Genomic DNA, 576,716 nt, shown 5'->3' with positions numbered 1-576,716 from the left:
ACTCGCCGACTGACACCATAGATTCATAGATTCATAGATTGGTCCAGGCCGGAAGGGACCTCCAAAGGTCATCTAGTCCGACCTCCCCGTCTGCACCTCTCCGCTCCCCTCTTCTTCACAGCCAGCCCCGTGACATCTACCAGCTCCTTCCAAAAGGCCTCAAGATGCTGGGACCAGAGGTGGGGAATATATTGCCTTTTGAAAGCTGCAAGAAATAAGTAAAATATATTTGCCACTAATGGTCAAGCTGCGGGGCTGGGGTTTTCCCCACACTTTTCTTTTCGTTGATGCGATTGCCAGGCAGACCTAGGGAAGCCAGCCGAGAAGAGATCCTCACCCAGATCTCGCATTTTGCACTACCACTGATGCTCTCGTGCCTTTCACCCCTCCTTCTCCAAACTGAACAGCTGAAAACCTTGGAGATGCTTTTGATTTTGGATATATCAAAAAGAGAAAGATCCAAAACAAATAAGAATTGTCCCATTTCACAGATAAGGGGGCTGAAAAAACAGCCAACAGACTGGAGCCCGATAGAACTGAAGAAGTTGCAGAAAAGCAAGGAAGTCATCCAGATTTGAGACTGACGAAGCCTGTGTCTTGCTGTCTTTCCCTGGGGAGGTCTCACAAATGTGAGAGAACAGCTTTGAAAAGCAACAATATTGTTGGCTAGTGTCAGTAGCAGAATATAAAGCAGAAACAAAAGCTGTATTTTTCTTCCCCTCTCTGTCCTCTCATTTTTATATTTTCCTTCGCTTCACAGGCAGAGAAACACTTCCCTATGCAGGCACAGAAAAAGTGAAGATAATCAGGCAATTTTCCATCTCCAATCAAAATGGCAACTTTCCCTTTGATTATAAATTCCAAATAAAATGAATATTGTTCCGTTTCCTTTGAATGTTTTACAAAAAGCAATTGCCATTTTTCAGTCGTCTCTGCTGGCTTCCTCCCTACACATTATTTTCACTCCAGGCCTTTCCAGGCATGTTTCATAAAAGCATTAACTGATATTCATCTGACACGGAGCTGCTCTTTCCATTTCTCTTTCGGTTTAACAGAACCCTACGGATGGCGGTGAGGACGATTCTGAGCCATGGAGCTGTTTCGTACACCCTCGGTCTCTTTTTTTTCCCTGTGCGAGGGAACCCCGTTACGGGAAGACGAGGCATAAAACCCTTCAGTTCCCCCTTCACGCAGGGCACATCCTTTCAGCCCGCAGCCGGTATCTGAGGCTCCGTTGTGCCCTTACCAAGATTAAAGAGGAGAGAAGAGGCGAGTTCAGAGCTCGCACGGCTCATTGCACTACTGCAGAAAGTCCCCCTGCAGCTTTTTTACGCTAATGAAAGCGGAATAGGAAAATTTTGCTAAGTAGCTAATACGAGAACAGAGACAAATTGTAGTAAAACACGATACGAGTGCTTTGTGTCCCTACATGCACCTCAGAAACAGCCACAAAGTTTGCATTAGATCAAGGATTTTGCTTACATCCAGGTAAATGAACAACACAACAGAGCCACCACACTTCATCACTAGGTTTGCAAGTGTTTCCACCAAGGGGGGACAGAGCTGCTGAAGAAATCTGTTATATCAGGCATGCAAGGGGATGTAATTCCAGCATGTATGTGCCACTCAAGGCCTTATTGAAGGGGTAGGACCACTTGTTAGATTTGCATCCAGGTGGCAGTGTTGAGTATTTCCAAAGTTCACTGTATTCGAGTGTCAGGAGATCAGAGAGAGCTGGATGAGACCAGCTTACCCCCCTCCTCCCTATATTAGCCAAGTCACAAGAAAATAGCAAGGAACACACCGCAAATGCTCTCTTCCCTGCTCTGCACCCAGGGCTGATGCACGGCACAGTAGGAGGGTGGCAGAAACAGTCCAGGGCCAGGTGAGGAGAGATGTGATGCCCGGGTGAGACCTGAGAAGAATCACAGAATGATATGGGGTTGGAACGGACCTCTGGAGATCATCTAGTCCAACCCCTCGGCCAAAGCAGGTCCACCTAGAGCAGGTTGCACAGGAACGCATCCAGGCACGTTTTGAATGTCTCCAGAGACAGAGACTCCACCACCTCTCTGGGCAGCCTGTTCCAGTGCTCTGCCACCCTCAAAGTGAAGAAGTTCCTCCTCATGTTTAGGTGGAACTTCTTATGTTCAAGTTTGTGCCCATTTCCTCTTGTCCTGTCACTGGGCACCACTGAGAAAAGACTGGCCCCATCCTCCTGACACCCACCCTTTCAGTATTTATAGGCATTGATCACATCCCCCCTCAGCCTTCTCTTCTCCAGACTAAAAAGACCCAAGTCCCTCAGACTTTCCTTGTAAGAGAGATGCTCCAGGCCCCTCATCATCTTTGTAGCCCTCTGCTGTACCCTCTCCAGCAGTTCCCTGTCCTTCTTGAACTGGGGAGCCCAGAACCGGACACAGTGCTCCAGGTGGGGCCTCACCAGGGCAGAGCAGAGGGGGACAATCACCTCCCTCGACCTGCTGGTCACACTCTTCTTGATGCCCCCCAGGATGCCATTGGCTGCCTTGGCCACAAGGGCACATTGGTGGCTCACAGTCATCCCGTTGTCCACCAGGACTCCCAGGTCTTTTTGCTCAGAGCTGCTCTACAACAGGTCAGCCCCCAACCTGTACTGGTGTTAGTCCTCCCCAGGTGCAGCACTCTACACTTGCCCTTGTTGAATTTCATCAGGTTGCTCCCTGCCCAACTCTCCAAGAGGGTCCAAGTAGCCCACTCGCCTCTCTCTCTCATGAGCATCTCTCCCTGCTGCAGGTCACCCTGTGTCCTGAGAGGTCACCGCTCTGGCACCCTCACCCGCTGGGCAAGTTGTGTGAAGACACCTGGGTTTTTTACTTTACCTTTGCATGAGGATATCAGTGTAATGCACAAGGCTGCATGCACGTCGTCCCTTGGGTGGGGAGAGGGAAAGGCCATGTGGTAAAATAAAGGCAGACCTGGCACAGCAGTGTGTTTATGTGCTCCATTGCCTGCCAAACCAAAAAGAAGTAATACTCCCAGGGTAGCAAAACCCAGCTCTCAAAGCTCTCTTCCAACTTAAAATCTTTGAGGAAGCAAATTCTGTAATTTCAAGGACATCTGTGATGATAAACCCACACCAGAATGTAAATAAAAAGTAGCAAAAGCCAGATTTGCCTTGTTATCAGCTCTGCCTAAAGCACTATTTATTAGTGCCATAACTAGCTGGCTGAAGCATCCTTAGAATTGAGTAAAAACCTGGAGGAAAAGGAGGAGGAGGAATGGCATTACACCACGCAAGGAATGTTTATTCTTTCCAGATAAGACAACACAAACATGGAGGCTAAGGTAGCCAGCAAACACTGCCCATTGCACACACTCTTATTTCTTTGTAGTCTGTTCATCCTGTCAGCTTAATTAAAGGGTTAATTAAAACTCTCCACAACCCAGAAAGAAAAATTCTTTAAAAAGAAACTCCCGAAACTAGATGAAAATTGTTCCTTCGTTGCAGTCAGTGGACTTTTTATTTATTTACTCTTATTTTTGGAATATTTCAGAAAGAAGATTAAAGCACGCTCAGTCCTACCACCTGCACTTTGCAAAGGCGAGGACAGACGAAGGCGAGACGGCCACCAGCCTCCCGCGCCTTGCTTCAAAAGGGCTCTCAGGGATTTCATTTTCCCAAGCACCACTGAATGTCTCTTGCAAACTGTAGGGGGATAAAGAGGAGGAAAACCTTCTGATTTTGGACGTAATTGAAAATATGTTTTTCAGTCACTTACACACCCTCTCCAAATAGCTTTTCTTTTTTTTTTTTTTTTTTCTTCTTCCCCTCTCCAATTTAATCATCCCTTCCACTGGCTTCTGAAATTCTCTGTATAGACAGTGACATCTAGTGAAGGAAAACTGAACTTGTGCAGACACAGGGCTGCACCTGCGAGAGCTGAGATGGGGATTCGGAAATGCCGGAACGGAGATCGCCAAGGTTCACTTGCAAACAAGGCTGAATTACAACCCGGCAGAAACTCATTTATTCACCTAGCAACAAAAATCGAGTGCTTGCAAGGCGCTGCATTTCACTTGCCTGGGAAAAAAAAAATAATAATAATAAAAATTGAAAGCAAGGCTGAGTTCACAGGACATTTCTGATTGCCGGAGGGGCTGCCAAGTGCCAGCTAAAGCCCACCAACACGTGGAAGGAGGCGATGGTAGACCCCGTCCTTATCATTATACCTACAACAGGTACATCTGCAGCTGCTGTGGTGCCAAAACCCTTGGTGGCAACCCTGGCCTTCGCTCCCAGACAGCGTCATGAAACCTTTGTCCCCACGATTGCAATAATTGAAGCTAATTTTGTGGGGGGAGAAGCCTGGGGTGACTTGGTTGGCTGTTGCAGGGCGACAAGAACCTGAACGTTTCTCATTGCTGCTATTAAAAAGCCACGTCCCTCTCCGCCCTGCAGCCACTCGAGTCTTTCCGAGCATCCACCTTGAAGCCTGGCGTGCAAACAGCTCTTAACGAGCCCCACGGCCTTTCTTGCATTGGAAGAAGTATTCCTCTGACAGACCCTCTGACAGGGGTGTATATATTTGGGACCGAGCAGAGCAGTTCAGCTGTGAGCTGGGTAACAGGCAACGGTGCTCAGCGGGACTCGGAGGGGGACTTCAAGCGCTCAGCATCGCAATTAGCTTGAACATTGAGACCGGCTGTGCCCTACCTCCTGTGCAAGGATTTCGCCCCTGAGCCTGACGAGCTAGTGATGGAAATGGGAAACAGATCCCATGTCTGCCGTAGGTCCCCTTCACACAGCAGTGAAGGTCCAGGAGAGGAGAGAGCAGGCTCCCGATGCTGGAGGGAGGGCTGGGACGTGGACAGTGTGTCCACTGCCCAGCTGGAAGCCCACTGCCTTCAAACCATGCACCAGAAGAAAAAGTACAGTTGGTCAATTGAGCTGCAGCAGATGCCTGGTTTGTCACCAACACGAGGAGGTGCTCGTACACATCCTGTAATCTCTTTGCATTTGGGGGGATGAAAGGGGATAAGTTTGCAACCATGGAAGAAAGACGCCAGGAACTGGGGAGGTCACAGCAAGAAGAAAAACTCTAAAAAGAAGAGACAGACAAGTCAAAAGAGAAAGAAACAACCTAAGGGACAGGAACAGCAGCACTTCTGGGCACAGGCATGGCTGCTCTTGTGGAAGGGCAAAATTAAGCAGAAGATACTACAGAAGATCATGAAGGAAATCAATAAAATGTAGCTCACTATCTCTGATGTCTGTGCAAACAGCCCGGTGAGCACCACTGGGGTGGGGACACAGGTGCCATGAGGTGCCACTGGCACATCTCTCTCCGGTTCAAGGAGAAGCCCATCCACTTTCCAGGGCGACCCCAGGATCCTCACACTAGAAGGCGGCAGCCCCACACACGCTCAGGAGGAGCTGACCTGTGTGGGCAGCACAGCACTTGTCTCAAAGCGACCTGACAGCTGGCCAGCGGTCAGAAAAATGCATAAAATCAAAATTGCAGCAAACGCTATTTGAAAAACAAATAGCCCTGGGGTCCCAGCACCCCCACACCCACAGCTAAGGCAACGTCACCTCTCCCCGCAAGCGGCCCCAGGAGGACATTGCCACATCGCCAGAGCAAAGACATGCAGCACGTGGCACTGGCACTGCAGACACTGAAAAAGTGATATTGCAAGTGAAAGTGCCATCACCCAAAACCGTCACCTCATATTTGATTATTATTAGTGTATAGCATCTATTTTATTTATAAAAGAAAAATAAAAATAAGCTGCCGGGGAGTTCACCATCTATCTCAGTGGGAAGCGCTAAAGGACTTGGACACAATTTGCTGGAAAAGGCACAGTGCTTATTAACCAAGGTGTTTCGGCAAAGCCCCTGCTCTGCTCCTACACATGCAGCTGTGCAATGGGCCCAGCTGTGCCAAGCTCCCCAAGCCAGCTTGGGCCCTCACACTACTCAATTAAAACAACGCAGGGCTTGTGCTGAAAGCAACAAAAACCTCATACAAAACTCATCCCATGACCTGAAGCCGTCAGACACAGGAGCTTGTGGTTTTTCCCTTTAAAACAGCCTCAGGCTATGTTTATTTTTCAGTCAAACCCCACTGTTTTCCAGGCGAGGAAAGATGTGCAGAGCCTGCCCAAGTTTTCGCAAGCGGGGCCAGCTCTGCCCTTTGCCTAACACCCCTGCTGGAGGTGCGGTGGCATTTCATTTATCCTGCTTTTCTCAGAAACTGCAAACGGAGCTGGCCTTCATGTTCACTCTCAGCCACTTAAATTAAGATGATAGCATAGGTGGTCAGGTTTCCTTCAAGAGGAGGGAGGTCATTGCAACTTCGAGTGGTATGACCGTGCTGTTTCATGAGTACAAGCAAACGGTAATTTCCCACGTTTACCAGAAAAGTCAGGATTGCAATTGCAGAAGGTTTGAGGACAACGTGAAGTTGGCTGTGGCTAACACCAGCAGCTGGACAGGGTTTCCATCGGTGGTGGCAAGTGGGTTTTTCTTCCTGCATGTGTTTGCCCCATACTGTATGAAGAAGAAGTGCTGCCAGGAGTGCCAAATCCTGGCCTCAGGCCAGGCTGCTGCCCTTTGACAGTGCCCTAAAACCCTCGAGCTGGAATGAAAAGCAGACCTTTACTTCGCTAGACTTTGGATCTTCAACAGCACCGCAGGAGGGATGCTCAGTTTGGTCACGGATGGCAAAACAGGTGGCCTTTCCCCTCCAGGATATGCGTTCAAGCCTCACTGGAGCCACTAATGATCAACCATCCCTGCTTCGCTGTACTCACAAGTGTGTTTTTCAGTCTGCAGGTTTGCTCTGTGCCATCCTGCTGCAGGAGCGGATCACCAGCCTGCCCCCAAGTAGCCCTCTGGTCCTGCCCCTTCACAAGCTTTAGTGCCCAGGGCTTGTTGTCCACCTCAGGGGGAACTTGCTGCTGTCCCGGACCCGGCTCAGTGGAGGGGAAACTGATTTAGCCTCGAACAAGGTCCTATTTTCTTGAGGTGAAGGGGTTTTCACTGGGCAGTCTCTGCTCCCATGCAAAGGACAAGCTGTTCAAAACTGGCCCTTGTCTGTCCAACATACAGAAATCCTGAAAAAGGATTTCTTTTCTCCCAAAGTCTCATTTTTTATTTTTATTTTTTGAAAGACTACATTCTTGGATCTATTGCATGACTATTTCCCTGCCCTTGCCTTGTCAGCCACCGAGTCCATCTCTACTCCATATTAAGAAGCCAAGGCTGAAACATCACATAAACACATACCATCAGCGGGAGCCCAGGAGGGTCCTGGGCAACTCACCACCATGTCCACCAAGTAGTCAAGAGATAATAAAATCATTATCATTCCAAACTATCTGCCACCTCAGAGCACCTCTCTGCCTTCAGCCAGCTCTCCGAGTCCCACGCTGCCCGCTCTGTGCTTTACCCCCAGGAGCAGGAGATGGAGGTGGCATCAGCTCTGAAAGCCAGCTCTGAGCTGTGGTGACACACCAAACCCCGGGGTGGCAGAGCACCGAAACAAGCAGGCTGAAGAGAAGTTGGGGGACACTGATGTACAGCAATGGAGGGATTCAGTATTTCCCCCGAAGCCGGCCGTGCCAGGCAGAGCGATGCTTTCACGCTGCAGGGATCAGTGGCCGACCGTGCCTTTCTCTGTAAATTGCCTTCTGGACTTAGAGCTACTGAAAGTCTATTACTGAGAGCCCACATCAATCCCCCAATATCCCTGGGATACAGAGGGAACATTAGAATTTCTTTCAAAGAAAGAAACTAGAATATAACAAATTCAGAAAGCCCAGCTCCTCTCTGAGGAAAACAACAACGGTTTCACCCAAACTCCAGCATACACCTGCCAAGGGAAGAGCACCTTTCTATGTCTGATAAAACTGCCCTGGAAGGACAAAATCTATTCATAATTAAATCTACGTTTGATGCATTACAAGTAGGCAATTCACAGAGGAATTTGCTATCAAATACGTAGAACTTTTTTGCAGGGTGCAAAATTTATCCTAGGCACAGCCCAGGTGGCATTTGCCGTGAATTTTTTGCGTTACCTTGGCAGAGCCACCCCCCTGGCACACAGCTGGGGAGAGGAGACAGCCCAGTTGGCCACTTGGGAAGCTGCTGGCTACCACCCGGGTAGCCTTTAGGGCTGGGGATTAGCAAAACCTCGGGCTTTGCCAGCTCACCTGCCGAGGCCAGGGGCTGCTCAGCTCCGTGTGGTGCCCAGGGCAGCTGCAGAAAGAGCACGAAGCCCAAAACCCCACCAGATGCCCAAAAGAGAGCCTTCAATTTGCTGTGTCCAGCAGCATCAAAAGCTTCCCAGCCCAAATTTTGGGCTCCCCAACTCCTGCCAAGGCCGGTCAGAGCTGAGCAGAGCCTCTGTGACAGGGAGACACAGCGGGGAGGGGGGGGGGGGGGTGGAGCTGGCGAGACAGAGGGCAAAGCACCCTCAGACCCCCGCCAGCTGGGTTACGAAAGCCATCGGGGAGTGGGGGGGTGGTGTCACAGCAGTAAGGGGACGCTTACACAACCGGCGGGGCCGGTGACACTCAGATGCCAGCCAGGGCTGGATGCTGGCCAGGCGATGGGAGCTGCCTGCAGCCCTGCCTCCGGGGCAGCCCAACCACTGCACCGCCGCCAGGCACACCCCCAGGGGGAAAGTCCAGCCCCGGGCTTGGCTGCCGGCTCCGCTGCTCCAGCCCTTCTTCAAGTACAAATTTACTGGCTGGAAACTGATGACTGGCAAGTTTATTTACCGAGATGCCAAGGTACCGTGAAACTAGGGTAATAGAGCACGAAAAACAGACGTTGCACTTGTTTCCTAAGATGAACATTAACATCGTTTTATCTGAGGAGTGTGGTGCCCAGCCAAGGATCCTCAGCATCTCCACGTCAAAGACAACAGTTCTCCATCAGTAGATGGAGAACTTTGCTTTTCAAGAGCAGCCCAGACAACAGCAGCAATGTAGCTTAGTACGTAAATATCCCATACGCGATTCGCAGAGCAGCTCCCAAAATACAGCTATTCAGACAGGAAAATTCTGGGATTCTGATTTATAGCTGTTTAGATCAGGCAGGGTGTAAGTACCGTGCCCCTACCACTGGAAAAACAGCTGAGCCTGCTCAAATGGGGCTGGGAACAGGACACTGGACGATCTCAAGGGCTTTGACAGCCAGGTGGTGAGAAGGCTGGATCCCCAGGTGGTCCCAATTATATTTCACCTCTCAAGTCTGCTAACGACCAACACAAGGAGAGGAGAGTACTCTCCTCTCCTCTCCTCTCCTCAGCCTGTCCCCAAAAACCATGCTTCCCCCAACACAATGGAAAACACTAAACCAATCTGAGGTCACACTGCTCCCAAGAGAGATCTATTTGCACCTTGAAAGGGAAGGAAAGAAGGAAGGAAAAATTATGCTTACGCCAAGAAGACTCTCCTTATCTTGGTCTAGGATATCCTCACCCCTGAAGCAGTCACTGGGAAGGAGGCTGAATCTTCTGCCCCTTGGAGCACATGGCAAAGAGCAGCGTTTGCAGACCACATCTCAATGGGCAGCAGGGATGGCCCCAGCACCAGCTGCAATGAATGGTGCTAATGAGCAGCCCCAGCCCCACTCCTCCTGCCCCTAAACACCTGTGTGCTGGGAAGGACATCACCTCCACTGATTCAGGCTCTGGGGAAGCATCAGTCAATGCTGTGCAAATCCCAGGCTCCTCATGGTGCTCTCGGCAGAGGCGGGTGAACCACTCCTGCATCACTAAGGGCTGCAGTACCTGCCAGTGGGTCAGGGGGACGTGGCAGCCCCACCAGGCCTTACAGAGCCTGACCTTTCTGGAGTCCCATGAAAACCATGTCACCACCTGGTAGCTGTTCAGAAGCTACAGCCAAAATGCTGATGGTCACACTGATGTCCTAAATGTTCCCATTTCTGTCTCTCAGACGACAGACTAAGGGTTGAATGGAAATATTTTCCCCCGTGTGCTAAATGGGAATGAATTGTCCTCCCCATACTCCATGGCAGCACAAGTGGCTGCAGTGGTGGCTGTAAGGAGAGCCATTCACACCCCAATTCCCTTCAATGTTGCCAGCATTACAAAAGGAAATTAAAATGGCTTTGCTCCAAAGGAAGCTAGGTAACAGGCCTTCGGAGCATAAATAATTATTCCAAAAAATTATTAAGTGTCAGCAAGTAGATTCAGAGAGTTACTGAGCAAGTCGAGCCAAAGACTGGCTGCCACGTGTAGAAGTCTTGGAAATTTTGATTCAACAGGCAGACACCTACTTCTAAATATGAAGTGCTCTATTTAATCATCCTCACTGAGGCTTATATTCGTATCTGAGATGAAGTGGCATGCATGTTTATTTAACGAGATGTCAGAAGTGTCACTATCGTTCCCTCTCTCCTCTTTAGCTATGCGGAAGACTTTACCATCTGCTGCCCAGACTTATTGCTACTCATTTCTCAGTGAGACAGATACGGGGTTAAAAACTGGCAAAGCTCCACTTTTGGAGACGCTTTAGTCACTGAAACGCTTGAGAAATCAGAGCTGAGTGCTTTGGAAAGCTCTCTTAGCTATCTATGGCAACGCTGCCTCTTTTAAACATCTATCCTCTGCCCTGCTGCTGCCTCAGGTGAACCTGTTTCGGGCCAGCCTCCCTCAAACCCACCCAGACCCCCACATCGGTCACTGAGTCCTGGCTCTCAGCTTCTTCCCAGGTGCCCAAAACCGAGGTGAGGCGTGGAGGGAAGGGGGAATGTCCCACAGCAGGGCGATGGTGGGGAGGCGAAGGGCTCCTGGGGATCTGGTAGGGCAAAGGGGCATCCTGGGGGGTGCCAAGGCATCCCACGGGAAAGCCACCAGCAGCCACCACCCCAGGCGATGGCTTCACTCGCAGGAGAAATGAGAAGGTGCTGGGATGTGTGTGCACTATGAGAAACCACCAGACTCGCAGCCATCCGCGCTGTGCAGAGGCAAGCTGCCACAGGTTTTTTCGTGATTAATCCACCGGGATATTTCAGTGATTACTGTCCATCCCCCCTGCCTAGGGTCAGAGTTTCCTTTCAGACCACGCTTTTTCAAGCTGAAAATGCTGGCACTGTTAGGGCAGCAACACCAAACACAGCACGAGCACTTTCCTGGCAGAGGGGTGACCGGTTGGGAGGAGCTGCCCGACCAAGGCGGTGGGAAGATCATTATCCTCGGCTCATTATTAATCCCAAGGAAGTGGCATTTGTGGAAATCACTGGTTTTACGACATGCCGGAAAAATGTTAGTCATATGCATATTTTTAATAAGTGCCGTAGTTCCGCTGGGCCTGGGATTTACACGGCGTTGGAAAAGGATTAAGAGCCTGTTCACTAACCAGGATGTTTGAAGCATCAGCATCTCCAGGGTAAGAACAGGTCAGAAAGTTAAGAAAAAAGCATTTCTCGCCCTCTATGCAGACTCTGGCCTGGACCCCTTCTCTCCCCCTGCTCGCTGTTCCCGGCTAGCGGAAACATCAGCCAGATGGGCAAGGGACAGCTGAGATCACTTTCCGGATAAACTTCTCTCTCTTTTTTTAAGTCACACGTACCTAAAATTAACTGCGTCTTTTGTGTATTTTCAGAAGAATTTTATTTTCCATGGCAGACTATTAGGACTTTTGAGTCGCAGCGAGAGGCGCCAAGCAAACACTGATTCATGGTTTGGAGCTAAATCGCCATTCTTCCCAAGTGCCGGGGACAAAGGGGTAGGTGTGGAAAACAGCTTCACGCACCACCAGTAACTTCCGTTTCTTTCAAAAACACCTTTGTTGACTGTCACACCGGCTTGGTCACACACGCCTTAGGAAAACCAACACCCAAAACAGCAGAGAAATGTACATTCAGTACAGCGGGGAGCAGGAAACCTTCTCTCCTTCCTCCTCCTCGCAGATCACAAGGAGGTAGTTAGGCCTAAACTTGAGTCATAGCAGTAATAAACTGTATTATAAACATACCATACCTCCCAGTCATTAATTACTTAACAACCGCTGAGCGCTCTGGGCAGCGAGCAGCTCCCTATCCCTAAGTCTTATATTTCTTTGCCAAATCCCACCAGAAAGGGCAGGGCCATCAGGCCAGCTCATGCACTACTTGGACCCCCAACCACTCTTTCCTTCCAGAAAGGGAAGGAAAAAAAAAAAAAAAAAAAAAAGCTGGTTACAGATCATCACACACAACAGGCGTGGAAATAAACTCTTAGTCGTGAGTTCGCCCTTCTGATAAGGGTGCCCAGACTTGAGCGTGGACCAGCCCAGCCAGGCGCCCGGTCTGGCTAGCAGGGAACCAGGGCCTGCAGTTTTGCACAGCAATCAAGCCTCTGTCTCTACCGTGCAGATTTGAGGGGCAGAGGATATGAATCAGAGCTGGCAGACCCACAAGGAGTGGCCGGTGTGCCTGAAAGCAGAGAAAGCCGAGCTCCGGCTCTTCCTCCACGGCTCTCCGGCTGCCTCTTCCCCTCCGCCTCCAGCGCCAGCAGATCTGGGCAGGCAGCACGACTGCTTCATTTTACTGAAAACAAAACTGAAGAAGTTAGCAGGGTACCGACTACCTACCTGAAAACCTTGTTTAATCATCTTTCTCACTCTTTAGTTATCGTCATTTAAAATCACTTAGAGTAGCGAACATTTTGCTTAGGGAGGGGTAGATGAGCCTACCCACGGCCAGGTGTCAGTTTAAGCACCCAGCTCCAGCACCCACCTTTGAAACTGCAGCAGCTCTATACATGTTCCAGCTTACTCTCTTTTTTTAATAGAAAAGCAGGGTAGAGAGAAAAAAAAAACGTCAGTAGAGGCCTTGTGAGACTACCACCATCTATGCTTTGACAATCAAAAAGGAAATGAGGAACAAAGACGGAGAGATAGATAAAATCACAGATGAGAATAACAGATCAGCCCAAGCCTTCGGGAATGGAATCAAGACGGCTCATAACTGAAATCAGAGCTGAGTGGGTTCAAAGCATCAAAACGGTACAAGGCACCAAAAACAGCTCTAGAAATGAGAGACAGACAGAGACATGTCTGAAGTGGGGAAGCAAAGCAAAGGATGGACAGAAAGAAAACTCTAGAAACTCTCCCAAGCCATGCCTGAACCCCTAGTAAGTACCTTCCAAAATCCAGGCAAGAAGAGTGACGTCCCAGGTGACAGAAGACAGACAAATGACGCGCCTGCCTCCAAAAGGGGAGGAAAGAGTTACACTGGGGACCCTTGTGCTATGAAAATCCAAGCTGACCCAGCAGTGATGCTGTAGGAAAGGACCCGGCAAACAGAAAGGCCTGCGACTGGAACAGAGTAACATGGCACAGCCACAGAAGAGACCAAGGGCAAATTTGTGGTGGGCTGAGCGCCGGGAGGGGGCAGGCAAGGAGAGACTCCAGAAGAAAGCAGTAAGAAAAAGAGATTTAGAAGATGACGTGATCTGAAGGAAGTTTCTTTTTTCTAGGGAAAAAAAAATAAAAAAGATGGCAAACAGTCTTCAAGTAGATTAAAAGGCTGCTAGAACAAGGGCAGCGATCAACCGCTCTTCACATCTCCCAGAGCCAAGAGAAGATTAAATCCCCTTCCTGCGCTGGGGAAAGCAGGGTAGGCTGTTCCACTTAGGAAAGATAACCACTTCCGTTGTCCTAGAAAGTCAGAGCTCTCATCACATCAGAGCACCAGCCCACTGGAAAAGAGAAGTCCCACCTTTCTGATGACAGCCGGCACTTGCTTCCAGCCCCAGGTGGCCAGTTTAGTCCCCAGAGACGTGAAAACTCACTTGAGGGTACATGCCTGCACATGTGCCCAACAACAAAAGCAGCTGCAGCTTCCCGGGAGCGCTGAGGGGTTGTGAAATCTCCTTCACCGGCAGCTTAGGAAGAAGCTGTACATCACCCGTACAGGCGGCCTGCGAGTAATTCATCCTGATGGGGCAAAGAAAAATAGCAAAGGTAAGATCATCTCCAAAACTTGACCTCTGCTCAGTGGTGGAGCCCGGTCTGTGTTTCTCCTGAGCACAGAGAGTGTGCTCTCTCAGCTACCTAATCTAGATTTAGATTAGATATTAGGAGGAAATTATTTCCTGTGAGGGTGGTGAGGCACTGGAACAGGCTGCCCAGGGAAGCTGTGGATGCCCCATCCCTGGAGGTGTTCAAGGCCAGGCTGGATGGGGCTTTGAGCAACCTGGTCTAGTGGGAGATGTCCCTGCCCATGGCAGGGGGGTTGGAACTCGGTGATCTTTAAGGTCCCTCCCAACTCTAACCGTTTGATGATTCTATGACTGTCTCGCCTCTCGCCTCCGGAGGCCGTCTGTAACCGCTCTGAGCCAAGCAGGCAGCAAGCTGGGAGAAACCACCCTGACGGTGGTACTGAAACACCAAAACGCAGGGAGCGGCTGTTGTACCCCACTCCCAGTCCTCCCGGGGAGGGGGGAAAACAGGGAAGGTTTTAAGCAGACCCGGGTCTAACACCGCGCTGCCTGCCCGGCCCAGCATCTCTCACAGAAGGCATCCACCTCCCACGAGCGACCTCTGTATTCGGTCAAACAAATAAAATAATAGAATCATAGAACACCAGGTTGGAAGGGACCTCAAGGATCATCTGGTCCAACCTTTCTTGGCAAAAGCACAGTGTAGACAAGATGGCCCAGCACCCTCTCCAGCCGAATCGGAGAAGTGTCCAGTGACGGGGAACCCACCACTCCGCCAGGGAGATTATTCCAGTGGCTGACTGTTCTCACTGTGAAAAATTTTCCTCTTGGGTCCAGTCGGAATGTCCCCAGCAGTAACTTGTACTCATCACCCTTTGCCTTTTCCATCCGACTCCTTGTAAAAAGGGAGTCTCCATCTTCTTTGTAGCCACCCTTTACAGAATCACAGAATCACGTGGGGTTGGAAGGGACCTCTGGAGATCATCTAGTCCAACCCCTCGGCCAAAGCAGGTCCACCTAGAGCAGGTTGCACAGGAACGCATCCAGGCACGTTTTGAATGTCTCCAGAGACAGAGACTCCACCACCTCTCTGGGCAGCCTGTTCCAGTGCTCTGCCACCCTCAAAGTAAAGAAGTTCCTCCTCACGTTTAGGTGGAACTTCTTATGTTCAAGTTTGTGTCCACTTCCTCTTGTCCTGTCACTGGGCACCACTGAAAAAAGACTGGCCCCATCCTCCTGACACCCACCCTTTCAGTATTTATAGGCATTGATCACATCCCCCCTCAGCCTTCTCTTCTCCAGACTAAAAAGACCCAAGTCCCTCAGACTTTCCTCGTAAGACAGATGCTCCAGGCCCCTCATCATCTTTGTACCCCTCTGCTGTACCCTCTCCAGCAGTTCCCTGTCCTTCTTGAACCAGGGAGCCCAGAACCGGACACAGTGCTCCAGATGGGGCCTCACCAGGGCAGAGCAGAGGGGGACAATCACCTCCCTCGACCTGCTGGTCACACTCTTCTTGATGCCCCCCAGGATGCCATTGGCTGCCTTGGCCACAAGGGCACGTTGCTGGTCACGGTCATCCCGTTGTCCACCAGGACTCCCAGATCTTTCTCCTCAGAGCTGCTCTCCAGGCACTGCTGGCACCCCCAGCCCCCCCGCTCCGGGGGCGAGACACCCCCCCCCTTAGAAGGGGCCACCCCATCACAGCCCCCCGCCCCGAGCGCCTCGCAGGCTCCCACGCGGGATGCCACGCGTGGGGACACCCCCGCCGCGGGAACGGCCTTCCCCCTCCCGCGTTGGCCGCCCTGGGCGGAGGGGTGCGGGGGGCTCCGCGGGATGCGACACCCTCCCGACGCGGCGGCCACCAGCCCCGCGTGCGTGGTTGCCCCGCTCTCCTTCCACCCACCCCCCCCGCCCCGGCTGACGTCACGGGGCCACCCAGCCCCCGCGCCGTGACGTCCGTGGGAACAGAACGCTCCCCTCTCCGACGTCACCAGCGGAAAACCTCCGCCGGGCGAGACCATTCCACGGCGGAGGGGGGTGGGGGGGGTGGCTGTGTGTGTGCGCGGTCCCTCCTCCAGGCGCAACCTCCGCGCCCGCGGCGGTGTGAGGCGCGGAGCGGTGGCGGGAGACGGTGCGGGAGGGCTCGGTGCGGGCGCGTCCGTGTGCCCGTCCTGTTCCCCCTCCCCCCCCCCCCCCCCCCCGCTCCGGACGCCAGTGGTAGGTGCCGGATGTACCGGCCGCGCCGGGCGCCGCCGCCTCTATAAGCGCCGCCGCGGGGGGGGGGTGCGGGAACCGCTTCTCGCCCCGTCCCGCACCGCTCCGCCCGCCCGCCCCGCCGGGAGCATGTACCAGAGCCCCGTACGCTGCTTGTGCTCGGCGCTGCCCGCCCTCCGCTCCGCTCCCCCCGCCGCCGCCCGCCCGCCGCGGCACCACCGCGTCCCGCACCCGCCGCCCCTCGGCCCCGCCGCACCGCGGGCAGCGGCGGGCGGCCCGCCCGCACCGGGGGCGCCGCCCCGCACAGGTGGGTACCGGGGGAAGGGGGAGGACAGGGGAGGGTAGTCCCGCGGTTTCCTGCTGGAACCGGGCGGGCTCGGAGGCCGGGGGGCTCCGGGAGCGCCGGCTCCGGTTGACCGGAACGGAATCATAGAATGGTTAGAGTTGGGAGGGACCTTAAAGATCGAGTTCCAACCCCCCTGCCATGGGCAGGGACACCTCCCACTAGACCAGGTTGCTCAAAGCCCCATCCAGCCTGGCCTCGAACACTTCCAGGGATGGGGCATCCACAGCTTCCCTGGGCAACCTGTTCCAGTGTCTCACCACCCTCACAGCAAAGAATTTCTTCCTGATATCTAAATTTCCCCTCTTCCAATTTAAAACCATTACCCCTTGTCCTGTCACTACACTCCCTGACGGAGAGTCCCTCTCCGAGAACGGTTTGGGGTGGAAGGTGCTGACCACCCCGGCATCGGAGTTCTCATTCCCACATCACCCCCTGGCAGCTTCTGCCGCCTTTCTGTATCCCAAAAATGCACCGGACCCGTTAATTTTAAACCTTAAAAGCGTGAGCAAGTGACATCTGGCGGCAAAGCGCCTGGCGCTACCAGGCCACCCGCAGAGGGGGTGGTGACAGGGCTGGGTGACAGTGCTGGCTCGGTGCCCAAAAGCGGGCTGGCTGCTCGGAACCAACCCAAATTCTCCTGGGGAAACTCTCCTGGTGCCCGAGTGGGTCAGCATCTTCATCCTGCCGCCAGCAGCGTGCTGTTGGCAAGCGGAACCGTTCCCTTCTCTTCCAGCGTTGCACTTTGTGTGGGATGTATTTGACTCACAGTGGAGTGTGGGTTTGTTTTTTTTTTTCCAGTACAGCCAGTGTGTGGGAAAAGCCCGGCTTGCCCTCGGGAGGGTGATGCTGAGGCATCAGGTCCCTGCTTGCCTGTACCATTAGGTATCAATGATTACTCCCCATTCTTCGTTCCCAAAATGACTTGGAAAGCATTCAGGGTCCTGCATGTCCTTGGATGCACGCTCTGCCCAGGGTCCGTGTGAGGACAGCACTTTGGCACGCACCACGCTCCCTCCCTGCTGCCCTGTGATGCACCCTCGGCAGTCCAGATTCAGCCTGAAGCCCCGGCGAGCGGCTTGCCGCCGACTGGGGCTAAAAATGCTCACCAGGAGGAGAGGTTCCTGGTGAAAGCTGGGGGCAGCAGCCACAGAATCACAGAGTGATGTGGGGTTGGAAGGGACTTCTGGAGATCATCTAGTCCAACCCCCCTGCCAAAGCACGTCTGCCTAGAGCAGGTTTGCAGGTTTCCACCTAGAGCCACTTTTGCTCCAGGCTGCTGCTGGTGGGAGAGGTGGTCAGTCCAGCAGCCTCCGTGCAATGTCTGAGGATGTGTTACTCACCTGGCGTGCAGGAGATCCACCTTTCCCTACTGCCCTCAGCTGGGGTTGGAGTAAAGCGTTTATTATTATTTATGGCCCCAAGTTGTGCCAGGGGAGGTTCAGATTGGATATTAGGAAAAATTTTTACACTGAAAGGGTTATTAAGCATTGGAATGGGCTGCCCAGGGAAGTGGTTGAGGCACCATCCCTGGAGGGATTTAAAAGATGGGTTGACATAGTGCTCAGTGACATGGTTTAGTGATACTTTTTTTATCAGAGTTAGGTTGATGGTTGGACTAGATGATTTTAAAGGTCCCCTCCAACCTAGACAATTCTATGATTCCTTGCTGGTGCTGTTACAGGAGGGGTCTACAAGACAGGCTGGGGCTGGGTGCCTCCACTTCTGCTGTAGAAGTCAGGCCGGGATGAACAGCAGGATTAAAGCTTCATGGAGCTACAGGGAAGAGGAGCGTGTGTGCCTGGGAGCTGGCAGAGTCGAGCCCACGATTAGAGCAATCATGAGGAAAAGGGATTCCAGAGCTGGTGCCAAGTACTGATTCCGTGCATTGCTCAGGGCAGAATTTGAGGCTTCTTCCTCTTTCTGGGGTTGCCTGCTGACCTAGACAACACCCCCCTCGCTGTGACGAGCTCTCCAAACCCCCCTATGAGGGTCCTGGCTGGCCTAGGTCTTAAATCTGGCCGAAATCGGGACTCTTTAACTCCAAGCAGCAGCAACTGCCGCTTTGAATGCGGGTGGCCCGGGGCTGCAATCCCATCGCTGGCCCAAACAAGGCTAGACATGTAGTACGATACCCTGTAGCATAGGATTTGTCACATGGGGATGGCGTCTGCCAAGTTTCTCCTAGAATTGGGGTTGCAGGGAGGGCACCTCCAGCTGCTGCCGGCCTCCTCGGCTGTGGAGGCTGATGCAACTACTGCTGCAGGTGTGGTGGAGCCAAAACCCTGCGGTGAACAAGGTAAGGGCTCCCAGGCAAAAGCAGCACCGAGAAGTAGGAGAGGAAAGGAAGGGAAACCAGAATGCTGCTCACCTTACCCAAAAGGTAAGGGCCCTGGCTCTGACCCCCTCCTCGCACGTTACAGCCCTCATCTTTGAAGCAAAGTCTTTAAAATCAAGTCCGTGACTGCTTGTCTCCCGAGATCCTAGAAGTTCATCTCTTCTGTGCTGTTGCTGGATGACACAAGAAACCTTGAACTTTGCACCCTCTTCTTCTGAAGGTTAATGAACAGTTTAAATCCTTGCTCTGCCCTTCCAGTGCTGAGGCACCAGCCTTGCTGAGAGGAAGGCTTTTTTTATTATGATCTTAAGCGCCTTGAATAGTAATTGCTGAGCTGGTGTTCCCTGTTGCAACACCGCCCCAAGAGAATTGGGTCCATGTTCACCACCCACTGCTAAAGTGCAAGCTCAGGAGTCCACTTGTTCCTCTGCGTACACCAGCACCGCGGTGTCACAGCACCGGCAGCAGACGTTATCCCAGCAAGTTACAGGTCATTTAACTTGGACTGTAAGGATCTTGGAATGGTGACCTTGTACTTGCCTCGCTGCCACGGACACGTTAAGCATTGCAAAAATAACGAACGGGTTTTGTGTTTGCAGTTCCAGTGTTCAGGTTGCTGGTCTGGCCCCTGTTCTGCAGAATGATTCAGTCTCTGCTGCGACGGTTTCAGCACTTTGGGGACAAAGAAGTCGTGCAGGTCCTCAGTCATCTTAAGCTGCAGGCTTCCCACAAGAGTCCACCTTTAGCCGAGGGCTCCCAAGCTGCCTACGACAGGCCTGAAAGCGTTTGATTTACAGCCCAGCCCCTCTTTTCGCCCAACCTTCCCTGGGCTCTCAAAAGAAGACAGAAGCTCTTCTACCTTCCTGAGACCTCACTGACTTTGAAAGCTGTCAGAACTGGGCTGTAGCACGTCCCGTGCCGGTTGGGCTCTGCCTGACTCCCTGTGACCCCAGGGATGGGGAGATTTAGGCGATGCTCTGGCTTTGTTTGCAGCTCGGCAGGTGCGTGGCTGAACTTAGACTTTGTCCTGCGGCAGCAGACGTAAGCTGCTCGGAGCTTTAGGGCAGACTTTTGGCTCCAGATGCATTGCACCTAGCTCGGCCCTGCTGCTACCGTGTCCCTTTCAACATCTGATTCGGGTCAAGCAATGAGCAGCCTAGGCTCTTGCTAAGGCCTTCTTGGAGCAGAATAAACTCCCTGCTATTCCTTTGGAGAGCCCTGCATGAGCCATGTTCATCCATGGCATGGCAGGGGCTGTGCAGAAGGTACTGCCTCCACGTGGGCTTCCCTGTGCCTGGAGGGAAGGGCAGGCATGTGGATTTAGGGCTCGTGGCTGCTGTCGGCATCCCCGAGGTAGCAGAAAGCACCGTGTTACTTCTCTCCAGTTGCAGCACTTACCTACGGGTTGTACCTACCCCAAAAAATAGGCTTCCTGTGGAGCTTTCATTAAAAAGCTCTATTGATTTCTTTGGGTTTCTGCGTGGCTGCCTGGCAGCTCTGGTGGTGTGTGAGCTGTAACCAGTACAGAGCATGCTCTCGTTCCTGCTCCCCATCCCCTCGCAGCTCTGTCAGGGCCCTGCTTGGGGATTTCATGTTTGGGCCCGTTTCCCTCACCATTAAATGGCATTTCTCCCACTTACAGCTGTACCTGGCTTCTTGACAAAAATTGTAAACTACTGAAAGACTGCAGAAACTGGAATGTTTTAAACACAGTTCCCATTGAAATGGGGTTCATGCTTGTGAGCCCAACCTCGCATTTCAGTTTGAGGAACTCCTGGTACTTGAACTAAAAAGATGGAGATGGGGAGAGATGTCCTACATCTAATTTAAATTCCCAATTTCCAACTTTCTTTGAACTGTTCAGACACACTGTTCTGCTGGCTTACACAAACACAACAACATATGTTAAAAGTACCCATTTTCTTAAAGACAAGGACATGAGGCTCCTGCTGCAGGGTCTTTCTTTTCTCCTTTACTCCTCATAAGTATGTTTATTGAGCTGTTAAGGCTTCCATCTTCCTGCTGTCCCCTCTAGCCAGGTCTGTCACCAGCTCTTACTGTTTATAACGCTGTTCAGGCCAGCAAAGGCTGAACCCGTGAGTGTGTTGGGTAGTGCCCCAAATCTGCTGCAAGATGACGAGTCTTTTCCCTTTTTAAGTAACTCAAAGGTACAAATAAGCTTTGTTAAAATCTGCCGTGGGCCAACAGCAATGCAACACCGAAGTTCTTTTGCTAAAGATCCCCTTTGCAAAATACACTCAGGGTAAATAAGTTGAGGCAACAAGAGAACTCCCGTCAGCGTTGCCTCTTGTGCAAGTCGCTGTGGTGCAAGCGCTGCTCATCCTGCCCGCAGTCGAAGGGAAAACAAGCGCCCAGGCACGCTACTCGGGCAGGGTGCCGAGCGTGGGACAGGGCACACACGGCAAAGGGTGGCACTTCAGAGCAACCCGAGGAAGGGTTGGAAGAGTTGTAAGGTCACGCGTGGCTGCGCCAGGGACTTGCTGCCGAGATGGGTGGGAATATGGTGAGCTCTGTGCAAACTCCTCTGCGGCTTACCATGAAGCGGGGCGCTGTCTCCGTTACAGACAGGTGCTGCACGTGAAATAAGGAGCTGGCATAATTTGTCTGCCTGCTGGGCTCTCTCCTCTGTCAGGTGGGAAAAAGTACACTCTATTCTGTTTCCTACAACACCTGCAGAAGTTAATCTTAGCCCTGCTATTCTGGATGAAAGGGGCCTTTCTTCCCTTAGAAGACACCTGCACCGTGTCTTAAACCAGGCGGTTCCCATGCTGCAGCCCCTGATAATGAGCAAAACACGATGAGACAGAACTAACCCTACCTCTGCATCCTTCTTCTTTTATCTCAGGTTCAGGAGCAGGCTCCTGCACAAACCACAAGTTGCTGGCACTGTTAACAAGGTTATCTAAGGCACTTAAGTGCTGGGAAGAGTCATGGTGGACATCTCTAACACCATTTTTTTTTTTTCTTTTCCAGTGTGTTCCATGGGAAACAGCACCAGCCGGCTCTACAGCGCGCTCGCCAAGACGCTGAGCAGCAGTGCCGTGTCCCAGCACCAGGACTGCCTGGAGCAGGCGGACTCGGCACGACTGGACCCTATAGACCCCAAGGATTTGCTGGAGGAATGTCAGATCGTTTTGCAGAAACGGCCACCTCGGTTTCAGAGGGACTTTGTGGACCTGAAGAAAAACGCTGTCAGTAACCACCGCCCCATTCGGGTCATGCAGTGGAACATTCTCGCCCAAGGTAGGGGCCGCCTTTAAGATCAAGGTGTGACCTTGAGATAAAACGCAGCAATGAAAACCCTTTAAATGCCTACCTAATGAAGCGTGCCTGGGATGGGCAGAGCAATGGGGGAGAGGTGGATTATCTGAGGCACAGCTGACTGAGGGCCGGGGAGGGGGGGGAATTTTCAGTTTCTTGAAATAGCGGCTCGCCTTCTGTTCTGCAGGAAAGGAAAAAAGATCTCTCCTTGCAGCTGTGATGCCAAAGGTAGCTCTGAATGCCTGTCTTAACTGGACACGGTATATTCAAAGAGCTGTGGCCCATCGCTTTTAGATGAAACCCCTAGAAAAGACTCACCCTTCCATAAGTTTTATTCTTTGTAAAGCTTCTCTACAGTTTTCTAATTAGTTTATCCATGAACTATTCAGGGAATTCAGATCTGTTACAGGAATTCTTAATTCTTAAAAATAATTTTAACTGGTTTTATTATTTTTTTTTCTCAGACCCCTGAAATCAAGGCTGCAAGTTGACTTATGCAACAGCCTCATCTTAAAATCTTTTGGGGTGGGAAATGCCCCACACAGGGACTGCCTTAACATTCTGCAGTTAAATCACTCCTATCCCACTGCTTTTTCTGTGGCAGCCGCATGTGGAAGCACTTGCCACAGTGTAGTGACTTTTGGGAAGGTGGGGGGGTGGGGAAGTCTTTCATCTAATTTGTATCTGTAAAGGGAACTTAATTTTTTGGAGAGACTTCAGTTTGAGACGGGGTTCTCACACCCATTGGCAAGCCTGGCACCCTTAAAGTCAGCAGCTACTCCTGAAAGGCCCGTCACCTGCACGTGAACTGATGTGGACCCATTTTACAGAAAAAGCAAAATGTGGCGAAAGCCTCACGCCGCTTCCCATTATAACCTCTTTGCAGTGCGACAGCCAGCCTGCTCTCCTGGGGGGCTACAGGCCACCACTGGCTGCTGCAAGGTGGCAGCTGGCTCCTAAGAGCAGAGCCTTTGGCCTCCGCGAAACCTGGAGGAAGACTATCCTTTTTTTTATCCATTTTAGCTATCAGTAACTTTTTTTTTCTTTTTTTTTCTTTTTTTTTTTTCTCTTCCCCTCTGCTAATTTCAGCTCTCGGAGAAGGCAAAGACAACTTTGTTCAGTGCCCCATGGAAGCTCTGAAATGGGAAGAGAGGAAGTGCCTCATCCTGGAGGAAATCCTTGCGTACAAGCCTGACATCTTGTGCCTGCAAGAAGTCGACCATTACTTTGACACCTTCGAGCCACTCCTCAGCCGACTGGGCTACCAGTGTACTTTCCTCCCGAAGCCATGGTCCCCGTGCCTAGATGTGGAGCAGAACAACGGGCCAGATGGCTGCGCCTTGTTTTTCCTCAAAGACCGCTTTGAGCTCATCAACAGCTCCAACATCCGTCTGACCGCCATGAAGCTGAAGACCAACCAAGTGGCCATAGCTCAGACGCTGAAGTGCAATGAAACTGGAAGACTGTTCTGCATTGCCGTCACCCACCTGAAAGCCCGTACCGGCTGGGAGAGGTTTCGGTCCGCCCAAGGCTGCGATCTGCTCCAGAACCTGAAGAACATCACCGAAGGTGCGAAGATCCCTCTGATCATCTGCGGAGACTTCAACGCGGAGCCAACTGAGGAGGTCTACAGAGAATTTTCCAACTCCAGCCTCAATTTAAACAGCGCCTACAAGCTGCTGAGCCCCGATGGGCAGTCAGAGCCTCCGTACACCACCTGGAAGATCCGACCCTCGGGAGAGTGCCGGCACACACTGGATTATATCTGGTATTCCCAGCATGCCTTGAATGTGAACTCAGCCCTGGGCTTGCTGACTGAAGAGCAAATTGGGCCCAACAGGTTGCCATCATTCAATTACCCTTCCGATCACCTGTCCCTGGTGTGTGACTTTAGTTTTAATCAAGACCCTGACAGACTGCTGTAATGGGTTGGAACACCACCTGGTAGTGCAGTGTCTTGACTCACCACTGTTTTATTTTCGAGAAAACTTTTGGAGCTGGGAGCTATTGAAAGATGAGGAGATACTGTTGACTAAACATTATTTCGGGCACTTGTTTGGGGTTACCCTTGCCATTCAGCCCTTGTTAATCTGGAGCCTCCAAGGGAGGAAGAAAGGAGTCAGTGTTCTTGTCATGGTGTTCTTGCCACGCCGGGGTTTAAGAACCGGAAGGCAAATGAGCTTTATCCTTTCACTAACCCCTGTGTTTAAGGATTTAATCCTCTAATGAATGTGGAGGCCTTAGTATTTAAATCAAAACACATGTGTTTGTAAAACAACTTGCCCTGACAGCATGCTTATTTTATTTATTTCATATTAAGGTTGTGCAAGTACCAAAGGGAACGAGGCTCAACTACACGGTGAGATTCTCTTAAATCTTTTTCTGTTGCAATACAAAGGAAGTTTAATGCGGTTTAAACTTGAACAAGTCTAAGCTCACGCTATGTGTTTTACATGACTGGAGATGACGATTTCATTAAAGGTGCATGGATAATAGCATAGTGTGAGAAAGGGCCCCTCCAGTAAGAGCAGGTGAGGAAACAGAGGCTAACTATTCTACGTCATGTATTGATATCCTCACTTTTACCAGATGGATGTGCATGTGTCCGTTACACACGCAGGGCCTGTAGGTATGTATACACGGTGACTCTTACCTTTGTCTCTTCTGTGCTTCCCTCCAGAGGACACACCAACCAGGAGTATTTCCTCCTCTGCTTTGAGTATTACTTTTCTAAATGGTTTAAATTTGTAGTCTCGTCCATCTTGCTGTTTCAGTAAAGGGCCAATCTTCATGTTGAAAGATTTTCTTTTATTTATCTTCAGAATCTAAAGCTACACTGGAACCTGTTAGAAGATAAATTTTATTTATTGGTGATCCTGCACCCGACTTAAAATCATGCAGCAACAGTGTTCAGGAGCCTTTCTCTGTGGCCCAGGGGAACTCTGGCTAAGCACCTAGGCTACAAGAGAGCCGTGTTAGTCTAGTAACCCATGGGTATGAAATAGGTACTGCCTATATGGATTGTAAATGTGCCACTGTGCTGGGAAAAGGAGGTAGGGAGAGAGGAGGGAAGAGGGACAACAGTTGGAGTTGGGCTGACATTTCGATAGTTGGGAAAGATGAGGCAGAGCAAATAAAGCAGTACTTCCATGTAAAGTAAGGCCTGTAATAACTCTTAAATGTTCCAGGTGTTTATTAATAAAAGTCTTTGGGGGGGAAAAAAAAAAGTAATGTCTCTACTGCCATCTTTTTCACTTCCCTATCATAATTAGGTGATCTGCCTCAACTAGTGAGTGTTCAAGCTTCAAGTTAGTGGTGATGCTGCCCATTCCAGAGCTCTCTCCCCAGACCCCACAGTCCTCATCTCACAAGTGGACACGGCTGCTTTGCTTTCATGGCAAGCGCTCTTTCTTAGACCTGAAATGCCCAAATTCCACAGCAAGTCTGTAGGGAGGGGAGTTACCTTTAGCTGTGTTAGGCTGCTCTCTCCCCTGGCTACAGATGAAGCCTAGACCTTGTATTACTGTAAATATTGCTCTGACAGTTGTGTGGAACTACAAACCTGGCCAGTACTGCAAAGCAGGGGGCAAGTATTCCTCCCTGAGGGCTGCTAAGCACGCCAAACAGGCAAGTGTTACTTGTCACTTTCTTTTAAAACCTCATTTGAAGAGCAAAAAATGCCACAGGTATGTGCTTTACACAGCCCATAAATTATTGCACTTGTGTTGCTGGTAAGTAAAATACAGTCTGGCAACTGGAAGTCCCAAATTGCCACACAAACACCTTCCCTTTTAAAGGAATGAAGTGCTGTGTTGCACAGCTGTGTCACACAGCTGTGTCACGCTCTGCAGGTGTTCCTGACCCTTGCAGGATGAGGGTGATGATCTGCTTCCAAGCAGAGGAGCTGGGGCCCCTCTAACCAGCCTGGGATGCAGGACTCCTCTAGCAAGCATGGATTTGCAATTTCCCAGACAGAAAGGACCGACATCCTCAGTGAATACTCCCACCAGGCAGATGTGACATACTGACTACTGCCAGCCAGAGCTCCCTCCAGCTGAAGTCTCAGAAAGAGCAAACTATGTCCCTGGAAGCCAGAAGGGGTGGTTCCTTTGGGGGAGATACTGGGCCAGAGATGAGACGCTCCTAACGCCCCACAGAAAATCAGACCTTTGAGCATCCCTGCCATAAGCTTTTCATACCGACTAGACTGAGACCACTTCCTTTTTATGGTGCTGGCTGCCCTCGGTTTTCTCTGAGGGGGTGAGCTGCAGTGCTGCTCCTTCAGGGTTCTCTTCTCTTAGGATCTTACCTCAAACAGTCTTTGCAAGGAGGAGAAAAAAATACAATTGCCCGTTAATGGAGGTATCTAGTCAGCTGTAAGTTAGCACTTCTGAAAGCAACACCACAATGTAGACCTATAAGATGGTACCTTTAATAAGTCAAATCCTTGCTCGTCTACCACAAAAAGTCCCACTAGAAGATGAAGTTTCCATTCAGGCCCTTTTGGCAGTTCCTGGAAGAAGTTACACTTGTGGTAGAAAGCTGTGACTTGAGAGCAAGGATAACACTGTACTCACATCTGTATTTAGAAAACTAAAACAAAAACATCCCTAACAAACCAAAAAAACCACCCAACAACAACAAAAAGCCCTTAATTTCCATTTTACTCCGTTTCCCTAAGGCCAGCCGAGGGTGTCCATCAATGTGGTACTGTGTCACCACACTGCCAGGGCACAGAGCCACAGCACCGATTATGGCAGGATTTGTTTACCAGCAGGAGCTACACTATCACAGCTACAGAGGTCCCACCACCACTCTCACAAAGTGATGATATTTGGCATCTGGACGATTCTTATGCCATTTTACTCGGACCCTTGCTTTCAACACTAACTCTCCTACAAAAGAAACCAGACGGTGGGGAAATGGCATGATTTGTGTGATTCTGCCATCACTGCAGAGCTCTTCCGAAGTGGAAAGGGCTGGGATTCTTATTTCACCCTGGACACGTGACAGTAGATGTTCACTGCTTCATGTCCTTAAAGGGTAATTTCGAAGGCTAGGGGAGGGTGGAATAACTGAGAAAAGGCTGGGAACTCTCCCCATCACAAGGCAATTCTTAATATTATCATAGCCAGAAAATCACACATCCCTGCTATAAGCACAACAGTGAACCCTTCCTGCTGGATTGTAGTAAAAGGTAGATAAGATGCAGAAATTAGCAGGTAACTTGTTCCCAGTCAGCCTCACCCTTTTATTCCAGTACTTCTGTTTTACAGACAGACTCTTTTGGAAAGCTTAAGTGAAATATTGCTCTTGCTTTGTTTTATTCAGCAAGAGGCAGGCCTGCAGCACTGAAATGCTTTTGCCTGCTATAAATATCAGTACACTAAATATTTTTCATAGGAAGAAGCAGGAGGGTTTTTAATTTTTTTTCCTACGTAGCAGTATGACTCTTACAGTAAAAATGTCTTCAAAGCTCTTCTTGTGGCTGTCTCCCTTATAAGCACACCAAAGCTAAAAAAAGTCTCAACAGATCCCTTGCTCTAATCTTGAATAAAAGCTGCATTAGCTTTAGCAGCGACAGTTTTCCCTCACCCTCAAGCTATCTGAAGGAAGAAATGACCCACTTATTTAATTTGCTGAAAGGCTGAAGCTGTTGCAAGCTTATTAAAACACTATCTCTCTTGGAGAACAATTAGATCAGAAGTAGATAGTGTCACTTGGATCTTCTTCACTTAATAAGCTTAATACCTGCTCTTTGAACTGTCTCTCTGAGGCAGAAATTGAATTTAGCTTGTTCTGGCTGTGACAATCTTCAAACATACCTGCGATCCCTGCTGCACGTGTCACGGTGCGTAAGGACTGAGGCTTCAGGCACCTCTCCACTTTCTCACCGACTCTTGACTGCCCCTGGCTCACTGATCCTTGATCAGCTCAGACGTAATTTTCCAAAGCCCTAAAGTTAATGAAACCAATTAGCAGAGGATCCCAAGAGCTCAGCCTTCCCTGCAGCATGCTTTACCCCGATCACTTGAGTTGTGTCAAGGCACAGAACCCTTTGCTAAGCAAGACGAACTCTGTCCAAGAGAGAGTAACAAAAACAGTGGGCTCTGGGATGGGGTTCCCCTTTCAACTTTTCTTGCCACAACCCAGAAATTTTGATATTCGGATCTTTATTCCGAATTGCAACTCAAAGTTACATGTTTTTCCTGTGGATTACACAGCATTACCCTGTCTATCCTATAGCTTACAGTAGTAGATATTTGAAAAATAAAAATGTTTGTGTTTTTATCTGTAAAATCAGTGATAACATGACTATGTCTCAATGTCTTCTGTAAAAAGCCTCTTCACACCAGAGTGCCACTCCATTCACACATCTAGAAAAGCTACTGCTTGCCAAGAACGAGTTAAGCCTGGACCCTTCTCCGTGAGCCACCAGCTTCAGCTGTAAAAGGTGGTCCAGCTTTCACACACGGACCAAATAATAGATTTTAAAATGGGATTGCAAAAGTCTAGCAGTACAGCTAGATACTAACTTCTTCAACGTTTTAGCATTCCTTTGTCTGTTTCAGATGTTTCAAACCTGACCAAAGCTCCCTCATCCTGAGGTCACATCCTCCAACACCACCAGTAAAAACATTTCTTTCCTGCAGGGTAATTATTTATGCCAGCATAAAGCAGCACGTTGAAGAGCAAGCTTGCACAGACCTAGAGAATGACCTGAGATTTTCAGTTTCGGGTGGGAACCTGGCCCCCCTGCCACTTTAGCTGCAGAAATCCCCAGGGAGAGGCTGCCTCTTGTAAGAAGTGTGGCTTGTTGCCTAGATTCCATACCACCTTTGAAGAACAAACAGGTCTCAGAACAACTCAGAGGAACCACATGCACACAATGCAATGCCGAAGGGCTGTCCTTAAGCAGTTATGCTGAAATCACTGCCCGACTGTGACAAAAAGCCTGTCTGTGACTCTCACTAGCAGCTAAATTAAAAAAACAGTGAGGAGTACAAAAGCACAACAAAAAGGGTCTTCACCGTTTGAAGCTGGGTTAAGTACCTTTTCCGTTTCAGTTACAGCGCATCCTCACACAGACCGAGATTCTCACAGCACTTGAGGAACTTCTGCTAAATATCCTCCGGCAGCCAGCAGCGTGTGTGCCACTCACCGGGTGGCCAGGGGAGAGAGCCAAAGGACCATCCCCAGTTCCGTGGCAAGACGCAGCACCGACAGTAACCGGAGCACCTCAGAGCACGGCTGCGAGCTGCCCATCTCACCAGCAGCAGAGTTGTGCACCTTCATTCCTTTCGTTTTTGCCATTACGTGATGAAGTCTTGGCTCTAACTTAAGAGGAGGAGATCATCAGCTGGAGATCTTTGTCTATTTCCAGGAAGAGTTTGTCCCCATTTGACTTCCAGTGTATCTAAATTAGGTGTCGGAAAGGTCTCAACTACAAATACTCCAGAGACAGACATTTCATGCTCTGAGATAACACATCTCTTTCATATACGATCACGTAACAGCCACTTAGAAAAGGATTTCTTAAAGAAAAGACTTAAAATGTGGGTTTAAAAATGCTATTACTTTTTCTCTCATCTTCTAGCTCTGATTCGTTCTACATGCCTTCCTTCACACCGCTCCATTCCCCTTTACCCAGAACATTAGAGCCTCTCAGACTATCAAATCCGTCAACCTCATTGCCCAGTTTCCCCCTGCTTCCCTTTCTGTCCTACCTCTTCTCGGCAACATAATCTTCCTTCTTTCACATTTCCTCCTGTGAAGGAGTCTTTACTCTCTACCCCAGGCCAGAAACACAGCTTATCTGTGTAATGACCTTTGCTTCTTTGGGTTAACTGCTAGCGGAAGGGATTGCTGCCTTCTACATCCCACTTTTTTACCTGCTTCAGCTTGTTCATTCATTTGTTCTTAAACTCTGCTTCCCTGCTTAGAGAATGAAAAATAATCCCCTTTTCAGAAAGAGTTTCAGAGTTACACACACACTGGCCTGGCTGTACTGAGCTATCCCTGCGTTTCTTACCAAAGGGAAGAATGGGGCTTACTGCTAAGAGTCTAGAGGTAATAATTTTTCAGTATTAAAAGTAAAAAAATAAACTCCAAAGTAAGTATTGAATTCTGGTCTCCTCTGTCACTGCTGAAGACCTCCATTCCAGATTTCTGTTAAAATTGCTCCTCCAGGCATGCAGTACTTAGATGGTCATTCAGACTTAAATTACTTCAAGATTACCCAAGCTCCTGCTCTGAAGACTTTCCAGGGCATCCCACTAGGAACTGGGGGTGCCACTGGGCAACCACGAGCTGATGTGCTGCTTCTCCAGTAACTGTTTTAGTGCCAGTGTGGTGTCCATGAAAGCACGGTAAGGTACCCTGCATCTACTTTAAGCCAAACTCTTGCACATGGACCGCAACTATGGAGTAATCCGTGTACTGTGTGTTCTCACCCGAGCTTTTACCCTGTAATAACATATCATGATACCCTTAACCTGTAGTAACGTATCATGATACCCTTAGCTTCAGTGCAATTGCAAGATCTATTTAGATACTTCAATTCTGAAAAAAAAAAAAACCAAACCACCTACCCAAACTCATGTATTTGTGCTGAAGCCAAAATTTAACGTTAACAGTTGGAAATGTCAATGGCAACAACATCTGAAGGACCAGCAGTATAAGTCAGTATTTCTCTTTTTGCACAGTTTCTAGCTACTGGTACTTCCAGGTTGCCTCTATGAGATCATCAGAGATCAGTGCACTGGAGTAGCCAGGTCTGCTCATTTCTACCTTTCCTTTGCAGTGCAGCCTTAGGAAATTAAGGTTTATCTGGAGGAGTAATCGGGTAGTTCACAGAGCTCTAGAAGTTATTGATTCTCAGAGTCGTTTATAAGTCAACCCTGTCTTTTTTGCATTGAAAAAATCAGGAGAGCCCGCAAAGTTATTGCCTGTCAGCTCGAGGGCAGTAACTTCTACTCATTATTCCCAAGCACTCACGTGATTAGCCACAACAGAAGAACACTGCGTATGCTCACCATCCTGAAAAAGCGTAAGAGAACTAGACCCCTGTCAGAAGTTGCCTCACCATCTACCACAAGCTTCTCAGATATGTCAATGAAAAATATTTCAGTGTACTGTGCGAGAGTTGGTCAGCCGTTTGGAGTCCTGGTGTAGTGAGGAGTTCCAAACTTCCACACTGTATCAGCTATCTTAGGCTGAATGCCTGGAAGATTTCAAATAAGCGGAAAAGAAGGTTAATAGGTTGAAAGAAAAAAAAAATATAATAAAAAGCAGACCAAACACCATTAAATTTCATTTCTATATTTCAGTAAAACCTACTTGAATACACTTTGAAACAAGAGTACAACAAAATAGAATATACTTCAAATGTTGAATATACAAACTATTATAGTTCATTCTGAACACTGGTACTTCCCTCTTAACTTCAACTAAAAAAAATTTACAGGTTTAGAACTACCTGACAAAAGCTCATGCTGGGCGTGACCTTTCAAGTGACAGAGTAGAGCTGAAACTGAAATGTATGCATGGATGTCAAGGCTAAGTGAGAGACACAGGCATGTTACAGCAGAAGGCAGAAAGCCTGCTGCTATTTTGTCCACAATTAAGAAATTTAGACAGACTTTTAACTACCATACAAAATATGTTACATGTAATTCTATAACAATACTGTGCTAGGTACAAGATTTTTAAAAAATTTGTTTTAATAAAAAAGCTTTACACAAACAAGCCATTAGCTTATTTCAAGAAAGATAACTGAAAATCAGTCTAAGGCTTTCATTTTGAATCTGCTTAAGCTGTATGATACAAAAATTCCCTCTAGGTCTCTGTCTTCTTTTAGAAGCTCTTTAATCTTCTCCTTTATTTCACATTCTACAACACCTAGTAGCAGAGTTTTTCACATAGCACCAGTTGAGTACTGTGGGCACACAGTAGTAATTGCTGGTATGCATATAAAATGCATCGAATTTGCCATTTGTAACAATGGGACTTTCCTCTTCCCCTGAAAACTAAAAACCAAGGCAAACCTCTCACACAACTCTCTTTTAGTGTTCCAGGTCTTAGTGTAACTTGCTAACGGGTAACGTAGTGAACTGTTTGGTCCCTGTTCAGTCCCTCTATCTTTCCTTTTCCATAGGTTCAGCTGTTTCCCAACTGGAAGAGGCAGTTTATGTCAGTATAACAATGTGGTTCTATTCCCACTGAAACACGGGAAAATAAATTTTTTTCCAGTATGTCTTCAACATATGCATGTTTATTAACATTTCAAAACTCTCCTTTTCGACTTCGTGATCACATCCACTTCCCTCCCCCAATTATGTCAATATATTCAAAACCGTAACAGTCTAGAAGTCCATGCTGAAAGCAACCTATTCTTCATTTCTCGCACGTTATGATTCCTTCTGTTTTCATTGTTACAGGAAGGGCAATAGCTGAGGGCGTGCTAACTACTACTACGTGGGTCACAGTCTTGCTTCCATCCACCGGCTTCTCTTCTTTTACCAGCTGCAGCGTCTTCACTTCACATTCCTGTTTTAAAGCCGCTGTGTCTGGTTTAACTTCTGGACTTTTTATAACTGCACTAATCACCCTGGGAGGAGTCTGGCCAGACGCCTGCTGAGCAGGCACCGATAGTCTCATTACTGGTGTCCCATGAGCTATGGACACCGGGGTTAGTGCTCTAACAGCCAACGGGGTTCCCACAATGTTAATACTTCCTGACCCAGACAGGCCCGTTTTTGTTTGTAACTGACACTGTGTAAGTTGCGTGGCAGGGATTGTAATGATTTTGGCAGGCTGCATTGTGATTTTCTCTCCGTTTTCAGCAGAGGTTGGCATCACAGTAGGGATTGTCTGGATTACTACCTTTGGAGCTGTGGCTGTTGTTGGACTTGTGTTGGTTATTAACGGTGACCCTGCGTTTACTGACTGCACTGCCACGGTTGAGATTTTCTGTCCCAGAGAGGTCATCACAACAGGCACTTGCATTGCCACACGTACAGTCCTGCAAAATAAAGATGTGTGTGTTTAAGCCAAAACACAAGGCACCATTAGAGATGACAACAGGGATTGACAAATCTAGGATTTACAGATTTTAAACTGCTTCTTTACGAGAAAGAAAAAAAAAAAAATCAAAACCACAATCTTTCACGCTTCTAGCAATAGGACTTTGGAAATCTAGCAGCATTCATATTTCTTTTTCCCCCTTCCTCTCTCTACATAATTTTAAAATACACTCAAGGGCAAGCATATTGACAGTTGGCTCTGATCTCATAAACTAGACCTTCACAGTACTCTATCGTGTTACACTGCTAATTGCAAATCAGAAACTATTTCCAACATTTAAAACCTAAACCGAAAAACTAACTAAAAGACAGCTTCCTAACCACAAAATTGCTTGTCATTAGCAAATGATAAGCCCGAGCCACGTTAATACAAACCTGGGAGCTGTTGTTGCTGGGACAGTAGTAGTGGTAGTTGAGGGACGAGATGACGACGTATCATGTGCTGGTGTGGCAATATTCACAACTCTGGTGACTGCTTTTTCTGTTCTGGTACAGCTTAACTGAGAGGAATTTTTTCCTCCGCGTGCAGAGGTTGCTGCTTTTAAAAGGTTTTCTGCAGATAAAGACACTCTTTCCAATGACTTCTCATCTGTAGGCATTGACAAATCTTCATTGCAGGACTCACTTTTGTCATCATCTATGACAACTATATTTTTTGGCATCTCCTTAAACTGATATACGAGCCTCTGTCCCTCAACTTTTGCAAGAATTCCTCTTTGATAGTAGTATCTGCAAGAAAAGTACAAATAAGTAGTAACCAACACAGTGACAGACTTTAAACAAAACCTCCTTCTATGCTAACAAGAAAATCTGAAGTAGCCACAGTGAAACCTACAGTGTGAGAAGGTAAGGAAAAGAAGCTGGCAGAGCACACTGGCAGAGTATTTGAAGGATCTAGCTGAAAAAAACCATGACCTTTTAAATATATACTTTGGGAATTAAATTGCAAATTAACTGGTAACATAAAAAGCAACAGGAACTGCAAGACATGCTTTTGAAACAGCTAAGACAGCAAAAAGGGCAAAGCTTTGAAGATTTCAGAACTGCTGTATTTCTACAGGCAAAATGAAGAATCAGATTTAAAATTATAGTAGATAACTTAAGGATACAAGAGTTTTTACCTCAGAGCTCTTCCCATAGTCTCATAGTTCATGTCAGGTTTGTTTTTGTGTTTTCCCCATAGTTTGGAGACAGCTTTTGAGTCCACAAGTTTAAAGATTCCCTTCTCTCGCTGAGTCCATTTAATATATCGAGGACAAGTATTTTTGTCCTGGAGAAGGTCCAGAAGAAACTCCCATAAGTACGTTGTATTTCCTATAATCAGAAAGAATTTAAATATTAGAAACCCACTTTTAAAGACAACAGAAAGCTTTCCATATATAGGTAACTCTGAATGATATGCATTACAAGCAAATGTTACAGAGGATGGTATGTAATGTAATCTGCACATATTCATTCATTCTGTTACGTTTAGCAAAGCTTCCATAAACATTTACTTTCTAAAAGGAGCTAATCCAAGTGTTCTGCTGTATAGCACAGAAGCCTGCTCAACCCAGCACCCCATTCTCAGCTCTGGAAAAGAAGTGTGGGAGGGCGTTCCAAGTCACTACAACCTACATCTGTTCAGCAGAGGTGGGAGGAGAGCTCAGAATTTTCTTCTTGTATTTGCTTAAAGAGGGAATGGAACTGCAAGTGCATTTTATGACACTGAAGGACGGGAGGATATAAATAAGCAATTTTTAAAAGGCATACAACCTTCAGGAACAAACCATCTCAACTGTGATTAGTTGGCATAACCTTCTGTCCAGGATCTGGGGCTCTGACACTGACAGCCCCTTGTTCTGACCCTTCCCAAATATATGTCACAGAGTGACAAATGTCCTGCCAGTCCAAAAGCTAGTCCAAATTCTTGCTAGAAGTATTGATATGGCAGAAATCCCATGTACCTTTCTGTAATTAGGGGGATATGGAACGAAGTCACAGAAGAAAAATTTAATGTACTTCTCAGGTACTCAAGAGGTGAACCATTTCCACTGGAGGAACGGCAAGATGGGGTTTATGACAGTGACTATTAGGATGGCATAAAATATAACACAGGGGTTGTCTGCACTCTGACTACACCATTTGCATCTAGGAAAAGGGAAGAGAAGTAGAAGAAAAAAAAACAGACCACACTCCAGTTTGTACAGCTGGAGAAGACTCCTCAAGTTATCTGAGAAGGTAGAACTAAGACAGAGCTCCAAGAATAACCTCAGAACTTTAAACCCAATTATCCACTTGATCACGCTTCCAGAGGATGATATGGGCCAAATAAAAACAGTAATTTTTTGTGTATGAAAAAAGGTCATTAATTCTTGAGATTTACTGGCCCAGCACAGCACTTGTTATGCCATGCTGAAGACAATTAAAATACATTAATGCAGCTTACAGACCACTGTTGCAGACTCCAAGAAGTTAGCGATCTTTGAAAAACCTCAAAGGGTAAAAAAAAAAAATTATAGTTTCCATCTTCCAGAAGACCACCTCATAGACAGAGAGAATACATATATTTTACCATATACTCCAGTAACAACAAGTACCGATTCAAAAGCTACCAAAATCCAGCTTCCAGTTGATTTCAGAGACATTTCAATAGGACCTATACAGGTGAAGAGTCAACAAGAGAACTCAGGAATCCTGAAATCATCCTAGATTTTAGGAAATACACCTTTTCTTTTTTTTCCCCCCTTTGCTCCTCAGAAATAGAATCTCTGGGTCCACTGCCAAATGCTGTAGGTCTGCAATAGATTCTTTACAAAAATAAAAGTGGACTTCAGTTATAGGAAGTAAATAGAACTTTCAAGAGAAATCATTCCTTAAAGTGCCTAATTTTTCTGCAGGAATGGTGCTGCTGACTGGGCAGGTTTTTTTCATTTGCCTCGTACTCTATGTTGACCTAAGTAACTTTTTTCCACAGAACGACTATGCAATACCTATACTACTCAGAAGCCAACTACTACTGCCTGTAAGACCCAGTGACGCTTCAGGTAGGCTGCTATGTCAGCTATGGCTGCTATGCATTTAACACAAAAGGCTTATTTTAGTAATGTTTAATACAATTTTGAACCATTTTTAAGCCATTTCTCATTAGAACCAGACTTTCCTAATACTATGAATCCAAGGTTACAGACTCCTAAGGAAGAGAAAGACATGGCTGTAAAATGTATTATCTGAACAGGTTTATTTTTTTGCCACTCTTAAGCATCCATTAAGTCCAGCCTGGGAGAGAAACACGTACTGCACCTTGCTAAGAAGACAGAAGCCTTATTAAATAACATACAGCTCTCACCTCCACTCCTGCAAGGTCTCATGCTAACTAGTACTGTAAGCAGCTACTGAGCTAGACACAATTATTACCTATATTAACTTCAGTACAGAGTAGATTTTGCACAATGAAAGACATTTTTGTGGCTAGCCAATTATTACAGCTGCCAGTTACTTAAGAATGTTAGCGGTCATCTCAAAATAGAAGGATTAATGGCCAGAAAATATGTGAATAATACAAGGCATTGTGCGTATCAATGAATTGTCGCATTGGTACCAGCACCTATAAGGAGAAGCTCAAAGCCAGTTTTGCTCCCTCCAGCTCCCTACACTTTAAAAAGAGTATTTATGCAAATGAAAAACAAAATATGGAAAGAGAAACCATGCCTGCCTAAACTGCCAATCCACTCTGTGAGGACAGAAAAAATACTACTATCTCACTTTAAGAAAAAATATTAAGAAGTCTCCAGTTCCTTCTGTATAAGAAACTGAAAGGCACAATTAAATCAGATTTACAGCTGCTTCACTTTGCACCAGAAAGTATCAGGAATGCACAAAGGAAGGAGCACCTACATGGACAACAAGCAATCCCCTTTCCAAACGTGTGCAACCAGCTGGCCTCCTCCTCCATGACTTAACTCTGCTGACAGTACTGAGCTCTAGGAATAATTCCATTTTTGAAAAACACGCTGCATGTAAAACAGCCTATATTTGCAACTAATTTTTTAAAATAAATAACAAAAAATAAATCCAGTAACAAAGTATTTTGCAGGACATCAACTTAGCATACATTAAGAAAAGGAAAATGTGTTTTATGCCAGTTGTAGTGTAAAATAGGGAAGGTGATACCTCATGAGAACAAAAGACATAACTAGATCATTATGAGTATCCACAGAAATAAATTAAAAGCAAAACAAAAAACAAAGCAGTACCATCTCCCACTTCAGCTATAGAGTGAAATCACCAGTACAGACAAAAACTAGAAGAGACAGAAACACAGGCCTCCCTTCTCGAAGTTATTTGTGCAGCAAACTAGGAACTGGGACACAAGTAATATTCAGGTAATAGAAAGCTGTAATAGTGGAAACAGAATTAGAAAGCAAGCTAAGGAGGCTTTAGGAATACTCAAAAAAAAAAAAAAGAAAATTAAACAAGATGTGCTTTTAAGTACAGCAGGTGCAACGATCTGTGATGTTCATTGAGGTCCACTGCTACGCTCAAATCCAAAGACAGCAACAGCAGCCACTGTAGGGAAGTTTAAATTACTCTTTGTGCTGGTTTTTGTGAGCTAACATCTGCACGACGTCAGTCCCATTCTTCCTTGCCCTACTGAGAAACATGACTGCTCAGGAGCTGTACCCAGATAAGGAATTATGTAAACAGCAGAGATCTTGCTTTCAAACAAATCCCCCAAAAATAGTGGAGCTGACTGCTGCACACTCTTTCAGCTAGCATGCTGCCACTGAAAGTCACTAAACTTTGTTTCTCCTAGCCATAGCAACATCTCCAAACAACTTCCAGTGTGGTAAGTGGGGAAGAGGTCCTCATTTTTCACCTATAGCCAGGGGATGAGCTGATACACTGCACACCAACTCAAAGGTAACCTGTGAGCAAATGCCCTACCTCTGTCTCCTGCTGGGTGAATAGCAGGGCCTTGGAGTCCAAGAAAGCACCCACTATTTATCAGGAGAAACATTAGGAAAGCACCACTCTCCTGCACAAAATCCCTCACTCAACCATGAAAGAAACGTATCATCATTTGGTTTCCCCTGAAGCCAAAATGAATCTATTAGTCAAGCAACATATTCCCACTGAAATTTGTGAATCCACTAAGAAAACCATCGTCACTACAAACACCCATAAGCTGCTCCTACTTGAGAACAAGCCTATCAGCAGTAACTTAACAAATTATGCGTCTAACAGTAAGTTACCACACAACACAAAAGACAGCACAAGTCAATAAACACAAAAATCAAAAAGCCTATTAACTGCAGAGTGTATTACAGGGCACTTCTAGAGCAGTTCCACACATCCTTGTGCTAGATTTTGTACAGAAACATTTGAAGACATCAAATAAAATTAAAGCTCTAATGAAGACAGTAGAAACTCGTCCACCAAACTTTCCAAGATGTGCGTATTTCCTGTGACAGATATAATAAATACATACTGCATAATTTCAAAGACTTGATAAATGGAAAAATATACCTTTGCCTTCTCTAGGTTTCTTCTTTATACCTAGATCTGGAGACCCATCAGATATAGTCGATTGTTGGGTCTTCGGTTTACGGCCTGCTGCACATAAAACATGCAGGGGAAAAAAAAGTATTAATCATATGCAGAATAAAAGTATTTTATAGTTCGGCTTTGCTGAAAGAAGTAATTCATGTATTTTTTCCCCTGCAATTTCCTTGCTACAGGTATGGATAAATTTAAATTCTTAGATTACTACTACTATATTTGGTTACTTATTTCATAGGCAGATTTAACTCAATTTCAGACAAGTTAACGGCAGGTGAGGTGAGGTGTACAAAGTAAAACTTCAATTTCTCTTAGTCCAGTGTCTGTTTTACTGTGAAATATATTATTTCTCCTGCTTTGTTTTTGGCATTCTAGCATGGGTGTGGATCAAAGCATCAGAAATTTTACTCTTGAAATCATAAACATTCATTTTCACCTTGCACCTGTCCATTAAAAGCTATAGATAAAAGCTTCCACTGAGCGTGAGTGGTGCCACACAAGATTCATGTATGGCAGAGCATTAATCTGGCTACAAAACAGCACCCGCAGCCTCAGTGATGCAGGAGAGTGGTGCTGGAAGCCTTCCTGCATCACAGCCCCCTCCTGCCTGCTGCCCAGGCATGGGGCTGCCCTGCCCCAGCTCCCTGTGGGCTGGCAGGGCTCCCACACGCCTCCTCCGACCCTCCGCCTGCCCTGGCCAGGAGGCTTAGGAGGGGACTCCTCCTCAGGTGGCAGGCTCAGAGCCGCCTACCTTCCCATGCCAGGGAAATCCTCTCCCAGTAAGACCTGCGGCTTCTTCATCCTTTCACACTTCAGTGACACTTTTACTCAAGGTAAACAGGTCAAAGCAGGGAAGAGGATCATACCCCACGGCAGCAGGCTATCAACAGCACATGCTTCTGCCATCGGTTAAAATCAAGCAGCAACAATTAACTCTCCTACCTCAGGCACAAGAGCATTAATTTTTGCTGATGAACAATGTTCTTCATTGAACACGGAATTTCAAAAGGTATTAATTACGAAGACCAAAGTTATGGTTCTGTAACTACGGCTGAATGACCTTACATGCTTAAAAGAGGGGATTTGGGCTCTGTAACAGGAAAAAAATATTTACAAAATAACCTTTATAAAATTTCAGAGCTTCCTGAGCATAGCCCTGTAATGCAATCTGCCCAGTAATGACCATTCAGACAGACAGTGGAATAGATAGAAATAGTTTAAATCCAGTGTACGACTACAGCTATGGAAAAACTTTAATCGTAATTTTCTTGCTTACATAATTTGCAGTAGTTACAGTTATCTGTTATGTGTGTATGTTCTTATTAAATCTAAAATTCATAGATCTTAGATTTCTATCACCTTATCACTACATTGCAATTTTTTTCCTCTACATTACAAGTAAATATTGCATCTTAGCATGTCTGGCAGCTCTAATAAAACAATATTGCTATAGTTATGTGAATTGTATTGACGCCTGTAAGAAAGCTGCTAGACCAGAGAGAAACCTCACCAGGTGCCAACCTCTCATTTGGTAGCTGAATGCTTCAAACTCAAACACTGCTCTGAGTAGTTTCTTCTCCAAGACATGCCAATCAGACAAATAAGATACTTTTCTCACAAGGAAGATCTTGTACTGATTTTGTAAACTCATTTATGTTTTTGTAAGTTAGTATTCACCCTGTCATTTCATTGGAAGATCCCCAAGTCTACCTGCTCTCCAAATGTATCTGCATTTCAAACACCAACAGTTACCTACACAAGTCCTCTTTGAATCCTTCTCTACCCTTCCTCCCCTTTGTAAACCATGCTTAAAAAACCACAACAACAAAGACACCACTTTCCTTTACGGCTTGGCAAAGCCCACTCTCTTGCTACTTTTTTTCTTGTTGCAGACTCATTTTCTAAAAACTCACATTTCAGACTCCAGTCAGTCTAATCATATGAGCAGCAAAATCAGTTCATCTAACCTGCCTTCCAATATCTGAAGGGAGCCTACAGGAGAGCCAGAGAGGGACTCTTTGTCAGGAAATGTAGTGACAGGACAAGGGGTAATGGTTTTAAATTGGAAGAGGGGAGATTTAGATTAGATACCAGAAAGAAATTCTTTCCTGTGAGGGGGGTGAGGCACTGGAACAGGTTGCCCAGGGAAGCCGTGGATGCCCCATCCCTGGAGGTGTCCAAGGCCAGGCTGGATGGGGCTTTGAGCAACCTGCTCTAGTGGAGGTGTCCCTGCCCATGGCAGGGGGGTGGGACTTGATGATCTTTAAGGTCCCTTCCAACTCTAACCATTCTATGATTCTAACCTATCTCCACCAGTACCAACTGCATCATCTGCAGCAGTGCACATCAGAAATAAATTTTGAGACTGCAGCCATGAAGAGCCATACAAACCTTTTTTCTTTTTCATTGGTTCGTGGATATCAGGGGAAGTTGCAACAGGAGATGCATCCATTGGTTCAGATTCCTCTGTTGATACCTCCACCACGGTTTCTGTGATCACGTCAGGTCTCATGGCCGCATGGATAAATTCTGGGGTTGACACACAAGGAGGGACAAAAACTTCCACTATGAGGGAAGAAAAAAAATTTAAAAAAAAAAAAAATAAAAAAAAATCTGATGAGGTTTCTACCTGATTATTTTAAGTATGTTACACTAAGTTATTTTAAACAAAGCATATGCAATAGTATAGCAAAATTCTGCTCCAACAACCTGTGACCTAGAAAATCAATTCCCAAAAACATGCATAGTTGCAGTATTGTTTGGCATAAGACAAGTATCACACCGATATTCCTTAGAACCAAACTCAACTTCAAATGAAACAAATTAGAGCTTAATCTTTCATCCTTATTCCAATCTCCATTTCTTATTTCGTAGCTTTTGGGTTTCAGTTTCACTATTACTTCCTCCAACATATACTAAGTAACTTCAGAAAGAACACCAAATTAAAAGTAATCATCAAGTTGTTTTTTTTTTTTTAACTGATGACACTTTGCAACACAGTGTATTCAGATATTTTTTCTAAAATAGAAAAACAGGTAAAAATACTTTTCCCTTAAAATAACTCTTTATTTTAGCAATTAAAAATGGCAAACCCACAGAACCACAGAATGGTTGAGGTTAAAAGTGACCTCTGGAGATCATCTGGTCCAACCCCCTGCTTGAGCAGGGCCACCTGGAACTGGATGCCCAGGACCGTTTTCAGATGGCTTTTGAATATCTCCAAGGATGGAGACTCCACGGCCTCTCTGTGCAACCTGTGCCAGTGCTCAGCCACCTGCACAGTTAAAAAGTGTTTCCCGATGCTCAGACAGAAAAGTTCATTTTAAATGTGTCGCTACTCAAGGATCTCTACCCCACAACATCTGTCAGACAAATGATTTAATCTGTAAGTATGCTCATCACAGGGCGGAGAAATAACATTAAAAAATCAAACAAATCAGTAATTTTGAAATAAGCAAGTGAATGTTTTAAACGACATACAGAAGCAGGTTTCCTAATTTGCTTGTTTTACTAATTAGTGGAAGGAGAAATGGCTCAGAAACTGTAGCTGACATACCAGGACTCCTGGCATCTCTCAGGCAGGTAGGAGACTCCATATGAAGCAAGGCCTCTGCAGCTTCAATTGTCTTATCCGTGCAGTGCACATTACTTCCATGAACTGATGCTTCCACTGTAGAAGGATTAAAAAAAAAATAATAATGAGAACACGAGATTAGATTTCTGGTTCACAACCAAGCTCCTCATTTCTGTGAGGCATTCAAGAGTTTACAGAAGCAGACTTCTGGGATTTGTCTTCTGCCTTCAAGTTAACCAGAACAAACCAGACTGTAATGAGGATGGTTACAAACTAAAACAGCAGAGCAGGGAAGTAGTACCATTTCCAACTACTATCCCATTAAAATCTAAAGGTGACCTCTCTTCCAATTTTCGGTCTATTTGGATATATATGTATGTATGTTCACAAATACAAAATTAGTTCGCAAAACAGATATAACCAGTTTAATTTTCTGATATTAAAAATTACTGTGAGTGGGGTTTAACAGGTTTCGTTGTTAAAAAACAAAACACAAAGCATAACAAACACTATGCAGGGCGTTTTTTTAAGTGATAACTAAGGAAGAAGGTAAAAATATCTCTTTTTATCAAGTTCTGAAAGTTTATGAAAACTAAGTAATAAATCAAAATTAATTTGAAGTTAACTTCAACGGAGCACATTTAAGTTTGATACAGCACAGATCACAGCAACTCGAACGCAGCAGCAACACTAAAAAAAAAAACAACCCAACTTGTCAATTAAAACTACAATCCTATTCACAGCCAACTCTATATTTCTCACCCTTTTAAAGGTTTTTAAAAGCAGAGACTGCAGAAACACCTGTTGCACATCATCCACACTCTGGCTAAGGTACGCCGGCTCTCTCCAGTTGCTCTTTCCATTTATGGCCATCTGCTCAAAGCTGAACCGCTCCAGCCAGGCAGCCAGCAGCCCAGGGAATCTATCTTTAGCGTAAGCAGGGTCACCTATCTCCAGCGTCAGAGAACTAAAGAGGATTCGGTAATAATTCTCTAGGAGAACTTCAAGGCACCTATCCTGTTACTGAAAACAGGATACTAAGAAAGAACTTGACATTTGTTTAGTGAAAAGCGGGGAAAATACTGCTAGCCTTGCTTCTGACTTAAGAAAACATGAGAATACAAACAGAGTCATGTGGGCACACAAGGGGAAAAAAACTTTCCAGCCAATTGCAGTTTATTTAAACGCAAGGATTAAAAACTTAAAAAAACTACTAGCTAGCAGAGTAAACAAATAAACCAGAAGTCTAAAGCCAACGAAATCTGGAAGATGCACAAATGCGAAATTCTGGGCAACTGAAACATCTCGCTGAACCAGCCCAGCTGCCCACCCGCTGGCTGGCGCTGGGATTCCCACCACAGCCCTCTCCTGGGATGCTATTTAGGGGGCTTTATCTTTTGGAATAGTAAATGCCTGATAAAGCTGGCATTCCAGCACCACTGCTCCAGGCTGGGAACAACAAAAGCCTACCTAAGAGCACAGGAAAACCAAGCCTACCTAAGAGCACAGGAAAACCGTACTAAAGGAAAGGATCTCTATTGCACCCTCTGTCCCTTGGATAATTGGTAGCAATCAGCAGGAGTTTTGCACCCTGAGCCCTTTCCCCAGCTACGGGTCCCAGGTGCTTCCCATGTCTGTTTCTTTCCCAAGCATCAGTCTGGGGGTTTCCCGAGTTGGATCTGCACTGAAACTAAGTAGCCCTGCAGGAAACCCTCTTCCTAAACATTTTTCTTTTTAAAGAGAAGGTTCAGTCGCACAGAAATCCATGACTAAGTTTCCCCTTATCTACTGGATAAAACTTTCCACTGATCATCAGAATACAGGAACAATATTCAGCTAGTCGTTATAAATGTATCAATTCTACACCAATACTGAAATTAGAAACTCCAAATCAGCATTTCACATATTATTATTCCAAAGTATGAAAAAGGATTTAAAGGTCAGCAAAGCTTTTCCACCAACCCCTCTGCCTCCCCCGCAGCAGAGAGCTGCACAATTTTCATTTCTGTTTCTGCTAGTTACCATTTTTAGGACAACTAGTTAGCTTGCTTCTGTGTAGATACCAGGTTCAGTACATAAAGGACTTCTATAAAGAAACTCAAAGAACAGTTGTCAAGTTTCAATTGTAAGAGCATACTGAATCAGCTTATTCAAGTAATGTACTCCTAAATCCTTAATAGCATATAAAATATTCCTACTTTTGTATTCAAAGTATTTCCTACAGGGAGCAGTTCTGATGCTACACCACAAGTAAGAGGTACTCAGCAGAGAGCAGGAAAGAGGCAAAAAAGATATCTGAAAGCCATCTTCACACTTTATTATGGCATCCTGCTGAGGGGCTAGAGCGGAGGGAATGGAGATGCAACATCCCCCAGCATTAGGGACTAAGGCTGCAATAGCCTAACAACAGAGGCAAGGAGCAAAGGAACCACCCAACCTAAGCAACCTTTCCACTTCCAATAAAAATAGCACTATCTACTCCTCAAAAGCCTCTGACATTTTAAAATACAAACTTCACAAACGTTTTTCCAACATCAGTTACTTAAGACTCCACTAAAATCGCCACCTAAAAAACATCAAGCAAAAAATAGTAACACTTCTGGCTTTAGCTGGAACACACATGCCGTCTGTCTATCATGACAGTTAACAAACTAACCTAACATTGCCAAAAAGCCATCTATTAAAATACTTACTAAAATGAGTGCTATTACCAAGTTTGAAGTCTTCTCAGCTAGCTACATTCTCTTTTTGCCAGTCCGTGCTTTTAGCCTCAGAAGCGTTTGTCTACCCAGTGAGAGTTAGGAGTTCCCAGCTGTGCTCAGGAAACATTACTGCACCAACACATTTGGAAAAGAAAAGTGCAAATTCATATCCCAATACAAATTTTACATAAAGTGCCTTTTTGCCATGCTAGAAAATGTCTAACTAATAGAAGACAGCAAGTCAGAGTGCTCAGTCTGGAGGTGTGATACTGATGAAAAACACAGCTAGGAAAGATATCCCAAAAGATGGAGTGGGTGAACAGGTCCTCTCAGAGAGGGGATGGGAGAAGGGAAAACCAGGCAGCTGTTCTTGCAGATAACTAGATCAAGTGTCATCAACTAAACTATGCTGGAATCACAACCCTTGCCAGCACTTCTCGCAATAAAGACAGAGGGGAAAAAAGCAAACCAAAGGAGTAGGATTCTGCGATTAAAAAAAGCCAACTTCAGTCAAAAGCCATCACCACAGAAATCACTGGCAGTTATTTACTATGCAGTACCTTTCAGGCTCGGAAAGCTCGTGCCATACAAACATACATCATCACAGCAACCTCAGTCTTCTCTCAGTGCATCCAAGGTTGTGATGCACAAGCGCAGTATCACAGTGAGCAGAAAATTTTCTAGCCAAAGAATGTGTGACCCATTTCTTTAAAAATGCCCAATTCACAAATTTTCTGCTATATTTGTACTATGAACGATGGTACCACTGCGCACAATATACAAGACTCCCAAAGCTAAAATAGATTGTGTTGCTTGAGTAAACAATTTAAGACATAGCTCTGTTACTTTATATACTCATTTCAGGAAGAATATCACTTGCCCAAATGAAGTAAAGTAGTTTATGCAGATAGAAGTAAGTTTTCCAGGCTTTGGTAACCAAGTAACACGAGAACTGCCATTTACCAACCAAGAACACATCAGAGCTGTAACACCACCGCTTATCTTTTATTCTTTTAAACCAAATCTCATCTTACTGTTGTTATGAAGAAATCTGATTACTTGGCACTTTAAAATAGTTCATTAAAAAAGTTTCTGGTCTGTTTTCAGAAAAATAAATCCTCTTAGTAAAAAAAGTAATTTTCATTTTTAAAATGTAAACAGCTAACTACGCTAGTTGATATCTATCTTCACTGTTGACCTAATGTCTTCTAGCTCCACTTTCTAAACAAATAGGGTGCACAGTAGATTATTCAAGGCTCTCAACAGCTGTTACAAAATACCAAACTTGGTAATTAAGTCTGACAGGGCTGTGCTTTAGCTTTACAGAAGAGAATACTGGCAACATATCCATTTTGAAACAATGCCCCCAGTTTTAACATAAAACAAGAGTAACAAAATGAATTAAAGCAAGCGATGAGAGGGAAAAAAATGGACTGACATTTTCAAAATGGTACTTTTCAAAACTGCGATACAGCTCCCCTCTCTTCATCTGAAGAGCTATCAATGCCTGCATCTACAAGGTCAACACTTAACTGTAGCACCTGATTTACAATAGCTTATCCTTTAATACTATCAGGCAACCAAAGCAATACTTTAATGAAGAATTCACAATTCCAAGCATGGAACTCAGTCAAGAGTGACTACACATACGCTAACAGACCTCATTAAAGTTTATTGGCATTCACATGCTTGTTTTATCTCAGCATTCAAAAGACCACAGTAAACAGCAGTGGAAGGTAGTAACAGTGCTTAAGCCATGGTTTAATTAAAAACAGTTGAACTGCCCATACAGGTAATACCCAGAAATCTTTCTGCATGTAACACTTGACTGGAAAAGAGGGCATTTTTCAGTTTACTGCTTGTTTTATGGCAGACATTTGTTCAGAAACAGAAGAACAATTCCTTGGGTTTTTTAGTATTTCCCTAAGCCTGGCTTTTTTCGTTCAGAAGACTTTCAGCTGCATACAATTTAAGGACGATACATAACCCACTGCATATCCCCGATCAGCAACGAAGATGAGAGCAATCGTCTCAAACCACTTGTTTCCCTGTGAGCCATATGTTATCAGCCCAATACTGAGAGAAATATTAGCTACAAAGCCAAACCATATCTTTGTAAAGTCATTTAGGAGTTGCTCTTACAATGAGCAATTAAGATAACCTTAAGCAGTAACAATTTTGGTCCAGCTTTCTTCCCACAGTTACCAAACACTCTGAAGTTTTCTCAACACTGAGGCCAGCAGCCACAGGAAAAGGCAAAGTATAATTAATATAATCCCTCAGGATAAAGGATTCCTCTCTTAAATCCACGTGATACCATCTACATACATAAATAAGTAAACAGATATGGTATCCTGATAGTATGATGATGGGAATACTAGACGTGTGTAGGTATCTGTATCCCTCACTGCAATGCAAATATCAAAAAAAAAAAAAAAAAGAATTAAGTCGGCTGGGCTACGGACATCAGAAGAGCAATACAAAGGTCATTTTTATTTACCTACGGGTTGGCTCACAAGCAATCTAGTTACACTGACTTAAGAAGCTAGTGACACAATAATCATCAACTTAAACGTCCTCTATTCATTGACAATCAAAATTAAAAACCAACCAACTGAAATCTCCTGCAGCAGTGAGCCCTGCAGAAATTGGAGATGTGTTCTACCAGGAAAGTGAAGCTGTCTTCTCCATCCTACACAGGAGATTGTCTAAATGCTTATGAAACGCTCTGCTTTTTCTGTTCTGCAGCAGAAAAGTTCTTTGCTGGGGGGCGGAGGTGGTAGCTCTGTGTGTGTCTGGGGTTTGTTCCCCTCCCTCCAGAAAACCCTGGATGTTTTTCCCCATTAAATAAGATAAACCGTTATGAAGATTAGCTGACTTGTCGTGTGTGTGTGTCCCCTTTTTTAAAAGGGTCTCTTAATACATTGGTAAATGACAGAGCATTTACCTTTAGTGTATGTTGATGCTCATACAAACCTACTGCCGTGTCAATGCAAACCCAGTATGAAGGTATACTCTCCATTAGTTTGTGTCCAGGCACTATCCACACAACTAATTATTAATTATTAATACAGTGCTAGACGCTGTACTGCTGCCTACGATTTCCAAGGACAACTTCAAAAAGTTGAGCTCCACGTTGTAAAGACCAAAATAAAATCACAGCCGGTGCGACTTCAATTAAAGGTTTGACATCGTATTTGTGTTTTCGGGCTCCTGTTTTCTCCAGGGCTGACGTTAAAACACAAATCCCGGGATCACCGGAGCGTCCCGTTGTTACCAGCGGCACATTTAACAAAACCGAAAGAGGCCAAACCGTGCCCGGTTCTGGACACGTCCCCGACAAGGTACCAGAGCTCGGGTAAACGGCCCTTGTCCCAGCAGCGACCGGGGCTCCCGGATTGTGCGGAGGAGCGGCCGAGAGCCCTGTCCGTCCCCCTCCCGCGCCGGGAAGGGCGGCCACGTGCGGCCCGCCACCGGCGGCGGCGCCCCCACTTCCGTGTTTACACTCCGCTTCCCTCCAATTCCGTGCGCGCCCCGTCAGCGCCGCGCGGAGCCGCCGCTCCGCCGCCCGCTCATTGGCGGACGCTGCGCCCCGCCCCACCCCGCCGCCCTCCACCCGCCAACGGCGGCGGCCCCCATTGGCGCGCAGGGGGGGCTGGGACACACACACACACACACACACACACACAGAGGGACGCGCCGCTTCCGCTACGCACCGCGCGTGGGGGAGGGGGCTCCCCCGCCGCCGGCCCCCCCCCCCCCCATCGCCCCGCACACGTGGGCCGCGGGCGCCTCCTCCCGCCGCAGAGTTTAAAAGGACACCGGGGGGGGGGGAAGACCGGGCCGCGGCCTGCCCGCTCAGCCGGCGTGGCGGCGGCGGGAGGGAGGGAGGGAGAGGAGGGCCGGGCCGGGGGAGGCGGGAGGACAACAATCTCGCACACACACTTCCTGGTTCTCGCCGCGGCCGCGCAAACCCCGCAAAAACTCCTCCGCCCGCCCCGCCACAACTTCCGCCGCCGCGGTACCAAGGGTAGCGGGACCGCCCGCCTCGGGGGCAAGTGCCGCCGGTGCCGATGGCCGCACGCCGGGCCGGCGGCTACCAAGGTGATCACTTCCTGATTGCCCTCCATCGCTTCCCCGTCCGCCGCCGGAGCACGGCGTGCGCCACGGCTTCCCCACCGCCCTCCTCCACCCGCCCTCCTTCCCCGCTCCCGCCGCGGTGCCGCTTACCGGCCCGGATGAGGAGGTCGAGCTGGTTGGTGGGCCCCTCATGCAGGGACGTCGCCATGTTTACGCTGCCGGAACGGCTTCACATTGACCGGCGAGCGGGCGGCGGGGGAGGGAAGGAAAAGGGGAGGGGAAGGGAAAAGGGGAGGGGGAGGGAGGCGGCGGCGGGGACGCGCTCCCGGCGGGGCGGCGGGCAGGGCGGCGCGGCGGGCACGGCGGCGGCGGGAGCAGCGGCGGCGGCGGGAGCGCTTCCTGCGGGGCGGCGCGGCGCACGCGATCCTTCCGCCGCCGGCCTCAGACAGGAAGTGCCGCGCCGGCACTTCGCCGCCGCCGCAGCGCGGGGCCGCCCGCGGGCGGGGGGAGACGCCGGGGCCCCGCCGGACGCCCAAGGCAGCGCTTCCCCGCCCCGTCCCGTCCCGCCGCCTCGCACGGCCAGTGGGGAGAGCGGGACCGGAGGCGGCCGCAGCCGACCCGGCGCGGGCAAGGAGAGGCGCAGATCCCAGCTCAGCCGGTCGCCCCGGCGCAGCTCCGCCGCCTTCCCCCCCCCGCCACCGCGCACCGATAAAGCCCCTTCTCGTGGCAGCGCTTCTCTCGGTATCAGCCTGATGGTCCCCACGCTGGTAACCACGAACACACTTGACAAGTTTTCTCCTTGGCAAATTCCCGGGCTACCAACTCTAGTCGGTATTTTTGGCAGAAAACTTCAGCCTTTCTCGAATGCAATGCCTCTCGTCTCCCTGACTCCAAGGGAAGTTTAGGTGCCTTTTCCAGTTAGCCAGAGGCCTCACCCTTCACCAAATCTAGCAGATTTGTGGGGGAAAAAGAGGTTGCACTGCCTTCTTAATTAAAAAGACCCAACAACATCACCACCACATTTTAGGGTTATGTCACTCACTGCTTTCCCTGCCAGGCCTCCGGCACGCAGTCACCAGAACGTGTGCTCCAAGCTTCCCAGCAGAGCCTCTGTGCTGCTCGTTCCCAGGGTCAAACCAGAGCTGCACGTGAAGAGCAGCTGTGCCAATTAAAGCAAAGCGTATCCTACACGGAGCTACACATGGAGATAATGAAGGAGCTCCTATGCATTAACGCCACACACACCTGGACAGGTCTATATTCTTAAGGCTTTACGACAAGGATTGAGCAACCACTTACTGCCCAAATAGACTTCACTGTACGCTACAGCTTCACAGCTCCACCAGAAAAAAAGTGAAGGGCACCAGCCCTGACATCTGACAATCAAGACTGTCTCTCCCCCTCTCAAGTTTTAGGAGTCCTAGGGTCTAGATCACAAGCAAGAATTGAGAAGCATTTTTCCCCAGCACAGAAATCACAGAATTGTATCCAGCATGAATCGCTTCCAACTGGTAACTTCACTACCTCAAACTTTTGACAGCTCATACTCCTACTACAACTCTCAAGCCTTTTTAGGGATACAATTTAATGATCATACTTGTATATACACAACTAAAAATTCAGGCATTTTGTAGACTTCACTCATCTGTTCCTGGCTGCAAGGAATTAAATTTGTTCATCCTCTCATTAGATAATGAACAAGACCTGCAAGCGAGATTGCCCATTCTCACAATTAAGCTGTGATATCTAAAGGTAGCTCTGTGCTAAAGTTTTGCCAGCCGAGCTCTTTCCAGCCAGAGGCATGGACAAAAAAGGCACTCTCCAGCCAGCTGTGATGGTACAAAGCTCTCATGCAGAGACAGCTCTGCCAACAGCAGGGCGCTCCTGTCAGCTTACGTTATTCAGAGAGGTGGAATAACAGTGTTAACAAGAATTCCTTCTGTCAGTGTATTTCCACTAGGGGACTCTGCTGTATTCTCCAGCAGAAATTTTTCTAGCGGAGACAAGCCCAAGGACAAGTAAAGGCATTTTAAGTAGGCATACATTTCACTGTTCAATAAAACTTCATTAAAACATTCTCAAATTGAAGTGAAAACCTCATGCAGCGTATTTGAGCAACACCATAGATTCAGCTTACATACCGAGTACTGAAATAACTGTGTATTCCCATTGCTTTGTCTTGTGTACCTACTGTTGTTAAAAAAAATCATAATTTACCCACGCTTCTCTGCACGCAGTTAGGTCTGCAGCAATAAAATACAGTTAAAAATAGTTTGTCAGTTTAGAGCCAGATCAAAAGGTGCACAGAGACACTGAACACCTCTGAAGATCCAGACCGGTGTCAACAGGAGTTCAGTTAGATCCTTTGGAAAAGATACATTCGTAGTTTGCTGCCTTACTGTTCGCTAAGTAATTCAGTGAGGATTGTTTACTGATTGCAACTTCCAGTCACAAACTGGAGTGTTTGACTCATATCCAAGTTGTTCTCTCTATCCCCTACGGGCAGAATGAAGTGTTGCCTAAGATATGTGGACTCCTTGAATAAGTGCATTCAAGTAATCTGCGTGTGTAACTTTTGACAAACACCATGTGTCCAAAATGAATAAAAAAGAAGTATAAAACGTCAAGCCCTTGGTTTAATACTGGTTTTCTAAGCAGCATGTATTTGCTACTGCAAGCACAGACTTAGCACAGCGTTTGCCAACTCGCATCAAATGGATTCGAACAGCTGCACACGTTATTCTGATTCTTCGCCCTCTCTGATCGTAGACAGAGAGTGTCACTGGATGCCCAAGGGATTCCAGTCAGCTGAAAAAAAAGGCCAAGCCTATGCACTTTCAAGATTATAATGTAAGCAACTACAATAAATCTATGAAGTTATCATTTCAACCTGTGCCCAACTTATTTATACTAGTATTAAAGCATAATATTGTCTTTAAGGATGAATGTAATTTTCCCCAAACTTGCTGTAGTTCCATCTGTTTAATTTATATGATTTCCAGTATTTCATGGTGAACACTAATTGATTTGCCATGCTAATAAAATCTTACTATATCAGGGAAAAAAGACAATCACAAGGGGAAAAAAGTAAACATGCATTTAACTGTTTAATCTCTTTTAAAGCCTCCTTTCTAGGCAGAAGGCTAACAAAGAGGGATACAAAATCTACTCAAGAGAGTGGTGGGTGGCCCAACAAGGCAAGAAGTATTTACTATAATGTAACAGGACCACATGAAATTATGTTACATCTACCAACTGCCAGGGGAGAATAAAAAAAAGTCAACATGTTCTAAATACGCAGGAAAGCTACCACTCAAAGCTATGCTTGTGACACACAGGAATGTAGGAAGTCTAAGTCTTAAGGAATTTAAAGACAGTAACAAGTAATCATGTTTTCATCTGACGGCACCTCCATGCCTGTGCACCTCACAGTCTTTGGTAATAAGGCACTTAGACAACAGGAATTGCATCTCCCTATCTGTATAAACACAGGAATAAAATCTCTATCAGCTCATGCCTTCTTGTTAAGGGATATGGACAACTTTGTTCACATTAAAGGAAATAAGCTTCACCACTTCTTTGCTACTTAGTCACATCCAGAAGCTGGATGTGATTAATTGCATGCAAGACAACGGATGTAGAAATTCAAAATATGAAAAACTAGAAGGTTTCGGCAGATTTGCCAAAGTGCATGCGAGTGGGATCATCAAGTATCTTAAGCATTTTTCTCAAACAGTCCCGAAAACTCATACACAGCATTCAGTGCCTATAGAGGAATTGTCAGTCTCCTCTCTGATAGTCCCCTATGCAAAGTTGCCCTTCCCACAATTCTGACAAATACGTTGAAAACATTCTCCAGTAATAGACTATGGTTTCTCTTGGAAAACTATTTCACAAGCTTTATAACTTGAAATGCTACAAGTACAACCTTCCAATGGTACCTTTTTCCTTCACTGACAGCAAATGATGAAGCAGAAAGAAAAAAAATAAAATGTGTATTTAATTACTTTTAGTCACAGAGGATTCCAGTTGTATTCTAGAATGACAAAGCTTCCCTGGGAAAAGGCACTTACCATAAAGCAGTTACTTATTCTTACAGAGGTGGTTTGCTTGACTTCATTTAAGTAAGTAGTCAAGGGCAGATGGCAATCTATCCAAGGGTAGTATTTGCAGCCTACATTAGAAATCGCAAATGATAACAGAGGAACAATATCGAAATGCCAACCAAGCTAAAAAGCTTCTAGTAACCTCAGAAGTCTCGGCATGTCGTGTCCCGACAGCCAAAACCACCTACGAATTTTAAATAGTTACAGAAAGCTCAGTTTTGCCCAAGATGCTGAAGAAATTCACAACTAATAATTACAGAAGTAGTTGCTGCCCTCAACAGCAGGCTATCAAACTGTTGATAATTATTACTGCATTGCAAGGGTAACAATACAAAGAAACATTTTTAACAGTTTGATTCCAGAAACATGCAAGAAGATCCATCAGTCTCCTTTAGCAGCACATCAGCATAATCATTAGCATCAACTGTGGATTCCACTGTAGAAAACTGCAAAAGTAATAGCAAAATAACCACAAAGCGTCCATGGCAATTAGTGATTCCACACAGAAAAACAAGTGTATTCTCAGGATTTGACACTACCTTTGACAAACAGAAAAGGAGTTACTCAAAATATCAGGTGTCTACATTCCAGCATTATTACTTGTGAATGTGGAATAAGAAAACTTGGCTACCTCAAAAAAAACCCCACGAAACAACAAAAAAATCCCAAACAACTGATATATGCATTTCCCTGCCTTATAATGAAATTCTTTAATTTCAGGGCAGTCCAGCAGACAATTATAAATCAGTTATTTGCACAGCACATTACATTATTTTACAAAACTAACTGTATGTATGAACTATGCCACTGTCGAGCAATTTCTCTGTTCAAGATCTAGCATTTACAATTCTTTTAAGACTTCTCTGGTAACAACAAATGTCTATTCTATAAACCACTGAATCTTTGTAAGGATTAAATGTCCTGCTCAAACACATATGGCTTTACTGTGTAGCAGACAACAAATTCTAGGAGCAATCTCTCTTTTAATATGCAGATCAGTTTCCAAAGTTATTATTTTCAAGTTTGTCACCATACTTTTGATCAATAAAGACCACTAACTCTTGTGCTGTCATACCACCATGCTTTTGGCATGCCGTATTGCATTCTAATCTCAAGATACAAACCACAACATTTTTTCACCTTGCATTAGTAAAATGCTGTGGTTGAGCCTTCATAGTAACATCCTATAATTTCTCACTCCCAGTTGCAACTGGTGTTGCGAGTTTAGAAGAGAGTGCACCTGTACATCTGAAATCCAACCCATAATGCCTCACACTGGCAACCCAAGCCATTCAATTAGCCGTTCAACACCCTCACAAAATCAGAATTGTGCCTGAAATGTGTAGTTAAATTAACCTTTATTACAAAGTCTTGCAGTGTTCTTTCAGTATGAATGGAGCACTGAACCCAGAAAGGCAGAAACCTGTTATGTAGGAAGAACTGGACACCACAACCAGGCTGTTATTGTTATGTAAAAATAATATCATCCATAGAGCAGCTGCACAGCTCTTTTCATTAATTTCTCAGAAAAGGAAACAACAAAGATGACATAAAATTTAAGTTGCAGTTGAATTTTGTTTCTCAATTAAGAATGTTACTGAGAACAGATGTATATGCCCTTGGCATAACTGCTCCAAGTGCTATACAATAGCACATGCAATGGGAGGGGGATTGGTTTGTTTCACTGTCATCAATATTTAACTAGCAAAAAAGCAATGGATTTCTTGACAGAGTGACAACTCACACTGATGTAGCAGCATGGTGTCAAAAATAAAATGAGCTCACATGCAAAGGATAAATTGTTAACCCATTAATGTGTTAGAAACATCTAATTCTTGCAGTAGAGCAAGTACTGCACGCAAAGTTTTATCTTGCTTTTATCTAGCTAAAGGGCTTCATCTTAGCTCTTTGATGAAGGCGGTACCAACTTAAGCTGAGAGTTTAATCAAGTTGTTAGAACGTCCAAACTGTTGTTCACAGTCAGCGCAGTCTTCTAAGGCAAACTGCTCTCCACTTTTAAAATTCTCATCAAGCTGTCAAGTGTAAGGAAACGAGGTGCAACCAATAGGATACGTCAGCACCACCAAAACGTACAGCTGATGTTTGTGTCAACTCATTTTTTGAAAGAGCCATGTTAATCAAAAGATGTTTAGACACAACGAATGATAACATGGTTTTGTTTATCCATTACACACACACCCCATAATCAAAGTTAACATTCAAACTAGAACTGAGTTCTTAGTATACCATATTTAACAATTGATGAAAACTTATCTGAGATAAAAGAATTCACGGGCTCAGATTCACATGAAGAAAGTCAGAAGGCAGCAGTTTTAATCACAACGAGAGTAGACATATAGAGGTAGAAAGAAGCACAGGTAATAACTAAGGACTTTACATAGTAACACAAAGCTGATTCCCTTGGTGATAACAGTGTAAGTAGCGACCTAAAATCTCCTCTGTAAAGGAAGATTTGCCCTAAAATATATATTTCATTCATGCATTTGTTTAAATTAGCGGAGGAGTTAAGCCTAAACTCACTGTTTATCCAACCTCCTCCCTCCTTAAGGGTGGCTATCAATTTACACGATAGTTTCAACTGAACTTCCTGGTGGAGGAAAAAAATAAAAAATTAATATATTATAGACAAACATACCATCATTGTTGTCTTTGTAGCTCAATATTTTTCCATCAGATCGTAATCCTGGAGGGGCTCATTTTCAGATCCCCATTTTTTCATGCAGATCTTCTACCCCCCTGTGGCAATAACATTTTTAGAATTAAAACAAGACTTTCAACTTGCACCACAGGGAGGATTTTTGATGGAACATTGGACTAAAAAAAGTGGTGACAGTTCACAAGTCGGTATCTCAACTTCTCAAAAGCAGTAGTTTTGTTTCCTCTTTAAAGTTTTGAGGAAAAAATCCCAAACCTGTACTTGCCGCTTTGATGATTAATAAAAAAATAAGGGGAAAAATACTACTGATACGAGAAGTTAGATTCACCAATTGAATTAAATCAGCGTCTATATCGGCAATATGATTTTTGTATACCTCTCAAAGGGATCAAGCTTTACTGTACTTACAGCAACACTTGCTTAATAGCTGCCTACTGTTCAACAAAATTTGTAAACAACACACAACACTGGCTTTGCAAATTCATCATAAGTGAGGTAACCCAGAAGAAAAATAGTAGCTGTGCTGGCATAAGATCAGTACAAAGGGAGTTCAGAAGGTACTAACCAATTTTAATGACAACATTCCAGATAACTTAGCGTTTTTAAAACAGCATTATTCTACCTAAATACTCATCTAATGCCTTATTTGACTAAAAGACGAGGCATCATCCACATATAAGATCTGCAGATCTTGACTTCAGCACTGCACATACGGTAAAGCGAAAAATTAGATTACTCCATTAACACACCTACACATCCACATTATGGATTCTGTGTCATGACAGACAAACAGAACCATAGCAACTGTTAATTTCAGACCGATTGCTTCTTTTAAAGACAGCAGCTACTGCTGTTATGTAATTACGGAGGTTTTGCTAACTGAAGGGCTAATTACTTTAAGGACACATAACTACTCAGGAAATGGAAGCCAACAAAATTTGGATATTATTAAAAAAATTGTTAAGAAGGATGTACTGTTGACAACATGAACATTTTCACTGTTGCAGTAAATAAAATTTTAAGACTGTAACTCAGTCCCCAATAGTCTAAAGGTACTGCTCTTAAGAATGATGTCATACACAGAGGAAAAGAAGTTTAACCATGTCAATCTAAAGCTTATACTTTCCCTTTCAAACATTACAAAAGGCACCCACTACTTCCACTGAGCATGTCATAATGTCACCTGAAAAGATCGAAATTCCTACATTTTGTTTTTCCTAGAAAACTCCTTTGTCAAGATTTTTTTTCTATTCCAAGCATACAGGCAGTTTTTCTGGAATAGGACCAAAAAAAAAAAAAAAAAACCACCCACCAAAACCCAAAACAACGTAACTTGAACGTTAACCATGAAGTCTTTCTTGCTTAACTCCTGGATTTAAAGTCTAACCAATGAGTTAATTTTATAGCTAAAGGATTAATTATAATTAATGATCCTTGAGTAATGAATCAAGATAGATTAGTGGGAAATAGGCTGGAAGGAGTCTGACGGGCAAAACTCCCCATACTCCACTAGAATTAACTAAAAATTCATCAGTATTTCTAGATATGGCTCTTTATAATGATTATATAGCAAATTTTATTTGAATTGTGGTTTCATAAATGCAAGAAGTTTTTTTAATACAAAACAACATTACAGGTCCTGATTCAGCACTGACTTGTATCAGCACTGACAGTCCTCACAGTCCACAGAGTCTCAAATCCAATCACAGAATTACAAACCACAAATAGAACCATTCTATGCACAACACAAATCATCTCTTTAGTTTCCTAAGTAAAATCTACCACATCAGCTACCCCACTACATTTATCACAAAGGGTACTGATCCCTATCTCTGAAGGCTAGAATAATGCTACATTTTACTAAATTCCGCAGCTTTAGGTTAACTGCAAAGTAGCTCCAGGCTCTTGGAATATGTATTTTGTAATGTTGTAAAGCATGTAAATCAGTAGTCATTGGAATTGCTGATGGACTGTCACAAGAAGAGGGGGGGGGGAAATCAGGTCCATGGCCAACTGTAGAAATACTGACAACTGGGCTTGCATTATGTTATGTGGATACCAACCATTTCAAATACTGCCAAGACTTCTTTAAGACAGGTTTTTAGTATTTACCATGCTGTCTGTGGAGTCTAGAACCACAAAAGGTATTAAATCTACTCATTCGTGGTTCAACTACTATACATTTATCAAATAATGTGGGGGTTTTTTTGTAGCAATTATTTCTGACATTTATGAAGTAGAATCAGTTGAGACTGATTTAGCCACAATTGATTTTTCTTTTAAGATCGCACAGAAATCAAACTGTTGCCCCTATCTAAATTAGGATCATTAGTATAGTAAAGGTATGTACTTCAGAAAATTAGTATCTTAAACTGTTCTTTAAATAAACATTATTATACCTTGTTTACTTGTTTCTGCCTTAGCCTGCTTTCTCATTAACATTTACTATGGCACCTTTTACCACCTCTCCAACATCAAATTGCTTCCTACCCACAGCCTGGTATCTCCTCCCTTCCCCTACAAAAGTAAAAATTAAAAAATGTGCTCAGGTTCACTCTCCTGTAACTCATTGCATTATCAAAATTAATGGCGTGTTACAAAAACTAACGTTTCTTGGTGCCTTTATACTTTCTCTCCACTCATTTTACTTCTCTGTATGAGCAATGAATTCAGAAAGATTCTTAGCTGTACCAAAACGTGTCTGTCAAAACACATGCCCCACAAGACTGCCTCCCTCAGAACCATCAAAACCAAGCACTTCTTCCATCAACACTAGATACAAGTTCTGTGCAAGAACTTTTACTCGTCGTTACATATAACTACACCATGAAAACTGCACTGGATTAATGGTGCATATACTACACAAATAATAGTGAGAAGTTGGAGTATGGGAATGGGTATGCAAAGGGAGATTACCTCTCTCCCCAAAGACCTTTTGAAATCACAAATGATAATATTAATAGTTTTTAAGATCTCCATTAGATTTTCATTTCTCCTCTAAACTACTGTAAACTGGCTTTTTAGCACACAGTATCTTTAATTTTTATATTAGAACTATTAGAAGAATTAATATTTGAAAAGTATTTTAATATTTTATTATGTTATTATGCTAAAATTTAAAGGACGTATTGATGTCAAAGTTACTGTGAAATTAAGAAAAGAAAAAACAACACAAAAAACCACCACCAAATTATCTGCAGTCAGGACACACCCCTTAGCATCTCCAGTCATAAACTCACCAAATTACCATACCAACTGCCCTATAAATTTTAAGACTTTACTTTCAAATATCAAGACTTGGAAGCAGCCACATGTTTCTTTCTTTGAGCAGTAACTTAAAAAAAAAAAAAGATTCCTATAGAAGAGTTACAAGTTTTAAGCTGTCATTTCGACCAACCTATTGTGGCCAAAAAATTACACTTAAAAACATAAAGAGTACATTTGCTCTTTACCCTAAAAGAACTGTTCTGTTAGCCATTAATCTATCAAAATCTTAGAAGAAACACCATATTTAATGTTTAAAAAACCAACACTTGTGAATCCAAAAGCCTTCAAAGTCTAAGCTCTTGAAAGTTTTCAAATACAAGTTTAATTTAATTTATAAAACTTGGCTTCTTGGGAAGAACACCCTCACTTCTCACTTACCTTAAGTTTAAAAGTTTTAATATAATAGTCAAAAATTAAAAAAAAGAATACATACTTCATATTCTTTCTTTACATTAATTTGTTGAACTTGTAATTAGCATATTTAATTCAAAACACATTTGAGTAAACTGGAATTGCAAGTATTCTCCCAAGACCTGAACCATTAGTTCATGCATGTCTTATGAAGTTGATGCATGTGGTTTTTCATGCAGTGCTACACGAGATTAACATCCAGAGTCAGAAAGATCTACAAGTTATTGCATTCACTGTTTAGGGAGAAATTTGAACTGAAACCTACCTAATTTGATGGGAATGCACACGTATTTACCGGGCTGCGAAGTTAAGCAGCTGAGAGAAGAGTCTCTCAGCTTTGTTTTGCTTGCCTGACATCATGAATTCCGACTCAAACTCTAAATTAGGCAGCCCAAGGACAGGAATGTACCCTATCCATGTTCTAGCCAAGTGGTCTCACCGGTTTAGCGTGGAGCGCCCAAAAGGACCTGTCCTCCCTTGGGTTGCACTTCTACACACTCCCTACCCCAGCACTCATCAGGGCCTTGGTTGAACCGCGTCAGCATGCTAATCCAGCAGAAAGTTAACACAACAAAAATAGAGAACAGTTGAGGGTTTCCCTACTATTTTTTCTTGCAAAATTAGCATACTGAAATGGCTAAAAAAGGTTCAACAAGTACAAGAAGCAGCACAAGAAAGCAAGCGGAAGGGACAACAGGAACTGCAGCACCGCAGCAGCCTGGCAGTCAGATGTAGTAAGGTTCCCATAGAAGCACAACTTTTGTTTCTTCAGACGGTTTAAATAGACTTTAGTCCCCCTCAAAGTTCAAAGCTCCTGATTGCGTTCTTTGGAGAAAGGTGTACAGAAAGATACACTAAACAGGTCAGCTGCCTTAATGCCAAAACTCTACTCCTTTCTTCATTCATAACTCACGATTTTATCATATAGCTGTGTTAATTTCAATCTACTAGGCTTTTTGCCCATATAAGAACAGTCCAACTCCATACCCCCCAGCCACGTGCTCCTGCCACTAAACCAGCAATAAAACCGCTCTTAGACTGAAAAGGCAGGATAGCAAGGGACAGAGGACAGAGCTCATGGAAAGGGAGGAGAGTTGGAGATAGGGTAAATAGAGCTGCGCAGTCCATATTGTCAGCTGCCCTGCAGTTACAGTTATCTGGCTCAAACACACTGTGAAACTAAATTCTAACCAGCCTCCTGGCTCAGCTGATTTTTAGGAACTCCAAGTTTAGTTGTCTAGTTAACCCCCTCATAAATAGATAACAGACATAAATGAAGATCTGCCTACTTATGAGGGTATTCAGTATTAGAATGCAGTGCCCGGAACCTAAGATGACATTTTTACCTGCCAAGCCTCAATCCTGTCACTACTGATGCTAAGTAAAAGTTTAGCGTGAAGAGATGTGAACACAGGTCATGATCTTCACCGTATGGGTTAATACGAAATCACATTCCTCAGCGCATTCTAAAAGTAAGAAAATCTCATTAAAAAAAAAAATATTATAAGTCATCTACCTGTTTCCACAGTTTCAGTCTCAATTTCTTGTTCCTCTGCTACATCTTGCATCAGGTAAGTCTCATCATCATAAACCAGGACCTGAGCAGCATAACCCTGTTCTAGTCTGGCACTAGGAACCGGCTCCACAATCACTGCTGGGAATTCAGAGACTGGCTCATTTTCCTATAGAAAGGAAAAAAAAAACCACACAAAAATTCACACTCTAAATACTGCACTGTTGAACTCTACAGCAATATTTTCCTCTTACACTCATATATTTTATGGATCAATGATAATAATCTTAACGATCTTTAAAGAAAATTTTCTTCTAAAACAATAGATTAAAAAAAGAAGATAGCTTATCATCCACCAAACAGACCTTCCTGAATCTCAAAGATATTTTCCTGGCTTTAAGGACTTTAAATGTAAAGCATCAGACAGCTTTAAGACATTGAAAGAGAAAGCTTTCCAATTAAGACAGTCAGCTGTGGGAAGCATTTCTTTTTCCTCTGCTTCATAAAATATAATCAAGGCTTTGCGTGTGTACTGCAACATACCTACATCTGACCTCTATCTTACGAACACTCATGTTTTGGATTAGATATGTAAGCTATCACAAAAGAACTGGCTACTTCAAAGGCCATATGCCTATCTCTACTTATTTAAGGATCAAAATGTCTGTAACAGCACATTTAATCTGTTTAAGTGTTACAGAAGTGGAACCCTGCCAGATTCAATTTACTATGAGCTACAGGATAGTAGAATATATTTATTATTTGTTGATAAGAATGCAAAATATGAGCAAATAAATCACGCTGGCTAACTTTGAAAAAGGTCCTCATACTGTTCTGCTCATCTCGTTCTACACCTCAAGACACATCTGAGATCTTTAAAAAGATGCCTAGTATAGAATTTAATTTTGTAAACCCAGCCTACAGTTGTACTGCAGACTTCAAATCTTACTGCTTCCACTTCTGTGACAATAAAATCTTCTAATAAAAGATATTGGAAGAATGGGCTGCTCTCTTCCTCCTCACACAACAATCTCTAATCCATTTCACTTGCTTTCACAGCAAGTTTACAGTGAATTTTTCTTTCAAATTGATATAAAAGGTGTAAAGTTTGTCAGTACATAAATGCTATTTATTTTTCTAACCTCTTGATTTTTTATTCCATTGCTGTCAAACTCCAGGCCAGAGCCTCCAGTGTCAATCACTGCTGATGTCATGGTGCATCTCCTGAAGAAGCTTTGAAAACTGTTATCTATACTGAAGACAGTAATGCTGATAGCCGGAGGTTATCCAAGGCTTAAATTCACAATCCACTTCTATTAAACAGCTAGGCAGAGGTGGCTGAAACACAAAATAATTTTAAGTAAGTTATTTGCATAGTTTATATCCAAAAGTGTTCCAACATTTTTAAAAGCTATCACATGCTACATCTCTACATCAAAATAGGGCATCAGTGAACACAACAGATGTGACAGAATGTGCTGACTTTGGTAAAGTTAACACTGAATACTGCCATACAACACAAGCGTCACACTAACTTTTAATACTAAGGTAATAAAATTTCAGTTTGATTCTTTGCAATTTGTTAAATTTTACACAAGACTAAAACCAAATAATATCCTTGGATATTTTCCATTGGCCAAAACCATTAATTTCTCACCGAGATCGAATATCAACTACTTTTTTTGAGGCATACACACGTTTGAGATAGTGCAGTATATCTAAAGCTATTGTTTTCCTATTAAATTGGGAGATTTTTTTTCATTACATTTTCTTTGTTCTACAAGTTTCATAGTCATTTCATAAAGCTATAGTTTCATAAAGTTTCATAACTAGTTTCATAAAGCCTTCAAACATACTGCCTTAATAAAGCACTGCGTATATAATACACATCTCACAAATACATACTTTTTATTTAAAAGAAAACTGTAGATTAGAAATTAGGTATTGTAGCAATTCCTCTTTTTTGACTATAGAAGCAATTCTTATGAGTCAAAAAAAAAAATGCTTTAATTTGCACATACCATGGACTCACTGAACCTACAAAGATATATAACCTCCGTCTTTGTGAATTTCTTTAATAGATGAACAGCAGTGCTCTGTTTCTAAACAACTGCTATTTATTTATTCTGAATAAATATTATTACTCATATCCTGTCTTTGGAAGAGACAAAAAAAAAAAATAATAATCTGTGTTCGTAAACCTTGGGCTGTGAGGAGCAGTTTACTACTTCAAGATGCAAACTAAGTAGTTTGGCTTTTTAGCTGTACAACAGAAAGCACATACTCCATGTGAGACATGAACCCAATCTGATATCAATTACCCTTGCAAGTAACTCCACTGAGATCAATGCTTTATAACAGAAGCCAGGATTTAGCCCAGCATTTTTAATAAAATCCATTCATTTAGAAAGCTAGCACTATCACTGAGGTCTGCAAGAAAACAAGATCTCCCAGCACATACTGAAGAACAAAATTTTAGTTAATACTCCAATGGGTAAACTCACTAAGCCTGCTTTTCAAGAGCAGGCAGTCAGCTTAATCTAAATTAATCTTGCACATATAGGGAAAAGCTAGCTCAGACTCATGCACAGTAACTGGGCTTCCTATGGGTATGGAAATCTTTATAGGCACAATAGCTTAGCTATACTAGTAAAAGTTACGATTGCTGATCTCCCCAACTGGATGTCAACTAAGCAAGAAAGAAAAAAAAAAAAAAAAAAAGTGCTATGCCAAAACTGTTTTAAAACTTTCATTTATCACAGTACCAAGGATTCTTCAGCACACCATAAAAATATGCTCAGAAAGGCACCATTTCTGTTGTCACACCAACTTAGCACATAAAGTCAGTAGCCACACAGTGAACGGCACGTTACTACAAAAACACATCAAGCAAACGGACAACAAAAAAACACCACTAAAAAAAAGAAAAGCCAAACAAACAATAACAAAAAAAAAAAAGAGTATGTTATCCATATTTTTCACTCTTGCATACAAAAAGGAGAATAAGTTCTGATAGCAGCTTTCTAGGCAACTAGTCCTCATGAAACAGAATGAAGAACAGAAGATCACCTTAAATCACTATCATAGTAGCAGCAAAATAAGCACAAGATATATTGCAAAAGGAAGGAAAAAAATATATGTAATTTAGAACAAAACTAACACATTTTTAGCTTACATATGTAGTCAACTTGACATGAGAAACCATGATTCATACCTCAAAATATTTCATTTGTAATAGCACAGAAAAAACAACACAGTGGTACTTTATTTTCCATTGTTTCATTTGTAAAGCTAGCATCACTTTTTGATTATTAGTATTTTCCCCTGATGAAAAAGAAAGCAAAGACCTCCTCTGCTCCCCAAACAAGATTCAAGCTGGGAAGTTTTTAACAAGCGTTCTTGGAGCTATATAACCCTGTCACCCTCCAGGCTTTTCGCACAAAAAGCCTACTCCTTACCTGCCTATCAATTACCATATTATTTCAAAAGTCAGAAATACTTAAAGTAGGAAAACAACTGTTTATGAATACACTAAAATAATCAATCAGGAGGAAAAATTTTAAAAAACACTTTTACTGTAAAAAGACTTTTTCCTCTTCTACAGTTTTCCATCTACATCCACACTAGAAATACTGCCAAGCAACCATAACCTAAAAGAGAAGTCCAAAGAATGGAGCTTACATTTTAATTTCCAAGCACAGCCTCCAACCAATTTCAAACACCAGTATTACTCTGGCAACTCAGACTTCTATGTATGTAAGAACATACAGTGCTTTATGTAGTACCTTTGCATAGCCTAAGCATGTCACAAAGCTAATTTGGTTCTCATGCAGTATATTAACACAAATACACAATCATATACTTGACCATGTGTACTGTATATTCATATTTTATGTACTATAATCCCACACAGGTGGCCAAACAGCTGCCAAACTGTAGCAACTGAAAACACTTAATACTGTGTACTAGATAAGGCTATGTCAAAAAACTGTTATTTCTGTCTCCTTGGTTACAAGAAGTTTAAATTACTTTTGCACTGATTTATCTCTACATGAATTGCCAATTACCCATAGAAGTGAAGATAAGGCAATGCAGGAACCTAAATGATAATCCTCATTTTCCAGTTCCAGTAGAGTCTTACAGAGGAAAATACACAGAAGAATGAGTGAGATGCTGTATGTTAGCGTTCATTAAAAGGATGGTATCTTTAGACTGATGGCACAGAACAGTCCAGGCAAGGAATAAATGAAAGACCCAGAGTCTTTATATAACAGGATTTGAACTTCATACTAAGAGTCTTGCTATTCAGCAACCTTTTCAAAAACCTGACAGGGTGGGGAAAAAGGCAAGCCCACTGGTCAGCAAGTGGGAAGTTGAAGGAGTTTCAGTTCAGACTGGTTTAGAAGTTCTAAGTTAAAATAAATGCACAAACACACCTCACACACCTAAGCGTATGTTAGATTCCTGCAGACACACCCCTTTTTGAATGCACCAGCAAGGTGTCTGCCCTCTTCCCTTTCCCTAAGCAGCATGTCCTTGTGGAAGCCTTTTTGCTTCTCCATCAGATTTCACTAGAATAATGAATCTATTTCCCATTCTCTCCCTAGCAAGTCACAACGAATTTGGCTTCTCTAAAAGGAAAAGACTACTTAGCCACTTTCAGAAATCAGTTTCAAAATTCATATTTCCCAAGGCTGAGACAAAAAGGCCAAAAGACAATTAGACTCAGATTCTTAAAGTAAGAGATGATTCTGGTTTGTAAGAAACTGGGTTATCTCTGGTGATACAACTACCCAGCATGGAAGTCGGTTCAAAATATGATTGGTTTTGAATTAGAGAATGAGGTGCAGAAAGATATTTTTTTTTTAAATATTAAAAACAAAACACCACACACTACAAATTTATTTCCTCTCTGGACAGGTGCTTACAACAAAGCGAAACATAGAAGGACATGTGAGGAAAAAAACATGGAAATATCTAACATTTCCAAAAGACATGACCGGATCATCTTGTCACAAATCTGACATCCACTCCTGTTCTTCCTGGTCATGGAAAGAGAGAAACTAGTTCTGAAACATTTGGAATATCCCTTACAACAAGGAGAACAGCTTTACTGCGTCATCTGTTATTTTTATACACATCTCATGGGAAAACAAAAATAAGTCTAGGTGCTCCCACCCTCAAAAAAACAAACAAAATCCCACAAAAATCCAAATCTTGAAGCCACACTCTTTGCCTCAACAGGAAGAACTTTCTAACTGTTTACCACTACAAAAGAGACAACAAAGACTCAAGTTTTTGATAATTTTCACAAATGAAGAAGATCAATTACAGCACATATGTCTTCAGAGGCTACAGAGCACTTGTCATAGAAGCTGCAAAAAACCATACAGTTTATCCACATATTTAATAGTACATTTATATGGCCTACATTATGTATCAAAGTGTCTGCCTACAAAAAAATCCAAATGGTCCTCTTATGTTTTCAGCAGCTACCAGAGAAGCTTAAAAACACTCCAAATCACAACTGTGATGAACAGGTAGTAGTCCCACAAAAACCAGAATCTTAAGTCTATCCCCCTGTGCTTAACCACCTATCAAGTTAACAGGGAAGCAAACATGCAGCTGAACAGAATTAAAAATAACAATTGAAAAAACAGCGTGGAAAGGATGGCAGTGTGACCTCTACTAGGCCAGACTCAAACTGAAATTATTTAGGACTAGCTTCAAAACAAAATTCTAAATACAAATCTGCAAATAGTTTAAGCATGCTTTTATTTAAACTGAAATAAATGTGAAAAAAAAAAAAAAAGATGCATACGCTCATACCCACACATGAAAACAAGACAAACATGCAGAAGACTGGGCAGCAGTGACCAGACGCAGCTGCTCCCGCAGCACTCAGAAGAAACATAAGAGTACTTGGAACAATGTCGCCCTTTTATTCAGCTGGCATCCCAAATCCCGAGGAGAGATTTATGCGGATACCTCCACAGATGCAACCGCAAGGGCAGGACTGCAGCCAGCAGTAGCATCACACACAACTTTTTTCAAAAAGGCCTTCCTTTGGTTTAATCAAAAAGAAGTTAAGGAAACCAGCTTGAAAATGAAATTAGTTATATGAACAGAAATACACTGGCCAAGATCACTGCAGAATCCCAATAACTGTAACAAGGCTTCCAAGGGTACAAAGGTGGTCTTTCATAGGCAGCACCACAAATATACCAGTAAATGTCACTACCACTCCAATACATATAAACCATAGCACACACTGTAAAAAGTTTTTTATGTTGACTGAAAGTTCTTTTTTAAGACATTTTCCCAGATAATTTTTATAGCTCTGGCTAACTGATTCACACAGACATTTGTACAAGATTTGGCAAATTAACTTTTTTTTTTTGAAACCTAGAATAAGTCTAAAAACTGAAAAACTAAGTTACTGCAAAAGCTGACAGTGAAAAAAAGAATTAAACTTGTAAATAGCTAGAGAACCAGGGGGTGTGCTCGAAAAGAGGATACAAAGTAAATCTTCGCATCCACAATGTCAAGGGAACAAAACAACCCATGCAATTTCTAGTATCTTATAAATTTCACCAATCCCTAACAGGTATAGAAAAAGAAATGAAATTGAGGAATCGTCAAAGCATGTATTCCTGGCCACATCATACTACCGAAGTTTCCATACAACAAAGCAATAATTTTATTGCTGAATGCACAGAAAATATTGCACTGGATCAAACTAATGATATACCAAATCCAGGAAGAAACTGGAGGAACTCCTTCCATACATATTTAATTTTATAATCTGACCATCGGAAGTTTGCTCTGAAACTTCAATAGCTAAAGCTGATGAGCCCCAAAACATATAAGCTTATAATAACTTAAAAACTATTAACGTCCTGCAAAAAGCTTTGTGGCTTCAGCAGGCTGCCTCTGGACCTTCCCGTTTTTCATCCTATTAGCAGGCTCTCTTCCCACTGCTCTCTATTTAAAGATCCCCTGAAACCTTCTCTTCCCTCTGACGGAAGCCTCATACACATACCCTTACTTTGTACCAGCACTTCTCTTTCCACCGTGTCAACTGATGGTCCTTAACATCTATTTCCACTCCCCAACAAGCCAGAGTAGGGAGCAATTATTCATCGTTTTACATAATAAAAGAGACCGAATAAAATTAAACGGTGAGGATGCAGGTTTAAAACAAAGAAAAAAAAAAAAACAACCACCAAACAAACAAAAAACCACCAAAAAAACCCCCAAACAACACACACACAAAAGAAGGCAGTGCACACAAACTATGTAATTCATTTTCATAGGATATTCCAGAAGTCAAAACAGTAAGTTACAAGATTTAAGTTAGACAGCTTTATGGAGGTGAAGCCCCTGAATGGCTTACACTACTATTGAACACAAAGATGCACCTACAGTCTGAAGTTTAGGAACCTTCTGAACCAGATATTATTGAAACCTCAGAGGTGGAAAGAGTATGTCACTCAAAGTACCATACAAAATATCCATCCTGTTCCCAGAATCTTTCCTAAACCATCTGATCCTGTTACATTATCAGAGATGGAGTGAGGGGAGAGAGAGGAAGAGGGTTCTTGGATCAGACACATAACACATAGACTTGTATTTCAAGATCCTTGAAATAAAGTTTAGTTTTGTGGTAACAGTGACTGACACAGATCTTTCCTGCAGTACTCAATATAACAGATGGCTTCAGGACATCCCTTCTCAAACAACGATACGGGGTTTTCAACATACCCTAATAACAGACATTTCTATAAAGTGATTCGAAACTCCTATGTTCTCCAAGCTTTACCCAAATCACCAGTGTTTACACTTTTGCCTCATTTGAAACTTATAGCATGAGCCATGCAAAAATGTTATTTCTACATTTTTAGGGCACAGAAATATCTGAATTGCTCTGAAATTTTATTGTTAGAGCATTGTTTTTATGAGTCTTGAGAATTCCCTAATGATTATGTTCCTATATCCCTGGACTCGACTTCATTTTATGCTATTTGTCTTGACTAACTAGGAAGCTCTCAAAGTTTGATGCACAGATACACGAATCAGAAAGTGCCAAAAAGCTATATGATTAACTTGCAAGGAAGGTAATTATCAGCACAAGGAAGACAGGCAACTACAAAGCATGCCAAGAGATGAACTCAGCGGATGGAGAACCCTCCTCACAAACTTACAGTCGGCAAGCTTTAGCAATCTTTGCTAAAGAATGGTTATAAAAAAAAAAAAGAGCGTGACAGTGACTAGCCATAAGGGAGGGAAGATGCAGAATGAAGAACTGAATTATTTAAGGGGGGGGCGAGGGGGGGAGAAAAGACGTGAGAGAACACATCCTAAAAGGTAACAGCTAAACACGAACACAAGAGATGTTAGCTCTGTACATGGAAGCACAACATCTTACAGGCATGGCGAGGCGTAATTAAAAATACGCCAGACCTCAGCTGTTTAGCCAGGGTGCCCCAGAGCAGGGCGCAGGGCGGCTCCGGGGCCGGGTCGGGCGGCTCCAGGCCCGGCGGGGCTATCCCACCGCCCGCCCGGGAGGAGCCAGCACGCATGACAGCCGCTGGCCAGCCCGCCCGCCCGGGCTGCCATCTTCTTCCCGACGCCCTGTGTAAACAAGGCGCTGCCCCCGCCGCGCTGCCCCGGCCCGGGAGAGGCTGCGGGGCCCGGCGAGGCCGCCGGGGCCGCGTTCACCCTGACAGCCGCCGGCAACCGCCCGCCGGTCCCCAACGCCCCCTCCGCAGGCCGGGCCAGGGAGGGAGAAGAGGGGCGTCCCCGGCCCAACGGCCGCTCCGCCGCACCCAGCCCCACACCAAACCGAAAGTGCGGTGGGAGGGTGAAGCCGGAGCGACCTCCGGCTCCGCCACCCCAGGGCTGCCCCACACCCCTCGGCGGCCGCCCCTCGGGACGGGCCGGTCCCGCAGCCCCCTCCACAGGGCGGCTGCCCCCACTCCCTCCCTCACAGGGCCGCCTGTCAGCGCCCGTCCCGCCCGCCGCGGCAGCAGGAGCCGGCGCCGCGCCCTTACCGTGCCCCGTACAGGCCGCCGATCCGTCGCGTCGCCCGCCGGGGCCGAGAGCGGGAGTCGGTGGGCGCCGCCCGGGCAGAGCCAAAGCCGGAGCCGCGGCCGGGGCCAGGGCCGCCCCAGCGGCGGGAGGGGCGGGCGCAACGGCGCAACCTGCCCGGCCCCGGCCCCCCCCCTTTCCCCCCTCCCGCAGCCTCTGCACATGCTCGCGCCGCCAGGCGCGCGGGGGCGCTGCGGGCATGCGCGGCCGCCCCGCGCCTGCGCTCGAGCCGTTGGGCCCGACCGGGGCGCGAGGCTCCCCTTAGGGAGCGGCCGTTAACGGCCGGGCGGGGAGCGCTCCCCGCGGCTTCCCTCGCTCCCGCGGCGCGGTTCCCGTCGTCGTGCCCAGAGCTTGAAGGGAGTCGACGTCCCGGAGGCGGAGAGCGAAGCCGGGGGGAAAACCCGTGGCAGACGGGGTCTCGGTGACCCTCAGCCGCGGCCCGGCGTCGGAAAGGGGTGAGCAGCAGCCTGCTTTCAGAAAACCCTTCTAACGTTTGCATACCGCCATAGGGGGGTAATTGTTTTCTGCAATTGCTTTCGGTACATAAGAGAATGAGCTGTCCATGCATCTGAGCAGCCGTGGAAGAGGGGTAGAATGAAAACTGGAAGAGGGTAGATTTAGATTAGGTATCAGGGAGAAATTCTTCACTCTGAGGGTGATGAGGCACTGGAAGAGGTTGCCTGCAGAAGTCCACTTCCCTGGAAGTGTTCAAGACCAGGCTGGATGGGGCTTTAAGGAACCCGGTCTAGTGGGCAACGTCCCTGCCCGATGATATTTAGGGCTTCTTCCAACCTAAACCATTCTATGATTCAGTCCTACAGAACTGATTTCAGCCAGTGACTTGTAGGGGCAAGGCTGAAATGTCAGTTTCAAGTTTTCCTCAATCACAACTGTCTCTTTCAGAGTGCATAGTTTTTGAAAGTAGCCAAATTTGTAATGCAGCATTTGTTACTCCCTTGTCAATATGAGATATATCATTGTCAGAATCTGCTCACAAACCAAGTACATATCAAGACTGTCTTGATTTAGATTAGTCTGAGAGGTTTAGGACAGGATTGGTATTCTCTTTTACAAATACTGGGCTTTAACCTGCATACCCTTTGTCTTTCACAGTAACAAACAGAAGAGCTTTAGCTGAATAGAAGGCATTCTATTTTCATTACAGACCAAAAAAAAAAAAAAAAAAAAAAATCACATTGCCAACGAGACTTTAAACATTGCAAAACCACTTGCTCAAAAGGAACTGTAGACTAAAGCTTTTCTGTTCAAACTGATTTGGGCCCCCTTGTGCCTGTACGTTGTAAAAGTCTGGCATACTTCTTTTTAGCAGGCGCCCTCAGCACTGAGCAGTGGTACACTGACAGTACACAATCCCACACACACGTGCTGTCATCAGTCTGCAAAAGCACTTCTTTGCTACATCTCAATTCCATCTGACCATCCATGCCTACGGCTCCCTTGGCATTCCTGTTTACGTCCTTCTCCACCAAGTTTGATTTCCAATCCTCACTTTCTGCCTTAGGTATTATTACCGCCCACTGCTCCACAGGTCTGACTCCTGTTTCTTATGCATCTGAACTGGATACTTCTTTGCTCTGCATCTTAGTGGCATCAGCTTCCTTTCCTAAGTAAATATCTTTCAGGTGTCTTTAAGCCCTAGAATCAGACTGGCTTTTATAGGTTATGTACAAACTGTAGTTTTCCAGATATATAACATGGGTGGGTATTTTCCCCACGTGCAGGACAAACATCTCCCTGACAATGAAGTCAGTAGCCCTAAAAATATCAGGGCTGTGCCCTGAAGCGTGGAAACATTGGAGATTCTTTCCTTCCAAAAACGTGGCAGGAGACGTTAATAATAGATGGTGCTACCAGCAGCGTCTTATGCAAGTGGCCACTACTGAGGTGTAAACTGAAACTTAGCCATCACTGTGTAATAAAGCACATGTCATAGCAAATTTGAGGTCTTGCCACGTGCTAAGCTTGCCAGACATTTAATAAGGCATACACTTGGCTGTCGTTAATGTCAGAATTTGCTACTAATTTACATTAAGCAATATGAAATGTCAGTTGTCTGTGTGCTGTTTAAATAAGAGGTATCACCTTTAGATCTTTTGTTTATCTTTAAAAGGAAGTATTAAACTACATGGGGGGAAAAATTGTTGTTTATTAACAATGTATCTGATATCCATGTTGCTGCTAGAAATTGTAAAAGTGTTCAGTGTTTGCATATTATAAAATGCAACTGTTTTAATGCTCTAACATACAAGCATGCAAATTGTATCAACAAAAGTGTAAAAAAGTCTCACAGACAGTGGATTATGGATGTTCACATTTTATGGGCCTTGGAATTAGGTCAGAGATAGCAGCTGACAATATAAAATAAATGAAGACTACCTATAACGAAGAAAAAAAACAAGTCAAGAAAATGGTAGGATATCACAAGGAAAAGATTAAAGGGTTCATAGCAAAAATTGCCTTGTTTTAGGCCAGAAAAAGTCTAACTGGGTGGGAGTTTTAGCCCTCCATTCTAGCTCTTTTTCAGCTTGGCAGACTTAAGTGCTGTCAGCTTCATCTTTAGTACCTAATTAGTCCTGACTTCACATGCTCACTCAGTTGGGTTTTTTCTTCTTCTTTCCATGGGTCTAAGTTAAAATTCAGAAAAAGAAAGAAATCTCTTGCCATGATCCTTTTCATGGAGAAGAGCAGACTTTTTTTTTTTTTTTTTTTCAAAACGTAGGCCCACTGTCAGCTGAACAAAAGCCATATAAACCAAAGCTGCTTTGTACATCTCTGTAGCTCCTTCCTGGAGTCATTGGGTGACATGGTGACCAGTTAGGGGTGCTCTAAAGATAGACTTGAAGTGGTCCTCCCTTCTGTAATGCTGATGTTCATTTTCCTGCCAGCTGCAGTCCTCTGTTTATTCAGTTTTTCTCCACTCTGTTTGGATGTCACAGGACAGATGTTTCTGCATTACTTAATCCAGTTTATTTATGCAACTCCCACTTCTCACTTTTTCTTCTAATGAGCTCAGCTGTCCAGCCATTTTCAGTGGAAGTTCAACAGCACCTCTCTGGGAGGGAGTTGTGGCAAGGGCTCTCTGAATCTAGAGACCTGTGCTTCTCTGCAGAAACAGCACTGGTTTGAGATAATCACAATGGTATCTTCATTTCGTTCTCTGCTGCTTCTTTTTGGTTTGTTTGTTTTTAAATGAAACTAGATGAACACTTCATATGGAAAACTGTATTTCTCTTAGGAACAGCTCTTTTTGGTTTACCTTAAACTAGTTGGAAAGCTATGCTGAAAAATATTAAACTTCAAAATGAAAAAAAAAAAAGCAGGGCCACCAAGGGATTTGGATCTGTTCTGTTGAGTTGTTTTTTTTAAGTTATATAAGTTATGCAGCTATTACAAAAGAATAGTGGCCCTTTTGACCCACTCATGAGGTAGACCTGCAGTCAATTCAAAACTGCTATTGCTGGGACACTGTTGTGTGATAACATTGGGTCAGTAGTTCAACAGATGCTTCTCTGCTCCTTTTACATATAGAAAGCTGCAGTCCACATTGCTTTTTAAACATTGGTCTTCAAAAGACTGTAGCCTATCTAATTCTATATGCTAAGCTTACTGCCTTTGGTTGTTCAGATGAAAGGGGAAAGTTACACTGATTCAGACCCAGAAGTATGACCCAGAAGAAGTGACCAAGAAATGACCCAGAAGAAATAAAGGAGTGAGGGTCCCACAACCCTTCTGTCAGTCAGTCCATTCTGTAAATCATTATTAATGAAGTAGCAGTAACTCTACAGGTGTAATTAGGGTTTTTTCCTTCCTAGGGTAGGCTTGCAGAACACACAGACTATTTTGTGAAAACTTGAGACAGAGCAACAGTAAAAACTAATGATCATTTATAAAATAAAAACCACAATATTTTTGGGTTCTTTGTTTTTTTGTTTCTTTTTTCACATGGACTTTTAATAGATTCCATATTGTGTTTATGCAGTCATAGAAAAGCATCCCATTTTTGCTTGTGCACTATTCCAACATCACTAAATTAATCTACATTTTAACCTAAGGAAACAAGCTTTGCTGAGACCTAGCTATCTGTGTGTCCATCCACTTCTCTGTCATTCCTTTCCCTTTGACATTGTTCACCAATGTCATCTTGATTTTTTAAAAGGGTAGAGATCTCAAAGATAAGTTCCTATAAGTTTCAAGAATGCAAGTGTCAGAGCAGACAAGACCGACGCCAGTGCGTGTCCCCACCAGAAAGCAGCTATTTTTTATGGTGACGTACAGCAGCCAGTTGATGTATGCATATAGCTGTGTCCCAGCTACGGCAATGCTATTTCTTAGATGACTTGCTTTCTCCCCCGCTAAAAAAAGAAGGCATTTGAGGTATATAGAGATGTAGTGGAAAACTGGTGGCACTATTGGGATTAGAAGACATGAGGAAGGCTGATGGGGCAGCAGCAAAAGATCACATGACCAGAGAGGATACAGCTGGGATTAGAGAGAGAAAGATGACAAGGGAACTTCCAGACCACAAATCCATGGTAAACCAAGTGTTACAGTAGAGGTTGCTTTGAATATAGCTATGGAAAACGTGAAGCTGTGGGACATATGTCAAAAGCACTTAAAAGGCATCCTAATGGAAGCTCTGCTTGGTCTCAGATACACAGCATGTTGCCTTTTAACTGTAAACCTATAAACTCAGCATTTTCAAGGAAGCTCTAAGCATAGAATTATCCAAAATAAAGACAGTCTGTAGAAATCAAACCCAAAATCTGATCCCTATGCTTGCTAAAACTAACATTTGGATTCTAGGATATTCATTGTCAGCCTGCTACAAGGGAGGTTACTGGCTGCTGCTTTACACATTACCGAAGCTGTCTCTGCCAGCAGGAAGGAAATTCCTGATGGGCTGTGTGGGATGGATATTTTGTTGTATGTATTTGTCCCAAAAGCGATCACTTCACTAATACAACTCTGAAACATTTGAATGGTCTTGCTTTTATATAAGGTGACTTCTGAGACCCTAGCATGCCCTCATAGGAAAAAAAAACAAAACCGTATTACATTGTGAGCTGAGAGCTCAAAGATTAATGCTGGTGAAAGAATACCACTCAGAATGGTGAGAAGCTGGAATACTCTGGACAGCATCATATCCTTAAGTTGCTGTACCCCGGTGCAGAGCAGACACAAAAGTCAGGAGACCAGTTCCTCATCTATCCTGCCAATGGGGTTTTTTGGCAGTTGACCAAGCTGGACAGATCCAAAATGGAAAATGCTATTTTGACACAGTACTGATAGCTGGAGCAGATCTTTAGTACCAGTCCCAGGCAACTGCGGGAAGCAATAACTCAAATGCTGAGTTCAGAAAGGGCCACTGGATATCTCTTTCATGTATGACAAAGTGATAAATATTTCCCCCAGTCTTACAATACTTTGTACAAAAGGTACAAATATATGACAGAGAAGCAGCGAAGGATGGTACCAGTGCTTTCAATCCCTGCCACTGCAAGGTGCTGGTCAAACAGGCAGTTAATCCTAGAAAGCAAGTCAGTATTCACACTTTACAGGGGCAGGCAGCCCATCTCCCGCAGCCACTCCAGTCTGCAGGACAGGGGAATATGCCTTCCAGACCCCACTCTGAGGATCAGGTTGACTTGGCAAGCACAAGCAAGGCTCACCAGCTTTTGGAGTTATTTTTGCAAGGATATGGGACCTAATTTGAGGTCTATAGATCTGATGATTCACATATTTCTGTTGCCAAGGATAAATACCAGATAAATAAAGGGTCCGTCTGTGAAGAATTCTGGTTCTGGTATCCTTAAGTCAATGTTTCAGACTTTTTGTTGCCTCCAAATGCAAGGTTTTTTTGCGATGAAGACACATGGCTAGTGTCAGCCTAACTCAAACTTAGTTAAACTTTCTGTCCACCCCTTGATTTTATTCATGCTAAGCTACTAAAGCAGCTTATATTTTACAGTAAAGTCCTTTAAATTGCATGTGTAATCCTAATCTTTCCTGAACTCATTCTATCTCCTTTATAATTTTCTCTTAGTGGCATACAAGTTAGAAGAAAATAAAATAAAACCTCAAACCAGGAAACAAACACACACCCTCCTTTACTTAAAAGTACAATGCTACTTTGCTTGTAAATCAAGTAAGCACAAGAAGCTTCTGATCCTCAGCATTTCAGGGGTTGTGACACCACTAATTACATGGGAGTTATGTGATCAGAGCAGGGGAGCAATGCAATGCTGAAACAAGCCTATCAGGGGCAGGATTTTACCCTTGAATAAATTTGTGTTGCTTTTCAGAAGGAAGAAATAAAGGAGGAGTTTGTAGCAGTTTGTTGCAGTATGTTAGATACATTTTAAAATATAGTTGCAATATTTCAGAAAACAATAACCTAGGAGTAAGTGTGAAAGAGGACTTTACCTCATTTTCAGTCCAAAAGAATACGTGAAATGTACATGGAGTGTTGATTTTCTTAATTCAGACATAGCAGAAAACAGAATGCTTACATGGGACACTTCTGATACAGGAAAATCCTTTGGGAACTGTGGTGTTTTGCGAGAAGGAGTATCTTACAGAGACTATCTAGTCCTGTTTTCAACTGTCTTGCTTTAAAGAAAAATCAAAAAAGAATCATCCTCAAAGACAAATTTATCTTTCATAGCATATTATTTCACCATCGGAAACTACTTTTCATTTAGGAATATCCAAGTTCTGCAATCAGTAAATGTCTTCATGTAGATAGTGCCTGACTGAAGGTATCTCAGAACTGGTATAGAAGACAAGATTCTGAGAAGACACATGCTGAAAGCAAACGAGCAGGGTGTGGAAGTCACCGGGGTTAAGGTTTTTCTCATAAAGTAACAACTTGAAACTCTTCGAAGTCCTTCTCTCTTTGTTTATAACCAGGACTGAATACTTTGTGTAACCTCCTTCTATTGCTGATACTTGTGATAAGTAGAAAGGGGCAAGAGTGCAGAGATCTTGATTTTATAGAACTCCATAAATCATTTAAAAGGAAACAAAGATGTTCACATCCAGCCTCATTGTGTTCCCCTTGGCACGAACTGTCAAGCCTTGAACAGTTACTCCAGGTTTGGCTCCTCTTGTATTATAACAGCCTCGGCACCAAATACTTTGCATTGGAAATTAGTCACTTACTACAACAGTGGAATGAAAAGGATCTGTATGATTTGGATTTTCTCCAAATCACAATTAAACTTAAAAAAAAAAAAAAAAAAAAAAAAAGCCAATTTTCTCCAGTGAAGAAAATCATACATTGAAAAGCATACATTATTCATTTCTTACCATATTGTTCAGCTCCAGGTTTTGGGGATGGGGGATTCTTTCTGTGTTCTGGGTTGTAGTAATCATACTACTTTTGATTTAGTGCCCTCTTCTGCTTGATAATGGGAGTGCGTGTTGCCCAATGGTTAAATATTGTCAATTAGCCCTCAGTGGAGAATAACATTTCCCAGTAACTACTGAGAAATGAAATAGCCTTAAGCAGGAAGAAAGAAGACAGGAAAAAAAAAACTAATCACGTTATGGGAAGGTGATCCACAAGTAGTCACAGACCTCAGTAATTTAATTTAATTACAGAGAGGGAAAGAGAAAGAGAGAATATGATCTTGATACATATTGCTGTCTCTCCTCTTCCACTTATTGTCTATATTTTCCCATTTAATTTAATTGGTCTGCATACTGCAGTCAACACCGAACTGAGAAGACAAACTACAGGCAGCCAAACTTCCTGAGACAAAGCACGGAAACTATAGCAATGTATAACACTTTCCCTAGGGCACAAGCAGAGCTCACACATATATCCTTTGAAAGATCATTGAGTCATGAAGGTTTAAAATAACATAAGCTATTTATCACTAAACAAGCAAGATTTGTAGATATTTAAGAGACACCAAATCTGCACAGGAAGCTGATAGAAATAAGTAACAGACCACATGAAGAGAGTCTTCTATTCTGGAGAAGCTTCCCATTTGTTTGTTATACAGGAGCTGTTGAACATCAATTGCAAGCAGACTTTCCAAACTTACTAAAGCCATCATTTGAGTTTGCTAACATGTCAAGAGCAAGTGGAGAACATTTGCAGACAGTTAAACCACTAAGCAAATCATGCCATTTCAACAACCTGTTTAATTACCTGTAGTTCAAGCAAATGACAGGAACAGCTTCAGGACAGAAACCTCCAGTTTTAGCCCTTCTTCTCATCCCAATAAAGCTGGAGAAAGTAACATCTCCCACAGCATTCAAAAAAAAAAAGCCAAAAACAAACGGGGTAAAGACCAGAATGCAGGAGAATCCAGTTACTCACAATGATGTTTGATGCCTGTCATTCTGGGATAGACCTTATTTCCATCATCTTGCATGCCTTCCATCTTCTGCAGCAGGCAAGCAGGGCAAGAGCAAAGCATACAACCAAGACATATCTTTCCTAAGAGCAGAACTGTCTGTGTGGCAAGAGGGGCAGCACTCTGTGGAAATGAGCTGATCCATGGGTGGCAGACCAAATAACACTAGCTCCTATATCCTTCCACACAAAATACCTTCTGTCCCTAGATATCTCTCCCCACCCCATGCATGCCTGTGCCTTCTGAGCTCTCATCCTGCAGCACGGCTGGCTCAGTCTTTCACCCCCTAATCAGCAGCAGAAAGGAAATAGCATCTGCACTAGCTGATTAGGGCCACCAAAGTGCTACTCAGCTGCATCATATATGCACATTTGCTCATCTGCTGGCAAACACCACAAAATAAGCTACTGGTCTCCTCAGTCATCATTCAACTGGCAGGAACTTTGTGTCCTTCCCACCTCTCTGGAGAAACACAAGTTGGGGTTGGCTAGTTGGTTCAAAATTTATGAGGGAGAGGAAATGAGAGAGACTGACAGGTGGGGAAAAAAAACACAGCCTCAGTTCTTGCCTTGGTTTGGCTTTGTTGGGGTTTTGTGTGTTGTTTTTCTTCCAGAAAAACAGGTAATGAAGAGTATTTTGTTACATCGTTAAAGCTTTCTGTGCAGGTACAAGAAATCTTGGTTAAAGTATTTCACTCTCAGATTTTCCAAATTTTAAGTACCAACTTGCAGTTTGAATGATCTTTTTCAGTAATTTTCTTATGTTTTTAAAAAGCAAATGAAAACAAAATTGAAATTCTATATTGACATTAACACACAAAGAGTAAAACTGGAACTGTTAGACAGAATTCATCTGTGTCTAGCATTTCAGTTAAGTGCTAGCAGCAACAGGCTGTCATTCTTCACATGAACTAGCGCTAGAGGGAGGTGAAACACTTTGCCAGCTGCTTTCACAGATACACGCTGACTGCAGAGGAGCAATTTGCAGTTCGGACAAATTCGGGAATCTCAAGTTTTCCTCTGAGCTTTGAAGCATATTGTCAAGAGCAAACCTTTCCCCCCACCTCCTTTAGCCTTGCATTGTGTCTGCTCTCTGCTGTGATCTTGTTCTCCTTAATGAGCCAAAACTCTTTTACCATTTTCTATGGTTCATCACAGCCTGTGTGTAGCAACTCAAAAATTCACTTTTCTGGAGGTGAAGGACACACAAATATTAATCTGTGTGGTAACTAGACTCCATGCTAACATGACTGATGAAAGAGATAAATGATGGCTAGAGACCACCTAAACCAGTAAGATGAAGAATTTCTGACTAAACGGCAAGGCATTCTGCATGCTGTTACTGGCTGTTTATTTTGAAGAGCAGCCATCTGTGAATTGCAAAATATGTCAGTTGTTAATCTAGGATAATCAAGTGCTGAAGCAGATCGTGTTGTGCTACATGTTGTCACAGTTAGAGTTTGGCTTTCAAGAGGAGTATCTTTTTTTCAATTAAAAAAAAAATTAAAAAAGGGGGATCTCTGACATGAAGTGTATGTAGAGGCTATCCTGGGACTCCTATATTTTTTGAAATCAAAAAGATTAAAAGCTTTGGAAAGTATATCATAGGTTGCGCTTCAATTCTTCAGGCATCTGTTCCCAAGGGCCAATGTATTTTGCCACGTACCAGAGCAGTTCCAGAGATAGAGTGACATTCAGCAAAGCCTGCAATTTCAGAAGCCCTACTGCCAGCTGTAGAAATTAGAAACAGTTTATTTTACTGGGAATTAGTGAAAATGACAAAATGGAACATTTAAGAGTATGCATCTATCATAGGATGTTTAATCTACCAGATAAATAAAGATAGACTCTCATCCAACAAAACAGCAGTCTAAGACTTTTATTCCAGTAGCTCTATCTACAAAAGTTGCTTTTCATCACAGTGACTTTATCCTTTAAGCAGAAGGCTGTGGTATGGCTTCTTGAAGCTCAGGAGCCTGATTTTGTCTCTGCATTGTTCCAGTTATTCCTAAGCAGGTACAGGGGCAAGAGGCTGCATTTTTGTTGGAATGCTATTATAATTTGCTTTTCAATTGGGGAAGGAGCATGTGTTGCTTTGTGCCATGGGTAGGAATGTCATAATGCTGTCATTTCCCTTTCAACATTTTTCCACAGTTCTACTTGAAGAGAAAGTAGTCAGATGCACCTTATAGTTCACGCTTCTTATATAAATTGTGTATAATACACCTTATTTGGCCCCAGTTTAGAATTATCGCCATTCTGTGACGGCTGTAATGGGTCTCAGTGAAAATTTTGCAGTAAATGCACACCCATGCACATAGCACAATAGAGGGTTAGGAGAACAGTGTCATATAAACCCACTATTCATTACAGATTTTTTCATTATTAAGGTAATACTAAAAAGGAAAGATTATTTAGTGATTCTGTTCTTTATTAGTCCCTAAGAATCCTTGTCCATTTGAACACCTGTGGCATAGCCTTCCACGGGCCATCTGCCATTTTGCTGGCCATTGCAAACTTTACCACAGCCTAAATTGTTCATGATTTCTATAAGAGTATTCTGTCAAAGCTCCATGTTGTAATGCCACTAGCTGCGTGTCACTGCTAAGACAGAACAACACAGAAGGACTACAGGAAGCTGAATAAGGTTTGGTAGGAACAGGGCCCAGCACCTGCAAGGTAGGAGCCACGACTTCAATCAATGGTGATAACTTAACCAGTGTTATTTTGATTTTCATGCTGTAAAGTACCTATTGCTACTACTTGCGAATGGGTTTTGTTCTCAGAGCAGGAGCCTTAAAAATGTTTATTCCTGCATATTATTGTGCAATGAAGTGTAGCATCAAAAATGTTTATGCAGGGGGGAAATTAGATTTGTACAGCCAAATGTCCTACAATTACAATTGCAAATCCAAACTTAGGAGCAAGCAAAGTTGTTATTTTCCCTGTGACCCAGCTTAAAAATACTAACAGGTAATTTTTATAAGTTTTTAACTTAGTTAAAACCTTTTACTTACATTTTAGCATGGAATGTTAATATCATATAATTATGCACCACAGTTTGGACTGAAAGTAAGAAAACAATATACATAATGAGACAACAAAGACCTAGGATGAGTTCACTTGACATGGTTTCAGTTAAGTCTACTGCTTCTCTCAGCATGTCTATTTATTACATGCTGAGTCGTGCTTTGACAGTTATTACTGGATGCTACTTTCTAAAGCGGAGATGTTAATCACAGAAGCATCTCTCTAACCAACTTAAATTGTATTAGGTTGTCTGTTGCAGCAATGAATACTGGTCCTAAGGAGCAGCGTGTGGTATGACAAACTGCACAATTCTTTTATGTCTCCAAGGAAGAGTATGAGGTTTCACACAGGAATCAGCTGGTTGATTGCCACAAATATTTCCATTAAGCTTTTCAAAGGCTTCAGCACTGCTTACTGGGAAAAAGAAAAAAAAAATCTTATTTAGAGGAAGCAACAATAAATGATGTTTAGCAACAGACTTGATTCATCAGGTCTTTTTATTTGCAAACATTCAAAGCACACTGTAAATTTGACTGCAGGTTATCAGTTAAGTGAGTTACAGCATATAAATACTACTACTGTGTAAATCACGCTTATCTGATGGCTCGTGAAAATTTGCTCTGCTACCACCACCAAAGCCCAGTTTCAAGGAACCCCATGTTGCTCAGGCATAAATCAATTCCCATGCATGCTGGACACATTCCACTAAGCCTCACTTCTACAAATAGTTACTTGCTTAACTTTAAGCACGAGGTAAACCAATTGTGTTTGCTGAGATTACTGATATAAGTAGATTCGTAGCTGTGTGAGTTTGGGGCCAACAGCCACACAGAGTAGAACGGTTGTACTCTGGAAAGAAAGGGGAACAATAGTATATTCTTACTCAGGCGTACTCTCAGTATCAATTCAAGGCTTCATCTGTGGATTTAATCCATTACTACTACTTCTATCCCTTCACCAAATACTTAGTAATTTTTTAAAAAGCTAACTGCATACTGATTCAATTCTCATATCAACATTCTTTTGATTATTTTTTTTTGCTTTGAATTCCTTAAAAACTGTACTGTGTTTTAATGCAAACTCAAACTTAATGTCAATAGCCTAAAGTGCTTACAATCAAAACATACATGAAAAAAATTTTAAAAATTCTTTCCTGACTGGGTGTGCATTGTGGCTTTTGACTTGTAAATTGGAATAAATCAGCCAGCAATCTTCCAGCACTAAGCAGTAAAATGTTTTATAAATCTTTTTTTCTCCCCCAACAAGATCAAATTGGAACTCAGTAAGAGACTCTTTTTGTAACCTTGTGATGCTATATTCATAAAAAGTAAAATTTATTTGACAAAAGAGCCCAAGTAGTTTAAGTAGAATTCAGTGGACCTGTGTTCTGGTAACAGATTCATCTATTTTTCATCTATTTTCAATTCTTTCCATCAAAGGTGCTTCCTACAGCTTATCTTCCCTCCCACTCCCACTCCTTTCAGTTACCATCTCTGCTTTCATTAATTGAACTGGCTATATTGGATATTTGTTGTCTAAATCAAAATCTGGAATAACAATGCAACAATTTCTAGGACTGCAAGATGTTCACAGAAAAAAAAAAAAAAAAAAAAAAAAAAATTCCTAACTTTATTGCTTTCTCTATATCACTGCATTTATGTGTCCCAGATTCTCTATATCACTGCATTTATGTGTCCCAGAGTGGAGAGAATTACTTGGTAACTTATTTTTCTGATGTGGTAACCTTGGGTGCCCTTAGCTTTCACTTTAAGCAAAAATAAAAGCTTTGAAAAGCACACACTTGCAAATTTCCTGCACAACTCACATTCATTAAATATCTTTTCCCCTTCACACCTTTATTTCCAGTAAAACACAAAAATTCTATTTGGTAGAGGAAATTACCCTACACTGGCATTTTGTAAATTATTTTATAATTCTGGGCCTGGCTTTGCTCTATTTTTTTTTTTCTTAGTTTTGAATGCTAAAACAACATGCAAGAAGACAATGCAGTTTTAAGAACAGTATTTACCTTTTATCACAAGAAGATAAGAGGCATTACCTTATTTTATATTGCAGTGGATGATGGAATAGGCAAATGTGCATTTGCAAAGGACTCAGAACATAACAATAAGGTTGTGTAAGTGTATTTAGAACGTATGTTTTGCGGATGCAATGAAATATAACTTTCTTTGCTCTGTTGCCTTCTCCTCTTGTACTGGTGTTCCAAGAATTAGTGTTTGAATTGTTAACTAGCATCAAATTAATTTGGAGAATTCCTGATCTGGAAAGTTTATTTGCTTAACTTTCAGCTGTTTCTGTTCTAGTAAATATCTTTTCTACCAAGATTCACGTTCATATTTCAGCCAAACTGTTTATTCTCTCAGGTTTCCATCACCATCTTACAGTCCATTTTGGAAAGGGGAGTCCCAGGGAGTAGCAACGTAGTAAGAACATTGTGGACAAAGTTTTTTATTCTATAAAGTAATAAAGCCAACTGAACAAGATACTAGCAAAATAGTAAGAATATTCTATTCAATAGTTTTCATTAGCACAAACTAAAAGTGCACTGAGACTAATTGTGAAAAAATGTCTTTAAAAAAAACAGTCCAGAAGGTTACAACTTCACTGTGTCTACACTGGGAATAACAAGAGAAGACTTCACTTGTATAAGGCAATAATCCACAAGTCCAGTATCTATCAAATTTAAATCAACGTCCAAAGAACACTTCTTGCTTAGAATGAGGTTACAGCTCTTGGGTCTTTATCCAGCTTGCACAAGACTAAGATAAAGCCATAAATAAATACCCAGCATGACAATTGATATAGAAAAGTTTTCCTCCCTAGCCTCTAAAAGATGCCAGCGATGGTTCCCAAATCCTAAGAAATACTTCAGTTAAGTTCTTTTTTGCAGTGTGCTTGTTGGGAGCAGAAATACAAATTCACCATCAGAGTGCATGTGCAGACTGACCACATGCTGCAATTGCCACTAACAGAGAAAAAAAGTAAGGTGAAGAACAGGAAGCCACATGCTGCAATTGTACTGTGTACCTTTAGGGTTCCTTAGCAACTTCTTCAGGTGTCTTCTCCTCCACAGAAACTGAAAATGGAGACAAAAGACCAATGAGAAACATTGGAAACAAGTTATTTGATGACAAATAGTCAAGTAAGTTGTTTCCCTTTAGTCCAAAGGATCCTTTGGACCAAAAGGATACAATTTACAAAGTCATATTAGGTATACAGACAGTTTTCCTTTTCACTTTTTAATTCTAATTGTAAAAGAGTTTAGAGGACAAACTTCTAAACTCCTTTGAAAATCTCCGCAGTGATGATTTTAACACACATTTTTCTTTGCATTCAATTTTATCGTTCAACTTCAATAGCAATATAAGATCATTTATAGCTTCACTGAAATACTGTAACATTTATAAATATCACATGCTCTCTATTTTTCTTCACAGCAATGTAATTTAAGAGAACTCTATCTTTCAAATTAGGTCAGATGTTTAAAAAGTGTGTTACATCTTATGAAGGACAAGGGAGAATTTCTTGCTCTTAATGAACTTTCCATCTAGCCACTTAGCAGGGCACTGAGCTTAAAACACCCCCACGGTCCAACTTAGCAATACCTATTTCTATTGCATGGCATATAATTTCAAAATTAAATTCTCTGCTAACACGATGATGCCAAACACCGTCATCGCTAGCAGCCACATTGCGTCACTTCAGTTCTGCATGCTCTTGCAGTTAGTTCAGCACAAACAGCCATTAGTGCTTTTCAGAGACAAAACATTCCAGACCCAGCTGTACTCTTGCACCTTCTGAAGGTTGTCCCGACTCCTCAGCATCAACGTCCTGGCTCATCGAGGATGTCTCAGAAATCTCTTGAGCTGCTGAGGCTACTCCTTCCTTGACACTGTCTAAGTTTTCCTCATGGGGAGAAGCTGCAACATCCAAGACTTCACTCACAGTTTCTATGAATCAAATCAGAGAGATAATTGTCTTTCCATTCACTGGCACAAAGGCCCACAAAGCATGAGGCACCTGCCTAAAATACATTTTTGAAGTATCTGAAGACAACAGGATCTATCAGATGATTACATTTTACCATGCAAATAAAAGTTTGCAAGTAGAATTCCAGGGAAAGTCTGACTCTTCCCAGCCCTAGGGCAGAAAACTATAACTATTTTCATGTCTTTAGACAAAGGTGAGTGTTCTCTAACATGTATATTCTCTTGCAGATACCGTCATTTAATTTTCTGATTTCTGTCAAACTATTAATGATGTGCAAGGCACTAATGGTAAAGTTTTCATGGAAATAATCCTAGTCTGATCAACACCACAGGACATTACACATACACTCCACGTAACCTTGCAAAGACATCACGGGTAGTTTTAATGCAGAAATATCCTAGCATCAGGCTGAAGGTTCAGTCTGCGATTCCAGGGTAGCGTGATTGCCAACTAGCCATTTTTCAATACTTCTTAAGGATAAAGCAATCTATCTGTGTAAAAAGTCTGTAATAGGCAAAATGTCTATATACAGATACACTCTGCAGAGAGACCGAAGACTTCATCCAGCAGTTACATGTTAAATTTTACTTGAGTAAATTCTCCCTTACCATATTCTTCTAACTTTACTGTTGGAGGTCTCCATCATCACACACCTTAACTGCTCGGCATGGATAAGATTTGCAGGGACTTTGTTGTTACAAATCGTGTCCTATACTAAGATACAAGTATATTAAATACAGCTAACTAAGCGGCTTCATTAGAAGTTCAATAAATGCCATAAACAGGAGTTCTGTAGAGCTAGCATCCCATGCTGTTTCCCAAATACCAGCTATTTAAATACAGCATATTCTGAACATCAACTATTTCATTTTATTTTGCAAAATACTGACTAAATTTTGAAGAAGCAACAGAAAAAAAAAGTCAGGAATCGCTACCTTTGTCTTTATAGGGAACAGCTAAGCAATAAAAATAGTACATTTGAAATTCAGAACGTTCGATGTTTTATAGCTAGCATCACTTGATGTAATGCAATATAATTGCTATGGTAACAAGCTGCCGGTTTTGAGTTTGTAACATCAAACATTTAGTTTATATTACCAAACACTTGCTCTCTGACTTACAGTATTTCATCTTGCTAATTTTTGTTTATTTCTTCTGATGTTTCAGTGGTTTGATTTCTTTTGCACCAAGAAGAGTAGATCAGTAAGCAAGTAGAGGGAACAACATGGACTTTTCCTGCTTCTTAGTAAAACCTCATTTCCTTTGAATAGGAATTGTGTTTTTTTGTCACCTACAGGAATACCTGCCTTGAAAACAAACATTAACACTTATACCACTTGTACTGAGTGATTTCTCTGGTCTGAAGTATTCTTTGTGGCTATCAGAAAGGCAGTCTACTGCAACAAAATACGGATTCCTCCCAATGCATCCATCCAGGTCTCTGCAGAATTGTCAATCCCTAGAATACAAAGGGCCTTGTTGCAACAGGCACTGCATTTTTGAAAATCTGTGTCTGTAGATATGAGTAATTGTCCTTGGTCTGCAGAAAACTCTAGCTGGTACTTGCATTTTTTAGAAATCCAAGTGGCTTTCACATGCGTTCCTTGAGCACACATGGCTGGAGTTTCGTAGGAACCACCTTCCTGGTGCCACAGCCGAAGTGCTCTTTTTGAGAAGAGAAAGCTGGCAGAAGCTGGGGGTCCAAGCACACTTGCTCATGGCAGCACCAGACGTGGAAGCTTCACCGGGTCATTATCCATGCCATAGGGCATTACATCCAGCAAGGATTCAGACTGGCCCGTGAAGATCATTTTGTCATCATTTCTTCGGCCTGTTGCAATGACAGCAAGCTAGCTATGTGTCCTTTGGTGCTTTGAGCACCATGAAAATAAGAACCAGTCTATAACCACGAAGGTTATTTTAAGCATTAATCTGACATACTGAATCAAATCTCGGTGTGTTTTTTGGTGGTTTGTACACAGCTCAGTCTTGGAACAAACGCTCTGTATCCCAGTCACAGCGTCAACACATTTTTCTCTGTCCTAAGGAACTGCTGCAATCCCAGGGCAGCACCAGATGAATGATGACCTGGCAAGCTGAGAATGAGTCCCCCATCTCTTTCAGAATCGGGACTGCCACATGGCCCCTTCTCTGCAGGGAACATCAGGCATAGTGCCCAGGTCCCTCACGGCCTCTCCTACTGATCAGCTGGTGGCACACAGCTTTAGAAGGTTAGGAACTTCTCCTTTTTGTTTCCTTAGATGCTATTTCCACCCTGCCCCCCGCCCCCTTCCCTCCCCCCCTTTTTTTTTTTTAAATCTGCATGCATTTCATGTTTTTTCAGTCCAGCTTAATCTCTCGCAGTTGTTCCATGTCAAATCCTGCAGTAGCACCCGATTTCATAAAAGAGATTTTAATCTATGCCTGGTACAATGATGACTCATTTTCCATAATCCTTGGAAGAAGGATTTCACTTTTCTGTCTGTTCAATTATTGCAAAGTTGTTAATAAGCCTGTCATGAAACTTGACAGCAATTAATAGATGCAACTGAAATAATTTCTAACTTTTCGTAGTTCAAATACCATAAAATTTAAGCTACTTTATTTTTCCAAAACCAAGTTACAGCGTCTTAACTGGTTCTGTGGTGTTTTCTGAGTGATGATCAGTGTGAAATTCTGAAGTCCCTGTATTTCCTTCTGCAGTGATGACTATGACTAATTTTGTCTATTTATGCCAGTTTTCTTACAGTTCCTACAGGCTTTAAGTGAACAAAATAATCTGCATTGTGCAGCTGCTTCTCTGCAATGAACGCACATGGTGTTTAAGTGCTATTCGTCTTATGTTTTCCGCTGAATGCCCAGCTGCTTTACTATCAGTATTGCACAAAACTACCACAGCTCCTTAACATCTTTAACAAAATACCCACTTGTAGCATTCCAGTCAAATTGCCTTTGTCTATAATATTTTTCTGAAAAATTGATATTTATTTTTCTTATGCTTCTTCACCGGGCATTTATCAATGTTAAATCTTCCCCCGGGCCAAGTAGCTACGTCCCAGTAGCAGCAGGTACAGTTTTCTTCAGTTTTGCTAGGCATTTGTGTATACTAATGCACTTACACATCTTAATTTTCTTGGGATTTCAACAAAAGATAATATAAAAGAACTTCAAGCCTCAGAGAAATCAAACTAATCAACTTTACTAACTGTAGGCAAGTGGTTAGGTTTTGCATATTGCATCAACAGCTGTTCTGGAAGCATTCAAAGGGATTTTAACATACGGAGGATTTTGAGGACAAACCTAGTCCTCAGGCTAGTTCGGCCCCTGGCATATTTCCACTGCGCAACCACCAGTACCGAACTCAACATCTTTGTAACACCCGCTGCTTACGTGTAACGCTGAACCCTAACAAAAATACCACCTGCTTCTGCCCGGGATAGCTATATGCACTCTCAAGTACTCTTTAGTTCCTGTGCTTTACAAAATAACCATTTTGAGAAGAAATACATCCTTCCAAATTGCACATGCAGGAACAGAACATGACCGGACAAGTACCAGCAGCACATTACATACGCATCACACACAATACCAAACCATTTCTGTTATGAAAACACATCTGTTTTGAGTAAATACAGAAAAGGAAATTGATTCTACAGACAAAAGGAAATTAAGTTTTTGTTTTGTTTTGTTTTTTAAAATAAGGCAGCAGCATTAGGAAGCTCCAGTAGCTTATTAGCACAAATATCCAACATCTAGTTCCACCTAGAAATGTAATTTTTAGGAAACTATCCCTCTCATTTCACTGAAAAAAGCAAGCTGCTTCCTGTATAAAGTAGTTATTCCTGCAGTCTTTAAAGACAGTTTTTACTCTTACAAGTGCTAATGTTGCGGCACTGAGCACGCAGAACTACGTTTCTGTGCATTCCCAGTGGAACGGAAAACGAATCCAGGGTGCTTCTGCGTCCTCATGATCGTCAGTTGAACTGTCTGAATTTTAGCAAGCTCAGCATCCCCCCAGAGAACAGAGAAGCACGACAAGCCGGGAGTTGCACGCCCTGTGTGACCAACTCGTCTTTGCTCCAACTAATAATAAAAAATAAAAAACCACACACACACAGATTGACTTTCTCCTGCTAATAATAAAACCCAACACAAAACCCCATGCACAAGGATTGATTTTCAGAACCCGGACCCTGCTGCTTGCATGGCCTCTTTCCCCAAAGCTTTCAAGCATTTCAAGCTTTCCCACTTTCCTGAGGGAGTTGTTCTGCAGAATCAGCCTGGATTTTTGTCTGGGATGCAAAGCTCTAGCCTGAAATTAAACGGGCTCACACAGGCAGTCATGTCCTACCGCCTGGGAAACAATACGCTACAGGGTGATCTTGAAGCAGGCAGGTGAAAGGGAGGTATGGTGCGAATTGAGTTGGCACTGACGGCGATAAGAGGGACCTGAAATCTGCCAAGAACTTGGTTCTTGCAAGAATTTTTGTAGAAGATATTGTTTCTGATAGCATTTCTACAGGGCACATGTTGTTAGGCTTTAGCGTTCAGTGTTCATAAAGCTGAATCTTCCAAGCTGTGTTTCATACCACATACCGTGCCTGAAAGCTCACAAAACGAACTACCAGTTGTCTAATACGTATGTATTATTTTATAATTTCATATTTGCACTGGAGTAGCAGCTAATTGTTAAGAAAACAAACAAACCAAACTTACTTTACATATAGAAAGAAATTATTCTAAAAAGGAAAGAACTGCTTTCCTCTTTCCTCGTGCATGCGAAGCACTTTACCTTGTGAAAGAAGTATATTTTTCTCTTAACGTAAAAATAGAGGAAGCTGTCTTTCATTGAGCAGCATTAAAAGAAGGAAAAGTCCAAATTTTAAAAAAAAGCATGGGGGCACTCTTGGAATTCAAAATGTCACTCCTACAACAAAAGTTTTATCAGCTTTGGCCAGTCAACTCGACACTGCTGCAAATGCTCTCCTTATTCAGAGTGCTTTTGTGTTGAAACTTTATTATTTTTAGTATCTATTGATACCAATTTATAGATGACTGATACAAATAGCCTGTAGGCATAATTAAACTAACTTGCATACTATATCTTTAAATCTTACCAGAGTTTAAGCTTTTACCTTGTATTTTTAATTGTATATATTTATACTTGTATATATTTATACTTTTAAAAGTATGTTTTCCTTATTTACAATACATAAGGAGAAGAGAGTTGTTCTATATTTTAGAATGAAAGCTACATTCGATTTTTTTCCTTGCTGGGGAGAGGTGGCCATTTTCCCTCCCCCTAGGATGGAAGTTTCGTAACAAAATCATACAAGACAACCACAGCCTTCTCAGGAGAACAGCCTCTATATTTTTCCCCAGTTTTGTGTGTCCCTACTAATATATTTTAACTATCTTATCTTTATTCTAATCCTCATCCTTTGATTCATTTAAAAAATGATACTTCAAGTTAGAAACAGCAACAAAGAAATCTGAACAGGCACTGGTTTCCTGCAATTCTTAAAAATATTTAAAAATACACTGTTCCGAGTGAAGCATTTCACTTAGAGCAGTATCCTTCATATCACAAAATTATTTTTTTCTAAGCAGTCAAGATGAGGCTGGTATCTGTAATGCAGAACGTCAGGTTCAATTACTTTAAAAAATGTTATTTGCAGAAGAATTTGGCTTTATAAAGCTAAAATAATACAAGTTAGCCAGCATAATACAAATGGAATCTGCCTGGAGCGCACGAACCAAAGCTGGAGTACAAAAAAAGGCTTTGATATTTCAAGCTGCCTATAACATAACCAATGGCACACACTAATTCCAAAGGAAAAAAAAAAAAAAAAAGTCAAATTTCATTGTGAAAACAGAAACAATATTTAATTTAAGAGTCTTTTAAAGAACTACTCACACTGGAATGTAATGCCTTTGTTTACATAAAGCTTCTTCTCAGTAAGATCCACTGAGGGTCTCAGGATGTTCCCTGAAATGTTAGGACAGGCAGAGGAACAAATTCCCTTTCCTTTTCATAGTTTAAAGACCTGCTAATGGAAAGCTGACAGTTCGGTAGAATTGAGTTTTAAAAAGTCAAAATCTGCCATGTTTGAAAAGTAACTCAAAAATGTATTTGAGAGACTGCAAAATAGAGTAGCAAAACTGCAAAACTGCTACTGCTACACACCAGTAGCAGTAAGAAGACCAACTTAACATATTTTGGTTCTATCATCAGCTTTAAGGAAAATGGAAAAGAAGTTTGTTCAACAATGGCTTCTGTTCTACATCCTGAGGTAGTGGTGACAGCTAAGGTCACCTTCCTTCCTTTCATCAGAAGCCACCTGCCACACCAGGTACAGCTGACTTGGGTTTAGCACCTCCCCCCTCTGCTTACAGGTGCTCAACTTCACCATCAGCCACACCAGCAAGAGGGAGAAGGGGAAATAATCATCACCGAGTCAGTTTGGGACAAAACAGGCAAAACTGTGTATACATCTCTGTAAAGTGACCAGGTGCTTCAGGTTTCATTGGCCAGGAAGACACAGGGAGCTCAGCACAAAGGGCCTGCACCACATTCCAAGCACCAGGAACATCCCTCAGGACTACTTGAAATGCTCTCTCTCTGCTCACTGGCATTTTATTCAATGTCCGTTTAAGATTATAACCAGCTACAGTAATTTACCCATTTCTTCGGAAAGGAAAACCACTTAATGCTTAAACATTGGGCTTCAAAAGGATAAAAAAAAGCCTACTGGATGGTTAACCACAGACCAACATCTCTCTCCAACACTGTGTATTCAGCACTTGAGCTTCAAGAAAAAAAATAAGCTTCTCAGCTCTACGCAGTAAACCACATCAGGGAACTGACAATTATTTAGAAAAGCACTGATTATTTCTCAGTCCAATCAGTTCCTTGAATGCACAGGACAGGAACACGTGGCTGGCAACTCTCAAAGCCCACATTGATCTCAAGAAGTTGTTTGCGGAACTGCCCTGGCCTGACCACCCTGTTGTTTGGGCATGGTATGAAGGCAGGTTCAGCCTTCCTACCTAGCAAAACCCCGCTAGAGCCCACGGGCATCAGGAGTTTTGCCCTTTTGACATTTCAGCTATTCCGTAAGTTAAAGCTGAACCAGAGGGTCAGAGCACAAGGTCTTTGAGAAACTGATGAGCAAAGGAAGGCTGAGATTTCTAATAATCCTGCCACTATAAAAATATGACAGCTGCTTCTTTTTGCAAGCCATCCATAATTAATCCAGAAAAAAAAAAAATCCATGAGGTCCAGCCGAGAGCCTAAACCATGGCATTATGAAGCCCATTTTTAAGAAAACAAAATTTTCCTCACTCCATACAGCAAGAAAAGAAACAACTTCATTCAACCAAACATTTCACAGGTTGTTTGTGCCAGATGTAGGTCACTAGTTCCTAAGAAAAGCCTCATTAGTTCATACTAATGACCAAAGACTCATTTCAAGAGAGCTTATTCTACAATGGATGATTAAAAAAAAGATTCAGAGATGCCTGTAATGGTCAGAATAAGAGCATAACAGTGCATACCACATTAATCTAGAATAGTTTATAATACCTCATATAATTTCAAGTATATAATTTTTTTATTCTGTAACAAAATTCGTAGCAATGAGAAGCAATTCACATTGTGTTTGGTTGGTTGTTTTAAACATCTAGCCACTGATAGGAAAAATAGTTAACATAAACAGCATATATGAAAATGCACTAATAATCTGATGCATGAAATCCTTCAGGAGTGCTAAAAAACCTTTTAAAGTTAGGCATTTTCTTCACCATTCTTCATACAAAGTAATGCACCAGGTTCTACCCACTTACAAAGGAGCAACCAAAGTCCAGCATGTTGTTTTTCGAAAATGATGTTTCTCTCTGCAATGAGAAGCACTGCCCAAAAATTAATACAAAAGTTCCCATCATTACCATTCTGGTTTGAACTGCCACTACAGGAGAACAGAAAGGAGTCCCTCTTACCATTTTCTCTAAAATAGGACACTAATAGCATTTCTTCACATGCTGTATTTACAGAAAAATTTCAAATAACACAGGTAATACTACTTGACGTAAAGTAAATGCGAACAGTTATTAACTCACCAAAGTGAGTTCTTGCTTTGCAATTTAAAGAAATAAAGTTATTTGAGGACTATTTTTAAGTCTTGACAATGAGCTATAAATATTTTATTAGTAAATAGCAGTAAGTCCATTTTTTCCTTAATAGTGACAATCATTTAGGCATTATTAACTTTACATCCTCTTCCCAGCTTTAGTCTTTTTTTGAGAAGCTACTTGTCCCCTTGTGCTACAATAGACAAATAGGAAAACAGTTATTTCATGTAGTTCTCCCCCACTTATTTGTTTTCACTCTTAGCTGGGAAGTTCTAGGGGATTTTCCACTTTACTGGAATCTTCCTCCCCAGCCCAGTGCATGCTGTAAAATTCTCTTTTCAGCCAGCGTGTTTGAAACCGAGCAGTCTCTCCATTTACCAACCTGTGTGTTCAGATGCTCACAACTTTTACAGAGGTCTTTTCTAAGTATTGTTCACATTCTTCCTACAGAGATTTTCCGTTTATGCTACGACAACTCATCTACAAGCTCAGTTTTATGAAGGAAAACAGGAGGAAGAGAGAAGAGCATAGTGACCAGTGTATGGCAATCAGAGAGATGAAAGATAAACGCAGCAGCCCACGGGATAGATAAAGAAAATGATAAATGTGAAGCAGAAATGACCAACAAATGTTCCACAGATGGATACTGCCCCAGTAGGATAATATTCACATAATTCAACTTTCTAGAGGCTAATTTAGCTACCTTAGTCTACCACAATCAATGAAGAGAAAAAAAAATCCTCTAAGAGGAGATTCGGAATAGAAAACCTTTATTACAGTTGGTAATTAAGCACAGATTTTGTCAGATGATATGAATACTTTCCCTGATTCTGTCTGTCTGCTGTTACACCAGTCTAGAGACCCATTTCATGCCATGACATTATATGTATGAAAATGGAAGATAATAGGCCTGTTACGAGATACTTCTGATCTATCCAAGCAAGGTTGATAAGAGAAATAAATAAATAAAAAAAGTGTAGTTGTTTTCATGAGGTCCAAGTGAGAACAAGTGGTATAATCATAAGGGACAAGGTCTGTCCAGCGCTATCCACGCTGCATCTCACCCCAGCACCGAAGGCTGTGAAGAGCTGCAGGTCACACAGCTTTTCCTCCTTTCTCCATCCCATGCAAACAAGCGCCCAGAAGGACGTGTTTGTTCTGCTGAGCAATGCCATTCTGAAAGCCTCTGAGTAAGTACGAGCAATCGCAAATGACTTTGAGGACTCTTCAACAGCCTTCAAAATACTCCCAGTGTCAAAGCATTTGAGTACGCACCCAGAGTTTGGCAACGTACCAAGGAAACACCACGTACACTGATCCCGTTGGGTGGTTTTGTCTGCTTGGCATCACTGTGCGATTGGGTCAGCAAAAGTCCTGCCCAGAAAGCAGTAACTCCCGGCCAGCGCAGCCTATATTTGTTTCTCTAGGCTGCAGACAACTGGCATTGTAGTGCCATTCGAAGCTTAACATGGAAAACACTGGCACATTCACACGCTAATCCTCCCCAAATCTAGTTACTCACTCAAACCGTGTTTGAAATAACAGAGAAGTGACCACGTCCTTCAATACTCACAAAATTAGAAGAAAACCTACACTGCGGAAGTCGGGAGTCCAGGAAAGCACGGGTTTGGGCTCATGCCTTTTGTGACTCCCATCGATGATGCCAAAACCTCAAGCCTCAATACAGGAGTTGGAGAAAAGTTTATAGCAGCAATCCAAAAAACTAAAAGTCACAGATGCAACCACACTGCCTAATCCAAACAGCAGCTCGCCAGACTGTGCATTTTATAGCATTTGTTCTATCCGAAGACTAATTGATCTTAATTTACTGTCCCCAGATACAGAGTACAGTAGGAGAACAGCAGGAAACTTAGCAGCAGCAGGCAGTAACCAAGAGTGACAGCACAACAGCTGAAGTAATAAAAAGGTACAGAAAACTAGAATTTAGAGGAAGCTAAAACCTTGGGAACAGAGTTACATGCACAGTATTTTTTTGGCAACAGTATTTCACAGAATTCCGGATACCAGTAATGGGTTGTAAATTGAGGCAAAGAAAAAATTCCAGCCAGGTACAATTGTAATTAACTTTGTAAAATTGAAAATTACCCTGATTAAGTACCTACCTCCAAGATTGTGGGGTTTTTTTGAGTTTGGTTTGGGTTTTTTTGCACATCCGTGTATAATCACCTATTTGTGTTGTCTGTATATATATATGTATGCATACTGGAAGCTGGAGACAAACGTCCATTGGCACCCTTCACTTCCAAACGTATAATAGAAAGCCTTATAGATTAAAAGAAAAAATTGCATTTGAAAAAGCAGAGGTAACAATAAAAATACTTGCACCTTCATCTGCAGAAGTAACATCAAGCTACCAACAAAACTAATAAGAGTTATTTAAATAAGTATTCTTTTTCAAAGTAAGCCTGCCTTTCCCTTGGCAGTTCTCAAAGAAAATTCTCTACCTCAGCAGAAACATAGATACACTTTTTTTCCCCTCTAAACAGAGAGGACACAAATGATAAAGATGGTTAAGTACAAAACTGAAAGGTATTTCCAGAAGGATTTTAATTATAAAATTATTTTTTTAAAAAACACAAGTAGCTGTTGACTGCAGCTAAGCACTGAACAAAGTGGTCCGTAGAGAGCAGAGAACTTTTGAATCCAAATACCATCTGCTTATATTTCAAGTTATTATGCCAGTGGAAATTAGCTCTTACCTAGCTCAAAGGAAAAGGATACTGGTTTAAGCTTGCGCGTGCAAGACCACGTGCTGCTTGTTAAACCCTTCACGTGGTCAGGAGCCAGAGGCCCCCCCGTCAATTCCTCGGAGATGCGAGGGAAGAACCGCTTCAGCGGTCGCGCTGTTCTGCCGCAGACGGGGCCTGGAGGAGAGGAGCAGCCAAACGCTAAGGTGACCTGGCGGCAGGAGCCTCCGCTGCTTCCCAGGGCAGGACTCCGGTTACAGGGCAGTCACAGCAGGACATAGCCCCGGTGGGGGAACCTCACATGAACTGCTGAGGAGATCCACAGGGTTCACCCTTGACTGAGGAACACCTGTTAGGAACAGTTATTTACAACAGCCTTCACTGCTGACCACTGGCATGAGACAACTGCTCTCAGAAGCAAGTCTTGACATCCCAGAAACACCAAAGAGATCAGGCAACGCTACACCGGGGAGAACACTCCCTGGCTTTAGAAACCAGTAATTACTGAAGGGAAGTACAGCTTCTGCTGCTTGATATGAAATGCTTTAGCTAATATGTGACATCCTGATTAGAGGCTGGAAGAAAGAGGGCTGAAACAACACGCAGAAGTTTCTCAACAATTTTCTATCCCCCAGCTTTGTTCCCACCAGCTTTACCACACAGCAAAGAATAACCACTGCAGACAGATTTGACAGGGGACACCTGAAACGACCCTCAGAATCCCTTATAAATATCAACCAGTCAATCAAGAAGTGCTGTTCTACTGCTGTTTTCTTCAGGAAGCATGTTGCCAGAGAAAACAGATCTAAGAAATCAGTAATTTCTAAATAGCACACCCACTTCCAGTCAACGCCAGCAGTAACTAAGTTACAAGATATATTTCATCTTACAAAATAGTGACCACTAACTACAGGAAGTCACTGTGTCTAGAATTAGATTCTAAAATTAATTCACTGATGCACAACACTTCTCATGGAAAATCCTGGCTGCTTCCTCTTCAATAGAGCAGCAGAAATATTTTACATACGGAAGATCCTACCCTATCCAACAATTAATAAATATTCCTAGATAAACATTGTGAAAGCAATATTCAACCACTTCTAGATACAAGCAAGCACCTACTCCTTAAAATGAAATTTTGCAATTGCTCTGTGGAGGTAAACACTGCAGGACATTTTAAAACATCTTGTATCTCTTAACAACCCTAATTCACTAACTTCAACATATACCAGACTACTGCCTTTCCACAGGAAATGGTCTAAATATTCCATAGAAATGAAAATTTTTCAGGTTCTGGGAACTGTAACTGCTACCTTATAAATATTTTTTTTATATCTAAACAGTAATAGTCACTACAAATATACTTGTACTTTTTATTACCTTTAGCACATTGGACCAAGTATTGTTTTAAAATGTTATTTTGTAATGGATCGTTTTGCAGACAAGCACATGGCTACTCACACACTTATTAAAATCCCATTCACACCTAGACCTTTCACGAAAGTCAGCCATTTGAAGTGCTGCCTCATTTCTCAAGTTCATTTGTTAAAAAGGCAATTAAGATGCATCCATTCCTCCCTGGAGTCACCAAGGAAAAAAGCAAAAACAATTCCAGAATCTGCTAATACCTTTCAAGGTAGTATGATAACCTCCCGCGGACTAGCAGTCAAACCACTTTTAATCTCAGTTTGACCTGTGTTTTACAGATATCCTCTCAAGTAGGTGTTTGTTTTCTCAAAGGAAGTCAAACATAGGCGTGCAGTAAAGATTCCATGTTTAAGTCAAGCTGAAAACCGCTTCAGTGGTTTCCATACTTGCGACAGCCATGCTGAAGTCTTCCCTTCCAAAGCAAGGACTAGAGTGAAGTTTCTCTCTCATGATAGGCTGGCAAGATTTTTGTGGTTTTCTTTGTTTGTTTTAACTGGAGAGGGTAGATGCTAATGTTTGTTGCTTTCGTATCAACTGAGAAATTGAAATTGCTTTATGTGTGTCCATTTCAACTTTAGCTGAACAAATCAAGAGGTATGAGGATGAGCCACTGCTCTATCTTTACAGGCTAGTATTAAACAAACAAAAAAATTGCTAAAAAAAAAAAATCAAGTTAAATTATAATCCTATATTTTGTGCAATTTATGGATAGGTTTGCCTTTGTATTATTGCAATTTTTTTAAACATACAGTAAACCAAAATATTTCAAACACCCTGACAGTTCAAAATACTGAATATGTAACCACTGATTGATTTAAGTGTTTAATACCAATTTGATGTTTTATTGAATTTTGAAATTTTGAGCCTACTATATCCTTAACACTGGGATCATGATAATATTTTGGTTGCTATGCAGGATTCTGTCAAAGCTGCGTTGACAGAACAGCTGTAATGATTTAGTGTGAATATCTTAGGAATGGCCACTGAAATAAAGTGTTCAGATTCCTTAACAAACCCTTAAGAACCAGGTCACTGAAACAACTGTTTAACCAGACACACTACATGTTCACCTTAATATAAGAACTTGAAGAAGAGAAATAGAATGGGGTAGTAAAATAAACTTCTCATTCTACTGGTTTTAGACTGTGGTGCCACAGGCAGCATGCTTTAGAGACAGTGATTTAATAAACTTAATTACCTTATGCTCATGATATGTCAAGGTAACACCTGAATTAGTTTTCACTGCAGGACAAACTCCATTAGAACACTGATGCTTGTTCTTAATGTTGTGAAGTAAAAGGCAGAGTTTTAGAACCCACAACACACACACACACGCAAAAACCCCATTCATAAGTTAACCTTGCACTGCAGCAGCTTCTGAATTAGCAGCAGCTTCTGAATTAGCAGCAGCTTCTGAATTAGCAGCAGCTTCCTGCTGTGCTTCCTCCACAGCAGGGGATGCATCTGGAGCCGGTAAGTCAGTCTCCCCTCCAGTTTCTGGGGATACCCCAGCACTCTCATCCTGTGCTGCAGGTCCAGCAGCAGCTGTTGCAGCAGCCTCTTCCGTGGCTGTCTCTGCTTCAGGGACTTCAGCCGTCTCTTCTTCATCACCTTTTAAGGATTTATTTAATACAATAAAGAGAGTAAAGTGCATGCATGCAACACAAATTCACCAACTACTTTTTTGCCATCATCCTCATTTAAATTTAAAATGGCAAACTAAGCTTTGGGATCAGAATTTACAAACAAAGTCAAGAAATCAATAATTAATCCCCTTATATTGTCTAATGCGGCACCAAAAAAGATGTTTACAAGATGAAGAAACCATATTCTTAATTACTGAGTTTCATAACTGCTTCAGTGTAATAAGAAAAGAATCTGTGGCTTAAAGCAAGTGACTGCAAGAGGTGTAAGTGCAGAGAAGGATAAAAAAGGACCCCACCAAGTGTTGCTCCAAACCTGCTGTGCTGAAAGGGCCAGTGATAATGCACTCATGGGTGTCACAGGGAGCTGGATTCTTGTCCAGTTCGCACTCAGCAGTGGAGTTACCAGACCGGGAACAAGGTGTTTGCTACCATACTTAGAAGCTCTCATGGAGTTTATCATCCATCAGGCTCACAGCTTAGAAGCACTGTGAGCCAAGATGTGCATTCAATTTGTGCAGGGCTATTTTCAAGGTGGCTAACTTGGCTGGCGAGCCAACAGCTACAACAATGCCAGGCCCAACAAGGGATTAATTTCCAGATGGGTTTTGTGCCATCTCTTAGCTCTATGCTGCCATAGGTACCCTGCTGTCCCTATTCACCCTGGTTTCTTTAAAGCTATACTGATACTGAACGCACCGTATAGACCACTGCAAGAGACACAGCACTCAAGTAAGAAAGGTAAAATCTGTGAGGCAGAATAAAACAGAGGACCTCTACTGAAACTAGATGTATATAAGTAAGAAAATAACCTGCTAATTTTAAGTGATCAGCATTCACTTTACTGGAGATATCACCATTACGACCAACCATTTTCCTTTTACAAGTCCCAGCTGTCTTTGAAGGACTTGTCAACACTGCTATAGGTCAGACTCTTCAGGCTCTGAAAAACCCTGTGTTTCCCAGTCACGCATTACTCCAAACTCAGCTGAGAAAGTCATAAAAAACTAACAGCACAAAGCAACAAGGATGCACAATCACCATGCAAACATGCAATAAGATCAAGTTAACAAAAGAAAGTTGTATACCGAGTGTTCATTGCAAGTTTACCACTAGAACCAACTCACCATGTGAAAAAATACAGCTGGAAATAAAGTTTTGTATTACAGTGTGAAATAAGTGAGAATAGAAAGGAAAGAGCTTAAAGAGACATAGTCAGAATTTACTCTATTCTTTTGTATCTGTTTAAAAACTAAGCAGATCAACTTTAATTACTGTTTTTTTTATGCTAGTGCAAGCCTATTTTTTTCTTGTGTTCAGGTTTAAACACGAGCCTATTCATTGCTCAGTAAAACTCAAAGCTTTGTATTCTGCAACCTGATCATGTCCCTTTAAGAGAATGCTATATTTCAGAAAAACTAAATCAATTACACAAAGAACAGACTAACAGCCAAGCTCAGCATTCAGAACACTTTATTGGACAGTCAAATATAGAGTGCATTCATTCAGAACAGCCAGCTTCTCAATCTCAGAACTGCCTTCTACAAAGCAGATTCAGTAATAAGCTCAATATGGTTTGGCCTTGCAAACATAGGTAGTTCTTTTAAAGTCTCACAAGTGTGGAGTTTTACAATAGAAGGTATAAAGTCATCCCAAGGTAGGCTGCAAGGTACGCAACGGTGAACGACTGTCCTTTGTTTGTATTTAACTTCCTCGGGTTTGGAAAGAGATTTCCCTTGTATTTTAGTCTGGAAAGTGTAAAAGCAGAGTATAGATTAGAAAGATTGAATCAGCTTGCATCAAGTTAAAAAGAAAAGTCATTGCTAAAAATGAAGGAAATTAGGAACAAATTTAAAGGAGTCACATGCAAATGGAAGACAAAACTCAGTATTTTCTAAATAAGCAAGTAGAATGTTCTGCAAGGCAAACATCATTTTACCATTCAAATGATGTCCCAGATCTCCTACTGCTACTTCGAGTCAGGCTTCTGTCAGGGGCTCTTTTAAATCCCTCCCTAAATTTGAGAGTAGCTTTCATTTCAGAAAAGCTACAGAAAATTTGCTATTAGATCTTTTTTAAAATGTCTGATATCTCTAACTAAAATACCATTAAATAGAATTTCAACCCTCTAATAAACAAATAAGCCTCGCATAGCATTTGATTGTTTCTCTTGTTTTGACAGCCTTGTTTGCTACATCCAGTTCTTTATAACAGACATTTTGGGTTTGGGCACAAAGGGAGAATTTTCCTCGAGATGAGAAGCCACAAAAATCATTTGGATCAGGAGAGTCTCTCTCTGATCAGCTGCTGCCTCAGATTAAGTTCTTCCAGCTAGAAAGTTCTTCTCTTGCCATTGGACATGTAGCAAATACGCCATGAATGTGCTGTTTGGCACGCTGCTTTTCTGTCCGTCCCTTCATATTGTTACCAGCACTGTTTTATAGCTTATTTATAAGTAAGCTAATAGGCTTGGTTTTATGGGACCCTAAAAAATATTAGCTTACTTCAATAACAGAATTTTTAATCAGTCTTATCAACAATGCTTACTGTGAAAAAGTGTGAGGACTAACTGAATCTAAAGAATGCACAGGGAAAGAAGCTGCAGTGGCAATTCTGGGAAAAGCAATACTATGGTAACACTCTGTGACAAGGTACACACGAAAATATGACTATGCAGGGAACAGGAGACAAAGGGGAGCAGGAGAGCTGTTAATTTTTTTGAGAAAGCACACAGAGGATTCCATAGGAAAAGTAGGAACAGAAACCTCTTTTGGGAGGATACAGTTGGGAATGAAGAAGGATTTTTAAAAGAGCTGATTCAACAGTAGCTTTGTATTGTGAATTTGAATTAGCTACTCAGAAGTCCAATATCGAAAACAATATAGGAAACAAGTTTCAACTGTGTTCACTGTAGGGCCTTAGAAATGTCTTGGACTTCTTATTACCAATAATAAGGGAGGCAGTAATCACCTTCCATTGGTTGTGACATTTATGTAAATTACTAAGGAGTGCAAGGCATCAGATTACGGGATGTTTGGAGAGTACCAGAAGTCAGAGTTAAGTTGCAGAGCACTGAGTACTCTTACCCCAGTCTTGGGCAACACAGGTATAGCCTTCAGTGGGGTGAACAGCACCACTGACTCTGCGGGTATCCCACTCAAACATTTTGGTAGAATAGGGTTAAAACTCAGTACCTTGCAGAAATGAACCTTAAGAGAAAAGAGGGAATATACTGGCATCATCTTGAGTGTCCCAGAAGGTTCACTTAATGCTTTCACATCTACCATGTTCTTCTGACTATGTTAGAATGTAACGAGCACAACCCTCATTTCTTCCCTGAACAGCAGAGAAAATACCTACTTTGGCTCTGGTTAGATTTTTTTATTTTAGGGACAGGGAAGGATTGCATTAAAATTGTGGCCGAGTTCTCAGCATTTAAAGAATTAAGTTTAAAAATTGTATTGCTTCCAGCTACTTAAGAGACAGGAAATTAAGGTGTTTTGCCATTTAAAATCTTAAAATCTGTAGTTTTGAAGCTCTAAAACTTAAGGATGTGTTGTGGAACTTCAAGACTAACAACTTCAAAAGAAATAATTTTAAAGGCAGACAATTTAAAGCGTGTTCTTACATTGAAACCAAAATTTAAACTCAGCATACTTATTCAAATCTATTCTTCATGCGCACACAAATATATTAAATTAATTCTCTAGATGTCAACGTCAGAAAAAAATAAGGAAGAGCTTCAAGTGCTATGGCTTCATTAATTAATTATTTTTTAAATAACACTACATAAAAATATAAAGATCTTTAAGAAGTCATTTTTTCTAATTGCTTTTCCTAGCAAGGCCATGCTTGCCAAACTTCTTTTATATTAATGCTGCTGTAACACTAATTGATGTAGACAGAGACAACATTCCATTACAAGTATTTGAACTAACATGGTCTAATTATTTAAGCATGAAGAGCTAAGTAAGGATTTGCCATACATTTGTGTGGTGTCTGCTTTTCATTTGATCCTAAATTCAAAAGGACAAAAATCAAAGATACGGGATGAGAAATGGGTCCAATTTACAATATTTTTAAAAAACATAGGTTTTTTTCCTATTGAACTGTGTTCCCTGATGGCACGTGGCCTGGAGCCAAACCGTTGGCTGAGAAAAGGATATTATCTCCTTTCCCTCCCAATAAACAAAATACGAAACTGATTTTGACAGCATTATCCATTTAGTCAAGTTTCATTAAGCTTCCAGTAAATCAAATGCAAATACCCAATATACAATTAATGGTTCACACATCAACTCTTTCCATCCAAAGAGACTTCTGCAGCTTGATCACAGGCCAGATTCACTGCCTAAACATTAAGTTCATTCCCCAAAGTTGCGCAGAAGTAGCTTCGTAACAGAACCCTGCACGACCACCTTTGTCTTTACTCCCACTCACAGAGCTCAGACAAGGACTTGGACAGGGTTAAGGCCTGATTAGACAATCTAGAAATCCGTTCCAGATCCTTTTGTACCCAGGAAACAAGAGAGAAGAGCTCAACTCACCCCTGCGTGACCTCCGCCCCTCAGCTCTCTCGTGAAGAATATTCATATGTTCAATATAGTTGCTGCGGGACGAACTGACTACTCTGTAGGCCTGAAAGGAAATTATACCTAAACTTATTGCTACGTCCCTACAGAGTTACCAAACAAAAAGATGGGAGAGGGAGAGAAGGGTTTTTAAGCTCACCTCAAATTATGCTAAGCAAGGTTAAAAAAAAAAAAAAAAAAAATCTATTTTGATATACTAACATATTTACACATTTCATATTTCTCCATTGTTAGAAAGCAGTTACAATTTACCATGCAGTTTTCAAAGTGCTTCAGGAATTGAACGCAGTATTTTAAATGACAATTTAAAAAGCAACTATGGTAAAAAGATGACAGCAAGAGAATTTGTTATTCCTCCAGATATGCAACCACACAATCACACGCTATTTTGAACACGCGGAAGCGTGTTCAATCAAGATTATTTTGTGGGAGGGGGAAACTTGTACCTTTCTGGGATATGCTAGTCACTATCTCAAATCTTGGAGGGGGGTGGCAGGAAGCTATGAAATGGAGGCTTTAGGGATATGAAGCACAGAGTCTGATACATTTAGATGCCGGGAAGAGAACGATTACCAAAAAGCATGACAGAAGTAGACATTTACAAAACTTTAACATGCTTTTTCTAAGTCATTAATATTCTTATCTTTCTTTGTAGCCCAGTTAACAAGGTTCATAATCTTCCCTTTGTGGCTTCAGACAGCTTACTTCACACCTGTCTGGCCCACTTTGATATATTCTTAATGTTCATGGTTGACAAGAAAAGCCAAGGGGCTGGAGGCAGGTGCCTTACTTCATCTTTGGACACACACTCATTTCACGTAGATTTAAATACATCTTCCACTAAGAATGACAACAGCACTAGATATCAAAGTTAACAATGAAACAGGCAAGCAACAGACATTCTGTTTCACTAGTTCTCTTAAACTGATTTTTAAGTTAGACTGTATTTAATTATGTGGTATGACATCCACATTCTATTGAGGGTTTGTGTCTTGATCACATTCTTTAACCCAGAACACGCCTTATACTGTGCCAACTCAGAAAGCACAAACAACTGCATTCCCAAACACTTACATAAAATAAACCACCAAAAGCAGCAACACCAGCAAGGAGATAGTACATCATGGTCTCTCCAGAAGATCCAGGAACACTCCCAGATGACATCTGGCGAAGAGGTGCTATAAAAACCATTATTGAAATTGATGTGAAGTGCTGGTAAAATACGATCAACAAAATAGAATGACAGAATCTGAACTTTGTATGGGAAGGGACAATTTAAAAAGCTGTAACAAAAGGGAGAGGGACGGCTTCGCCACGTTTAGTACTCCTGAGTAACACAGCGCACGGTGCTTAACGGAACAAGGTACATGGCTGAGCTCTTCCTAAGAGTCTAAGACCTTCTGTGAACTACGCTGTCTGCCTATCAGCTTCCAAGCACGGGATGCAGTCTATATAGACTAAGGAACTGCCTAAGGAATGTAGAGAAAAAAAAAAGGACTCCAAAAATGTTCCTGCCTAAGGCATTAATTTGTCCTTGCTGCAGTCAGAGGTAACGAATCCTCTTCCGTTTAAGAACACAGCACTTTAGCAAAAAGCCTTTTCTTTTAAATTCACATTCTTTCATTCTCAAATGGACTGCTGAGATTTAGATACATGCCCATAACCCATAACTTAAAGTATTGGCCAACAGGGCAGACAGGTAGGATTACACAATTTTATCCCCGATCGAGCACATATTCACTATAATAGCAGCGTTAGTCATTTATGTTTGTTCACTGCTTCTGTACTTTTGATGCTTGCTCCAGCCCCAGATTCTCCTGTACATCTCAAAAAAACCCCACGCGTAATTCTGTTCGCCACCAAAGCTTTCAGCTGAATTCCATTACTTCATCCCAGCTGAGTAGAACCGATGAGAAATGCCCCATTGAAAGGGGGCTCATTAAATATAAAATGGCTCTGAGCGTTGCAATCAGTAGCTGCAAAAATAGTCTCAATCTCAAAATATTGCCATTGCATGCCAGATTATGTTTAGCATCATCTGTCTCATGACACACTTTTCAGGCTCCTCTTTGATAGCCAGGCTTCCTAATGGATCTTCTTACACAGACATACAGGTTCTGCAGCAGTTTCTCAGCCCTACCCCCTTCTACAAGGCTCAGGGAGCCTGCAACCATCCAACACGGCTGGCGGATTATTATTATTATTTATTTATTTATTTTGCTACTGGTTACACAATTCCTGATGCGCCAAAAGCCATGGCTGCAACACACCGGGCTGATTCACGCTCCCTCCCTGCCAAAGGACCGCTGAGGGAACACTGCTCCGGCCACCCACCTAAGGTGGGTGTGGGGAGGTTAAACCCCTTTAGTTTTTAATTTTCTCGTGGGGGTGGAAGCGAAGACATCGGCGGCCCGCTGGCTGTGGGGCGGGGGGGGGGGGGGGGTTTACACCTGCCCGCCACCGAGCCTGCTTCCAGGGAGCGGGAGGGGAGGGACCCGCCGCTTCTCCCAAGGGCGAGCCGCCCCGCGGGGGCAGGGGGCTACCCGCCGGGGGTGACCGAGCAGCTGCACCCGCCTTCTCTCCCTCCTTCCTTCCCTCCCTCCCTCACACGGCGGGTAGCCGCGGCCGAGCGCTGTAACGGACCGCGCCAACGGCCGCGCCGCGCGCCCGCCGCCCCCGCCCGACCTTCGCGCGTCCCCGTCCCCCTCCGCCTCCCGTCCCGTCCCCCCCGCCGCTGTCCCCTTGACCTCTGCGGCGGCCCCCCCCGCCTACCGCGCTGCTTGAGGCGGCTCGCAGCGGAGGGAGCGCGGCTGAGGCGAGAGGCCAGCGCCTGCGAGGCGGCCCTGCAGAGGTACATGGCGGCGGCGGCGGGAACCGGGTAGCGGAGCGGGCACGGCGGGCTGCCTGACAGGAGACTGCCGGCACGGCAGGGCGGGGCCGACGCGCGGGTGGGCGGGCCCGGCGCTAGCCCCGCCCCGCGCCACGTGCCGCCGCACCTGGTGAGCGGCCGGGGGGTGTCCGGGGAGCGGAGCTTGTCCCTCCTCCGTACGGAGCGCTGGTGATCCCTCGGTGCCATGCTCGCAGGGTCACAGCATGGTTAGAGGTGGAAAGGACCTTAAAGGTAATGGAGTTCCCCCCCCCTGCCATGGGCAGGGACACCTCCCACTAGACCAGGGTGCTCAAAGCCCCATCCAGCCTGGCCTTCAACACCTCCAGGGATGGGGCATCCACAGCTTCCCTGGGCAACCTGTTCCAGTGCCTCACCACCCTCAGGGTAAAGAATTTCTTACTAGTATCTAGTCTAAATCTCCCCTCTTTCTGTTTAAAACCATTACCCTTCATCCTGTCACTACACTCCCTGATAAAGGGTCCCTCCCCATCTCCCTTTTAGACTGGTCTCCCCGGAGCCTTCTCTTCTCCAGGCTGAAGAACCCCAACTCTCTCAGCCTGTCTTCACAGGAGAGGTGCTCCAGCCCTCTGACCATCTCCGCAGCCCTCCTCTGGACCCGCTGTGACAGATCCACATCCTTCTTATGTTGGGGGGCTCCAGAGCCGGCCAGAGTACTCCAGGAGGGGGTCTCACGAGAACACAGACAGGCAGAATCACTCTGCAGCTCCAACGATAGCCATTATCCCATTTTTCCATCCTTTGTCCTTGACTGACTTTGACACACGAAGAGAAGGTGAAGGCGCAAGCGGTCAGAAGGCAGTGCCCACCTTAGAGAGAGCGAGGCTGCGGCCCCCTTCCGGCAGTGAGCACTTCCAGGAAGGCGGACAGGGTGAGGCCAGCCTCCCTCCACAGCACGGGCAGAGCCCCAGGGTCCGGCACCGCACACACTCCCCCTCTACACACCACACGGAACTGGCACTGGGGCACGTCCAAGGAACAGATCCTGGGGGAACAGCAGGGTATGGCTGCATCTCAAGAGAGCTGTGAGATGGAAACGAAGCTGTGCCCAGGAGAACCTACGGAAGAGCCACTGAGGAAGGGACCGACTAACGAGCTGCGGGTCGGTTGATTACAAGCAGTCTCCCAAGATTCAAGACTGAGCTTTCATCCTCCCTTTCTGAAAATAAAGAATATGTTTCAGTTTTGTGTGCGGTAGCAAAAGCAAAGCAAACTTCTCGGCAAGAAAAAAAATAACAAACACACATGCAGAATTTAAAGGTCAGCCACCTCTTGATTTTTGTCATCTCTGACCAAGCTTCATTTCTGCTCTAGGTAAGAAAAAACAACAAAAAAATCCACCCCACCAATCCAGACCACAAAGGACTGAAGAACAGCAGCACTCAAGGGACTAGATCAAGCTTGCAAACAGAATCACAGAATGATATGGGGTTGGAAGGGACCTCTGGAGATCATCTAGTCCAACCCCTCGTCCAAAGCAGGTCCACCTAGAGCAGGTTGCACAGGAACGCGTCCAGGCACGTTTTGAATGTCTCCAGAGAAGGAGACTCCACCACCTCTCTGGGCAGCCTGTTCCAGTGCTCTGCCACCCTCAAAGTAAAGAAGTTCCTCCTCATGTTTAGGTGGAACTTCTTATATTCAAGTTTGTGTCCACTTCCTCTTGTCCTGTCACTGGGCACCACTGAAAAAAGACTGGCCCCATCCTCCTGACACCCACCCTTTCAGTATTTATAGCCATTGATCACATCCCCCTTCAGCCTTCTCTTCTCCAGACTAAAAAGACCCAAGTCCCTCAGCCTTTCCTCGTAAGACAGATGCTCCAAGCCAGGTCCCTAATAATCTCTGTAGCCCTAAGAGATGTGTAACTTCAATTGTGGCACCTCCTTAAGTCACCAGGTCACGCTTTGAAAGTTTGCCCAGTCAAGACTGGGTTGAAAGCATCCTCTTTGATTTGTGAAGTAGCAAATGCACATTTCGGCATTTGTAGGGATTAGTTTTATTCGGTTTCCCACAGATCCCATTCCGGTATTTGCTTATGGCTTATTTTATAAATTTAGCAGTGAAAATGACGGCAAGGCAAGGGCACGCTTCTAGAATATTTGCTGAACTTTCTCTGAACCAATGTCCGATTTTGTAATACACCTTCCAAAATAATAAAGAGAGTTTTGAAAATAACGTTGATAAACTATGAAACAGAAATGCCACGTAAAACAATTTCAAGACCAGCAGAATGAAATATAAACAGCAAGAAAAGTCTTTATAATTTTCTTCCATATTTTATAATTTATTTCATAATTCTGCACCTGAAATGTATGAACATGTAAGTATTTAGATACTCTGTACGTCCGCTGTGCTCGTTTATTTGTCAGTCAACGGGTGATCACGTTACTTCTTACCGCGTACACCGTCAGCCTGAGAAAGAGGGAAAAAAAAGTCTCAGCAACAAGGAAAATAGACACAATGGATACGATTAGAAACATCTTGCAAAATACTGTATTTTTAGCTGGTGAGGGGTATTTTGGGGGAAAACAGCCACTGCACACAAGTTTTTCTATGCCTAGTTTAAGTGATTCTTTCATGCGGCGTATTATTTGCTTTGAGGCCATAATCCCCCATAGGATTTTTGGCTGGCAGAAACACAAGTATGGTTTTTTTTACATTGAAAAGGACAATGACCACATATAATCTGCACTACAATGCACGTCTACAGGCATCGTTCTTATGTGTAATATGCAAGTGAAACTGAGAAAAGTGTTTCCCGCTGTAGACCTGTTAAAACAAAAAAAAAAATAAAAAAAAATTAAAAAAGAGGCAAAGCTAAGCTATTTTTAGTGACCTTGATCTCCTTGCCACTAAAGCACTTGTAAGGCACTCTCTTTACAACCAAAATTTATTATAGACACTATAAGAGATGTGTTTTTTTCCAAAAGTTTGTATGTCCTAGACAGAAAGCTGGCAGTCAATATGCACATAAACGAATACATGAAGATATAGATCAGTTACCTTATCACTTTAAAACTGGGCATGAGTTAGAAGAATAACAAAAGCCAAGATGCAAAGTACTAAGGAAAATAATAAGGGAAGAAGAGAAGACAGCCCGATATCTTGATTGCTAACAGAAGCCAAAGATCTGCAGCAGTTGTGTTCAGCTAAGTCAAGAGCTAAGTCTGTATGTACATACTTACTATGAACAGCTTGTACACTTATGTTGTCTCTCTTGTTTTCTCCTTTCATATTCCATTACATCTTCATTGTGCTGCTTGAAAAGCTATAAAAGAGCAGGATATGATAAAAGGCTATACAAGGCATGGCTGGAACCAGAGAACAAAAGATTTCTACAGAACACAAAATTCCTATTATCAGAATGCAAACCAATACATAACTGGGACAATACAGAGTAAATCATCAGTTGTCCAGTGAGGCATTTTTTCCACACCTCTCAAACACTTTCTACTGGCCGATTGATGGGAGGAGGTTCCTACTGTCAATCAACCATCCCAAAAATGGGGAAAAAACCCCAAAGGGAATCCACCCCGCCCTGGAAAGTGTTGTCATCATGGGAGTGCTGCTTATCCTGCACATTTCTTCGTGAGAACCACTACACCCTGCTTCCTTTATCAAGCCTATGAGTTCTCTGAAACAGAGAACATCTTACATCTGCATTTTGCTCAGGAAAAGGGGGTCTTAACCAACTGACTACAGCTGAAAAAATTGTAAGAGAATGTATTAGTAGTACGATAAACACAATATTACTTCGGCGTATTTCTAGGTCTTTTTTTTTTTTTTTTTAAGATCCATAGGGGAAAATAATGTTAGAGCCTTAAACCAACAGGTTTGAATAATTAATTCTTCTGTTGTGGCTGTTTTAAGTTTGCAACAGAGAGAAACTTAATAAGTTGTTCGTTTCTATAAAGCAAAGCACAACATAGATTTGGGAAAACTAATGAACACATCGTGCTTCAGTCCTGACGCCTGCTATGACCATCCATCACCCCAACCAACTAAGTAGGTGGTAGTCATCGCCTTCAGATCACTATGGTTTGGGAATAGTTAAGTCCAACAAAACCAAGTAAAAACACTTACAAGAGCCCACAAGGCAGCACTGGTGCTGAAAGCCAAGCCAACTCCAAGCCAGTTTGGTTGGTCATAATTAGGTTTTTTTGCAACAAATGCAGAACGAGTAAAAGCTAAAAAGACAGAAGATTAAAGACGCGTTAACGTTTCTCAGGTTTAGACGACAAACTTGATTTCCGACACTAGCACAATCAGGGGAAAAAAACCCCAAACCAACCACCCAAAGAAAGCCCATTATCACGCATGAGCAGTCCCCATAACACTGTTGTAGCTCGTCTATTTGTAGATACACTGCGGCACGCACCCCCTGACCTGAGGGAGAGGGGAGCGCAGATGCGGCCCTGCTTTTTTCACAGAATCATAGAAAGGCTTAGATTGGAGGAGACTTTAAAGGTCATGGAGTTCCAACCCCACCGCTGCGGGCAGGGAACACCTCCCACTAGGCCAAAACCATACCCTAAACCCGTCTTTTGCTTGCACCACCCCCCCCCCCACCTTCCCTGCAGAGGTCTCCCATCCCCAGGCCGTCCCCACCTGCCCATAGCCCGCCCTGAGGAGGGCCGCCGCCCACTAACACCCCCCCGGGGCGCGGGCAGAGGACGCTCAGCTCCCACTCGCCTAAACCAAAACGGGCTCCCCGCCGCCCCGAGTGGCGCCCAGCCGAGCGCCGCTCTGCCCCCACCGCCGCTCACCGAGGCTCGGCCCTCCCGCTACCAAATGCCAACGCTTCGCCCCCCTCAGCGCCGCCGCCATCTTGTCGCCTCAGCCCGCCTCCACCCGCGCGGGGGAGGAGCCTCCCCGCCACCCTCCCCGGGAGGGCGCCTCCCGACCCGGGAGCAGCCGCGCTGCCCCGCAGGAGCCCCGACAGGCCTTGACTCGGCGGGCAGGCCGGAGCGCCGCTCCCAGCCCGGCCCAGTACAACCGGAGGGAGGCGGTGGGGTGGGGGGTGAGGGCGGTGCCAGCGGCGGGTCGCGGCGCATGCGCGCCGCCCGCCGTGACCCGGCGGGGGAAGCCCACGGCGGTGGCCATTTTGGCGGCGCCTCTCTCCGGCCTGCTCGGTTAGCACGTGAGCCGCCGCCCGGGGCTCGGGGCAGCCCGGCGGCCGGGAGGGGCCGGGCCGGCGGCCGGCGGGAGCGCGGCGCTTGGAGTGCAGGCGGCCAGGGGGTGTGTGTGTGTGTGAGGAGGAAGAGGAGGAGGAGGAGGAGGAGGCAGCCAGGCTCCCCCGTGGGGAGGCTCCCGGTAGCGGCGACCGAGCAGCGGGGACGGGACGCAGCCTGACCGCCCACCCCCCTCCCTGGAGCCATCGTCGGGAGGAGCGGCGGGGAGGATGCCGTCGGTGAGCCTGCCGCCCAAGGAGAACGCGCTCTTTAAGCGCATCCTGGTGAGTGGCGGGGCGGGGAGGCCCGGGTTCGGCCGCGGCGGGCCCTGCCCCGGCTCCTTCCCCGGGATGGCGGGGAGCGGAGCCCCGCCGCCGCCCCGTAGGCCCGGGCCGAGGGGCGCCTGTCACCCGCCGGGGCTGGAGGCCGCCGCCTTTTCCTGCTCGCCCACCCGCCCGAGCCGGTGGCCGCCGCCGCGAAGGGCCGTGACCGGGCCCTGGGGGCTGCAGCGTACCCCGGGGGCTCTCTGAAAATACCCCCCCGGCCGCTTCATTCATCGGCCTGCTGCCTGCGGCCGCGCCGCTGAACCCTCCTCCCTCGCTGCTCTTGATTCTTTCTTTTTATAACTCAGGGTTTTTTTGCCGTAGACGGTAACCAAGGTTTGTTGGTCGGTGGGGAAGATGGCTTTCAGAGGAGGAAGTGGAGAAGGATGAAGGTTTTGAAGTCTTTCCGAAGTTTGACTTGCAGCTAACTCGTGTTAAAGTTTGACAATCGATTTTTTTTTTTATTTATTTATTTTCTTTTTTTTTACGGGCGGCAACCGGTATACGGATGAAAGAAACTGCAGTGAAATTTAGGCAATAAGCCTGGTTTTTAGAACAGGATTAGGGTAGCATGCAGTCCAAATACCACCGAAGTGTGCACAATTTAGTTACATCTTAAAGACCTTTTTTCAGCCCTGATGCAGCGTTGCAGGCACCTTACGTTTCTAACGACTTGAGGTGAAATTGAAAATGACAGAATTATGTTAGTGAGCAGCTTTGGTGGATTTATTCAGAAGATTCTGTTGGTCTGGGTTGGGCACTTTATTATTTTCTTTTGAAAACGTCAGTTTTGTCTAAAAAAAAAATAAAATCTTACCTCGTCTTTGAAAGAGGCTTAGACTACTAGTTTGGATCCTTCCAGAGATCAGAAGTAAGACGAGTACTGTAGTCCTTTTAGAGTAACAGCAGTCTTAGGGCTCTGTAAACTTTTGCCACTTAAGTGGGGTGTGTGTGTGTAATCTTCTGTCATTTCTTTTTTTCAAAAGATTTTGTGAAAACGAAATAAATCTGTAAAACAAGAAATTCCTGAATACAGGCATCCTATCGTGAGACATGCAGCTTCAGTTAGGGTTAAAAAGTAGATACAATGAACTCTTGTACTAAGTGTGTAGTTTTTGATGTGTTATGTGATGGGAAAGTAGTAGCCTTGTTGCTCGCTCAGTCATCTTCCTTTGCATTGTGGATGGCTTGTGTGGTTACAAGACATACTGAATCAAGGAGCCTGTCTGTGTTTAAAACTGACTGGTTTGGGGGTTTTTGTTGGGTTTTTTTCCTGGGCTTGGTGCATGGTTGTGTGAGTATTTGTGTGGAGAGCAGGAACAAGGGAAGAATAAGAGTTTCTTCAGGGAAAATGCTGGCTCAGCGCATATGAGTTGGATAAAGCTTCGCAATTTGGTTCAGGTCAGAAAAGAGAAGGGTGTGCCCCAGTCCAAGCAGATTTCTGTAGACTGGAGCAATTTTTGTCTTTTTTTTTTTTTTTTAACTGAAAATCTTTAATAAAAATACAGGAGTTTCACATACTGGGTAGGCTAAAAGTTCTTCTGGTATTTTGATGTTTTCCTGTATCCTGCCAGGTTGAGCCTGTGATGTGTAGTCTGGTATTAAGACTGCCCTATGATTAGGTGTATTTGTAATGCGTGATGCGTAGAAAAGGCTTGAAGCTGGTTTTCATCACGCTGAAAATTTGGCTAATGAGCTGCTTGTCTGCCTTCTTATGGATAATGACCCTTTTTTTGGTGAAGTTTTGATTACGTGTTTAACTTGAATTAGTGAGGTGTCTTTTAGGAAGTCCCATTTATCAGTACAAGTCCAAAGAAACATTACTTCCCTGCTCCTCTGCCTTCACTCCACCTCTCTTCCTGCAGCCTCTCCTCGGTCTACACCTTCTTCCCAGGAGACTGTAACCCTTCATTATGCCGTATCCTCTGCTGACTTTTCCTTTGGTGGCTGAACGGCAGCAAGAGGAGCCTGAGTCTGCCTGGACAGCTGGCTCCCTGATGGGACCTCTGAGCTCTGGGACAGCTAACAAGGTGGTCTGACTCTCTAGCCCTGGGTTGCCACGTGCCGTCTGCTGGCCCGGGCAGACCATGGAGTTGTTCTCTTGAGCATGCCTGGATGAGATCTTTTTTCAGCAGATGCCTTTGTGAACCAGCCCAAGTGGTATTGAAAGAATGCATTACCCTTCAAATAGATAATTACTGGTCCATAGGCTGTTTATAGAAATATAAAATCGTTCATGTTCTGATTTTCATAGAGATAGTAAACACAGGAGTTAAATATACAAGGCTGTTACCTACTTACTAGGGAAGCATAAAATGAAAAAAGCAAACTGATTTTGTGTGTGTTTGAAGTTCCTGAGGCCTCATTTCTTTGCCATTTTTAAGAAGTGTGCCTGTAACACAAATGTTAAATGTTAAGGTCTTGTGAAAGCTACACCAAGCTGCCCAGCTTTCCATAGCTAAAGGCAGTAATTAACTTTCAGAGGGTTTTTTTGTTTGTTTTGTAGTAAACATCCTACCTGATCAGTAAATTTCTTTTGGGTATGGATTTGCTTGCAAACCAGCATTTCCACTTACCTGACAAATTCTGAGTTCAGAAGCACGTGCACTTTGCCTTTGCGTGTTGCAACACACTAACTAGACTAACCTCTTCTAGTTACTTTACAAGTATGTGGAGGTTCTGAAGGAGACATTTTTCCATTTGAAAGGCATGTTAGAGTTCCTGTAGTACAAAGGGAAAGGGATCTGCACGGTTAGTTTGAATTAAAAAAAAACACCCACAGGATTATTGATCACCGTTCTGCTTAAACTCGCACTTCCAATAAAAAGAAATTTTATAGCTTATATTATTCTTACAGTTTTAACTATTTGCTGTTAAGCCTGCAGGCAGATATTGCTGTTCTGCTCAAAGGTTCTGTGAAATTTAGAAAAAAAAGTGGATCTCTACATTTTTTTCCCTTTTTGTTTTTGATCCATTTGAAAATTTATAATTGAGCCTATATCATTCTTTTGGACACATGTAATCTCTAGGCAGTCCAGAGATCACTTGAGAAGAATTCAGGTGGAGGCAGAGGAAAGGGTAGAATAGCAAACACAGGAGTCGAAGGAATGGAGAAGTTGACTTTTTGGTACCCAGAAGGCTGGATGCACTATGAAGTAATGGAAAAGGCAGTTTACTCCATTTTGCCCTCCTGTTATAGTGTAAGTATAAAACTAGTAGTTGTAGGAAGTAGGATTGACTGATTTTTTTTGTTTAAATTTTTTTTTAATATAACTGTTGTACATTCCTGGCATTTTGCCAAATTATTCAGCCGGTGTATCTAGTCAGTTACAATTCATCAAATATGTTCAGTTTTATTTCACAAATCCCAGAGACAATACTCAGTTAACTTTTGTTTGGATGTAGAAGTTAGATATATTGAAAATGTATTGAAGAAATATTAAATGCAAAGCCGTTGAAGGTGCCAGATATTAAGTGGAAGAGTTTCTCAGTTCCTTTAAGCAGCAGAGGATCAAGTTCTTGGAGTCGTGATGTTCTGGCGGAGTACGGTGGCACAAATACTTCTCGCTGTTGCTGGTGGGCTTAGCTTCTAGTTGAATATGGTTTAAGCAGGGAGAAAAAAAAAGTCCCAAGTATTTAAGAAGTGAAACAACATTGTATTTTATGATGCAAACAAACAGTTCAACTAGGGAACTAAGTTCAGGCCTTGTTTAAATAGTTTTACTGATTTACAGCTCTAGTACATACTGTAGAACTAGCATACTGAAGAAGCCAGATGCCATGCTGATCTGGGCTTGTGTATATTACATTGTATGCAGATCAGAGTTTCTCAGTTTGTTCACGACTGGTGATTATCTGTGGTCTTCATGATGTCTGGAGAGCCATACATCTTTCGTCTCTGTATCTGATGTGCTAGACAGGCTTGATGAGACATGGCCAGAACCTGTGTCCTCCAGGGGGATATTACAATAACCAAGGTGCCCGCTGCAAGAGAAAGAGGGTTGAATTTCACCTTTAGTTGGTCATTTCTATGGTAGCGCTGCTGTGCTTGAGGGTGTTTTTGAGCTGGTCTTCTTCCTTCCCATGCTGGCTTTGACAAGTGTTCTACTAAAAGATACAGGAACTTCCGAATGATAAAAAAGCCTGTTGAACAGCATCTCTTCAGTGCCTCTGCTGTAAATATGCCAAGTCCCTCCTGTTGGGGCATCTTACTGTTTCTTCATTCCAGAATCTGCTCCCTGTCCCTCCACTTTCAAACTAGACAGACCTGTGCTTCTCCTTCACTAATACTTTCACCAGCACCAGTCCTTTAAAAGTAATGTTCTGTCTCATAGAAGTTCAGGTGCTGACTTTAAGGTTGCTGAAGTGGCAGACTTGGAAATCTCTTAAGTGATCTTGATTGAAGATTACAGACTGATATCCAGAATTTCACTTTTATCAGTAACCAAGTAAATTAGTACATTTTGTATGCAATCATTTTTGCATTTGTATGACTGTATGGTAATCAAGTAAGTTCACCACTGGAGTTTCACCACATACTATCTCATCTGAAGCACGGAATTGTTATCACAGCTTTTCCAATATCTTGGCTGTTGAGATGTTGATCATTTGTTTTTCCTTAGCCAAAAGGAGTACCCTGTTTGGCTTTGCCAAAAATAGTAGGAAAAATTATGTCTTGGTTGAAAGATTGGAATGGAAGTAAAGAACAGACCTGCTGCTTTATGCAGAGTCACTGTTTTGTTTGTTTGTTTTTTCAGAAATATTTCTCAAACTTGCTAAAGAAATTAATTGCTGTTTGAGACTCTGGGATACCATTAAGGAATCACTTGAGCAATGCTGCTGTTACTAAAGGCTGTTCACCAAATTAGGCCATTTGTTGTCATTGGGGCTGTCAGAAATTGTAGAAACAGCATTCCCTGCTGTAAATTTCTGAGGAGTGGCATAATTTTGTTCTTTACCTGTTTCAGTTATGAAAAGAGAAGACTTGTTAATAGAAACACATGCTAATTTCTTCATGGCTGTAAGATCATAACCAGGCTTAAGTTGTTTTGGCTATAGATACACTTAGCTAAACCTAAAGTGGTTTTTGTAATGATCTGAAACTGATGTTATTTGGGGCAATGAACTTAACCCAGCTTATATGGGACTACCCTTTATTTTGCTTAGAAGTTGATCAAGTTGGGTTTATACCTGTTTTTCAAAGGTTTTCTTAATGAGTTTTTGCTGATGGCACTTTATGGGCATCTCAAGTTTAAATCTCTTGTACACAACAGCACTGTATGAACACAGCAAGAGTGGTGGTGAGGAATTACAGCTTTTCTGATTTTGCTGATTGGGGATTTAGAGAAAAGGAACAATTATTCATAACCACGCTTAAAACTGAGGTCAGCGAGACTTGCTACAAGGATTTCTGTTTGCTTCTATGATACCACACGGTAAAGTTAGCAAACCTTGTAATGTTGAAGAACAACCTTGCTTATCTTGCTATCCATGTTTAACTATTTCGCAATGGCTCAGTGCTACAAGACAACACCTCACATACCTCAGAACTAAGGGTGAAGAGTGCTGTGGGCATAATACATGGGTAGAAGATATCAATAGCCTCACCGTGTGTCTTGGGCTGTGTTGGGAGATACAGCTAAGTTGAAATGTCTGTGTTAAGTCCAGAACAACCTATTGTGTGGGCTCCTTTAGCCCTTTCCATGCCATATCTTGGAATTTACTTTGATTTACTTAATTGTTTCACATGATCAATAAAAACCAAATACATCATATGCATACTGGATCTTTTATTAGATACAGCCAGTTTCATGCTAAATTCAGAGGTGAAGCCTGAATGTTCTAGGGTAATGGACAGAAGTCAGCTGATCTTAGTTGACGTGGCCAAATCCATGGTAATTCTCCCCAAGATGGAGAGATTAAAGTAAGCAAGTAATGGCCAACAGAACTGATGTTGAATAATGGATTTTTCAGCAAGAGTCTTGCTTCAGTGAGTAAGGATTTCTAGTATTGCTCCTAGATGAGCTGTAACTATTTGTCAGCAGCTGTTTCTAGATGGATTTTGTCAAATACAGGAATGAGGCCAATTCAAAGTATATACAGATATTTTTTTTCCTGCCTCAGTATTAAATGGAAAGGTACACTTATTTCTTTTCTTCTTAACTTATTTCAGTTTGAACCTGCTTTTCTTAAGCAGTGCTAATTATGAAGGTATTGATCACATCTAAAAAGTAAGGCAAGCGGTGCAAGAGGAGGATTTCTTAGTCCTTTAAACAAGACAATTGCTGAAGTTGTTTCTTACACAGAACAGTTCTGTTCATTAGCACCACAGAGCAGTGGAAGAGGATGGTTGGTTTTGATTTGACAGTAAAAAAAAATATGCAAGTTTTTCAACAGAGTTTTTCAATATTAACATATCTGTAAGGTTTGTCATCTAGTTTTTTTTTTAAAGTCCTTTGGGTCTTGTATTTGTCATGAAACTGAATCAGTGTGGTGGAAGCTTTTGCCTAGAGCTGTTGAGCTGTTTGATATGGCTAGTGCTCAAAAGACCCACTAATTCACGGTGAGTAGTTGCTCCTAATGCTTCCAGCTTTCAGAATCTTCTTTACTACATTTAGCTTGAATTAATGCACCTTAGTGACTTGACCTGATCTAGTCTAGCTGTAGAGAGAGTAACTGTGCTTGGAAAACAGCCTTGAGTAGCATAGCGCCTGGACTTAATATCTTTTAGGTTGCTGCATCTGAACGGTGCTGGAAGAAATGGATAGCATCTGAATGGCAGACGTGCATATCATGCATTGTAAGTGCACACCTTGGCTAACGCTAAGGCTAAGTACGCTAATGCTTTCTGCTGCCAAAGGTCTTACTGCATTGTAGTTGCCAACATGGCTATGCGATGCTGCAAGTTTACGTGTTCGTGGCTGCTACTGAGTCCCCTAAGGAGCACATTGCTCTAGTTGAAAGGATTTGTCCACCTTGGTTCTGTTCAAGCCTCAAACCCTCAGAGAAGAGGATAGCAGAATGTTGAATCCCTGACGTATTCTGGCCAAGCAGCCCATCCTCTGTCGTACTGTCTCCTGGGGATTTTCAGATACGATTTACCTGTGCCCATGTATAGATCACTGTCTGGTCTGGTAACTCTTGTATATGATGGGGAATAATATGCGAATATCGCCTCTTATGATGATAAGGCGATGTCACCTGCTGAGGAAGAGAGGCTGAGTACAGTCGACCAGCAATGAGAGGTTAAGATTGCATCTCTGCTGTCACTTGGATCTCCGTCCAATTTTGGTACTCATTCGGTGAAGAAAATCATATTCTTTGGCTAGTCTGTCATCCCATCAACAATATTAGGGTGCTTGCTTTAACGGCGTTACCATCAGTGAGAAGTGATTTCTTGTGAGGTTTTTGGTGGTGTTTTTGGTTTTGGGTTGTGTTGTTTGGTTGTTGTTTTTTTTTTAAAGTACCCAAGTTTGCATTCGTTTTAATTCAATTAATTTGTAGATATGGGGGTTTAAAAAATTGACGTTAAGTTGGAGTTAGAAGTGTGACCTGGGTAAATACGTAACCTTAGAAGAGAAAACAGCTGAAAGTTCCTTATATTGTTTTTTTGCAAAATTCTGTCTTTTTAATAGAAATTGCATACTGTAGTTTTATTACTGTTCCAGTTCAAGGGGCATAATGATTGGGAATGTGATCCCATGCATTTGGGTCTCCTATATCCTTTCTGCTTTCACTGCACTCTTCTGTGTAACCAGCTCTGCTGGTCCAAGTAAGAATAAAAAGAAAGCAGTCAGTAACATCCCACCACTCCTATTTGTGAGCCTGGGGAGCAAATGGTACCTTCTTTGCTTTGGTTCTTATTCTTGAGGAAAACCCTCTAGCTTTGCATTCTTCCGTGTAAGATGACAAAAGGCAGCTTGTCCTTTATGCTGCTCTTCTATGATTATATTCATCTTGCTCATGAGACACTTTTGGGTCTGCTTCTCACCTGTTTAATCAGCTGCAAAATCCAGCCTGGATGAACTCTTAAGAGACTTTTTTTTTTTTAACTGCTGTAAAGTGGTTTTAAAACACTCTTGAATCAGCTAGGTGGGACATACACGTCTTCTTGAGTGCCCCTGCTAGAAAAGCAGTTTTCTGCTTTCTGTATTTTGATCTAGGTGACTCTTTGCTTAGGTTAAGTTGAGTCATAGCTGGTGGCATCGTGGATTTCACTGTGCTATGAAGCCTTTATTAAGACCTTTAGTAGCTCCTGGTGTTATATTGAGTTAGAGCTAATTAGAGTTGAGTTAGAGGTTTTGTTTTGTTTGGTTTGTTTTTTTTTTTTATCAGAGTTAGTTTGATGGTTGGACTAGATGATCTTAAAGGTCCCTTCCAACCTAGACGATTCTATGATTCTGTGATTCTATTGTTAGCTATTGATGTTAGTGAACATACAAGACACTTGAATCTGTGGTGTAGTGATTAAAAAATGTCTTATAAATAGAAAATTTAAGCTGGAATGGCTGTTAAATTATTTACTTCAGTTATTAAATGCTTGCAGGACATGAAGACTACTTTGTGGTAAAGAGGATTTGCACTTCTGGAAGTGCATATGTACAAAATATTTCATGTGTAATGGCAGAATGTGGTCTGCCACGTGCTGTGTATTTGATGCTGAGATACATACCTGCATGTCAAAATGCTGCACTTGACTGCTATCCTTGCTTTTGAGTTGGAAATGTGTACTTGACCGTTAAAATGTCTATTTTGAGAGGGAAGGAGCGTGTCAGAGGTAAAATGTGCTGCCTGCTTACAGCTGAGGAGGGCAACTATAATCAGTAGCATGGCCCTTGTATATAGCCTTGTGGGTAACCAGGGTAGCTGCTTAAGAATCAAAGTCAGTCCTACTTGTTAGCTGTAGGTTTGATAACAAGGTTTAGGAAGTAGATGCGCTCCAGAGGGAAGATTCAAAACTGGGGCAAAGGGGGAAACAAACTTCATCAGGCAGTTAACTGTCTAGGTAAGCTGTAAAGAGTGAAGTCTCTTCCTCTTTCTTTATGTCAGCCATCAAGGAAGAAACGCAGAGGAATTCATTCACACTTGGCATGCTGAACGTGCATGTGTGTAAGACATCTGCTGGCCAAAGAATGATTCTGGACAGGTGCCCTAATACAGTTTACGGATCCGAACACCGGAACATGAGCCCTCCTTCCACCTCAGACTTGGCATTCTAGAGACTACGGGTTAGCTCTGTTCCTTATAATTTCACTGTCAGTCTCCCTCTAGTAATTGCTACACATTCACATCCATTGAATAAAGACTTTGTGGTCGGGGAGCGGTGCAAATGCAAATTCTGTCCTACCTGCTATGGTCTTGCATGATTTTGAAGGAGTCATCCTCTGTCTTACTAATTTTTTGTAGAATTGTATTAGAGCAGGTGCTATTTCCTTGCTATAAATATAGAAAATGAGTTCAAGGGTATAAAAAGAGTCTTGGTGTGTTTGGAGTAGGCTGTAATTCTGGCCACAGCATGTATAGAAAAGCTTGTTAGTTATTTTAAAACATCTGGTAACTTATTAAAGGAAAAGCTTTGAAGGGCAGCAAATGTGTAATAGAGATTCAGTGCTGATGGAGAATCAGAATCTTTTCTTTTAAACCATTAGCCTTAACCTTACTTTTTAGAAGTTCAGCTTTTATGTTTTCTCATCGCGTGATGTCACAAGCCATAGCTGGAGCACTTGTCTGTCAAACATCACAGGCAGACTCTGATCGCTGGCTTTGGAACTGTCTGTGTGCAGGAGTTCAGCTTAGAGGAGGCAACTGTGCTCTTGCAGTGGTCTCTGGAACAGAGAAATGTGGTACTTCTGCCAAACAGCTGTCCCAAAGTAAGGGTCAGAGGCCTGGGAATGACTACCAGAAGCTATTCATCTGGGAGGAAACAAACTACCCAGATGAAGACCATTTCTACTTCCAGCAATCCTGTATCTTTTTGTCCCAAGAATACTTGAGATGCCACCATTCCTGCTTCTGTGATTATTTTTTTTATTACTTTATTATTGGTACTTTTTTCTCCTCTTACTCAGAAACTACTGACTCCCTTAAGGATTTTGTCTTGCTCTCTGTGTATTACTCACTGTGATCTTTCCTTGTGTTATTTTTTTTGTTCTTCCTTTCCCCTTTTCAATATTTACTGTCTCCTTTTTCTGAAAAGATTTTCCTTTCATCTTCCTGTTCCTTGAAGCCACAGATTCGCTAAGGTTTGTACCAGCCGTGGTGGCAATATGCTGCATTCCTCTCTTCCTTCTCTCTCATTCACGTCTTTCTTTAAGCTTGTTAGTCCATAACCTCTTCAGAGAAGGAAATAAGTATGTGCATGGCTTCAAGTAGTGGAATCTCAGTGATGCTGTTGAACCCACTTTGATGAAACAATCTTCTTTTTCTGAAGGAGGATGAAACATGACCTCAATTTCAGTTGTTCCCTTCCTTCCACTGTTGAAAACATAAATGTTTACATAGAATAAGGAAACTCATAAAATGACACAATTTGAAATGTTTCCATTAGCAGAATGAAATAGGCTCAAAGTATTAACCTGAAAGGTTGGAGAAATAGTATTTAGGAAATCACTCCAACTTGTCTTGATCTAGAAACACCTGAAAATGAAGACCTGTGATACTTTGTTGAGGGATATTTGCAGCTATGACCAGTTCTTCATTTGATACTTCAGGTGATACAAGTTACATGATCAATTTCCAATAATTTATTGGTCCTACCCAGTGTTCTTTGGGTTGATGGGAACCTTTCCATAGATGTAGGTGGATATAAACTCAAATTTTTCCTCCCTGCAGCTTAAAGGGAGAATGTGTTACAATTCTCAGTGAGTTTACTCTGTTATAAAGTACCTTGCATCCTAAGTTCTGCGTTACTCTGAGAAAAACCTGTGTGCAAATATTTCCAGTCTCCAGCATATGTACCATCTTGGCTGACTTTCCTTAAACTTCAAGGTGAAAGACTGGTTGTTAGAGTATGTAAAATGGAGCTGTTTAGAGATAAGATTTCAAGTTCGTAGCCAGCATCTGAGCAGCTGTACTTAAAGGCAAATTGCGAAACCCCAAAGCACCCCTCCTGCTTGTGACAGTGCCTTACTTACACTGGAGGCACGTTCCTAAGTTCCTGTGGCTGCACCACTTTTGTGACAGGTTTTGCTGCTTTCACACCTACCTAGGTGGGAGCAAATGGTGGTTCTGCTTTCAGGGAGGAGGCCTGGGCGGTAACTTTTATGACTGATGATTTCAATTTAAAAAAAAAAAAAGGCTTTATCCTGTTGTGTTGTCACCTGTAAGCTCTCTGTCAGCTCTGACCAGTGGCTGATTAAAGTGACTCATCTAGCTACTTGAAAGCAGGTTATGACTAAAAGGTGTAAATACAAAGCAGTTAAGTTTAATAAAAAAAAAAAAAAAGATGCCTTTACAGATTTCCTCTTACCTAACCCTTAATCTTCCTTTGCTAGGTGGTTGCCCTGCTAACTTTCCCTGTCCTTGGTGATAGAGGGAGTTGTCTCTTGGAAGTGTTCAAGTCAAGATTGGACAGGACTTTGAGCAACCTGATATAGTAAAAGCTGTCCCTGCCCATGTCAGGGACGTTGTCCTAGATCGTCTTTGAAGGTCCCTTCCAATCCATCATCATTCTTTTGTTGATAGGTTCCTCTTTGAGTCCATCTTGCTTTGGATGCTCTCTCTGAGCATCTTCCTCCTCCTCTTTCCTGTCCTGCAATTCCCTTTCTCCAAAGGGTCGCAGTAGATTAGGGGGAGCAAGATCTTTGTTTTGTGATGCCTCTTGTCTTCAGCCTTGATATTTCAGCTTTAGTACCTAGAAAATAATACATCCACTTAGTGGTATACCAGTTTTCTACACCTTTGAAGTTTATTGTTGGTGTTTCCATCTGTGCTTTGGAAAAGAAAACTGGACCTAAACAGCACCTTTCATGACATAAAAGCAACATAAAGCAGAGAAGCTGAGGTAGATATGTCATTTTCTTTTTTAAGCATTTCCATAACACTCATGTAATTTTAAAAAGTTTTATTTTTAGAACTTTCTGCTTGATGGGAAGACCTGCTGATGTTTTTTTGATTGGAGTGGTTGGGGGACAAATGATGTCCATCCATGCTTATGGATGGTCTTGCATAGTTAATTTGGAGCAGCGTGAGGTCAGCCAGAGTCAGTGAGATCCTGTTATGAATGACTTCCAAGTTACCATAGGGTTTGGGTCTGTGCTCCAGCAGCGTGTGTTTCTTTATTCTTATGCACATGTTAGGGCATTGGTACTACAGCAAAATGAAACCTAACAAATTCCTAGCATTTGTTTATGTGACTTAAAGTGTATGAATTGTTGTTTACAACATTACTTCTTCCTCCTTTGGCTTCTATTTAAAGATTAGCACAAGGAGTGGATTGACAGAAGTAAAATACTAAAACTGTTTTTAAAAGTTCATGCTGTGTGCCACTTTGCATTGCAGACGCCTTGCATAATGAAATGAGATGCACACACAAGCAGACTGTTAAAGCTGGATTTACTAAAACTGCAGAGGAATGTTTTAATTTCCAGTGTGTTCAGATAATGTTAGTGTATACCAGTTTTGAAAGTTTGTTTGTGTACGAGATATATGCGGTATTCAAATTGGTTGTAAGAGGTTGCTTTCAGAGGTAGTTAAAGCCAGGCTCCAATGATTTAATCTTCTTTCCTGCCTGTATGGTTGTTGGAGGTTTTCTTGTGGTGTTTTTGTGAAAGATAATTCAGCCAAAGTGAGTTGAATGCTTACCCAAGATGTATTCTGACATAAGGTTTGCTTTTCTGTTAAAGGAAAGTTGAATCTCTGTAGGCACTTATGCTTCCTGTGGTATCTTATCTGAGAAATTGCTGTATGATAATGTCTTCAGTTAAACATTTAAATTTTTTTCTTACTAACCTATACTTTTTTTTTTTCTGGTGATGGAAAGAATTTTTAATCACAGGAAGCTCATTAAACTGAGTTCATTAAAGTGCTAGTACATTTTCTAAAAGCCCTAGCTGCACTGATGCTTGATTTTGGGGGTGCAGAAATACTTTCGCTCTAAATCTCTAAATATTTTTTTTTTTTTTTTAATAAATGTACTCTGTTCTTTTTCAACAGAGGTGTTATGAACATAAGCAGTATAGAAATGGGCTGAAGTTCTGTAAACAGATCCTTTCTAACCCAAAGTTTGCGGAACATGGAGGTAAGTTTTCAAATGGCATGTGCTCACTTTTTTCTCCCCTATACTTTAGGATAGAGTAATAGTTCGTAAGTTTTGTATTTGTTAACCTTTGGCCCATAAAGCAGTAAGAGCATCCAGAAGCCTGCACCATGTTAAGCACTTACTGTTGGTAAGATTTGTAATATTAAAGACTGGTCTTACCAGTAGTCATAGCTTGCCATTCTTTATAATGCAAGTCTAATATTCATTATAGCATGGTGCAAGTTTCTTAGTATGAGTATGTATTGCTTAAATCACTTTTCAGGGGAAATCATTATTCACTCATGTAGAAGTCAAAGACAAAAGATAGAGATTGAATATTGTTCAGCACCGCATGTCTGTTAGCTCTGTGGTCTGCTACTTTCTCTGAAGGAATAGTCGTCTTATAAAAGAAGAAAAAAGTGTTTGTCCCTTGCTGTATTTTAATCAGTTCGTAATAATGAGTTGAGAGTTTCTTTCCAGTGTCCAGAAATGGGGTTTTTTTGGGTTGTTTTTTTTTTTCTCTTTGCCAACTAGTTTGGTTGGTGTGTGGAAGTCTCAGTATTGTGAATAAATAGTTGAGTAGTTACAGTGCTCCTTTAAAGTAAAAAAAAAAAAAAAAAATCTTTCTCCAAAATGTTTGTAGAGCAGACAGTTTTTAGTGCCTTTAGAATAAACCACTGTTTCACTTTCTCACTTTTTGGTGGAAGTAATGCATTAAGTTTATTGTCGTGTATGATATACTTGAGTGAATAATCTGCCGTATAGTTTTCCATGTGAAAAAAGAATGCAAAATCTTGATGCTGATAACTGAGTCTAAATTTGCATTTATACTATATTTAGAGTTGCTATATTAAGCTTAGAAGACTATGAAAATGAATAATTCAGTTACTTAATGTCATTATTTATTTTTTTTAGAAACCTTGGCAATGAAAGGACTAACATTAAACTGTCTAGGGAAGAAAGAGGAAGCTTATGAACTTGTGCGTAGAGGCCTAAGGAATGACTTGAAGAGTCATGTCTGTATCCTTTTTGAAACAGGGCTCTCGCTTATGAATGGAAAAAGTTTATTTCTACAACTGCTGGATTTATAGAATTGCAACAAAAGCCAGTACCATTAGGCTTCAAACTTGGAAGTTCAGAATTTTACATTTTGTTTCAGATATGAAAGAATATTTTGTCTAAGCCAGCCAAAGGGCAGATGCTTTGCAACTATCCTTTCAGTCACGTTCAGCTCAAATATTATTCTGGCTTGCGTTGTTTATTTTTTTTAATCATTAGGCTGCAACTCCAAACTTGTGGTGGACTTAACTAGACATTTAAGCATGTGATGTGCTTTAGAAGCATTAGTAGTTGCCATTATATTGATGAGGACTTGTCATATACTTAGAATGCAGGGAGTGCAAGCGCTTCAGTTGTCTAATATAAGCCCTTACTCAAAAATGTGTTTGAGTAAGTCTGAAAGTCTTTTCAGAGATCCTATTACTTTATGTCCTCCCCCAGTACTTGAGAAGTTTATAGCGTGTTATATGCACCCTATACATATAACTGGTAAACAGTTCTTGTCTGCAGTTTGCAAGTGGTTTCTTTGTACAACTGAGGAAAGGAATTGTAATGATTGTCATAACGACCCTGTCCATTCATAAAATGGTTTAAGAGCTTTTTACCAACTGTTCTCTCGCTGCCACGTTGGATCTGTTTTTTCCCCGCTCAAATTCAGTTGAATCCTTAACAGAGTTGTCCAGGTTGGCATGTCTACGGCCTTCTTCAGAGGTCAGACAAGAAGTACGACGAAGCTATCAAATGCTATAGAAATGCACTGAAATGGGACAAAGACAATCTTCAAATCTTGAGAGATCTTTCTCTGCTACAGATTCAAATGAGGGATCTTGAAGGTTACAGGGTGAGTATACACACTGCATTTATTATCAGCTTCTAGGGAACTCCAGCAACGGTGGCAAATAGTTTCATAATGCTTTAAAAAAAAATACACAGAGGTGGGTCCAGAGTGTTAAAGCTATGTGCTACTCAATATTTTATGAAAGTAAAACCAGATGTGCTACTGAGCAATTTCTATAACTTACACAGATGTAGTGATTCTTTTTCAGCTCAGTGCAGAATTGAATAAACCAGGAATAAAGTTGCAGGATTTTTTTTTTTCCCTTGCTTTAACTTCCACCCTCTCCTACTTTATAATATTTTGAGTAATCTTCATTCTAATCCAACTGCTGTAACTAGTTTTAGTTCTTCATTAACCCCTACTTCTGACTGGGCTTTTTTAGTAGGTAGTAACTTTTTTCCTTTATTTTAAATTACTTGAAGCTGCCTTACAGGAGTCTGTAACAAAACAAGTAATAACTTTTCCCTCAGATTAAAACAGCACAATACCAAGCAAATCTGTTGCATCTTCCAGCTGTAATTATCCTCTTGCCAAAGAATAGGGATGCACTTGCACGACCTATTTTGCCTGACAGCACTTAATACATGTGTACTTCCAAGGTGAATTTGAAACACCAGTATACAGTAAACGCTCCTGCAGCTCAAACTAAAGTATCCTTAATTGCATTCTGTTCATAAGTGGTAAGACAGGAAAAGCATGTGTGTCATACTAACGAAGTTAGTCTGACTCATCAGTATTCAATGGGACAAGATGTGTTATTTTGTGTGGGCTTTTTTTTTTTTTTACTCAGTGAAGACCATTGCATTTTTTTAAAGTTTGTTCGTTCTTTTGGTTCAAAAAAACCAAAAACATTTGCATATAGGAAACTAATTTTTAGTGACATTCCTTAAATATTAGAGTACTGAAGACAGACTATTGCCTAATGGATTCTACAGAGCATCAGAACAAAGTCAGGAAAATCAGTAGATATTTTTTTGCAGGAAACAAGATACCAGTTGCTTCAGCTCCGACCTGCACAGCGAGCATCATGGATTGGTTATGCTATTGCTTACCATCTGCTGGAAGACTATGAAATGGCAGCAAAAATTTTAGAGGAATTTAGGAAGACACAGCAGGTAAGAGGAAAACATGGAATTCCTGTATGGATTGATGCTTAAGCCAAAAATAAAACACTGCTTCCTTTGATGAAGTGAAAACTTTATGCAGTTTCTTTAGTCAAATGAATAAAATTCCAAATGTGTTCTAGAAAGCTGAACTTTCTCATGTGTCTTGCTTTCCTATGTAGACATCACCTGATAAAGTGGACTATGAGTACAGCGAACTGCTGCTGTATCAAAACCAAGTCCTTCGGGAGGCAGGACTGTATAAGGAAGCCTTGGAGCATCTTTGTACCTACGAAAAGCAGATCTGTGATAAACTGGCGGTTGAAGAAACGAAAGGTAATTACTTTTCGAAGGTACATTTAAACACATAGTATACAATGGAATGCCTGTACTGCCAGCTTTTCGCGTCTTCTGGAACTTCATCTTTGATTTGGTTTTTTTAGATTATTTTATTTAATTCTGCTGTGGTAAAGCACTGCCTGCCTGCAGCTATTTGGTGCCCGTCATATTCTCCTCCCAGGTTGATAAGACACCAGTAGAGTGCAGAAATACTGTTCTCAAATTTTTGAGCTGATGGGTGTTACAGACAGATGATCCTGAGTTGTTGTCCTGAAACTCTCTTTGGGTAGTGTACCCAGACCCATGCTTTTATAGCTTTGATAGTGGTCCTGACAGGGAGACCACTTGCTGAAAGGGCAGAATCATCTTTGGCCAAGTAGAAGGCTTTTAATTATACTCAGTCACTCTTGCAGTGTATGGAAACAGGCTTTTTAGCTGGGTTAAAAAAACCCAACATAGGCTTCTGTTATTATATTACTATAATTCTAGCGTTTAATGCTATAAAAGAGTAATATAGTGTTGCATCTTATATCCCATACCTGGAGTTGCAGAGTGATAGAAGTTCATTCTTACAGCTGTATTAGCAGGTGCTCGTTTTCAGAGCATGCTCTGTTCTTCTTTTGCTTGATGCTTGTACAGTCCTTTGTGAAACTTCCATCTATCAAAGGTACTGTTTGTTCTTGGCCCACACTGGAATCTATTTGGATGATTGCTTGAAGCTAGGAGAAGAAATCTTTTTACTCTATAATATTACTCATGTAGATGTTGCAGCTAGCTCCCGATTCCTGCTAATGGTAATCTCACTGTCTTGCAAACAGGAGCCTAGGAATTGAGTAGTGACAGTATTGTGGAAAGTGTGTGGTACTTCCTCAAGGAAAATGATTGCAGATCACTTGCCGCTGTTGCTGAATATGTTACTTGGTTTGCATTGAAATGGATGTAGGGGTTACACTATCACAGACCATTTTCAGGCACAGTAGCGGGAGTTCTGAGGGTGGTTTTTTTTATGATGTGTATTTAATCTGAAAGATCTTTTGACATACTATGTGTTCTTAAGTTCTTGGTGGAGGTTTGAGGCTGGTACTGCAATAGGATTTTCAAATAGGACTTCACAAAAAAAAAAAGGCACAAAACCTTCTAGGAAGTTACCAGAAAAAAGGACAGAAATACTCTGCGGTCGGTGCACATTCAACAGGGTACAACAGATTAATTTTTTGGGGGCATAGTTCCTGTTGTGTTGTTTAGGTCTATCTTGGCTGCTGTGCATACTACTGAAGAGCCTGCTAATAAATGAGTGTTATCTACAAATTTTAAGTGCATGTGCAAAAGCTATTGTGGATGAAGAACAATTGAGAAACTGAAAATACTATTGGCATTTGTCACCATTGGATAAAAATCCTAACTTTCACCTCAGAGAAGTAATTTAGGTTTATTTTCCAGATTCTGTCATCTCAGTGAGTGACCTGTTGATGTTTTCCCTGGCATTAGATACTCCAGGTAGTCCGCAGGTTATCCTATCTGTGGGAAGCAGCATCTCTTGACAAAATTATGTCAGTTGTGTGACGTAGGGAGGAAGAGACATAATGCTGACTTAGATTTACCTCTTGAAAGCAGATGAGAAAACCTTGCCTTAATCTAGAATGACACTGTATCACTCCTGGTGTGTAAACTTTTAATGCCTAACGTTTGCCAATAGCAAAGCTTTGTAAAATATTGTTTCCTGTTGTGAAACGGGAAATTGACTTTCATTGCAACTCCAGCATCAACAAAGATGCTCTATACAGTTCTTAATCTAGACTTTACTTTTAACAGCTGTATCTTGTAATGAAGTGTCACTGAAAGGAAACTTGCTTGCAGAATCTTGAGAATTCATTAGTCAGATCAGTGGCTTGATTTATAACATTGAAGTAAGTTTTATGAAATACCAGACTGAAGAACCATTCTTTTATTTGCAGCTCTGCATTTTCAATTTGGTTTTCAAGATGCTACATACATGAAATACCATTGTCTGCTTTTAATTTGCCTTCTGTAGTAAAAACTGCACTTAAAGTAACCAGTCACTTCAGTAAGTGAGGAAAAAAAAACACGTGCATCTTGCTTTTAACATTAAATTTTCAAGTAAGTTTCAAGAGTTGCTGGCTGAGTTGTAGAGTCTTGGTTTTAATTGCACCTGTTGTCAAAGGAAAAGCGTATCTGTCAGCTAGTTTGTGATGCCACTGTGAACATGTTTTTCTAAGAAATTAGAATGTATATGGAGTTAAGGGTTATCTAATCTTTTCCTGTAGAGTGATTAACGTTACACTGCTTCATTATCTTGTTACCTTAATTTAAAACTTCTTGGATTTCACGCAGGAGAACTCCTGCTTCAGCTTGGCAGACTTGAGGAAGCAGTTGAGGTCTACAAAGGACTGCAAGAAAGAAATCCTGAAAACTGGGCCTACTACAAAGGCCTAGAAAAGGCACTTAAACCAGGTAACGATTTGATATGTTGTAGTAAATAAGCTGTTTCTGCACATCTGGAATTAATATATGTATCAAAAAAACTTGTATTGCTTTAAATTAAAAAACTATTATTTAAAAACATCCCCATTTTAAGTTTTGCCTGTTAGTGTGTACATACTGTCATAATGTTTTTTTTAAGAAAGGCTAGAAGTATTTTTTTGTATTGTTGTTATCCTGTCTTATTTAAAACCAAAACAACAAAAAAAAGCAGTAATCTCTGCGTGTTTGAAAGAAGAGAATTACTTCATAGAAGACAGTTAGAATTTAGAATTTTACTGCTTCCGTTATCTTAATCTTGTGTTGTAGATAATACAGGTTTTGGAAAAACAAGCATGATTCTCCTGAATGGTTTTCTTTGTTGAAGATTTTAGCAGAGCGATAAGGCAGGAACTCGTTCTAAGATGAGAGATAAGCAGTTAGTCTTCCAGTGCTGGGAGAGGAATATACAGATACTGAATATCTAAAATCATTTAGTACAACAGTTTTAAAAATAATCAAATGGAAATTAATGTTTAGCAAGTATATAGCCATTAGTTGCTATATATTCTGATTCTTTTTTTTTAACTAGATATAAATAATTTTCCCCTGACTCCCTTTCTTTCCTTGCCAAAAAGGAAGGGAAAAAGTAAACTGTAAAATTCTGTTCCAGCTAATATGATGGAGAGACTAAAGATCTATGAAGAGGCCTGGACTAAATACCCCCGGGGACTAGTGCCAAGAAGATTACCATTAAACTTTTTGTCGGGTAAGTGCATTTTTGCTGAGCAGGTAGTGATCAACACTTGTGTTTCTTAGATACTAATGTTTTAACAGCGTAAACAGTCTGCAATTGACCAGTAATGTGTGGTAAAACAAAATCAACAGGTCTTTTTCCTCTCAAGGTGAAAAGTTTAAGGAATGTCTGGACAAGTTTCTAAGGATGAATTTCAGCAAAGGATGCCCACCAGTCTTCAATACTTTGAGGTCATTGTATAAAGACAAGGAAAAGGTAGGTTTTCCACTCACTTTTTGCATGTTCTACCTCTTAGCTGTGATGTGTTAAAGAGCTGAAGGAAACTCTTCAGTGCTCACTCCCTCAGCACTGTTGTATGTTATGGCCTAGTATATCTAGAAAAAAATCAAGTACAAGCATACATAGCCTTGTGCCAAATTGGTAAATGTAGAAAACTAAGATTTACTAACTATAAGCTGCATGAAGGTTAACCATGGGAGGCTTGATCTTAATTTGTTAGAAAGAGAGGTGAGATTGAGTGCATTCCCACATGTATCGTAATTCAGGATATTGCAGAATTCTTATACCAGAAATAACTAGTTTGGGTAACACCAAGTAGTTCAAGTTGAAAAAAAATACCATCTTGGCAAAGATTTTTATTTTTTTTGTCTTGTGTTGCATGTGTAGGTGGCAATCATAGAAGAGCTCGTGATAGGTTATGAAACCTCTCTAAGAAGCTGCAGGTTATTTAACCCAAATGGTGAGTGCTAAGACTGTCACACTTCATGGAAGTAGTCCCTGGTGTAAGCATTACGTGGCCATTCAGAGGCAGGGAATCAGTGGGGAGTGAAGAAATTGAGATCATGGGTTTTTTTCCTCTTTTTCCCTAACATAGAACTGAACCACAGCCATCCTTAGAATGGATTTAAACTATCAAATACAAAGACTGTATTCAAAGTCTAGTCGTTTGTCCTAAAATTTTTTCCTGGATCCACAAATTTGGTCACCTCTTTTGCGTTTTGAGTTCAAGTATTCTGTTTTCAAGACTTGAGTATCATTGCCCAGGAAACTGAAATTTGAAAGCTATGTTAAATCTTTAATTCCAGAAATGTCAAACAAAAAGGAACAGATACTGACAGCACAGCTTCACGGGGAGGGAGTCTTTGAGCTTTTGGAGGGGGCTTGGTTTTGTGTTCTTGGGGCTTTTGTTTGAGAGTTAAAAAAACGTTTTCTCAATTTTGACTGACGGCTGTTTTGTTGTGCGGTTTGATTCTACACATATTGAATCCAAGCCTTATAGTCTCCTCTCTGCTAGCTTTGTGATGCTTTTTAGGCATTTGCCCAAGCGCTTCATAACAGAAAATCTCTGAGAAAAAACTTCTGCATAGAATATCAACAGAGCAATGTCTTGAAATTTTGGTAGATGGATTATAATGATGTAATAATCGAGATAGCATAAATGACAATACACATTAGAACTTTACAGGGTAATCCTAATTATTAATGACATTTTTATTGACGTTATAACTAGTTATTTCCCTGCTTTGCAGAAACATTAATGCAATACTTCATTATAAAATTTTCACCTAAGTTGCCTGTTAAACTTTTTCCTTGAATTTATTGCTATAGACTACAATAGAGCCACTTTGATACTTGTTTAAATTTGTCCAAGGCTGTCAAACACATCTGTGCTTTTCTGGTTTAAGGAAATGGCTTACTGGTATTTGAGTTCAATATTTGCTTTGATATTAAATTTCATTCAAATAAACAATAAAACAGTTTTAAATAAGAACTCTACATCACGCACTGTAGTCTTGCCCATCTGGCTGCCCTTATTAAGGGACTGGTTGGAACAAAATGCAGCTCCCTTCTCATCCACTAACACACTCTTCCTTTCCCGTAAAACCACAGTGTGAGTAGGGAACAGTATATGCTCAGGTCTTGTGAAACCATAGACTTAGAAGTTAATGGACTTACCTGGACCCAGGTGTTTGGAAACGTTCCCAGGTCTGGTGTGACAGCGGGATACAGATGCAGAGTTAACTTCAGTGGCTCTATTTGTAGCGCTCTGCTTCTGACATACTGTTTTAATAAACTGAACCAAAAAACTCCCTCCGGTTTTCTCCCTCCAGATGACGGTAAAGAAGAACCTCCAACCACTTTACTCTGGGTCCAGTATTATTTGGCTCAACATTATGATAAAATTGGACAGCCATCCCTGGCTCTAGAATATATAAATGCTGCTATAGAAAGTACTCCCACTTTGATAGAACTCTTCCTTGTGAAGGCAAAAATCTATAAGGTAAGTTTGACTTATTCTTAGTGATCAGAGGTTATTCGTTTGTTATGATGGAAGACTTTTACGTATGCTTAAACTTTCCTGTAATGTTTTTGATTTGAACATTGAACTGTTAAGCTTTTATTAAGCAAGACACATGGAGAATCCATGGAAACTTACTTAGTGAATTCTAGTGGATTTCTAGAGAAGGGTGTTGCTTGGCTACTTGAGTTTTTTACTGCACATGAATAAGCCCCTATGAAGGTTTTTAAGCCGATAAAGGACAAATATACCCCGCAATGTGAATTCTTAGTTTACAAGTATATTTTTCATATTAAAAATCACACTAATATGTTTAATTGATGTTTTAAATGTCTTCCACCTGTTCTCACCCCACTCCCCACTTTTTGAACTACTTGAAAACAATTTCTTAATTACATTATGGTATTGTATCAGAATGGGATTATCCAAAGTGTCCATTAGGCATTTTCAGGAAAAACGTCTAGTGCTGAATGACCTGTAATTCCATGAGGGAAAGTAATTTTTCTGCTTTTTCCTATAAAGATCTCTCATGAAGCAAGTTATGTATATAAAAATGTCTAAAAAATTAACATATTAAACAGTGAGTAGATGCAACATGCGTGTTTTACAATTCCTGAATCTAACTTGAGTTTCCATCTTTTTAAGCATGCTGGAAATATTAAAGAAGCTGCAAGGTGGATGGATGAGGCTCAAGCTTTGGACACAGCAGACAGATTTATCAACTCCAAATGTGCAAAATACATGTTGAAAGCAAACTCCATTAAAGAAGCAGAAGAAATGTGTTCTAAATTTACGAGGGTATGTTGCATTTAACTATAGCTTTTTTGAATAACATGGGCCTGATCCTTTGTGGAATAACTTTTTGTATTAACTTTCCACTCTCCTTTACTACAATCTTTAGGTCCTCTTTCAGAGCAACTATGATTGCTTGCTTCACTATGGTAGCCAATAGCAGGGTTTGAATTAGTCTTGGAAGAGCATGATTCCATAGTATTAAATGAAAACTCTAAAGCTTGGATTTGATCATTTTTGCCGGGTAGGAAAAAAAAAATGCCTGTTTGTCGTGGTTTCGGCTGAATTTACCAAAACTGGACCGGCAGATGGCCCTTCCCCCCCCTAAAAGAGGAGAGAGGAGGAGAAAGAGATAAGGAGATTCAGAAGTTTAGAATGAACTAAACTGCTTTAATGAAGAATTAATATTAAAATAATGAAATAGATACAAAACCGTATCAAGCTCCCAGGATGACAGTCACGTCACTGGCAGGCACTGGGAAGTCCCAGACTGGACTCAGTGACAAATGGGAACTGGATTCCAGCTCTGAAGTCAGGAACACCCGGATCGGGATCAAAGGCAGATGAACAGACAGAGTCCTCTCTGGACGTCGGCCATCGCAGGAAGGGGGTTGACGCTTTGATCCCTCAGCCTTTATACTGAGCATGGGGCAGATGGGATGGAATACCCCAGTTGGTCAGGTTTGGGTCACCTGTCCTGTCCACTCCTCCCCACTGATGTGACCCCTCTACGTTTTTTCCGTTTCCGACCCTCTAAGGGGGCAAATAACGAAATTGGCTGACCTTGGTTGTTATAGCAATAAGTATAAGCAAGGGCCTCCCTGCACACCGTTCCTTGGCATGGAGCACAAACATTGGTCTTATCATTCTGAGAACGAGCAGTTTTCTCCACGATATGCCGTTAATTTCAGAGAGTTAGAGGAGGCCTAGCTAGGAAGTAAAGTTACAGAACAGAAAATTGGTTCTGTTTTACTTCAAACCGGGACACTGTTTTAAAGATAACTTCTCAGAAAATTATTTTTTGAAAGTAGTCTTTGGGATAATGTTGATTCTATAGGATCCTTGAAAGATCTGATTAAGTTGCCCATGTCTCTTGTTTTCGAATGTTAATAGGTTAGAGAATTCAGACTTCTCTTGGAACAAAATTTCTGTGTGGCTGCTAGGTGAGAGGCTTTCTGAGATGTCTTCATTTTTGTGACCAAGCTTTCATCCCTAAGGCCATGTTTAAAAGTGATGAAGGGAAGCTGCAAATTCTTTTCTTTCCCCCCCCCCCCGGCTGCTTTCCCATGACCCATTAGCTGGCAGAAAGTTTGCATTATGCAGCTTGCTTAATTTCACGCATCAGTTTTTGTCCCTGCAGTAACCCATTCTGATAGGTTTGATGGTCTCCCAAGTTAGTTACTTTTCTTTAATTGACTTCTCTTGCTGTTATTCTTTCATAACTGAAAGTCAAAACAGCTCAGTGTAGTCTTCCCAGAATATTTGGCAAAAGATAGTTTTAGAATACTGGCGATATCTTTTATGCGTTGTCAGTGGGAGGCAGGCAACAAGCTACTGGGACCTACCTGCAGAAGTAAAGGCTTCTTTGCCTGTGGTCCTATTTTTCTCTTCTCTCTTGAAGAACAGGAGAGTAAGGTAGGTTGAACAGTCCGGGGTGGGTATTTATAAGGGGAAAGCTGAAGTATTTTGTGAAATGGAGGCTGTGTGCAGGCAAACATAGAGGGAGGGGATTTTCTATAAACTCAGTAGCCTGATGTGGAGTTTTAATGCAAAACTGCTATGAATCTAGGTTAATTGACCTCCCTCAATGCCTTAAGCAGCTTTAAGATGATGTCAAAAAAGCAAGCATACCAGTTGCCCAAAACTGAACTTTAAAAATATATAATCTTTTTCATCTTCTTTTGATGCTATGTCTAGTGCTCAAATACAAGCTTCTTAATGAAAAAACAATAATTAAGGAAGACCTAAATTAAGCCTACTGATAATGGAACTCACAGTTTTTTCTGATTTTTTTTTTTTTTTTTTTTTTTTTTTTTTAGCTGCCTAAATCAGCCTGGTTTGAAGACTGCCTTTCTCTCTCATTTGGGGCATTCTCCTTACCCTTCAATTTGAATATCATGTGTCCTTTCCCAGCTTTGGCTCTTGGCTGATTCTTGAATAGCCTGTTTTTTACAAGAGGAAAGTCAGAATGGCTGCATCCATGCCAAGTAGCTGACTTTGACATTAAGCTTGACAGGCATAAGTTCTACAGATCTGTGCAAGTATATATAAATACCAGATTTGAAAGACAACTGTAATCTCCTTTTCTGAATCAGAAGGTGTCAAAGCTACCAGTATTCCTTTTGCTTTGCCACTGCTCTCTAGTACTGATCACGTAAGAAAAAACCTATTACTACCGTCAGTTGCTATACTTGGCTCAATCAGCAGGTCTCTGGAAGACATCGATGGCAGTTTTAGTTAAAAAAAATCCTACAGATGTCTGTGTGATCCACATGCTAGAACTTTTTTGCCACTTTCCTTCGTGCTGTAATGTGTTATTCATGCACACAATACTAAAAGCCCTGAATGAGTGTCTCTCCTATCTTAAAGATGAGGAACTGTCACAGTTAAGTGGTCACCACCTGGCTATTCATTGTGTGTTTCTGATTCTTCCAGTAAGTGGAACATGAGCGAATTTTGGGTTTTTTCTAAGTTAATGAACAAAGCAAGTTCATCTTAACCGTGGTGTTTCTGACTTTGAGGACTCCAGTTTTGAAACTTAGCATTGTCTTGATAGCCTCTTGTGCTTTTAATTAGAACAAGATAAAAGAAACGAAAATTAAATTGAATGAGACTTATTTTCTTTTTATAATGCTGTTTTTGCTTTTAGGAAGGAACCTCGGCGGTAGAGAATTTGAATGAAATGCAGTGCATGTGGTTTCAGACAGAATGTGCGCAAGCTTACAAAGCAATGAACAAATTTGGAGAAGCACTTAAGAAATGCCATGAAATTGAGAGAGTATGTATCTAGTTAAACTGCCTAGGTTGGAGAACACTGGCTTAAGTTTACTGTCCTAACATGTTTCCTTTCTGAGCAGTAAGAGTATACTTCATGTAGCTTCAGGAGAGATTTTGTTTCATGTTGGCTACTGGCAAGTTGATTAAATTGCTTTTCCTCCTAAAAATTCTGTTGTAAACTGTGTATTATAAAGACATTCTATAAAGTCATTTGAAGATCCAGGAAAGAACAGAAAACTCTCAGAAATAATCCTATTTTTGGCAGAGTACATAAAAATAGGTATTTGGTTACAAACCAAGAGTGTGTGTACTGTTAAGTTCAAAAAGAACGTGACTGAGCTGACAAGCCCAGCATTAAAGTAAAGGACAGATGTTGCCTTGGTTATTGTTAAGCCACTGTATTTTAGAGGAAGAGAATAAATGTAAAAACTACCAAAAATACTAAAGATCTCCTTTTTAAAAAAAAAACAAAAAACAAAACACCACAAAAAACTAAGCTACAGTCTAAAAGGAGCTATTAGAAATATAAAGACTTTGTAAAGTAGAAATTTTATTCAAAAAGGGGGGGAAACTTGCACATTAAATGCAGATCCATAGTGAGGCAAACAAAAAAATTGGATGCACAACTTCTAAGAAAATAAGTATGAGTTGTTTTGTTGTTTTTTTCTTTATGCACATCAGGTTCTAGGAAAAAGACCAGACAACTGAGGGTGTAAATTAAGTGCTCCAAGAGGAGAACTTAGCGGGAACTTGACTATTTGCAAATAGAGAGGCTTAAGAACACTTCAACACTGATGCTTTTCTGCAGAGGGGACCAGTCTGTGGAATATTTTCAGATTAGAACAAATTAACAAAGTGATCAGTCAGAACAATATTCTGTTCACACAAATTCTTTAAAAGAATTTGCGTAAAATCCTTTTAAAAGAGTTTGTGTAAGAAATGACTAGTCTTGTAAATTGTCTTGGGTACCAGAAGGGGTCAGCAAATGAAGAGCTGACATAGGCCACCCTAAATAACATTTTTAATGAATTAATTCGCTAAGTTTAATTTATATATTGGCCTCATTGATTGAAGGTGTAGTAAAGATCAGAAATAAAGATCAGAAATATTGTATTCAGAAACCACCAACAAAGCTTTTGTAAGAAAACAGCAGTGCCTCTTAAATCTTTTAGAGGTGCCAGTTATGCTTCAGGCAATCTAGTTGGTAAAATGTGTTCTGGATTTCAGAAACACTTTTGATGTCATCCTTCACACCATAAAGGCTCTAAACTGTCTCACGGATTTAATAGCTGGTTCACAGCTGGGAAAACAGAGTAGGAGCAAATAATCAGCTTTGATAAGAAAAGGAGTTTATCGTGGAGATGACTAAGGCATCTCTCCAGGGTCTCCATTGTTTGCTGTATCGATAAATGATCACAGAAAGAGAGTGAATAGTGCAAGGACAGCACTTGCACTGTCTCAATACTAAATGATAAAATGACACATGAAGTGTAATGTTCAACAGTGAAGTTGGTAAAGGAGGGACAAGAAGAATTCTTTGGCTGTACATAAGTAGTAAAAGGTCTTACATGAATTATTGCTGCTCAGGAAGGAAATCCTGGAACCTTTATAAACAATGCTGCAAAAATGTCTGTGTTGGTGTGGAGCAGCAGTCAAAAGGACAGTGTTGGGAATTAAGTGACTAATGCAGTAGTACTTTCCTTCATTTATATAAATCTGTTGTACTGTTTACATCCGAGTATCGCACCTCCTTAAAAATACAATAGTAAAATATATGCCATGGAGAAACTTTGATATGAAGTGGTTGCAATTAGCTTGTCATGCTTGCTATTTTATCCTCAGCTTTGACAAGCAACAGCTGAGTTTAGGATAAAGTTGTGTGAGATCGTAAGTACATGGAGAAGTTGAAGAGGGGAATGACTTTTCACTACTTCTCAAACAAAAGCAAGGGGACATCAGGTGACAATGAAGAAAGCGGATCTTGACCAAACGCAAATGCTTTTTCACACTACATGTGATTTAAGTGTGGAATTCATTGCCACAGTATTTAATGGAAGTCAAAATTATACTTTTAACTGAAAAAAATAGGAAGAGCTCATAAAAGAAAAAAATCTTCAAGTGCTGTTTAAATAAAATGAATGTAGAACCTTTGTCCCTTAAACTGCAAATTGTCAGAGGGTAGGTACTGTTCAGAGATTGTGAAATGGGTAAATTTTGGTTCTCACCAAAGATGCTTTCTGTTCTTTTCACTACAGCTTTATTTTTGGAATTGTTAACTTACATTTCTGAAAGTTAGGGTGTATTTGTTAAACAGAAGGCTTTTACTAAATTGTTCCTTTGGGAGGAGTGTATTAGAAAAGTCAAAGTTAGTATCTGATTGTTAATACTTGCAAAATAATATTATGTTATGTTGTGTTAGCATTTTGTAGAAATCACGGATGACCAGTTTGACTTTCACACATACTGTATGAGGAAGATTACCCTTAGGTCTTATGTGGACTTGTTAAAACTAGAAGATGTACTTCGGCAGCATCCATTCTACTTCAAAGCAGCACGAATTGCCATAGAGATATATTTGAAACTTCATGATAATCCCTTAACAGATGAAAATAAAGAACACGAGGCAGATACAGGTATTCAACCCTCAGGATTTATTAAATACTCAGTTGATATTTTATGAAGATCCAGCATTCTTAGAGTTATCAACTGTAATAGCCAAAAATAAGAGTTTTGTCACAACTCAAAGTAGGCAAATTGTAACTTGGCCTTAAATTAACACATGGTTTTATTATAGTTATTATAAAACAGTGATGGTTTCTGTAGTCACAGTTGTAATTCTTAAGTAAAAACATGTTTGTGTTATGAAAAGCCTGAGAAAACATGGAGTTCTCATAGCTGTTAGTCCATGAAATAACCAGTTGAAGCGGGTGCACTTGGTGGTAGCTCTTTCTAAGCATTTTACCAGTACGCTAAAATTTGACAAGGTAGCAACTTAAATTTTATCGTCTTTGGTTTCTGATGTAAAAATAATGTTTAAATCCAACAATTTCTTTTTTTTTTTTCATCTCTGGTTGGAGAGCAACTTAAGTGATTATGGCTTGGGGCACCTCAAATGGTATGAATAGAGGCTATTGAATCCTTCAAGAGGAATTTGTCAAGCTTTAATATTTAAATTTAAATATTTAATATTTCTCATCTCAGTTAATTTGTGTGGCTTCAGGTTCAAATTAAGACAAGTAGAAGTGTAGTAGAATTTCTTGTAGCCACTTTGTGATGTGTTTTAAATTAATTCACCATGCCTTAATGGGAGGGAGGAGAGGATCTGAATATGAATCAAATGTAAAATGTCTGTAGGGCATTAAAAGCAAAGCTGGAACTGTCTGTGCCAAAGTGTGACTATTTCACCTTATTTTTGTTAGATCATTTGATTACTACATTAAACATAAATTGTGTGGTGTAACACCTAAGGAATAAATCAATGTGTATTGGTGTGCACTTTTACTCCTGGCGCTGGATTTGTGGAGTCGTGCAGTAATTACTTTGTCCCACCTTCAGCACGTTACACTATTGTTCTAGTTCCTGTTGCCCTGATCTCACAAAGGAATTTGAATTATGAAGCAGCAGCGTAGACTGTAAAATAATCTAAAATAAACTTTTACAAATGTAATGGCAGTATTACTAGTTAGTAGATATGGTTTAAAAAAGATGATGGTATCTGACAACTGATTGAGACTGTTAATATTAGACATCAACATTGTCTGGTTTTGCCCTTTGCGTGTGTACAGCAAATATGTCTGACAAGGAGCTAAAGAAGCTACGAAATAAGCAGAGAAGAGCACAGAAGAAAGCACAGCTGGAGGAGGAGAAGAAGAATGCTGAGAAAGAGAAGCAACAAAGGAATCAGAAAAAGAAGAAGGACGACGATGATGAAGAAATTGGAGGACCGAAAGAAGAACTTATCCCTGAGAAATTGGCAAAGGTGCTTACTAATGTAATAATAAAGTCATAGAAATTTCTAGAAAAGTTAAAGTGAGCACACATACAATTTGAAAGCCATTCAGGTAGCTTGCTTAATTTTGTATGGCTTCTCTTCGCAGGCGGCATTTTAAAAAGAATTCTTTTCTAGGGATAGTCTGTTTGATGTGCTGTCAGTAATGTGATGAAATCAAAGGTTTTGTGTCTAGTTCTCAAAGGCAGTGGTTGAAGTCATAGACGTTTGCTACAGGTGGAATTACCTTCATGTGTGTATTGCACTAACTTGTTGATTATACCCTGTTTCTAGTTGATCGGATGGAAGTCTTTTATTCTGTATGTAAGGTGATTATCATTCACTCTTTATGTCCCATAATAATTTTTTACTTATTAAGCGTAGAGAACCTGTGAAAATGGAGACATTGAAACACTGAATGCTTTAACAGCATCTGTTTGCATTTGTTTTGAATGAGGGACGTGGGGGAAAGGATAAAGCAGCTGTTTGGAAACAGCAGTATACTAGACTGATGGATTTTGAGATTTGAGTTGCAAGCGGTAGAGATATATAAAGGGGAGGTGACCCAGAAGACTGTTCTCGTGCTAGAAGTTGTACCTGTAAGGAGCAGGAAAACACTGAAAAAACGTAGGGAAATATAATGAAAAAATATAGACTGAAAAATTAATTTTTAGTAATCGTATTATCATATCCAAGTACTGATCGATACGGTATTTGGTGTTTTTCACATTACACATATAATGAAAGTTATTGGCTCTTGGGGAAATTATATTTGAAAGCTGAGGCAGTGAACTTCACTCTGTAGGCAGGAAGCAAGTGACTTTAAAAACTTGACTGGTCATTTAAGAATATTGTTGGTATTCCCATTGTTTAGCTCACTGGTTGCAAGGAGCAGCACTCTAACTGCAGCGCTAGTTAAGATTGAAATGGTCACCATGGCACGTATTGAAATTGAGCTCGAGTAGAGGGATGTCATGGAATATCCCAGGGAAATCTAGGCAGTCCCCAAGATTATAGGGAGTAGTTGCAGCTGCATAATGCATTCCTTTAGCTAATATTCCCTAATTATATTCCAAATTTAGTATCGGAATCATGATATAGACACTTCCAAATTCAGTTGGTTCCCAGTGCCAGAAGACTATTTCTGACACAGTTGGTCACTTGCAAGCAGTTTTCCTGCAACAGTTGCCCCTATATTGCTTTGGTGGGTGTGTAGCTTTGGCATTAAAGGCATGGCTTTGAAATCTGTTCTATTATAGGTTCCAAATAGTTTAGTTGTGACTGATGTATGCAAAGTCTTAAAAGCACATATAAATGGTGCATTTTTTTTAATGAAAACTGCTGTAGTATATGGTTAGCAGGAACTCCATAAGGTCCATCGTTGTCTTCAACTCTGTTATTTGCAATGAAGAGTATTGCTTCAACATTGCTAAATTGTTACTGACAGACAACAATTAAATTTTGTATTTGATGCTTAGAGAGTAGCTTATACTTGTGAAAAAGTAAATCTGAAGGACAACAGACAGTTCTTGTCTGAATTATCCCTCACCTCTAGATGCAAGAGATCTGTCTGTAAAGAGTCCTGGCACGGAATTAATTTGTGTTAAAGATGTCCATTTACTGGATTACACTAGCTAAGACCATGATCGATATCTAGTTACTTCAAGCTTGCTGTTAATATCTTTGGCTGGGAATGTCACCATGACTTGGCAGCTTTTGGGAACCTGGCTGAAGTTCACATGAACAGACTGTCATGGGCATAAAGTAGTCGTTTACCAACACCTCAGGCACACCCTGCCCATTACAATGCAGGTTCAGCTGCGGCTGTATTTACTACTAATGTATGATAGAAAGCAAAGCTTGTAGCTCTGTAGGAAAATGTGATTTGTAACCATCACAAAGTTATTTTTTAGACATGACAGTCTGTGTTTTAAACACTAATACTAAGTGAAAGATGCAAAATTTGTAACATACGAGGTTCTAAGCATCTTTTGCATTGCATTATAAGAGTAACTCTGATGTGACTCAGAATTAGCTAGTTCTGTTGTTATGGAGTTACGAGGTTTAAACTTTGTGACTTAGTTGTGTGTTACTTCCTTGTACCTGTAGGTTGAAGCACCTTTGGAAGAAGCCATTAAATTTTTAACACCCCTGAAGAATTTAGTGAAGAACAAAATAGAGACACATCTTTTTGCCTTTGAGATTTATTTTCGAAAAGGTAGGTGAGAAAACTAATGAAAGCAATTTGCAGTTCTTAAAGATGTGTATCAGAATCTAAGCAGAAATTATTGATGAGATGTGTTGACAGGGACTGACCCCTCCCACTTTTCATTGGACCAAAACCTCAACCACGAGCAGTGAAAAAACAAAATTTGAATATTTGTTGATTATCCACTTTCTTTGCCGTGTTTAAAAATCTGTAAGCAATAAGACTGACTATAGTTAATTCTTCCAGCTTGCATTTGCTATAGTTATTTGTTTCATCTATAGTTTGCAGAACTACACGCTGTAAAGAAGTGGTTTATACTTGCTAATGACAACTGGTCCTTTGATACACTTTTGAATTCTTCTATCAGTTAAATATCATTCTTTAAGAACTTATTATGTTCAAATTTACTTCTAGTTTAACAGGCTTAATTCACTGGTTAAATAAACACATTGTAGAAAAAATGGCTGTTGCAGTACACTCAGTTTTTATTTATTCTGATCGTTGTAATTTCAGACACTAAATACTCCTGCAACATAATGCAGTGAGTTCCAACCACAGGTTTTTGACCACTTGCCAACACTTTCTTTTCCAGAGAAGTTCCTTCTGATGCTTCAGTCTGTGAAGAGAGCATTTGCTATTGATTCTAGTCATCCCTGGCTTCATGAGTGTATGATTCATCTCTTTAGTAGTGGTAAGTATCTGTTTGATATGACTTCATCTGTACATGCTTCCAGATGATGCCTAGCCCACATTCAGTCATTGATTTTTATTTTATAGACTGTTAGCACAATTAATTCAAAATATTTAATACACATATTAGAAAGCTTTTTAAACAGTTGATTCATGCTAACATCAAGTATGTTTATTAAATCCAGCTGCAGTCATGATAGTTATTCCAACAAGTATTAGTAAGTCTTTTTAAGACTGTGGGTGGTATGGTGAACTCCTGAAAGAGTGAGCGAGTGAAGAAATGGAAACTGCAGAGTGAAGAGTCCAGCTTTCCTGCTGGCAGCCTGTGTCAGCGTGTGAGGAAGAGACTTAAATTATGTCCGTTTTGTTAGAAGGTTGGAAGGATTCTCTCCCTTCCCTTGCCCCAAAGGTCACCCTTCGTGTTGGTGGCTACAGAATAGATAATGTTTAAGAACAGACTTCTATGACATCAATCTTTGAGCCTAATGTATTTTAATCAGTAAGAGGGAGAGGGTATTGGAGTAAGATGGCTTTGGCTTTTTCTAAGCATCAGAAAACTGTCACAGTCAAGCTTTTTGCAACCAGATGCAGTTATTTACCTTTTCAAATGTCATGTATCTTTGAGATTTTTTAAAAAATTATATTAATAATGTAAACATGACAAATATTAAAATAAATGCATAAAGTAGACTTTGTTGTGATTACCTGTGCTCACCTCTATTAACCTCTTTTTTTCCAATTCAATAGTGTCTGAAAGTAAGGATCTGCCTGATGCAGTTAGAACAGTGTTAAACCAAGAAATGAACCGACTTTTTGGAGCAACTAATCCAAAGAACTTCAATGAAGCTTTCCTTAAAAAGAATTATGATTCACTACCACATAGGTTATCAGGTATTTTTGCCTTTATCTTTTTTTTTGCCCTGCTTCTGTATTTTCTGTGCTTATCTAGCAGTGACATCTTAGTATCAGTACCAGTAATGTAAAAACCCCTCTTTCCATCAGAAACGCTCTTCTCTTGGTTTGTGCTTTTGTGATGTGACAACCAGGTTGTCTGTGGTTTTCTTTGATTTTTTTTTTTTTTTTTTTTTTTCTGTATGCTGCTAAAATACCAACTTTTGGACCCCTCTGCCCCGTTTTTCTTTCTGATGCATGCTGAATGTATTGTAAGACTGTAACTTGTATTCAATGCATCTGAAATAGCTTGTGTGAGCTGTGGTATGTGAAGTAGTATTTCCCAGTTGCAAAGTTGGTTTTTATGCTTGAATTTGAAGAGGCTGACCGCCAAGAGAAGCGCGCTGAGTGCTCAGCAAGCCGGGTAACACCCAGAGCTATTGGTGTGCCTAACAAGAGGAGCTTAGATGGTGCTGGTTACCTGTTAGGAAAGGCTGTCTGTCACTAGTGACCACATATAACAGCAGGTACCACATGGGAAGCAAGATGTAAACCACCCGGGGGGGCAGCATTACTGTTGTGGCTCAGTCTGGGCTCAGACCCGGCCACAAAAAGCAGTGAGTTTATTTACTCTCACATCTTCTCTGGCATCAAGTCCCTTCAACATCTGTGCCTTGGGACTCAGAATTGTGTCCTGGTTGTCTCCTGACACCATATTGTAACGAGAGCTCTGTGGGCACATCTCTTCTCTGCCCTGGTTTCTGCGCTAAGGAGATGTGAGGAGTGGTGCTGGAGGGAACTGTGGTGTGTTGCAGCAGGTCTGATTTGTTATCTTCACTGCCTGGGATTCCACGGTACACTGCAAAATGCTCCTGCCCTGCAGTATAGACAAGGCCTATTTGTTTTAATGCTTTATCTAGCATTGAATGCTAGACTTAAAGCTACCCTTCTACTTGCTCCGGTGTCAAGCTTTAATGCTGCAAGTGGTTCCATTGTGAAGTAGTACTGTAGAGTTCAGTATCCCTTCTTAGTCATATTATCTTTATTTTATGTTTGTATACAAGATGTTTTTGGTCATCCACTGAGTGATGAAGCTTATTTTTCTTCCCATAGCTGCCAAAATGATGTACTATTTAGATCCTTCCAGTCAGAAAAGGGCAGTGGAGCTGGCAATGACCCTGGATGAATCCCTCATTAACAGAAATCTTCAGGTAACAGATAAATTATATATAAATTGTAAACAACTTCTGGTATATCTATGGAAGCTTTATGCAAGTTACAGAGGTAAGAGGAAGCTGAAATGATTGCTGTGACTTATGGTAAGAAGGTTGGGTTGTCATGTGAGAGAAAGGGGTATCAGCTTCGTCTGAAGTGTTTAGTGCCTTTTTTGTACATTTAACTTAATCTAGTTTTGTCATAATACGGAAAATAGCTATCTAGCACTAGAAACCATGTTATTGCTGCAGGTGGTGGGAAAGCTTATTAAACACTGCAGAATTCACACAGCAAAAGATGCTAAAGCTCCCCAATAAGAAAAGATTGTAGTCTGTCCGAGCTTTAGCTGCTACACAGGTGAGTGTTCACAAGAAAAAGATTCACTTAGGAGCGGCTCAGACTCTGTGAAAGCTTTCCATATTCATCCCCTTGCAAGCTGTGTGAATTATCTTAGTTTTAATAAAAGGTGCATGTGTACATTTTGGCCTTGGTATGTAGTTAATTAAAAAGCTTGCCAAACTTTGAAATTTTGCTCCATTCTGGTGGTGGTGGAATAATCCCCTGTGCCACTGCCACCGTGCCCCGTTCCCCCACCTTCATCTGGGAAAGCGATCAGTTCTGATTTGTAATTCAAAGTATTTGAGAGAAGATAATTTATTTTTTTTAGTATCTTCAAATGTTTCTTATTAAAAAGCAATAAATAGTAAAAAAACCCCATGTTTAATATGGACCGCAAACTGGCAGAACCTTACTTGACAAGGCAGAGAAGGAATAAAATATCTCTTCTAGTCTTTTCTAAACTATTTCTGTATCCTGGTCAAACCGTTTGCCTTTGGTGTCACTTTAAGTATTTGTTTTGTTTTTTTTCTGTTACTGTTTGAGCAGTCTCAAAAAGCTTAAGATAGATTATCAGTAGATATAGAAAACAAAAATTTAATTGCCTTCAACAGCATTCTTTTTGCCTTGTAGCTGTGTTTTTTACCTGAGTGGGATTCTGACAATTGGACTGGGGAAAGATTAAAATGTAACCAGAAAAGCTTGGTTCCTTTAGAGGCGCTATCTTGGTAGGACTACAAGAAGCATTTACTTAACAGCGTATAAAGATGATATACGCAGCATTGTGATAAAACTGGAGAAGTTCAATTTAAGCATTCTTGGTGCCAACATAAAGTAAGAGTTGGATTTCTACTGAACTTTTAGATGGGAAATTGAAAGTGCCCAAAAATAATGAGAATCCAGAGGAGTCTAGAAATTCATTGAAAGGCATTCTCTTGTGCAAAAAGATCAAATTTATTACATTTCATTTTAGTAAAGACCATCTGTCTCAGGGCACATTGCGTGCATAAATATAGGTATATTTGACCTTCTGTGGATGCCAGTGTCACGAAGAGGTAATGTGAGGAGGAGGAGTTGTTGAAGAGAACTTCAGGAGGACAGAGCAGTTAATCTCAATACGCAGAACAAATAAAAGCTATAGTAAATAGAGAAGTGGAAAAAGACGAGCTTACTATGCTAATGCTCGCATACGCAGCACGGATGGATGCTAAATACTGGCGGGCTTTAGTGAAGCTCAGTAAGCTGGTTTCTCATGTTTAGAATGCAAGTTGAAGAAAACAAAACAGGAAATGTCCTTTTTCCTTTCTAAATCATGAACAAAAATGGATATGAAACTGCAGATATATCAGAAGGATGTGATTATATCTGAGTAATTTGATTCGATTCACTGGTTACAGACATACTTCAGTAAGTCACGTATCCTTAAATGTAAAAACGTTTGGTTTTTTTTCCTTTACCAGAAATGTTTTCCCATGTAATTGTGGTTATTCAGCTGATGCTATTTTTACATTTTAATTATATTGCACAGTTCTTCCAATTCTATCTGAAAGCATGTTCACAAAAGTCATTATTAGGAAATTATATATTCTGGATTCATTGTTTTTATTTATGAATGCTAAAATTCAAACGCATGTTACGTATTGCTGAAATGTTCATTGTATCCCAGGATTGGGGGGCAGAGGGGAGCTGTGCACCACAAACCCAAAAAACACATTTAGTTGCAAGTAAGCCTGGTTCTTGGTCGCCAAGCTGTAAGAATTGGTATTTTTTTAGGAAAATAAGGAACAGGTGACAAATGAGTATTTTAATTTTCAGTTAAGATTTCTAGCTGTTTTTTAAATGCCTTTTTAAACTGCATTATTTCAAATCAGACCACACGGGTATTTCATGTTGTGTCTGGCTCAAAAAAAAAAAGTCATTTGATATTGGTAGAAACCTGAAAACAATACTTGGAGCTTGTTTTCGTTGTAGTATTGTATTTCTGGTTTGTGAGTGTTGAGATGACTGTTTAAGAAACCGTAACACTTCTTTATTTTTCTCTCTAATTAGACTTGTATGGAGGTATTAGAAGCTTTATGTGACGGTAGCCTTGGAGACTGTAAAGAAGCATCTGAAACTTACAGAGCAAATTGTCATAAGCTTTTCCCTTATGCTTTGGCTTTCATGCCCCCTGGATATGAAGAGGATATGAAGATCACAATTAATGGAGATAGTTCTGCAGAACCTGAAGAACTGGCCAATGAAATATGAACAACTTTATTGGAAAAAAATGACATTGGACCATATCTGGTGTATAATATTTTTGTCACGCACCTGCTGAATTGTTCTAACTTACACAGAGAACAGAAGGAAAAAAAAAAAGTGTTGCCTTCAAATAGTTTTACTTTTTTTTTTTTATATCCTGCTGACAAAGTATATATATAAAATATCTAACATATTACTGGATATAGGTTGTTCGGTTTCTTAAAAATTAAAAGCTGCTAAAATTGAAGAAAAAAAAACCCTTCTCCTTACCTACCTACCCATGTTTTTAAACTAATTTATATTAAATCTGGAGGCGTATAGCCCTCAGAGCAGGTGTGTGGCAGAAATATTACTTTAAATTTGTCTTGTGAGATTACTGTTATCTCAGACAGCAAAAACGCTGTTTTAGCACTGGATTCTTTCACTGAGCACAAAGAGTTGTTGGGGCTTTAGCATCTGACTGATTTTGATACGGGGATGATTCTGTCCATAGGAAGTACGCAATGTGAATCAGAATACACAGAGAAACCTGCAACATACGTGTTATGTTGTGGATGCTGGGACGTATGGATATCAGGCTGAATTAAGAAACATAGTGTGTTCAATAAGCTTGTTGTGTCTCTGAAATTCACTGTACACGATCAGTTTGGTGTTCTTGCACCACAGTTTTTAACTGAAGGAACCAGTTAAAACTCTCTCTCTCTCTCTCTTTGAAATAAACTTGGGGGGTGGGGTGGGGAGAATCAACATTGCTGTTCTTGAGATGAACCTATCAGCGTAGGTTGGCCAAACTTTTTAAAACTGTAATGCAAGAACCAAATAAAATTATGCACTGTGATGTGGCACCAACTAATTAGAAAGATAGCATGCATTTTTTCATGTAGAGTGAAAAGAAAATGAGAACATACTATGGCTTGAAGTTGCAAAGAGGAGAACTCCTGACTACCATTTTGACTGATCAAGAGACTAATAGTTTAAAACCTCAGCAGGCCTTGTTCACGTTATGCAGAATAAAAAAAAAAAAAAAAAAAGTGCTGCAGTTTAGATACCTCTGGAACTTTTCCACAGTGTCACAGGTTTGTAATACTTGAAGCCCTACATTTCTAAGAATATATTTCTTGCTCAGTTGTTTCAGGCAAGCCCAAGACTTTGTAACTTTTAAGGGGCCCAAGATTTTTTTTCAATAACAGACCAGCTTCTTATTCCTGCAGTTACAGATGTAATTTCCTTTGTCAAACATAAGGTACCAAATATAATGCAATAAAACGTTTTGAAAAACAATTGTGTGAATATTTAAACCAATCTCTGTTGTACTTTGAAAATGAATGGGTTCACTAGAGTGCAGCTCAGGGTTGGCTTACTGTGCTGTCCAGTTACGCTAATAATGTCACTGCTGATGGGTGGTTGTTGAGTATAAAGTGCAAATGCATTATATGTAAATATTGAATGTCTGGGAAGTTCTATAACACAGAATGCTTTACTACTTGGCTTTTAAGTTCCACCAGTGTTACGTTGAATTTTATTTTCCAAGTCAAGCTTCAGTCTACAAGTCTACTGTGTTAATAATATAGATAAGTGCTCAAATGGTTTGGTTTTTGTTTTTTTTTTTTTTTCAATAGGCTCCTCATATAAAACAGAGCAGAAAATAAACTACAGCTTATAAAGTGAGTGCCTTCTTTGCTGCAGGAGTTCAGTTACAGAGTATCTGTTGTGTAGATACACAGCCTTCCTCTTCCACATCATGGAATTCAGTGATTGACATGTACAGTTAAGAAATCCAGGAAGACTTATTGGCGTTTGTAGTTTTCTAACTGTCAGAAGAGCAGGTTTTTGTTTCTTGTATATTCAGCACCACTTTCTTTTCATGGTTAGACTATTGTTGTGTACGTTTTCAGTGTAGTTCATGTCGGAAATGTAAGTTGTATTGCTATATTTGTATATTTAATCTGCTGGGCTTTTAGGGACTAGAATACCTATGGAGCCTTTAATTGACTCTGGTATTTATGTCTAGTTCTCAGTCTTTTCTGCAGCCTGAGATACTTGGACTGCATGTCTTCTGCAACTACTGAAGGTGGTTCAATCTTGCCTACACAAGCTATGAGCTTTTGGCCTTGCCTCTGAGTATTGCTGCCGTTTCCTTGGCTTCTGATGCTTAGCTGGAGGCAGATGAGTGCTCACTCTTTTTAACAGATTGTGAATTACATCAAGCAATTTTTGTTTTTCCGAATTCTGGTCTTCTTGGGTGCTGCCTATAAATGGGATTATTTCCTTTTTCACCGCCTGTTTTTGTGTTGAAATAGATAAACTAAAAGCAAGAAGTTACTTGTTATCTTTCATTATGCAAGTGGGAAAGGATATTTCTGTGGGCCTTCCAGAAGCCTCCATCTACACATCTGTTGCGGTTTCCCCCAAAGACACTTCTTCATAACCTTGCTGAAAGGCATCCCTAGTGCTTCAGAGATGATGCTTTCGGATTAAAGAGGTTCCTCATCCTCTTCCAGAAGACTGCAGTCCCAAGAAATGAAACTAAGTCAAGAGTTTACCTGATGAAGAAGGTTCTTTAATTGGCGAAGGATTTGTTATTCCTTCATCTTTGCATCGCTCCTGTTAGATGCAACCCCAGCTTCTGCGGAAGAGGTTTTTAAGAGCTGGAAATGAAGTTACAGTCCCATGCAATGAGTCTTGCGAAGTAGTAGCACAGTGTCATGCTACAGTGAAAACTTCCCTTTGCGTGCCGAGATCCAAAATTGTAATCATTGGTGCTCAGCTGCCAAAGCAGGTGAGCAGGGATTGCAGTCATGCTCAGAGTGACCTAGGACATCATTTATGACATTATTTGGTTTGATTCTTCATGATTTTCACGGGAGAAGGATGTCTGCACCATCAGTGGAGCCACTGGTGATGACGTATGCCATGGATATCTTTCCTGGGAGGGGGGAAAAAAAAAGTTCAAACAACAAGTTTTCTCTAGATAGAGACCGTAGGCGGTGCAAATGCACATTGCATGAAGCAATGCCAGAGTCAGAAGTGGACTTAAATTGTAAGTAACGGAAAGTGGTTCTTTGGCCCAAGACGATAGGTGAGGTACTCACTTGATCCATGTGGAGACCAGAGCGTTCAGACTTGTGGTACGTGTGAACAAACAGGTAAAATAGTCTCAATATGATCGATGCAGTAATTCATTTCTTTGCATCTTAAATGCCTTAAAAGCCTCTGTATTCTTCTACAGTCATGTCTTTCTGTCAGTAGAGGTCTTAATGCTTCCATGCTCGTAGGGGAGGAATCACGTCCTGATGCGTGGTGTGTCAGCCAGAATACAGAATGAAATCTTGTCGCTCAGTTTTTCTCCTAGTGTAGGGAGAAAATTCCAAGTTTTCCAGGGAGCTTTCTAGGGCTAGATGAGGTATGTATAATTAGCCGACTAAATCTTCCTTTAGTTTTTGTTTTTCCAGGTCTGGAGGTGCTCCAGCTGTACGGTTGACCCTGGAAGTTGGCGTAGCACCTTACTTTTCAGCCAGATAGAATCGTCATTGGCTTCACAGAAAGGGAACACTGATGAGAGTAGGGTGAGATCAGGCCTGAGAAACCAGAGGAGCAAATGCAATTTCAGTATCACGTGAGCAAGTTCAAGTAAGAAAATGTAAGATCTTTCCCTAGCATGACACTTCTGAGGGTTCGAGCAACGGTTCCATCGTTCCTGCAGCGCTGGCATCCCGCACGGCGCTGGGCTTTGAACGCCTGCCACTAATGCTAACAAAACCACTTGATAGAATAATCCAGCTCAATATACCGCAATTAAAATGATTTTATTTTTTTCCCTTTTCACGATTGCTTTAAATGTGGTTTTTTTAGTAAGTGGTCCGTGCTGGGTAGATAGCTAGCTTTGAAATCTTTCCCCTCTCTTTCCCCCTAAGAAAGTTTGCTCTGAAAATGCAGTTTCGTGCCTAAGTGGTAATGTAAAATAGCTCAAACTACGTGGAAGTAAGAGTTGCGCTTCTCTGGTAATGCACTGCCTTGGAATTCCGTGGAGGAAAAAAAAGATGCAAAAAATGTAGTATAATTAGACAGTCATATCAGTAAGGAATCGAGTAAGCTCATTAGTGAAAGTTAAAGTTCCAGATGGAGGAAAATGGTTGCTGAGCTTGGAGAAAGACTCTTGGTTCCAGTTGTGAACTGTTCTTGGATGTTGTAAAGAGCAAAGGGCATACACGTTTACAAAACTTATGGTTGTGTTGTCATGACTATATTTCCTGGAAATTAAAGCTGCAGTGCACAAACACCAGTTTTAATGCCTGTTTTGGGCAGAGATTCTTCTTCCCAAGAGCATACAGCAAGCGGTGGGAATGGCAAGGAGCAATTTGATAGAGCAGCCTGAAGTGAGTTATAAGGAGGTGGAATAATAGAAATTCCATTTTAGATTAAGTATAAAATAGCTTTCTTCTATTACTAGAAAGATTACTGAAGCTGTAAATACTATAAATGCAGTCTTCTCATGCCAAGGAAGCTGTAAACGTGTATAACTTTTAGAGTGGTACAAGAAAATAGTTGTATGTTCACGAAGATTCTAGCTTTGTATGTTGGTCTTCAAGTAAATTGTGGCAGAAAACTCGGGGGACAAAGATTGTCCAGTTTACAAGGGACCATATCAAAGGGTTTGTAAGAATATTGCAAGAGGAATATTACTAGAAAATCCAAAGCATCTTAGAATAGCTTTCCTAAGATGTTTGTTGTTTTAATTGAAAAATGTTACATCTGCTAACTGTTCATAACAAAAGACTAAAAGTACTTCTACTAAATATTTCTGCCTGGCACTGCCCATTCAATATCTACCTCTACTAGTCCTAGTCTAGTTCAGCTACTGCATAATTTTAGCCATTTAGCATATAACATATGAAAAAAGTGTCATTTACCTGGTTGGTGAACAAATGTATGATGATGGATAACGTTTAGTTTTAAACTGTAATGCAATAAACCACAAACTTAGTGAAAGTCCTGTTGGTTCAGTGCAGCAGCATATTTATTGCTTCATTGCTGATCCATTTAAAAAAAAAAAAAAAAAAACACAACTATGATAAACTCCACCAAGTTACTTGCAATTGTACTGGGATTTGCTTTCCCTTCCAGCCTTCCTAACTGGTTAACAATGTTGTACTGTGTTTTTACGCTCTTCTCTGGTGGTAGCAAATATCAAAAATGGCAGGAAGTCAATCAAATGAATAAAAATGCTGAGTTCTGTTTGTAAATGAGTGCTAGTGTTTCCTTGTAGGGTTCAGCGTCCTCCTTTAGGTGCCTGCCGGCTTTGTAATAAAAAGATCCCTTGACTAGTTCCCTTAGTTCCCCGTCGTCTCCTTCCATGCTGACAGGTCGTAAATTGGGGTGCGGGTCTCACCAAGGGGAGAAAGATCAGGAGGGGAAAGGCTGTGGCTCCCTTCGGAGTCGGGCTGGAAAAGAACCCCTGTGGCAGGGAGCTGCCTCTCCTATCCTGCAAGCTAATTGTAGGGACATAGAAAAAGATCCTTTGCTCTTTCAGCCCATTTCAACCAATGTGGGTATTTGGGAAATGCTCTTACTGAAGGCTTGAAGAAAAGGGCTTTGAGAGGCAAGCAGGATGAAGAAGCATCTGCTGTTTTCCTCGGGTCTGATTCGCGGGGGGAGGGTAACAATAAATCTCAGAAGCTTTCTCTTCCCCAGCCCTAAGCCCACAAAGCTTTCCTGACCCAGCATCCCACCCGTGTCTTGTGGTTGATGAAATAATACAGCAACGCTGAGGAACTGGAGCAAAAGTAACTGGCGAGCAGCTGGCGTGGGGTAATCCTCACCTGTACAGGCTGCTGTGAGCTTGACAGTTAAGATTACCTGGGAAAAATTGTTCGTTAAGTACTGTGTCTAATGAGTAACAGCTCTATTAACACTGGTTGCAGTGAGCACGAAGGGCTCCAGCAACTTACAGGGTCTGTATTTTGCTATAAATGCCTGGGGGGGAGATTGCAGAATATCCTCACCTTCACCCCTTTGGCTGGGAAGGGGGCGCTTGTTGCAGGAAGGGTTGCTCTGCACAGATCGTACCCTACTAAATAGCAACCCCTAAAAAATAGCATCCCTTCCTTATCGATGTCTTCAGTAATTTCATTTTTCTTTTGGGGGGGAGGGGGGGGGCCATTCACGCTGGCTAACTGCCTGCCTTGAACTTTCCATACTTTCAGACTTCACCCTTCCATTTCTGGGAACAGCACCTCATGATTGTCTACAAGAGGACGTAAAGCGCAGACGATTTACGAGGAGCCAAAGTAGTCTGGCAGTTCATACGTTATTTTATTTCCATAAATCTGTCGGGACTGACTTTTCATCAGTACCTCTCCATTTCATCAGGTAGGAAGAATCCTTCTACCTTGTCGTTATGCTTCTGGAAAGTGTTCTGAAGGTCCCACGTGCAGCAGCAGAAAGACAACACCTCTCTGCGGTCGCTCTGTCCCTCAAAACACCGCAGGGATGCAGGCTAATCGCCTGGCGAGTCCCCTTCCTGCAGCTATCAAACCTCATCAGATGCTACGTGAGGTGAATTACTACTGGAGGTGAATTAATGCTGTTCTCAAACCCAAGAAAAACCAACTGGTTGACTCATGGTACAGTTGGCAAAGCAATGTCAGGGTTCTGCACTCTTTATTTAATTTCTTTTTTTAAAAAATAGTATGTACGAAAGTAATGTTCGCATTCGGTTTGCACGACTTCTGCATTGCCTCAAGTGTTGCAGAGCAGAGGAAGAAGGAATCTTGCTTGGTCTACAATTTGGCTGTGCTGTAGATGAAGCAGTCAGTGGGACTCCAACACTGGACCCTTATTCCAGTGGGAGTAAGGTGGGATTTATTCCCACCTTGCCTTTATGTGACTAAAGGGATGTGTAAATGCCCTTTATTTAGGGGAAAGTAAAGGGTGAGTAAAGATGGGGCTGTTGTTGACTGGTCCGTGCAGCAAGACTGGCACTTCCATGGCAAGTCGTGGGTTTGTGAGGGCTTTTCCAGGACCTTGCAGAGTTGGGCATTTTCTCCTGAACTTCTCAAACCCAAGAACCATCGCTCCGTTCATTGACCCACAGAGATCAGCCCCTGAGAGCAGGAACTGCTCTGTTTCACTGGAGAGACTTTGTATGATTTTCTCACAAAAACTTAAAACCAAAATGCTTTTATTAATTATCCACTAATTTTTTTTGCAGTTGTCCTTTTCATCTAGAAGCATTTTTATAAAGTTTTTGGAAAACATTGGCTTCTGGCTGTTTACGTGATGCGTTTCAAGCTTTCTTTTTTTTTTCTTCATAGGAATCACCAAATGTTCGTAATTCTGCATCTTGCTTCACCTGCAATATCAATAAATGCCTTAATGAAATGTAAATGGAAAATATTTTTATATGTGTTTGAGCTGGGAAAACAACCATTGCTTTATCACAGAGTAAACTTGTTTGCGCGTTTGGATTCCTATTTTGTCCCCCGATGAGCATCTTCCCGTCACGTGTCCTTTGCCTTCTGTTTATTTTTGCAGGACCCTGGTGCTGAAGGATGATTACTCCCTTCAATTACGTTTCTAAATTGTTTGGCAAAACTGAGCTGGGGCTTTATACTGCCGTACGTTACGAGGAGTGGCATCAGGGGCTGTCCTGTGAGCCACCTCTCCTGTCTGACATCCTACCCGGGCAACAGCTCAAATGCGGTGGGCCTGACCCCTGTCCTATCACCTCTTTCCCGAATTCCCTGACTCTCCCAACTAAAATACAGAAAGCAGATAAAGAATCATTGAATCATAGAATGGTTAGAATTGGAAGGGACCCTAAAGATGACTGAGTTCCAACCCCCCTGCCACGGGCAGGGACACCTCCCACTAGACCAGGTTGCTCAAAGCCCCATCCAGCCTGGCCTTGAACACCTCCAGGGATGGGGCATCCACAACTTCTCTGGGCAACCTGTTCCAGTGTCTCATCACCCTCACAGTAAAGAATTTCTTCCTGATATCTAGTCTAAATCTCCCCTCTTTCGGTTTAAAGCCAAACACGACTTTTAGCTCCTGTCGCTCTCAGGCAAACAAATTTCCCTGTTACCTGACGAGGTGGCCCCGAAGCACTTTCAAACTGGGTAAACCCACTGTGTATCCTTCCGTCTTTTTTGCCAGCCCCAAAGTGTGACCGCGTCTCAAAAGCCCACGCCACCTGGTTAGGGCCAGCGTGAACCGCGGGGAGGCGGGGGACAGCAAGTCTTGGTCAGCGCTCTGATTATCACTCTCTTTTCTCACGGTTTTATTCTTTTTTTTTTTTTTTTTTCCACTGCAATCGAAGCCACTGAGGGAGAGGGAGACGGGGACCACTGGGCAGCTGATCTCTTACGTCTGCGGCTCCCTCACCCCCTGAGGCTGCTGGAGATCTGCCCTCCAGGGGGAGATGCCCTTGAGAGAGGTGAGCTGGAACCGCCGCACAAGGCAGGTAGGTGTGGGTAAGGGAACACCTCCACCAGCGGAGAGCACAAAAGGATGGGAGGTGCTGGTTTTCAGACAAAAATATGAACAACTTGAGAGCGTAGAAAATGGTCTGGCCTTGGGTACGCCGGAAAGGACGACTGAGAGTGAAGCCATTCTGCCTTTTATTATTGACAGGTAAGCAAAACGCCTGCATACTTCATGAATAATGTATGGTGACCTAAATTTACTCTTATGTAAAGCCCTGAAAGAGAAGGGAATGGAGGAAAAGCTTTGTGCCACAGATGGGTTAAAACTGAGGGAGCAGAGTGACCCAAGCGCAGGGCTGTGAGTCCCACCTCCGGAGGCACAGGCTGTGGCTGAATGTCAAGAAGGGGCAAAAGACAGACCGATGCCACTGCAGTAAATACCAGTAGGAACTCTGAACAGAAAACAAAATTTAAAAATCTGATCACAGAAAGGGCATCTTAGCAAACCTTTGGGAAAACACAGCTTTTTCCTCATTCCTGTGCTAACAATGTTATCACATGTGTGGGCTCCATCTGTTTGGGTTGGGGAAGAATGGCTGGAAAGATGCCCAGCAGAAAAGGACCTGGGGGTGTTGGTGGACAGCCGGCTTAACATGAGCCAGCAGTGTGCCCAGGTGGCCAAGAAAGCCAATGGCATCCTGGCCTGTATCAGGAATAGCGTGGCCAGCAGGACCAGGGAAGTGATGGTGCCTCTGTCCTGGGCACTGGTGAGGCCTCACCTCGAGTGCTGTGTTCAGTTCTGGGCCCCTCACTACAGGAAGGACATTGAGCTGCTGGAGCGTGTCCAGAGGAGAGCCACCAAGCTGGTGAGGGGTCTAGAGAACAAGTCATAGGAGGAGAGGCTGAGGGAACTGGGCATGTTTAGTTTGGAGAAGAGGAGGCTGAGGGGGGACCTCATTGCCCTCTACAGCTCCCTGAAAGGAGGCTGTAGAGAGGTGGGTGTTGGCCTCTTCTCCCAAGGGAATAATGACAGGAGCAGAGGAAATGATCTGAAGTTGGGGCAGGGGAGGTTTAGATTAGATATTAGGAAGAATCACTTTACTGAGAGAGTGGTCAGGCACTGGAACAGCCTGCCCAGGGAGGTGGTGGAGTCGCCATCCCTGGAGGTATTTAAGAAACGTGTAGACATGGCACTTCAGGGCATGCTCTAGTGCCCGAGATTGTTGGTTTGTGTCTGTTTGAGGGTGGGTGTGGGCTGTGGTTGTGGGTGTTTGGTTTGTGTGGGTTTTGTTTTTTTGTTTTGTTTTTGGGTTTTTTGGTTGTGGTTTGTTTTTTTGTTGTTGTTGGTTGGACTCGATGATCTCAAAGGTCCCTTCCAACCAAGAAGATTCTGTGATTTTTTTGCTTTTTCTCCATCCATTATAAACTACTCTTCCTGGTGAGCTCATAGTATTTTCAATAGCACAAATACATGATAGTATTCACTTTCTAATGTCTTTTCATAGGAAGAAAGCAGATTCCTGTGGCTGCCACCCTGAAGACCGCTGCTCCTTCAGAGGAGATGTCCTCGGAGCAGCATGCCAGCGCGGCGGTGGAACCACGGTACCAGTAAAGAACTGTGTTAGTCATCACAGCCCGTCAGGTCTTCCCAGCCCTTGCACAGAAACCAACAACCCACGCAAGTCGCAACATTTTGGGGGTTTTTGTGGGGAGGAGGGGAGCAGAGAAAGGGTTTGCTATTTATAGAGGTAATGTTGATTTTGTTAGAGCCCCTAAACCTCTTCTTGCTGCAAACAAAACCGATGTTGCTGATGTAAGTGGGATTTTACCAAGAGGGACATAAATGGGGACAGTTCTTAGTTTTATTCATAGGAGGGAGTTTTTATTCAATGTTTGAATTAAAACGGGTGAAGGACTATGCCCTTGATAACAAATGAGAGCCTGGGAAAAGAAGTAGGCAAGCTTATTCTTGCTGAAATAAGTTACAAAGCCACACTCTTATATCATACTGTTTGAAGAAAAACCTGTTGGCAGAAAATAAATGTACAATATATCCTCATATCAAAGTCCTGGGGCTCAAGGGCTTCAACCTGGGGCTCTCGCACACGGGCAAAGGGTTGGCAGAGCATGGTAAAACCGTATTTGTTTGCTGCCTGGGAATGATTTATCGGAGGCCACGGTGCAGACAGGTAAATATAGAAGCTTGGTGACATTTGATGAACCTTTCTGCAGCGCTGCTTTGGAACACACAGAAAGCCCTTGAGCACAGCGTGTACAAGTGCAGGCAGAGAGAAAGCGGGGACACGGCTTTTGGTTTAACACACCTTTCGCGAATCAAAACGCTTCGGAATAGCTTTGCTGCCTACACCCCTGCTGGCAAGATGCTCCCCGTTATGTTTTGGGATCGCCCTCGGGTGAGTCAGCCCAACGAGGCAGCGGGGACGCTCGGCACCGGAGCAGGGAGGCGTAGGCAGCGTTGGAACAGGTTTGGGACATGCAGAGAGCCCGTGTTTCAGCAATAACCTTTTGATGTGGAAGGGATTCAGTTATCACCTTGGCTACCTAGATGGGTCAAATGGCTCGTTATTTCAGGCGCTGTCATCCAGGAGCAGCGCGACGTTACATTTCCGTTACAGACCCAAATGGCCAGGCAGCATTTCAAGCAGGGAAGACGTGATCCCGCAGCCATTCCAGACCCTATGAGCAGGGATGTCGAGTGGGTGCTCCGGTTAAACTGTCACTCGTAAAGCTGCAGGGGCTGCTTTCAGCACTGAAGGTCCAGTTTTTTCCTCTGCTGGTGTCTGGCAGGGGATGTAAGGCTTCTGTCAGACAAAGACTAGGATGTTATGTTATTATCATCCAGACACCCTGAACCATACACCCATCTGAACATTAAAGCCCCAATCTCTCACCAGACACGCAACGCGAATGAAATCCAAGCACAAGCCAGAAATGGAAAAACTCCTCTTTCTTTTAATTTCCTTAAAGCTTTTAGTTTTATAGTTTTGAGAAGAACAAGGGGCACGGAAGTGAACGAGAAGGTCGCATTCCAGTAACTGGCAGCAAAAGCAGCTGTGTCAAAACTTGATTTCAGTGCAAAGACAGATGAGACATTTGGCTTTGTGATTTCAACACAGTATGTTAATACTTGTTTTTTCAGCCTGCCTGAAGGACCTCGCATAGAGGGGCCTCAAATCCTATCTCCTAAAAAGCCGTCCTTTTTTGCTGCAAGATTCCTGCCATCTGTATTTTATCATACAGGAACGTGTTAATGGGAGGCCAAACTCTACTTAAGACTTGCAGAGTCAGGTCTTGCAACGGCAGAACTTTTTCTTGTGAAACCACAGGACTTTTCCCTGCAAAAATGGAGGGCACGAGGCCCCGCGGGAAAGGACAAAGCCCCCAGAGGAATTCAGCAGTCAGAGGTACGGTATCTCTGCAGACACATTAAAAGCACTTTTAAACTGCCAGCATCAAAAGGACACACTTGGAAACTTTTTGATCCCTCCAGAAAACAACAAGCAACGTGAGGCAGTCTTAAACTTGCACTTTTCTGCTCATTTGCTTTTTTAACTTAAAACCCGGTAGACGTAATTTTTAGACATCGAACAGTTTGCGTTTTCGTGGGACTGACAAGTTAAAATGTGTCTTCAAGGGAAGACAGAAATAGCTATTCTTGAAACGCTGAGCAAGTCCAGAGACTTGCAACTATTTTCAGAATACCCCTCCTTAGAAACTTCTACATCTGCTAAATAAAAATAACTGTGGACTTAGGCTCTTGTACGTTCATTCACTGAACACATCCGAATAGCATATTAAAAGTACTCGCCCTTGTAAAAGAAGATAAACGACAGCTTTTCCAAATGCTTACATAGCCAGAAGTATTTTCATTTATTCTGTTACTATAAATAAATTCAACTAGATTTTCTAGTCTCCAAATATATTGGAAAGGAACAGCCAGAAATAGCCTGCGCTGGATGAAATGTAATGATCTAATCGACACCTTTATCCCTACATATATCTATCAGAAGTGATGAAATTTCCAGTACTGCACTCAGGTAGCTCATATAGAAGTGACTTAAGTCCACAAGATTCTCCTGAGATCACCCCGCATGGGAGTTACTGCATCAGCCGTCATTTTTTAACCTGTCCTTAATTAGGAAGATCTGGCCTTCTCGCCTACTGTTTCACGGCTGAGGACCTCCAAGGAATTGCATCATCCTCCATCTCTTTATAGAGAATTTGCAAAGAAATACCGTACCTCCCAACTTTCTCGGGCCACATCCCTGTGTTTGCTGGGGGCTGCATCCCCCTGGCCATGGACCCAGCGAGGGGGAAAGGGGAGCCCTTGGGAAGACGTGAACTGACCTGTTTTTTTCCTGTCGCATTGAAAACACCTCTCAACGTTTTGGAAAGTGCTGATCTGGCTTGTATTTGGAAAACATTGAAACTAGCACGTTTTACTCAGGACCGGCTTTCTCTGCTGAAAAAGGGCAACCTCAAGGCAACCAACCAATTGGCGTAAAACATCTGGAGGTAGAAAAACACAGTGAAAACAGAATATCTCAGTTTACTACGGATCAGAGCTGCTGAGGCATCAGTTGTGGGACAGCAGTTTGGATGCCTCACCTTGCTGTAGAATTAAACAGGGCTTTCCTTCTTTGGAGAAGAGAAGGCTGAGGGGAGACCTTATTAATGCCCATAAGTATCTCAAGGGTGGGTTGAAGGAGGAGGGAGCCAGACTCTTTTCAGTGGTTCCCAGTGACAGGACGAGGGGCAACGGGCACAAGTTGGAACATAAGAGGTTCCACTCGAATATGAGAAAGAATTTCTTCACGGTGAGGGTGACAGAGCCCTGGAACAGGCTGCCCAGGGAGGTTGTGGAGTCCCCTTCTTTGGAGATTTTCAAGACCCGCCTGGATGCAGTCCTGAGTAGCATTCTCTAAGCAATCCTGCTTCAGCAGGGGAGTTGGACTAGATGATCTATACGGTCCCTTCCAACTCTAAAAAAATTCAGTGAAATTCAGTGAAATTCCTCATGGTTGTGCTTTTTTTTTCCTTCAGAATGACTCCTGTGCGCTTGTCGCTCTAAGAAAAGGACTTTCACAGGGAGAAGAAGCCACAACAGAAGATGCATGAATCCCATGCAAACACTAGTGTGTGTTCCCTACAAAGAAAGCTGGAAAGAAATTTCACCAAGTACCAATAACTTTCACTGTTTATTGACTTTTCACTCCTCTTTGGAGTCCAATGTCATAAAAGTTAATTTTTTATTATTTTTTTTAATGTCTAAAAAGAAAGAGTGACCTAGTTCAGCGTACTTCTGATTTAACCACAGTGAGAATTTCTGTGTGAGTGCTGCGTGGATTGATCTAAAACTCCTTCAAGCTATTAGGTGTATTTGTAAGCTGCTCTTACGCAGGCACTGCAAAATAATAATCGTTCAAAAAGAGAACTCAATAATGTTGTGATATACTTTAAGTTCAAAAGGTGCTTGAAAAAGAAATAGATTTTTCTACTTTACAGCTGCTGGTAGAGCACTTTAAATCAGTTAGAGGATCAAATTTAAAATAAGCTTTAAGGTAATCTTTATTTTACAGGTGAAGTGTACCAGGAATATTTGTTCTTATACAGAGGCAGATGTTCAACGGAGCAGATTTGATGCAACTTCTGCTTGTGAAATCCCTCATCATGGACCAGCAGAAGTTGTGAGGGCATAAAAACAGGCTCTCTCCTCCCCTTGTTCTCATAGCCTTCCCTTAAGCTTCCTCTTCCCACAGCTTCCCACAGGAGAGCAGACTAGCTGCATTTTTGCTCCAGCCAAGCAGTTATAATTGTCACACCAGTTATAATAACCAGTTCACACCAGTGAACAGTTATAGTTGTCACACCAAAACAGCACTGCATCAGGTTTGCATGGGTTTACATGCCCAAAATTCATCAGGCCACAAACTTACAACAGTTCTTTACACGAATCTCCTCATACGTCGTCTAGTTTCGCGCTGCTCAGGCTACACCTGATAGAAACACGGCGTGTCCTCCTGGTGTGCTGCTGCCAGGTGGACTAAGTGCCACGCACTGTTCTCCGCTGGGCTGGAAAGCAGGGACAGCTTTACTGGAGAAAGGCGGAGTGGGCAGGATGGCTGAAGTCACCTCGTGTCAAATCACTGATTTCTTACCGACGCGCTAAGGCTGATCAGGAAGTCTCATGACTGGAGTAACAGGGAAGTTCAAAAAGGGCAGTTAAAACTCTCACATAGAATCATGGAATTGTCACATGTGCTTTTACTAGCTCAGGCTGAGGCAAGCTGCTGTGAGATCAGGTAAATAAATAAGAAGTTCCATCTAAACATGAGGAGGAACTTCTTCACTTTGAGGGTGACAGAGCACTGGAAGAGGCTGCCCAGAGAGGTGGTGGCATCTCCATCTCTGGAGACGTTCAAAACCCGCCTGGACACGTTCCTGTGTAACCTGCTCTAGAAGGACCTGCTTTGGCAGGGGGGTTGGACTAGATGATCTCCAGAGGTCCCTTCCAACCCAATATCATTCTGTGAAATACCAGGTACCATCAAGAAACCTTAAGCTAATGAGGAACTTCATTAACTGCACTCAGGATTTTATTTTTACCCCTGGAAGATCTGTGCATTCTTTTAACTAAAGTGTACTTTTGAAGAGTACTTCACTTTCTGTACCCAGAAACCCTGAGCAAAATCTAATCTTCACGTATTGTCCACACCTGGGATGCTATTTAATCTCTTAGAAGGTATTTACTTCAATTCCATTCGTTCAGGGGCCAGCTGTGTTCCAGAGCACCCCCATGGAGGTGGTTCCGCCTCTCCGGTGGCTCCGGCTAACGAAACAGAAACTGGGGTGGCTGGCAACAGTACTGAGAGGCCAGATGGAGGGCAAGGTGTTGGGGGTGTCAGTGTAAAATCAGCGGAGTGCAAAAATGTAATGACTTAAGAATGCCTTCGGCCACTAGATGGTGTATAGATTCTGCCATTTAAAGAGTTTTAGTTGTTGAAATAAAAGATGTTTTGGGCCCCTTACCACAAAAAAGACATTGAGGTGCTGGAGCAGGTCCAGAGAAGGGCAACGAAGCTGGTGAGGGGTCTAGAGCACAAGTCTTAGAGGAGAGGCTGAGGGAGCTGGGGTTGTTCAGCCTAGAGAAAAGGAGGCTGAGGGGAGCGGGGAGACCTTATCGCTCTCTACAACTACCTGAGAGGAGGGTGTAGAGAGGTGGGGGTCACTCTCTTCTCCCAAGTCACAGGCGACAGCACAAGAGGAAACAGCCTCAAGTTGCTCCAGGGGAGGTTCAGGTTGGATATTAGGAAGAACTTTTACACTGAAAGGGTTATCAAGCATTGGAATGGGCTGCCCAGGGAGGTGATTGAGGCACCATCCCTGGAGGTGTTCAAAAGACGGGTTGACATGGTGCTGGGGGACATGGATTAGTGATGGTTTTGTGGGGTTTTTTTTTTGTCAGAGTTAGGTTGATGGTTGGACTAGATGCTCTTGAAGGTCCCTCCCAACCTAGATGATTCTATGATTCTATGTGGAGAGCTGCTGAAGAGCTCAGATCTAACTATAACTGGCTCTGGCCCTCTTGGCATTACTGAGACAAAGTGCAGTTCAATGAGCTGTTGGCAGACCCTGCCGAGCAGCTGTTTAAACCCTTCTTCTGGCTGCCACCCAGAGCCCAAACCAGAGCAGCCCCCGCTAGGAGCAGGATTTCTCTGCTCCTTCAACGATTAGGCTACAGAGACACGCTTGCCTGTCCTCCCTCTCCTCAGTCAAACCCATCTTACATTCTGGCTGCTAAAAGGAACAATTCTATTAGAAGAATAGAATATTAGAACTAAAAAATAGAAGAATAGAAGATAGAGTGCAGCCTCCGCAAGTTTGCCAACAACACCAAGCTCGGTGGCGCGGTCGACACGCTGGAGGAAGGGATGCCATTCAGAGGGACCTGGACAGGCTTGAGAGGTGGGCTTGTGCAAACCGCATGAAGTTCAACCAGGCCAAGTGCAGGGTCCTGCACCTGGGACGTGGCAATCCCAGGCACAAATACAGGTTGGACGGAGAATGGCTAGAGAGCAGCCCTGAGGAGAAGGACTTGGAGATGTTGGTGGATGAGAAGCTCAACATGACCCAGCAATGTGCACTGGCAGCCCAGAAAGCCAACTGCATCCTGGGCTGCATCAAGAGAAGCGTGGCCAGCAGGTCGCAGGACGTGATTCTACCCCTCTACCTGCGCTCGTGAGACCCCACCTGGAATACTGTGTCCAGCTTTGGAGTCCTCAACACAGGAAGGACATGGACCTGTTGGAACAGGTCCAGCGGAGGGCCACGAAGATGATGAGAGGGATGAAGCACCTCCCCTATGAAGACAGACTGAGAGAGCTGGGGTTGTTCAGCCTGGAGAAGAGAAGGCTCCAGGGAGACCTCATAGCAGCCTTCCAATATCTGAAGGGAGCCTACGGGAGAGCCGGAGAGGGACTCTTTGTCAGGAAGTGTAGTGACAGGACAAGGGGTAATAGTTTTAAATTGGAAGAGGGGAGATTTAGATTAGATATTAGGAAGAAATTCTTTGTTGTGAGGGTGGTGAGGCACTGGAACAGGTTGCCCAGGGAAGCTGCGGATGCCCCATCCCTGGAGGTGTTTAAGGCCAGGCTGGATGGGGCTTTGCGCAACCTGGTCTGGTGGGAGGTGTCCCTGACCATGACAGGGGGTTGGAACTTGATGATCTTTAAGGTCCCTTCCAATTCTAACCATTCTATGATTCTATGATTAAGGGACAGTATGAACTCAAGGGTGGCACAACCTCCCCACCTTCCTTTCATCTTACTTCGACACGGTGACAAAATTACTCCTTTTCTTTGACAGAATAAATCACTTGACAGCATAAACGAAGGCCTCTTGTCTCAGAAGAGGACCACAGGATGGAGGTACTTCTCTACAGCTGGTCCGAGAGGAGGGGGGGAAAGGGGAATAACAAGAACTAAGATATAAACACTCTCTGAAGTGCTGAAGCTGACTGCATTAAGCAGCTCTTAGTGCGTAACGTTTCCATACGGTCTCTTTTTTTTTTTTTATTTTTTTTTCACATGACACTGAGATGAGCACTGTAACTGAAGCTGCTCTGAACCCAAGGCTTTTTCTTTTTTTTTTTTTTTTCTTTTAGCTCTAGCCTATTGTTTTTACATCTGAGCAACGGCAGGCTGCTCAAAGCACTGTCCTTCAACCGCGTGACAGCTGCTTTATGGGGAGCAAGGATCCAAGGATTGTTTATTTGTGCAGGCAGAAGCCCCGAGTTGTGGGAAGCACGTGTAACAGGACGAAGAGGAGGTCTCCCAATGGCTATTATTAGGTATCCAATCTCAACCTTAGGAATCCTGGCTCAGCTATCAGTTTGCAGGCCAGTGAGACATCGCTAGGGTAACAGTCCTCTCAGTTACTGCCATCTACCTTTGCTTGTTAGTGTAGGTGTTACGGTTTGAAGAACCCACAACAACTTATTGTCGTTCAGACAATTATTCTCCCACCTGATGACCCCCCCCCACCCAGGAAGGGGAATCGGAAAAAACAAGGAAACCCGAGAGTTGAAACAGAAACAGATTTAATAGAACAAGACTAAGTGACTAACGTCAATAACACTAAAGAACCAGTATTTTCCCGATACCAGTATAAAATACACAAGGATTATACTCGGTCCATTCTATCACAGAAAGCTGTGCCCTCCCAGCCGGGGACAGCAAATGGGGGACACTGTGAGCGCTGGGGCTTTGGGAGGAAGGGAAGGGCTCAGGGGTCCGGCACCGGGGCAAGAGGTTCTCAGGATCGCACCCATCACAGAATAGAGAAAACTCCTCAGCAAACTTCCTAATTTATATTGAGTGTGACGTTCATGGTATGAAATAATCCTGTTGGGCAGCTTGGGTCAAGTGCCCGGGTCTCGCTCCTCTTCATCCCTGCACCCGGTGAGCTCGGAAACACGGAGACCTTGAAACCCACATGTCATAGCTGGCTATGAAGTAAATATTTTCACAAATTCAGACAGCTGAGCCTTCTAAAGGTGCAGTTTTCCCAAGCATTAGAAGAGACTTTACTGAAAGGTAAAAATACTGAAAGAGAAATTAATCCTCTGTTGCTCAATCCAGGACAGCAGGGGTTAAACTCTTGAAAAAATGTTGCTGGTGGGCATTGCTTCAACTTGATGTCTACATCCTACCTCCCTCCTAGGCTGATGCCCTTGGGGAGTTTATTACCAGATTCTTAAGGCAACGCCATACTTCCCTTCTTATTGTGAGATACATCCATCACTTTTGGTCCCAGTGTCTGTCAGGGATGAATGTGCAGCCATCTCATTACAGTAAACGACAGCAGGAATCATAGAATCATCTAGGTTGGAAAGGACCTCCAAGATCATCAAGTCCAACCATTAACCTAACGCTGCCAAAACCATCACTAATCCATGTCCCTCAGCACCAAGTCTACCTGTCTTTTAAATACTTCCAGGGATGGTGACTCAACCACTTCCCTGGGCAGCCTGTTCCAATGATTGATAACCCTTTTTGGTGAAGAAATTTTTCCCAATATCCATCCTAAACCTCCCCTGGTGCAACTTGGAGACAGACTGAGAAAGTTGGGGTTGTTCAGCCTGGAGAAGAGAAGGCTCCAGGGAGACCTCATAGCAGCCTTCCAATATCTGAAGGGAGCCTATGGGAGAGCCGGAGAGGGACTCTTTGTCAGGAAGTGTAGTGACAGGACAAGGGGTAATGGTTTTAAATTGGAAGAGGGGAGATTTAGATTAGATGATAGGAGGAAATTCTTTCCTGCGAGGGTGGTGAGGCACTGGAACAGGTTGCCCAGGGAAGTTGTGGATGCCCCATCCCTGGAGGTGTTTAAGGCCAGGCTGGATGGGGCTTTGAGCAACCTGCTCTAGTGGGAGGTGTCCCTGGCCATAGCAGAGGGTTGGAACTCGATCTTTAAGGTCCCTTCCAACTCTAACCATTCTATGATTCTATGATTTCTTCTTGTCCTGTCGCCTGTGACTTGGGAGAAGAGACTGACCCCCACCTCTCTACACCCTCCTCTCAGGTAGCTGTAGAGAGCGATAAGGTCCCCCCTCAGCCTCCCTTTCTCCAAGCTGAACAACGCCAGCTCCCTCAGCCGCTCCTCATGACACTTCTTGTGCTCCAGACCCCTCGCCATCTTCGTTGCCCTTCTCTGGACCCGCTCCCGCACCTCAATGTCTTTCTCGTGGTGAGGGGCCCAAAACTGAACACGGCACTCCAGCTGCGGGAGGGCTGGCCGAGACCCGCTTCCCCTTTGCTGCCCCCACCGCACCCCCGCCTCCTCAGCACACCGCCTGCCCCCCTCAGGCCACACCGCCTGCCCCACAGCAGCTGCGAGGGCCCGAGTTGCCGCCGTACGAGCACCATCTCGGCGACGCCACCTCTCCCTTCCCGCCCCCGGACCCGGGGCCGTCCCGGCACCTCCCTCCCTCCCGCCCCGCGCGCTCTCGCGAGATCTCCCCGCCCTGCCCCTTCCCAGCGGCAGCCGGGCCGGGGGCGCCCGTGACGTGTCGCGGCAGCGCGCGCGGCGGGCGGCCGTTTGTCCTCGCGGCGGCCGTTAACGGGCAGGGCGGGAGGAGGAGAGCGGGGCGGTCGCCTCCCCGTCTCCTTGAGGCGGTCCGCCCGGGAGCGATGATGGCGGCGGCGGCCGACCTGGAGTCCTCGCTGGAGCTGAGCCTGACGGGCAGCGGGGCGCTCCCCTCCGGCGGGCTGCCCCCCGCCCGCTCCCGCATCTTCAAGATCATCGTCATCGGGGACTCCAACGTGGGGAAGACGTGCCTCACCTACCGCTTCTGCGCCGGCCGCTTCCCCCAGCGCACCGAGGCCACCATCGGCGTGGACTTTCGCGAGCGCGCCGTCACCATCGACGGCGAGCGCATCAAGGTACCGATGGGGCCTTCCCTGGGCGAGGCCGCCGGCATCGGGAGCGCTGCCCGCCGCGGCCGTGGGTGCTGGCCCCGCTTTGGGCCTTGCCTGGCCGCCGGGCCCCGACCCAGCTGCTGACAGGAGGGAGCAGCCCGCGGTGGTACGGGGCGCCAGCATGGCTGTAGGCAGCAGCGACACCAGGAGAAGCGGGGTGGTGACAGGTTGGGGAACCTCTGCGGTGCCTGGATCATAGAATGGTTTGGGTTGGAAGGGACCTTAAAAGATCATCGAGCTCCAATCCCCCTGCCATGGGCAGGGACACCTCACTCTAGACCAGGTTGCTCAAAGCCCCATCCAACCTGGCCTTGAACACCTCCAGGGATGGGGTCTCCACAACTTCCCTGGGCAACCTGTGCCAGTTACCTCCAAAGCCCCAAGGAGCTGGTGGGGCTGTGTGGGGTTGGCGTGAGGACTGGACATCCCAGCCTTCCCTGCCATCGTGCCGCTGGCAGGTGTGGTGCTGTGTGGTGGGGTTCGTAGGCTCTGGTGTCACGTCTCTGTACCCCAAAAGTTCAGTGTGGTTGTGTCGCATAACCAGTGCCCTCGGCTGTATCTGCTGTACATCTTTTGTTTAAAACTATTTTGCCTTGCTCCTATTGGAAATGTAATTACTATGTAGGTTTCTATGATGATGAAAAATTTCTGCCATAGGCCATACCTTTGCACGGCTTTTGGCAGGTGTTAATCAATTATTTCTCCTTAAAAATGGCCTTCTATGTAGATCTCTTACCAGTATTTTAGTGTTGGCTGTGCCTGGTTTCAGCAGCTTGTTGAAATTCTGCTTCTGTGTTTATCAAGAATCACACTTAATTGGCTTAAAGTTCAAGTCCATAAAGCTATGCAGATACCACTGTTAAGAGCATTTTGCTTTAAAAATGTCCCTTTAAGAAACTGAATATTGTTCAGGAGTGAACTGCTACATCAGTGATAGCAGTGTGTTACAACTTCTGATGATTATTTTTCCAGGATTCTGTTAAGATTGCTGCATCTTTAGGCAAGTGTGGTACAGAACTGGACAGTGACAGGTTGGATACTGAGCTCACATTTGACCATTGGTTTTCACTCTGATTATATGTTTAGCTAAAACTTAGTCTTACAAAACTAAATTTAGTGAAAAATTGGATGGGAGGAAAAATGTTTCTTTGCGTTCTTTGCACTGTAATGCAAATTTTAAAAGTATATGTAATATACCTAGTCTGCCCAGTAGATGCATAAATGCTAGTGGTGATCTTAACAGTCAATTGCAGATTAGACTGCTAGGTGCTCACAAATGCAGTTTGTTTACTAGGAGTAACATGGTTTTAAACAGAATCCCCTTCTGTTTTACAGTTTGTTTCAATCAGCAAAGTTTAATAATGTGTAGAAAAAGGGAGTAACAGTAGTCTTGGAATTGTGCTTTCACATTTATTATCACCAAGCTTTGTAATTACAGCTTACAATCAGGTAGCTGAAGGCTCTAGTTTTTCCTTGCTTACTTACTGATTAAAGAAATTGTGGAGGACATGTAAGTACATTTGCTTTCCTTCTTTTGTGGTGTTTTTTTTTCCCACCTCATATCTTTCTTTTAACTAAAAAAGAAAAATGAGTAGGAGTCTTTGTTGCTGTTTTTCTTTATAAAACCACTGAGTAGCACTTATTTGGCTGATGACTGAGATTCTGTACTCCCTGGTCTATAGCTGTCCGTCACAGAGGAGAGAATCTCCTGAGGGATATCTTCTTCTCATATCTTATTGACTGGCATTTTCACCACCTCTGGATTATGCCCAGCCTTCGTTGGAGGGAAGTGAAGAAGAATATAGCCTAATCCACAGTTCTGAGATGCTTCACATAGGTTATTGTGCCATTTGGTTATATGTTTTGTGGTAGGTTGTTTTGCTATGTTCATGAGAATATTACCTGTTGAATATACCAGTCCAGGTTGAGGGAAGTGGAGAACTGAAGGAGACTCTTTTGAGACACGTTGTTTTCCGGGAAGTTCTGTTTCAGCTTTAAAAGGAGTAAACTTTAACACTGTGACCAGGACTATAGCTCTTGGGGGGATGCTGTGTGTTGTTAAGTATGCACTAGTTTTTGGTTTTTCCTGCCTCCTCTCATTCGTCTTTACTGTTCTTGCTTGTAGCAGTGACCTCCAGCAGTGCCTGTTGAGCCAGGAAAGAGGAGCTCAGATGAACTGAATTAGTGCTGTTCTTGCTGTGCCCTCAAAGGTTTGCTGAGCAGAGGAATTTTTCCTCTTGCATTGAAGGAGATGATAAAATAGTGTTTTCTCTTTCTCTCTTCTCCCTTCCCCCAGCCAGCTGGATGGTCATTCTTGTGCTGCTACAGTACTGAGCATTTCCCTTGCAGCTGGAAAAATGCTGTGTCATTGGCAGGAACACAAGCACAGTTCTTCTCACCGGGGGTCTTCCACACAGGAATTGTGTAGAATTCCAAGACATGGGGACAAGTGTATTCCTTTGTAGCTTGTACAGTAGGCTAACAACCTCATATGAAACACTGATGCCTAGATGTGATGAATAAATTAAAGTTTTCAACAAATGAGTTTTTTGCATTCTGAATTTTCCTCTTCCTAAATTGATCTAAGCATTGAAAATCGAAGAAAACAATGATGTCACTCTTTACTGACCTACATTAAAAGAGCAAGGGATACAAATTAAATTCAAAGAGGAAAGTCCAAACATCGTGTTCTACACTTTTGTGCTTTTCAGGTTGTTTTTTTTCCCACATCTTATAAAAGGACACATAGTTTACCATTTTATCTCTATTAAAGGCTAGCTATGTTTTTACCAGCTTGTTATAAACCATGCATGCTGAGGGTGTCCTTGTTTAGAAAACAGCCTTCTGGATCCACAAAAAGGAGTCAGAGGGTGGGAGGTGATAGCGGAGTGGATATATTTTTAAGAACAATTTGTCTTTCCTAGGGAGCGTGACAAAGTGATTCTGTCCACAGTTTTATTAGTTGAATGATGATGTTAAACCAAAGTTTCAAATCACACATTTTAGAGGGCTGTTATAAAAAACGTGCTCCCTTGAAGATGGATGGTATTGATCTAACAATGAAACAGTAACCTTAATGTTAATTCACCAATGCACATCTATTAGTGTGAACATTTTCACTGTTGTTTTTCAGTAGAGCAAATATTTTTCGGGGGCCAGAAATGGAATTGTCTCCTCAAGTTCACCTGGAAAAAGGGGGAAAAAAACCTTCTCAAGTGCAAAATTTACAATCTTGAGGAAGGATTTGCCTCTCAGTGCAAATGATTCCATGCCAAGAATATTAACATTTTTAATTTGAGATAATACACTTCAAGCTTGAAAGCTGCATGTAAATAAAATGTAGGAGGAACTGTAGTTTAAGCTTAACCTGGAAGATATGTAATTGTTTCATTTAATTTCCCCTTCTCTACCCAAGGCTGGCAATACACTTGCGGATCTGTGCTTGACTGAAGCATGACTGATTTCTGTTCTCCAAATGACGTGGGGAGAGAAGTGTAAGCTCCCAGCTACCTGTCAAAATGAGCTCCCTCTTTAAATTACTTTGATATAGCATTTTCCAAGATGATATGTAGTGATTCCTTAACATATGTTGTCCAAACATAAGGATTACCTCAGTCTGTCCTTCTTTATTCTCTTTAATTTGTCAAATTCCAAATTAATGAAAATTTTCCATGAGTCTCTTCACTCCATGATGTTTTATAAGTGCATAGAACCAGAAGTATCTTTCACCTGAGTAGGTGAATGGATCTTGCCCAAACTTAGGTGCCTGTATTTAATCTGATTGTCTAGACTCCCTTAACAGACGATGGAGATGCAGTCAATCGTGTTTAGAGTGTAATACCATTGTCAAAAAGCTGGTATTTGCTCTAAAACAAGGTGGATTGCAACTGACTACTTTTTTCTGTGATCAGAGGCTAGGGCAACTTGCCATGCTTTTCTTAATAATCTTAATGATCCCTTTAAAAGGAGTACATGGATGTTTTTAAGTCTGTGGATCAGAAGCTGTAGATAACTACAGAAGCCAAGCTGTTCTGATGCTCTCATGTAAATTCTTAGTTCCCATGATCAAACCAGTAACTGTCATTTCCACCTGCTCCAATCTGAGTTTTTCGCAAGGATGGGTGACCAGGGTTGAAAATAATATTGCAGAAAAAGTCACACCACCCTGAAAAATCACTTACTCTATTTTTTTTTTCCTTCACTCTATCACGCTAGTGATTCATAATGTCCTGTGATTGACTCGTGTATCTGGATTGTCATCCCTTTTAATAATTTCCAAACTGACGAATCCTGCACTTATATATTAGTCACTGTTATCAAGACTTTACATCTGCTTCTATTCAGTTTCACGCTATTTCTGCTGTTCTGGCTTTCAAAAAAAAAAAAAATATGGGATACTGGAATCCTCCTCTCTGTCAGTCATGCATTTTAGCTCCTTGGCACTTGGGTTTCCTTTTTTACTATCAAAGTCACTGGTAAAAATGGTAAACAGGGCAACTTTCAAGACACTTGCAATTTCTAAATAAGTTTTACTGAAACATTTGGATCAAAGGAATGCAGAACTAAGGTAATGGGAGAACAATTTCATCAAGGGAGGATACTGGCTGTACCGTTCACGGGAACAGATTGAATTTTAAATTTACCTTCATCATTTACAGAACATTTAATATTCTTTGAATTCTGAGTCTGAAGAGCAGCTCCCTCCTTTCATTCCAAGGGAAGAAGCATTTCTGTCTGACATTTTCTACTCAAAAGCTAAAAGCTGAAGTACTACTCAGAGTGCCTCAGCTGTCAGGGATCAGCTGTACAGGACAGGCAGGAAACCAACACTCAGCTTTGACCCAAGAAATCGAATGTTGTCTTGCAGTGTTAACACCGTGACTAAAGCATGAATTGGCTCTGACTGCTGTGTGTTGCAGTCCCGTGTCTCCCAGAGAGCAAGTTTGTTAAAATATCACTGTGTCCAATAAGGGCACAACTCCGTAGTATACTCTACACCTCTGAGGACTCCAATCTTCCATTGTACCAGGATGACTGATGCATTTAACATTTTTATTAGTTGTTGCTTATATCTGCTTGTGCTTCAAGGCTTGTTTTGTTTTGTTCTAATCTGAACCTGAGAAATTTCAAAGTATTTCAGCTCTTCTGAACGTTGGGGTTTTTTTGTCCATTACACTAACTAGACTTCAAACAAGTATGTTCAGTCTATTTGGGATAGAATGGCGCATACCTGGAAACAATAGTAACATGTTAAGCTAACAGGAGGTTTATGCATTTTTTAAATTTTTTTTTTTCCTTATATGCATGCTTTGATACTACAAACCACAGTATGGTCCTAGTTTAAGCATTAAATAAGATTAAGTTAGAGGTTCATCACAGGAGGGTTTGATTTCAATAGATACACTGCAGAGAAAGTTTTCTTTGTCCTGTTTTTTGTGGTGGTGGTGTTATTCATGTATGGGCTGATTTCTTCCTGCTTTTATATAGTACCACAATAGGCAGTTAACTTCATGCTAAAAGCAAAACTTTGAGGAAGATGACGTTATTTTTGGCAATAAAAGAATCATGTCAGCCAAGACTTGTGCTGTGAAATACGTGGTGTTGTTTGAAATAAAAGTGCTATTGCCACAACTTCAGGATTTGTTTTTGTAAAAAAAAGCTTTGAAAGCAGAAGTTTCTGAAATTGTGTAAAAGCAACAGTTTTCTTCAGCGCAATCTTTTCAGTAGGATGAATTCAGAAGAGTAGATTTCTGTGATGGTGGGACTCCCCTAGCTACAGGTGATTTTGTATGAATTTCCAACATGAGTAATAAAACGTTTTTTTTCTGCTGTTGTCTTTCCCTTTTCAGATCCAGCTATGGGATACGGCAGGCCAGGAGCGCTTCCGAAAGAGCATGGTGCAGCACTATTACAGGAACGTACATGCTGTTGTGTTTGTGTATGATATGACAAACATTGCCAGTTTTCACAGTCTGCCGTCATGGATAGAGGAATGCAAACAACACCTCCTTGCCAATGATATACCACGGATTCTTGTTGGAAATAAATGCGACCTGAGAAGCGCTATTCAGGTACCTACGGACTTGGCCCAGAAGTTTGCCGATACTCACAGTATGCCGTTGTTTGAAACCTCTGCCAAAAACCCCAATGACAATGACCATGTGGAGGCCATATTTATGACACTGGCTCACAAGCTTAAAAGTCACAAGCCATTAATGCTTAGTCAACCCCCAGATCGCGATGAAATACGTATAAAGCCTGAACCAAAACCTGCCATGACCTGCTGGTGTTAAATCAGTTATCACCTTGTCTTGTTTGCAAACGCTTCAAAAGTTATGATCTTGGCAAAGTTCCAGGTTTTGGTAGCGATTATAGCGAGTCTCTTTGGCACTTTAATGTGGTTTTGTTTTTATTTTTTTCTGGTGTAGATGTGCCCATCTCATGTTCTTGCACTTTGTAATTGTACTTTCTGAATTACTGAAGTTTCACTATAAATATATGGGAAAGTAGACTTTCAAGTGAAGTTTTGACAAAGCAATTCTACTTGAGCTCTTGCTGCCTGAGATTGTTGTCATCACTTGTGGTAAGGTTACAAACAGTAAGCCAGTTTACTAACATTTTTGGTTGCTACTTGCATTGCAATAATGTAGGAGAAAAAGTGTTTTGTGGCAGCCAGATAGCTTGATTTTTGGGCCAGCGAGTGTGGAGGTTTTCGGTATATGAAGGAATATTTGGTGACTTCCAGCAAATTGCTAAGCAAGTACCTTTTTATTTTAAAAACAAAACCCAGGGCTGTCAGATAAAGCTTGGGCTGTCAGCGTAGGTGCAAACTGCTAGCTTTTGGCCTGTCATTCCACTGTAAACTTTGTCTCTTTATTCATGGCAATGGTAAGAGAATTGACAAACTTGTCCCTACCTCTAGACAATTATTTGATACTTAAAACTTCATTAGTTTTTCATAATTAGCATGTAAATCTAAACTATGCATTCCTTCTTATGGAAAGTACTGTAGCACAGGGTTTAGAGTAAATTTGGGGCTATTAACTGTCCCTAACTTCTCTGACCTTACTAAAACTTCAATGAAGACTTATTTCTAAAGATGCCGTATTTGAGTTGAGTGTCCCAGGGTAAGTAAAAACACTTAAGTAAATAAAAGATTGAGTGAAGCTGGCAAAAGCATGCTGGTTTTCAAAGGTTGGGGTTTCAGAGGATTTTAGTGATAATGAATGCTTCTCGAAATATCTTGAAAAAGCTTTTCACAACCAATTTGATAATATATTTTAGGGGTAGAAATGCTTCGGACAAAATGTTAGGAATATGGGACTTCCTTAAGATACTTCTGAATACAAAATAAATTAGATGTTGAAATATGGTTAAAATCTGCCAAATACATCACCTGTTACAGATTTTTGAGCTAAAACCTGCTTGTGTAACGTTATGGCTGTGTGCTGGGCATCCTTGGCATTACTGATGTGAGTTAGTAATGTATTGGGTCAGGTGAGGGAAATTGCTCCTCTAGAACCACCTTCTGTGTTCTCATAATTGCAACCGTCTCATTTCAGTTCTGTCTGAAGGTCAAGTTTTATAATAACAATGGTGCTAGGTTGCACGTAACGGCATAAAGCAAACTGTAAGCCATAGAATGCAATCTGTGACTTCATATGCCATGTCAAACAATGCTTTGTGACTTAGTTTTTAAAGGAATTGAAGTAAAAATGAAGATTTTTTTGATTTGCAATGTGTAGTGTTTGATGCTGACTGGAAACTAAACAGAAGGGCCAGTTCAGAGGCTGCCGCCCTAGTGATCACATTAGAAACAAATTATTGAAACAAGATAACTAATATTATTTAAACTATTACGGTTAATAAGGTGCAATTCCATTGCAAGTTTTACTGACAAAAGAAAAATGCATTGACTTTTTTCTAGATTTAGAAGGAGCATTTAATTTGGTCTAATATGATTAAGATGTTTAAAAAGAATCTAAACAAAAGGTAGTATTTTTTTCCTGTATAAAGCTGCTACAACTGTGACAGTAATTTTGTTTAGGAAACATTTGTAAAAGGGAACTTTTGTATTCACTCTGAACCTTACACAACTAGAATTTGGTTTACAGTCCTTTCAGAAACAATCAGCTTTTTAACACTAGTGTCCTTAATGATTTTCTTAAGAAAAGGATTGATCTTAAATTTACGTGTATACTGTTGTAAATAAATATGGTTTACAGTCCTCTTGGACAATTTGTTTTTCACTCATGTCCTTAATCCTTTTACTCAAAAGGATCCATCTTAACTATTTGTATAATAACTATGTCAGCAAACATTGTTTGTTTTGTTGTGGTTTGTTTTGTTTTGTTTTTTTAATAAATAAAACAGAATGAAGAATTCCAAAGTCAGTCATCAGGTTGGGGGTTAAGGTAAGGAAATTATGTAGCTACCATGTTACTGTTAAATTTGATATCAAACATCTACAAATCTGTTAAACTTTATGTGAGTTATTCACAACCTGTAAATAAGGGCCCTCATGTCATTAAACTTGTGTGGAAACAATGTTTAAGTATGTAATTTCGTCTTCAGCACAAAGCATGTTTTAATGGTTCTGCCATAAAGGTAGTGTGGTCATTAACGCAGGATTCAGTGTGCTTCGGTGGTAATGTTCCGCCCACAAAATTGATGTCAAAAGTACTGAATACTTTGTATATGTATTTTCACTTTACCAAACTGTAAAGTTGGGTTATTTTGTATGTGTTGGGGGGAGGGCAAGACACAATCCCAGAAACCTAATAAACTGGCTTTGCCACAAACTTGTTCTCACTCGTTTTCAATAATTATACTACAAATCATTATATAATCTCTTATGGTAAGATCCATAAAAAAACTCTTAAGGGAGGAAAAAGAGTTTCTGGTTTCTGTATGTGTGGGTGACAATTTTGTGAAAGACTGTCACAATACTTGGACCAGTGCTTGTCAGTGCTATCCTGCGATGGCTCTGAGTTGTTTTGAAGCATCTGAAGCACCCACCTGATGATTCAGAGGCACGTTCAGGATTTTTTTTCAGATTCCAGAAGAATGGGAACTGATACCAAAGTTATAAAACTAGGAATTACTGACCGTTGAATTTATGTCAAGACCCTAAAGGAGTCTTCTCCGTTACTCTTCTCTTAGTCTCACCTCATGTGGAGAAATAAAAACTCTGAATTTCACATGCACATGGGACTTCTTTGTTATCTCAAAACAGTGTCTTGCAGGTTTCCATATGTGTGTGGATGCACACGTGTACATGTGCGCACACCCACACAGCAAGGCTTCAGTTCCAATTAAGCTGGCTTTTTGGTAAATATCACAGCCCTTTCCCCACAAAGGAACTCTCAAATCATTTGTGTTACATATCCTGTTTCACTGCTGTCCTATTCATGCTCCTCTTCTAGTTCCACACTTAGTAGTGTATTAAAAACAAAAAGACAAAGCACCTTTTAGAGATTATTTATGTCTTTAAATATGATTGCAGTCATCGCTGCTCACAGAGACTGTTAATTCTACTGAATGATTAAAAGAATGCGTTTATTGAGTGTGTATACCTTGTGCTTTTAGACCCTGGAAATGACCAGAAGGCACCTTGGTAGGCTACCAACAGTGCGATGCCATTTTGAGCCCTTCTCCCAGATGGACACCAACTATTTCATCAAACTGCTTAGGAAGGAAGCGACTTTCCGCTTAGGAAGGCAAGAGGCTGACAAACAAACCCTAGATGTGTCCTACTAGTGATGCGTATACTTGCTGTGCATTAGGGTTTTCTTGGGGTTTTTTTGGTCTCGTCTCATATCTTCAGCATGAAGCTATTGCTAAGAAGCATCAAAATACGTGGGATTTTTATGTGTGCTGTAGTCTCCCCAAAGCAAAAAAATTGCTGAGCCAGTAAAGGATCTAAGGTACATAGTCATTAAAGAAGTTGAAAGATTAAATAGCTCCACCCATGTCATTTTTTTCCAGCTTTCTAAACAAATAATTTAAAAGACAGCTTTCCAAAGGTAGTGAGAATAAATGAGGAACCCTAATGAGAGCGGTATCTTTCCCTTTAATCTTATTTCACCTCTAAAATATGGCTTAATGATCTAAAAATCAGTTAAGCTCTGACTTTGATGGAAGGGAGTAACGTGGGAGTCCATACAAGAATTAAGGGAGAGGCAGCGCTGCCTCCTGCTCTCTCTTTGACCTTTGCCGCCTTCATCTGTGACTCCAGGAGCTTTCCCAGCTGGAATCAGCAAAACTGGACTGATCGGTGTAATGCTTGCCTATGGCTTTGGTAACTCTTGGACCAAAAATTGATGGTTTTGTCTTTGGGACATTTGATCATTAACTTGGGGGCTGGGGGGGGGGGGGAGGCAGCTCCTCTATTTTGCAGTTGCTCATAGACTCTTGTTACCCGATTCATCCTGTAGGACACAGCACAATCGTCATCTTTACGTTGTAGCCTGGTGCTAACATTTTCCCTGCCTGATCATCAACTTGCTGCTTTTATAAATTCATTGGAAGTCATAGTCCTCGTCCCTTCTCGGTGAATATTTTCACTGCCACCAGCATATATAATTCTAATGGTCTTTTGTTTTCCAAGTCCTGCTTTCAAGGCTATTGTCGTTTCATAACGTCTCGATTCCCTGATTAAAAAAAACAGAGCCACATGTCATTTCAAAGTAATAGTAATGTTACTTTTTAAGTGACAGTCTGGTTTTCTATCCAAATCAACAAAAATCTGATGTGTAACCTTAAATTTAAAGTAGTAGATAACATCAGAAATTGGCGTTATTCTAGGGCTCGCAGAAGAACGCTGTTTTGAGTTTGAGGGTTGGGGGTTTTTTTCCCCTCCATGCAGCTGGACGGTGGTGGCAGCGGGGGCTGTGAAGCGACACCCAGAGGGAAAGAATCACTGCTGGTTTCCAGTGACGTCCTGGGACTGGCTGGGCTCTGTGCAGCCTCCCAGCTGCAAAATCGGCCTCATGGAGGCTGGCACCTATTGAAGCACTTGCTGAAGGCAGCTCCTTGTAGCTCGGGAGGGTGTTTCCAGAGCCCGAAGGTAGGCGTGTAAAAGCTACTGCCCAGCCAGGGACAGCCGCTGAGGGGGCACAATCCTGCCCCGTGCAGGTGTTGGCTGCACGTGTTGTTTTCCACCTCTCCTGGTTTGAGCCACACAGAACTAGTTTCTCTTCTAATGCTTGGGAAAATTGCACTTTTAGAGGACTTTGGTGTCTGAATTTGTGAAAATATTTACTTCATAGCCAGCTATGACGTGTGGGTTTCAAGGTCTCCGTGTTTCCGAGCTCACCGGGTGCAGGGATGAGGAGGAGCGAGACCCGGGCACTTGACCCAAGCTGCCCAACAGGATTATTTCATACCGTGAACGTCACACTCAATATAAATTAGGAAGTTTGCTGAGGAGTTTTTTCTCTTTTATGATGGGTGCGATCCTGAGAACCTCTTGCCCCGGTGCCAGACCCCTGAGCCCTTCCCTTCCTCCCGAAGCCCCAGCACTCACAGTATCCCCCATTTGATGTCCCCTGCTGTGACAGAATGGGCTGAGTATAATCCTTGTGTATTTCATATTGGTATTGGGATCATATTGGTTCTTTAGTATCATTAATGTTCATTATTTCATCTTATGCTGTTAAATCTTTCTATTTCAACCCTCCGGTTTCCTTGTTTTTCCCGATTCCCCTTCCTGGGTGGGGAGGGGTCATCGGGTAAGACAGTAATTGTCTGAACGACAATAAATTGTTGTGGGTTCTTCAAACCATAACACCGCCTTTGCTGACTCACCTCTGGCTAATTCATATCTTGAATGACACAATACTCAGCTAATCATTTAAAATGAATGGAAAGTGAATTTCCCAGCAATACCAATGACCGAGAAACCCTTAATCCTCTCCCTGTCCTGCTCTTCTGACCCCTGAAGAACAACCTGGAATTGCTGTAATAGGACTGAAGCTGGGGACTGAGGTACAGTGGTGGCACTAAGAGCCTGGCAGCGAGAAGTAGGGCAGTGATGGTGTCTCTGTCCTGGGCACTGGTGAGGCCTCACCTCGAGTGCTGTGTTCAGTTCTGGGCCCCTCACTACAGGAAGGACATTGAGCTGCTGGAGCGTGTCCAGAGGAGAGCCACCAAGCTGGTGAGGGGTCTAGAGAACAAGTCATACGAGGAGAGGCTGAGGGAACTGGGCATGTTTAGTTTGGAGAAGAAGAGGCTGAGGGGAGACCTCATTGCCCTCTACAACTCCCTGAAAGGAGGCTGTAGAGAGGTGGGTGTTGGCCTCTTCTCCCAAGGGAATAATGGCAGGAGCAGAGGAAATGGTCTGAAGCTGGGGCAGGGGAGGTTTAGATTAGATATTAGGAAGAATGACTTTACTGAGAGAGTGGTCGGGCACTGGAACAGCCTGCCCAGGGAGGTGGTGGAGTCGCCATCCCTGGAGGTGTTTAAGAAACGTGTAGACATGGCACTTCAGGGCATGCTCTAGTGCCCGAGATTGTTGGTTTGTGTCTGTTTGAGGGTGGGTGTGGGCTGTGGTTGTGGGTGTTTGGTTTGTGTGGGTTTTGGTTTTTTTGTTTTGTTTTGGGGTTTTTTGGTTGTGGTGGTTTTTTTTGTTGTTGGTTGGACTCGATGATCTCAAAGGTCCCTTCCAACCAAGAAGATTCTGTGAGAATGTCGGGCGGAGTCTCTGGGTGAGCAGGCTGAGTAGGCACATGGCATTTACCAAATGTGCTGCACTACCCCTTTTCCACCTTTTTTTTTTTTTTTTTTTTCATTATTTTTTGGGGTAGCAGAACTTGCAACTCACTGTACCATCAGGTGTATGAGAGCCGGTATTGGCAGCATCAAACAGTCAAAAAGAGGTAGCCTGTTCTCGCTTCCCCAAAGTTAATTATAATAAGATTGGCTTTGAAATAAATGGGCCATCTTAAAAAATAAAAAAAAAATAAAAGAGGTGAGGGGGTGCATGTTTTGGATTCCCGTCTGCTTGCATCTTATTTTGAAACCTGTAGGGTGCACTTGGGTCTCACGGTCTGTACTTCCATTAAGAGGTGGAGTTTGAAACCAGACTTTGCTTACACATTTAACAACAACAACAACGACACCCTCCCTCCAGAATCTTCAGGTAGTTACTTGCTTCCAGAGAATCAAGGAAAAATCGACTATATTTGCCAAAATTGATGAGCTCAAGGGGCCTCTCTCTTCTTTCATCTGCCCGTCATAACCCAGCTTTCCATGGTCAGTTGGCATCAGGTCCTGGTTTAAAAACCAGTCGCTCTCTAAGGGCAAGCTGAAAGCAGCAGCCCTGCCTCTGTGTTTGAGGGTAAAAGCACCACATTAGACAGTCAGAACTTTATTTTGGGGGATAATGGTGGGATTTTTTTTCTTTCTACTAATACTAATATTTTTTCAGGAGGAGGTATACACCATCAAATTTAAAAAAAAGAAAAAAAAAGGATAAGCATTGTCTTTCTAACTGCTTATAAGCTCCTTTTTAAATGGCCTTTCTGCTTCAGATGCCGTCAAACCCCTGAAAAACAAAGTGTTCCATAGATTTAGCCGTAAGCCCGCAAAATCACGATGGTGAAAATCACAGTAACATGGAGTCTTCAGAGCCTGTGTGACTACAGCCTGTATTTTTCACGCACACACACAGAGGTATTAAATAAAAGGGAAGAGGCAACTGGTGTGATTGGGAGCATATGAAGAGTCATAAGACCATGATCTTAGCTCAGTACTTCCTTTTTTAAAATTATTTTTTACTGTTTGCATTGCCCCTTTGAGAAGGTCACAGGCAGAAAAAAGGTCTCTGTTGTGAGGCAATACAGAAAACTCCCTCTTAATGAATATTTTTAGTTCTTTACTTTTAAAAACATCATGCTGTGCATCTAAATCATACGTCGTAAAGCAGGGGCCAACGTTCAAAGACCATTCTTTTCCTCTCCTGTGGCCGAGTGGTCTATCTGAGTGCTGGTTGGCATTCTGAGTGCAGACCCCAGAGCTGGAGGGGCTCATTTCTCTTATTTCCCCCCTCCCTGTGGGGCAACAGGCTCACATCGGGATGGAAGTGCCCTGCAGGCTGCTGAAGGAGCTTTAAATCCCCACCTTCAGCCTTCGTAAAGGGGGGGGGGGGGTGTGGTGTGGTACATGTGTGGAATAAAAATCAACTGAAGTGTGAAGCTGGCAGATGACAAGTTCAAGCAAAATTATGTTGTCTTTTACACATCCCAGTTAAACTGGACGTCCTGGCCACGAGATGGTGGGACTGCCAGGATTCGGTGAAGGTTTAAGAAAAAAAAAAAAATCTATACACTTTAGTGGAAGAGAAATTCTTTTTGCCCGTGACTAAGTGGGTGGGAGAGGGGGTCCAAGCTAGAAGCGGCTGGTGATCGAGTAGGGGAACGTGCGTTTACGTGCTGACCCCGTGCTCGTACTTGTTTGTAAGTACTTGGGGTTGGGGGCTTGCTTTTGGCTTTTGGCCAGTAAAGCCTGGCCGGCCGTGCTCTCCAGCCCCTGCCCACCCAGGGGACACCCCCTCAGCCCTGCCCTGGTGTCCTCCCCGAGGCTGGGGCAGGCAGGTTCGGCTTTGGGGCTGGTGCAGAAAGGTGGAGGTAGCAGTTCATGTTCTTGGCTGCTCTTAAGTAAAAGCCTGGCCCCCCCATCACCACCACACACCCCACACCTCCCCCCCCCACCACCACCACCACCTCTGGTGCAGGGAAACACAAACTGCTCGGGGGCGTTGAGGTGCTGCTGTTCTTGTCCTTTGTAGTCCTCCATCCCCTGGTGCTTTGCTTGTTCCAGGAAGGCCACACAATGGGAAAAAGATTAAACTGACCCTAAAATACACGCAACAGCTTTTCCATTGACTTCAAGATATTTTTAACCCACTCATAAATCAGAGGCAATGAAGGGCTCCTGGCTGCAGCAGCTAAAGATTCAGCTGCAGATAAAAAAAAAAAAAAATTTGCTAATTACAGGGGGTTTTCAAGTTCCTGTATGTGATTATTCATCCTCATTACTACCATGAAATACTAACCAGGCTAATATCTGAGTCACTGTGACTCTGCTGTTAAAAAGCACAATGCTGGCAGCCTGTGTGATTGGCTTCTAAGGCTTGCAATAGTTGTGCTTTCCTCAAATTGCACCCGAAGCCAGATGATTTGTTTCAAAAGTTTCAGCTTTCATTAAACAGGTGCGTGCCAATTCTATGCATGGTGACAGATGATGACGTATAAATAGATACAACATTTATGTGATATACGTGTATAAAATTATGGCCAGAAAATATGTCTCTGCGCGTGTCTATATTTTTGGCATCGTCAGCGTGCATACTCTGGCAATGTAATGCAGCACTTGGTGGGGAGGGGTTGTGCACAATTACACACTTTCGTTACAGCAGCGAGGTGACGGTGCGGTACATGACACTTGTGGGAGCCCGGCGCCAGCGTCTGCTTTAAAGCTCCGGCTCTGGGGCTCTGCGGGTGAAGGGCTGATTGATGTAGCAAAGGCTTGGGTGAGCCAGGGCTGCCAGGCTGCCTGCACAGGGTGAAATAATAGACACAGAAGTGACTCCTATGACATACGGTTTGGGCAAAGAACTAGGCAAATGAGAACACCAGCCGTAATCCTAAATCAGTCTCATGGTTACTGGGGGGAGGGGGGAAGGAAGGGCTTAACAATATTTGCATGTACTGTTTCAGTACAGCAACTAATATTGATTTTTTAAAAATGTCATGAGTGTATTTAAAAACATGTAGTGGGCAGAAGTCAAAAGATGAAACATGAAACATAAACCAAAGTAATTTTTTTTTTTTTTTTAAATTAAGACAAGATACGAATGTAATGTCAATTAAAGAGAACAGACGTGTTTCTGGGAGTACTGAAGCTGTAACTACAAAAAAAAAAAAAAAAACAAAAAACACCCAACCAAACCACATCACTGCAACAGCTCAGAAAGTGCAAGTGAAGCTATGGAGTTTATGGCGTGTTTCGGTTAGCTTGACCTGACGAGGTGGAGGACACAGCAGTTGCTATCTTTACAGAAAAGCTCTTAGGGAAGGCTGGGAAATGCTGTTTGCTCTGTTGGGCTTTTCCTCCTCAAGTTAGAGTTGAGTACAAGGACTTTTTCCTGTACTTATACACTGTTAGTGCTGGAGAACCACAGGATCATAGAAAACCTCAAGAAAGGACCCATAAGGACTAAGAAATCACGCAGACTGACTCCAAAAAGTGCATTTTTTTTCTGCTGATTTAAAAAAAAAAAAAAAAGAAAAGAAAGCCTTTCTCCTTTCAGCTGCAGGCTAATACCCCTTTCTGTTTTCAGAACATAGCCATATTTTGATTGATTGCTACTGCTCCTGGCCTTTCCCAGCTCTCTCTGGTTTTTTCCAAGCAGCCGGCTGCAGGTTTGCAGGTAGCGCAGGTTGCTGGGTGAGGAGCAAGCAGCCAGCCAAGGGAGGCTGATGGAAGGAACCGCTGTACCCAGAGCCAGTGAGACCGAGCAGAGGCTTTGGGGAGAAACTCTAGATTTATCAAGCCAGCTAATTCTTCTGCTATAAACTGCTACCGTAGTGTAGCTTATAGAGCTTCTTTAATGAGCAAGACCTATGTATTCCTGGAGTCATTCCCCACACAAAATATTTTAGGGCAGTTCGTCTCCCTATAGTGTAATTTGACTTAAATTTTTAAGTACTTCATGCTAGAACAGGCAGGGCTATGGAGGACGCAGAGCTGTGATTTATTTATTTTTATTTTTTTTTTAATCCCCTGCTTTCTCACTGCCTTTTGCCAGCAAAGGGGAAAGAGATTTGTGCCCAGGAAAGCTGGGTGCTTTCCACTGCCCTGACCCTGAGGAGGAACTGCACCAACTGGATATATAGAGCTGGAACTTGCAAACCACCTTCGGGGCGAGGGGCGGTGAGGCTAAACCCACGCCTTGGTCTCAAACAGTGTCCAGCGCCCCCCCCGCGTCAGTCTGAAACCATTCGTATTATTCAACGAGGCCCAGAAAAAACACAAAACGTTCCTGTCAGTGACCACAATGTTTAAAAAAAAAAACCCAACAAAACACCCCAAACAAGCTAGTTGTCAAAAACATACCCGAAATGTCTCTCACTGCAATGAAGACACCCCCCCCCCCCCACCTCCGCTGCCTCCTCATCCCCTCCTCCCCCAGCACCTTCTAGCTACGGCTTCAGCAAATACTTTGCCCTTAGTTGAACGTTAACCCATGGAACCAGCTTCCCTGATCAGCCATCTGATTACGCCCTGTGATTAGGTCTGGCCACTGCTAATGGGGAGGCTGGCAGCTTTCACTTTTATAGCCCGGGGGATTTTGTGCGCCCCGTGCCATGCGTCAGGGAATGCGGTAAGGTTTGGCTAAGCTCCTCGAGGTAGAAAAATGGGTTTAGACGTAAATGCCTCGTCTTTGACTTAAAATAAAAAAAAAATGCTAACACGAGGTGAGCACGAAGCACTTGGTGTCCGTGTAATTTTGCAATGTGGGGGGGTCTGTAACCCATGGCAAAAGCGAGGTGCTGATGTCCTGCCCACGGGCTGCTCAGGTTAGGTTGGCAATTTCTAATACACCCAACAAAAGAGCTGGATCTCCTCAAGGAGGTCTGAGATGCATTTGCATCTATCATTCCTCTCCATAATGCCAAGTTGTTCCCATTTCTTAGCGGTGAAGCACAAGGTGTGTGTGATTAAGGTGCAGCACCCATGTGTGCAAGGTGTTTTGGTGCAGAACAAGCTCTGGGCTTGGGTGGAACCTGGAATTTCTATTTTTTTTTTCCTGGATTTGATAGAATTATTCTGCAGGACCGGTGCTAAGGTGTACCTGCCGCTACACCCGCCCTGTGGTGTGTAACTGTACCTCCCTCCAGCAGCCACAGGCCTTTGTCCACCCCAAAAGGGGAAATCTGGGCAGGAACAGGGAAGTTGGTGCAGTACCTGGGATCTTGCCAATAAGGAAAAGTCTGTGGGGAATAAACAACAAGGCCATTTCTACTGGAGGTGCTATGGATGTGTGTCTGCATAATAAATAAAAATACCCATCTCGCTGCCATCAGCGAAAGCTGGGGGTGACGCAAACCACGGGATGTCCCTGGAGATATGGGCAGGCTCTGGGAAGGCACCGTAACGAGCATGTGGAACGGGCTACTAAATATAGCACTTGCAAGCTGCAATCAGGAATATATTTTCTGCAATGCCAACCAATTAGAGGGAGTGACATTAAATTGGTATTCAGTTTCCATATTGCAGCTGTTTCTTTTCTAGAAACTCTGCCTTTGTAGAAAGAACTGGTGAAAATGTGTGTCTGTAAGTGATCTTAGGTGCTGGTATTGCGATGGCGATGCTGCCATTGCACCACTGGAAGGACTGTAAAAAGAAATATGGCCATCAAGGGCTTTATAGCTGCTGCTGAATCGATTTAGAAGCAGCACAGAGCATACTTCTCTTTTACCCACTCATATGTCAATATTGCTGTTACGGCTATTTCACAGCCAAAGGCTGTGACACTGGCAGAGGTCTGCTTGTCACTAAATGCCACCGATTGACCACTTTCAAAGCATGGCCGGGAGGAACGGGATGGGTATTTGGCTTGTGCCTCAGAGCTGTGCCAGGAGGACCCTGCCCTGCAGGACAGCCCTGGATTTCACACCCTCATCTCAGGAGTTAATCACCCTGAGCCGATGAAACAGGGCTGTGCTCGAACGAGGACTAGTGATGTGTATTCTCTGCACACTTGCAATGAAAGCTAATTGCTCTGTTCAAGCAGCAGTCAGATGCTGTTGAATTATACTCTGTATGTACCATCTCCTATGCAACGACTGTTTACAGAGTAGTATTTCTGGATGGGACCATAATGTCCACCCAGAAACGATGCAGTGGCTGAGCAGTGCATTTTAGCAACCAACTACTTATAGCAAGTTTCTCCTTTCGAAGGCAAAATCTGTTATGGACTAAAGGAGACTCAAAGCTACACTGCTTTTAACTATTAGCAATCATAATAACCTCTCAGGGAATCTTACTTTTAATGTACAAGAGCAGCAGTTTATGTTAATCAAGGAGAAAACCCCCAGCTTTTCATTGCAGACTGTTTGGAGTTATGCCAGAAGCATCTGAGGATGGGGAAAATAGTCACGCTGGGTGCTTTGATGCTTGCTGACAGGCACTATACCAGAGGAAAAGGCGTAGCATCACTTCTTGAATTACAATGTTTGAATTACTTTAATATAGAATATTAAATTTTAATATATTAATAAATTAAATTCTAATATATATTATGATACTACTATAATTCAAGCATTGATACCTTCAAATGGACATCTGCAATCACAGCTGTGTTTTGCTTGGCGCAGGCAAACACATGAAGGTGTTCAGAGCCAAAGCCAGAAAGAATTTGGCTACTGTGGCGCGTAGTCAAACTACCAGTTGCCAGAATAGGACCCGCAGCCCCGAGTCAAGCTGCTGGGCTGAGCACGGAGGGATGGGGGCAGTTCCCGGGCCGCAGAGGAAGCGATATGTGACCAGCGAAGGGCTGCGGAGGGAGGCCGGTGGTTAGAGCTGCTCTCTTGGTCCAAGTACCTTTATAATCCCAGCCTTTACTGATCTTAATGGTAAAGTCAGCAACAGAGACATTTAGTAAGCACCTTGCATACAAAATGATGCCAGAGTCCACTAGGACTTCCTCAATACGTGGCTTAGGGTATTTTTCTGTTAGAGATTACAACAAAAGGTATAAAACATCTTCAAATATAAACTTCAAAATTTGAAGATGTTCAGTCCTAGGAAGCCTACAAATAATTTGATAGAGACTAACTGTCCATCTCTGCACCTCGGCAGCCCCGACAGACTATGAAGTTGGACAATAGTTGCTAATTTGCATATGCTAGGATTAATTCCATACCGTAATGCTAATTTTTGATGAAGTAGCTGTGGCATTTTAAGTGCATGTGTGATAGGCACAGACTCGGAGGACTGCCGGACATCTTGTCTGTACAGTGTTTTTATTGGGTGAAGTTCTTTATTTAGCTGTCCGAGTCCCTTTACTAGTGTTATGAAAAAGACTTAAGTCTCTAGAAAACCAGAGAGAACAATTTAATTCTCTCTCCCTTTGGGCACGGTAAAGGCATTTTATATGCTGCAATAAGATAAATCATTCCTGGAGTTACATGCCTCGTGGTGGGGCATGACTTATCCTACCCCTCACAGCACTTTCTCAAGATGGGAACTTCTTTTCCAAGCCCTGTTCAAACGAACGCGCTGTGTTCATCTACATCCTGGGGTTAGTAATCTACCACTTCATGCTCGAGGCCTGCAGGCAAGATAATCACTCCACAGATACCTCTAAGCCTACCTGAAAGTGAATCATGAAACACATAACGGGAATTTTATGTACCTCAGGAGTTGATAAAAGTTGACTGGAAGCTCTAGTCCTTGGTCAAGAGGATCAAGAGATCCTCCAACAGAGGACCTTGGTCTACATCTGTAATAAATTTTAGCAGAATGGGTCCCCAAATAAGCATTTTTTAAAACTTTCAGTCTCCGAAGTTGAAATAGAAAAACTTGAACTGAATTTAGAGCATCTAAGTTACTCTGTAAGAGGAGCTACTGCAACTCCAGTTCCTACACGCTCCAGCATTACATGTCAGCACTAAAACTAATTGCACGTACACATGTACACCCCAGAGAACACACATTTTACAGAGGTACCTGACCGGCATTGGCAAGGCTTCGTATCATAAACTTCACTTGCCCCCATCCCTCCCAAGAGGAAGAGGGACAGCACTCTGAATGAAGTAATGAAGTCAATGAAGTTGGTCTCTCATTATCCTACACTCATTATCATATCATCCAGATAATTCAATGGGTGAGGGGAAGAAATTGAGATAGCAGTTGGTGGGGGAAATACTCCACAACCAGTTTATTTTAAAAATGAATTGTATTTAATATTTGAATGCCTAAGGCTAGCACTGCTAGACAAATTGCATGATGAATTCCAGTGGAATAAAACATGATTTAAGTACAAAAGATGGAGGAAAAAAAATGCTCACGCTTTCCAGAGGTAATGAGGTATTTTAACTATACAAAGTCCGAATGTCCAAAAACATCTGCAGATCTTCCCCTTTGCACTGTCATATTTCCTGGTTGTTGGGCATTCAGTAGTTCTCTATTTCTGTGTGTGCTTTTCAAAAGGCCAAGGAAAAGTGCTTAACCATCTTTAGAGATGAAGAACTCCTTACATCTGCCTTGCCACATTTTTAGCCTAGTAGCTTTAAAATGTTCGACCACTTTTTCAAGCCATTCTGATATATGGCGGAGGTTTGGATGCATCTTCCTCTGCATCTAAGTCCTGGGCTGGAAACCGATCTGGGAAGTTAAAAATTCTGTCCCCAGGACCTGTGGAGGGAAGGAAAGGGGAAACCATTAAACCTGGTGTAGACACCTGCACAAAATCCTGAGTTCCTTTTGGCTCGGACTATTTCGGTTATCGGGATTTTGGCCTGGGATGTAAAGCTTATTCAGGATGTTCCTTCCACGTCCCTGTTGAATATCCAAATACACGGAGGGAAGGAGTTACTCACTTTGTACAGCGCAGACCATTTCCACAGCCTGATTTTGGTCCTCGCTAGGTTGCAACCATTCCTACGAACGAAACAATGTCATCAAAACAGTCATCTGTGAGTTTGTTCAAGAAGATATACATGAACTCATTTAAAAAGTCTGTGTAGTCCATTCCTCATAACAAGTTTTAGTTTGAAATTTTAAAGCATAACACACTTGGTATCTTTAGTCAAGAGCAGCTGCCTTGTAACCTGTATCCATTAATTCCTTACCAAACGAGATGGTTGGATGTACATGTTTAATACAGCATCAGAATTACTCTAGTAGAGAAGTAGCTGGTATTTACTGAGCTCACGCAGCAGAGACACACAGCATATGCCCCATCAGTTGAGGTAGAGTACTCATAAACTAGCAGTAAAATGTGGTGTATCGTCCCCCCCCACATTTCACATGAGGTACAGGGGATATTTTTATTACTGAATTTGTAGTTCTAGGGATAAGGCACCTTGGTGTATAAGTACCTGTAAATCTTTGAAATGCTGTACCAGGAGCAATCGTTGATTTAAAGGTGAGAAAAGAAGGAGCAGGTTTTGAGGAGAGCAGGAATTCACAGGAAATGGGACCACAGTGGCTTGAGCACTAATGGTTTGGAAAACGGAGAGAACTTATACTAGGTCTTACACAAGACTGTAAATAGAAGGAAGGTAGTAAAAGGAAAAACAAAAAAAAGTATAAAACCCTTCTAACAGCCACTTAATTTCTTAGAATTAGACCTGGATGACTGAGGTAGAGCTCAGGTTAGGTTTATAGGAGAAAAACACATCTTCTCCCCAGTTTCTCCCCCTCCTACCCCCACTCAGTACAAAAAAATGGGTGCCCTGGGCTCCTCACTCACCATCCCAGTTTCGCTATCATAGCACGAGCAGCGTGGAAGACTCCGGCATCCCAAGTAAGCCATCACCAGCACAACAAAAGCACTGCAGATGGATGCAGCTAGCATGGCTATGTTAGCACCCTTGACTACTTTATTAAGTACGAACCTCTGCAAGCAGAAAAATGATAAGTTAAAGCTCTATTCAAAATGTGAAGCTCCCCACCAAAAAATATTCTAATAACTGCAAGCATGTTGTGATTGCATCGTAGGAGATTGATTCAGAGTCAGTGCTATTTAAGACTTTTCTTCCTACGCTCTGAAGAACAAGCCAGGTGTGAACCTCAAATGGGAAATGAGCAAGGAATAAAATAAGGCTTCTCGTTAAATGTAAGACGCTATACAACAGTGTCAGGTTTGGGAATAGATTTAACGATGAGGAGAAACCCAAGGAAAGGCTGCTCCTCTTCACACTGAATGAGAGAAATGTCTTCTTGCTATGCCGCACCTTAGCAGCCTGACATTTTGATTTGTCCTGCAATAAACTAATGAACACCTTCATCTACCTGGAACGTCTTCATCCCGCCAGGCAGCCATCGTTTGTACCGAGTTTGAGGTACAAAAGGGCTAATTCATTCCTTCTTTTCAGCTTTACCGTGGGGGATACGCTTGAAAAACACCCTGGTTTAACCAGCCGACCTGTAACTGCTGTAACTTTTCCACCTGAGGCACGTGCTGGAAAGGATTCCAGCCTGGCAATTGCTGTCTCAAACCAGGCCAGGGATACAGCCAGCACCTACCCCTCCTTCGTGAGCAGCACCACAATTTTTCCCTGGCACAACCCAAACCCTTTTGCTCTCAGCAGCAGCAGTTAACCCAGCTCTAGTACGTTTGGGCACGTACCTAGTGTGCTCACCTCCAAGGACCAGCTGCTTCTCAGCCAAGGATCCAGGCGAGCTGGGCGTTAGGTCCCATAGCCACCGACACTAGCCACGCTGCAGCAGCAGCCGTGAACGGCAGGAGCTAGCTATAAAATGTCCGAATAGCCCTGCATAGGTTTTGTGGTTTTCAGTACCTACTTTGGCACTTAACTGTTGGCTTAACTCAAATTTTTTTTAAGACTTGCTGTCCCGCTGCAGGCACCGCTTCAAACTAATGTCGGCAGCCTGGAAGTCTGGTTCTATTTCCAAGTCATGCCTAGTAATATTTGCAGCTTAAGACAGTCATTTTCCCCAGTAATAAGCGTGGGATCGATACTTACTGTATGGATCACATGGATGGGAGCAGAACTCAGCTCCTCCTCTTCACCATAGTTCAGAGTAAGGGAACTATAAACTATTACGATGAGGATGGCAACACAAGAGATTATGGACGCAACTATCAGCACATTCACCTAGTCAGAGAAATTAAAAGGACAAAAAGAAGGGGAGCAAGAATTAAAGCTATCCTCTGACAAATTAATATAACTAGTACAGACAAAATGTACTAAGACGTACTGTAGGTACTAGTCTTTGACCACCTGTAGCACTAAAAAGTACCCGGTAGCAACAGTCACTTGGAAGCCAAACACAGTGCAGTAAAGGTTTCCACGATACCGCATTTCTGAGCTACGACTGAGTGCCAAATCTTAACCATCGGCGCTAGTTGGACCCAAAGACTTTGTTCTTAGAGATCTCTTACTTATAAACACTATCGCCTCTTGGAGTTTACGTGGCTCAAGAGATCCGCCTAGGAAATGCAAGTCAATTAACTTGTTTCCTATTTTAGCATACGCAATTCTTAACAACAGGAGGGAACAACAAAAGAAATGCATTCAAAAGCAAGCATTTTTACAGATTTTTGCTTAGAGCCAGCGCTTGTCTGCTGCAGCAGAAAGCGAGGTAACGCTGCATCTTCCTTTTGCTGAGGAAGGTAGCAGCTTTTATGAAGATAACTCAAGGAAATAAGCTTTCAGTCCTGCAGAGGGACCAGCCAGCTCATTCCCTATCAAAACTGCTTTTGATTGCCCCGACAATATTTTGCCCCCACCCCATACACACACAATTCCCCCCCACCCCAAGGCTTACAAGAACTGGATTCTTCCTCTGAGAGGAAAACAAAGCCAGGACGCCTGGGACTCCCATCACCTGCAGAGCACAAAAGGAGTTGGTAACTGGGAGACAAGTATCGGATTCGGAAGATAAACCACTACAGAACAGATGAAAAGTCCTTGTTTTCAAGGCTTGGATCAGAGTAACTTAGGTCCAAATGGAAAGAGAATTGCTGATTTCCACTGTTTTCCTCTGCAGCATCTCCTGGGGGCAGGACACTGTGTGAAACGTCTTGCCCACTCGCTCCCCCACAGCCTCTGACTGGCTTTACAGCTCTGGCCAAATAATAGAACTGATTAAATAAGTCCAATTTAAGTGCCAAAAATGCGCACTGCTCTCCCAAGTCCTTATACATCTCGTAGATGGAATAAAGCCATTAGTGCAAGGAGCTGGGCAGCCTCTGGACAGAAGAGAAGGGTTCAGTATGGTCCCTGCAGTGTGGGTCACCGGGGGACATCAGGGTACTGAACGCCAGGGAGCGAGGATGCCCACTGCCCGCTCCTTGTCGCAGTACAGAGAATTCGTGGCACTGTGCTGTGGGACACAGCTCATCACCCAGATGTTCATCTACCTGACACGAGGACAAAGTGTTCCCCTCCTAATCTTCAGTGGTCTTCTGCAAAAAAAAAAAATCTGTCAATTGCTTCTATGCCCCATTTTCTACATTATCCAGTAGAAATATACTTTATTTAGCTCCTTCAGAGGGAAGCCTGCTTGCACTCTCCTGCCTATACCATGAGAAGGAAACTTTTATTATCTAGGTTCAAAGCAGGAAACCAGGGAAGAGCTGGCAAGAAGTCCTGGCCTCCTTCCCACGCCCAAGCTGAGCACTAGTAGGTAGCAGTAGGGAAAAAAAAAAAACCAAACCAAACCAAAACCAACAAACCAAAAAACAAAGTGTAGAAAATATAGTGCAACTTTACCATCCCAGCCCAAACTGGAGCTCTGGTTTTGCCCAGCTGAGACTCCATTCTGAAAACGCCGTCTATGAACCCGCTGACAACGCAGACCGTGCTGAAGGCTATCTGGAACAGACCCAGCACCACCATGTTCCTCTGGTTAAAGATGAAGTATCGATAGCGATCCATCCTGCTTTGATTCACACATCAATCCCGAAAGGTGGAGACTGGAAAGCGGTGCCGTGGCCTTCCGGCGAAGAGGAGAACAGCTTTTCCTAGGCAGGAGAAAGAAGGAACGGGAGCATCAGCACCCAGCGAGCACCGCTCCACACCTTCACCGGGAGTACAGAGTTCATCTCTTTCTGATCGGCGGCAGTGAAAGGAAAGCAAGCAAAGGCGAGGGGTCTTTTTGAGAATTCCCTCTGAAGCTTCTGCCTAGAGATGTGTGATCTTCAGACCCGACCCCACCGATAACCTTTTTCCTTCGGGGTTTCTGCCGCCCAGGAAGGGTTTGCTTGGGCTGCGTCGCTTGGAGAAGACGAGGAACCCCGTGCCTCGTTCGGTGGCGGCTGTGACACCCTCCTGGGCAGGATGCTGCCGGCAGAGCGGCGGGACCGCCCGTCCGGGGCTGCTCCTGCCTCCGGTACCCCAGACCCGGCTCTCCCCCTCCCTGCCTCCGGCCACCGAACGCTGGCCGGCCCGGCGGCCGCTACAACCGGCCGGGCCCGACGTTCCCGGAGGCACCGAGGAGACCGGCCCGGCACAAACCGTCCCCCCGCCCGCCCCCGGCGCCGTTCCCCCACATCTCCAGCCCGGGCTGTGGCTGGAGCCCCCCGACGGCTGCTGCTCCCGGGCAGGGTCCCGGCGGCTCTCACCGGCGCTGCTGGGCGGCGGCGGCTCCGGGCGGAGCAGAGCCCGGCGGCGGCGCAGGTACCGGGAAAGCTCCGGCTCCGCCTCCCGGGGCGGCGGAGGGAGGGAAAAAGTTCCGAGTCGGTGCGAAAAGAAAACGAAGGGGTTGGGAAAGGCTCCGCCGTGCCGGCTGCTCCGCCCGTCCCGGAACCCCCCGGTTCCTCTCGGGTCCCCCCCCCCGGCGCTCCGGCAGGTCCCAGATGCCCTCTCTGCCTCGGAAGGAGAACACAAGAGCCCACCCGAGCTCCCCCAGCCAACCCCGGCCCTAACAAGCGCTGCGCTAAAGCGTGCCTACCCCTTAACGCGGTTTTAAGGCGTCAGTTCATGGGCTAGGCATCATGTATTTAAATAAACGCACAGCACCTCCGCGGTGTGAGAACAGGGCTGTACCACCGGTCTAGAACTGGAACACCACCAGTCTAGAACTGGAACACCACCAGGCTGGGTGAAGCCAGCCCACTGCAGCATCCACGACCCGCGCATCATCTTCCACACTGCTCGATTTGGAGATAAGACAAATATATAGCAAGCACGCATCCTTTCCGCTTTAGGGCTATGGAGGTTCAATGGGCAATACCGAGGCCAAACCAGTCCCTTCTCCACTCTTGTGGCGAGGGAACAGGCGAGGGAACACGCACCTACACCCAGCAGACAGGCACAAGAGGCCGGGAGTTATCACAGCTGTCGCAGACATTGCAGAGAAGTGGAGGGCAGGGCAGGCACCAAAGTGCTGATGGACACCAGGTGCCCACCAAAGCCACTCCATCGCTCCCCCACCACAGCTGGACAGGGGGGAGAGAATACAACAAAAGGCTCATGGGTGGAGATAAGGATGGGGAGACCACTGGGCAATTACCGTCACAGGCAACACAGACTGGACTTGGGGAAAATTAATTAATTACCAATCCAATCAGAGGAGGATAATGAGAAATAAAACACAAATCTTAAAACACCCTCCCCCAACCTCTCACTTTTTCCCCAGACTCAACTTCACTCCTGATTTCTCTACCTCCTCCCCACCACTGCACAAGGGGATGGGGGAATGGGGGTTGTGGTTGGTTCATCACACATCTTCTCTGCCCCTCCTTCTTCCTCAGGGGAGGACTCCTCACACTCTTCCCCTTCTCCAGCATAGGGTCCCACCCACAGGAGAGAGTCCTCCATGAACTTCTCCAACACAAGTCCTTCCCACGGGCTGCAGTTCTTCATGAACTGCCCCACTGTGGGTCCCTTCCATAGGGTGCAGTCCTACAGAGAGGAACTACTCCAGTGGGGGTCCCTTGCAGGGTCACAAGTCCTGCCAGCAAACCTGCTCCAATGTGGGGTCCTGTCTCCACAAGGTCACAGGTCCCGCCAACAGCCTGCCCCAGCATGGGCTTCCAACGGGGTCACAGCCTTCATCAGGCATCCACCTGCTCCAGCATGGGGTCCTCCCCAGGCTGCAGGTGGCTATCTCCTCCACAGAAACCTCCATGGGCCGCAGAGGGACAACGTGCCTCACCATTGTCTTCACCACAGGCTGCAGGCAAATCTCTGCTCTGCTCACCGATAGGCTTGGCCTTGGCCAACGGCGGGTCCGTCTTGGAGCCGGCTGGCATTGGTTCTATGAGACACGGGGGAAGCTTCTAGCAGCTTCTCACAGAAGCCACCCCTGCAGCCCCTCCGCTGCCAAAACCTTGCCATGCGAACCCAGTACAGCTGAGGAAGGCAGGGCATGCACTGAAGCGCTACCCCTTTCCTCACCACTCACCCGGCAGGACGAGTACAGCAAATCAGGAGATAGAGCAGTAGGTGACCTGCCTGGGAGGCACCTCTGCTGCTTGCTGCCATGCCTTCCTCCTGCCTCAGTCAGCAACGCCAAGAGAAAAATATATCACTGCACGTTCACATGTTTTAAAATACAACTGTTAAAGACACTATGGCACACACAGGCAGGATGTTCTTCCATACCACAACACAGCTACAGCCCATGTTATGTGCACTGAGGAGAAGTGAGTAACAAAAGCGGCAGAGGTGGCAGAAGAAACAACCCCAAGGCAGTCCGTGTCAGGAGTGTTCTGCTCTTCCTTCACTAGCACTATAACGTGGCCTAGAAGTGTGTTATCTGTGCACCTGTGCATCACCAGTGACCGTGGCTGCAAAGCAGCCACACAGTAGACAAGCAAGGGGGGGAGGTCAGAGGATGCCCAAAACCATGACACACAAATAACAAGGCGAGACGATAGTTCTGTTGAATATTTTAATATCTGCATTGCCTTCATAGCGCAATTAAAGCAATCTTTAAAATTCACTTATTACAAATGTTTGTCAAGTCTATTTTTCCCCAGAAGCATTTTTTCTTACTTCCTTGCACATACACCCAAACACACTATAAAAACCTCATTCATAACATCAAAGGAAGGGCAATCATCATTCATGTAAACATCTTTCTTAGAGTTATCCATTTTTTAAAAGTCATGAATAAACCTACAGATGTTCAGTAAGGCTCATAGTTCGAGTACAAATGTCATAAAATACCTATCAAGTACTGTATACAAGTTAAGTACTCCGGGGTTAACTGTTAACACACGTGTAAGCTTACCCCAAGGATTATTCTTTAGCACTTAAGTTCCTCAGAACAGAGACACCCAGTAATTATGGGCTAAAGAGTAGTAAAATAGCAGAAGGCCCAGCAGAAACTGTTAGGTAATACACAATTTTAGTCTGGATCTTAGCTCAAGAGTTAAACTCCGTACAGTTACAGTAGGAAAGGTTTTCTAGGAGGAAATCTGAGGAAAGGAAGGATGGGTCCGTTTGTACAATCTCACGGAGGGACAAGCTGAGAGGTATGTCCTGAAGATGTGACTGGCCTTGCTATTGCAATTATTTATGACAGCTGTGTGTAGTGCTGCATAAATACTTTCCCAAATAGCAGAAATGACCATTTGTATTTGTAACGATAATTTGTTGCATCTCCCTTTAAAAAAAAAAACCAAAAAGATCTACTTATCGGTTATCAATTACACTTGCATCTTACAAAAAATCATCCTTTTAAATTTGGTTTAGATCTTACTGGAACACATTTTGTTCTTTGTGTTTTTTTTTTTTTAAATATTCATTCTACCATGAAAATATTTCATACAAACATCATTTTACATACAAATATGTTAAAACTTGTGAAGAGGGTCTTTCCACACTCATGATTTTATGGCTTGAACATTTAATTGCTTAGAGTTTTTGTTTATATATATTTCTCCTGGAAAAAAAAAAAAAAAAGAAGTAGTTACAGTAAAACTGGTAAAGAAAGAGGGCAGGAGCTTCAATTGCCTGAAGACAGAAGAGCGCCAAGAGGAGGGTCCATTCAACAGATAGTGACCTTAGTGTTCAAAACCTTTGATCTGGGGCAAGTAAACATGCACTCAATCTTGCACCTTTTTTTTTTTTTTTTAAAAAAAAAAAAAATCCCTTATAAGACTGCTTAGAAATGCTTTGTCCAAAAATATAGTTCTCACGTTTCCAGTATACAAAGCAAAAGGAACAAGTTCTCCCCAGGGTGCAGGTGAGCATGAAGCCCACCTACACCCACAGGAAGAGCTGCTCCCACGCCTGCCTTCCTCCCCCAAACGCTCTCAGCATCCCACAGCGTGGCGGAGGTGAGGAAGAGGCGTCTAATGCAGCACCCCAGCATATAAGGAGACACTTCAACAACATTGTTTTGAAAGCAATTGGGTTTTTTGTTTTTGTTTTTTTTAAGTGCTTCGAGGTGAATTCCTCAGGCACCCACAGCTCCAGCAATTCTGCTGTGCCAGAGGAAACCAAAGCAGCAGATAACCGGCTCTGTACAACTCGTTACCTCATCACAACAGCAGCGTTTTCTAAAAAGACTAGCAAATTGAGTGAAAGGATAGAAAACACAGAGGTCTCTGCGACAGAGGAGACACCGTACACCTCCTGGTGCAACCAAAGTGGTGAGCACCGGTTTCGACTGAAGGACGAGGGCAGCCAACTGGGAAGGAAACAGAAAAGTGGCAATTCCCACCGCTTTCGTTTCTCGTACCAGATGGGATACGCTGGCTGCTCTGCTCCTCCAGTGCCTGGCAGAGGGTGAGAAATCCCCGATGGTGCTCTCGCTTCCACGCCAGCAACGTGCTACAACAGCCCCGGGAAAGAAAGCACAGCCACTGCCAACTGTATGCAACACCCAAAGAAAGCTCCGCACCCGAAAAGGCTGAACTCGGGAGAAGGCTGCCTCACCGCTCCCCAAACGCGCAGCCTCCCAAAGGTCTCGAAACCTGTACGAGTCATCCAGGAGCTGCATCTGGGCAAAAGCAACTGCACAGAAAGTCAAAAAAAGCTATCACAGCTCTCACCCTCATCGCTGAAGAGCCATATCCAGGTATTCCCTTTGACTTTTTCAACAGTGAAGGCTTAACGTGCATTTGTGCAGGCTAAGGTTTCTTTTGCTACCACAAAAAATCAAACAAACAAACAAACAAAAAAACCCACAAAAAGGAAAAAAGCATTTTCAGATTTGTGAAGGAAATTCAGGTATTTTAGCAGATCCCCAAAAGTAAAATGATAGCACGAGACTCAACTTGAGACCACCCTTTTCCCCTCTTATCCAGAGGAGTGACCCAGCAGCAGGTAGCCCTCAGCTGTAACATCTCATGCTCTCTTGTCTCCAAGATTAACCACCTCTGCAGAAAACTAAGCTTCTGTATTCTTGGTGACAAAACACAGTGCTGCTGTAGCAGGAAGATCCTTTTAAGATTTTTTTTTTCTTTTTTTTTTTAAAAAGAGACAATCAGCAGCCTCTAATACAGGCTGAAATAGGCTCTTTCTCATAAAGGAGCTCAGGTAACAACCCTCCCATCACAGAGGAACCATGTGCAGCACTGTAGACAAAAGGCAGACACAGGGAACCGATCTGTACCTGAAAAAAAGCAGCAATTCCAGGTTCTCTTATGCCATTCTTTAGTCACAATGGGTATTCCGAGAGCCAGCTGCGCACCCAGGCCCAGCTGACAGGCATCAGCTCTTCTTCCAGTTTCTGTGCCGACAGGACAGGTCTTTGGCCAGACTCTGGGAAGTGGAGCTTCTTTACTTACTGCATAGTCACCAACAGTCAGCTGCATCCAATAGGCTCAAATGGATTGCTTTGCACAACGACTGCTTCCTCTGCTCCAAATCAAAACCGTGTTTTGGTGTGGGTCTTGTGTTACTGCTGCTAAATAGGTTTGCTAAGCTGGTCTCGCTATCGAGTGAGCCCCAGAAGCTGAGCTGCAATACGTTGACCGAGTTAAGGCATCATTTGGAGTTCTGTAACTAACCTGTGTTTGAATCTGTGGTTGCCAACGCATACCTCTCAAAAACCTCTGAAGGACACACACTGAGCCCGGAGCCCTTTCATTACCCAGTGGTAAAATCCATCCCAACCATCTCCACTCTAACGGATCATAAAGAAAAAGAAAACAAAGAAGAATTAAAAGGCTTGGTCCTGAATCAAGCCAAAGCAGCTTTATAGTCACAACTTTTATAGAAGGTTGGTCACTGAAGGAGGGATCTATAGGAGGACCAGTAGATTTTAACAGAGCAGAGAGAAAAAGGACAGTAGAGCTAACAGAGACAATGGCCACAGCTGTGGCACACTACCAGGCTACAAGCATACGCAAGAGCAAGAGAATCTTCTTGACTATCACCAGTTTAACAGCTTTTGAGAACACACAGGGGATACCTCAGTGCCTTCTTTTTTTTTTCTAGCATTTCCCTATTTTAGGACGCAAAAGAGCACCTATTTGTATTCATCTCAAAAATCAGGCAATATGAAGACTGACAAATCTATTAAAACGTAAGCAACTCCACACGAAGAGGAGATAGCAGAAGCATCGGAGATTGATCAGGAACGAAGCCAAAGGAGCTCTAGAGATAGGAACATTTTAAGCACGATTCTCTAGCGGGCATAAAGAGGCCAGCAGTCCAAAGCAGGTTATCAAGACTGTGGGAGGAATTACCATCCATTCACAGCAGGGTGCAGTCACGTATCTTCCCTCTCCTCTTCCCTGCACATAAGCACAAGCCTCAACTTTGCAAACTTCATGGTCCTGGCAGAATAATCCACCGGATACACACAACGTCTTACTACCAGCGAGGCACGTGTTTCTGCGGATGGCTGAAACACTAATGGTCTGAAATAACGACCTATGGGCAGGGAGGGAAAAGATCAAGACGTGTATTTCTTTTTGAGGTTGATTTGCTGAAGCCGTGCTGCCAATCAGCCTTTGACAAGTCTCCCTCACCTGTGAGGCTGGGTCCCTGAGCTGTCACCTCTGCCAGCCACCTTCCTTGGACGAGAAGCAGAGCTATGGCCTGAGCCTCCAGCGCGAGGAGACGGGTGGTGCCAAAGCTCACGTTCAGACCACTGCCGGAAGAAAGTCAAAAAGCCCTGAGCCTACCTGTCCCCCCCCACTCCCTCCCAGCACCAGCGCAGAGTAGCTCTTGTGCAAGCTTAAATGGTGAGGTGCTGGAAAAGGTTTGTGATCAGTCACGGAGACTAAGCAGAGCCCCAAGTTAGAGGGGTTCTTATTAACTTTGTAGAGGTACCAAAGCAAGGATTCTCAGACTGCACAAAACAGCAACCTCATCCTTCCACTTGGCAGGTACCAACCCAACACATTCTCCCTGTCTAGCTCCCCAGACAGCCAGACACCTCCAACCCTTCAAGCAACCAACCAAAACGTGTTGCAATAGAAAGGTAGGTCTGATTTCCAAATCATTTATGTTACATATATACAAACTTTTTTTTTTTTTTTTTAAAACTACAAACATTTAAAGAAAGTGTTGCAAATGCATTTGAGTTTTTTTCCCAAGCTGCTAAACCCAAGAGAGCATCGGAGTCCCAGAAGGGTTCCTGTATCCAGGCCGAGATGATACATTATTTCTCTCTTATACAGCATTAGGCAAGAACCAGTACAGTATCTAAAAAAATGCACAACAATTTCCCTATCCCTGAAAAACCCCAGAACACAGCCCTGCAGATGAATTTTCACAAGCCCCCAGCTGTTGGCTGCAACAAAGCTATGGATTGACTGCTGTTTCTAAATACGAGCAGTGAGTGATGTTTTTACATTCATTGTTTGTCTTTCAAAAAACAATCTTTTCACATCCTTTTTTTTTTTTTTTTTTTTATAAATCTTACTTTGATATCTCATACTATATTAATTTACTGTGTCTTAAACCAGTACTACTAAAAGATGGCTACAAGGCTATATTCTTTGTCAACTGAACACGTACAAAAACTACAGCTCTCCTTAACCAAGTACTACAGCCTGCCCTCAAATACATACACCTCCTTTAAGAGAATTCACATCAGATGCAAATATCTCATTGCTAGAATTTTTGCCTTGAGAACTGGCCGCTTTAACAGGTGAAATACACAAACCAACTCATGGACACTAATGCAAGTAATGTGCTTGCCTTCCAGAACATGAACTTCTGGAAGTCCTTCAAAAAGCGAATCTTTTTTCTCCTTTCAAAAAATCTTCATGCAAAGAACAGCTTCATTTGCGTGTCATAATCATAAATTAAATAAAATAAGCCAGCCGTAAAGGCTAGATAAATATTAGGTTTGGACATGTTGCTATACTATTTAGAGAGCCACAGAGACCAACACACAGCACTCTCACATACACACACAAGCCTTTCCACTAGTTAGAAAGGATTTTCTCCTGCAAAAGAGGATTTTTAGAAAGAACAACGTTCAGACAAGAGGAAAGGGGAGTTAAAACCCAGCCTCCTATATGCTAATAAATAAACTGCTCTATTGCAAGATTCAGATCAAAGGTTTAAAAAGGCAAAATTATGCTACTATTAGAGAATATCAAAATATTACTGTTATCATCACAAGTGGCATATATGCAAAATGCAGTTGCACAATAATGCCTAGGCAGATAGAGAGCAACACTAAGTCTGCCGACTAAAAGTGAACGATATACCCATTTTAGTTTTCTGTCTAGTCTTTTGGCATCTTTGCATATGGTGCAAAAGCAGAAGCTACCAAAGAATATCACGTCTCGTATAGAATATTAAATAACTTCTCCAGATAAGACTGGTGCAACGCTAGCTAATTTTAAATCTGCTATGAGTAACACAGTCAAACCTAGTTAGTATGCAAGAAACTTATCTCTTAACACAGAATGCAAAGTTATGATGCAACAGCATGAACAATCCCTGGTTGTCCAGTTTTCAGTATAAAGGTAGTGCATAGATCCAAGTTTCTATTTCAGTTTGCTGAACGGAGGAGGATCTCCCGTTTCACTTTTGCTGGGCAGCCTGGAAAGCTTTCAGTTCCAGCTGGTACCACTCCGGTGCTTCCGGCCCGTTTTGCCCAACGGGGTTGTGATCGTATCCGTAAGCCACTGTTAATTCTTCATCCTTCTCCACAGCCCTGATGGTACGGATACACTTGATAGGCCCAAAACGAGGATGAACAAACCTAGACAGAGAATAAACACCTTTGCTAGGCTTAGCTGTCAATTCACAGACTCCGTTAGCCCCATTTACAGTTTCAGAAGTCGCTCACAGTTCAGAGTTACATCAAATAATCTAATACCAGATGAGTAGATCGTTTTGAGTCAATCTTATGAAGACGTAAGTAATAAGGGCAGAACCATCAACATATTAGATCAGCTTTGAGTAGATCAAGTACTTGAAATTTTTCAACAGTTCTGCAACATTGCTTATTTGTAATAAGTAAACAGAACAAAGTTAGTGTTAATAAGCAAACTACCACATGCTTTCAGAGGTAAACATCTGCATGACAGGAAAACAGTATAGATTATGAGAGACTGGAGAGCATGGAAAATTGCTCATCTTAATTTCCACAGTACAGGTTACCTACCAAACCATCACAACATAGTTCTCCCAGGGTCCCACAGTAAAGGGAACTGGCTTATTTAATGAAGGAAAACTATTTTCTACATATGTATCTCCACAGGTCTGTTAGTTTATACATTGCTAAGAAAATATTTATACCCTTGAGCATATGTACAAGCCAAAAGTTTCCGAGAGCTCTGCACCAACTGCAGAGCAGCAAGACGCTTGGCATTTTGAGTTTCAGAAATGACAGCACATTTGATTAGTGCTGGTCAAGCAGTTCAGCAAACACTGTGCAGTCCTACCCAAGCTAGGATTGAGAGAGCTGTGCTTATGCATTTTAGAATCAAGAGGCAGCTCCTTAAGTTCACGACAAAATTAATACAGTTGCAAATTTCAAGATATTCCATGGAGTAAGTCCCAAGAGACACCAAGCTCCCGCAATGCCAGGCAGTTTCCAACTCGGCCCAGGTGAGCAGGAACTCCTCCCAGCGCCTGGACTCGTTATTCCCAGTCCCATTCAGCTGCCCAGAAACACCCTGTGAGCCCCCACCACCAGGCTACAGCTTCCACTCTGAAACACGGGACTCTACTTACGGGTCATAGATGCAGTTCGGAGTGAAAGAATGGTTGGCCTTATGCCCCAGCGAGGCACAGTACTTGGCGGCGTGGTTGTAGGGCTCTGGCACATCTATGACCGTTTCCTCATCCAGGGATATTGTATTTCCATTGAGGGCCCAGTCTCTGCTGTCTACCTAGTTTTCAAGGCAAAAATCCAGTGTGTGTGTGTGTGGAGGTGTCAGCTTTGCCAGCAGTTTGAAAGCAAGCATTCAAATATATGCAACTAAAGCTTTTCCTGCATGTATGTCATTAAAAAAATAACCCAAGCACTTTTTTTTTTTTATTTATACACAGCTGAACATGCAATTTCTTTCAATAAACTCCACCATATTAAATCTTAAGGGTGAGAAGTGGGTGGGTGTAAAATCCTACTACAAGGAGAAGGTTTCAGAAGGCGCAATGAAAATTCAGACTGACTTTTTTGTCTCCTTTACCTCCTGGTGTGTAATTCGCACTCCGTTGTAAAAGGACATAACTGTACTGGCTTCTGCTGCTATTTTCGAAAATAATCCTTCTCCGGCACTGGAAATTAGAGAGACATCAACATACACCCTACGAGGAGAAAAGGACATGGCATTAGTGATTGGCTACAGTTTTCATTTTCAAGGATTATTATCACAACACTACTGGCATAGAGATTAATACTTCAATATAATAATAAAACTAATAATAATAATTCAAAACCTCCGAATGCAACTCCTTCTCCTTCCTCTCCTCCATAATTTCACTATTTCGGCAAAATAGAGATTTGGTGGGAAGTGGGGACTGACTTTATCTATCAATTTGAGACGAGTTTTTCTTTAAGTGCCAGTCTACTGTTGGTCCTCAACAATGGCTTCAATCAGGAACACCCTCAAAAACATACCAGAACCCCAGAGGTCCCCACTAAGCTGAGGCTGCTGATGTGTACGTGCACAGATGAGCAAGAGTTTTCAAGGCGAAGCCCTAAATCTTTAAGAACTTGATGCAAATTAACGCCAGCATTTTACTAATCACTTATTTAGATATTTCAGAGTATCAGAAAAGGACTACAATCGAGGTACCTACAGAGCAAGGCCTCTTAAAACTCTAGGTAAAAAGTGTAATTGTGGAATAGCCATGGAAGAGATATCGCTGACTGACCGTGATGAGACAATTGCTAAGGAATGTGTTTTGACATTACAGGGTTGTCACAAACAGTATCTCACTTTCCTCCAGCTTGATGATTTACTCTTGTTGCTTTGCTACATCTGTAAGGAGGGCAGGAAACGTGCACGACGCGTGCCATTCAGCGAGACACACTGAATGCAGGGCACCACAACCTGAAGCTAGTTACGCATCTGGAAAATAGGGAACAGCACACTTTTTTTGTGCGCAGAATATTGTAGATGTGGGCTACTGGTGGAGTCCAGGATTTGACTGAACACGCCTTTGAAATGCTAAGAAATTATCCTAGATTAATCTCTTCAAAAGTATTGCTGCATTCTATCCACTAGAGTACAATTTTATTGTGCGAATCAGAAAGAAATTCAATCAATTCAAACGCTGACTGACGTGCAGTAATGGGTTTCATTTCACAAACCCTCACACGCTTTTAAAGAAAAAAATTAAATGAGAAAAGGTTTGCAAAATTAGGTTCTAAATATGTAACAGCAAAGAAAAATGGACAATATGGAAAGAGGGGAGAAGAAAAAAAGCCTACCTCTCTGACTCGTAAGGATCAGGAAGAAGTGCATTTGTAGAAATGCAGGATGAAGTAGATTTGTCAAAACTGTATACTGGGCCTAAAAAAACAACCAGAAATCAACAAAGGAAATAAACTAATTGGCAGTTCTGAATGCATGCAACCCTTAACTTAATCAAGGCATTCAAAAATTAAATTTTAATGACTGCAAGGAATAAATGTCATGCTTCCAAAAAAAAGGTATTTAAATAGAGCTGCAACTGTAAAAGTTTCTTGATTATTTTTTCCGCTCAACATACTAGAGTAGCAGTATTATCACAAAAAAATTATATATATGTTCTTCAAACTACTAACTTTTAAAGGAGGACTGGATAGTCTTTCAAAACTGACCCTCCCAGAGTTTCTAGTTAAAACTAAAAAGCAAAGCAAAATTTTACATGATATATTCAATAACACAGTAATTATAAAAAATCTTGGCCTATTTCAAATATGAAATGTTTTCTAGTCCAAATCCTGAAGATACTTCAGCCAGAAGATAATGTTCAGTAATCACAAAGTACACTTGCTACAGTCATTTATTTCCTGCCATTAATAAGCAACTCAGTGGTACAGCTCTAATTATACCCTTACACCCCTCTCCAATCAACTGCCAGAGGACTATCTGGGAGATAACTTAAGATGCAGGTGGAAATTAGATGGGGGAAAAAAAAACCCAAACGACAATATTACATAGTTTGATAAAAGGCCATTGTCCCTGGTGTCCAAGAACTGTCCTGACTGAAGGCAGCTTTCTCCAAAGCGTAATTTAATCTTATTTACAATGCACAACTGTACCTTCTCAGAAGCTATCTGTTAAGTTACATTTTTATTTGCTATTACAACCGAGAGATTTAAAAAAATAAAAAAAGTCACACGCATTTGCTTCTCAACACCTTCTCACTGAGTTTTATGTTCTTATTTCATATCGAGTGAGACAATCTTCGCTGGCAAAACAGTAAACGTGTTAGCATAGTCTCTGTTTATTACTCATGGCCCTACCCACAGCGTAACCCACTCACCTCCAAAGCATCACATACACCTCACAGCAACAAAACTTCTCCAGAACTATAGGTCCAAGGCATTGCTGCCCTGGAGAAGGAGCACTGGCTACATGGGTCGAAGGCACTACCCCAACCATTTCATAGCCGCTTTCTACCAGCAGACGGACCAAAGGGTGCCAGTGAATCAGGCTGTTACACAACAACTGAACCCAGTTCACTAATTCCAATCCCTGTGTCCTTTTAGTCGCCTAACGCGGATGCCAGAATATTCACAGCACGAACACTCACTTGCACAAAGCCAACTGACAGAGCTACAACCAAACCGTGGCCTCCCTTCTCCACTTCTAGTTATTTTACTAACAAAACAATGCTGGTCCAGCATTAACGTGGTTCAGCGGGTTCTCATGCTGGCCCTGATGGCAACAGCGTGTGCTGAGGAGCAGGACTGCATCCATGAACATGCGAGAGAAGGGTTACGGAATGCAGTTCAGCAGCACCACCGCACGGGTCACGTCCCGTTTCTTCCCAGAGCAAAGGGATGGCTCCACGTGCCTTTCTGTACACATTTATAATTTAGAAAAAGGGCTTCTCACTAATAGACTTACTATCTCATCACAGCCAGCCTTTAGAGTCTCTAACAGGGAACATTATAGAAACCAAGCTGTTTGCAGCGAAGAGCTGGTAGCAAGAATACCAATTTCTGTGTTAGCTGAACTTACTGCCTGGTACTACTTCAAACTGAGGTTTCCCGTCCTCTACAGATGTCAGAGTCGCCAGCTTTGCTTCTATCATTTCTCCATCTATGAACCTTCCAGAATACGCAGTCTTTCCATCAGGGTACACATAGGCTATTTTCTCTCCAGTCATCTCCCCTTCTTCATTCACTTCTCCCACAAGGCTGCCTCCATCCTGAAAGCACAGGCAAGAAAGAAAAGGCAAAGCGTTTAAGGATATTTTTTTTACTGTCTTCAGTAAAAGCAAAAGATTTTTCCCAACTTTTTAAAGAAGCAATCAGTACAGTAAGTTCAGATGTGAGATCAAGAAAATAAGTGAGAAACAGACATGTGAAGAAGGTGGGTGAGGTCATTCCAGTCAGATTAAAACTGATAAAAGAAAGGAACAGGGTTTTCTACTTTGTTTGAAATAGGCAAAACCCAAGGTCTTTCCTTCCATACGACACAAATACTGAGTTTCAGTTGGCAAAATTTTTATGTGAAGAGTCTGCACACCAAGGCCCAAAGCCAAACACAAACTTTGTCTGAGCTTTTTTTAGTATGATACTGGGCTGGAGGAAAGAAAAAAATTAAAACACTGCCTCGCTTACTGCTAACTCAAGGTACGTCAAAAGACTTGAGCCTACCAAGAAAAAAAAAGAAAAGAAAAAGACTGGAGAATTTCTCTGTCCCCAGCATCCCCCCCCCAGTGTCAGGTGGTACTCGACGAGAACAACTGTGTGCTGAAAGCCATCATCAGCAACACTTTTCCACTCTAAGGTTTACACATTTTAGCCCTGGGCTTTGCCATCTGTGATCTGCCTGCAACTCCAGTTAGGTCTATTTCCGGGATTACAGAATGAGATGCAGAGATTCGCACACGTCTAACAGTTTCAGGTGTTTATTTCAAAAAGGACATGGAAACATCTTCAAACAATGCCCTGGAGCAAAACCAGCAGGTGTGATGTGGAAACAGGCGATTTAGATCAAGATCACCACGCACAGAATCTATTTGAGCGGCACCATTTCGTTCAATTCCAAGGATGAAACAGCTTCAAACATACTGTAGTAAGGAACAGTGAACCTTAATTTTGGGTAAAAATTTGTGCACATAGCATCATGCACAGAACCATGCATAAACAAACGGCAAAGCGTTTTTGAAACACCTTGTATCCTTTATTTTGACAAGATGATAACAACAAAGAACCTCCAAATACCCACATTTCCAGAAGATACAGCAACACTTCGTCAGCTGGAAGATGAAACAGGAGACATGTGACCTGAAGGGTCAGCTGTGTGTATTTTATACACTAGTACTGGAAAGCTGCTACCTGTTTGGCAGCGTACACCAAGCATTTGTTAATTCTAACACACATGCTTAATGGCAATAGTGTAAAACAGTAAATAAAATGGACAGCCAATGGTGAGCATTTGAAATGAATCTGCAACTAAAGTATGTGCAATATGTAGCACAGGAATAGACTGGGTTTTGACCAGCAGCTTAATTACATGCAGATGTTTCCCCCTCCTCAGCACAAGGTAAAGACTGAAAGGCTCAAGTCTAGAGTGTTGTGTAGGACTGAATAGGAATTAAAAAAAAAAAAAAGTTACGTCTAATTTGTTGGGGGAAACCAGACTTCACAACATACCCTACAGAAAGAGACAAAGTCTCCCCTCCTAGTTAAATAAGAGCTGCAGGTTACAACAGCTCGCGCAGCTCCCACGCTCCTCACCTGCAGCCAGCACGCCAAAGCGGCAAAATCACCAGCTCAGCCTTCCCAAAGAGCTACACATAAATGCAGTTCCACGGGGCTGGGTACCCTGGAAGATGAAAATAGTGGAGGCATCTTGCAGCCTTGCTGAATCCTGTCTACTGGGCAAACATTCAAGACTGAGAAAGTTTAACTGTATATTGGATTATTCAAAATGAGAAGGCACAGCTCTTCCACTCAGTTTTTTGTGTGTTGACTTTTGGATAGCTAGGTCATGCTGGATGTTTGTTTCAGCTGGGTAGGAAAGAAAGATATATAATGGTACTGTTCTGCAATAAGGTGAGCAGGTGGTCAGGCTTACCGGGTAATAAATCCAACAAACTCCATGACGAATGTTGTCTTTATACTGCCCTTTGAATATCAGCCGCCCATCACTGTCATACTCCTGGGCTGGTCCATTCAGCTCTCCATCCACGTATGTGCCATGAAGGACCACTCCATCCTCGTAAGTGTAGATTCCCTGGCCTTGCAGGGCATCATCAACATAGTACCCTTCCAGGGTGCTGGTAAAGAGAGAAAGAAAACGGTACTGAAAGCCATCCCTGGAGGTATTTAAAAGACCAGTAGATGTGGTGCTCAGGGACATGGTTTAGTGGTGGCTTTGGCAGTGTTAGGCTAATGGTTGGACTCAATGATCTTAAAGGTCCCTTCCAACCTAGATGATTCTATGACTACTCATCTCTCTAAGAGGCAAACCCAAAGCCTCAACACAAGGCACAGCACAACCCTGCTCCTCTGCTCATCATTCTACATATTACTGGTACGGAGAGGCTGAGGGGAAGCCTTCAAAAAAGTCAGGTCCTAGGAGGAGGTAACTGTTGACGCCTGGTTTGCTGTTGCCAGGTACCCTACAGCCCTCCCCAAAATGCACACCACCCCTGCAACAATCACAGCTTTTCTTCGTTTTCTCGGTGGCCTCTCTCCGAGAGCCCAGGCTGTCTCAGGGCAGAGCCACGTGCAGGCAGACTGGGAGGAACGCTGCCAGGGCTCCCTCACTGGGACATCGCTTCCAGCATCCAGGCTCTGACCCCTGCCAGGCATCACTATTCCCCCTATCCGAAACCCTGATGTGTTTGCTAGTTTCAACCAAATTTGAGGGGCACAAGAGGAAGGGGATAAACCTGACTTCTCTGGAAGGCCAAGATGAAAACCAGAACCTTTTTTCTACAGACCTCCAAAGGCAGAAAACAACTTACACTGTCCTTTCACCAGGGTGCGCTGCATGGGCACAGCATTATTCATCTAAATTACACTGCTGAGCTTTGTTTATCGGCTGCGGTAGCAAATTACAGTAGCGAATGGACGCTCATGATCAAAGAAGAAATTATTGCTCAAGCAGGCTACTCTCACATTAGGATTTTCTACCTCCTACGTTTGGATCTTTACTGACATCCCTCCGGCGAGGTGACACTGAACTGCCATATATGTGGACCAAAAACATGTATGGCACAAAAGGGCACAAACTGCAACCTGCTACCAGTGCAGCGTTAGCTCTCTAATGACAGGCTTAGCAGCAATCTGTACTGGATTTGCTAAAAGCACTGGCATTTTTCATGGTGTTTTTTTTTTTTTTTTTTTAATTAAAATGGAACACAGCCTGTCAAACAGAACTAGTGCGACGCCTGGATTTGAAGAAAGAAACATTTCACTTCAGTTTTGTCTCGCAAACGCTTTAGAAAGGCTGCAGTAGCATCTTGCAATCTGCTTCGCTTCCTTTCTTAAAAAAAAGCTGCTGAGAGAAACTACAAAGAAAGAAATAACTGAGTAGATCCTCTTTTACAGTTAGGCTTTCATTCTCAGGTTAGAACCAGCATAAGGAAATACAAACTGTTTTGCTTTTTCCCCGGCGTATTTAGCTCACAGCCAGCTGCGGTACACATACTTTCACTGCGTAATTCTTTTTCTGATGCTGACTTCTAAGGTATAAGCCCAAACAGTGTCTGGGAGCACATGACTCTACCTGTTTCACGAAACTTTACAAAACGTATTTTCAATAGCCGTGGAAGGAATGTTTTCTCAGAATTAACTTCCCGGTTTCTAAAGCGTCACTCTGTTTGGCAAGCTGGCTGAGGTTTCCATAGGAAAATACACTACAGTAAGAGAAGGTATATTATCCATAGCAGATAGTGTGTTTAGAAACAAGGCTTGAGCTTTGGTTTTTCACAGCTCCCTTCATAGCAATGCTGTTTTATACAGCTCCCTTCCTCGCGCCATGCGTTGTCCCACAGCAACGCTCGCACAGCCTCAATGCAAACCCCAATGCAGAGCAGGAACGGGCAGGAAGGCTGTTTTGCTTCTCAGTCGGATGACTTTCTTGATCCAGGTTGCTACAGAGCTGCACAGACAGCTATGGCACCCCAGCACAGGGAAGGAGCAGAGCAGATGAGGGAACCACCAGAAATCTATGCACTTACTCGACTACAAACGACACCACTTTCTCCTCTAGTTTATCACAGATCACCAGATTTGAATGTCACTGTAGCTGACACCACAGGCAGAGTCTACATGTAGGATTACTCTTTAAAAGAAGCAGCCATCCCCAGTTTATGTAATGAAACACACCAGTAAACCTTCTTGTTAGCTTTAATAGTACTAGTTGAAGTTAACAAATTGCTAAATTACAACAGTGCTTCAGTACTAGAAAAAATATCTTTTTTTTGTTTGTTTTACTGTTAACTCAAATTGCTAGGTTTTCTTTGTATTAAGCTCCAAACAATGTCCAAAAGATCCATCTCTTTCTACTCACATCTCATCTAAGGAAATCAACAGAGAGATACCTAAAGGAAGAATTTCATGTCTTTCAAACTTGCCTAAAAAGTCAAGTTCTCTAAAACTTCCCTGCTTCTCACAGTTTTTGGAGGTTTTATTTTTCTCCCCCCTTCTCTCTCTTTCTTGTTTTTTTAAGGTCTCAAAGTATAGTGTCTGCAGCCAGACACAATACTTGCAGCCAAGACCTGACCAGCGCAAAGAGGAATAAGCAGCTCCTGTGTCTTCAATAAACAAAACCTTGTTAATACAAACCCTGAGCTAGCCCATACTTTTCTCGTTTGCTTCTCAGATTATCACATTGTGGATGATGTTAAGTTTTACTAAAGTCAAGATTTATCGGATGTACTGTCTTCCCATTAATCTACCAGGCCCAGAAGGGATTTAGGGTACCCACTACCTAGAGAATAAAGCAGTGATAAGAATTGGGGAGAGGTGGCAATGCTTACTGCAAGGTGCTTCCAGGTATTAAGTTACATCAAGAGACCACTTTCACAGAAAGAGTGGTCGGGCATTGGAATAGGCTGCCCAGGGAGGTGGTTGAGTCACCATCCCTGGATGTGTTTAAGAGACGTTTAGATGTGGTGTTGGGGGATATGATATAGGGAAGAACTTTGTAGTGTAGGGTAGATGGTTGGACTCGATGATCCCAAGGGTCTCTTCCAACCTGGATGATTCTATGATTCTATGACCCCGATTCCCTTCATCCCTTGCTCCCCGATCTCCCCCCTTTCCCTCTATATGGGAACGTGGAAAACTTTTTCTTAAAAAGAAGACCATTCCCTACTGTGCTCTGGGAGATGTCAGTTTACAAGAGTTTCTAGTTAAGGGAGAAGAGGAGCTGCAGCTCTGTGCCAAACACAGCTCTCGTGCTCGCCGTTATTGCGCAAAGCATTTTGTAAAGCGCACTCCAGCAAGCCTTAGCACCAGCGCAAGCTCAAGTACGCCATCCAAAACAGGGACTATGCCAGAGGTGAAACCTCCCTCTCTGAAAGAATTATGTTGGGTTTTGTTGCATTTTTGAAGGGAGAGGAAAAAAAAAACAACGGATATTTCATCCCAGGTTTCCACTCCTTTAAATAATCAACAGGAAGGGGGCAGTTAATCCAATAAAGGAAAAGAGTTTTCACTGAGGCAAACAAGGCAGCCAATCCTATTTCCCGACGCTCAAAAAATGAGGATAAGCTAGAATGCTTACACTGCTGCCAGTCCGGTGTCTGACAGGACCCAACTACTCCCAAATAACAGAGCTACAGCAGTTCAGCCGTCAGCCTTTACCAGCAGCCTGCGAGGGAAACGGATCCAGGAATGCTGAAACCAGCTAACTTACTGCCCTGAAGCACACGATACTGCAAGGGGAGAGACGTCTGGAGAAATTTTGGGGGTTTCGTTTCTCTTCTTCGTAAACGCTCAGCCTTGCCCACGGCACAGTTAATGGAAACAGCACCTCCTGTTTTATGCCAGGCCATTCTTCCTGCAACACGTCACGACACCTGAACCATCCACTTCAGAGAGCATCTTACTCTTGCTAACTGGACATAGCTAGGGAAATTGCAACTAGTAACCAGAGTCACTGCTTGGTTAAGGCTGCTTTAGGTAACTTAAAATAAGCTTAGGGCAGTTTATAAAAATATCCTGTTTTTCAAAACCATATTACAGACTATTTTTGTGTATTTTTATTCTGCTAGTTCCTGAAGTTACACAGTAGACAACTGTTCCATTTTTTAAGGGTTATGAAAAAGGAAAAAAAAAAAAAAAAAGAAAAAAAAAAAAAAGAGCTGGCAACACTGAAGTGGTACAGAAAAGGCTCAGCAGCAATGTGGGTTTTCCCACGGAGCACTGCCTGTACCCTGGCTTACTTGGAGGAGCAACCCTGTAAACAAAATAGTGGGTCAGTTTCTCCGACTGTACAATCAGCAACTGCTCTGCTGAGATCATCAACAAGCACAGAAGCGTTATGTACGTGTCCATAGAAACGCTGTCTGCCAACTTAAAAAAAAAAAAACAACAAAAAAACCAGGCTATTTTAGAGAGGTCAGCTGCTGGGCAGTACTGATTTTCAGTTACTCACACAAGATTTAATAAGCCCATTACCAACAACAGTGGGGATTTTTCTTCATCCAAGCTTAGAGGCCTGACCAGTTTCTGCATAACTGAATAAATATATTATCTTTCTCATGAAAAAAAAAAAACAAAACACAATCCCCAGTATGAAGCAATTGCAAAGGCAAGTACAGACAAGGAGCTGACTCACTGAGACAGCACAATACCTCCGCTCCTGCTCAGAAGTTCGCTGAGCAGGAGGAGAGTAGACCCGGCACGGCTGTCAGTTTAACGGCTGCTATTCATAGTGCCACCGACAGCTGCAAAACCACGAAGAATCGTGTCATTTTATACATCTGCTGCTCCTTTGGAGGAAGTTCTGGGCAACTGCAGAGAGAAATGCTGCAGTTGGGGGAAGATGTACAAGGTGTTCATAATGAAGACCTGAGAAGAAAACACATGCATAGGCACAGACTAGCCCAACTTCACTGTCACAACTCCCACTGAAGAGAGGGGAAATTATAGGGGCTTTTCTGAGAATAAATCAGGCCACAAGCAACTTGCAGAGGATTAGGTAGAGCTGGGAACAAAACCATATTTAACTCAGTCCTTTAACCACTAAACAATTTCCAAGACCAAGCAGAGGGTAAGCCTTTCTGTGTCAAGGTCCTACATCTTCAGCAGGGGAGTTGGACTAGATGATCTCTAGAGGTCCCTTCCAACTCTGACAATTCCATGATTATGTGATCTGTGATCTCTGCGGAAGGTCTGGCACAGGGAGCTCCCAGTCTCTGTCTAGGGCAGCAAGACAAACAAAGAATTCCACCTGCAATTATGGGCTAGAACTTCATAGTCCAAGTCGTTGTCAGCATGGTTTCCAATAGTTCTGACCACCTCCCAGTTCTTACGGTCTCTAATTAGTTCATAACTTTACAGTGCTAATTAGAGAGCTCACATGGCTGCATTCTCCCACTAGGAAACAACTCCAGGCATCACTTTACATAGAAAACCCCCAAGCCCACAAAGGTATGGCTACAGCAGCAGCAGAGAAAACCTTCCAGCTATGGTTTTTAATGAGAGATCTTATCCAGAAACTCAGCAGCATATGATCAGTGTAGATTAGTTTGGTATCACTGCAAGCAGGAGGCAGAATATAGAAGAAAAACTGAAGAGCCAGTGTTTACCTTCCATCAAAAAAGAAGAACTTGCCACGGCCATTCTTTTCTCCATGCACAAAGTTTCCCTCAAATCTGTCTGTCGATGAATAAGTGACTGTACAGAATCCATGTGGCAACCCATCATCATCTAGACGCCCTGAAATAAGATCCAGACAAAGGAAAAAAGAACACATTAAACATTATATAAAATTGCAAACCTGTTCTGATTATGTAGACGCTTGAAATGCAGTAGCTCCCTAGTACAAAACAAAAATCTTCATCAAAACATTTTTGTTAGGAAGAGTGACCAGAGATTCAGTACAACTGAAGTTTGTACTTGTGTACTGCACTTTGCTTAAAAAAAAAAAAAAAAAGGGTCGGGATAAAAGGAAAGGGATGAGAGACAGCAGAGAGAAGACTAAGCAAAAAGACATACTTCTAGAAGAAACAAGGTTCATACTATCCTAACTTGTGTTAATGTATGTCTTCAAAAATATAATAATTCTTTGTCTAAAATATGTATTTCCTGGTGAGAACAGAATATAGCAGAATATAATAGAATTTAGACTTCAATCCACGGAGTAAGGAAGGTTTGTTTTTTCCTTTTGATGAATGCATGTCTTACAACAATGTGGGCATGCCGTCTCATAGCTATATCCACAGGAATTTAAAGAAATAAAAGCATGTAATCTCTAATATTATGCAATACGTCTGTCAAGTTACTATTTCATATTTTAAATGCTGCTCTCCAGTGCCTTTCTGACGTGTTCACATTACACCCCCCCATCCCATTCTCCTTCCTAGCCATATCAGTTTTCCCCATTTACAGCTGTTGGACACAGGGAAAATGGAGGGACAAGACACTTGGATCCTCATATATGTGGGTCTGTATTTTACAGAATACAAATGGCCAACTCTAATTAAGTTAAAGCATAATAAGGCTCCTGTTGCATCTCTATCTGCCTCGTCAAAGCCAAAAGCAAACGGAAGGAGAGTGTTTTAAACAATTTGCCTAGTTTACCTGTGTGAACTTGGAGTCCTTAGCACTGCGTTGGCAGAACATTCCTCCAACCACAGAATGAAGAAGCTCGAGCTCAGCAGGGCTGCTTTCACCACAGCGACACACCAGATGCGGGTGCAACAAGCTCCCATGGTGACATTTTAGCAGGTATATATTTTGCATGAAAACTGACGAATAAATCAAAGCTAGCGTATATTTATGTTCTCCCACATTTCTAAATAAAACCCGGACCTCTGATCCCCTGAGTCTCTTGGTGAGGCACACAAAGCCTATTAGAGATGAAAAGACAGCACACGCTTCCGCTTCTACAGGCTTTGGATCAAGCTCTTCCCTGACCAAATTTGGCCTAAACCAAAAAGGTTCAACACATGTATGGAAAGGCAGAAACAAACTCCAGTGTGAGGGGGAGCAATTACAGCCGAGGCTGATGCAGGCAACAAGATGCACTTCAGTATTACCAAACCTTGAGTCCCATGCCCAGAGAGAAAACAAGCTCTGCAGACAGCAGCGGGAAAAGCCAGACACCCATGTGGCTTTCATAAGTCCATCTATGCGTGCCCCGATTGCAACAGGTCCACAGGGTTTAGGAGGGAAAAGGGTACCCAGAGGGCATACACATACCCACATGTTCTTCTCACATCACCACGAGCTACTGCTTCCTTGGGATGCTTCACAGCCCCTCATGGACATCACAAACAGGCGCGGTACGGGGCAGCATCTGGTTAAGTTCTCTCCTACAAGGCACACAAGCTGCCCTAGCCTTTTAATACCAAACTGACCGACAGAAGAATGCTACACAGCGCAGGATACTTTGTCAGGATATATTTCCTTTTGTCTATCTCAAAGTGAAAGTTCATTTAAAAAGCCAAACAAACAGAGAAAGTGAGAGAAGAAGAAAGAAAAGAGAGACACAAAGACAGAGGAAGGAAAAAACCAGCTAAGCGAATATTCCTCAAAGTAACCAAGCAAGGCCGTGCAGGTTTATTACCCATCTCCTGGCACTTGTAACATTAAGTATGAAAATGCACCTAGAAAGGTGGTGTGCAGGAGAAAACAACAGTGAGACATCTGAACTCATCCAAGATTCCCTCCCTCCACCCTTCCCACACGTGCTCCCCAAAGTTTCTCTCACACCTGCTCTGGCACTTGCCTGGCACCCTCTGCAAGCAGCACAAGTCACCAAGTTGGCAGAAAATTCTTCCCTTTATCGTTTTGTTGCTGGTTCAGGAAGCTGACCCTGCATCCCACCGCCACGGCAGAGCTGGGGGGCTGGGAGCTGACCTGTCCCTCTCTGGGATAGCAACCCCCCCCCATGCTCCCAGTTCAGCCACCTCACAAAACATCACTGTGCTCTTAAATGTTAAGCTCCCACTCCAAGCTGGACTGAAAAGAGTTAAAAGCTTGAAAAGTTAATATAACCAATCACACACTGCTTACTGCCCAAACCCAGAGAAGTTACAGGGTAAAAAGAGTGAGAGTTGCGGGGGGGGGGGGAAGTTACAGCGCTCAAGTTTTTTAATAACTTTGAAGAGGAACACCTTAAAACAGAAAGGGCAGCATGCCGCTCTCTCCAAACAGAAGAAAGGCTTTTTTTTTTTCCTCCCATTCAGCCAGGAACACCCTTTTTGTAGAAAGGAAAAGTTTTAGCCGTTATGCCAATTTAACTAATTCAACTGATCAACTACTTTCTGATGCGGGCACCTTTTTCAGAACAAAACCAACTATGTCAACGTTGATGGTTTTAATTAAAGGCTTCAGTTTTATCAATATGGGAAGGGTATATTGGTGTAAATTATCAAACCCTAAAAAATACAGTACCAGTTTTTCCCTCACTATAGGAGCAAAACTTATTAAACACTTGGATTAAAAAAAAGATACGCTGACAGTATTGATACATTATACTATTAAAAAAAAAGCCCACAAACTTGCAGCTTTGATCTTTGTGACTATCTAGTTTTGTCAAGGTTTTGCTGGAATGCAAAGCCCGACACAAAAGCTACCACGCTTATACACAGTACGCATGCCAGGACTTTGGCACGCTAGGATACAGGCTATCCCAGAGATTTAAATGGTCAGCTTTGATCCGATGGCCTCCAAAAAGAGTCTTAATCTCAGCCATAGCACAAAGAATCCAATTCTTCTAATATGCTAGAGATTTTCCCCTATTGGGGGAAAAAAAAAAAAAATACCCCCCAACAAAACAAGAGACATTCAGTCTCTCTTAGTCAATAGGGGGAAAAAGTAACTTCAAGTTTAATTACATAGATACAACTTTTCCTATACAGCTGAGGCCTTAGGCTCTAATTCTGTTCCTGATGAAGTCAATGGAAAAAATTCTTATTATTTCAGTGGGAGCAAAGCACAGTGTTCCACTTCCCTTTGTCGCCTCTCTCCTCCATTTGTGTAAACAAACCCAAAATGCCTGAACATATTTTAAAATTATTGTAAAACCTCACTTTTGTTACTTCTTTAAGGGTCTTTCAAGATATCCTCTTAAGCTCCAACCATGAACTTGTCAAGAAAAGGAATTACACTAAGAGGGGCTAGTTCACAATGCAGCACTTATCAAGAACACTGATGCATACAGACCAAAGATAAAAGCCCTTTACTGTCAGAATTACTATCACTTAACAGAAGACACACAGTTGTGCATCACCAAGAAGAGATTCTTGCCACAAAGGTGCCAGATGGGTGTTTTAGGAATAACAACAATAAACCGACCTCTCCCCCCTACAAAAAAAAAAAAAAAAAAAAAAAAAAAGTGTTGATTTCTGTCATATTTCTAACTTCTTTCCAGTAGACGCAGAAACACCCAGCCACCCTATTCACCCCCAAACAGCACCCTGCTTGCGTGTCACTCGGAAAAACACACACTGTCGTATACATTGCTATAAAAATCCGTTTCCTTAGCCCACAGAAAGGCTAAGCAAACCCACGATACGGCAGAATGCTTTACCAGCAACAGGAGGGTCAAATCTATGACTCTTTGGCCGAGACCCAGTTACAATCCATAGATTTGAGGAGCGGGGAGAAGACACATCCCTTAGGGCAGAGGGCAGCCCCCATCCGTAGCACCCCGCGTCCCAGGAACCTCGCTCCCCTCACAACCGGTGTTTTACACAACTGGGCTTTTCTGTGGCTCTTGTTACCACACACCCAGACATTAAATCCAGATCCCTGGCAGCAGCTGCTTTGCTCACCGGCTGCTCTCAGGCTAAGCTGCCCTGCTCGGTGTCCGCTGGGGGAAAACGTGGCTAATCCCCCCGCCACGGGACACACGCAGCCCACTGCCCAGCGGAGAGCCAGACCGCCGCCTGGCCGCTTCCTCCCCTTAACCACCAACAGCTGAAAAAAATCCAGGATCGCTCTTCCCGGCAGGAATCGGGGAAGCCTTGGGGGGAGAGCCGGCGCCTTCACCCATCCCTTTGCCCAAGAGGGGTGAGATGGGGCGAAGCCCGACCGCGCTCCCAGATGGCCCCTCACAGCACGGCAGCGTGCTGAGCTTGGGTGCCGAGGCGCCCATCATCACGCGACGCCCTTCCAGAGGCCTGCAACCCTGGGTTTGTTTTCTTTTATAAGCTCTGGAAGGGCGAGTTGCCCCCTCAGGAAAGGCGAGCAGAGAAGAGGGTGGCCGCTACCCACGGGGTGAGCCTTCCCGCTCCCACCGGGGTGGTGGGGTACGGCCACAGTCGCCTCCCTCCAGTCGCCCTCTTCCCTTTGCCACTTGCCCTAAGGCAACTGCACCCTCCGAGCGGGGCTGTCCCTCGCCCCTAGAGGGCTGACCGAAGGACAGCCACCCCCCCCGACACCCCAGCCCTCCCCCCCCTCCGCCCCAAGGGGGCTACCGCACCTGCGGGGAAATAGCCCGTCTCGCCACCGCACCGAGGGACGCGGTTTCCCTGGGACGGGCGGGCGGTCTGCGGCCGGCACAGCAGCCCCCGTACGCCACTGGGCCGTGGCCGGGGCGGGCCAGACCCACCCGCGCGCCGCCGCCGCCCCGTTACCGGCGGCGAGCCCGGCACCACGACACGGCTGTGCCCCCACCCCACACCAGTAAACCCCTCCTCCCCCCCCCCCCCCATCGCCGCCGGTCACACACCCGCCACGTGCGCGGCGGCGGCGGCGGCAGCGCGGCCGTTGCATAAGCCCGCTGATGTCATGCGCTGCCGCCGGCCCCGCGCGCCCCTCCCGGGCCGCCGTTCCTCGCCCCCCTCCCTCCCTCCTCCTTCCCTTTCTCCCCCCCCCATCCTCCCTGGCACCCACGGGGACCCCTTCCCCCTTCCACCTCGGCTCCCCCCCGCTGCCGACCCCCCCCGCCGGGGCAGGTACCTTCCACGGTCTCCTCCAGCGTCTCCTCGTCGCTGTCCATGGCGGCGGCGGCGGCGGCGGCGACACCAGCGGCGACGGCGGGCGGGGCGCAGCCGCGGTAACCCGGGCGGGCGGGCGGGCGGGCGCGCGCGCCTCGCCCCGCCCCTTGAGGGAGGGGCCTCCCCGTAGGCCCCGACCACTGCTCCCGGCCGGGAGGGGAGGGGCGGGGCGCGGGCGCGGCTGAGGCGCGCGGGTTGAAGGCAGCAAGATGGCGGCCGCGGTTCCCCCGCCTCAAAGCCGACTCCTGCGGAAAGCGGCGGCACCGCGGGTCGTGCCCCCTCGCCCCTGCCCCGTGCGCTGGCGGGGACTGAGGCGAATGCGCCAGGAAATGGTAAAATTTCTGCCGAGGAATGTTCCGAACGTGGCACGAAGCTACGTCCAGCGGCACCCGCGGGCCGCTGCCCCAAAGCTGCAGGTCACCTCGTAGAGCAGGCCTCCTTACCGACCCCTGACGAGCACCGTGGCTCTGCGCCTCCCTCGCCGCACCGAGGACCGCTCCTGACCTGGAGGGCTTGGGCTGGAATTTGAGGAACCCACAGCAATTTGTTGTTGTTCAGACAATTATTCTCTCACCCCATGACCCCTTGCCCCCACCACCACCCTGGAAGGGGAATTGGGGAAAAACAAGGAAACCTGAGGATTGAGATATCAACAGATTTAATAGAATATGACTAAATAATTCACATTAATTGTACTAAAGAACCAATATTTATCCCAATACCAATATAAAATACACAAGGATTATACTCAGCCCATTCTGTCAGCAGGAAGGGAAGGGCTCAGGGGTCCAGCGCTGGAGCAAGGATTTCTCAGGGTCACAGCCATCAAGGGAGAGGAGAAACTCCCCAGCAAACTTTCTAATTTAATATTGAGTGTGATGTTCGTGGTATGATGGCCAGTTTGGGTGAAGTGTCAGGTCTCACTCGTCCTCGTCCCTGCACCTGGCGAGCTTGAAAACACTGAGACCTTGAAACCCATGCACCATAGCTGGCTATAAAGTAAATATTTTCACAGATTCAGATAGTAGAATCTTCTAAAAATGCATTTTTCCCAAGCATTAGAAGAGAAATTACTCCTCTGTTGCTCAAACCAGGATGCTGTCAAAGCAGACAGGCTCTTGCATTTCGGTTTTGCAGGAAGGATGACAAACCCAAGCAGCGGCAGCAATTTGTGAGCTCTTACCCAGGGGACTTGAGGATGGTGCTCTGTTACCACATGCCTCAGTGTACTGCAGGGACCTCGCTCTCCACCACAGCTTGGTGATACGCAGGAGTCACCTTAAAGGAAAGTCAAGTGTTTCTAGGTCTTCCAGCCGGCTGTCTTGGGAGCACAGGAGGCATCTCCTTCATCCTACTGGAGATGACCTAGACAGCCGGGGACTGGAGCACGTGCTCTGCGAGGTGAGACTGAGGGAACAGGGCCCGTTCAGCCTGGAGAGGGGACGGCTTTGGGGACACCCAGCAGCAGCCCACCAGCCCTTACTGAGGAAACAGGCTCTTCATAGTGGTGGGAGGACAAGAGGCAATGGGCATTACTGAAACCGTGAGGTTCAGACACGAGACAAGGAGAAACTTGCTCCCCGTGAGGGCAGCTGAGCGCGCAGCAAGCTGCCCAGTGAAGCTGTGCAGTCTCAATCCTTGGGGGTGTTTAAAGACCAACCAGATAAAGCCCCAAACAGCCTGATCTGGCCTCAGAGCTGAGCCTGCTGTGAGCAGCAGGTTGGAGCAGAGACCTCCTGGGGTCCCTTCCCACCTGAAGGACTTGGTGAGTCTACGCTGAGTCAGCCACGTGCTGCCAGGCAGTGCTGCTGAAGTCAGGGACAACATCACACTGGGAAAACAGGACAGCTACAGCTTAGCGACACAAAATAATTAGATATGTCTGCAGAAAGAGAGGTAGGAAATCTTTAAGCAGGAGAACAATGAGGTCAGTATTTGACCTAATTGACATGACAACTTATAAAATATTAATCTCAAGAGCTTTGGAGAGGATTGAGATGTAGAGAAAGCAGAACAGAAGGGCTTGCTTGTGTCATAAGTGGTTAATTTAACTAAAGAGCAGTCAGTTTTGCTGTTTAGGAGAGAGAATGTGTGTTTTAAAGCCCATATACGTAAACCAATTCAGATCTCAACCCACCAAAAAAGGAGACTGAGGCACGAGAACAAGGCATAGTCATTGTTTTCCTCAGATTTGCACATTTACTGTGCTCAAGCACAGCACTATTCAGTGGTGCCCAGTGACAGGACAAGAGGAAATGGGCACAAACTTGAATGTAAGAAGTTCCACCTAAACTTGAGGAGGAACTTCTTTACTTTGAGGGTGACAGAGCACTGGAATAGGCTGCCCAGGGAGGGTGGTAGAGTCTCCTCTGGAGACATTCAAAACCCACGTGGACAAGTTCCTGTGCAACCTGCTCTAGGTGGACCTGCTTTGGCAGGGGGGTTGGACTAGATGATCTCCAGAGGTCCCTTCCAACCCCATGTGATTCTGTGAATATTGTGCTTTAGCACAATAGGAACCCCGATAGGGTGTATCTGTTTCGTTTCACTGTGAGTCTCTGAAGAGATTAATTGGTACTCAGTGCATACAGGGTGTTGGAGTTATGAAAGGTGATGTGCTTAACCTATTAACATACCTGATGAGCAGAAAGCAGACAAGGCTGTGTGCCGGTAGCCGGAACACACGCTAGGTACCCTTTTCACTAAAAGATAACGAGTGTTCAGGAAGTACAACAGAAAGCAAGGAAACAGGCACTGCTGTGACCTACACACACAAATAAGAAAGTGCAGATCAATGCACATGGTAGTGTGGTGGGTGCGCACCCACAGAAGGTCATCAGGAAGTGGGATAGCAGTATTCATGCTAAAAGCACCTTTTGCAAAGAAAAAAAACATCACACAGTGAAAATGCTAAGGTTACAAGGTAAAGTTAAAATAAGGTAAGTTAAAATGTAAGAAATACCCCTCCAACTGCAAGGTGTCCTGCTCTAAATAGAAGAAATTTTCCTGCCTTTAACTGCATAACCATGTACTCCTTTTCCAGAGCACCTGTGTCCTGCTGCACGATTGCAGTGCTGCATTTTCCCCCTGTTCATTCCACATACAGCCTCAGGCCTTGCTTATTCTATTTACTGTCCTGCACTGCATGCAAGGGTAACAATTATGAGAGCTTCTGCTCTTCTCCTTCCATGGTACCCAGCTTCCTCACACATTAATTAACTTATTTTTGCAGCACAGCAATGGTGCAATGCATGTTATCATTTCTACAGTAGGAGAACTAAGAGACTCAGGCTAAAACTATTGAAGTGTCTGGTAAATATCAAGTACTGGATTGTTGTCAAGAGTTCTTAGCATTACACAGCATTTCACGTGTTCAGAGCATAATTTCCATTAACTCCAAATACAGCCATAAGAACAGCATACCAACACTAAATGAAAATGACGGTAAACACACTGTTCCAGCATTTCATGGTGGATATTAAGAAGTGGGGGAAAAATTAACATCAAGCTAGAAAAAAACTCAACTCGCACCATTACCCACAGCCGTGCTACTGCCTGCCATCTGCCGAGCTGTTCCCAAGTGTCCCTTGTGGAGCAGAAAACAAACGGGGATCAGCTGCCAGCAGTTTCGTTCAGCCAGTGTGCCCACCGCGGGAGCAATCCCAAGCAAACGCTGAGTAGGCTGCAGCGTTTAGGGGTCTCATCAGGTCAGACTTCTTCACTTCTGGCAGACTGCAGAGGCACCTCTAGGCCGGTGTTCAGCTTTCTTAACTGGCTAAACAGACATGTTGGGTCTCACAGTATGTCTTCACATCATTAAGCATTGTTCAGATTTGTTCCAGCTGCTAGGAGCTGGTTGCCTCTTCTGTTTTCTTCTAAGCAGGGGCCTGATTCTGCCTTGCCCTCCTTAAAAGTTAACTCTGCATTCAACAGTCTAATCTTACTCCTGTTTATGCAATCCCTTGCCTTACCTATTATTTAATGCCAACCTCTGGGAAGAAAAAAAGCCTAAATCTCCCTGCGCTACTCTGACTGTGGAAGGGTCCTTTGGAAACAAGCATGTGGTCATATAGTGAAAGAGAGGTGTAAAACACACAGAATAATGTGGTGAGGTTGGACACGCATCTCTGTTCCTTTACTTCCTTTGCATTTCAGTTTGGAAGAGCAGTAACATTCTCTTTTAACTTAAGTTCATGAGACTCCTAATTAAAACAACAAAAAGTGTCACAGTGACTCCTAGCTATGCTCCTGAGGTCACGGAATCAATGCAGGAGCTGGTAGCATCAGGACATTGTCACCCGTGGGAAGAAGATGGTGGGGCAAGGAGGAGTGACTGTTTTGCCAAGGGGCCCTGGAGCTGCTTGCTGAGAGCAACCAGAGGAATCCAGAGGGTTGGTCTTTCTCAGGACATTTTGGAAGGAAGTGGTTTTTTTGTTGCTTTAAAATATCTGCTCATCCCCTATGGTCTGCCTTCCTACCCCTTCCCTACAGCTTTCTCCCCCCTTTCTCTTCTGGTTCCTTTCCCTTCCCACAGTACAGAGCCCTGGCAGCTCTCACCCAGCCTGCCTGCCCGTGTGCCCTGTTCGGCTGCCCTTCGTGCCTCCTGCACCCTGAGCAGAGCTCAGGTACAGCCTGCCACCTCGTAACAAATAGTTTTCGTCATCTCTAAGTAGGACAAGCTTTATTAAGAGAGAAAATGGGAATGACCGCTTCCTAAGACTGCTTGAAATGCTAAAATAAGAAATAATGTGTTCAACACTCCAGTCTGTTGCTTACTTAATCTACAATGCTACATATTTACAAAATACTTTCTTTTTGAAGGACGGTACTTGAAGGCTTAAATTGAGGAACAGTGTGTGGTGTTCTTTGGTGATTCCTGAAGCGTGAACAATGTTCCTTCAGATGTTTGTAACACAGAAATGGCTCAATGACACATGGAAACTTTTGCGTCTGTGTAACAAAGCAGCAATATAAGTTCTTAGTCCAATTTACATTCAAAACACTCTCATTTTATTCTTACTGCTGAAGTTGGTTATGACTGCTCCTTTCTCAGATAAGACGAAGCAGCTGCGGTTGGTATTTCTGGCCAGGGCTGTAACAGCTTGGGTGTCTGCTGGGGGGCTCTAGCATTATGAATTTGCTAAAGTTGCAATGTTGGCACAGGTAGAGGCAGACATTTGTGTCCATTATTTGTAGGAGGCTCCCAAGTTTGGGGCTGCTGTGGATGGTCGTATTCTCAGGGCTGTCTGAGTGTGAACACCTTGGGACGATGGGTTTTACTGGATGGTGTGACAGAAGTTTTCTCCAGTCTCTCTGCAGCAGGAGGGTCAGAGCTATCCTAAATAAGGCCACAGAAAATGCGCTTTCAAAACCTGAGAGCCTGGATAGGTCAGGAAGTATTTTATCAAACCCAGAGAGACCCAGGGCTCCCACTGGGAAGAAAGACCTGATTTTTTTTTTGTCTAGCTCAAGCCAGGCCTTGCTGATACAGGGAAGACTGAATGGTTCAAACTGCAAGCTGTGGACTCTGCCCATTGACTGAGAAGCTGGGCAGCGAAAAGCATGTGTACAGGCCAGTATCACATCCAGCCTGAATGTCAAGTCGCAGGGGACTTGCAAGTGGATTTCTTTCAATTACTGCTCCCAAGACTTCCCTTTTGTATTTGGGGGGGAGTAAAGTGGGGGGTAAGAATCACTGAGCCTAAGGAAAAGTAGAAGATTAGCTCTGCAGCCTAGCAATATCGAGACATGCTCAGATACAGACAAGACGAGTTTGTGTTCAGGTTGTTTATCCTGAATGAATATTGAATTATTTCCTTGGGAATGTTTCACTTGATAGGAGAGACTGACAAAGCATCATCCTGAATGCCGAATTTTCAGGACACTTCTTTACAGCTAGGTTAATGGTAATGGGGCTATTTATGCATGAAACCTGAGACTCTCTAGGGATAATTTATAACTCTTGCCTGCCCCATGCCTTACTGGCTACTTTAAGTAGTTTACCGGGCTCAGTGAATGCCATTTGTGGGTGCAAATTGTATGAGCAGCCTGAGGTCACTAACTCGAGGAATTTATGTGGGTGATTCCCTGTCAATAAGTTGTATTGCTTCCCATTGATGGAGAAATCCAGAGAATGGATGGTAGGGGAAGACATGTATATACATTATCAAATTCTTTCATCATAATAGCATAGCACGCACAAGCTATGCTCAAGGCTCGGACTATATAGATGAATATCCTGCAGGGTAGAGGCTCTGTGCCTCATACTACTTATAGGGACAAATACCATTCTTCCTAGTTGCTCATCAGTATGGACAGAAGACCCCTCTGCAACTGAGTGCTCTACAAAAGATTACTGTGTTTAAGTGACACCCCTGAGTAGATGGCCTATGGTTCCTAGTATCAACAGTATGCATCTTTTCTCTCTGTTTTTTTGCTGCACGCATCAAATAATAAATTAATCTGAGATGGTTACTGAGGGTGTCAGAATTTTTTTCTTCTGTATTTCAGTTCTCTCTTTGCTTGGAGACGGTAGAGGAATAGGCAGATAAATCTCACATTAGTACAAAAAAAAATTAGTTACTCTTGAGATTCTTCTTTCCTTGAGTTTCTTCCCAACAAAAAGTGCTTACATCTTGCTGTATCCCAGTCATTTGCCTGCCTGTAAAAACCCTCTAAACTCAGTGTTAGAAATAGAGAAGCATTCACATTAAGTAATGGAGTAAGCGGTGAGGGAAGTTTCCAGTGCAAAGCTGAGTTTGAACTTCTGGTCCATAAATTCTCAGTGCGGGTCATCAGTAGAGGAAGTCTTGTGTAACAGATAAGGTTTCCTTGGTGTGTGCATTTCTCACTGTTCCTTTCCCTAACGTTTGAAATTACCTCTCATGCCTCAGATTGGAGAAGTTTATCGTATTTCCCAGCCTTTCGAATATACACATTATCTGGAAGCTTTTCTGTTCTCTAAATCAAATTCCATCCTAATTGAGTGGCTGAAGAGGCTCTGCATCCGCCAGATGATGTACATAAACCACAGCATGTTGTCAGTAATGATATTCAAGCTATACTCTGTTCTCTCGTTTATTCTGGGAAACTTGTAGTACTCTTTCACAGGCCACAAGAGTTTAGACTAGATGGGAACAAAACAAGGAATAAGGTAGATGGAAGGGCAGGAAGAAGGTACGCACACAGACTGGGGAAACCTGGTGGAGAGTTCTCTGCCAAAGACAGGGAAAGGATGTGTCTTTCTGTCTCCACAGCATCACTTTACTAAGTAAAACCAATGGGTTTATGCATCTGATTTACATTGCTGCAAATTGTCCCATGCTAGGCTTTTGAGAGAGGCAAAGCAAAAGGCAATGGGGGAGCAAGTGCACCTGAAATTTTGATAACAAGCTTGTTTGAATCCAGATTCCTCATCAGCCAAATAATTAGGAGCTGGCTCCACATAGTGGTTTCTCATGTAATTCCACTAAGTAGGGGATTGGTATTTGGTATTTTCTCTCCCAAAATAGCATGGCTTTAGTTTTCCAGTGAGGTGCCATTTGCAAGCATGATAGCCTTGCAGCCTTTGCAAGCTTCTGGGCAGTGGAACAGTGAAAGCTGGCTGGAGTCCTTCTGGCCACTGCCAGTCCCATTTGTGGTTGGAGAGATTAGGCATTAGAAAGATGGTTGTGCTCTCACGCACATCGGTGAGTGTGATATCAGGTGTCTGCAGAGATGGGGATAGCATATCAGTGGGTCAGTTTGCTATTTTTTTTTAGAAGAAATCTCAGTGCACCATTAAGGTAATAGAGGGCAGAGAGCTAAATGTATGGAAATATTATACCAACCCAAGTCAGTGTCTGGCATTTAAGAAATAATCATGCACATCCCACAACCTTGGCTTAGAGGTCTTATGGCAGACAAGTTTTTGACACATGGTTACGGAAAAGTACTCTGCCAGTCAGAACTCTTACTCCATTTCCCCCTCTGGAGCCTTATTCCTGCTAGGAAAAATCTCAGAAAAACCTGAAAACCTCTTTTCTGCTGAAGCAGCCTTATTTTCCTCAACTCTCAGCTATTTAGCAGAGACATGCAAACTTATCCCTCATGCTCCTTCAGTCCTACAAACATGATTGATTATATCAAACTTTTCTGTGTGTGTCAAAGAGAACATACATACTGATGAGATGCAGCCACTTACCTGACCACTTGGGTGCTACCATACCAAAGATACTCCTGTGAAACATCTTTCAGAGGCCAACCTACCTATCCCCTTGTTCCACTCATCTTTAAAAAATTAGCCATTGTTAAGGCAGAGGGCTAAAAGAAGAAGGAAAAGGCATGTGTCTGTTTTTATTCTCAGCTTAGTACAGCACCTGCCTGTTGCTCAGCCAAAGCCCGAGTTACTGACAGGGCTGCAGCACGGCTCCATATACAGTTTGGTATCGAGTCCTGGAGCTTCAGAAGAATCCTCTGGCAATAGAAAAAGGCCAAAGGGACTCTCAGATCATGCTGTTTATTTATTTCTACAAAGCCCTTGCCAACGTTTATTTGCCCATCTGAAAATGAGTATTAATTTTCAGCACTGAGTGAGGATTTTTAAAGCTGTGACAAGTCTGCTGAAAGTATCTCATTTCAGAGGAAGTTGTGGTGAATGAGATGTTTTATTGTAAAGCCCTTGTTAGTGTGTGTGTGCTGCGCACAGCTGCATGATTTTGTATCACCTCGTTAAGCTATGACCCCCCATGTTACCCAGAGGCTTTGATTTCAGTTGTGTAAGCGTCTGTGTCATCCGGAGAGGAAGCCAAGCTGATGCACACAAATAATGCTGGTCTTGTCTACTGTAAAAAGCATGACTAAACTCTATTCAGAAACTTTCTGACACTTGTTAACAAAATGGGTTCCCATCTGCTTCCAATTTTGCAATCTGTTTTCTCTGCGGGATGTGTGGGGTTAACATGCAGCTTTCCTTTAAAACACGCCTCAATAACCGGTACCAATCATCATTTCTGGGAACGATATGCGCCTCTGGGACCAGCCAGTGAGAATGGGGACTCTGAGGCTCCTTTGAAGGTGCCAGCACATGGAACTCCAGCTGCTGAGTCTTCATCTTACAGCACCTACAAACTCTCTTCTTGCACCAAATGCTCTACTGTTTCTGGTAAACTCTGTCTCACAAGGCAGAGACCGTAAGTTTGTAGGTGCAATGAGCAGGCTCTTCCTCAGCCTCTGTCTGCATGGACCAGTTGTAAGAATAAAGGAGGCGATGCACAGGTGTTCAAGGGGAAAGTGGGGAAAAGGAGAGAGGAGAGAGAAAAAAAGACTCCTCTTCCCTGAGTGTGTCTATGTAATATATAAAGGCAAACTCAGTAAAGATCTGGTCGCGTAGGACAAAATCTTGTCTGACTACATAGCGTTAACACGATCACCAAACAGCTGGTGCCCACCTGAGACCCAGCTGACAGTTTGGTTTGCACAGCAAGACCACGGTGTACAAACAACTGCTTTGTACGCACCTGGCCATGGAGTGGGACCTCAGGCTCTGAGATGTGAGGAGTCATAGCTGTCAGCAGATAGTGCAGCAAGCAACAGCATGGCAACCTGATGTCACACAGGATGAATGCCTGACATGGTGAATGTGTTTGTGTGCACATACATCTGGATACTACTCTTTTAAGCTCTTGTCATTAACACAGTGATTTTTTATAGTCTGCCTCCATTGAGAAGCAGATGGGGATGATTAGCACTTGCATTTTCTATTGACGTGCCATGAGTGTGTGCACGAAACATCCCAAACATCTATTCCTATGGCCAATCAGACTTTTATAACCCCATCTTTTTAGAGATAGCTAACAATATTAAGTTGTGTACTCAGTTTCATCACTTTTTAATTCTGTCAAAGTTTCACAGAATGCAGGTGTGCAGGCTTAAGCTTTCAATTTCTACATACGTCCCTCACTTTTTACTGATTTTCAACAGGCCACTCTTCCCAGAAACTAGTCTGACTTGCTAACAAAAGAGAAAGGAAGGCGAGGTTATAGTGCAACACATCCTTGCTAATCACATCCTTTCAATTCATTGAAACAGAGGCTATGCAGACCTCAACAAAGCAAAAATAATTTCTTCCAGATATTTCTAGAGGCATGGTTAGTGTTTAGAATGGTGTTGTCAGAAGAAAGGAAGAACCTGTATGTTTTTATGTAATATTTGGTTTACAAATCTACGTTAAAATGCTCAAGGAAGTCTAATGTATAACAGAAGTACTGTGATAGGTGGGTTGGCAAAATGCAGCCATGAATCCACACAGTCCCCAGCTGCAGCGGTGCACACGGAGTCCATGTGAGAAGCTGGATTTGGATTTGTTCTAGCCACCAGCAGGCCAATCATGTGGGATACCGCTTTGCGGTACCTTAAATTGTCCACGATGTTGCTGAAAACATGCCTCAACAACACACAACTTATTTGGCATCGTATGTTAGTGGAGACTGATATTACCCTCCTATTGCTCACGCCCCAAGATAGGCAAGGTCTTTGAGCCAGCTACTTCACACCAACCGGCCTTGGGCAGAGTTATCCTGGCAGTTTTTTCCTTCATACACAAGCTTTCTTTTGAAATTCTCAGGGCCGTTCTGACGTTGTGCAAACCTACAGTTAATGTTAGATCAGCTATGCCCTGCAATGGCAGAAAATAAAAGCCACTGCTGTGGAACAGCTGTGAACGCTACTTGCTTTCAAACGTTGCTGAGAGCACTTTTGCTACTCTTCCTTAGTAGCGATGCTTCCAAATGTATGCTGCCAATGTAGTAGTGAATGTTTAATGCACCCATCTAGTGCTGACAGAAGGGCTGCCTTCTGATCGGTTTGCCCAGGGAGGTGTGCAATTCTGTCACTAAAGCTATCAGAATAAGCCCTCTGCTCAAAGTTCCCATATCTTGCTAGCAAGGACATCCACACATCCACCTGCACAGAGACAGTGCCCCAAATAACTCAAAATTTGGGTTAACTCTTGATTGAAAATGTAGACGTTGAATCTCCTTCTTCCTCTGAAATGCCAGGTTGGCAATATCACTGGACCTGGGGGCAGACAAAATGCTCCTTTGATGAAGGATTTATTCTTGGCTGTGTGACAGACCCCCTAGGGAGCCTGCTACAAGTCATTTCAGTCAATTCTTTCCATAACATTTTGACCTGGCTCAGGTCTACTTACTGTCATTGACTTCTGTTTGCACAGGAGCAAACCACCTGTAGGTACTTCTGAAAAGCCTGTGCTTAACCCTCCTGCAAGCCTGCCTGCAGCCTTGAGCTTGACATGCTTCTCACTGGGTGTGGAGCTACTTTCCCTCTCTTTCTCTCCATTCCTCACACATGCCATAGAGGTGAAGGTGTGGGATCCCATCCACATACCTGTTTAGAAGCTACATTAATGTTTATAAAGCATTAAGATCCTCAGTTACATACATCTGAAGCATTGCTAGTAGCTTGGAGCTTCTTTGGCTGCAGACCTAGCAAAAGAGTGCAGAAGGTTGGGGTGGGCAGATGCACACTCAGGGAGATGCGTATCTCTGCTGAGCTTTCGCCTGCTGCCTCTTTTATCCTGGTCAGTCCCGTTCCATTAGTTGCCCGTTACCGGGAGCTAAGCCGACTGCTGCACGGATATAAACCCTACCATTCAGACAGCTGAGGGCCAGCCTTGGTAATTCTGCTGGCCAGTGCTTCAGGGAAAACTGGCAGTATAACTCATCAAATGAACTGAGTCATCCTCCATGTACTTCCTAGAAGGATTATGACCGATGGTAATTGCTTGTAATGAACAGGCACACATCTTTTCCAGAAGATTAGCTTCCATTGCACGGAGGTGAGGTAATCTGCACCGGTTTATATCATACTCCCGGCTTATGCCCAGCTCAATTTGAAGACGGATCTCCTTCCTCAGGAAAGCTCATAAAATGCCTAGCTCTTGTCTTTATTTCCAAAGCCCCAGTGGTTTTGTTAGATAGATGCATGGCTACAGCAAGAGGTTATTTCACATATAAAATGCAAAGCAATAGGCTTGATAGCCCTTGGAGCAGGGAGAGGGCTCTGTCGGCAAGGAAGGAAGCTGTTCTGGAAGGTGGAGGTAAGAGTCCTGTGTACCATCAGAAAGGCCGCTGCACGAACATGGGAGAATTGCAAACCCTGACCGTGCAGGAGGGATAAATTAATGCATGCTCTAGCTTGTTCTGGCCATCCTTCCTCCTGAGCACTGCCCTGATGTAAGGACAAATGTACTTTGATGCATCCGTCCTGGACAGGACCTTCTGCTAATGTAAAACAGGAAGATTGGCGTAACTTCTGGAGCCCCTGATCTCCTAATTCTGGTGCTGGAAGCCAGAAGCTACCACGCATTCACACACTCATCGCCATCTCTCGTGCAGTGTCCCACAGAGTGGAGGCTGGAGCACAACTCTTGGCATGCCTTTGCAATCCTCCATGGCATTCACAGCTGGTTTGCTGCAGGGGAACAGGCAGGAGTAAGAAGCAACCGGCGCTGGCTACAGGCACAGAGAGGCTGTAGATGTACCGCACGGATGTTCGGTGCCGCTGGAGGCAGTTACTAATGGCTGCAGATCTGCGTGCCCAAGTAGCTTATCAAATTATACTTGGGCCTACATCCCCCTCAGTAATCAAAGCTCTGCTGGCAGTTCCAATTACAAACTCTCTTTATCACTTTAAGCTGTAAGCACTCAGTCTATGGCAGCTCTATTGGAGCATTTTGTTCTTAAAGCATGTGTTATTTCTATGGGGTTCTTTTTTGAAGAACAGAAATTGCAAATAGCAAGAGAAACAATTAAAAAGAACAACAGTACACTCAGAAGTTCATTAGGCTTGTAAAATGGAAATCTGACCTGCTTTATGAAAGTTATTTCAGTATTTTTGCATCTTTAATTTAAAAATATTACTTAAGATTCACTAGCCAGTTGCTGTGTATTTCAGCGTTACTACTTGCTTCCCTATTATCATAGAATCATAGAATAGTTTGGGTTGGAAGAGACCTTAAAGTTCATCTAGTTCCAACCCCCCTGCCATGGGCAGGGACACCTCCCACTAGACCAGGTTGCTCAAAGCCACATTGTGGTCTATCTCGATGGTCTGACAGTAAAGTCAGACTAAGACAAAAAGACTTAGTGTATAAGCAGTCACGTATTGCCATTTCTATCAAGTCTAGTTTTGAAAAGTGTCTACACATTTATCAGGCAGACTGACTCTCAAATACCAAGTAAGGTGGCCCACCTTGCCCCCCGGGGCTGCCTCTCACTTCCTGGCTGTTTTGTGCCTTCCCTCCCAGGAGCCCTGGCAGGCAGAGGGCAGAAGTTGTGCACCACCATAAGCAAGTGATTGTGATTATTTCAGCCACCTGTTTTCCTAACAGTCATTTGGGGCCACTGCTTCTCCATCCTGAGAGATTAAGCATGGAAGGCCCTACAAGGCATTTCTGCAGCCATACAGACACACACACACATACGCACAAATATACTTATCTGCAGTAAGGATCAGGACCATAGGATCAACCTAATAAGCTTTGGAGATTCCCTAAGTTGTGGTGTCTCTAGAACATGCCTATTTTTCCACTCCTAGGAAGTGCTGTAGCAATTACACAGAGAGTTTTGTATTCAAACTAGTGAACACAGACTTTGGTTTGTGCTAAATCTCAGTATTTGCCTAAAATACTTAATAGGAATATAATAACATTAGTGTTTTGCAACTGGATTCAATAAGAGCAGTGGCATCTAATTAGTTCCCGTCACCAGAGGGCATTGGAGGACAAGCTGATTTTTAGAAAGCACGGGCCCTATCCCTTCAGTTAAACCAGTGAATATTAATGAAGCCAGTGACCCTGAGACCTCCCTCTCGATGGTGCAAAACGAGCAACTCTGGCACAAGCAAACAGGGAGCGAGGCCCAGGGTTTGCCCCATGCAGAGCTGGGAGCTAAGGGGCATCTCCTCGCTTGTCCCCCTGCAGCTGTGCATGCGTCTGAGGACAAGCTTGAGCACAGGTGGGTTATTTCAGAAGACAGAGTGCAAGAGAGGCAAAGTGCCTGGTGATCTTCCTCATGGAAGGAGCTGAGCTGGGGGGCAAATTTGAACTATCGGTCTGTGGCTCCCCAGCCCGGGCCAGCTGTCTTGCAACACACCTAGAGCGTACATGGAGACTATGAGGCTCCTCTAGGCTCCAACAGTTTCCTTCTAATTCCTAGTCTGATTCATGAAATTCATTTCTATGTTAAGTACAAGCTCAGAGGTTTACAGCATGAGAGGATTTTCTTTGCCTGCCTCACTCGCCTGAAGGGTACCTCTTCAGATTAGCAAGGGAATAAAACCAATCTGATCCTGCAAACAGCGTGAAAAGTACTGACTTTGTCTGGTGCCAAAATGGCAAATATATTTCAGTTAGCAGAAAGAGATATCATCCGTTAGAATCAAACAACGAGGCTTTCTATGTGTTATGAACGCTTTGCTTTTAAATGGGAGGGAGCAGGCCAAGTGGCCCTGGTGTCTTATCACCGTAAAATAGCGAGGCTCATTTATAAACTACAACTGTGGCAAATTTATGCCCCATGTCAGATCCCCAAGGCTATGAGATCATTGACTTCAATTAGAGAGTCAATAGTGCTGTGTAACAGTCAAAGGCCTTTAAGTCTAAGGCAGGGATTCTTCTGCTTTTCAAGAAGGGTCAGCTCAACACCGTAATAATAATCTTCTGGGTTATACCAGGCAATGGTTTGATTTGGATTATATTCTACTACCTTGTTTTCCCTTTAGACGGGTTGGTTTTTTTTCTTTTATTCCAGTTCTCGCTTCACTTCATTCTTGCAATATGCTACAACAGTCAAGTGAAAGAGGGAAAGCAATGGGGTGTACTATTTATTTGCTGGTTTAGATGCAAAGCCATGTCAACTATATGAAATACAGTAATCAATGTATGGACCTTTCCAGCTCATCGCATATTCCAAAGGTAGCATGCATACATTGCCAAAAATGCTAACTCATTCATTTCTCTTTAAAAGCCAGGTGGTCTCCAAAAAGTCAGTACTGAAAGTTGTCACATTGACATTGTTGTAGATCACGGGAAAGAAAAGGAACTGCCTTAAAGCCCTTATAGAGAACACTTCCAAGGTGTCCATGAAGTTTAAAAAAAAGAGGATCTGACATGAGTTCATGACTCGTGTTGATACCGGGACATACCTCAAAACAAAATGCATCCCATTCTCTATCCTGTATAAATTGCCTTATTCTTCTCAAGGCATATACAATTTCTCATGAGTACTATATCCTTAATTTTTTTCATATAATCAATACAACAGACCTAAAATTACAAAAAGCAGGGATTAAACAAAGCAATAAATCTGTTGGAATACCTGGCGTTTTTTTGCACTGATCTGAACACTTTCACTAGTGTGCTTTTAGCAGGAAAACTGTTTCAAAAAATGCCAAATTGTAATTTATTTTGAAACTTAATTTTTGCATTTTAATCCAAATTAAAATAAGTGAATTCTTCTCCAAGTAGAAGTAGCATTTTAATTTCAAAATAGAAAAAATGTTTGGAATATTAATCTTTTTTGCCCATTAAAGAGCTGACCTCCTTCCACTTCCATTTGGGGAAATGTAGGATTTAAACTGACAGCTAAAACCAGAACCAAAATCTTAAAATAATACTAAGTTAGCAAATGCCAAAAATGAAAATTTGATTAAGAAATAAAACCACAATAATACCCATAGGAAATTAAAAAGGAATGCAGTTCCAAAATAGCCTAAAATGCTTTTGTTTACTTTTGAATTAGCTAAATCATAAATGATACTGAAACAACACAACTTGAAGTATATTCCAAAAGCATAGTCTGACCATGGGCAGAGGCTAATTTCAGGCTACACGTATTTTATAAGAGAACAGTGCTTATGCCATCATGCCCACGTACGGTAATGTGCACATAGCTCTATCCACCAGGGAAACTAAGCACAATTTATATGTTTATGCACTTGAAAGTTAAGATAGTGGAAATGCTACTTCCCCAGCTGCAATACCAGATTTTGGCAGGTAGGCATTCTCCTACCATTTTATTTATTGCTCTATTTATTTTCTCCAGTCATTTTTCTTTTAGATTACCCAAGCAAGGCTTCCATAAGGAGCTGTACCAGTCAGAGAAAATGGACCAAAACTTGCCTTTTGGTCCTCCTTTAGGGCAATGCCTCCTGCTTCCCTCAACTCCTCAGTGCTTACAAAATACACCTGCACCAACTCCTGTGCACTGATGCTTTTCCACAGCTTCAGCAAAGGACCTGCAGCCTCTCATCTCTTCTTTGCTCCCTTCTCATTTTGAGATGCAGGTGAGGGAAATTCCAACAATTTCGTTGCAAGTGGCAAGGAAAACCTCTGTGTTGTCTCCTTAGGCACTTGAATAATTTGTAGGAGCAGTAAACCAGGCTTCTGAGATAGGTCACGCTATGCTGCTTGACCACTTGAGCTGTTCCTGGTCAGAAATACCAGCTAATGCATGAGGCACTTGTGTGTAGCTCCCTCTAGTCCTCGCAGGAGATAGCATTTTGCTGGCAAGCAGGGCAGTCAGGATTGTAGAGGAGAAGGTTATCAAAGAGGCTAGGGAGTTACAAGTCTGTCTGGAGCTGGTGACAACTTTTGAGAGCAGGAAGTAAATTTGCTATTGACAGACTTTTTCGACTCTTTCTTGCTTGGTCCTTTCTATAACACATGCTGACAAATAAAGTGGTGTCACTCTGAAGTTGTCACAGTGCCTGTGTGAAGGGCAAGGACCTGGCGTGAGGTACCAGTAAGCAAAGGAGAGCAATGACAGGAACAGTTTGGACATGCTATTGTTTACACAAAGAACAACCAGGCCACTGAAATCCAAGGAAGCGAAGGAGCAGGGGGAAATGGGACATGTTATATTTCATATCGATACAACACAATATGTCCAATTTACCACAAGCATCCCCTTCCTCCTCAGGAAAATAACTAATGGATTTTAGGAGCTGAGGAGGCTTTTTCTGTCAGAGGGGTATGAGAGTGCTGTGGAATGGAAAAAAATACGATTGCCATGTGCAGCAGGGAGAATTGCTACACACTCGTGTCAGATGCCCTGGATCTCAATGGAAGATATTTATATCTGCCTCTGAAGAAGATGAAAGTAGTTCTTATGCTGAGAAAGGGAACAAAAAGCGTTACCTAAAAATAAACGTCCCAAGTCAATGCCACCTATTTCTACATTCCCTGTTTCAGAGCTGGCTAAATGAACTATATTGAGAAACATTTGGTTTTTTCAAAGAGTAATAAGGCCATTCTGGAATTGGAATGGCTCTTACTCTCAGACTCTGCTAATTTATCAGCAGTGTTCTGTACTCTGCAATATCATCTCTCACTGAGTTGAGAAAGGCAATTCAGTCAGCACAAGGATGTTAGCTGATCCAGACAGTGACCAGGGTAAGGTGACCGATGAAAGTACACATTCATTGCACTCTCACGTTACTTGGTTTAACTCCTGCTCGCCTCCCATATGAACACTACCAGGTTATGCTTTGAGCTGACACTCCTTCCCCACTTCTGTTTCCACCAGAAAACCCAGGCTTTTCAGGCTTTAGAAGACTGAAAACTACCCCCAACTGGGCTATGCTCATTCAAGAACTTCAAAGCACTCTCCAAATGACTTTGTAGAGTTTCACAAAACTCCTGATTTGTAAGCTATGGCACCCAGCTGGGGTGCAGAGCCACTGCTGAGTAGGTGGAGCTGGGAAACTCTCTCAGATCTCTCAGACTGACCATGAAACAGTCTGTTAGAAGGGGTGCAAAGAAAAGAAAAACAACCAACCAAACCCAAAACTAAACCCCAAAACCATATACAATATACCTTTTCTCCTAGTCACTGTAGATTCAGTAAAGAAATGGCTGACAGTGAGTCATTACTGCAGATCACTTCTGTCCTGGTTTGATTTCGGAGAACTCTCTCTTAAGCAACCAGCCTGCCTAGGCTAAGTGAGCCTAAGCTGGGGCTTGTTTTCTTTCTCTGAGGAACAGCTGGGCTAGTGGTGCAATCCCGTAGAAATGCAAGCTGCCTCTTCCTCACAGGTATACCTTGCTGTTGTAGCGCCTTAGCACTGGGCCTTCATTTCTATAAAGGTCTTCATTCTATAAAGCTTTTTCAAAAAGCCTGTCCTTAATAACCCCCGCTGTGGGAAAACTAGATTTTAAAGTGGATTCAGAGCCTGCATCTAAGAGCTTTTAGACTGAGACTCAGCATGACAATAAGTGAGCAGGTGTAGAGCAGGCAAAATGCCTTAGAGCTGCAGTCAGAAACCAGCTCTACATTCAGTCCTCACGGATCACAAATATACGAGCAATAACTAAATATACAATCTAAATAGTATAATGGCAAACTAGCAACTTTTGTTGTATGCATCCACTGTATGTACGCATCCACTGTAAAGTCAGCCCAGTCGGTCAGTCAGAAAGAGAGCTGAATGGGAAAAAAATTTGCAACCCCGTCTTTTTTAACTCTGCTGTGCGTCGGAGATGGCTTTTATCCTCCTCCGCAGCTTGGGCCCCGGTGAGGTGGACTGTTCTGGACTGACTCCTGTGCTGCTTCTTGCACTGACGCTGTGTGACCGGCTGAACAAAACCACCTCTCTCGTTTTCCAGCCAGCTGGATGCAGGCAGTCTTAGTTCCCAAAGAGGTAATTTCTTAAAGCAAAGGAGAGGTTCTACTCAGGAAATTAAAAGGGTTCCTCCGGCTGAGAGAGTGGAGGGCACACACCAGTAGTTCTGGCATACCCCAGCAGAGGGCAATGGCAGATGTACATATGCATCTGTCACTGCAGAGCACCCCGACAGTTCAAAAACAAAGTTCTCCCCTGCCTGTCAGACCTTGTCACAAGCTAGGGAGTCAGTCCCTGCTGACAAATGGAATAATACCTAGAGCTGAATCAAGGCCCTGTAAAAGATCCGGCAGCGCATAACTGGGCAGCAGCACGAACAAAGCTTGCCAGGTCTGTCCTGAGCGACAAAAGTCTATCAAGTAAGGAAAGACCTCAGCAGGATTTTCATTGTAAGATCAGAAAACCCATGTGGTCTGGCTTTCTTGCTGTGTTCTTTCAGAGAAAACAGATAAGTGAAGCTATATTTCTCCTTTGGCACATCCACAAATGCAAACCGGAAAGACTAAGCTGGAAGTGGTTAGTGTGGAGGAGGAAAGGGCAAACAGATAAGGGGGAGACTCAGACATCAGGAAAAACCCTGTCTGCTTTATCTCTGTTCGTGGCAACGTTTTCATTTTGGAATCTTAATGTTAGCCTTAGTCCTTATGAAAGGGACAGAAAACAATTCAGGGCAGAATTTGTTAAATGTACATGTACCTGAAAATGAGAGCCACAATTTGAGGCAGTTAAGCCGGACCCTCTTGCACTCGATTTTTGCACTTCTGAGTATAAAGCCTTGAACATCTCAAATTGGGGCTGAAAAATAGAAATGTCCAGAACCAGTAGCCACTTTAGAAAACGCCAATAAGATTGTATGTCACGTGCCCTGAAATGCAGTGACCATCCATTAATTATGCAGGTATGCCACAAAAGCATGTAAGAATATCTATTTTGACCAAGGAAGGATGTGAAGAAATGTTTGCAAATCCTTTCACGGCAATAACCGTAAATAACAAGTAAACAGCGACAGGAGCAACTGCTGCTGTAATATTGCTTTCATTTGTTGTGCGTGCATCAGCAGGCGCTGCGAGGGGAAATGACTGTCGGAGGAGAGAGAAATATGTTGCCAAGCAACACGAGACCCCGGCCGGGGGACCCCCTCCTCTGCCCAGGAGCAGACAAAGCTTCCCAGGCCTCCCAGCTTTAACATACAGCCACTCCGAAAGCTACGCCAGCATCCATCAGGGGAGAGTGGACATGAGCGGAGTGGGGGAGCAGGAGAAGGGTTGAGAGCAGAGCCTCTAACAGGCAAGGAGAGGATGCGGAGACCAAGAGAAGAAATGGCAATTGCACCAGGGAGGGATGCAGAAAGGAGCTCAGGGGATAGACAGAAGCAAAGCCAGGATGGAGTGGCTGACCTGGAAGCATGGCTGATCTGACAGCGCTTGGATCAAACCTGATTCCAGCATGGAAGGGCTGGACATGACTGGGGCTGCCCTGGCTGGAGAGAGAGATGGAGGAGCATGGTAGAAGGAAGATACTCTCCTGGGTTTTATTTCTTTTCAAAACATGCCTGTGTAAATATGGCACTCGCAATACCAGCTGCTTACATTATTTTTCTCTCGGGGGAGCTGGTGTCTAGGTCCCTGCATGCTCTACGACCTGCCAGGTGGGAGGAGGGTGCAGAGTCTGGAATGTAAAGCACAAGGGCAGGAGCCGCGCACCCGTTCTGCTTCTTGTCTCTGCCATTAACCTCCTCTGTTAGCGTGGCCAAGTCACACAGGACTTTCAAGTGAATCTCAGGGAATCAGGCATCCCACCTGGTAGAAATTTGGGAGCAGCTGAATGCATAACTAGAGCAGGCACCTTGGAAAACTGTCAGTTTTTCAATTATAACAATGACTGTGGCTGCTACATTCCCCTGGAAACTGGAGTCAAGCAAGCATCACGCTGACACCGAGAGCCAGTATTTACCAATAGCGTCCCTGAAAAGTCAGAGATGCGCGCAATAAATAATGGCCCACAGTTGTGACTGTCTGTAACGCAAGCCACACTGAAGATCTGGCCAGGCTGGAGGGCCTGGCTCGTCAGCTACCTGAGTGAATGCTCAGATCTGCCTTATCGCCTAAAGGCATTGGATAAAGCTGAACACGAGCACAATTTACCTCCTACTTCCTAAGCATAGCTGATTCCCACAAAGATGAAATTGAACTTCCTTCTGTATGGATGAAAAGACTCCCTCGAGCTGAAGTGGTTCGCTAATTAAACTAGCTCTTTGTCTAAGGTTAGCAAGTTAAAAAATAACAAGTGCTTCGTTGTCACAAATCTACTAGGTGTTGTGAAGGGAGACAAGAGATGTACAACCAACACGTCTTCAAATCTCTTGCTGAATCTCCATTAATCCCCTGCATTCCAGATATCAGAGCAGTCACGCTGGTCTGGGGATCTGCTTCCAGTTGGTCAATAGAAACAGGAAAATCTTTAAAACTCCTTTTGATCCAGACATAAGTCATGCAGGATCTGCATCTCGCAGACCAGCCCTGGGTTCTCCCCAAGACTGCCTGCTGCAAACCGGAGATACCGTTCACAGAGCCAGCGAGGCTGCATGATGCAGGAAATGTTCTAGCATCTGGAAGCACCACTGCCTCCCAGCTCCCATCACTTATTAATGAGTTGTTATTCATTGCTGAAATGCTGCCAATTTGTATGATACAGGCAGTCAGGCAAGATGATCCTATAGGTCCACAGCAGCTTTAGCCTGCAAGTGAGGCGTGGAGCATAAGCCACGCTGATTTCCATAGGGTGAAGAATCTGGGAGAGTCGCTTCTCGTCTTCAGGCATCTAATCACACACACTGACAAGAGAAATATGACTTTGCTTAATTCTCTCCTCAGACCTTATGTGACTGCAAGGCCCACCACATCCCATCTCCAGGCTGGTAGCCTTTGCAGCACACATTGGATCTCTCACAAGAAGAGTCAAAGGAAAGAACGGGAAATAGCTTTGTATACCACATTTCCTCCTCTTCTGCTGAATGGGAGAGGCAGGGTTTGCAGAATTCCCTTCTTGTGTTAGGCTGTACCTCTTCTTTGGAGATTTACCACTTCTTCCAGAAACATTCAGGTTAGGAGGAGGAGGAGGTCTGAGGTATGGGAGGTGAGGAATATTCGGCCCCAGGTATTGCCCGATCACCATATACACACAGCTTCTTTACACAGCACTGCAGATGTGCCTGTGTGTGCACTGTTTTCCTGAACTGGTTCTGATAATCTCTCCCAAGCCATTGCACTCCTGAGCTCCTCAGAGAGAAGAACGGGTGAAGATATTTTAAGAAAAAAAACATGTTCTTTAACAGAAAAGCACCATTTTAACAAAAAACAACCTCAGACTGTAATTACATGTAGGTACTTCTTATCATAATCTAGACTCCTCTTTTTGCTGCTGCTTTGAAAGCCTGCTGTGATTACAATGGGATATACAAGATTGGCACAGTTTATGTTTTATAAACATACGTAAAAATATGTTATTCTCTATCACAATCCAGAATTGCATCCCAGATATGTTCCTGCAATGTCCAAAGTGAAAAAATGTAATGATACCCAAAGTCCATAAGGAAATCCAAGAAGCCTGTGGACATGCAGGCATGTGGGAATTTATGTGCATATAGCAACTCACATTAACACTGATGGGAATTAAAGCACATCAATCTTTTGTACAGCCAGATGAGAGCACCATGAACCAATTCTTTCCTTGACTTATATCCGATATTGATGGAGGTGACATTAGACTGCATAAAGTGCAGATCGAGGAAAGATCTGAACCTCTGGTTACTACTCTATTTAATCCTTTTAAATCTGCCCTGCCACCACCATCAAAAATAGTTTCATCTCATGACACCAGTGTCCAGAGGATGGGGACAGAAAATTAGGATCTGTTTTATCATTAGGTAACACTGCCATAAAGCAGGGGACTCTGAACAACCAGACCTTAAAATGAACTGAATAAAATGGAGTTTTCATCCTTCCTCTGAGGCCCCATGCAAGGTGTCTATGAAACAACAGCAGACGTGGGTTACAAATGCTATTTAGGACGTAGAAACGGGAACATTTGAAGGAATAAATGTATTTTCTTCCTTTTTCACCTGTTTCATAGTTCTGATAAATTTAAAGCCTGAGTATGACCCAGTGCCACACAGCCCCGTGTTCTTTGTAATATATTGTTGAAAAGCAGAGTAAATTAATAAACCGCAGAGCTCACTACTGTTACTGCTGTAGCTAAACTGCTTTTGATACATCAGCTAGCCTCATACATTGTAATAGTCTTGATTTACCCTGTAAACGTTTCCAGTGAAATATATGAGAGCTCAGATATGTTTTCCCTTCCAGCCGGAGGAGCCTCTCTGTTCTTCAGAGCATGTCTTCTAGAAGGTGTTTAAAACTAAAAGATGCTGCACCGCCACTTGTGACTGGCCTTTAAGAAGTTACACCCCGGCATAGACTGAACACTGCCCTTTGCTACGCTCTTTTCGGCTCTTCCAGAGACAAAACTCAGCAGCTTTGACAGTGTAATTCCATTAAAAGAGCTTATTTGATCAGTCTGGTTTCACACTTTAGATGCTTTTGGTCTCACTACCCCAACCATCCGCTCTACCTTGACGGCAGTGCTGCCACCCTGCTGGGGTTTGACTTCGCTGCTGGTCAACCGGAGGTTCTCTACAGCGAGAAGAGCCAGCCTCTTTGGGAAGGTCTGCCAGGGGCACACAGGTCAGCAAGAGGCAGGACCGCTAATTTGCCTTAAATCCTGGGGCTATGCAGAGGCCCAGCTCTCGCACACAGCTGCTGCGTGAAACGAGCAAGTCCCGTCCCTACCCAGTGCCTCGGTTTCTGCTGCTGTAAATCTCGGTTAGAGAAACTTGTTTTCCCTGCAGAGCACACATACAAAGGATGGCGCAGCAGTAGAACACTACTGTTTTCAAATGGGAAAGACCTAAATCTGTTAAGATACCATGATATCTCTGATTTCACATTACATTTCACTGCTCAGAGCCCCTGTTCTTGCTTTGGAGACACCTTTGGACGGCTGCAGAAAACACGTGCATTTACAACAGCAGAGATAAGCAAAGCACACACGAAATACATGCAAGTGAAGGAAATGCAAAATCAAATTATGTTCATCAGGAGCAAGCTGAGAAATCAGCCACAGACAAGCTGTCAAAATGTCCTGACATAACTGGAGAAATCTCTTGGTTGGTTCTGGCATCTACATATATATTGGGGCTTATACACATCATAAAACTCTGGGCAGCTGAGGTACTACTGTATTTCTACCATCAAAAATAAACCCAACCTTGTTTAGTATATGATCCGTCTTTGTATTCTGGGTTACACAGGGAAGAAGCATAACATTGGCTGTGGCCTATGGATGACTAAAAGCACTATAAGTCTATAGGCAACTACAAACTCTCTGCTACCAGTGGAAAGTGAACAGAGTTTTAAGCAGACTCTAGCTCAGCCATAATGGACATGCAACTTACAATATTTCTGTGGATTTAACCCCCTGCCCTAAATTGTATTCCTGCTGTATTGTATTCTTTGCTGGATTTTGCATGTCCATCGTCATTTTGAAATTCCTATCCTTTGAATAAAGTCAGAAAAAAACCCATAACTGATATCAGCTGGCCTTAAAATGCTTAGCCCTTGTGGTTTTAACTTTCCAAGTGATCGCCTCTGTTAGAGTTTTCCTTCAGTTCCCTGTACCAGGAGGATGACAATGCTTTGAACACCTCTGAGCCAGCCCCTATAAACACAGAGAGACTGAGCAGTGAGAAAGCCAACCCATACTACAACAAGAACTGCAATTAAAGCACATAAATCAGCAACTGAAGAGTCACTGAGCACAAACATCCAGCTAATGTTATTACAGCATATCTACTCTTCCAATCTTTAGAAAGAACAACATACTGAATTAATACCCAAGAAATAACCTTTTAAAATTTGGCCAGGTAAAATAACTGATTTAATGTCCTTTTTATGTTAGCCTTTAGAATTAGCAAATTTGACTAAAGTTAATGAAATACTCCAACATCAGCTGGAGGCAAAGTGGATAGATAATCCTGGAGTGACAACAAACATTACACTGGTTTTGTTCCAGCGGTCTTCTGGGAACATAAAGGCTACCGACATTAAGCTTCCTGTTAGTTAGCTGATGAAAAACGTTCCTTGAGAGAATCTCTCCCAGCTTTAGGACTAGGCATAAGCTACAGGAAGTGTACTCCAGGCAGTTCAATGAGGGGAGATATTTCTTTCTTTCTCAGTTGTTTTACCCTTTGCACTATCCTGAACAATTCCTTTCTGGGTGCTGACTGCTTGTAAAGTGGCTGTCGTGTTACCCGGCAGACACTAAGTTGTACATGTTGGGCAAAACCTGTAAGTCAAGGGTAGGGACAGCACAAATCTCAGCTCCCCCCTCGCATCTCCTGCACCTGCTGCTTTCGAGTGGCACCGCTAGCGATGGACACAGACCTCGCTGCGCTACACCCTGCACAAACACAGAACAAAAAATCTTCACCCCCGAAGAGATTGCAGCTGAAATCTGAGGCATAAAGGAACAGCTGAATCCACAGAGGCAGGAAAGGCTGGTTTTGTTCTCTCTGCGCTTTCACACAGGCAAGAGGCAGGCAGGGCTGGCTGACTGTATTTGAACTTTTTCAGGAATGAAAAATGGCCATAATTTTGCACTCTTGTTTTAAAAAGTTAGGCTGGTTTATTTCCAGGGCAGACCATTGTTGCAATGCTGAAAAGCACTATAATTCTCCCACCTGGTGTTTTTCCTTATTGCTCACTCAAGCTGTCTCTCCCGTACACACATCCTGCTCGCACGCGGAAGCTGCTGGGAACATGGCTGGTGATTTAATTTTGCTTGCGGCTGTCTCTCTTCTTTCCGCCTTCCAGCAATGTAAGATCTGTGGGGTTGCGTGGCTGGGGCTCGGGGAGGTTTCCAACAGTTCTGAAGTACTGGAAATTATTTTATGACAAACTGGCTGCTCTGTAACTTTAATTTCTGAGAACTCCTAAGATTTTTCTCACCGGCACATTGTTTACCCTCTCTGTAGTCTGAGAGGGGGTTGGCTCAGTGGGACAGATTGCTTTTCCCTGTGGGAGAAACTAATTTGTTTTCAATTCTGTTTTGTTTGCTGACTTCTTGGAATCATACCATTGTGAGAGCTTGTAACTAGCTGTAAAGTTACCCCAAAGCCACATTGTGTCTTGGTTTCGATTCTTATTTAGGCACCTATACAATTGAAAACCTCAAAAGTGAGAGTAAATTTGTGAAATCAAACACACTAATACTGGACTAAAAGTGCTGAAAAAACTGTTTTGTGAAATAGAGATATATACTAAGTATCTGAAATGAAAGAAGAAAGCAAACCTTTACACCAGGCAGCAATAATATGATATATTCCATATTTTGTCCTCATCATTACATTTCTTTAAGATCTAAATGGATTTCTTTTATCCCCTGCTGATATGCCTCTGAGAATCAAGGACTAGGGAAAGAAATGGGCGAGTCTGAGACGCTCCTTTTGCTGTATTTCAGTCTAAAAACTGCAGTAGTGTTTTTAATGCTTGTCATTATTTTCTTTGAAATATGTTGATTCAGATAGTTGTGTTTACACCGAGAAACAAGATACATTTTGAAGGCATTTGTGCTATACTAGTATGAGACTAAGAGCAAGTTAAAAATAATTATTCTGCCTTTTTTTTTCAAATATCTATAGCACTGCCAACTTATCTAGCAACCTATCTGTGTGACTTGATTGTTTGTTTATTTGTTCTCAAAGCCTCAACTACTGAAATAACATTTGTACCCAGCAGAAAAAAAAGGCTTGAGAATGTGACCCTTCCAGATTAAAAAAAGCCCAACACAACAGAAGGCAAATAAAAAGCACCTAAAATTTACGTTCTCTTTTTCTGTCATCAGACCAGCTACAACATACCCCTGTGATCATCACAATACATTTCTATCTGGTGGCAATATTTTCCATTGACTTTTGTGAAAGTTCAACTTGCCTGGCTTGATTTTTAGGGTAGAAGTGTGAAGGATTAAAAACAAACAAACAAACAAACAAACAAACATTATCCAGAAAAGTATTGCAGTTCAAAAACTCAAGGAATTGTACAGATACTGAAACTGCAAAGGGAGGGGGGAAATATCTACGTTCTTCCTTGTGATGGTTAATCCATATTAGTTAAAATCACAGAAGAGACAAGATAACCTGGGTTTTAATTTGCACTGGCAGTCTGACATCAAGCCCAAAGAGAAACCCATGTAAGAATATGATCTGTGGATCTGATTTAAATCATCACAGCTTGGCTTACTTTCAGCATGCTTTCTAGCATGGGTATACCAACACAGATTAATTTCTGGAAATTCAAATTAACGTTGGGAAACCTGCACCGTAAGGATGTGCTATAACCAGTTCATGCAAGTGGAGTAGCCCAGCGTGTGACCACTTGCTATGAACAAAATGCAACATACAGGGCACCTGGTGCTCTGTTTATTCTGCTGAGCCTCCGGTCTTGAGTTAGGAAGGTGCTAATGGGCAATACGACCTCCCTGAAGGAGTGCTGAAGTCAGGTTTCACTTAGCAATCATCAGAGGTACCAGATTTAGTGTCTCAGAACCGTGAGTTATTCAAAGAATCAGGTCAGTAGAAGATTAAGCTGTGCAAGAAATGCTCTAGGGTAGAAAGAAAGAGCAGAAACAATGCAAGAAGTGGTTTCCAGTCATAAAACCAGTTTTAAGCCGCTAAGATTTGCTTGAGAGATTAGTGCTTTGTAGACTGATGGGAAAACAAGGGAATCCAATGAAAGGGCAGAATGAATCCCAGTCATTGATATTGGAGAGAACAGGGAGGACAGGATTCCCACTAATCCTCTATATTGAAGCATCTCTCTGAACTAGCACTTTTGAAAATGACTCTTAGTAATTCCAGGACCCAGCAAAACATTGTCAAAAAGTGTTTGATTTTTTTTTAAAAGGTTGTAGGGCCAGTCCATGCAAATTAACATGCACTATCATACACTGCAATACAGGTAGCAGGCTTTTTAGCACATGTAAAATGTGTGAGAGTAATGCTCCTTGAAAGCCTGCTTTGTCCCATATATTCAGAGTAAAGACATTAACTCAGTAACCATAAATGCTACCTGAAGATGAAAGCAAAAAAAAAAAAAAAAAAAAAAAAAAAAAGCAAACAAAGGCAAGTCAAGCATACTTTGTAACTACCTCAGTCATGTAATTTAGCGTGCTAGAACTGAACAACTTGATACAGAGGGAAAAAAAGGCTACAAAAGTCTTTCTTTACTCCTGCTGCAATGCTTTCTGGAGTCCTTGCCGCAGCACCTCCAGTGGGTGGGACAGAAGAGCTCTCCCATTGCTTTATTATTTACTTTAGCCCTTGTTAAACCATAATCACAAAGCTTAAATTTGGAGTTACATCACTGCTTTCCATTCACCAGAAAGGAACTAAAAGGCGAGTCCTATGTAGTTAGCAAAAAATACAGTAATTATTCCTCTCCTGAGTTCTTTTCGAGTCCCTGGTTGGTACCTGTCTTGTTCTGCACACCAGGCTCACCTTTTCTTTTAAGGCGTCAGACATGACTCTAGTTCTCCTGTTATGCAGTACCACAGCTTGGGTTTCATTGGCATATAAAAGCCCACTTATCTCTAATTGAAGCAAAGTTCCCATCAATCACAGTGGAAGCCACTAAACAAGCAGATTTTATGATGGCGGCTGTACTACCGTAGGTTCTGCGTATGGTTAGCCAGGGTCTCCCATGGGCAAATCTCTGCCCCTCAAACTAGAGCCTTCCTGACCAGGCAATACCAAGGGGAAATCACATTAAAGCTGAGGCCAGGGTTATACCATGGCCTTGACAATTTGCTTTGGTTAATTGTACTGAACACATAAGAACGATTTGGCCCCTACAGGGCCTTAATCTTCTTATTTCCCCCAGTAAGTTTATTTTGTCCAGCATCTATTCAAGGCTTTTTTTTTTTTTTTTTTCCCCCAACTGATTTGGATGCAATGAGCCGTCTTGGCTTGCCTTGGCTCCTCTGTAGAAAAAACCTGCTCCCAGACTGCCTGTAAGCATTGAATGGCTCAATATGGCCAGAAAATGAGGAACACATTGCTGGTTAAAGATGCCATTGCACAAAACACTATAGCTCACCTACCACTTTGACTGATAAGCCAGGCAGGATTTGCCAGTGTGTAGCATTTGTCATGAAAAAAAATAGGTCATTTTGACGGTGACAAAAGTTAAAAAGCAACTTTTCAGTCAAGTTTTCTGGAAAAATATTTCTCAGAGGTAATTCTTGTGCTTCCACAAGTTCCAGTCTCCCTGAAGCATGTTCCCTAAACCCTCCCCGCTACCATTCTTCTCTTCTGAAAGGGCTGCAGGGTAGCAAATAAGGTATGAATCACCAGACATGACAAGAGATGCGTGGGTGGGAGTGGAGGAGGTCTTGCTGGATGCAAATACAATGAAAGGTTCTGTAAACCTGCCTTACAGAGAGATATCTGAGATGCTCTGACTAGTCTCAGGAGAGAAAGGTTAAGAGGTCACTTAACACATCCTGTAATTTCTTATATGGGGAGAAGACTGATGGGAAAATGCTTTTTTGGGAAAAGGCTTTGGCCATAAGGCTAAGGCATAAGAGGTGCTCAGGGCAGCACCACTAATCTCTAGCTGTGTTTTAATGCCACTGCTCCCAGAGGGGAGGACAGAAGGTATGCCCTAGGCTTGCCCCTTGGACAGGTCTTTTTAGTGAACTCAGGTGGGTGCCTGGTTTCTGGATCCAGGTAAAGTTTAGGTACAAGGTAGATAGCGAGCTTCTTGTAACAGGGTGGCTATGACACAGCCAGAAAAATAACTCCAGGTACCCAAAGAACTTTCAAACAGGGTGATGCCCAATAGCTCTGCTGCATACAGAAAATTGCTGTCTGTGTATTGCCTTTTGCCCTCGAGAGCCTCTCTTCAACTTCTAGGGGGAGACTTCTGCCATGAGGACATCAGTAAAATGAGGTATACATATACACATCAGAAGTAATCCTAGAAAAACGGGTCAGAAGTACAGAGATAGTGTTTGATTGGTTTGGGGGCTTTTGGTAAGTAACTGAGATTTAGTGACTGTACAATAAGTAATCTATCTTCTTCATGGCACTGCAACAGTTCTAAAAAATGCTTTTTATAGGACAGGTAAGTACTATGAGCTCCAATCGGTGGAGGTCGAACAGCCTAGGTCCTCCAAGAGATAGCTCTCAGAGCTCTCCAGAAGACGAGGTGGAGAGCAGGGAAAGGCTACAGCCTCCCCAGCTGCAGCTTTCTGATCTTTTCAACGTACTGAATTTTGTCAGTCCAAGACAGTAACAACAGATAGAAATGCAAGCACTAGAAGATATGGGTAAATAACTTTAAAAAGGTGGAGACCAGATTTTTGTTTCCAAGGATTGTAACACTGGCCCATACTTCAAAACATCATGTCGAAAGGCAAGTTATCTCCGTGCCAGTACCTGGAGGGAAGACACAGCTCACCTCAGACAAACCTTCTAGTGGAGGTGTCCCTGCCCATGGCAGGGGGGTTGGAACTCGATGACCTTTAAGGTCCCTTCCAACTCTAACCATTCTATAGCTCTTAGTATCACTAAAACAAAATGACCGTATGCTATTCAAACAAGTAAGGAAGTGACCTCCAACAGCACAATGTGGTTACTGAGACACTGCTAAGGCAGCACACTGCCACTGTAGAGTGACTACACTGCTCCAAGGTTGCACAGTTCTAGGATTCAGATGAGGTGGAAGGATATTTAAGTCATAGTTAGTCTAGCAAATGCAAAAAGAGAATTAGTATACTTCTGAAATAGCAATTTTCGCCCTTCCTCACGAGTGTCACTCTTGAAGATAAAATCTAAACTTTTGGAGGGAAAAACTATTTTGTCTAATATTGGTCTCTTTCTGCCAAACGAAATGGAAAGTGCTGAAGAACAACGATCTCTATTTAAAAAATTACTGACGTGTTAGGGATGCAATTGAGCCAAGGAACTGTGTAATTTGTGAGCCCTTATTTTTGCTTACAGGTCATTTTGCTTGGCTGGTGGGGAAATCAAGAATGAAGCACAAGGTCATGCCCCCAGCTGTCACCGGAGCTCCAGAATTTGACAGAACATTTCGTGCACAGTAAGTCCAAGATCATTAAGATGGTGGCAATGAATAACAATTCAGGCCGGAAGAGATGCAAAACCATTATCTTAAAATGTTACATTTTCTTTGCATCCTTTTCTAAAAAAAAAAAAAAAAAAAAAAAAAAAAAAAGAACAGATCACTTTTCAAGTGGTTCAGCTGTTATTTTACTGACAATGGGGTAAGTTCAGCTCATTTAAAAAAGTCACTGCTGAAGTTCTGCTCAAATCGGGCAACCGGATTACCCAAACCTAAGTAGAGGCTGAGAGCTAATTGACTGTAACTCAGAGAATTCAGATGCTCTTGATCTAGCAAGCTCTCCTGTCAGTTCTTGAACTGTGGCTAACACCAAACGTGGAAGACAAGAGCACAGAAAACCTCTGTCTTCACAGTGGATAACAGTGGAATAGCCTAAGATGAGAGTGTCTTCCTAGAGGGCTTCAGTTTGTGATTAGCTAATGATGCTGTGCAAAAGTATTTATATTTATTTCAAACAGTCCCATCTACTGTAACTGTAGTTGTAGTGGATAACAATAATGAGACACAGAATACATTAGACAACATATTAGGTAAAAGAATATGTTAGATATAGAAGGTTGCCTAATCCATTAAAAAGACATTAATTCAGAACAACAAAGAAAAGATATCCCAAAGAAATATTGGTAGGAAAACTGATGATGTCCACGAGTAAAGATGTCATGGTCCTCACCACAAGATCTATCATGTGCTGTCTGTGCCTGATAGCACCTCATAAAGGCAGTTGGCCTCAGCAGAGCAATACAGGCTGCGTCCGCACAGTTCTGTGCTTCCTCTGGCAGTCCTGGGAAAGATGACCCACAAAACTTGCACGCTGAGTATGGAGATAAGCGATTAGCATCCTATCCATGTGCTGGAATTCCTGCCTCTCTTTGCTGCACAGGCACTTGATTTAGGATTATTTGTCCTATTTATTTGCATGTAGCTGGGGTCCAGATCCTTGTCTAAGTTTAAATACCAGGCAAATATCTGAAATAGTTTGTATTTGAGATTACAAAGAAGAGAATTTTTAAGAACACCTAATGCTGGCTTGACTGTGCTCCCACTGGATTCGATAGCATTAACTTTAGTGGCAACTTAATGAGGCCAAAGCCAATTCTTGAAAATCTCACCAATAGTTCTTTCCCTTTCCAGACTAATGTTCTTTCAAATTTATTCTGCAGACAAAACTGTGTGGAGTTTTACCCAATATTCCTGACTGTCCTCTGGACTGCAGGATGGTTTTTTAATCAAGGTAAATACTTTTCTTTTTTATCTTGGATTGAGAAGTTTGACATAACTTTTTAAAACACTTTAGTTTTATCAGGAGGTAAATGACTGTACACATCTTTTTCCCTTCTTTTAATTGCATTACGTTAGCATAGCCTTCCTAGAAGAATGCTCAGTGACACCGAAATCCCCACTTAGTCATAGCATTTCACATGGCCCCACCAGCTTTCACTTCCCTCTGCAAACCAAGGAGCCAGCACACGGCGCACTTATCACACATTCAGTGGATTTGCAGGGTGAATCATTCAGAAAAGCAGCTCCCAGATGCTTCCCACTAACAACTATTTGCACATTACGGGACAATCCTCACAGGACATCAAGCATAGCTATCGTCCCCGGGGAGGAGGCAGCCTGAAAAGACTCGGGTCAGAGCACTCATGCCCGTGGCTGGACCCCTGGCTGATGGAGACAGAGCTCAAACCAGCGAACCTTTGGGTTTTTACATCCCAGATGAGTGACATCGCCGCTGGGCTATGACTCATTTGTTTGTTCTGGGACACAGCACTGAGCACAGTCGTAACAGCAGCATCTCCAGCCGTAGATACTGTACTTCAGATGTGCAGCAGGGACTCCTGAAAACCTACTGGGTTTTCTCAGGCGCCTAGCAGGTGGCCAGGTTTTGGCCCAATGTTCTGAACTCAGACACCACAGAGCTTTCATACCTCTCACTCTGTTGGACTTTCCAAGGTGCATCTGTGATGTCTCCTAACAGAGCCTAATTTTTGCATTCTGATTTTTTAACCCTTCCCCAGCTGATGTTTTAGAAGCACGAAGTCTGTGGGCTGGAGAAAGGATAACTAGCTCATGCCCACTACACCTCTCCTTCCTGAACAACTAGCTAGCTTCTCTGTTTTCTATGTTTGCTCCAAAACAGTGTTTTGGGGCCCTCTTATAGCCAGAGTCCCATCTCCACTGCAAATCCAATGTAAATCCAAAGTAGCACCACTTAAGTCAACAAATTCAATACGAGATAGCACGGGTGATCATAGACACACACTTGAATGGAGGAAAATCACAGTTGCTAACCAGCAACACCGACATGTGCTGCCATATGTAAGAAAAGAAGGATTATGTTAACCTCCTCTTTAAGTCATTTTTTCAGCTGAGCATCTCCCATAGGTATGTTTACACGAGTTAATCCAGAACACAGCAAAAGCTGTCCTCTGTAATACTCGCTCGCACGGTTTGAAAGAACACAAAATTATCCAGCTTAGTCCTGGATAATACGACTGACCTCCACACCCTGCTCCATCTATCAAACGGAGGTGACTTTATACTCTTCCCACAGGGAGGTCAGAAAGCTAACTTCACTACAGCTTTCTCTCATGTCCTTGGATAAAAGCGGCTATATAAATGCAAAGCAGGTTATTAACAACATAAATAAGATTCTCTTAACAAAACAAACACTCCCCTTTAGCATGAACTGCCATAACAATAGAAAATGACAGGGCTGGGTCAAGCCACCGAGCTCCAACCCCCTATCTCTGTCTCTGGGATAACCACCAAACTGGGGCAGGGGGGAGGTACAGGTTCCTGTCAGTTCTTGAGATCGCCTGTTCAGGGAATGTTTTTAGAATTTTTTGGACGGTCCTATGGTCACCCCTATCTGTAAACCCAAATAAGGAGCCTCCTGTAGTGAATGTTTAAGAATATATGTATCTCTTTTGAATGATTCTTTCCCAAGATAACTTCCCAGGGTAAGGGTAGCTGTGAAAATCCCCAGAGCTACACAACTAGAAAACATAAAAAGTTTCTAACTGTCTGAGATCTTAATTTTTTTGGTTTTCTAACTGTTTTTCCCCCTCTGTTAATCTTTTCTTTCTTAGAAGTCGCTTCCTTTCTGGGTGTGTTGTACGTGTTTGCCCGCTACAAGTACTTCCATGGTTACGCACAGTCCGTGAAAGGAAGGTAAGGAGTTACCAACTGAAGGCAGGTTAAAAGCTCCAGGCTGTGGTCTGAAGCTGGGCTGAGAGCCAAGGGCTGGCAGTGAAAAGTGACTATAATTGAATGCAACATGTGTAAAGTGTCAGCGAGAGGTCTGAAGCGGAAGCCCCCCGGGGAGAGGGCTGGCTGTTGCAGCAGAAGCCCAGGTTAAGGCGTGCACGTGCTGCGGGTCACGGCAGAGAAGAGGGTTGATGCTCACCTTGTGGGTGCCTGCTTTCTGCTGGGCTTATTGGCAACCAGGCTCTGTCTGAAAACAGAAGCATGGTTCTGCACCTCAGGACTGCTGTGGGACAGGAGACGCTCAGGCAAAGCTTGCACAGTGCCTGCCTGTCTGCTATTTTCGTTTTGCCTCAGCTTGTCACATTAAGACCTTTACTCTAGCCATACAGAAGGCACTGAAGAAAGCCAGCAAATCTGGCCATGTAGGCTGATGAACTTTCACCAAACAGATAAGAGAACACAGCTTCAGATAAGCAGACGTTAATGAATGTTAAGTGCACACCATCTCATAACACGAATTCTGCTTCAACAAACATGCACTCTGGCAAAACAACCCTCCGCTATAAACACTCAAACACACTATTTGTTTCTTGTTTCACCGAAGCCACTGCGCTATGTTCTGTATCCTGACCTAAGGCTCCTCTTCCAGCACACATATCAGTCGTAAAAAGAAAATAGCACAATATATACTTGTCATAAAAGACTTGGGATGTATATTTCTAGAGGAAGATACAAAGCAATCAGACTGTTTTGTAGTGAATAATCCTGCAGCAGCAAAAGACTATACTACTATTTCCCATAGCTTGTGTACTGATATTACCATTCCCCTTCACTACAGCCTTCACCAATCCTTTACCCGTTTCGGAAGAGCTATTGCTCAAGAGAAGGGAGAAACTATGTTTTCCAGAGCAAATATATGGAGATAATTTTATTTGTCCCAGTAAGAAATGCAATAATTCAAACGATGCAATGAACAGAAGTCTAGAAACTATTAAGGAAGTTTGGGGAGCAAACCCACGCAAATAAATGAACAAGCAGAGCATAACAGGCTTTTCTTTAATCAGCAAACTAAAAAGCCCTTTGTTCAAGAAATCTTTCCCATGCTTTACTTCAGTACTCTTAGACCAACAGATTTTGCCTCTCAAGGAAGCCAGAGAAGAGCACCCAGCTTCACTATTAGCAGAGCTCTACACCCTGGTGAGACTCAAATTTCTTTGCGTTGAGCAGAGGAGAGCCAGCCTGGCAGCCCGAGAAAATGGCTTTGCTCAGGTGACTGCCTCCGCAGCCTGGCTGGTGCCCACCTCCAGCTTCAGCTGGCAACAGCTCAGCACAAGCCAGGCATGCAGAACCCGGCCCCAGAACATACAACAAGCCCCCAGCAGCCTTAGTAGAGAGAAGGTAATTAGTCTTCACACTGAGACTCAACTGTCATCACTGACTACAGCCATGCTAGTTATAAAGACAGATCTGGTCTGTGTGCTCAAAGAGCTGGTTACAACTCATACTTGACATGAATTGCAGTTCAGATTTGCCACGGCTGAATTTTTTAATAACACAACAGGAACATGCACATTCTACCCAGTTTCTGTGTGGAGGGGCCTTTGCAAGTGAGCTGTATCCTCTACCTGCCCCTCCAGCTGGCTCTGACGGATACTTAAAGGGCTCAGCTAAAGGCTTTTTTTCATGCTCTTCTGAAACTGAGAAAACTCTCACACTTCACCATTTTCAAACCTGCGTGTAGACATGTCATGCCCAGAAAAGCTACTTATATCAAGTCTTTAGGCAGCAGTTAGATTCTGAGGCTCCCCACACCTCCAGCGGTTCCTGAGCACCCAACCTCTTCAACCTCTATGGATACGGGGATAGCTAGCTATAAATTGAAGGCTGACAAGCCCCTCAGACCTCTCTCTAATGCTGATGTGATAGGATTCCCCAAAGAGACCTTTCGTTGCTTGAATTGGTTGCCCAGCCCTGTTGGCGAATTGGTTGCCCAGCCCAACCCAAACAGAGATCGCCGATTCCTTTCCCCTGTCCAACCCCCATTTATACACCGAGTGTGACATCTATGATATGGAATATTCCTTCTGTGCTCCTTCCCAGCTTCTATGGGAAGCTGGAAAAAGTCCTTGAATAGTATAAACATCACTTAGCAACAACTAAAACAGTATTCATTATTGACATTCCTTTCGTACCAAATCTGAAAACACAGAAACAACTAGAAAGGAAATTAACTCTGTCTCAGCTGAAACCAGGAAATTACCCTAATCACTGAATTTTTAGGGTCAACACTCTTCCTTTCTGGTCCAAAAGTCCATCTCCAAGTCAAAGTGATAACTAGACCTCCCAGCTCAGTAGAGAGTACCTGACCAACAGATGTGGATGTAAGAGACACACACACCTCTCCCTCAGTCCCTACGGCTTCTCTCCCACACTCCTGCACCTACAGTTACACGGAGGTGCTCAAGCCTGTCTGTGGCTTTTACCTGTGGGTCTTCACGTCATGGGAAGAGGTAGCTTCCTCCTGGAGCAAGTTTCAAACTTCCACATGAATATTTAGAAACACTGGGGGAGAGCTTTCCAATAGACAGGATATTGGGAATCTCCTCCCTAGCAAAAAGGAATTCAGGTGAGGGGATGGTTTATTACCAAAACATCCCAAGGTAACCTTTCAGCAGTGGTCCTTTCTGGCTCTACACGCCTCTTCTTAACTGGTGTGGACAAACAGTTTCACAGTAAACACACCGTGTATAGCTCGTAACAGTATTTTTCTGCTTTCCACCTCTAGGTTAACAGGGTTTTATTTGAGTTTGATAATTCTAACTTGCTTGATAACCCTGGGTGCAGCCGGGATTGTTAACAGCTTTCTGGATGAATACCTGGACTTCAGCATTATGAAGAAATTACGTAAAATGTTCTGAAGACTCTTTTGTTTTTTTAAATAAATAACACGGATGCTTTTGCTGAATACCTAAAAGATAAGCCGCATGCGAATAAAGCATTAGAGCTCGCTACTAACAGCCCGCTGCCATGTAAAATGCATGGTTTTTCTGAGCTGCTTACGCTTTCTCCTTTTCCTGCAGTCTTTAAAAAGAGTCAGTAAGACAGAATGTCATGTCACATCGGCATTTGCAATTAAATGTTCTGCTTTCCCGTACAGCGTTGTAAACCCTAAAACAAATTACATGAAACTAAAACCATTAATTCACTGAGTGGTTTAGTTGCAACTGGCACTGCGAGCATCAGCCCATCTTACCCAAGGTCCCGCCAACGCTTCTCTGGTCTTCCTTCGCTCCTCTTCATTTTCCGCAGCGGCGCCGTCCGTTCTGCACAAACGTAAAAACAGGCTTTGATGCAATTTGCTGCTGCGAGGTCCCAGTTTTCCGAGTATATCCCATGCCACTGCAGGAGGCTGTTTAAGCATATATGGAAACGCTGCTTTCTTCGGGAAAACATTTCAAGCTGCACTGGACCCTACGTTTCTGAGGCGGCCTTTTGATTTTATAGGCACGCTTACAGTTCCACACATGCTCAAACACTCTTCTCGTAGGAATGGGACCCTCCTGGAGGCAGATCCCAGTCCTCACACAAAGCCTCTGGAAGACAGGCTGTACCCACGGCACGGCACTTGTGAGAGGGAGAGCCAGCCCAGACAAAAAAAAAGGCATAGATGCTGGTCTAACAATTGGGTCCACTGCATTGTCTCCCACCAAGGCACAGATGGCTGGGGTGTGGGAAGGACTAGACAAAGGTCCCAGCATGGCCACAGCTCTGGGAATCATAAAATGACAATGAAAAACAAACTGACTATGAGAACAGTTTTCTGCTAAGAGGGGGGAAAAGTCATGGCTTAGCACCATCGGCTCAAAGTACGCTGATAGTCAATTTAAACTACGTAGAAGAACGGAGAAGCAAGGCCATGCCTGGCTGTTTTGGTAGCTCCTGGTAATTCAAAGTATTTAGGAATGTACCCATGCTGGAGCCAGCAGGCAGAAATTTTCCCTGTCATGCCTCTGAAGACATGATTTAGCCAAAAATACTGCATGTTTATATAATGAATACGCTTATGGCCTTTGTAAAGGTGGACTGAGGTTGATAACCTGACCACAAAAAAATTGAGTGTTGGATCAGATTCATGGTAACCTTCCATATGAAAAAGGTGGACACCTGTGCACAAGTCAGCTTGTGATTAAAAGGCACAACCGAGTGCCTGCAAGCGGCAAAGCTGAAATGGCCTCTGGAACAATAAAATGAAACGAGTACAAAGGTGCAGGACTTGGGTCCAATAACGGCTGCCGAGGGGAAAAGGGCAGATCATGATGACGAACAGGCTGGAGCCGCCACAGCTGCGGAAAGGGCAACCCTCCGGTGCTTGCCTCCAGGGAGACAGTGCGACAGGACCAGATTTAACAACCACAGAAGTCACCGGGAATTGTTCCACTAACTTTCCGTCTACGGGCTGAAAGACAGAACGTCCACCTGCCAGCCATGCCTTCAGACAGTCACGGGCAGCAGGAAGTGCTGCCGCCAGAATCAAAACCAAGAAAAAGGTCCAAACTATGTAAAAGGCTTGAAACTCACACGAGGAGAGCCCCAGAGGGTCTCTAACTGAGCTCAAATAGGCCTTCGCCTCTGATGTTATTCCATCCCAAGCTTACCTGTTGCAGCGGTCTGGCGTGTTTATAGACAGCTTCCCATAACCCATCTTCTCCTCTCCTCTCCAGGAAGGAATAAAGCGCAGGGGCAATTTCACATGCCAAAAAGGGTGGGTGTGAGGCTGCAGAGCATCACCCAGCAGCACAAAGCCAGAGTGCCAGGGGATAAACGTGAACCTAAACGTTTGAGGAGCTGCACCAGCCAACGGGAGGGCAGAAGCAGGCCTAGAGCTGAGGATGTCACCTGTCTTCTGAGTCCCTGCTTTTTCCCCCGGTAAACCAGGGCAGATCAAAAAGTGTTAAAGACTGACTCGTCTATAATTAAAAAAACAAAATGCCCCTGTAACAGATGGATGCTGTCAGTGTCAGTATTTAGTTCAACTCTAGCGAGAGCCACACCACTGCCTGCCTGCTGATGGAGGAGCCGGGCTGCACACTCAGCGTACGCTGTGAGGCGATGCGAATGTTCATCCGTCACTCACGATCGGAAGCGACGATGGTCCCTGCTGCAGCTTCCAAGCCCATCGGTACCTCTTGCTCAAAGCATCTCCTCTCAGCAAGCCTTCTGCCAGCACATGCTGGGGAGTAACTCCAGCAACCTGCCCTCATCTGCGCCAGTCTCCTGCTCCGTGCCCCATCATCCACATTTAGAATGGTAAAGGACTGACATTAGGAGACATTAACCTCACCTTAAAAGTTGTACGTGGAGCCAAGCCACGCTGACATCCCGAACAGCAGGCTGTGCAGAGGTCCAGTGTCTGATCCCTGACGACCCCCCGCTAGGCTGGAAACACGGAGAAATGGGTGTTGAGCCTTGGAGGCTTCTGACAACACAATTCTCACGCTGTAGCAGCAGTAGGTGACAGGGAACTACTCGAAGCATGTGTCTTCAGGTTTCCCCGGTTTCCCCATCTCCCCCTTCCAACTTCTACGCCCAACCCTGCATCTCCCTTCTTCCACCCCACCTCGCCTCCCCGGATCTCAGCCCCAGGACTCCTGCACCCTGCACCTTCCATCTTGTGTCCTCCCCTGAAAGCGCTTCCCTACTCCCTGCTTTTGCTCCCTACATGCAATAAACACAAAAGTTTGGAGTTGCCACCTCTAACGGGCCCAATTATGGACCAGCTCCCCCCTGTAGCGACTGCTTGAGCACGGTCCTCACCTCAAGAGCACGCACAGCTTCGATAGCTCACCTTGCTCTGAGAACGGGCACCATGGTGGCAACCTGTGGCTCCGCGGCCATGGGGAAAGCGGCTCGGATGTGCCCAACGGGGCTAACCATGATGCAGGGGGTGGTGAACAGTCCTGGGGCAAGAGGGTTGGCCTGGTACCGGCTGTGCCTGCCCAGAGCCCGGTCAGGCGAGGGCAGCCCCACAGGCTGCGGTGAGGAGGCAGCCGTGGAGAAACCCCTGCCTGAAGCCACTTCTCTCCTCCCCTTGGAAGATCACCCACCGAGGCGCAGGCACGGGGCGAGAGATGATCCTATAAACCAGCCTTGCGTATGACTCAGATAACCATCTTTTATTTGTGGTTTTTTGTTTGTTTGTTTGTTTTTGTTCTGTTTTTTTTCTTTTCTTTTCTTTTCTTTTCTTTAAAAGTGGTATGTTAACATCAGGTCTTTTTCTACATTTTCAGAGCTCTGTACAGGTCTTAAAAGGAAATAAGCAATGCTTAATGTACAAAGTAAAAACAGAAAACTAGAAAAATCTGAATAAAATGGAGGAAGTTGCTGTCAGGGATACAGTACAAATTAGTAAATAGACGTCATCTGAAGTGCAATACCACTGCAGTAAGGATGAGTTAAGGAATGAAATAAAAATACTCTATTTTAAACAAACAGTATATATATATATTTTTATATGTATATATTTTACAGATAGTAGACCCAGTGATATCTGTAGAATTGTAAAAACATATTTACAAATAACTTTTTTTTTTAACATTACATATACATCAGCACCATAGTAAGAAAGAAAAAAAAAAAAAAACCAACCCCAAATCTATTAAAATCTACCTCTCTAGTACTTGGTCCCAGTACGGAGTATTTGGAGGAAGCTTTACAAAGACAACAGAGACTCAGTCTTCATCACCACTTATTTGCCTGGCGGTATTTCTAAACCCTCTTTTCCCAGCTCTGGGCTGGCAGGTAAACCCCGAGCAAGGGACGCTGTACCGTCCCCAGCGCTGTCCCCTGTGCAGTGGACTGGCTGTCTCCTCTGTCCTACGGGGCAGGACAGGTATGTGCCACACCAGCTCGTCCCTCCCTCTCCCACAGGCTCACCCAGGCACACACGTACGCACCCTTCGGGACGCCCTTTCTCCTTGTTTGCCCACCCCTTGCCTTCAGGCTCGTCCGACCAAGAGCCACTTACCCACAGGATGGACCCAGAACTTTGGCTGGTGCTCTCCTTCACTGAACTAGGGGCCCACCCAGCTCCCGCCGAAGCAGCGGACAGGCCAACCCCCTATCGTCTTCAGCAGGAACCGAAATAGGTCTTTGCACTGTGTTTTAAAAAGGGGTTAGCTAAAAGAGATGTAACTAAAGCATGTTTTAAAAAAAATCTAGCAGTCAGGGCAAGCTGGATTGAGAGCTCACCTCCACCAGCTAGCCCACGTTAAAAATGCAGCTTGTCCTGCCTACATCGTAGCATCTAAACGAGATACACCTCCTCCTCTAGGTAAGCCTGGCAAGGGAACCGTGATGGGGAGCTGAGATGGTTCCGAGCCCATTTTGCTCCCATCCCTGCATGTGATGCATATCTGTGCTCCACAGGGAAAAGCAGGACTTCAAAATGCAAGGTACCAAGCCCCTCGGCTCCTATGGATTTCAGCAGCTGAGCCCCTGGCATCGGCGGGCCCAAGGGGAGCAGCGCACCAGGAGGCAATCGATAGCTGGGAAGTTGGTACTGGTGGTTGTACACGAGAGACCCTTTCGCTGCAGAGCTCATCTTATGGCTCACAGAGGCCGGCATTAGGCCAGAGGTTCCCAAACTTTTTGGACTGTGGATCACGTTAGCATTTTTTATGCACCGCTATATACCCTGATAAGCAGCTCTCAGCTGACGACACTAAAAAGGCGACGGGTTTGGGAGGACAGCTTACCTCAGCCTCAGGCTGCAGCTTGGGAACCGCTGCTTGAGACCTTCCGAACGGCTGGCATCTCAGTATTGTGCAAGACATATATCACAGCGTCATTACAGTGCGGCTCAGGACTGGCCCACACAGCACAGACAGCGATACGTCGCTATTACCTAAAAGCTTATTTATTTGGGCAAACCCCATGTTTGTAATAACTACATCAATCATTTTACCCATTCGTGAACGATCTTTACGGTAGTCCTCCACTGGCTCCTGTTCTTCAAATACTGCAGTGAATTTGAATCCGGCAAACCAGAGAGATTAGACCAAACATCTCTTTGGAACTGAAGACCGGGTTGTACATAACGTGACATGGAGAGCCCAGACGCTCCGGGGTAATGCTATCTGCCACCCCTTGCACTTTTCAAGAGGCGAGGAGGAACTCCCTCTGCTGCCAAACCCTCCCTGTGCATTTTCTCAGGCCAGTTCTCCCCTCCCCTGCCTGCCCCTGCGTGGCAGTTGTGGCTCACCTGGAACAGGTGCCGCCAGCCCAGCTCACCTTGCTGAAGGACAGGAGGGGGAGGAAGTGAACTGAAAACATACTGGGGAGGAAGGAGAGAGAAGGACCCGCTTGGGACCTGTGCCGATGTCTCTTGGTACCTCTTAACCCTTCAACACCACCGGGAGCTGCTGTTCTGCACCCCCGGGCAGCAGACAGGTGCCAAAGTGCTCTGACAGGGAAGCGCTATTGCAAGTCCCAAGGGGACTAAATAGCTCATTAAGTTAACCCACCCACCTCAGCCCTCTCCAGCAGCACTCCCATAATCAAACTCTCCTCACCGCGCTGCCAAATTTATGGTCTCCTAGGCTTTTATTGGATTTTTATCACTCTGCGGTGAAAACGGTGACCTGCCCGTGACTGTTTAGGTTTGTCACGTGTGTGCCGCACGCTCCCGCGTGACAGCCCAGAGCCAGCCCTGCGGGCCTGGCCGTGGCTCACTGAGACCTGCTGTGACCCCCGGGGTTAAGCCCGTTTCCGACCAGGGCCTGTGCAGTCGCCCGTGGACGTCTTTAGGCTTCACTCACGGCTGTTCTCATCTGCTCCTCAGAAAGCTGCAGCGTTTGCGGTTACTGAGGTGGGAGGTATCGGGACCACCCCATACCACTGTGCAACGAAGCCTCGTTTCAGTAGGGAAAGACCAAATTTTCCCAACCAGAGGCATCACCTGGCTTTTCCAGTTTCCCCATCCTGCCCCCCACACGCACACACGGCGGGTGCTGCCACGCAATGGAGGTTGCTTGGTGGAAGACTTGGGATGCCGATGTTTTCATCGTCCCCTGAATCTTCCAAAGTTGGCTACAGACCAGCTCAGTTTGCACGACTTAAAACAAAAGAAAACAAAATAACCCCAAACCAAACCAATTCAAACAAAAATCCAACAATCCAAGGATGGGGAGAACATCCAGCTCTCTCTTTTCTTTTTTCAAACGGAACAACCAAAGCTCCAGACTATACAAGCCCATTCACTGGGGGTTTCCAAACAACTCATCAAGTTCTTGTATCCACTCATCCCCTGGTCCGCTCTTAATGATGGAGTCCACAAGGTCTGCGCCCTCTGCTAAACTGGAGAAGGACCCCCCCGCTCCTTCATTACTGTAGTTGTAAGATATGTCCTGAGTGGGATTCCGCTCGTAGGCCTGGCCTTGGCTGCTCTGAGCAAAGTTACCACCTGGCATCTGCTGCGTCGGAGGCTGACTAAAGCCAGCCATGGTGGGGACCCCTTGGCTTATCGCAGGCATTACCATCGGCCTGGCCTGGCTGGCTCCCTGCTGCCCAGGTAGTGGTTGCAACAGCTGCCTTCCCATCGCTGGGTTCAGGGCTCTTACTGTTCCACTCGTGTCCACGACTGTCTGATTAAGCCCCTGTGGGAAATGTTGCTTGGACAGCCGTGGTTGCCCAGACTGCATCGGGTACGTTGTGCCATTATTGAAGGGCCCCATTTCGCTGCTAGTCCTTCCAGGAATACCTTGTAAGCCTCGCGGCTGCCAGTTCTGTGTTCCTTGAGGGACAGTCCCCATCAGGTTTTGAAGCCGTGGTGCCTGTGGCCTGGGTAAGACCTGGCCCACAGGTCCTTTCATCTGCTGCTGATGCTGGGGAAGAGCAGAGTTTACCAGCATGTTCTGACCGAAACTGCCGACCATTCCCACCGCTTGTCCAGAGGCAGGCTGCCTTGTCCCCTGGCCTGCGTTATGTGCCATGTTCATGCCGCTTTGGTTTGGGTGCTGCAACATTTGGCTCATCCCTGTGCTCATACTGTACATTCCCGGCTGGCTGGAAGAGGCGTTGCTGTAAGGAGCCATGCCCATGTCTGACTGGCCTGCGGTGGTGGGCAGCGTGCTCGGGTTCTGGGAAGGACCCATTGCCATCATGCTCGCGTTCTGGGCCATCATTCGGGATGTCCTCATGCTCTGGAGGGCTGCTTGGTTCCTCACAGCTGCTATATCCTGGGGAGAACCTACACCAAAAAAGGGAGGAAGGTAAGAAAAAAACACAACCCTGTAAATCTTAATTAACACATCTTTACGTAAGAGAGAATCTGTAGGAGCCTTCTGCATCACAGTAGGATTTCAGATTGCTGTGCTTTCTGAGCCAATAAATTATTGTTTCACCTGAAGGTTAGCAGAGAGCTAGAAGGTTATCCATCCTTGGGAGGTGTGCTTGCTGCCTAACGCTAGCTGCGATTCGGGGATTATGTGTTCCCCACCTCACTCTGGCTGCAGCCTCTCTCCTGACCTGCCACGTCCCCTCTCCTTGAAGGTGACAGCCAATACAGCTCAAGTGTTACCCTAAACAGGAGTCGCCGATCCTGTTATGTATTCAATTTGTGAAGCGGGACACCGTTCAGCAGAGAATACCATCGACGCAGACGAGCAGCCTGATTTCCCTTAAGGCCTAAAATGAGGCTGGCGAGGTTAAAAGGCCAACGATTTACTCACTAAGTAATTCTCAATTATGACAATTTTGGGATGTGTACCCAAAGGAATTCACGGCTTCGGATTCTTGAACAATCGAGGCAACACGATGACACGCGTGATATATGATTACAGCCATCGTTGCCTCCCCGATAACAACCTCCTCAGATAGCTAAGCTAAAATAGGCTTGCCTTTCTCTTACTTTGCTGGGACCAGAAATGAAATTTTTAAGAAGTGACCCGGTAGTCAAAGTTCCCTTTCAAAAATAAATGTGAATATTTCTTTTTGCGTGTATTTCCACCACCACCCCCACCCCCGCCCAAGATTAGTGACAATTTGAAAAAAATTAGTCCCTAAGACTTTAAAGTTGCATACGCAGTGTGATTCAGTAGCACTTATCCTCTTCAGATAAGCCTAACTCAGCTCCTAGTAAGCAAATGAGAAAGCTTCCACTGGCCTTCTTCAACGGCAGCAAAGGAGATGAACTTTGTTTTACCATTTCAAGCTCTCTTTTAAATATCTCCATTGTCTTTCAAAAGTAAAGCCTTGAAAATGGAAATGTCAGGCTCAGAAGGCCAATCAATTTTTTAATAGCTCAGGAGGCATAAATGAATGGATTTTCTATATCATTGTTACTGATTAAGTCTATGGAAAGAAGAAAAATTGTTTTTTGTGGACATTTAAAGCAGAGAGAGTGTATTAGTGAATCAATATTATAAGCACATTTTACTCCACCTTAGGCCAGTGATGGGAAACCAGAAAATCCTAACCTTGTTAAATTCCACACCGTGGCAGATAACCGAACCACGCTTCTGTCTTCCTTGCAGGGGTGTGGGGAGCTATCGATTTCTGGGAAGCCAATATGCTTCTGTATTTACTATCTTTATTTAAAAACAATTACCGTAGCTCTGATTATGCCAGGGGTTCGCTGTGGTTTTGAGTCACTACCACACCAAACTAAATAAAATACTCTGCAGGTGAAGCTCTGGGAGCGAGAGGCACACAACTACTCCCAGCTCAAACACTATTAAATGCAAGACGTAAATATAAAAGGGTTGCTTTCGGAGTCATAAACTGTACAATCAAATCCGAATGTTCTTAAATCAGCCCTTACGTGTTGTCCCTCGGTGGCAGACAACACACCTGAACATCCGTAGAGAACAAAGAATACCGGGTGCTGTTATTTACGTTGCTGTTGGTTCCCGTGACGGGTACGAATAAAGGAAGTGCCATCCCTGTAGTTCTGCACACAGGATGCAGAGGATGGCTACTTTTTGCTGCCGCAGGGTAAGCTTCTGGAGGATGCCTTTAGCTCAACTCCCCAACATGGAGATAAACGAAACATTTTGTAGCACGAAGAGAGACCATCTGGATCTCACTTGCACAGGGCAAATGTAGTGGCAGCTTCTACTTTATCTACGCTACCAATTAAACTGTTTTCTTAATGATTGGCACCGGGGTCTCCTCGAATTTTCTTAATTTAGATCACCTCCTTCTTCCATGATTAGAAGCTGCCTCTTTTTGCTGTGATTCCAGCGAGTGCTTAAGCGTGCAGATAATGATAAAACTTAATGCATCTTTAGCTATTTTTTTTAATTGAAAACGGCAGTTGAAAACCTCCAAAGAAGTCACTGCCAGCAAGTGGTTCACATAGTGCTTTTGTGAACCACCGTGCTCGGAGTAAGAGACAAAGAGTTCAGACAAGAAGTCGTCAAAAGAGAAATTCAACAGATTTTAAGATTTTGGGCCACCTTCTGGTCTCGCTTACACATAACCTACCGCACTTGATTACGTTCTTGTGACTAAATAGGAAAAATGGTGAAATATTTAAATGAGCTCATTTATGAAAATGAATTCCTTGCTCTGTCAGATTAGCCTAAACTCTCTTCGGCAGTTCTTTTAATAAAACATACGAAGGCAAGGCTTCAAAAAAGCATTAATGTGGGAAGATTTTACGTGTGCGTCTCCTGGCGATGCACACACATATATTTTGATTTTGCAAATGAATTATTGGGAAAAATTTCAGTTCATCTAGAATTTACGCTGCAAAGATAAGAACGAGCAGGCGAGTACAGGAGGAGCCACCTTGACATACACCGGCAGAAGATTTGGCTGCCTGTTCGCTTCCTGGGTACGAGAACTGCAATATGTTTGCCTCCCTTGTTTTCTGCTGCAGCTACGAGACACCGGCATGAATGTACAGGACAAGTGCCTGTTCATTTCACGTCTGTTTAGAATCCACGGTTAGTGAAGACATTCAGCTGATGCTTTGCACCTAAAAAGTCGGATTAACTTCTTTTCCTAAGCCAAAATGATTGTCCTTACATTCTTCAGCTATCTGCGAGCACAGTGAAATGACGCTCGCTTTTTTTGAGAACATTAAAAAAAAAAAATCTCTGTTTTCATCTCAGATGTTTCACTGTTTCCCACACCTGACGTTTATCAGACACTCCTTCAGATAAAGATGACCTCTCTGAAATTCTCTGCTCATCAAATTAGATAAAGTGGAAAATGAAGAGGTGGAAAATGAAGAGGAGTAAAACCAAGATAGAGTGAGAGGCACTAGCTGAAAAAAAAAAGGCATAATGAGAGTGGAGGCAAACAAAATAAATCCATAGAATCCAGATGTCAAAGAAGCAAAACAAATATCAAATAAAAAAACCCGCAGCTTTCGCTGAAGGGAGCAGAAAGGAAATTAGAAACTTTACTAAATACACAAACCTGGGCATTCCCCTTCGGTGAAATTTGCGGTGTGTGCAAGTGTGCAACAGCCCCACTTCCTATTCTGGCACACTGCTTAAACCCTGCTCTTCACAACACACAGGAACTTTCAGGTTCATATGCTACAGGGGCATATGTTGGCTCGATACAGGAAACAGAATTTGACTTTTACCTTGGAACTGATTGACCTGTTGCACTGGATATGGGCTCCGCTGTTGCTGCAGATGCTGCCGAGGCAAATGTGACTGCTGCTGCAACTGCTGAAAATGAATGAGGGAAAGAAAGCAGAAGAGGAAAAAGATGATTAATTAATCAGTGAGCTGAGAAAGGGGCTGGTGGCAAAAGTACCGCAGCAGAACTGCAGCAGTTCTTATCTAGCAAGCTGTGCTGGAGAGACAAGCAGAGTCATTTGAAGAGTCCTCCTGAGAGCACTCAGCACATGGACTCCTTTTGGCTCAAAAGGGAATGAGCACCGAGGCTAACATCATCTCTCCTTACTCACAACCACTTCATCTCGACCTCTACAGTGTGAACTTAACTGTCTTCAGGCTGTAAAGAAGAAGGAGGGACATGAGATAACTTGGCTCACCTAGGTCTAAGGGCAGCCGTAGCCACGCACCCTTTCCTTCCCCCAGCCCTGCCGAGGTTAGAGGTTTGTGTTCCTGGCACAAGATTTCCCTCCACCTCTGTGCTCAAAGCACTTGGTGCAAGGAATGCTGCATCCTCACCCGAGCGCTGCTGCCTGGGACCGCTCTCCAGCCCAAACACCAGGGCTGCTAAGGCACGTTTCTTCTTGTGCGTCAGTGAATGATATTTGGGGAGCAGGTGATTGCAAAATTCTTCCCTCCCTTGATCCAGCCCACCAGCCCAGCTCCTCTGTGGTTATGTTCTGTGAACGCTCATGCATCTAAAACACAATCAAGGGCTGATTGTAAAAACAGAGAGTGCGTTTACCAGAGCTCTCAAAGCCTAGGGTATACTTGACTAAGCCACTACTAAAAGGACGTATCTTGGTGCTTCATCTGCAGCTGTATAAATGCCGTGTCCAAATGCGTAACGAAGGCAAGACGACGGCAAAGATGGGAAAGAAGCAAGTACTAATCCCTGCGTGCACAGGATGCGTTACAAACTATCAAAAAGTTAAAGGGAACCTTGTTAGGTGCAAAACACCCAAAAGCTAGGAGCCCGAGGACAGTGACTTTGTCGCTTTTCATCTCTGCCAGCACATTTGGCAGCCACAGGCTTGTGGGTTTTCAACACTCTAGGCTTGCCTTCAGCAGCCAGGTCAGCGACTGGCTCTTGGGTTTACACCCTGGAATTGGCCTCATCCCCGACGGGGGAGCATCACTGCATCCTCGCTCCTCTGCACTCGTTCACCTCAGAACCAATTCATGCATCTTTACCCTGAATATTTCTAGGAGCATCCTCCCTCTTCATTGGGGGTGAATTTTTCTCAAAATTTCTCTTTTTCTTGCTTCTCAAGAGGACCATGAGAAGAGCGGAAGGCTATCGGTATTTCCATGGTTATACAACACGCACAAGTTCTAACTCAAATTAAAGCAGGTCTTAAACTGCATTTCCCCAGCTTCTGACCTATCAGAATATTTTCCAGGCAGCATTAGGGGACTGCAGGTTTAAATTTGGGCATGAGCTTACAGGAACTGAGCCGGTGGGACCTTCCAATTACTTTTTCCTGGGTTGCTTTTAAACTACAGCTGAGTTAAACGTGCATAAAACATCACCATTCAGATCGGGTAATTTAACATCCATATTGCAAAGCCTAAGAGCTCCAAGAAGCCAGGTTCCCCACTGCCACTGCGAGAGGTGGTTTTACTGTTCTCCCGCTTCAGCTTCTGGTTCCTCCCTTGGTGCTGCCTCTCCTGTGTGCTAACGTAGTTGCTCGTACTGTTACGTGATAGACAAGTTTAAGGAACCGATCTGGCTAAATACTAAATTTTTTTCTTTGCTAGGTTACTTTTAACCCACGTCAATTCTTTGTCCCAGATCACTGCACGGTTGTACGTAGCTTTTGCCGGTGGAAGACCATAGCCAGAGGCAGGGGAGAGGACAAAGCCTGCTTCTGCCAGAGTAAATGTACCATGAAATACTGGGTTAAGAGCTAACTTTTCCAGTCTCTATAACCCCATGCGACTGTTAAGCCCACCACTGGGAACACAGGTAATATTTGCCAAGCTAATACTAGGACTGAGACAGATGCCTCTTCTTTGATAACACTGCTGAAATGCCATGATAAGAAAGAATTGCCAAATACAGAAGGAAGGGCTGGTGTTGCACTGTCTCCAGGCTCTCGTACTCTCGTACCAGCAGGCACTGCAGTGCCCGAGACAAATGGATACTGTACCTGCTCCGCCAGGATCTGCTGCTGCTGCTGCTGCCTTTGCTCTCTTAGGAACTGCTGTTTCTGCTGCTCTATCACGTGGAGCTGGGCTCTCTGCTCGATCAGCATCTGCTTCATGATGGCTGCTTGAGGCTGGTTTCCCAGGAAGGGACCCCCAGAGCTCGTGCCTGTGACCACGCTGCTGGAGCCCGGTGGGACAGAAGGCTGCATAGGCCCTGTGGTCCTTGACAGTCCCACTTGATGCTGCTCCTGTGCAAAGAGAGAGAGAAGGCCCTGTTACTCAGGGTAAGGGAAATTATGACTCATTAACAAGACACAGTAAGTCTGTGAGTGAAGACTGGAGCTTGAAGAAAGTAAGAGTCCTTGGAAAGATGCTCATGGCTTGTGACCAAGCCATGGGCCATTCCCCACAGGAAGCAGGTGGCAGGTTCTCTTCTCTCCTGGACTTCAAAGCCCCCTCAGGTAAAGCAAGAGCACTTTACAATTTATTAATAAAGTTGTTTACTACGTTTATTTTCATTCAGGGTATGTAACTTCAGAGTCCTGTTTTTCCAAACTTTTCCTCCCTCATCATGGAGACAAGAAATATATTGTCTTTCCATTTCCTTTTCTCCATAACGGCAGTTTCACAGAGTGCCCTGGATTGAGGAGCTGAGGTTTCAGGTCCACACAATGAATAGCGGGAGCTGGCAGCATTAAATCCCCCTATATTGCACCAGAATCTGGGGATTTAACCATCTAATGTGTTTGTTTAAGATTTCCATCCTGCAGTAATGAATCGCAGAATGGTTTGGGTTGGAAGGGACCTTAAAGATCATCGAGTTCCAACCCCCCTGCCATGGCCAGGGACACCTCCCACCAGACCAGGTTGCTCAAAACCCCATCCAGCCTGGTTTTGAACGCTTCCAGGGATGGGGCATCCACAATTTCCCTGGGCAACCTGTTCCAGTGCTTCACCACCCTCACAGTAAAGAACTTCTTCCTGATCTAACCTAAATCTATCCTCTTTCAGTTTAAAACCATTACCCCTCATCCTGTCACTACATTCTCCGATAAAGAGTCCCTCCCCATCTCTCCTATAGGCTCCCTTTAGGTACTGGAAGGGGCTATAAGGTCTCCCCGGAGCCTTCTCTTCTCCAGGCTGAACAACCCCAACTCTCTCAGCCTGTCTTCACAGGACCAAAAGCGTGTAGCTGAAAGGACGCAGGGCACGTGATGCCATGGACACCTTCTCCTAAAACCATCCTGCTTTCTCTTTATGTTTCTAATCCAATTTGCTGCTTTTCAGGGCTGGGAAAAGGCAGCCCATAGAAGGCCAAGGGGGGTAAATCTCAAAACCTCCTCTCCCCGCCGGCCCCCTAGCTGGGGGCTGCGAGGGGGCCGGGGAGCTCTCCGAGCATCCCGGCGTAGGTCCGGGGTTTTACCCAAGCCCCGTGTTCCCCCCGTACTCTGGCTCCCCGGTGCCCGCCGGTGCTGCCCCGGGGAGGCTGCGGCCGCCGGCAGGTGTCGCTGCCCGCCCGCGGCCCGGCGGGGGACCGGCACGGCACGGAGGTCCGTGGGCGGGGGGGACCGGCCTCTCCCCGGGGCCGGCGGGACCCCTCCCAGCGCAGCGAGGGAGCGGGCGTGGGACGGCGGGGAGCGCTCGGGGCGGTGGGGAAGAGATGCTGGGGGGGCTCTGCGGCGGTACCCCGAGCTGCCCCGGTCCCTCGGACCCTCCGGGCGCGTTCAGCAGCGCGGCACCGTGGGGCTCTGCCGCTGCCAGGAGAAACCGAGGTGTACACCAACCCGATGCCTGCCTTCGGCACTGCCTTGCTCAAAAGCAGATGGCCAGCGAGGGCTGAATTAAAAAAAAAAAAAAAAAAAAAAAAAAAATTTGGTTGATTGCAAAGCGGTGTTTCCCCAGTCCTTATTCCGGGTATTCCTTGCTGTAAAAGAGCTCAAGGATTTTCTCTTCTCTCCCACCTACTTTCCACACGATGGTACCCGAGCATCTCGCAGCCCCCCACGCGTGTTGCCCCTGCGACAGGGCAGCACCGCTCCGTGTCCCAGAGGAGGAACCTCAGCTGGGACGTGCCCTGGGCCGCAGCCAGCGTGGGACACCCGGAGCCCCAGAGCCGGCACCCCTCGCCCTGGGGCTGGCTCCGCACGCTCTGCCCTGCCCGGGTACCCCTGACACCCACCGCCGGGCAGCCTGCCCTCACCGTCCCGCACCCAACTCTCCGCACCACAGCCTGGGATGCAGGGGGACCGCCTGGCAAGGGAGAGATGAGTAACCGTGGTTAGCTCAGGCTGGCTTCCCGTAAGACAGAAAAAAAACCGTGCAGGAGTTGCTCGTCAAGGGCAGGACCATCTTTTATCAAAACCACTAGGACATACCAGCTTGTGGTGATGCCAGTGCTCTTCACCTCTGCTGGACTAAGCGAGCCAGAGTAAGCGCTGCAGAGTGCTGCTTCTTTGGAAGGACCAGCCTTAACGTTTGCCCAGTAGAACCTCTTTGTTTTATAGAGGTAGATACTCAGTCAACACCACTGACTTGATGGAAAGGACCTATATCACTTCAGGATCCTTTGTGGAAAGCATTCCAGGGTGAGGTTTAGCTTCATCTGCTTCATGGATGGTTTGAGTTATGCCAATTCCTGGGTGACTGGGAACGTACAGGAAAGTAATCTTACGACACCCACCCCAACCCAGTCAATGAAAGGGTTAAAACCAACGCTTGCGTGTAGCTTGGGAAATTAGGCTCAGCCTTTCTGCATGAAGGTCAGGTTTTCAAGGACCCTTCTGAGGAAATAACAAGAAAATACAATTTGTCCACATCTCTACTTTGCACAGATATTCCCTGAAGGGCTCTCTGCTGAGAGGCAGCTCTCCAATATTTAGCTTCTTTCTCTTTTTAACATCTGCCCTGGTTTGAAAGTTTCCTCCCCGCTCCTCTTTCCTTTTCTCCCCCAGTCCCGTCTCATGCCGCACTTCACAACCTGGTCAAGTGTGGTCCCTGCAGCTCGGTCAGGGCGAGGGCTGGGGCAGCTGCTGGGGCTTCCCCAAGCCGGGGTGAGGGAAACGCACCCACTAATCGTCCCTCAGCTGCTCTTGCACCCAGCGAGTCCTTTCACCCACCCCTTTGCTTTTGGTGGGGGGGGACACAGACACCGGCCGACTCCAGCAGAGCTGAGGGTGAAGGCTTTTTCCTACCACCCCCTGGCCCTCCCCCTACTTCTGATGAAGTCATCAAGCTACAGATTGCATAACCGATGCACAGGACTATCTTGTGTTATACTGGGAGACGGGCCAACTGCTTCCATTTATAGACAAAAGCAACGCCACACTGCCAAATAATGGAGCCTTTGCTGCAGCCACTACGAGGAAAAGAGGGGGAAAAAAAAAAACCCCAGGAGCCAGAGGGCATGCTGTGAAGTGACATCACTCGGAGCTTCCTCCGCGCACAGCTGCCTCTGGGGCTGCAGCCCAAGTCCTCGCTGAATCGCCTTCAAAACAATCCTGTTACAGAACTACCGTCCTGGCCCTCACGCACACACGGGTATGGCTGAGGGACACGTTCACCCCACGGTAACGCCGCAGAAGGCACTCTGTTCTGTATTGGATGACGTTGCAAGTTCATTCCAGAGTTTACAAAGGAAGAAAGCTTTGAAAAGAGCCCCGCCGGCTGCCACGAGCCCCGTGCGCTGTGCAGCAGCTGGAGGAAATATGAAGCTTAGCACAAAGGTGTTACTTCCAGTGTTGTGTGTTTAGTCATTTCAAGGTACAAGAGTTTACCTACTCACACCGAAAATTTCCTGTTTCCAGTTTTAATAACAGGTTTAAAGCCAGGCCTTCTTCATCAAGCCAGAACACCACCCTCCTGCCTGGAATATTTCTTCTCCTTTCCATTTTTTTTGGCCAAAGCTCTTCCCAACCAACGATGAAAGGCCGTGCTGACATCAGCGGGAGCAGCCCTGGGTTACGTGTCCCAAAAACAGGAGCACAGCCCAGGCAAAAGGTCTCTGCAGACAGGAGAACAGTCCCTAGTGCCTGGGAGCAGAGCTCTCTACCAAGAGCACCTCTGCAGCCCAACCTCTGAGGGGACGTTGTACAGCCTTGCCCAATCCTGGCAGTGGCCTGGGGCCACGTGGGCTTCTGGGTGGCTTCAGCTACCCAGCTGACAGGTATCCACACCTACTCTCCTTCCACTGTTCCCTCCGAAGGTCCGGCATGGAGGTGAAACCTGGAAGTGGGCTGAGGAGGTCCACTCACATGGCTGGGAACTGGTGATGAAAAAAGCAATGCTAGGCTCTACACGGCTGCCTCCGGCAAACCATGCCTGCTCTGGGCCCAGACGCAGGCCCACCACAGGAGCCGAGCACAGACTCCAGCAACTCGGGCTAAGTGCAGCACTTACACAGTCACAGAGTTTCAAAACCAAACTAACCCAGGCTTCACGGAGAACACTCTTTGCTCCTGCGCTACCTGCCAGCTCCCTCATCCTCCTGCTGCACCCCAAGCCTTCCTGCCCCTAGACCTTCCTCCCTAGACACTCCTCCTCATTCCCTGCCATCCCTTTCTCCTCCCTGTAGCCTCTGCCCTGTTTTCCTTTCTCCACCAACCGGCACTGCTGCCTCCTCATTCTCCAGACACCCTCCCGGCTGCTCAACGCCTCCGCAGCTGGCAGCGCTGGTACCCAGCAGCCCATGCCCACAGCCTGACTCACTGGGTGACTCAGGCTGCCACCGCGCCAGAGGGATCCCCAGGGATCCACAGCAGCAAGGGGACAACCCAGCTCCTTCCCCCAGGGCTCTGTGCTCGCGTGGGCACGAGCATACAGGGGTGCCCTGTATGGGTGTAGGCACGTGGTCCCCCAAAAGGGTGACAAGGCATCCTGGAACGGGAAACACGTGCTGTATTCTCAGCCTGTCTCTCACCAGCCTGCTTCATCTGGGAAGACGGTACAGTGTGACGTCTGATTTTTTCATCCTGGCTATTTTCAACAACACTCAAAGCCACCACCCGCTACTCACAGGGGCTGCAAACAGCTCTCTCCTGGTAACGGTGGCTCGTGCAGAGTTACACATGCTCCAGTTGGGAACGGGGAAGCTGCAGCTCCCCTGCGATGTCCTCACCGAGGGGCACGCGAAGCCGAGAGGCCAGTTGTAGGAGGGGGGACAGTGCCAAGGTCCCTCGTCTGGGCAGGTTTGTATAGCCGCAGAGCAACTGAACTTTTGTGGGGATCTGGCTGCTTGGTTAACGCCTATAGCAGAGTTGCCCTCTGTTCATAACCTGATCCTTAGTTAAGCTACAGGAGGATAAATCCCTTGTCCTCCCAGTGTATTTCCAGGGATCTACTGGAGTGAGGGGGTCCTCCGCAGGAGTTACGTGGTGATGTGTGTGCATATATGTACAATTATGCACAGTAAACAAAAGTGACTTTAATAAGAGAACAAAGGGGAGTGGAAAAGGTTATTTTCCTCTTTGTCTCAAATCTTATATGCCTCTTCCTTACCAAGCGGTGATTTATTCCTTCTGTACCTCCTCATTCAATCTCCCAACTACAGCTAAAAGCAATCAAATAATTTGCTTTCAGAACAAGCAGAACGACCACCAGCTGATGCCCTGAGAGCTGGGCAGCTGGGTGCGGGTAAGCGCAGGCAGGGACTGGCCAAGCCTGCTCATGGGTCCTCCATGCATGGCCTGATGACCAGAGCCCTCGGACATGGTGAGGCACCTCTGCTCCTGCTGAAGGCCAGGGGGGCAAAGCAGAACCCCAGGGAAAAGGGGGCTGATCCAGGCAACTGCTGGCAGAAATCGACAGAGGATGAGTATTCCACATCTGGGAACAAAACCCTTCCCAGAAAGCCGAGGGAAGCAGAGACTTGAAAGCAGGGTTTTAACGTGCAAAACGGACAATCAGACATGAGCTCGCTGTGCTGTTCCGTGGTATGTGAACTAATGCAATCCTTGAATATACAAAGAGCGGAAGAGCAAATAGAAGCCAGGAGGTGGCTTATCCTGCATACTGCATTAGAAGAACGATACTAGAAAAATGTATACAATCAGACGTCTGCAATTTAGACTCAGAGCAGAAAAAGAAGACACAAAAATGATTTGAGGGAGAAAGTGCCTGCCAGTGAGTGACTTAAGAGCTCAATCCATTTAGCTCACCACAAAGAAAACTGAGAGATGCTTTGACCATGGTGTATAAAAATACCTTCAGGAGGGAAGAAATCCTTTAAAGAGTTCTTTTATCCAGTGAAGAAGGCAAAACCAGATACAAGGGCTGGAAGCTGAAGACAGATTCAAATCAGAAAGAAGAATCAGATTTTTACACTATGATTTCACTACCCATCAGAAATGGCAGATCTCCGCATTTTGATGTCTTCAAGGATGACAGCCTTTCCGGATAAACACAACTTAGCGGTGTGATTGAATGGCCTGTGATGTACAAGACAGAACAGCATCGTCTGCCCCGTAGCTCTGCACAGCTCTGAGCTGCTGCGCCCCGGCACCCGCAGAGGCAACCAGCCCTCCTGCACCGGGCTGGAGCAGGCACCACTCCTTTAGCGTGGGGCTCTTAGGTACTGCATGCCTGCGTGTGTATTTTTTAAAATATATATTATATATATATGTTAAAAAGCGGGTCTCCAACCTATTACTGGGACCAAAAGTATGACTCCATTTCCACATACCGTGTCACAGCAAAACATCATCTCTACCCGGTGTTTTCAGAGCAGCCTGGAAGCACGTTCCTATATTCCCCTAGAAATATTTCTATTAAATTCCTTGTAATGTTGTTCCTTATTGTGTCTGGCAGGGATCTTAATCCCTCCCCCTAAATCAGGCTGCCCAAAGGAAAGCCACCTTTCGCAGAATGGTATCTGACAGACTAAGGGAATTACAAATCCATTAATTCCAGACTTGTGGTTTTTTGCCCCAAAAGAGCCAGTATGCAGGATGAAGGGATGGAATATGCCGGTTTACAACTCCAGCTCTGGCAGCAGGCTCTGCAGAGCAGATTGCTTCACCTATTTCCTCCCTCTGTCATCCAGGCTCAGGGAGGGGCTACAAACCTCTCCTTGCTCCCCGGGCCCCCGGTTGCCATGGTCTTTCATACAGTATCTGAGCCAACAAGATCCCTCTGACGTTTGACACCAGACCTCTGCATGCAGCCAATTTGTTTTCCTTTCACCTCCCTTCGCCTGCATCTCTCCTCCCCGTGTTTTCCATACAGTTTATTCTTTGAACGGAACAAACAGGGTCTGTCAGACTATTACTTCTGTGTATTTTTGTTTGTTCATCAGAGTGACTAATTTCTTCATGTCTGGTGACCAAGTAGATAACAAAGGGTTCTAAATACCTTTTCCTAATACCATTTAAGAGCTAAAGACTGCCAGAAGTTCATCTCAAAGACTGCAAGGCAGAAGGAGTGGTCGTTTTAGGGGATGGCACCAGAAGCCCTGCCTCCCCACGCACCCACTTCTGCTTCAGCACAGTGGTTTGACCCCACAAATCCCGAGCAGTGCTGCTGGGATTCAGAAACGCAGCATTTCAACAGAACGGTATTGAACTTCGACCAGCGTAATTTAAAAAGGCTTTTTTTTTTTTTTTTTAATACAAGTAACAACTCTGGCATTTTCTGGCCTCCCCCAAGAAAGAAACCTATGCATGGGAAATCACTCCTGCTTTTCAGTTTTGTTTATCCTCAGTTTCACCAGCTAGTTCCAAGGTACAGAGCGTAACGATATAATGGTTGGGTTTGTGCGCTGTGGAAGAACTGCTCATTTATCTCAAATAACTAGTTTCCTTGTAATTGCAATTTTTTATTGGTCTTATTATTTTTAGGAGAAAAAAGCTGGATCAGCTCAAATTAAACCCAAAATAGCCTCTTACAGACATCTCTTAAAAAAAGGGAGAAATAAGAATACACATATAAAAATACTTGTGAAGTGTAAAAATAAGATGAGCTCTTCTCATTTGCTTTAACGAGTTACAAGTCCTGGCTCAAGCAGAGCCTCTTGCAAGGCTACAGTTACCACCTACTACCTGCTCGGTCACCTATGGGATGTGAACCTTGCAGTCCTGGGCAAGTCCCCGTGGATATGCCCACACATGCTGTGTGTGGCCATGGCTAGTGACTGTGCTACCAGCTGGCCCGGAGGCGCAGAGCCAGCACAGAGCCCTTGCCACTCCGACAGGTCTGGGAGGCAGCCAGGGCTGCTTCTGATCATAGAATCGTAGAATGGTTTGGGTTGGAAGGGACCTTAAAGATCATCGAGTTCCAACCCCCCTGCCATGGCCAGGGACACCTCCCACCAGACCAGGTTGCTCAAAACCCCATCCAGCCTGGCCTTAAACACTTCCAGGGATGGGGCATCCACAGCTTCCCTGGGCAACCTCTGCCAGCGCCTCACCACCCTCACAGGAAAGAATTTCTTCCTAGTATCTAATCTAAATCTCCCCTCTTCCAATTTAAAACCATGACCCCTTGTCCTGTCACTACACTTCCTGACAAAGAGGCCCTCTCCGGCTCTCCCGTAGGCTCCCTTCAGATATTGGAAGGCTGCTATGAGGTCTCCCTGGAGCCTTCTCTTCTCCAGGCTGAACAACCCCAGCTCTCTCAGCCTGTCTTCATAGGGGAGGTGCTCCATCCCTCTGATCATCTTCGTGGCCCTCCGCTGGACCCGTTCCAACAGGTCCATGTCCTTTCTATGTTGAGGACTCCAAGAGCTGGACACAGTACTCCAGATGGGGTCTCATGAGCACAGAGTAGAGGGGCAGAATCACCTCCTGTGACCTGCTGGCCACACTTCTCTTGATGCAGCCCAGCCTTGATGCAGCGCACTGCTGGCTGTGATGAACAACAGCTCATGATGATGCTCCCACCTAGCCCCTGCGCCGGGAAGGAATCCTCCTGCTCTGCAATCTCACCTGCTCTTGAGCCATTTTGCACCACTGAAACGGTATTTTACATCATTTTCTTGCAGGAGTGAACTAATGGGGTTAATCAAGCCATTAATTTGACCGGCAGAGGGACGGGCTGTGCAGACAAGTTTCTGTGAGGCAAGCCCAGGTGCGGTTTTACAGCGCATCGGTTACTCAGAGATTACTCCCACCTACGGCTCCCACCCTGCAGGGGTTCAGAGCAGCCCTCCTTTCCCTGAAGAGCAGCCACCGGGCATTAGTATCCTGGGGCAAGAGGTGTGAGGGGCTGACGTGCCACAAAGCCAACCCCTGGGTGGCCTCTTGGCCACCGTCTCTGCAGCCGTGCTTGCCATTGCCTGCCCGCAGCCACAGCACCCGTCGCTGAGCTCCGGCCCCTGAGCTGGGCTGGCAGCAGGGAGGGAAGGAGGGCGAGGATGTGAAGAAACACCAAGTGCCCAACCTTATATTTTATGCCTATTATGAAGGCTGTAATTACTCCCCTCCAGGACTGCTTGTGTGAGGCCGTGCCATCGCGGCGTCTCACAGCGTGCCCTTCCACTCGGAAAGCGAGCAGCAACCTTTGGGGAGCAAAAGGCAGGGGGGGAGGTAAGGGGGGGGCAGAGAGTTGAGAAGAGCCAACCCACACAACAGCTTTTCCACATCCTGTCCCTGCTGCCGTCTACCACAGGCACAGCCGAGGACTTTCAAAGGTACAAATCAGGTCGCTCCAGAGGAGCTGTGACCGCCCTCTCGCTGCCAGCTCGGCCCCGTTTTGTCAAATTCCCCGGGGCTTCGGAAGCTGGACCGGGAGCAGAGCGGAGCTCAGGGAGGCGGCTGAACCCTGAAGCCAGTGCCCAACGGAAATCCTCCTGCTAAAGGTTTTAGCTTTAATCAATGCCCCATTCGAGTCCATCCTGGAGCAGGAGGGAGGAAAGCTAATGCGAAGCGTAAGGGTAATCATGGCTAGAGAGCTCCCGGGAAGGGGGAGAGAGAACAAAAATGGAAGATGAAAGCAGGCAAATGGTTTAAACAAACAGTTGCACGGGGCCAATGAAAAGGGGGAACGGAGGGAAAATGACACAATAAAAATAAATGCTATAAGAGAAAGGAAAGCTTCTAGCACACACGGGGAACCATGTGGGGCCTGGAAAAAGCCAAAGTCTGAGGAAAAGATGCTCTAATGGAGCTCTCTAGCAGCAAATACTAACCCATTACCAGGCAGCCCCTTTCCTTCTAATGGCCCGAGCCTGTACCACATTATCACCTTGTACCCCATGGAGCTCGCCGGTTGTTGAGGTATTTCACGGAGCCTGGCTCTAGCTCACGCCTGGCAGAAGCTGCCTGAAGTCTCCTGTGGACAACTGCAGAGTTTGGGGTTTTTTCAACTCTAGGTGAAATTTTGTTAAATTTCCCCTTGGTTGTTTTGTTTGAGCATAAACAAAAGGTATTTTTCACACTTAAGGGTGTTTTTCAGATTCTTTTCTCCGTGCTGTGAAAAATGAAATCCCTTTCATTTTTAGAAATCCAGACTTGGCACTTGTGTTGCTCCTCAGCAAGCAGCGTGTAATTTGCCAAGCCTGAAAGAATCCTGGCTGAGAAATAAACACAGTGGGCCATATGCTCTCCTTCCCATACGCAGAAGGCACCTTACCTCAAAGATTGCGAAGAGGCTGCAATTGCCCCATGTCATTTCTTCTGCCAAGGCACAAGAAAAAAAAAATCCACAGAAAAATTTAGACCAAAGGTTTGCGGCTCTCCACAAAGTAGCCCTCTATCTCCATGCCTCCCCTGCACTGTCACTGACTTTCGCTGGCTTCTGGGTTGGCAGAAATGTGCTGAGGGGTCAGGGAGCGCATATGCCGTGTCCCCGGTGCTCACAGTAAAGCTGCGTTATCTTTAGCGGTATTTCCTGGCACAACCTACTCTGCCAGTGAACGATCCGCAGAGCACAACTGTTCCTTTAATACTCCTCTTTTCTAGCTCATTCACATCGTGCCCTCATGGGAGGAAGATCACACACCAGAAGGACTCAGGTGAAGTGAGGACTTCTTTCTGCTCCATGCCCGTAAGAAACACAGAGGGAGAGCATCCCACATATGTGCACTACCTCAGTTTTCTGGTGGGCTCTGGCAGATGATGAGTGTGACTCATAAAAACACCAAAGCAGACTCGTGGTGCTTATGAGGAATGGTCAACTGTACAAATTCATGCATAAATTCCATGATATTCCCCTCTCTGACACCAACTTCAGAGTAGGAATAACTCCCTTGTCTTTGGTTGCAGATGATTGTCTGTGCAGCCTCTCTGCAGGTGGTATTTCAGTGTAAAACTGAGAGCCAAATGTTTCCAAAAGGTAGCCGGCAAGACCAAGGGAAGGGTCTTCCACTGCAGCTGCCCAGCAAAACCACATTATCTTTGCTGTGGCTTCGACTAACTAGCTGCTGATAAACTGAGCTGGCTGGGACAGCACACCAGGTCTATGATTTCACAAGCTTGTTCTTTTAACAGCCTTGAACCCAGGCTACCCTGATCACCTAGTTCCAGTGCTTGAAACTCTTTTGATTTTTCTTCCACCTTGGACATGGTCTTTGTGTTTCCATTAGCCACCTGGCCTTTCTTTTGACATTCAATCTTATTAGCTCCAGTGAAAACTGAGACAAGGTGTTCTCATTTGGGCTATTCCTAGGTTGTCTTTAACCTTGATGTGCTCTTCACTGCATGGTTCCTCCCTTCTCTCTGAGGTCCCCTTTATTTATATGGCTTAGGAAAACTCCACTATTGAATTAATCTCTTTTGCAAGGCCTAACTCAGCTCGGCTTTTGGCAGTGCTGACGTTATCCCTAGACTTCCAGGCCTCTAAGGTATAGCTTCCTTTGCTGATCAAGTCCTTATTCATGCCATCTGAGATCTGAGGCTTTCTGGATATCCTTGATACCTCTTCTGAGACAATTACTTATCTCTTAAGCTTTAAACTTCCTTTTTTTCCCCCTCTTTTACTTCCTCCACACCATGAATGCTTTTTTTCCTCTTTCTATCCTGCCATCTTCCTAATGCATACTCACGTTCACCAGCTTAACCAGCCCTCACGGCTTCAATCCCAGCTGCCTTTTTGCAGAGCTCTGCCTCCCTCCTCAAGCCCTGCCTTCTCCTGCCTTGGCTGGAGACAGGTCTTTGTACAGGATTGTCTTGATCTCTCCCATGAGAGACTTAACAAAGCAAGACATGACCTCCCTCTCCCCCAACTTGCTTTCCTTCACATCCTGCCCAGCTCTCCCCTCCTGGTCACAGAGGCGGTGGCCTCATCAGTGGTCAGGCCCTTCTGCTCGTCCTGTCTTCTCACCTCTCTTGCCCTCATCTCCCTCCTTCTTCTCTATATCTTTTTCTCCTCTCGCTCCTTCCCCTCGCAGCACAAGCATGCTTTATCTTCATGCTTTAAAAAAAAAAAAAATAAAATCCAAACCACCCTTGACTCCAAGTGACTCTCCAGCTCTCACCCTATCTCTCATCTCACTGTCATCTCTAAGCTTATTGAGTGTACTGCCTATGATTTATATGGTTTAGACTGAATTTAGTCTCCATCTCCAACACAGATTCTTTTCCAAACAGGCTTTCACTTCTCGCCTGTCACAGAAACCAGTGTCACAGAGTCTCTAATGTCCTTTGTCTGGCTGCAGCTCTGCACTATCATGCCAGGCTTGCTGCCATAGCCTGCCAGCTCCTTCCGGCACTGCTGACTGTGCTCCACTGGAAATCTGGTCCTGCTTTCCCAGTGCTCCTACTTGACTCCAACACCTTCAGCTGCTTACTTGGTGTTGCTCGGACTAGCTCGTCACTACTCACCCTCCCACCTACCGCCGTTCTGTGGGTCTGCCTCCTCATCTCCTTTCCCTCTTACTCCTATCTCTGAGCGAGCTCACTCTCTGTACACATTCAAAGACCTTCTCTACACTAGCAACTCACAGACCTACCTCTCTGTCCCCAGCCAGTTCCCGTCTGTTCCAACTAAATTCATGCCCTGCCTCTGGGATCATCTTGTGGATATCTGTCAGCTCAAGCTCAAAGGAGGCTCTCATCCTACTCCCCAGGTCTCCTCTCCTTCCTGTTTCTTCAGTCTCCGTGGACAACACCATCACTTGCCTGTCACTCAGCCCACAACCTGGTTGTCGTCTTTGTCTCAGCCCTCCCTGCGGAGTCCCACAGCCAGGCTCTCATTGCCTTGCACCCTGACGGTTGCAATCTCACCCTGCTTGCAGACAGCTAGAGTGCTGCTGCCCAGGTCATTTTCTTTGCCTGTCATCTTGGCTGTGCCACCTCTCTCTTTGCAACCTGCTCTTGACTTCCCCTCCTTTTGAGTTTCAGCCCTCTCCCTTGCTCTCAAATCCAGCTGCAGCATATGCCACCTCATGCGTCACCTCTCATTAACTGCTGAGACTTTCCGTCACACCATCCTGACCCACTCTTTTCCACGTTACATTTTAGCTAGAAGTGCCTTCACGCTTTCCTCCCTGCTGGATTTCATTTTTTGTGAGGAGATTCTCAAAATCATACAAATCTGACCCTAAACTCTGCCCCCAGTATAGTTACATTTGTAGAAGTTTGTAGAAATTCCTGTCTCCGTGATGTCCAGCTGTCTCTTCTGTTTCCTTGTACTCCCTGGTGTGTTTGTCTCCCTGTGTTATCTCTTATCTTACACTTAGGTTGGAAGTATTTGGGGGGAAGGAAGTATATTTACATCCTGCATCAGCAGGGAGCCTAGCACAATGGGACTCCTAAACGGTTGATTACGACTCAGAGGTGCTACCCACCGTAGCACCAGAAGTAACAAATACAACTTAAATATGCGTACAGCTAAATATGCTATTTTATATTCTGTAGATGCGAGAACACCGACATTTCAATATGCCCTTGCTCCACTTCTTCTTTTAAAGGACACAATCTTAGGATGAGCTATCGTATGCTGAAAAAGCCAGGAAATGCTAAGTTACAGTTCCCACAGCAATTGTAACTCAGCCTCGTACGGTAAGGCACAAAGGTTATCACCATATACAATAACGGAGGATGCTGAACACATGCAAAGTGACCAAATTACTGTCATGGCAGATAACCAGGTCTTTGAACTTCTGTGCAGGTAAAATCTTAGACATTTACCGGGCTTTTAGCATTTATTTCTAGAAATCTGAAGTCCAACACCCTATAAATAAAAGTCAAAATTATGTGTATAGCAAGTAACTGGTCCCAGCAGTAGCTTGTAGCCCTCTTTGCAGAAACACAGCTAATGGCAACAAGAAATATTTCCATTACTTTATGAGTTCTGGTAGCTGTCAACTGAGAGAGGGATCTGCCGATCAGAGAAATCTGGGAAGACATCAGTGTGTCAGAACAAGTGAAAAGACTTGACACAGAGGGCACATTTTTGTTGAGCAATTTGCATTAGCACTTCTGGACAAATTCTACATTTCACATGCAATTCACAAACCAACAGCAGCACTGCTAATTGGTGCAGTTGCCACTCAACTGCGGTGCCTCGTTTGAGCTATCACTAACGCGAATGAAGACTACAGACTTTTTTTTGAAAAAATGCAGCAATTATTTTGCAGGCTTTGAGTTGGGTTCCCCCTGCCCCCACTTTCATCCTTATAATTTCATTATCTCAGTAACTTAAAAGGGACCTGGAATAGAAAAATGCAAGCCTCAGAAAAGTCCTGTCGAAGTTATTAAGAAAAAAAAGTATGTTTGTGAGGAATGATGCCCTTCATTAATATAACTGTTAGCCCCACCATCACCGTGAATTTGACCGTGTCCCAGAATGCCAATGCAAAGCTACATATTGATCTGAAAAAAGTAACAGTGAATGGTAGAGTACTGGTGACTCTGAAAATCCCATCCACCAAACCAAGGCTGTGCTCCCCACGTCTCTAAAATGCTGAAGGGATGACAGAATCTTTCTGCTTCCTCTTAGGTGGTATTAGAAATTATTTAACTGAAAGCAGGGCAGATCTCTCATCCATCAATCTTTATCCTTTGTAAAATCAAGTCTCCTGAGATAAGGAAAGAGCTCCCATACTGCAGCTTTCTATTACCGCTGCTCAAAATGCTCAGGCAGCTGCGGCTCAGCTGAAGGAAGGTTTGGCTGACGCCTTTTCATAAGTTGGATAGCTATTTTTAGGCCATATTTCCTTTAAGGCCCCTCAGTACAAAATCCAAAGGACCTAATGGGATTGGCAGGTGCAGAGATTATTGGTGACCTCCCCTAACCCAGCATTCACATTTCCTTACTACATTTTTTTCATAATGTACAGTGAAAAAGTGGACACCCTACAATTAAAGATCTTCCTAGCCAGCCTCGATACCCTTTATATTCAAATGCTCAATGAGAAACCAATGTGCAATAGTGAAACATGGAACAGCACAAAACCATACAGATGCACCTAGATCTAAAGAAATCTAAATCTGAAGAACTTGATTTTAATGGAGTATTGTGGTTGCCTGTCTACAGATGAATAGGAATCTGTAACGTACGTTCATTCCGACCCTGATCTTTCTGCAGCTGCAAGAATCCCATTCCCTTTTCTTGCTTCCCTTGAGATCTCTTTGACCCTATCCTAGTAAGGATCCAACCTCACTGTTGTAGAAGTCACTAGCAAAGGCCATACCTTATCCACAGCTCCCAGCTGTGCTCTCCTCGGAAAGAACAAGAGAAACTACAGTTAAGCTCGTGTAACTCCCAATTCTGATCACGGGTGGGTCTGAATCCTGGACACGGATGTCATTTCATTTTCTGCAGTGAAACACAAACCAGACTGTTGGGCAAACCCCTGTACACCATCTTTGTGGTGTAAATAACAGCTTGGGTTTCCTTCTGCCACACCCTGGGTTATAGGCACAGATGTCACATTTCAGTGACTAAATCCTGATTTGCAGACCAAATTAAAATTTTGAGTATGGCTGCACAGTCTTCATGGAAATTGGTACTATGTACTGCCCCTGCTCCCCAGGCTGATTCGGTGGTGTTCAGGCAAGCAGGGGCTGGCTGGGAGCTCTGTGTGTGCCCTGTCCCAAACACAGGGCACCCAACACCACCCCTGCAGGGCTGCTCCAGAGAACACTTCAGCCCAGCGGGCCTCTCCTCTCCCAGCCCCACTCCAAGCATCCCTGGCAAGGAATGAAAACAGAGAGTCCCTGAAATCCCCAGTGATACAGGTTGCCTCCTTCCTTCCAGCTACTTTATCCTCTGCCTGTATTAAAAAGGCTTTGTGCAGAGAGCTGATACCTCAAACCTTTCACAAAGAAAGGCAAATGGTCCATCTGTGAAACCAACAGGCTGTACTTCCCAATGGTAGAGCAGGGCTCCAATTTACCAACACATGGTGTGGCCGTCAGCTGTGATTCTACAAAAACCGCAGAAGATATCTTTGGACCTCTTAATATCTTATTTCTGACATATGGAGGGACTGGGGAGCTTGCAGCTTCCCACCTGCTTAAATATAATTCACTACAAAACATCAAACAGATGCATTCAGCCCTTTGTAGACATATCATTACCTTATGTGTTCATGTAATACACATCTGTAGCATATTGGCAGTACACCTAGTTAATGTGTGGGAGACTCCTAGGTTCAAAGCCTCCAGTGTTTCTTTTGTTCTCTAATGAATCCTTCTTTTGTTTAGCTCCCCCTCCCCTTAGGTTGTAGCTGTAACTCTGTCATTAGCATCTTCAAAATCTTTTCCTCCAAAACTACCTACAACACTGCAATACGCTGGGAACACACTAGGAAGTGCCTAAATGAATCATGATTCTTACTTGAGACAGGTTTAACAGGTCTGGGTCACTGTTTTCAGCGGCACTGTTGCTTAGTTAGCAAACTCAATAATCAAATACTCCCCTAAAGACCAGGTGAGGCGAGATTCCCATGCCATATTCCAGCTGGTGAGCTGGGTTCATAATGTTTCAAATGAAAGACGCATTCACGACTTCTAGGAGTGTCACAATTTTTGTGAGTCTCCGCAGACCCACGTCTGCTTCTCAGTGTCCAAAAATCAAAGCACTCGGGCACCTCCACGGCAGCCGGCTGAAAATGCTGAGCTGTATCCTTTGCGTGGAAACATCTTGTTGAATTTTCACTGGACTTCAACCTAATGACCCCAAACCTGATTTTCTAGATATTATGCATGAAAACACACATGTAACACTCATATATCATCTGCAACAGACTGGCAGCCGTGGTGTCCACCGGATTCACTGTCCCTCCCAGTACTGGCATCTTCCTATGCTTCAGCAAAAAGGGACCAGCTACCAACAAGTTCTGGGAAACAGGCAGCAGAAGATGCTGATAAGGAAACGTTATCACAGATAGGTACGGGGACTGAAAGACTTTACCCATGTTCCAATGGCCATTTGTCTGTGAATGAAATGCTGCGGGGGGGGTTGCCAAGCTAATATTCACTGAGTTACTGCGCTTTCAGTGGGCTGACTCCAGCTCTTTCCAAAGTTGTCAGACCTCTTCGCCAAGACAGCTTAGGGACTGCCAGAGGTGGCCGGCGGTCAGGGTGTGATCTGGGGACCATTCTCTGGGAGAAACCCGGCGGCAAGGCGGGTAGGACACATCACTGGCAGAAGCGCCAGGACTGCGGAGTGCAGTGCTGCTTACACCTCTCAGACATCTCCGGCAACTTAACTGCACTTAACTCTGGAACTCATGCTTCCACATACCTCGTCTGAATAACTGTGCACCCTAGAAAGACAGTTCAGCTTTGAGATTCTTAGCCAGCACGGTGATAGGTACCTAATTTTGTCAGACAACTCCAAATTGTAACAGAGTCGGCAGATTTCAGCGTTCAGTTTGTCACTGCAAAAAAAAAATCAGCTCCTTAACAAGCACAATACATTAGCAACGTGTATTGTTGCCCTATACTCATCAATTAGCATTATTCTCTTTATTTAACTGTAAGTGGCATGTTTTCCATGCTGGCTTCCTTCCAAAATCATCTGTTACTCTGAGCTGAGGTAGTAGCATGTGTTTTCACTGCTTATGATGAGACATTTCTCTCTTAAAAAGCATAAACACAGCACCACCTGAAGAACGGTGCCCAGGAAAAAGACAACCATAAATAAAACCCATTCTTCCTCTGCCTGACTTGTCAGAAACAATCCTGCAGCAAACTCCAGCTCCTTTGGCTAGCCACTAGAACCAGCAAAGATACGAGCCAAGGCAGAACCCCAAGCCTTCAAAAACTGCTGGAAGAGGTGGTACGGGGAACTCCCGGAGTGTCCCTGCCTTCCTGACGTTCCTCCTCACAGCAGAGCGGGAACCTCTGTCCCGTAGCTCTCCGCAGCGACTGTAAGTGCAGTGACAGCCTTAGTTCAAGCCCACCTTGGTAGCAACCTCCCTTCTGAAAACCAAAGAGCAAGGTCACGCAGATCCACAGCCAAGAGGAAGGCCTGCTGCATCTCCACAGGTGCTGGGCATGGACACATCTGCTTACAAGAGGAAACGACGAAAGCAAAGTATACAACCTGAAAGACTAATTAGCTTTTTCCCTCCCCTCAAAACATTTTCTTATGGCTTAAAAATACATCCTATCTCTTATGTGAAATGAAGAGGAGCGCACTGACTGTTAACAGCCACAGCATAATAAAATCACCCCTAAAAATTCAGGAAGCAAAGATACTCCTGTTCCCAAGCTTGCACTCAGAAGAATCCCTCCAAGTGTGCTGGCACTAGGAAGAGAAACCAGGCATTGCTGTGTGTCTCATTTACATGTTTTTACTGTCCCTTTCCCTCTCTAATTTTAGACTGCTTCAAAATTAATTTTCCCTTATTTCTTAACGGCTGTGGCCATGTCAACTAGCATAAGTGAAAAGTTACGCAATTTTTCTGAAGCCAAACAGGCTTCAGGAATTGCCCAAATTGCCCACAGGATGAAAACCTTCACCCACAACGGACTCAGTAGCCAGAGCCGAGTGCAGTGGTGCAACACAGGCCATACGGTCTCTTCTACAGGCATACAAACAAGATTAGCGCAGAAAGGGGTCCAAATATTATTTAAATGCCAAAACAAACTTAATTGCCCAATTAATTGAACTAGGCCCCACCTCCTCCATAATAACTCAGCCCGTTCAGCACTGGAAAAAACTCATGTTGACACTGCCCTTGTTTGTTTGGCTGCGTGTCAGCCCGAGAGGGTATATTTAGCTTTAGCGCACTTGCAGGATTGCATCTTGCAGCTCAACAGGAAATCTCTGGAGTCAAAGCTAAAGATATCACTGCACGCTCGGAAATTTACGGCCAGCTGTAAAAGTGGAGCTGTGGTGGTCAGAGCGCTCAACAGCCTTCTTTTAAATGAGCGAGGAGGCTGAATTAAACACTTCACTGTGCTGAGTTCATGGCAGGCAGGGTGCACCCGCCAAGCTTAAAATAGCCATAGAGGAGGCTCTTCTCGTGCTGGGATAATACTGAATTGATACATCCCCTTCCCAAGCTTGTGCTCACAAGTAGGTAGGAAGGGGAGAAATCTGAGGAGGGAGAGCTGGGGACCGCATGCAGGTGAAGGGTTGCTGAAGGAGCAGAGAGATCTCCTCCTCCTCTGAAGCTTTCAGATACTGGAACAGTTATCAGATCCATTTCAAAAAAAGATAAATCATAAAAGAGAACGTGCACCCAACACAGGTTTTCTTTTCCACTAAAAAAATTTTAGGCGTGGGTTGTGGCACCAGTTCCAGGGAATCCTGGCCAGAGAATCCTTTTCTTTCAGTCTTGCCTGTCCTTGACGTTTCTAAGTACCGTTTTGCCTGATGCTCTCATGGCTCCTGAGCACACCTCTCCAGAGCTGGGCAAGCACAGGGCACCTCGGCTGCAGCCTCACCTAATGCCTCAGTCTCAGAGAAATATATTACTCAGGGGAAGAATTTACTGAGATGCCTTTTGTGCTAAAAGTTGAAATGGTTAAAAATTAACGGGGGTATGGAAACTCATGTCTCTAAGGTATCTCCCACAAAGTCAGTGGGTTGTGCCGGGGGAGGTTTAGGAAGGATATTAGGAAAAATTTCTTCACAGAAAGGGTTATCAAATGTTGGAACCGTGGAACAGGCTGCCCAGGGAAATGATGGAATCACCATCCCTGGGGGTATTTAAAAGACGGGTAGACGTGGTGCTGAGGGACAATGGTTTAGTGATGGTTTTGGCAGTGTTAGGTTAATGGTTGGACTCAATGATCTTAAAGGTCCCTTTCAACCTAGATGATTCTATGATATCCTGTTGGATGGCCCACAGCATCAGCACACCAGGTGAGCACCTGAAGAGGCCTGTGGTACTGTGAGATGATGCCAGCTGTGTGCCCAAACAAGTCACACCGCCTTGTTTGGTTCAGTCACCCAGCAGGTGGAAAAAAGCAACCACCACCACAGAAGAAGAACCACCAGGGAAGACAAGGTCTTGGAGCAAACTGTGACTCGTGGGGAGCTGCTCTGCATCGTCTTGTTTGCATGACCTAATCATACAAGCTTCATACTGTGTTTTGTAAAGCACTGGACTGTATCAACTCAGCAAAGCTCTGTGATACACTGAAGGATCAGGCCCTTCTACTTCATGACAATTAAGGCATGAACATGCCCCAGGATCATCTTCTACCGAGATAATGAAAAAGCAGGATGTAAAAGCAGCTCTTGTTTTCAGTTTATAAGTGCTTTCTATCTCTATCTTATCATTTTCTCTCCAGTGATGGCTAGTTGACTGTTTGCATTTCACCTCAGCTTTGGGAATGCTTTATACGGTCCAGGTAATCCGGAGCACACCTCTCTTTGCTCAGCGACAGGACAGCTACGTATGTTTACAAAGCAAAATCAAAAAGGAGTAAATGTAAACAAGCTGTCCCTCTTTGAAGAGCTCGGGATACAAAGTGTTCTGTCAATAGCTGTGTACGGAAGTACCCCAGCCTAGTCTAGTCTTGCATGCCGTTGATACCAGAAAAAAGGCCAGTTTGTTAATCTACGTAAGATTAACCTGTTTTCTTTCAAGCAAAAAGCTGTAGGTGCCACTCTGTCTACAGCTGATTAGTCTCACAAGAACAGACTAACTTCTTTACCTCCAGACAGGTTGTTACCTGGTGGAGAGGGGGTAGGTAGGTAGGTGGATGTGGTCTTCGGAAGTGTGCCGAAAATTTGTTTTTATTAACCCTACACGGGAGAAGGCTAGTTGTAAGGCTGGGGATTGGCAGCCTGATGCATTCACAGTCTGGATTTTGGACAAATCAACTCCCCTGCCCCATGCCTCAAGCATCCCCACCAGAACGGTGGCAGTTCCTCTGATTTCACCAGGCTGCCCTGAGCCCCGCCAGGCAGCTGGCACCCAGGGAGCTACAGTGCCAGCATGCTCTACTTACATCCTCAGAGAATACATTTTCTTCAAAACAGCCCAGAATTGTATTCCTTGTCTGCATGCGCCTGAACAAACCAACAGGCAAAAGTCTTAGAACAGAACAAGGCAGAAAAGAAATTTCTCTATCCTATTTGACTCCTGCTTCGAGTAATGTAACTGAAAAGGTTGGCTAAGGAGCAGGCAGGAGGAAGAGAGCAGACTTCTTGGCTAAAAACGAGGGATTTGCTGTGGCCCAGACAGTGCTGGCTTTTCTGGATCCTGATACAAGCCTCTTCTCATCTCCAGAGCTGGGTGAGACAGGAGGCAGAGCGCAGTGAACCTGCCATGGCTGTTGGGAGCTGACAGCAGTGCGCTCCTGACAGTGCGAAGCTGACAGCTTCACTGAGCTGCTTCCTCTTCCTCAGGTGTTATTTGTGTGCTACACACCACCAGGCACACATTCGGCCCCTCGTTACAGGTGCCTTTGCAGTGCCAGGGCAAGGCTGGGTCGCCATCAGAAGATTTAAGTGATGATGTTGAGATGGGGGCCAAGCTGGCTGTGGCCACTGCTTTCGGCAGCGCTGATTGCCGGAGGATGTGTGGTGCCTCTCGGGCTGCACCAGCATGTTACACTGCCAGCACGAGCTTATTGCTGAACCCACGAAAGAAAGCAAAGCTCAGCAGTAAACAGAAGACCCCTCAGCAGGGAGAAGCCCTGCTGATTTCCCTCGAGTGGAAGAACTCGAGAAGGTGTGGAGCCCTTCAGTGCCAAGGCGCTGGTCCAGCCGCCTGAGCGCACAGCAGGGTAAAAGGCTGCTCAGCGTCCCGCTCTCCCGGGGCGGCTCCTCAGGACGGTGACAGCTCCACTGAGCAACATGCCACGATCCCAAAAACTTGCTGTGCCAAGTCATGACCCGACTGGCAGATGATGGGAGTCAAGCCACAGTCCCCTGAGTAGGCACCAGATGCTTAGACTGCAAAACCGCTGCTTTGGTTAAGCTGTCTACGCTTTCTATTATGTGATGTACTTTGAGCTAAAAAGGCTCTCCTTGGATAATCCCGGCGTTTTAGAGCTTTACCGCCAGGAGTGCTCTCTCAGGGCACTGTTTATAGAAGTGTCATGTACAAACGCCAGAATCACAGAAGGCAGAGATGGAGAAGATCACCCAGCCTGTCTCTCAGCCTGTACGGGGTTGCTCCCATGAGGACTTTTTAGTCCCACACACAGGAATTACTGTAACGAGAGACTCTCACAGCACATCAATGCTCCTTAACAAACAATGAAAAGCCTGGGAAGAGGAGGTGATCAAGAACTTTGTGATATATGCCCATTAGCAGACAGGTCCTTCTAGAGACGGCCCAGAAAGTGTTCTTGTTAAAAGCCAATTGGATGAGTGACATGTAAAAAAAAAAAGATACGCGTGTCACTTTTCACCAGTTCCCCCTGGCTCAGTTCAGACAATTACAGCTTAACTACCGGGGTTAAGTTGAAGCCTTCCACGGCGTCAGAATGTAAGATAGAGAGGGACACTGTCAACTTCTTCAGGTATTGAAATCTCATTTATGAGAAGGGAAGGCATTCTCTGTCAGCTCTTTCACATCTGAAAGAAGTTAAGTCAAAATAGTTACAAAGGAAAAATGCTGTGGGTGTTTTTCACAGTAGCCTTTACCTGTGGCCTTTCATTCGCATGGCTGCTGCAAGAGGAGCCTTCTCAGAGGCTCTCTGGGGTAAAACTGTTTTGCCATTTGAGAAAGGGGGAACAGTGCCTTCCCCACAAGCCTTCTCCTGACGAGCTCCACCAGAAGTCTCCCAAGTGAGTTTCCAGCAGAGCTGTCACCACGCCACCCACAAGCTTGATGGATCCATGCCTAAGGACAACACATGCCTGTGGGTAGGGACTGACCTGGCAGTGCCACCACCCTTGAAATCACATCCCTGCACGTGCAGCGAGGTGCTGCTTTATACCATCCTCCCTTGGTGGGCTCCCTGAAGCTGCCACTTGGCATCAAGAGAAGGGAACTGGGAGCTTACCTTTAACCAAAGGTGCCTGTTCACAGGCACGAGATGCCTCTGAGTTTCCTTCAGCTCTAAAGTGCTGTTGAGGCACAGCAAACATCTCTCCATGGGAAGGTGAAAGACAGTAAGAAAGTGGTCTGAAAGCTTCTGCAGACTGGGAATGAAATGGCCTTCTCACACTATTGAAAAGGCTAAGAAAGTAGTCAGGGCTTCTAACAACTTGTAATGTATGGAAGATATGGCACCATGGTGATCCCCACTTTTGCAGGAAACTCTTGAAAGGGCAGGATGCTCCTGGTTTCTGTAGCATTGCAAATCTCAGTGCTGCAGCTCGCTTGTGTTTCAAAATCAGGAACTGGTCTCTTGTTCCTCCTCCAGACAGTTACGGAGATAAAATAATACACCTGCAGCTGGTGCTGCTCCAGACTTAAAATGTTACATTCATAGAGTACAGACACTTGCTTAAGAAATAAAAGAGCTGAGGTGAGCCATTAAATCACCTGACTCCAGGAATCAAAGTCTTGGGACAAAACCCAATGGATAAAATCCCAAGGTGTGACAACATTACTGCTCTGCTTATACGTGGCCAGGTTCAGCAATGGATAAACAGAAGAAACACAGTTTCGTGTGAAGAAGCATAGGAAGGCAAGAAACTTAAAGCAAAATGATGTAGAAAGCTATTAAATTTATTTCTAGCATTACCAACATAACTAAATGTTATGATGGCATTTAGTTATGTTTAGAAAGGGAAGATAGGGTTTGCTGTATGCTTAATACCATTTCTTAAGAATTCTTTTGATGCAGCCCTTCTTTTGCCCTGAATCCACTATCGGATCTAACATATCTATACAACGGGGCTAACATTTCCAGTGTGTTGAGACACATGTGCAAAGTATTATTACTTCCTCCCCATGTATTTCATCACCTTCAAAATTAGTTCTTGGACGCTTGCACAAAGACCATGCCAAAAGCCATGGACATGCACGTACACTTTGAAAAAATAGGCTTTGGCTTCCTGAAGGGAAAGTTTTTGTTGTTGTTTGGTTTGCAGCAAAGGCCTCTTCCCAAGGGCACAGGGAACCACCCTTCTGCAAAACAACAAATTACGAGTGTTTCCCTCAACCACACATGCGCTCTGGGCAAACTTGAGAGGATTCATTTGGGAAAGCAGAGAGGGACTGTACCAAGCTCTGGGAGGAAGGCTTTATTTCTTTTTCTCACGTTTCTCATTGTTAAATGATCTGCCACTCCTCTAGGCCATGGTACACATGCCATAGCTTTAATTGCTGTCCGCATGCATCTCTGCTTGTGAGGTTCACTTGGCTACCTCATTTCACAAAGCAAATCCCGGACTTCTCAGGCTGGTGTGAGACCCTAGGGGACACGGTAGTAAGCAGTAACCTTCCATGAAGAAATTGTGCTTGTGAGGAATTTTACTGCTGTGTCCGCTTCCAATGCAAAGAAAGGGAAGGGACAGCCGGCTGCAGGAGGAGGGAAGAACAAATTTATACCTTCTGGGGCAGCAAAGCCACAGTAACCTTCTGTTCAAATCTCCTACAAGATGCTTCTTTATGCTGACTACTTTCCTCTCAACAGCTCCCTGTTTTAAGGCATGGCCCATCCTTGCCCTCTCCGAATTCCCACATAAAGCGCCCCAGGATTCTCAGTTGCAACACGTTCCTTTTTTCAACAGAAACATCTGTTTTCAGGGATTTAACATGCAGGCACACACGTGGCTCTCTCCTTCACACCAGCTCTGAACTGGCATCTTGTCCACTGAGCCAAATGAAATCTGTCCTGTACAAACCAGTCCAGACAAAAGCCAACAATTTTAGACACCAGAGATCCCAACCAGAATGAAGATGGCAAATGACCCAGTAACACACAACTGTTGCTATCACCAAAAAAGTCTTGACTGTCATGGTTTCCACTATTTTACTGTAGAAAATACAGTCTCCCAGAAGAGGCCATTTCAGAATTTGGGGTGCCAGGAGGGACAGGACAGCTCAAAGTCCTGTTGCAGCACTGGGGCCTCTGACCGGCCCATTTTGAAATAAAAGTCTCACTCATTATTCATGTTTGTGCACATCCTTAATCACTGGGTACAGTGTTAAGGCCTTTAAATAAGTACACGTGCCAGAAGACAGACCCGTGCAGTGCTGTGGTGAGGCCGAGGTTACTGAAAGGTTCAGCAGCAAGTGTGGTTATGAAAAACAAGCGCCAGCGTTTATTTACAGATCCATATACCCACCGGTGTGATTTTATTTTCACCCGCAGTGGGATCTTCCATCTATATAGCCTTTGAAATATGAATCTGTAACTTTATTTTGGGGGACAGTCTTCAAAACCGTTTGTTACCAAATGTCATGCTCTTGAGCTTATTTCAACTTCTGCTCCTTCACTGTGCTAAAATAATGAATAATAAATAATGGTGGCAGCAGCAGCAATAGCGGCAGCTGCAGAAAGACATCCAGACCCAATCCATACTACAAAAGGCAACAAGTCATATCTATTTCTCTCCTTCTCCTTTAATTTCTTTTCCCATTTTTTACCACGGATTCTGCTGTCGTTACTGTCCACTTTATCTTTTGCTTCCCCTGTTTCTTTGTACCAAGGAGTGTGGAGGTCTCTAAGAGGTCGGAGGATTTCACAACATCAGCCCTCCGCTTATTTTAGGTACTGACTGTTACTGTAAAACATAGGTAAACCCTAACAACTGAGTAAGAAGAAAGTGCCTCTACCAACCTTTGCTCATACTCATCCTCAGATCTTACGCCTTTTGGGCCCATAGGGATAGGGATGATAAATGTCTATTCAGATGAATGTTATTCAGGGTACCTACCCCGCTGGACACCGATTTAGTTTATTATTCTTTCCTCTGTCACCTCGGACGCTGCTGAACTGGAAAGCACAAGTAAAACAGTGCCTGAAGGATGAACACACACGACACCACCAGATTCCTCCTCCCATCAGCACTGGGTCTGTTCTCCAAAGCGCCTGGTCTGCTGACAAGTCGCTGCTTTTCCTTGGCTAGTCACACAGGAAACCACCAAGGTTGCATTGTGGTCTCTGCTGGCTGACTTTATCCCTCACACCATGATAGGACCGAATGGCTCCTACCAAGCGAATAAAAAACCTCATATTACATGCACGTTAGAGCTCAGAGAGAGAATTACAGCCTGTGGAAGCAAGACAAAATACTTAATAGGTCTGAAAACGCTGGTGAAAGAGCAAAGTAAAGCGTAAGAAAGATGTATCTGCCTGTGATCAGAGGCTGCTCCAGCCCTGACAAACAGCCATCTATCTGCTGGCTTCCCTCTCCAAACTTGACTTAAAAAGTGAGTTTCAAGAGAATGGCTCAGCAGGGGCTTTTAGTGAAATACTAAATCTGTGACTTTCATACAAGATGCAGGAACGGTCCCGTGTGATCTGTACGCCAGTCTGATTACCCAATCTTTGTTCCCTAAAACAGCCACAGTAAGGAGCGCTACGAAGCTCACATCTTGGAGGAAAATGGGAAATGATTCACTCCGACCACCTCTGACCACTAAATGGACACCGTTTGTGCCACCAAAAAGGCAATGTGCAATCTTGTTGGCTGGGAAAACAGTGACATTATTTCTAAACTGTGGCCTCACAAAGTGCTTTCACAGATGGGCAGAACTTGAACACAGAGTTTTACTTAAATACTGGGACTGGGTAAAAAGTTTCTGTTGAGACTTCTTTTCCCTGGAAAATTACTATTTCAACTGCATAACATTCATCACAACAGGTTCCTGTTTTCAGGGAAAAAATTAATAAGTTTTGCCAAATTCTGGGGAAAAAAGTGCTTAGAAAACAGAACACTTCAGACAAATCTTCCAATTTTCAGCAAAACACTTTCATCTTTTTCAAGAAGAGTCACTAAATTCTACAGAAGAAAAAAACTGTGTTCCATCCAGCAGTACTTGGCACCAGTTTTTGTCTGGTGACACTCCCTTAAAGGCAACCTTCTGACCAGAGTCAGACGGACGGCTCTGTTGATGGCTCAGCGTTTAACTTGACAGATCATTGCATACAACACCAACCCAATAAAATACCCCTGCGCAAACTAAACACCATGTACTGACCACTTCTAGAAGATACAGCTTCTTTGCAAAAGTGGATTCATTTTGCTACAGAAGTGGATCTGTTCTGTAATGGTTTATGAATACTGTAAGTTGACCTGGTTATTGTAATGCTTACTGTATAAACGTACTCATTTCATTTCATTAAAGGCTACCAAAGAAGCAAACCAGGAAGGAAACCAGTAGTCCTGACAAGCCGTCTGTTAGTAATCACAGGTCTGCTGAGAGACAAAACTTGCACTATTAGCACTGAAGATCCTATCGCCTGCCTCTAGCCAGCTAACAAATGGTTTGGAAAGCACTCCAGGCAGATCAGATGAAAACAAGAACAAAATTAAGGAAGTTCAAAAAGAGACTCTACGAAAGAGAAAAGGACTTGCTGTGGGAAGAAGACTGAGAAGGGCATCTGCTGGGATGTCCTCAAATGTCTACCTAAGGTACCATCTGCCGGGCAGGAAAGTATGCATGTGCACCATTGATTTAAAATACATTTTATCCATAGGGTCTCTCCCCACTGCTAAAACAAAGAAAATTTTGTTTGCCACTGGCCATGTGTTCCTATGAGGAAGAGCCAGATTTGCCCAAACTCAGTCCCATCCAGTTGACCACAAGATAGTACAAAGTCTACAGCCCCGTGTAAGAGTAGGAGGGTGTCAGACAGGAGTCTTGGGAAAGATAAAATCTTGATGCTCAAGCCTTGAAAGACAGACTTGAGACAGTCCAGGAAGCGAACAGAAGAGTTCCTAGCTCTGTCACTGTGTTCAGTCTCACTTGAGATTTGGGAGCTTCAAAGAGCTGAACTTCATAATGCTTACTAAATGTACAGAATTAGTCTGAAGGACCTGGAGGAAGGGAGACACCACCTGTCTTCTGAGGCACACCAGGGGACCAGAGTCCTACCTTTGCCATCACATATGGCTTTCTTTGCACATTAGGAAGGCTCATAGAGGTGGTCCCTCTTCTAGCTAAACAGCACTATTTGTGAACTGTATTTTTTACAATGACAGTAATCTGCAATCAAGTTACGGTATTGATAATTTACCTTTTGAAGCCAACCAATGCAGACAATGAAAACACGTTACGCTGCCCCTTGCTCTCCCACGAGCACTCTTCTCTATAGACACACACACATGTGTAAAAATAATGCAATGAAAATGCTCCTAAACTTGAATTTTTTAACCACTGAGCTAGGGCACTTGTCCAAGGGCACTCCATTTATCAGATCTAGATTCCTGGCAGGAAAACGCTCTAGCTGTTTGGTTTTTATTCAAAAAAAAAAAAAAAAGAAGAAGAAGAAGAAGAAGAAAAAAAAAAAAGGAATATGTCTGTGCAGTAGGAATTATAAAGACAGTCCTTGAGAGCAGACAGTGAGAGACCTGGCAGTTCTCTGTGGCTGTGTAGCTCAGTGTGACTAACATGACCAAATGTCAACACACGCTCCCTAAACCCTTGCCCGGACTAATCTAGCAGTAACTGTCCCTGGTGACGGGGAGTTTCTTAAATCAAAGTTCCAAGCAGCAACTTGATGGATGCGCTGCTCTAAGCGGTGTGGAGCACAGCCACGCTGGGAGAGCTGATAAACAGCCACGTGGCGCTGATTAGATCTACCCGCTCCTCTCCCTCTCAGGACGCAGTGTCGCATTCAAGGTTCACAGCCCAGGAACGTGCTGCAGAGCCTAAGCCTGCACCGGCTTCCTCCCGCCTGAAGCGAAGGGCTGTAAAAACCACTTTGCCTCCTCATTTGCAGTCAGGCTCTGCTTTCTACTGCTAAACACCTATGTCCCTGTCTCCCTGCTTCCCACGATGGGACATCCAGAATTGACAGGCATCTCTGCAAGCGGCGCAGAGGGGAGCAGCTCTCAGCTGCCACTAGCCACAATAGCCAGGGAGTGTTTGTCAGGGTGGCTGGTGGCAGACCTCTATATAACTGGAAGTGAATGGGGCTTCTGTGAGCCTTTCACGCCATTGTGTACAACTGAAGTGCAGGACAATGAGAATGGAAACATTTTGCCTGTTGTTGACATCTAACTGCCTCCTGGAGGATACAGTCTCCACCAGACAGATGGCTAATTTCTTTACCCTAACCTCCTCCTACAGCACTCCAGTTGTTAGGATGATGTTCTGCCCCTGGAGTGAAGCCCTAATTGCTGTCAAACGTTCAGAGACAAAAGTGGTGTCTACATATCATTCATGCAAGTGTTGTTATCAGGGTGTGAATTAAACAGCAGAAGCCACTTGTCAATTGACTCCAACGTGAGCCGTTTTGCTCAAACGCTGGCTCGCATTTTAAAGGATCAAGGTTGACAATTTTTATTTCAGTGCAGGCGGGGACCGCGTGCACCAGAAGACGCGGCATCTTTCACTGAAGGACCCTCAGCCGCTCTGCCTCCATTAGGCTTATAAAGGACGCGGGGTGCTCTTTCCCCTGATCATTCAGAAATCCTCCCACTGAAGAAAAATGTTCATTTTCCTTTGTCCTCGCCAGCTAAAGCCAAGTGGCTGTTCAGCGTGAAATGGGCGCTGAGCAGAAAGCCAAGACATAGAGTTCCTCATTTGTCTCGTTCACACATAAGACATATTTTGGGACCTACGAACTTCTTGCTTCCTGGAGACGGGGCTGCCATTGAACAGACAGGTAATACTAATGGCCAGACGGTGACAGTCAGCTATGGGTAGGCTGATTGGATGCACATTCATCTTCAAATTATGTTGTGTGACAGCACAGGCTGCTGAACACCATTTTAACATGCAGAGTAACTCCTCAGGAGGCTCTTCATTATGCATTCAGTGGGCTATTTTCAGACTAAACAGCATGTCAGTGGCTGTGTTTATCCCTTTCCACCTGGGCAGAGGAAACAGTTCAATGTCCCTCCGGGGAATTAATATATATTACAACCCACACGTCGATTCTCCTCAACAGACAGAAATGGCCAGACATATTACATGTTTCCAGAAAATATTGAAGTCCTGACAATGAGGGATTGCTAGGGGAAAAAAATGTGTTCGAGCAGAGATCCTCAGTTAAAAGGAAGCCAAATTCCCCAGGATCAGCATGAAACGCTCCGCGCTCTCCCTCTGAACACACACACCGACACCTGCGGTCTCTTGCACGACCACTTCTGACAGCGCATTGAGCGGGGCACGCTTTTCCTGCCCCTAAAATGGTGTTTGGAGACACGGATCCCCCACAGCCTTGCGAGCCGCCCCGGCCAGCCACAAGGAGAACCACATCCATGTCCACCCCAGGATGCTGCCGGCCACTGCCGGGCTGAGCAGGCAGCATCTGCAATGAGGCTCAGGGGGCCCTTCCCTCTCTCTCTCTGTCTCCTTCCCAGCGTGATTTACTTCCACTTGCTGCAAATACTTCATCTCGTGCCCTTTAACAAATTCTGCTGGTGGCTTCCTGGGAATGGATTCATGCCCATGCCTGTAACTCCACAGCAGTGACTGAACAATGTAAAAATCAGTATTCTTCCTCTTCTTTTTCCTCCTTTAACACATACCGCTTTAACAAAAAATGGCACCTGCAAAAATCTACTCTTCCCAAGCCTCGCATAAAACCCTGGAGTTTTCCTGGACCTAATCAAGCCAATAAAGAGCAATCAAAATTATTTTCCTGGACCTAGCAAGACAAACAAAAACCGATAAAAATGTTACAGGAATGCCCATGGTTTTCTTGCTAACAGAGCAAGGGTGGGGAGACCTGGCTGGAGATGGTGAGGGTGGGGGACATCGGTACCAGAGATGGCAGGAGAAGGGGAGGAGGTGGGCAGGAGAGTGGTACCAGGGACAGGACCCCTCCTTTGAGAGCTCATGGCCCAGCACAGACTTGGAGCTGCAGAGGCAAGACCCCAAGTCTCAGCCCACCTCAGTCCCACCACGCCAGGCTCCTATCAGGGATTCAAGCCAAGAAGCCGACTCTGCCATTTATTTATTCCCAGCCTTTAAAGTGGCTGCACTACAGTACTGAGCCTTATCAAGTTTGGCACAGTCCAGGCTCAGAGCAGAGTGTGACCCAAACCAAGCTACTGCTAATTAAACACCTCTAATTAAACACAGAGACACGACCAGTGGCTCTGGAAGTCCCTGAGCCACAGACTGCTGAAAGCTCGGAGAGTCTCCTGGGGAAAAGCTCCACAGCCCTCTCCTGCCCTCACGCTCCTCCCGAGGCAACGGCTCACACCCACCATCCAGGATGGGATGCCGGATCCACGGCTCAGGCTGGTCACCATCGGGTCCTTAATGTCCCCCCTCCCACCATTTCTAGCAACGTGTGCGGGAAGGCGGCGAGGGAGGAAGTTACATGTGTTCAGTGAGCAACCCTGACACGGGAGATCACAAGGTCAGCAGCCCCCCCCTCGCCACTGGTAAAACCTAAACTGAATTTGAAATGAAAGACTGTTTATTAAAATTGACATTTCTATGGTGCCTGCCCAGCTGATTAGAAGTAACAGCTGTGAAGCCGGCAGTGAAGAGGTCCGATATCCCAGAAGCTGCAAAAGCACTTTATATCCTGCTTCATTACTGATTTAACAGCCACAGGAAAAGATTTAGAGCCATTTTTTCTGTAACCTGTGAGGGCCACGCTGCTCTGTGTAACCACCTGCAGTGCCAGCTGCCCAGCCTCAGCCAAGGGGAGCTTTGTCACCGGTGTCCCCAGCTGGGGCCGGCGCCGGGGATGCTGGTGCCAGCAGAAAGCTTTTGGTCTATAAGTTAGGGATCCTAGGCAGATGTAGTGTTCCAAAGCACTGCTAATTTTACCAGTAACCTAGCAAAAACCAGGGTGGAACCATGTGTGCAGGGCCCAGCCAGGGTCTGCTGGCAGCTGCAGGAGGCGGCGGTGAACCCCGGCAGCGGAGGATGGAGGTGCTGCTGGCAGCTTCTCAGAGGCAGGGCCATTGCTCCTAACAGTGATGGTAAAGCTCATTCGGAGTGGCTTTCTGTGGCAGAGGAATATTGAATTCATTATACTGCAGGGAAAAACTGAGAGGTTAAAATAAAATGGCAGCAGGTGCATCTATTAAGATCACAAGGTCCCCCTGGGATGTACCGGGAGAGCAGTTTCACTGTGTATTTTAAACCAGACTATACTGTCAAAATCAACAGGATTTTAGTTGCAAAAGGCAAGCTAATTGGGAATTCGGTTCATGATTATTCGGGTATAAGGCATAACACAGCCAGAGATGCGCTCAAATAAAATCTGCTTGATCTAAGCTGGGAAGAACAAAGTAGATGTAGCTCATAAGTACAAATGTATGAGACCTGAGGATGCAGATATGGGTAGAAGTATACCTTACAGAGATTTCTGTACTGTCATTAAAAAGACATTCCAGTGAAAACAGAATGAAATATATTGTGCTAAAATACCATTTAGATTCTGAGGCTTTCTGCTTTAATACCTCGCATAGCCTCAGAGGAGGGGGTAGAAGTACCAGTATATCACCCTGAACTAAGCAAGCTGTTCTCAGATCCGTAGCTTACAGATGACCTTATATAATTAACTAAGCAAACCTTAAATTTTATTTTAATATATCTGTAAAAAAATTAGAGACAAACTGTAGTTCTGCTGTGTTGCATCTAAACAGTACCTGTACAGCCACCTTTCAGACGTGCTCATAAGGCAGAACTGACAGCCTGAACAGAGGAGATGCTCTGAAGAACCTACACGACCCTTCAAATAAATCTCTGAATTCCTATTTGAGCCAATCAATCCAGCTCTCCAAGTGTCAGCTGGTAACACACACATCTGTCAGCATCCAAGCGCTGCAGTCACAGGGTGAGCTGTATTCACAGCTGGAAACTTAGCTTAGCAATTGCTTACATTTAAGTAAAAGATAACCCTGGATTATGCATTTCACACAGCAGAGGTTAAAAATGAGACTGGGGCTTGGGTTAATGCCAGTACAAGGCTTCTGTCTGACCCCAAGCACGTATAATGTTGCCTTTAGTAATGTTTCCTCTCAGTTCCACCTTCTGTGCTGTCCAGGAAAAGCAAGGGAGGGCCCCCACTGCAAGTGGGACTCACCTGCACAGCTTGTAGATCCAAAAGAAGTCAGCTTTTACTATCAAAAATCCTTTCCTATTCTCTGTGGGCAGCTTCCAGCTTCTGCCTGGGAGCGTACGCTTGCTCCCTTTTATATCATTAGCTTGCATGTTGACAACTGCTATTAATGTCTACATAGGTATCTAAGCGCCCTATGGGATCCTACCAGCCCTTGCAAATCTTTACCTCTAGGGCTCAGGAATAGAAAGCATCTCTATGTGTTTCACCTGAAAAGATGGCAGTAAGGTAGACATTTCAGCTAGCTAAGGAGAAACATAGAAACATAGAATTGTTTAGGTGGGAGACGACCTTCAAGACCATCGAGCCCAACCGTCAACCTAGCACTGCCAAGTCCACCAATAAACCATTGTCCCTCAGCACCACATCTACATGTCTTTTAAATATCTCCAGGGATGGTGACTCAACAACTTCCCTGGGCAGCCCGTTCCAATGCTTGACAACCCTTTCAGTGAAGAAATTTTTCCTAAAATCCATTCTAAACCTCCCCTGACACAACAAATGTGTTTCTCAAATAAGCTCCAGCTGGGCCACCCCAAAAGGCCTGCAACATCAACAGCTGACTGGTGACAGACCTCTTTGCAGGTAATGGATAAGAAAGGCTATTCTCAACGTACTGAAGACCCAGCTCCCCGGGGGGCTTAAAAAGATGTGCCCGTTTCTGATCTGGCCTAGAAAATGGCAAGGAGCTACTGTAACCGATGCTACTGGCATCGGTGCGGGTTTTTCTCACTTCTGAGCACGGGGCATGCGTCCTTCCCTCTCCGCCGGCAAGCAGACACCTTCCTCCAAACCCAGCTGCTCTGACGGAAAAGCTCCCTCTCCCCACATGGTCCCTACGCTGTTTTCCAGTGCCTTGTAACAAGAAGTGACAACTCACTCAAATAATCCAGTGCAGAAACTTGTGTACGTGCTTTCTACTCCACTGCAGTCAAATAAAAATGGTACAAACTGCAAGACTTCACTAACCTGTTCCTTTTAGCTGAAGCAGGTCAGGCAACAAGAGCAGTGACGCCGGCACACTTGAGAAGAGGAGCAATGAACTCTTCCAGTAACCGCAGCATAGTCATCGGCAGCCTGAGTTCCTACCTGCACCCTTTCCGAAGGTGGCAGGATTCAGCTAGACTGAACCACTTAAACCTTCATGTCTAGTTTCCATGTGTAAGGAAGAGAGCCTAGCTTAATTTTAGATCTTGGGTAGAATAGGAGGAATGGAAATGCGTATTTCCAATAGTCTGGAGCATCTTTGACAGAGAAGAGAAACCACCACCACCATCTTCTTCTTCTCCGAGTTATTTCTCAGCCATGAGCAGCACTGGAAAACCTGCGAGGCTAGCCCTTCACTCCATGTGCTCCCTGGAAGTGATCAATCCCTGCTTCTCCTTCCCAAAAGAAACAAAAGAAGAAGGGGAATTATTTCTGGTACCTCAGAAAAGGCACTGCTCCCACAAGACTATCCATCATAAGTGATGTGTGTACAACGTTGCATTAACCTCTTCAGTGCCACCCATCTATCACACCTACAATGCTGCTGTTATCTATTAATATTTTGTTGAAATCTCTCTGCCCGTACATTTCCCAGTGCATCCCTCACAGAAGTGAGCCCTCGTAATTTCTACAGGAAGATATGAAGATTATTTTAAAATCAAGCAATTAATGAAACAATTTTACCAGAAGCACTTCAAGGGGCTAGAAAGGTAACAGAAAGATAAACACAGATTTGACTGCAAAAAAAATAGATGTAAATTCTTCTGTACTTTCAGCCAAGGTTTCCCAGAGCTGTATTCAAAAAGGACTACTGGTTTAGCTCTCTGGGGGGTACCAGGAACACTGATTTGAGCAACCAGCATCTCAAGCGAGAATCTGGTCCAATCTTCCGGACGGCCATCCTATGAAAGAGCATCCCTGTATTCAGCAGATGTAACACATGAAAAAACAAAACACCTGGCCACTGGCCCTGGGGTTGCTGTTTGGAACTGCCAGGAGGAAAAGCTTTCTCCAGGCCATCTTCCTTTCCCCTCCAACTGGGGACTCCCATGGTCCCTCACCCTCCGGCTTTCCCTCCAGTGAAATCAGAACCATTCCTGTGCCATCAGCCAGAGCGGGTGAGGGATGCCAGTGACTAAATGCCGCAATATGGCATTCAGTGAGGCTATATTGTGCCAGGGAGCGGGGACAGCTCACCTTCCCCTTCTTGCATGGCCCACAAGCCAGCCCACAAGATCAATGAACCACTTTGCAGTGTGGGAGTGCTGCTCTTGAGGTGACAGTCCTCACTGAACGATGCAAGGGCTTCATCACCTCCTCTGGCAAGTGCTTCAGTGCAGGAAATCATCCCTCCCCTATCACTCCACACGGGAACTGCCATTCTTTCCACCAAGTCAGCAGCTTCCTTAGAACTGAGACCTGCCGTGAAATAGGGTGCAGATGCAGATATTTTAATTCCATTTTATGATTCTTAACATCTCCACCTCAAAGGCAAGGTGCTTTTAAACTCTGGTTCATTTTTAAAAGCAGGAAATGAAGTTTAATACGTTTTTCAAAAGTGGTAAGAACAGAAAGGGAAAAATATAGGCAACTGGGAGAATAAATGGAACAGGAAACTGAATGTTGTATTGGCAAAACAGTATGTACTTTTCATGCCGAGCTGATTACTGTGAACCGAAGGGTTTAAGAAAGCAAGAAGTACGGTACTAGAGAGAGCAGGATGCCATTGCTTACACAAAGGCCTTTATCCCTAGCACTTCATGTCTCTTCTTCCTGACCCTCAGCCCTTCACATCTTTGCGTTCCAGTTTTCCTAAAAACGGAAATCACAACTGCTTCCTTCCTAATAATTAGGAGGACGACCCCCGTTCACTAACTGGCACTGTCAGCAAACCTACTGCTGACTGCTGCGGGGGACCTGGGGCAGAAGGGACTCCCCGAGGCTGGCCCTACTGAGCGGGCAGCATGCTGAAATCCTCCCGCTTCCCCGCAGCACGCAAACTCACTCCTCTTCAGTTTGACAGTTAGCTCTCAAGCGCTGATGGATGAAGCTGGGGCTGTGTCCATCCCACTGCACTTCCACAGCGGGCTACCTGTGCGGTAGCGAGAGCTTCGCTGCTGGAAAAGCCTCTCTTGCACGGCTGCAGTCCATTAAGGCAAACTGCAATCTGTGCCAGTTCACCTTAATGTGCTGGGCTGTGAGCTATGGCAGCTCAGGAGCTGATTCAAAAATGATTAAGCTGCTCTCGCTGCAAGGGGAGCTACTTGGGGACCAGGAGCGGATGACAGCTGGGCACAGCAACCTCCGCCGCTGCTGCACATTAACTCACAAACATCTGTGGGCCAAGGCCCTGAGAAGGAAGGAGGGTCACTGAGGGACTCCATGGGTCACGGTCTGTTTTATTACAGACCCCATCAGGTACGTACACGTGCGCGGCACATACGTGCGTATGGCCATGTGCCACCTCTTTGTGGTTTTGCTGCCATACACCTTATCCCTTTCCCACCCACGTACAGGGCTTGTAGCCCATAAACTATTTTTTCCTCACTTGTGCAAATGCTTGTGTGTTCACCACAACTTCTTAGAGTGAGGGCGGAGTGCCTGTACAGTGAGGAAAGGTGCTGCTGGCTCCAAGTGCCATGCCCAGGGACCAGCACTTTGTCACCTGGGAGCCAGCAGCAGGAGAGTGTGCGGTGTAGTGGGCACACACGTTTATCCCCTCTTTTCAGCCCAGAGACTCTGCTAGAAATGGTGCAAGCAACTTGTTTGGGAGACTCCAGCTGCCAGTCAGCCACGCTGGCTGCACTCCTTTGTTTCTCAGTCTTTCTCTTAGGGCCCTGCACAGAGGGAGGCTGAAGCGTGCGCTCAGCAGCTGGGCTCCATGCCCACAAAGAAAGAAGGGAAGGAGTTGTTCTGAAACACTGGCGGAGCAGCTTGTTTGCAGCAAGGAAAAGAGGCAATGTCAGCTCTGGTGCTGCACTGGAAATGGAAGTGGGCTTCCCCTGGGGAGACCAGCGAAACGAGCGGGTGCTGCAGAATCAAATGGTGGAGGTTGTATTTCAAAACTAACAGCTATCACTATTGAACAGCCCTTGACAGCAATACGTGACTCGCCAGCAAGACAGCAGGCACAGGCTGGGGAGCACTCCTGTGAGATGCTGAGAGCCAGTGTGTTGCTGGGTCCCACAGCCGCGGCTCTTATGCCCCCATGCAGCTCTGCTGCCCAGCTCACGTACCCCCTGGCACGTAACCCAGGTTGCAGAGGCAGCTCCTGCTGGACTCCAAGGGACCGTGGGCTCAGAAGAGAGGAGCCTGGCCCACCATGGCCCAGTGGCAGAGCAGGAAACACAAGCCAGACCTCCAAGCTCCCACTCTGGTCCTCCACACCCCTCTGCCTTTAGTCCCCGTGTTTGTACGTACTGATTTTAGTTTATATACAATTTACATATTAATTCTTAGTTGCAGCTATGCCCCCAAAACTACTCAGACCACTGGGGTTCAACGAACGGTTAAGAAAAGATCGTTTTGATAGCAGCAGATATATATTAAATACAATAACAACTACACCCCACTGCTTCTACCGTGAAAGTGAAGGGGTGAATTAAGAAGCGCCCTCTTCGTTTGGTTTGCAGCTGGTGGCTGCTCCTGTAGTGCTGCTTTGGAGCCCTGTTATTTTATTATCACCATCTTTATGACTGCCCAGGGAAAGAGCAATCGCAGCTTTGTGGCTTCCCGGAGCAGCTGTCCTCCTGCACTGCTGCAGCCGGCAAGCTGACACCAGACCCCGGCGCTAGGCTTTTTATGGCCATTCCACTTCTCATCGGAGCGACAAGGAGCATGCAGAGTCATGCACCGACCCAAGGAGATATTAGCTAATTGAAATTGTGCCGCCAGTGCACTAAATGCTAGTCACTTAAATCAATCTTGTGCTTCTTCCTCTCTCCTCCATCTCATTCTCTCCACCTTCCCCTCGTCTTCATCCTTGCCTCCTCCCTCTCCTCCTTCTCAGAGCCCCCCTTTCCCAAACCTCCCCCCCTCCCCCATCTGACTCTTAATCCCTCCAGGGCGATTAAAGCAGGACCAACAACAAAGGGAAGGCGACAGCAAACCCTATTATTTATCCTCTGCAGCACATTCTCCCCTTGGGCTTGCAGCGCCCAGCCCTGCTGCAGGTAGGAGCCCCCCAGACGTGGGGGGGGGGGGGATGCTCCCTGCCAGCTGGGGTACCTGGGGTGCTGCGCAGCTGCAGCAGGCGCCTTCCCCCCTCCCTGCACCGAAGAGGCACTCGTCTTTCTCAGAGCAATTACCACGAATGATTTATGTGGCCAGTCAAGAGGGCCTGCCAGGGTTCTTATTTCATCTCTGAAAAAAAGGAACTCTGCTGGAATTTTATCAGGGAGCTTGGATTAAATTGACAGCTGCCTTTTGTTTTGTTTTTAAAGACCTTCCCTTTGGAGCACGACATTCTGCCTGGATCTGGGGGGGAAATCCAACACCACGCAAAGAGTGCAAGCCCCTCCTGTAAGAGAAAAATCCATTTTCTTCTCCCCATATACATTTTAAGCGAGGCCATTTTCAAGGAGTTGACATCTGAGAATGATCCCCACTCCCACCGACTCGAAACAGCATTTTATTTCACTTCACTGAAGCCACCAAGGCAACAGCTTTTCCTCACCGGTACAAGTGTCTGTTAGGCTGACAGAGGGAAGCGATGGAGTCTCCATCTCAACAAGAGTCACTGAATTCAGTTTAAAATGCTGCCAGCCCAGCCGCGCGCACAGCCTCTGGTGTACCGTCCCGCGGCCAGGCGTGCAAACACACCGAGGTGCACACACGCAGGTGCCCGGGGAGAGGTGCGTGCAGGCAGGTGCCCGGGGAGATGCACGTAATGGAAAATCGGGACAGCTGCCGGTATGTCGGCTGGCTCTGAGAGAGCCGAGCAGCCCAGCAAGGCAGGGGCAGACATGCTGGGACACACCGGAGCGGAGCCTGCATGGAGCACGCAGGCAAACACACGCCCAAGCGAGGCGCGCACGGGAGAGACACGCCAACAGGCGTGTAGCTACAGACAGAAATCACACAGCACAAAAAATGCGCCGGGAAAAAAAAACAAAACGCAAACGCAGAAGGCAGAGACAGACACACAGACAGGGCTGCTTAAAACTTCAGGCTCCAGCAACAGCAAGAGGTATTAACGAGTATTTAACAAAGTCAGCTGCCTCTCGCCTTCCTTCGCTTAATGGCTGGTTGTTGCACATCCTTTGAACATCTTTGAAAGCATTTATTCTCAAGATAACACAATTTGGGCTTTGTATATATATTTGTGAGGCAAAGTCTACCACGAGGACATAAAATCATTGAAAATGCCAGCAGAGATTACAGCATCAGTGCTGAGAGGTCTAGATCCGCATGTATTGTCTTAAACACAATTCAGGTTTTGATACAAAGCAGCAGTCTTTCTCTGTACCACAGGGTGGGAGGGGGGAGGAGAAGAGTATGTTAATTTTGTATAAAAAAAAAGGTGAAAAAGATTGCAAAATAGAGATGAGCGGTCCAATAACAACACTAAAAAGGTGACAGAAAGAGGATGCAGGGCGGTATAGTTCACACAAAGGAGAGGCGTGTCTCGCTGCAAAGGACTCTGTCAACCTGAAATCCAGGCATTTCCCAGACACAAGTTAAAAGTATTTTCAACAAATTCACCTACCCAGACGCCTGCTCTAGCTTCTGGGTTTTTCTACTGACATTTTCATACTTTCAGATGGTTCTCTAGCTGCCATCGCTTCACAGAGGAGCTAAGCATGCATTTGGGGGAATGAACCAACTACATAGAAAAAAACACGGACACCAACTACACGTGTGTGTTGCTCAGGGCACCAAAACATTAGACAGGAGAAAAAGAAAACACACTGTTTTCCCTCCTACCTTCTCCTCTTGGCACCTTAGATTTTGCCGTCAATAGTAGTAACCCTCATCAGTTTAAGAAGAAAAGACATTTTAAAGCCAGTTGGCATCCCCTTGAGGTGCAAATCCTTTAAGATCCATTTGTTTCTTGCTACTCCATCCACCCAAACTGCTGCGCACCCTCTGGACACATCAGAAGCGTGGCCCAGCTAGATAAGGCCAGACTGGTCCAAGACTGCCCTTCCTTTCAGAGACCTTTTTTGCTCTTCAGTTTCCACCAGAAACCACCAGACTGCTATAGCCACACACTGCAGTGCAAACTGTCTTGCTGGGTCTACTTGCCTGGGCACCTGCCTATTTAGGGACACCGAGGAACACTGGGGCAAAACAAATTTTAAATTTCAATGGTCCTACAGCAAAGCACGTGAAAAGCCCCGCAAATGCTCTTACGTGCAAAGAAAGTGGCCATGGATCAGAAATTCTCCACGGTGGGCCCAGGATGAATCACAGCACTTAACGCTGAATCCAAAAAAGCCACACTTTGTGTTGCTACTTCATGTATTAAAAAATGGCCACATATTCTTACCTACTCCTTCCTGCCTCCATCACCACTTTTCCTCTAAGTGGGCATGTTTACAGAAGCTTAAGAGCTTCCAACTCCCGTGCCGTGGCTTCACCCTCCCAGGCTTTCTACTTGCCCCCAGGCAAACCTGGCACTGGAGAAGCGATATGGAAAAAAGGACCGAGAAAGCAAAAGAGAACACAGCCTCTCTGCAAAGTGGCAACACGCCTTTGTCAAGTCCCAGACTCAGCTGCGCTGGCTTCTCTAGCTTCCCAATGGTATGGCAACGACTGGTGCAGCTACCGCTGTATGGTATGCTGGATGACGTGCAGATGCATCTTCTTCGGCTGTTGCTGGGGGAAAATAAAGGCTGACACAGGCAGGACACTCTTTGCACTTGTAGAGGGAAGAGGAAAATAAAATCAATGCAAGAAGCCAGGGAAGTTGAGTGCTGTGGGTCTGTCCCTTGTCGCCCTCTCAGTAAGTACATTTGCCACACCAGGCCTCTTGGTCGGCCAAGTGAGATGCTGGGAGCACCATGATCCTGGTCAAAGCAGCACACTCAAAACACAAAACAGCAAAACTTAAAACTGTTACTCACAAAACAGCCCAGATCCTTGCCCTGCTCTCAAAGCTAACACAGGAGCAGTCACATCTCAGAGCCTGTAATTAAGCACCTGAGGAAAAGCGGTGAATTTTTCCAAGCCCTTAGCATCTCTGACCGATAAAGATATTGCTGCTCCCAGGACTTGCATCCCTGACAAATCAGGCTACTTATGTATAGACAGCTATCTAACGTCGGACACCTGTGTTTGAAAACGTGAGTATCAGTCATTTGCTGCAGAACAGCTGCCGCCTAAGGTGGCAGGTGACAGGGACACTGTTCTCTGAAAGTCAGGGATGGACGCCTCAGCATTCAAAAACCAAGCCAGCACTTTACCACCAATCTCTTAAAGATCTCACCAAGACCAGTCACTCCTCCTTGCCTCTGGTCACATCACTTGGATAAAGGAGGAGAGCTGGATACGCTCTGTTAAACAAAGAGGGCTATGTTAATTTTATGCTAATTAGGTGCATCCATACAGCCCTGCTGCAGAATTACTTCCCTCTGCCCAGGCCTTCTCCATGCTGCAGGAAGGATGATGGGGGGAGGTGACAAGGGGAGCACAGCAAGGATGATGATTATAATGCGGGGAGTCCAGCATCGCTGAGAGAAAGAACTAACCCCCGTTACCTTTGGTGGGCTTTGCTCCATTTATGGCTCAGTCCCCTCCCAGTGCAACCCTTTGCAAGGCTGCCAAGCTCTCAGCCCCAGAAATAGCATGTCAGGCAGCAGAAAAACCATAGGGGAGGGGGAGATGCAGATAAAAATAGAGAGAAATGTTGATTGCATTGTTACTGCTTCAATTAAGCGCAGACACTTCAGCCTGATGAGTCAACAGCAATGACAAGAGGGCACAGAAAACAAGAGCGACTGCAATGCAAAACCAGTCTACCAGTCCCATTAATGTGGAAGGCACTAAACTCCCAAACCAGCCACTTTGATAGGGAAAGGAGGAACAGCTCTAACATTGTCCCCTCGGTGCAAGTCTGACAACAGCAGCAGAAACAACAAAAAGGCCCAGAGTTAATAATGACCAAGCCGCGAGAGCCGATGGCTCTGTAAAAGAGAGGGCCCTCAACAGCCCAGCATGCAGCGGTGGGGCAGTAAAAGCGGGGCATTAGAGGCCAGCTCGGCTTGTTCAAATGAAGCCATTGTATTCTCCAGGGGCTTAAATCACACTTGTGATGCTTTGTGTGTTTCTTCGGCAGCGGCGGCGGCGACAGGGAAGTAACAGATGGGTATAATTACAGGGACCAAGGCACAGTCCCCTCTCCACCACCCCGTGCGATGCTGTATTCTCTACGGGAACAGACTGTCCTGCGCCACTCATGAGCAGGGGTGATCCTACCCCCACTCTGCACCATCGCTGCCGCTGGGAGCTGGCAGAGCAGGGATTTTGGTCAAGGCAGAGGTGCAAATACAACAAGTGCTGGGGGGGGGCACGGGGGACACACCAGCAGCACTATGGGATGGGAGGTTTCCACGGGAGGGCAGTGTGGCTGGGTGGGAACAGCCACCAGCCGCCCCTATCAGTCCTTCTCTGCAGCTCCGAGTGGCAGAGGACGGGCACGGGGCTGAGGCAGGAGACAGAGGGGTGGGAGGCATGCAAAAACTCTCGAATAACCTTTGGACTATGAAATTACTGTTGTGGTTGTTTGTGTCACCTACTACGTAAAATTGTTTCCAAAAAGAAGGGAAGAGAAGCAGTTGGTCACAACTTCAAACAGCTTGCCTCTTGGCCTTGCCACACCACACCCTGGGAAATGTTCACCTCTCTCCGTGAAGTGGTTTACAACACACATAACATCAGCATTTATTGCACTGTCTGCCAGCGCTCCTCCTTTGACCATCCCCATCAAAGGGATGCTGAGGAAGTCACGTATGGGACTGCTTATGACCAGCAGCGGTTCCATAAAGCTCTGCTCCTCAGCCTAGGCTGTCCAGGTTTTACCCCACCATGCCCTCATGCAGGCGTTCACCCCACCCATGTCCTTTCAGCGTTAGCGTAATGGTCTTACACATAAAGGTTTTCTCAGCCCAGTATCCCATTTCTGACAGTAGCTAGCCACGAATGCTTAGGGCAAGTGTAAAAGGAACAAGGACAAATACAGAGCGAGCCTTCCCTTGGGATCCCTCCCAGCTTCCAGCAATCAGAGGATTAGGAGCATCCTGTGCTAGAGACTGCGTCGATCTGGCACACTCTTGTTCTCAAGTGCAAACCTCTCCTTCGTGCATTTATCCATTTCCTTTTACAGGCAGCCTTTGGAACAGCGTGCAGCAGGGAATTCTGCACATTAAGTAGATGTTGTTCAGAAAGCAAAACAAAACAAAAACAAAACATCCTTTTGCTTTAAACCTGCTGCCTGCTCCTGTGCTGCTGGAATGCTCCAGAGACACTAAAAATCTCATGCTTTTTTTCCTTGATGGTGGGGAGACCTCATGTTTGGGGCAGTTCCCTGGGTACCTGGCTGCCTCCTGAAGTTCTGCCTGTGTCTGCTTTGCTGAACAGCTTTTCAAGTGATTTCTGCCTGTCTGTAGCTGACTAGCTAGCCATCAATTGTGGCAGGGATATACAATTTTAAGACGATGCTACGCTTAGGTTAAAAAGGTCTCTCTTGAGCCTAGAGGCTTATTAATTTGCATGGCTCAGGCTTGCTGTACCCACCGGTGTTTGAGAAACCAAAGTGCCAAGCAGCACCTCCTTTGGCTCCTTTGCCCAGGTGAGGAGGGGACCCAGCTGACGGGGGGTTGATCAGGGTGGCATTTGGCAGTATGGAAAGGGGGTCCCGTGCCTAGCATGGCACAGCCTGTCCACCACCTATTCCCCCCCCACCCTGCCCCAAAACACACACAGAGCACACCCGGCTTTACGAGCTGAAAAGCTGGCAGTTTAACACCACTTAGCTGAGCTGAGCTAGATGCTGGTGCAGGAGAAGGGAAATGCCAACCTACTGCGAGCCTGGGCGCCCCGCAAGCGCACCTGGGAATTGCACTTTACCTTCTCAACTGGGGTGGCGTCTGAGTGAAAGGCAGCTGCTGAAAGGAAAATTAGTAAATCTGGAAACACGCAATAACATCTTGGGTGAAAAACGGCATAACCCGCTGCACGGTGGGGATACAGTTATCTGCCCCTGAGACAGGAACCTGCCAGAGAGGAAAAGGGCTGGCACAGGATTAGAGCAAGTAAAGTTCGAAAGTCCTCAGATCCTGTGTTTGCACATGCATGGGGCCAGATCCAAGGTTCACAGTCTTTCTGGTAGCTATTCATCAAAACATTTGCATTGCCAATTTGGACAACATTCATTAAAATCTATGTTTAGTTTGCAAGGCTCATGCCAGACTGTCCAAATAAATGACCCACCAAATTAATCTCTTTCCCTAATGTTATCTCCCGATATTTAGGATGACTTCATGCCAGATACCTTGCTAAAGACACGAGAGTTGGGTTGGGGGAGGAGCGGAGAGGGGGCTGCTCAGGGGAAGAGCCCAGCCGATATTCATTCCGTTTCACTCCCCTGTGAGTCCCTTTCCATCACACTACTGAGCACAACACAATTAGTGAAAAGGGCCCATTTTTCCTCCAGGAGCCAAGGTCCCAAAAAGGTACAGCTTCAACATCATTAGCAGTTCATCTTCTTAAACCTCCGGGCAGCCCCTAGGCAGATCCCCTCATGCAAACCCCACACCCCTCCCCCTTTTTGGTGTCTGCTTATCAAACTAATGAAGCACATCTAGACTGAAAGGTCTTGGGGTAGAAGACAGCAGCTTAACCATGATTCAGTACATGTCCTTTCCCCTCCTCCTCTTTATCAAATAAAGCAAGCAGAATTTCCTACACTTAAATGGAAGGGAGGAGGAAGGAAGGAGGGTAAGGGGAGGGAGACAGTTTGTCTAGTAATTCCCTGCAGAAGGAGATGTCTGTTTACTTTCTTTGACTGAGCACTTGCATATTAAAAAGGCTCGGCTCCTTAGCAGACAGGATTTATCAGTGCCACATTTTCTACTCGATAGGGCAGAGCTGGCGATGCCTGCTCCAGGTAGCCAGAGAACAAAACAACTTCTTCCGACCTTCCCCTTGCCCTTCTCCGGGTCCACTCCATGAAGGGGAGCCAGCAGAGGATGCAGAGGGAGCTGAAAGCTGAGAGCTGTGTGGTGGGGAAGGATGCTTCGCATGCTATAGTCCTAAAACAAGAACACCACTGCAAAAGCAATGAAAGCACAACAAGGCTCCATTAGCTTTTTTCCATTCAGTGATATCCGGAAAGGCAATTTCCAGCTTTAGGTAAAAACACATAAACATCTTTCATCATGTCACTGACCTAAATATAGATGATTACTTCAAGGCAAGTGAAAAAAAAAAAAAAAAAAAAAGAGGAGGAAAAAGAACCCTATTCTTATACCTTCAAAAGCTATGAAGCCCTACAAGCAGACTGCAGTAAAGAGGAGCAATAGATAACCAGTCAGATGTGAAGAAAGAGAGAGAAATGCATGTTCTTGAATGATTGTTCTGATGGACTATTATCCTGCTCCCAGCATTCATCTGCCCAGCTGACACAGGCCTCCCTCCTGCTCTCGGCTGGCTCCTGGGCTGCCTCCTCCTGGCACCAGCACCCAAGCCCTTCTCCCTGCTGCCACTGCAGCACAGCACTGCAGGAAGGACCTTTGCTTTGGCATAAAGCCTCCAGAGTTCAGATTCACATTAACCCCATCTTAGCCAGGCCACTCCACTGCCCTAAAGGGTCAGGAAAGGGACATCAAGCTGTCCTCGGACCTAAGGACACACTTTTAAACATGTCAAAGCTATGCAGGAGCCTGAGCCGTGCCAGCCTTCAGTGGCACAACCTAAGAGCACTTGAGCATGTTTTCTTCTGGGTCACCCTCACACCAAAGTAAGGTTGCACTCCTCTTGTCAAGGGTAAGTGGTTTTGCTCACAAGACCTGTGCCAGGTTGCAGCAGCAGTCCCCAGCACTGCAGTGCCAGCGACGCCACCACAATCTAGAAGGTCCCTGTGTATAAACACACACACACACTGCCAACCTGGCCGCATGGGGATGTGCAGGCAAGCTCTTCCCACTAACTCAACCCAGTATTAAATATCAGTGACAAACCATGATCCTCCACATTAACCACATGTCCTACCATTCAGAACCACAGAATCACACCTTGTGACCCTCACTGGTACATGCTGGGGACAGAATTAGGTACCTAATTGCCCCCCTGCCTTGGTTTACCCCTGTACATAAATGGTCCATCAGCAGCATACACAGCAAAACTACCATCTTGGGACAGTGTGTGAACCAAGTCGTAGGGGTTTGTAAAGACTTCCATGCATATTGATGGTAGCCTGCTGTTCGTTTTAAATCGAGTAACAAACACTTAAATATTATGTCCTATGAGTCATAGATGTTGTCACAGTTTAAACTCAGCCTTTGTTCTGCTGAGTCAGCAGGAGTTTTGCCTGAGAAAGGACTTCAGGAGCAAGAACGCTATTGTTTACAGAGCAAAAAATTATTGTTGTCAAATAAACTGGATATATTTTTACAAAGAGTTTACTAGGGCTAGCTCATTGTTGTAAGCACTTGTTGCTGTACAGTATCTTCCCAAGTATTGTGTGATTGCTGCTGCTCAGGGACTGGCAAACCACGATGAATTTAGGCTGCCAGAGACTGCCTTTGTTTAGACCCAAAGAGAAACTCCCTCTCGCTCCCTAGCACTAGACTATCCTTCATTTGCAGCACTAAGCTTGGTTCTTCTGAGACAAGGCAAAGGAAAAGCTCAGTTGATCTACTGTGCCTGCTTTGAAATCTTAGTGTACTGGAAAGGTTTAACAAACTCCAAGTTTTATATCTAGAAAGACTGGGACCAGATGAAACCAGCCAAAAATACAATATCAGCCTCATCACAGACCAACCATGCAGACTCCAACGTTGACTGAAACCCAAGGAACCCAGGGGTTCCTTTTTTAAACAAGTGTGAAAAATGGTAACGAATTTTTCTCTCCTATTAATGTAGGTTAATAGTCATTTCCATCAGTGCAGGTGAGATCAACATGTGGATTTGAGTGTCAAAAGGGGAAAAAAAAACCCAACAAACCAAAACCAAACCAAGAAGCTGGAAGCGTATGGCTCAGGGAAGTTCTCCCTAGTGGACATGGGGTGTGCAGGGGACCAGCCCCAACACCACTTAGTGGGAATCTGCTGGCAGACACCAACAGCTCTGCCAAAAGGTGACACGCTCGCACTCAATCCTGTTTGCAGATCTTGGGGTCAGTCGGTTTAGTGAGGTCGCAGGCCTGGGCTGCACTCTCGTGCCTTCCTCTCTCGACAGCCTATTTGCTATGCGGAAATAAGTGGTGACCAAAAATAGCAGCACAACAAAACCAACGTGGCGTCAGACAGCAAGTCACCCGTGGTAACTGCACGAATCTCTCTCCTCGGGAGACCGGTCCAGACGCGGGCTGTGCCACAAGCAAAACTGAAGCCAATGCCTTATTCTGGTCTTGTTTTGTCCAAAAGACCCCAGAACTAGTCCCAGCTGGGACTGGCATCCTTCTGAGGACCCCTGGCCAAACGCAGGCATAAGTGTCTCGCTCAGGTTTGCTGGGATCCGTTTAGCTGCCCAGAGCCACTCTTGCCCCTGACTTTCCTCAGCACTGTATACAAGAATGGAAACATATTAAATGGTTTTACGGAACTTCACTACAGATGATAAAATACACTGCATTGTATGTGCTGGGCAAGTCCTGGGAATCACCAAGCCTCTTCCATGGAGGACCCATGTTTAGTGAAGAGTCTTCTCAACAACCATTTCTCTTTCTGATGCTGCTTTCAACCACCATTTCAATTGAGAGATGAAGGCTACAAACCGTGTCAAAACCCCATATTCCTCATCTCAAAATACCTACTGCTTAAACTGTCAGAGGAAATGAAAAGCCACTCTCAACTCCACAACAAAATTTGCTTTATTTCTTTTTTCCTCAGAATCCCACTGATATTCTTGCACTACTGACTGCTTCTCATGCTTCCTAACGTCGTCTTTGACACAGAGGAATCCACACAGTATCGTGTTTGTAAAATTTGCTGCCAGTCTGATGTGTCTCAGGAAGACTTCTCCAACACCGTCAATCCTGTGCACACACCCAGCTGACCTGAATGTAAAGACTACTAAAAAAGCTCTGGTGCCCTCCACGATGGGTGCTTGCAGAGATGGTAGGTTCTGTGCTTCCTGACCTTCAAGCCAGTGTGGGAGGTGCTCAGTGTGTGTGTCCACACAAGTGAAAAGAGCTTTACGAGCACGTGGTAGGGTAGAGAAAGCCACCGCATGAGGGATTTGCTTCTGAAGGCTGGCACCAACTGGATTGTTGTTGCTCTCTCATGTTTCACTACGGCTCTTCTTTCTATGAAGTACATGCGAAGCTGCAGAGCAACCCCAAATGCCTGTGTCCTTTGAAACCTTTAATCAACCACTCCATGGGGTTGAAGAGAAGAGCTGAAGACGGCACCAGGCTAACACCTTGTCCACAGCGTTAAACATTGCAGAGGATTATTCTGAGTGATGATACTGTTCTCTGAGGTTTAACATACCCAGCGTATGTACACCCAGCTCTTCATTATCATGCTGCTTAGCCTCTTCATCGTTTTAGCTCCAGGTAAAAACTTACTCCTCCCTACACAGAAAACCTGCTTTTTACCATCATTATTGAATGTATCTTACCACTGTTAACACTCAGAAGGTGTGCAAGCTGAAGTTAAGCTTGCTGGGTCAAAACCAGGGGAACTAATGGGAACCTTGTCATCAAAACTGCCCTGGGGAAACAATGCAGCTCTTCAGGAAATCTGTGTGAAAATAAACCGTAAATGCACACAAGCATACAAACACACACACACAGAGGGACTGCACACACAATTTGACAGTGAGTGCCCTGACACACAAACTTATTTGTACAATGAAAACACCCGGAGGCACCAAAAACACAAGCACATCTTTTCTTTAAATACCCTCCCTGTTTGTGCCACCGTTAGGTTCCTGCCACTAGTAGCTGGTGCCGTGGTGTTTATCTCCTCCGTGGCCTGGCTGAGCTGTGAGCGGAGCCAAATTCAGCATTGGAGGCCAAGAGCCAGCCTGCCCCAGCGGCTCCCTTTGCTCCCAGCCAAGGTATAGGGAGGGCACTGTCAGGAACTCAGCTGGAGCAGCTAAAGCAGCACAGCTGAAGAGCTGCAAGTGATGAGATGTACAAGGGTCAGGAGCTGTGTAGACACAATGAACTAAAGGAATGGAAAACCTGCATAGATATAGCCTGAAATATTAAGGGGGGAAAATTCCATGCATTAGAGAGTTATCCAGCTTCTGTACCCGACAGGAGAATCTGGAAGTCAGGTCCTGTTTTTGCCCCTTTTAATTTTGGATTGGTGGTTGGATTGCCGTTCCTAGCTGAGTCAGAAGGACATCTTTCTGAGAGTGCCGCATTTGTTGTTAGCTTGTGTGCATTATCACGCTGTAATCAGTCCAATAGCCCATCTCTTATCTAAAATGTAAATACTAATTTGAGGGCTCAGGGAGAACCCAGCTATTTTATTTTCAGTTAAAAAAAAAAAAAAAAAAGAGAGAGAGAGGAGGAGGCCTGGCATCATAACAGTAATTTATGATTTTACTGGTGTATTATCATCGGGTAATAAGAGCAACTTGAAACTGCCAATTATCTCATAAGAGGGGTATCACCTTTTCTATTTTGAATGACTCCATCGATAAATGCAGGTTCTGCTTGCTAACACTCCGTCACATAATCAGTGGCCTTACAGCAGGAGAGAGGAGTGCATGAGAGAGAAAAACAAACCCGCAAACACACAAACACTTGATGTGAGCTAAGCCCTTGGCTCGGCAACAGAGAGAGGGGAGGGAGCCGAGGGGGCTGGGAGGAATCGCCCGGAGCAGTCGGCAGGTCACACACACAGAGTGTGCAACAGCAAACTCAGTTTACAAAGAGACATCTGTTCCATTACTTCGATGCATTGTGGCTAATTACATCCTGGCCCGTCTGTGAAATGACAGCCACTTATTCTCCAGTGAACCGTAAAATCTGTACATGTTCGATGTGGGCAGCGGGGAGTAAGAGAAGTGCAGGGGAGTAGGGGAGGGGGGAGGATGGAGAGGGGAGAATGGGAGAACGGCACAGGCAAAGCACCAGGAAAATGTACCGCCTGTCTCCTACCAGTTTGGTGTCAGTCGGGAAAGGGCAAGAGAAAGCAAGCCTCTCTGGAAGAAAGGCCCTAAAACAAAGCACTGCCATTTTGATGCAGGGCTGCAATGCCTGCTCTAACCTGAAGCTCCTTACTCCCCAGCTTTGCCTGTGCAGGGGGAGTGAGACGGTGCCAGCAGCAGAAATTACACCAGACCTGCACCCGTGTGCTTTACTTGCAGATTTCTACAGCCTTTCTGCCATTGCTGTTTACACCTTCCTTACCTGCTGGTCTTACAGCTTTGTTAGAGGCTATTCTCCTATACACCAATCTAATTTTAGACATAAATGAATTAAAACCAAGGACTTCTCATCATCCCACCACCTCCCACAGACTTCTAGAAATCTGAAGGAAGCTGCAAGAAAATGAATCTCGCCTCAACTCTTCTACATAGCAAAATGGGCCTTGCATTCAAGCGTGACTGCAAGCCGCTGAGTCAGATAACACAAGGCAAATCATGTTTCCAGACCTAGAGTATAGAAGCCAAAGCATGGCATTCAGCACCGTACCGTCTAACAAGGGTTAAATCCTGATCCTAGTAGGTCTGTCAAAAAAGCTGCAAACCTTTCAGTAAAGGTGGTTTAAACATCAAACGAGCCAAAGGCTGCAAAGGTTTGAAAGGTACTTTTGCTAGGGGAATAGTGGCTTTGCTCGATGCTAGGGCAGAGCTCTCATGCAAGCGGCTGTACCCGGCTGGTGACTTCTGATCCCGTGTCCAGCCACAACCCCTGCTGCACAGACTTCCGCAAAATTTCATGTTTTGGTGGCTCTGGTGAACAGAGCACTGGGGGTGGTGTAAGTGGCCAGTTAAACTCTTAAGGTGGCAATTAGGAAAAAGTGGCTATGTGTTTAAAAGGAAGGGACAGGCTACAAACAAAGGCCAGCTGCTCAATGCCAACCAACCAGCTCTGTAACAGGGAGCACTGCTTTTGTTCTGGTTGAAAGCATCACTTTTCCATTAATCCCATCACAGCTTGTGGATATGGGCAGAATTTGCTCAGGGTGATGAATTTCTCTCTCCAAAAATATAAGCAAATCTAAGTGTACAAGGAAGGAGGGTAAGGAGGATCGCTCATATCTCCTACAAGCCAAAGCTGTAGAAATCTGATTCAGCCTAAAACCAGTATTGCAACAGCCAAACTAAAGAAAGTTAGGATGCTTTGGGATGAGATTTCTTCTTGCACTGGGCATGTGGGACATATTAATCCATCTGAATCCCTAACCGTACCATATCCTGCAGGTGTTATGGCCATTCAAGATGGTCAGATCTAGAGGGGAAGAAAAATACAATTAATCTACGCTCACTTACATGATACACAAACAGATGCAGAAAGCGGGAAGCACTATAGGCAGCTGGTTTGTGTTCACAGCTTAAAGCAAAACCACCTGAGGCTGAAGCATCAGGAATAGTGCAAGCGCGATGTTTTCACTCCAACTTTAAAACTGGCCTCTGTAGCTGTTGGCAAACCAATGTAACGGGGAAAAAAAAAGAACCAGGACCTAGTGTTCCTGCCAGGTTGGGAATAAAAGTAACTGGAAAATTTAATGGATTTTTCATTAAAACGTTCACCACTTCCTTCAACTTTTGGTCCGCATTCTGTGGTTTCTGTTTTAATCCTCCTTTCCTGACAAAGGTTTCAACACTTCTTAGGGCCAAAATGAATATTTACAGTCACCTCGCTTGTGAAACGCAGGTCACAGACTCTCTGGCAGTATCCTATGCACGAAGCTTGTAATGTCTAATTGTGGTCAAGCAGGGATCCTCCGGCACAGCCTTGCATAGAGCCCTGTGCTCTCCTTGGGGCAGCTCCAGCTGTGGGCCTTCTGCTGGGACATGAGGATGCTGGAAGAGCGGTGTCTCCAGGCTGACTTACCTCTCCTGTGTGAAGGCAGCCGCAGCAGCACCTTAGCTCTGTGTGGAGCTCTGTGTGGAGTAGAGCGCTATTTTCTTAATGGTCAGGGTTTTGAAGGGTTTCTACATGGGCAGATGCAGAAAACCCTACACCTTTGAGCTCTGCTAGTGATTGGTATATACCATAGTTTGTGAAATTCAGATGTAAAAGCACTGCTCTTCCAAAGCACCGGCTTTGACTGGCAGATTTAAAGCAAGGGGCTCAGCATCACTGTACTTGACAAAACCTGAAAAGCTATTGAAAGGCATCTGGGCAACTGAACGGTGTCAGTCTAACTCAGAATGGATGATACATCCATTTTACTTATTTCACTGCACAACAGGCACTCGGAGAAGGCAAACCAAGGGGAAGGAGAGGGCTGAGTGAGCTGAATTCAATCTTGCAGTGGGTTCCTCTGCTGGAACAGCTGGTGCTTAGTCCATGGATAAATACAGGATTTCATTTTCCATGGACATCAGGCTGCCTTTCCTCACCAGCACTAAACTCAGCCTCACAAAAGAAAAGATTAACAGAAAAAGAAGCTCACAGTGTGTAACTCTACAAAGAGCTTACAGGAAGGATTTGTAGTAAATTAATATCACCAGCAACCATATAGTTCACAGAAGCTCACAACCTTTTGGTGTAAACTGTGATTTAGTTGGCTAACACGTTAGGTGTAAGATTCAGCAACCTCAATTATGCTGTTCATTCCCTGCTTGTCCAGAGGGACCTCCTCCTCACACTGCCTTAATGATGAACTTAATTTCAGCCATTTTTTTGTTGTACGTATTGACCCATCACTTCTGATCATTCACCTGGGCGTGATGGTCTGCACAGCGTCTTAGCCTGCTCTTGTGGCTGAAGCCTAAATGTTTTACAGTAGGTTATCACAAGTTCAACTTAATGAGAATCAAGAAAGGATATCAGATGCAGGCCCAGGGTTGATCCTGAGTTCATTCTGATCTGAAAAGATTAAAAGATATATTCCCCTCCTCTATTTTATTTTTTTACTTGCCTTTCACATTGTATACGGACACCCAAGGTGAGTTTCTCCTCTCTTCTTCAGCAAAAGCTATAACAACTGGAGAAGAGCAAATGGGTGACATCACAGGAGTCAAAAGTGAAAAATGAAGCAATGGGAGAAGGCAGGGGTTTTAATCATTCCATTTAAAATGCTGCTTCCCCCTGAGTTTGTGTGGTGTGAATTCTTGCTCATATCTATTTCAATAAGGAATGAAAAATTTGTAACAAAGGACATCTGTTCTGTAAATGCAAAGCTTCCAGCTCTTCAATAAAGATGAAAAAAAAGTCTTTGAGACTTTCAGGAGTTTCTCTGTCAGAAAGCAGAGATATCCTTGAGGCCTATACGGCAAAGTGAAATCTACCTGCTCTCTTTCAGAATCTGTCCTTTCTCCCCCTACTGTTGCCTGATGTGAAAGCCTTTTTAAGCCATTTTCCCCAACTGCAAAATAAAGGTGACCAGCACTGAGTTTCAAAGATATGGCTCTATGCTTCCTCTTCGGTAAAGTCTTCAAAGGCAAGGGAGGTATGACTTTGCAAAAGCTGAAAGCATTCCCAACCAGCAGCTGGAAAGAGCAAAGTGCTAAATTCCTCCCCTGAGAACCTTCCCTGTTCACAGAGAGATGCCACCGTTATAAGCCTTCTTGGTTATAACCCCCCCCGGATTTCCTGAGCCGATGACGCTTATCCCTAAAGTAGGGCAGATGAATGCACTGATTTTTCTTAGGGGAGCAGAACAGTAAGCCAACTGCTACTTATTCCCCCATTACCTGGTTACAGTCTTGCTACCAAGGTGATTAGACAGCAGTGCATTAAGAAATCAGATGAAAAGAAGGAAATAATCATTTTGCCTTAAAGAAGAAGACTGGAGGGGGTATTTGTCTCTAAATTTGAAGGCTGACACAAGCAGCATTTGAACTAGCTTTAAAATATAAGTCCTTCACCTGTAAGAGTTACATTGGTAGAGAACTGGTTAGCTTGGGCCTTTGAAAGTTAAATATAAATGGAATAAAACAGAAAAAACTTCAGGAGTATCTATTAATTAACAAGTCAACAGGGGAAGAGTTTTAGGCAAATGAATGCCATGCTAACCAAGGAAAACAAAACCTGGAAGAGGCATTAAGAACATGTGTGCACATACACAAAATATACTGGGCTGCTACACGCGTAACTGCTTGGATCTCTGCAATCAAATGATAGGTCTTCTGTGCACAAATGCTACCTGTAAGTAAATCTGAATAGGAGCTGCTTTTGAAAACGTAGAGCAAGGCAAATCACACGTACTCTAAAGAGCAAGGCATGCAGAAGTGACAAGTTCCAGATGCTTCGGAAAAGCCATCCCAGGGAACAAATGAAATGCAGGCACAAGCCATAGCAGAAACACCACATGTGAGCCTGTGTCCCTTGAGCTGGGGGAGAGGGAAGGAGGGAGGTAGAGGGGCTGTATTTTGAGAGAGGACAGGCTCAGCCTTCCTTTTCATAGGTACCCATAAAACCAAACTGCAAATATAACACATGGCACGCTTATACTGACTTGTGCCTGCAACCACATGCCACGGAGCAATGCCGTGTACTTAGATATATTTGGCCAGCAGCAGAACAGAGCAGGGGTGCGACATGGTCTAAGGGGATGAGCTTACCCATTGGGAAGGTGAATACTTAGAAAGCGTATTTCAAGGAGTTCAGAATGTTTAGCGTTACTCAAATAAACCTAGTGTGACTGTGGTGGCTTGAAGGACAGGGCTGATGTGCAGACGAGGAAGAGGTGGCACAGTTGGGCTGCCCGGGATGGCTGAAGAAGCACAGGGAGGAAGAGACAGGAGCTCTGCTTCCCAGTCCTTGGCCACCGACCTTGGCGCTTAGGCTTCCAGAGCGTAACACTCAATTATGGAAACGGTCGCTGGCAGAATAAAAATCATGAGTTTAAGTCCCTCCATGAGGCTGGTTTACAGTAGCTGTGAGCGCCAGTTCCTGAAGATGGAGCAAATATGCAGCTGGACCCTGAGTGTGCCAGGGCCACTCACCGCCTCTCATTCGGCGAGTACATCGGTCCCAGTACACCAGCCCTCCTGGCCGGTCACAATTAGCAGCACTTGCTTGGGAGAGACCCGAGTCATTAGCTGGCATAGAAAGTTAATCACCTGTCCGCCATTACAAAAGGGATGGTCCCTTCAGGAGAAAGGTCGGTGGCTGGGACCACTCAGGGGACAGTGTCTGTTCTCTAAATGGTGCCCTATGAATAAATCAATGTCCAAATCCCAGGGCTTCTAAACCTCTACAAACACAAACACGCAGAAAGTATATACATTAAAAAATGATTCGGAATAAAAACGTCTCCCACTGAGCCCCAGCTTCTGAATGCCATCTCTCTGGTTAACTCCTCCCTGCCCAGGCTATCCTGGCTGCCTCGCAGAGTGTGCTCTGTTGTTCCCCTAGTACATTATTTGTTGAAATAAATATGGAAATAAGGCTGAGCAAGACAGCCAAGACAGCCAGACTGAAATAAATTCATCACTCACGGGCTCTCAAGGGAAGAAAACCGCGCATTTTTTCTAAATGATTATTTCTGAAGCACTGAAGGAATGGCTATATCACTAATGAGGCCAGTGCTCCATGACTGCTGATTATAAATGACCTAAAAAGAGACAAGGGGATGGTGTGTATGTGTATAGGGGGATGGGGAAAGAGATGAATTGTTCTTCCTTAGGATCTGGAATCATCTCCCCAGGCTCCTCAAAAGTCTGAGAGCATTTGTGGTTCACCACAAAGGCAGGCCTGGCATATTTACAGCCATGTGAGGAAGTTTGGGCTGCAGTGTTGGGCTATTCTAACAAGTAGGCACACAATTCCTCTCCTCCCTTGATAGGTCACCATCTATTCACTGCAATAATAATTAAAAAGGAAAACGAGCTCTCTCAGTCACCCCTGGGTCTAAATTATAGGTCCTGCAGGTTGATGCAGCTAGACTCAAGGCAAGAGGAGGCTAAAGCAAGGAATAAGATTCCCTTATGTCTTCTCTCACTCGCTAATTCCCATGGAAACAAGCAACTCACGACAAATGACTCAAATAGGTTTGCAAAAATCTTACTCATATGTTTCTCTGGCTACCTTCCCCCACACCTTCAGGTTGACTGATTACAGATGCATTACATATGCAGCAATCCTCGAGCAGGGCTGATTGTGGAACAGGACAGGCTGGCCACATGTAAAAGGTGAGCAGGATGCAAGCCACAAGCGGGGAAATTGGCAGCATGAATTCAGAGAATAATATAGCAATTTGGCCATAAAAAGCTGCAGCTTTCAAATTCCTAGCAGTATTATTTATATCACATGATATGTAGAAGCGACAGCATCCAGAAGTATAAGAAAATCTAAGGGACAGCCCTAATGCGTAACGTGACCAATTACCCAAATCTGAGGGTACTGAGAAGGTGGGATTTACTTACTTATTTAATGGTTTGGTTTATAAACAGAAATTACCCAGGACACCTTGTAGAGCAGAGATCCGAAAATGAGCTTCTGCAGAAGCTCAGACAAAGGAGCCCTGACAGATATTGGATGGATTATAGTCATGCACCACTGCCAGAGGTTTCCTAACACTTTCTGAAGACTGTCCCTTTCTGCAGGCAGCAATGTCTTCTTGCAAAAGCTGACAGGGTTTGGGAGATGCAGTTTTGCTTCCATCAAAACCATTCCAACACGTGTCTGCACTTACAGTATCAAACGGACATGTTCTCAGCACAGAGGCTTGGGTCAGGGTTCCTACTATCGTCTACACTCTCTATTGCAGCGACTGGGGCAGCTCATCACGTAAGAGTTGCTGCAGTCTCAGTGGGGAACTCCAGAAGATTCTCTTCCCCGTGTGGGAGAGACCTTTTCCCTGGAGCCTGGGACCACTCACTGATCTCCTCACAGGTACCCATCTTTACAAAGACTGAGAGCACGCCTGGACTTAGCCCAGCTGCTAAATCTAGGGGTGGGGGCGGGTAAGAAAAGTTTAACTAAGTTTCCCTCCTTCTCCCAGGTCATTTGTCACAACCCTTTATAGCTAATAACTGCTCTGTAAAATTTATAAGCCAAGTTAGAGAATTACAGAACAGGGAAATAATTCACTAATAGCCTATATGAGGTGGTTTAGAAATCTTGTAGGAAAGAACTCCAATATATTAAATGCCACAGGTTTCAGAAGTAAATGCTGCAGTCACCACTCTTTTTAACCCTCTCGAGTTCAGCAGGCCTAGATCTATGCAAGATCTATTTGAGCCTAGCCACCACCACAGGTCTTCTCTCAGAAAAGGCCCTGCTGAGAGCCGGGGCCACCAGCCAGCTCACACAACCCGTGATGGAGCCTGTTTCCTTCTCCCTCAGGGGGTTACAGAAGTGGTTCCCTTCCCTCTCCTCATATAAGCACACCACAGACAAATGAAGTACCTCATTTGCTTTTCCAAAAGCCTTGGAATACTTAATCACAAGAAGTAAATCTGACAAGCAAGTGAAGACTGTCCACTGGGTTACACTGACTCTCTCTGTCTTGCTTGGAGCAGGGAGCATAAAGAAATCAGGCCAGGTGCTGTATCGGTATAATTTCTGAAGTACTCTAATGAATCTGACCCCAGGCTGAAGCTTTAAAGGACCGTAGTGGCGTGTCAACGTAAACAGCTAAAACTAGTGTCATGTCAAGTGGTAACAAGGCCACTGCTGTTTTTACAAGCACCGTGCGCTTAGCCGATAAAAATGAGCATCCTATCAAAGCCTGCCACAAGTCGCTCTTATCGCCAGCAAGAAGAAACAATGCCCCCGCACGATTGCGGCTACTCGGTGCCACTGATAGCAAGCCCAATTTCTTACAAGCTGTCCATTAGTATGATGAAGAGACTAATAACCACCACACATGGGTTTTTATCTTTTCTTTTCCTCGTTGTTGGTCCACTGGCAACTGCTAATAGCTTTCTGGGGCTCCTTTAAATAAACAGAACTAATTACTCCGCACAATGACACCGTGGCTTACAGACAACTAATTATGTCATGGAGGGGTTTCTTAACATGCAACATTTATTTGCGGAGGGCCACGTCTAACATGAAGCAAATTTATTCAAGCCTTTATGCTATCAGCTGGTACCAAAATAACACTGAATACACAGCACATCCAGATTGCAGAACTTTAGCAGGCAAGCTCTCCCAGGAGGCTGAAAAACAACACATGGAGTACGCATATTACAGAACATGTGTAGCCGCCTCGCTGCTAGCCTCCTGCGCATTTAATGTAGTGCCATGGCACAGACTGAAACTGTTGTGTAAATAAAGCTCTGCTTTTCTTCACTCGCATTTGCTATACGTTGAACAGGCAATCACCACTTGCTATGCCTTATGCCCCGACTACATGCCTTGCCGGAGGAATAATGGAAATCCTTCTCCAAAAAAACCATAGAACTGAACAGATGGGCAACATAAAAGACAAGATACACTGGGAAACTGTACTACCAGTAAGAGAAGACGAAAGAGAGAAGTTAAGTGACTCACTGCATGTCATGCGCCCCAGCTGTGTTAGAGGCTGGAAACAAACTTAGGGTTTCCTGACACCCCCTCCCTTTTTAGACAGGAGACAGCATCAAACCAAAACTAATTTTTTAAAAATAGACTTTGCAGACGGATATCTAACAGACAAGACAGGTTCATACCAAATTATTCAAAATGGGTGTGATTGAACGCCTTTTTGAGCTCCTGCAAACCTAAAAGGACTTTGTTCTTGAAAGTGAGATGCTGGGTGTGAGAATTTTTTAAGGTGTGCAGCCCCCCTCCTCCTCCTCCTCACATAAAAAGCAAATGAAAGCATTTGATTTGCAAGCATTTCTGGACAGCCATGTCGTACGAACAGTAACTCCTTCTCCTCAGAGACAATATCCCGAAAGGATGTAGCAAGGACACCTCTCCACACACAATCATAACGATCCCTAGCATTAACAAGAGTTATATGCATAAAAAGCAGCATATATCTTGCTAAGCATGTCTGAGTGGCAGATGAACTGATATAAGAGGGCAGAGTATCTTATTTGGAGCTATTAGCTGACTGTCTGGTCAAAATACCTGTGTAGAAATGTATGCCCAATTATACATGTATTCAACTCTCGTTCACATATCAAGACCACCTACACCTCTACAAAGAACATGGTCCTTAACTTGCTGTTTAAAGCATTCAAGTCAATGGGTTTCATAAGAAAATGGTAGCCTTTGCAAAGGGGCTTCAAAAATCTCATTTAAGATGCAGGCCACTGTTTCCTGCAATTCTCTAAGGCTCTGCCTTCCCACTCTAAACAAAAAGATGTTTTTTTTACAGAGACCAAACTGAACTAAAGATTGCAAGCTCACTGTACAACTGTAGCAGAAACAGGAGACAGGTAGTTTTCTCAGTAACCAGGCTGACCTTGACGAGCAACATCAAGATAAAAGCTTAGTCTCCCACTATGATTTTCCAGAGGCGGGTCACTTCAGTTACATCCCTCACTGTAGAAACAGACAGCCCTAGCAGAGACGACATCCTCTCAGAGGGCTCCTCCCCTTTACAAAAGGAACCATTAGAAGATGATAAAATACACACAGAAAACTCTGACATGGAAGTTGAAGGGAAAAAACGGCATGAATGAGACAAAGAACACAGGTGCACCATGTCCTCAGTCCCTCGGGGTGCCCCTACAGCACAGTGCCATGGAGAGGGGACCTCCCACCGTGGCTTACATGAGGGAAGTAGAAGCCTTGGGAGTGATGGCTGAGCAGTGCAGCAGCAGGTCTTGTATTTATTAACTAGGCAGAAGGTGGTCAAACAAACCTGTTGGGAATCGTGTAATATCAGGCATAAGGAGGTCATGTAAGGTCCTCATTAAGGGTATCATTACCCACTTTGATTTCGTACTGTCCAGCTTTGTGTTAGTGCCAAGTGACAACAAAAAAGGAACAGAATCGGCACAAACAGTTCATTTATCTTAAGAGTGGACAAACAACTTGATTAAAGGAAGGAAAAACATACCAATCCTGAAAAAGAGCTTCTGCTCAGAACCATCTCCTCTTCCTTTACGTCTCTGATTTTCAGATCAGTTTAAAGGAATATGTACCTCCACAGCAAGCATATTCATGACCCAGTTATCGTTTCCCATGGGAAACCCTGAGGTCTCTTCTAGCATTTTTCTTACTCTTATGCTAGGGAGACTAAAAGACTATCACAGAGCAGCCAATCCCGGATGTTTAAAAATCAAGAAGCAAATCCCTAAAATCACAGCACTGGCCTTCATATTTCTTCTCAGTATCATTAACTTTTGTGGTTTTCTCCATTTGCCCATTGTTATAGGTACCAGGTTCAAGCTTTTCTTTCCTAGACAATGCTTTTTTCAAAAACACCAAACCAAAGACTCTTGCATAAGCTGGGGGTCCAGGGTTTGAGGCCTTCCAAAGAAGACACCAGATATCAACTCCATGCTAAATTGTGAGCTCGAAAACAGAATCATAGAATGGTTTGGCTCAGAAGGGACCTTAAAGATCATTTAGTTCCCACCCCCCTGCCAGGGGCAATGACACCTTCCACTTAGATTACTCAAAGCCCCATCCAACCTGGCCAATCCATCCAACATGGATTGTCCCCTGTAGCTCTAAGCATGGTGCTCACTCATCAACCCTCAGAGCCCCAGGAACAGGCAGAAGCCATACGGGGGTTTTGTACCTAGGTATCTTCATATGAAACTACATTGCCTGAATTCCCAAGGCCAATGACCGCACACAGAAAAAAAAGAGGGGAACCGGCAATTTCATAGTCTGGTATTATATTCCAGCTCTTAATTTTACTGTGTTGGTAGCAAGATGATATACAGCCCTCCTTGCCTTTCCTGTTAAGGTTATTGGGGTATCAATTCACATAACATGTTGATTTTCAGTTATATTTAGTGAATATAGGATTTATATGTGCATTTTTCCCCTCCAAGAACTAAGATGTAGAGGTCACAGCAAGACACATTTTGTTCTGTCAAAGTGGTCTGTAACAGGAATGGAAAATCTTTGCTTTCTGCTATTACAGGCTGAAGCATGTTGTAGGCTGAACGGAGGACAGGCCCTTGGTGCTTCCACACATGCAGGTGCCCCTGAGTGGGTGCAGAGATCCACATTCCGATCACAAGGCAGCACTGAAGGATGTTAAAACTGCCGGAGAGTAAGGAAGCAGTGATTTCCCTCTGCCTTTAAGACTCTTATCTTCAAATTTATCACCCAAACAGGAGTCCAAAGATGGGCAACACGCTAATACCTCCCTCCAGGAGGAGGAAAGAGTTTGTTCCAATAGCCTGACTGTGTCTGAACCACAGGTCATCTCCCGTGTGCAGCTGCAGCAGGGAAGCCAAATTCCCCATAGGAAGCAGTTCCACACAGATGACTGACATACGTTGTGAGTATTGATAGGCAGCCTGAAACTTTGGTATTTATTCCACATTTTAATTCCGCAGACTTCAGTACTGTAGGATTCAGACCTCAGAAGCCATGAATTCTGGGGACAGTGTACAATTTACAGTGGGGCTCTGAACCTTTTCTATCCTTTCCCTCTTCTCTTCAGGGTATTTATACAGGATTTTTAATTTTTTTTCTTTTTTTTTTTTTTTCCCCCAGACCGCTTGCAATTGGTACAGGAGAAAGTAGAGGTCACAGGAAGAGTAAAGACACATAATCTAATTTTCGTTTTGTCCATTAATCACACACGATTTCAGCTAGTCATTTAACAAGGTGGAACTCTAAAGCGATCTCTCCACTGATGGGAGAAAATTCACTCTAATTCCTGTTGCAGCTCCACCCTCCTGTTCAGGCTGCAAAGAGCAGCCTCTCCTTCTTACACAGAAAAATGGAATCCATTTTTCCAGGAAAACATACTCTCCTGGAAGTTTTCTCGAAAGCTTTTTGTTAAATTTAAGTGTGCAGCTGAAGCTGTTGGTGCTTTGTTTGTGGGTGGCTAGTTTTTGGGCATGTGTGGATCAATGCAAGCCCAATAGGAAGCTCTGTATTTTAATACATTTTGATATAAAGTTGTCAATAATACTACACATTATCCTAGCTCGCAAGTAAGAAAGCTTAGAAGTTCCCTGTGTCTGTACCCCTTATATGTTCTCTGCTATTTGCCAGTCTCCCACTTAGTCAGGACCAAATCACCTCTTTCCTAAAGTGAGACTGTTCTGGAAATGAAAAACATGTGCAGTCATCATCGGGAAAGTCAAGGAGATTGGAGGCATCAGGCCTTGGATGCGCACAGACAAGGCAGGAAAAGGCATCTTCTTTCTCAGCTGGGGTTCGATGAGTACTGCAATATTCACCACCTTGACAGATGATGCTGTCTGGCTCTCAGCTCATTTATCTATCTCATTTTTGCTTAATTCTTTACAAAAATTACCTAGTGCGTGGAGGGGAAGGAATCTCTATGATTTAAGAATGGTCCAAAGCAGCTGTCTTGGGGGTGAGGGCTGAGAAACCCAAAAGGAACTGTAGCAAGGCACACTTCTCAGTAATCATCTATCTGCTCAAAAGAGGGGAACCAACTCCCACTCGTCATCAGTGTGAGAACTGTGGAGAACCCAGTAACTCCATATTCAAGGAAGCATCAATATTTCATAAGGTTTCTGTGCCAGCTGTGAATGCCTCAGTCTCCCCTTCGTTCACCGTTCTTTTGTCAGACAGAGGAACAGAGCAAAGGCTTATCCTGGGCTGAGAGGCAAGAGGCCCAAGGACATTTGTACCCCCCTGACTAACCTAGCAGGGAGAAAAAGGGCCTTCCAAACCGAAAAGGCGATATGCCTGAGAAATGCTCACTCTCTCTCACAAGATGTTTAAGGGCATCATTCAGGAGAAAGTAACATTTAGCAGTAGGTTCCTTCACCCTTTTGAGGTTTCAAAGAGAAGGTGGGATGTTTAAAGAAAGAGGAGTGCCGATGCACAAAAGCAGGACAAGATTTGATTATTTCAAAGACTGAATTGCTGACAAACACTTGACCTATTTCGGAGGGATCCCAAGCAGTTCTGCTCTGTGATGGACAATGCATTTGCCAAGACAGCATCGCCACCCAGGAGCCTTCTTTCTCTATTCCAATGACCAGTAAATGCTCATCTGTTCTAGGGAAAAAACTGTGTTCTGCAGCTGGCTGACCATCTTTCTCTAAATTTCCCAAAGTATCTAGGTTTCCCTGGTAAGATCACCTATTTAAGCAAAAGTGCTATGATTCCTAGGCCCAGACTTTAAGTCCCCAGAACTACAGGGATTTCCCAATATGCCAGTGCTACTCCTGACACAGGCTATGGAGAGATGGCGTAGGGAGCAAAAGCCCCTTTAGAGCAACTCTGATAGAAACAAGGTGACAAACAGGTGAAAGATTTATTACATTTTCTTTTCATATTCTGAACTCGGGTCTGATAATCTTACAGGCTAATGCCAATATCTATGAAACCAGGAAAATGAGAAGGGTAGCATGGATTATATTTATCTGTCAGTGTTTCTGATGAGATGGACCAACTCTGGGAAGATGTGTGGCCATTCTTGTCCAGTCAGAACAAAATAATAAAGATGCAGAGAGAAATTTTTGAAAGAAGAAATGAGAATTAGAGATCCAACCTGCACTCATGTTCTGTGGGATTTGGGGGCATCACTGCCCTTTTGAAAAATTCCCTTTGCACATGAAGAACACAATCATGTGAGCTGAGATACCGCACCTGCAGTCAAGAGTATGAAACAAGACAGGTGTACTGGCTCAATTCTTACAATTCTATTACATTCATTTTTAGCACTCCAAGCAGAAATACCATAAAGTTCAGGAAAGAACCTTCTTTGACATGAAAATGGATAAACAATTACATATAATAATTAAAGGAGTTGTCACAGTGCCATTACTGAGCAAGCCATTCATATTAGAAACAACTTTATCAGGTGCTGAGCCAAACCATATTTCACAAGGCAAGAATCTGATCAGCCGCAAGGCGAGTATTAAGTAGTCGGAACAGTTTCTATTCCTGTGCTTGATCCGAAAGCAGCAGCACAGAGCTAAAATCTTGGCTGTCGGGTCTGATTTCTGCTACATCTGTGTGTTTAGTAAATTACATATTTCAAGCAACCCCTGGGTGTGCAATCCCATCTCTGCTAATAGACTTTTATACTCTGACAGAGACGCTCAACAGCATGGAATAATCCTCTTCAATTTACAAAAGAAGTTCCCAATCTCTGAGTTTTAAACTAGTAGTGATCCATCACTTGCAACAAAAACCAACGTAGCTACTCTGTTAACAGACCAGATTTTAAATATTCACCATGGCTGTTTGCCTGTGTGTGCAGAAATGACTAACTCTGTGCTCCGGCTTCCAGGGACACCGTCAAAAACAAGAGGGGATTGTATAAGTGGACTATTTTCTGGTTAAGTATTTTAATGAGTTTCATCTTTTCCCCCATCATGCATTATTCTAAGCAAGAGAATGTAACTCTACTTGCAGGGAGAAAAAAAAGCAGCAGATGATGCGACAGAAAAGCAGAGACAGATGTGCACAGAGGCCAATTAAAAAAAATAATATTTAATAACACCACCATTTGAATGCAAAATGCAAAGAGAAACAACAATAAATACCCAAGCCTGCTTATAAAGGAAGGAATAAGCCCAGAATCCCTTCCAAAAAGTTTGTATTAAAAAATCTGATGTGTGCCTTTTAAATAGATAAAGCAGTTCAGCTTTGAGTGACTGAGGTACTTCAACTTTGTCATAACCCTAATCTTATACTTGGATCCAGATACTACGATGACAAGCTCATTAGAAATTACTTGATACGAAATAGGAAAAATATAGGACAGATCCCCATTCCTGACCAATAATGATCCAATACAAAGCATATGTATACACTTTTAAAAACAACAACAAATTCTTTAAAACCACGTCTACCTCCTGCAACAGAGCCAGATTTCCTTCCAAAATAAGCCTGAAAACACTTTTTTTTTTTTTTTTTAATCATATGCTGCTTTTAGATCCAAATTCTTCCTTTGCGGGAAAATAAAAGCAAATTCAAAATGAAATGTGATGAGTACAGTCAAAATGTCTCAGTGCTGATCACCCTTTTTCTCAACACCAGATATAATAGGGATCACTTAGCCATTTTAAAAATCAAGCCTAACTGAATGCTGCCATGACATCCAAAACTGTACCAAAAAACGATGGTCCTATCCTATTAATATCTGTTTCTATTTTCCAAGAGTTGCTATTGATACCGTGTATTGGAAGACATGACCTACTTACTAAAATATCCATAAGGAAGGTCTCATTGCTAAATATATTTAAAAACCATAAAAAAGAAGGGGAAATCACAAGCAGCAGGGCAGAGAGAGGTGGGCTTGGGTGAGGTAGAGGCAGTTCACCAGAGGATGCAAAAATTCTTGGGTTTCATTACTGTCTGACAGCAATTGGTTTTTTTTTAACAAGAGCACAGCATTTATGTAACAAGGGATTCACTCATTCGATGCCAAGCCATGCTGGTGTACTACTGGGAAGTGAAAATAATGACATCACGTGTATTCCCCTTTCTCTCTGGAAGAAAAACACGCCTTTGTGCAGTGCTTGACCACTCAAAATCGCCCCACAAAACTCCTCAACAGAGTCACGTTAGCCCGAGTGCCGGGAGCGCAGCTCTGGGCACCAGTTCCCCTGGCCAGAGCATCGCCTGCGCCGGGACCCGCAGGAACTAGGGCTCCACTAACAAGCCTTGGGACCCGGGTGTGTCATTAAAGGACGTTAAAACTCCCGTATGCGGAGGTGACTCTTGTACAGGCCTGAGGCTTGGTTTGCTGTAGGTTACTTCCTGGGGTCCCCATGTGGAAAATCCCTGAAAATGTCCCTTGGGTACCAAGTGCTACCACCTCTGCCGCAGTCATTTACTGTACTCTGCTCTGAGCATCGCCGCTTATTCCCCAACTTCACACAGCTTTAAGCAGCATATGACCAAGCAGCTTATGACCTGTTCCTGCAGTAGTAGACATTAACTTCTCTGAACTAATTAGCAGAAACAATATACACCTTCTCCACAAATCCGTCTAGCAGTGAAGCTTTACTAAACGTACTCTGTTCCCTGGTCAAACTACGTGGGTCTGATTTTCCTGCACAGGATGAGGCAGGATCTTGCTGCAAGCCCCAAACGCAACATGACTAAGAACTGAAGTGCCCTGTTTCCAGAGCTAACGCAAGCTCCACATGCTAATTCTCTGCTAAGCCAAAGCATGGGGCTTTGATTTCCTAACCTCAGGATGTTATCTGGCTCCAGTATAGGATTACCATCAGCTCTGTACGTCTGTCCTTACAGCAGGGTCACTGTCATGCCATATGCCACTTGGACAACCTTTATTCTTTCTAGATTTTTATTTTTTTTTAAGTCACAGTGTTCATCTGGAAGAGCCTGGATTCCCTTGTCTTTCAAAAATCTGCTTTGCATTGCTAATGCATGGGGCTGTAGGCAAAGTTGCATTAGAGAGACAGGGAAAGACAGAGAGAAAGATACTAAAAACCTGTTAAGATACAAAATGTCTTCAGGGTGCTCTTCACTTAAATATTAACAAAAAAGAAGAGAAGGTTTACTCAATTTCCATTTACCAAACAAAAGATCCAGTTCTTTTCTAAAATGGCTTCTGCATAACTTCATCCACTTCGATGAAAATTCCTGACTTGCACCAGTGTAACTAGAGACAGTCCAACCTAGAAAGAGCAGGTCAGGCCCCGCGTGGAAGTCATAGCGAGTGGGGAGTCACAGCATCAGTACACACAAGGTATCCTGGTCGTTTGATACAGCAGGAAAAACCTCCTGCAAAATTCACAGACAATTAATTCTCCCTCTTCCCCCTCTGGTACTGTGGTAAGAGAAAGGGTCATCAGTCTCCAGATTGTCACTCTCTCAGTAGAACAACAAAAGAAAGAAGTCAGGGAATCTGGAGGGAGAATTGAAATGGCTGTTCCAAGATCGATGGCCAGCCTTCTGGGACATTAAGAGGATTTTATACTCATATAGTACCTTTCATCCCAAAGGAACTCAAAAACCTTTCTAAATGATATACTGATCTTGCATGAAGACTACATTCATTGAAAGGAGGCAGAGAAAACCACATCCACACAGGTGACAGCGAGGGGTGGGCACAGTGCTGCAGGGAGTGCAGAAGAGCATCTACAGGAGATTCAGGTCTCTGTCCCGGGGGTTTAACAAGCCTGAGCCTGACTGTGTAACCACACTTGTGAATCCAAGGAGAAGAGAGATGTGTTGTCTTCTCTGTCATGGGGGACTGCTGAAGCAGTCAGTGAGGACTGGTGGTGTTCCTCCCCGTGCCTGCACAAGCAATCCAGCCCAAGCAGCTCAACCCCCTCATCAATGGCACAGCGCTAGAACCTGAGGCAGAAAAGCATCTCCAGTGCTCTGTAATACTCCTCCCTGTATTCCCATTTCCCTTTTCCGTGGGCATAATGCTGAGAAAGCTTACTATGCTTTATACGGAGAGGTGAATGAAGAAAAAGAGTATTTTTGGTTGACAAAAAGGAAGAAAGGAAAAATGTGTGAAGGCAAGTGAAGGAAAATGGACAAAGATTGCGAGGAGGTGCAAGGAGGAAGGAAATGACCAAAACATAGGGAAGCCACCAGAAAGAGAAGACAATTATGGCTTGCTTCAAGTGAAGAAGAACACAAAGTCAAACCACGTATATAAGAAGCAAATGGAAACACTCCACAGCCATTCAGAAATATAAGCAAGAACAGCAGAATCGTACTGAAGTTGCAAGGGAGATCCAGGGCACAGTCCTGTTGTAGATGAGGACAACAGGACCTTTTCTACCAGCTTAAGAACGAGCAAGTCGCAGCAGAATTTGGATGCAAGATGAAGACACCAAAGAAAAGAGCCCATCTCTCATTGAAAACCACGATGGTTCCCTGCCTCACACCTGCACCTCATCTTCCACTGCTTTGCCAGTGAAAAAGTTCAGCGCAATCTGCGGATAAAAGAGCACCACCGGACGTATCCCTACCAGGGTATCCAGTGGAATGAAGGTGCTCCCACAGCCCTGACTCAAACTGATCAACTCAAAAGCATCATTAGAGAGCGCGCAAACACAGTTTTCAAGCAAATTCTGTTACATTTGGAGGCAAAGTATAATCCCACTTAGCGTAAATCTTCAGCTAAGTATCAGATGCTTGAAACCAATCTTAACAGCTCCTCTTCCTGTGTCTCCCTATCTCCTCCCAGCCCAGGGCACCTGGGTATGGCCCAGAGCTTCTCCATGCTGAGACGGTAAGATACAAATGACAGAGGAAGAGACTACAGGTTGACCTCATTGCCAGAAAAAATCCATTATGCGTGATTAAAACTTAACAAAATGCAATCACATTAAAAATGACTATCATGAAGTGCACCATGATTTACTGACTAAATGAATGAGAAATTTATCTGAATAAAATAGTCCTAGCCCTACTGCATTGGCAATGCATGATAAATTGCTGATTGTGAGAAGATCATTGCTTGCTGTTGGATGACATACATACATTGATTTTTCCTAACAACACTAATTAGCATAATGGCATCTCCACATTTATTACATAAAGTTTCCTCTTAGCAAGCAAAAATTATTTCAAGCCTTCAGGTCCCAAACTGCAAAAAATAAAGATGGAAGGGAAGGATTTACAGACTGCCTCCTTGTCCTTTATTATGCAGATCAAAGGTCCAGCCCACTGGATCTTACTCAATCTTGAAGAGATGGGAACAACATTCAAGAAAGCACAGGCATTGTGCAATTAAGCTGTGATCACAGTGGGTTGTTTTTTGCATAGTGGTGATCTAATTTTTTGAGGCCAAAAAAAGCCTTTGAGAAAGAAGAATCTAATCCTAAAGAACTAGAAAAAAACCCCCACATTTCTCCAGTTTCATTAAGACGCACAGGGGGCAGACTGTGCAGTCCTTACGTAAGCAGCTCCCATTGACTAGGGCTGTGTAGGTGAGAAAGCACTCACTCAGCTGAAAAGGCAAAGCATCGTCTATTAATAGGAAAATAGAAGTGGTGGAATAGGTAAGGAAAATGTAGGAGAGAGAGACCACGGGATTCTCAATTAATTGAAAATCAATCAAAATAACCCACACCATTTTTCTTTAAAAATCTGAGAGGTGATAAAAGACCACCTTAAAAACAAAGCAGTGCCCTGCTGTTCAGTGCCCTGCTGTTCAGTGTCCTCAGCAGCACATGGATTTCAGACTTACTCATGATGATTTTCCAAAAGTCCATGAAGAATGTGCTTCTTGGGATCATGGGTAAAACAGCTCATTTGCCTACATTAATGTTTGGGTGGTTTTTTTCATGGTATACTGTACCTAGAGCAGAGGACCTGAGCAGAAGCAGAGGAAAGAGGAGCCCTCAGCTGCCTTTGGTGAAAGCAGCAATGCCAGAGTGAACTCAGGGGAGCCCCCAGTCCGCGCTAACCACCCCACAACTGCTGTTGGCTATAGCAGTCGCAAGGCTGGGACCCCTGCTGAGTTTACAGCCCTGACACTTCCACTCTGCTTCAGCCTACGTTGCTACAGGACCAAAGCACATGAATGCCTTCTGACAGGAAGCTTTGTGGGGTGGCTGGGAGGCAGAGCGGGTAGGCAGGATGCTCAAGATAGGTGAGTGGATAATAAGCTGTAAGAGGTTTGGGTTCTGCTGGTCTTTATTTGGCTTCCTATGAAAACAGGCTGAGAGAGTTGGGGTTGTTCAGCTTGGAGAAGAGAAGGCTCCAGGGAGACCTTATAGTGGCCTTCCAGTACCTAAAAGGGGCCTACAGGAAAGATGGGGAGGGACTCTTTATCGAGGGTGTAGCAATAGGACGAGGGGTAATGGTTTTAAATTGGAAGAGGGGAGATTTCGATTAGATACTAGGAAGAAATTCTTTACTGTGAGGGTGGTGAGACACTGGAACAGGTTGCCCAGAGAAGTTGTGGATGCCCCATCCCTGGAGGTGTTCAAGGCCAGGCTGGATGGGGCTTTGAGCAACCTGGTCTAGTGGGAGGTGTCCCTGCCCATGGCAGGGGGGTTGTAACTCAATGATCTTTAAGGTGCCTTCCAACCCAAACCATTCTATGATTCCCCTGCCCAGCTGCAACAGGAAACATTGCTCTCAGAGCAATACATACACACGTGTGCATGTCCACACACACAGAGTGACAGGCACAGAGGAGAGAGGCAGGGGTGCGAGCAGTGCAGCTTTTACTCTATGGCAGTAGAGCTTAGGGGCCCCACTCTTCCCACAAGCTCCTTTTTCCTGAAGGGCTGGCACTGGTACCCTTGGTTTTACCCCTCCCTGACACCCCCCACCCCCCACCCCCGTCTTTGCCACCGCTGTATTGTGGCTAACTGAAGCCTTTTCCACTGATTCATTAGCATCAAAATCATGCGCTGGCAGTGCACCTGGTGTGCCAGCCATCCCTAGCCAAAACAGCCTCCCTCAAGCTGTGTGCGTCTGCAGGTGACACCTGTGTCCCTTTCAGCAGGACCCTTGGAAAACAGCCCACCCTTTATGTAACTGGAGTCAAGGATTATTTTTTTTGGTAGCGGTTTTTGCTGTTATCTGCGGCCTGGGAAGGAGTGAGGATGCAATCCCCGTGCTGCCTGCAAACCAGGTGCAGGAACTGGGTGAGTGCAAACGGAAACTTCTGCAGCAGCACAGCTGGTGACTTTTCTTGTGTCATGGTGCACAATCCCCAACATAGAACCACAGAATGGTTTGGGTTGGAAGGGACCTAAAAGGTCATCTAGTTCCAACCCACCTGCCATGGGCAGGGACACCTCCCACCAGAGGTTGCTCAAAGCCCCATCCAGCCTGGCCTTGAACACCTCCAGGGATGGGGCATCCACAACTTCCCTGAGCAAACTGTGCCAGTGACATGTCCAGCTGAAACTCAGATCTTCATCTGCTCCAGACACACAAGCTTTTTAGTACTGTCCCATACCTTTTCCCCACCCTGTTCCCTTTTACTGCAGAGTGAGGTTAGTGGATGCGAGCAGGCACCTGGTGAAGCCACTGGTACTTCCTAGAAACACAGAAATATTTCTTCTTGATCCTGAACTAGTAACCTCCATGTGGTAAGATAAATGAGGTAAACACTGCCTCAGAGCCAACGCATACATTAAATTTTACTATACATCTATGTGCATTGTGTAGTTTGTGACCTACGTAGTAACTATTCCAGAAATGTCTTAAAAGGCTTTTAACCTTTCAGTTCTATGAATCTCTCTGTGGGAACAGTGAAGCTATCTTCAAATGACGAGACCAGTTTCACACAACATGAAGAGAAGGTATCATTAATACAGCTTAAAAGCCACCCCAAAAAAAAATTACTTAAAATTGCTTTTCCATCTGTAAGAATGCAAGGGCTTGTAAGACTAATTTACTGCCTTCTACTGCCAGAGACAAATCCTCAAGGTGTGGGAAAATACAAGTCACTGGCAATTCAACAACAGAAAACTCCTACTTTTTAAGTTTTGTTTTAGCCATCTGTAATAAGGATACACTACAAATAATGCTGATCCAGTGAAGCTGCTCCATAGTCTGCAACATTAAAGTCCTGGTTGAGATGGATTAGTGGACAGACTGAAGGTGGAACAGCCAGATTTATCACAGGGATGGTGCCACCACATTAGTGAGATTATAGCTAAGATCCCCCAGTCCTTCATCTGTTCCATGACTAGTTAAAAAAACATTTAATATGACAACAAATATTTCATACTATTTCCATCTGCCGGAGGTATACAGACCGCAGAAAGCCATGGTGTCTACAGTGATTTCCTGCATACTGTGACAATACCAAAACACAGTCCTGTGCTATTAAATGGATCAGAAGGAGAGGCAGAGAAATAATAGCTGGATGAGGGGAAACAGAGGGTAAACTTGAGAAGGCAGTTTAGAGAGAGAAAGAAAAACAGCTCATGGAGTAGCAGGTGAGGAAAGAGGAAGAGACAAATAATATAGGACAGATTTTAATAAAAAAAAATAAAAACCCTAACCTGCTGGACTCAGGGGAAAGAAGTACACACTGAAAAAATAATTCCCTGGAAAGTGCATGTTGGGCAATCTCAGGAATTTTGCTTTCTCTAGGCAATACTATGTACAAAAAATAATTTAAAACACAGATTCTTTTGAGGAGGTTAACTCTCAAGCCTATAAGGAACATCATGTCAGAAAAGGAGTCAATCTTCTCAGGGCAGAAACAGAAGCAAAAAAAAAGAAAACATTAAAACATGATTTTATGACAGTGCTGCGGGACTTGGGCTTGCTTTCCTATGAGGTACTTGACCCTCTCTAGACAGCTCCCACTCTTACTGCGGAGCAAGAACTGCTAACAAGCTCCTACCAGGTGTAAATGAGGAAGCCACCTGTTTGGAAGATGTGTTGACAAAGAATGGGTGGTTTCCTTACCATGTGTAAGATATGCTTGTGGGCTAATGCCTGCAAAACATTCCTCACACACACACACACAGAGGGGCTAAATAAACAGAAGACTCAAGAATACAAGTATGCGTGCACTACATGAGAATGGAGAACGTAGGGACCAACAGACTAGTTTCTCTCCTTAGTAACAAAGTTTGCTGTCTCAGACTTAATGCTGAGCTGCTGAACAATAACAAAAAAAAGGGCAAGTTTCCCACTGCTCGTGAGGAATGAAATCTTTGCTGAGAGAGCAGAAGCCGCATTCTTTAGCAAATTAGATGCATCAGCTGGGATTTGGCAGAACCTCCTGAATGCAGGACTACAAATCTGCATTTAACCACTTATTGGGACAGTCTTTCAAGAGGTATTAAGTTTTCCTACTACGGACACATGCACATCACAGACATTAGGAAATCTTTCTGGATGGAACACACAAGCCAATAGCATAACGCTTCTAGGCAGCACTGGACTTGAATATTCAAAAATGCTATGGAAAGCACCAGAATAAGGCTCCACGTAGATAAAATAAAAGACAGAATAGGAATTCAGAAGTGCAAGGTACATTTCACTGTTGAGCTGGAACATCATAGCCAGCTGTGTAGGCTTGACTGCTCATCAAAGAGCGCTCCTTGACACAGACACAGATTAGGCAGAGACACGGAGAGCAGAAGTTGAGGTTGAAGCTTTTGAAGGCACACTGACACCGGTGCTGCGCTGCTCCAGCATCGGGTGGCCAAGCCCTCCACTGATGGCTCAGAAGCAGGCTGTAAGTCACATTGCTTTAGAGAAGGGACGAAAAAGCTCCTGGTAATATATGTCCAAAAAGGTATGTTAGCCACAAAGGAGTACGTACGCGCAAATGTAAAAAGCTCTTGGGCTCCACATGTAACTCCACAAAACACAGTGACGCTGACTGCTCACAAGTTCAGAACATCCTGAGCTACAAGCCATGAACTACAGTAAACAAAGGTGAGTGAAAATGAGCCTCTAGAGATGAGACTATTAGTTTTCCTCTGAAAACAGGAGTCTTACTTGGTCCTAAGTTCCTAGTCGGAACATTAATCAGTACTTACTGATGTTCTCCTTGAGCAACAGAGCTGAGCCGAGTTCATGCTTTTGGGATAAACAATCAGCCTCTTTCAGTGTCGCTGAAATGCTACTGAGTGGATGAAGACGTTTAAGGAACATGGGATTACAACAGAGCAGGGGATTTTCTCTTTCTAGCAGTGCTCAGCCTCTCATAAGACAGTTGTATGCTTTAGCTTCTCTCCCTGTGTCATTCTTCCTTTTCTGCCATTTCTTGCACCTTGCAGAGTAGCACAGATAGTTGTGGACAACTTCAATGGTGGCACTTCTGACTTTTTGAGCTTTTCACGATGCTACCCAAAATGAAGCTTTCACCTTGTGCAATCTTTAATTAGCTGCAAGATCTCTGAGGCGGGCACTACCTGTTCTGAAATGTGGCTCCCACACCTCGCACAGAGGCCCAGACTCAGCACCACCGCGGCAGGAATACTAAGATTTTCTTCCCTCGCAACATGTTTTTTTGTCAGCTGGATCAGATGGACGTGACTGCCTTCAGGAGCAGCTGGAAAGGACTCCCTCTTACTCCCCCACCTCCCCTCCCACTTGCAAAGGAAGCAATTTCCCCATTACACTGGTAACTCTGGTGATGGGTATGGTGGAAGAGGAACCCAGCGGTTCTGCCTGCTCCCCAGGCTGGCTCTTGACGTGCACCAAAGCTCATCCTTTGAAACACGGCAGCCCTTCTGGCCCGGCCCCCCCAAAAGCCTTTCCCAGTCATCCTGCACACAGGAGAGAGGAGCTGGTGCAGGAGACAGCAAAGGAGGATGTATACAGCGTGGGGACCTCCCCGATGGTGTCTCTTCTTCTGTCTGAGTGTAGAGCTATGGGCAGGGAAGGAGCCACCTACATGTCACAGGAAAAAAAAAAAAAAAGACGACTAAAAGAGAGAACAGGATGGAGCTTGCTTTTAAAGTAACCACAATCTATTAATAGTTTAAAATAGGCTTTTTAATTACAGGATACCCTATAACTTTTACCCTCATTGACTGATTATTTGATAAGCAGTTTTGCTTGCTGCAAGCTCCTTAATAGACAGAAATCAGAGTAGAGGGAGAATGCAGGAAAGGAAAGGGGGTCCTCAATGAAGCAGTCTGGGTGATCACCATGAACCTATGGTGGGAGCATAAACTGCATGAATGGTACTGAAGGGAGCTAAGCAGCAGAGTCATTGCATCCTTCCTATGGTAAAGGGAGCACAGGGAAGGGTACTGCTTATTCAAGAATAAGTCTTGTTGTAAGAATAATTCCATATCTAAAATGAATCTGTTCTCCAAATACTAATAAAAATATTTACAAGCTTGCTCGGAATGAAATCTCAGTTTGTATAAGCGCCTACTATGGGAGGGAGATGGAAAAAGAGATGGAAAGAGAGTTAATTTTTAATCCAGCCTCCAGTTTTCTCTACATAGGTTGGGAGAGATAATGAGACTACATTTAAATTGGAGAATAAACTCTCAGACTACCTAGAAGAGGCTTTCCTAGCAAAGGCGTTAGCTTACAGTTTGTTCCCAGCAGAACAGAAGAGTCGAAAGGAAATTTTAAATCTAATGTCGTCAGGGATACACAAAATGACACTCGGGCTTAGAAGCACTGCTAAAGGTGGAAATGCAGCCTGAAAGAAGGCAGTCCGGTTCATCTCCTACAATCAGTACAGCAAGCGATAAGGGTTCAGCTCTCATTAATCTAAAGCGCATTGTTATCTGCCTGTTGAAGACTAATCCCTTATGTATTTATAAAAGGATCTTTTAAAATGACAGGAAAAAAACAACTTTAAACGGTTCTTCTGTGGAAACATGGTGGGTCTGAGTATCTTCAGATCCAAACCACAGCAGTAAGCACTAGCAGAAGGCCACTGTGAAATGCCCCCTCCTTGCTCGCAGCAGAGGACCGCACCGCACAGCACGTGTCTGCTCTTCCTTATGGCTGGCTGGCTTGGACGGTGTCCCCTGCAGAACTGCCCCCAGCACAGGAAATGGGTGGAGAGCTGCAGAGCCTTCCCCGGCCTTCCCAGCAAAGCCTCTTCTCTTCCAAAACTAGTTGCAAGGCTTGCTTCACTCCCCTTGATGGCAAGGGAAAGCTGACCACCGACCTCGGGGTGGGTTAGCCTGAGACCTGGAAGGTCGGAGAGAGAAGGAAGATCTTCCTTGTGCCTCCGAAACAGAGGCCTCCCTAGCCCTGCATCCATACTGTTAAATCTGCTCGGGAGTTGCTGATGATTTTATTACTAGCTGCAAGCTCTAGTAAATCCACTCCATGCCAAAAATGCACGTGCAGCCTCCTTGTGGATGGCAAACGAAGCAATTTTGGTACACACTGAGCAATTACTTCACTTATGTCCTCAGTACAGCCAGTAACTTAGAAATAATGTCATTTGTTTCTGAGAGGTGCCTTTTCTAAAAGGACTACGTGACAAGTGACAAGTACAAACAAGACCAAAGAGAAGCTTCCAAGAAAAAGGTTTGGAGTTGCACCACAACCTTAATCATCCAGCTGGGTACTACAAGAACAGATGACACTGAAATGGGGGTAAGGAAAATCCCCAGTATTACATTACCTTGCAATGCTATTGTAAGATTTATAATTTGACATGTTTTCCTTTCACTTTCATATTGTGGAGTCAAAGGGGTAAGGGAGAATCAAAGCCTTACTTTAAAAAGTAAACTTCTGTCCCAGACAGATAAAGAAGAACTGGAAAACAAGGATCCTAGTGGTTTGGAAAACAGGAAGATAACTACCACCACCATCCCCAATATATATCCTATTTATGCGCTCACAATTTCAAAGCATTTTTAGAATTTCTGAATATTTATGACCAGCAGTGTTACGGGGCACAAGCTGTCTTTTTTTGAGACATTCAGACTTATATATTCATTAATTTAAACATCAGAATATAGATTCCTCTAAAATTAACATCTAGCTAATATTTCTGAGATGTTGAGAAGCAAGCCAGCAAATTTGGGAATTATGGAAGAAAAATGAAAATACAGGGGCAAGAAGTACTCTAAATGTCTAGACTTCAGAAAAAGTTAAAGGTAAGGACAGCCTAAGGACAGTCTTAGCGAAATGACAGAGGGACAAATTTAAAACTCCAAAATATTACCTAAACGCAAGCTGCGATCAAATCTGCATCCTATTTGGGCCATGCAAGATCACACAGAGTGGAGAGAAAGGGATCAGACCAAGTCATGCAAAACACTCAGAGAAGTGCCCTGCGAGCTCTGGCAGCCAGCTGCGAGGCACTGAACAATAAATAGATAAAGCGCACTGTCAAGGATGGGAACCTCAGTCTTAGTCTTTGGATTAAGTCTTCTCTCAAAATAAAAATGGAGAATAACAGAATCCAGCTCAGGAGTTGACAGTTTACATCAAAACACGACAGGTACCATTTGGCAATAAGCACTTTTCCTGATCCACAAGGAGTAAAAGCGTCAGTGGGTTTAGCCCTGCAGTTCTCCCGCAGCGAATATGCTGATTCTCGGAGGCGGCCGCCCAGGTGGAGGAAGCAGGACAGGAAGGAGGGCTTTTGATTTTCCGGACACCACTGGAACACTGTTATACAACGAAATGACCATGTGGATCTTTCACTCACCACCTACCACTGAAAGCATCAACCTTTCTGTACTAAATTAGATATGCTGATGGTCAGAGGGCAGCAAACCAGCCTGCGGGAGAGCATGATATAAACATTCCAGTATGTTCAGTGGTGCTGTGTTGCCAGTTTATGACAGATCCAACCATAAAAACGGGTGGAAAAGAAAACAGTTTTACACCACCTGCATATTAACATTAAGAGCATAAACAATAAACAAGAAGAGGTAGGGAGGCTTAGGAACAATAAGGATACAATATAGATATATGGATTATTCAGCTGGTATTGCTGAAAGCAGGTGGAATGAGTCATGAGACTGGAAAACTAAAATTGATGGTGATAACTTGGACTTTAAGGAGAAAATGGCAAAAAAAACCCACAACAAGAAAAGGTAGCACTTTATGTAAAAATATGCTGCTACTGGCTATAGACATTTCAAAATCACAGTGCTTTGCAATTATAGTCGTAACTAATAAAACTAAAGGAGAGTTGGTTGGCACATGTTATATCATCAGACTAACAGGTCTGTACTAAATAACAGTACAAACTGCTCTTTACGTGGCAATCTAGCTCATGTAGGAAGAAAAAGTACGGTATCATGACGGCTTCAAAATAGGGGACATTTAATATATGCTTCGTGCAGTGAGTAATACAAATTTTCTGCTTCTAAAAGTAATGTAGGACAATTTTTTACAGATGAGAATAACTCACACTCTGAGTCTTCAAGAAACTAGACATGAAGCAAATCACACAACAATGTAGTTTAACAAATCCTGTACAAATGGAGAAGTTTCCAAGAACCAAAGATACCACTACAACTGCGATATTTAAAAAGAGAAAAAGACCGGTTATTCTGACACACTGTCCAGCATAACAATGGAACAACTGGTTTCAGTTCTCTACCAGCGATGACTCAAAGGATAAAACAGGAATACCGGTCAGTATGGTTTCAGGAAAGTAGGTTTCACCAAAGACATCTATGGTTTTCTTATGATAAGATGACTGGTTCAGTTGGGGCATGGGAGTAGTGCTCTTATGCTTCGATTTTGGAAGGCTTAGACTAGAGAAAAAACTTAGTATTTCAGAAAAACATTTACCATATGGAGTGAACAAAGTATGTATTAGGTTAAAAAGTACACACTCACAGGTGGCAAAGTGAGGAAATACCAACAAGCCCAAATTTGGTTTTTAGGATTATGCTATGGAGATCTGATCTTAGCCAAGTGCTGTTCAACATTTGTTTCCAGTGCTTTATGCTACCATGACCTCCCTCCCAACGCAACGGGCAGATGATAGCAGGAACGGTAAGAAGCCCAGGCTACTGTTTACAAATTGCCTGGTGAGATGGTCAGAATCCATCTGAGCACATTTCGATTACCCATCCGTACTCAAGAGTCTATGGGGAGACAGATTTCTGGGGAGCAAATTTTGGCATTTGTAAAAGGCAGGCACCACAGCTGAACTCCAGGGCAAACCTTTTGTGGAAATCAGTGGCTGCGAGTCAAACACAGCACAGACGGGCATTCATTACATGTCTATAGGCTGTTCAGCAAGTGATCCTCACAGTCTCAGTCATTATTTCCCTTCCAGCTTGTCTCCCCTAAGATCCAGTGAGACAGTTGTGTTTCTGCCACGCTTTCATGTAGTGAATACAAATCTGTAGACTTTATTCTTTACTTTCAGGTAGGCTTTTAAAAAAGGCCAAATCCCAGAACATAACAATCTCTTTTTCTCACTATCCCAAAGATAACCTTCAAAAAAGTATAATACCTTTTTTACAATTCCAGTGAGAAACACACCTTTTCACTTAGAAAGCACAGAGACAATTACATTTTGGAAGTGTTCTCTGGACACAGATCTCCCTTTATCCTTCTCGTGCCAAACCAGACTGAGCAGATGATGCATCTTTGACAGAGCACTGGAACAGGCTGCCCAGAAAGGTTGTGGAGTCTTCTTCTCTGGAGACATTCAAAACCTGCCCAGATACGACCCTGTGCAACCTGCTCAAGGCGGACCTGCTTTAGCAGAGGGATTGGACTAGATGATCTCTAGAGGTCCCTTCCAACCCCTGCCATTCTGCAATTCTGTGATTTTGAATTTATAAGATTGAAACAAAAGACAGAAAAGAGAATTTGAAGATATTCTTCTATTATGGTGTCATTTCTCCTTTTCATTCACATTCCTCCAGTTTCAAACAACCTAACTAGTGGTTTCAATAGGAACTCTAATTGCAGCATCCTCACAGTCCCATGCAGGCAAAGAGCTGCAGTCTAGTTTTATTTTTCTTACACCCACGGAGAATTCTGTTTTGTTTCGACCTCTCATTACTCTCTCACTCACTTGGCTCCAAACATCAAATTCTGTCTCAGCCATTCAACATCTATTCCGTTGGGCTGCTTTTTTCTCTTACCAATATGCATACATACTGAACAGCTGGAACCAAGAAAAGGCACAATTAATGATTCTGAAATTTTCCAAAGAAAATGGTTTCACTTTTCCCCAATTTGAAATTACTTTTTGGTTTAAAGAAAAGAAAAAAAAGTGCCTCCCATAAAACACTACATACACCTCAAAAACTAAATGGAACATTTTAGGTTAAACAAAGCTCTAATATTTGAGAGAGAAGGTTGTTCTAAACTTGCTTGCTTTTATTTCTTAAATCACATAAAAAGCCTCAACAAAGACCCTGTTGCATCTTGGTATGAAACCAATTTCTTTTATTATCACATGGGAACCAGAATAGCAGGGAACCTCTAGCCCTCAAATACCAACCTCAGTGAAAATCTGTACTTGCTGTTTTAGCCTGTAGCTGCAGATAAGCAAGAATGAAAGAACCACCCAGGAGAAGCAAGAGGCTAAAGCACAATACCTGCCATGTGCTCACAAGCTAACAACCGGTTTTAGGGCAGATCAGGGTACATGGGGCAAGGCAAAAGAGCAGGGATTGCTAAGTACAAGCCTGACCAAGTGGAGAACAGTCAGGCACGAGGGAACACTAGTAGAAGGACAGAGCCATGCTGGAGGTTGTCGAGTCAGGATCTGAGCATGGGTTTTGCTGAATATAGATGGTTTAGGATCTGACCACGGTTTTAACAGTCAGTTCCACAAAAAGCAGTCTGAATTACCTCCAGGTTAACCCTGGAAAAATCCCTGACTCAAAAATCCAAACCAGTATCTGCTTTGTGGAAAAACCAAATACCCCACCCAATGCTCCTTTAAGAGAGCAAGGTATAGTATAAAATAGAGGACATCGTGGTTCAGGGCGTACGGGTTGTTCAGCATTAGTGTGACAGAGGTTACAACCACAGTGCCAGTACCAGCCCTGGATCCGCACAGCAAAGCAAAGAACTAACACATCTGATGGGGAGAGGTTCAATACCGACAGCGTAGAAAGCCTTTAGAGAAATCCTACTTTTGTTGCATACTAGTTTTGTTGGCTAAGCTGCTAATTTAGTGCTCTGCCTGTCCAACCACTCACACGGGTATCGAGCTGCACGGCTTCCTCTCTCACTGCTCACCTCTCTTCACAAGAGTATGCAGTGATGCTCAGCAAGCCCAGGACACAAGCCCAGAACACCAGTATGGACATTAACGGGACAGTCACGGGCACCTGCCCTCCACAGAGCATTTGCATGGTCCCAGCTGGACTGAAAACATGGTGTGTCTCTCTAAAGCATGCTTAACGACTTAGGAAATGAGTGCATGTAAAAATTCTGCTTATTAATGACAAGAGTACCTTAAGTATACATGCACGCAACTTGCCATACTTGAATTTTGCAGCAGTACACAGAATATAAGACCAGGCGGTTTTGTACATACCTGACATTTCCTAAATCATCTTTTGGTTCTCAAATATGCCCTTGTAATAGTCACCTGACAGAAATATACGATCAGTACTAATCATGAGATGCAATAGCTAGACTCTTTTTTTCCCTGTTAAAAGCCATTTGTTAAATCCTCAAGATTACCAAGATTATTTAATCACGTGCACACTTTTACAATTCTGCATCAAAGACCAAAACTACAATGAAAGCAGAAACTATAAACTGACTGAAAGATACATTCACTTGACATTCAGAAATGTGTTTCAAACTGAAGAGTGCAATCTCCTTATTTTCCATATATGATCTGGCAAGTTTGACCATCCGCATCATGCAGCAAGTAGCGGAATCAGATAATCTGCATCAATCTGAATTTAACTCAATAATATCAACATATCGTTTTTACCACCTTTGCAAAAACAATCTGTTTCTACCAAGCACATCTCACAATAATAAGCTTTCCAATTTTCCGCAGAAAAATGCTTTTCAGGGAAGCAGGAAGGGAAGGAATGAAGAAATACATTACAGTTAGAAATCTATTCTTTCAACCTTCCTCACCAAAAAAAAAAAAAAAAACCCTTCGGTGTAAGCAAGCGGGCTTCACGAGTAGTGAAAGGACCTTTCTACATCTACGCACAAGCAAGAAGTCCCTCATCCTGACTGGGTCAATAAATGTGAATTGCACATATTATATAACAAAATACAGCTTTGCCTTAAGTTTCTTCTTGATAAGACACAGAAATGACTTAATATCTGGACTTGGTTTTGGAAGAATGTTTAGCTGTTTCCAAATAATCTAGTTTTTCCTACATTAAAAGAAGGAACTGAATGAGATTAGATGCATAAAATCTTGGCTTCCTGTTCACACTGGAGAACTGCTGCGAGATATTAACATGAATTTCTCAACATATGAAATGGAGGAGATGCCATTAACTCTTTCATATATGCAGGTTGTTCTCTCAACTGTTTGATGGGCCCTTGAGTTCAACGGATTTAACAAAAACAAAGAAAAGGAATGACAAAGCACTAGATAGCCTGGCCAAACGTCCTCTGCCTCTCGGTTACAACCTGACAAGTTCTGTAGCTCAGATTACAGTTTTATGAGTTTTGAGTCATTATCGCAGTATTTCTCTAGGTAAGTCTTCACAAAAGAAGAGACGTTAGACCAGCTATTTCTAATGCAATAGGCAAGCAGAATTAAAATAGAGATACAATCCTTTGAGCTGTCACTATACATCCTGAACCAGAAACAGTAGGTAGAGGAACATTTCTTTTTGTTTTGCAATTAATTTTACATAATGTGATGGGCTCTGACCTCGTAAAGCTCCTACTCCTCCTATTGGTAGATCCCCAAACTCCACAGGCTGAAGAAATAACAAATTTTGCTGTATTTTTATATGCATTACAGTGTGAGTCACAGTTAAACCATGCTCAGAAGGAAGTACTCCTTGTAGGTGGTGTGGAAACAGCTAATTTGGTAAAAAGCTGTTACACTAAATCTATCAACCAACAATTCTGTTAGTGTACTATTGTATCAGAATTCCTGACATGTTTTGGTGGCACATAACTTCTGTTAAGGCATTACCTACCTTGTGAACTGATCATTAAACTTTAATTCTTTTTAAAACCCTTAAAACAACATTCAGAAAACTTATTCTCAAGCCATTCCGTGACACCAGCGTGCAAATCTTCACAAGGGCTGCGCAACTAAGACTACCCAGCTGACCTAGGAGGTAACAGGGCATTACTATAACCATTATTTAAAGCATTCCCCAAGCCCGGCAGCTGCTGCTGCCGAAGTTAGCATGTATTCCATGTCAGACAGCGATGCCAAGTTACTCAAGCCAACGTGGCTTTAGCCTCTTGCTGAAAGACTCTACAGATCCATAACAATAGAATACTTGAGGTTGCTAAAGACTGCTTGAAAGTCCTGGAATAAACCATCTCATTTCACACATGGTTCAACCACCACTAAAAGCATTCAGTTGTGCTTACTTCTTATAGGGGAAACCAAAGACACTCAGCACCCAAAAAATGTCCTTCCTTTGTTCCCTGAGCCAAAATGCCAAATATTTTGTTTAAAGCTGGCTGGATCCCTGTACCGAGAAGAAGGGGACAACAACTCTGTCTACACTGTGGAAACTAAGCTGTGCAGTGGTTTGGGATCCAAAAGCATCAAGTCTTACATTAATGAAAAAAAGGAAACAAACCCTCCAAGGAGGAGTGACTTCTGACCCAAAACTTCCCAGAGTGGTCAAAAGCACACATCAGTAGAAACACGGGGGAAAAGCACTAGTTCAGAAAATCTGCCATTTAACAGCATTTCTAAAGCACAACACACCACCATTTCAGTCATTTCTTAAAATGATCAAGCTCTGATACCACATGGAAAGTCCAAGAAGCATTTGCAGTAACGTTCCATACTTCCCAGGAAAAAGAGGAGGAGATCATACAAAGAGTTACTAAGCCTTTGTGTCAACCTCTTTATGGTTGCCCGCATATCGTGCGCTTGCTCTTACCTGACCAAGGGAAGGAAGCGTTGCATATGCCATGGGCTGGTTCATCATTCCTTTCTGCTTCATGATGAGCATGCGTTTCTGCTCCTCACTCAGGTGCGCCATCTGAGCTTGCATCTGCGGCTGCTGGGACTGCTGCTGCTGGATGTATGGCATCATGGGGTTCTTGCTGGGATTTGCCATTGGTGGGGTCATCCTCTGACTCAGCTCAGCATTGAAGTGGGTCAGAGGTTTGGTGTTGCCGTAAGAAAGCATACTGGGCTGTTTGCTTAAGGAGTTTGTGCCCAGGTTATTTGGCTGCTGACTGATCATATTCATGTGATTTTGAGGGAGGTAGTTATTAATTGTGGTCTTCTGTGAATTGTTTGCCATAGCAGGCACTATTGGGTTTTGGTTGTTAAAGGCTTGGGGATACATCATTGGACTATTTGGTTTCTCTGCACTGAAGGGTCCTCCGTAGGGACTAGAGGGAGGGCCCACAGGTGACCAGTTTGAGGCTTGGTTTGGATGCTGCTGCTGCTGCTTTTGCTGCATGAGCTTAGCTCTTTGCTGCTGCTGGGCTGCCATTTGCTTGAGCTGTTCAGCTGGAGACAGGTCAGCGCTTGGCATATTCACGGGCCCAGGCCCCGATCCAGCCACAGTTGCTGCTGCTGGATTCATAAGATAGCCATTTCCAGACCGCGTCTGCGTCTGGCCTGGAGTGTGGGCCTGGCTGGGGGTTTGAGGTGACTGAACAACACAGTTTGCTGGTGAGCCGGCAGGGATTGGGGCTGGTGGGGCGCTGGACACGGAAGCTATGCTAGAGGCTGTGGAGACGTTTGAAAACGGAGGACCAGAAGAAGAAGGTCTCACCTGGGGAGACCCTAACGGGACATGAGCAAATGGAGAATGAGATGGATCACTTTTCACGCTTGCACTCTCTTGAGTCTCTGTGGCAGGCCTGGGAAATTCCGGCTCCTTCTTCTCTTCAAAGTCTTCATTGAACAAGTCTTGTATATCATCTTCTGGAACGGTGTTGGCTAGTTCATCTATTAGCTCCTGCCACTCTTGGTCGTTCAGGTTAATATCTGAAAAGAGCTTATTCTGATTTGAAAGAGATGTTTCAGAAGTGTCTATGCAGCTGGGGTCATCCAAAGGCTCTTGCTTTAGCTCCTTGTTCTGCAGGATGTTAAAACTATTGTCTAGTTCATTGCAACCATTAACGGGGAGCTTTATCTCAGAAAGCCCACCGTTTTTACCCAAGTCTTCTAGACCACTACTGTGAGTTCCACTGTTCTGCAGGGGCAGGGGAGCTTTCATGTCAAGCTGGTGAAGAGGAGAAACAGCGGGCAAAGGCAAGTTATTGGGCAAGCTGTTGATTGCCTCGATGCCTGGTACATCCTTCCGTATCCGCTTGCTGTTCGGAGAAAAGCTCCCATCACAAACTCCATTCTGCTGTTCTCCATTGAGAGGTGAACGTGCGCCTTCCAACTTCCTTTTGACTGTCTCTTGAAGCTTAAAGAAAAACAAGAGAAAAAAAATAATTAACCAGTTGCAGAAAAAAAAAAGCACTGATGAACCTTGTGACAGATGCTCCTCATCAAACTTAGTATTGACCATAAGTTTTAAAAACTCTGATAAGGAAGTTTCTTTGATTTCATTCTTATGCCTTGATAATTTGAGAAGATGGTCTAAAACAGCAACAAAAAAACCCAACCCAAAAAAGCCCAAACCAAACCTGCCCCCGAATAGGGGAGCACTAATTCAACTTTTTGCTGCCTAACACAGTTAGGAGTCTTAAATTGGACCAAAAAAAAGGAATCACTAAAATTTACTATTTACTCTGAAAATCTTTTTGCTGGAAGCTTCTTGAAGCTTCTTTAAAAATACCTGCAACGCAACTGTTTGACTACTTATATTGAAACGTGTTGTTGACACTAAAATTTTTTGAGAAAATTCAATAACAGTTTCATTTGATTAGCCCTCTGTTCTTGGCTACAAAACATAATGAGAATCAATTTTAGGTGAGGAAAATAATATATCCACCCTAAAAAATAGAAGGCACTTTGCATGATGTTAATCAGACAACAGAAAAAAGGAAATAACCTATGTGCTAGGAGCTAATGTAAAAGATAAATAACTAATAAATGATAGCAAGACAAGTCTCCAGGAAAGCAATTAAAATGGAATGTAAGAATGTTAGAATAAAACAATGGAATGTAAGAATAAAAAAAATAGTGTATTAATATAGGCTTTAAAATTAAGGTTAAAAGAAGCACAGCAATGCACTGTGACAACCTACAGTCCTTTCCTATCACACCAAACATTAAGTCCTCCGCTTATGTACGGCTAAAAAAAGCATCCCTCTTTGGCTAAGGCAAAAAACAATAGTGGGGAGGGGAGGAAGCAAAGAGGTCACAGCTCTAGCAAACGCCTTCAGGACACACTTGCATCCTTGATACTAGAACAATAGAAGACAAAATACTGAAAGATTTTATCAATTTTTGAAGTATTTTTACTGGTATGAAAATCCCAGACACTCAGCTCCCACCCCTTCCCTAACCTAGAGGTCCTCAACCTTCTTTCTTCCCACAATCCCGACCCCATTTATTTCTCCCATCCCAGAGGGCTAAGATCTCCCATCCCGTGTGTAAGACAGGCAAGCAAATCCATTTCTTACCCCCGTTTCAGAGGGAGTGGTTCTGCCTGAGAAGGCTGCACCCTTCTCTCGCCCTTCAGCCCCGCGTGGCCTCTTCAGCATGCAACGCAGAAGGACACGGCCGATGCACGCGTTGCTGGGGACACTAAGCTACATGCTGGTCCACTGCAGAGATTTGAACTTTATAACAAAGCGGAAAGGCAAGTCTCTGAGTCCTTAAGCAGACCATCAACTCCTTGATTCGTACTGGAGCAGAAGAGCTTTTTTTTTTATGTGGGAAAATTACTAACACTTGGCTAAGAGTCACCAGTGGGCCCCGGTTGGCGTATGTGTCCAAGACTTTGCTGCCTGTTCCCCCTGCACAAAGCCAGTGTGTGCCAAGCCACCCACAGGCTGAAATTCCTTCTCCTCTTGGCTTCTATGGTGCCACACAGAAGTTCTGCGACCACAGCCTCTGCCATGCTGCTCCGCTGGGCTCCTCCTCTGGTGCAAGATGCCTGTGGATCTCCACAGCAGCTGTCCTTCCCTGCCCCTGGTTTCTGGGGGTTGGGGAACAGCAAGGCCAGTGGTTTGCACTGAGAATTTCATCTCCCTGTGCCGCCGGCTGTGACGGGGAACTCACCCGCAGCAAGGCAGGGGTCATGAAGGCTGTGAGCATGTTTTGGGCCTCCCCACTGCATGCGTGGGGTCCCCATCACTGGGCTCCCACTCCTCTCCCCGTGCCCCACCACAGCAGCTCTTGCCCCCATGAGCTTCGCAGATGCCTGGGGATGGGGTCCTGCACACAGTGGCAGATGCAGGTGGGAGCACACCCTCTCGATTAAAGACCGGCACAGTCACATTAATCAGCCATGGTCTGCGGGAGCACACCAGGCTGCCGAGCACGGAGCCCCACAGCAGAGGCATCACCTTTTCCTCTCTCCGTGCCATGGTAGCAGCAAGCTCGAGCAAGAGGCCCTTGCCCAGGGGTGGTAATTGCCTCATCTGTGCCAGTTAACAGCGATGTGGAAGGTAAGTCAACACCCAGAACTAGTGTGAAGAGAAAAATCAGATCCCACAAGGGGGCTTATGATATGGCTCTCACCTCCACTGCTTCCCTCCCCTAAAAACCCACGTTAAGCTGAATATCACTGTGTGGCATTACAGCTCCCTGCTGCTTTTTGACCGGTGTAACTGGCGTGTGGCAGAAGACGACAGCCGAGCCACTGAGCTTGTTTCACTGATCTTTATATATCCCCGGTCAGACCCCGGAGATGAGGAAAGGACAATATGGATGTGGTAATGGCACCGCTTCACAAGTACGGCAGCACAGCTGCTTCCAAGTTACCTTTCTTCAGAGCAAGAAAAGAGAGAGCACGATCTGGCCTCAAGTGCAGGTGGTCACTAACATAGCTGATATAATGGCTTAAAATAGCATATTTAAATGTTGCCCTAATGGGCCACTCACACAATTTACAGCTGAAATCACCCGTTTTGGCTCCTAAGCCGTCTCACTACGAAGTCACTATCCCTCTTTGCCTTCCACACCAGAAAACCAGTCACCAAACAGCAAGTGACTCAAGACCAAGGTCAATGGGCATGCACACGCAAAAACAGGGTCTGAAGAAGTGTCCAAAACTTGTGATGGCCCTTTGCCCTGAGTTCATATTGATCAAATGCTAAATAAGAACAGTCATACCAAAGGACCTGGTGATGGGCTTTTAGTCGCGAAGGAAAGTTCATACAAGGAAGAGATGGGAAAAAACTTAATTTGTGTTAGTGACAAGTCAGGGATTAGCAAAAGTGATTATCTCCTGAGAATACAAGAGAGCTGACTCCATATATTTCACAACAGTTTGAAGGTATCCCTTACAGAATACCGGTAAGGGTAATACACTTTCACATCATTTCATGCTTTTGGGTTTCACATCATTTACTAATTTATCCTGAATCCATCACCTTATTTATACATGAAAGCTTCGGATTCTTTTGGTAAACAATCTAGTGGCAAATAACCAGCCCTAAAAATATCAGCCCCTAAAGATTTCATCATGGGCTGAAACTTTGATGTCCCCCTGTAGATATATACAGTGACTTTAGCAAAAGTAAAAGCATGCCCAGTATATAAATATTGATAATCATGTTTATCATGCATTACAACAAAAAGCAGCTTTAACATGGAAACTACTTTCCATCAAATATCAAACATCCAGAAATCAGTCCTTGTTGCAAATGAAAATAAAATTAAGTCTATGCTAAGTTTGTAGCTCCACGTTATTCTCCCTCAGAGGTTTAGGATTTGGGGGTTTAACAGGCACCAGAAAAAAACCAATCTTTTTATTTTCGTTGCTCATTGAACAACTGTAGGTAGACAGAAACATAACATGAAAGGTTTATTTGAAGGCAACAGGCTAGATACAATCTTTGCAGGTGGGGAAGCACCTTGGCTCTGTGATTTTGGAGGGGTTAGGAGCCATAACAATAGATGCATCTCTTCTTTTGGGAAATAACATAAAAACATCCTTATCAAATTCTTTCAATGCAACGTTCATTATCATATCTTGATTTCATTCCAAATCACCGTGTCAACTACTGGATGACCCGAATATTGTACTCTGACCATATACTGGCAAACAGTTTTCCACCACCAGGACTCCACAGTGTCTTAGACTAAAATCCCAGCACTTCCCCTTCCCTCAGTAAAAAACAACATCTAAAGTAAAATATTCTCCTGTAAAGTGTCTTCCCTCTCCTTCTAAGAAGTAGAATGTGCATGTGATTTACAGTATGCATCATGAAGATATTAGCAGCGGCTTAAAGATTTATGTCTAGGAGCAGAAGACTCTTCATGCATAAAATAAAAATAAAAGGAAAGCATTAAAACAAAACAAAAATACTAAAATAAAATAAAACCCTTGCCAGCTTCATAGGCCTTTAGCTTTATTCACACAAAATACTTGGCTGATGGACCTGCATTTCACAGCAGGTTTCTACCCCAAAGCAGAAGAGAGTGAAGCAGGACGCGCTATTTTTTCTATGCCTTTGGAGAAACTCTAGTTGCAGAGCAAGAAAAGGTCAAACTTTGGCGGGTTGACTTTTTAAATGAATCTTGACTGGGGGAGAGGCTGGGGGGGAGAGAGGCTGTGCACGCAAACACGCAGACACAGGTGGACCCGAGTGGTCTAACCCAACCCGTCCTGAAATTTTTGGCAGAGCTGCTCGGACATGCCATGACAGAGCCAACAGATAAACAAGAGAGCATGGAGGCTGTCGGCAGGGCTTTCATCTGCAGGGAGAAGCCGCTCCGCTTCATCCCACCAGCAGCAATTCATTTTTCCAAAAGAAATGAGATGGAGGTGCTGTTGTTATAGCAACAGCTGAGCTTCTCGCCGGCCCATCCTCCACTGTCGCGCTGCCTTCGGTGGGTGGCTGGTCCAGTCACCCATGGGGAGCGACCAGGGATGTGGCAGCGGCTGAGTCCTTCCACTGCTCTCAACAACAAAACCAAACCAAACCAAAAAAAAAGAGCGGGGGATGGAAAAAAAGCCACGAGGCTAAATTATCTTTCTGCCTGTAGAGGCTGAGCATGATTCGCAATGCCTGACACAGGTCGGCTTCCATTCGGTGGCTGGATGATCTGTGAGCCCACAGCCAAGGAGGCTGGGGTCACTTTTACAGATGCTTTCATGCACCAGCTACACAGCGGACATGTTGCCCCTGACTTTTCTCTTCTTAAGGCAGCTCTAGCCAGTTCAATACAAGGCAAGGGTGACAACTGACGAGGTCCGGCGCACTCGTTCCCCAGCTGTGATGGGACGTGACTTGCTCCATAGCTATCTTTGCTCTCTGTGGAAAAACAGAGAAACCAGCCAAAGCCCAAAGTTCATCTTCCTTAGAGAAGACGCACGTTTACATAAAGCAAGGGTTATCATATTCTCCACAGTGCTCTTCTGTGACTCCTTCTGTTAAAAGTAAAAATTGATCTTTTCCATTCCTCATGTTGAATCACGGTCTGGCCTACCAGCCATCCATGTTCAAACAGGCCTTGGCTCTCTTCCAGGGCAAAGACTCCATCTTGGTCCTTTCCTGTAGGACTTTTACTCTCCCTCCCCATCAGTCTGTCTGGCTTAGCACCTCTTCTTCCAGGTGTTCCTGAGCTTGCCCCACCTTCCTTCTCCCCTCTTCTCCCAGAACTTCTCCAGACAGATCTTGACCACCCCCTTCACCTCTGACAGGGAGTGCTCACCACGAGCTCTGCCAAACACCACCTCAATTCAGCCACCTCCGGCTTGCACCCTGATGACTGAGTCAAGCTCGCTCCTTAACTCCTTGTGCTGTGCTCAACTCCTATCAACAACTCAGCAGGTGTCCCAGGGGTTGCTCTGAAGTGACACTAAGCGATTTGATTGGATGTGACAGCTCTCCTAAGCAAAGATGTAATGGCCATAACCACCTCATTTGAGATCAATAAGGAATGGTCGGTATTGCCATTTGCATGCCAGCAATTCAGCTTCAACATCTGAAAGGATTCCTTGTTCCTTGCACATCCTTCCTTGCTGTACCACTTCTGAGACTGCCATTAAGAAGTCCACGGTGCCAAAGGGTGCCACTGCTTGTGGTCACATCTTGTGACCAGTGGCTGAAGTCAGCTCCACAGTGGCCTCTAAACGACACTTGCTGCAGGTGTCACACAGAGATGGTGGGGAGCACAGGACAGCCTTTCAAAAGCCTAGTGGGAGCTGAACTCATCCAAGTGGCCGAGCAAAGCGGGTTACATACCACTGCTTCCAACAAATGAAAGTGTTCCATCCATCAAACCACTCCCCGACTACTCCAATTTCTTCGCACTGCTGAAAGCGCTGCACTGACGCCTCCTAACTCACAGGATGAAGCCTGACGTAGCAAATTGATTTTGGATCACAATTGCTCGCTTAAAGTACATGCTGTGCTCTTCCATGCTGGGCCTGCCTGCCTACTTCTTGTTGGCCAGGGCAATGTTTCAAATGCGCAGGAAATTCACATTGTGAAATCTATTTGAAGTTGGTAAAAATCTTTATCTGCCAACCTAGCCAGTAACCTGTGCAGTAACTCTGCAGGCTCACAGAGTAACCTCTGCCTCACGAAGGAGGTCAGAGCGTTGCCCATTACCCAGGCTGCTAAAGGATGCTGGGGACTCTGTCAACACCCTTCTTTTTAGAGTCAGTCATCAGAAGAACAAACCGACTCCCATTAATGATAAGAAGTAAAAGATGCTCAAGGCACCTGTGAAACCTGAAAGAAGTAACAGTGAGGAAAATGATCTGCATCCTTGCTTTTTAGCTGGGCTGGTCGGACGGGAAGAGTTGGTTGCTCTCTCAAGCAGCTGGATAGCTGGATGCATGCATCCATCCATCCCCCTTTCCAGGGGCTGCCTGCCCTGGCCAGCTATCAGGCTCCCAGCCACCAGCGGGAATGGGAACACACTGGGAGGTCAAGTGGGGGACGGGGAAGAAGGGTAACAAAAAAGGCACCAGATGAGAGCAAAACAGCGACAGTGCTGGCGAAGTCAAACCAGGCAAACCCTGTCACTCTGCTTGCCCTCAGTCAGCCCGGTAAGGATGCTGACGTCTGCTGAAACAGCTCGAGAAAAGCAAGAACTGGGATGAGCTTTCTTCAGTGCTTTGAGAGAGGGATGAGCAAGAGCAGGGAAGGAGACACGCTTCTGTAGGGACAGAGAGAGAAAGAGAGGTAGCTTCTCCCATGGCTCAGCTCTGTCTGATCACAGTGGAGATGTATTTTCATTGCAGACTGAAGAAGTTTTGTACTTCAGCTGCTCAGGTCGTGTGATAAGAGGACTTGCAGCTCTGCGTGCATTACTTTCATCAAAATAGAAGAACAGATAAGCATGTGTACCTTTACTGATGTTTAAACCACCCCACTGCATTGCTGCTAGAAAGACATTTTCTGCAGTAGAAATGAACACTGTGGAGAATGCCTAGCTAGTAAGAGATGCAGGAATGAAGAAATCTGTACAAAAAACAGTGGAGAAATATATACAAACAATATCAACTATCCTGATCAAATTGTATGTGTCTGGAACAGACTGGGGAAAAAAGTGTGATCCTCCTGAAGCATAAGTGCATATATCATTTATCAATTTCAGTTTGCCTTTCAAATATTTTACTTTCATAATTTCTGTCTCTCCCTCTACACAACTCCAACTTAAATTTTAATGCAAAGGCACTAAACGACACGCTTCTGAGATTTGGCATGCAGGGTCCCTGGGGAAGCTGTTGAGTAAAACACAGGCAATGGATGCCATTAATTTTCTCAATACAAAATTATTGGCAAGTTTAACTGGACTTTAAAGCACAAATTATTTCATGGATGAAATGCTGTCATCACTGTCAAACAGCCTTCCTGCCCGAGTGTATCATCTACACGGCTTCCTCCTCTTCAGGTCCCTCCAATTTAATCCCACTTTAGCCCAACAGGGTAAACACTGGCAAAGCAGTAACCTCATCGCTTCAGGAGTGCCAGCATTCCTCTGTTTGTGCAAAAGTCTTAATGAAGGTGCTAAGAGCCTGAGAGCTAAATGACTTAGCTGGCAGTGCCTACTCCCGTCTCTCACACCAAACAGCTGAGCCATGCTCTCCCTGCAACTGTCCTCACAGACGGCAGGAGCTACGTTTTCAAAGCATGTTATGAGGATTTAGTCAGGCAGCCTCTAATTGACTTGTCTGGGAGTTGTGCTGATAAATCTTCACCCTTTGAAAACATTCCCAGTCTGCTTTGTATCTGGACAGGAGGGAAGCTAATGATAAAAAGCAGACACTGCAGATTAGTAAGGCTGTACCTCCCGAAGAACTCCTACAAATCAGGGTAGAAAAGAAAAGCAGGAACCTCTTGTGTTTTAAACTAAGAATCAGCAAAGCAACATATCCAGTGTTGTTGCACACGCACCATAGCTACTGGTTCACTTCTCACTAGCTCTTTAAACTGCATGTGTGATGCTAGAAACAGTTTCCTGGGGAAAATCTTGCCCTGATTCATCCTTAGATGGGCACAAGTTGTAGCAAGCTAATGAAGTGCGCTGGTGGCACCCTGCCTGGCTAGTGAAGGGGCATTTGGGACAGGAAAGCATTCTTCTGTCCTGCAAAGGAGCAGCAGCTTGCTGACACAGCCTCTGCTTTCCTTCATCATTAAGGCACCAGTAGGATGAGAGCTCTGTTTATGACTTCAGAACAGCCAGACTAAAATCTTGTCTAACAGCTGTAAGGGAAAAGTCCCTTCCTATGCTTACAGTAAGCAAATTACCTTCCAGTTGCATGCAAAGTACTGCCATGGCGCAATCCACATGCATAATATAATAGTCCAGAATATTCTTGGAGAAACTCTGAAGAAGGAGCCAGAAGAGAGAAGGGATGGTGAAGGCATAAACAATGACACTGTTGATTTCCATGGACTATAAGCTTCTATTCAACCTCTTTTATTACCAAAGCCTGTATAGTCTATGATCTCTAGAAGACCAAGCTGTCAGGAGGCTGAACTCAGAAATGGTGTAGCTGTCTCCCATTCACTTCACTGGTGTTAACTCCCAACAAATGCCACCTCATGTCAACGTGGCTTCTTTTTCACAGTTGCATGAAGTAGCATCTTCCTATTCCTCAAATCAATGCGGGGTAAGTAATTTCAGGGATTCTTCCACACGACAAAGTGTTTGATACCATCAGAAAAGGAAGGAAATGAGAGCCAGATAGTCTATACGCTGTACCTGTTCAACCTCACACATTTCAGTCACCCTCTTGGGGTAACGTCATCATAAACGAAACTTCCATTTGAAAATAACTTAAAATCAGAATTAACAGATTTCCACAACTAACACATAAAAAAAGAAAAATCTTATGAATCAACAACAGGACAAGTTATACTGTGCTGCAAACAAAATGGTGAATTTATCCCAGGGCTTGTCTCCGTAAGCCTGCCTCCTTTTCCCCAGCTGTCCCCTGTGCCTCACTGTGCAGCTTGTCTGAGGACGTAGGTGAACTGAAGATTTCTTTGCAAGGACAAATAGTTTTAAAGGAGTGTAGGTTATCTAAGTACAGGTTGAACAATTAACAGTTCAGTAAGCATTGCAAAGGAGACCCAAGCATGGGGAGAAGGGAGAGGGAAATTCATCTTTTGCATGCTAATGAATTAATACTCATATTTTTTTCAAAGTCCTAATTCTCATTGTGCTCCTGAGCAGTGTCTTTTGGGCAAAGGAAAAAAAAAAAAAACATGGGATAGATGAGTTTGGAAGTAGAATTGTGCTAGGCTATAGACCGTCAAAAACCCCAAACAACTAACTGAAAATTCTGAAATAGAAAAGATGTCAGAAACATCCAAAATGGATCTGGCTTTTTCCTTCATCCAAACAGTTCCCTGATCAGCACAATCAGCTTCATCCACCTCAAGGAAAGAAGAGCAACGCTAGAACTGCTTGTTTGCCTTGCCTTTGCATATCTATTTAAAAGAATGCTTGCAGCAGCAGTTTTGTAAGGCTCCTGTACAAAACCAACAGCTCAATCGTGAGAGGTGCTGAAGCCCTCAGCTCCCATTAAGTTCACTAGGAGTTAGGGTTCCATTGATAAGATCACTTCTTCTGCATCAAAACTTCTTCAGAGGTGGACACTAAGTCTGATGGAATAACTCTTCTTTAAATTCCTTTTTTTTCTTTCAAAAGAAGTTATAGCTAGCACTGTAAAAAAATAATGAAAATGCAGGATCATTGAAGATCTGTTAAGACTCAGAGAGTCAAAGGATTGTATAGGATGCCCCAGACATGGTCTGAATTATTCTGCGCACAGCTTGAGAGCTATTTGCCATAGGCTAAAGGCTAGACAGCACTGAAAAGCAATTTTGCCCTAAATATGGCTAAGCAAACCATAAAAACTTTACTTCTTTGTTGCCTCAGTACCTTCACCTCAAGCTGACCTTGGGTCGCACAAAGGCACGCAACAACAACTAATGGAAAAGTACATGTCTGGTCTCCCAGACCCCAGCAATTACCAGAGTTAGAGAGTCCTAAGGCTGGACCTGCTGGGTTGGGTGAACTGGAAATGTACTACTTAAATCTACTGATGAAGTGTAAAGAAGACGAAAAGAGATTTTAAGCAAATCAAGGCCCTGATTCAGCACGATATTTAAGCACATTCTTCACCTCGAGTACCCTAAGCAACCTAAAATACAAAGAATGGTTTATGCAACAAACAACAAAATCAGACCAAGACCTTTGCTCAGGTCTTACCTTCCTTATTTCATCTACAGCAGCTGTCTCCAACCCAGGATAAACCTCTTTCTCTCTCTTAGCACTAGTCTGAATATACATGCACAGTGTATATGTGCACTGGCTTTGTGCTTCCCCAAAGGACAGAACCTAAAAAGGATGGGCTTTGTTGCAATCCAGTGAATCTCTTCACTCCCTGCACATACCTGGAGCACCTCGGAAAGACAGCAGCCATGCAAAACCTGCTCAAGCGATACTGTTTGCTCCTGGCTTTCACGTCCTTCCAGTGGGCAGCATGGACCATTTCTCCCAGTGTCCCCCTTACCTTCCTCAGCAGTGTGAATGCACATTTGCTTGTCACATGGCAGTGATGGCCAACATGGGCACCAATGCCAGTGCTGGGGAATGGGCTGCAAGGCACCTAGAAGAGACGGTTGCCACGAGCAAATACCAGCAGTACCTATAAAATCACCCGGCCTAGAGCCCTCCTTCTGTTGATGTCTGAGTGACATCAAGAAAAAAGGTGCCTGTGCTCAATCTAAACAAACTACACTGATAGGCAGGGAAGGGCCCACCTCAGCAGTAACCAGTGTCTCGAGAAGAGATGTCCCATGCTTGCCTGCTCTGCCCTCCTTCTACAGCTGTTAGGTGAAGTTTGCAGATACCTTATCACCAGAGTATCTTATCATTGAACGCTCTTGAAAAAAAAAATGTTGGCTACTGTTAGGGGGAAACCACATCTCTACTTTCTTAAGCCATCTACGTATAAAGGTGCTCAGTTCTACTCAGAACTTGTCTAAAGCAAGTGTCCCAGAGTACAGCAGCAGCAGCCTGTCTGCAGGCAAATTCCCCAAGCTGCTAACTGTTGGAGGGCTGAAATCATTGCAGCAACGGCAGGAAAAGTTTGCCAAGATCCCAAAAGCGTGTAAGGCTTCGAGATGTCTCCATACAAACTGAAAAGATGACCAGAAGAAAGGTGGTAACCGCTCTGCTAAACAGATCAAATTCCCAGTTGGCCATGGCCATGCACCAGAATACTATCACGCGCTTTTATCTATTTGTGTGTTTCGAAAACAGCCCTCCAAAGTGAGGAGTTGCAACTCATAATGCTACATAAGTCTGTGCATGCCAATTGTGCCCAACACAGGTTTTTTTCACTTTTTCCTTTTGCTGGCAAAAAAAAAAAATATTCCCTGCATTTTTCACACATGCACACGTAATTGCCGCCCATGATACTCACATGGGTTTTCATCTCAGCAATCTATGCATAGTAAGCATATATTAGCAGCTAATCCAAATTAAATTTAGACCTCAAGTCCAAGGCACCACTGAGAGTTTGTGCCTTTAACAGTGTCAAATAAACACATGAAGACAAAAGAGCATTTGCTATTTGCTATTGTTAGATGATGTAGGTAAGACTGAGTCACTGAGAACACTACAGTTCTCTCCTAAGCCCCTTGGAGGTATGAAGCACAAGATATTATAGTTTGCTGTTAGATAAGCTATAGAAATGCACCATGAGCCAGCTGCACATTCATATAATGGGCTTCCACTAATCTTATTTTCCTTCTTAAAAGACCTCTCATTCCCACCTTTTTCTCTTGTTCTAGGAGTGATGAGCCACCTAGTACTAAGGCACTTTTAGATTTCTTAGTCTGGAGATAAAGTACGAATCATGTGGATTTTGGTCTTGGAGAAAAACAGAGGTGGGCTAAATCCAAAAAGAAAAAAAAAAAAAAACAAACCCTATTCGTGTGTCAAAAAAAACCCAACCAAAAAACCAAACCCAAACCATCACTTAGCATTTAAATGGTGTCTGTCATTCAGATGCAAACATGTATTAAACCTCTGCATTTCACTTAAGGAAAGAGAGCGGGAAGCTTGCCTAAAGCTGTATATGAAGTCAGTGGCAGAGTTAGAATTGGACTCAAATCTCCCAAATCCTGTGCCCAGCCAATGGGAATATAAAATACCTTATATCTTCTCAGACTGATAGGTGCTTTTGCTTCTTTTTCTTTTCTTATTCAGGAAAAAGGCTGGGCTAAAAGAGGGGGGAGCTATGAACAGGACAGAAAGAGCCTGGGAACTCCTGTAGGCACCATAAGAAAGTTGCAGGCAAGAACAAGTTGATTCATTCCAGTCTTAAGGATGTGATTCATATCCCCTACACCAGGCTGAGATAGGAATGAGATAAATCATGCTCTAGAAGTGTCTTTTTTTCTTTTCACTGACCTTAAAGGGAGCCTTGGTAACAAGCTCAAAGAGAGACATCCACAAGAGTCAGATGCCTGCATCTGGACCTTCCCCAAACCACCAACATTATTTGCCCAGTCACAATTAGAGCGCTAATTACATGCTACTGCTGTTGACATCTGCGTTTAATAAAGATTTCTGTCTGCATGAGTCAGGTCCTTCCCCCAGTTTCATTTCCAGAGGCTTCAGTTTTGTCCCACTAAACTCTAAGAAAAAAAGCTTGAAATCTTCATAGTTTGGCCTATAATTACATTACATTTGCTCTTGGAAAGAGTCTTACTTTCTTGTAGTGCCAAAGGAAAGAAGGTTGTGCAGCTCCAAGTTCTTGCTTAGTTACTTACACGCTTAATCACTTCTGGATTATTTAAAAGAGGCAAGGATAAGGGGAGAGGTAGCAGGAGGGGCTGTGAGTTTAAATTCCAGATAAATAGTACTGTCATAACCGTGATGGTCTAAGCAAAGTCTAGAGAGAAAAAAGAAAAAAAAAAAAAAAAAAGTATTTTTAATTAGATGCACAGATAGCAGGGAAATATAGACAAGCTTTGGGGTGAGCAAACACTTCTTCCTTCTTAAACAACAGTTGTAGTAACCTTAGTAACAATTTTAACAATGAGCAAGCATGCTTAAGAAATGATGGAAAATCATGTAGATATCGGGCATATAGGACTGTGTGCAAATCTGCTGTGTGATAAAGCTTCCCACAGAATGAAAGTTTGTTTTTAAAGGAAATTACATGGGCAGCAGGTTGAGGTTTTTCCTAGGGCTATTTACAATACTCTTTTATTTTTCCTCCTTTCTTCTAAGCTTTTCAAAACTGTCAAATGAAAACAAAAGCCTGGCAATTAGCATATTTCAGAATTACATTAAGGGCCCAGCTTTAAAATGCACAGCTGCCCGAGACTGACTTTTTTCAATGCCAGGTGGAAGACATGAGGCCAAGAACCAACCTTGAATATCGTGGGTCCTGGTGGCTGTAGGATTTGCAGAGATTTGGTCTCAGTACATCTGAGGGACATAAGTCACTACTATTCTTTTTTTTTTTTTTTTTTTTTAATGCCAAACCGAAGTTGTCTGGTATTGCCAAACTCCAAATTCAGACCTGCAATAATCATATTAGAAGCATTTGACACTGCAAACAGAAGATTTTCCTGACTCATCAGTAAAGTAGTGCCAGCCTTCTCCTCTCCCCGCTAATGAGAAAGGACTGCAATGCCTGAAAGTAGAGCAGATATTTTTCCCCTTGAGTGTTCCCTGTGTCTCTGTACAGTAGCGTAAACTACCCAAGGGTGTTCTTTCTGTACAGGGCCTGGAATTGTTACCAGACAGCGAGCTACTAAATGGGTATGGGGTGAAAGGCTCCCTAAGGAGCTGCGGGGGGAACACAGCAGGGCACAGTGCCCTTCTCGGGAATGCCGTCTCTCCACACAGCCACTGTCTAGCAGAGGTTCAAACCACAAGGATTCAGACTAAACCACAGAACCGTACAGATTCGCCTCTCGGTCCCAGCACAGCAGGGCTGCAGACAGCCTGTGCGCTGTGGTATTCCCAGCTTACACTCCGAGGTCTCTCAGCAAAGGCAGGCAGGAGTCCCTGGGAATAAAGCTGCTCTCCTGCTGCTGCCCCGTTGAGGGGCTGAGAGGTACAAACCAGTCCCTGCCTCCTCCACTTTCTCATAGCTCTGCTGGACCCCCACAGCTCTGATCTGGGTGGCAGTAGCCCTCAGAGAAGACTATGACAAACAAATGGCAAGCTAGCAACGGTGGCAGCAGCTCTGTGCCATGACGGGAGGCTTTGGGGAGCTGGGTGTGAAACGTGCATCAGGCAGGTGGGGAACATTTGCTCACCCCTTGCATAGTCCCATCTTTTTTCCTCTCCTGTCACTGTTTCCCGTATTTTCACAGCAGCTCTCACAGCCTCACATGTAAGTTTTGTGGCTGCTGAAGGTGAAGTAGCTCTAAAGCATTAGCCTTCCTTCTGACGGTTACAAGGCCTCTTCTTGCTCCCACTCTCAGTGCATATTCATATTCTGCCATCAGCCTCTCCCATCTATCTGACTGCTTTCTTCCCAGCTCCACTGGTGCTTACAGGTCTTGGAAAAAGCCATGAGGAAAACTGACCTCATTAGCAGTTTCCTCAAAAAGTCAGTTGGAGCTGGGCATCCATCTCCTCCAGCATTCTCAAACTCACAGAAAAAAACGTGAAAGGAAATGATGCCTAGGGTTGGCTCCAGGAATTCCAGCTACTGCCGATGAGAGAAATTTGCATAACTCACCCCCATCTGCAGTGCAAGCAACAAGTTTTTGCTGCAACCATTTCTTGGCTTTCCTCATTTTCACCCCACCCTGCAAAAAGAAGGAGAAACCCTCTCCATGTATGCAGGGGGCTGCAAAAGCAAACTACTCACAGAGGGTCTCAGCAAGTGGTTCTTAGACCTGTGACGGCTGGAAGACGGGAAGATGCGTCAGACTGTGCCTGCTCTATTTCTTACACTCTGCTCACTGACTTCTGTTGTGGAGAAGACACCGAGCTAAATGTGCCTTTGAGACGACCCAGTACAATAATTGTTCTTATACCCACAGTGCCTGCAGAGGAAAAGCTACTCAGAAGCTTTTTACCAAAATAAACCAAACATAACTCTCCCTCTACCCGTTTTCGAATGTTCTGAAGCATTTTGTTGATAATACATGATTTTATAAAGCTGCAGCTATACAACGCAAAGCGGTACAAACTCATTTCCAGTGACCCCCAAACAAGGAGCAGTCGGTGCAGGAATAACAACCTTAAGCACTTGCTTAACTGCTTTTTGAACAAGGACTGAATGCCAGACTACGGTCATCCTATTAAAAGATAAACAAATGTCCATACTTCCTCCTCTTCCCCTGGTCATCCCCCGCCTCCTCCCCCAAAACTCCCAGCTCCAACACAACCATGACCTACCTATCCAATTTTGGGTTCCTAACGACTATTTCTGCAGTTTGCTGTCTAAAAGGAAGAACCATGATAACCGTCACACCATATATAAGGAGGCATAAGTAAGCAAATTTTAGCTGTTAGTTTTTCTAGTGATCTCAACATTCTTTATAAGGAGAACTCTACTTACTAATATCCAGGGCATAGAATATAAATGAAAGATACTATTTCATACACAGGGCGCATATCACACTGAAAGGCCACGGAAAGTGAAAGACACCAGTGGGAGCAGCAGACAAGGGAGCCTTGAGGCTGAAATTTTCAACCTGGCGACACCCCTGATATGAATGACAATGGCGTGTACGAAAATCAGGCTTTGCTAGAGAACAGACCAGCCACACCATAGATAAAAAGTCATAGCACTGATAAGAGTCACTTAAGGAAAAGTGAATTGTCACGATACTCGAACTGTATTTGCTCTGCTTCATATGCATTATGGTATCCTCTCAGAAAATATTATCTAATTGAATTTATTTAAACAATCAACTCATTAAATTCTTGAAAATATAGAATAATGACTATATGGAGAGCCTGGATATGCAAAGAGACTATTTATTATTTTCCATAGCTTTCCTTACTTTCCACATATGACGCCATGACTCAAACTCCACAAATTCTGAAGATAAAAAGATTGCCAAATTAATTTTTAAAAATCAACCTCCTTGGCAGAACTTGAACTCCATTCCTCAGAATGATTAGTTTGGCCACTGGAGGGCTCCAATATTGTTCCATAAAAGCAAAAGAAAGTTTACTAAGAAGGATAAACACATAACAAGTAGCCTGGGCAATAAAGTTCAAACATAATATGCAGCCTGAATCAAGATCTACAGGCTTGCAAGCATTTCGTAACAGTCAGAGCTAATTCAACCATTGTTTTGCTCTTGTAGCACAAAAGGAGTTGAAGAATGATTTTCTTATAGTTTGGCTGTAAATGCCCCCTCAACTACAGCACCTATTAAAATGATTTTTGTATGCAGTAGTAGAAGGACTTGGTGCCTGCAGAAAAGCAAAACCCATAGGTTTCATTGGTACATGCCAGTAAAACACTTCTGCACGAGAGCCCAGTGCTGCAGAGTACAAAAGAAGTACATTCTCTGTCCCTCTCGTGACTTCAGTCCTCTCAGCGAAAGTTTACCCAGATAAATCATGCAACTCAGCAACTGGGAACAGAGGGAGGAGAGCCTGCTACATGAAGTTCTTGATTGTTTGCTCTTCTTTAGATAAGCCATTGCTGGGAGTTGCCTTTTATTTTCTAAGAGGATTTATACATTCAGGTATAGAAAGTCAAGGAATAACCAGCCCTAAAACTAATGGGTATTTTTCCAGTAACATAGCAGTCAAGATTTTATCAGAAAAATGTATGTGGTCCTGCAGAAGCCAGTACGGGCACTGATGTCAGCTGATAAGCTAATGACTGCAGCTTATCAGCTGATAAGCTAATGACTGCAATGCTCCAGTTAAGGATAAAACAAAGCATTTCAGTATAGGAGCATGAGAAAAAGTATTTCAGACATTCTATCTACAAACTTAGAGAAGGGAGCAAAATGTCGAAGTATCCCCTGCGCTCCCCAATCCATCCGGTTGGGGGTGGGGGGAATTAATCCTGGGCTGAGTTCCTGACTGTTCAAAGTTTCACACTGAGCCAAATTTTACAGCTGAGTTAAGCACTCCTGAAAAGAAAGGAGGTTTATTAGAAATACTGAAAGATGCTAGTGGGTACTATGATAAGCCCAACTGAGCACTGTTCTTGTTTGATGAAGTGTACTGTATTGGGCTGATGCACAAAACATCGTGGTTTGCTGGCACCTTGCCCTGCACACACTATTTTTTCCGCTGCTTCAATGTAAAGGAAAAAAAAAAAAAAAAGCTTGCTTAAAATATCCCTGCCGCTCTCCTGTAGCCCCTTCCTCCAGCACATCACATGTTAATGCCAATCTGCTGGGAGACTGCAATTCGAACATAATGAGATATTAATGAGCTTTGCACATGTCCCCAGTCGCAAGTTCCACCCCCCCAGCTCGTTTCTCGCAAACCTACAGAGATGCTTTGCTTGTTTTCCTGACACTGCATTTGTGCCTCCCCCATCACGCTCACCCCCACCACCACCAAGCAAGCCCTGCTGCACAGTTCCCCTTAAGCTGCCAGCTCTAAAGAGCACCAAATGGGCTGGCACTGTCTTGTTTCCTGGCCTAATGGATGCTTGTTTAAACACTGGAGCTGTTTGCATTGCTGCGGCTCACTGCATGTTAAACACAGTCCTCTGAAACCCTACGCCAATCCAATAAAGGTATCAGCAGTTCAGCGTGGGGAGGCAATTACTATAAAGTCCCAAGTGTGCCTTCTAAGCTCAAGGAAGGGAAAATTTGATCGAACAACTAAAAGCAAAATCTGATTCGGTTCAGCATCACGTGGAGGACACAAGGTTTAACTGCAGCCAGGCCTATGGAGGGCAGGAGGAAATCAATGGGCGAGCTGGGGAGAGCAACTGCACATTGTTAAGAGGGCTTTAAGCTGGCCTGTTAGCAATGCTCTTTGCTGCCTTCACAGAGCTGCCTCCCTCCTCCTTCCTCTATATGCCAAGGTGTGCTGTCTTTCCTTTTTTTTTTTTAATGATATGCTGCCAATTTCCTTTTACCCTTCATCAATTCTTGAAACAATTCTTCTTCTGGTAAAGGTCCTTCCCCTGTACAAAGTCATTGTCATATCAAAGAGGAAGCATTGCACTGGAACAGCTATGTTAGAGGGTTGATGGCAACCAAAAAAAGATCCGTGCTTCATCGAGAGATGAAAAAATCCAAATCACAGACTAATGATAGTCAATATTTCAATGGGCCAGCTCTTTACCTGGTTGAGGGCAGAAAATCAAGGGAGGAAGAAGCTGTATTTCAATTCATTTAATCCATAGAAACAAAGCCGCTTTAAAATGTTCTACTTCCTTTACTTTTAAGTGAGAGATAAGGAGATGGGTGAGGAGATGTTTTCATTTTATACTTTTCTCTCTCTTTTTCTTTTTCTTTTTTTTTTTTTTTTAATTTTAGGCAGACTATATAAGATGGCCTCACTCCGAGGGCAGCTTTGCAAATGTTGTGGAAAGTTTTCCCAAGCACTTGCCATGGCCACAGGAACCTAGGAGAAGGGGAATTTGCCACACCAGATCAGGCCAGCGAGGCAGCAGGCTTGGGATCGTGCCGCTAGCTGTGTCCCACACCTCTGGCTGCTGAGGGGGCTAAAACCCTCCTCTCCCCTCCACGGTGCAGAGAAGGGATTGTGCTGGGAATCAGGGGAGACATCTTTGAGGGGGAACTGGCCCTCCTCAGAGCCGAGTCTCCAGTCCTGTGGGTCAGGTTTGTCCCATGGAAGGACGTGGCAGTGCACAGCTGGCACCTGCCCGTGCCCAAAGCTACCCGTCATCACCCCAGCCAGGGCTGGCATCTGGCTAATGGGCTTAAGGATCAAGCTGTCCCTTCACAGCAAAGTTCTCACGGGTCAGAAATCCGGTGTGATCCTAAGAAGTGCAGGCTGAAAGGTAGAGGGCTGTGCCAATTAACTGATTACCAAAGGATAAATGTCACAGGTCTGCTGTCACTCCTGCCTGGAGACACTGCCACTCACAACACTGCAATGAGGAGGGCAGGGAGAGGAAGCACAGTCTAGTATTAAAAAGGACTATCTGCAGGGAAAAAAAATGTAAAAAACAAATAAGGAAGTAATCAAGAGAACAACTTGTGGGGAGAGGATGGAGTTAATCCCAAGATGTCACCTTCCACGCTCTGGAGCAACTCTGGGAGCTGCAAACTCCCTGTGGACTCAGAACTCAGTGCAGGCAACAGGATGCCACTGGCAGCCTGAGCACAGCTAGTTAAAGAGTGACTGCCTGATGGGTGTTTTGACAGAAATTAGGGGCTTTCAACCAAGAGGGAAAAACTGTTGGGAAACATCTGTTTTGTTAAAATATATAAATATATATAAAAAGCACACAGTAACTTCCCTATTTTCAGTTTTATAGCAAAATACAAACAAACAAACAGCACTTGTTTTTGCTGGCATTCCTTGCCAGGGCTGAGGGGTGGGGGCAGGATGAGCTGGAGACATAATGTCTAGGTAAAGGGGGATTCGTTCCACATACTGCCCTTCAGTTAGGGCTTTGAACCTGGAGATTTAATTTCCCCACCTTACAACAAGGATCGCTACTAAGACGACGGGGCAAAGAGCACCAAACTCGTGGGTGGAGCGATGCAGCTGCCAGAGCTAACCAACACCAAAACCAACAAAACCCAGGCTGTCTTGAAAGCATCAGACCCAGAGATCCCTGAGAGACTCTTGTCACATTCCACCTCCTTTCCTCTCTTGAAGCTGAGAATACGGCTGCTGTGAGGGCTTGAGAAACCCACTCACCTACTCACCAGTGGTAAGCAGAATGATTTCCTGATGAGACTGGGGAAGGATGTGGCTCTCAAAATTATCAGCTTCTGCAGAATTTAGCCTTTAATTTGAACAAAACAACACAACAACAACCAAAAAAAAAAAAATAGCCAGCCCTTGTGATTGCAGAGATAACTTTCCAAATATGACCCACTGCCGTGCTGTGTTTCCAAGTCTGCAGACAGGCTTCTCCTGTTGTTCCCAAGAAGCCACACAGTGAAATCAATAAGACTCATTAATGATAATCAGTACCCTATGGGCAGCAGTAAAACTGACAAGAATCCTGCCAATTTTGTCCTTCTGCTGTTACTTGGGGAAGCTCTGATTGACAGGAAAGGTAGATTTCCCACTTGCTTGCATGCAGCAGTGAGAGGAAGTTGCAGACAGAGTCCTGTGGGAAGGTCCAGCCACAGCATCCCACAAGGAGTATCAGCGTTTGCTCCAGTCAGAGAAGGGCTTTGCACTCTCACAATCACCTATACATGGGATAAGGCTCTTTTCTTTCTTCTCTTACATCCTGATATACTGCTCAGCCCTGAACACTGCAACAGGCTTTCCTGCCTCTCGACCTGGCAAGCTGGTGAGCCGATGAGCTTCAAGTCCTGACACAAGCCACACTCACAGCTTTGAGATGCATGGGGAGCTGTATCATGAAAGACAGACTAGGCTTTTAAGTAACGCAAAAGTATCCTAGATGTTGTTTTCACTCTCTTATCTCTGGCACAGTGACTAGAGGATCTGCTACCCATTGTCTTTCCATCTGTTGCTGGTGAACCACTAAGGAGATCTTCTGGGACTGAAGGGAAGAAGCCCATGGTCCCTTCAGCTTCTTCAAAGTCTGCCTCCCCCCAGGTCTCCTCCCGCTTCAGGGACTTCCAGTTTTTGCTTGTTCCCTTCAGACCAGAATCTCCTTGAGCACCAAGCTGGCCCTGGACCCCACCACGCATCCTCTCTGACATGGACCAGCACAAGCGACAAAACAGATGCATAAGCAGGGCCACCGAAGATGAACTCCCGTGGAGATTTTAATTTCAGGATGAAATTATTACTAATTTTTAAAATTCAGTTACTTGAAGGCATACATTGCACACTTGTTAGTTGTTTAAAACATATTTCGCTATTTGATTTAAAAAGGTGCCTCTGAAGGGACTGATTGGTTTCCATCTTTGAGATCTGACTAGACGCGATACACAAAAAGCACAGTAAAGTCTAAAGCAGCAAGATTTTCCTCCTTCCCATCCCCTTTGAATAAGATGTGCCATGATAGCACAGCTACACATTTACAGTTTGAGTGGATCATTCCTGAGAATAAAATAGCCTTTTCCAGAACCTAGGCCTACACAATAGAGATAGTTTCCTATTAATCAATATTGTGGAAGAAAAGTGTAATAAACTGATGTCTGTATGTCCAATGTCTGCAATCTGCTTAGATAAAAAACCTGAACATTCTTATAATTCACACTTTCAAGGGAAATAAATGGAAGGATTGACAGAGCCTACATTTGTCAGGAGAAAAACCTAGGGGGGAAAAAATATCCCCTAAGTGTTTCTCAAGCATAGTATCATCTCATCAGATGATGCACAGGGTGACGCTGAGGTAAAGGAAATGGAGAAAATGCCATTTCCTGCTTCATTTCCTCCAGGGAGAATCTGGAGCAAGGTTTCATCAGATTAGAAATCCAAACAACCACATGTAGACTAAATGTTTTCTTTGCAGTTCCAGGCCTCCAAGGGAAGTACCCTGCTACCAGCGGCAGTGGGTTAGCCCTGCCTCTATGAAGGAGTGGCAAAAAGTGGAAGAGGAGCAAGAGAAACCAGTGACGCGAAGAGCAAGGGGTGGTGGTTGTCACCTCCAATCATGGTTTCTAGGCCCTGAGTAGGGCAAGTACAAGCTCCACTACAGAAGACAAGAATTACTGGCCTGAGGAGGGGGTGGAATTTCAGGTTGTCAGTTACAGAAACAAGCGAGGAAAAAACAAAAAACAACCACCTATCTTTTCATTTCCAGAACAGTTCAAATACTAAGAGTGCCTCAGTTACACACACAAAGGAGTCAGGTTTTGATAAATAAGTATCAGATCTCTAAACATCAGACATTTACACATACAGGTACCCCAAAATTGAAAGACATTTTTGGAAATGCTTTCTGTTCCTGCCAGTTCACATCAATAGTCACTGCCTTGAAACCAGCAACATTAGACTGGCATTCACCATCACGAACCACACAAATCTACCACATAACAGTCCACAAAAATGGCAAAACAGTCACCTGCTGCACTTTCTTTCAAAGAAGGTATCTAATGGGAATGTTGTTATCTGCCCAAACATTACATCAGAAGCTGCTGACTACATTTATTTCCGGATAGGCTCTTTAAGAAGCCTGAAGAATGGAGGCAAATTTGCAGAACACCCTGATAGTGGCCCAGAGGGCAGAATTTGGAAACCACGCAATGGATTGAGGGGCTTTGGGACACTGACACCCAAGGGAGGCCAGTTTGGTTTCAAACAGATGAAAACATCCCCAACGTTTGGTCATTTGCAGTGCTCCATGCTGGAACCTTCAGTGCTGCACCTCAACCATCTCCTAAGATCCTCTCAACTCATCGTCCAGCATTTAACACCAACTGAAAACTCCGCTAGGTTTACCTTAAAATGCCCCATTGCAATGTTTCTGACGTTCGTTCAGGGCCTGACTGACAAGGCTACCAGGTGCCTCTGGGACAGCTCTGTCGGCCATTTTGAACCAAGAGGCCTAGCGCTTCTCTAGCACAGCCCTCAGCCTCACGTCCAAAATGGATTCTGGTACTTCCCCAAACAAAGTGTGGGTGACAGAGCCAAAAATATTTCACTTGCAGTGATGCTGAGGACTGGATCTGGCCGGCAAAGTGGCTTTTCTGGTGCCCACATCAGCAGGGCAAACAAATTACTTGGCGTGTGGTATTTTCAGCACACTCCTGGAGTCTTGAGCGCTGACAGTTGGTTGAAAGGATTGATAGTTATGGAAAAGATTGGAGCTGATCAGGGCACCAGGCATTTTTCTACATACTGAATGGACCAACTGCCCTCTTTGGCCTGAGACAGCAGGATTTATCAATCCTACAATGTAAATTTAAGGTCATCTAGTAGCACGTACTTTCTCTTTTCTCTACTGCATGTTTAGACAATCAGATAGATGGTTACTAATGTTGGACATCATATCAATAGCGCCGAACTGCTTGGAATAATGCAATTCCAGTAGCTTTTGGATCCCTTCTTAGGGATCAAAACTCAGATGCCAAGCCGGAACTCACATCTCCAAACCATTTTTCATTTTTCTATTCACAGACAACTAACATTGATGCTCACGGGAAACCTCACCCAGCTTTGATGTAGGTACCCAACTCCCTCCAGGTCACTCGGGCCTCATGGTGGCCCAGAGAACTCCAGCTTATGCTTCCTCAGACATGCTGCCGGGGTGCTCTTTTTATCTAGGAAACACCATCACATACCTTTTTTCACCCACAACAGCCTCCTCCCTCTCTCAGTGCAAGGTGAAGCATATGGATGCATGAGAAAGTTCACTACACGTTTCAAATCTCTGCTAGTTACCCGGTTTGCATCTGTTCTGCACAAAGAGATACCGTACAAAGCTTCAAGAAAGAAAAGGAAAAAAAAAAAATATCCAGATAAATACAATGCTCCTCTTAGCACTTCTATATTAGTAGCCAGGTTGATAGTTCTGCCTGTGAAAGCGACAAGTTTTGCATTGTATGTACACGTTGTGTTGTCTGCCGTTGTGCTCAGGCAGCAAGACACACAGGCACCAGCAGCAGCAGCGCTGTATAGATTGAAAGAAACAGTATAAATCTGTTCAAGGCCTTCCCTGGAAGCCCTCCCAATAAAAGTTGAGGGATTTTTTTTTTTATTATTTTTTTTCTTTTGCAATTGGAACAAGTGAGTGCTCTGAACCAGAACTCCCAGAATTGAAATATTCCTGTGCTGAACATAATTCTAGATTCTGATCTACACTTCACATAAATCCCCTACCTGGGTAACAGCTGCAAATCAAAATCAAGACAGACATCACGGGTAGGCCAAGCAGGCAGCCTTTTGGGCTGCCTGATTTTGGCAACTAATTCCTACAGCAGCTCCTGCCTACCCTCTCCTTTCTGGCCAGAATGACCTCAGGAAGCTGGCAGATTTTGCAAGTAACACGCAGTGGCAAAGACTCAGATCCACCGGGAACCAGTTGTCTTGTGTCAGCTGTGACCACAACCCAGCCGTGAATGCCACAAAATTAGAGAAAACTTGAGTTGTACTTTGTGGGCAGCCCCCCTCCTCCCCGCCTCATTTTGATTACTTGGTCTTCCGGGACTTTATCTTCATCCTGGCTTACAAAGCAACCCCTGCTGGTGGGCTGACACAAAGAGAGCCAGTAGCAAAGGAGCCTGCTATTGTCTTAGTCAGAAAAGTCTCCTCAGAAGAATAAGTGACAGGAGGGAAGAGGAAACCCCATGGAGCAAAAGTACACAAAGACTGGGCTGGTGCTAGCTCTGCTTCTCTAGCGCCTATTGATGTTTATTTCTGAAACGTGTCAGAAGTAACAGAAACATCACCCAGTGCCGATTTTAAGAAGAGAGAGAAAGGAGAATGTCCTTTTCTTCTCTCCCCCCATTTAGTTTGCGAGCCTGGCTGTCCCCTTGCACGCTGGCTCTCCTGCAGCTGGGGCTCTGCCGAGGAGCCCGTGCCCTGGATCGGAGGCGTGAATGCCCTGCACAGTTGTGCTTGCATTTGCTGGGCCTTTGGCCAGCTATTGGTGGTTTACCCTGTCATGTATCATATTCTCCTTCATGTTTACAGGCCAGGCAGCCTGTGCCTGCTAAATATTTACCTGATCTAATTTGCCCGGTCAAACTTTGGGTCTGATAAAGTAACAGGCAGCTCTTGACCTTTCATGCCTCTCTGCTTCCTGAGGTCCATCCTGGGCATGTTGTGAAACCAGAGCCTTGCTGCTACGGCATTAGAGTCTGGGGAGAGAAGGTGACAGAAGTGACTTTCAACCCAGAACTGTCATCGTTTTGGTCTCTGTCAGAAAGACCTACACCCTAACCTGACTGAAGTTTCCAGCACTACCGCTTGTAGGAGGAAGGAGGCAGATCGTTATCTCCAGTGCTTCCCTGCTCCTCTTTTCCACGCAACTACACCTCTTCAGGGAGCTGAAGGACAGAAGGTCTCAAGGTGCCTGTTTTCCACTTGGCCATTCCTGCCAGATCAGGCTCTGAGGTGCCAGCAGTAACCTTGCAATGAAGTGGCAATACATTAAAGAGATAATTAATAGCATTAATACAGCTCTCCTTGAAGCAGCATACTGATACTGAGACTAGGAGTAAGGAAATTTTATTTCTTTCGGGGGGAAAGAAAAAAAAAAAAAATCACAGCATTCTCACTTAAAACTACCTCTTATGCAGAAAACCTTTAAAGAGCAGAGAAGGGATGGAGAGAGACCACCAGTAGGTAAAAATGTTTCTGTTTATATGTTCTGTTACCCTCTGCCCAGTCTGCTTCACTAAGTCAATATTTCTCAGCATCAACCAGCCCAATTCATAGAGGAAAGTACCTTCATGCAAATAGAACAGTGTTTAGCAAAGAAAGCCTCTGCTTTGCCATTTACTTAATGTCCTGGGCAAGGTATTAGTCAAAACATTAGTTCTATGAAGGCATATTAAATCATCCATTTCAGTCCCTTCTCTTCCAAAAGCTTTGGTCCTCAGTGGAAGAGCTTTTCTCTACACAGCCCACAGAAAGGCAAGACATTTAGTCTCCTTTTTTCCTAGCCAAATATTCTAATAATCCTTACTAGTTTATTATTTTGACTCATAAAAATCAGATTGTTATATAATTCTTAATTGCAGCAAGAATTTTCTAGAGACTAATGCTTAGATCTCACTCACAGAAAGGCTTTTTTTAAATGTCTTAGATTACGTTTAAAGAAACAAACACACCAAAGTTGTTCTAGGCAAAATATTCATTATACTTTCCCAGATTATGCCACTTTTATTCTGGCACACTGTCAGTAAAGCAAAACCAGAATTATAAAGGTCTTGGCTCTGTTTTTACATTGTCTCAGAACAGGTAAGCGCAGAATCAGAACATCAAAATTTGGCCCCTATTTAATAAATTCAGCTCAACAAATTCTTTCCTTCACTGTGAGAAGTATTGTTTGAGCCAACAGTCCAAAATCCCAGGGAAAGCAGGGACAAGTGAGGTTTACTTGTTTGACTCTCAGATAGGAGCGCTACTCAAGCAAGTCTCTGGAAACAGAGGGACCTGCAGTGTTTCAGAAAATGAGGGAGCTTTTCATCCTTTATATAGGAAATGAGCACCCTTCTCAGAGGAAGGCTGCCATGGTACTGTTAAAACAAAGCCAAGAAACACAGCACATAGGCAGAATACCACCTCATGATCTTGAATTATTCTAGCCACCCCCAGCCACCAGGGTTGTTTATTATTGTGGCAGTAATTTTCTAGAAAGATGCTGGAATGTCTTTGAGCATAGTCCTGTCTAAATTAAAAATGTTTTCAATTACTATTATTTCCAACTACAGCATCTCTCTGCTGGGATTTTGCAAATGCCACTTGTGTAGATTTCTGCTCATCAGGTGAGCAGTCTCAATAGAATCCTTGCACCATACTAATAGGAGAAATTTGTGAGAGTCCCATGGGGGTAGGAAAACAGTTTGCCTTAGATACATGAATATATATTGTTGCATTATAAAAGCTTTGCAGAAAGGAGAATTTCTACCAGGTGTCAAGCTTCTGTACTGCGTAATCTATCATCAAATCTCAAAGACATCTGGCCAATTATTTCATTTTCCTTTTAAAAACCAAGAAAGGGAAATAAAAGCAAATTTAACATTTACATTACTATTTGTGAAAGTGAAAATAATGTTTATTCCAGAAAGTTATGTCATATTTACTTTTTAGTCTAACATGTTGACAAATTAAATATTTTGCAGAAAAATTCTCCGCCACCATTAAAAAAACTGTGGTTTTTTTCCCCACTTCATGACAGCTCCAATCAATATTATAAAATAAAATAAAATAAATAAAATAAAATAAAATAGGGCAGAAGCCGCTCACTTGGAATTACTTTGTTTCTTCAAGGAATCTTTTCTTAGGTGCAGACTGAATTTGGACTCTCAAATTCCTTTGGCTGTATAGCAACGCATACCCTGGCTCTGCTTTACTTCCCCCAGCACAGATCCTCTCTCATTTCCCCATCCAACTGCACCTTTGCGCAGCAAAACTCTCCTTGCTGCCTGTTGCAGTACACTCCACAGTACTGCCCGGGAATTTCCCTCTTACTGCCTCAAATGCCACCCCAGTGTGCTGGTAGAAGAAACGCGCATGCTTCCTTCTATAGTCAAAGAAATCCCTCTGAAATCTGACCTTCCACACACGGCCACGTGCCACCCCACACACCTGGGCTAATACGAGGTTCACGTGCTTGGCTTCCACATGTCTTGCTGCTTCAGCATGAAATGACCCTTGAAATCAAGCGAGATGCTTTCAAGAGGTAACGCTTCCATCAGGTGTATTTCTGTAGGTGCTCTAGGCTTGAGGACTTCACAGAGAGCTAACTACACAGAGATACCAAGGGTCTAGGTCTGCAGGACTTGGTGACCATGAGAAGCACCCAACATCTGGCTGGTGCGAAACACTGAAATCCTCTCCTGCAGCAGAGTGTTTACAGCAATGCAGTTTTCTCAGAGTAGCTTTAATGGGAACTCAGTCCTGCGTTGCACCTGAGAACTTCCTGAAAGGTGCCAGCTCTCCTTCACAGCTATGGATGTGACTTAGATTGTCATCCTCACCCTTAGCACATTCAGGATATGCGAGTTGCACCACCTGAATAAGAAACGTGTATCCCTTCATATAGCACAGTCTGGGGAAAGGTTAATTTTTTTTTATTTTTTTTTTTATTTTTTTTTACACTACTTAAACTAAAACTCTTTTCCCACATGTGATTCCCACCATGAGTTACCTTGAATGCACACACAGTGCAAGGAGACAGACAACATCTCTGCTGAATGAGGGAAAGTGGCCTTAAAAAAACCAAACACACACCAACCCACCCCTCACTCCCCCCAGATCTTCCATGTTTCCCGATTTCTAAATATTTTCCTCTGCAGCCTTAAGATCCTTTGCTGTTCAGGTACAACACACACATCATCACAAGCTCTCTACCACCACACCTCAGGTGCAACAGCTCTGCTACTCTCTGGAGCAGAGCGTGCCAGCCTCTGCAGACCATGTCCTGATTCCATGATAAGGACAAAAGTCTCCTTACAGCTTGGCAATTATTTTAAGGAGCTAGCAGTTATCTCTTAAGGCACAGAGGCTGAATCGTGTGCTTTTTCATTGTTTTTGGATGTAAAAACTTGCTAAATTACCAGTTTTATTTTTCTACTGCAATCCTCTAGCAGGTACTCAATCATAAACACAGCAGCAAAAGTGGAACCATATTAAAATCTTAACAGATAATTTGGGGTATAGTAGAAAAATGAATTGCAAGTTACAGGATGGGGGGGAAGAAGAAGAAAAAAAAAAGGGGAGGGGGGGCAAGGAACAGCAACCGGCTACGCTCCTGACATTGATTCATTTCAGCTGGTGAGAAGTTACGAGCTGGGAACTGCACAACTACTATCACTGGTTTTGTCAGAGAATCCTTCTCAAGTTTCACCGAACCCATTTCAACTCCTGCTGCTGTTACAAAAGCATCATAAAAATAGCAGCAAAACTGTGCTTTTTGAAGCAAGCAGTGCAGAAAAATATCCTTCACAAAAGCAATGTTTGCAGCATGCTGTAATTAAGCTCACATCCTGACAGCGGGAGCATGAAGTTTTATTCTAAATATAGAAGAAGCCTCTCCAATGCACAAGCCCCTTTTTTAATGCAAGATTTACAAAATTAGTCATTATATGCCAACACCCTCCTAGGAATTCTTTAAAAAAATATTTTGGGTTCAAATGCAGGGAGCTTTACAGCAGGGATTCAGTGTAATCTCTAGTGTCAAGAAACAAATAATTTTGGTTTATTTACTTATTGCCTACGCAGCGCTTGGGGTCGGGCAGGCACTAGGCACGGGTAGGAAGAGGCAGCCTCTGCCAGGCCTGACGGCTTGAGCAGGCGGCGGCGCATACAGAACACAAAGGGTAGACAAATCCCTTGACTTTTCTCCTAACATCCATCTCTCCTCCCGGCTTCCAGCACCTGTTTTCTCATGGCATTTTACCTTCAGCGGGCAAGGCAGTAAAGGCTCCATCAACTCTGGGTTGCCTTTGTTTAATTCAGTCTGAAGCAGAGATTTAAGCCAGCTCAAGGGTAGCTTATGCTAAAATGCAGTTCGGCTGCCTGGCGTGAATGAGACTACACCAAGTTTAAACTGAGTTTGGAAACCATGGTATTAAACAGATATTCTTAAAATACACCACGTCCAAATCATGATCCTAACTGCATCAGTTGAAGGCAGAAAAAATACATAATTTCCACAAAGAAACTGTCCTGTAACTCCAGAAAAATGAGATTCTGGCCTGCGTTTTATCTTTGCGTTTCTGGTTCAGGTTGCAGGCCTCATCTGCTTCCTGCAACACCTTTGCAGTGGAAAAGGAAGAGGGAGGAAACCCCTGGGTCATACTCCAACTGCAGTGCCCGTGCTGCAGGAGCTTCTCTTGGGTGGGTCAGTGGCCTGGCTCCTGGCGAGAGCCTCCGGAGAGGTGGACTTGGCTCCGAGGTAGCACGACACCAGGCAGGACGAGCGTTTCCAACCAGGTGTGCACCACAACTGCTTCAGACAGCTGCAGTGGCTCTAAAGCAGCTGGGTGAAATCCTGTAAGAACAGCAACAGGCTCCCAGCAACATCCATTTTTGATTGAGTCCAACCTAATCCCTCCCTGCTCTCCGTACGCTGAGTCCAGCCGCTGGCAACGCGCAGCTCAAAGCCGGGCTCTGGGGGTTGCACCCGATTCCACTGACTGGTGCAGCACCCAGGCAGGTTTGTTGGAAGCAGAATCCAGCCCCTCAGCTCCACACTGAAGCTACAGGAAAGCGGCAGGAACATGGGGATACCCTGCTGGTATGAGCAAGTGCTGATACAATCGGGTACTTACAAGAGAATCCTTGTTCCCAGCCTACACTGCCCCAGATGAGCCCAACGCTGTACCTTTTCCTGTCCTCTCCTGCCCAGCATTTAATCCTGCTGCAGCACACACTATATAATGCTGATCAGCACGGTTTCTACATCATTCACCTTCCTGAAGGTGGGCATGGCAACGATGACACAGGACAGCAGACCTGTGAGTCCCTCTGATGCCCAGGCTGTCTCAGGATGGCTGAATTATCTGACTCAAACCCCAGGATCCTGCATGTCTATGGCTGCTGCTCTGCTTGGAAGCCTTAGTATTTCTCCTGTTCTGTACAGTGTGATGGACAACAAGCCTCTCTCCCACTGCACATACCAAAAGTCACATGGAAAAGCGAGCAATGTCATAGCCTGTATCAATTCCCTATGAAAACAAAATTCCAAACCCTGTATTTTGTAAGAGGCTCCAGACTGTGCCTGGAAGCCGTGAACATGTAACAGTGAGCAAATCCACCATGTACCCAAGGCTGTTTTCCTTGTGGTTTTTTTTCAGTAGCATGCATGCATGCCTTCGGTGTTTACTGTCAGCAGTTTTCAACGTGCTGACACAGCTAAAAGTGACCACAAAGCCAATGCAAGCAGGCAAAGAGAAGAAACAGAAGTAGAAAAGTCGGGAGGTGGCAGACTCAAACTTTGCACGTCTGCAGCAATAACTACCAAGGTAACCTGGCTATCACGGGAAAGAACGTGATTAGCACAACTTGGAGCAGCCTCACCTTTTTCCTCCTCTTTCATTAACCGATAGAGCTTTGTTCCTGATGTTGCTATTTTTGTGGCTGACGCATGCAAAGAGCGAAGGAGAGCGCCTTTCACACTACAAGTGTTATATTTCTTTCCCTGCTATTGGCTTACTCAGGATTGCTGGGTTGTTTTTCCAGCAGCTTCATGGACTTCTCCTCCGCAGTTTAACTCCAAGAGCAATTTTTGGTTTGCATTTGCTTAGTTCTGAGCAGCAGTTGAAAGCCAGATGAACAATACAGTGCTTGAAAACATCCTGGGAATGATTTATAGACACTTTAGAAACCGCCACAAAGTTTAGGTCTCAAGCTTGCCATGCCTTTAAGGTTCAGGAACGTAAACTAATTCATGCAGATTTTAAATATCTGCACCTGAATTCTAAAGCACACTGTGCAAAAGCAAAAATATTAATGAACCACGACAGGCATAAAAAGCACCTCTTAACCTGAGTAATAACAACTCGCTCTTAGTTTTACCAGCAAAACTTGTCAAGCCCTTCCTCTGGATTGCCCTTCTGTCTAAAATAAGCAGCTGGAACAAGCAGAACAAAGCCACACGGGCTTTTGTTTCCTTTAATTCCCAAGCTGATGCAGAGCCACTCTTTAGAAAATGGAAAGAACCAAATGAAGATTTTCTTACCACTCCACTGGAAAAAGCCCATCTCTGTAGAAAAGCTTTACTATAGTAACTTGTAACAATACACATGAAAAGCTGCCCATGTAGCAGAAGTTTCCATTTCTCCTTAAGGTTAGTATTGCTCCATTTTTACATTTCAGTTATGATACAGGTGACAGATGCTAAGTACCACAAATTCAAAGAAAACCTAAGAAACAAGCTGTTGATTATACTTTGAAACCTTGCTCTGAATTAAATAAACTTCCCTGATTTTCACTATTTGGGTAGTATTTCCAATGCTACTAGGCATATATACATTAGAACAGAAGGTCCTGGGGTCACAATATCTAAGATTAATGTACATACCGCATAGCATCCAAATAACAAGCACTGAAAAAGCACTGGCACCTGAATGTGTCTCTAAAGAGCTGCAACCAATTAAGGATTTAATCTACAAATAATGGCAATGAACGCTTAAGCGCCAGCATTTTCGCAAGAGAGATCCAGCCCTTTGCAGAAGGGAAGAGAGTAAGGAAGAGGACGACAAGGGGAGCGCGTTCCCCTGTACACCGGTGCTTTCACAGAGAGTGCTCCATCTCATCTCGCCTGTGTTTACCGACAGGGTTCTCTTCATCCAAAGCTCACCACCGCATGCGCCTGCCTGCGCAGAGCACTGGACGGCACATCCAGCTATAATGAAGCACTTGATGTCATGAAGCTGCTGGATGCCTGTGTCGTGATGGTTGTCACTCGCGCGAGCGAGGAAAGAGCCCGACAGCATAGATCACACCACCTCTCCATCTTACGAGGCTGTTTGTCGAGAATCAATAGCTTCCCCGGCCAGGGTCCGGCGTCCCAGCCTACAGGATCAATCTGGAGGCATGATTTGATAGTTACGCTGCTGTGAACTCCTTGCAAATCCCAGCGGTGATTTAAGAGCTGTGCTAAGAGCAGAGCCGTGAACTCTCCTGACTGGAGGCAAGATCCGAGTTTCCCGAAGCAACCTTCAGCCTAAGTCTTTTCCTGGGCTGTGCACAACCACCACCATCTGCTTACAAATGCCAGACTCGGGGTGAAACAAGGCAAAAGCGTCCACCCCACATAGACTGCTTAAGGGCTCCCTCCATCCAGCCCAGTTTCGGGCCGTGTCTCCGCGGGGACGGTGTTGCCCTGGTGGCATACCCCTCTGCAGCGGCCATGCTGATCCTTCCAGCCCTCCTCGGGATCAGCTCGTGGGCTCCCGGCAGGCACTGAGCCCTCATTCACACACACGGCTCCGGGTGAAACAACTAATTCCAGCACAGCGTAAAGGCCACAAGGGGAGGCCTTTAAAACATACCCGTGGCCTGATAAAATAGGCAGCAAGAAAAACGTTTGGAGGGAGAAAACCCAAGGTTGTTCTACAGGCACTTTTCTCTTTGTAACCCAAACGCTAGCCCCACCATTCCCCACAATGTGAATTTCTGCTTTCTGAAGAATTTTCTCACACGTTCAGTTGAAAATATTAACAATAGTCTTTCTGTACTCTAATGCAGAAGCAACTCTCAGGGCCTGATGGACACCAGTGGACCCCGGAGACCTTGACCTGCCCTATCTGGCCCCCATGGGCCAGGACCCCATATCAGCCCCCCAGGGCTGCTCTCCAGCTCCCACAGCCCTGCCCGGCCACCCATGGGCCCATCTCCCGGCCCGTTCCCAGGGAAGTGCCTGATGCCAGGGGCTGCCCTGCTCCTGGCTGGGATGGGAGCCAGGCTCCCCAGCCTTGCCCTGACAGAGCCCCATGGGGAACCCCTGCTGCCCCCAGCCCCAGGAAACCCTCGGCCCATGCAGCACCCCTAGATAGGTGCTGGAGGCTTAGAAGCAAGCCTCCATTAATTAATTTATTAAAACATGTTTTTCGAGGCCAGTAACTGCATGAAATTTGTCAGGTTTAGACTCCCCCCCCCCCCCCCCAGCTGTTTTCAGTCCAAGACACGAGAGAGACAGCCATAAAAATAACTAACCCTGTCTATTTTCCTTTGTCTAAATCCCAAGAACTGCAAATTTGGACCAGTTTCAATGCAAGTATGTATCACAGCTGAAAATTGTAATTTTTATTAATGTTCTCTGTAATTATGGAAGGTATAATTATTTATGTAGCAAAATGTACCCACAAACCCTAATAAAATACATTGTGAATCTTTTACTTTGCCATAGATGCAGACATTTTTTTAAAGAGAAAGAAAGATGAGAAATTATGGCTTCGCGATGAGCTCCCAACACCACTAAACTTTAGGTGCTGGTATGGCAAGCTATGGTGAATACAGCTCCCTCTACAGTGGACGGGGATAAGCAAGGTCTCCAGAGAGCTACTCAGATCCTCTTGCTTGGTTCCTGCTCCAAAGGTGCCTCTGGAGGAACCACAGCCTTCTTACCTCTGACACCTCAGACACGGTGCAAATATCCACCTTTCTTTACAGAATCTGAATCTCTGCCCAACGAAGAGGCTTACGCTGATCTTCTTCATGGGAACTAAGTTCACCCACACAGAATAGTTTAGGTTGGAAGGGTCCTTCAAAGGTCATCTAGTCCAACCTCCCTGCAATAAGCAGGGACATCGTCAACTAGATCAGGTTGCTCAGAGCCCCGTCCAACCAGACCTTGAATGCCCCCATGGATGGGGCATCTACCACCTCTCTGGGCAACCTGTTCCTGTGTTTCACCACCCTCATTGTAAAACATTTCTTCCTCCTATCTATTCTGAATCTACCCTCTTTTAGCTTAAAGTCATTACGCCTTGTCCTATCGCAACAGGCCCTGCTAAAAAAGTTTGTTCCCATCTTTCCTGTAGGCTCCCTTTAAGTACTGAAAGGCTGCAGTAAGGTCTTCTTGGAGCCTTTTTTTCTCCAGGCTGAACAACCCCAACTGTCTCAGCCTGTCCTCATAGGAGAGGTGCTCCATCCCTCTCATCACCTTCGTGCCCCTCCTATGGACCTGCTTCAACAGGTTCCATGTCTTTCCTGTGCTGAGGGCCCCAGAGCTGGACGCAGTACTCCAGGTGGGGTGGTCTCAGCAGAGCGGGGCAGAGGGGCAGAATCGCCTCCCTCGACCCACTGGCCACGCTTCTTTTGATACAGCCCAGGATACGGTTGGCTTTCTGGGCTGTGAGTGCACCTTGTCAGCTCATGTCCAGCTTTTCATCCACCAGTACCCTCAAGTCCTTCTCCTCAGGTTGTAAAGCTCTAGCACAAGAACAGGGACAACCTAGCACTTGCTTGACAGAGCTCTCAGCACCTGTCAGTGCAGGCCAACACGGCACGTGCGAAGCGCATCACGCATCCTGCAATCAGGAGTACATTTCTGTCTAGTCTGTCAAAAGTGGCTCATAATGCTAAACCTAAGGTCCTTTCACTAGGGATCTAGGGGAGGTAAGGTGCTTTCCTTTGCACGCCTGCCAGTGGCACACGTAAAATCACCCAGGATCTACCTGGTTTTGGTTGATCAGCATTGCTTGAAAGCAGTTACACTCTTCACCGTTGCTGTTCCCATTCCAACTTTAAAACTAAAAGCACGATCTACATGCTGCATCAGCTGCAGTGGTGAGACATTAACTAGCTGTGGGTTGGTTTGTTGCTCAGTCTCTTTCATATCCCTTCCTAAACTGCAGTAAAAACATTCCCCCAAACTGAAGCCAGACGGGGCAACACAATTATGGTAAGAGTCGCAAAATATAATCATTTGCATATCCGTGACTGACACAGAAGATCATTAATTAGGCATTCTGAGGATAAGTATATATGTATAAATTAGCATCTATTCATCGTTTAAACTGTAATAGGTTTTTTTTTTTATATCTGAATATTAACTACGTAGGAAAATTACTAAGTTTTCTATGGAAGGGCATCCAACAAGAAATTTTATCAGCAAAAATAAAATAAGAATTACAAAAATAATCAAAATACTAGAGTGAACAGTGAAGAATCTGACCTCACTAATGCCTGTCACCGCTCTGTTCCGCATCACTTGTTGCAAGCTCTCTGCTACCTCTCTCACCATCTCTCTCAACACCTATGCACACCCATCCCCAACAATTCTTTATGGTAGGAGCATTTCAGAACTATCTTTGACTGAATTTAAAAGGCAACGTAAAAACCTTCAGGATATAACTCCTCTGCTATCTAAGCAATCCCTGCACCTCATTAAAGAAGACATAGACCGAGAGCAGAACTTTTAACGACACCTCTATCCAGCAGAGCTCCCGAGGAGACGCACCTTGCACTAATTCTCACTGGGGAAAATAGCTAGAAGGAAACAAGAGTTCTAAGTTTTTTTTAAAAAAGCTGGATGTGACCTCCTTGCCAGGAAGTACAAGACACTTCAAAGACCGTACTTTTGCAAATGAAAGAAATCTGGTGATTTTGGAAGTGTGAGATGACAACTTGGAACATTACCAAAGCTCACAGCTCTTGAGCAGAAATAAACAAGACGGGAATGCTGGAAAAATGATAGGCAAGACAGAAACTAATGAGGATATAATTGCCAATAATGATATTAGCAAAGTTTGCTTGGAGCTACAAAATGCACAAAGGGCAGATAAAGAAAGATAAAAAAGGGGTCCTCAGGTGGCATAAGTGGAAGCGGCTGCTTTGCTATGCTGATTTGCCCTTTCCAAGCATCTGGCCTGTACTTTTAAGAACACCCATGCCTACAGTCAACCAGTGAAATGGAGAACCAGCAGAAATAGCATCCTCCAAAGGATATTTATCTAGTAGAGAATGGAGCTGAACTTCACGGAATCAGAGGTTCTTGTCAGGCTACCTATATGTGACAGAATTACTAAGACACAGAAAATGAAAAGCACACTAGCAAAAGAACAAAGTGTAAAATCTGTTTTCTTCTGTTATTTTTCCCCTTTAGAAATAGGGAACACTGGCTGTTCTGTCCAGCAAAGTGGTGGCTTTTACATGTAATGGTTTGGCAGCTGCTGTCCCAGTACCTTCTGCAATGGTAAAGATGGAAAGTCCCTAGCCACAGCATGCAATGTAGTTCTCTGTGATATCACTGACAGTAATACAACTGTGTGACTGATACCTAAGTTATTTCAGTTGGACAATAAAATCGAGTCGCTGGGGGAAGGGTTGGGGGAAGGAGGGAAGAGGAGAAATTATTTAAGGAAAACCTGATTAAAAAGAAAAGGTGCAGGTGATTCGACTACATTTAGATTCAGGGGTAGCAAACACAAAGAATGCACCCTCACAAGTCCTCCTCATTCCTCCCACTCTTTGGCTTCATCAATACGCAAGCCCACTGACCTTGCCCAGCATCTCTGCCTTACCCTGTTACTACAATATCATCTTTTCCATATCTTTAAAATATCCATATATACAAGCCATTAAAAGACTGAAAACCCATTGAAACATGTACACACACACACATCCAAAAGAAGAAAAACACCAGAGTGTTTAGTGGTCTAGGCTTCTCCTCTTCAACCTGAAAAAAAAATAAAATTGGAGGAAGAAAACTCTGGCTTAATTTTCTGCCTTTCTGCAAATGTTAATGTGTCTATCATACATCATCTCTGCATTTTGGGGTTGTTTTTAGCTCTCAGACTCCAGGTCTGATCTAGAGAGTTGTAGAGCACTGACAGCTCCCACTAAACACACGCACGAATGACTCCAGCTTTGCCAGAACTAAGCAGGGGGCGGGTACAGCTTTCTAAAGGTCCTTCAGAACAAACAGAAAGAACTTGCGATTTTCTGCATGCCAGCTTTCGAGCTCATGCCTGCTGAGCATGATCCCTAAAATTACAGGGCTCATGAGGGCAGGGAAAAGATAGGTCATAGTTAAGTCTTGGGGTCAAGCAAAGCTCCACTGAACAGTATTGTGGATGAAGCTAAAAGAAGATCACAAATGTGGTAACAACATGCAGACAAGCATAGGTCGCTTCTCCTGGTGTCAAGGCAAGAATTATAACCACCAAAGGTAAGCAGATCAATTTAAGTGACATAGTGCCAAGAACATCCAATCTAGACTGATGCCTGTCACGTAACAATCCATAGGCACCACGCAAACAAACCAGAAAATTCAGATAGTAGCTAAATGAAAACTGATGCATAATTTGGTACAGGTGGGTCTTTTCAAATGTCAGAATTAAATATGAACAGGACAGAGAAGGGTGGTCTCCAGGCTCCAGTGCTCAAAGCAGCCTCAGAGAAGTGGAAGATTCCCATTTCAGCAGCTAATGAAAGAGCAAAGGCAAGTCCAGGTCGTGGCCTTGCAGGTTTTATCACAAGGACCCGTTCTTCTGTGCCTAAGAAGCTGCTAATGATCTGGTTGAATGGGCGTGAATCCCTGAAGGAAGGATCCTTCAAAGATAGAGCAAAAATCTTTGATTGAGGCTTTGATGTAAATAAAGTGGCTTCAGATAGTTTGGGACAAATTCAGCTCTCAAAGCTGAACAGAATTCAAGCATTCATCCCAAACTCTTGTAACATCCACTGGTTATAGAAAGGGTCTGATTTCTTGAAAAAGACTGTTCTGGCAAGAGGATGAGGGACAAAAGAAAAATGGAAGAAAAAGACCACCTTTGGTGTGCTAGGCCACAGAGTTTCTGTGAGGACAATTAGACTGGCTAGTGGTCCATGCTGCTGCAGTGAGCCTCCTTCTAGTGACTGGGACAGACTTTCCTCTGGGACAACGCAGTTGTCTCGGTGGCAGACCACAGCCCAGGCCTCACTTACACATCCTGCCTGGGTGAATGGACTTGGGGAAGGGTCCCCAGAAGAAAGTCTACAGCCCGCAGACTCTGCTGGAGGACATCATCCTGAATGAAACGGGAAAATACAACGGAACCACCTACAAGGGTCAAGTAGCATCAGAGAAGGTTGACCAAAGTCTGGAAAAAAAAAAAAAACAAGACACACAAAAAAACCCCCCCACACACGTCCAAAAAAACCACAACCCAAACCCCAGCAGCCAGTTTGCTTGCTGGCTCTTGCCAATGGGTACCCTTTCGTGAGCCTCAAAAATCTGAATTTACCAGAATTCTGCTCTAGCTAGAGCAACACTAGTTATACAACTTGATCTTAATTGAAATATTTGGTGCCTGCTGATATGTTCAAACAAATTCACCAGATCTTGATTATGCGCTGGCAATTAAAGCCATTAAGTCAGTAGACAGACAGCAGGTTATTTCATTGCTATTTGACAAAGCCAGCCGTCGTTCTTTCCCCCTGTCTATGTGACAGCACTGTAATTAGCAGTAATCAAATACTATTTGTGCTAGGTGTTGTGAGTTTGCTTCCTTCGCTAGCAAGATACCTCTGCCAATTGCAGAACGCAGAAATCTACCTCTGGTCAGACAATACACAAGATACAAAGAGGAGAAGAAAACAATGAAACACGAGGAATGAAGGATGATTGCTTATTTCAGGCTGAAGGAGTTTGTTCTTGAAAGCAAGATTCAAAATTAAGAACATTTTTTATTTCTGCAAGTTATATATTAAAAAATTAAGCTAAATTACAAAAGCCCGATCAAGTAATATTGTGAAATACAATAATAATTACAATTATATTTAGCATTTATGTATTCCCTGCTTGAGAAATGCGTGCAACCTCCATTAGCATTAATGGGTGTTCTACTCATGCATCAAGCAGAGACTAGAGCCTAATAGTGCATTACATCTTCAAAGTGCTGTACAAACATTAACTAATTAATCCTCATAACCACCCTGTGTGGTAGGTAAGTGATACATGAAACGTATGTCTGAGCAAGCCCACGAGCAAGACAGCACCACTCTGTGCCCTTCAGCACAGACCAGAAATTCATCACATTTATAATCCTACTGAATTCAGATGTATTTTACAGGAGCAAGAGGGGGACCCATGGTGAGCCAAGTTCACTGAAGCCAGGAAGAAAAGAAGTAAATTACACCTCCCTCTCTCTTCCCTCCTCCCTGGCCTCTGGTGGGCTGCTCGCATCTTGATGAGCAGGAAGTATTAATGCCCACTGCTTCCCCTTTGCATTTCTGCTGGGGGGAGAGAGCTCTTGAATCCTGGGAAGGAGAAAGGAAAAGATCCATGGGAGCCTCATCACTGCAGACTTCTCCTCCGTCAGTCTCATCCCCTTTGATATTTTGATCTTCCCCCCTTTCTGCTACTGTTCTTCCTGGCAGGCTTTCTGCCTTCAAAACCTTTTTGACAAAGTCTGTATATCAAAGTTGCAACAGGACCCCAGGAAGAGAAACTCAGCCCACGATATGGGTATTCCAATTATAGCACTTGAGTGATTTCTCTTTAAATAGTAATCTAGCAATGAACACATTTCATCTCTCCCTGATGAAAAGATACTGCATTCTGAACACCCAGTTTGCAAGTGGCCATAGGCAGGAACTTTTGATGGTGTAACTTTATAAGCAGCCAACTATTTTCATACCATGCAGAAAGGTCCCTGGACATACATGCTCAGTGAGCATTTTAGAAACGCAACAAGACAACAGAGTACTACATCTGGGGGGAGGTTAGGGGGTGGAGGTGGGGAAGGGGGGTGCTTTTGGAGAAGAAAAGGAGGGAAAGGGGACAAATATTAAATCGGAAGGGAAACAGGAAGAGCAGACCAGGTACTTAACAAAAATATTACACTGCACCATTTCCATCACTACTCTGCTTTCCAAAGCTCGCTCACCCCAGTATATGCCACAGTGAAATGGTGAGGCAGCAGGTGCTCTGGCAAACACACACAAAGATATTAAAGGTGTTTAAGTTCCCCCAAAAGCCTCAGAAGCTCAGTGTCGGTGTCAAGGCCACAGCTGAAATCCGTGGGTCTGACAAGCTGGTCTTCTCCATGGACAGAGGCCAAGCTCAACCTTACTCTCTGCACGCGTAGCCCTGATCTCGCCAGCAGCCACGGGCACTTTTCCATGGTTGCCACTTGCCTGCAAAGTGATGTGTGCCATCTACAAGCCCCAGAGCAGATGGGTGCACAGGGAGAAGCAGGAGCATGAACAAAACCGCACATTCAAGAGAGAAAGATGCTTTTAAAATTGTGCTTTACTACCTTCTGGTGTCATATCAAACACGAGAACAGCCGGTATGAAATAAGAGAAACTTTCTTTGAAGAATGCTTAAAGTTTAGCTTAAAAGTAGCCCACACAACATAAATTATACTTCATATGCCAAATCTTCAGCTAAAGGTGGTGCTCAAAACCAGCTCACGCTGACTACTTTAGCATGCAGAGTTGGGGGCTTGGATGGCAACACGAGCTGTAGATGGCTCAGCTGGTGTGTTTGGTCTTTAAAGACGGAAACACATTTGAAACATTCTGTTTTCATTTGCCACCGGCTGTCTAGAAAGTTTACAGACACATATCCTAAATACATATGTACTTACTTATATCAATCCACAATATCAATGAAGTTTCACCAAGGCTATGTATAAATCTTCTTCGAAAATGAACTTCCACATGCCCTAGAGTTTCCTTGTCAATATTTCAACAAAACATATCACGGTATAGAGAGGAAACAGTAGTGACAACTGTGAAGCTCCTGATGCTTGGGAAGGAGAACAGATCTGAATTTTGGCTAGAACAATTAAAAATGGAATTGAGTTTTCTGGGTAGTGCTTTTCTGTTTGTAAAAATCAGGTTAAGACTTTCAAAATTGGGTGTTCACAATTAGAGGCAGCTAAACCCAATGGGGGCTACAGTTCCCCTTCTACTTTATTTAATGTGATTCAAAAAGTCCACAGTGGTAGCAAATGCAGCCTCTGCCCCGGATGGGTGCCTCTGCACTGACCATTTTTATATCAAGTGACAGAGCAGTGCCTCTCCTGACATAAGGCAAGGACATGTCTGCAGATGGGAACAATCTATTTTTCCTGCATTAGAACTAAGAACTTGTGTATTATTTTTATCTGCTTTTCTTTCAAGGAAGAAAGTTTTTCCCAAAATCTTGTTTTGGTGATAAATCAATCCCTAAACATGAGGAACACGAGGCAGCCTCCTCACCCTGGAAGCTTTCTCACCCACTGAAAAGCCTGCTGTGAGCTCTGCCCTGACAGGTCTCAAAACTTTTGGGGCGAGTGTGTGCCACCAGCTTCCTTTGCCTTCCCCACCCACCTTCCCTTCCCTGAGCAAATGGAAGCCCCAAAATGGTCCCCACACACAACTCCTGCAACACTAACTTCACGCTGCCCCATCTTCCCAAAATGAAGAGAGCTGAAGGAGATTTCTTTCATGCCTTCCTTAATCCTGTCGCTTGATATGGAGAGAGACAGAGAGAACAGCACAGAGAAATGAGACTGTGAGAAACTGGTCTCATTTCAAAGGAGCCCTCCCTCTCTGCTAGTAAATATTCAGCAAATGTTGTGACCATTTAATTTCTATCCTCTCTCTCCCCCTCAGTCAATGACTATATAATTTCCAAAGACGTTGAGGAAATATTCCCTGATCAGCTGAAATTTAGTGTAGACAAACGCGAGGTAATGCACATAAAAAGCAGCAGTTTCCTCATACGTGCTGATGGATGTTATCTTAACTCCAACTGCTCTGGAAAATTCTTAGGCACCGCTGTAGGCAGTTGAGTGAAAACACCTGCTCTGTATAGACGGACAAAGGAGTGGCAAAGAAACAAGACAACAGGGTGGGAGAATGTGTTAATACAGGGAAAGAAAAAAAAATGTAAAACCATATGTAAAGCCTTCATGCACACTCAGGCTCAAGTACTTGCTACCTCATTTTAAAAAGGATACAGAAGAACAAAACTTATTACCACCATAGAAAAGTTCCCATCTGAGGAAGGATTTAAAAGATTACAACTATTAAGTTTAGAGAGAACTCAGGTCAGGACTGACGCGATAACAGTATTTCAAATAATACATACTTCAAGGAAGGTCCCAGAAATGTTTCTATCTCCCTTTTTCTTATACAGAAGAAAATGAGTACCCCATCATTTAATGGAAAATACATTTAAGGGGCAGTGTGCTCAAAAATTATGCTCATTGCTTTGATGAGACAAAGGGCTTAAAGAATTCAGAAAATTATGTATGTTCATTGCTGAAGAGATTTATAATTCTGCTACAAGTTTGTATGGGTTATGAATCCTCCTGCTTCAGTCAAAAGATAACTGTGATAACCAGGTAGGGGAAAAAATTCCTCCTCCTTGGAGACCTCATTATATAATCTCTTAGGACTTCTAAAGCACCTATGCAAGCTGAGCACCCAGCTCCTTCTGAAATCCATGGGAGTTAGGTGCCCAGACCCCGGAGTGCTGTTGACCACCCCCTCATCCTCCCAAAATCACAAAGCTACATCTTCAACCACCTAAAGCTATGCCCAACATGGGGCAAGAGGCATGCAAAACCTGAGCCTGGGGGAGACCAGACTATAGCTCTGGAAGCAGGAGAGGCCAGCTCAGCATGGTCTCTGTGGATGATGACACTGGCCTGTGGGGTCAGCGCCTCTGTGCAGGGTGGTGGCAGGGCAGGGGGGACGCCACTGTACAGCACAGACTTGGCTACATCACCTTGGCAAATCCTGTACCCTGGTTCTGGCCACTGCTGGCTTAGCTGGAAAAGCAGGGGCCCCAGTCCAACCCCCTCCTTCGCTATGTCACACAGCTACCGGTCGGGATGAGTCTGGAGTATCCACGTCTCCGGGTTCACCAGCAACCTGACAGGCTTCCCATTCAAAGCTGAGATTAAGTTGCATCAGATACGATTCTGGCTTGATTTTCAAACAGGCCTAATTCTGCTCTGACTTTGACTTTCTCAATAATGCAAATGAATTAACTCCAGCTATATGCTAATGCCGCTGAGAATACAATTCAGAAATTACAGAAGCCTATTTTGAGGATTTTTCTTTTATTTCATTAAAGACCCTTAACTCTCCTAGTCTTTCAAAGTAAGCCAAAGCATTCAGATGTTGCTGGTACAAACCGCATCACGCAAGACACAGAAATAAAGAGTAAAACAAGTGCCATAATTTAACATTCAGACGAGGCAGCTCAGCACTGTAAAGCCCCTACATATTGTTGCAAAGGCACAAAAGGTTAGAATTGACTCCTCTTTCCAGAGGAGTAAAGGAACCCCCCCGCTGGCTTTTTGTTGTGTTTTTGTTTTTTAAATTACAGCCTCGTGGTTTGTGCAATTACAACAAGAATGTATAAATGGAGCTGCTTGGCCTAAGGAATTTCTCAGAACACAAAGCAATCCAAAACACCATGATACTTGCTTGTTTGTTTGCTTTTAATGTTAGTGATCGCTTCCCACCACAAATCCTCCCCATCCTTTGCCCAGTTACTCATTGGCACAGTTCACCAGTTCCCCTCTGCCGCACTTCAGCCCTTTCAGGCCCGAGCTGATCACGGTAGCGCAGGAGGGTCTCATCCTGCAAAGTACCCAGCACAGCCAGGATCTGGGGTTCACGGCGACCATTCTCCAGCAGTCGGGGCTGTTATGGCCAAGCCAAGCACATTGCATGCCAGCTCTCCTGCGTTTTACAGTCAACCAACACCCCACCACCACCACCCCTTCATTTCATAAAGAATTCCAAAACGCAAACGCAAATCTCTGTGGAAAGAAGCCAACTTATCCTCCCTGTGGGCAGAAAGGCAACTAGCCCTGTTAAAAGGGTAACAGACTTGGGCCCTCTGCTTTTGGTGCCCGAGTATGTACGAGGAAGGAAAATTCATCTCCAGTCCCTTTGTGTGACATCTGCCTCCTTGTGAGCACCCCAGCTGCCCCGAGCACAGCCCTCCCCACGCACGCTGGGGGCATTTCAGAAGCAGGAGCAACCTTATAACTATAGTCCAAAGGGAATTCTGAAAGGATCTGAGGAGAAGGAGGGGTGATGCTGCTGACCAGCACATCCGAAATATTCTTTGAAACCCAAGACCATGCTATGGGAACAGAAGCTTCTTTACTCTGGGCACAGGTGGTGGCATGAAGCACGAGCTCCACTCTTCTAACTTGACAATATTCTGCCCTGTGCAACTGCGGTCACTGTGTATTTTTCTCCCCTTTGTGCCAGGAGTGAGAACAGACCATAGAACAGAAATCCTCATTGTTCTTGGAGGTTTACACACTGGAAAAATCATGTGCGCCCTTCTCTTTCCCTCCCTCCCACCATCTCTCTCTCTCTGTCTCACTTGCATGTGCACACCCAAGCAACCATCCCTTCCTTCCCTCCTCCTTTCTTATCCCGGGCGGCTGCAGCAAGCTCAGGGAGCACATCTGCACTGCCAGCCACAGCTGCTCCTCACGCCAGACTCCCGGCCGACTCACGGCTAAGAAAGTTGCGGTTCAAGGGGTGGGAGGTAAAGAGATGCCTGAAAAGAAAAAAAAAAAAAAAAAAAAACAAACCAAAAACCTGGCAAAGTAATGGGATTAACACGAGCAATACTGGGCAAATCATGATATTACCGGCAGCTTTTTTGCTACTCGTACACCAGCTAAAAGCAATAAACCAAAGCATAAACAAGACGCCTCCGCCAGCACTAGTTACATTAAGACAGGAACTGACTGATGCCGGGGCTGCGTTGGGAATCGCATTACTTTAATGCAGAGTTGCAAAATTTTACTCATCCACTCAGGGCAAGTCATATTGTGATGGACAAGTGAAATAAATAGATTTTTCATTATAAGTGTCCTACTAAAAGGCTGACAAATAAATCTTCCCGCAGTGGTATTACCTTCCATAGTAGTTTTGGTGCTCTGAATGCCAGGAATATATAACAGGTATGTAAATGCATTTGTTCATATTCAGACAGAATTGCCTTTTTGCATAACAATGAAGGTCCAAGTTTTTGTCGCAGCCATACCGGTGTAAATCCCAACCAAATCTACTGATGTTTCCTATTTAGGAAGGGCAAGCCTATTCCAAGGACGTGTATTGGGACAGTATCAGTTGGTCCAATACCATTTATTACTCCCTGATTTCATCTGTTCTGCTGCTGCAAAAAAAAAAAAAAAAAAAGAAAAAGGGAACCACTATCAAAGAAAAACAAAAGGCTATGTTCTCGCTTCTCTGTTTTATTTTCTGGGTGCATTTGGAATTCATGGGGATCGCTGTAGTTCAACAGGAACTTTAAAAGGTGAGCTCAGGATTTTTGTCATTTCCAGCAAAATCTGTCCTAATGGTGAAATTTCTTTCCTGGTCGTGCCGTAGAACAAAAATATTTCTGAAAGGTTCCTCAGCTCTCTGTGCCTTCCTGTTTATAGACACATAAAACTCTTCCAGAGCTGAAGCAGAGTAAATTAGTGCTTCAGAGACCCGTGACTTTCCTCTGCCCCCAGTTACGTACATTAATATCACCTGTAACCCAGGTGTAGTCAAATTCCAAAGGCCTACATGCGTTTAGAATCTGAAATGCAGTTTTTCATTTTTAAAAAAGAAAAATCCATCCGTTAGACTTAGGGATTTCTACACTCCTGTCGTCCGAGTACCTATCCTGCTACCTAAACAGAATTAGACAAAATAAAATATCTGCTTCAGCGGTTAACTACCATCAAAAGATTGTTTTATGTAGCTTCTTCAGAGAATGAAGAATATAAAGAGGATTTAAAGCACGAAGCAAGCGTAGCCTCTCCGTTGCCAGTGGCACGGAACAGCGAATGCCGGCAGCGAAGCCACCGCCTAAATACGGTGTGTAATAGATTCCCAGATCTGCACACTCACGCAAGAGCCTCTGCCAGCAGAGCTAGCGCAGGCACCAGCCAAGGACTATTTTAAAAGCACGGCGTATGGAGCATTTCCTCAAACCAAGATGCAAACCCTGGAAAAGGACTTCCTGGCTGGCACGACTACAAGTACGCCCCGGCTTTCACAGCATTGCCCCGAGCAACGCCCTTGGCCAAAAGGGACACGCTGGCCTGTGTCCCTCGGCGGCTGCCCTTTCAGCTGGCCATGAACTGCCCATGTCCCCACCGGGCACCCTGCTGTCACCTCCCACCCCAGCGCCAGCGTTGGCAAAGACGGCCCCGGCCGCCGGGAAGGCCTCCACACCCCGGCTTTATTTGGGGCCACTTCACTCGGCCAGCCCGCACAGCCAAATTTAACCTACTTCCACGGCACGCTCGGAAACGGAGCAAAAAATAAGACAGGATTGTGCCGCTTCCATTTCGAGAGCTTAGTGTCAGACACTGAACTTCAGAAATAACTCCCCCGGGACCGTTCAGACCAGGGGAAAAAAATGCTGTTTCCAGTGAACTGCCTTAACTCGATTGATTATCCCACTTTAGTGCCGATACAGGTGCATTTTAGCCCCTCTCACACAATACTAGCAGGCCAAGTAAATGTTACATGCCGGCACGCCATCGCCAACACGGCTTTACTACGGGGGCCTTGAATGAGCCTGAGATAAAAGGAGCTCTATTTTGTTACTAGACTCAAGCCGAACACTATTTGTAGGCACATAAATTGTCTTTAATGTCACCATTTATTGCTCATTTACATGTATCGTACAAACATCCAGCCTCTTACGTGGGTGCTGAGATACGAATTTCAATGCTTAACTGCAGGCGTGTTAAAAACATGTTAAAAATGTCCCTCTCTTTCCCGTGCCATCTTCTCTTGGTTTAAAAGGTAGTGGTGATTGTGAGAATTCAAACGCATGCTGATAGACCGTTATTAATTTGAGTAACACATCAAGATGTTCTATGCAAAACATCTCATCACTTTAATTTCCTACAGTTTTAACTGTAACTGCTTTGGACAAAGTTAACCAATACCTTCTCTACCTTTATTAAACTGTTTCATCTTGGAGGACCTCTGGTCTAGATAATAGACCCAGACACCTGACAACAGACAGGAGACAACTTTCTACAGTTGGAGACAACTTTAGAAAAAAAAAAATCAGTAGTCATAAATCCAAACTGAACAGGCGTTACTTCTGGGAAGAAAAACCCAAGTAAAATACAATTGTCAAAATGCTATCAGAGGTACAGAGGCGCTCGGACATGGCTGAAGCACACAGGCTGGAGGCAAGCCGCAGTGGTGCGGCCAGCACTGGTGCCCAAGCCAAGATGCTGAGGATCCAAGAGGAGGCACAGGAGGAGCCAGGGCATGGTGGAGATGCTGAAGAGGGCTGCAGACCGGGGAGCCCCGTGGCCGAGCGTATGCAAGGCTGTGGGAGAGCTGGCTGTGGATCTGATGGGACTGCTTCCACTAATGATGGGGCTCTGGGACTTTTCCCCAGCCAGTACTAGCTGCCTGCCCTAGCAGAGGGAGAAGCGCGCTGAGCAGTTAAACGACTAATGAGCTGCATCTCCATCTCTCCTCCCTGCCCCTCCTGCACACAGGGTAACGCTGGCTGCGCTGCTCCTTTATGAGACCGCGTTCACACATCCACACCACTAAGAAATGAAAACCCTGTGCGTTTATAAAGGTGCTCCCTGCACTAGTTTGGTCTGTCCCTCTGATCCCTGTTCTCCTGAAGATCACAGCTGCAATATAAAATATATGATTGTTAACTATTCAGCAGGATTATTCTGCCAGGGCTGGCAGCAAATAAATTAAAAGAGAGGTTGAAAGAATGAAGAAAGGTCTTCTCTTCCTCAGAGCCTGCAGCTGAAGCAAAGCAAGAAAAACTGCTTGAGGCTCCCCCTTCTTCCCCCTCTCTCCCAACATCTACCTTCCTTTCTCTACAATTCACAAGACATGAAGTTCACGTTCCACTAATGAAGGTCACGCACACCTTCATAGCAAGAGCACCGAAAGTTGCCTAGCACTGTTTGTTCAACAAAGGCTCAACTTTCTGCAGAAAACAGAAATTATTCATTGAAACGCTTCGGAAGCGATTCTAATTTGCTCTCCCCCAAAACAGGTAAGTTTTCAGCGGAATCGCTCCTCAGGCAGCTCTCACGAAATGCCACTGCCAGCACGTGAGCAGTGGGAAGATGGAATGAAGGGTAAGAGACACGTAGAGCTGTCTGTCTGTCTGTCTTGACCAAAGCCTCATGCCAGACGTTAAGAGACTGGAATAACCTTGCCCTTTGGGAACTCTTTGCCCCAGTACTTGAAGTATTAAACACAACTAGTTTCCACCATTAGCTTTATTTAGAAACCACACTTCTCACTGCTGAAAGAGGAACCTCATCATCATGCCCACACTGAGTTGTGTTCTGTGGTATTATTTAAAGACAAAATGTACAAACTGGCAGCTCAGCTGTATGTCAAATGACAAAACTGGGTTCCTGAATTATTTTTTTTTATTTTTTTTTTTAAATAGTCCATAGGCATCCGCAGAGCCTTCCTAAGTGCACTGAGATGTATACAAGCTCCTCACCAGCCAGGGACAGTTTCTTTTCTTGCCTTCCTTCCACAAGCAGTCTCACTGGTGTCAGTGGAACACGCTTTGATAACAAATGTGTCCTTCAGTGTCAAAAAAAAAACCCAAACTAAAATGCACAACCTGAAGGCCTGTTGGGAAATATTCTCTCTCCTTACAAGGCTCCGGCACATGACTTAGATTTGACATGAAGACGTCTGCCACTGATTTTAGAGGCATTTTCCAAGGCTAACACTATCCCAATTCCCATGAGAATCCGGATCATTCCCGACTGAGGTCTCAGCTGTAGAGCATCTGATATGTTTTAGGTTCTTTCCTATTCAGTACAGCAAATTCACCACACAGTTAAACAAACAAGTGCACAGAGGCAGAGGACTGACCAGATATAGCAAGAGAGTTAGTACATCCTCTCATCTTGAAGAAGTGACCTTGCTCAAGGTCAAAAATATTGGAAACACAGAGAAAAAAAAATGCCCTGCCAATGCCCCTGCAGTGCCAGTTCTGTGAATAAAGGACTCCAGTGTTCACTACTGTCATTTTTGTAGCTGTTATGAATGCAGAAAAACCCAACTTATAAATAAAAAGCCCAAAGATGCCATAACAAGCCTCAAGTCTCGAAACAGTTCCAACAATTAAATACAACCCTAACTTTAAAGGCTGTAATTGGCAACCGGTTATTTAAAATTAATCTTTAAGCACTGCTTTAACAAAAATGGCTTTTCCTGTGAAAAATCAAGAACTCCATCCGAGTCAAATACTTGTTAAGAGATCTTGCCACCCTCTACTGCAGTGCTGAAAAAATGCACAAGCAGAGATATAGGTTGGCTTCCTCCCCCTTTTCTGCTCATTACCATCAGTTTTGAGAACTGATTAGCTGTGGTTGTTATTCATTAGTCACATCTCTAAAATCTGAATTATAAACACCTCTGTGAGGTCTTATTCTAATCAACCTATTTTGAGTCTTGCAATTAATACTAACACCAGAAAAATAATTGAGCAGTGTACATTTAAAGACCACCCTCTCTTCCCACAAAAATCCAGGCTTAGATTTACATGAAAAGGAAGACTAAAATAAGATCTACAAACTCTGCCATCCCCGCTATACATCCTTCTCCCATGTACACTGCAGCCAGTTCAGGCGGTTAATTCAGGTGACATAATGAGTACACGGTAAATACGGAGCAGCCATCAATGATTTTCCTGATGGGGTCAGATGCTACACAGCTGATAGATCTCGGGAGGACAAGAACATGCAGGCATGACAGATTAAGTGACTGCCATTGGCTGTGTGCTTGCTCTGAATACTCAGCTATGGACAACAATCAATCGCTTGGGGCTGCTAATGATACTGATCAAATGCACTTAGCACTCGGCAGTTTGAGGGCTACCATCCTCACACTTGGAAAACACACAAGCTGCTATCCACAGGCAAGATGGGATAAGAAACTGGTACCAGCAAAATCCTCAAAGTCAATGAGAAAACCACCTTGTTCCTTCTTTGCCTGCCCATCCATCCATCCTGTCCCATGTCCCCCACCCCCTGAAACTATAAGAAAAATATTTGCTTAGGGGTAAGCCCAATCTTTCCCATAAGACAATACAATTTAGAGATCCTACAACCATCTGTGAAAGGTTGGGGCCAGCAGCTCACATGGAGGGACCCCACCACTGCTTGAAGAATGACTTGTTACAGGAAACAAAAAGTGTATTACCACCACACATACTGGCTTCCAGAAGTCTGTGTAAAAGGCTGCCTGGCTCCTGACGTGACTTCCCAAGGCTTGACTTATGATCCAGAGTGATTTGGCTTCCTCATCACTATCATCAGCTCAAGATGTTGATCTCTTTCCAGCTTTTAAAAGCAGGGAAAGTAAAAAATTTTGCCACTGGTTTCAAAGAGAGCAAGATCAGGGCAAAAATTTCTTAGTTTGTCTCAGGCATCCTAAACCACAGCTCCCCCCTCTTTTAACGGTTGAGACAGAGGTGGTGGTTTGGGTTTTGTGTTTATTTTTTTAAATAACTATGGCCTTGTTCACACACAAAAAATTCTACTGCTTTAACCATACAGGTTATTTATTCTTTATTGCGATACAGAAAAAGGATTCATTGCACAGTGATACAAGGCGGTGTTATGCATACCTGAGATTATATGCTTCATTTTAGGGGATTATATCCTTCCTCTGAGGGGTTAAAAAAAGTAATACTCTAACTGACAGAGGAAACCACTTCTCTAATTGGTAAGAAAAGCAGTAAATTAGACCAGACCTAATGTCCTGACTGCTTCTTTGCTCTCAGCTCTCAGAACACAGATTCTGGGCATCTGAAACCAAATTTTCATCCCTTGGGAATCACCCTTCCTTCTGTTGTAGGGCAGACAGTCCCATAGCAACACTTTGACGGACCACAGGGATCAGTTGGTAAGATGGAACATACTCAAAAATGTCTTTACAAGTACACTGCATTTAATCACCGCAAGAAAAATAAATTTTGCAGAAATTACCAAACAGAACTGTCTGAGTAGACTTTGTAACAGTTAGTCCTGCAGATAACTCTTCGTTCCCTGGCAGCCCTTTCTCTGAATGCAGGAAACTAACTGCAGAAAACGTCTGACTTTTCCAATAATAATAAACTGGCAAATGAACATAGTGCAGATCTGTACCACCAAGTTGGTTTTGCAAACCGTGTGCCAAGATTACTGCTCATCTGTTCTGGGGTTACCTCATCAGCCTAGGACATGAGGCAATGTATACCATACCTGCTTGAACGGAAGGGGGGAGTTTCAACAGGCAGAATGCAGTAAATATTCAGATTTTTAGCTAAAATTTACTCCTTGTGTAGAATGAAAAGAAGAATCCTCACCACAATGCACAGTGAAGATTCATTAAACTGTTAAGAAAGAAGCTTGCACTAAGAGCCCTGCTTAGTTAGTAATTATTCATTACTGAAAGAGTTAGCTCTAAGCATGCCAGCAATGATGGTTAATCCCTTCTTTCCCTCCCTTGTTCCTTCAGAAAGTGCCACAGGAATCCTTCACAACTGCCAGTTTTCAAAAGGTCAGTTCTAGGGCTCGAGATACCCCAGAAGGACATCATCTCCAGATGTTCCAGCCTTCCAGTAAGGGCTGACTGAGGCTGACAAGTTCATGACATAGAGCAAGGCTGCTGGGGGTAAATACAAAATCACGGAATCTTCATGGTTGGAAGGGACCTTTGAGATCATCGAGTCCAACCACAAAAAAAACAAACACCACCAAACAAACAGACACAAACCAACAATCTCGGGCACTAGAGCATGCCCTGAAGTGCCATGTCTACACGTTTCTTAAATACCTCCAGGGATGGTGACTCCACCACCTCCCTGGGCAGGCTGTTCCAGGGCCTGACCACTCTCTCAGTAAAGTAATTCTTCCTAATATCTAATCTAAACCTCCCCTGCCCCAACTTTAGACCATTTCCTCTGCTCCTGTCATTATTCCCTTGGGAGAAGAGGCCAACACCCACCTCTCTACAACCTCCTTTCAGGGAGTTGTAGAGGGCAATGAGGTCTCCCCTCAGCCTCTTCTTCTCCAAACTAAACATGCCCAGTTCCCTCAGCCTCTCCTCATATGACTTGTTCTCTAGACCCCTCACCAGCTTGGTGGCTCTCCTCTGGACACGCTCCAGCACCTCAATGTCCTTCCTGTAGTGAGGGGCCCAGAACTGAACACAGCACTCGAGGTGAGGCCTCACCAGGGCCCAGTACAGAGGCACCATCACTTCCCTGCTCCTGCTGGCCATGCTATTCCTGACACAGGCCAGGATGCCATTGGCCTTCTTGGCCACCTGGGCACACTGCTGGCTCATGTTAAGCCGGCTGTCCACCAACACCCCCAGGTCCTTTTCTGCTGGGCAGCTTTCCAGCCACTCTTCCCCAAGCCTGTAGTGCTGCCTGGGGTTGCTGTGACCGAAATGCAGGACCCGGCACTTGGCCTTATTAAACCTCATCCCATTGGCCTCAGCCCATTGATCCAACCTGTCCAGGTACCTCTGTAGAGCCTTCTGACCCTCAAGCAGATCAACACTCCCACCTAGCTTGGTATCATCTGCAAACTTACTGAGGGTGCACTCAATCCCCTTATCCAGATCATCAGTAAAGATATTAAACAAGACTGGCCCCAAAACTGAGCCCTGAGGGACACCACTGGTGACCGGCCACCAACTGGATTTCACCCCATTAATCACAACTCTCTGGGCACGGCCATCCAGCCAGTTTTTTATACAACTTGGTCTGCACAAAATGACCTTGTGCAAGCATCAGGTCCAACACAGGTGCCTACAACTCAAACTGTTACTCCCTCCCCATTACTGCCTACAATAACGACTGTCAACTGGGTTTGTTAAGCCCTAAAAATGGCAGGCAATGGGGCAGTTTTCTTGTTCTCTTCAATGAATGGGAGGGTGTAGCCAGACTCTTAGTGGACCACATTGTGGTAGATAGAGGGGAAAGACTCGAACTTCAACACAGGAAACTGCAATTACATACCAGGAGTCAAAGACTGGAGAGGGCTGCCCAGAGAAATTGTGGGTTCTCCATCCTTGGAGATATTCAAAACCCAACTGAACATGGTCTTCAACCAGACCATGCTGACCCTGCTTTGAGCAGGGGCTGGGCTGGATGACCTCCAGAGCTTCAGCTACATTGTCCTAATTCCGTAATGCCAGCTTTAGGAGAAGGACCTACATAGTTCTGGGGATTTCTTCTCCCTTCCTGCTGCTTAGCCCTGGAATACAGCAGAATAGAAGAGCACTGGAAGGTGAGAATGGAGAAACAGGCACTCTCATTACCAATATTCCGTTAATTATATCAGTTGTGAATACTGAAGGCACATGGGTATCTTTTTCCTGCTATACCTGTGCTGCCCAGGTGTGGATACCTTCAGCTGTTACAGTGGATCCTGATACCTGGCTAGGGCTTATAAGCACTTCCACAACAAGCACTAGTTTGTTGCCACCTTGAAGGATGTTATCAGGAGCTTCTATTAGCATGGAACGCATTCCAATACATGCTGTCAACCACACACATTCAAGGAAAAAATAAAAAAAGCTCCAACCACCTTCTGCTCAATTGAAGTACATTAAAAGGCAGAAAACAGGGAAACAAATCCTACTCTCCTTGGGACCAGACATTAAACTAACGAGGTTTGTATTCTGCAAGCTGAAATGATTTCCCAGCGAGCCTGTTGGCCACAAACTTCTGAGAACACACCAGAGAAGTAGCCACCTTAATGCAACTCGCTAATGCCATGCATTAAATTACTCTTGTTCTTACCATCTGCTCCATCTAAGGGCTGCTTTGAGGCAATTACTAGTAACTTGTTATTGCATTCCATTACACAATTCAACTCTCAAAAAAAAAATGCAATGAACTAATTCTTTCCCGTAACACACTCAGTCTACTCATTCTCCTGGCTACTCCATGTACCCAGCTAAAATACAGTACCAGAAACAACAGTGTTTTCTCCAGAGTGTTAGGTTACAGATACCTAAAATGCATACGTAAGTGCTTGAAATGCCACAAAGAGATTATCCTTGATAAATTGGTATTTTGAGCAAACGTTTCAGAAATGAAATAATTCCTATCATTTAAGTCCTCCAGAATACTTAATTCACCGTGTCATTCCAATTCTCCCTTCCCTCATTCATCTGAATTCTCAATCGCTGCTCTCAGACATGTGCTTCTCTTACCTTTCTCTGGGACTAGAAAACTAGTTTTGCATACTGAATCATTATTTATTTCCATGGATGTCTCTGGGATCCTTTGACAGCTTTATCTTACTGATGAGGATAAATGTTCTTTCAAAAGCTACTGCCAGGCTGCCCTCATTCTCGGATGTCAAAGGATGCGGTCGGCAGAATCTGTCAAAAATAACTCACATAGTCTGAGGGATCTGAAAATTACAATTGATAGTTTTGAAAATACAATTGATACAGGGTAGCTTTGGGTAGGTCCACTTCACCACTAGGCACCCAATCCCTTCTTGCCTTTTCATTTCTCCTGGTCGCCATGGGAATTATTCATTTGAAAACCAAATTAGAAAGAAGCAGTGATATGACTTCAGTATTTCTGAAAATTAGATTGCTTTTTCTCTTCAGATTCTGCAGGTGCTCATGTCTAGAAACTCTTTGAAGCATAAAGGAAACAAACCGAAGGAAGTCAATTTAAACTTAAACCAGAATCCTGTAATGGTTTGGGGCTTCTATAGTGACTGCTTTTGCTGGCATCCAAATCTGACTCTGGAAGATAATGTTCATTTTTCAAAGCTAAATGCAGGACGTACTAGCTGAAGAGGATTAGCAGTGGCAACTTGATTGACCCCACAAATGCCACCAGGCACAGCATGCAGCTCCTGAACCAGCGAGGGCACACGCAGCAGAAGACCGGCTCTTCTCCCCTTCCCTCCACCCACCCGTGCACAGACAGGGGTCTTGCCTTCAGGAGGCCACAGACCGACCCTCTCCTCCCCATCAGCAGCTGTGCCAGCTGTTCCCACTGCCAGCAGTGTCAGGAAGCTTTCAGAGCAGCACCCGGGCTTCAGACTCGCCTTCTCTGGCCTCCCAAATGGGACACAAGGGAGCTGGGGAGCTAACTGCTTCCAGGCAATGATGATGGCATCATGCTTTAACTTCAAAAGGAAAATGGCTCTTCTCAACCAAGGCTACTAGAAATATCTGAGAGAAACAGCACAGCTTGATGGTGAGCTCCCTAGAACGCAGTTTTCCTTCACTGATGCTCCAGACCTGAAGCGTATTGACCTTCATGGTTTAGCGCCAGGCTTTCGGCTGGGTGGCATGAGCTGATGGAGGTCAAGGAATGCAATGGTACGGGCAGCGCGCTGTACTTGGGCATACAGTAAAACTTTACCATTACTTTACCATACAGTAAAACCGTAAAACAATTTATTTAAAATTTTTACATCCATGGAAGGAGGATGGTGCTTTGGGTCAGGGTTTATACAGATCAGTATGAGCAGTTTAGCTCTTATCAGCCACCAAACCCTGTGTGTATGCACACGCATGCACACACACAATGCAGTGTAGCTAAGCCCGCTACAACATTTTATCTTCACAAGTGAGAAGATCAAGTGGCTACGGCACTTGAGAATTACCCAATGCCTCCTTTCCAATGAAGATAAATACAATGCTCATATCTAACCTGAGCCGTTGTGAACTGCATACTGACTGGCAGCAGTATGTTTCGCTTGTGTGCTCTCCCGAGACACTGTCTCACCGACCTCTTTTTAGGGGAAGTAAACAAAATTATTCCAAACACCTTTTCTTAGGCTTTATACAAGAACTGCCCCATTATATTAGATTACAGATCCACTTAGCCTGGTATCCTTTCTTTGGCAGTGCCCAGTAACCAGGGCTTAAAGACTGCAAGAAGCAAGGCAAATAATTACAGAGGATGCCTTCCCCTTGCACACCCTACCCAGCTTCCCACAATCAGCCAGTGGCTCAGGCACACCTGGGCCTCAAAAAGGTATCCAGACCATCATAGCTTGACATGGTCCTCCCTTGCAAGAACTTGCCCAATTTCTCTTTTGATCCGATTTAGACTTTCACCCGTTATTGCAGCCTACGGTGAAGTTTCACAGCTTCATTACCCTCCTTGTTTCTCTCCTTTGCACCGACTGCTTCGGATTCCTGCAGTTGCTGCGTTTGCCTTTTTTTGCACCCAATTGCAATTTTAGCACAACTCTCACGCTTTCAGCTTACTCTTACCCAGGCTAAACAGCGCTCAGGTATTCGCAGTATTCCATCAATGGAAAACTTCAGGCAGCAATATTTGCATCTCCAAGGCCCCCGTCTTATATTTTAATTGTGATTTTACTGTATATTTGTACAAAGAATGAAAGTGTTCACGTGAACACTTTGTGACCTGTTGCTTGCAACGTGACTGTAGTTTTGGCTTAACTGGGTGGCACTTCTGAAGATGAACACTTCCTACATTTAAAATTTACGGCCTTTGCTGAGGTTCATCTCAAATGGAGTAGTATGCTACCTGCACTGACGTACACCCTGCCAGAATACACAGCCTTCTCTCATTCCCAACAAGCAGAAACACCAGAGCAATCAAACACCAAAATTGAGAAGCTATTTCTCTCCTTACCCAGCCAGGAGCCCTTTGAAGCATGTTTTCGATAAGGCCAGCATTCCTGAACCACACATTGCCCTGCTCAGGCTGGTCTCTAGCTGCTCCAAGACTCAGGAGCCCCACAGCAGGTAAGGCACACACTGGGGCACTCCTGCGCTGCCTGAATCCGTGCAGGTGGCCAGCACGGCCAGTTCATCAAGCAATGTCTGCAGGCTTCATTATCAAGATGGGACCGGCCAAGATCCAAGCCAGTTCCAGGCTTGGTTCCTCTGAAGTGTTGCCCAAGCCACAGGTCTGACTGGATGCTTCACCCACCTCACGGCAGTAGGTCGAGCTGAGAGCAGACAGCACGCACACACACACGCCTGTCTGCATTTCCCAAGGAATCTGTTAGAGAGAGAGAGAGGTACCAAGCTGTCCTTGCAAACGAGCAATTACTATTTGCTACGAGCGATACCTTGAGACCTTTGTCTGCAGCAGGTTACTTGGCATGGCTGCACCTTAAGAAGTATTTTTCCAAGAGGACGTTTTGGGACGCAGCCAGATCTTTACAAGGTCCTGTAATTTCAATAATGAAATTAAACCAGAATTTAGCACTTGCGGGACTGAAGGAAGTGAAACATGTGGCTAAGTAATGCCCGCTCACATTTTTTTCTTTATGACATCTCTCAATCTGCTAAATAAAAATCACACAATTCTTCACGATCAAGAATGCAAATCATAAAACCAGCTTCTTGATAAGGCAGAGAGCATAAGGCTGGGAGGCTTAAAGGGATATGGCTAAAAAGAAAATATTAACTGTTCTAGAAATATTATCCGAGTGGACTGCTCTCACCCTTGGATCTAGTTTCTGCTGTGCTCAGTGGATCTGGACTAGTGTATTTAAACAAGCTAGAATCCATAGCAATTTTTTAAACAAAATTAGTAAAAGTTAAGCAGTTGCTTAAATACTAGACAGAGAGAACATTTTGATCCCAGACAGGACTAAGATCCTTTTGAGAGATCTAAGAATACACACCGGTTAGGACCCCGCTTCCACTGGGTGGGTGGGTGGGAATAATAAAAAAAATAGGAGGGAAGAAGGCCCCTCCTGGCTTACATGTTTCTGGAAAGTCTTCCCTTGAACTACTTATAAATACATTCAATGGAGACCACATCTTTAAAAGACAGCTTTTCATGCACGGGGTGTACATGGAGTACAGATACTGCATTTGCCAATTCAGCTGCATGCACAGCCAAAGCCCTGAAAACTGAGGCTCATAGGCAATCAGAACACATCTGGCCCCAACTCAGGTTTGCCACCAACCATAGTCCAAACATTAGTGCAAAGAGTCAAAATTACTTCTTAATTCCTAAATTCCAACTACTATGAATTTTGAATACCAATTTATAATCCCTTGTGTCCCTCCAATGAAAAGGAGTGAGGAATGAAAACCAAATCTGCAGCAGACCCTTGTGTAGAAAAACTGGAAATGGCTGCTGTACAAACACAAATTATATTACTAATGTGATCTGGCAGTTTTACTTGAGTCCCATAGCTGCAGCTTAATCATATCTTTGACACAGCTAAATTGCTAGGATACAATGGGACCTGTAGCTAATAACATTGCTTCAAAAATAAACAAACTCCTGTTTTTCTAAAGTGATTACGAGGAACTCCCATATATTCTACATGAACTACATCTGCTTAAGCATCATGTTCTGAGGCGACATCACCAGTAACTGACCTGTTTTGTGCTATTATGGTAGGAAGGGATCAGTGTTTTGCAATAGGCATTCTCGCTGCCGCTCTCAAATGCTCTTTCTTGGTTTACACTGACATTTAACACAGCGGCAACAGAGAGCGGGAAGATTCTGTTCTTATTTTTTTAACAAGAGAAAACAAGATAGTGTAGATAGCAAAATCACAACTGATAACGAGGACAGGGGGCAGATAAAAAAAGAAATAGGTTTAACCACTGTGCCTACCTTCCAAACTGATGTGATGCCACAGAAACTCTCAGGCCTGGAAAACACTGCACCCAAGCACGGCCAGGCTCAGCAAGGTACCCAGCCGGCTGACATCCCCTCTGGCACCACCAGATCTGCAAACTACCCCTCCTTTGAGAGCTCCCTAATCTTTTTCAGTTAAAAATATTTGTGCTTAGTAAACACTATACGCTTGGTTAACTGAAGCCAGCTGATTTTTGACTGAAGTGGATACAGGAGCTCTCAGAGGAGCAGTGCCAACCTGCAAGGGTGAGCGAGAGCTGCGGGCAAAACTCTGTAACTCACTACAACTCTCTGAAGATCATACCCCCAACCTTGAGCTTGCGTATGCTGGCTCTGAATATGGCTCAGAATTTCTTGCATTTGCAAAGGATGGAGGGAGAAGTCATTCTGCTATCACACGGATCGGAAAATGTTTGGGAATGGGCCATTTTGGATAAAGATGACAGGAACCATAAAACAATCCTCCTCTTCCTTACTGTTCCCAAATTTATGCTAGCGACATCCAGAATTGTGTGTATGAGACACAAGATAGTATCAAAACCAGCCTGCTTGGTCCATGTCAGTATATCGCACACCCATGGCATAAGATAAGAATTTTCCGAGTGTTTGGCTGTTTCTTCTGGAAATTTAAGCAGTTCCTTTTCAGGCCTTGGCTGATACTTTACTCTGACAACAACCTTGCCTCCACCGCTAAGGCTACGCAATGTACCTGAAGTTGCAAGAGCTACTTTAACTGTTTTCTAGATGGGTACAGTGAAGTCTCACTTCATCTTATTCACTTCTGGGTGGCACACAGATAAAAGGACCTTTTCTAACTACCCACACTGCAAAATCACACTAGACGCTGAGGATGAACTCCTGGCACTAACGACATCAAACCCGTTCCACAACTAACTTAGGTGGGATCAGGGTTTTCCCCTGAGTTTGATCAGTTTCTTTCTTTCTTAAATTACGACCTGTACTAAAAAGACTTATTATGTCAAATTGGTATTTTGGTTGCATCTATTATAGTGACAATTCTTCTTAATTTCAGGTGATACTTCTTTTCTATTTGTTAATTTTTTAAGTAAAAATACTTTTTCTCTATTAAAGGGAGTCAATCTGATCCAATCAAGGTCAGTATAAGCCTGTAATCTCCTCCCCAGTTTTAGTGCCTATTCAGACAGGCATCAGACTTCACATGTGCATCAAAAAGAGCTCATTTCAATGCATTTCAGACAACACAGGTACTTCACAATGGGTTTATGGTTGTGTTCTTTTCTTTATTAACCATAGCACGTAAAGTAAAAGCACAAAGGCAGTTCTCAAAGAGAAAAATCCCAGAATGCTTTGGGAAAAAATATCTAAACAACTATTCTGCTGTTCTCTAATGTGTTACTAAAGACACCATCATCCCTCATCCCTCCAGAAGTGTTCTTAATTAAATAAGAATCTATTAAAAAATACAGTGCCCCTCAGCGTAAACTCCCACCCCCACCCTTCTCTTTCAATTTTAAAAGTGATCTATCTTGCCTTCTCCCTGCCTAGGAGCTCATTAGAAACAGCCCCTTCTGCACATATGCATCACCTAACACAGATTTGGAGGGAGACAGACAGAAGAAAGGGAGAGAAAGAAATTAGAAAGTGAATGAAAATAGTAGGCCTGCGAGACAAGAAAGCAACTGCAGACAAAGAACACCCAGTACTCACAAGGGAACAATGAAAGCTGAGAGACGAATGCTGGTACCATGGGATTAAAACTGAAGCTGTTGCTTAACTTTGCAGCAAAAGATGCAGTGTTGCTCTAAGTGAATTATCGATTCAATTATCCACAACAACCAAGGCAAATCAGACAGATCTATCGCATCACTTTCTCTGGGTGGCAAAAGGTTGCCATTAAACATGTCTTAAACTTCCAACAGAAGCGCCAAGCACAGGCAGCATTCCTCTCACGACCTGGCAATTGCTTCATGAAGCCCAAGGATCATTCCCTGCCACCCTCTTTCCTCAGCACCCGCTTCCAAACATTTCAGACAACAAGTGAGCTGGGCAAAGTCCAAACTGGTCAAACCAAAAAGAACAAAGACGAGATCCCTCCGAGAGCTACAGAGATGATAAAACCAGCAAGCTAGGAGTGACCAGTTTTCCCAACCATTTTCTGTAACAGAGCTTTACTTGAGGAATTAACTCCTAACAGTTCATCTTAAAAATCACTTTTCCATTGTGCAAGAACTTTGCCAGATACTCCAAGGAGCAGTATGGCATTTGTTGACAGCAAGTGACTCCAAACAAGAAGCTCCCTTTGAGCTTTACTCTGTGGCAGGATAAATGATAAAGTAACGAGTATTTCCTCAACCTCCCTGACACCAAAAATGACGAGGATGATGGAACAGACATCACAGGAGTCCTGGGATTGAGGCAAATGCAAAATACAGTAAATCTGCCTGCCTTAATGCTAGGAGGGGCTGAATTCACACCTAACCTTCAGACATTGCTTAAAATATCTGCAAAGAACAATCTGAACTCCAGGCTTAACCAGGGCCTTTTACATAACTCCCCAGATACATCTGCCTAAAAGGTGGCTTTGCCCTCGAGATAGATTCTGCTCATCCTGCGCTGACCTCTGAACATAAACCTGCACCTCCTGATACTTGAGCTGTAAAATCACACGAGGCACATGCCTTTATTGCATTTTTTAAAATATAAAGTTGTTTCTGCAATGGATTTTAAGTAACTTCATACAGCTGCCCAGCAGTCCCTTCAGTACTGCGGTGGGAAGATCCTTCCATCTCCGACCCTTGGAAAGCTGTGCTAGAAGGCACTAGGAAAAGGGATTCAAAATGAGGCCCACAACTAAGCCTGACTGCAGGGCTATATGTCTTGGAATGTTTTGCTAGATTTCCTCCTCCACGCACGATGGATCCATCCTTCACCTAAACTACAATGGAATTTGCCCCAACCCTAATTTTAATTAAATAAATACCAGGCATCCCTCACCAAGACCAGTGCTTTCAGAAGATGACGCAGTGTTTTGGGAGACTCCTAGGAATTTCTTTGCTTGTGTATGTGGGAATAAAGGGATGCTGCCCAACAAAATGTCTTACCGATCTGAAAAAATAAAAAGAGTATCCAGAAAAGATTGTCTTCCCCCCACAAATAAATTAAGATCAGTTCACCTTGTCCTTTTTCTCCTGAAGTTGCAGAGTCACCCCCTTGCTGAAACTCCAAGGCATTTCCATCTGATGGCTTTTTGCCAGTACACTCTCCTGTGAGGGTTTTGTTCTTTATGACTGCAAAGCTCACACTTGTGAGAGAGGACAGATAGCAAAAGCTGTAACCAGACTGAGGTAACCGCAGTCGCATCGAGTAGCAAGGTTGATTAGATTTTTAATAATGCCAACATATTAAGCAGAACTGTGACAAGAAGAACAGACTGGAAGAAGCCAAGGAGGTAGCTACAATTTTAATAAATCCTTTGCCGACCTGGGAAGTGGGAGGGTGAGAGAGCACTTATCTCAACATGCAAAACTGAGGCAGCAGGTTAGAAATTGGACCTGGTATGTTACTGGCATACTGCTGGGAAACCACATGGAAAGACAGAGCTCCATATTCTAAAATTTAAGAACTCAGCTCTGGTTTCTAATGTCCCCTCCTGAAGGGTATTTCAAAAAATAGTAGTTAAAAAAAAAAAATTTTTAAAATCCCAGGTAATAAGGCCACGAAGATGATCAGAGGGATAGAGCACCTCCCTATGAAGACAGGCTGAGAGAGTTGGGGTTGTTCAGCCTGGAGAAGAGAAGGCTCTGGGGAGACCTCATAGCAGCCTTCCAATATCTGAAGGGAGCCTACAGGAGAGCCGGAGGCGGACTCTTTGTCAGGAAGTGTAGTGACAGGACAAGGGGTCATGGTTTTAAATTGGAAGAGGGAAGATTTAGATTAGATATTAGGAAGAAATTCTTTACTGTGAGGGTGGTGAGACACTGGAACAGGTTGCCCAGGGAAGTTGTGGACGGCCCATCCCTGGAAGTGTTCAAGGCCAGGCTGGATGGGGCTTTGAGCAACCTGGTCTAGTGGGAGGCGTCCCTGGCCATGGCAGGGGGGTTGGAACTCGATGATCTTTAAGGTCCCTTCCAACTCTAACCATTCTATGATTCTATGAATTTTAGGCATCAACCCCAAACTCTGCATTTGGATCTATAGGATCACAGCCTATAGAATACTCCGAGTTTTGCCATGTGCACAGTTGTTTCAAAATGGAGGTTACACACCAGAAGCTTACTTCCAGTCTTTTAGCCTCTGCCAGCCTGCACTCAGACCGCAGTGTTGCTGGCAGCCACCTGCTTACAAACCATCTCAGCAGATGCTGCACCCAAGCACTGGGCAGTTGGGCACCTAAGGGAAGGGACCGCCTTGCTCACACTTAAGTGGCACTCCAGGTGCCCTCCCTACTGCCTGTCCCTTGAGTCTATCTCCTCCCCACGCGGACTCCCCGACTTCCTGGCACTTGGACGTACCATCAAATAACACCTTGCCTCATGCTTTTGCTTGGTCTCTGGCCATGCTTTCACCTGGATCTGAGGAATGGTGCACCTTTTGATTTCTCCAGTTCTCGATCCTGGCCCACACTGACTGCTTGCTCTTTGTTCTGTTCAAATGGATCTAAGTGAAGCAAACTTAATTGTGATTAACTAATGCAACCCTATCCCAAGCAGCTACAAAGCAAGTCTCCTTGCAAAAGAAAAACTGCAAGATCAGAAGCTCTGTCAGTAAAGCAGAGTATTTTGTTTAGCCCTCCGTAATGAGGAAGCATGAGGAAAAGGAAAGAAAGAATGACAGAAAGTATTAAGACTCATTAAAAGCAATTAATATGCACAATTTTGCCAATGCCCACCTCCAGTCACAAGAAAAATACCACCGTTTCCAATGACGATGACTATCGTCCAGGGGCTGAGGGGGCTTGGAAGAAAAGAAATAGGCCTTCAAAGACAAGGTTCGCCCTTTAACATGCAGACCTGCTACTGCATTGATGGAAGTTTGAGCTGAACAACACCAGGGTAGGAATTGCATCAGGACCTTCAGGTTTCAATGGATGCTCTCAGTACCAGAGTGTGAGTAAGAGATGTTGTTTATACTGTCTTCCATGCATATAAACCTTGACTTTCATATGAAGAAAGGCGTGTAACAGTTATTTGAGTAATTGCAATCCAATTACTGCCCCAGGACAGAACTGCTTCTTCTCAGAAGTACATCTGGGTATTTGCATATATTTCAGAATGAAGGTAACAGAAAACATCTTGTTCAGGTACAGAACAATCCTGCTTCTGGCCTACCTGGTTTGTTAACGAACACAAGCAGGGACATCCTCCCCAAGTATCCAAGGGGTGCACTGTGGTTACTGCTTGGAGTTGCAGGAAAAGAAAATACAACAGCAGTGCAGGGGCTACACACACCCAGCCTCCCACTCAAGGCAAAGGAAGAACACTGAGGCACTGTCTGGGTGTGCGCTAAGGTGAATATTAATGTGCATGATAGTTACTGGAACCTTTAGTATTTAAATTACTTGGTTTTATGTTATAGTGAAGGCCAACTGACAGAAATAAAACATTGCTTCTCTTGCTACTCTCTACTTAAATTGCAGCAGTAAATAGTTTTTAAGAGTAGTGTTGTCAAATCTCAAGTACGGGTTCATCCCTCCAGATTGTACATCATGCTAGCTTGTTATCTACCATTTCATTACGAGCTTTCATAAATAAACTGGGAGCTAGCTCTCTCTTCGGCTGGCTATTTCCAGAATTTGTTTCAGTAAGAAATTCCTTCCCTTCTAATAGTCCCACACAAGAAACAACATCTTTATTTCTGCTGAAAGCAAACTAACTCTATATACTGGCCTACCTGCCTGTGAGGATCTGTTCAGTAGCTATAGAGATCCAACTTTCTTGCATTTCACAACTTTAAACAAAACGTGAGGGATTCTCACATACTTAGAGAAACGTGAATCTTTCACAATCCACCTCTCAAATTCCCATTGCCTTTCTCCAAAAGAGAAATAAAAGTAATGACAGATTGAAACCACAAATTTCTCATTTCTTAATCAAAAGAGAATGAAACCAAACCATGTCTGACAAAGGACAAAAGAGTAATAACTGAAAAAACACACTTTCCGTGATGTGCTAAGGCTGTGATTACCTAGGACAATTTCTCTTCCAAAACTCTCCACTCCTGTGAGTCACAAATGTCTGTGATAGTGGTTTGCTGACAGTCTCCCAGATGCTGGTTGTCTCAAAGATGCGCACAGCTTGTCCAGTGAAGTGCTAAACTTCAGCATTTTGCAACCCCCAAGTTTATCTAGCAATTACATTTGCTACTAAAATAAATAAATAAATATATATATAAAGAAGCTGCTGTTTGCTGAGACACATTTATAATCATTTCAGCTATTTCTGAGAGTGTATACAAGAACAGAATGCCCTAGCATATACAGTAACTAAAAGTGAGGGACAGCTCTATTTTGTGGTTGTTACATGTGCTGCTGACAAAGGAGATGCTGTTTGGTAACAAAAGATATAAAAGACTGCTATTGGCCTTTATTTCTGCTTCCTGATTTAACTCTTGTTTCAGAACATTACTGATTTGGCTTATATACTTTGTCTTCCAGTAAAGCACAGCATGCACTTACAAACACAGAGGGAGTCTCCAGCTTTTCTCAGGCACTCAAATGGTGATTAGAAAATCCTTCTGTATCATAAACTGCAGGTCTGAACCTGACGTGTGACACACAGGCTGTAGAAAGAAGGCAGCTGAGGGCGAGAGAAGGAACTGTTGCATAGAGTGCAGATAGATTTGTTGTCTATTTAATTACTTTTTGTGGTTTGCCCTGGCAGAAGATACTTTAACTGAAATTATTATTATAGGTTTTGACTATGCAGGCCTCCATAAACATGCAAGCGTCCAAGCAGTGACAAAGTCAAACAGCATCGCAGGGACTGACCAGTTTGTGAAGTTTTCCATTCGATCTCGCCTGCTCGTGGCACAAGGGTACAGAACTGCAGGGATGCTAACCTGGCAGCGCTGCAGAGCGGCTCAGCCCTCTATACCTCTGCTGCAGCGACAAGAGGACAAAAATAGATGCAAGTTTTACAACTTGCAAACCCAGCTCCTCATTCTTTTCCTCCAAACCTCTTCCTACACCTTTAGATCTTTCTAAGATGTTTACCCATCTCCCCCACCCCCAAGACCTTGCCTGCAGCATAGCAGTATATGAATTTGCCTGGCAACCTGACATAAATATCCAGCCAACCAGCAAATAAAGCCTGGCACGCTCTTAGTTTCAATGTTTCTGTGCACAGCCTTACAACAAATCAGAGCTGCCCACCAGACAGGGAATTAACTAATTTTCTTTAGCTCAGTTTATAATCTAAAGATGGGGGGGGGGGGGGGGGAATGGAGTGGACATTTGCCTGCTTTTATTTTGTGTTGCTGTATGCAAAGTTCAGAGCTCTGCTACAGACATCTCTCTCCATCTTTGTTCAGAAAATACAAAGCACTGTATCTTCTCTACTCATTTTTAAACTGGTTGGATAGATAACTCTACCAGGATGAGGCGAGACAAAGGGCAAGGAAAGGCAGGGCGTGAATGAGTGGAGATGCACTGGAAAAGATACAGAAATGAACTACTTTTGACTGACTCAAGTCTGGGGCCCTGTGGGTGGCCAGCACCCCGGATCTCTTCACTGACACCCACCGCAAGACCCAAGCCATGCCCAGTGCCAAGGACACCCCCAAGGAATGGGGTAGAGATCTGGTGCTGAATGAGATCCTTTCAGAAGCAGCACATCACAAAAGGGACTGGTGTGGGAGAGGAATCTGTACAAAGCATCACAGACAACCTTCTTCAAGATTTTGGCTAAGGCCAGCCTTCATGGAGCCCTGAGCTGCCCCGGGGAGAGAGGACTACCTGCCCCAAGCAGCTCCTAGCCTCCAAGCTAGTAGCTGGTGGCCCTTCACAGCAGTTCCAGCAGATAACTTGGTGTTGCATCCAAGCGCTGCCAGCTTTGTCCATCCATTCTCTGGGGACGTGCAACACACAATGAGCATTTGGGAGGTCAGCGTGTCCTCTGGACTTCAAACCCGCAAACTCAAGATAAGTACACAGCAAGAAATCCCCATCTCATTTCTTTCAACTTATAAACGTGGAAAAAATGAATGAGACCTGGTGTCCTTTATCAACTGTGTTGAAGGGAAGGTGTGACATTAATAGTTGCATTCTAATTAAACTGTTACATTCCATCCTGCCCCACAAAACAGGTTACCTGAGACCGGAAAACAAAAACAAAGGACCAAGTCAAGTCAGAAGCAAGGTTTCAGGCCACCCTTATTTGCCACTGCGACTGCACCAGCTCGGACAAAGGTCTGAGTCACTCCTGAGCACACGGGAGTCCGTACCGCGGCTGCTGCCCTTTACACACACAATAAAAAGCCCAAGTAAGAGATCCCCTGTAAAAGAAGTCGACAAGGAAGGTTGACATGAAGTGCCATGCTTTGACACATCATAGAAGTCTTTTTTACCCTTTGTTTAAGATAAAGTGTTGCTGATGCAAATAGTTTTCAATAATAATGCCGTGCGATAATACTAGGACCTGGTTTGTGTGGGATGGAGGTACATTTAAATGACATGCCTTGTAAAAAAGAACAAATGGAGATGAGCAGCCGACAGGCTGTTCCACATGTACTGTTCTGCATAGTGGCATGGCTGGAGTGAACAAAAAGACTTAACCCCTAATGTGCTGTTGCTTCCCCAATCCACTTGCCAACTAAATGGTTAGCAAGAGTGCACATCAAGAGAGTAAGGTCAAGAGAGAGGGGGACAACTCCAAAGTAAAAATATTTCTTACTGAAACCAGTACAGATACTGCAGACTTGGAAATCCAAAGGACGAAGGTGGCTTTGCCTTTCCCTCACTACTTAGCTTCGACTGGGTCACAGAATCCCAGAATCCCTTCCATTTGTGGCTAGTGCCACGTAACACTTTTGTCTGGCTGGCTGCACCTGGTCATTGCTATGGCTTTTACTGCAGTAGGTTTAACACACGCAGACCTTTCCAGCCCACAGGGTTTGCCTGCGTACTCAGCTGGTATCAAGACGAATACTGCATCCTTTGGATTCTCGCTCCAGGCTGATGTCCCTGGCTGCCTGGTACACACAGCTGCTGGCTCCATCGCCATAAGCAGGGCCCAGGTTTCTCAGGAAAGGAGTCTGAGATTACTTGACACGGCTTGCTGGCTTACACAGAGGGCAGGAGACAGAGCTAGGCCCACTAAGATATCACCAATGTCACCCTCCATCCTCCCCACAGCAAAGGGCAACGGGAAGCAAAGGCTTTCTTCTCTTGTGCTTCCACCTGGCTGTGCACAGAGCATCACTTCCATCCTTGATTTTTAAAATTTATTTTTCTGTGTCAGTACCACTTCCCAGAGCAAAATTGCCTCAATTCTGATTGCTTCTCAAACTAGCCGACAGTACACTCCCAGAGTAAGCCTCTCAGATGCTCAACTTTGCCTATCTGAAAAAACGAGAGTAAGCTTGTTGGCCACATCAAATGCCTTCATGCTCTGAGCTTCCCCACAGGAAACAATGGGAGCAAAGTCAGCTTCAGAAGAGTTGGCGAAGCTTCAACAGAGTAGAGGTAAGCAAAAGCAGAAACTCATCCACCACCCCCGCGTCTAGAGGTGGATGAACATAAACAGACAACAACTTTTATGGTAAGCCATCTTTCTCTGCCCTCAAAAGCTTCATTTTATACAGTATGGTGTTGTATATAATATGGCTTCTACTACTTGTGAAGGTACACGCTGAATATTTGGGAAAAATCAGTTAGCGTACCAGCTGACATTTGGATTCTTATTTTCATAACCAAAGGAATATAAACTTTCTTGCCCTTTTTTATTTTACTTTCTGAAACAAAAGCTTACATTGAGAGAGATCCTGGAACACTTGGGAAAAAGGCTGGTGACACAGAACAGTCCCGAGGTACAAGAAGGGGGTAGCTTTATTTATTCTTCTAAGAAAAAGGGAGGAAAAGCTAATCCAAACAAACCATATGCATTCTGCCTTGTTGGTCAGGTACGGAGAAATCACATGTCAAACACCCAAATTATACAGCATGTCTTCTGAAACCTGAAACACAAGCTAGTTTGTCTGAATAAGCTCATTTTACAGCTTCACTGGATAAACTAAAGAAATTAATGCTTCAGGCAGTTACCCAACAATGATAATTGCCAAGCCCCCATAATTAAAATCATGTTGTGAAACTGGATGAAAGCAAGCCCTACTTTGATCAGACCCCACATAAATATAACGCTCACAATCAGCCTGCAGAGTCATGCACTATGCCCAAGCTCCGGGCTTTTCTTTATCGCCGCCTGTTCCTCTGAACCAGGACGTAACTCCACTGTCCTGAGCATGGCCACCATAACGCAAACAAGATGCCATCTCAGCTGAGGATCCGAACGGGAACACACGACGCAGATAAAATGAGTGAAACCAACATGTTTTAATCCCGACCTCTCTGCAGCTATTTCAAAATGTGCTTTAAAATATTCAATTAAAATGTTCATTAACACCATGACAAATAGAAGCACACAAATTTCATTCTGCTAATTGCGGTAACCCTCTCACCCTACAGTCAAAGCTTCTTCCTCCAAATATCTCAGGAACACATCGTTCAACCTACTGACAGTTTGTATTAGGCAGGTACTACCCAGTATTACCTCAGTTACTACTGCAAGGATATATAACTTTATTTTTTATGTAGATGCCTGATCTCTTACCCCACAGATAAACAGAAGTGGCACATTTAGAGCATGCGCATGAAACACAACATTTTTGAAGTGGCAACAGTGACAGCAGCAGCAGCATTGGCAGCAGGTTAGCATTTGGCTAATTGAGTCATTCAGGTTAACGAGCTCGACAACTGTGAGGATCCACTGGAAAAAAAATCATTTCTTTAACATCATAAGCATTAAGAGCTTGCTCATCCAGGTTTCCAGAAGAATCCTATTCATATCAAAGAGGAATGAGAAGGACACAAACCAGGGACTGAAAAGAGCCCCTTCTGCACCCCCACATACCCCCCAAGAAAGCAGGACTCTCCCAGACACCACCTATTTGAGATGCCAAACTGGAACGCTGAAACAAGACCCTTACTGATAGCAAATTGTGCAGACTCTCCAGCTCCTTCCTTCCAGTGGAATAATTAACAATGCTGGCAAGTACATTATCATAAACTTCAGCGTTAACACCCCCACTGCAAAGAACAAAGGCGGTTCACATCCCTCCCTGAGCTCCTGCTGCAGACTGGGTGCCGATTCTGACAAGTTGCTCTGCGCCAATTTAGATTCCGTTCACATTTGGAAGATTATGCTCAGAACCACGAGCTAGAGAACACTTTTTAAACGGTGCTGTAAAGCAGAGAAAACAGCCCTCTGAAAACCTGCAAGCCAGCCCAGATCACCTCCTGATTACGCTCTTGATTTAGCTGTATTTATGCTGAACTCAAACAAATCATTTACAACAGTCACACGTAGCATCCTTTATCTCAAAGGATCCTGAAGTGCTGGTAGACTCGATCTTGCACACATACTACCAGGCACCCTCTCCTTCGATAGGTCTACAAGTTGGAAGCAGCCAGATACCTGCAAAAGTAGGTCCTAAACACTTAAGTGAATTTTTCTCCACCTCTGATACACAGTCAGCAGCTGACAACGTTTCAGGATGGGGCAAAACATATGTCCTGGTGAGAGTGAAGTGGCCGATAGCCACTCTGCACTAGATGGAGGCCATTGGGAGGACTAGTTATGTGCAGCCTGTGTTAGCTGACCACCTGGAGCCTGATCATCACTTCATTTGTTAGTAAAGTCTACAACTTGAAAAACCTAGTGAGGCTCTGAGTTGATTTCAAGGCTTATTTTAACACATAAGCAACAAGGGCACTTTCCTGCTCGTGTCTGGTGGCCATCCAGCTTTCATTTGTATACAACACCATCGATGCAATCCATCTCCAGGCCACTTTGAGATTAATGAAACGCACTCAGCAAGATGTGTCTTACACTACTTTCAAGACCACAAACGCTGCGAGGTCTTGCAGCTCAGAAAGGGTACGCAAGTAGAGTCTCTGGTATTTCTGATCTATGGTCCTGAGAGCAGACCTCAGGTTACTACACTTTTGTTTAATTTATAAACTCCAACTGCTCTGAGAGCCACCCTAACACAATCATCAGACTTTTGCATCAAACTTCTACTCCATGAAGGTGGAGGTTTACAACAGAGGAATAATTTCTGTAAGGGGCCTAAGGGATGGGACTCTTGATTTTCATCGCGCAGGTGTCCTGCCCCATAGCCAGGACAAAGTCTCTGGTTGGGGGGTTGGCCCTTGGTTTCTTTTGGGATCATTGGGCATGGATCCTTGGGGAACGGCTGCTTTGTATTTTTAATGGATTCCACTGAACAAGATTGAATTTCTAATAGAAAGCCAAGATACGTAGAGCAGCAGAGAGGTATGTTTTTCAATAAGTAATAAAAACAAAACAATAACAATCCAAGGTGCTTCACTACAGATACTTTAAGTTCCTGTGGCTGTTAATTTATTCTGCAAAGTTCTCTTTCGAACAGCTGCCACAAACTCTGCAAGTGTGACAACAAAAGCTGACACTTCTAGGAGGCAAGTGATGTCAAAGTGCAGCAAACTTATCCATGAGGTAACAAAACAGAGGAGAAGACCATCATGCACTGGGAAAATAGATGGCCCATAAAGAAGCATCTGTACTGTAAAAATAAACCAAACAAGATTCCAACCAAACCAAACCAGGCCCTTAACAAACCAAACCAGGCCCTTACCTCTTCTGCCCCTTCCAAATACCTCTGGTTGCTAGGCTCCAGAATGAACTGTGGCACCAGGGGATCTCACTTTAACTGGTAATTAGTACATAGAGCCTCTCTATTAGGCAGTACGCTCTGCTCAGACAAAGCCAGCCCTCAAGAGTTTGGGAATCTGGTGTTTCTGCATCTTTTACAGGGAAAAAAAAAAAAAACCAAACCACAAAAAAACCCCCAAAAATACAAAAAAAATCCCTCTCACAGAGAGCAGACCTGTTTTTCACCTGACCTTTGACAGGTAAGGATGCTGCTCTACGTTTGGACGTAAGTAATAACAATGGATATGACCTGCCTTGTTTACTCAACGTTAAGTATTAACAAGGCCTGTGCTATCTCAGCCACGGCCACATTTCACTAGGCAAGATGTGCCTGCCTAAGTGGCTTTATCCAAACACCAGCCCAGCCGCTGGGAAGGATAACACATCCCAGGAACAGGGGAAAAGACACCAAAGATACTTTCATGCTGCTTAGAAGAACTGAGCGGTAAAATAAAGCTGGGACACACACACACACACACCCACACCCTCCCTCCATGTTTGTCAAAAACTCAGCTGTTTGTCAGTCACAGAATGCTTATTTCCATCTTCAAGAAATACAGGAGATATCACTCTTGGAGGTGACTTCTGGATTTCTCTCACAAATAAATAATAACTACTTCTCAGTAGACAAAGAAACAATGGTCCTCAGGCTCTAGTCTGTAGGGATTCATCTTTTTGGTTTCTTATATGCTGTGAAAATGTAAATTTTGTTATCTGCTGCTGTGGAGAGGGAAAGCCAGTGAAAGTTTATTGCAGCACATTCTCAGGATTCTAAACATACCGTATCACATACTCACTGTAATGAGTTTTATTTTAACTGCTTTTGGAGATTGCTTTAGTGGACACTGAAATTGAATAACCAGCTCTGCTCACAGAATGAAAGAAACTATAACACTATACATAAAAGGTCTGTCATTATGTTACAGAGGGGCTTGGACATAACCCAGGCAAGAGGGACGCAATGGACAGCCATTCTCCTTCTCGGGTGTTTGGAAAAAACCAAAACCACAACACAAAACCCCCAAAACACATACATCATGCAACCATCATTTTCATGCATACGTTCTCCACCAGGGCTATACAAAGGTACCACAGTTACAAGCTGGCAAGTCACGCAGCAGCACTAAGGTAGCTTCCCCCACCCCAACACTACAATATCCATATGGACAGGCATCTACCCCTGGAATTTACATTTGCAGTCTCCTCCCATTTTAAATGCTCTGATTTACCCTCCTTTCCCACCTATAACCTCTCATTGATAATTTTGGTCTGGGGAATTGATGCATTAGGAAAACTTTGCTCTGAAGCAAAGCAAGAAAGGGATATTCTTCACAGCTTGAAGAAAGTCAGTCATACTTTCCACACTTACTATACCCGATTACTTGGATCTCAAATGCTGACCTGTCTCCCAACTTTATTTGTTCCACCCCACATAAAGAAGCTCTCTCCCCATGAAGACAGGCCACAAGACATCACAGAAAGCAACACAAATCCTACTGACTCTAAGTTTTTCCTTAGCAATTTTGTAATTAAGAAGAATAAGTATTGTAGAACTTCCTTTTTTTCCTCCTTGTAAGATCTAATACACATGAAACACTACTTTTACTGGCTGCCCTGAGACTGCCTCATTCTCTGTGTTTGTCCGTGTTCCGTATTGCACTAGCAGACCTCTTAAGCTAGTGCTTGACATCAGCAGGTCCAAGAGGTTACTAGTTTTGCAGTTCAAAACAAAGCAGCTAAGACACTGCCAGTATTTGAAAACATTCCCCACCAATGACACGGAAGAGCAAAAGTCACATTAACAAATGCTTTCAACATCAGAAATGAAAGTGCTGTGGTGCTATGCTGCTTGTACTTTGTCCCTACTTCTGAAGAAAGTTTTTCATCCTCCTTAGAGACATAATGGGGGAAGCCATTGCTACAAAGAACGCGTTGTCACACTCAGATTCCACCGGCAACCATTTGACTACTAACAGATGAAGACAAGTGTTAGTTTTCAGCCATTATAAGTTTGTTCAGCTCCATTCTGTCATTCAGTTTAATATTTGGACACTGTTCACATTTGTTCAGTTAAAACAAAATCACATAACAGCCACTCAGACCTTAGCCTGCCTATGCACTAGAAAACAAAATGAAAGATGCTGGGGGGAAATGTTTTTATAAGATAAAAGACCCCTAAGCGGCAATGCATCAGAATTTGATGAGAGCAAAGAAACATTTTTTTGGACAGAAGTCCCTAGAAATTTTTCAGGAATGTTTATGCAGTATCAATACTCCAGGTTATTAATGACCTGACTCCTGGTCATTGCCTGACAGATGTTAAAAGTAGCAGGAAGTTAGAACCAAAGAGTTTCCTTGATAGATAGTGGAGAAAAATAAAAAAAATAAAAATAAAAATAAAAAAAAAAGACATCAGCTAATCCTAAACCACCAGGAAAGCACTAACAAAGTCTTCAGATGTTACAGACCCAGCCAGCCCTTTAGGCAATGCTGCCGACAGCCTACAAAGCAGTCTGTTCCAGCAGCTCCCCAGCCCGTATCAGGCCTTCTTCCTTCAGCTGGTCTCAACACATTCCTTTAGTACGTAGAGCTGGCAGGCCTGTATCCATCTACCCTTACTTTGCAAGTGCAAAAACTAGTGAACTGGGAGATTTCTAATGTCTAGGGAAATCTGAGTGGCAGAACCTATGCATGGGAAGTCATCTGTCTGAAGAGGTTTGTTTGCAGGGGAGTACAGCACTGCCATACCCATAGTTTCCAATTCCTAGCTCCTCCTCCTTCCCTGGACTGCATTAGTATTTAAGCGTACATGATACACATTACCCTTTTCTTCCTCATCTCTTGCACCATTCATTACTACTTTCTTCACTATAGAGATCTGCTACACTGATTTTACTCATCCATGACACGGTGCATTGCCTCTCCAAGGCCTCTTTTTCTCCACAGCCTTCATTCCCTTCACTGACCCACCACCAGTGAGGAGCCCCTCGCCCCAGTTGCACTTCCCACCAGCGCACGTTCACGCACGTCTTCCCCAGCCTCTTACAACTCTCTATTGTTTTGGTACATCTGCTCCATCTAGCCTCTACACACTCGTGATACCCAGCCAGCAGCAAGGGACCATGCTCCCAGGGCACACGACCGTAGAAGTGTAGTAGAGCATGCCCTGGGATTGCTCATGGAAGGTAGGGAAGAGTAGCAGCAGGGAAGAGTAAATGGGGGGGGAAACACAAAACCTTCAGAAGCAAAAACCATGTAGGAAAGGGAAAAACTAGAGAAAGAGAGAATGAGAGAACTGCTTATTATTACATTAGCAAATCTAAACTATTTATAAGCACTGCATCTATCTATCTATCACTTCAATTACATGTTTCTAAATGAGGCTGAAGCAAGATATCCATAATTATTACCGAAATGCCATTTTTACATTAGCTCAACAGTTGCGCGTTCTTCACAAAATGCAATAAGCAAACCACCAATTTATTATTTTCTGTAAATTACAGATAAATCTATCTAAATACCTCTTTTGCAATAGATTTGATTTTTAACCCAGAATTCCTATTTCCTTTGAACAGCATGAGCTGCAGAAAGCATCCATTTCCCTTCTATCTCCTCTTTTAGAGAGCTTTTTCCTCCCCCATTCTGTTTAGTCTAAGGATGCTCTAGAGGGAGAAGTGACATTAAAAAGGCTTGTTTAACTTGCTTGATGAGATTGTGTTCTTCTTTATTCCTCTTCTCCCCCTTTTCTTTCATTTGTCCTTTTGGGAAGCTCTTTCTCACAGCCCCTTAATGCCATCTGCTCCACTCTCCTCTTTTCTGTCACATCACCCTTTGCCTCTTGCTTCCGTAGCTGAGAAGAACGCTGGAGGTGATGTTTGCAGCCCAGGGATGCGCTTCCTTCATCTGGGGAGAGCAGGAACAGAGGCTGGCCAGCCCCTACACCTCACCAGCCCCAGAGCTGAACCTGGCCGTGCCCCACGTTCATGGGCTCACCCCAAGTCAGCGTGTACTGTCCTCTGGGGACCACCCATATTGTACTCTCACCCGTCCTCCCATCCGCGCATCCCTTACACCCAGGTATTTCCCGTCCTGTTAATTCTTTCCCTCCCTTGCTGGCAAGACCAGCTTTCTTTCCAGGCTTCCTTTTCTCTCTCGTCACTGCTAGAAACACTTTTCCATTCTCATAAAAGCACCAGGGAGCTTTACAAACCGCAGACTTCATCTTCAGACCTCACGGAGAAGGAAATGGAGGCCTGAAGAGGTGAGACGCCTTTTCCGAAGTCAGGCAGACCACGCTGAGCAGGCCTGAACACCCATCCTTAGAGGTCCTGATTTGCTCCTACACATTTTAGTTTGCTAAAGATGTAGCTGTGGTCTAAATATTCTCTCTCACCACATACGAAGAACGATCGAGAGAGCTGGGACTGTTTAGTTTGAGGAAGAGGAGGCTGAGGGGTGACCTCATCACTCTCTATAACTACTTGAAAGGACATCGTAAAGAGGTTGGTGCTGGTCTCTTCTCACAAGCAAACAGCGATAGAACAAGAGGGAATGGCTTCAAGCTGCAACAGGGTAGGTTTAGACTGGACATTAGGAAGAAATTATTCACAGTAAGAGTGATCAGACACTGGAACAGGCTGCCCAGGGAGGTGGTTGAGTCACCATCCTTGGATGAGTTTAAGAGTCGCTTAGATGTGGTGTTGGGGGATATGGTGTAGGGAAAAACTTTGTAGAGTAGGGTAGATGGTTGGACTCGATGATCCCAAGGGTCTTTTCCAACCTAGATGATTCTATGATTCTATATAGTTTCACTGCCTGTACTTTTAAAGGTTTAAGCCACATGCAAAGTATAATCTATTCTAGGAAAAACTTTTTTTTCCCCACATTAAACTGTTACAGCAACAGAATTTGTTTGAAATGGTTGTGCAGAAGCCCCCCCAGACACTCCCTGCTATCAAACACTTCTTTTCCATCACTCTCCATACAAAGAGCAGCAACAAATTCCTACATCAGATGATGACTTTTTACCAAAAACTGTATTAAAACTAATTATAAAAGTTGACGAAATTTTAATCAGCCAAAATAAAGATTAAAAATCTGTATGAGAGCTGCAACAGCGCTGTAATTCACTTGTCATTTAATACAGAGACATTTAAGTCACAGAGACGGAAAAAAGTGTAGCTATCTCATGGTAAGGCTACTGCAGGCTTTCACCACTGCCCACCTACCAGTAACCTACCAGCCTACAGCCCCTTGCCAGCCTGCTAGAGCTTACCCAGCCTCGTCCTGGAGACAAGAAAATAAAGATCAACCTTCAGGTTGGGTCCTCTCTCACAGCTTACCTCAACCCTCTCAAAAGAGTCACAAGAGCAAAGCGGCTCGAAGCAGCGAGCCCCAGACACGTTTCAATAAGCTCAGAGAAGTGCTGTCCTCGCTGCAGCTGCTTCTCCCGCCTTCCCTCAGACCATCCAGGAGCCTCAGCTCCCCCGTACCCCTATAAAACATGCTCAACCTTACAAAGCACCAGCAAGCTGCGTCCCAGCCACCACCTGAGCTTTTTGTTCTGCTGCAGGGGATTAGGCAGGGCAAAGCAGAGAGGCAAGGGGAGAGGAGTCCCACACTCCTCCTGCTCAGCTAGCCAGACTTCTGGCAGGAGGCCGCTGCTCAAATGCCCCTCTGGGGGAGGACGGGGGATTTGAGCTCGCATTTAGCAATCACTAAACAGTATTTCATTCTCAGCACCACTCTTAAACAGAGAATTATCCAGTTCCTGATCCTGGGATTCTTCTAGAAGAGATGCATCCTGGTAACTAAACGTGGGCGACATTCGAGGTGGAGTAGCTAGGTATTGAAAACTAAACATCTGAACACAGAAGTGAAAAACTTTCTACATCTGCCAAGAACAGGAGTTGTCTTCTACTGAAAAATTGTAATTTAATCCATCAGTTGATAAATGCTCTATCCTCCCACCCTACAAAGTTGTATATTTGGTTACAGCACAAGTCCTGCCTTCCTTTCCACCTCCATCCCTTGCTGCCTTCTACTTCAAAAATGGTTCTGAAGATCTACCTATGCATTTTGTTCTGTTGCCAAGATGGTGCTCCAATCCTTCTCACCCTGACCTGACCTTCAGCACCTTGTCTGGATTCTAAGGTTTGTTCCACTGCAACCATAAACACTTTTAACACCCTTCTTGCATCCACTTTGAGCTGTAAATGTTGCTTACTCTTGTTGAGCTACCAGGTTGTATTGCTACAAGGGGGCCTGTCCTACAACTCTGTCCTCATTTCGTATTTACCTACTGCCATTTCTGCCTGTTAATAAAACATTCTTCTTCAACTCCTGACAGCACAGCATTTCACTTGGTGTCTTATGACTGGAAAAGCCTCTACAAGTTAAGATACCAGGTCACCCTTTCCCTGCTTTTGAAGCCATGCTAATACTCTGCTGTCTTGATTAGTCTCCCACAGCTGTCCATTCGCCTCTTGCCTACAAGGAAATACATACTACAACTCAAAACAAGGTATTATTAAAATTAAAGAGGAAGCAGAATAAGAATGTCCTGTGCTGACACAAGCGTTACCTACATATTTGCATGGTCTTTGACTATATCCAATCATCCACACTTTCTGCCTGACGTAATTCAGATCCCCAGCTTTCTGGGGAAGGGAGCTTCCCATCTGGGGTCTACTTTGAGAATTCAACGCCAACCACTAAATTACTATTAAGTTTTCAAAAGCAGAGACTAGAACGCAGATATAGATCTATATATTCACAGTGTACAGGTGCCATTATACAGCCATGTCAAACCCCTCATAAGACCGTGTTGTTACAAGTAGGGCAGGAGTCTGGATTTTGTTTTTATCGGTTTATTTTCTGCTGGATCAACCCTACCAGGCAGCTTGCTGTGTGGCTGTAGAAAATTTGGTGGCTGGCATGAGAAGGCAGCAGGAACAAGTGTCCAAAAGTGGGACCTCTACTATTGGCAGCAGCGCAGATTCATACTAGATGGAAACCAAAGAGCAACTGCAGCCAAAAGCCCAAGGAACTTGCCTTGTAGTTAAGGACACTGTTGTAAATTCGTACTGAAGAAAAGGACAGCAAGTCTGACTGCAAACGCGAAGGGATGATAATCCAATTCTTACATAAATATTTTGAAAAAGGGAATTATTTTAAACTTAAAGTCATTTTTAGTGATAGTATGTTCTAGCTCTCTGCGTGCCTACTTCTGCTGGTCTTTTTTCACCTGATTTGACTAAATAAATAAAGGGACGATATTAGCTCATTCTGAAATTACTGAAGACATGAGCTGTGCATCCCAAGGACAGGCATTTTCACATTATCCCAGTGAATGCCACATGTGCCGAGAGCATAGAATCCCATCCTACAGCACTGGCAGGTCCTAAAAATGTTCAGTTTATGTAACTATATAAAAAAAATCAAGGCATTGACAAACTTATTTTGTGCTGGGAGTCTGCTATAGACCACCCAACCAGGATGAGCAGGCTGATGAGGTATTCTATAAGCGGCTGGCTGCAGTCTCGCAAACGCCAGCCCTTGTTCTAGTTGGGGACTTCAACTTACCAGACATCTGCTGGAAATATAACACAGCAGAGAGCAGGCAGGCTAGGAGGTTCCTCGAGTGTATGGAGGATAACTTCCTGACACAAATGGTAGGTAAGCCTACCAGGGGAGGTGCCTTGCTAGACCTACTGTTCACAAATAAAGAAGGGCTAGTTGGGGACGTGGAGGTCGGAGACAGTCTTGGGCTTAGTGATCATGAAATGGTTAAGTTTTCCATTCATAGTGAGGTAAGGAAGGGGATTAACAAAACCTCCATCTTGGACTTCCGGTGGGCAGACTTTAACCTGTTCAGAACCCTGGTTGGGAGAGTCCCGTGGGAGGTAGTCCTGAGAGACAAAGGAGCCCAGGAAGGCTGGACGCTCTTCAAGAGGGAAATCCTAAAGGCCCAGGAGCAGGCTGTCCCCATGAAGCGCAAAATTAAAGGGCGGGGAAAATGGCCGGCCTGGATGAACAAAGAGCTCTTGATGGGACTTAAGGAAAAAAGGAAGGTTTACCACCTTTGGAAGAGGGGACAGGCAACTCGGGAGGAGTACAGAGATTGTGTTAGGTCATACAGAGAAAAAATCAGGAAGGCAAAAGCCCAGCTAGAACTCAACCTGGCCATTAATATAAGGGACAACAAAAAAAGTTTCTATAAATACATCAACAAAAAGAGAGTGACAGAGAATGTCCATCCCTTACTGGATGCGGGGGGAAACCTTGCAACCAAGGATGAGGAGAAGGCTGAGATACTTAATGCCTTCTTTACCTCTGTCTTTAATAGTCAGACCAACTACCCCCAGGGAGTTCAGCTTCTTGGGCTGGAAGATAAGAATGGAGAACAGAACAACTCCCCTGTAATCCAAGAGGAAGTAGTTAATGATTTGCTTATGCACCTGGACACGCATAAGTCTATGGGGCCGGATGGCATTCACCCAAAGGTTCTCAGGGAGCTGGCAAGAGAGCTTACCAAGCCTCTCTCCATTATTTATCAACAATCCTGGTCAACAGGAGAGGTGCCAGATGACTGGAGGGTGGCCAATGTGACGCCCATCTACAAGAAGGGCCGGAAGGAGGATCCTGGAAACTACAGGCCTGTCAGCCTGACCTCGGTACCGGGAAAGATCATGGAGAGGATCATCCTGAGTGAGCTCTCAAGGCATGTGCAGGGCAGCCAAGGGATCAGGGCCAGCCAGCATGGGTTTATGAGAGGGAGGTCCTGCCTGACCAACTTGATCTCTTTCTATGACCATGTGACCCGCTTTCTCGATGAGGGGAAGGCTGTGGACGTTGTCTACCTGGACTTTGGTAAGGCCTTTGACACCGTCCCTCACGGCATTCTCCTGGAGAAACTGGAGAATCATGGCATAGACAAGTGTACCCTCCGCTGGATAAAAAACTGGCTGGATGGCCGTGCTCAGCGAGTTGTGATTAATGGAGCAAAATCTGGTTGGCGGCCGGTCACCAGTGGTGTCCCTCAGGGCTCAGTTTTGGGGCCAGTCTTGTTCAATATCTTCATTGATGATCTAGATAAGGGGATTGAGTGCACCCTCAGTAAGTTTGCGGATGACACCAAACTAGGTGGGAGTGTTGATCTGCTTGAGGGTCGGCAGGCTCTACAGAGGGACCTGGACAGGTTGGACCAATGGGCCAAGGCCAATGGGATGAGGTTTAATAAGGCCAAGTGCCGGGTTCTGCATTTCGGCCACAACAACCCCAGGCAATGCTACAGGCTTGGGGAAGAGTGGCTGGAAAGCTGCCTGGCAGAAAAGGACCTGGGAGTGTTAGTGGACAGCCGGCTTAACATGAGCCAGCAGTGTGCCCAGGCAGCCAAGAAGGCCAACGGCATCCTGGCCTGTATCAGGAATAGCGTGGCCAGCAGGAGCAGGGAAGTCATCGTGCCTCTGTACTCGGCACTGGTGAGGCCTCACCTCGAGTACTGTGTTCAGTTTTGGGCCCCTCACTACAGGAAAGACATTGAAGTGCTGGAGCGTGTCCAGAGGAGAGCCACCAAGCTGGTGAGGGGTCTGGAGAACAAGTCCTATGAGGAGAGGCTGAAGGAACTGGGCATGTTTAGCTTGGAGAAGAGGAGGCTGAGGGGAGACCTCATTGCCCTCTACAACTACCTGAAAGGAAACTGTAGAGAGGCGGGGGTTGGCCTCTTCTCCCAAGGGAATAACGACAGGACCAGAGGAAATGGTCTGAAGTTGCGGCAGGGGAGGTTTAGATTAGATATTAGGAAGAATTACTTTACTGAGAGAGTGGTCAAGCACTGGAACAGCCTGCCCAGGAAGGTGGTGGAGTCACCATCCCTGGAGGTATTTAAGAAACGTGTAGACGTGGCTCTTCAGGGCATGCTCTAGTGCCCGGGATTGTTGGTTTGTGGTGGGGTGTTGTGTGTGGGGTTTAGTTGATGGATGCTGCTTGCTTTTTTTTTTTTTTTTATTTTTTTTTTTTTTTTTTTTGGGGGGTGTTGTTGTTTGTTGGTTTTGTGTTGTGTTTTTTTGTTTGTTTGTGTGGTTTTGTGTTTTGTTTTTTTTTTTTGTTTTTTTGTTTTTTTTTTTTTTAATGTGGTTGGACTCGATGATCTCAAAGGTCCCTTCCAACCACTAAGATTCTGTGATTCTGTGATTTTATAATCAAAACTTGATCCAGTATAAGGTGGACACAGTGAAATAAATGGCAGAGTTAATTGGTCTGAATCTGAGCCCAAACATCTCGGAGAACATCATTATCTGTTCCACTGACTACCATTTTAAATTACTTGTGACAGAAAATACACATAATTAACCATTACAAGACACACACGTACACAAAGTAAAAACTATTATTTTTGCATTAGGGCAAGCAGAGGGTATATAGTGAGAGGTAACCCGGCCTCAGCGCTACCTCTCTTAATTCAGCCTCGGTAACCATCAGGCAGTAGCGCTCTCCGTGGCAGGTGAGACCTTTACCGGGACACCGCGGCAGCAATCTGGGGCTACTCCACAGGCCAGAGCTCCAGCTGCACGGGGGCTGAACAGGCACCCTATTTTTGTCATCACACTGACGCTCGGGCGGTTGGCACTTTAAGATCTCCAGGATGATTTGTGTCACGAAACCTTGAATAATTCCTTTACATGCAGGATAATCCCATCTACAATGAAGGGCTACATATGCTAGAATCGAGGCAGGCTGGGCAGAAACTTACAATGAAACTCTGAAAATGAAACTAAAAGTAAAGAAAAAAGTTCACACAGAACAATGAGAAGCAGATGTTCAACACTGAATAAAGCCCCACTTTGGCTGGCTATGGCTAGCATGTGGAAAATCACACGTTGTTAGCAGGTGAAAGTAGCAAACTTACACTTCTTTGCTGACTATAGTTTCAGCCCTGGCCCAAACCGTCCTTTTCCTTACCCAGGAGTGCAATTATTGCATCTTGGGTTGCATCTCTTAATAAAACACAGCTTTTAAGAGACAGCTCATTTCTTTACCTTTAGGGAATGCCCGGGAAGTCTTTTCATTAAAATGCTAATAGAACAATAAAGTTTAACACCGAATTTCCCCCATTTGAGTTTGAAAGCAAATGCTTTGGTCTAATTCCGATCAGAACACTGTCTATTTTTTCATTAAAGTTTTATTCGGATGTATTTATTATTGAGGAGCCTATGAGGAGCTGCATTATATTCAAGAATGAACTGAAATGAACTTTGAAGCAAGAAACAAAGCCTGTCTATGCAAGGGAGCAAACTGCATAAGGAATTAAGAGATGAGGCTTACTGCATTTCTAAGTGGTTTGTCACTGTAACATAGCAGTATTTTGTTGTTCTTGGGGCTACTAGCTGCACTTACCCCTTTGGTCCACTTTATTTGGTGTATTCATTAAAGAACAAAGCATCGACACTTAGCATGCACATTCGTGATGTTTCCTAGACTGGCTCTCGATTAATCTACATACTAATGCAAGAGGACACATTCTGCAATACAAACAAGCCCTGTGTCACGTTGAGTTACATGTTCTCTGGCTTTTCCCAGTGCGTGGGAGGGCGCAGACTCTACAAAGCTACTGCTGCCCAAATAACGGGGCAAGAATGCTTCCAGCTTCCATCGTCCTTGTCAGTCAATAACAACTGAGGATGAAAGAAATGCTTAGCTTAAAACTTGTCTTTCTGAAAATAACTGTAGATCAGCAGTGCCCAGCGCTTCTTTTACTTCACTCCTGCAACGGCCCAAAGATATAATTTGCGGGCCAGCCATGCAGAGCCAAAGTACCTGACGAGATTTAAAGAAGATTCAGTGCTCCAAGACATTTTCCCTTAGCTCCACTGAGCCCTCTTGGAGTGCTCTTTGAGAGCATTGGGTTATACGCTCTCAATAGGTAAACACTTAGAGAAACCGCAATCCACGCACTTGCATGCACGCAGCCATGTGATTTTCTCACTGTAACCCTCTCATTTCTTTTCCTCTGCCTTTTCTCCCATTTCCCTTTTCTCCCCATCCATTCAGATTACAGACTCCGTGGGACAGAGCCCAAACCCTCTACCTGACATCCTCTGCGGCCCCTCCCTATGAAGGGGCAAGAATATAGAGTAAAGTGGAGAGAAAAAAGGGAATACAACGCACACGTGCCTTCCATTTTATACACGCAAAGGAATCCACATCCTCCTGTGTCACCTGCCCTTATTTGAGAAATTTCTTTTCTTCTGGTTCTCATTATAGTTTTAATGAAGCAAGGAAAGCTTATTTAAAATCATTCTGCTACAAATGAGCTGACTTTAAAAAAAAAAAAAAAAAGAGAAAAAGAAAAAGTAACACATTACTAAAGGTGAGCTTCCTAGCTAACTCTCCAAGAGTGTGTTTTCAGGGAATCCACAAGGAGCACAGTATGAGGGAGGCAGATCTCTGCTTCCAGGAGACAGCAGAATGGCACAGAGGGGCTGAGAGCGCTGCCTGGCTTCTGCTGCACTGGAGGAAGAGGAGGGCAGCTCCGCACCGTGCCACCTCGAGGGCTGCAGGGCAGAGCGCCACGCTCCAATTTTAGCTTTGCCACTGGTGCTGGAAAAATAGCGAACATTCCCAAAGTGCTGGAAACTAGGCCTGTGAGAGAATTGTACAACAGGCTCTCCCTTTCTCCCTTTTAATTTCAAGCAAAGATTTCCAAAATTAAAGCGGTAACTACAAAAAAAAAAAAACAAAACCACCTTTCCATCTCAATTACTGCACAAACATTCCTTCAAAACTGTTAGAACTACATGAAAGGAAAACAAGCACAAAAAGAATTTGAATAATGCCCTTGTCTAAGGGTTACTATCTAAATAGCACATACCCCAGCACTTACGAATCACAAGGCTCATTCAGGTATAAATCTCTCAGAATACTGTCTGCTAACACCTCATGATGCCTCCATTTGTTTTTAACCCTCCACATCCACTTAAGGTCACTTGATGTCAAAGCATTATTAATACTGCAACCCAAAAAATAGTCCACAGATTGCCCGACTTCCAGAAGTTTCAAGGCGTTCCGAATTGTGCTTTTACGGGGGGGGGGGTGGGGGGGTGGAAGAAAAAAGAAAAAACAAACCCCAAACCATTTAATAGTTCAACAAAATCTCAGCTGGCACTGACTAGACATAATCTTATAAGGGTCTTTTGTCTCTGCCTGAACTCTTCGGGTATATAGCACTCTTTGCTGTGATAATTGGTTTGGCTGTCCATTCCACCCATCAGGTGATAGAAAACTATCAATCAGACTAAATGCAATGTGAGAGAAGTCTCTTTAGCCAATTAGTTGGTAATGAGAACATTAGCCACAGTATCTTCTGCAGAGGGCACCTTAGCAATTCCAGCAGAGCTCACAAAGATGACAGTTCTATCTGTATGATTAATAGCGAGTGTATGACACTATAGGAATTCTACACAGTTGTGTAAAATCGGGGAGGAATGATCCACTTTATGCTGTTAAATATTTTAAGAGCCACAGATGATTTTATATTACACTGTAATACATACACTTATTTCGTGTCTTGAAATTAACTCTCCTGCACCAAGAATAGTTTTTAAAACATTTGGGGTTCTCTAGACAAGGGGAATTGTATAAATTCAAGGAATCGGGAGCAGCAGTTACAGAATGATAGATTCCTCTTTATTCAGTGTGGGTTTGAATGCCGGGAGGGCAACACTAAGTCAGCCCGTTTCTCCACTTTCACCTTAAGTATATTCTTCTGACTCTATGGAAAGCGGCTTAACTTCCAATCTGGCAGGTCAGAAACAACCACCCGTATAACGTCCAAGGCAAGGGGAAGTCAATATTGGTTTTTCCCAGAAAGATTTTTGGGACAGAAAGTACTTTCTGTGCAAACACGTGTGCACACATGCAAAAGGTATAATTAAGTGTTCTCTGATCTCAATGAGATCGCACCCCGAAGTCCTTCATCTCAAACATAAAGCGAGAAGAACTGTGTACCCTCAGCTGGACCGTGGCACCAGCGAGGAGGGGATTCGAGGACCACGGCACCCAGAACTGGTGTACCACCAGCCACAGGCACCACTGGCCTGCCGGTTGTCTTCAAAACACCAGGAGGGCACCGCCAAATGCCAGCACCCTGAGGAGATGATGGATCAAAATCTGATGCTAAGTTTCAAACCCCACATCTCTACTGCTGGATTACACAACAGCTTATCTATGCTGCGAAAAGAAGAAGAAAAAAAACCACTATACACCTGAATTGATTTAGTTACACCAGTGAAAAATCTTTAAATTGGCACACTCCAATGCTATACTCCAGCTTAGCCTAATTGGAGTTAATTGTCAAGCCAACTTAAACAACTGGAGTTTCCTGTTGTGCCAGAAGGGTGCTTCTAAGAGAAGTTTCCAATGAGGCAGCTATTGATACATCAATTTATTTACACTGCAGACTTGCCTAACACAAACAAAGCCTGAGTGACCTGTGTTGGGGCAGAAAAAAAAAAAAAAAGAGGGGAAAGGCAGAAGAGATCAGTGAACGGTGCAGTTATGGGAAGTGACGGGGCAATCAATAAACCCCAGGTTCAGAGGGTAAATTGAACTGACAAAAGTCGACCTTAGTTTGCATACCAAAATTTCATTTGTGTAAATCCTCTGTGGAGAAGGAAGGAGTGGTATAACCACTGGGATGATCCGAACCTATTTTTCTTCTCTAACTACTCTTCCGAACTCTTATTTCTTCCTTAGCCCTTCCTCTTACTGAAGCTTTGTTAAGCTTGAAACATGCGGCAAATTTCAGATGGAATGTATTAAAAAGTGCTCCAATACCACGGTGATAGGCACATTGGGAACACCACACAACGCGACAGCCGAGATAGACAAATGGGTTTGCACACAGTGAATTTCGTAGAAGAGAATTAAAATAAATTTGCAAAAGGGGGGGGGGGTGGGGGTAAAGTCTTCATAGGAATTTTACAAAGGCCATGAAACATACCAGGCCTATCGTGCAAACTCACACCTTTGGTGAGTGAACAAGCCAAAGTAGTAAGAAATACTCTCGTGCAACATTATACAGAGATCTCAACAACTTCAAGGAAGAAAAGATAGCCTTTCAGAAGTACACGGTCTTTCCTGCGCTCACCCTACATACACAGAGATGGTCGCTCTGGGGCAGGGGAATAGTGAAGGCAGTCGGGGAGGAGGGACACGGCTGCAGGTAGCCCAAGCCCTGAAGAGCTCAGCGCTGGTGGCCTTGCTGCCAAGCCACGTGAGGGAAAGAGACACCCTCCGTGGAACAAGACTCCCCCAGCCTTGGCTGCAGGCTCGGGTACCTGTTACACCCTTCACAACATGCTGAGGCTTTGCGCGAGGGAAGAAAGACACTTCTGAGAGCAGAGTCTCTGAGCAGAGACACAAATGAGACTTCACCCCAACTTATTTTAGTTGTGTTCTTGAAACCTAAGGATCAGAACTATTTCTTTTATCAAGCACACTTCCGTGCTTTTATGCAAATTATTTTTTTTACATAAGGGCAGTTAATCTGGTAATATTGCAAAGAGAGTTGTTCAAAACTGGAAATTAAAATTGGATTGACAATTGTGGATTGACAACGTGTCATCTGTTAATTAAAGGTGACAGCTGTAACATTATATTTCATTGTACAATGCAAAATTATTGACTGTGGCAAGCTCTTCGAAGTTTTATCACTTCTTTTACAGTAGTCAGCAGGATTAAAGAGGCAAGCACAATATTAGTTCTGCAAAGCACTAAACAAATTTGCCAGATACTCACTAACAGACAGTTTCTGTTGGCTTCAAAGGGCCAGTGTCATGTCCACGCTCTGTGGCACAGCGGCAGCTGTGGCATGTCAAAGCAAAAGACATGAGTGATTCACGTGGTACCTGACTGTAAGCAGAGCAACCTTTGGTTTAAAGGAACGCCCAGCAAAGCACTGCTGACCCTGTGTTAATCTATTGCATCACATGGATTCATTCACATTTCAGGCTGCTCTTCCTTAGCAGACAGGAGAGCAGCCTTTGCTCCCAAATCCTTGCCTTGACATTGACGTCCTCACCAAAGACCACCTTGCCTTTCGTTTCCCACTGCAGGCAGAGAAGCTGAAGCAGAGCTCCTCCAGCACCACCGGGAAAGCTCAACTCTCCTTCGGTCCAATCTACGCGTTTCACTACATTACCGACAACCTGTAGGTTACGTTACGCACTGTGATATATTGTGGACTTCACTGCTCATCGTCTTCTGGTGACAGCTGAAGAAAAGAGAGGTCTATGCTGATCCTTTTAGATTATCAAGGAAACCCTTCACTGCTACTGCTCACAGCCATCAATAAACTGTCTGTTAACGATCATGATGTGGCTTAAGTGGATCAATTGTCATTTATGGGTACAATCTTTGTAAAAAATCTCATGTCTTTAATGGTATATTTGAGTTTCACAGGCTTACTCTGCTCATCAGGTCCAACCACCAGTTCTGAGGGGTAATTCACACCACCCAACCACTGTCCCTCCGCAGACATCATTTATCTACCCACCATTTGTCTTAAGATTTGCAGCTGAGGAAACTTGATGGCTGTGGCGCCCAAACAATAATTGCTGAATGTACTTCTCTCATTTACACTTAACAAGAAGGTTATGTCTTTTCCTTCCAGACCCTGAACTAACTGCAATCATCCATGCTGCTGCTTGGAGGCAGGTGCTATATTCCCCCCCACACAACAGCAGACTCAAGCCAGCCATAGGGCAAACACAAGTACTTTACGCACTGGCGTTTTGTCGCTGGCACTGACGGTTTACAAACAAAATTTACTCACTTCTTTGCTGTGCCTAGAAAACTTTGATCAAGATGCAAATGTATTTAAACAGGGAGAACTTCAAATGCAAGAAAAATAACCTACACGAAGACTTCGCAGTAGGTTAAAACTGAACATTAAGCTACCAAGCCCATGCTTTAGCTTGTCACTTGAATCACAAAAATCCCATGCTCTGTTTGTGAGAAGCGAGCCATAACCTATTTCTTTTTACAAAATATGACTACAAGATGGCCAATTCCTGTAGCCACTGACCGTGTGGCTGTTTCCTCATTGGGACTGCAACAATCACACAAGTGCCTGCAGTGTGTGATGCAACCCCCCCTTTGCCCCCGCAAATACTCATGAGGAGAGCAGGGAAAACAACTGTTGTAAGGTGATAAATGTATCATAATTAGCGAGGGGAAGGCTGAAGCCCCACTCAGTGTTTCTCTGATTGAGGGAAAGATGAGCCTCGCAATATATTCCAGCATCAGTGATTAGTAGAAGATTAACAGCTATGAAGACCACAGCAAAATAACTTCACAGTGTTAACTCATTTCCTAATCACAGCTTGGAGCTCACAGCACAAGAAAAACATTTTTCCCGGTGTGCACGTATAAATACAAAGGAGCATCATATTCTCTTTCTTTCCCCAGGTATTACTGCATTCATCTCCCAAACATGAATGGCTATCATGAATTATCTCCTCCACCCTGTGTTCTCCCTCTCCCCTCCCCGCTTCCCTGCGAGAGGCGGGTGGGAGGAGAGCAAAGAAAAGACGGGCACTGTTGGATTCCCTTTCTTCAGCTTTTACCAGCCTTTGGAGGTCAGGATGCTATTGGCTCCTCTCTGTGTGTGAGCTAGAGCTGTTCACTTAGCAACAGAAAGCAGAAGCGGCAGACAGCAAAACTATCTGGCTACGTGTGTGTGCGCCTGTGTGAGAGAGGAGGAGAGAGAGAGAATGGTTTAGGTGATGTACTGGGCTGCTGCGTGCGAAGGGTCCTCTCTACAGCAGTGCCATGCTTCTCCAGGGATGGCAGCCACAGGTGCCAATGCTCTGCATCCCACCGGCTCCCACCCACAGAAAGCAGCTCGAGTGCTCAGCGGCTCACATTTTTTAATATAGGAGCTTAATTAGAGCCTACTAACAACAACAACAGACAACCAACCTCAATAGAGTCTGTATTTAGTGCAAGTCGTAAAGTGTCTTCTGTGCCTGAAACAATATGGATATAAAATGCGATGTGTTAGAAGGGAAAAAAAAAAAAAAAAGAGAAAGGAACGGAGCCAGAGCTAAGGTTATGCTAAAAGGACCAATGAGTTGTTTACTTTCATCTACATTTCCTCCCACTGTCTATTAAGGCAAAAAAAAATAATAATCAAAACTTAACGAAGTTTAGTAAGATGCTGTCTGTAGTGTTATTCAACCTCCAGAAGGATGGGCTTATGTCCCAGCTATTTCTAACAACGGTTTCTTACTGAGAAGGGAAAGAAATAGCAGAGGAAGGCATAGACAGGAGAAATAAATATTTTTCAGGTCTTAGTTCCTTTATGAAACACAAGAGACTTGCGTTGAGAGATTACCAAGTAGAGAGATTATTTCATGATGCCATTCAGAGTGACATAAGAAATTTCATGCAGATCATTCCACAGGGAACATAGAGCCGGCAACCCTCCCATGCGACTGGCATCAGATATTTTCCTTCCCACCACTGCTGTGGTAGAGCCCTGAGCACACAGCAGGGAAAGCATCATCTTCTTATACGTAAGACATGTCTCCCTCCTCCCCACCCCATCCCCAAATAAATTAATTGTGGAACCAATGTTAACTGACCCTATTCTTTTTCTTTACATTTCTGTTCAACTTTAATTTTAAAACTGAATGTAACTTGCTCTGCATATGGAGTATTTTACTGCTCATCTTTCCAATTTTGAACACCTAACCTCTCAAATTAAACCCACTTTGCAAACTGCCAAAGCCGACTTTAATACAGGAGCTGAACAACAACTACAGTTCTTCACAGCTCTTAACAGATGGGATCAAGAAACCCAACCAGGATCCTCTTGCTATTTAAAATGGGGGGCTTAAAAGCAACCAAGTATGTTGTTTTATCCTTTTCACCTCTTTTGTGTGACGATTCTATTATGTTTTCCTTATATTCAACAATACAATGGATACGTAATAAAGGAAAGGAAACGGTACTTCCTTAGATTCAGTATATCCAAAATGTATATGTAATTGTTAAAGAGGAACCTATATTTTTCAAGGAACAGAACTCCAACATGAGTTGCAGGCCTAGTTCTTCTATTATTTCCTCCATAGAAGGACTTCATCTCGCCAACAAAACCTACAGCTTATGTGAACTGGGCAGAGGTGGAACAAGCTGGCTATCGAGAGTAGCCTATTGGTACCATGAGAAGCAGTCTGGTGTAAATTAAAAAAAAAAAAAAAAAGGAAAAAGAAAAAAAAAGAAGAGGGGGAAGTGAGGGGGAGACTGGAGAGGTTTACCTGCCTGAGCAGGACTAAAGAGCACTGTAAAAACCAACAACTCAAAGATGAAAAAGAATCCAAACAACAGGTTGGAATTGTGGCTACACAATCCAGTGCCAAAACTGATGTTTGTTGTCGTATAGTATCAAGAGATAGATAAAAAAAAATAAAAGTATTAGAGCTAGTCTCCAATGAAAATGAGTGTCTACAAATGTGACCTTAAAGATACTGCCCAAAACCTCCACTTGAATGGAGGATGAGTGTTTGGTACCTCTGGGGGCCAGCAGCAGCACCGGGGAGCACAGCCTCCTTGGGCACGGCTGCAGCTCCCCACACCATAGGGCAGTGAAGGTGGCGGGGCCTGGGAAACACCCGCTTTCCTTTCTGCACCTCCTGAATATGCGAGTGAGCAGCAAAATGGTTGATTTTCAAGATGCCCTGCCTGGAAAAAAAGGGAGAAGTTGTCTACAAGGCGGAGCCTCCTTCAGCAGCCAAGGCTCCGGGTTAACGCCCAGCAGGGACGGGTGCCTTCCCACCCCGCTCCTCTCCTCCGCAATGGTCCGAGTTCCGGAACAAAGCTGCGTGGGAGGACGCTGCCTACCTTGCTGCATAACCTGCTCCTGCTCACGGCAGCCTCTGCAACCACAATTCACGGTTTCCTTTCCGTCAGTCTGGCAGCAAAGCCGAGTCAATGGCTGACGCCAGCACCCCAAAGTCCTTCATATCAACCAGCAGCAGGGCGAGCAGGGACCTGGCCGAGCTGCTGGGTCACCCTGGGCTCTCACCCACGGCTGCTTCACATCTACCTCCTTAGGCTTTCAAGCACTTCCAGTCAGTTTCACCAGCTGCTTGGGTTTTTGCTGTTTCTTTATTTTCTTTTAAAATCTTTTCACCTTTTCTTTCAATTCAGGTACATTTTTGCTCACTACTTTTGCTTTGTATTAGGGTTTTCTTCATTCCTGCCTTTCTTCTGCTTTTCCACTCCATCTTATTCTTGCACTAATGATGGGTTTTTAACCTTTATCAGTTTTTGAATCGTTGCTAATATACACAAATAAATTAAAGGCACTATAGGAAGAGGTATGAACATTTGTCCTGAAGACACAAACATCCGTGATCCTCTTACTCCGCTTCCTGTTGTTCCTAAAATTTACATATTTGCTTACATTAGGTCAATCCTTCCTTTCACAGCTCTTGACAACTGAAAGGACCTAACAGAAATGAGGCCCTGGTGTAGGCACCTTCCCTCTGCCTCAGTCAAACCCTTACCAAAGCCAGTGGGAACGTGAATACTCCCTTCCTTACTGGAAATTGCATAATTGTTCAGATTTTGTAATTTGAAGAAAAGAAATACGGATCTTCTTCACCAGTAATACAAAAGGCATAATGTAGAAGTGACTCACATTAATGCTAGCTCTGGACACAAATGAAATACAGGAAAATACACAACACATTGCAAGTAGTTTGGATATTACGCAGAAGGTGCTCTGTGCATCTAAAATTTGCGTTCTGTTGGTCTGCCATCACATGGATGTGATGACCTGCATTCAAGGGACACCAAGAGGCTCATCCCATTCCCTCGAACTGTCCTGGGGCCTCAGTTCTGCAACATCACCTACAACGCAGGCTGCAGCCTGCCATCGTCTCGCCAACCACCATGGCAGCCAGTGATTTCCCCAGGGGTTTGGCCTGCCTTGTCCTCTGCAGAACTGCTCTGGGAACACACAAGTGCATGGCACCAACGGCTAAGCTGCTGAGCTCCAGGGAAAGAAGCAGGGATTTTAGGACTGCAAAAAGTACATCTGGGACTTAGATGGACTTTTTAGAAGGTGCCTTTTGACACTTTTTGGCAGGAAGGTTACTCGAGGCATTTGAATTCGCAGCTGTCTTCTACTAGTACCTAAAGAATTGATTGAAAATGTAAACTTGGGTATTAGGTGGCTTTGAGGACTCCTAATGGGATACATTCATAACTTTAGATGAAGTCATGGTCATTGTTATCATCTCATGAATGTGCAATCCATTCGCAATGTCAATGCAGTTAGCCAAGATGAAAGCCCAGACCAAATAATACATTTAGGCTTCCAATATCTCATTTTCATCTGTCTGTACAATAATGCTTTAAGTGGAGAAAAAAACAAAAAGACCTGTGATACTGGCGCTCCAAGATCAGCAGCACTGGGACCCTCCTGCCTGTCAGTTCCTTTTTCCTCATCTCCCATCTCTTTGGGGCAGTAAGGTGTTGGAAGTAACCAACTGGGTCAGAGACCCAGTGCCCACCTCACGTGGAACACCGAGGTCCCAGGAGCTGGGAGCCAACAGCAACGGCCCTGCTGAAGGCAAGAACTGGGTTCTGCCAAAGGCACCAGCTCCTATTTATTGCTGAGCTCTGAACTCAGGAGGAGCTGGGAGCCAAGAGTAGTTAGCATCCTGCCTTGCAAGACGTAGCATCTCTCAAGGGAGCACAGCACTTGCAGGAATTACAGTGCCCAAGTATATTTCCAGTGTAGTGGGTCATTCTTTCCCACTGGCCCCTAGCCCCCTCCTCATCCCCGGACAGTGGCAGCGCTCCAGTTTTCAAAATAAAAAGCTGTGTGGCCTAGTATATGAAGGTGAATCACCACATACTGAGGTATCTTCCGTGCTACCCCTCAAGTTGCTTTTCCCAGCACAGAGCCTTGTTTCCACAGGTGAAGCAACACCAGAAGAACCAGACAACATTCATCCATCTTGTTCACACCATGAGGAGTGGTTTCATTTGTCTGGTACCTATTGCCAGCAGCATGACCCCAATCCTTCCTGTATTCCAACACCCCTGAACGCACTGAGATGGTCAGGCTGAACAACCTGCAGATTTTGTCCCCTCTCCAAACTGACTGAAGAGAGGCATCAAAGCCCAAGGAGAGGCAGAGCCCATTTGCCGGACCCCCTTGGGACGACACTAACGTGGCCAGCACGGCTCCAAGCAGGGGTGCAGCCAGCTCACCCACCCACCAAGGAAGCTGCAGAGATACCAACCATATCCCATGGCAGCTGCGCAACCTCAAGGCTGTCCCACGATTTCCACATGACACATACGTAGTTTAAAAGCTCGCACTTTTGAGTTGCACGCCCAGCTCTGAATTGGCATGACCTGAAGAAGAACTGTGCCTGCTAACAGCCCATCTTTTAATTTGTACTTTAAGTTACCGGAATAAGCCTGGGGGAAGGGAATCATTAAGCAAATATCTTTTTTTAAAACAACAACACAAACATCACATTTCCTATATGCTTCAGCAATTTCACTGTAGGAGACAAATCAATACTCTTCTCTTTGGAGTTAAAGATTCTCATTTGGTAAGGGAGAATAGGGGATTTGCCTTAACAAAAACAATATATACTTCTTTAGAAGAAAAATCCCTTCCTTTTGTCTACTTTCTATTTTGTTGATAAAAACTAAGCACACTAGAGGTAGGATTTTTCTTTATAGACAAGATCTTCATAAACAAACTTGCTCCTTTCACCACATCGAAGCAAAAGCAGAAACGTACGCTGAGAACATGAAAAAGCCTACAGGACAAAACCATTTTAGAAACGGCCTGGATTTCTCTCTCAAAACCCAGCTATCCTCTCTCCTTCCCAAGCAGCCATGGATGAACACCTCAGGCCAACAGCGCACCAAAAATAAAGCAACAACCGAAGTACATGTCCTTGTTCTCTTTGCACATGATTCAGTTTCGGTTGTGTTTTGGGAGGGGTGTTTTGGGAGTGGTGGTGGGGGAAATCGCTCTTCACCCAATCCCTAGTCCTGTTCATGCCCATACACGCTGCCAATACAATCCTTCTGCCTGTGATGAACACGACATGAAACACCCCTTTTCTCCTACAGATGAGAACTAAGGCAGCTGACATAACTCTGCTAAATCAGACAGCAATATGTAAATAGCAGCATGACAATGAAAAGCTCAACTAGTCAACTCCTGGCCTTAAACTAATTCTGATTACATCATTAATTAATTTATTATTTTTTTTTTTTTTAAGTAAGTGTCTTATAAAATCATCATTAAAATACATTTACAAGCAATTGTGAACCATTTGGTAAAACTGCTACTTTATGTCACTCGCATCACTGGTACCAGAACGCCAGCTGAGAATCTCGCTGCTGATGTCAAGTGGTTCCACCGAAAACCAGACTTCTTTTTCAAAGCCTCAGTGGAATGATGGCTCTTATCATGGAAGGAGAATTTCACAAGGCAGAAGAATAATGGCAAAATGCTTTGTGACTGGCAGAGTGAAATCCAGTCCCGCAGACAGTCAGGAAGGCAGCAACAGTAGGTGGTTATCAAGACAGTTTCATCAGACAGTCGAAGGCCATGCGAAGCTTTATAAATCAGTATGAAGAGTTTACAACTGACACACCACTGAACAGAGAACACTAAAGACTTCCCCTGTTCTGAAAAGCTGATTTTTGGCATCAGCCTTCCTGCAGTTTTTAGGTTTTGCTTACAAGAGTTAAAGAGTGGAAGCAGATAGAATCAAATAACCCAGTCTCAAACTCAAGAAAGCATGAATTAAAATCTGTCTCCACGACTGAGGGAAATTATCTGTTGCTGATAATATTCCTCAGATAATAAAAGTCAGGATGTGAAACAGCCTAAGTACTGCAGGGGAACCAAAACAATAAATTACGGCACCAGGCAAGCGTGACATCCTCTACTACCTGAGAGACAGTTTTGCCCACCTGAGGCTAGATGGACCTCACTGCCAGGGTCCTACCTTGGTGAGAAACCAAGGGGGAAGATCTGGCCACAGATGCAGGAACCCCAGGCAGGCCTGCCTGGGATTCTGACCCCTACAGTGGCAGCACGCAGATGGAAGGAGTGTCCCCAAAACCAACTTCAAATGAAGCAAAAAAGACACCAGTAAACTACTGCTAAAAAAAAAAAAATTTAAGTCCTATAAGGAGACAAACACAGTATCTTCCTGCAAGCCCAAAATGTGGTTCTAGTGACAACTGCGACAATTCAATAATCAACCTTTTAAGTTTGGAAAGGCAAGAATTGACAAGGGCATCCAAATAGCATTTACAATTACGCATTTCACTTCTCTAACATTACTGAGCAGTAATTGAAACTGGAAAATCTAAAACAACTGATAGATGGCAAAGAATTCAGGAATAGCCATATTCTTCACTACAAAAAAAAAAAAAAAAAAAAAAAGAACTGAACTTTAATCCCTCTGCCCCTTGCTACCTAACAACTACCATAGTCACTGAAGAAGAAAACTTCCTCTCCACCAATTACTATCAAATGGAGATAACAGAGGCACAAACAAGAAATCCACATGGATTAAGGATGCAGGAACTAGTGATGGGCTTAAAGACCTTGCATATATATGTATATCATTAACTGAAGATGTCCCAGGTATGAAGAGGGGAGGACTTCACTCTCCAGCAGAAATACAATAAAGCAAGAGGAACAACCATCCAGATAACACACATATATCCATTTTAGCTATATGAGTAAACACTTCTGTTAATAGACCCCAAAGAGAAATTCACAGAATATTTTTTACCTATAATTCAAAAGCTATTCCTCTACTTCAAACAACATACCAGATTTTTCATGCCCTGTGCATTTTTATTTTCTAGGGGGAGGAAAAAAACAAAAAAAACACACGAGAGAGGGAGAGACAAGAGAGACAGTCAGTTCTCATTTTAATAACCTGATTCTTGGAAAGAGTGACCCTCCAGAGAAGATAATTAGCAGCCAGACCAGTAATTCTCTTTAGCCACACAAGCACAGCTGTTAACCCTTTCTCTAGAACAGGGATATAACAGTGATACATATAAAGGATAAGTACAACTGCAGGGTGGCCCTTGTGTGTGACTTTCCAACAGCCTGGCATTTTCTTATCAAAATGATAAGACTGGTCCTGAGAACCTTCTGCATCAAGCAGATGATGTGATGTAAGAATTTAAGATGCCATCTACACGCAAGGAATTCCAAATGACAAAAATAGTGCAGTAATTAAGGGAAAAAAAGCCCATAAAACAAATAGAAGAAAGCTTATATAAGACGAATAGCTTATAAAATGTTTGAAAGAATGAATATTAAAGGTTTCCCTGTATAGCAAAACCTTCGGACAGTTTGGCAGTGAATCACGACAGATATCCAATTTAATGCGCTAATCACATGACACCAAGAAACAGACATCACAGTAGCAGATCTGTGATCAAACCATGAGAAATCTGAAAGAAAACCTGAAATGGGACTGAGAGGACAACAAATGGCCAAAATTAAAAGAGGATTTATGGTTTCACACGAAACGGTGATGTGTTCAAGAGAATTACTGTGAACTGAGTGCCAAATGGAACAGTGAGACATAACAGAAGTGTTACCATTGTACCTAAGAAGCAGAGATTTATGGGCAACACAGACATCAGTGGGAGTATGTTTTTGGCTATTATAAATCACTGCCTCTTCACCATTTTAAAAGCATTCTGGATTTCACAGTGATCTGAAACACTCGGACCACTGAGTGCCAGAGATCACTAGGGCCAGAGGGAGCTATGCTGATTTACATCTCTGAGGATAACAGTATATGATGCTGATGAAGCGAGAGCAGTTTATGCCAGCAAAGGGCATGCTCCAGTGATTTTTGGAGGAGCTCTGGTAGGTCTGGGATACTTGAGGGGCTCCCTCCCCCACTTAGTTTGCAGGTTTGGACCTCCGGAGTTCTTGAACACTGGGCAGCTCAGTGTCCAGCAGGACACCATACAGACAGAATACTCACTAGAAGAAGAAAGTCAACGGACTTTTTGTACTCAAGCTGATCTCCACCTTCCCTGCCTGGGTGGGTCCCCATCAGGTTTCAAATTTTATCCAGTGAAATAAACACAGGCTTCCGGCAAGAAAAATAATTCCCATTAGACTTGAAACAAGCAACTTGTGAAACATGCCAACAAAAGTAGCAATAACACAATGACATATGCTCTCACCCAATTCAACCAAAAGAGTGGACAAGACACGCTGCACAACACGGAGAGTGTCCCCCCCCTACAGCATACCTTCATAGCCACACAGAGCCCAGAAACGGACACACTGACCCATCCGAAGTTGTTCTGGCATTAGCAACACTGCGGTCCTACCTTTACTGACGTTAAGTTTGTGTGTTACACAGCAGCTCTCCTTAATGACTGGATGGTAGAACCATTTGTTATTAAGTGGCTACTCTAGACCCTAACACTTGGTTAAACTTCAGTGGCAATAATCTAAACTCATTCCACCCAGGGAGTTTTGCGGCTCATTAACAAACCTTTTTATTTGAACCCCTTTGAGAGCTACGTGTCCCTTCCAGTGCTGTTTTGCTAGCAAAGAGCATCTTGTCTAAATTGCTGGATCAAATCCAGAAAAAAAACCCAGCATAGTAACTGAAAGACATTACCATCTGGTGACTGTTCAACATCCTATGTGGACGCTAGCCGGCGTCCAGCATTGGGTGAACAGGTGTCCACATAATACCAGCCATCACAGTTGTCACCGGTCTGTAATCCCATTTGCAGACTTGACACTCAGGCAGAATACTGAAAGCCTGTCATCCTTCAGCTGATCCCCCCCGCGTGCTTGTGGGGAAACCTCCTTACTGCTCCTCTGCCTCACGCTGTCGAGGGGCTGGTGGTGAATTCCGTGCTGGATTTCATCGGCTAATACTTCCATTCTCGTCCATTTGAAAAGAACAAGCAAACAGCACTAACAAAAAGAAACGCCCTTGGAAATCCAGTGCTGTGCAAATACACAGGGACTAAGACCTCTCCCTTCACCATTCAGGCTCCAGAAACACCAATACTCCCCACACAATGGGATTCAGTCATGTAAGCAGTAGTGAAACCAGCTATTATGTATGCCCAGTAGAAAAAGCATTTGCTACCTGTAACTTTAGAGAAAAGAGAAATAGCAGACTCCTTCCCTGGGTTCAGTGAGTATCTAAGAAAAATAATAATTTTCTTTGAAAGATGCTGACCCAACCATAAAGTCGTCTTACTAACCTAAAAAGAACATATACATTTGAGTAACAGATGGATGTAAAATCAATTAAAATTTAAAAAAAAAAAAACCAAAAAAACCCCACAACAACAAAACGATACACAGAATAAGGCAGGCTGCAGATTTCACTAGTGTCTCTGAGTTCACAGAAGTAGCTAAGTTTACAAGCACAACAAATTACCCGGATTCAGATGAGCCACAGTAAGTAATTATTTGTGCATTCCTAGATCATAGCAAATATGAGGCAAAGGCTCATTAATTTACAACCTTCCCACTGAGGTACACGCTAACACATTGTACAGGGTATTTTCTAAGAGCTTGCACATAGCCATTTAACTGTTCAGCTGAGGCCAGGTAGTTCGTGAAGCCATAAATGTCCCTCAGGCACAGGACCCCTGAGCTGAGCATTAATAACTAACCCCACGTGTGCAGGCAAAAGCATCCTCCATGTTAAAATCCCGTACTGGTAGCCACTGCCGTGCAGCACGGCAGAGCAGCGAAGGCTGCCCACGCAGCTCCATACCAGCCAACTTTGTTACAGGCATTTGAATCCCCCCATTCCACCTAACGGAAGCACCCTGAACCTTTGACAGCCAAGTTGGTTGGAGCAGTCTGGAAGAGAGACTTAGTTAACACTGTCCTCCAACAATTTCTCAGAGGTGAATGTCCAGTTTCCAGCTTCATTTAGTTCGCTTCCTCAACAGTCTGCAGAGAACAAGAGCAACAAAGAGTTGTGCTGAGCTCTTTATAACCAGCAAAACCAGGTATTTATAAGCAGGTACTATGGCCCCCTGTGGACTTACAGCATTAACCTGCTCCACAGTTAACAAATTAGGAACATCCCTGGCGAGTTCCCAAAGAGCCTCCTCCAAGCAAAGGATGGGCATCCCAGATTCATGCCCTTTTTGGCAAGGGATCCATACTATCTAAATATTTGCCATCTACCATGCCAATAACTCCCTCTTGCTCCTCAAGGCTACTATATACCTTGTTCTATATAAACTTGACCAGCATTTCCATGTCCAGAAAAGCATAGCCATTCTACACAATGATTAAAGTGAAGCTTTCTAATTAACAAAAAAGCATGACGAAGCTTGCTGGAAGGATAAAATACGGTTACTTTCCAAATGCCAAGAAGAAACCAGCTTCAGAAATGCTTTGGCAAGGTCTAGAAAATGAGATTCTTAAAGTGAATCTTGAATGACCAAACTTAGTAATTACATCTTTTACCACAGAATGCACATATATAAATCGTAATCTTTGTGTGCAAACAGATAGGGCTTTGCCATTGCTGTTGCTCCAGCCTTATAACGGAATTATTCCCTTTACATCATGAAAGCTAATTACACCAACACCCAGCTACAGAAATGCAGTAGAGAATCTGGATTGTTTTTTTTTTTTTGTCCTATGCCTGTCTACATATGTTAATATTATGTCTGTATGCACACATACCCATGAATATTCACGTTACACTGAGATTAAACATGAACAGAACAATGAGGATTTTGTCATCTTTAATACAGTCCTGTTATATATAACCTTGCAGCTTAAATATAAGTTTAAACCTGAATCTCTCACACGCATAAAGAGATATACTTATTTATAGCTACAGCAATAGGGAGACCGCTCAGAAAAGTAGAACATCTTTGGAAAAAGTGGGTGGTGATAAAGCAAAACAGAATCTGATTTTCAACTTAACTGGCATTTCTGGTCTACGAAAACTGTGAACTTGAATCCCCTTTTTCTGCCCAGTGGAATTCTTCAAATCATCCAACATAACCCTATCTTAGGGATTTCTTATCTGACCTATCCCCTCAATTGCGCTTCAGGAGTTTGGCTGCATTCTGGCCACCAGGAAATTGTAGGAGGAGGAATGGAAACGGACTCCTCCACACTTTGCGTTCTCATACAAGCAAGAGAGCAACAGAAAGCAGGCAGGGCTGGGGATGGAGCTCAAAGTTACCTTGCCTTACACTGCGTGAAGATCTCTGAACTCTACTATGACTTCTGGAAGCACAGGGACACCCTCTCAGAGCTGAGGGTGCCTTACAAAACCCAGAACTGCCCAGCCTCCCCCACTGTTTGATATCGGTGGCATAAATTTTGCTCTCATTTCATAATTCAGGGGAAGGGAACAAGTTCACTGTTGGGAAAGTCAGCCACTTGAAAGACTAGTGACTCAAAGTTTACTGCTTACTGAAAGGGAAGCAAATGCTTGAGAACAGTCCGCATGCTGCCGGGAGCACTCTGTGGTGTGTACCAGCGCAGCAGCATCAGATAGAGCACAGGACACGCTCTGTCTGCAATAAAGGTACACTTGACTGGAACTCTGTACAGCTTGATGGCAAACGCATTGCGGTTTGTGGCTTATTCAGCTCCATCTTCATCTCTATTTTTGTCCCTCTAGACTTTTAGCTGTAAGGGTCTTCAGGGAAAATTCACGTGTTCTACATTATAAGCACTAGTAAAGAATAATTCAAGATGTCTGTTATACACAGTTATGTAGTTTCTAATAGCCAGTACCCCATCATAGGTTATGGTTTAATGTGTAAATCATGTGTCGGTCATGGGTACTTTGCACGTTATATCATATTTCTCTATGGAACTGCACAGACTATTTAGAAGTCTTTTCATGTATCGCCAGCCCTCTGTTGTTCCTCTCAGCTCACAGTAACTGCAAGAAAAATAAAGCTGCATCTGCCTCCTCAAAATGAAGGTGGTGGGAAATGGGTAACAATGAAAAGCCCAGGCCTCAACTTGCTAAACACTGCAGGTAAAATTGGATTTTGCTGCAGTCACCGCAAGGCCTCCCACTTTCTTCAGTGGCACCAGAATTTCATCTATGCACGTGCTGTCTTGGCTTTACCCAGGCACTTACATCATACCAGCCCTGCTAGTTTTAACTACAGCTTTAAAATACTGCAAGCTAATTTCAATATTTAACACTACATCAGAAAGGCTCAGCGAATGTTATGAACATGGAACAGGCCTCCTGTGTCTGCCTTGCGTAGGCAGAGACTCTGTAAAGGCGGCTTATACTTGGGCAGGCTGTGCAAACTGTTCAGCTGTTAAGAAATTTCACTGACCTCTTGTTTAAGTTAACTGCAGACTTACAGGGAGATTTGTAAAACATCACTGCTTCTAATATGTTCGGTTTATAATCGAGTAGCTTGTTCATGGCTCGCCCAACTCGGTCAGGCACGACACGTTTTCTGTGGATAAGGCAGATAAAACAGTTGTATTCGCTCCCGTTCCCCGACCTTAGCTGGGCTGGTGGGATTTTGCATGTTGAGTCAGGCAGAGAGAGCACTTGAAGAATGGGGTTAAAACTAAGTCAGTCTTTCTGTTCTCTCTCAATGATTTTCAATCGATTCCAGCCTCTGCTATTGTCAGCTCAGCACAGATCCACTGTGAAGTTTGCTTTTCTCTGCCTCTTACACTGCTGCCACTACCAAGGACTTTGCAGTGCTCGAATCACCTGACAATTTTCTTCAGGCAAGAGAGACCCAACGTTGCCACTCCACTGACATAGCAATGCTAATAGGAGTAACATCTTGGTCATGTCATTGAAATGAATAGTTATGACTTGCTGGATGTGCTGGGAAAAGATCTGCTGAAATAGAGGGAATCGACTAGGTGGTTTCACCTTGGGAGCAAGCTGTATTCCAGCCTGGAAACCTTGTGTGTTGTACTGATGCTCTGATGTGCTTGTCCAGGGGCACACATATAGGAAAAGAAAAAAGATCCTTAAACGTAGAGATGGCACAACAAAGGCTGGCTTTCAACACAGCCAATACGGGAGGAGGCGTTCCCACATCCTCTGGAAGAAGTGGGAGGGCACACAGAAGCACGCTATGGGTCTAGTGCAACACGCAAACCACCAGCTGAAATGTTTCATCTACAGTGGCAGACTGGCAGCATGATATATCATGTTATCATGACTGTGGTGATAAAAATACATCTAGGGGATATGAGTTATGTCCTACTGTCTGAAGTCTCCATAGGCCCAGTAACTAAGCAACCTCTAAACCTTTGCATTCCTAATTAGAGTAATGCAAGCCCATTAACTTTGCTTGGACTGACAAGGGTCAGAATTTAACCCAGTATTTCCGAGCTGGCTTTCTTTTTCCAGCGCTGCCAAAAATCACACATGATTACCCCACAGGGTACCAACAGCCAAGTGAACACCCAAAGGAACCCAATATTAAAGGAGATCCAGCTTTTCATGCCTCCCATCTATATGGAAACTGACATAGTTGTGGTCTTTGCTTTGCATGTGAAAAAAAGAAGCTGGGAAACACTGATTTTCGTTCACACCTCTGCCATTCCCCTGTAGAATGGCCCTGGATACACCACCTACACCACTCTTTTGCTTCTTCTCTCTTCCCTATGCCACTGGTGCTACGTCTGCATGCCTCCATCAAACCCTGTCCAACCTAGTAAACAATAAAAATGGAATCAATTAAAACAAAGCAGATTAAGTGAAATGGAAGCAGCAAAATGCTTGCCAGGCGTCACCAGGTGTTTCATTAATACACTCCATACCTTGCCTTCAGTTTTTCTATTTCAACCCCATTCAACAAAGCATCCTTATTAGGATACAATCCAAACAAGTACTTAAATGCCTACTTAAATGCTGTCATTAATACAGATGGTTTTAATACTTTTCTGAATGAAACCCTTTAACTGTAAGCTCTTCAGGACAGAAATAATGCTTTAGTTTTGGTGTATACAGAATTGAAAAATCAGATAGAAGAATGCTCTTCACAGCTGCATCGGTTGCTTGCTGACAGCACACACAAAAAAAGGAGGTATCTTCTCCCTTCCTCTCAACTTTGTGCTTTGGATGTTAGAGAAGGAGCAGACAACAGAAAACACCTACAAATCTCATCAGACAAACCACTAAGCATATGCTCAGAGAAAATCCACAGAGCTGCTGCCATTTCTGGAACAGAATTACAATCGTTCAACGTCAGAGTTTTCACTTGTACAACAGGAAAAGTGCTGCTCAATCCATCCCGAAAGACATTAATATGATTTGTTGCTTGCCCAGTGCTTTGAAGTAAAGAGTCCTCTTTATGCCAATAGCAAAATTGCCAGAACCGCTTTTTCCTGAGTCTCCAAGTGCTGTTCATGGCCTTCTGCTGTGAGTGAACTACCTCCTCCTGACAACAGCTGAGTGTAACTTGCACCAATGCCTGTGAGCAGCACTCCTCACAAGTGTGCCAAGGGGCCACGCCACAAAGCAACCACAGATGATCCAGAAGGGCTTCGTGGACCCTGCAGCGCCCCCGAGCCTCGCTGCCCTTAAAAGGGAGTGTGCTCAAATCAGCACTTTTTGAGTTAGGAACTGCATTTTCACCTCCCTTTCCTTTCAATCATTTAATTAAATCTTTGGTAAAACAATAACAAACAACAAAACACCCCCACCCTCTCATCTTCCATTTCCATGGCAGAAAGTCCAAGCGCACGTTTTGGTTAGGCAGCCTCCCTCCCAGCTGTGAACCCAGCCAACTGAAATCCATGCATGCGGCAAGGCCATGAAGAATATGCGCGTACTGCACAGTCTTAAGCACACACAGGACTCTGAGCGTGGTGGCATGTTCTGTGTCATTTTAATGACGCACAGCCCTGCTGGCTTTCTCCCCCCTCCCCAAGCTTTCTGTAGGAGGCATAATTATGTAATAAAATTCCTGTTTCTGCAGCATTCACCCCGTACCAACACAGAAATGCAGGCTTTATTATTCTTCCCAGCTGGTAGGCACTGAATTACTAGTGTTTTAACCCTCTTTGCACTAAACCCTCAGTTTGATTTCTGACTTGCAGCAGCACGAGAAACAGCCACTGATCATTTCTGTGCTCTCCACTTGTGAGGTTGATTCTTGGCCTTTGAGATCATTTTTATCAGCTCATAAAACACCTGCTTGTTAAGGATCCAATCTATTTCCTGGGGAAACTTTTAGTCATTGCGGTTGAGTTGCTTCCAGGACTGGTATGCCTCAAGCCTCGGGACAGAGCTACTTGACCCGGTTTTAGGCTGCGACTGCCCCGAGAAGGATGGCACGCACGCTGCAAAAGGGCAAAGGTACAACGGAGCAGTATGTTACGGCTGCAAGGCCTCCGTAAAGGTGAGACCCTCGGTGTGTGATTGATATCGAGTAGCTAACTTCCTTCGACATCTTGGTTTCCTTCCTTGAAAGAGCAGGGGCCACAGGTTGGCAGGACACATCTTCCCTTGCTTCGAGGAGCCTGGTTGCTAGGCAGTCTTTGGTTCCAAATAGCTGGCCATGGGTTTACTGTTCAATTCCCTGCTTGCTGTTACTCAGGGATGCAGGTGTTGTGGAAGAGCTGTTAAGCAAAACGTGGACTGAAATCTCACCAAGATAGGAGCTAGTGGCCAACATGCCTTATTGGTGTCTCTTTGACCAAACAGAGTCCCCTCTCTATAGTAGAGGGGCCATTCACACCCAGACAGCAAGGCAGTGATCACCCGGAAAGAAAAGGCCTCTTACATTCCCAGATTTATGCTCTTTCAGACACTTTATGATGAAGGTTTCTGAGCAAGGTGCTGCCAAACTTGTGTCCAAACGGGCAAGCATTTACAGTTTATTACCAAATAACCCCTCCTGTGATACTGGAACTCCTACATATGATTTGGAAAGGGATTAGGTACCTGGGAACGTGCACACTTCTGGAGCAGCCTCGAGCAAGATCACATCTTGACATCTCCCTCTAGTGCCTAGCACCAGAGACCCAAACACATCCAGGACAGCTGGGCAAGGAGGTGCGGGGGTGCTCACATGGCTCCTCTCCCCGTGCCGCAGAGCAGAACCTGTTCCAGCCTCAATAACGCTGTTCTGGAGCCCCAATTCTTCCACACCTGGGAGAGTGAGCTGCCAGATGAGCTACACCATGTCTGACCCCCGTACCTCCAACTGTTCTCCCCGCAGTACAGCGACTCCCAGAGCCTTCCCTCCACCCTTCCTCACTGCCGTGATTCTGCCGGGTCAGCTAGCAAGAGGGGACAGATTTGGTCCCTCAATGAGGTACTTGTTTAAGAGAAAATTAGCCACCAGCAGGAGCATGCCCGGGAGCAGAACCTGAATTCTGCAGGCTTCAGAGCAGAATTATGCCCCAACATTGTGCATCTGTATATCATTCCCACAATTACAATTCACAGCAGCTTTCTTACTAGAGAACATGGCTGTCGCCACTTTAACAATACTCGTTCATCAACCCTGACTGACCTTCGTTCGCAATCTCCCTGAGCAAGTATTTCCAGCTACCTGTCTGTGGTTGACTTGAAACACCCAGCAGCCTAATTCTGGGATACAGATACCTCTCTAACTGCTTATTCCCATGGAGCTGGGGACACGATACATAATCTTCCCAATCATCTGCACTGACTAAGGCCAGCTGCGTCACTCAGTTCTTTCTGTAGGCATAAATTTTCACAGCCCACCACAAGCACAGTGCAAGCAGTTCCACAGCAGCACAGACCAAAAGAATAACCTCCACCCGAAGGAAGGAGAGCTCTCTGCTTTACCATCATGACGTGAATGCCTAAAAACAACAAGCTGAGGACAAGACGATCTTCCCCCAACCCTGCCCCCTGCACGCTGGCTGATCTGGGCAGCCTCACTGCTTCCAGCAGCCCTCCTCCAGCAGGGCTAATGGGGAAGATGATCCTTTGTTGGTTAGTGGTGTCCCGGGCCATTTCTACTGCTAGTTAATGGAGCCGTCATCTGCTTATCCTGGATCGGGTGCTATAAATACACTCTCGCTTTCATCAGCAACCTCAGTTAAAGTTTCCCACAGCACAGAATGCCAAAGAAATTCTGAATTCTTAAATAAAGTTATAGACAGAGTTGTGAAATCTTAAGCTCACCACCTCTTTCATTCCTGTGACCATTTATTTTTGTTATGTAAAAATTGTTTAACTGGGGGAGGAGGGAGAGGAAAGAAAACATTTTTTTTAAAAATTAGGAAGACGAGTTCTGCCCTTTGTCATTCCCCTACAAACACACACTTGAATAAAAGGTGGGGTTTTTTCCTGATCCGTGCCACAAGAGATAGTGTGACACTGGGGAACAGGCAGCAGAGGAAAAGATGATCTGACCTTTGCCTATAAACAGCTTGGGAGGGCGGCGGGGGGAGCTCAGAAAGGTTTTTCCTCCTGTGAAGCTCCAGGCAGCCACAGGAATGCATCTCTAGGAACAGGCTGGCTGCGTAAACTGGATAGAACAAGTTCAGAGCAGTGTTGCAGCTTGCTCTGACGCCGTGTCGGAGGGGGAGAGGGAGGGAGAGTTTCGGCTACAGAGGCAAGCAGCTGCTGCGGGGCCACCACTTGCACCCTGGGCAGCAGCAAGGGACGGATGCGAATTCTGGGGGAGCCCGCAGCAGAAAGTGTGGGGGGGGCAGCTAGAGAAAGCAGAACAGAAAAAGGCTTTTGTTGCTGTAGCTGCTGCATCTCGAGTCCGTGCGCTGGAGCTGCGTCTGTTGCCAAGGCTTGGCTGTGGTCATGAAGAAGCTTGGGTAGGGCTGGGATCAGGCTGAGACATGAAGCTGTGTCCCTCAATAAGCAGGGCTGGGATAGCAACGTTTCCACTTTCTAATGATAAGTCTTATGAACTTTGTATAACAGGAAGATCAGCGTGTGGGTGTATTTATGTTGAAATTAACTTGAGTTTAATCACATACAGCAAATAGTTGGTTTTCTGTCTACTTTAAACAGAGTCTGTTTCCTCCAACAGAAGTACTTGCCTGAACTTGAACGTTAATTCAGAGTAAGGTAGGATGTGAAACTAAAGCACAACTGTTGATCCTGAAGAACTGCAACTGTGGGTATCCCCCTGTGGAACAAGAATATCTTGATCTGGTTTGCTTTAGCTTACCTAAACCAGGTGACAGTGTAAGTCACGCTTCTGAGAGGTTCCCAAAATCACCAATTCCTTGCATGGCTGAACTCTTACTAATAGATATGATTTTTATTATGTACAGTTAATGAAATAGGAATTTTTTTTCTTTTGAAGTGGAAAAAAAAAAAAGATTTTACTGCTCTAACATTTTACTGTAGAAATCCAGATTTACTTTGTTGGGGGAGGGGGGGAAGAAGAGGGTGTTGTGTGTGGTGGGGTTTTTTTTTGGCTGAAGAACTGCCCACACTTGCGAGTGCAGTTTGAGCTGCTAAGAGGGTGCAGTCGTTGCCAAGTTTGGTCAGGGCTGGCACCACTGTGTGAGGACGGCAGCTGACACCCACGGCTCTGTTCTGGGATGGCTAACCTCAGCGCCTGTTGGCCAGCCCAAAGTGAACGCACATACTGACAAGAAGCCGTGTTTGATGGCATGGAGCAACCTAGTTTTACACTGCCAATGCTTGACTAACTTCCACGGAGGTAGCAGTGTTAGGAAATAGAGAAAGTGAAAGGTGAATCAAATCCAGTAGTTCCTGGATGAAGCCCAGTGGAACAGTTTTTCCCCTCAGTCGCACGAGAGAAAACCTGGAGCACAACAGGCTCCTGCAGATATGGACTTACACTGGTACTCATGACTTTCAACTTGGTCCAGATATTTAAAACACCCTCCAGGAAGACAAATTTATATTCATTCTATAGATCTCATTGACGATACGACCTGATGCACCGAGAATCTAGATGACATGCCCAAACCTATAAAAAGCCAGTGGGGAGAAGGTAAGGAATACCAAGCCTCTTACAGAAGGCAAGAGAAGTTATCTGAACTCTCTACACTGTTGGTTCTATGCGTATTCCACATAAAAAAGCCAAACAAACCCACCATATTATTTATATTATTTAATTCTTCCTAATCTGTAAAGCAAATCTAGTAATTCAAATATTTTTTCTTTCAAATTAAAAACGTTAAAGATCTGTTTAAGCAGTATATATCTACAGTTGTAAGCAATGCTTAGCTTTTTCATTAAACGGGGCTATAATCAAAGTTTTTATATTGTAAGTATATTTGTGTGCAAATCCATTTCTCCTGCAACGGTTAATTTGCAGGAAAGAAGAAGGGAACATGCGTGATTAGCACAAATGTAATCAGCATAAAATGATGGGAAGGGAAGACAAATGAAAGTGCTTTAGAAAGGCTGTTGGTAATGGTGTGCTCTTTCAGATAAAGATTTTTCCCCGCTTTCCTTCCAGGTTAGATTGCAATTTCTCTCTCAGTAAGTTTAGAATGCCTGGGCCAAATTCTTCCTCAGCATAATTCCACTTGGATTGATTATATCAGGATGAATTTAGCCTAGTGCTTCAAAATCATGCCTAATTTCTTTCTTGGGTAAATCTGAATATAAATTATGAAACTGAAAAAATGAGATTGAGCAGAGCTAAGTAACTTGAAAAAACAATGCATCTCATCTTTCTGGCTTTAATCAGGCAAAACTCCGACGGAGTTGTACCTAATTAGAGGTAGAGATTTTCTTCCCTTTTTGAGACCCACATTACCTGTTTCTTTTTTCTGTTTTGCACTTGCTATTCTTACAATTAACATTTATAAGCATTATAATGGAAACACATTAGAGAAGGGAAAAAAAAAAAAAAAAATCTTTTTCAGAATGCCTTTTTGGCTGTTTGTGAATTGCCAGCTTCGCGGTGGTACTACAGTCAACTTCTGCTGTAACTGCAGACTCATTGCACAGGAACAGCCAGCTATAACATAGTGACACCGTGGTTACAAAACACCAACTGGAAGGCAGGTTTGGGCAAGCGCTGTCTCCAAAACAACTTTCACTACTTACTATTACTTTTTCTTTTTCAAACTATAGTTCACAAGATTTCATGTCAACGATGAACTCTTAAAGACCACGGTTGTCAGTTTGTTTGTCTTCTCCTTTCATCTTATTTATTTTAGATGCCCTGGCTTCATATTTTCTATAAAGACCACTTACATAGCTGGAGTTTACTATGGTACCAGAACTGCCAAAATTTTAAAAGGCTTTGAGCATTAGAACTGAAATTTCTTGCCAGTTGTGTGAGGATATCCTACTGACAGGCATGTGTTTAAAAACAAAAAAAAACACAAAACCAAAAACAACCAAACACACAAACAAAACCAAATGCAAAACAACCAAATGCAAAACAAAACAAAACCCAGAACCACTCATTAAAAATATTTACAGGCTTCAAAAGAGCTGTTCAACTGAGAATCGAAAGATACCCCACCAACACTTTTAACTTTATATTTTTAAATTCCGGGTGATATACAGCCAGATAATGAACAAACTTGAAATACATAAGATAATAGTTATTAAGTTTTTTCAGGAACGATGCTGAAATAAAAAACTTCTGAAAACTTTTTTCTGAGTCACTTAAGTTTATTTGCGGTGCTATGCAGTATCTTTCCCTTCCACTACAAAAAAATATACACATGTACAAACTCACATGTGAGAAAGTGATCTCTGTAGGAATCGGGATGAAAACTGAAATTGCAGGAGGTGAGGCAATAACACAGACAAATGTACTGGGCTAGTGATTGCCCTCTGCTACAATCCAAACAGGTGGCTCCTCACTCTGAGGCCACATTTGTTTTTTTGGGCTGAAGTGGATAAAGCCACAGGCATATGCAAACTTCTTGCTGGGGCTACTATACACAGCAGTGGCAGGGAGGAACCATTTCCAGGGAGGAGAAAGCCGCAGTGGGGCAGAGTGTGGGAAGGGGATTAAGTCCATAACGCTTCTGCTGGGTAGAAGTACACACCAAATTCTGGCAGATCAGATTTCATCACTGCTCCAGTAAACAGAGCCTATAATTGCCATTTCACCTAGACAGAAGCCTAAAATACAGAAACTGTATTCCGTAGCCCCAGAGAAGGGCAGTGTGTGCCCTCCCCACCTTAATAAACTAGGCATATCATCATCAAAGGCCCTTCTGGAATGGGGCTGAAGTTGTTTGAACTATTGCTCCTTCTATCAGATTTACATTTCCCACACTAACCTTCACCTAGTTTATTGCCAGGTGCCTTTCTGCAAAACGCGAAGCTTTGCTTTGAAGGCCCACTCTAAGAAATCTAGAGGGGCAGTAAAGTTAAAGCAGAAGCCATGGCAACAAAGGGATAAACTGAAGTGACTGCTCCCATAGGAGAAAAAAAAAAAAATAGCCTGAGAGTAGCCATCCAATGAGGTTTGCTGTGTGAGCATAAGGAACAGGCTGGGAAGCTGCAGAATATAAAGAATTCCTGCTGTGTTTCCCCCAATGTGTCTCCTTTATATTCAAGAGTGTTCACTAAAACAGTTTCTGAATGCATTAGCTTTTCACATCTGGAGACGCGGGTTCAATTGTGCGTTAGCCTATACGTCTCCATTTCTTCCCTAAAGGAAAAAAAAGTGTATTCATAGACGAGAAGGTATCCAAGGATCCCCACAATAACAAGTCAGGGAAAATAATGCACCTTAACTTCCAAACAGATAGAATCTTGCTACAGATTTTCAGCATCTCTCATATTTTCTTGTGAACTGCACACAAGCTGTAAAAATCTAGTTTTTTGAACAACTCTTTGGAATGTGAGAATGTACAACCGTAGAGAAGTATGGCTGGATATTTAGGAGATTTAAAGTCACACTTAGGGTCCCTTAGCAGGAAGCTATCTTCAACCCTTTTGGAGGTTTGAAACCAACAGGAAAAAAAAAAAAAGCCACTATTTCCAGAACAAGGCTATTTTCCAAGCATGGATCAGAGCTAGGTATATCCACTGCTGACTTTTCATGCAAAAGCGATCATTTCGTTCTTTCACCAAAGGCTCTTGAAAAGGCTTTCACATGACTACGTCACAAGTACTTGAACATATTGTCAAATATTTATTGTATGCCCGGTTTTGCTTTATCTTTGGGCACCACCGTCAAAGTCCTTACACTTCAGTGGATGTTTCCTCACACTGAGGGTTCAGCCAGACTAAGAGCTTTGGAAACTCCTCTTGGAAGTTTTCCCAGTTTTTCCTATACAGGCTTGGTTGACAAAACCAACGTTGTATCTCTTTTAAGGATTGGTAATCAGGCTGCTTAGCCCCTCTTCCAGATCATTAGTACTGTTATCGTTCAGTACAGTAGTACGACCCCCAAGGTGCTCTGCTGTTAACATTTTCCCAGGATGACAAACCAGCCTTTTCCCCAGTAATTTGGAATTTCATTGCTTCCTATATAAAATAGTTTTTAAACCTGTAGTAGGAATATAAGACTCACTTCCATGACTACCAACTTTCCCAAATAGCCTCTTCTGACAAACTTTAACAACAAACTTTTAGGATTGTATATAAGTTACAGTATATCTAACATTTCTCCCATTATTCACTATTTTAACTTTTTCAAAGAATTCTAATATATTATACAAAGTTTACACTTTCAGAAAGTTATGCTGGTTTGTGCCTCAGGTACTTTATAACGACATCTATAATGACATTCTTAGTCTAACAATTTTCTTAGGTACTTAAATGAGGGTCATGAGTTTGTAATTCCCTGGATCACCCTTATCATCTTTCCCACCTCAGTAAGAAGAACATTGGCAATCTTCCTGATTCTTCTTATTATAGCTGTAATGATAAATTAAATCACATTTATTTGGGGGTTGTTTTTTCCTGGGAGGTGATTCAGCTAATACTAAAGAAGTTAACTACTAACTTCACAGATTAATGTAGTCCAAATATTAATAATATTAACTACACTTTACATGTACAAACACACGTGTCAATCTCAAACTGCTTTAAAAACAAAGCCAGTATCTTCATCTCCATTTTGAAGACAAGGAAAACGAGGCATAGACCAGGGCATTATAAGGCAAAGCTACAAGCGGAGTCCAAGTCTCATAGTTGTATCATTGTCTGCTAAATCACGTGTTTCAATGAGGTCTTATTAACAATAAAAGTATCTCTATTCCTGCCAACACTTTACCATAGACATAGGGCATTATAGACCAGGGCATTATAAGGCAAAGCTACAAGCGGAGTCCAAGTCTCATAGTTGTATCATTGTCTGCTAAATCATGTGTTTCAATGAGGTCTTATTAACAATAAAAGTATCTCTATTCCTGCCAACACTTTACCTTTACCAAAAGTAATACTAAGCTCAAGAGGTATCCCTCTGTATGGAAGACCAGTGTAAGAACTATTTTACATTCTAATTTTCTCTTCTTAATTGTCCCTTGAGCCTCTCGAGCTATTCAGGCTCATCAGCTCTCCAGTGGATTTCTAATATAATTCTGGAAAAAATTACTCTCTTTTTTTTTTTTTTTTTTTTAAATGTATTTGTCCTTTTAACTTCCTTTCATCCATCCTGGTCTCTAAGCTTTCCTAGAAAAGCATACCATTCACTCTACTTGCATGACTCGTGTTGAGTTTATTTCCCCCTCACCAACCTATTTCTCTAGCCTGCATAAATATTTGTCCCTTCTCATTTAAGCAAATTTTTTAATTTTCTCTCCTTCTGCTCCATTCTCTCCCATTTCACTATAAAGCGAAGCATCATCATTCTGTGTGGCACTTTTATTCATGTAAACACCTAATCACATTCAGTAGTACCAAGCTGATGGATGCAGACACCCTACAGCCATCACTTCCACAGAGTAAGCAATTAGGTTCTTAATTTTGTTTTCTGGGCCAGATCCTCGGAATGGGCTAAACCAGAGCTGTTCAGTGCAGCCAGAACTGAGAGAGAAGCCACTCTTCCTCATATTAAGTCAATGGATTACTCCACCTTGTTTCAGGCTCTTTTCAATTAGTGGTAATTCCGTTAATGGCAACCTGATATTCTTTCATTTCTCTTTCCTGAAAAAACCCTTCTTGAAGCTAGGCATCACATTAACATTAATAAACTTCAGTGTATGTAGCATCTTTTATCTAGAAGGATCCCAAAGAGCTTTGGAAACTCTACCCAGTTTCATTCACTGAAGTGACTCATCCACGAACAGCAGCTGTTTATCAGCACATGGAAACACGGTGCACAATAGCACGGGAGTTGCAAATTGACAACGGAGTGAGAAGTTAGGTGAACAAAATGGAATTATTCCACCTGGAATTGGGTCGGACATTACTGTTAATGCCCTTTTTCTAGGAAAAGTGTCATGGGACAGCTACTATTATATAACATTTTTCAAATTCTTGAGTAAGCATTTCATCCAAAATACACAAGGTGAAATTGCAGCTCTTGCTCCAGTGCTCATGTACCAGGAGAAACGGGAAGGGAGGCTCTCCTGCATGAAGGCTCTCATCATGCAGCAACAGTAAAAACCGGCTCTACTGCTCACTTTGTGGTCCTCCTTGGAGGAGTTTTCAAGCTGTGATATAAAACAAGCATCCCAAGAAATACATTTCAGGGGGCCCTTGCTATATGTGATTGCAGACCTTCTGGTGGTGCTGTGGTCTTGTGGCCAATGTGAAGGATCCCTGGGCACGCACTCACTCACGAGCATATGGTGGGTCACCTGGGACAGGCTGATCAAGTTACTTGCTACGTGGATGGCTGTGTGTCTTGTAGCCAATCCTGACTTGTAATAACCACCCCATTTTTAGGTAGGTAGACACCAGATTCAATATACCTAAAACAGCAGGCTGTTAATCAGATTCAAAAGCTACCACAGATTCAAAAGCCACAGCAGAAGTGCAGCAAATAGCTCAGGGTGATATCTTGGCCAGTTATCATAAGTAGAGATGACTCGCATTAGGTGTCAGACCACTAGGCCGTGTAAATAATGTCAAAGTTGCTTCAAGTGGCAGATCAGACCAAGATCAGGAGCATGCAAGAGCAGTTTTATTCTGCTCCATCCTGCACCTTTCTTAAAAACAGACACTCCATGTCAACTATCCTTTATTCTTCATCATGCAGGTAACACTACAACACCACCTGGACATGGACTCAAGGCATTTAAGCTGTAGGTACCAGAGCGTTACACTTTACAAGTGTGTCATGTTTTTCAGTAAAATTATCCCTTTTCCCTCTCCCCCTACAATTAGTCATAACAGTGTCTTCACCAAACAGTGACCTGCCCAGCCTAACAATTTAAAGATGAGGTGAGACGGCGTTTCACAGTACAGCATAACCACATCCCTTTCTGAAGATAGCTACTGGAAGACATACAACAAGCCAATGAAACGGGTCAGCCATATTTACTTCTAGAATGAAATCTTGTGTTAAAACTCAAGACAGCCTTTCTCTTGAATACTTCAGGAAACTAAAACCAACCCCATTCCAAAATGTTATTGTTTGGGGTCCTGACAGATTCCTTACCTACTCCTACAAGCTATGTCCTGTATCATTTACAACCTGTTTACATTAGTAGGCAGATGGAGCCATTATTGCCCTTCTGGCTGATTTTGCCAGCTCTTTAAACTCTTCTTGAGATGCTGCACTTGCTATCGCTGCTTTGATCCAGAGACTGACAGCACACTGCTTACTGCTGCAGCTTTACTGTCTGTCCTGGAATTTTTATCCCTGCCATTTCTCTACTTTACAGTCCTTCACGCTGAAACACTCCTGCAAGAGAGCTCCTGGAATCTTTTATGCAATGCATTACTTTTCCTCAGGTAAAAACAACTTCAACCTGCATTTTCTATAGAGTTTGTTATGTGCCAGTATTACAATATTCATTCCCCACACTGTGAATCAGACATGCCAGTCCAGTCTGTTATGCGATAGCATCGGAGTCTCTTGCTCCCGGACTCTCTTCTACTCAGTCTTTAAAATCTAGTAAAGAAGGAAGTTTTAGTTGTTTCTTAGGACCACTACTGAATGAACCATTTTCACTTGTTTCTACTTCAAGGCAGGATGGAAACACACTGAGGAAGCCTAGTCAGATTCAACTAGTGTTGAATCTCAGGATGTAAAAAGAATTTCCAAATTAAGGATAAATTATATATACACTGAAAAATAAACTACTCTGTAAAATAAACATGGAATCTTCTATTCCTTTAAGTTATTGCTGCCAGAGCTTTTCTTCAGAAGAAAAGTGGTCAGTGCAAAATGTACATTTTTCATTTGTAAGCATCAAGATCTAGAGCTTATCAGGAATATTAAAACCTATTTCTAACTTGCAGCTGTTACTACATCTACCTTGTATTATTTTTCTCCTAACGGCTCCTATCTTAAAAAAAAAAAAAAAAGGCAGCTAGTCAATCTTAGGAGACGACATGACAAATGACACATATTTCAATAGGCTTTAACAATAAACAGCCACCTCAACAAAGAGAAGCCTTCCCCCACCTCCCCACTAAAGCAGAATCAGACAAGAAACTAAGTGAGACATGTTAACAGAGAAGCACTCCAATTAACGTGTTACAGCTCCTTTAAAGCAGAGACCAAAGGGGGCTGCTGCTCAGGATGCTGGAGGATGCAGAGCAGTAATTGTCACTTAGGCACTTAACTCCCCGCCGCCCAGGTCCCTCGCAGCCTGTTTTATCTCTCGCCAATTACTGCTGTCATTTGCATTTCAATGTGTGCCATCGGGAGCCAGGGCAGAGGCACCAGCCACAGGAAACACGGCAAAGCCAAGCCTTTCTTGAGGCAGGCTGATGCCAGGCCATGGGAGGTGGGTACGGGATTTCCTGGCAATAGGCTTTGCCGGCTGGGGGGCTCAGGGAGCTGGCAGGGCTGCTCCTGCCGTGCCTGTGCCCACCCGGGGACTGAAAAGACACCCCAGTGAAAACTGAGAGCCGGCAAGAACCCCCAGAAGAAGTTTTCAGGAGGAGTTCACGCACGAGAGGCGCATGCTGGGTGCAAACTGGGCAAGTCTTGTTTCTGATGCATCTCCCGATGATGGCTTTCCCATTTTCTACTCAAACTTCATTCGTGCTGTAAAGCTGCATGACAAGCAGGTTTTGTGTTCTTCACTGTACTATTCTTTAGTACTTGTACTCTAGCAGCACCTACAAGCACTGCCTGCACTTTGAGGCCCACGGTGCTCGGTGCTGTATAGAAGCAGAAGAGAAGCAGCCTGTGTCACACACCCCTGTACGAGAGGGACACAGGAGGTGTACAGGTAAGGGTCAGAAAGTGCTCTCCAAAAAGGAGAGAGGGACAGGTTGGCCTTGCCCCTGGGAAAGAGATCCGCCTCAGAGGACGGCAATGAAAGGTCCTTTCTTGAAAACATAACAAGTGCGAAACGGAGCCTGCAATAGGGGTCCCGTAGATGTACGAGACAATCTTTAAGGAAAATGACAAGAAGGACAAGGCTGAGAAGGACCTTAGCCATCAAAGCAATTATTTTGTGGCTGATGCAAATAGCAAATGGAGCACCCAGTGAGGGTATTCAAACAACACGGGTCACGTCCAAAGAAACAGGACAAAAAGAGAGAAAGAGGTATCAACCTCCGCTGCTGCATTTTGTATGAGAAGAGGCAAAGGCAGTAAAAAGTATGTCACAGTAATTTAAAAGTGACATTATGAGTGCCTCAAGAGCTTGTTGAGATGTCCAGAAACAAAACTTCAGCAAGATGAAAGTATATTAGCTCAGTTGTCTTAGAGAGGGAGCTACAGGCTGTGGCTAAGCCATTTCCATGAAAGATGCCAGAATTAAAGGCCAACAACTTAACTTGGAAGAAAAGGAGGTGATGTATCACAAAGGAGCAGACATGAAGGTCAAGTGCTATGGACAGTGGCTCAGATTTTTTTCCTGCACATGTGATTGCCCTGATATGAGGCACAGAAGGAGACAAAGGATACATGCACAGAAAGCTTGAGTGGAATGAAGAGGTTTCTCTAAAGCACAAATTCAAAAAAAGCAATCACAGAGAGAGGAAGAGTCAAGGAAGACAAAGGAATCCCTACCAGGGAATGGAACCTACTTGAGCAGATTGAAGGTACTGGATTGGTCAAGGAGGAACAAGGATGGAACAAGGGTTCTCGGCTTCTTGACTAGAGAACGGTCATGATACATGGTGGTGGTGTGCTATTACTTGACTGCACAGAGCTGGGAGTGGACGCAAGAGGGTCTAGGATGAGATGAGCTGAAAGTCCAGAGGGCAACTGCCGACTGCATACGCAGGGGAGGAGGGGTGAAAACACACCACTTGCAGTTATTCATACCTGTTGCTGTGCTTCCTAGACAGTGCAGCTTAAGACAATGTCACATAAGTTCATCAATACCTAACAGATTCCCTTCCCTAAAGGTTGAAGCCTGCCTATCTGCAGAGTATCCCAACTGAAATTTACCACCCAGTTTTAGAGGGGTTTCAGCTCTTTAAACAATCTATATACTTAATAGTATTTGGAGCTCAGGGATCAGTCTTCCGAGCTGACAGAAAAGTCAGTGCTGCTTCCATCTGTCAGCCCGCTCTGTGACATCTCATCACCACACGAGGTGCAGCAGACACCGCTGAGAGCGAAGAACCGCTCTAGCTAGATCTAATTCAACATGGCCTCTGTAACTGAAAGAGGATTTCTTCCGATTTCTGCAGCCAAAAAGAATCAGATGTACAAAACTATTGGTTTTATTTGCTGACAAGATGCATTTCCATGGGTTTTCCCCATGAGTGAGAGAATTTTAAAAAATACTGTGGGCAACTCAGACTGTCCACCCACCGCACAAATGGAGTGGGATACAAATAGCCAGCAAGCGCAGAACAAATGCTACCTCCTACTTGAGAGTGCGTTAAGAAAAGGTTGTTTGTCACTGATGAGCTGCAATCATAGGGCTATAAACTCTCCATAGCATATCTGAGAAGCATTTTGGTCCATGCTAACCAAAGAAAATCAGAGGTAAAATCAAAAATACACTGCATGTCTTTTCTTCTTAACTAGCCACTAGAAAAGCAATGGAAGACTTAGGTTTGCTGTGATACCTAGATTGCTGCTCCCAATTAAGAGCACATGCTTCACACACACAGAGTTATTTTCCCCTGCCATGATGACCTCGCTCCTGGGAGAAAAAGGAAAGGATATTTAAATAAATAAGCCAAAGCAGCTTCTAAAAAGTAAGTAGCCAGAGCATGAACTACGGTTAACTGAAGGACAACAAAAAAGTAATTTCCCCTTTCTTTTGTTTCTTTTTAAGCATTTTTTAAATGCTTTTTTTTTTTTTTGGCTGGCTGTATATTTGAAACCTTCTGTATTAATAAGAGAGCCAGTAACTGATCAGCTAACTGCTAAACTGAGCCAACAAACTGCTCTTTTCTCTTCTGTCTCCAAGCCAAAAGAAACTTTTATGGGGAATAAGTTGTCCCCCTCCCCCTGCACTGAGGCGCAACACAATGGTGATTTGGAAACCTTCCATTTATCACCAGGAACAAAAATGCTAAGCCAGACAGCAAATATGGGTTTGAAACAGGGTCTCTGGAACAAGAAACTCCCACTACCACAGTCTGCACAACTCCTGACTCGGGCATTCTGCCTCTGAACACCACCACTGCACAGAGGATGCTGTCCTTCGGTTTCACTTCATATTGGCTTGGCTGACCTTATGTTCTCCCGCAATTTTATATTATTAAAGTATGGTTTATTCTGCTACAAAATGTAACGCAGCCTTTTGTTTCCTGATTTACCAGTCTGGTTCTGCCAAACTCAAAATCTGCATTTGTGAAGTATATGCATTTCCCCTGCACTTTTAAAAGTGGAACAGTGGTCTGATCCAGGCATCAAATCTGTTAGGTGGAGAAGAAGTCCCACAGAGGGAATTTCTTAAGACAAGCTGAATGACAGCTGGGGAAGAAGAGTCTGTTGGAATCATCTGGGATGAATGCACTGACTGCCACTGCTTCTCAAAGTAACACAGCAAGACAGTCTGGACAGTAGCTAAAGACTAAGGCTGGCTTCAGATGACTCTGCCCAAATGCTCCACTCCAGGCTTATCCTGTTAACCCTACCTTTAGCAACTGGTCCAGCCAGCTCTTGGGTAGCTAAAAGATCTCAGCCATGGAGGGCTCAGCTTCCCATCAGCAGAACAGCTGAATTAGTGCATATTTGTGGTAGCCTCTGTCGCCTCTTATGGACCTTTGACAAAAACCTGCTGCTGCTCCCCGTTTTGGTGTCCTTACCATAGAAACTGAGGGATCTATGTACTCCCATCCTACCCAGCGACCACGGCTCCCTTAAGAACACACAGTATCCACCCTCCACGTACCAGCAGGTATGAAACACTCTCCACATGTAGTTTTCTAGAAGGATGCTAGATCTCCTCTAAACCAGCCTAATTAATTGTTTTAGTATCCACCACCACCATCTGCACATACATAATACCCCCTCATACTGAATTCTCAGAGAATTAGTTATCTGATCACCAAACAGCATGAATGAGAGACAAAACAATAGGTTTGTGAGAGCTGTATATTGGGTGCTCCCAACTGAGATAGACTATGGCCTTGGCTGAATGGCAGTAATTATTTGAATGTTAAACTACAAAAAGCAAGACAAATTCCACTGAAATCCTGGACCGCTTTGAAGTAGTATGCACAATACGGCCAGTTTCCTTTCTGCCTGCCCCGCATCTCCAAACAAATACAATGAGTCACACAGTATGAAAAATCCAGCTCTCAGATTAATATTGCATACAGTCTTCTAGAAGCCCGTAATAGGAAAAGCACAGGCAGAATCGCAACAAATAACTACTTTATTTTTTAACCCACACAGGACAAAACCCTGCTCTTTTCGGACTGTGATTTAGTGTTGCATCAGAGACAGAGCTCCTCGTGCATGTACGCACACATATCATCTGAAACAGCTGAGAACATATACATTTCAGTTTCCCTCCCACTGGTCAATCAATTTAATTAACAGCAATCATTAATTGCTACAGCAGGCAGAAGTAACCTGACTATAATTTACATCTTGACAGTAAGCAATCAGCTAGATTTCCAGAGGCAGACAGCACTAACCAATCTTGGAACTTAATTGAAGTTTGGGTGCTTGGCACCTACTGGGTTATATTTCAATTGCAGACATGGCCTGTTTTCCAGGATCCTCCCCTCTGCCATCAGTCTCTTTTTTTGTGGGTCATCAGTCGCTTCTTTTGCTTGAAGTTCCCCACTGCCATTTTCTGCTCTTCTACATCTATGGTTCATTTCCCCCTGCCTACATCTACTGTTGAAACCCTTACAACTTATCCTCAATGGAGTGTAACTCAAGCTGTAACTAATACAGCTTGATTGTACACGACCGATGTAGGACTCTAGTGTGAGCAAAGCGTTGTCTTTAGCCAAACTACCTGGACCAAAGTCACAGGCTAAAGTGTGCCTGTTACATACACTGACTGAACATGCAATGAAGATCCAGCTATTTAGTGCTATTACTCCAAACACTTCAAGCGACGAATAATATTTTACAAGGTAGCACTGACAAGAACTAGGCCACCCTTGGAGGAGACAGCAACTCAGAATACAGGTATCGTGACCTCCACTGCAGCGAAGACACAGTTTGAATATTGATCTCCATAATTAAACCCTTCTTTCACACATTATTCCAGTTCTACAGAAATAGGATTAGATGGAGGTGGAAGATGTTGATGCTTATGGAGTATATGGAGGGTTTGGAGGCAAAAGAGGCACTAAACACAAGTCTCTGCTATATGCTTCAACTCTCTCACTGCCAATGTGCTTAGTTCAAGCAACACTCATTACACATAGTATAGAATGATAGAATGGTCTGGGTTGAAAGGGACCTTGAAGATCATCTAGTTCCAAACCCCTGCCATGGGCAGGGACACCTCCCACTAGAGCAGGTTGCTCAAAGCCCCATCCAGCCTGGCCTTGAACACCTCCATGAGGCATCCACAGCTTCCTTGGGCAACCTGTTCCAGTGCCTCACCACCCTCACAGGAAATATTTTTTTCCTAATATCTAATCTAAATCTCCCCTCTTTCAGTTTAAAACCATTACCCATCCTCCGATCACTACACTCCCTGATAAAGAGTCCCTCTCCATTTCTCCTGTAGGCCACCTTTAGGTACTGGAAGGCTGCTGTACTTAAACATGCAACAGTTTCATAGTAGATGAAACATTTCTTCAATCCCAATAGTTAATTCGTACTCGTCAATGAAGAAGACATGCCTTAATAACTCCAAATCCCATAAGCAAAGAAGAACTACACTGTAAACTCTATTAAAAGAAAATTGAGGATGGAAAGTCAAACCTTGGGAAAGACTCAATGTAATTTTTTGTCTGCACATACAATACTTGGCAACCAAATCTGTAAAGTAGCAAGTGCATCAAATACACCTTTTCAAAGCTTCTCTTTTGTTGCTGTTGTTGAGTTGGGTTGTTTTTTTGTTTGTTTGTTTCCCCCAAAATGTACAGATCAGCAGAAAACACTCCTGCTTTTCATCATTTAGCTCCCTGTCACAAGGGAACTCAGGAAAGTTATTTTTTCCTAGCAAACAGAAGTCTGTAAGAATTTCCAAATCAACCATATATGGTACACCAACTTGCTTTTATTACAGAAGAACAATCCCAGCATGGATATTCTACTATAAAATACTTCATTCAGCAATTTCCAAACCTGGGTGCCTGAAGGTAGGCTTCCAGAAGTTCCCAGGAGTGCACTTCGGCACTTAAACAGAAGTATTTGCCTGGAAAAAGTATCCTGGACTGCTGGAGCAGGGAGAGGCAACAAAGTGCAACATTCTTCTGCCTTCACAAACAATCTGGCCTCGCTACGCCCACACCAAATGCATTGCAAAGGGGTTCTATTAAGGTTTGTCTGTGGTGTTGGTTGTTTGGGTTTTTTTTCCCCCACTGCATCACAGAGCACGCTCGCTCTTCTCAAGCACTCCCTTCTCTAGGAAGCTACTTCTCCTCCAATTCAAGGCTCTTCACAGCCTCTCTCTTCCTCCCAAATCACATTTAGACTTTCACCTCTGATCAGCCCATGGCAGACACTGACCTCTCTGCTCTCCTTATACTGTCAAACAAATCTCTTCAAGCTCTTTCATGTGCTCTTCCTTCGTGCCTGTCAGACTCACTCCATAAACTCTTGTAATTCTTCAAATTCCTCCGGTGTTGGGATGGAGAATGTACCGAGACCATTGCTACCATGATGTTCAATATCCTGTCACTGCCACTTAGCTTTCTGCCTGCTATCCATCTGTTGCCTCTCTTTATACGTCGAACACAACTGTCTTTTTGTGCAGCACCTAACTTAAGAGAGCCTTGGGCTTTGACTAAGCTCTTCATTCTTTGGTAATACAAGAAAGTTAAAAGCAGCAGTAGCAGGGAAACTGCAGAAAGGTTTAATAGATTTGACCACTTAAAACACTAACCTGTGGGAGCACATACTAGTCCCATTACCTGTGCTGGCCTTCATCAAAAATAGTTGCACAAAAGCTTCAGAAATGATCACTATCATCATCACCTCCTCTACCACTTGGGCAGTGGCCTTTTTACCCTTCTTCCATTACTGCTAGAAGGAATGGAAAAAAACTCAGCTGCTGGAATTATTTACCCTGGTCCCTGGGGGCAAACGCGTTTTCTTCTTCTTCTTCGGCATATTTAGTATTTCTTCTAGTGTGCACGGGTATTTCCAAACAGACAGAAAGGAAGAGTTGCTCTCCCCAGCAGATGATAATCCGAAGGCATATGGAGGACCCATCAAGCTAGCATGAGAGTGCTGGCCTACTAAAGTCCAAGCTTTGGTATGCGCTTTTGAAGAGCATAGAAACTCTCAGACATGCAGAATGTCTGTCAGTCCTGGGCATGGACTATGCGACTACTCTATCTTCATTGCAATCCTTACCCCTTGCTAGCTATATTAAAGCCAGGATAAATCATGCTACCCTATACCTCAACTACCGCTTCTTGTTAACATGTGAATAGTTTTGGCTTTCCTCTGGTTGGTCCAGGGCACGTGTTGACCAGTGGGATCACGCACGTGTAAAAAGCACATGCTCTGATCCCCTTTGTTTTGTGGCACAGCTGCACTCAAACTGACAGCGTGTCAGTGCTGGCATCACTGGCAGAACAAAGGAGACAAAGGCTGACACAGGAGAGGGAGACTTTGTTGGGCTCCTAAAGCAGCAATGTTTAAATAAATAAATAAATAAATAAATAAAATATCAAACTTTAGGCAAGCATGCACCTGGACTAGGAGCAGTTTTTAAAGGAGGCTCTGCCCATCTGGCATCTGTGAAACTGAGGGCTCACCATCCATAAAACCCCATCTTTCCTTACAGTTTTGTGCAAGAGAGCACGGATTTGGTGAACACAGACAGATCCAGTGGCTCATTTCCTACAGCACTACAGCCCTAGCAATGCACGTATTGTCTTACCTCTTTGTAAACAAGCTAAACTAGGCTGGGCTAAGTGCACAGGAAAGTACACTAACCATGAGTGGATTTAAGGCTCTTGGCACCAGACACAGTCACTTGGTTTAAGTGGCACGTGTCTTGGTATTAAGGCTCATGCTAAGCAGTTGCAAAGGGATGTGGCAGGCACACTACACATGGCACCGAGTTTAATGCAGGAAATTGTGTATGCTCCAATACAGCACCAGACTAAATGATCTCAGAGGCTTAAAATGCATATTGGGGAATTAAATCTCTGATCATCTTACCCTCCACCCCCAACTCAAGAGTGCCCAGAAGGGCCTTTGTACAGCCTCATCTTCAAACACACCCTGACCTGCACTTACGTCCAGTACTAACATGCAAGGGGCATTTCCAGGCAGACAAAAGGCTGTGTGTTCATCCCAAGCAGGTCACAAGCTAAGGATATGCAGAGAGGACCAACGTGCCACTTCAGTCTCCCCCTTTGTACAGCATCAGAGTCCAAACTTACTTGCATCCACCCGATTAAAAGAGGTATATTGCTGCATTTATTTGGCTGTTAGTACAACAAGAAACATCTTCATCAGCCGCACTGAAAACAGCGCCAGTGACTTCTGCAAATGCCATTGTTCTTAGACATAGGATTTCATTACAGAAAGCCTGCCCACTGCGAAATACGTTGGGGGTGGGGAGGGACAGGAAGGAGGGGGAGGGAGGAAAGGGGAGGGAGGCTTTAAACGGGGGGTGGGGGGGGGAAGAAACCCTCAGAGATCCAAAATAAATGATTCGCGATTCACAAGGAGGCAGGAAATACAGCTCACACCCAAACAGAGACACTCCTCCATGGCAGACAAGCATCCTGATGATTGTTGGCTTTGTTGTTAGGGCAGGAAGCTCCCCCACCCGCTCCGCAGCGCGGGATTGTCTGCGGCAGCCACCGGGGCTCGGCTTCCCCGCTTCCCTCGCAGGAGCCACCGGCGAGGAGCCGTCTCTGGAACATGCCGCAAAGCACTCCAAATGAGAAACATCTCGGAGATGCAGCATCTTTCAACGCACCCAACTAACATCTTCTTTAATTCAAAGGGCTGACCGTGAACAAGATATGATTAAAAAAAAAAAAAAATTAAATATATTTCCTGTGGGTTAACCAGTAAACAGTGTAGTACAGAACTTACGGTACACCACCGTACGGCTTCTGCATTTTTACTAATAATATAAAACAACATGTACTGTCGTAACTGCAACAACCACAACACTGACACAGCTTGTTTGTGCTGGGACTAATGTTCAAGTGGTTTGTTATTAATTATTTAGGTCTAGCATTGTATCAAAAAACCCAAGGATGGAATAATAGTATTTTTATTTAGTTATTTTTTGACCTAGAGTATGATTAAACTGTTCGAGAGCCAGGAGTCGAATTTTTCAGAAAAACTGGGATGTGAAAACACCGCTTACTTTCAAAGCAGAAAGCAATCTAATAAAATACCTCTTAAAAGGTGTGGGTTTATACCAAGCAATAGCTGCAGTCTCGATGATCTGAGCTGAAAAGATCAGACAGAACCAGAGAGATCTGTCCTGCTGCAATGAACTGCAAACTTAATCAGGATCCATATCGGTTCGAAATATGTAATCTGTATTGTCCTTCTCCCTCCTCCTCCTCTGCGTGCGCACAGATGGTCAAAACCTTACAGCTAACCCTGAGCAATGGATAATGAGGTAATAACTCTGCCCAGCCTACAGCCTCTGTGGTTACTTCCAAATTAACATCCAAACTGCATTATCAGATTCACAACACCAGAAGCATGAGTTTAGTTCACCAGCCAGACCATCTTGTTAGTCAGGAAATGGTTATAGCAGCTACATTTCTGCACCTATTTTAGCTCTTTAAAGTTGTGTAAGGCTACTGTAAACATACACATCAAACCATCTCTATGTTCCAGCTTCAAGAGAATAAGAACAACAACAACAACAAAAAAAAAAACCACTAAAAACCCAAAAACAACCCCCTCCTACCCAGACTTTTCCTGAATACTAATGCTAAAACTATTACAAATGCTAATTTGGTAGCAACAACCTATGATTAAAAAAACAATGAAGCACCTCAAGCACATGAATTAAGGCATCATCTTAAAACACTCTTTTCATCTTAAACTGGAAAACCCTTATATATACATCTGGGCCTTTTTTGCTCTCCATGATCTCAAAGCTATATTAAAGATGCAAGTCTTTATGTAAGATAAACTCATGCATTTTGGGCCTCAATGAAAGCTAAAGACACCACAGTACTTTTGAAGAGAACCACAGAGGAAGCCAAAAATCTCAGTTGAGATTTTTTCTATCAGTAAACGCAGAGTGAAGGCAATCTCATGGATTACTGGGATGTCTACTGAGTTACTCAAATACCAGTACCTATTATTCAGCACTTGGTAAAGAACATCACTACTTTACATATGCTTTCAGTCCATAAAGTACTTAAGCAGTGGCAGGGATGCACTCTCACAACACTTCTGAGGCACGGATCTCAAAGTTTTAGTAACACTAATTCATCTTTATAGTTCTCGTTTTATCTTTTTTTTTTTTTTTTTAAATATAGGAAACCAAAGCTCAAAGGGCTGATTTCATTCCTCGTGTTGTGCTGCTCACCAACGGCAAAGCTTGAAATAGAAACCTTAGTATAATCAATTCCTTTTCACATGCTCGAACTATCAGACACCACTCCCTCAATACTATATCAAACTTTTCTATTGTGATCTTGTATTTGTGCATAATGTTTAATCTACCTAATGCCTTCCATCAATAGACTGAAAAAGTAGACAAACACCCCAAAAATTCTTGCAAGCATACTGGCAATTAGAGAGAAAGAACAGATTGTTTGCCCAGAGCCAGCTGTTAAACTGCAGGACGTCCCTTTCCCACCCTATCCTTCACTTCAGTCTAAAACACTGAAACGTTTAGGACAGGAGCAAAGCCCTAACCTTGGTCAAGTGTGTGGCAAAAAAAAAAATCGGTTACCAAAAAAGGTAGGACCAGAAGGTCCTCCACTCTCACCCAGATGAGAACTTTCCTTTACACAATGTGTCTTTGCCAGACCTTGGTTTTATTTTTGCTAATTCATTCTAAATTGTAAATAACTCCCTACATCAATAGTATCCTTGACAGATTCATAAGTCAGTATTTGATTCTAGTTAAACTCTCCATACGGATCCTTTGGTGAAAAATAAAAGCTCCTCCTACTATCAATAAAAACATTTCTATCATCTAAAAACCCAGAGATACATCAAACCAAAACATGTAATGCTGGGTTCTGGAGCATGGACAAGCCAAATACTAAGTCAGAAAACACTAAGCCAGGAATTTAAAGAAATTATCTATTTATTTTTCATTAGAAAATTGTAGCCATATCAGATTTGTGATACTTTTAAACTGATAAAATATTTGCATTGCTGGGCTGATGTTTTCCAATTCACAATTCCATGCAATTAGAATTCCAAGCAATTCCAGCTTCACTGTTGACTGCTAGGCTTACACTAAAAACTCTTCTTCTTGGTTACGCTGCGGTTTTAGTGCTTTTCTGTTTATAATCTTGCAAAATACGCCATGATTCCAAAGGTGACGATACAAAACCCCACAATGTCTAGCCAATTGTCTAACCCCAAAACTAAATTCCCATGGACAAAGTATTTCAGGAAACAAATACTTGACATTTGACTAGAATAAAAGTTGTTTGGTTGGGTTTTTTAACCATAATTTTCATTATTCTCTTTGCAAAGAATTGGTCTCCATTAGAGAACGAAGGTAGGTCAATAGCTAGTACAAGGCAGTGATACTTAGCAAAATTACACAGATTAACTAATTTTAGTGTCAGGAACTGCTGTAAATCTCAACAGTTTGAAAGGTACAGCTGGTTAGAAAGGGAAGGGGTAAGAGTCAGATTCTATTTGGAACTTCATGGAATATAGACTACAAACCCATTAGGAAAGACAACTGCTCTGAAAAAGAAATTACTTTGTAGCAAGTCTAATGGGCGTTTTCTATGAGACATCTTGACTTTAAGATGCTATTTCACAGTTTAACTTTTGATATCCCTTTAACATCTCTACATCTGGTCAACTTTCTACTAGCAATTACATTGCAAGATACAGTCGTGAATACATCATATTTCCCTCAGTTAGTACTGACGTTCTAGGGTCTGTTCCAGCTGTCAGCTAGAAGTATTTGCCTTTCTTCCCATTTCTTTTCCGTATCAGCCTAACACCATCATCATCTTGAGTTTGAGAAAAGACATAATAAAGACATATATTTGTATATATTTTCCCCTTTAAAACTGTTTTTGCTCATATGAAGGCATAAACACTGTAAAGAACCATCTCTGAGCCATCTACAGCTTTCACAAAAAGCTGCTTTTAAAGCTGCCTATCTCTCTTCCACCTGATCCTATAAACACTGCTGGCAATTTTTCCCCCATGCCTCTAACATATTTTCACTTAGCACCAGTTTGATGTATAAGATCTGACAGCCAGGCAGTTATAGGCCACCTGCATCACTGTCGCCATGACAACAGTGAAAGACAATCCATGATCCCATGCCCTGGTCACACGTTTCAATACAGCTTATCTGTCCAAAGCCACTGAGTCTAATGGAAGAGAGTAATTACAATCTTCCACTCATTGTCAAAATTCTCACCATATAATGCTCTTCAAAATTATTTTATTCCTCTCACATGGCTGTGTTGAAAAAAACAAAAAACAAAAAAAAAAACCCAAAAAAACCCAAAACAAAAACAAAAAACACACACACACAAAAAAAAAAAAAAAACAAAAAAAAACCAACCCCAAAAGAAACCTTAAGTGGGTTTGGGAAGGAGAGAAAGAGCGAAAAGCCAGGCTGTGACTGATACAAAAATGTAGCAGTGCGAGCAAACTGCCTCTTTGCAGTGTTAAAGGACTAATCAGAGGCAGGGGAATGTACCAAGAACTAAGAGGGATAAATCAAAATTTCTCTGCTATTGGTAGAGCATCACTTAAGATCCTTTTGGCTTTGCACTGAAGGTGAGGAGAGGATATCAGCTGCCCTCTTTTCCCCTCCCCTTCCTGGAAAACTTCTTCCTATCAAAATGAACAAGCACCATACTGCACTGTGGGGCAGCAACAGCTTCACCGAGCAGCATGGCTCTTCAATGATCGTGTCACTATAAACACAGAGGGAACCCTGTGCTCCAGACAGCTGAGTAGCAGCTCCTCCTCTCCATTTCACCCTCTTTAACAAAGTTTCAGGCTACTCCTCGCTTTTTCATTTTTTGAAGGAGAGGTGCAGGGAACAGCTTAAGAATCTTATCCTTTCTGAACTCCGTCCCTAAAGGATCACTGTGTTCTCTCCGTTTCCAGCAGAAAATGCCAAAACGTTATTCCTTTGTTTATAGCCATAGCCACAGTTAGAATGGACTGATTGACTGCTTTGCCCCAGCCCAGGAGGTCGGGGAAAATTAGACTCAGTTTGCACCTGTAAAACAGGGACATGACTTCCCTACCTTATAGGGAACTGAGAGGACAGTCACGCTAAAGAGCGGAACACAAGTGACAAAGACCAGCGGCACCTATTCTGAACTATGACAGGTGTTGGACAGCAAGTGTCCAGGACCCTCATCCTGCAGTAGATGCGAATAAAATACCTTCTGGTGCAGAACTGAGTACTGGAGTATCAGGTCACAGCCATAATCAATGACAGAAAGTCCACTTTCTGCTTGATACTCCCTGTCCCAACCTTTCCTTCTCCTCCAAGCACCTTAATGCAAATTGGTCAGAGTATCAAAGCTCCCATTCATCAGGCACGTAATACCTCTTGAATTAGTAAAATATGATATATCAGGACAGACAAAAAAGATACAGTAATTTATTAGAATGTTTCATCCACCCATGTCCAAACCACACTAGTAAATAAAAATGTCAGATGACTGCCCATTTTAGAGACATATTTTTAGTTGGATGCTTTAGGCCACAGTGTCAGCACCGGGAACTGAATGCTTCATTCACAGCATTTCACTTGTGTTTGCCATACACTGCTACCAAGGATCAGCTGACACACAGGGACTCAACTGTACGCTCGGGCCCCAGAGAGTCCTAACTCTCAACTCCCAAACCACAAGGTAAATAAAAAGTCAGTCTTTTTTGGTCTGTACTTACAGGAACACAAATAGGTCTGAGGACCCTCAGCCCCAGTGTAGTTCAAGCGTGCATCTGAATACTTGTGTTACCTCCAGCGTTCATGGCAAAATTACTTTAAAGGGAAGCGATGCTGTGATTTAATGAGTACCTTTTTAACATATTAGCCAAATAAAATGTTATAACCAACGAAGGCAATAGTATCTTTGAGCTTCTGTAGAGCTGCACCTCCCTCCCAAATCATGATACAAACTTAGTGCCTGCACACAGGATACTGCCCACCAGACAAACGCAGCCACCTCTGCGGCTGGGCACCAGAGAGCGCGAAGGCTGCCTACTGAGGCTGTGGGGATACCTTCAGAGGGGCAGCAAGCATGGCCTTGCACGGGGCTCAGCTTCCACAGCAGGTCCCGTAGTGGAAGAGTTGTGGAATCTCTACCGATGATGAGTAGACAAAGCTCTGCTTTCACCTGGCGTTTTTAAGACAGAAGGACAGATCTCTCAGCTGGCACAAATCAGGCACCTCAGCAGACCTGTGCGGATTGACACCAGCCGAGCATCTGGTCCAGGGCTCCTCTCTGCAGAGGGCCGCCTACCCCTTCCTTCTGGCACTGGTTCAGCACCATCTCAAAGGGAAGGGTGCCACCTACAGCACTGCGAACAACTCTTCCTCTAGCACCATGGCTTTTCTTGGACGTCTCCCAGTGAAGAATTAATCAGGTCCAGCTACCTTAAATGGAAGCTTGGCGATTCTTCCATGACAGAGGTAGACCGCGTCCCCAAACTGTTTTGTTTTTGTTTTGTTTTTTTTTACTTTACAAATGCAGAGGTACAGTCTCTCAAATAGATTCCTTGCCTTTATTTCCTTGGTGTCTTAGTGTTGCAGTGTATTGCCACTATACTTGCATGTCAGTGCTATCAAAACCACTGCACTAAACCAAAAAACAAGTAGAAGTTATCTTAGTGTCAAGCATGCTTTACTTCAGAACTTCTTCAAAGAAGATTTGGTCCCTGTCCCTCACACTTCGGCCCTAAATTCCTTTTTCTCTCTCTTCCATGGGAAAGATCAATTCAAATAACATATTTTCACTCTTGTATGAGCCCCCTCTTTCAGAGTTCCTGCGTGTGGAACATCCGAAATCCGAAAAGGTATTAGCAGTCAGGTGCCACTTCCTGGTTTTAATCTTACCAAACCACTATTAATTCGTACAGGAGATGCATAACCAATAGGTAAGAGTCTGAAAACCAATTCTCGCTCTTACGGAAGCATGCCGGCTCTATCCGTCATTGCTAATCCGCGATAAATATCCCTGTGCAGAATACATGACACACACACACACTGTCCAGAAGGAAGACAAAGAAGTTGAATTAGTCTGACAGAACCCACCCGCCATTGTTGATGAAACGGTCAGTAAATGAATAGGTACCCATAGCCACTGCAAAAACTAAAAGCATAATTCAGTAAACCAGAATAACAGTTTAGTGAAATATGAGCAGAAGATTCTCCTTCTTTTCTTCACGCTCCAGTTTTTATTATGCAAGAATTTTTTATTTTTTTTTTAATTATTGCAAATTTGCAATGAAAAGCAAGCTTTGGTCACAGTGTTGAGACTCTACAAAGTCAAAAAACAGGAAAAATCAGAATTAATAACTGTTTAATCGCTCTAAAGGACAGACTGTTTCATTGGTAACTGACTGAGTGTTCTCCCTGCCTGGGGTGACTTTAGGAATGACCCCAATGAGCCAAGGGCCACAACAGCATGCTTCACTGAAGCTTGATGTGGTCAGAAAGCATCTTGTCTAGCAAGTTCTGGATACCATGAGGCGAAATCCACTGCTGATGTACCAGGCAGTGCATCTCCAAGTCCAGGAGCCTGTGCTTGTGGACGGGCTAGAAAGTAGCCACAGACCACCACCACATGGCATCTTTGCCAGCACTGTGTACAACTAGTCTAGAGTGAAAAAAAATCACACTGGAAACAAGCCAGGGAAAGGTCACAAGTCTACCTTTGCACTAATCCAGCCATTTTGGTGCTCTGTGTGTCTGCTGCAGTTCAGCTGCTGGAATGAACAGAAGCCGGGAAGCTCCTTCACCAGCTTCCCTGGCTTCCACATACCTACCCACTGTCCAAACACTGGACTTCTACATGGTGATGTAGATCTTTTGCTCCCCAGGCCTCACTCACATCTACACCTGCTGCAAGGATCTAACTCCTTATCAAGGAGGGGCACCGGGGAGAGCGGGACAGCAGGATGCACTGCTTTGGCTGGGATCTTGTGTGTGCACAGGATCACTGAAGACTTTACACTGCGGCTTATTGGCAACAAGCCAGCTGGAAAGGACCAGATAGAGAAGCAAAGTCTGGTGGCCTGATATCAGAAACCCACTGCAGAAACATGAGGGCAGGAAAACAAATGCCCAATACCAGAACTCTGCTGTTCTGCTCCTCTTGCACTGTTCAGAGGCATCATTCGGTCTGTTAATACTCTTAACTCCTGTGGCCAAGAGCCATCAAAGACTTTAAATCTGTGTGGAAACCACTATGACCCAATGAGTCTTCAGAAGAGCAAAATCCTACCACTAGAAGTGACACAGGTCAGAAAATCTTACATAAGGTCTTATCTATCTGGATTTCTATGTATTTATATATAATATTTATAGCTATTTATATCTAAATAGACTACTGGAAGCCAAAATGTGATGAGCACAGCAGGCAGGAGAAGAAAACAGAAATGTGAATCACGCTCAGAAGCGAGGGGAAGCATGAGAGAAATGCCAAAAAACAGTGACGAAGAGACCTGTGTACCTATGCATCACGTGCTTCCACATCTATCACACATCTTCTCCTTAAGTACAGGTGTCCTCACGGGCAGTTCAAAGCAGCTAAAGCTGCGGGCCGGTGCCGTAGCTGGCAGCATGCTGAAGAGGAGAGGTATAATACTTAATACCTGCTTTGCCAGATGAGGTGTTTTCAGACAGACGGACCAGATACGGACGTATCTGCACATTTAATACTTGCAAACAGTGACTGCTTCTATACTAATGAGCCACCGTGTTCACAAACAGCAAGTCGTATGTTCAACTGGACACGTCAGTTAGACATTTCCAGCTTCATTGTCACTGCACATGTTAATAAGTATCTAACTGCATTTTTGTTCTGTATTTATTTATTTATCCTCTCAGGCTTAATGTATCCAGATTTATTTTCATACAGATGCAGAATCCTGCGCTCATAACAACACTTGTTTGCTAGGCTTTACATCAACCCAAAGACATGCGTAACTTGTGTTGCCTAAGAGCTATTGTTAATAAAAATTAAAAAAACACCACACACCACAAAACTCATCCTAAACTAAGTTTAAACTCTTATTGTGCAGGTTCCTGGGTGTTTCAAAATCTCACCTGAAGTCCAAGGGCTTGCCAGTTTGATGCAGTAGGTAGAACAGAAGCTTTACAGCAGCTGGGACCAATACTTTCCTAGTTTATTTCACAAGCATGTGCTTTTCACAGCACTGACCTCCCGCTGAAACCAAAAGCTTAGCTATTACAATGACAACTGTTGCAATAAGGCTTCATTCCTAGTTGACTAGTAGATACCGACTTACAGGTGTGAAATCCCCTTTTACAACTTTCCCAAATTTGTAAGGAGGATGGTTTTGCTAATAGTAAGAGGAAAAAAAGGGTATTCATTAAACTACTGTTTTGGAGATCTAGTATTTGTACGCAGTCTGGTGAGCATCCAACCCACATTAACTCAATGTTCGGTCTTTCCTCAGGAATAAACACAAGAAATCCCCTAACAGATCTTCACCTTCCTGAAAGGCAAGCCACAGCATTCCACCCCTACCTAGCATTATTTCCCTATCTCCCTGCAGCAGACATCAGGCTAATCCTAAAGAATATATGCAGCAGAGAAGGATTAATAAAAACATTTACTTTCCTAATATATGACAATTAACAGATTCGCCAGATGAAAACAGAAACTATGTAATGATCAAAAACTCTCAGCGGTGACCATTCCTGTATGTCAACAAGTAAACTAAAATTAGTTGCAAAGAAAGCCACAAATCACAATCAACTGTGTCTTCTAAAGAGAAGCCTGACTAAAGGGAAACACCTACAATGTGAACCTGGATGCCTTTGCTAATGAGTAATGAGAGGTATTAAATTACAGGCTGCCGCAGACACCTCCCCTGAAAAAGGCCAGCTTTTAGGGAAGGTAAAGACTTACACAACAAACTGCTAACTATGCAGAAACCAACAGAACCCTCTCTATCACTCAGTAATATTGCAAACTCATCCAGAAATACGTGCTGCATTTTTATTCTTACCTAGTGAGCCACAATTTGTAAAGCTCTGACCATAAGTTTTCATAAATAGATCTGTTTAATTTCTCTTTCCACCCCTGGCTTAATGAACAGTTAGACACTATTGACACTGGAGCCATTACCACCTTCTTCTCCTTCCTTTCTCCTAATAGATCGCCTTCTTAGTGAGTTTTCATATTTCTCATTAACATCTATTATATTAAACCCTAAACCCGCCTACAGGTGTGAGAGTACTGAATCTAATCTCTGTCTGGAATGCATTGTAGCTACCCGTATACAGTCTGCTCCAGGCCCTTGCTGGATCAGGTCCCCAGACCAGATTATCCGGCAGTAACTCTGCCTGCCAGTATCTAGAGAAAATGTTATGCTTAACTGAAGTTTCAAACTGCAGGAAAAGCGTTTTCTAGCAAATATTGCGATAATTTCTCACCAAGGCGGGAGGAGGTGAGGGGGCTTCTCAGCTACAGCAATTAAGGAAAAATAATAAAGATTAGAGCCTAGATTATTTACTCTAGCATAACTGAAGGGGGGGGGGGGGGGGGGAGGGGTGCGAGGTGGAGGAATCTGGTGTGAATTTCATAGAAAAGTAAGATCTTTGAACTAATTGTGGATGCCAGTTAGACTTAGGCTGAGCGTTCCAGATATTATTAAACGCAGACATAAACTCTACAGGTATTTATTTATTAACAACTATGATGCATGGCAGACCGTTTCTACTCTTGTGCTACTCCATTAGGTATCCATTTTTATTCCTACAAAATAATGAATGACGACCCATTTTTCAAGACTTCACTCTATACAGAAGTTTTGTGCCATGTGGATCTGCAAAGAAATGGCCTAGATGTATCTGCCTACACTCTAACACAAATGGAACTGGGAAAAGGAGACCAAGCCACGTTAATCTGTTGCATGTCATCATTTTCCCATTTTTTCCCACAGTCCAATTTTAGAAATTCTATATTTAGTCTATCAAAATTTGATCTTTTTCCATGGTCAGAAAGGAAAGGTTGGTCACAGCTGAGATTTGCTAATGTTTTTCTAATCACAGAATCGGGGGGTGGGGGAGATATGCATGCAAATATATTTTATTACTCTGCACTCAATATCTAACTACAAAAAGAAAAGCATTCTCTCTTACATACATGTCTACAAATTAAAAATGATCAAGGTATTCCAGCAATCTCCAGCTAAGCACTATCCAATATGGTCCACGGGGTTAGTTAGCAAACTACACTTGAATTATTCCCTACATAGTAAATGCAACTTTCTGTAGAAAAAGAATTTTCTGCATTTGTTAGAAGATCTCTATGGACTGCTGAATTGGTAACGGTATCAATTATATTTTCATTAGGTAAACACTGACTTACATTAGCATTTTTGGCAAAACCGCCTGTCATGCTACATATTATTAGATAATCTTTAAACTAACTGTTCATTTCAGTCACTTCTAATAACCACAACCTCCGATTTTGTTTCTTGTCTTTGTCTCTGTGCATCTTCATGCACTGCGATGAAGCAAACTTACTAATCAAAACCACAGTGAACCATGGTTCTTATTCACTCTGACCAGTGCTGCATCCCAGGTGTGCAAGGTATTTCCCAAACACAGTCACAGGCTCCTTGTTCCAGGAATTACTGAGAGAGGCAAAAACCTCGTAACTTCCCCTTTGCTTCCTACTGCAACAAGATCTGTACAATCAGAAAAGTAAAACATCTACCGAACAATTTCTTTCCTTTAATCCCCACGTATACCCATTTCCTCAAGGAATTTTACTATCAAGCCCCCTCATATTTCCCACCCATGCCCTTCTAAGGATAAAGAGCTATCAGAATTGGGTCTCCAGCAAATCCACCACAGACTTAGAACTCACTGGTGATGGGAACATGTCTCAATCTGTACTGATTTTATTGTAATCTATGCAACTAAATAATCGTGATGAGGAGACTAGATAAAAAGATGCATTCCAACAAGACAGGCCAACAGATACTGAACAGCACCTGAACTACATAACTTGGAAACTTGAACTCACCTCTACTAGTACTTTAAACTTTCTTGATTCCATTTGACTTTTTCTCCTTTAAGAACATGAAAACTAGCCATTTAACAGTCCAGGCACTGAAACTAAGACTCTGGAGATGATATCAGCATTTCACAACCCTCAAGCCCATCTGCTAATTAACTCTAAACTAAACATTGTGGAACGAAATCTGGGGCATTACTCTTGAATTTAAACGCAAATATTTCTTGTGTCACAATGTCTGAGCACTAGTTATTCAACAGGGGAAACAAGTGCTTTTCAGAATCCTCCAAAGCAACTTTGCATTTCTAACACCTACTAAAACAGCAGACCACCACTTTACAATTCAATTTCTACAAAAACAACTTCTGTGTTTTACTTAAACATTTTGTCTTTCTTCATTGTTTTTGACACTTGAAATGACAAATGATTCTGAAATTGCAGTTGGCAAGTAAGAAAACTTCCCTTTATGATATCTCATAAAACACAGTTAACTTAGGTAAATAAAAGCAATCAATTCCCCCTCGTTAGCAGAACGGTGCATTCATTAGGTCTGTTTGCTCTGAAGACCACAACACACACCTTCACCACCTAGCAGATGAGCACGGACAAAGCCCCATCGGATCTGGAGGCTGGAGTGCAAAAAGCACCATTTTCTCCCATGATTTCAAGCTAAAGGAAAAGGGACAGGGAAGGCCAGAGCTTAATGTCCTTAGTTAAGAAAAAAAAAAAAAAAAAAAATCTCATCAAGGTGTCACTGAATTTTAGCCCCGTAAAAATTAAAAGAACAGAACTGAAAACGGTAAAAACTTAAAAGAAATTAACTGCATATAAACAAGTTTCATTATGATACAAAATATTTACTAGTCATGGACATCTGTGGAAATTACACATTTGTGCTGCATTGTCATCTAAATTATACTGTTAAACTACTCGACCCCTTCCTTATTCTGATACAAGATTTGTGTTAAAAAAACACAAAGGAAGATGTTTGAATTGATGAGCACAGCAAAGGAAGTGCAGATGGATATCAGACGGACTGTGTAAATGACTTAAAATAGGAGGATGGAGTAAGTGTAGTGCTAAATGGTAGAGAGCCTAAAGCCACAGCCTGTTCCCACTTAGTTTGAAGGCAGAATGGCTGACATAAATCAAAGTGATTTAAATTGCTGATTTTAATCAGGATTTAAATTATCAGGCAGGAAACCTTGATCTGAATAAATCTGTTTGGGGGCATTTTTGGTTTTATAGTTGTTTTTCTAGGGAAGGGTCAATTCTTCTTGGTTGGTAACTATTAAAACATGTTACTTGGCAAATTCATGTCCCCTACATTAAATCTGATATTTTTTTCTTGAAATGTGGAAGGACTATCTCATTCTATGAAGACTATATTTCTTGCAAGACAATTCCGTTCTTTTTAAAACTTTCTGTTTGTGATTCTTACAAAGCCACATTTAGACGCAAAGTGAAATTATAATACTGCACAGTGGAACACTATTTTTAAACTAATTTTAAAAAAATACCTTCAGTGTACCTGTTATGCAAGAATAAAAGTATATCAAACTGGGATTTTTCTGCATTTAAAAATTATTTAAAAATTAGTAGATACCTTGTCTTTTGCCCTATGGGAAACAAAACCTCCTCCTGCTCTCTCAACAATCAGCTTTCAGCCTTAAATGAACTAATTGAACTGAGTAAACCGATGAAGACACTGTGTCAGTATCAGCACAAAAGGCTGCTGTTGCCTTGTTTAGACGTTTAGGATCCCCTTGTTCGAGATTATTTCCTAAATATTAACTTCTGCTGGTTTGATTTCCTTTAAAACTTCAGTATAAATATGGCACTCAGTTGCTTTTATATGGTTGGATTATTTTAACACATGACAGTAAGTTTAGGCATAAACTATCCTATTTTCACATCTAAATTGTGCTTAAAAATTAATTTTAAATTTACTAATTGAGCTCAAAAATCTGAATTATTAAGAACTGGGTAAAAATAAGTGTTTCAGGTTAGTGACTTTTATCCACCCTCATTTGTGGGGAAGGGCGATTAAAAAAAAACTAAAAAAAAAAAAAAAACAAAAAAACAAAACCCAAAACAAACAAACAAACCACCATGCACCAAACAAGGGCCTGAGCAGAGAAATGGAAATGAACCCCTATGAGAAACAACTCATGAAAGAGTAACTGCAGTTGACATATGAAACAAAACCCCCTCCATCCATCGGTTTATTCCAGTCAGTTTTGAATTATCCTTTTGTAATGTAGACTGCAAGTAACCAGAGGGACAACAGCATAACCTCAAAACTGGGGGAGGAAGAGTGCTTTATGGACCTGAGGAAAAGGAGCATTAGGATAAGATATTCTAAATCTCAAGATTTTGTTTCAAATTTTCTTGTCTTACTATTCCAATTCCTTCTAAGTAGGTGGGTTATATGAAAATCCATACAGAAAGTGCATGCAAAGGGTAGCGATGCTGCTATTACTGTTTCTTCACTATGACAAGGACTATGGTACTGGAAATGAGAAAGAATCCCTACAGACAACTCTGTAGTGATCAACGGATATGGCTTAATTTTAGTCTGCCTGTATCCTTCTTCAGCTTGCAAGGAACAGGATCACTCACGTCTGCAGAAAATAAAGGGGCAGATTTTTCCTTGATCTGGTCTAATCTATTTTACTAACTACGGCAGCAGTTCTTCAGAAAAAAGACACAGAGTAATTGCTACTATTACCAGCATAATCCACCTTGTGTTTCTTCTGTCTTAGTGAATTCTTCACTCGCTGCCTCTGTCCGTCTACTTTCTGGAGCAGAAGCTGAGTGAACAGGGTGGTCAGCAACACATGCATATAAAAGTGACCAAAGGCTAAAGTATGCAGTCGATCTGCAAGCCTCTCTCACATATCCGTCCATGCCAAAATAGGAAAAACAAATGCAGAAATACTAGATGATATCTATTTTAAAGCTGTTGTCAAATCTTTCTCCCACTGCAGAAAGTGAGGGAGAAAGACTGCACAAAGCGCATTGAAAGAAACCAGTGCAGAAAATTATTAAATGAAAGAATACAATAAAATCAGAATATGCCAAGTGGAATATGAAAGGGACAGAGATTTCACACAGTATCCTTTATAAAGCGTTTTCTCCGGTACCGCAAAATGGTTCACTGACCAGCTGAATTTTAGTCCCAGGAGGAAACACTAGTACTTTGGCTATTACTTTGATTGAATAAATTACATTTCAACACCCGGAGCAGATCTCGGTGGGACGGTCACCAACAGCATGTGTTATTTTACGAAATAAATAATTTTAAAATAGGAGCCATTTCAAACATTAACCCCCGGGTAAAAAAGTTATGAACTACCAACCATCTTAAAAAGGCTCTACAGAAACACACAAAAGCAAGGCAATTCGAATTAAAACCATCATGCTCTTAGGGCGAAGGTAAAGCTGGAAGCAGCTTCAGGGTGCGTGAGTGAAGCGTGACACTCACTTCAGGTGAGTGCCAGCAGGCTCCGGCAGGGGCAGCCCGCGCTGGGCTCTGCAGCCGCACTCCCCTCACACAACTGCATCAGCGGCAGCGATGGGGCATGCAGGGGAGAAGTCCAGGCTAAAGCCAGATCCGTCCGGTGGCCGCTAGGACAGGTGTTTACATGGCTGTGCACAGGACTCCCCACAAGCTGGAAGGGCCCAGAATGGCCTCCCCACTATTCTTCGTTTCCTTCAGCTTTCTGAGAAGTTTGTGCTTTTTCTCGTCTGACTCGATTTCCAGCAGTGGGTAAAGATTAAATAAATACCCAAGCTAAAGAACAAAAAGAGGTAATATAAAACCTTCCTTCAATCTAAAATGACTTCCTTTTACGTAAAACCCATCTCTGACCAGCACATAGAGCAATGAATAACAAAGCGCGCACACCTCCTCCTGCCTCCTAAGCCTCCTCCCAGCCCTGCCATAGCCTGGACAGCGGGCTATTTTTATGTCCAGGATGGCATGTGAGCTCAGGGCTTATTACCAAGGTTTTTCCCCGCACACAGTAGTAATCCCAAGGATATTTTTTTTTTAATATATTTTTTCAATTGTGGGAATGGGCTCCAGATATTATACAACAATAACATCTTACACTTTGTGAGACATTTAAGTAACTGATTTACTTCCCTTAACTTGTATTTGAAGAATAGACTTAATTTCAGCATTTATAACTGGTTTGGTTAATTCTTTAAAGTACCTAATGTAGTTGCTCATATGAATGCATTGAACTAGTAAGTGCTTCTTTTAATAGTAAATGTAGAAGAACGGCTTTTTGATGCTCTTATTTGTCCTACAGAAAAAACAAAACCCTGGAAACACACAAGTGAGTGGATCAACCTAGAGCTCAGCACATGCTGATCAGGGACCAGTGGGATTCTGCCTCTCCACATTTTCCTTCTCTAGCTTGACCAGCAAAATGGGGTGCTCGGATGGATCCGACAGGACAACAGGGAACAACACCCAACAGTACAGCCTTCTCCTTCCTTTTTACCTTGTGCTGCTGGTGGCTTGAAGGGGCAGATTAATGCCCTTTTCCCACTACAGACAAGTGTTACTACCCAAAAAATACAGAGCTGGCAGCACCTTGAGAAAAGGCAGTCAAATGAAAAAGCCTGCTATTTTTGCCCATCAGGGTCTCCACACCATGACAGGCTGTGCGGAATTAGCCCTTCCACGTCAGCAGTTATTTGCTACAAAAATTCAAGCCATGTTTTTGTTTTTGTTTGTTTTTTGTTTTTTTCGGTTGTCCTGAAGAAAGACTGCAGCCTTCATTACTGTATGGGTCAGAATACATTTCTCCTAACAACACACCAAATGAAAACAGCTTCACATACCACCGCTGGGAAAGAGATTGCCACTTCTCCATTTCCACACATTCTGCTCCATGAGGTGACTAGATTACAATCCAGTTTTCACAAAAGCAATGGTCTACCTCACACAAGTTTCAGCCAGAAAGAATAAAGCCAACACTAAACAAATTTTTAAATATAGCCTAGTTCTGAAACTTCGTCTCCCGTATGTGACTGAGCCATTATTGAGATAAATCCAGATGCCAGTAATAGGGGGTACTGAATTGAAGCCAGTAAAACCCTCCCTGTTGCAGAAACAGAGAGAGTTGTGTTGTGGGTTCCCCCCCTACCCACTTCCTTTGGAGGAATTAAACTAACTTAGCAGTGCCAGGATGAAAGGTCTTTGCAGAAAAATGATTTTGGAGGAAATGAAGACTTTTTCCAATCACATAATTTTCTTGAAGTGTCAGAGCCCTCCAATTCTTCAAACTTCCACCTTACAAACGGAAATTAAAAGTATGGTCCCAGTTGTCAAAACACACATTTACCATAAATAAACCCATTAGTCACTGCAAGGTTCTCTCTCTATGAATTATACTGTCTTATGAGCAATTTCGGCGTGAGGCTACTGAACTGTAAAGACTAGCTGTACGTCTCTTCCCCAGTACTTAAAAACCTAATGCAACATCCTCTACTACAAAGAATGATAGCCTAAGAGCCATGTGAGATATTTATTATTATAAAGCACTTGCGAAAGTATGTTTTCTTAATAAAAACCAAACCATCAGTGGACATCATCTATGCTGAATGAAACCAATCATATAGTGACTGCATGTAAATATAAATGCATATATGAAATGTATGTACAGGTTTACTGTGAGGAATTAGAAATACAGTTTTTATGTGCTTTTACAACAGTTATACCACCTGACACATAACACACACACACAAACACTGAGAATTCTGAAGATTTGGGTTTCTTCCCCTTGAAGGGCAGACACAGGCCCCTGCCACTGGAAGTAAAAGAAGTGGTCTGGTTTGCACTCATAAATCCTTTATCCTCTTTCTTTCCAGTCAGAGCCCAGCTCCCACACCTCAACAATCACTTGAATCTAACCTCTCCTAAACTTGCAATAGTACCTTGCATTTGACACATGGCTTTTAATGTCTATTTTAGTTTTGAATAGCTCACAATTTGTGGATGCTTAGCTCTCAGGGAGGGAGAGGGGGTTTCCCGGCAGAGACGCAGGTAACTTTCAGAAATTCTACATACACACATCACTTTTCTGAACTGCCACTCACAGAGTATTGCACGATCCCACAAGTGTGCAGACTATACGTGAGAAATGACAGCTCAGGATTTCTAAATTCTAGAGCTCAGAAATAAAAACTATTCATAGGAAATATTGGAAAACAAAGCCAGGAAGTGCTGGCATCTGACAGAAAAAAAGTTATGAATCAAATAGTCTTTATAAATGGCTCAAATATAAGCAAGGAACCTGTATTGTGCGTATATGTGCAGTTTGCCAAAACTCAGTTTATTACAAGATTTGCATAGTTCTTTGTGCAAGTATTGGGGTTTGCCTGGCAGTAGTAACTTCCCAAGATATCCCCCCCCCCAATTTGTTCTAAATATTACCACAAAGCTCCCACTTCTGTCTTCCCAGATATCTTCTACTTTGTTTCTCTTCTTACATGCATTCTGCGTTTCAAAGATGAGCTAAATGAAGTTAAATGACCCCTTTAATACCTCATTATATAAACAATCTCTTCACAACATACCGAAGAATAAGAGATTGATTTATATTGATATTTACAGAACAACAAAAGGAAGACAAGCAATACATAAAAACACAACTGTCAATAACAAGAGAGGAAAATAAGCACATTATTACTTAATATTACCAAAACGCATGAGACCTTCCATTCAGTTCTGTGGTCCTAGGAGAAAGAAAAGGGTCTCTCTCAAAATCTGGTGCATCCTACCTCCTAGGTGTGAAACTCGATGGATTTTCCCCGTGCTCTTGCAACACTGAGCGTCCACATCATTCTTTGTCTTTACCTCAAGGCCAAACTCGAACTTCTTGTGATGAAGGCAAGTCAAATTGCCTGAACTAAGTACAGATACTTCTCAGACAGGTAACACGTTTTGCTGAAAATACAGTCAGCTACATATGTCCTTCTGCCACCCCCCTCAGATGAAAGAGGACAGCTCTGTGACGTAAGGTCCCTTACTGAAATCTCAGTATTATGAATGTTTACTGATTGAGGAATGTTGCCACCTCAGTATTATTACTGAAACATGAAATACAGCAGACAAAACTTAGTTCCGTCAACTACCCAAACCATCCCTCTAAGTCTGCAAAAGGCATACTTTTGAATCATACAAACCCCATTACAAAGCACTCTGAAGAGCTTTTAAGACATTCTTACGGAAAAACTCAGTTCTTTTGCCTGAGACAGTAATGGCCCAAGCAGGTCTGATGAAACATAGCATTAATTTTCAAGTTCACCTGTTTAACAGTATGCAACTCAATTAACCACCCCAATGATGTGAAGTGCTAACCACCTGCTTCACACACTATGGCAGAGACAGGATTGCTCGGGCAACAAGAGGACGTGATTATAACTATGGTTTGTTGCATTATCAAGTCTGTAGATCTTTCTGAAAACGCTGGCTGTTTGGTGGTGGAGTTTGACCTCAGGAACAGAAGCTCATTCCCCCCCCCCCCCCCCAAAAAACGTTAGATGCTACCACCCAAGGGAAAGGAAATCTCTCACAGCTGTTTAGTAACATAGGGCCTGCACTACGCTCCACAGCATTTCTCTCTGTATCCATCAGAAAACAGGAATACAGCCAGCCACTAAACCACTGTACCTGAAATACTTAAAATACTTTCCACTGGTTCTACTGGTTTGAGAAATACACATTGCCTTCTACCCGCCATAGCAATCAAGTTTATAAACTTGTAAATATTAGCAGTGAATGTATACACAGGGTGGGGGGAAAGTATCAAAATGTAGCTTGTTTTAGCAAAACAAAGCTAATCCATCAGGAGAAAAACCCAGGCCACTCAGTTAACCAACTTTAGAAACGTGCAAATAGGATTTGGACATAAAGGACTTAAAACACACACATCTATCTATTACTGACATGTAAGAGGTCACTTGGGCAACGGCTTTCACGTAAACCGCTGCAGTCTGCTGGTGACTTCCAAGGAATATGCAGCAGGTAACTAAGAAAAGCAAGCCTGCTGGCTGCAGGCTCACATTTGCTGGACCATTGTCATATAAATTCATTATCTGTGCCACTGGAAAGTGTTTAGAATTCCTCAAATCTGCACAAAACTGGAAAAAAAAAAAAAATAGTCACCACCTAATTTAACAAGAGTGCAGAAAATCAGATAGTATAATACACTGTAATGCTCTGATGGACTTAAAGTCTGGAAAAGCAAGAAAACCCAACCCCAAAACAATTGATTTGCCTGATATTTGCTGCCAACTGTGAGTATGGCCCTGTTAAAAGCCCCAGCATCAAGCTCTGGCTACTCAAGCTGGCAAAAGCCAAGTTCGTTACAAATACCTCATTGACCAGCTGTGGCCGGTGCTTGGTGAAGCCCAAGTACACGAGCAGAAGCAAAGTTCTGCTCTCCAGCCTGGTTCAACAAGTCCAATGCCCTCTTATATATTTCTGTCCCTCTATTGCCACCAATGTCTGCTTTGCTCCACTCTGCCTACCCCCGTCTGGGTTCTGTCCATCTCCTGACCCACACTTTCTTCCTCAGGTCCTCCCACCCACTCCCTCAGGTCTCTGCATTTCTGGTGCAGCACCTTCTTGTTTCTCCTTCCCAACCGGAAGAAGCTGACAGCGCAGAGAAGGCAAACCTTCTGATCTGTCACTCCTAGGACAAAAGCTGGGAGGAGACACTGGGGGAAAGACCTACCAAGGTCCTGCTAGTGCAGATGGGAACATGCTCTGAACCCACATGGGCACCTTCAGTTGGTCCATCAGGGCTACAAGGAGGCAGATTATAGTCGATGCAGACAAAATCTCCAGCACATGTTAGCAAGCAAATACTAAGCACATTGAAAGTATATTTTTCCCCCACAAATAATGAAGTAGCTAATATCCCTCTCCTTTGTATTCCCACTGCTGCTAGAAGGACCACAAATGTCAGACCACAAGGTGTAATTCAGACGTATTACAGTTTCTCATTGTTACAGCTTCAAGAACTTCCTAAAAGAGCAGGGAAAACAGTGTATTTCCCCCTAATCTGATTCTCAGATTAAACAAGTAAACTACTTCAGACAAATTTCTCCCAAAGATGCCAACTAAGAAAAAACAGCTTTGAAAATATCAGCAACTGAAAACAAGATTTTAATTTTTAAAAAAATGTACTACATGGCCTTAGGAAGGCAGCCTTATCACGATCTACATGTGAGTGCAACTGCTGCAACACACAACCTCTGAGGGTAATATCCAGATAGTTACAAAACACTGCAATAAACTGCAATAACATATATGTTTGACTTTCTCATCTGCACTCGGGCTATTAATCCATCTCCACTAGCATAACTGTAGAGACAGCTATACTTGGCATACTGTCTTTTTAAGCAGGAACAGGCAAAACCAACCAACCAAAAAACCAAGAACAACAAAAAGAACCAAATCCACCCCACAAAACCCCCAACCAAGGCCAAAAGCAAGAAAAAGATCCTATCCAAAGTGAATTCTTGCAAAAATTCTATATATGTGCATTATAAAATTATTAGTATATGGATCTTGTCTGGTAAAAAAATTAAAACATTATATTTGATATTGCACTGATAGAAGTTTTATACAGCTGTAGGCATTTAGCTTCCTCCCTTCACAACAGGAAAGACATTTAATTCTCAGCTTAAATATTGAATCTTAGAACATGTAACAACTCTATATATGTAAAACAACCCACATCTCTAAATAATATAAAATATTTTGCATGAGTTTGTTTATGCTATGTTTCTCTAAAGAGCCCTGTGTATATGACTTAATCATTGTTTTTCACTTCAGTTATCCTCCTAACTGGCCTCAGTTATCTTCCTACGTTTACAAATGTCTAAGTTTGTAGATGAAGAGCTCAGAAAAGCTTCTCTTAACTTAAAAAAAAAAAAAAAAAAGGTGCATTCCCCCCCCCCCCTTCTAAAAAGAGGGGAAAAAATATGAAGTACTTCAGTTAAAATTTGTTACATATTCTACTGTTATTTGAGATGACCAGCATGATTCGCTCCTGCCACTATCTTTACAGGCAAGCTAGCCGGCCCAAATCTGTTCTGATAAACTCTTTATGTGACTTTACAACATATGTTCACCACGTGTTCACTATCCACAACAGATAAGTCACCAGATTTGGGAAGTAAATAATTTTGAAACCAGAAACGTCTTCTCAAGTAACCGCAAGTGAAACTTGACATATGGAACGCCCTGAGTTAGAAATACCAATATTGCTAATAGTGTTGTTTACCTGTTGTGCTAACAGGTTGGATTCTAACAAGTGAGCTAATTCTGAAACAAAACAACTGAGAAAGGAGGAAAAACAAACAAGCAAACAAACAACACCCCAACTGAACCTCCCATCACCAACTCACTTAAAAATTAATTAAATCACCTGCGCTAATCAGCACAGTAGAATTTTCTGAATGTGTTTTTTTTCATTGAATTATAATTTACATCATCTTTACTAATTCTCATATTACAAAGCAAAGTTGGCAGAAGCTGCTCCACCTGTGATTTTTTTTCCTGGACTACATGAATAAAAATTATTATCATATTGCCCACAATTGGATTCAGACAGAAGGAAGATAAAACTACGTGGAAGTGACTTTACCTTGGACACAGCAGCTCACTTGAGTATTACTTCAAGTCTTATATGTAAGTCAAGGCATCACATTCCATGAATGGTGATACCTTTTATGTAGGCCTTTCATAATTACTTTACCCAGTTTATTATTCTACATAGAATTAAAATGAGCATAAACGCACCTGAGTAGCTTGGAAAAAAAATGCAGTTACCTTAACATAAAGATCAAGCAAAAACATATTTTCCCTTGTTTTATCAGAGAGATCTAAACAAAGTTTATCCATTTTCAGAAGGAAATGAGGGAACAAAAGAAATATGAGCACAAGCACTTTTTTTTTTCCTCATAGGAAGGACAGCAGTCACCTACCTGATAAGAGTCCAGACTGTGGCCAGCACTGGGTCTCCTTTGGACTAGATTGGGGTGAAAAGATATTCTCGGCCTTCTTTACACTTCGGATCATCACCTCATCCTTACAAGTAACCATATCAGTATTTCCAAAGACGCTTCCAATAATGCTTTGTCTGGTGTGCCGCAAACTGTATTTCACTCCCAAATTAACTACAGCGATGCACCGTGACTACCAGGCTTTCAGCTGGGAGCTGAACAGAGGACAAGGACACAGGCAGAGCCAAGAGGCAGGGCTTAGAATCATAGAATAGAATTGTTTACATTGGAAGAGACCTTTAAGATCATCTAGTCCAACCATCAACCTAACTCTGATAAAAAACTATCACTAAACCATGTGTCTAGGCACTATGTCTGCCCAGCTTTTAAATACCTCCAGGGATGGCGACTCCACCACTTCCCTGGGCAGCCCATTCCAATGCTTAATAACCCTTTCTGTGTAAAAATTTTCCCTAATATCCAATCTGAATCTCCCCTGATGCAACTTGAGGCTTATTTCACAGCCCTGCTGACATGGTACCTTTGGCCTCCCCTTTCCTCTAGTCCCTCTTCCCTGGTACCACACTCCGCAGTTTCACCTTCCACCAAAAAAATAAACACTGGTTTTTTTTCCTAAACAGGCAATTTTCTCACCAGGTCAGTGCCAGCACAAGTATAGGACTGCAGCAGGGAGGGGAGAGGAGGAGACCAACCTATTTAATGGCAGCAAACCGTTAACTTGCTTCAGCTGCCTCATCTAACTAACCCTAAGGCAGTAACATGTGAAGAGATCATAAAAAGGTTAACTAGCTAGATTTTTCCAGTCACTGTGATGTTTTCAGCACCTGCATAATAAAGTTCTTGTCTTGTATGCAGTGTGCCATGAGAAAGCAGATATTTCATTTGGATAAACTACTTAAAAGACACATAAACATAACGCATTCTTACTGCTGGCTTTAAGTAACATGAAGTTTTACAGTAAAAAGAGAGTGAGACAAGTTTGCCATTCCCGAGGAATCGCTCTTCCAAGATACTTGGTATTTTGACACAAAATGAAGAGCAAAAATTACAATGTTTCTTGTATTCCAATATCCATAGCAACTATAAAGAAAGATGGTCTATGTCAACTTCCCAGAACCCTTCTCTGGCTGTAACTAGACTGCCATACGCTTTATCACAGTAATAGGTGAAGGAGAGGTGAAGCTTTTAACACCACTAGTCAAAATCAATTTTAGTTTTGCTATTCTACATTCACAAATCTCCATTATCCCTACCCACTACTGGCATCTCCCACAACAAAAACGTTATTGAGAAGGGTAGTAAACCCTAGTGTGTGCATAAAGTTTTTTGTTTGTTTTGTTGTAAGTGAAATGGAGGAGAGAAAATAAATTGTTTTGTTTTGTATGATCTAGAACATGTATTAAAATGGGTTCAAAAAAATAAGCCCCAGGCAACACCCCTGGGGTGAAAAAATGTAAAGCCAAATTCTCTCAGGTCAATTTTCAAAACTGCAGCCACCCAGCCTTTAAATAATCTTTCAGCCTACAAACTAGTTAACACAAATTAGAAAGAAAAAAAAAAAAAAGATAGCACTGCAACCTCAGCATGGTATCTCCACTGTTACTGGAATGCAAAGACTGCAAGCTCAGCCCAGAAATGCGCTGTAATAGAAGGACCTACAGATTATTTTGAACCATTACTTCACATCCAGCCATGGGTTACATGCCAGAATGCTTCAGCCAATTTGGAGCTCAAACAACGTGGCTGCCGTTCAGTTACAGAAGTCTACAGTCTTCTGCATGAGTCCGCTAAAGTCTTTAAAGCTACGTTACCTGCCTCAATGACAAGCAAAAATACATATAATGAATAGAGATACTGCTTGCCAAAAACATCATTAAAAAACGGTTATTTAATGTCAGTAGCAGTTTTCCCTGTGCTGCCTCAGTTATGCGCTGGAATGCGATCCAGAGAAATCAGAACAACAGCCACCAGCTTCAGAGACAAAAATGAACAGCAGCAAAACTCACAGCTGAAACGTAACAATCTTTTTAGCAGTCTAAAGACAACTATTGCCAGCTAAGGCAGTCGGATTTTAAAGTAATTTTCTCAAATACTAGAGAGCCAGTAACCACAATATTCTGCATAAACAGAAGTGGTAGGAAATACTACAATTTCTCTTTTAACTAAGTGCTGGTCTATCCTCCTTAATGTAAGGAAATATCTTAAACGATTAAAAAAAAAAAAAAAAAAGTGTCTAATACTTTCCAGAACTATTGCGGCGCCTCATCTGCCATAACCACCTCCCTTCCTCCTTTAGATTAAATACAATGAAGAAGAGCCAAAACATCACAGTGGATTAAATATGAGCTAAAGGAAAGAGGCTGAAAATATAGAAAACGGGTGCGTATCAGCAGTTCTTAAACTTATCAGATTAGTACACCCCCTTTCACTACCAAAACTGATCACTGGTCATAAATCCTTTCACTTTGTCTTTCAGTGCAGTTTAAAAACAAGTGTATATGTATACATGTACTGGTTTATATAAACACACATACATAGGTACATTGGCTTCTTGTTATGATAATGCCCAGGGTCAGAGTAAGGTTAAGGACCAATTCTCTGCTCTTTACCTGGGCGCAAAATATCCAAGGACTTTCTGAACGGGCCTGAGATTTTCACAAGCAGCGTAAAGGTGATGCAGGAAAGCTACACCTTCACTGCAGCACTTGACAGCTGTTTGCCCGAATCTAAAGACCAGAGGAAAATGAAGTTGAATTGTTTTATTAAACCTGAAACGCTCCTGTATGGCACGTAGTTAAAGCACTGTAGGGAGGAGTCTGAAGTGTGAAGAAGGGAGGAGGGGAAGAGGCACAGCCCAACAGCCCCACCTTCAATCAGTTAAAATGCAACTCCACCAAGCTTTAAGCGTTGAGAGCTTACAGAACGCTACAGAGCCCTATATGAAAACCTTACAGAAAGCAGCCTTGATAAAAAAGAAATACAGGGAAGAAAATCATTGAGCTGTTGGTCTGTTTATTAGCTTAGTTGTTCTGAAAGTCATAAATTCAAACCTCTTTTCTACTCCACGTATGCTGTGGTTGTGCAGAACTGACAGCAAGCAAACAGCAATAGATCATCTGTGCTACCAACAACAGCACTGCAGCGTGAGCCTTAGCAGTTACACAAACGTACAGAAAACGCAAAGTTCCTATAAGCGGACACATTTCTCTCGGGTCAACTAAACATTAAAGTATTCTTATCTCCTTGCCAATTTTAACCTTATGTGGTGGCAAACAAAATCAATACGAAAGAGGGAAGTCTTGAAAGTCGGCAGCTCAATCCCTTCCTGAAAGCACAAAATTTGCGCAGCTGCTATCTTATTAATTACTGCAAGTTTAAAAAGACACTTTCTCTTAACCCCTATGAAACTGGGTTTCAAGTATTCAAAAAGCAAACAGGAGCAGCCTATGATGACTTTTGAGCTACAAACATTGTGAAACTGAAGCACGTGAGAGGACGCAAAAGAGTAATCAGTTATATGACTTTGTGATTCACCATCTTAGAAAAACTAGGAAAATAAATACTTCACATTGCAAAGACTCCCGAATCCCCACTGAACGTACAAGTATGTTGCTTATCTGAACAGCCTGTGAGATCCCAGGCTAGAAAACTGATTACAGGTTCATAACTTCAGCCAGAGATTGTACCTCACATTTCAATTCACAAAACAATACACTTGAAGGATTCCAGTCAGCAGTTCGTAGCTGTCAGACCTGTCCTTAAACCTCTGCTAATCCAAGCACATCTCTGACATGAATTATACATACTGGAGTAATATGCAACTAAACATCATATACATGCAAGCGTTTAAGTAAAAATGAACTCTGACTCCTTTGCTACTTACAGCTTTTCCTGTTTCAGTGTCTGTATTCAGGAAGAGAATCATGTGCACTGACACCAGGTGTTACTTAGCTCAGGTAAAATGCATGCTACCAGGTGAGCACGTTTTAACTAATAGGTCCCAGATGTTTATCCTGGGATAAGGGTGAAGTTTCACAAGAGGATTAAGGTGTTGTAAGATTGTGCTGCCCATGGGAGGGACAGTCAAACAAATCATGGGTCTGATCCAGCTGAAAACTAACCCAGAAGACAAGGAAGAAATGTGCCTGCTCTCCCTACCTGCTCGGTGAACCAGCTGCCAGTGGAGGTACAGGAGCAAGGGCTACCATTAGCAAAGGGAGGCAACAAGAAAATATGGCCACTGACAAGAGCATGAAGGACGAGACTTCCTCGGTGGCGGCAGCTCAGGTTTACACCAGCTTAAGCCACTTGTGAAGCCTTAAGCTTTGGGTCAAGTTACTGTAAATTTAGGTTGACCTAAATGCAACCAATTGTCCGAACACAATCACGTGTTAATGTTTTTGGCTCTGTGTTAGCAGAATGAGTTTTGGCCATGTTTCAGCCAAAGTTGTTCTTCCTGAACTTGACAATGCCTAGAACTTCACTGCAGGATTTTCAACACGTGCTATTTGGTCAAGCTGAAGCTTAGATTTCACTATGACTGGCTACCGTGTGTCAAAATACAACTTGCCCTGCTCCAGCTATGGCTCATAATAACCCAACCCACTATCTTTTAAAGGGACACACTTTCTATCAGAGCATATAAAGGTCATTAGAGGCTAGTAGTGCTTGAACTGAAGAGTCTCTCCATTCCTTTCAGTTTGCTGAAACTGAAAACCTGTTGTGCTGACTGGCTGTAGACGGAGGTCAATACAAAAACGCCTTGTCCTGAAGGACAGTAATCACACGGGAGCACCAAGCATGAGTTGGTATGAAAAGGAGAAGAAAAATGGGAGAGGCTGTGGAGTAAGAAAGACACAGAGATCCACCCTTAGAGGAAGAGTGAAATAAAGAGAGTTACACGATGACTCTTTCTATGATGCATATGAAAGAGAAGGAGCATTGCTGGCCTGGGATTTAATTCTGGTATCATCCTAGTTTTGCACTGACTACTGACTTTACCCCAGTGTGAGGAAGATCAGACATAGCTTATTAACTGAAGAGATGCTTAATCCTACTTAGTCATCAGGCATGAGTAAGGGCTACAGTATTTGACCTCTTGTGGAAAATAAAAAGAAACATCTGAAAAATCATCTTTCTTTTTCAGCTTTGCAATGCTAGAGAAATAGATATTTCCTATAGTGTAACTGACAAACTCCTGAGCACCTCTAAAGTAAGTTAAACAGCAATATTACATGAAAAAGAGCACAAGAAATGTGCACGTGTTTATGAACATACGCACAGGTACATACTAAACACAGCAGGTGTAAGCTTTAAGAAACTACTCACAAGACTGACAGCATTCTTCGGCACTCAATTTCATTAATGACGTTATCCATGAATCACTAAGACAAATTAAGAAGTTACATTTTTCACTCCAGATACCTTTTTCAACAAAAATGAGAGACTGGCAAGGAGGGGGAACCTACTTTTCTGTGGTGGAGAATTTGCCAACAAGGAAGAGATATAATCAGATTTCTGTAATTCTGAACATGTCATTCTGACCCTACACAAAGCAAGTGAAAGGATTGGCCTGCCCATCTCCCTTCCCTCAGGTAGAAGGGCAATGTGATCATTAACTTCCATGAGGCAGCGCCCAGAATGGGTAAAAAGCAGTACTGGAAAATACTGTATTTACCAGCCGTGTTTTCTCTAACTTTAAAGTAATTCTGAATTGGCATAGTATGCTTTGGCAGGGGAACAGAAAAGATGATCTAATAGGTCATTTGACTGATTTCTGTGATCTAAATAACATTTTATTTTTATGGTGTTTATAAAACTCAATTTCCTAACGACTGGATTTGGGTTAGAAACGGTCAGTATGACAGTAGCTATCAAGCCCATAATGATGCTAAATGAGAAAAGTCTTGAAGAGTTTTCAAAATAGGAAAAAGTAGCTCCAGCCCTTTTATACTCCACAGTAGAGCTTATACACAAATAAACATGCATTAGAAGATTAATATGGTAATTACAGACATAATTGAACAAAAAAATTACAAAAAATGCACAATAAGAACAACAGTGTCAGGTATAAGAAACAGAGGTGACATAACTTGTGATATTTATTACATTTTTGGCTATTTATTATATACTTATTTATTATGTAGTAAATATACATTATTATTTGTTTTATAGATAATGTATGTATGCGTATACATGCACACACAAAATATTTCTGAACCACACACAACACAACAATATGGATGCAGAGCCAGAGGACTCTTGCACTTAAACAAGAAAACAAGAGGCAGATTAGCTCGTAAGGAACCAAAGAACTGAAATAATGTGTTGATATTTCCTGGAACGGGTCTGAAGATGAGCAGCAGAGTTTTGGATGGGCTGTAAACTTTCCCAATACTTCCTTTGAAAACCAAGCTGGCACAGCATTCTAATAACTCAACTCAAAGGCATGGAAAACAACTTTGGCTTTTTCTAGGTTGAACTGGGGGCGGTGGGGAGGGTTCCCCCAGACATTTAGAAACAATTTTAATTTTTGTGCACATCCCCATCAACGCCTGTACGGGAGCAAACTAGTTCTGAAACCCACTGTTCTCCTCAAGTAGAAGAGGCTGAAGTAGTTATATGCCCAGATATTCCAAAATCAGCAAGTGAAAACTCGGTCTATAACAAGACGCAAATTCAGAGTAGATCAGCAATTCATGAAATACAGCCAAGCCTATGCTCCTACATCCCTTTCTGAAAAAAAAGGCTCCCATTGATAACTGCTTGTCAGTTGACATAGAGTCCTAAACAGTGGAAACTGCATAATCCCTTTCATGAACTCGGAGTGAGGGTGTAAACTGTGGGGGTGGAGACAAGGAGCATTGTACAGACTGGAGAGTTTGTACTCCATCAAACGGAGAAAATCAGAGTGCACATCTAAATTATAATCATCTTCTAAAGGCCTTTTTTACCCAGCACCTGTGTCCGCACCAGCATCTGGGAGGATTTGTTGGGTGACGGCTGCCCTGACCCAGCACACTCCTCCCCTCCCTTCTCATCGCCTCTCCATGTGGAGAGGGGCACACACACTGACAATACCGGCCTTAAATTTGCCTTGATAAAAGAAAGAATCAGGAACAGTATTTCTTGCTGCCCTCCTTTTATTTGTCAATTAATCCAAACTGGCAGCTTCATTTACAAATTGTGTGCTTTAACAACCTGAGGGAAAAATTTAATAATGATTTTGTGTGAAGAGCAAAGCAGTAGCAGATCCACACAATTGGTCCACTGTAAAGCACTCAGGTGGAGTTTACCAGGGAATAAAGAAAGGGAGAAATTCCCAAAATGTAGTTTACTGTTTTCTCATGCCAAAAGAAAATGTTAAATAAAGTCGAACTGTTTTGGTAAATAAAAATCATGATGTAAAAAAACCCATGAAACTTACCAAACTGTTATGATTGCTAGAAAATAAGTTGTTTCTTTTCTTTCTTTTTTTTTGTACTATAAAAAAAGCACAAATGTCTCAAAGAAAATACTTTTCAATTGCTTTAAAAGAAGTATTTTCTCAGGTTTTAAGTATTACTTTCGCGTACCCATGAATGTGGGGGTGAATGAATTCTTAAGATGTTAGATAAAAATCATAACTAAATTCTACAAGTGAAACGAAGCAGACAATGTTTCTAAATTTTTCAGCAACATGTGTGTATACAAAAAAGGTTGATCGGAATGGAATAAAGTATTTTAATAAATAATTTTTTTAATAAAGTATTAGAATTTCTCTTTTTAAGATGAAAAGCATAGTGCACATCAACTACATTAAAATAGCACGAAGCCTATAGCACAAAAACTCAGTTACGATTAATTTCATAGCAAACTACCATTTAATTAGGCTACTCTTAGCTCTTCAAATGTCCCAACCTGAAACAAATTAATAATAGTGAGAGCTGTAACTGCATTTCCTCCTTTTGTTACTTTGTTTCCACAACTTTCACGTTATAGCATGGCTCTGTGTCTCTGCCCTAGATCTTCAAGGGAAGGCCAACAATCGAGTTACTTAAAATCCTGGTCTTTAATGCTTGAGTATGGGGTTTGGGAAGGAGAGGAAAGGACAACCCACCACTAGCAAGGGCCTAGAAGCACAGGAGCTGCTCTGGAGCTGGATGAGCACCCAGTGGACCACAACGCTTCCCTGGAGCAAAGTAATTCTCAGGTCTCCTGAGCCTCCAGCCCCTTTCCTGTACCTTGTGGAAATGACACGAGATGTGAAAAGGGATTTGAGGACGGTTTGGCTGACGAAAGACAGTCCCTGCTCATGGAGTTTGATTAGCGACTCGGTTACTGCCCTAGGAGCTGCTGTGAAGCAAGGCAAAGTGCTGTGGTGCGGGGGAGCACCGCCTTAAGCGCGTATTTAAAAGCCTCTAGCCCTGGGGAAAGGCGCGAGAAGGGAGAGGAACATGGTTGTGCCTCGCTGGTAACATCAGGAAAGCAACAAGATGTCAGTGAGGTTTTTCTGCTTCCTGTTTGCGAAGCAACCTCCCCCCCCATCCCCGCCACACACACCAGCACCACCACCCCGCCGCTTTGTGCGGCTCCTGCCGGCTCTCCCTCCGCTCCCCGGGGCCGCGGGAGCCGTCCCGTTCCCCCGCCTCCTGCCCGGGAGCTGTGCCGAGCTGCAGGGGCTGCTCTCCGGCTGGGAGAAGGCGGGATGCTCCTCGGCGACGGGGCGGGAGATGGGGTCTGCCCTCGGCGCTGAGCTTTTGTTTGCCGCTGGCGAAGCCATCCCCACCTCCTCGCCCCCCGAAAGCGGGGCTGGGGGCTAGACAAAGCGCCCGGCAGGACAGCGAAGGGGCAGCCGGGGAAGGGTGCTGCCCGCCGTCGGGGCAGGGGAGGAGCAGGCAGGCACCCAGCCGGCATCACGGCCAGGGGAGGACGGGCCCGGGCCGAGATAAACACATTGCTCCCTGCTTTCGCATGCCGGGGGAAGCGGGGGGGGGGGGGGGGCAGGGGGAGAGCCGCCGCCGGGACGGCCGCCTCCCCGCCGCTTTGTCACCGAGACCCCCCCCTCCCTGCACCGGGCGGGGGCCAGCGGCAGCTGCCGCCCCGCCGGACCCTCCCGCGCAGCAGGGGAGGGCGAGAGGGAGGGACGTGCGAGGCTTGTAAACCACACGCTGCCGTCGCGCCTCCCTCTTTCCCTCCCTCCTCCCCGCCGCCCATTGTGCGCCCGGCAGACGGCGAAGACCCAGCGGCCCTGTGCCCGCCCCCGAGCGCCGGGCACCTCCGGCACGACACGGCCCGGGGCAGGGGGGGGACGACACATCAGGACACACACAGGCGAGCAGAGTCGCTCGCCCCCGCCGGCTGAGGCAAACCGAGCCGCCGCCGCCGCACCCCAAGCAGAACGGGTGCCGGGGGGCCGCGACCTGCCATCAATAAGGCCCAGAGGGGGAGCGCGGGGCCCCGGCTCCCCCCGCACCTCCTTTTATTATTCATCATCGGTGCAGCCTTGGGAGTGGGGAAACTCCGCTTCCTACTTGCCGCTACGCTCCTACCGGCTCAGCCTCCGCCCCCTTCCCCCCCCCCCCCCCCCTTCTCTCTAAGCTCCTTAAAACCCAAGGAAACTTTAGGAAGCGAATCAGCTCGCGTGGGGAGCCGGGCTCCTGCCGACGCCGGGGCAGCCTAGGCGAGAAACCTGCCCCTAACTTTTCCTCCTGCCTGCGCCCCAACCCTGCGGAGCCGACTTCCACCCTCCTCCACGGCGGGATTTAAAAAGGCTGATCGGCCGCCCAAAGCCGCACGCCCCCCCCCCCCCCCCGTGGAAAAGCCGCGGGGAAACACGCAGGCACACACAACCCTCCTCTGGCTTGCTTTAGCCCACGGCGCACGCCCGGCACCGCTCCTCCCCACTTCTCCCCCCCCCGCCCCGGGGCAGTTCGTTCCCTTCTGAAAGAGACGGGGGAAAAAAAGTTTGTCGGCTTCCCCCCCCCCCCCCCCACCCCCCGCTGCCCGGGAGAAGTTGCGAAGCCAGCCGGTAGCCCCCACTCCACTAACCCAGCCGGCCCGCGGCCCTGCCGCCGCCAAAGTTGAGCCGAGACCCGTTCCCCACTCCCGGAAAACACAACGGGGGCGACCTCTAGCTCATCCCGGCGAGAGACTCGGAGCGGACAGCGACACCCCCAGCCCACCCCCCGCGGCCCGCATCCCCTTACCATTATCAGAGTGTGGTTCCTCTGCTCCGCCGTGGCAGGCTCGGCATCTTGCTGCTGTTTGCTCTGATGCTGCTGCTTGCTGCCGCCGGTGCCGGTGCCCGTTTTCTTGGCCCTCTGCTCCAGGGTCCGCTGGTAGAGGCTCACCGTGTCCCTGCGCTCCAGCTCCAGCTGCTCCGCCTGGGCTTGCTGGTACCTGCTCTCGCAGTTGACATGGTGCCGCCGGCAGCCCTCGATGCGCTGCCTGAGCCGCTCCACCACCGTGCTGTGCTTGGGAATGCCGCCGCCGCCGCCGCTATTAGCGTTATTGTTACCGGGAGCGGCGGCAGGAGGACCGTGGGGAGTGCTGTTAACCCCGATACCGGCACCGCCGGCCCCGCTGAGGCTGCTGTTCAGGTTATTGTTGATGCAGATACTGCTGCCATTCGCGGCGGCAGCGGGGGCTGCAAAATCCCCCATCCTCTTCCCCGGGCACACTATTTTGGAAGAACTTTTTTTATCCTACCCTTCACACGCACACAGTCTCCTCCGGGGCCCTGATGGGATACTTTTTAGAGAAAACGGGGGGGGGGGGGGGGGGGAGGGGGCACCACCATGTATCAGGGAAACAGCGATCCCAAGCAAATGTTTCTCTTTCCCCCCAGCCAATCCCTCTCGAGAAGCTCCAAAACATTAAAAAGAGGAGGGGGGGGGGGCGCGGGGGGGAATAAAGAGAGAAGGTGCTAAAAGGTTATCACCAGCAACACAACCGACAAACACACGAAAAAAATAAAAAGAAGCACAACAAACTAAGCAGCAGCAATTCGGGTAGCAAACTCCAGGAGATATCAGACCAGTTCCTCTCCTCCTTTTTCTTTTTTATAATCCATCATTTCCAAATAGATTCCGTGAGATTTCCGGAGGTTTTGCCAAAAGCCTTCTCTCCCCATGGATAAAGAGAAACACACGCGTCCCTCCACATGCACCCACATACACACGCACACACACACCCGTTCACACGCACGTTCGCGCACACACACATCCAAGCAGAAGCGCACGCCGGGCACACACCGCACACTCACTCGCACTCCCCGGCATCAAAAGACAGGCCAAGCCGCTTTCTTATTGTATTTTCCTTCTAGAAAAAAAGTTTTGGTGTTTATGCCGCACCGTGTTCGCAAAGTACTTTGGCTGCTCAGTTGCATTTCAACAGGAACCTAAATAGCAAATCCTCGGGCTGGGGGAAGTAAACACATGAACAATCCGGGGCGAGCTGGAGAGGAAAAAAAAAAAAAAAAAAAAAAAAGGAAAGAAAAAAAAAAAAAGTAGAGCTCTGAAGTCTTTGCAAAAAAAAAAAAAAAAAAACAAACCGCCGAGCTGATACAGCCTAACGCTTTGCTCCGCTTTGCTGGCTGCTGCTGCTCCTCCTGCCACCATCACAATGATCAAATGCTCTCCTCCTCCACCTCCTCCTCCTCCATGCCAGCGGAGTGATATCAGGACAGGAGCGCTGGGTAAACACCGCAGCGGCGGCGGCGGCAGCGGCGGCGGCAGCGGCGGCGGCAGCTCCTCCAGGCCGTGAGGCAGACCCGGGGACAAGGTGCAAAACCCGGCACGGACGTCGCCCAGCAGGAGCGGACACGGCGCTTCGCCACCCCCCCCCCCCCCCCCCACGCCTCAACCACCACCGGGGGCGGCGGCGGGCACGGCGGGGCGGAGCGGCGGCCGCCCCCGGGGCTCCCCGCCGCCGCCACCCTCCCACCCCCCCACCCCCGGGATGCAGGCGGGGCGGGCGGCCGCCTTCACCCGGCCGGCGAGAGCGCCGTGCCGGGCACCGGGAGGTGGTGGTGGGGGAAACAACGGCTGTCCGGAGCCCCCCAGCCTGTCGGTGGAGGGTCCGGTGGAGCAGCACCGGAGCGGCGTGTGCCGTCTTTGCCTGCCGTGTAAACTGTTGCATAATTGAAGGGGAAGGGAGCGCGGAGCCCGGTGCCTCCCGGAGACGGGGCTGAACTTTCTATTTTAAACAAGGAGAAGAAACATGACACGTCGGGCAAGGAACATTTTTCCGAGCCAAAGGGTGGCTGCCTCCACATAGAGCGCGGGGGATTAATGGATCGAGAATAACATCCCGGGAACCCGGTTTTAAACCATTTTGCAGACAAAGCTGTTGCACGCGGGATTTTAATTGATTATTTTCTGACTAGCGCTATGAGATACGGGCTTCCGATTCTTTCTATTCTTTTTTTAATACACCTATACAAACCAGAATTATCTCAGAGAGGCACCCTTGTTCTCTAACATGCAGCTGGAAATAAAGAAAATTGGGAACTCATACATTAGTCATGAGATCTGATTTAAACCATCTTCATTTCTGCCGTTGCCGATTAGCATAGGATACTATTTCTAAGCTACTGACAGTGGTAAAGAGCTGTCTTTGTCTTCTTTAAGCGCTCAGCGATATGAAATTTGGTTTTAATTTCACTCCTTTTGCAACACTTCCTGACTGAGACGGAAAATAATAGTGGACAAATAAAATTTGTAATGAGTACCTTGCCAGCCTGGAACTAACGAGCATGTCTTCCCCCCCCCCCCCCTTAAAACTTTTCTTTAGTACTAGTTTGAGAACCGAAGTGAAGCTGCTTGCTCTTCTTCGGGATCACCGGTTACTGCTCGATCACAAAACAAGCGGGGAAAAACTATAGCTCTGCTCAGAAGCGGCCTAACAGAGAGGGGAAACTGCAAAATCCCACCTCATCTACCCAGATGGGTATCTCTGGGCATTTGGAGCCGGGGGATGTGTTGTAAACTCTTCAGCAACTATCCCTCTCTGAGTCCAGGAGACAAGAGTTGGTTGTGTAGGAATATATATATATATGTGAAAAGATTGAATGTAAGAACTGAGGGGGGAGGGGGGAGAAGGAGGAGGGGGTTTTCTTGTTTGTTGGTTTGGGTTTTTTTTGATTGTTTGTTTGTTTTTTAATTGAAATGGAAAGTGCCAGCAGGCCAGAAAGGGAGGCAGCTGTGCATTAGGTTTAACTTTTAAAAAAGTACTTTTTGGATTCCTCCGCAGTGCCCCCTGCAGCCCGGCAGCGTGCGGACACCCTCGCTCAAAGCCATGTGTGGGGAAGAACGCACCGAAGTCCGCAAAAAGATAGAAACGGTTCTTACATCCGTAGAGTCAGAAATACATGTAAAAGCGGTGGTTTGGGTTTTTGAGTTTTTTTACAGACTGCTTTTTTGGTACATTTTACAGAAGTTGTGTTCTTTTCCTACCACTAGAATAAATACCATGCATCAATCTAAAGGGTCACACAAACATACCTTAACTTTCAGTATATCACTTTGGCAGCAAACATGCTATTTTTAAAGTGCGTGCTGGACTATTATAGAATTAAATTCCAGCCCATTACAAATTCAGGAATGTTTTGGTTCCTTGGTTCTGCCAGGCCACACAGGCCAGGGACAATGATTTGAGTAACAAAGTTTTGTCATAACCGGTGCTTATTGTTAGAAGTTTTGCAAACATATCAATCACCAGCTTTGTGAAAAAAACCCCATCTGAATACATACTAAAACCAGTTGATTCTGATCAAAAGATATCTTTTAACTGGCTGAGGTTAAAACAAAGCTGAGCGAATATGTCTCCGTCTATCTCCCCACTCATTTTGGGAATGGTGGAACAACATTATTCCAACAGTGGTGGAACTTGCATTATTCTACAGTACAAGCTTTTATAAGATAAAGCACTATCCCCTAAATCTAAAAACAATCAGTAGAATCAGCATTTCATAAAAAATGTTATTTTACAGCTGTCAGCCAGCACCTTAGAGCTAACTACAATTTTTCATTCGACAGGAGAGTTTTCGTTTAAAGCCAAGTATTGAATGGCAATTGTAAAATAGCATAATAGAGAGAAGTTCATTTTTGCATCACTTATTTTAAGGATACTTACACAAACAATTGCCAGCTTCTGAAAAACTAAGGCCAAAATGAGCTATTTAGGGAACTATTTAATTTCAATTTTTGTGAAGGACAACAATTCTGTGAAGCCACTGACTCTCAATAAATAAAAACAGGAAAAAGCCTTCAGATTATAGCCTGGGCAATGCAAGAAATAGAGAGATCTCAGCATTGTTCTATTACTGATTATTGTCATTAAAACAGATACTCTTCACAGCCTTGACCAAACAACTGTGTTCTGTAATCAGAACATTTACATTTATCCTACATTTATGACCATAGACTTACGCACGCTCACCTTTTATGTAGTAATTTACTTTGCATGCACAAATGTGTATATTTGCTCTATACCTTTTTTCCCCCCCTGCACATCACCTTTAGAAAACTATCTTCAGAACTAGAATTTCAAAAGAATCAAATATATCAGAATTCTAAGTGATGTAAGATGAACTTGCTGATGCCAGCAGTCGAACGCTAATGCTTACCGATATCAGCTGACAGGACACTAATTACTAGTTACAGGAGATGATTGCTTGGTAAAGGATCTATTCAGTGAGTTACGATTTTGAAAAATTATAAAGCACAGGCCTGATCTGTGAAAAGATACGCAGTATGAAAATACAGCATACGTTCTCAAGATGATTATCATGACAGAGATCTGTCTAATTAGGAAGAATCTATTTTAATGCTAAGATATGAAAGAGCCCAGCTGGGAGAGGAATTTAGAGGAAGACACAGAAACATGACTGTTAAGCTGACAGCAAGTGCAGCCTAAGCATGTTCCAATGACAGCTTCTAAAAAAAAATTTCATCTCAGCATTTAATCAATAGTGGCTTCAGAACAAGTACAGCCTTACAGATAATCTAGATAGTCATATTAGTGGGAGGAGCTCCATAAATAATATAGAAAATATGCCTTTGCAGAGCAACATACTGAAACCACTTTCCTTTTGTCAACTGAGTTAGGGGTTATCCAGTAGATGGGCAACATGAAAAATGTCACCATGAGGATAAATATGAATCCCACTCTCTTAGAAACCACACTTTAGTTCCTGACACTGCCAGTCAGGTTGGAAACTGCAATCGTTGTGGCAGCAAGTTTCAAACAATCTTGGGCAACAGATTAACCTTCAAAGTGGCCGTCTGGGTAGAAACCTTTCTGAAAGCTCCTACTATAATTAAATGGTTTATGTCTAAGTCGATGGATGACATGGTGACACAGGCATCTGCTGGAAGGCGAACCCAGAGTCAACCATGCAGTGCGTTTTCACTGATATAACTTTGAAAACCAGCTAACAGACACTTTTTGGGTCTGCAAGAAGCAGCTCGCTGACACAGTGAAAAAGGTTTCATAAGATTTCTGCTGAAGGTTCTCTTGGATACAGTGCTATCTAACTGGCCAAATCAGATGTACTTCAGTTACTACCAGAAGCTTTTTAAGCGCATGTTGCCTAACTCATTCGGAGGCAAAAAAGAATAATAATGTCATTTGGAAAGTAGTCAAAGCACAGTCATATAGTTGAGGGTTGATTGAAAACAAAAAACCCTACAACCTCCATGAATGTATCTGTGAAATCCAACTACAGCATGGCAAAAATTCTCATGACAGCTGGGGTGGCCACGAGCCACGGCTGTCAGAACATCCAGAGCTGTAGGAATTCTTCAAGGGATGAACTGCGTCTGAAACGAACAAAACTGCTGTAAATAGGTAAGGAAAAAGTCATCAAGGCTGCAAAGAAATAGAAGAACAAAGCAATGAAGGTAGGAAGGGGAAGCAACAAAGAAAATCAGAAAGCGAGTTAAAATTGCAAAAGTCAAAATTGCAGGAAATGAAGTGATCACTCTATGTAAATACAAGCAAAACCAAAACACCCTCAAAACTACACACTTTCCAGCCTATACATTTCAATTTGTAGAACATGGGGGATCCAAGTTAGAATTTTTACAAAATCTTCCCAGTTGTAAACAACACTGAAGGCTCTGATTCAGCAAAGTATTGTAGCAGGACAGGCACATGGACTGAGACACACGGACTGAGACACACAGATACCGAAGTAACTCAGCTGAATCAGGGCTGGAAAAATATGGGGAAGGAATGAAAAATGTATACTTGTTCTCTCCTGTCCTGATTACAGATAGGTCACAACAAGAACACTTTAAAAAAAAATAAAAGTGAATGCCATGAATTGGCATTGTTACCCACATGCTATCCTGTCAGATTAATGTTATTGAAATACATCCTAATTAAGGAAGCAGAATTAAGATCATTAGTCCCGATATACCACAGTACGTCTTTCTGTTACTTTGAAAATCTGGTTCTGGAGCTAACAGCTGTAGGGGATATCCATGGAAAGAGCTAGCAGAGAGCTTGAAGGGGGGAAAGGAAAATCCTTGCTTGGGCACAGGCCCCATCTAAGCCTTTGATCTGTCACACTGATCTCAAGAGAATAACGGGGTTGGAATGGAAGAGCCAGGGGGACCGGGGGCGGGGGGGGCGGGCAAAGGGAGAGAAGAAAGTACATTAGGAAAAATCCCAGAGGGATGCTTCTGGGGGTTCATCGCAGCTTGCACTAGAAATATACATGAAGGAACTTAAATTTAAATTTATTTAGCCATTCTTGTACTGAGTCTGCTCAGCAAAGACTGCCCCATTTCCATTTAGCTTGAATTAACAGAGCAACAAACAAAAATCCCTCATCAATAAAATGGGATGCAGCTGGGGGAATTTTATTTTATTTTTTTTCTCTCCAAGGCAATTGCTGTTTAGATGTCAGCCATTTATAAGAATTTTGGAGTGAACATGACCACTTTGAATTTACTGAGTCAGAAGAGAGCCTGAAACTATCGAAAACTATCGTTTGTCCTCCTTCATATGGGACAGTGATGATTGTTCTGCAATCCTGGGCATAACCCATCAAGTTCAATATTCAAACAAGAACATTTTTATAAATTCTTAAATCACAGGGAAACAGAAATAAAGGGTCATTTTCCATAGTGGTAATTTTTGTAAGTTCAGTCTTCAAGACAGAGAAATACTGTATCTCCTCCCTGTGCCAATGTGCTGACCAACATCACTGTTGTTTCATCGAAACTGCTACAGTTTACAATCTACAAATATACCTGTCTATAGCATACATTTAAGAACCTATATTAAACGTACATCGTTGAGATTGCAGTCAACGAGTTTAAAACCACCAAAATCAAAGTGCTTGTGCAATCTTTATTTGGCTTCCTTGCGCAATCCACAGTATGATGAAGTCTTCAAATACACCCTTACACACTTTTTTTCCACAGGATGTTCGCTTCATTCTGTACACAGAATTGTCAGGGCTCACCAGTGAACAGCTATTTAGTACATTTTTTCCTTTTTGTTCCACATATCACCTCACATCTATTTATTAATTCAAACCCCGTTCACAGACATTCATTTCCTCAGAATGGCCACCACTACTACTCCTGAGTGTTTCACACGTACCAATAAACTGATTTTCACAATTCATTGCAAGTGAGAGGACAGTGCTCTTACTCATGTTAGAGATGGGAAATTGAAACCAAGAAATTAAGCTTAAAAGGTTTTGCTAAAATGCCTCATTTGAGCTGAATTTTTTAAAAGACTCAAACAACTTGAAGTACACTGTGTTTTATAAGGGCAGCCCACATCAACTTCAGTTGAATCTGTAGGTGTTTAGCATTTCTGCTGGGCAGGAACCCCTCCTCAAGTCAGGCACCTGGACAACGAACACAATTAGTGATCATCTGCAAGAAGCAGAGTTTACGTGAACTGAGTAGCATCACTTAAGACAGCTCAAACATTTGATCCCAAATACATATAGTTCAGTAAATTACAGGTGAAACCGGAAATTAGACCTTACAGAAAAGAAAGAAAATATTACATGCTGTTTCTTCAGTAATATTTTAAAAGAAATCTTTTTGTCCCACTTTTTCTTTGAAATAGCCTTTGCTGAAGCAAAGTCAAAATATGCTCAATTTAGACGGCTCAGGGAAAGTTTACCTGAAGACAGAAAATGCTAAAGAGGTAAGACATTAAAATAACAAGAAAATCCCTAAAAGGATACAGAAAAGATCCCTGTTCATGTTTGGTCATATTAACCAAAATACAAGACCCAGTAACTACTAGCTACATTAAAAACCAAGCCTGTGTTCAGGCTATTTCCAGAGTCACTAAAGTTACTAGACAACATTCATCAGAAGTCTAGGACGCCTCCCGTCTTAGCTCAGGCTTGCAGTTAACTAATGGTTTACAGCCAACAACAGCTGATTAGATTCCAGTTAGACAGGAAAAAAAATCCTTCTCATAGTATGAATAGTGAGACTTTAAATAGATTACTTATGGAGGCTGTCGAGCCTCCATCATTGAAAGCTTTAGGAACAAGTTAGACAAATATGTCAGTACGGACACAAATGTAATTGATTTTGCCATGGAACCGTGCAACACATTAAGTGACTTCTTAAGGTTCCTTCTGATTATTTAAGCTGTTAAAAACTTCATTTATTTACTTCTGACTTTGGTGTATAATTAGAAGGTTACATATGAACTTATGTGTTGGTTCAGACCACAGGTCCATCTAGCATTGAGCTCTGTCTCCCTCAGCAATCCATGGAACACATACTGCCTCCCAGCCTTCAAACGTTTTCAAGTTAGGTTATGGGATTTAGATGTATGTGATCATTCTGTGATTCTGTGTGATTCTGTGATTTATCTAGTTAGTAGTCTCTACAGCATTTTTTCCAAGGTTCTTCCCAGTCTCTCCTTCCATGTCTATAAACTCTTTGATTATTCTTCCCCCAATGTATCACTTGTACAGCTATCTACACTGAGTTGCACCTCTCGTTTTATTGTACAGTCAGTCTTTCTGCAAGCTATGCAGTCTCCTTGTCCTTACCACCTTGCAAAGCCTCCTATCATCAGCAGAGCTCTGTCACTTCACTGATTAACTTCCCTTCTCCAGGTCATTTAAGGATATATTGAACAGTACAGGTCCCAAGATAGACACCGTGTGGAATTTCACTAGTGATCTCCCTCCTGTGCAAGAACTGACCATTTACTTCCATCCAGTGATGGTCTACCCACCGTTCACATCTTCCAAATCATATTCTCATCCATTCCAGCACCTGCCTTCTTACACCAGCAACATTCTTGTGTTGCTTGGTTTTCCTAAAAGACTTTGATAAAACGTTTTGGCAAAAGCATTTTTCAAATCCAAGTTGACTGTATCAGTCAGATGATCCTACGTATCACAGAGCCCTTCAAGGAACTCGGAGAGCTTTCTTAACTCTCACTGATTAGGTAATATTTATTCCGATAGATGCTAATTCTTTCTCTTATTACAATATCTACTCATTCGCCTGGAACACATGTCAAATTTTAGTTTGCTGGATACCCTTGGAACCTTTCTTAATCACTGACATCACATTCTTATTTTCATGTACTGAGGAATATTGAAGAGAGAGATTATTACATGCTGCTGTTAGTAAATACTTCATCCCTGAGTTCTCTTAGAATTCTTGGGCAAATCCTTCAGATCATGTACTTTTGTACTATTACCTCTTCCAAATACTTCAATTTCAGAGACATTCTCTGCAGAGTTCCCTGAATGCCACAAAAGGGCTCTGGAAGGACAATTTCTCTGATTTCTTCCACAGCAAACAAGGATGCAAATGGTTTACCTTCTCTTCAGTGACTTTGTCCTCCCTGACAGTTCATTTCATACCCTTGTCATATTCAGGCTCACTGACAATGTTTTTTTCCTTCTGATGCGTTGGAAGAAGGATATTGAACTATTTTTTATGTTCTTAGCTAGGTAGGTATCCGACTAATCTTTTGTCTGCCTAATAATAATTTTAATAGTATATCTGCCAGTGTTTATGATACTTTTGGGTTTTTTTCATTTGTACGTGTCTTTAGCTTTTGGAAGGATACCTTCTTCTTTCTAATAGACTCTGCTGTTTGGCCACAGCCACTTCTTCTTACTTTCTCAGGGATGTCCTGTAAATTGTGTGTGCTTCCTCTTTGGTGTCCTTCTGTAGCCATCATGTCCCCTTCATGGATTTAATTGCCTTGGGTGCCACTGTGTTTATTCTTGGTAAACTTTCTCATTTTTACATAGTTCCCCATGTTGAAATGAACACAACAGTAGTGGGCATTTTGGCCTCTATTGCTCCCCAAAGGTATTGAATCCAAGAGTGTTACATCATTCTAAAAGAGCAGTCTTAATGTTCAGCAAGATATATATGCATATATGGATATACATACATATGTATGCGTGTGTGTGTATGTATTCATTATATATAATTGTGCAAATTGCAATATAGGACAGATGTGGTTGGTAAACTGGAAAACAACTGTGAAAGGAGTTCTGGTTCTTCCTGGATGTAACCAGACATGAGTGAGGGTTCATTTGGATCTGATCCCATTTCTGAGTTTGCCTGAAATATACGCTGATAATAATTAGCATTTATTGCATGTAGCTCTCAAACCCTTCTAAGCATCATTATTCCTCTTTGCAGAGCAATTATGAGCCACAGAAGAGTGAAGAGCCAAAAGACAGTACCTATGAGTCTTCATTTCACTCTGCTAACTGTAATGGCACCTCCTTTATTTACTTGGAACCACTAACTTTGCAAACTATTGGGGGCATTGCTTTCAAATCATGCTATTATAATTATAGCTGATTTTATGGGCTAAACATGCCCAGATAAGGTATTTACATCCTTATTTTCTGTCCCACTTTTGTCTACATATAACAAATATTTGTGTTGTAACAATGTAACATAGCATGATTTTCATGCAACAGATATTTTAAGGTAACTTTATTAGTTTATTAAGCTTGGGTTGCATTTCATGGCTCAACAAGGCATTCTGTTTGAATAAGGCAATATAGCCATAAAACCCATGTTGTTGGGGCTTTGAGCTCATGGGTGTTCCCGTGATTCACATGGTACCTACTCTAGAGAAGTCTAGCACTACAGACCAAGAATACAAAAGCACTATCTTTGCATAAGAACACAATCTATAAACAGTATCCATAAAATAGGAAATAAATAACAACATTCTTCATTTTTCCATGGTGTAGCAGCAAACCCTACATGTATAGATTTTTTTTGCCTAATTCCTGTCCTATGAGATGTATACTCCTTCCTTTTCCTCTTCACCCTTCTGACTCCCTTTTTTTTTTTTTTTGTTTCTATTAATCTGCTAATAGAAACATAACTCAGTAAAAAAGTGTCTTAGCTTTGCATGTCTCACTCACAGGGAGATAACATGTCAGCACAGTAATTTTGCATATTGGTCTACACTGATCTAGGGTCTCCACCATTTTTTCACAGTAACTTCCATATTGGTATTTTGATTTCTAGGTCAGTACATTGACCACAGTTTAATTTGGGGGGGCAGAGTTACTTGCTTCACTAGACAACCAATTTGTCTTGTCAAGACCTGCAAATGGTAGAATATAGGAAGGTAGTTCCTTTTCATTACAGGTTTAGTGGGTGGGTTTTTTTTGAATCTACATTTCCTTTCTAGAAAAGGAAACACATACTGCCTCAGCTAGTATGGCACCAGAAGCTTGATGCTTTTTTCTCTGAATTGACCTCTATCAGCCATTGGCAACTATCAGTTCAAGCAGGGTCACAGACTTTCCTTCCATAGAGAAGATAAAGCTGAATTGCACACTACACAGTGGGTAATATTTATCAGCCCTTCCAGAACTCTCACATACTTGATGTAGTTTTATTTAGCAATGCTTTGATGCTAAGTCAAGCTCTGTGTCGCATATCATCTAAAGCTGGAATATCCAGTAGTTACTCCCTTTAACCCCATCTTACCAGTTTTGTCCCAAGTGTAGCTATGCACATTGCCAGCTGCCAAAAAAAAAAGGTTTTGGTGGGGTTTCTTTGGTGTTTAATAGCATACTTCGTCTTCAATTTCTATGTCAGCATTCCACCATTCAGCTGCTGTATGGATTAGGTATCTTTATGTGCATAAAGGTATCTCATGATCCATGAAAATTAATCAAGTTGAATATTGTATTTATGAAAGCATCTAACTTTGTGCAGATACGAAAAAATCAAGAAGAGACCTGAAGAGCATAATGCATCATTCCATAAACAGCAAAGATACTGAATTGGCAGAATAAATTATTCTTCAGCTGTCCACATAATTTTTTTACTAAATGAACAGTCCATTAGAATATGTACTATCTCTATAGCCTTACTTGTTTGCACATGGTTCTTCAATATAATTTTATAGTAGTGACACTGAGAAGCCAAAAACTGGATATACAGTTTCCCCATTTTTCTCAGTCCTCAGAAAGAGGACTGTCATGTCTCCCACATTGCCTGGTACAGTAACTTAATTGGAATTTCATCTCCAAGACACAGTAATAATAGAAGTTTAGTACTCTACCAATATTCAAAATTCCCTTACAGTCACTGCTAATTTACTGATTATTAGCTCTGCTGAATCAGCATCACCGAAAGCAATGTCTCCCCTTAATCACTGACAGTCAGCAGTGCTTCTGCAAGGGCAGAGTCAACAAAGAACAGGATTAGGGTAGACTGACAGTAGCTGTATCAACTCCTGTACAATCGTTTTAAAATTATCTAAAATCACTAACCTTTCACTTCTGGAGCATGAGGTTCAATTCTGTGTTTAGCCACGCATGAAAATGAGTTCAGCAATCTTCCACAGGATCATTCATGTTATCTGCTGTGATTGGCAGATTTTGCTGTGGAGAAAAAGTGAATATGAATTAGAAAATAAAAGTGAGGTTTTGTCAGGTTGAAAAATTAAACATCAATAAATCTGAATCTCAGAATCACAGAGAGCAAATTTAGATCTGAAAGCTTGGACCTTCGTGCAACCCTCACACAGACAGAGTGAAAAATGGAACAGAGGGCAGGATCATCATGGCATCAACGGAGCAGTCACTGAAACACTACTGTGAGTAGGATGGTTGCACACCAATGGACTATTCCTGAACTCTACTCCTCAAAATGCATGGAGATGCTCTCAGTACTGCCCACTCAAGTATAGCAGGCAGCTTTGTGTCTCAAACGCCCTACATTTTGCGAAGGCCAGCAGCCCTGCTTCACCTGTTGCCTTGAATTCCAGGGTGCTGCTTAGAATCAAAAAGTTAACAGTCTGTTTCCGGACAGTGAAGAAGACTGCGAGTCACTCTTTTCCATGAAGGAACACTTCCTGAACAATAAAGAAATACAAATTAAAACCTATAAATACACATGAAAGAGGAAAAATTAGAAAAGGATAAACATAAGAGTGAGAAAGAAGTGAAGAATGACAGCCCCTCATCTGTCATAATCCTCTTCTCACTCGCTTCGGGTGATTAACTCTTAGAACCAAACCCAAGCCTCCCATATGAAATGAACCCAGGTGACAACCACTGAAACTACCTCAGTAAGGACAGTGGATAGTCTTTTGACTCAGGCTGTACGTACAACTGCTCCGTCACTAACTTTTTCTCCTTATGTATATTTTTTTTTCTTCGACAAATACTAAACTTTGCATAGTTAGAATTCTTTGAAAGTAACCATACAATGGTGCACTGTCATTGCAAAGTTGAAATGGAACTGAAAAAAGATGGTATCTTTTCTCTTATGACCCAAACCAAGACACAGGTCTGATGCCGATGGTTCTTATATTATACACACTTTCAAAAAGGAAAACAATGTTCTTATATTTGTTTACACAACATCTGGATATGTTCTTATATTTGTTTACACAACATCAAGGATATGAATTCTGACTGAAGCCCTGTGCATTAGTGTAGTATAAATACTGTAAAACCCCCCTATACCTTTCTTCACTCACTGCTCCGTCTAAAAAAAAGAGCCAATGTGAAAAAAAGATAGAGAAACACAAGTTGATTGGTTTCACATAAATAGTAGCTGCAACTCCTTCTGTAAGATTTAACTGGTTTACTTTAATAAAAACAGTAACAGCATGTGTACAGCAGACATTAATAGAGGGGATGTCTAAAGCACCCATCACCTCTGCGGCTCTTCAGATTATATTTAGGACTCCACAGTCATTGTGTTACGTGAGGAACCCTGCAAATAAAACCTGAGCAAACCCAACTATCTTTGTCACTCAGCAGGGAAACTGCTTCTGTTTCCATCCAAAACCTTGCATGAAGAACTGTCAGATTCACAGCGTAATTCAACCTGTTGCATACTAACTTTAATGTACAACAGCTTTCTGCCTTGCACAACAGTAGCCTACAGTTAAATCTCTAATATAGATACTCTGAGCTGTGATCTGTTGTAGAAAATTTTTCAGTTGTAGAAATTCTTTATTCTTTTCCCTCCTTTTGGATGTGTCTTCTGCATCCAAAACCATACACTTAGGCTGGTGTTAGTGTATTTTTGCCTCTCTGGGTTCCCTGACAATATGGTCTACTTTTGGGAAGAGACAGTGCCACTAGCATCAGGAGCGAAATGCCCTGTCATACTCCTATGTTGTAACACAAAGACAGTCTTCTAGCCCACCTCTCATTTTCTCAATACTACTTCAAGGACTATCATTTAACAACAAAAAATAAACAAAACAAAAGAATGACAGCAAAATCTAATTTAACCATCCTTTGGCTAAATCCACCAGGCACATTAGAACCTAGTCCGCCATAGTCTTATTTAAAAATGGGTGGCTGAAAGGTGCCATAGGATTTATAAAAAGAAAACAGATTGTCTCAGAGGCTGATGCCAAATAACTCATTGCCTGAGTTATCACTCTTCAATCAAAAAGTATATGAAGAAACTACATAAGTCATTTAGACAGCAATCACCATGGAGTTATGCTGGCCTCTCATGTCAGTGATGAAACAGCCAAATTCCCTGACAGTGGTGAGTTATTTCTTTTATCACTGGCAGAGCTGCCAAAAGAATCATCAAGGCTACAGGCATGGAAAACATGAGGCCTCTCCAAATTCGAGTGATAAAAATACAATGTGTTTTATTACTTTACTTTAATCCTTATAATTTTTCAAAATAATTACAACAACGTCAACCATAGTTAGGCAACAAAGTGATTAATTTAAATTATTTAACTCCTGCAAGGAAGCTTTCTTCCAGACCATGATCTTCAGGATTCTATTCCCACCTCCCTTTGCCCCCAGTCTCTCTCATAACTAAACTCGTATCTTTCAGCCCTGACAAAGCCAGTATAAAATACTGGGTGTTTTATTACAAATTGTAATTCAGTCACTTTGGAGGTGGATTTTCTTTCTCTAGTTATAGTAATGACTTAGTATAGGAAGTTGATAATTTTTTGTTGCACACTAACATTGCTAGAGAGGTCACATACTGTAAGCAAGAGTATAGGTGTTTAGAAATAGTTCTGTGCCTGGTCTGATTGCCTTTAAAAATCCTTTAAAAAAGTAAAAATATACTCTTTCTCTTGTATAGTTTAAAATACTTGTTTTAAAAAGCTAGTATGTACTGTAGAAAAGCAAGTTTTGTGGGCCTGATTTCAATTTGAGCAGAATTTCAGTTAATAATGTTGCACACATAAACCCTCTTTTAACAGTCCATAACATTAAACTGAGGACAGGATTGCTAAAGAACTTTGTTATTTTTTCCCCGCTATTAAATCAGCATTACAGACTTTCAGCAGATGTCTTTAATAGACATTGTTATTAAAAAAAGTATTACATCAAATAAATTCAGACCATCTCTTCAGTATTACTTACTTCTACCATTAAGAGCAGATTTTCTCCTGTATCTTCAAATTATTACATTTAAGCCTAATGCAAGCAAACAAAAACTCATAATCTCCAGACGCTATAAACTTCTGTCAGCATCCATACTATTCCTATTGTTAAAAAACTGTCACTGCTTCCATTTACAGTAACCCCCTATTTTTACAGGTTTAAAAGTTGACCTTAGGAATGTATTCTAGTAGAAAAGTTTCAGCCCATAAGAATTTTATTATTTAAACATCTATCTTCTTTTTAAGCTCTTGCCTGCCAAAGAGGTTTTGTAGTGTGAGGTATTTTTCTGAGCTTTCATAACTCAAAAATAATGTCATTTTTGAGTTAATGTCTTGCAATGTATCAGCTAATAAATATGTATCTTCGTATTCTTACTGTTTGGGAAATGTTATTAAATAAAATTATTTTTTCATGGCAAAAAACCCACCACAGGTGATGTCTCTGGGTCAAACTGTCAATAATACTGTTGAGATAGGTACATGAAGTGACATTTATACTCCTGCCATAAAATAAGCCTTGTTGCTCTGATGTGAACATACAGTTCTTTATCTCCGACAATTAGGCTATTTATTCACCTAAGCAAATACAGATTTATGAGCTATGGATCTCCTCTCTTTCCTTCACATCTGCACAGGTAACCTGACTATATATAGGCTGAGAGATGTTCGAGTACTCCCAAGTTCCCAGGGGAGTACTTTAGGTCTTGACCAAATCTTGTCTTCATATTAGTATCGGCCTTCTCCCTCTCCAGCCTTATTTTCACAGAAACCCAATGCATGATCAGGTGGGAACAGCAGCAAGCGCTTGGTCTGGATAAGTAAGAGACAGGATCTAGGACAACCTCGAGAAACATCTGGAGCCACAATGGGCTTTGGAGTTAGGATTCTCTGGAGTAATTCTACTGAAAGCAGTGAAGTTATTATTACGTATTTTTTTATATTTAGAAGTACATATTTTTAAACTGGGTACATTAAAGTAGACTTTGGTCCATCAGCACTGCATATTACTCTTTCTTACATATTTATTGTATGAGTGAGAGGTAGAAACAATGGCATAATTGTTAGGCACTACTTTGGTTAAATCCACCTCCCCATCACAGACCCCCTAAATGCTCAACTCGTAATTCTACACTTGCATCAACAAGCAACTTGTAAGGATACATGCACTGAACACTGAGGCATGCAATGACTTTGAACTAGAAATACCACTGATGCATAGTATTGTGTATTTCCTTGATGCTGGAATACAAAAAGATGCCTGAAAGCACATCCAGAAATTCTTAGTCCTTTGCCTTAAAGGTCTGAGGACACTTTAGCTTTGAAGAGCATCATGGCTCTATGAATCGGATCTCAAGAGCTGCATGAATTGCTCATGTAATACAGGTGCTTTAAAAGGTTGGTCACTGTTTGCTCTGCAAATCTTTACAGAGCTGTTCACAATACCTATTTTCGCAGCAGCGGGCTCTTTTCTAGCCATTGAAAAGAACAGTTTAAGGCAATCATTAAGGGTTGTAGGATGAAACTGGAGTGATTGAGTTTGTTTCATAGAATAGAATATTTCAGTTGGAAGGGACCTACAACGATCATCTAGTCCAACTGACTGATCATTTCAGGGCTGAAGAAAAGTTAAAGCATGGTATTAAGGGCATTGTCCAAATGCCTTTTAAACACTGACAGGCTTGGGGCATCGACCACCTCCCTGGGAAGCCTGTATAGATACAGGTACTTCCACACAAGAATCACCTTAGCTTTGTGGTTGAAGGGTCACCAGCTCATGGTCATAACTACACCACAGTCATTGGTTTTAGGCAAGTCCCTAGATTTTCAGGCTTCAGAAAAATAGTCTTCATTCAACAGTAATCATTATTTATGTTAAAATTTCAAGGTCTTTAAAAACTGGCAAGAAATTTTAAAGAAAACAAAAGCTATTTTCTTTATCCTCCTACTGCTGCTTGGGGAAAATATCAGTAAGAATTTGGGAAGTCAATTAGGGAATAAAAAAGCTATGATTGCCACTGCTGCATACTCAAATTCAGCCTATGAATTCTGGTACTCTTTCATGGTGTTAGATACTGTTGAATGAAAAAAACTTCTCTTTTAAACAGGGGATTGCATCTGTGAAGCTTATCCAAAGCATCCTAGTTTTAATATCCTCTAGTATCCTCTGGTAGTAAAGCAGCCATAATAACCTTGAGTTGTCCCTGAGACTCAAGTCAGCTGTAGCTGCCAAGCCACATGTAGTACCCACATACAGCACTAAAGTGTGAGGTATGAAGCACAGAAATTGTTTGAAAGAACTGCTGATGTGATTAGACAACACCTGAATTAATCAGACACTTCATGACATAAGATAACTCATTTGGATGGCCCCAAGAAGTGTCTACATCTGAGAAACAGAGTAAAAGAAAAAAAAACAAACAACCCCACACCGAAGTCACAGTTCTGCTGTACTCTCAAATATAATCCAGCACAGCAGATAATCTTGCCCACCTTTACATCTTTTCTCTACTATGCACCTTGGCTGCTTCATCTGCTAAAGACATAAATCACAGTTGCCTGGAGGGGCCAAAATTTAGAAGGATGCAACCACAGACCAGGGAGTTGATGACTGACTTTGACATCTGAGAATAGCTCTGAGTAAGCTGCTGCTTTTCTATCAAGAGTGTGATCATTTTTTTTCCCCTCTAGGTACACACATTTCATAGCAACACATTCTGTTGCTATTTAGGATTCACTGGCCACTTCCATTACGATTTTTTTTTTCCCTGAGATTTATAACCAGAGCTTTTGTTACAATGTCCAATGCCAGAGAAAACTTGCCTCATTTTGGGTTTCATTGCTAAACCAGGACTATAAGCACCTTCACAGAAATTTCCACAATTCTTTTGGTGAGCTTGGGACAATTACCAGGTGATGTTAGAGCAATACATACCTTAAGGTCAAGAGTCAGCAAAACCTCTTCAACTCCAAATTGATTTAACTGTTTAAAAATCAAAAATATGGAATCCTCTGCATTCAAAGGAGAATCAGCATTGAGTGGAGGGCTGAATCCAATGATTGAAACCAAAGAAAATGTTTGTGTGAACCCCAGTGAGAATCAAAATAGCTGCATTTTGCACTGCTCTATTTATAACTCTATAATTTTAAATGGTAAGACCAAAAATAGTCATTGCAATATGTCAGCTCAATGTAATTTTTCTTTCCAAGAGACATAAATCGGTCTTTTTTTTTTTTTTTTTAGAGAGTAGTAAAATAAATAATAAATAGTTTTCCAGATAGCTTTAGAGGGTTTTTTGTTACTAAAGTTTTAGTCCTTTGTGGCAGGAATTCCTGGCATCTGAGCAGCCTTTCCCTCATCTGACTTCATTTAGGATATACATCTATCAAGGGACTTCCAGAAATATGTAACGATTTAACAAGGCAGCTAGTTCAAGTGGGGGATAATTAGGCTTTCACCCTCCACTTCACTCTGTGCCACTGTTTTTACCTCTATCTCCATCCTCATCTCTATTGTACCCTTAAAAGCAGCAGATCTGCGGCCAAGCATTGCACACTCCCCACAGCCAGCGACTTCCTCTGAAGCTGTAGTGCATAATTACAACCAGCTGCCAAGGGCTGCTGAGAGCAGGACAAGCAGCACCTTCCTGCCCAGAACGTAACCCCCAGGCTTTGCCTTGTGGACACCCCCAAGGAGGCTCCTGCATTCTCGTAGTAAAAGTTAAGAGAGAGCAACCATCTTCCCCCCAACACACACTCTTCCCTGTACCAACAGGGAAACCTAATTTGTATCCTGAGGTGTTTGAGACTCGGGGACATCAGGTATATACAGATGGTCCAAGTTGCCAAACAGTGGTTTGCAGTTATGTAGCACTAAGGTGACAGAACACTTATGCGTTGATGAAGTCTATCTCTTAAAATCAAATTTATACCTAAAGAAAGCAATACCAGATGCATTGAACATTCTGCTCAAAACAAACGGGGACAACAAAACTTGCATTCTTATCCTTACATCATGTTAGGATTACAAAATTATAGCATCCAGATAGTAAAACTGTATTACATATGGAACTGTAGACCCAACCTGTATAGACAGGTAGACCAGCTCATGTGAAAGAATCCTATGCCAAACAAAGTCACCCTGGGTTTTCTCTTACAGGATGCTGAGCTTCACAGGGGTACAGGAGGGAGCCCTCATGAGGCTTCACAAACAGAAGTTTCTACAAAAGGAGAACACAGAGTATCCCAGAAAGCCATGGCATATACAATCAGTCATCTTAGGTAGAGCAACAGTACTGGCTGCTTCCAGGTGCAACGGCTAATAACAGTAAATGAAAGTATCAGAAATGCCCATGTGATTTAAAAGCACAGCACATATGATCAGAACAGATTTTACACCCTGGGAATATAAAAATTTAATAATAAGGCTGGGTGTTCACATCTCTCCTTTTTTTTTTATGTTTGTATTTCCTTCCTTCCTTCCTTGGTGGAAGAGCACAGTCAGAACAGCAAACTAAATTGTCATTCCAAAGTCATGATGGTTTTGTGCCATAGTATGTAGCTGTATGGGAATCCTGTCAGGTTCACTGTTTGCACCTTTCCCATGGGTGTAAACACGCCTCAAACACTCCAGCTTTCACGCTGTACTTTTCTTTTGCACTAGCATTGCCTGTACAGCACATATATGGACCTTTCTCTGCCTCTTATTGCACCAGCATTGCATTCTCCTCACTTCTCAGGGCTATACTTTTGCATTTAGTGCTTTGGCACTAAAATAGGCTTAAGAAATTGCCCTCCGCTGTTTGCCTCGCTCACTCTGTTTGTCCTGATTCATTCCACTGATGCCATTCCAGCTGATCCCATTAACACTGGCAAAAGAGGGAAGCAAAAGGTGGTAAATTGTGGTAAAAGGAGGGATGAATGAGCAATGAGCAGATGGATGGAAAGGAAAGTGGTAAACATTAAACTGTCTTTGCTATTGGAGAATGTACAGGGAAAAATTGTTCTCAAAGAGCTTGGTTATTGGTAAATCAACTTTACTCCTTCGAATGCTTCTCTCTGTAACACATATTCCACTTTGCATGATTCCACAGTGGCAACCAGAACACTTGGAGTGGGATCTCAGAGCCTTAAACAGGCTGTGTAAGTTTCGCTTTAAGCTAAGGCAACTGGGAGAGGAAAGAAGAATGAAGGCATGAGAAATGCACACCACAGCAGAGCACAAGGATAGGAAGGGTGCATATACATTTTGTAGCAATAGAGGGAAAAAAAAAAAAAAAGAAAAAAGAAGGATGCAAACCCAAGAGCTTGAAGTACACAAAGGTGTACACAAAGGTTTACACAAAGAAACATAGTCGGAAGAGAACTGGAGGAAGATGTGCTCTGCCCAACACAGGAGCCAGATTCTGACTGCTCTAAAGGTGGTTGTAGATTATGAAAGTCGCACAGGTAGCAGAGGGGAAAGGGCACACATGAACAATCCCACCTGGGTAGCATTTTGCACTCACTGTCACCTGGTGTCAAAGTAAGCAAGGTGGGGAAGTAGCAGGAGAGGCATACAGGCATAGACATACACAGTTGGAGTGCCTACTTCTTTGTTCTGCCTTTTCAATTTCTGATAACCTCCTGAAACTTAATTCCTTATTAGTCTTCTTTAAGATTAATCCAAATTTCCATTTTTTCCACCTTCAAGGATGGGCTCACACACCTCAAAAATTTCTAATCTTGACTGTTCATTCTGAATGTTTTCCTGAGCAAGAGTGAGCTCAGCTGACCTTCTCATTCTGGGCAATTTGCAGTTTCCAGTGACATAGCTATAGGATTTGCTAAAGTAACATTTTCAGGCTCCTAACTATGAACAAGCTTAACATATGAACAAAAATATTTAGGCTCTCATACACCTAATGTTACACAGCACTAACAATTGAGGACTCGATTCAGAGGACGTGTTATCCTGTAATTATCACTCTGTTGGGGCCAGATCGGTACTTTTCCAATCAAATCACGGTGTCACAGAATAGTTGAGGTCAGGAGATACTCCTGGAGATCATCCACTCCAAGTCCCCTTCTCCAAACCGGTGGCTCAGAGGTGTGTTCAGTTGGGTTTTGGGTATCTACAAGGATGGAGACTTCACAACCTCTGTGGGCACCCTGTGCCACTGCTCGGTCACCCTCACAGTGAAAAAGCCATTTTTTATGTTTAAATGGAATTTCTTGTATTTCAATTTGAGCCCATTGCCTCTCATCCTGTCACTATATACTACTGACATGAGTCTGGCTCTATCTTCTTTCATCCTTCCATCAGATGTTTACATAATTTATGGAGGAGAAACCATGGAGTAGGAAAAGGTCTACAAATACAAGCCTAAAACATAAAACATCTTCACTTCAGCATTGACACATAAAAATATGCCCCACTCCCATTTCAATACATCAATATAATTAAAGTTGGAAATTCATCATCTAGTTGTTTCAGTGAGGATTCTGTTTATCTGCTTTACTTGTATATTCTCCATATTCCTCCGCCTGCTCAGTAATCACTGGGATAATTGGATAGCAACTAAGTGTTTACTTAGTTGCACACCAACTGGGTTCCAGTTAAAAATTTCTCGGGTTTTATTTGTGTGTGTGAAACAAGAGTCCAACCCTGACTAAAGACACACTGCAAAACTCTGACCAGTCAGCAATCTATCAGTCAGCAAACTATTTTTTGAGCACTTGGTGAAAGCAACAAAATCCTTTAATCTTAGATTTTTTAAGCGTGATACAAACCAGGAAGTTTCTCATTTTTAGCAAAGGAACAAAAGCTAAATTTCTATCAAGATTTATACATGTACCAGCATGTCTTTCCAGACAGTCTAGGAAAAATCGTCAACAGTGTTGTCAGACTTCAGAAAAATAACCAGTATCTTATTTCAACAAATGCGATCTGATCACTAAATCCGACCTTCATGAAAGAGAAACACAGTTGCAGGTCTGGGGCCTTTTACCCTTTCCCCCCAAAAGCCGACAGCTAAAAGCTTATAAAATCTGATGGAGTTTTAAAATCGAAAGTTTGCAACCTCTCATCTCCAATACCCCCACATCCCCTTCTCCGAAGTAAATTCTGGAGAAAATATCCCAGTGGTGTTCATGACGAGGATTCCTGCTTGAAAGCATGGTTTTCCTTGTTACCTTCAAATTCTACAGAACTGTTCATCATGCATTCACTGAAAATTTGGTCTTTGCCAACTATTTTCCTCTGTTAGGTTTTGCTCTTAGCAAAGTAAAACAACTATTGCAGTTTTGGCATAGTAGAGTAGGAAAGATGTATCTTTTTTTACACTCTTTTTGCATCAGGAACAGTTATTAACTTGCCCTGAAATCAGAATGTATTAGTGTGGTGTGGGAGACAGTTTCTGGCTGAATTTGCAGGCCTGGTAATTAGAGATAATCTTTTATTTCTATCTGTACATCTTTGAAAGATAATAACCATAGTGCCCAATGACAGCATTTTTACAATTTTCCTTCAGAGAAAAACTGCAATTTCAGGCATGTTAATCATGAAAAAGTCACTCTCATAAAAGTCACTCTCAAGAAAATGAACATAAGATGGAAGTGCAACGAATATAGTAAAAATCCTTATTAGCCTACAGGCTGAAGTAGAGGTGGTGTAAGGCTGTAAAGACACAAGCTAGGCACAGACAGCTGTTCTGATTAAGGGACAAAGCATTAAGAAAGAACACAGCTTGTTAGAGATGTCAATATCAAAGAGTGACTGGAATTACTTAGAATGGTTCAAGGTAATAAATCTTCAGCAAATGGAATGTACTTAAGAAAGGAGAAATTTAGGTCAAATCTCAGGAAAAGATTTCTAACGGTGAAGTACAGAAGGTTATGGAATATTTGCCTGAAGGAAGAGACACAAGGCATATCCCTGGAGACTTTTAAAACTACACTGGAAAAAGCACTGATGTATCTGGTACACAATAATCCTACACCAGGAAGGAGAAGGGCTAGATGATCTAACTGGGCTTTTCCATCTCTGCTTTTTGTGATTCAGTGGTAATTCCACTGGCCAGTTCTAGTTTCAAATGCAAAAATCCAACATCAGCTGTAAGCATTCCCTGTTGAATGCAAATGCTGTAGAATAACTTACCCATTCACCCCAGCACAGAACACAAACGCTCTTCAGAGATGAAAACAGATCCCATGTTTTAAGTTACTTTTATTTGAATATGTCTACGTTATGATGAGAAGAAAATATGTTAAAAACGTGAACAGTCATTGTGTTTGTACTTACAGCAGGGATCATATGTGCTCAACCTGGGTACTTACATTTAAATTTCCAAATTTTGAATGGAAATTGTACAGATACTGTTTAATTGAGGCAGATTCTGCAGGTAGTGTTACAATGCTGCTCAGTATGAGGAAGAGTGATAGAATGAGATTTTGTGAACTTTCAAAGGCAGGCTTACACCTTTCTCACTTTCTGCTCTTCTTTTGAGCTGATGCTGAAGGAATAAAGGAAGAAAAAAAAAAAAAGAGGTGGTGTATTTTACATAGAGTCCTCTGAAAATCTTACTTTTCCCACTTAAAATAACCACTACCCGGTCTTGATCTCAGGTTTGGAAAAAGCTGCAGTTATCCACCCTTCTGAAATCCACGAAGACACATGCTGTTCTTTGAAAGCTTGTGCTCTATCACAGTTGATCACAGGTCAGTAGCAAGGACTGGGCCAGCAGTCCCTCTATACTTTATGGAATAGGTGAATTACATAAATGATACTAGAAATGAGTAAGAGTTGTAGGACCGGACGAAGATATATTAACACAAAACATGCAGAGAGTGCATCTGCATTACCATTTAGTTTGTATGAGGAGTGTGCTTTTGAAGAGATTTTTCCTGATTGTTTCATCCTGGCTGGTTCATGCCACGGCACAGTTTGAAGCTGGATTACTTTCAAATAAAACTAAATTGGAAGCTGTGTTCCAGCCATTACTGGACATGCAGTCCACTGCTCCAGACCAGAGCTAGTACAAAGCAAACCATCCTGAAAGGCATATAGTGTGGTCCTCAACACCAGCTAGATTCACTGTACAGATCCACTGCATCACACTATTTCTTAATGCAGATGTCACCATAACCCCTCTAACAGCCCCCTTCCCAAAACTGATGGGACTAGCAAGATTGTTAGAAAATTAATGGAGAACCTGGAGCAATACCACGCATGCTAGAAGCCTGGCTCAGCAGTGACTTCTTCTTTTTGATCTCCTTCCTAAGTCAGGTTCTTTAGATTTTTTCAGCACTTGCATTAACTCAAGTCGAAATCCTGTCAGATGTGTTTACACCCATTCAGAGCATTGGGGAAAGGGATACAGATGCTTCCAGGTGTTGGAAGGCTCCCGCAAGTCAGCCGGGCATTGCCGCCGCTGAGGGAACTACCCATGCTGCTGCCCAAAATCAAAGCATCCTTTAAACACACCGATGGGACACGGCATCACAAAGTGCTTCAACACACACACACACACACCCCCGAACACAAGAAATAAAACTCCAGAAGACAGGCAGACGCTGAGAGCCACATCTCACCCAGGGAGTGGGTCCCACAGCATCAGGTCCAGCACCAGAGACCGCCTGCCCAGCTCAGGCCAAGGACAAGCCGTTTTATTGTTTAATCTAGCAAACAGTGCCACTGGCCAACAGCCGTAGGGGATTTTTAAGAGAAAAGTCTATAAAGGTGTCTGTGTTTCACATCCCAGCTCTGAAAACCTGCAAGCTTGTACTTGGATCAGTGAACTCCAGTGTACTCACACAGCTACTGCTATCACCTACCTGCTACAAACTTAGGGTGGAAACTCTCTTATCTTTTTTATCATGTTTTTGAGGCATGCTGCCAGTGTGTTAGAGGCACGATCCCCAGAACAGGAAGCAGCCCACGGCTGGTGTCAGGAAAACTCCCTGTCACAGACTGTGTTTCCTTTGCAGGGCAGGACCAGGCCTGGGAGCTCAAGACCTGGGCACCAGGCTCAAGACCACCTGAAGCCTCCCGTCGCTTCAGCCTGCAAGAGGGTCACAGCACTGAACTGTGTAAGAGCTGCATAAACGACCTTCGCTTTCAACTCCTGACCCCGCCACCCCCCTGTCCCCACCTGCAGAGGCTTTTCCCCTCTGCCCCCCTCAGAACCCAGCAACCCCCGCTTCCCGGCCTCCAGCAACAGCGGAGGTAGCCCAGGCTCGCCCCCTTTCCCCGGCTCCACTCGCAGCCTCCTTGCACAAAGCCGCGGCTACCGCCCGCCCTCGGCACCGCTGCCGCCCGGAGGAGCGGGGCAGGCTCCTCCCGCTAGGCCGGAGCCGCCACCGGCAACCACCGCCGCCTCCTTCTCCTTCCTCCTCCCCAGGCGGGCTTCCTCAGCCGCGGGGCTACCGGCGCCTCCTCCCGCCCGCCCCGGCCTGCGGCAGGCCCGCCACCTAGGGCCGGGCGGCGGCACTGCGCCGAGCCCGCCCGGCGCCATGACAGGAGGTTGAAAGGCCTGGGCTGTACAGGGCCCGGCCGGAGGGGAGGGAGGAAGGGGCTGCGCTTTGAACAGGTACCACCGCCACAGAGAACAAGTGAATACAGTTAAACAGGACGTGAGGGCGAGTACTTGAACCACCTGGGGTGGGTGAGGTCCTGGAATGATCCTCCCATCGACACTGCAGTTCGTAAAAGTAGTTGCTTCGTGGTGGTGTCTGCAGTAGCAATGGCATGGATGGCCTCTCAGTTTCACACCCCTGATACCTGTGATAGATCCAGTTGCGGTGGTTTTGGCTGGGGTAGAGTTAGTTTTCTTCGTAGTAGCTGGTATGGGGCTATGTTACGGATTTGGGTTGGAAACATAGCCGATAACATCCCTGATAACATGGGTGTGGGTTTAGTTCTTGCTGAGCAGCACTTACGCAGAGTCAAGGCCTTTTCTGCTCCTCACAACCGCCCCGAGAGGTTTGGAGGGGACACAGCTGGGACAGCTGACCCCAGCTAATCCCAGAGGGATATTCTATACTGTATGACATCATGCTCAGTATATAAAGCTGGGGGAAGAAGGAGAAAGTGGGAGACATTTGGAGTTACGGTATTTTGGCTTCCCAAGCAGCCATTGCACGTGATGGAGCCCTGCTTTCCTGAATGCATGCCTGCCTGCCCTGGGAAGCAGTGAATGAATTCCTTGGTTTGCTCTGCTTGCGTGTGCGGCTTTTGCTTTACTTATTAAACTGTCTTTATCTCAACCCAAGAGTTTTTCCTCGCTTTTACTTTTCTGATTCTCTCCCTCAACCCACCCTGTGGGCAGTGAGTGAGCAGCTGTGTAGTTGCTGGTTGGGGTTAAAGCACGACACCAGTCTAGCAAGGATGAGCTAGTGCAATTCTAAAAGAGCGAACCAAATATCTTTTGAGTGCTCTCCGCGGATGAAGAGGCACAGTGCAAAAATAAGATGGGGAGAGCCCCTGCTCACACGTATGAGAGGTGGGCACACAGAGAGCAGGCTGGGGCCCGAGTGGTGGCGTAGCCTTTCTGCAGAAAGCCAGACCTCCAGGACAGGACAAGCAGTATGAATCAGCAGTGTCATTCTGTGGGGGAAAAGGCAAACATCAGATTTGGTGTGTCACAGGAAATTGCTCTGTGAGAGGGGTGAGGTAAGCCGCCTGCTTTATTCAGTTCTATTAAGGCATCAGCCATGAGTGCAGAGCCTTGGTTTTGGCACCGCATTTCAAGAATGATGTCGATAACTGGAGAGAGCAGCAGAGAGCAGTAAGAATGATCAGAGGGTTAGAAAACACGACCTACAATGAAAGATCAAAAGAACTGCAATTGTTTAATCTCCAGAGAGGAAGACCAAGGAGGCGTATGGTCACAGTTTTCAAAGGAAAGGAGTAATTTGTTCTCGATGCCCATCATGAACAAGAAGTAATAGATTTAAATTGCAGCAAACTTTTTTAGTGATAAGCACAGTGAGACGTTGAAACGTATTGCCTGGAGAGGTTGCGGTATATGTGTCACTAGAGAACAAGTTAAACAAACATATTTCAAGACTGACATAAACAGAGTGGAACTCTTAATGGGGACAAAGTTTACAACAGCTAAGAGATCCCTTCAATTTTTTTGCTATTATTTTACAAGAGAAAACAGTGCTTTTTTTTTTTTTTTTGCTTCAAACGCAATTAGGATTCAAGAAAGGGGGATACTATTTCCATTTTTTTTTCTGGCTTACAGCATGAATTGAGAAACAGCAAGTATTTCTGTATCTCAGCTCCCTCTATCAATAAAACGGAGGCAGTAATACACAATTTATGAGGATACTGCAAGTCTGTAATGCATTATTGTAACCTTGTGGATGCTGGGAAAGGAGGTGGTATACAAATGTAAAATATTTCCAGACCCTTGGTTTCTTTTTCATACTTGCACTGCTTTAAGTACTGCAATTTGTTTTCCTTTCTTCTCAAAGAGTTTATAGGCTAAGTACACTGTGATCTTTACTTGTAACAGAAGTACAGCTCTTCCCAAAGAGGAACAAAACAGAGTTCATGTAGTTTAATAGAACACTGAAGTTGAGAAATACCTCTAGGTTAAAAGGAAAACACAAACCCTAACCATTATATTTCATCTTACTACAAATATCTTTTATCATGTAAATTTCACCAGAAGGAATTTCTAATTCAGAAACAGTGATCCTTTCTGCTCACTTGTGCATGTTGAAAGGTCTCCTGGAAAAAATCTACCTCCCAAAACAATTAGTGAACACGTACAGCCAACACTAGCAGTGAATGTTTAGAAGCTCTGTCCAACTAAAGCAGAGCTGAAGTACCTCATTATACTTCCCTTCCAAAATGCAACAATGGCTTACATTCACAAGAATTTTAAAACATTCTTTGTTGTTAATAAGGCTTATATTTAAAGAAAAACAATTCAGGTAAATGTGGCATACTGTACAATCCAGAGAGATAGGTGCAGTTCAGATCCACTAAAAACATTGATCCCAAATTAAAATAATTTTTAAAAGCCTTATTCAGACACTTCTTTCTAGTCATCTTATTACAAATACTTCTTTTCTGCAGATTTCTGCAGCAATGTCCAAAATAAACCCTGCTCCTTCTTGCCACACCAGTGTCCTGCTCTCCTGTCAACTTGGCAGCCATTCCTCTCAGTAACCAATACAGTCCCACAGCCCAGTTTCTCTGTGATAGCAGGATGGTGGCCATGATAGTGTAGTGGCAGTGTCCAGGACACAAACCATGCATGGGGAAGGCAAGAGGAACAGTGCTGGAGATGGAAATATGGCTATGGTATACCTCAATACAAGACCTATCGAAAATCATTGGAAAGCCCTCCTTGGCCCTCATCAGGAACTTAATTGTCACTCCTGTTCTTTGCACTATAAGGCAGCATTTTTGAGTCCAGTTCTTTCATACATTTTTCCTGAGCACACATATACATGTGTCACTTACTAAACTGGGATTATTTACACATACCTTGTTCCTCATGTGTGCATCTACATTTAAATGTTTAAGAACACAATCCTGGAAAAGTAATTTGAAAAACAATTTCCTTTTAGCATACCAGCTGCTGAGATGATTAAGTCACTAATACTTTGTAAGTTCTCCAGCTCTCAAGAGACCTCTTGCATTTGGTATTATTTGTAGAAGTGCAAAATCCCTAATTCCTATCTAGCTTAAGTCAAAACCCATTGCAATAAACTCACTCTTTTTAAAAAAAAAAAAAAAATTATTACAAAGACATCACATCAGAATTGCTGCTACATTCCATTGCTCTTTTTTTCTACAGCACTGCTTTTAAACTGATTAATTCTTATTCATTAAAACTGAAGATATGTATTACAAACTACATTTAAATGCATATTTGTATTACTTTAACAACTAGGGTTCTGCACAGGAGTTGGATTACTTTGCTCTATACCGGTACCTTTGAAGACACAGGGAAAAGTTTTGCAAAGATGTGATCAGCAATCAAACGCTTACACCACGTAGGAAGTCAAGGAAAGTCAGACACATAACCCTTACTTGTGCTTATCAAAACCTCCTCCTTTGCTTTTGCTATATCATATACAGCTTTTGCTATTAAATAAATAAATAAAATCACAATGATGAGCAGAAGTGGAAAAGAGAGAAATGATCAAATATATTCTTAATGGAGCTGCTCAACATTTAGTACTATATGTTATTTTCAACCTTTATTTTCTGCAGCTCTCTAAGACTTCAAGTGGTAGCACTATCACTGCCATCTCTATTCTGTACCCAGGGAAGTGCTTCAACCTTCTTCAAAACCTTTAAATGGGAAAATTTGTGAGTGTCAGTTCTCCTTGACTTCTGTCAACTCGCTGTTCAATAATACTCTTTTGGTGCGCAAAGCCATTTGCATCAAGAGTTCTTCACTGGTCACAGTCAGAGATTGCGATACTTTCTGGCACCACATAACAGTACAATTCAACGATAAAGCAAATTTGTAAGTTCTACCAAAACTTGTAAGTTGTACCTAATCAAAGTCGTAAAATTACAAACACACAAACTGGAGTTAGGTAATGCAGTTTCTTGAACCAGCTACAGAGGGGTCAAGAGTAAGGCGAGAATGACTGCAGTTTTGAAAAAGGACCTCGTTTGGGGATACAGTCAGTCTAAGAACTGGAGCAGGGAAGGAAACAGACACAAACTATGCTGACAAGTAGTGTAGGAATATGAACCAAGGAGGGAAATTAAAGACAAGCAAGGAACTGATTCACTGAGGTAACTGCAGCAGATGAAGAAACAGTGGACCTGCAAACCAGAGGGGAGAGTTGAGTTTAGGCATGATGAGATGCTAGAGTATCTATGAGAGCTAGTCTGATGCACTAGGACCAAGAACTGATGGAAGGGGAGGGAGGAACCAAAACTGTACAAAATGTCAAAAGAAAGGAGATGGCAGCCAAGAGCAGTAGGTATTAGGAAGCGGGCAAAGACTGAGTGTAGAATCAGTCACTGCGAAAAAGGCCAGAGAAGTGAGGAGTCAGGAAGATGGGAACCCGTATTGATTGCTCAAGGACTGGAATAGGGAGCCTGGAGGGATTAAATAAGGAAGAAAAACTGAGTAGGTGAAGAGAAGCAGCCTGGAACAAGGGCAGAGAAGAAAAGGAGGACTAGGAGAAGGAAAGGCTGGAGAAGACAGGGTATAAAGGGTCACAGTTGTCCTTTTGACAGAAGCTATCGTTGCAAAGCCTGGAGCAGCCTCTGCCGCGCCTGAATCCCAACTGTCTATGGAACCCACTGCCAAAGCCCTTTTGCAGTATACGGGAGAGCATGCATCATAACAAATTCAAGTTTTGTAACTTCAGATCTCTTGCAAAAAGTGCAGATGATATGTGTGTACTCAAATATTAGCGAATGCCAGAAGCGTGCAGCCTTTTTTGTGTATGTGTTATGACACTAATTACATGACCGTGTGCTACTTTTTCCACAATCCCCTTCCTTAAATAGAGGAGCTCTGGTGACGGAGTTGTACAGCACAAAAAGCTATTCTGCATTTCATTTCTGCTTCGTTTGTTGCTGGAAATGGAAAATAGTAAGTGAAGCTGAGACTTTCAGGAAGAGAAAGGAATATGCCACAGTTAAGACGCCTGAAGAATACTCTGGTGAAATATATGCTACTTTTATTCCTGCCTCAAGTTTTCCATGTAATTCTAGTTCCAATTGCCTGTGATCAATTTTGCAGACACTGTGTATTCCCAGTCTTTGTGTAGCCAGTGGGAGTTGTGCATTCAAGTTACTGAAGTGCTATATTTAAAGTACTCTAAAAGCTCAGATCTTATGAGTATTAAATCAGATGCTTGTAATTAATGGATACTTCTAATATCTTTACATCTAATTTTGTCCTCCATAAAACAGTATTAAGGCCTCATTTCATCCATACATGGGAACCTTGCACAGCAATTGTCCCCGACAGAAAACCTCCCTAACATTCTCTAATATAAACTTCTCCGCTTATGAAACACTTTGGTATGTTACGGACGCACCTCTGTAAGGAAGGCCTCAGGCTACCCACTGAACAAATAAATAAGCAAAACATTACAAAAAAACCCCAACCAACCACCCACCTCAATAAGCCTTTATAGCCAAAGGAGCATGTGGCTGTATCACAAACAGGCACCTCCATAACCCTGCTGGATAGGTTAAACAGCCACGGAAACGTGGCAGAGGGTTCAGTGCTGGGTTGTACAAATCCTCTAGGGAGGCTGGGCATGCGCTTAGGTCAAGCTGTACTTATACCCCGTCAGTGTCACCTGTACCTTCCAGGTTACAGACTTATATTTTGATGCACAGATTTATTTTCATTTAACACTGTTCATGCTATACACTGAGACAGACAAATAGAACTAAAACAACAGAATACAATGATATTCAAATTGTATGCCACAATAAAAAAATACAAAAAGGAGAAAATTAAATAGGTTAAATATAAGGTGTTAATTATGACAGTCCTTAATTTTGAATACTTGACTTTGCAGTCATAACAGTGTTATTCCAAAATAGTTGTGTGTGGATCGGGTATGGACAGATATATACATAGAATTGTTGTCATAAATGAATGTCAATAGAAACAGTACACTCAGTGTACTGATTTTAAAGAATATCTTTAAACAATAAATTAATTTAATTAGTCAGTGTCCTTATATCTTTGTATTTTATTATGAAAAAATACTTTTCTTTTGAAAAACTAAATGTTGGATGTATTAATGCTATTTACTAAATATTCATCATTCTCAAAGCTGAAAATTATTCCAAAGCAACTGATTGTTTTTATTTGTCAGCTACACATATTAGGGCAACAAGAGCCTCCTTGAAATAGGTTCTTAATCCTCATTAAATTGAAGAGCTGTCAGTAAATATCATGCGAAAGACAAGGCTATTGGTATTGGAATATGTAACAAGAGTTTCAAATCCTGTTGTCCCAAACTTGGTCACAAGAGAGATATTCTATCCAATTAGTGAAAGATGAAGACGTCTGGAAGCACGAGGATGTAATGATACAAGGACACTTAAAAACAGGGCCCACATTTTAAGTGAGACTATGGGATTTGAGCCAAGATACATGTGTATCAATCCTGATTCAGCTGAATTCCTCTTTTAGAAATGCTGTCTGTGCTTATGATGCTACAGACATTCAGTTCCAATGAAGTAAAAGAGAACTGATGGAAGCTACAGGATATATAATGAACAGAAGCCTTTGTTCCAATAGACCAAGCTATCATCATTTAAGAAAATTAATAGTGTATTTTCATCTACTTGCTATAACTTCAATAGTAGGATACGTGATACTATTTATAGCATGTGATGAATAGCTTCTTTTCAAATTTTGATACAAGTTTATTAATAAAATGCATTAGAACAATTACAGAGAAGCTAACAAAAAGTCCATCCAGCCCAGTTTGCTCTATCTCCAACAGCAAGCAACAGAGTATGAGTAGGAAGAGTATCACTATATACTTGCCATGTTCGCAAACTCTTTGTAGCTCAGGGACTACCTTGAGGCAAAGTTAGTTCTCAGTCTTTGTGCTTTGAAAATGCATCCAGTCACTCTTATGTGAGAACTAACTTTCCTGTCATACTTTCTGAAGAATACAGCATGATAATGCAAAATAAGTTGTGCATAATTTCATGCCAAGTTTCAAGATGAGCTGTGATGCAGAACAGATGAACTTTTGAAGCAGGATTAGATAAGCTGCTTAATTAAGTGAGTTTAGATTCCTTAGGAAAGCTACTGGGGTTGTTTAAACCCGAGTAAAAAATTCTGCAGTAGTAGTAGTAGACACGCACAGTGTCAAGTTAACACTACAATTAGAAGGAAAGGTGAAAAAGAATCTCTCTCTTATGATAACAGAAAAATCCATCCAGAATTAATAAATTATGATTAATTTCAACAAATGACAGGAAGGTCAATAACTTTGGATAGAAAACAGATTAAAAAACTTGCAAAATCAGCTCTTTCACATCTGAGAAAGCTAAAGGCATCCAATGTAAATACAACTGCTGTAATCCCCGCTGCCCACCCCAAGACAAATTACTGGTTTTAGATGAGACAAGGAAGTTTTCAGGATGCATGATTCTAAAATATCTGTGCAAAACAGAAATGAGAACTACAGTTCCTTTTCAGTACATCAAGGCTATTGTGTACATTATCTAGTATCATGGTCTGATAGGAACATACTTGTAAAATGAAAGATTTTGCACTAAAGTCCAACAGCTACCTTGTATGTGTTTCAGAGCACTTTTACTTTGGAGTAGCTGTGTTGGGAGCCTTGCAGAAAGCATTATATTGAAGGAGTCAGGGATTTTGAGCAAGCCAAGTGCAAGGCTCTTTTGGGCCTTGTACTTCAGGCTTGAGAAGCCTGTACATTAGCATGAGTCACCTCAGTAATGATGGCGTGCCCCATGCCAGCCTGTGCTGTGGGCCGGTGGGTGTTATAATACAGATAACATTCCAGCCTGGCAGGATATGGCAGATACATGATTCTGCTTCGTCCACAATGTAAAAGGCACCACGGCATGGGTGGGAAGAGGAACATCTCCACAGACAGAATCTGTGCAGCGTGCCATGGGAAAAATCCATCCAGAGTCCCTCCAGATGCACCAGTGCGGGGTTCCCAACATCTGAAGGGCATAAGATTTACCCACACTTTATATTCCTCTTTTTATTCTACCTTATCAAAACAGCTATTTTATTAAGCCATTTATCGTCAGGCTTTTCTTATTGAGATCCAAAAAGAATCCTGCATCATCTCTGTCTCTCCCTGGCCTGTGCAGAGCACTAGCTCTGGTCTATTCTACAGTCTGAATGCCCATTAGTGTTTGGAGTATATTAAAGCGTGGTCCTGGTGCCCCAGTGATTTAATTTCATCCAAGAGGAAGCTAGTTTGTAAACTCACAGCAATCCATGATTTGAACAAAAATCCCAGCAACTGGGGGTGATCATTGCATTTACGATCTGACCAACACAAATGTAAAAGCCTCCCTAATTAAGATTATCAAGTAGACTATCTATGTGTTACGCACAAGTATCATGGACCAAGTTCTGAGGAAGAAATGGAAGCCGAGATAGAGAATAGAGGAATGAAAGAGAAAACGAGCTTAATTTTTTGAAAGACATGTTTCAAGATTAGGTTAGGCAGTTCATAAGAAAACACTGAAAGGAAGTAAATGTACGATAAAAAAAAAATAGAAAGTAACTTTCTCAGAGGACACAAATTGTTTTGTGTAAGAGTTGTATTACAAAAACTGTAGGACAACTTCTGGTTTAACTTATACCAGCACATAATCATACATATATGCAGCTTCCCTGGAAATCTGTCTCCTCAGTGTTCTCCAGGTAATTTTCTCCAGAGAAATTAGCTCACAAAATTTCTGCTGCTTTTAGCAGCTGAAAATTTTGAGTGTGGAATACTATTCTCTTAGGGATTAAATAACTTTGTAGGAATCACATTGTTGCTGAATCTAAATTTCAGCTTGAATTTTAGATTATTTTAAGTTAAAAACATTACATTATTCCAAGTTAAAGAACAGCATGTGCACTACTCTAGACATTTCAAGTCCTATTACTGCATGTAAGGTTTGGGTCTCTGAGGCAGATGCCACTGGCTCCAAAGAATAAATGCTTTTGAACTGGGAGGCATATACTAGTTTTATTATTCAATTAACTGAGCTCCATGAATACACTTGGCTGTCTACAAACAGCAATGTGCTGTCACAGCTCCGGCCTCTAAACTATTAACATTTAAAAAAAAAAAGGGGGGGGACACCTCAATTATTTAATTTGCATAACCTGTAATGTAAATAGTTTAGAGAATGGACCATATGTAGAAGTTCAACAGCTGCCTGTAGTATAATACATTCAAAACGGGAGTCACTTCTAATTATAGTACTGTTTCTAGTAAATCTCTAAAGTTACTTTCCTAATATGCCCAGAAGAACTCCCTCTTCAGAAAGGAAGTGTGTGGCCACGGCTAGCTCTGGGGCAAGAAGGAGCAGATAAAACCAGTGGAATCTTTCAGACCAGATTGAAGTATCTTTTTGTGGAAAAAGTCCATATTAACCCACAATGAAATTGAAGGAAAGGAAAGAAAAGACTGATTCCTCCAAACAAGATGAAGCTCAGTTCAGGTAAATGAATTTATGGGCATGTAGTGAGGCAGAACAGTAACAAAAGCCACAGGCTGCAGTGAGTTGTCAAGATGAGTATTTGCAAAAAGACTTCTGTGATTTAATTTGATAAATAAAAAGTGAGAGGGAAGGGAAAAAATGAAGGAAATTTAAAATGCCCGAAAGGTAGGAACAGGTATTGAACTTGTTAACAAAAAAAAGAAAATAAAGACTTAAAGAACTGTCAGTACAATATTTCCATCCACCCAATCATAACCCATATGTTTTATTCCTTAATCTAAATATTCCTGGTCTTGAAAGAAATGTGGAAAAGTTCCGAATAAGACAAAAGTGAAATAATTAACAATTAGAAAGTTGTTTTCATATACACAGCATTGCTTTAATTGTTGAAGGATAATAAAACTGTAAAATAGAATTTTTTTAGCTCAAGAAACTCTATAAAGATGAGGTAAGAAGAATTTATTAATATATTTTAGAAGGAAGATGTCTCATCTGGTTTTGACTTTTTATCTTGATCAAGGAGTTAAGTGGCTGGAAAATGGACAGTGCACAGGAAATTCTTCATTATATAATAAATTGTTAACATGGATTTCAGTTATTTGTGATGAGTGAAATGTCTGGTGAGACCTCCTTTTCACCCAATAATTTTACAGACTGTCTTTAAAGTAAACTGATGTATGGACAGGAAAGAAGTTAGGAGGAACAGCCAAACTTTATTGATTGAATCATTTAGCAATCCTGGGATAAATCCTGAAAATACTCACTCTCCAAGCTTATCCCAGGCTGCACTTGTTAAGTGATGGCATTAGTAAAACAAACTCAAGATTACTGCAAATTCAGAAAAATAAAACAGAGGAAGCTGGTTGATTAAACACATTGTTGCCTCTTTACCCTAGGCTAAACCACCATAGATTGCTTCACAAGGCCAATGCAAGAGCCACATGATGATACAAGTTGAATATTTCTTCGGCACGATCGATTTTTCTGCTATAAATATATATATAGTTGTGATTCTGAGTGCACTAGGAACAAAAAGCAGCCATTCAGAAATCCTAGCCTGCCTTTTAATCAACACTGTGCTCTAATGAGCTGTCTCTCTTGCCTTTCAAATAACCTACGCTTCATTGGTTTTCTCACTTTCTGCTTCTGAAATACAGTCACTCACACCTCTAGTTCAGTGCCTTAGACCCTACATTAACAATCAGCAACAGGGAAATCCCTCATCTCCCGTGTTGGCTTTTCCACAGTTCTTTGCCATGAAGATCATGCTACCACAGGTAACAACTTCCAGTGTTTCACTTCTCTTACTGTGAAAAGAACTAATTCCCTAAGGCCCAAGCAAAGCATGCCCAATAATTTCTTCCATGACTGGCTGGGATATCAGACACACTCCCCAGATGGGTCCCAACTGTCAGTTCTGAGAATGACTTAGCCCAGCAAGAAAAAAATTAAGCAACTCAACAACTGACTTAAGGAGTGATTTACCTAATTTGTATCAGAACATTTTCATGACAAAAACCAAAACTGATTTCCATCTTGCCCAAGTCACTCCAGAGCTTTTTTTTTCTTCTCTCCCTATTTTCATTTATCAAATCAGGAGAGAGTGTTTCCAGTTCATCCCTGATGTAGAGTGGCTGAACTAGAATATGAACATTTTGTTCTAATTCATTACTAGAAACTAAAATTGCAAATCATATATTATTGTAGTATCATGGAAGCTTTTAACTGCACTAGAGACTAATTCTGGTCTCTGTGTTCCTCCTTCCAGGGGACTAGAATATTTCCACTTCTGACAAGCAAGGAGGAAAAATGAGAACCATGCTTTTATCACCAGCCACATTTTTCACTGAACTGCCAATTCCCTGCTCTCCTGCATGGGAAGATAACAAACCACTTGCAAGACTGTCTACAGACACCAGCAGCGTGATTTTGCTTATGCCTGGGCTTAGACGCAACAGCAACGCCACAATACTAATTTTTCCAGTCACGTGACAGCGTGTCCTGAGAACTCCCGAATCCAAAGTGTGCTTCTAATCAACGCTTCATCTCCCGCCTACAAACTTTCTTTCATACAGCTACTGCTGGAAAAGTTCTGTGGGTTCAATCACTGCTGTAAATTTCAGATAGTGCAAGTAATTTCTCCGTGGAGAGTTTCGATCTCTCCAGTAGCGGGCCAGCACCATCATTTGTGTCCTGTGTCAGCCAGTAGGTTCTAAAAGTGGAGTCCAACATCAAAAGGACTCTGAAACATGGGTGAGCTGAAAGAGCCACAAACTCCCTTTTCAGTTCTGAAAAATGTTAAATCATGCTGTTGACTCCTGGAATGGTTTCCCTTTTTCATCCAGCCTATGCAGTGGTTTTGAAATATAGGTAATCTTATAGATAAACCTTCTGTAATGGGAATGGAGCCCTTTAAAAATCTGCAGACCTGTGAGTTTTGGGGGAGTTAGATAGTTCTGCAGAATCTCCCCCCTCCTGACACCCCCCGTCCTCCAAGCAAATTCTTGTCTTGCTGGTTATGCCTAAGGTAGTTTCTCTCTTTACAGAACAACTGCCATTTCTTTTGCTTTAATTACAGATTGGTAGCCTTCAGGTTATTCTAAATCATGTGTGAGAGTATTGATTCCTCTTCAGAGGTGTGGTAAGTGGCAAGACATCTTTTAGGTGTAAAAAGGCTCCTTCCGAGTCTCTGAGCATGTCCCAAGCAAAAAACCATACCCCATTCATATTGCCGCAGGCCATATCCTGCTGTGAAAGAATCTATTTCCTCATCTTTTAAAATTATTTTATTTTCAAACGGTCTACAGAGGATCTAATGCTGATAATTTTTCCCAAGTATGTGCAAGACTCAAGAAATGGCCAAGAGTGCAGTTAGATTATTCTGAGAGATTTCCCCAGTGATCTGAAAAGCTTCTGCCCTCTTTGAAACTGCTTAATTAGCCAGCCCCTACTCCACACATCCATTTTGTGCAGGACCAGTACAATAGAACTTGTGTCTTTGTTATGCTGGGGAAAAACATTCCGATTCCTAAGGAGAAGGTCTCAGACCATTCTGTTCCACCTCATTTGAACATACAGCATAGTGCCGAAATACAATAAACAGAACCTTGACTATCCCCTGATGAGCATTTTTCTATCAGCTGGCACTAGCTCTGCTCGCTCACACTTGAAGTCAACAATCGCAGTTATTTCTTGCGGGGCAAGCAACTGAACATGATCACATTGTTGGTCAGATGCACACAAGCTTCAGCAGGTACAATCCCTTTGGGATTTTTCTTTTAAAATAAATCTTTCTCTCGCTATGAAGCTAGTGTAACTTCTGAGCTTTGAGCTTTTACCTGTCAGATCAGGAAAAATCATCCCACCCTAGCAATCAAAGCATCTAGTATGGGCAACCCTGTATATTTAAGAATTCTCCTTTTCCCCTTCTTTCTTTTATCCTTCAATTATCAACATTTTTTTCTGCTTCACTGCATTTTTTCACATTAGTGCAATTTCCGGTTTTAAAGAACAAATTTCTCTGTCTGCACAATTTTCAAAACTGCCATATATGAGATTAAAACTTTCTTCCATCTTTCCCTACAACTGTACTTAGAGGGGTTACAACAGCATAATTCTATCTCCCACAGCAGCAGCTCCTGCCTCAGTTGGTTCCAGTCCATGGTAAACTTGCCAGCCCCTCTGGAGTGGCGTGGCCATCCTGTCACTGACCTCAGCCAAGGACAGCTTGAGGAATTTGCCTTTCAAGCTGTGCTCAGCAAAGGATACGTCAGCTCCCACTCTCCTAGGTATGAGAAGATAGGCACTGAAGGAGATAAGACTAGCTTTGGGCCCAATCACAGGAGACAGAGCTGATCTTATAAATGCTTAGAGCCAAGGAAACTCTCAGTGCTTTGTTAAATTGGATCCAGAGTAAAACATTTCATTCCAAGTGCATTTTGATACACAAATACATGCCGTACTCCTCAGCCCTTTTAGAGACTTCTCTAATATTGTGTTTTAGTTCTATGTTCTTAAATACAGTTTTCCTTAATTTTAGTATAAAGATGTTGAGAATCCTTCTTCTGGCTTTAGAGAGGGTATTACACATTTTTTTCAAGTTTAAAGAACTACACTGTTCAGTAAATTTAGCTCTTCATATTACAAAATTACAAGGATAAGTGAAGTTACATCATGTGAATTATGAAGTGATAATGTCTTTAGTTCTGCCCCAATCAGAAGTGTAACTGTTTAAGGCTTGTAATAATCATGTTCAAACATATTCAGATTATAATTACTTTTCTTCTGATAATGATAGACTGTCTGATTGGATGATTACCTATTTGACTTTGATAAGTCTCGAAGGTCAAAGAAGATAATTACAGACATCTGTTTTCTAAGAAAAATAAACTCTTGGAAAATAATATTTAAAGTGACATCTGCAAATAAGCATTTTAGAAGCATGCTGCTCATGTGAAAGTCACAGGCAGGCAAATAAAATAACAAAAGCAAATTGTGAAGTTACTAAGTTATTACACTTAATTTGTAAATATGCAAGCTTTCTTTTGTTACTTAAGCATAAATAACTTCAGTCTGATCAGAATATATTTGAGTAGGTGTTAAGAATAAAAGTAATGCATGTTCCATACATGTTTAAACCATTCTCATGGGCATAATTTGTTTGAAAAATAAAACTGATTGTTTAATCAAAGAGGGTAGCAGATAATGTACCCCACCCCAATATCATTATTTCCAAGGAAAGAAGAGGAATATTATTCACAGAAAATAAGCCAAAATATTTCAGTGCCCTAGCAGACAGTGATCAGCATGAACTCACTTCTTTGATTTGAGCTGTCATGCTCTCCAGTAGCCAAAGGTGCACTGATCAACAGTTAGTACCAAGGCTATGGACTACGGAAGCATTACTAATTGGTAAACAAACAAATCTAGAGCAAAACTCATATGCATTTGTCTCTGGAAGAAGAGGAGGCAGGAAAAGAGCCATAGGACCTAAGACAAATTTTCTATAAAGCAAATATTCTTCACTCAGATGCTTTTCCTTTGCCTTGTACCCTCTAGAGCAGGTTTCTCTTCACGCAAGTGAGCACAAAAAGTGCTCACAAACCAAAATTCTCTGCTCAAACTAGCGATAACATCTGCATTCCCAATTTTTACGCATTTCTTTTGCATTCCCCATCTTCACACATTTCTTCTGTGTCAACAAAATCCTGTAGTTTAAATAGCTTTTCTCCTCAGCAGGCACTCAAATTGACACTTTGATAGAAACTTCTGCACTGCTCACCTTGCTCATCGGCCTCTACAGAATGTAGGTTTTAATTATGTATTTTTTTCAAAAAGGTAAACAATTATACTTCGGAACTTTATGGATGCTCTGCAGCAATGAAGACCTAATTTATGTAGTTCAACAAAAAACAGAAGTCACCATAACCTACTAAAGCTAACAGCTGACAAGAGACACATCCTCCTCCTGTTCTTTGTAATAACAAGCCATAGTAGAATCAGCTTCAATATAGCTACTTTAAATATTCTGTTAGGTTGGTACACACAATCATCCACTTATGTTGATCTGTAACCTTTCCATTTTTGCGAAACCTCACCTTGCGGTAAAATTCCTAAATTCTGCTATTTAGAATATGGATAGTGAAAAGAAATCAAGATACCATCACTTGTCTTCCAAACTAGTCTCCAGAGGTAGGTTGAAATCAAGTTAGAATCACCTCTTGAACAATGCAGCTATTTGGGTTGCATGACTGCAAGGAGATTAGGATCCTGTAAAACCGAGAAACATCCATTCTAAAAGAGATCATATTGAGAAAGAAAAAGAGACTATGCAACAGAATGAGGAAAACCATAAATTCTTGGATGGTGAAAACATGCTGGTGAGCATTGTGTCTTGCTCAGGAGGGAATGCAGAAGATAATTAGAATCATACAATCGTTCAGGTTGGAAAAGACCCTTAAGATCATCAAGTCCAACCGTTAACCTAGGACTGCCAAGTTCACCATTAAACACATTGTCCAGCACATTGAGGTGCTGGAGCAGGTCCAGAGGAGGGCAACGAAGCTGGTGAGGGGTCTGGAGAGTAGGTCTTATGAGGAGAGGCTGAGGGAGCCGGGGTTGTTCAGCCTGGAGAAAAGGAGGCTGAGGGGAGACCTTATCGCTCTCTACAACTACCTGAAAGGAGGTTGTGGAGAGCCGGTGGTCGGTCTCTTCTCCCAAGTCACAGGCGATAGGACAAGAGGAAATGGCCTCAAGTTGCACCAGGGGAGGTTCAGATTGGATATTAGGGAAAATTTTTACACTGAAAGGGTTTTTAAGCATTGGAATGGGCTGCCCAAGGAAGTGGCTGAAGCACCATCCCTGGAGGGATTTAAAAGATGGGTTGACATAGTGCTTGGAGACATGGTTTAGTGATGGTTTTTATCAGAGTTAGGTTGATGGTTGGACTAGATGATCTTAAAGATCCCTTCCAACCTAGACAATTCTATGATTCTGTGATTCTAAACCATGTCCCTACGCTCCACATAATTAGGAAAGTCATTGGCAACATTAGATTCAGGATGCAGGCAGCCGACCCACATCTTTGGAAAAGCAGCTAAATAGGCTTATATTTTGTACTTTGAAATACTAATCAAAAGATCAGGGGGCTGAAAATTTACAATCCATTCCCAAGAAGAATAACCACACAGTTCAATTTAATTTTAAAGCACAAAAAAGTCATAATCTAAACATAAGCAAATGGAAAATATGGGCAACTTGCTGGCTTCTTCTACGTTTCTTGCAAATCTGAATATCTGAAAATCTGACAGTCACACAATAATGGATAAATCTTTTCCTTTTCAGTTAAAGTCTGATTTAGAGTATTGTGTTATAGCCCTCAAAATTCTAATAGACACCTGTCTTTTAAAACAAAGCTTATTATCTATTGTCAAGGAAATGAGATGCTGAAGAAAAGTGTACTCAAACTTCGTTAATATATGATAATCAAAACTTAAGATATTCTCTTGAAAATTTAAAGATTTTTTTTTTTAAACAAATGCAAGTGAGTATTTGGTAAGTACTGAAACAGGGGAAGCAACCGAACATTAAATGAGAACAGAGATGAGTACTGGCATAGATTAACCCCAATAAAAATTGATATTGTACAAATATGCAATAACAAACAGGTCTTCAGAGGAGGACTAACATTCTAAACAAATGAGCCATATAGATGATAGGAGAAAAGAAAGAGCACAAGACCCATTAATGACTTTGCCCAAACTTATACTAGACGTTCATCAGTGATACAGTCTGAATTTTTGTCTTCCGATTTCCTAGTTTCTCAACCTCTAGGAAGCATTCCTCTTTTCCTGCTTCCACAGTAGCAGATTAAAAAAAAAAAAGAGAAACAAAAAATTTGCCACCACGACTCTAATATAGCAAGACAAGAAAGACCTTAATGCAGTCAGCAGTAGGCTAATGCTATGGTTTACACCAGCAGAGGTACTACTGCTAAAATAGATAACCAAGTGTCTTTGCACAAAGTAGCAAAGTTCTCATTCTCCTTGCCCATTTTCTGATTTCATGAGCTTTGATCTACCTAGATCATGACTTTGGGGTGGGTTTAAAAGAGCACCCAAGGGGCTGGCCAACCACAGACTGAGGGGAAAAAAATCTTGGGCTATTCCTTATCTGCCAGGATGGAGGTGGGAAGAGAGAAGCAGAAACTGCTTTTCTCATTTGTTGCCGAATCACAATCAGACTAATGAACAACTGCTCTTGCTTTGAACAGCTTGACAGGAGAGGAAATAACGCTGAGGCTTCAGGGTGTACTCTGTGTTTTCTGGCACAAGTACTGCCCCTAAGTCAGGTGGGATACATTTGAAAGGAAAGGGGAGAAGAACTGATCCCTCGGGAATTTTGCTACTTGCCCAGGATCCACACCTTTCTTCTCGGTTCATTCATCTCCACTCAACAGCATGGTCTTCAAGCTCCTTTTATTCTGTTGCCTACCTCAATTAAAGCTTGAAAACTGAAGAGGAAGAAATAACTCAACATAGTGCTGTATGAACCAACACTATTGTTAAGAAGTGAACATCGAGCACCTGAAAGGAGAAGAAGTGCTGCTCCTGTCCCTAAACGTCTTTGCCATGGAAGATGAGAGAGACGGAGTCACCTCACCAGGTCCTTCAGAAATTAACAGAACTACCCGATTTAAGGGCAGGCTTAAATACACAGACTTTGAAGGGAAGCATAAGATGTCCTAAGTTTTCCCCCCTGCCTGAAACAGGTCTTAAAGCAATTCAACATATTATTACATAATTAGCTTTATTATGTTATGTCAATCAGACCAAGACATAAACAAAAATATTTCATCTGGCATATTCATGTTTGCAGAAGGTATTTTTTTCTTATTATTTGTAAGAGCTCTTAAGAACTTGAACGTGCACTTTCCAGTACCTGTAAAATGTTCCATCTTTCCAGCCATGACACCAAAAGAACATTTATATAACAAATCCAGAGACCCACATTATGTGTATCCATTGAAAAGCTGCACCCAAATAATTCTTTTGTGAATATCAGCGTTACTCTATCCTATGACCAGTACTGGAAAAAACAGAACAACAACCAACACACCTCTTTAAATCTTCCTTTTTTTTAAAAAAAAAAAAAAAAAAAATCACAAGTCACTATTGACCATAAAAAAAGTAATTTTTCAATGGGTTAAATGTCATTCAGTGCAAGAGATTGTGCTTCTCTGGAAACAGACTTTGAGCTAGTCTGTCATCTCATAGAGGGGAAAGGAATTATTTTATAACCAAACTGTATTTTTAGAGCACAGACCAGGTAGTGGAAGGGAGACTCCTGAACCTGTTTTGACACTTCTGGCAAAAAACCCAACTACTATAGACATGAGAAAGAATAACTAAGTTCAAACTGGATTTTCAGAAGTGCTCGACGTTGGTCCAACCTATGTTTTGACACACAGACCTTACTATATAGTCAGTAACAACAGTCACATTTTTACTATATTTCTGTAGGCAAATAATTGTACTGCAGCAATATACACCAAATATTTTAACTGGTAATAAACAAAACATATTTACAAGATATGTGTAAGAAAGTTTTGAATTTCTTTGGGTAAAAGAGGAACAGCTCTCTGGTACTGAATAACAAATGGCAAATCCTTGTTCCTGAGGTAGATGCCTGTTGCAATAACTTCACAAAGGGGAAGCTGTAATTCAAGTACATTTGTAATTGCTATTCCTATTGAAATTTTTATTGAAATATGAGACCCAGGTATAAAATGACGCCAAGATAACATAAAAGTTAAATGTTATTCAAGTCTCTCAAGTAGTGTCAGAACTATGGGTGAAATTAATGTGCCACTCAAGAAGCAATGGATTATATTAACCAAACAAATATTATTTCACCTGATGAATGTTTAAGTTTTTTTCTTCCATAAGCTACCTTAGGCAACGTATAGGATCCTAAGATTCTGGAAGATAATTCAGAACTGCACGTTCTTCTGTTGTAACACAATTGACAAGAAAGGAATTCTAATTTCTTTAATGATTGCAGAAGACCTCATCTGCCTCCTTGGACTGTGAAATCTTAACCAGATAGTGTTAACAGAAAAGAGGTATTATGTCAGCTATAACCTTGCATGGCAGGTTAGATGTTTTTTGAGCATACTAAAAGAGAAAAAGTTATAAACTTTTAAGCAAGACACCACATTATTGCAGCTCATATGAATTTTGAAAGCCAGGAAGTGTTCTGCACACAGTGACTGATTAGTCACCCTACCCAAAAGGTTCCCAGGTCTGGCATTGTTTCCTTGAATTTCTAAGTCCTCACTACATGCAACTACAACTTTTGTGAATTAAGAACTTATTTTCAGCACCCAACCAAGTAAGAGGAGTAGCTATCAAAATATTGTCTGGTTTGGAGCAGCCAGAGTCCTTCCCTCACATGAACTCTCAAGAAGATTTAATGGGGGAAGTATTCCAAAAAAGTTCTCTGAGCTACAAGCTAGCCTTCACATGAAGTAACATTTTATTCCATCGAAAAGATTCCTCGGGGAACATATGAGAGAGATCCCCAATAAAAGAACAGGGTAATGACTCAGCCAGGATCTAAGTATTTTATCTGTTAAGTATAATACTGAGTCAGAATTATGGATCTTTTTAACTGTATAACTTCATTTACAATAAAGCTTTATTCCAGAGACTGAACATCAGAAGAAGAAAAGGTTCAATTGTTACCTTCAGAATTTCCAGAGAGTAGCCAATTCTGTCATCACTTGTTTGACAGATTCTGTCTGTATCTTAACTTTAACAAACAAACTGATTTACTTGTACAAGAACTGGGAGAAAATGATGAACTTGTTACTCCAATAGCATCTTTCAGCAAATAACACTTGAAGACCCAAACGTTATCAAGTAAGGAAGGAGAATCAAGTCAAACTTGACTTGTAAGTGATTACTATCAGTGCAACACAGGGCTGGTGAAAACCCATAAATCAGTAAACAGGGCTTGATTAATAATTTAAGCCCAGTCAGCTGCTCTGCTGCCGTTTGAGACAGTGGTGTATTTATTGAGTCCTGCAGGCCCTTATGTTTCAATTTAGCTTATGAGAATCATCGCCCGTAAGGGTGGACACACAGTACTTATGCAAGGTTACAGTACCAACGCTGCTGATTTGAGAAACACTGAAACAGTGAAGAAAAAGACCAACTTTGACCTTATAATCAGACTTATGCAGACAGACTGGCTGCAGTGTGCTGCCATATGAAAGCAGTGCTTTGAAAAACCTTGTTACAGTTTACTGTTTACCTCTTTCATCTGTCTTTTCACCCTTCCTCCCACTTCCTCTCAAATGAACAGTTTGATAACTGTTTTAATAAACACCTGCTTGAGATAGATGACCTGCACTTTCCATTAGAAGTTAATTTGTTCAGCACAGACTACCTGTGTATCTTGTACATTCCTGCTGTACAACATTATCTAAGCCATGACTTTTCTTACCCATCCACACAGCTGAAACTCTGATTCTCATCTTGATTACCACAACATCCTTCTCTTTGGCCTTGACAGATGCAATCTTGTCTGTCTTATTTCATTCAAAATACTACTGCAAAAGATGATTTCTCTTAGTTCATTCTTCTGACTGGGCCATATCTCTCCTTGTAGTTCTCAAATAGCAGCTGCTTCTCTACTACTAACTCAACTCACTCATTTTGATTCCTAAGGCTTCCCAGTTCTCTTCCTCCCTCATCTTCTTGTGCCGTACCGAGATGCTCCATTCCGATCACACTGCAATGCAAGCTCACACGCCTAATCGTTACATTCCCGAGCTTTCTGCCACACTTCCCCTGGTGATTAGGAGATCCCTAAAGATAGTTGCAACATATTGGCAATATCGCCCTATTATCTTTCTCCACAATTCCCTTCAGAACCTTCTTTACCTTCATGTCCTAAAGAAAAGCTTTGACAATAGTCAGGCTGTCAGTGCGCGGAAAACACTGCCTGGCATATTGCCAACATTACCCCACCATTTCCTCATGTTTCCTCCTCTTTTTAGTTTGTCTTAATTGCTACCTCTTTGGAGCGGTAATCTTTTTGTTCTGTATTTGTACAGCATAAAAAACAGTGAAATCCCCATCTGTAGCTAAGGATCAGGTACACAACATAAATATAAACAATAATGAAACTAAAGAGGTTCACGGTTTCTTTGAGAAAATACGGCAGGGCAGAGCCTGAGGAGCTGCCAGTAAGCTCAAGTCATATTTGTAAAAAGGACTACATTTATGTAAATCATGCTGGTACACTTTCTCATTTCTAAAGGACATCATCATATTTCTCATAGCATTTCTGGTAAAATGTTCTTTAAAAATATATTTTAGTGGAAACCAAAAATATTTTAGAGAGAAAAATTAGGAAAAAGCTTTTTTTCAGGGCTCTTGGCACAGCAAGAAGAAGCAAGAACCTCACAAATTACTGCACTCTAGATTAAATCCAGAGGTAAGTTTTACTATGAAGGCAACTATGGTACAGGGCATTATAAACCTTTTTTTCTCCCCTGTGTCTCATGAGTTCAAGTATTTGAGGTAAACATCTCACCTGTCCACCTGCAGAGCTTTTCTTTATTCTTTGTTCCACATGAATGAACTTAATACAGCCAGTTATGCAACCCAGTCCAGCTCTCCCCAAAAGCACGTTTCCTATCACTTTATCCAGCCTGGTTCCCAGAGTTTCTGGTGATTGAGCGGGTTTTCACACTGGTTATAACCTGGCTATGGTTGTCCTGTAGTCAAAACAGCCTGATCTGGATTAAATTTTACCGCTTTAAATTTCACCTCTTTACTTCTAGCATACCAGTCCGTATAGCTGTCCTCCATCCTTGCTACTTACCTAGCCCAAATATCCAGAAGCATGTGGCTTTGCTAAGGTAAAGCCATAAAATTCCTCTAATCTCTCATTAGTGTTTCTTCTCAGGATGTGTTTCATAATGAATCTAGTACTGACCAGGACATGGGAAACTCACGATAAGTTCCCAGTTCTGCTGCCAGACTTCCACTTAAGGAGGCATTCTCTATATCCCTTTCCGTTAAACAGGGATCACAGTATCCGCTTGTTTTGTAAAGTGCCTCATACAATAAGATGAAATCTGAATAAAACCAGTAGAGTTTGAGGTATGGGAGATAAGTGATATCAATACAGCTTCCCTTTTTTTTTGTGATTTTTAACTAGTTTGGGCACATGTAGAAAAATATCAAAACAAAAGATATAGATAAAATGTCCAAACTTGTTTTTAAATATTCATATTGAATTTGCTACTCATTACTATTTCCACAATTCAATTCAAAAGCTCACTCTGGAAAGAGCTCTTTTGTACAAAGAGAATTCATGATTGTCTCTTGACTATTTATTCTCAAAACAAAGCATGCTGAATGACTACACCTTCTTGCATGTTTCCAATGTTCTTTAAAGTTTATGCAACTTTTTAATATTGCCAGTGTTCTTTATTCATCCGTTTTATCTTTTGCTACAGGAAGAAAACAGCCATCTACTAAGCATATCCCTTTGTCCATGACTTCACATCTTACCTACTGTTCAGGTGTATTACCTCAGGAATCAATTAAAAATCAACTGAAACATTTCTCAATAACCTTTGGAAGACCTACAAATCAAATGTCTCCCATCACAGAAACAGTTCCAAAGTTCTTTAAGTCCACATAAGTTCTTTCCAAATCCCTTGCTAATTTCAGCATTCTTCTTTCTTTTCTTATACATGAAATGCTGCGTGGCTTTCCAAGATATATCATGACTTTTCTCCCTACCTCTCACTAGTCTTTGCTTGCCATTGCCTATTCTCATGCGACAGAGAATAAGCAGAAGTATCCACTATTCTTCAGCATGCCTTTCTCTTACTGAGCTACTGTGCTGCGTTAGAAAGGGTGGCTGCCTAACACAATCGGTCAGGTTACTGAGCTCTGTCCTAAACACACTCTTATCAAATATAGTATTAATCTTACCATACTACTGCTTTTCCAGAAAAAGAAGAAAATCATAAAAAGTACCCTTTTACCATGCTGTCCAAAATGACTTAAGACTCAAATATCACTAAAATTATTTCTAAAAGATAAGTGCTATTGCCACACTAAATGCAATACCTAGTTAGTGAATCTCCATACAGTATAACTGTCAGCATATACAGAAGAAACTGCATGGCCTCCTTAAAGAGGTCACAGGAAAACTCTGTTAAAATCATGGCATTTAAAAGCTTTGTACTTTATTTATCCCCATATTTAACAAATGGTCACATGCTTGAGCTACTGAAAAACAACTGAAAGAACAGTGATGACCTACATGCGACTCTAACAGTCTTACAGTGAGTATGGATATAAAGACAATGAGTTGTTGGATGTTGAATGCTTTGCCTCAATATACACACTGAGACAGAAAGAAGGAGAAAGTGTGTGCATCGCTTCTAAATTACCTCCCGTGAGTAATCCATGCTCTTGACGTGACTCAGTGACACTAGTGCACTACAGCAAGTGAACCACCATGGCTTTACACAGAAACTCGGCTTTTTGGGTCCTATCATCATTAGAGTAACACCTTCTTAGTTGCTATGCTTATTGCTTAGCCACCGGAAGAGCTTGAATTCCTATTATTTATTCATCTGTCCCAAGGCCTAACTTTCCAAAGATGTGTGCACAGATGACAATTGCACTGTTTTTTTGAACCTCATCACACAAAACTGATTTAAATTAGTTAAATGTGCTGTGGGTATTAGATCCACAGCATAAAAGGGCTAAAATTAGGGGTGAACAACAACAAAAAGCAGAAGTAGAAATGCTGAGGTTCGACTTCCTTGGTCTGCACGTGTAAGAATTCTGTTGATTTTTATTACTCTGGCACTCCTAGAATCGAGTAAACATTCCCTCCAAACCCAGGAGCTTTTATAAGTGTCCTGGTTTGAGGCAAAACAGAACCGATTTTCTGTTCTGTAATTTTACTTTTTAGCTGGGCCTCTTCTAACTAACTAAACTCTGAAATTAACAGCATATTATTCAGAAACTGTTCACTCTCACCACGATAAGACCTGATTATACCAAGGAACGGTGTGCAGAGAGGCCCTTGCTTATGCTTATTGCTATAACAACCAAGGTCAGCTAATTTTGTTATTTGCCCCATTAGAGGGTTGGAAACAGAAAAGAGTAGAGGGGTCCCACCTCTGGGGGGAGCAGAAAGGACAGGTGACCCAAACCTGACCAACAGGGTATTCTATACCATCTGCATCAAGCTCAGTATAGAAGCTGGGGGATCAAAGGGTCAAGTCTCTTTCTTCAATGGCCGATGTCCAAGGAGGACCATCTGTTCACCTGCCTTTGATCCCAATCTGAGCATTCCTGACTCCAGATCCGGAATCCAGCTCCTGTCCGTCACCGAGTCCAGTCTGGGACTTTTCCCTGTGCCTTCTGGTGATGTGATCATCATCCAGGGAGCTTGATACGGTTTTGTATATACTGTATACCTTTAAAATTTCTTTTCATTATTATTAATTATTATTTCATTATTTATTTATAATTTCATTAAAGTAGTTTAGCTCTTTTTCTAAACTCATAAATCTTTTTATCTCTTCCTCTCCTCTCTTTGGACAGAGATGGGGGAAGTGGCCATCTGTCATTCTGATTGGCCAATCTGGCCAAAACCACGACAATAGGTTTGTTTAGTTCCACTTTCTATTCTGCTCAGAAATGTGTTTTGGAAAAATAAAAATTTAATAATACTTACAAAAACTTTACATAAATATTAGGTATATTTAGCAGAGGGAAATGCAACTGAACTACCCTTGGACTTTCCAAACTATTCTGTAGTAACTGATCGTAGATGTGTTCCTAGCACGCCACAACTACATTGCAGAATGCGTTAGCTTAACTCACCTTTGTCAACTGCTCTGTGAGCATATGAAAATACTCACTGCCTCATCCATAATTTAAAATCAATGACACTATATCAGGGTAATGATTTAGTAAAATGTACTTCTCCATTAGCTGCTGGTAATTGGAGGCTGACCATGCTCTCTGCTGACCCAAGCAACAACTGTCACAGCAACTTCAATTAAAAAAAAGAATTTGAAAAGTCTCTCAATCAGACTTCTTTTTCAAACAAGCCGAAAGAAACGCTTCCCTTTTAAAAAAAGAAAACACTGCCCTCCTTTGGATCAGACATCAACACTCTTCAGTTTAGAATATAGCAGGAAAATCTCTTCTGGAGGAGAGAAGCCTGGTATCTCATCCTTTAGCTGATTTCTATGTAAGGTACATTGTGGAAGAATCTTTGCAAACCACACGCCACATTTTGTTCTAAAATACCAGAGTACAATTGTACTGTAGTTTAAAGCAAAATGTGAGAAAGCTTGCTGGTTTGCTTTTATAAGAGACAGAGCCATTTTAATAATTTTTACAAGGTTGTAGATACGCCTGAAGAGAAAAGTAAGTGGCATAGCAGAACAGAATTTTTGCCTGCTATTTCCAGATGTAAATAAATACATCTTATGTAAGGTCATTAGAAATCAGGTGAAAGATGGAAGCTAGATAAACAATAATTAACCAGATTAGAAATCAGAGCAACTATCACTGATCAAAATTTAGCAAAAAAATTAATTGAGGTTAAAATCTTATCTAAAAGACATCACCCTCAAAACCCACACATCTCATGCCATATTTGCCGTGGACCTGGAGATGGGAATATTTATTAAATTTAACACTTTATGCAGTAGTCCCTGGAACCACTCCCAATGTGAATGACAATGGGCACACTTCTAGACACTTGTTTAGGGACATTACAAAATGGATTGGCAATGTCTTTCCTACTTTCAGTAGAGAGGACAATTTGCATACAAAGCAACAGATTTTAGGAAACATAGGTAGCACTCTCAGCTAATCAAACAAAATAGCTGTAGAGATCTGGTTGTCACACACATGCAAAGTATACAACACACAGAGCATGAATAATTAGCATTAATGAATGTCAAACTCATCACTGAAGACTGGGTGTTGATTCAGAGCACTGCTGGAGTATGGAACTACCACTCCACTGGGAACTAATTCAAGCAAAGGGACTGAAGTCTATTGGAGAAGTCAAAGATGAAGGGTACCTTCTGTGAAAGAGTATTACAATAAGACATGGGGTTTTTTCTGTTTGTAAGGCAAATACACCCTCTGATAGTTTTATCTGACTAACAAGAAAAGGACTGTGAAGAGTCACATTCTGAGCGGTTGCTTAGGTGGAACTGAGTAGGCATCTTAGGATCTGGCTCTTCATACACTAGCTGGATGTACAGAACTAGTAAGTCTTTTTTACAAAAATCCATGGAGCTTAGGAAAGCTGTTTATTGCTTGTACAAGCTGACTCAATCTTCACTTTCTGTCTGAAATTGTTCCACTAGATGCCAGCTCTGAAGCTACTGCACTCCATTTCTAAAGGACAAAACTCCTGATAACAAGAAATGATGCCTTCCCAGTGGAAAATGAAGAATTGCTTTATAATTATGTTGTCATTCATTATAATTTCCCTAAAAGTAAGGCCAGATTTCCTACCTGTCCCTCTCCACTGGACTCTTGCCTTATCTTTACGATCAAAGAGTAGGGAGCTGTGAACCACAATACAAAGGTGAGCTACTGCCCATCAAATAATAATAATTTGCCCCTGTGGGAGGTAGCCTACTATACTGGGCCTGCCAGAACTCAGCAGGAGTCAGGACTTGCACTAAGCGACTCACAACAGAAACAGGGTCAAGTAGAGGGCTGAGAAGGCAAGAAAAGGTAAAGGCACACAGAAAGAGAGATGGAGCAGGAGCGGGGCTGGGGAGGAACTGCGAAGCTGGGACACTGAAGAGAAAAGTGTGCAGTAGAATGAGGCAAGGAGGGGAAAAAAACATATTTCTGCTTTGGTCTGCAGAAATATTCTTCCCTAAGATACATAAAACCAGGGGCGTTCAGGGCTGCTTTATATTTTAGTAGATACCCAGCTCTTCAGCAATTAATCCTGCGAAACTGCATTAAAGATCAGATTCCCTTCAGTGGCTAAAACTGCATCTCCAAGTGAAACAGAGGAGACCCGACACCATGGGAAGCTAATAGATGTGTTGCTGCCATTGTCCCTGGCTTTTCGCTATGACAGAACAGCTTTGTGGTCCATCCCATGTTATACAAAAACTTCAACGGGGGCAAATAGAGGAAGACTTCTTGCTGCTGCCTCACCTGGTCCATTTTTGGCCCGTACCATGATAATTCCATCTCTAGACGTGCAATGTCTGAGAGCAACTTTTCTGTTTTTTGGCTTTTGATGAATTTTTTGATAACAGACATTCACATACAATACGTACTGTAAGTATTGCATGGGTCTTTCAGCTGGTTTTCACTAAATGAGATAATGTTACAACTCTTGCAATTTTATCCTAGACTGTGTTAACATTATGGCGTATTTTTTCCAGTCTCAGCTCTTGAACTGATATACTTTCATAACATCTTAGCTTTGATGCTCTCTAAAAAAAAAAAAAAAAAAAAGATATTTGCTTGGGCCTGAAGAGATGTTAGAGACATTAATGCTCATGGCTAAAGAATGCAAAGGCTAATAAAGTAATCCCAATATTTATTATTTTTTGAGGCTGAACCATTTACAGAGTAGCATTTTTGAATCTTTGGGTTTGGCATTACTGTCACAGCTTCATTCTTTCCTTCTTAAATAGTTTACTTGGCTTGGAAATTGAGTTTGTTCACTACACACTTACTGTTTTCTCTTTTCCCCTTCTACTTTCAGCTTTCCCAAACCCAAACTGGAAACCTTCAGTCCAATGTGACACAATTCCCACTCGGAAAGTTGGCAAGGGAAGGCACTCAAAAACAAATGTAAGAGATAATACCTTGTAACAACCACTTCCACAGTCTCAAAAAAATATTTTAAGCTCCTAAATAAAAAAAACCCACCTTGATAAAACATTTTCATAAAGTTAGATACAGGAACAAAGTAAGTCCTCCACCATTTAAGTGCTGTGATTCAAGGAATTAGATTAAAGGAACAGAATTCTTCCTTAATACATTCAGATACTTCTCATTTGTGTTCAGCTTCTGCCAGGGTTCATAGGTATCATCCTTTTAAACTTTCATTCCTTATCACAAGTTTTGCACTTTAAAATAATAACAAAAAAAGATTCTCACATGATTTCAGATTATTTTTTTAAGGAAACACCAACTATTGTAAGACTCATGATAAAACTAAGATCTGGACACAATTCTATTAAAGTCACTGGGAAACAGCGCATTTTATAGGGGGGAAAAATGTGCTCAAAGATCCCTTCCGCCTCCAAGAAACTATTTTCATACATGAGGTCTCTCAATTGAGATTTCTCTGCTATTGTATTATTATTATAAGAATTATTGATTATCAAGTCCATTAAAAGCATTAGTCACCTTAAATAATTCAGCTCTCCAGACTAGCTTCGGCCACAGATGCCATCAACAATAACCTTCCAGGAGACTTGTACTACAGACAAGCCAGCATAGCTGCAACTTAAATAGACAACGTCCAAGAATCAGGAGGACAAAAACGATCAACCAAATGTGTCACATGATTACATTCCACAGGGGATTTCTGTGAGTGTAATATAATAACCTCAGAGTTTTAGAAACCAGGAATGTGACAACAGGAAACGGGGCATCCGTATTTGTTAAAGTATGGGACTTTGAAAATGTGTATATATACATGTATGGACTTTGTCCTTCTTGTTGTCAGCCTTTTAGTATCTGACTACTGAGTGAGAGACACCTTGTTCTGCAGAGTGCTCCACTGGCAGTTCAGCAGGCGAAGTGCAGCAGCCTGCTCAGGCGCTTTGGGGAGTATTTTGGATAGGTGACAGACCATGAGGAAGGCAGCAGCAGAGAAACTGACAAAACGCTACATTTGTTTTAGCTAATAAATCCTCGAGGTTTTGGAATTCTGCCTGGTACTCTGGACCCAGTCCTCTTCATCAGTTGCATATTACAGAGCTATGAACAAGCCAAAATACCCCATGGAAGAAAAAGTCCCTTGGTGCCCAGCATATGCAGTTCTACATGAGCCTCTTCCAGAGCCTGCAGCAACAGCAGACATCCCAGTCAGAGTACTTGCAACGCAGCTGACCAAGCCCAAGGTAGGCAGAACTCAGGCCACGAAGAGATCACATTTGATTTTTTGAAAAAGTTTTGAAATGGAAAAATACTTAAAAATATCTCTCCTGTTTTGTCCCCTGTGAAGTGCTAAGATTCAGAGAGAAGATACAAAAGAGCCGGGGGGCTGACACACATTTGGACTGTGTACCAGTGTCTACCTTGCCGCTGCAGCACAGGGCTCATGAAAGCCAACTTACTCTGCTCCTGAAGCTAGCAGTAATTCTGAAGCCAGCACTGAAACCTGTGTTGCTAGAGCTAGACTGTTAAAAGTACTCAAACTAGCTATCTCAGCGCCTGAACTGTCCTGCAGGAAGTTTCTATGGCTGCATTGAGATCCACCTGTCTTTGCAATCCTCTTGCAAAGCAAAATCTACTAGTATTGTATGAATTTAATTGTTGGTTAATCAACAAACTTTGATTGGATTAAATCTCCTCCATCCATTTAACAATGACTATTTTAATGACTACACATTTAAAATCTGAAGTATTTTGCACTTAACTTCACTGTGGAACAGAAGAAACACACAGGTTAGCTGGTTACAGACCTGGAGGGCTCTAGGAAGGACCAAGAAGGAAGAGAAACTCCTATGTTCTGACAGGTCATGCTCACTTTAGAAAGATGCTAGTGATCAGGCACATTAGAGAACAGTGTCAAAAGCATAAGGAACACATACACTGGGATGGGGCATGCACTGCCAAAGTCTCTGCATCTCTGTATTACAAAGAGGTGGAGGAAACCTTTAGTGAGGAGGAAACCTTTATGGCTATAGAGTAATGAAAGAAAAAACAGTGTCTTGTCAGTTTCTACACTGGTACACTCCAGTGAGATAACCAATAACTTCCTAGTATCTCTAATGAACACAATGAAAAACTATTAGAGATGTAGAAATTACAATGCTGTTCCTGACTTACTGCTGTCTCTAGAATTATAGATCAATGGAGTGAAGTAGAACGGGCTTTCGTTCAAAGGGAAAAAGCAGATTGATGATTCCAAAGTCCAGTGAAGAGTCCTGCTCTGCTACATGGTGCACGTGCGAGTGACCTAGTTAAGAATGATGAGATGTAGCAGATGAAAGAAAAAGGAGCAGGAAATGGAAGAGGACACATTACTAAAATATAGATAGGTTCACCCATTGCCCAGTCACTGCCTGGTTTTACAGGAATCATAATAGAATTAAACTTTAAGGAGTATTTGAAGTAGTCTAAAGCAGTAGATTTTTTTTTTTTTTTTTTTTTTTTTTAATTTAGCAGGCAAATGTTCTCCAAATCTAGACAGGCGCATGACAGGAAATCTGAGAGTAGAATGGACAAGTGTGAAGCAAAGTGGGTCTATTTTAAGACATACATACCAGATGTTACGAACAAGTCACTCATTTTCAGACAGCAGATCCAAATCTTAAAAAAATTACTCATGCAGAAAAGAACAACATGTATGCATTTATCAAAATTAAATGTAGTAAGTGAGTGGATGTGAATGCAAGTGGGCAGCTGTTGTGGGTGGTTTCCAGGTGACCGATTTTGGATGCAGCTTCAGAAGCTGCAGCATCATTTGCAAATAACGATGCTCATTTGCATAGCATGCCCTCAAAGTGTATCTCAAAATTTGCAAGACTATCTCAGCCACAACATGGCCTGTAAGCATCTTAAACTGGCAAGTGGTGAGTGAGGAGGGAAGCAGGGGGGAGTGGGGAGAGAGCATACACCTAAGAAACTTACTGCCAAGTATAAATACACCTCAGTTTACAGGCTAAATCTCTGAATGATACATTTAATACACTTCTGTCGCCACCTTAGTAAACTGTTGTTCTGCAAGTAGGTTACTGTCATACAGTGTCAATCAGATGAGCTTTGAACATCCTGTGAATTTACTAGTACTATTACTACTTTATTAGCATGCACTAAACACATGCCACAGTTCCTTTCTGTCAAAGTTCATTAAAACAGAAATGCACTGGCAGCTGTCATTCCCTAACAAGGCACATATTTTTAAAATGCTGTGTTGTATATACATTGTGAAACTGATACATTGGATGCATTTTTATAATGTTTTGTGTAAGAAAAATAATTCCAAACACTTTGTTGTATGCTAGAAATTACTGGCAACTTTATACAAATGTGTATTACCCAATTGTACAGTCAGAGCTGGGTTCCACTCTTTACTCAGAGGTAATCGTCTTACTTGAAAAAAATATAAGTCAAAAGGAATATTTTTGATTTTGTTTTTAAATGTGCTGACTAAAACCAGGAGGATACAATATCTCCTAAGAATGCAAAACATAGTTTTCCTATTTCAGAATCCTTTAGCAGCTTACTTAATATACTGCCTTGCTTACATCATATACATCCATGTTCGCAAAACTTGTCTTCAAATTGGACTCTTCATCAAACCACTGTGTAACAAAACCAGATGAATGCATTAATATTGTACAGTGCAACCTGATGGAAGATCAGCCATTACACCTGTGCTGCAACAAGGACCTCACCTACCCAGAGTACTCTGACTCTGTCCCAGTATTCGCTGAAATCAATAGAAACCTTCTTTTACTTGATAGTTTTTCTGAATTTAAAAAATAATAAATCTTTTCTATTATTGATACTCAGACAGTATCAGAGCAACAGCAGGTGTCTCTATACAATTACACCTTCGGAACAAGGGGTCAGCAAGGTTTTGACGGGTGGTGCAGACAGCAAAAATGTCTCTCAACTGACTAACCTCCTGTCTTCGACCCCGCTCTTTCCTCTTGCCTTTCCAAGTTAGAAAAATGTTTGAAATAGAGCCACTGAAAATTGTTTCCAAAAGGCACTGCAGCTGTGGACTCCCAGAGAGAACAAATTAGCACTGTAACAGGAAACAAGGGAAGCAGGTGAATGTTTTGATGTTGTAGCTCAGTTCATAAAAGCAAAGCTGAACCCTGCAAAAACTAAGTGGTACTGAAGTCTGCCTCAACTGCGCTATAAGCACTGTTACACTCGTAGTATAAATAGGAGTCACAGCCACGCTGTGGTTTAGCTAAAGCGTTCCACACATCTGTACTTAACTCTGAGCCAACTTCCTTTTCAGGTCACCATTAAATCATTTTAATTAGGAAATAGTTACATGTTACTTACAGTAATAAAAATGTGAACCTACTACCAGGCAGGTTTAGCTACAGTGTTTTAAATCTAAGGACCTAAACCCTCCTGCAATTGTGTACTTGGTACAAAGTCGCCTGATCAGCTACAAAATCCTGAGCTTCGAGAAACATTTCACCACCAAATCTGAAGAGATTCTTGGCTATTTATCTACCGCTTTTGTGACCGTCATACCCAGACAGCTATCTGCTAATGTGCTTTTCATCAATACTCATCAACACTGGGCTAGCACGTGGCTACATGAACTGATGCTATTGCTATAAAGTCAAACAAAAGGCTCAGAGGAGTGGCTGGCTGTAGGAGAGGCTATCCCCACACTTCCCCTACCCTCAACCTCCTCTGACAGCTCATGCCACCTATTTTAAAAGGCAGCCGGGTACTAGGTACTCCACAACCTCCGACCCTCAGAAAGATGAGCTGACGTTTTATAATCAAATTAACTTTTACATTAGTGTCCATTACTGCAGTGAAAATAATTCACACGTGGATATAGCTAAATTCATTGTGCTCTGAGAGTTAATTCCATTACACAGCTTGCTTTTAAGCTGATCAGAGTTCCTCTGTCTGCTGCTGCTCCTTTATGTTCTTCCTTACAAAACAAATATGGTGACAGCAGGAGATGGGTACTTCTACTTTATATTTAAATGGCATCTCCTATCCAAAGACCTTATTTCACTAATAAAATGAACCACCAAAGAAAATGTTTTTCACTACAGCACTCTCAAAAACAAGCAAGCTACAGATGTAGTTCTACAATGCCTTTAAAATTATAAAACACAGGTGTATGTTTAAATATGAAAAATCTTCTGAGTAAGAAAGAAGATCATGTCTGTAAAGTCCTCTTAGTTAAACCCCATCCCTCTCTGTTAGTAAATGGGTCTCCATTTCCATGAACAAGCTGCATAGGTCTCCCAAAAACCTAACTGATTCCCAGGCCTTCATGAAAGGCAAAGGCCTTTTGTAAAACAAACAGTGAAGCTCCAGAGTCCCACACTGGTCTTTGGTTATATACACATGCATACAACTAGATACACCCACCCAAACACATGTTCTTACACCTTCTGCTCTTTCCTCCTTCAGGAGGTAGAGGCACTGATTGAGGAAACAAAGCAAGCGATCTGTCCAAAGGCCTTTCTTTCAAAGGGAGCTTTAATGAGCTCTGAAACACTTGTAGAGCAGCCTTATTTTTGAGGCTTGGAGTCTTGACTCTGTAGGGAAGGAAGAATAACTCCTCAGGTAACCTGCTCTTTGGTGCCACACAGAGTGGAATGCACTTGGCAGAAAGGCAAGAGCCTGACTCCAGAAGTTGCAGGGATCGGTACATCTCACACGAGGCAGCCAAACTCCTCCCTGAATCGTATTCTCCTTCACCCTGAGGAGTCTCTTATTTGCTCTTATTAAAATACAGCTTTTACTCTGCATCGCTTTCTCTAATGGCTTTGATCTAGACATGAGTAACTGCACAACATCCATATTCACTAGGCTACTGTGAAAATCTGTCTAAAACCAGCTAATAATTTACATGGAAATTGTATCTACCAGAGGGAGCCCGCATGGCCAATATAATACAACAATATTG

At 43.6% G+C, this 576,716-nt stretch overlaps 10 protein-coding genes across 20 annotated transcripts; 4 read left to right on the top strand and 6 right to left on the bottom strand.

Annotated features, from left to right (window-relative positions):
• The first annotated feature begins 16,286 nt into the window (after positions 1-16,286).
• NOCT (nocturnin) lies at positions 16,287-25,331 on the top strand. The gene is made up of 3 exons (XM_074155232.1): positions 16,287-16,464; positions 21,833-22,102; positions 23,210-25,331. Exons 1-3 carry the CDS (start codon positions 16,287-16,289, stop codon positions 24,043-24,045), a joined length of 1,284 nt encoding a protein of 427 aa, XP_074011333.1. The 3' UTR covers positions 24,046-25,331.
• Positions 25,332-31,427: 6,096 nt separating this feature from the next.
• Positions 31,428-70,312, bottom strand: ELF2 (E74 like ETS transcription factor 2). Of its 8 annotated transcripts, none has more exons than XM_074155223.1 (9): positions 70,129-70,312; positions 62,218-62,413; positions 61,079-61,244; positions 42,302-42,415; positions 41,137-41,310; positions 38,713-38,799; positions 34,326-34,518; positions 33,580-33,933; positions 31,428-33,143 (listed from the first exon to the last, which is right to left on the bottom strand). In XM_074155223.1, the coding sequence occupies exons 2-9, from the start codon at positions 62,287-62,289 to the stop codon at positions 32,516-32,518; spliced, it is 1,788 nt and encodes a 595-aa protein (XP_074011324.1). In that variant the 5' UTR covers positions 62,290-62,413; positions 70,129-70,312; the 3' UTR covers positions 31,428-32,515. The 8 variants fall into 8 exon arrangements, with proteins under 8 accessions (XP_074011324.1, XP_074011325.1, XP_074011331.1 ...); XM_074155224.1 differs by having other exon boundaries at positions 41,137-41,274; positions 70,129-70,309; XM_074155230.1 differs by lacking the exons at positions 61,079-61,244; positions 62,218-62,413 and having other exon boundaries at positions 70,129-70,302.
• A 10,093-nt stretch (positions 70,313-80,405) lies between these two features.
• Positions 80,406-106,956, bottom strand: MGARP (mitochondria localized glutamic acid rich protein). Of its 2 annotated transcripts, none has more exons than XM_074155047.1 (6): positions 106,866-106,956; positions 105,168-105,271; positions 104,049-104,139; positions 99,234-99,469; positions 84,630-84,678; positions 80,406-81,995 (listed from the first exon to the last, which is right to left on the bottom strand). In XM_074155047.1, exons 1-6 carry the CDS (start codon positions 106,948-106,950, stop codon positions 81,856-81,858), a joined length of 705 nt encoding a protein of 234 aa, XP_074011148.1. In that variant the 5' UTR covers positions 106,951-106,956; the 3' UTR covers positions 80,406-81,855. The 2 variants fall into 2 exon arrangements, with proteins under 2 accessions (XP_074011148.1, XP_074011147.1); XM_074155046.1 differs by lacking the exon at positions 80,406-81,995 and adding an exon at positions 85,379-85,552 and having other exon boundaries at positions 84,632-84,678; positions 99,218-99,469; positions 106,866-106,950.
• A 2,021-nt stretch (positions 106,957-108,977) lies between these two features.
• NDUFC1 (NADH:ubiquinone oxidoreductase subunit C1) lies at positions 108,978-111,994 on the bottom strand. Of its 2 annotated transcripts, XM_074155087.1 has the most exons (4): positions 111,768-111,994; positions 111,085-111,188; positions 110,187-110,269; positions 108,978-109,413 (listed from the first exon to the last, which is right to left on the bottom strand). In XM_074155087.1, coding segments are annotated over exons 1-4 (249 nt in total). In that variant the 5' UTR covers positions 111,829-111,994; the 3' UTR covers positions 108,978-109,412. The 2 variants fall into 2 exon arrangements, with proteins under 2 accessions (XP_074011188.1, XP_074011189.1); XM_074155088.1 differs by lacking the exon at positions 108,978-109,413 and having other exon boundaries at positions 110,186-110,269; positions 111,768-111,828.
• Positions 111,995-112,220: 226 nt separating this feature from the next.
• Positions 112,221-151,634, top strand: NAA15 (N-alpha-acetyltransferase 15, NatA auxiliary subunit). Its single transcript, XM_074155315.1, has 20 exons — positions 112,221-112,456; positions 125,648-125,732; positions 126,648-126,752; positions 127,475-127,632; positions 128,610-128,744; positions 128,915-129,068; positions 131,424-131,543; positions 132,223-132,318; positions 132,455-132,561; positions 132,973-133,045; positions 134,418-134,587; positions 135,251-135,403; positions 138,267-138,395; positions 140,814-141,027; positions 142,180-142,373; positions 144,492-144,600; positions 145,184-145,282; positions 146,029-146,172; positions 147,286-147,383; positions 149,773-151,634. Exons 1-20 carry the CDS (start codon positions 112,403-112,405, stop codon positions 149,971-149,973), a joined length of 2,598 nt encoding a protein of 865 aa, XP_074011416.1. The 5' UTR covers positions 112,221-112,402; the 3' UTR covers positions 149,974-151,634.
• An 18,354-nt stretch (positions 151,635-169,988) lies between these two features.
• Positions 169,989-179,187, top strand: RAB33B (RAB33B, member RAS oncogene family). Its single transcript, XM_074154872.1, has 2 exons — positions 169,989-170,353; positions 176,239-179,187. Exons 1-2 carry the CDS (start codon positions 170,102-170,104, stop codon positions 176,680-176,682), a joined length of 696 nt encoding a protein of 231 aa, XP_074010973.1. The 5' UTR covers positions 169,989-170,101; the 3' UTR covers positions 176,683-179,187.
• A 12,521-nt stretch (positions 179,188-191,708) lies between these two features.
• Positions 191,709-195,987, bottom strand: LOC141469460 (uncharacterized). The gene is made up of 6 exons (XM_074154981.1): positions 195,862-195,987; positions 194,915-194,974; positions 194,110-194,241; positions 192,873-193,019; positions 191,998-192,058; positions 191,709-191,812 (listed from the first exon to the last, which is right to left on the bottom strand). The coding sequence occupies exons 1-6, from the start codon at positions 195,985-195,987 to the stop codon at positions 191,709-191,711; spliced, it is 630 nt and encodes a 209-aa protein (XP_074011082.1).
• A 7,555-nt stretch (positions 195,988-203,542) lies between these two features.
• Positions 203,543-222,860, bottom strand: SETD7 (SET domain containing 7, histone lysine methyltransferase). 2 transcript variants are annotated; one of them, XM_074154540.1, is made up of 8 exons: positions 222,722-222,860; positions 217,399-217,528; positions 211,707-211,908; positions 209,640-209,829; positions 207,899-207,980; positions 206,652-206,769; positions 206,194-206,351; positions 203,543-205,216 (listed from the first exon to the last, which is right to left on the bottom strand). In XM_074154540.1, the coding sequence occupies exons 1-8, from the start codon at positions 222,759-222,761 to the stop codon at positions 205,036-205,038; spliced, it is 1,101 nt and encodes a 366-aa protein (XP_074010641.1). In that variant the 5' UTR covers positions 222,762-222,860; the 3' UTR covers positions 203,543-205,035. The 2 variants fall into 2 exon arrangements, with proteins under 2 accessions (XP_074010641.1, XP_074010640.1); XM_074154539.1 differs by having other exon boundaries at positions 203,543-205,240; positions 222,722-222,761.
• A 25,455-nt stretch (positions 222,861-248,315) lies between these two features.
• On the top strand, positions 248,316-259,828 carry MGST2 (microsomal glutathione S-transferase 2). Its single transcript, XM_074155074.1, has 5 exons — positions 248,316-248,373; positions 253,559-253,658; positions 254,861-254,931; positions 256,793-256,874; positions 259,696-259,828. Exons 1-5 carry the CDS (start codon positions 248,316-248,318, stop codon positions 259,826-259,828), a joined length of 444 nt encoding a protein of 147 aa, XP_074011175.1.
• A 6,297-nt stretch (positions 259,829-266,125) lies between these two features.
• MAML3 (mastermind like transcriptional coactivator 3) lies at positions 266,126-516,927 on the bottom strand. The gene is made up of 5 exons (XM_074154732.1): positions 516,472-516,927; positions 356,833-358,323; positions 272,698-272,943; positions 270,508-270,595; positions 266,126-267,156 (listed from the first exon to the last, which is right to left on the bottom strand). Exons 1-5 carry the CDS (start codon positions 516,925-516,927, stop codon positions 266,165-266,167), a joined length of 3,273 nt encoding a protein of 1,090 aa, XP_074010833.1. The 3' UTR covers positions 266,126-266,164.
• Between the last annotated feature and the right edge of the window lie 59,789 nt (positions 516,928-576,716).

The sequence above is a fragment of the Numenius arquata genome, chromosome 10 (assembly GCF_964106895.1).
Source record: "Numenius arquata chromosome 10, bNumArq3.hap1.1, whole genome shotgun sequence".
Lineage (NCBI taxonomy): Eukaryota > Metazoa > Chordata > Aves > Charadriiformes > Scolopacidae > Numenius > Numenius arquata.
This window is presented reverse-complemented; position numbering and strand designations above follow the sequence as displayed.

Bases quoted from the DNA above. Each gene is read 5' to 3' on its own strand.
- NOCT (XM_074155232.1), top strand. From the start codon at position 16,287: ATGTACCAGAGCCCCGTACGCTGCTTGTGCTCGGCGCTGCCCGCCCTC. The intron at 16,465-21,832 runs GTGGGTACCGGG...TTTCTTTTCCAG, and splicing joins GGGGGCGCCGCCCCGCACAG to TGTGTTCCATGGGAAACAGC. The intron at 22,103-23,209 runs GTAGGGGCCGCC...TGCTAATTTCAG, and splicing joins GTGGAACATTCTCGCCCAAG to CTCTCGGAGAAGGCAAAGAC.
- ELF2 (XM_074155223.1), bottom strand. From the start codon at position 62,289: ATGACATCAGCAGTGATTGACACTGGAGGCTCTGGCCTGGAGTTTGAC. The intron at 33,934-34,325 runs GTAAAAACTCTT...CTTTTCTTGCAG, and splicing joins ACTATGGGAAGAGCTCTGAG to ATACTACTATCAAAGAGGAA. The intron at 33,144-33,579 runs GTTTGTATTAAC...TTTATTTTGCAG, and splicing joins CCAGCAACAACAGCTCCCAG to GACTGTACGTGTGGCAATGC.
- MGARP (XM_074155046.1), bottom strand. From the start codon at position 106,950: ATGTACCTCTGCAGGGCCGCCTCGCAGGCGCTGGCCTCTCGCCTCAGC. The intron at 105,272-106,865 runs GTAGGCGGGGGG...TGGTTTTTATAG, and splicing joins GAGCCGCCTCAAGCAGCGCG to CACCTCTTCGCCAGATGTCA. The intron at 84,679-85,378 runs GTCTGGAATGTT...CTCCATTTTCAG, and splicing joins AGGTGCAAGAGTACAGCTGG to TTTCTGTGGAGGAGAAGACA.
- NDUFC1 (XM_074155087.1), bottom strand. From the start codon at position 111,828: ATGGCGGCGGCGCTGAGGGGGGCGAAGCGTTGGCATTTGGTAGCGGGA. The intron at 111,189-111,767 runs GTGAGCGGCGGT...CTGTCTTTTTAG, and splicing joins AGCGGGAGGGCCGAGCCTCG to CTTTTACTCGTTCTGCATTT. The intron at 110,270-111,084 runs GTAAGTGTTTTT...GCTCTTTTATAG, and splicing joins GTGCTGCCTTGTGGGCTCTT to CTTTTCAAGCAGCACAATGA.
- NAA15 (XM_074155315.1), top strand. From the start codon at position 112,403: ATGCCGTCGGTGAGCCTGCCGCCCAAGGAGAACGCGCTCTTTAAGCGC. The intron at 144,601-145,183 runs GTAGGTGAGAAA...TTTCTTTTCCAG, and splicing joins TGAGATTTATTTTCGAAAAG to AGAAGTTCCTTCTGATGCTT. The intron at 147,384-149,772 runs GTAACAGATAAA...CTCTCTAATTAG, and splicing joins TCATTAACAGAAATCTTCAG to ACTTGTATGGAGGTATTAGA.
- RAB33B (XM_074154872.1), top strand. From the start codon at position 170,102: ATGATGGCGGCGGCGGCCGACCTGGAGTCCTCGCTGGAGCTGAGCCTG. The intron at 170,354-176,238 runs GTACCGATGGGG...TTCCCTTTTCAG, and splicing joins TCGACGGCGAGCGCATCAAG to ATCCAGCTATGGGATACGGC.
- LOC141469460 (XM_074154981.1), bottom strand. From the start codon at position 195,987: ATGGTGGTGCTGGGTCTGTTCCAGATAGCCTTCAGCACGGTCTGCGTT. The intron at 194,975-195,861 runs GTAAAGTTGCAC...TGTGCTCTGCAG, and splicing joins CTCCAGTTTGGGCTGGGATG to GTGATGGGAGTCCCAGGCGT. The intron at 192,059-192,872 runs GTGAGTGAGGAG...TTTCGTTCGTAG, and splicing joins ATGATAGCGAAACTGGGATG to GAATGGTTGCAACCTAGCGA.
- SETD7 (XM_074154539.1), bottom strand. From the start codon at position 222,761: ATGGACAGCGACGAGGAGACGCTGGAGGAGACCGTGGAAG. The intron at 209,830-211,706 runs GTAAGCCTGACC...CTGTGCTTTCAG, and splicing joins TTTGTTGGATTTATTACCCG to GATGGAGGCAGCCTTGTGGG. The intron at 206,352-206,651 runs GTAAAGGAGACA...CTTGAAAACTAG, and splicing joins TGCGAATTACACACCAGGAG to GTAGACAGCAGAGACTGGGC.
- MGST2 (XM_074155074.1), top strand. From the start codon at position 248,316: ATGGCTGGTGATTTAATTTTGCTTGCGGCTGTCTCTCTTCTTTCCGCC. The intron at 254,932-256,792 runs GTAAATACTTTT...TTTCTTTCTTAG, and splicing joins AGGATGGTTTTTTAATCAAG to AAGTCGCTTCCTTTCTGGGT. The intron at 256,875-259,695 runs GTAAGGAGTTAC...TTCCACCTCTAG, and splicing joins GCACAGTCCGTGAAAGGAAG to GTTAACAGGGTTTTATTTGA.
- MAML3 (XM_074154732.1), bottom strand. From the start codon at position 516,927: ATGGGGGATTTTGCAGCCCCCGCTGCCGCCGCGAATGGCAGCAGTATC. The intron at 358,324-516,471 runs GTAAGGGGATGC...TTTTTCTTTAAG, and splicing joins GGAACCACACTCTGATAATG to CTTCAAGAGACAGTCAAAAG. The intron at 270,596-272,697 runs GTACAGTATCCA...ATTCATTTTCAG, and splicing joins AGCAGATCCTGGCGGAGCAG to CAGTTGCAGCAGCAGTCACA.